Source organism: Tamandua tetradactyla, chromosome 4, assembly GCF_023851605.1.
Source record: "Tamandua tetradactyla isolate mTamTet1 chromosome 4, mTamTet1.pri, whole genome shotgun sequence".
Classification (NCBI taxonomy): domain Eukaryota; kingdom Metazoa; phylum Chordata; class Mammalia; order Pilosa; family Myrmecophagidae; genus Tamandua; species Tamandua tetradactyla.
In genome coordinates this window covers 40,054,573-40,598,243 of record NC_135330.1, presented here as the reverse complement: position 1 = coordinate 40,598,243, position 543,671 = coordinate 40,054,573, and the positions used below count along the sequence as shown (strand labels likewise).

Here is a 543,671-nt window from a genome sequence, read left to right as displayed (position 1 = left end):
TCTCAAGTGGACGGGCACATGGTAAACACAGAGTTTCTCTCTCATCTAGAAAGGCACACAGTGAACACGGTTAGGGTTCCTCTCTCATCTGTAGGGCACATGGCGAACACGGCATCATCTGCTAGCTTCTTCTCCTGGCTTCCTGTTTCATGAAGCTCCCCGGGAGGCATTTTCCTTCGTTATCTCCAAAGGTTGCTGGCTGGTGGACTCCACTTCTCATGCCTGCATCACTCTCTGCTCGCTCAGAATCTCTCTCATTCTCCAAAATGTTTCCTCTTTTATAGGACTTCAGAAACTAATCATGACCCACCCAAATGGGTGGAGACATGCCTCCAGCTAATCCAGTTTAACAGCCACTCTTGACTAAATCACATCTCCAGGGAGATGATCTAATTACAGTTTCAAACATACAATATTGAATAGGGATTAGAAGAAATGACTGCCTTTACAAAATGGGATTAGGATTAAAACACGGCTTTTCTAGGGTACACACATTTTTTCAAACCAGCACAATATCTGAATGTGGTTAAAAGGGGAAATGTTATATATATATATGATAATAGAATTAAAAAAATTTTTTAAACCATGAAACTGCACTTTACAAAAAGTGAACTCTAAATTAAACAATGGACTATAGTTAATAGTATAATTATAAAAATGTGCTTTCACCAACTGTAACAAATGTTCCACACCAATGCAAGGTGTTAATAATAGGGTGGCTTATGAGAATCCTGTATTTTATACATGATTTTTCTGTAAACCTACAATTTCTCTAACAAAAATTGTTTTAAAAGTCTTTGTAATAAGAATAAACCCATTGTTACTAAATATTAGGGTAAGCTTTGTGTCGTGCAATTTGCAAGCCAGGATCAAAGCTCTGTGACACATATCAACTACCAACTCATTACTTCATGATCACATTTTATTATTACATTAGCAATGTATTTTCCATTTATTTATCTTTTTGGTCATTTTTTCCATTTATTTTTATGCCTAGTAAATATTTTTTCTTAATTTGGAGGACAGTTCTTAAATCTAAACCAATCTAAAATATAGTTAAGGGTGAGCCATAGTGGCTCAGCAGGCAGATTCTCACCTGCCCAGGTTTGATTCCCAATTCCTGCCCATGCAAAAAAAAAAAAAAAATATATATATATATATAATGGCGCTGAAAGTGCCATTCTGTCAGTTTAATCAAGATTCATTTCCTGAGTGTAAAAAAAAACTATCTTAGAACTTTAATTTCAGTGATCAATCTAAGGAGACTATTAACATAAAATAGGGATGATAAAATCAGTTGAGTTTTTCAGAATTACCAAGTAAAATCCAATTCTGTACAGATACATCTAGTTATAATTTGCTATTTACCATAGTTTTGAAGAGTGGTTTACCATGTTTGCAATTAAATAATAATAACTTATTCTGTTTTTATTTTGTTCCAAATAGGCCAAGCATTTTACATATATTATCTCATTCAATTCTCACAATTGTATGATCTCAATGATTTGAAATAATTAAAATAACCAAATTCATAGAGTCAGAATCTAAAATATAGGTTACCAGGGCGGGGTAGGGGATAGGGAGCTAATGCTTAAAATATATAGAATTCCTATTTGGGATGAGGGAAAAGTTTTGATAATGGGTGGTGATGATTGTGGCACAGCAATGTGAAAATAATTATTGGCAATGAATTAAATATTTGAATGTGGCTAAAGGGGGAAACTTTAGGTAAATAAATATTTGTTACTAGAATGAATTTCAAAAAAAAATAAAGCCATGAAACTTGTTCAACACAAACAGTGACTCTAAGTTAAATCAAGGACCATACTTAGTACAATTATAAAAATGTGCTTTCACCAATTATAACAAATGTACCACACCAATGTGAGGTGTTGATAATAAGGTGGTATATGGGAACCCTATAGTTTATGCACAATTTTTCTGTAAACCCATAATTTCTCTAAAGGAAAATGAAAGCAAAGTGTACACAAGTAGCAAAGCCAGGCTTTGAAGTCACTGCTCTTATCCTTTGTTGGAGCAACAGTGTGTCTGATGGAAAGTAAGCAGTGTTGAATTCAGGGGAATAAGAACTTGCTTATTCTAGTAAGATCAGGAAAAGTGAAATTCCACTTACTTGGTGATGCGCTGGGCTATCCATCAGGCACTCGATAAATAAATAGTAATTTACAACTGATTGACTAAACCAGGAATTGAACAAACTTAGTACCAAAGATGAAGAGAGTTAGTCATTGCAGCATTTGTGTACAGGAGGCAGAAAAGATGTTATTATCCTTGTTTTACAAAGTAGCAAACAGAAGCAAAATGAAGTTAAATAACTTGCTGAAAGTCATGCAGCTGGTAAGAAACAAAGTACAGACACACACCAGAGCTCCTAAAACCAAGTCCTGGGTTCTTTCCACAGTGCCACACAACACTTCAAAAGATCATGCTCTGTTTAATTCAGTGTGAGCCACTTGCATATTTTACTTCATTGTTCAGATTCTTATTGGCTTACCAAGACTTTTTCAGACTTTCCTTTAATCCCAACTGTTCTATTAAATTGTGTATTTGAGACCTTGAATGTAACCCTGAACCTCAGATGCAGCCCAACTCTACTGCTTGGAGGAGATTATATGCCCTCTCGCACAAACAGAATCTGGAGATAATGAACAGTTTACCCTAGAGAAGGTGGTGATGTTGGAGCTTCAGTAAAGTGGAAGGAGACTATCACTCACAGCAGGTCCCTGAAGCCTAGAATAGACCTGGCACTGGGAAGAAACTCTGCAAACATTTGTTTAGTAAATGTTTAAATTCACACAACCATACTGACCACTTCAGGTGATCAACCAGTGGTCATCAGGGTTTGTTGTAGGAATGCCAAGGGCTCTATCAGATGATTTACAGGAAGGTGGGGAAAAAATTAGAATTTCTATATGAAATCTTTATCTCATCTTCTTTCTAATTTTATTTTAAGTCCTTGTTTTATAATGTGTGTGATAGATTAGCATGTAAATAATTAATGAATAAATAGATAACGCACCATACAAATATTGGGAATACATAGACAAAAGGCTTTATTGGTGGGATGCATAATAAAATTCAGAGATTGCTGGCTGAGATCAATTCCTTCAGCTGCCTTGTCCTCTGTGACCCCACAAGGGCTCAAAACACCTTCTGCAATGGTTCTCAAAATTTAATTGGCTTACAAAACATTTGGGTGACTTGCTAAAAATGAAGATTACAGGGTCCTAGTTCCAGATATACAGACTTGGTAGACCATAAATCTGAATTTTAATGAACCAGATAATTCTTCGGAAAATGGTCTCAGGACAGGCACTACCTCACAAGGGTGCACTAGGAAAACTCTACCTCCTTGCAGTATAATCACCTTTCAAATGTCCCAATGCAGCTGGCTTTTAAAACCAAAGGAATGAAGATTCTCCTAAGTATGTGTAACTGCATATTGGTCATGGGCTTGCTGTGTTGAAAAAATACATGATAGTAATCAGAATGATAAACCAGCCACCATTTATTGAGCATCCACTTAATATACATTATTTCTAATCATCACCACAAGCCCACAAAATCGCTACCATAAGTTTCGTGTTACAAAAGAGGAAATGGGTCTTTGCAAAGTTAAACAAGTTACCCAAGGTTTTCTATGCTTTTTCTAAAAGCTTTGAGGTTCAGAAGAAGATACTTTCTTTACAACTTTCCAACAGCCCATTATTCCATTAATGTGTGAAAGAATTAGATTTATGATCTTGATCCTTTTTCTGCATTCAGATCTATATGATTCAAAGGTTGCTGAGAATCAGATTTCCTGTTTCCTTATTGCCCACCTCTATCTTGTCCTTGTTCATAATGAGCTGGGAAAGTCCAGAGATTGCTTATCTGAATTTTACTGTAGCAATCTACCCACAAAGAAAGGTGAATTAAAGATGATGACTCTTTTAAATACAAATATTCACAAGTGCTCACAGAGAATTTCACTTCTCATGCCCTCAACTGCCATTTGCAAAATGAGAGGCTCGTGCTAAGTACCTGCCCAAATACTTCTATCTCAAAAATTAAAGTATAAGACCATAGCCTTCAGCAATGCACAACAGTTATTTATTTAAGAGGCTTCTCTTGAAACAAGTGCTAGAACCATCCCTCAGTTCAGCCCTACACCTTCCACCGCAAACTCATTTGCCTCCTATAATGAAGTGAGTCACCTTTGGAAACTTCCACACTATTCCCAACTATAGTGGGTGTTAGAAGCATACAGCAACTAAGTGGTACAATACTCTGTAACTCTCAAAAATCCAATTCAGAAAACCATATTAAAGTTCTACCTTCTCTCTTGGACCTTGGAAAAAGCCAGCTGCCACGTTATTATGAAGACACACAACCAGCCACACAAGTAAGTTGAAGGCAAGCTGGCCATGTGAACAGCCATCATGAGCTAATGCTGCGCCATCATGGAGGTAGGCCTTCCAGCTACAGTTAAGCCTTAAAATGACTACAGCCCTGGCTGGCACTTTTATTGCAACCTGAACCAGAAGCACCCAGCTCAGCCACTCAGAGCCTTTGAGAGTCAAGTCTTTTCCTCTTACCCTCTATATCTCTCATTCTCCAAGGAAGGGTTCTCTTGCCAGTATATTCCTTGGTTGGATAAAATTCAGCATGGGCAACCAAATAGAAGAGCACTCATCACTGCAACTATTCCATTACAATTCATTTTAGTTTCTTAGGTTGCTCAAGCAAATAGCATGAAAAGTGTTGGATTAAACAAATGGGAATTTATTTGCTCACAGTTTGAGGCTGGGTAAAAGTCCAAATCAAGGCATCATCAAGGCAATGCTTTCTTCCCAAAGACTCTGACATTCTGGGGCCTGCTGCTGGCCGTTTTTGGTCCCTAGCTTGTCACATGGCAAGTCACATGGTGGTGTCTCCTGGTCTCTCCCTTCTCTTCTTGGTTCCACTGATTTTCGGCTTCTTGTTTCCCGTGGCTTTATCTGTCTCTGTCTAAATTTCATCCTGCTTATAAAGGACTCCAGTAATGGGATTAAGACTCATCCTGACTGAGGTGGGTCATCCCTCAACTGAAGTCACCTAAGCATGAGGTCCTTCTTACAATGAGGTCACACCCACAAAAATGGATTAAATTTAAAAATATGCTTTTCCAGGGTAAATATAGCTCCAGACTACCACACAGTTGTTTGTAATTTACTTGGCTGTGGCCATCAATATGGACAGCGGGGAAAGCAGAAGTGAACATACTGGTCATGCTCTCATCCATACATTACAAAGTTTTTCTTTCTTCATCAAATATCTTCCCTCTTCTTTGCGAACATGACTGTGTGGACCCTATTCTAGTTTGCTATCCCATTCATCAGAGGTTAGGCTTGATTCAGCCTGCAGAGATGCCTTGCTTGTATTCTACATTCCAGAGTAACCAATGATTCCACTTTTCCCAGAACTTTGCCCATTTTAACATTGAAAGCCCCATGTCCAAGGAAACCCCTCCATCCTAGCTAACCAGGAAGGTTGTTCACCCTATGAAAAACGTTGACCCAGGAATTTTTAAAAATTTGAACTAATTGCCAACATTTAAATAAATATTCAAGTAATTTCACATAATAATCTAGATTTCTGGCTCCTCTTTAACAACTGGATCCTCTTTCATGGCAACGATCAGCAGGAGCTGAGCAGCAGCTGTTTGTTTAGATTATTTCCAAGGTCCCTCAGTCCCTGCCACTCCATAGTTTGTCCCACAGGAGGTTGAACATCAGCCACTGAACATCATCACTGTCCTCAGGCTGCTGTTTATCTGCTGGTAAAATGGAAGGTGAAGCCTTCCCTATTCCCATGCCTCTATCTAAAAGAGGGAAATGAAAGATCTACCGATAGAAGAAAATATGTTTTTGTGTATGGAAGTGAAGAATATTTCTACATAGTTAATATTTCATACATTGGGCCCTCTGCACCAGCTATGCAGTCTGCTGGCCCCTCCAAGCTTCGAGGTTGCAGTCCTAAATATATCATTGATTCTGTCATTTGTGGTTGATGCCTGGTGAAGTTGGTACCTCTACTCAGGAATTTAGGAGTTCTGGCTAAGGCTGCTAGCACCCTGGAACTCTTCTAAACAATGTCTTGATTGTTTATTGATGCTTCCTGACAGGAACACAAATTCTATCACTGTTTTGCCCCATGTGAAAATCAAATAAGCCATATCTTTCCCACCAGGGATTTCTTGAGTTTCAGCCTCTTGAATTAATTTCTGTCTGTTCTAGCTTGCAAACTGCTGGGATGCAACACACCAGAGAAGGATTGGCTTTTAAAAGGGGATTTATTTCATTAGTTCTTCAGAGGAAAGGCAGTTAACTTTCAACTGAGGTTCTTTCTTACGTGGGAAGGCACAGGGTAGTCTCTGCTGGCCTTCTCTCCAGGTCTCTGGGTTCCAACAACTTACCCTGGGGTGATTCCTTTCTGCATCTCCAAAGGCCTGAGCTGAGCTGTGAGTGCTCAGATGAGGTATGCTGAGCTGAGGTATGCTGACTACTTGGGCTGTGCTACATTGGGCTCTCTCATTTAAGCACCAGCCAATTAAATCAAACATCATTCGTTACAGCAGGCATGCCTCCTAGCCAAATGCAGATGTAATCAGCAAGAGATGAGGTTCACATGCCATTGGCTCATGCCCACAAAAACAGAACTAGGTAACTTCACCTGGTCAAGTTGACAACTGAATCTAACTACCACACTGTCCTTCATTAATTCTGAAGTCATCAAGGACTCAAGGCAAACACATATAACCTACACTTGGTCATCAATTTTAATATACCTTCACTTGGGGATATTTATGAAATGCTAATTTCCTACCTCCAAAAAAAGTTTTCTGGCCATTTTTATCGCTGTTTATCTTCATCTGTAAATCCTGAATAAGAAGCTAACCTGAAGAAAGTAAAGATTTTCAGCTTAAAACATGCAGGGATAGTGCCCATTTTTGTTCATTATTTTATCCCCTGCAAACAACATATGCCTGACCCATAGTGTGTTAGTTTGCAAACTGCCAGAATGTTATATACCAGAACTGGAATGGCTTTTATAAAGGGGAATTTAATAAGCTACAAGTTTACAGTGCTAAGCCTATAAAAATGTCCAAACTAAGGCATCTAGAAAAGATACCTTAATTCAAGGAAGGCAATGGGTCAGGAACACTTCTCAGCTAGGTAGCCATGTGGCTGGCATCTGTTGGTCCCTTGCTCCTGGACTCCATTGCTTTCAGCCTCTGCTCCTTTGGGGGTTCCTCACTTTGCTTCTCTCTGGGGCTGGCTTTCATCTCTTGGCTTCCCTTGGCTTGCTTAATATCTCATGGCAACATCTACTGGGCTCCCAGCATCTCCAAACATCCATGCCTCTGTTCTCCAAGTGTCTGCATCGGTGTCAATTCTCTCTCTCTGTCAGCTCTATTGTTTCTGTAGGCTGTGAGGCTTCTGTCATTTCTGGCTCTCTCCAAATGTTTCCTTTTTTAAAGGAGTACAGTAAATTAATCAAGACCCACCTGGAATGGGTGGAGTCACATCTCCATCTAATCAAATGTCACACTCACAATTGGGCATCTCACAACTCTGTGGAGATAATCTAATAGAAAGTTTCCAACCTGCAGTATTGAATTATGATTAAAAGAAATAGCTGCCCTCACAAGACTGAATCAGGATCAAAGCATGGCTTTTCTGGGGCACATAATATTTTCAAACCAGCACACATAGTAAGCGTTGAATAAAATAGCATTGAATGAATGAATGAACAAGTGAGTGAGTGAATCTGTTTTGAATGAACAAGTGAATAAATAAATGGTGCAGAAGAATGAGTAGGCTTTGAAGTTAGGAAGACATGACATCGAATCCTACTTTCCTAGCTCTGCCTCTTCACAGCTGGGTGTCTTTCAACAAGCAGTCTCTGTATCTCAGTGTGCACACTGGCATAACAGAAGAAGATAATATCTATGCCTCAGAGGTGGCTAAGAGGATAAAATGAGAGACTGTTCAGCATCTAGCACTTAGTAGGTACTCAATAAAGAGTAGCTATTTAAAAAGTCTTTAACAAGGAAAATTTGAGAGAAGGAATGGAAGGAATCCTTAAGCTACCTCTAAATCCAAAATTGTAGAGAGTTTCAAAGTTTCCTGAGTTTGATAAAATCACATTCTTAAAAGCACATTCTAACACTGTTAGGTTTTTTTGATGTTTCTGTATTTTCAGATAAGCAGGGGCACCCTGGTTATCATTTCATATTAATTCACTTTAATGCTAGATTTTAAAAGGTATAAAACAGATAACTCAACCACATCTATGATTGTAAAGGGGATTTTTTTAATATTGAAAAGCATGCAGATGAAAAATTAAAAATAAAAATAATTTATAAATTTTATTCTTCCAATAATATGAATAAAGTAAAAACATACTATATGATGTGAACCAAAATAAAATATATTGTGCCAGTTTGAAACTGTTATATAATCCAGAAAAGCTGTGTTCTTCCTCCACCCAATCTTGGGGGGGCAGACCTATTGTTCAAAGTGGAAACCTTTGACTGGAGTATTCCCAGGGGTACTGACCCACTCAATTAGACGATTAAGTGGAGATGTGACTCTGGCTGTTCAAGATGGGTCTTGATTAGTTTATTAGAGTCCTTTAAAAGGGGAAACATTTTGAAGTTGCTTCAGAAATGACATTAGACACAGACATTTGGAAATGCTTTGAGTGCCACAGAGAGAACAGATGCCTAGATATGGAGATTTGGAGATGCAGAGTCCAGCAGACGTAGCCATGTGCCTTCTTGTAAGATGCTAAGCAAGCCAAGTCAGAAGGATCCACAGAGGCTAAGAGAGCCATTTGAAACCAGAAGCTGGGAGAGGATACAGATGCCAGCCATGTGCCTTCCCATGTGACAGACATTGGCCTTTCTTGTGTCAAGGTATCTTTCTCTGGATGACTTAGTTTGTACATTTTTATGGCTTTAGAACTGTAAACTTGTAACTTAATAAATCCCCTTCATAGAAGCCATTCCATTTCTGGTATATTGCATTCTGGCAGCTTTACCAAACATATACTGTATATTTTATGAAAATAAACAAATTCACACAAACTTTTATAGATTTCAAATAATAACAATGAAATGAAGTAATAGATTTCTTTCTTTGGCAATACTAAGAAAAATCATATACATCTGTCTCCTCTAAATTTAGCTTTTACAGAAATTGACAATCTGAGATTCTGTGCAATTTAATCCCTTCCTAAGACATGGAATTAACCATTGTTCTCTGTTGGAAATAAATGTACCTAACCAGCTGTGGAAAACAGTGCCCATTCTGACCAATCTCACATTCTTCTCATAGAACTGTAAAGCGCCAACAGTTTCACTCTCCAGGAGGTCTCAGATCATGGCTTTATTGGACTTGGTTCATCTGAGACTGATGCTTTAGGAATGAAGGTGCTATTTATGGACAATAACGCATGCTATTGTTTCAGTAATTCTTCCTGAAAGTGTATGAATTTACCAATCAGTATAGTATACAAGAACCTCTTGACTATTTGGGTTGTTTCTATGGTGACCTTATTTTGATGAATTTCAAGATTACTTCACTTTGTTGTATATCAGTTGCCTTTTCATTCTGCCTTTCCACCACCCCTGTGTATGGTGGACTGGCTCTCAATTCCAGCCTCTTTCCAATTTGCTTTCCTGTGTTTTAGCGACCAGAAAGCTTAAGGCCCCATCTCCCAGACCTCCCAGCAACCAGGGTTTTAGTGTTAAAATGTTCTGCCAATCAGATGTACGGGCATGAGAACCAGCAGCTCAAATAAGCTGGAGGATAAGCTTCGGACCTTTTGCTCTTGTCGCTGGCAGAAGTTGGAGTGGCAGTGTCTGGTATGGGGGGAAGAGCAGTTTCCTGATCATGACAGTTCCTGATAGTGCTGACTTCCTTCTCATGTTGGCTTCCTGAGACCGGCAGTGGTGGCTTGGTCCCTGAGCCAGCTGCTGGCATGTCAGCTGCCTATTGCTGCTACAGATCTTTTGATGACAGAAGAGCAGTCTCCCTTAGTGGCCCAGGAAGCATGTGCTGAAAAGCTCAACCTAGGATCCATTCCTTCAGCCTTCTTGCTGATTCTGTGAACCACATCTATACTTAATTCCTCTCAACTGAAACTAGCTAAAGTGCATTCTCTTCTTTCCAACTGGACCCTGAGAGACACAACCCTTAACTCCTAATACCTGTGAATCTCTTTCACCCTAAAATTGGTTAGGAGATAGGCCCACTAATGAAATCATTTCACAAACTATGGGCCTAGAACTGTCCTAGATTCTGGGTATGCCCAGAAAAAGAAAGCAGAGAAGATCCAGAGACAAAAACTATTCGTGCAAACAAATGAGATAAATTCAGAGATAAGTGGAATGAAGAAACTCAAACAGATTAGCACAGCAGCGAGTGAGCCTGGGAGAGAAGGGCCATAGTGCACAGAGTAATCATGGAAGGCCTCTCTGAGTAAGAGGCATTTATAATTCATCAAGCACCTGCTTTGCACCAGGCTCTAGTCTAGGTGCTTAGGATACAGCAGTGAGCAAAAAAGACAAAAATTCCTGCTTTTATGGAAGTTACATTCTAGTGGGAGGAGAAAGGGGAAATGATAAGCAATAAATGAGTGAAGTACATATTGTATTAGATCAGTGGTTCTCAATCACGGCTTGTTTACCTGCCAGGGAACTTATGACAATGTCTGAAGACATTCTTGGTTGCCACACTTGGGGCACAAGGGGTGTGTTCTAGTTTGCTAGCTGCTGGAATGCAATATACCAGAAATGGAATGGCTTTTAAAAGGGGAATTTAATAAGTTGCTAGGTTACAGTTCTAAGGCTGAGAAAATGTCCCAATTAAACAAGCCTATAGAAATATCCAATCAAAGGCACCCAGGGAATGATACCTTGGTTCAAGAAGGCTGCTGAAGTTCAGTGTTTCTCTCTTATGTGAGAAGGTACATGGTGAACACAGTCAGGGCTTCTCTCTCAGCTGGAAGGGCACATGGCGAACATGGCATCATCTGCTAGCTTTCTCTCCTGGCTTCCTGTTTCATGAAGCTCCCCAGGAGGCATTTTTCTTCTTCATCTCCAAAAGTCACTGGCTTGTGGACTCTCTGCCTCATGGTGCTGTGGCATTCTCTTCTTCTTCTTCATTCTCCAAAATGTTTCCTCTTTTATAGCACTCCAGAAACTAATCAAGACCTACCCACATGGGTAGAGACATGTCATCACCTAATCCAGTTTGACAACCACTCTTCATTGGGTTACATCTTCATGGGTTACATCTCCAGGGAGATGATCTAATTACAGATTCAAACATATAGTATTGAATAGGGATTATTCTGCCTTTATGAAATGGGATTTAGATTAAAACATGGCTTTTCTAGGGTACATACATCCTTTCAAACCAGCACAGGTGCTACTGGTGTTTAGTGGGTAGAGGCCAGGGATGCTGCTGAACATCCTGGACTGCACAGGGCAAATCCCACAATAAAGAATTATCCCAAAATGTGAACAGTGCCATGGTTGAGAATCTCTGTATTAGATGGTGACAAGAGTCATGGAACAGAGAAAGGTGGTGGGGAATGCGGGGGCAGAGTGGATTGGGAGGAGCAATTCAGAGAACGCCTTAGGAAGATAACATAAGGACAAAGGCCTGAAGGAAGGGAGCTGTGCAGATATCCACAGAAAACAAACACCGTAGGACAGGGAACAGGAAGTGCAAGGGTCCTGAGGCAGGAGTGTGTTTGGCAAGTCGGAGAAAAATAATGAGACTAAAGTGGTAAGGGCAGAGTGAGCCAAAGAAAGGGGAGCAGACATAAAATTGAAAAGGTGCTGAGTGATACAGGAAGCAATCAGGGAGCATTGGACAGATAGTGATATGATTTCTGATTTTGCTTTTTAAGGAGTCATTTTGGTTGCCACATGGGAAATGATTCATAAGAGAAAATGTGACCAACTAGGTGACATTAAGTGGATTGTGAGGGGAGAGGCAGTGAGAATAACAACCAGGTTTCTGGCCTGAGCAAATGGGAATTCCAGGATGCTGTGCATCAAGATGGGTGGCCCGTGGGAGAAGCAAGTTTAAGAGGCCACAGAATTGAGACTTTCTGTGTTGGAAATAATGAGTTTGTGATAGCTATAGACACCCAAGTGGAGGCAGCAGAAGAGTAAAATATATGATCTGGTCTAAGGAGAGACATTTAGGCTAGATATATAAACCTATGGTATCACTGACTGCTTGGTATCTAAAGCCACAAGGTCAATAAAATCACTACACAAGTGAGTGTAGAAAGGAGAACTCTGAGGACTGAAGAGTGAAACAGGGACCAAATTTTGCAGAATATTTAACAAAATGCTAGGAATATATGGTCAAATATTTTGCCAGAAAAGACTAGTTATAAGTCAGGCCCTGCTTATAAAACATATGACTGATTGTCGAGAGATGAAAACAGTCCAAATGTCCAACAATGGACACGTGGCTAAATAAACTGTGATACATACGTATGATGGAACAGTACACAGCTGTAAGACAGAATGAAGTCATGAAGCATGTAGCAATGTCCTTGAGGACATTATGCTGACTGAAGGCCAGAAACAAAAGGACAAATACTGTATGGGTTCACTGATATGAACTAACATTGAGCTTTGAGAGTTAAAGTTAAGAATAAAGGTTGTTAGGAGATAGAAAGAGGGTAGAGATTGCACATTTGGTATTAAAAGAGTGCAGAATGTACCACAGAACCAATTGTAAAGATTCAGAAATGGATAGCACAGTACTAGCTAATGGTAGCTCAGCAGTATTAAGTCCACTGAATGAAGCTGAATGTGAGTATGGCTGAGGGAGAAGGGCTGGGCGCATCTATGATGCCAGAAGGAAAAATAGGGGATAAAGACTAAGACGATATAACTTAGAAATGCCGAAAATGGACAATGATGGTGATTAAATGTACAAATATAAGAATATTTTTGCATGAGGGAGAACAAATGAATGTCAACATTGCAAGGTGTTGAAAATAGGATGGTATAAAAGAAAAAATGCAAGCAAGGGTCTGTAGTTAACAGTAACATTGTAATATAATTCCCTTGAATGTAACAAAGGCATTATGCTAAAAATAAATGTCAATAAGGAGGAAATATGGGGGAGTAGTACGGGATTTTTTGCAGAAGAAAAGGAAATGTCCTCACAAAGATTGTGGTGGTGAAGGTATGGCTTTGTGATTATACCGGAAACCATTGATTTTTACTTGGGTTGGATTGTATGATGTGCAAATAAAACTGTTTAAAAATGAACAGAGAAATACAAGTGCTGGAGACAATGTGGAGAAAGAGATGTACTGATTCACTGTTAGTTGAGAATCAAGAGCGGTGCAGCCCCTCTGGAGGGCAGCGTGGTGGTTCCACAGGAGGCTAGAAGTGGGGTTGCCATATGATCCTGCAACCCATATTTAGGTGTATACTTGGAGAAACTGAGAGTGGGGACATGAATGGACATTTGCACAATGGTGTTTATGGAGGCAGTTTTTCAGATTTACAATGGATGGAGGTGGCTTAAGGGTACATCACTGAAGAATGGAAGCAGTTACTGTGGTATATACATACAATGCGACTGCAAAAAGGAATGGAGTTGTGAGGCATGCAACTAGGTGAATGCAATTTGAGAACAGTATATTGAATGAAATGGGAAACAAAAAGACAAATATTATCATGCCTCACTCTTATGGACTAACTATAATAAACAAACTTGGAGAATTGAAGTCATTGGGTTATCTGGTTGTGGCCTATTGTAAAGGGTTCTTATGAGTGTAAACTCTTATAGCAGTCACATCTATTCCAATTTGTAACTGTTTTTTCCTAAATTCTAAGATGCTGAGTTCTTTGTATAACCTGTTCATTACATGGAATTTAGGGTATTTGTATGACACCTCAGACTCAAGAGTTAGAGCTCTGCAGCTATGAAAGTCAGCATTACCACATATAGCAACTGTTAAAAAGGTTGAAAAAGGGATCAGACTTCAAGTAGAGATATAAATGAAGGTAATCAGGAAAGGACTAAGGTAAATCAAAATACAGGGTAAAGAATGATATGATCTATATTTTAAAATTTCAATTTCTGTGTGAGACCAGAGGAAGAGATGTTTAAATTGTGCAAATTTTATATTTTGCACAGCGCATTATCTAATTTAACTTGTATGGTCAGTTTATTCAAACATCGTAATTTCATGGAATTTTGAAATTCCAGGGAGTGAGATCTTGTTGGGTTGTACAGGTTTTTGGGATGCCGCAATATCCAGAGTAATTTCGGCAGTGAATAAAAAAGTACTTGCAAAGTTCTCTTGGGGCACTGGGGAGAAAGGAAGAAATATTAAACTTCCCCATTTGAGGAATTCCTGACATTCTCACAAACAGTGGGGACAAACAATTCAATAGGCTAAGACTTGAGGCCCACCCCTATGAAATTTATTCCTGAAAAGGAGAAGCTAAGCCTACTTATAATTATGCCTAAGAGTCACCCCCAGAGTACCTCTTTTGTAGTTCAGATGTGACCTCTCTCTCTAAGCCAACCCAACAGGTAAACTCACTGCCCTGCCCCATATAGATAATAATATAGATATTCTATAGATAGAATAATATAGATCTTCCTTTTTAGTTTATGGTGTATTGGAATGGCTGGAGGGAAGTACCTGAAACTGTTGAACTGTATTCCAGTAGACTTGATTCTTGAAGATAACTGTAAAACTATACAGCTTTTATAATAAGACTGTGTGATTTGAAAACCTTGTGTCTGATGCTGTCTTTATCCAAAGCATGGACTGATAAGTAAAAAAATAAGGGTAAATAAATAAATAAATAAGGCAGAGAATAAGGGGTTAAAAAATTGGGTAGATTGCAATATTAATGGTCAGTGAGAGCGAGGGGTAAAGAATATAGTGTGTTCGGGTGTTTTCCTTTTGTCTTTTTATTTCTTTTTCTAGAGGATGCAAATATTCTAAAAATAATCATGATGAACATATACAACTATGTGATGATATTGTGAGCCATTGATTGTATACTTTGAATGGACTGTATGGTGCATGAAGAGATCTCAATAAAAATATACAAAAAAATTAAGAAAAACAAACATATGTCTGCTGTTTAACCTTCACATATTCACCTTTCAAATTAATCCTCAAAAGTAGGTAATTAGTACTATAAATTCCTTATGGAAAGGCCAAAAGCAAGCTATTTAAAACCCTAATATCATGGATTAGTGGAATTGTTTAAAGAATTTTATAGCTAGACCATAAAAATAATCTAATCTGAATCTAAAATGGTAGGTATGAGTGCAGGCAGGCTCCATTTTGGCCAGGTCATAGAATCATGGGACTCCAGAGTACCACTTGTCCAGGGTCATATACTAAGTTGCCAGAGCATAAAGCTAAATGTGCTCTTTCTTATTCCAGTGCTCTTCCCTCTTTCCAACTCAATATAAAGAAGAGACCTAATCATTGACCTTCTCCATAAATTGGAGAAGAAATTTGGTCTGTTTACAAATATACATATATTCATTTATTCTTGCATGGGCAGGCTCCAGGAATTGAACCCAGGTCTCTGGCATGGCCGGCAAGGACTCTGCCACAGAGGCACTGTGGCCCACCTTGTTTACAAATATTTTACATTCACAAACGCATCCTATAGACAGTCTGTACCATAAAGCTATGCACCTTTGTATTTTTAGAAGAATAAGAACAGTCCTGTGCCCTGAACTCAAGGATAAAACACCAACCCTGTTTTTGGAGGCAAAATAAACACTGACAACTGTTCCTGTTGATCTAGCAGCTAGGAGGAAGGTAAGGAAATGAGTCAACACAGGGATATTGGTTAGCCCAAGATTTAGTTCTTACCCTGCAATAAGCAAGCCAGCTTTGAGAAAGCTGCTATTTATCCCTGTTTGGAATCTCCCATGGGTGGTACTGATTCTAGAAGTTATGGGAGGGAGAGTGATTCTGAGCTTTGTCTGGAGAGGACAAGAACTGATCTCCTTTTCATCCTTATCTCAAGGGACACACACAAATATGCACATTTATTTTTATTTCCAGCATCTCTGGGATGAAGAAAGATGGTGAGGATTGCTAGGGCTCCACTGTACATGAAAGAACAGAAACATCAGGAGAGGAAGTAAGCTGGCCCAGTCATCCTATGAGTCAGTGGTGGAAGAGGCTGCCTTCTATCCCATGGCTTAGCCACTAACCATATATCCTCCCTCTTTGCCCACTAAGCAAACTCAGAGAGACAAAGCAGACCCAAACCTGGACTGAGCCAGTCTGAGGGGGAGATGGGCAAGAAAGCTTACATTCATGCAGTGAGTAGCCCACGTGACACATTCCCAGCATCAAAGCCTCTGCCATTCAAATACGTTAAGGTTCCCCTCTTAGATGGAGTTTGTAAACTATAGGACAAAATGTGGGTTGCTAACATCTCTGTTCATTCTTTTAAAAGGAAATTCTAAACAAAAATGAATATGGTTTAAGGTTATTTTCTGGAATTCTATTTTCTTTCTTTTTCCGTTGAGCATAAAACTACTCTGGGGACAGGAAATATGATTTAGTAGAAACCTGATGATGGAAAAGAGAACGATTAACAGCATCTTTGAAAAATCAGAGGATGCAATAATCTAATTTCCAGAGCAAATCCTTGAATGCAAATCTCCCCACTGCTGCCCTTTAGGAAATGTGGTCCTTAAGCAAGTAACTTGAAACCTATGGAGTTATTTTCCCATGTGATACAACTTTGCTTATTTTCTTGGCCACTCTTGGAAAGTCGTTACAGATTTTACCCATACTTCAAAGCTTAGTTCATGGACCATTTCTTTCCTGAAGTTTCCCTGATTCCTTCCCACCAGTGTGTGTGTGTGTGTGTGTGTGTGTGTGTGTGTGTGTGTGTGTGTGTGTGTGTGTGTGATTGTGTGTATTGGTATTTCTCTTACATAACATTTTACATTCTATGTTACCTCTGGACTCCCCTACTAGACAGCAAAGTCCTTCAAGCTTGGGTCCTAGTCTATATTATTCAATCTTATATTCTCTTTATACTACACGACATGGCACTTTGGTATAAAAATAGGGAAATCTCATATAATGATAGCTAGATGTAAAAGGTTACTTGGAAACCAGGATGAACGGGATGTTCCTAGAAGATTATTGATATATGTAAGGCATGTGTAAATATGCTAACAAAGGTTACTAGCTAAATAGGCATTTAAGTGCATTCCATACTAATGAAGGTATTAATAGATGCCATAAAGAGGTTCATACAGCAGTTGGGGAGGTAGACTAGATGACCCCTGAAATCCTCTCCACCTTTAAATTTCAACATGATTTTTAGAGGACTTTGCCTTAGCTATTTTCCTATTGCTTCCATGGACACCGATACTATTGCAGGCAATCCTAGCAGCTTTTCCAAACAGCCTGATTAAAGCATTCCAGCATACAGCCTCTAAGGTATGCTTTGTAGAAACCTTCTAACTTCGACATTATCACATTTTTTCTTTATTTGGTCATCACAAAAGCCAGTAGTTCAGAAAGTCCACAAAGTGGTTGATACCTGGACTTTTTAATGCACAAACCCAAGTTCAGAAATTCAAGTTTATGTGCCAATTTTATACTCACTTGCTCTGTGTTCTTGGTGTCTCCAAACATTATCCAGATGCAGCAGGAAATCTGAGAATTACTAACCTAATAGTTATCCTTGGTGCTTTTTCAAAAACATCTTGTCACTAGGGAGCATTACATGGACTTTTGATTGACCACACTCTTTCCTGATAATTTTAGGTGCCACATTAATGTCACAAAGAAGAAAGTTTTTGTTGATAATGTGCCCCTTGAATATGTCCCACTTCCTGCTTGTTGGTGTCCCTTAAGGTAGCATATCACTCTTTGAAGCACAAAGCATTACTGAAGAGGCTAAACTTATGGCTAAAACTGTGGGATAATGCATTAATTCTGGAATTTCAGGCATCAGTGGGGTTTGGTGACTAAGTTAGAGTGTTGCATTGCTGTTCATCCATCATCCATCCATCCATCTGCTGTCTGTCCATCTTACAATCACAGCACATGCCAGAGAAAAGCTAGCCCTTTGCGTTATATATGTAGATTCATATAGAGCAAATAGCTAAAAGGATGGAAATTAATCAGGACCCAAATAGCAATGTGCTATAATATGATAAACTGCTTCTTTATTCTAATTGTTTTACTACTTTGAAAGAAAGACTGATAAAGCAGAAAATTTCATGGCAGACCCATCAGATACTTCTTTTTACCAATCTACCAATTCACAACATAAATCTTTTTTGTAAGACTAATACAATTTTCTCCAGTTAGAGATTATTTTTATCAATATAAGGATAAATACTTTGCATATTAAATTCTAATACGAAATTATCAGAAATTACTTAAAGGAATTTCAGCTAATTGAAAAACAAGTTTGCCATTTAAAAATCATGTGATGTTTTCAAGAGTTTCTTTGCCATCCATGGGGAAATATGATTTGTCTTGATTCTGTGGAAGTAGTTACAAAATAATCAAGCCAGCTCTTATGGTAAATAGCCCAACAAATGAGAGTTTCATTTGCTCAGCCTTTAAAAAGACTTTTCTCATGAGATCACTGTTAGGCCTAAGAAGACATGGTGCAATTCACTGATTGTATATGACTATATGGAAAAAATATATCCTAGTAGGGTTGTAACAAATCCAGCAAAAGATAGGCTGGAATACCTTTTATAAGGACTAAAGATGTATTTACATCTTTAGATATAAAAACATATTTCCAAATCCTTCTGACCTATTTTTTTAATTAAATAATTGTTAGAATGAATTAATCAAACATCCACAAAATCTAACTAAACACCATGAATTCGTGTTTATGCTGCCAAAGAAGAAAGAATCGAGGTGTCTCATCTCAATTGCTATAGAGAAGGGCTCTAGTGTGTTCACACCAGGATGAGAGACCAGAATCAGATGAGTTACAGGAACCCCAGTTGGTTTTTTGGAGGTTATAAAGGAGGAATCACATGCCTTCATTTTCCTGCTGAAAATACTGACCAGGGCATGGAAAAATCCCAAACCCATCACCCCCGCTTTCTTTAATTGGTCCTGCTGGTGTCCTGGCAGCCCAATTTGGAAACCATGATTAATCCCTTGGTAAACAAAAATTAGGTTGTGGAGACAAGAGAAGCCAAACCTGAGTCACCCTCTGGAGACTCTACCCCTTAGCCAAACTAGCTCAAGGAGCTGGCTCATTTGCCCGGCGATTTTCAGCAAACAGAAAGGCCTTTCTCTGTGACAGAGTTTCTTAATGAAGAAAAGGTTGAAAAGTCTCTGTAAGCATTTCCATAAGACCAGTTTATGTGGGGGTCATCACCATATCCTGTAGGATTCTAATGAAACTGCTCAGAACTCCATCCTATGTAAAGTGGAAAACCCAATATCCTTCCCAATTTTTCCAGGAATTCTGGGGAAGAAGAGCAGTGTTCTTTGATATTTCTTTGTCACTTCTGCCCCCTACTTAGTTGAGTTTGTGAATCATCTTGCCATTGTGTAGCCGAGAAATCAGGATTTAAGGGATGGTTTTGATTACTGAATCATTATATAGATATTTCTTTTTCCTTTCTGGCATATTGGAACAGACAGAGGTAAACATCTGAAATCTCTAAACTGTAATCCAGCTGCCTTGATTTCTGATAATGATTGTATAGCCCTATCTTCTGTCCCTGTGATTGTAAAAACCTTGTGGCTAACCTTCATCTATACCCAGTTTTTCAACTTTAGAGTCTTGTAACCATTAAAGACAGCCCCTAATGTTTATTAATGAAGGATCTCGGGTCAGTCCAGAACTAATCCATCCCAGGTCCAAAATTATCATGATAACTGAGACTGGATCTAACCAAAATGGGCCCTTCTGACATGCACAGTCAGTTAAACTTTAACATACAAGTCACCTATACCTCATTATAATACTAAAAATCACTATATTAAGCCCATCATCATATTAAGGCTACCATTTTCTTCCATATGTTCTGCGACTAAGCATGTAATCAATCTGCACATGCTCACTGATTAGATCACCTTTAATTACATCATCTGGGGCATTGTGCTCATTATCCTAAAGTCTGTCCATCTTTTTCTCTAACAAAACTATCAGAATTACTGTAGTTCGGGGAGACAGATTTTAGGCCAATAGGGATCTGCTCTCCTGCTATGTGCCTAGTAATAAACTTCTTCTCTCTTTGAAACCCAGTATCTAGACATTTGAGCACATCTGGTAAAAGAATCCACCATCTTTGTCCAGTAACAATTTGGCGACCCAGATGGGACAAAACCTGAGGCCCTGGAGCCCAGCAGGGCAGGTAAGCTGGGTAACTGAGCCTTTTGCCACTGCTGGACTGAGCCTTTTGCCACTGCTAGAGGCTTGGCAACTAGGGTTCTCTGTTCAGCCAGCACTCCAGAGACTTTTGGCACCCTAAAAAATTTCAAAGGGAAAAGCCATTCTCAGTTCCATGTCTGGACCTCTGACTTGGTGAGTGAGTCATCAGGGTAACCGTGGATTCAGGGAGTAAATGTGGTGGTTGATGACCCCTGGACCTAGGTCTGGTCATGCTTCCAGAACACTCCCCTTTGCGCTGACCTCTACACCTTTCTGTTTGTTGGTACCATGTTGTATGAGGTTTGAAGCCCTGACCTAAATGCGTCTGTTCACTATATGCCTAAAAAAATGAACAATCCAACAATTAACTGGTATTTAATGAAATTAAGTAGGCCTGTTAAAGTGCTAGCTGTTACTTAGGTATAGTGTGTTACTCAGGTATAGTAAGAGTTCAATATCTGTTTGTTAGTTCGTGTGTTTGATTTAGTTATTAATTGGTGTGTTACTTAAATATAATAAATGTTAAGTGTCTATTTAAATTGGTTAGTTGGGGCACTGTGACAGTGACTTGGTGGCAGAATTCTCGCCTGCCATGCCAGAGACCCAGGTTTGGTTCCCGGTGCCTACCCATGGAAAAAAAAAAGTAAGTTGTTTAGTTGGCATGTTTCTGCATTTGTGTTGGTCAAATGTTCCAAATAGGTTACTGATTATGGAAATTCTTTAAAAAGGGAAACTTTGGGCTGTATTGAAAATTGAAAAGATTTCAGTTATGAGTCAATAAAAAACCGTAATTTTTCTGCAACAATTTGGCCTCAAAATGATTTAAAATGAAAATGTTACCATCACAGTTAAAATTAAAGATATTATAGTTAAAATTGTTCTGCAAAAAAGATAAAAATGGGATGAGATAATATATTCAGTCCTTATTTGTTCATCTCAAAAGTATTTCTGCATTTTGGTTTCTTGTGTAACTAACTTTCTATTTGTGTCTGTTTGCCTATTCAGTGTATATATCATACCTCCAGATGGTAATTACAAATTAATAGGAAAATTCTTAAAGAGCTCTACTTGAACTGCTTCAAAATAATTAGGTACTTAACATAAATATATAAATATATAAATTGGCACTTCTGAAATGAAAAAGAAAAACTCTCTGAATGGCAAGATTCAAAACCTTATTTTTGTAATTACTGTAGACAAACCTGGCCATTAGAAAGAAATTGCCCATGGAATTTCCCTAAAGCAGCAGAAAACTGCCAAATGGCAAATGGAAAAAGCAAAAACCTTTTCCAAAGGTTCTAGTCAAAGCTTTTAGTAAAATAAATCTAATAATTGGAAATAGCTTTAAAAAGGCATAGGAACTCTCAAAATTCCATGGGCCCTAACTAAAACTTTCAGCAAGCCATGTTTCTTCTCCCCAAGGCCTAACCACCTAAAGCAGTTATGGGGTGAGGACCAGGCACAGAAAGATGAGGGAGGCGTGGTTTAGAATTCTCTTTTACTGGGCCTGGAGATTAGAAATGGTAAACACAGAAAAAAAATGCTATAGAATAGGCTATGTTGTTAATTTTTTTCCAGTAATACCTTTGCAATGGTAACTGTAGTGATCAGATCATTATTAAAATATAAATACGCGGGGTAGGAGTTACTGAATAAAATCTAACAATAAATCTCAGTAAGTAAAATGAAAGATCTTGAGAGATATGGAATTTCCTCGATTTAGGCTTGGGACAAGTTAAACAATTGCAGTATATTTTCCAGAACTTAATAATCAATGTACTTTTAAAATTGTTTGTAATTTTAAGATATGAAAACAAACAGATGTTTTCAACTTCTGATAAAAGGAATTTTATGATAAAATTTTGAATTGAACAAATGAGATTTTATTCTGACTAGGTATGTTCTTCCTAAATTTATACAAGCTTACTGATAAAATAAGCTAGGATTATAAATTCATTCTCAATATTCCTCCTAAAACAGCTTAACTAAATACATTAAGTTATATAAACTGAGTAATATCCTGGTAATAATAACACTTATATGAAGTATAATAAAATTAAATATATGGTAATGCTTCAAACATATTCTATTTAAGAAATTCAGTTCAGTTTAGTAGGAAATATAAATGGATTTTTTAATAACCTTGATTACCTGGATTTCAAAGAATCTGGCTTTAGGCTACTTGGCCATTTGTTACCTCAGAATGAAGAATCTTTCAAATTTGTAGTGGCTCTGCTAATGTCATTCAGCAAATTTTTGTTAGTAAATGCTGTCATAAATGGAAAAAACTAATTCTCAGCTTCAAAGAGTTAATATTCTATTCAGAATATACATGTACTAGGTCACAGTATAAGATGGGAGTAATAAAGGAATAAAGTGCTGGAAGAATCTTAAAAGCAGATAGATAAAAAATGATCAAAGAAGGGCCTTATAGAAGAGATTACACTTGTAAGACCTTTAAATAAGAAAGTAGCATTTAAATAAATAGAGCTCTGAACTGGGGTTTTTTTCTTTAGAAGCCATAATTTAATTTTGTAAACAAACGTATTCCAGGTACTGTTTCTCATTTGGGAACAATGTTGAGAAAATGCTGAGTTATTTTCTAGATACAAATCCCTTAAATATTGAAAAGCTGATTATATTTCAAACTTGGGGCTTTCTGACCTTTAAAGGTAGTGCTGGATTGAGCTGGGACATTTTAAGTATATTGTAAATTAATCATTTGTGTGTTGCAAGTATAAAGTATTAGATGCCTGGTTGTATTCTAAACCCAAGCATAAATTGCTTCCTTCTTCCATTATTTTGTAGTATCTCTGTCACTTCTCGCCTTCGTGAATACTGCTACTGGAAAGAAGTATGCAGGTTCAAAAGCTTTGTAAATTTATTATCAAATTTATTTCTGATTATGTGCAGTCTGGATAAATAAAAACTATCTGTGGAATGGCTATGGGAAATGGTAAAAAGTTTAAGAGAGCGAATTTTTTTGTTATAGTCATTGTTGATTATAAGCCCTGAATGAATATAGAGTTGTAAAAAAAGGAGTTTATAAAAGTGAATTCTGCCTGTCATAATCAGTGCTAACCAAAATTTAATGTCTGTTTATCATAGATTAAAAAAAAGCTTTTGTGTCAAACCAGGTATTCATACAGGACTAAAGTTTAGTTTTCTCCCCATTAAAATAACATGGCTTGTTAGTCTGCTTGTAATGCAAAGTTTAAAAAAAAAGTTTTTCTTAATCATCCAAGTACTATGTCTAGAAAACAAACATTTTACATCGGAATAATATCCTTGTAAATGTTTATGTTGGCCTTATCATCCTTTATCTCAAAAGACAAGTCTTTTCACTGTTCAGGGAAAAACCATTACAAATAATTTGTTTTTTCACCTTGTAAAAAGTAAGGTATTAAAATAGTTTAAGATATTGCATAGGAGGGATGTGGAAAGAATTAGAGTGGTTAAAAGGGATTTTCTATCCTGTTGCTGGTTGAACTTGTATAGGGAAAATATTATTCATATATTTAGAGATTGTACAAAATTCCTAAAAATTTAACAATGTTCTCAATATCCATGTTATATCCCGATACTTGTCTGTATGATGTGAACCAATGGTATAGTGTTGTTAGTCATGGTTATAGTTATTCTTTTAAAAAGCTACAGTTCATAGGAACAGCCAAATTTACTTGTCAGATGCATTCCTTTGCTCTAATACTTCTCTAAAAGTATATGTGGTCAGCTATTAGAGCCCCATTTGTAACATGAAAAGACTTTAAAAGAAAGGCAAGACAAATATACAAATTATATTTTATCTGTTAATTAACATAACTGGTAAATATGTGAAAATGAAACAGAACAAAACCTCTACTATGGTTTGTTAATATAAAACAACCATCTAATGTTTTTATTTCTGAAAGTGGCTTCCTTTAAAATGCTTATAAAAATTAGAGCTTAGGAGATATCTAGGAAGATGGCGGCTTAGTAAGACGCGCGGATCTTAGTTTCTTCTCCAGGACACCTACTAGGGGAGTAGAAACGATACAGAAAGCGCCCAAAGCCACAACAGAGATAAAAAAGACAGCGTACCCCATCCTGGAACGGCTGGCTGGCTGAGAGAAGCAGCTCGGGTGAGATCGCTGAGGCGCGCGGGCCTTACCGGGCGGGGTGGCAAGCGACCGGAGTTACTCCCTTCCCCCTTCCCGGGCCGGCTGGGAGAATTGGAGAGGCGGTCCCCTGAAACAAAGACGGCTGGCGCCCACACCACGCGCAGCCCCCGGACCAACTGAGAGAATTGGATCGGAAACCCCCAGGCCGCGGAGAACGGTGACGGGTGGGGGAGGCCCCTTCCAAACCCCTGACTCCCGGGGAACGTGCACTCTCTCGGGCGGGCCGCTGCCGCTGGCACCCTCCCGCCACGCTTGTTGCCCAGGGCCGACTAGGAAATTCGGACGGGCTCTTTCCCTGGCTGCGGCGACCAGCAACCCCCCCTGCGTTCGGACCCCGGGCTGGCTCAAGCCGTTTCGGCTAGCGAACCCCCAGGACGGCGAGAGTTTTCCAAAGTTTAAGGTCCCACAGCACCTTTTACTGGTGGGACCCGCAGACAAACGGGTGCCACGAGCGCCACCTACTGGGCAGGATAAGAAAAACAGAACCCAGAGATTTCACAGAAAAATATTACAACCTTGCTGGGTCCAACACCAAGAGAAATCTGAATAAATGCCCAGACGCCAGCAGCAGAAGATAACTGTCCACGCTCAAAAGATTGAGAATATGGCTCAGTCAAAGGAACAAACCAATAGCTCAAATGAGACACAAGAGCTGAGACAACTAATGCTGAATATACGAACAGAAATGGAAAACCTCTTCAAAAATGAAATCGATAAATTGAGGGAGGACATGAAGAGGACATGGGCTGAACATAAAGAAGAAATAGAAAAACTGAAAAAACAAATCGCAGAACTTATGGAAGTGAAGGATAAAGTAGCAAACATAGAAAAAATAATGGATAGCTACAATGATAGATTTAAAGAGACAGAAGATAGAATTAGTGATTTGGAGGATGGAACATCTGAATTCCAAAAAGAAACAGAAACTATAGGGAAAAGAATGGAAAAATTTGAACAGGGTATCAGGGAACTCAAGGACAATATGAACCGCACAAATATACGTGTTGTGGGTGTCCCAGAAGGAGAAGAGAAGGGAAAAGGAGGAGAAAAACTAATGGAAGAAATTATCACTGAAAATTTCCCAACTCTTATGAAAGACCTAAAATTACAGATCCAAGAAGTGCAGCGCACCCCAAAGAGATTAGACCCAAATAGGCATTCTCCAAGACACTTACTAGTTAGAATGTCAGAGGTCAAAGAGAAAGAGAAGATCTTGAAAGCAGCAAGAGAAAAACAATCCATTACATACAAGGGAAACCCAATAAGATTTTGTGTAGATTTCTCAGCAGAAACCATGGAAGCTAGAAGACAGTGGGATGATATATTTAAAATACTAAAAGAGAAAAACTGCCAACCAAGACTCCTATATCCAGCAAAATTGTCCTTCAAAAATGAGGGAGAAATTAAAACATTCTCAGACAAAAAGTCACTGAAAGAATTTGTGACCAAGAGACCAGCTCTGCAAGAAATACTAAAGGGAGCACTAGAGTCAGATACAAAAAGACAGAAGAGAGAGATATGGAAAAGAGTGTAGAAAGAAGGAAAATCAGATATGATATATATAATACAAAAGGCAAAATGTTAGAGGAAAATATTATCCAAACAGTAATAACACTAAATGTCAATGGACTGAATTCCCCAATCAAAAGACATAGATTGGCAGAATGGATTAAAAAACAGGATCCTTCTATATGCTGTCTACAGGAAACACATCTTAGACCCAAAGATAAACATAGGTTGAAAGTGAAAGGTTGGGAAAAGATATTTCATGCAAATAACAACCAGAAAAGAGCAGGAGTGGCTATACTAATATCCAACAAATTAGACTTCAAATGTAAAACAGTTAAAAGAGACAAAGAAGGACACTATATACTAATAAAAGGAACAATTAAACAAGAAGACATAACAATCATAAATATTTACGCACCGAATCAGAATGCCCCAAAATACGTGAGGAATATACTGCAAACATTGAAAAGGGAAATAGACTCATATACCATAATAGTTGGAGACTTCAACTCACCACTCTCATCAAGGGACAGAACATCTAGACAGAGGATCAACAAAGAAATAGAGAATCTGAATATTACTATAAATGAACTAGACTTAATAGACATTTATAGGACATTACATCCCACAACAGCAGGATACACCTTTTTCTCAAGTGCTCATGGATCATTCTCAAAGATAGACCATATGCTGGGTCACAAAGCAAGTCTTAACAAATTTAAAAAGATTGAAATCTTACACAACACTTTCTCGGACCATAAAGGAATGATGTTGGAAATCAATAATAGGCAGAGTGCCAGAAAATTCACAAATACGTGGAGGCTCAACAACACACTCCTAAACAACGACTGGGTCAAAGAAGAAATTGCAAGGGAAATTAGCAAATACCTCGAGGCGAATGAAAATGAAAACACAACATATCAAAACTTATGGGACGCAGCAAAGGCAGTGCTAAGAGGGAAATTTATTGCTCTAAATGCCTATATCAGAAAAGAAGAAAAGGCAAAAATTCAGGAATTAACTATCCATTTGGAAGAACTGGAGAAAGAACAGCAAGCTAACCCCAAAGCAAGCAAAAGGAAAGAAATAACAAAGATTAGAGCACAAATAAATGAAATTGAAAACATGAAAACAATAGAGAATATCAATAAGGCCAGAAGTTGGTTCTATGAGAAAATCAATAAGATTGATGGGCCCTTAGCAAGATTGACAAAAAGAAGAAGAGAGAGGATGCAAATAAATAAGATCAGAAATGGAAGAGGAGACATAACTACTGACCTCACAGAAATAAAGGAGGTAATAACAGGATACTATGAACAACTTTACGCTAATAAATACAACAATTTAGAGGAAATGGACGGGTTCCTGGAAAGACATGAACAACCAACTTTGACTCAAGAAGACATAGATGACCTCAACAAACCAATCACAAGTAAAGAAATTGAATTAGTCATTCAAAAGCTTCCTAAAAAGAAAAGTCCAGGACCAGATGGCTTCACATGTGAATTCTACCAAATGTTCCAGAAAGAATTAGTACCAATTCTCTTCAAACTCTTCAAAAAAATCGAAGTGGAGGGAAAACTACCTAATTCATTCTATGAAGCCAACATCACCCTCATACCAAAACCAGGCAAAGATATTACAAAAAAAAAGAAAACTACAGACCAATCTCTCTAATGAATACAGATGCAAAAATCCTCAATAAAATTCTAGCAAATCGTATCCAACAGCACATTAAAAGAATTATACATCATGACCAAGTAGGATTCATCCCAGGTATGCAAGGATGGTTCAACATAAGAAAATCAATTAATGTAATACACCATATCAACAAATCAAAGCAGAAAAATCACATGATCATCTCAATTGATGCAGAGAAGGCATTCGACAAGATTCAACATCCTTTCCTGTTGAAAACACTTCAAAAGATAGGAATACAAGGGAACTTCCTTAAAATGATAGAGGGAATATATGAAAAACCCACAGCTAATATCATCCTCAATGGGGAAAAATTGAAAACTTTCCCCCTAAGATCAGGAACAAGACAAGGATGTCCACTATCACCACTATTATTCAACATTGTGTTGGAGGTTCTAGCCAGAGCAATTAGACAAGAAAAAGAAATACAAGGCATCAAAATTGGAAAGGAAGAAGTAAAACTATCACTGTTTGCAGACGATATGATACTATACGTCGAAAACCCGGAAAAACCCACAACAAAACTACTAGAGCTAATAAATGAGTACAGCAAAGTAGCAGGTTACAAGAGCAACATTCAAAAATCTGTAGCATTTCTATACACTAGTAAAGAACAAGCTGAGGGGGAAATCAAGAAACGAATCCCATTTACAATTGCAACTAAAAGAATAAAATACCTAGGAATAAATTTAACTAAAGAGACAAAAAACCTATATAAAGAAAACTACAAAAAACTGCTAAAAGAAATCACAGAAGACCTAAATAGATGGAAGGGCATACCGTGTTCATGGATTGGAAGACTAAATATAGTTAAGATGTCAATCCTACCTAAATTGATTTACAGATTCAATGCAATACCAATCAAAATCCCAACAACTTATTTTTCAGAAATAGAAAAACCAATAAGCAAATTTATCTGGAAGGGCAGGGGGCCCCGAATTGCTAAAAACATCTTGAGGAAAAAAAACGAAGCTGGAGGTCTCGCGCTGCCTGACTTTAAGGCATATTATGAAGCCACAGTGGTCAAAACAGCATGGTATTGGCATAAAGATAGATATATCGACCAATGGAATCGAATAGAGTGCTCAGATATAGACCCTCTCATCTATGGACATTTGATCTTTGATAAGGCAGTCAAGCCAACTCACCTGGGACAGAGCAGTCTCTTCAATAAATGGTGCCTAGAGAACTGGATATCCATATGCAAAAGAATGAAAGAAGACCCATCTCTCACACCCTATACAAAAGTTAACTCAAAATGGATCAAAGATCTAAACATTAGGTCTAAGACCATAAAACAGTTAGAGGAAAATGTTGGGAGATATCTTATGGATCTTACAACTGGAGGCGGTTTTATGGACCTTAAACCTAAAGCAAGAGCACTGAAGAAGGAAATAAATAAATGGGAACTCCTCAAAATTAAACACTTTTGTGCATCAAAGAACTTCATCAAGAAAGTAGAAAGACAGCCTTCACAATGGGAGACAATATTTGGAAATGATATATCAGATAAAGGTCTAGTATCCAGAATTTATAAAGAGATTGTTCATCTCAACAACAAAAAGACAGCCAACCCAATTACAAAATGGGAAAAAGACTTGAATAGACACCTCTCAGAAGAGGAAATACGGATGGCCAAGAGGCACATGAAGAGATGCTCAATGTCCCTGGCCATTAGAGAAATGCAAATCAAAACCACAATGAGATATCATCTCACACCCACCAGAATGGCCATTATCAACAAAACAGAAAATGACAAGTGCTGGAGAGGATGCGGAGAAAGAGGCACACTTATCCACTGTTGGTGGGAATGTCAAAGGGTGCAACCACTGTGGAAGGCAGTTTGGCGGTTCCTCAAAAAGCTGAATATAGAACTGCCATACGACCCAGCAATACCATTGCTAGGTATCTACTCAAAGGACTTAAGGGCAAAGACACAAACGAACATTTGCACACCAATGTTTATAGCAGCATTATTTACAATTGCAAAGAGATGGAAACAGCCAAAATCTCCATCAACAGAAGAGTGGCTAAACAAACTGTGGTATATACATACGATGGAATATTATGCAGCTTTAAGACAAGATAAACTTATGAACCATGTAATAACATGGATGGACCTAGAGAATATTATGCTGAGTGAATCCAGCCAAAAACTAAAGGACAAATACTGTATGGTCCCACTGATGTGAACGGACATTCGAGAATAAACTTGAAATATGTCATTTGTAACAGAGTTCAGCAGGAGTTAGAAACAGGGTAAGACAATGGGTAATTGAAGCTGAAGGGATACAGACTGTGCAACAGGACTAGATACAAAAACTCAAAAATGGACAGCACAATAATACCTAATTGTAAAGTAATCATGTTAAAACACTGAATGAAGCTGCATCTGAGCTATAGGTTTTTGTTTTGTTTTGTGTTGTTTTGTTTTGATTTTACTATTATTACTTATATTTTTTTCTCTATATTAACATTCTATATCTTTTTCGGTTATGTTGCTAGTTCTTCTAAACCAATGCAAATGTACTAAGAAATGATGATCATGCAGCTATGTGATGATGTTAAGAATTAATGATTGCATGTGTAGAATGGTATGATCTCTAAATGTTGGGTTAATTTCTTTTTTTCCGTTAATTAAAAAAAAAAAAAAAAAGAGAAGGGATAATTGGAGATGAAGGGATACAGACTGTACAACGGGACTGGATATAAAAACTCAGAAATGGACAGCACAATACTACCCAATTGTAATGCAATTATGTTAAAACACTGAATGAAGCTGCATGTGAGGTATAGGTTTTTTGTTTTTGTTTTTTTTTCTTTCTATTATTGTTTTAATTCTTATTCTGTTGTCTTTTTATTTCTTTTTCTAAATCGATGCAAATGTACTAAGAAATGATGAATATGCAACTATGTGATGTTATTAAGAATTACTGATTGTACATGTAGATTGGAATGATTTCTAATTGTTTTGTTAATTCTTTTTTTAATTAATTAAAAAAAAAAAAAGAGTAGAACCAAAAAAAAAAAAAAAAAAAATTAGAGCTTAGATTGTAAGCTTTTACTGATATCTTTAAATTCTGAAATGCTTCACTTTTTGTAGAACCTAGTCATTCCCTGGAACTTAAAGTACCAGTGTGACACTTGAGATTCAGATTTAGTTCTCCAGCTCTGAAAGTCAGAATAACTTCGAACAGCAACTGTTAAAAAGAAAATTGAAAAAGATCAAACTCTTATTCAAGATGCAGCTGAAACAGATCTGGTTAAAACTAAGGTAAATCAATACACAAGGGAAAAAAAAAAATATATATATATATATATTGCCTATATTTTAAAGCTTTTACTTTTCTGTGAGACAAAAGAAAAAATGTTTACTTTGTCTAAAATTTGCATTTTTAGTAGCACACTATCTAATTTAATCAGTATAGTCAGTTTATTTAAACAACCTAATTCAGTTTTTTTTTATAGAACCTAGAATAAGGAATAAAATCTTAATATTCTGTACAAGTTGATATTATGCCATAATGCATTTCAGAGTATTTGGGGCAGAAAATGAAAATGTATTTACAAAATCCCTTGAGGGACTAGGAAAAATAGAACTATTGAACTTCCCCACCTGAGGAATTCCTGACATTTTCTTAAGCAAGAGGGCTCCCAATTTTATAACCCAGGCCTTAATCTTAAGGCCTGCCTTGTGAAACTTATTTCTGAAATTGCAAAGTGAGCCTACTTATAATTAATGCCTATGTGTCACCTCCAGAGAACCTCTGCTGTTACACATATGTAGTCTCTCCCTAAACCAAACTCTGACCTTTCCCCCCTACATAGGATATGATTTCCAGGGGTGCAAGCCTGACCCTGGCATTGTAGGACATAACTGGCCCTGGCATCATGAAACATAACCAGGCCTGGCATCATGAGACCTGAGTCCTGGGGATGAGCCTGGCCCTGGCATTGTGGATGAATGGACCAAAAAGAGAAAAGAAGTTGTTTCAATGGCTAAGAGATTTCAGTTTGAGTTGAGAGGACATTCTGGGAGTTATTCTTATGCAAGTTTAAATTAGGATTTAAGGGATGATTTTGGTTATGGAATCTTTATATAGATATTCCTTTTTGCTTTCTAGAATATTGGAGTAGACAGAGGTGAATATCTGAAATCTTTACATTGTAATCCAGCTGCCTTGATCTCTGATAATGATTGTATAGCCTTTATCTTCTATCCCTGTGATTGTAAGAACTTTGTGATTAGCCTGAATTTTTATCGAGTTACCCAGTTTTTCAACTTTAGAGTCTTGTAATCACTAAAGACAGCCCCTAATGTTTATTAATAAGGGCCTTGGGTCTGTCCAGAACTAACCCACCCCAAGTCCAAAGTCATCTTGATAACGAAGACTGGATCTACACGAAATGGACCCAACTGACATGCACAGTAACTTAGATTTTAACCTATAAGTCATCTACACCTCATTATAATACTAAAAATCACACCGCTCATCATACTAAGGCTGCCATTTTCTTACAGACATTCTGTGACCAAGCGTGTGATCAATCTGTGCATGCTCAATAATCAGATCACCTCTAATTACAGCATCTGGGGCTACTGTGCTCATTATCCTAAACCCTGCCCATCTCTAATAAAACTATCAAAATTACTGCAGTTCAGGGAGACAGATTTTGGGTTGACAGGCCATCTGCTCTCCTACTACACCTTTAGTGATAAACTTTTTCTCTCTTTGAAATTCTGGTGTCTCAGGAATTGGTTATTTGAGTACCTCAGGCAAAAGAATCCAGGACCTTTGTCCAGTAACAATTGCATAATGTTAACAGTGCTGTTGTTACCGGCAGAAGCAGCTCTGATTCCTCCAAACACACACCTCACTTTATTTAGTTCCTTAAAATACCACTGATTCAAGTGTCTAGGTGTTACTAAACTTCATGGAAGATTCAAGGCCATGGTGAAGATTTCAATGGAAGCACCAAAAACAATTTAAAAGTAAAAACTAAACATCCTTGTTCTTAAAATCCCTCCACCTACCCTAAAAGTTTCTTACCAGCTTTCTCCACAAGCTATAGCCTCTTACTCAGCCCTTTCCCTCCCTTCTCTAGTTCCTCCTTTGTCTTTTTCCTCCAGCTAGTCAACTCTCCCCAATTCCTGTCACTTTACTACACAAATGTCACTTTGACTTCCTTGTCTCTTGGCAGACTGTGTCCTCACCTTGCACTCTTAAAACATTTTCCTAAACAAAGACACTTGTTTGCTTAATTTATTCTCTCACAGATCTGGAAGCCAGAAACTCTTTATGAATGAGGCTTTATGGCCAGGTGTTTAAATAATTTTCACACACATAAAATGATGGACTATAGTTAATAATGCAATTATAAAAATGTTCTTTTATAAATTATAACAAATGTACCACACTAATGCAAGGTATTAATAACAGAGGAAAAAATACACCCTAATGTGAACCATTGATTATAGATAATACTACAATGATAATATTCTTTTGTCAATTGCAACAAAATTACCACACTAATGCAAAGTGCTAATAATGGGGGGGGGGGGAGAGTATATGAGAATGTTGTATTTTGTATACGACTTTTCTGTAAACCTACAATTTCTCTAATTAAAAATTTTTTCCGAGAACAAAAAAAAATGTTCACACACGTCCACATATGTACATGCCTACATGCACAACCACCTGATGATTCTCATTCTCAGGAAACCCAGAAGCAGAGTTGTAAATTCCCAGAGTGTGCCCCTAGGACTAGAATAGTGGAATTGGAGAGGATGAGAGGTTTTTTCAAATTGTTTCATTTTTTAAGAAGATGACATCTGCTTTTCCCTTACTTTTCTAGGGTGCAGGGTCCACTGGAAATATTAAAGAGTCTCAGTTGTTCTGCACTCTGAGGCCAGAACTGTGCCAAGAAGCCTGTCTCTTATTGCTGACAGCTCAGGTGGTCAATTTCTCCCCAGCCTACCTGTCAATCTCAGTCCTTTGGGTCACACTCTTTTACCCACACCAACACCCACTCCCTTCTTATCTCTGGGAATGATTTCCCACCTTTCACCTCTCTAAATCAGATCCATTCTTCCAGGTCTTCCTGTGTGAAGTCTCCCAGATTATGGCATTTGATTTTATTCTTTCTTCTACTTACTCATTCATTCACATAGACATTTCCTCTCTAGTAATGATGTGACGTCTCTGAGGGCAAAAACTGTGCGTCACTTCCTTTGTGTTTCCTCACTTTAACTAGCACAGTTCTAGACAAATGGTAGATGCTCAGCAAATGCCCGTTGAATTGAACTAAGCTGATCACAATATCACTAAACCAGAGATAATTAAGCACAAACAGTAATATCTTTCTTTGAGGTCCACTAGGGAAGCCTGAATTCTTGCAAATAACACTGTATAGGAGGTCCAGGTGGTTTCTACTCTAAAAGCCAATATCTGCCCTTTTCTTGTGTCCTTGGGTCAGTCATTTTACTTCTCTGAGCAACACTTTTTTTAATCTTTAAAAAAAGAAAACAAACCTCTGCCCTGCTCAGCTCACCTTGTAGTTGTAAGAATTAAATGAGAGTACATTTGCATGAAAGTGATCTGAAAAGCATTGTGCACATGACAAATTCTTACAAATATTAAGGTATTCCAGATATCTTGAAATGAGCTTCAATATTTTGTCAATCAGCATAGATCATAGTTTTCTCATGTTTATTATGAAGTACTTTTCCATAAATAATGCCTCTATTATTTCCCATGGATATTTACTTATCCTTAAGAGGAAAATTTATTACAGCTCTCTAACCTAAGCAAATGTTACATATGAGCAAAATGTCTCCTGTTATTTTTTCCCCTCTCCTCAACAGAATTTGTTTCCTTTCCTGTTGGGATTAGTTATAGGAAAATCAGGGTATATATAGGCCATTTTTAATGCTAACATTATGAAAATTGTGACACTAGAATATTCTATGGAAAACTATATTAGGAAAATGTTTCAGATGAGGAAAATTTTACTTACCCCAAAAGAATGATTCTTTTTAGTTTTTGAATAACAACAATATTGTCTTATAAGGATCTAATAACTTTTTAAGTACTTTAAGCGGCGGTGGTCTATTTGCTTTGGTGACCCTGCACCATGATTCTGGGGGGAAACTACTCCTGCCTCCCCCCACCTCTGTAGTTCTGATGACGGCTGCAATCATGCACCCCCACATGTAACCAGTAGTCCTCCTTACTCCCTCCTGCGGAGACCAGCCCCTTCTCCAAGATTTTTTAACAAGAAACTAGAGAAAATGAGCTCTTTCCTCACAGCTAGAGAAGCTGGGCATTTGTCAGCCTTGTGGGGAAGCAGGCATGAAAGGATGAGGTCAGCATACAAAGTAAAACAAGGATGCAAGGGAGAGAGATGTTGGTTCTTAACCCATCCGAACTCCAGGCTCAGGGGTACCTGTCGTTCTGGAAGCTTCATCATGCAACTTAAAATGGTCACTGTTTTCCCTACCCTTGTCCAGGTTAGCTTCTGGCACTTGCCGTTGAGTCCTAACTGATAACCACGTGAAGAACACAGGGACACATTATCCTTCAATAACACTTGTAAGGAAAGTGGTGCCTCCATTGTCCTGGTGAGGTCAAACGCCACCTGCCCCTGGAACTTCTTTCTGCTTCTTCAGCTCCTGGGTGTATGTGTTCAGTTCTGTGACGAAGAGCCAGACTTGTTCAGGACACTCATGCCGACCACCAAGGTCAAAGGTGAGATAAGTTTCAAATCCATCCTCATCGTTTCCAGCTCTGCTTGTGAACTCCAGCTTGTTCTAGCTCTACCCCCACCTTTACATCCGTCTTCTCTTCCCAATTGCCTGGCCTATGGACTTCAGACTTCAGCATCAGATGAGGACAGCAGTCTTCAGAGGCTGCTTATCCAGTTTCCACAAGTACACAAAGGCCAAATCCCTGAAACGATCATGCACACTCACGCATATCCTAGTAGTTCTGCTGTACTGATTGAACCCTGACTAATACTCTGTATGATGGGTACATTGGGTGCATCGTATTTTTCTTAATTTTTTTGCTATATTTGAAAATCTAGATGCTCCTTCTCCTTAAATACAGGTCAGTTTAATCTTTCTCTCTAAGAATCCACTTCTAAATTTCAACCTGCCTGTCAATAAGATTATTCTTAAGTCTCCATAAATACCTCTGTCCTTTTTGTTTGTTTGTTTTGTATGCTGTATGGCCGGGGCACATTTCATTCTTTTTCCATATGAGTATCCCATTATTGTAGCACCATTTATTGATTTTGTTTGTTTATTTTTATTTTGTTTTGTTGGTTTCTTTGTTTGCTTGGGAAGTGCATGGACCGGGAATCCAACCTGGGTCTCCTGCATGGCAGGCAAGAATTCTACTACTGTACTACCCTCGCACCCCCATATCTCTGTCCTTTTACTGGATTTCCAAACTCTTGTTTCCAACTACTTGATAGTTTATAGCTCCTTATTAATGGCCAACCTACATCTACAACGTAATATTTTCAGAACTAAAACAAATCCTTTTGATGTCCAGTTTCTCTTGGTCATTTTGTTTTTCCTGATCCCAAACACAAAATCCGGAGTTGTCTTTGACCCCACCTCTCTCTCCATCCAATCTTTGGCCATATCCCATCAATTCTATTTCCAAGGGGTCTTCTTTTTAGGGAGAATTTCTGCTCTTACCTAACCCATCTGATCATTCATTTATTCATTCAGCTGCGGTTTTCTAAGTATCTATTATATAGACTATCTTGGGTTATATGTTGGATCTGTATCTTCAATTATGTCATTATTCTCCTTAAAAACTTTCAGTGTCTCCCATTACTTATTGAATAGAACTCATGCAATTGGGCTTTAAGGACACCTGAAATCTGCCCTGTCTGTGGGAGAAGGTGTGTCTGCCACTTGGTGACCAAGTGCCAAGAAATCTTGGGATAGGCTGCTTCCAGAGTAAGCTCCTCTCTGGATATCAGGCTGGGAGACCTTCGGCCTTCCTGCATCATTCTAAGTCTGGCAGAGAGGGCAAAGAGCACAGATTTTACTTTCTTTTCTATATTTGAAAAAAAAATGCAATTATACAAATATGTGTGTGCCAATGATGAATCTGTGGCAGACCCCCAAAAAGCCATGTCCTTTAATCCTCATTCAATATTGCTGGCTGGGGGCTTTTTGATTGTTCCCACAGAGATGTGACCCACCCAATTGTGGGTGGTAATTTTTGATTAGGTGGTTTCCATGGAGCTAATCAAGGTAGCTCTTTAGAGTTTTTTTTACTGGAATCCTTTAAAAGAGGAAGCATTTTGGAGGGAGTCCCTTTTAGAGCCCCAAGAACATGAGAGCCCACATAGCCAGAAACCTTTGGAAAACGTCCCCAGAAGAGGTTCATGAAACAAGAAGCCTGGAGAGAAAGCTAGCAGATGCTGCCATGTTCACCATGTGCCTTTCCAGTTGAAAGAGACCCTAAACATCATCGAACTCCTTAAATCAAGGTATCTTTCACTGGATGTCTGAGATTGGACATTTCTATATCTTTGCTTTAATTTGGACACTTTCACAGCTTTACAACTGTAAACTAGCAAGTTACTAAATTCCCATTTAAAAAAGCCATTCTGTTTCTGGTATATTGCATTCTGGCAGCTAGCAAACTAGAACAATGTGTTCTTTTTCTTTTTTTTAATTTCAAAAATACAAAGAGACAAAAAGAGGTGAAAGATGAAAACAATCCCTTCAATCCCACCACCCAGAAATAACCACTTTTCATGTCTTGGTGTAACTTCTCGAAGATTATTTATAGCTTTAACATAAATGTTGGACAACACTGAACATACTGATTTCTAATCTACTTATCTTATTTAATATTATATTATGAAAAATATTCCATGTCAATAACTACATTTCTATACTTATCATTTTTCATGGTAGCATAGCGCAATTTCCCCCTGCCTCCTTTTTTTTTGAAACATTTAGGTCATTTCCAGTCTCTCACTACAACAAGCAACTTTGCAATAAATGTCCTAACAGGTAAATCTTTTCCTAGAAGTGAAATCTCTGGGACAAAGGAAATGAATATGTTAAAGGTTTTGATATATGAGCCTGTTTTTTAATAAAATACCATTTGAAATACATGTGTAGGATTCAGCACCATGCCAGTGAAGTAACGAGTTTAAAAGTTGTAGGACACTACACTTTTTTTAAACAAGCTCTTAATCACCTGCTTTCTGAGAATATTAAAACTCTGGAGTACCAGTAGGCTAATTTCTTCTTTAGCACAATATGTTTTACCCTGGTAGTTTGAACAACAGCTTAACTTATATGTAGAGAATACACACTATAAGAATTTTACTTATCATTTTATAATATTAGTTCCTTTGGTTCAGAGTTTGTTTCTTTGTACTGACATTTGGTTCCTGTTTTATTTATTTTTAAATAAGTAGATGTGACATTTGGTTCCTGACATTTTTTTAGTAAGTAGTTATGATGGTTAAGTTCTGGTATCAACTTGGCCAGGAGATGGTGCCCAGTTGACAGGTCAGGTAAGCACTGGCCTAACCATTGCTGCAAGGGTATTTTGTGGCTGGTTGATAAACCAAAAGCCTGGTTTATTAAATCATTAATTGATTGTATCTGTGGCTGATTACATCTAAGATCAACTAAGGTGTGTCTTCTGCAATGAGATCATCCAATCAGCTGGATTTAATTCAATCAGCTGAAAACCTTTTTTTTTTTTTTACATGGGCAGGCACCAGGAATCAAACCCAGGTCCTCTGGCATGGCAGGCAAACATTCTTGCCTGCTGAGCCACCATGGCCTGCCCTCAGCTGAAAACTTTTAAGGGAGAAGAGAGAATGTTCACTTTTTCCTTCAGACAGCCAGGCTCTCCTGTGGACTTCACTGAGGACTTCCATCAGAGTGGCCGGCCTTGTGGCCTGCCCTACAGATTTTGGACTCTTGCATCCCCACAGTTGAGTGAGAGACTCCTGTTGGTTCTGTTTCTCTAGAGAACACTGACTAATACAGCAGACCTTTTCTGTTTTAGCACAATAAAATAGAGATAAGTGTGTTGTGAGATGGTATGGCAGAAAATTTCCTGTCTATCCCTCTATAACACAGAATATATGTACACAACTAGGAGCTATAATTCCCACCTTTCTTGCAGTTAGTTGTGGGCATTTGACTAAGTTCTGACCAATGATACATAAGCTGAAAGGATGTGTGCCCTCCGTTTACTCTTTGCCTCTCCCCACTGGCTGGAATGTAGACATAGAAGTAGTTGGACTATAAAATGAGAACAGCATACTGAGGATGGCAGAGCACCTAGATAGAAAGAGCCTGGTCCCTTCCACCATGAAAATGCCAAATCAGCCCATTTACTCAAGCTTGACTATTTTGTGAGAAATAAACTTCTATCTTGTTTAAGATGTAGAAGTATCTTAAGACAGAGAAAAGATTCGGAGAACATGGCCATTTATTCTCACTGGCCACTACCAAATATTCCAAGTGTCAGCTTTATATTCTAACAGAGATTTGTAGGATAAATGAGGGAAATTGTTGACAGTCTAGTAAATCAAGTTATTCCTAAAGTAGCACTAACATACCTGTTGGGAAACTGCTTTCTTGGTTAAAATGACACATGTAGTAAGAGAAAAGCAAGACATTTTATTGGGCAAATATGTGCAAACTCTTTTACCATCTAATGAGGGAACAAAAGTTCCAGACCATTTCCAAACCTGGCTCTCCAACATCCCATCAATTCTGAGCACCCGTGAACACCACCACCTGCTCCTTCATTCTAAAAAATATTTCTTAGCTTCAGTTGATTGGAGTCAGATTTTGTTACAAGGTGCTGGAAACTCTCACCATCATCTCTATTACCACACGTGACCTAACCTCACTTTTCCTAGCCAAGAATCTTTGCTAAAATCCTAAATGAATGAAGAAAATAATCTAAAAATGTGTTTTAAAATTGTGTGGGGTATTAACAATTGTTTTGTTAGATACACCTCCAGAATTCAGTATATATATTTTAGTGTTTTCCCTTTGGTTTGAAGATGTACAAGTATTTCTTTCTGAAAATATAAACATCTTCAAAATTAATTTTGTCAACCTCTAAATTATTCTTTTTTATATATACTTATTTACATTTTCTTGTGGATCAATCTGTGTTCTTTAAAAATAATTAGGAAATACCACAATACAACTTCTGTCTTGTTTTTATCTTTTCCACACAAGGAGTCCCAAAGCAATTGGGAACCAACTTCATTGTTAAAGCCAGTAACTCAGCATTTCTAATGGACAGAATGATTTGCCTCTGATTTGTAAGATTTCCCATTTTACACAATAGCCAAGCAGAAATACTGGTTGCTAAGCAACAATTTTCCTCTCAAAGACCAGAAATAGAAGACATAGAAGGCCAATTAAAAAATATAATATACACACACAGATATATATACATGAAATTAAAGAGAGATCCAGCCCCACCTTTTGGCTGTTCACCCAGGATGCTTGCCATCAATATTGAATTCATGAAGACGGTTTGTAAATTCTGAACACATTTGATCCATGAATTCTTTCTTTGATAGCTCTATCACCTTGTGTTTTCTTTTATGTTCCTCGTTACCCAAAAAAACTATGAAGTAAGTAGAAAATAGCTTTGGAAGCAAATTTCCTTTGCAAAACTACCTGTAAACTGTACACTTAGATTTTGTTAAATCAAGTTATTCCTAAAGTAGCATTAACATACCTGTTGGGAAATTGCTTTCTTGGTCAAAATGACACATTTAGTGCTCTGAGAGGACACATTCCAAGCGGTTAATAGTGACTGTCATAGGAAAACAGCCACTCAGTTTTTATTCTATACATTTTTTACCAAGAGATAAAGCTGCTAGTAGTTTACTGGGCCCTTAACGAAGTGTGGAGCCCTGTGCTAAGCTCTTGGTATGTATTAACGTCCAATGTTAGCAATCCTCACCTGGCAGGAGAGGAAAAAGGCTCAAGGAAATTCTCTGGAAAGCAGCAGAACCAGAAGCTGAATGGAATCCACCATTTTGCTGTTTATTATGGCTCTTACAATTAATTGCCTGAATAACTTTTATGTCTAAGTTATATTGCCTCAGGACACATAGAATTATAGTTACGTCTGGGCATTCAATTCATTAGTGGCTTTTCACCATTGGCTTTCATCAATGTACATTAGTAGGCAGAAATCTAACAAATGGTGAGGACCAGTACTTGGGCTGATTTTAGACAACAGAGAACTGAAATTGTGCCAATTCAACTGAACCTGTGGCTACATGTCGCACTTACACAGTTATAGAAGTTTCTAAGAAAACTCTAAATAAATACTACTTCTGGGAATTGATTTTCTTCTTAAATGTAAATTTAGTGATTTTTTAAAGCATTGATTTGGTATACACCAACAAAAGAAAAATAGAAGACAAATTCTTTTCATTTATAGTGTTTGATGATACCTTTTCAAAGGAATTTCACTCTCCCTTTGTTCTGTCATTTAAATTTCTAAAATTATGTATGATGACAAAAAGCCATGTTCCAGTACATAAATTTCTCTTCTCCTTCCTAAGTTTCAGGCTCAGTGTAGAAGAGGTAAGTGTTTGTTAGCAGTACAGACAAAAATTATATTCTCTCCTTAATTGTTCCTCCCCCAGGAGGTAGATAAGGTATGCAAAGGAAAGAAAAATATGAACCAGAATAGAAAAGGACCACTGACGTTTAAAGTATAAAAACTTTGCTGAATAAAGTTGGTCCAGAAAAGAAGGAAAGCCCCAAATGTATTGGTTAATGTCTTTGTTAAACCTTTTTCTTCTTCATTTCTGTATTCATTGATTCTGGGTGAGTAAACTACCCTGGCTGCAAGGTATGAAAATGAAATGCACACTCTCGGTGTTACACAGCAGGAGGGGAAGCAAATGCATAAACCTGCAACTGCAGTTTAATATAAAAATGTAGGGTGGTGCAACAGTGGCTCAGTGGCAGAGTTCTCACCTACCATGCTGGAGATCCGGGTTCAAATCCCGGTGCCTGCCCATGTTAAAAAAAAAAAAAGTAGTAATGGAAGTGGGAAGAGCACCTTGGGGACCTGGGGAGGGATGGCCATCTCCCAAAGGGGGAGACAGGAAGGCTGTTACAAAAGGGCACACTGGAACTGGGTCTTGAAGATTGCATACAAACTTGGAAGAAAGAAAAGGAGTTAGATTTCCAGAGCTAGCATTAATAATATGTGCAAAAAAAAAAAAAAAAAAAAAAAAAAACCTACCAGTATGTGCAAAGACCCTGAAAGATAAAACAGTCATGGATATGTGAGGAGAGTGAGAACTTCTGTACTGCACATTAGGTCAAAATCATGGCCATATAAAAATAAAAACATAACTAAGGAAAATTAGAGGAAAGTGGCACAATGGATACGCATGCTAATTTCCTCAGCTTTCATTGTAAGGAGTTAATAGGTACATTAAATACCAGGCAGAAAATAGTGGGCCTGTGTGTTATCCAAAGTCACAAAAGGTAACTAATAGAAGAGCCGAATATAATACTTGCGCAAACAAATATCAGGGGACAGAAGACTAATTTAGATGGGAGTTCCTATGAGAATGCTTGCCACCCTTCACAGCAAGGAGTCAGTAGATATGTTTGAATGTTTGCTTGTTTTTTCTCGTATAATTTTTTTTAAACTTATTTGTGTGAGAGAGACAAGGATGTGCAGAGGGGACAAACAAGGTGATGAAGAGAGAAATAGGTTAGAAAAAGGGCACCATGGGGAAGTAACTCAATACTCAGTACTGGTCAGGGAAAGGTAGGTATAAAGCTTGTCCCGTCCTCTCTGCCTGGTCCTACCAAACACCTATGCAGACCTTTTATCTTCAGTAATTACTCATGGCTTAACTAGATCTTTGAATAAAAGCAAATGGGTACTAGCCTAAAAGGAAATATATAGAACATGATCTATAACCGAAGATGACACCAAATTTAAATAATTAGTTCTGGTTTCTTTGAAGCAGAAGTAATAGAGTTACCAAAGTTATATTTTAGTTGTAATGCCTTCAGCCAAACTACATCCAAAAAAGCTGGTCTCATTTTGATAACAATTAACTCTTTCATTCCAGCTTCACAAATAAAATTCCATAATACAGCATATAAAGTCTACAATAGCCACATTTTCCCAACCAACAACTGAGAGGTGCAATCTGACAAGTTTTTTTCAGTTATGAATGTGTTATAGGAAATGTCGTTTTAAAGTATAATATTAAGATACAGTTACCTATTGAATAAATCACCTTTATTGAAAATAGAGATCTATTTAAAAGACCATCCCAAAATATCCTACAAGAGAATACTTTATGTTAATATCTAGAATTCCCTGCATTTTTTGTGAAGGGGGAAAGAAAGACAGATGCTCTTTCTTTCTCTTTCACTTCTCCAACACAGCATCACTGCATCACCTTTACAACGCGGCCTCTATCTCCTCTCTTAGGAGCAAGTCTCCAAAGGGGTATTTATTGCTCTTCTGGGTTCAGTTAGTGTTTGCTCATATAATGAGAAAAATATTCTTTAGTCCATGCACCAGTGACAAAACATAGACTCCTAAAGTCTTCCATGAGCTTAAATAATTAGTACTAGTAGCATTTTTTTCTAGTTGGGATACAGAAAACCTGAGGAACAAGAAATTTAAAGACTTTAATCATAAGTTAATTGAAAAAAAGACTGTGCTGGCCTGAGGCTGTTATGTACGTTAGAAAAGGCCATGCTCTTTGAATCCATCCCTGTGGGTGCATATCTGTGGTGGCATGAGATCTTTTCATCAGGTTGTTTCAATTGGGATGTGGCCCATCCAATTCAAGGTGGGTCTTAATCCTTTATTGGAGCTGTTTATGAATGGATAAAAGTCAGAGAAAGAGGGCTTAAAGAGAAATGCCCTGGGGATGCTAAGAGAGGACCCACACACGCTCCCAGAGAAAGCCACTAGACTCGGGGGGAAAGAAAAAGGCAACAGAGCTCAGGAGAGAAGGACCAGCAGACACCAGTCATGTGCTTTCCCATGTGACAGAGAAACCCTGGATGCCAGCAGCCTTTCCTCAGAGAAGGTATTTTCCTCTTGATGCCTTAATTTGGACATTTGCACAGCCTTAGAATTGTAAATTTGTAGACTAATAAATCTCCATTGTAAAAGCCAGCCAAGTTCTAGTATATTGCATTCTGGCAGCTTTAGCAAACAGAAACAAGACTATTATTAATATCATAGGTGCTAAATTAATAATTTAATTTTTTTCTATTTCTTTACTGTTTTTCACACATATCAGGGAAGACACAAATCTTATTAAAACCATCTTAATGATTTAGAATGGAAAAACACCTTCAAATTTCTCTTTTCTTTGTGACAAAATTCAAGCTAATTCTTTTAATCCACATTTTAAAAATTCAACAAAAACCTGCTAGAAATTAATGCTAAAAAGACCATTATCCCTAAAAGGAAAAGATTCATACCATCATTCCCCAGACAGAAAGAATGACATCAGCTACAGACAAGCAAAAACATTTAAAACATATTTTTCATGATAGATCATCCACACAAAGCATGAAAGTGTAACTGATCAGCCCTTCCTCTTTACATGCAAAAGAAATAAACATTTACGAGGCCATATTCTGTAACACTTAAAAGTCTAGGGGATGGACTCTGAAAGATCTGGATTGAAAGCTCAGCTCTGACACTAACTGGATGGCCTTGGAAAAGTTATTTAATCTCAGTCTTGGTCTCCTAATGGTGCCTGTAGTGAAACAATGAACTGGAAATATGTATGTAAAGTGCTTGGCCCAGTGACTGGAAAGATGCTAGGCATTGCTCTTATAATTTTATGTATCCATTTCCACAAGAATATTTAATATTTATAGAATTACCTCTTAATACAAAGATCCCAGGCTGGCAGTTAACTGTCAACAGGTGAAAAACAACCACAATTTTGAAGTTAGATGTTATGGATTCAATGAAGGACCCCTAAAGACTAACAATCTGGAACCCATGAAGGAGCTTATGACATCACCCAGCCCCTTTCCTGGCAGCACCTTCTTCATCGGGGGCCATCCTTCCAGAGGTGAACCCCTCGAAAAGGATGACTTTCAGTGGGAAGCCGGGTTTCTAACCAGTGTGAAATAATTTGGTTTTATCTATTGACGTGAAAAGAGTTTACATGTGATCAAAACGCTACAAAACACTTTCTCTATAAATCCAAATGCCAACTGCAATAGGATTTTCCCTTCACATTTCTATCTTATCACATTGACAATTCCAGTATCAGGCCATATTCTCTGGGTAGGGATTAAGAATGGGGGTTGGGGAGGAGGTATTGAAAATACACACCCCCATTCAGAAAATATATGTAGCCCACAAAGCCAAAACTATTTACCATCTGGCCCTTTAAAGCAAAAGTTTGCTGACCCCTGCTATAGAGTCATAACACTAAATTTCCAGAACCTCTGCCTGAAGGATTTCAAACTCTATATGCAATAACATTATTGATGGTTTCTGCATCACTAATGATATGATTGAGTCCTTCTAGTAATGGTTCTAGGATATTAACTAGAAAAGAACATTATCCTTCTTGTATCTATGTGCTTGAATTATCAAAATGAAACCACTGATTTTGTGGCACTGAGCTGCCATTCAGTCAGAATCATGTATCATTCATTCATTCCATCCATACGATTGAAACTAAAAGTAGCTCCAGGAATTTCCCAAGTCTAATATTTGTACAAGTAAACAAGTGAATACATGTACTGATAGGTTTTCATTTGAAGAAGGATTGTGTACAAAGTCAGAACTATAGTATAACTACATAGCACTATATAGTAGTAACTATTTAGTCAGGTTATAAATATGAAGCATAACAGACATAAGTTTTCTCAAAGATTCTCTCTCCAATCTCACCACTTTCTATTTAAATCAATTCAATTTTTAAAAATTGTTTTTTGAGACTATACTATGTGCCAGGTACTGTGGTGCTACCTTGATTAATAGGCAGGCATCTTTTCTTATAAGAAAACAATTATTTGAACATGGATATACAAGATTGGTCCTTTTACTTATCCATCACTCAGCAACTATTTACTGAGTGCCTATGACAAACTCTATTCAAGATGCTTGGGATTTAGCAGTAAAAAGAGAAAAACTCCTACTGTCATAAAGCTTACAGAAAATAAAGAAATAAGCAAAATAAATATAAAAATAAAACAGGGAGTGTCAGAGTAGGGAATGTCAGAGTAGGGAATGCAAGCTTAAGTAGAATGCTCAAAGAAGGCCTCACTGACAACATGACAGTAGAAATGAGAGTGTGCCATGTAAATACCTGTAGGTATTCAAGGCAGAAGGAACAGCAAGTGCAAAGGTCCTGAGGCAGAAAGATGCCGAGACATCCTGGGGGAGAAACAAGGACACCAGTGTGACTGGAGTAGAGGAAATAAGAAGAATCATTGGAAATGGGGGCAAAGAGGTGGGAAGGGGGATCACGTTAGACCACTTTGGATTTAGTCTGATTAAAATGGGGAGCCTTGGAACAATTTTGAGCAGAGGAATGACTGATACTTTTAAAGTCTTCCCACTGTGAAGGTCTCATCTATGGTATAATATCCAGTGTGACTTAGGCTAAAAGGTCACCAAATCCTCCCTGAAGCAATGATATTTAGGTCTAAAGTGCTTGTTTACTGTGGGGAGCTAGTTCTGAAGCAATGGGAAATACACTCTTCAGATAGGAGGTGAAGGGAATGGTCAAGGGCCATTGGATGGATGGAGTCACCACTGCTGAAACTGAGAACACAGGTGGAGGAGATGATGTTAGTCTTCAATGTGTTGCCTGCAAGATGTCACAATGAAGATATTCAACTTCATATATAGGTCCAAACATATGATGAGGCCTGAAGTTGAGATTTGAAAGGGGCATGCACTAATGTTGACTAGAATTTTTCATGGATTATCATGGTTATCCCATAATATGTTGGAGGCATCCCATGTAAAATTTGGATATACTTATCATTTTTTTAAAAGCTCCATTGTTTATCTGGAATTCACATTTAACAGGGCATCCTGTATTTTATCTGGTAATCTTAATTAGAGTTCAAGTCTCCTGAGAACAAGAAGCAGACATACCACTTAGGACACAAAGGTGATGAACCAGGCAGGAGGTAAGGAAGCCCATGCATCTCCCCCCAAAAAGAGGTAAGGAAGCCACCGAACTAGTGTTTTATCAGGAGGTCTTCACTTAGCATGTATTTTGGTTTGCTAAAGCTGCTGAAATGCAATATATCAGAAATGGGTTGGCTTTTACAATGGGGATCTATTAGGTTACAAATTTTCAGTTCCAAGGCTGTGAAATGTCCAAATTAAGACTTCAACCAGATGATATCCTCTCTGAAGAAAGGCTGCTGGCACCTGAGACACCTCTGTCACCTGGGAAGGCACATGGCTGGCATCTGCTGGTTCCTTCTCTCCTGGGTTTCACTGCTTTCAGTTTGTGGCTTCAGTGGCTTCCTCTTTCGGTTTCTGTGGATGTGTCCTTGTCTCTTACCTTCTCTGGGGCATCTCTGTGAGCTTCTTTCAATTTTATCTCTTAGCTTCTGTATGTGTTTCATCCTTTTATAAAGGACTCCAGTGAAAGGATTAGGATGCATCTTGAATGGGGCTATTCCTCCATTGAAATAACCTAGCCAAAAGGTCCCGCCCACAATAGTTCTGCACCCACAGGATGGACGGAAAGAACACGGCCTTTTCTGAGGTACGTAACAGCTTCAGACAGACACAGCTCCTATGAATGCAAAATTTAAAGTGTAAAGCTGAACCATCAACCTTTTAATACCTTGTAAGCACAGTGATTTCCTACAGAAGTTCTCATCGGTCAGGCCTGGTGTCTTGGAGTGTGTGGCGGACTGCTCATGGGCGTTGCTGTCTGCTACAGATGAACTGGCAGCTCCAGTATCTCACAGAACATTCACCCCTAGAGAGGGAGTGAAGAGCTAACACCCAGTTGGGCAGTCCTAAGGGGACTTATCTGTGGGAGGAAATTTGTTTACATTTTCACCTCAAGAGAACTTGTTTCCAATGTTGAACTTAACATGAAAGCAAAAATGGAAAGACCCTATTGTTGATACATCTTTCCTTCAGGAGAATTTTTTAAACCACACACATTTCCAATATGTAGACCCATGATTTCAGTCGCTTGGCTTAAAAAAAAAAAAAGCCAGAAAAAAACAAGGCAAAAATAAATGCAACTATCAAAACTACTTCAAAATATCATGTTTTCATCTTTCAGGACAGCTGTGCTCCTACAGCCCGGAAGTTTCAAACACTGTAAACTGAATTCCATGACCTTGATCTATCAGCACACACTGAAGACACCTTTGTTCCTGGGCTCTGATTGCAGAGGGCTCCTGGGGAAAGAGGGAGTCTGCACACACTTGTGCATGCACACACTTGTGCATACACACACACACACACATACATATCCTCAAACTGGATCAGCAGTGTGACATTGACAACTGAAAGGAATTTTCTCAAACCTGTAAGGAGAGGTGTAAAGGGTTAAAGAGAGATGCATGATATCTGCTATTTAAGCACAAAACAGCTTCAACATCCAAATTCAAATACAGCTTCAGTGATGGCAGCAGTACTGGCCTGTGCTCGGCCGACAACATGACTTGCAAAAAAAGCGAGATGAAAGGTGCACGGGTAGTTTGGTGGTAGAATTCTCGCCTGCCACGTGGGAAACCCAAGTTCAATTCCTGACCCATGTACTTCCCAAAACTAAAACAAAAAACCCAAAACAAACAAAAATTCAACAAATGGTGCTGCAATAATGGAATTCTCACATGGAAAAAGAATGAAATGTGACCACCTCTATACAGCATATAAAAAAGGGGGGGGGGGGAAATACAAGATGAAGAGTTCTGAGGTAGCCAGTTAGTATGTTCAAGGGGATATGGAAGGTAATCAAAGCTTTGCATTTTTAAGCTTGTCAAGAGCAACTCAGTAACAAAGAGCAGCCATTTTAATTCTTTCTCTCATTAAATAAACATCTGCTGGGGACCAACAAAGTACCAGGCATGTGCTGAGCTCTGTGCTTTATTAGTATGTAAAGTGGGAGAGATATACCATAGAAATCCTCATTTTAAAAAGTGAACCTCATGCTGTTTTAAAAGAAAATCAGTTTATTAAAAACCACTGAACTGCACACTTTAAAAGGGTACATTTTACTGTGTAAATTACATCATTTTTTTTAAGTGGAAAAAAGTAAAGTTAAAAGTAAAAAAAAAAAATTATGTTAGGATTAACATGGGAAATTAGAGTGTAATTACAGCACTATTCCTTTTTTAAGTAGATAGAGGCAAACTAATCATTTTTTTATTAAAACAAATACTAGAAATTGTCAGTTAGCCTAACATACTACCAAAAAATCCCAGACATTATACTTAAAGTGTTTTTAAGGCAAAAAAAAAGTATCCTTAATTTTAAAGTAAAAACTGATTTTCTGATGCCAAGGGAAGACAAATAAAATGACTGACATCAGGTAAGAGAACAGAAAGGCAAGAGGGAAGGGAGACCTACAAAAATGAAAAGTTTTTCTGGATTCTTAGATAACTATTTTTAAACAGAAATATTTTATATTTTTTCGAAATACTTAAGAAGAATTTGGAGGCAATCTTTTCTTTTAATAAAGGCTATTAAGAACTATTGAGTCTTTCATTTTGGTATTTCATGAATTGCCAAAACACTAGAAGATTTTTCTGCGAATTACCAAGAATTGTTTTATGAATTGCCACATCTAAAAAACATAGTATTATGCAGATCTCACTAAGTAAATCGAAGTGCTTCAAAAGGTTCTCTTAAAGGCTACCGGAGTACAGATATAGCTTTAGAGCATTATTTCCCTCCTTAAGATAGAAACCGCAAGTAGGAAATAGTCTTTACGAAGGCTGAGATTTCTTTTGAAATCCTCTCCTTAGTTCACATGCTCAGCAGACCATTTCTTGTATAACTAAAAATGCCTTTTGTGGTAGGAAAAATAGCTGATTTAGGCTCTAAGAGAGCTCCAGTTTGGCTACTGGGTCCACTGCTAAGTGGCTTTGGATGATGCAGTTGATGGCCTGTAACAAAGTCTTCACGAAGACAAAATAAAGTTACATGTAGGGAGGTTGCCTGGCATGTTGCGCAAATGTTCAACAAAATTTGCAGGCCTAAGCTAAGTTCCCTCCTTGGCACATCCTGGACTCAAGTGAGGTGACTGAATGAGAGGGTCTAAGGCAGAGGCCTTCAACAGGGATACCTGTGCCCTGGGGTATATGCCAGCTTTCCAGGGCTTCACAGGCATGGATGTTTTTAGCAGAACCAACGTTCAAATCCCCAACGCCTCTATGACCGAAGGGCTTGTGGTTTCCTTTCCCACATCCCTTTCCCTCTGGCCCTGCAGTCAGTTTGCAGAAGAGAGCTTAGGGCCAAGACCCTCAAAGCCCTAACCTTTCCCTGTGCTTGCTCCAGGGGTGAACATCTCCCAGGGCACAAAAGCAGAGAGAACTTTGGGGAATGTAGATTACCTGAGGAGATTTCTGGAGAAGGAAAACCAAACAGAGAGGCCCTGCAAGGCTCCACTCCCTCCCCACCTCTCTCAGTCTCTTTCTGACTCTCTTCCTCTCCCTTTCTTTCTCTCATAAATTCAGAAGTGAGGTTGCACAGACATGCATTTAACCACATTACTTGCCCTACAAAATATGAAGTCAGCTTTTTCCTGATGGAAAAAGTTAAGTCTAATTTGGCCAGATATTTTATTTTGTTCATTCGCTTTATCAACAATGCCTGCCCTGAATGAGGCAAATCTGCAATTTCAAAATTTTTTGAGGAAAACATATTTAAAGCCTGAAGTTGATAGATCCTTTGTCCAATGTGTTCAGATGTGGGCTTGAAAATGTGTGAAGGGATACAAAGTTTTGCAGATCTTTTAAAGCTCCTGAGAACAAAAAGTTTGAAGACTGCTAGTCTAAGACACTTAACCTACGGGGAAAAAGTCTATGCCAGCTTATACACACGTTTAATGACAAGCACAGTTCTCCTGAAATACGAGGTGATTTTTGAATGCACCTGGATTGTTCCCAGCCTCACCTTTAGGGATTTCTGTCCATTCCTAGGGAAAAGAGTCCCACAACAGCCAAGAACAATAACATGGAGCCATGTGGCCCAGACATCTGTAAGAAATGGCTCAAAGCAGCACTCTTTTAAGGCAAAGTGGCACAAGTTAAGGGTGAGGACTGCCTTTATTGTAGTGACTATCTCCAGAACCAAGGGCATTGGAAATATTCAAGACCTCAAAGTAAGTAGGGACCACAGAAATTCAAAATCACTGTGAGACAGACCTTGGGGGATCAGCACCTCCTCACTGCTATTGGGAGCTCACTGGGTCTGGTCTGGGGAAAACAGGAAGCTCTTTAGATGAAATATCTAGAAGAAATATCTAGATTTTATGAAATATGAATTCCCTTTCTTCACTGTCTCTATCTCCAAAAATCTTCTTTCCTCAATTAAGAAAATGAGGACACTGAGGTCCAGACACATTGACTTTACAACGTTATTAGGCATTTTCTGGTCAAGCCAAAACAAGAACACACTTCTTCTCACTTCTGTCTCTACTCAGTGCTCTCAGTTTCAAGTTCAGAAGTCTAGCCACAGACTAGACACTGCTACAAATAGGCTGTCTCAGAAGGGCATAACTTTCTTCATCCATATTTTTCTCAAGTTGGTTGTTTATGTCATTTGGCTAAAAAAGACAATTGGCTTGGATTTGGGCAGCAGGCTGGGTGTGAAGTTGTAACTGTCTCTGACTCACCAGGTGAGTCACTCCATTTGGGTGGTGGTTTTTCCACCATCAGGACAAGAGCTCTTGAAAGATGGTGGGGTGAAATTTGCCTGGATGTTGTGTGGCAAACAAGGATATAGTATTCTTCTTCTCTTTCATTCCCAGTGAAGTATTTGTCCCTTTGATAGTGTCATCCACTGAAGGGACTTTAAGTATCCCTGAGAGTAACATAGGCCCTGATTACTAAAGAAAAGAAAATACTTCACTCATTATATTGAGAATTTCACTGAGGATTTACAGCCCTGCTGGATGAAATGCAGATAATTAACATGAACTTGATGTATTCACAGTCTCCAATAGAAATTCTCATATCAACAAATGACTAAGTTTGATGACTTATACTTCCCATGATAAATTCATTTGTAGACTTCCTTGTTTTTTTTAAAATATTTTTATTTAGAAATATCCACACAACATACAACCCAAACATATTATACAATCAGTGGCTCACAATATCATCACATAGTTGTGTATTCTTCACCATGATAATTTTTAGAACATTTGCATCACTCCAGAAAAAGAAATAAAGAGGAAAAAAAAGAACTCATACATCCCATGCCCCTTAGCCCCTCCCTCTCATTGACCCACAGTATTTCAATCTACATGATTTTTACTCTTTATCTTCCCCTATTATTTATTTATTATCCTTATTTTATTATTATTTTTTTACTCATCTGTCCATACCCTGGATAAAAGGAGCACCAGAGACAAGGTTTTCACTATCACACAGTCACACTGTAAAAGTATATAGTTATATATGCTTCTTCAAGAATCAAGGCTACTTGAACACAGCTCAACAGTTTCAGGTACTTCCCTTTAGCCACTCCAAAACACCATAAACTAAAGAGGGATATCTATATAATACATAAGGATAACCTCCAGGGTAACACTTCTCAACTCTGTTTGAAATCTCTGAGCCACTGAGACTTTATTTTGCATTTGTAGACGTCTTTATCAAGGACTCTTTTCTATGGGGTCGAGGGTTCTACCACAGTTCTGCAACGTCTACATTTCTACTCCGAATCAATTTAATATGTCTACCTTGTACACTGGTTTCTTCAAACCTATAGGGTTACATGCACCATGGGTGATTTGACAGGATCTTCTGAATTATGTTTTAGCCTATATTTCTTCAAATTGTTGTTTCTAATCCAACTCAGCCCACCAGCACCCTTTATGACCTGATATTCAGCCAAGCCTGATTTAGGAAGGTTAACTACAGGGATGGAGAACTTCACTGCCTCTTCTACTGCACAAGTCAGATGTCCCTCTTCAATCACTTTATTTGTTACACTGAGTTGAAGAGTCTTCTCAACTCTTCTCAACTTAATACTCCAAGCAACACTATAAACTAATTAGAACTGACTGCTAAATCAAACTATTTGCAATTCCTGGATTACTTTAGATCACTAAAAAAACCTTTATTCTTGAGAGGTTTTTGAACACCCCAAATCTTATTCCTGGAAACCTAATGTCACATTCCTGATGGTAACATTCTTTAGATACCTACAACATTCCATCTCCCTTTGTATCAACTACACAGAATTCTAGCACCCTTTCTGAGTTTTAACTTATATCAGGGAATATCTTTAGGTGAAGGAGGCAGTTTATCTGCTTGCTATTTCCCTCTAATCTTTTGAAATGAATGGACCTATGATTCCCAAATTGTCCAGTAAGTTGGCCCTTAGGATTTTAGGTTGATTTGAGTTTAAGACCAATATCTGTTCATATTTAATCTGATTCATCCATCTTTAAAACAAGGGGTCTAAAAAGTAGTCATTGCCTTAAAATTATTACTAAATATTGGCAGATTTCCTAGAGAACCTGTAAGATCACTCACTTGTAACTGATAAACACTATGGAAAATAACTCCAAGTCTTTTTAGGATTTCAGAACCTAAAGGAAGAATCTTGGAGTTGGTAATAGAATCAGATGTATCTGGTTCAGTATTTCACCAAGTGTGCTCCTTAGAAGAACATGAGGAAATAGCCAATAAAAGAGGTCCTGTGAGCAATTGTTTGGTAACCCTAAATCCAATGCCCCATACTGAAAATTAATAAGGCATAGTAGCATATTAAAGGTTGCAAAATGTCCTGCTTTTAAATCCATGGCTTTACTTACCTTGCTGAAATCAAACTTTTGGAGAGCACTGAAACTTTTGTTTTCCATTCATGGAACATCTATTAACTTTTCCAAGAAAACATCTTAGGAAATCTGAGCCAATCTAACCCTTTGCATCAACCAGAAACAATGTAAAATGTGAAAGATGATCATCCTCTATAAAATATTTTCAGGTCTGAAGATTCTACTAATTTCCTTCATAATCTCTGACTAATCGTCCAAAGTCAAGTTTTTAGTCTTGTCAAACTCCCTCTTGCAAAGATGTAATCTTCCATCTTACCCCTTCCCTCTTATTCTCTTCCATGTTGGATATGGGAGATTCATCAGCTTTATCCTCATGAGAACCCCCCCCCAAAGGCTTTTATCAAAAATGCGTATATGATAATGTTCCTCCCTAAATTACTATCCTTCAGTGGTTCCCTATTACCTTTAAGCCAAATCCAAAGTTTAAAGAATTACAAAGCCCTGTTTCCCTGTCCAGCTTTGTTTCTTTTATTTTCTATTCCACTGCCTCAGTAGCCAGTCTTGACCAATATCTACTTGGGACTCCTCAGATACTTTGCTTTATTTTGCACATGCTTTCTAAAATGCCCGTTCCTATCAACTAAATTCATACCCATCATTCAAGACTCAGGTCAAACCCAACCTCCTTTGGAAGCTTTCCCTAATCGCTGCCCTTCACAAGTTACTACCTGTTCATCTTCCAGGCTCCCATAGCACTTAGAATTTATCTCCCTTGGATTAGCACAGCACATTATAGCCATTTATTTCAATATCCATTTCCCACTTCATACAATGAAACCCTTTCTCAGTGCCTGGTAAGAAAATGATAAACATTTGCTTAGTGAATTAATTAATAAAAAGACACAAGAATTTGAGGTCAGATTTTCCATTTTTCATTTAGGGAAACACCAGTTTTTCCCTTTCATATCTTTCTGCCCTTTTCCTGTTTTTCTTAGGAACCTCTCTAGTTTCCCCACATCTCTATTAAAAGGAGGAACTCAAAATTAACCCCCATGAATTTTCCTGTGGCATTTGGAGCTCAAGGTTCTTTCCTGCGTCGAATCTGTACTGAATTTTATTTCAAAACTCATTTTAATTTTTATTATTTTTTCCCCACAAAGGTTTCCTTTTAAGAATATAATCAAGAATTCAGAATTAGAACTTTGGTGGGTAGTATATAAAATCACAGTGTTGGGGATAATTTTTCATTTCTCCCAGAAAATTGATTTTCCCAATAGTAACAATGCTAAGAATTCTCAAAGATGTAAACCACTTTCACTAGGCTATATATGACTTTATAAATCTCTATTAGAAGGATATATCTCAAGTGATCTGAAAATACATTCTTTTGACTATTAAAGGATTTTAGATTCCTTAAAAGAAAATACATTTAGTACCTATGGAGTTAGTTATAATTCATATTTGAACATAGAAGATAAATAATTTAAATATTCTTATACCTTTCCTAAACAGTAACTAATGGAAAGGATCATTAAAAAGAATTTAAGCCTACTATGATGGGTTGTTATGGAAAATTAATATGGAAAGAAAATGTCTTCACTCATACATAAAACAGTAAAATTCAGAATCATAAACATAGCCATGCATCCAAATATAACATTGCTGCTTTGTTAAAATAGTAATTAACTATATTTCTACAATCCTGCCCAGTGGCTGGAAGAATTCCAGAAAGGGACAATGGTAAGTCCTTTAAATTATCAATACTCCCTGGAAAAGTTCAAAATATGTCAAGACCATAATATCTATCATGACAATTCATGTAGGCGATACTTTGCCAGGATCTGCAACAGCCAGGACTGTTTGGTTGCAAGTGATGAAAAACCAAGCTGCCTGCTTAATGGAAAAAAGGGGAATTAATTGACTCATAGAAGTACAAAGTCTAAGTGTTCACTTCAGGCATGACTGGATACAGGGGTGATATCACTGCGTCTCATTTGTCCTCTTTCCAATCCCAGCTCCGCTTTCCTCTTCCTGCCTGGCAGTCTCTCTTCATGTGATATTCCCAGCAGCACCGGGCGTATATCTCCCAGATTTCTCCCAGCCAATGTCCCAGGATTAATTTCAATGGGACCAATTTTGGTCAAATACTTATCCATGAACATTCATTGTGTCCAAAGGGTGCTAGTTTAAGAAAGAGGAGGAGTGAATCCTAGACAACCCAAATCAATAGACTTCTACCACAGTAACTGCAAAACCAACTTTATATTGCTTTTGAGGTATACAAATAATTAGGTTCCTATTTCCTAAAAATCAGACATCTTGAATCCATGGAGCTACCAACTCATATCAGGCTTCCTCAAATTCAAGTGTTCTTGTAACAGTTAAAGTACATTAGACTCTAAGAAGATTTTTATTTAACATGCTGAATAAAGTTTTACTCATTGTCTCTAAATTTTGGCTGAAATTCCAGAGCTGAGAATAAGAGACATTTACCCCTACATCTAAAGAGAGGTGCCTGACACATACATGCCAGACTTATTAAGAGAAAACAGATCCATCCAGTACCTATAAAACCCTCACCTCCAGCCTCTACATGAAAAGACTAAAATGTGAAATGTCATTGGATAAAGTCAACGAGAATGGGAATTCAATGGAGTAGAGAGTGTTTTGGTTTATTTCCTCCCCTCCCCATGAAGGATGGCAAGGTGTGCTACTTCCCAACCTCCCTCCTAAGGATGGGAAGAGTCTGCAGAAGGGATATGGCATGTCATTTCCCAGAGGAGCCCTACTGCACAGGAGAAACTTGCAAGCTCTCCATCGAGAGAGTACAGTGAGGGAGGAGATGATGTATGCAGCCTGGAGTTTCAGGACCAGCTTTACCTGGAGCAATCTAGAGGTGAGGTGGAGTTTGCAAGGAGCCCTGGAGACATCAGAGAGGAGAGAGCAGAGATGTGGGGCAGCCTGCACCTACAGATTTTGGTGTGGCAAAGAAGAGAACTCCAGGGATAAGGAAACTTGATCTGTCTTGATGGCTGCCTGCTAAGGTGAGGGGACCCCAGCAGTTAGAGACTGAGATGAATGAGCTGGGGGTGGGGGTCACAAGAGGTCAGGTAAAGAGTGCCTGTCCTACAGGAACTTGTGCAGAACAGAAGGTTCCTTGGAGCCTTTGAAGAACCCACAAATGCACCCCACAAAAGAATTAGCATTTGGGCACCTTCCACACAGCATTTACTGGTTATTACATCCCTTTACCTCTGAACCAGTAATTTATTTAATAAACCATTTATTGTGTGTCTACTCTGTGCGAGACACTCAACTATTCTAGATTGTGGGAAACAGACAAGAACTAGCTTCCATGGACTTTCATGCCAGGGGGAGAAGATGGGCAATAAATAAATAAACAAAATGGCCAAAGACAATTGATTTATCACGTGATGAGATGAGAAAGATAAAACAGAGTAAGGAAGATGGAATGAAGCCTGTGGCTATGTGCCATTTGAAATGGGAGGTCAGGGAAGGCCTTTGACCAGAGGCCTAAAAGTGAGGCAGAGAGTTGGGGAAGAGTGTTTTAAGCAGAAAGAACAGTTTTAAGCAGAAAGAACAAAGGCTCTTGGAGAAAGAATGTTTAAAATGTTCTAAGCTCAAAAGGAGGCCAATGGGACTGCAGAGAAGTGAGGAAAAAGAGAAAGTAGCTGGAATTAAGAGCAGAGATTAGAATAGAGTTGCCATTTATTATAATGGAGCCAAGAGTAAAGAATAAGTAAAAGACCCTCCATTCCACCTAGGGTCTCTCAGACTTGGGTCAGACATCATCTGGAGGAGGTGGGGGGCAGGGAAAACTTTGAATTGGAAGTGAGACATTTGTTAAATAATAAACATTTGTTAAAATGCAAAGTGAGTTGGAGACCTGGGTTTGATTCCCAGTGCCTGACCATGCAAAAAAAAAAAAAAAAATGCAAACTGAACTAAAATGACCTGGCATTAGATCAATTTCAGATAAGAAAGAGAGGAGGTAGGGCCTAACCTTCTAAATCTTAAAATTTAAAACACGAAATTTTTGTAGATTTTTCACATGGCTTCCATGAACTTTAATGAGAGTCACTTGCAAATGACTTACTTTGAACTCATTAGTTCATGCGTTAATAAACAGTCTACAGCATTGAAACTATATTTGCTGCTTTCTTGTTTCAAATGTGCAGCATGGGCTCCAGAAAATAAAACCAGCTATAGTATTGTAAGATGAAATAAAATGAACAAAAACAGAATAATATGCAGAAGGGACAATTTTTTAAATGATAGATGGAAACCTCTAAATTGGCTATTTCCATTTACATATTTAGCTTTAAAAAGGTAAACGTTTTTGTCTCTTTCAAACAGGTCATCAGGAACTATAAGGCTCCTATGGTGCTGGTCTGGTCATCCTTGGCCTGTCACCTCATGGTGACAACCCATGACATCTGCACTTCAGCCAGTAGGAAAGAGGGAAGCAGAAGGCTGCCCCTCCTCCCTTTGAAGGCTACCTCTATGAAGTCCTCACACAAACCCCCACTGTGGTAAATGACAACTCCATTCTAATCTCTGCTCTTAATTCCACCACTTTCTCTTTTGCTCACTTCTCTGCCCCTTTGGCCTCCTTTTGATCTTAGAACATCTTAAACATTCTCCCTCCAAGGCCCTTTGGATTTACTGTTCTTCCTGCTTAAAACACTCTTTCCCAACTATCTAGCTGCAAGGAAGACGAGGAACTGTGGCCTTTACATTGTGTTTCTAAAGAGGAAAAGAAGAATGGATGGAAACATAGGCAAGCAGTCATTTCCCCCTGCCCTTGTTTTTGTCAGACATCTACTCAATGAGTTAGGTTGATGCTGTTCATTAAGAAGAGCTACTCCATTTCTTATTTTCACATGTTAAGTTGAGGTGTTTACAGCTCTTTTTACTAGTTATGCTGTACTTCTGAATATCCTTAAGAGCTAATTCCACTAGTTCCAAAGACAAATGTTCAGTTCAATAACCTTAAATAACCTTTCTGCCCCCAGATGAATTAGCTGACCATGTTAATTCATTTGTCTTCTGTGGAAAATTATCAGTAAGTCAATTCAGTAAACATATATATACTGAAAGGAAAACAGTGATCAGTCTTTCCTGGATCGAATTTCTGGCTCTGACTTTCAAATAGCACAACTTAGGGCAAGTTTCCTACCATCCCTGAGTTCTCATTTCCTTAACCATAAGATAATAATGATAGCAAGTATCTCTTGTGGATGTCGTGAGGAGTGAATGAGATAACATGAAAAGAACCCATCTGTCTCTACAATGCTCAGAATCGCTATTCTGCAATGCCCAGGTGGCTCATGGAGAGCCTGCTAGGTGCCAGGTATCATGCTTGGCATCATAGTTGTTAAAAGATGAATATTGTTAATAGTACAATTATAAAATGTTTCAAGTCAATGCAAGGTGTTAATAGTAGGGTGGTATATGGGAATCCTGTAGTTTATGCACAATTGCTCTGTAAGTTTACAACTTCTCTAATAAAGAATAAAAAAAGTGAATATGATACACAGGAATCTTGAGTATGATGGAGGAGCTTAAGAAAAACCAGAATGGTTTCTGCAAAGAGTGGGAGAGGTTTCACATTTGTGCAACATAAGAATAATGAATATAGTAACAATGATAATGACTGATATAAAAATAGTAGAAATATTATCTTTCAGAAAATGGAATTATCCAGTTTGTTATAAATTCATGTGTGTGGTATGCTATTTGGTGATTAATAATGATATGTGGGTCCCCACCTGGTAGATAAATAAGGTCACATCAAAGGCTTGCAATGGTCCTACCAATAAATTTTTTCTGAGAAATAATGGAGAAGGACCTAAATAGTACTTTCTTGATGACTTTGTGAACATCATATACTACTATAGATTAGAATTTTAAAACTAAAATAAACTGCTAAACACACTACAAAAATTCAGATGAAAGTAACTTTCTCTAGAGAACCCTAACTAATACAGTTTGGTACCAGGAGTGGTTCTTAAGAAACAGAATCAACAGGAAATATCAATAAATATAAAATTTATAAAAGGGTCTCACATAACCATGGGAACGGAGAGTCCGAAATCCGTAGGGTAGGCTGTGAAGCTGACGACTCCAATGGAGGTTCTGGACAAACTCCACAGGAGAGCTTGCTGGCCGAAACAGGAAGAGAGAAACTATCTCTTCTGCATCCTCCTTAAAAGGCTTCCAGTGATTAGATTAAACGTCACCCATTGCAGAAGACACTCCCCTTGGCTGATTACAAATGCAATCAGCTGTGGATGCAGCCAATGTGATCATGATTTAATTCTATGAAATGTCCTCATAGCAACAGACAGGCCAACACTTGCCCAACCAGACAAATGGGCACCACTACCTGGCCAAGTTGTCACATGAATCTGACCATGACGGAGCTCTACATGCCTGAGCCAGGGTAGGCGCTAGAGATATAAAGACGAATAGGATGGGACCTGTCTGACCACAGCATAGCATCCAGAAGGGGACATAGACAAGTGAACAGATAATTTCATTATTTTATGATTGATAAGGGGGGATGAGAGTTGAGATTGGAGAGAATTGTCAGGGCCAGATCTTGCTTCATAGTGTAGACTCACACAGGGAGGGATCCTGGTCCCTACTGTAATTGCGAACATTGGTCATTTCTCTGAGAAATGCGGAGAAAAAAATAGGATTCATTTTGTTGCAGCAAAAAATGCAAAATGTAGAATATGAGCGACTGCTACAAAGTGACACTCTTCTTAAGTCTATCAACTCACTTGAAAATAATATGGGAAACAACAGACTGTACTGTTGGTATACATACAATCTAAAAAACTTTCCAGTTTTTTATGAGGGCCCTATACTTTTAGTAACTTGGATTTCATTTTTTATACCATTCTTTAATTATAATATGGTAAAGAAATTACCATGGTTCTTTGAATATTTTGGGTTTTTACCCTAGTTTTTTACTAGCGTGTATGATGTCGAACTTCAGAGAAGTCCAGGCTAATTATAAAGTATGTCTATATCACTATCCCTTTGGGTGAGAGTTTATCACATTTCATAAACTTAGAGACCAACAAGAATTGTGCTACATTAAGAAATGACCCAGATATTCCTAGGTGACAGTATGGTCAATAAAACTAATTTCTCAGCAGGCAACCTGGTACCTTTAAAAATGACTGTAACTCTCCCAGAGTATATTAAATAGATAATCAAAAAGTATTGGCAAAGTCCCTTCAGAAATGGGAGAAAAAATATGGAACTATTAAACTTTACCACCAGGGAAACCCCTGATACTGTGTTAAACATTAGGGACACCCAAATCAATAGACCAAGCCCTTGACCTTGAGGCTTGCTCTTGTGAAGCTTACATATGTAGTGGAGAAGCTTAGCCTGCCTATAGGTGTGCTTATGAATCACCTCTGGAGGACCTCTGTTGTTTCTCAGATGTGGCCTCACTCTCTCTAAGCCCAACTCTGCAAGTGAAACCATTGTCCTCCCCGCTATGTGGGACCTGACATCCAGGGATGAAAATTTCCCTGGTGGCATGGGAGATGACTCCCAGGGATGAACCTGGCCCTGGCACCATGGGATCAACAATGCCATCTTGATCAAAAGGGGGAAAAATTGTAACAAAAAAGGTGCGGCTGAGAGAGTTCACATAGAGTCGAGAGGCTACTCTGGAGTTCACCCTTACACAAGCTTCAGTTAGACATTGCTACCTATCATAACTTGCCAAACCCCCAACCAAACACATTCCTGCTAATCCTAAGGAATACCTAGAGCATTATATAAGATTCTACAAAGGTTCCATGCACTACGGTATCTTTCCAGAAACCTACAACCTTCAGATAAGTCATGAAATGCAGAGAGGCCAGCCTCTCCAGAACATCAACTAGTTCCATCGACAGCCCTTTCCAACATGAAAAAGTTTGAATGGCTATAGCCTAAATACCCTAAAAAGTAGCAGAAAGATCAAAGGTAATGGTGGAGTTACAAAGAGAAGGTAGGGTTTAACAAGTGAGTATGATTGCTGAATCAGTATACTGATGGTTCTTTTAGTCTCCAGTACCTGAGAGCATCTAGAAATAAAAACCTAAAACTGTGGAACTGTAACCCATATCAAACTCTGAAATCTATTCTATTCATTCTATAATTTATATTCATTATATTCTATAATCATTATATTGATTTTTCTTATGGTTTCCAGAGTCTTGGAGCAGCCAGAAGATAAAACGAAAAATCATGGAACTGTAACCCATACCAAACTTTAAAATCTGCTCTAAAACTACTTGTTAAAATGTACTTGGAAATTTTTTTTTCTGTATAAAAATATGTTATATTTCACAATAAGAAAAACGTAAAAAAAAAAGACTAAAGGATTTTTCTCTTTCATTTTTATTTAACATGCAAATTAGATATTCCTAAATTCCCTCCATGTGGAGTAAAAACAATCAAATTTTTATGCTTCAGCAGACCTTATCACTTAAAGACATTTGAAGACAGAATTTTAAAAATTGATAGGACCCCAGGGGTGCAAAGGTAGTTCAGTGGTAGAGTTCTTGCCTGCCAGGTGGGAGACCCAGGTTCGATTCCTGACCCGTGCACGTCCCAAAAAACAAGCAAGCAAAGAAAGAAAGAAAATAAATAAAGAAAAATTCAACAAATGGTGCTGCAATAACAGGATACTCACATGGAAAAAGAAGGAAATGTGATCCCACCACACAACATACAAAAAAACATCTATAAGACCCCTTAATTGCGGAGAAAATGCTAGTACTTCGCAGAGAGAAGAAAATTCTTCCCAAATGTCCTACTTAAATGACACAAAGAAAATCTCTTCAGAAAGGTTAATTAATCTATTTTCTGAAGACAAAAAAATAATGTGCAGAAACAGGAGTCTCTGGGCTATGCTTAGACACAAATTGAAACACAGTCTTATGTCTAAAGAGCTAAGCACAAATTGGCACAGGTTACCCACTCCTTTCACAGAATAGTATGGGCTTCCCACCACTAATGGAATAGAACATTCCTTGAATCTGGACCACTACGAACCTAGGTGAAGGGAGGGGAGAATTGAGAATGAGCATATTTGAGACCTTTTTGAGAAAGAGAAATTAAATAAGCCAAGAAGATGTCCTTTCCCAAGGACATTTCTTTTCTCTTTTAAAAAGTTTTATTGATAGATCACTTATCAAACAGTTCACTTCTTAGGGTTATTTATGCTGCTGTGATGATCCACGGTGGCAGTTAAATTTTATTCTCTTCCAGGCCATCACATATATACCATGCATAGTTAAAAAAAATTATAATGAAAGTTTTCAACAAACTACTCACAAATATTCAACATTTTTAAAATTCTTAGAAGCCCTTTTGTCTAGCACAGCGGTGTTTAAATTTTAGCTGCATCAGAATCACCCAGGTTTTTGTTAAAATATAGACTGGATCCTACTCTGAATTTCTGATCCAGTAGGTCTAGGGTGGGTCTAAGAATTAGTATTTCTAACAATTCCCAAGTGATGCCGATGCTGCTGATTGGGGGACAACATTTCGAGAACCACTTGTCTAGCAAACTCACTAATTATCAACATTTTGCCATATCTATCACTTATCCCTTCTTTGCTTCCCTCCTTTCCTTGTCTTCTCTAATTTTAAAAAGCAAATCTCTGACATATCTCTATTCTTTCATTCCCGAAAACATCTGTATGTATCTAAACAATAATTTTCTTTTGATAAAACATATTGTCACACTTAAAAGTTAATATTTTCTTAATCTAGCTAATTGATAATCAGGATATTTTTCTGATTATCTCAAAAAAACATTTTAATGGTTTGTTCAAATGAAGATTGAAACAAGATCAACATATTCCATTTGGGCGTGGCTCCTAAATCCATTTTATCTAGAACAGTGGTCTCTCACATCTATTTTTTCACACCATTGACTTACTGAAAAATCAGGTCAATTGTCCTATAGGATGTCCTAAATTCTGGATTTGGATGTCCCAACTCTTTTGAGATCCCTTTATTCCTCTCGTATTTGTCAGGCCTCAATAGCAACCTCCTTTCTTATTTTCCTAGTCCTTTATCATTCTCGCTTCCTCCACCACTAATCTTCATTATTTGGAAGAAATCAGTTTGACAGAAAGAGCCACAAGAGGCACATGCGATTATGACATTTATTAATCTGACACACCTAAATGTCTGAGGGCAGAGAAATAAGGGGTCACTTAAGAGTCTGATGTGATATACTTTCAAGATTCAAACCACTTGAATCGTATATCTACAAATATAAAAGTATCCCTGTGGTTGATTAAGTGTCAAATGAGTGTTTCAAGTGATGTGCCAGGATTCAGAGAGAATGGTGAGAAGTTATATGTGCTGGAGTAACTGGAGGACACCTTAAAATAAGTAAAAGATGAATATTTACTCATTACTTACCGTGTGCCAAGTATATAATTCTGTGAGGTAAGTATCACTGTCCTCATCTTAAAAATTAGAAAAGAGATCCACCAAGAGGACAAGAAACTTTCCTTAGGTAGTCAAGTAACAGAGCCAGGATTGGATCTACACCTTTAAGTCTAGCGCTCTTTCTATGACACTACCCTGCCTCTTAGAAGTGACAAAGTGCAAGGATCGGTAGGAGTTAAGTACTGAGAAGAGAGGACTGTTGAAGAGGCAGAATGATATCTCAGGTGTGGCAACCCATAAGGCCTAATGGTAGGATATGTTACTGTCATAGTTTTTCTTTCATGTTTTTCTCTGTAGTAAGAAACTAAAGAAGAGATTATTGGAAGTAAACCATTTTACTTGCTAATTCTGTCCCTAAGCATACCAATTTTGGAGAAGTATGGCTGGGAGAGTTTTTCTCGAGGGTAGGCACTCTTGAATAATGACTTCATGACTTTCTGACTTCAGTAGGTTGGAAAGCCCAATTCACTGGAAATTTTTAAAATTTCATCATTTTCTCATTTTACCCCACTCTGGCCTTCTTCACACAACAGGAAACATTACCAAAGAAGGGAGAACTGATGTCACTGCTCTGTCCTTTCTGTTTTTTTCTTTGGAGTAGACCCAACTTTTCATGTTATGTGATCTGCTTACACTAGCAACAGTTGGCTGGCTAATCCAATTCAACCATATCATGTAACTCTCATCCACCAGGTATCATGTTTTGGATGTGAACACCACAAAAGAACTCTTTCTAGATTGAACTTTATACCTTGTGCTATATATTACTATACTTCTGTTTAAATACTTGACTTTATTGGTTTAGTATAAATCAATGTTTATACTAAAACTTTGTATAAAACTGCTTATTCCACACCTTGCTTATTTTCAGCAATCAAATTGATTAAAAATTTTTTTGGGGGGGGATGAAGGCTTTAAGAAAGTGTAGGCTGCACATTAGAATTCAAGAGCTGAATATAACATTTATAGGCACAAAAGTTCAAAGAGGTAGCAGATTTGAAGGTCATGCAATGTCATAGGAAGTATGGTTGAATGACATAGACTTTTAATTGTTAAAAAACTGCTGAAGGGGAAAGAAACTATTAGGGGATTCTGGTTGCTGGAAGAGGCTTTAGGAAACTAGTGAATAAAACTAGTGACTTTAGAAAACTAGTAAAGGGCAGCAATAAAATAGTCTGCTTGGATAACTTAATAGCCAGAAAGACTAATTCAAGACAAAAGTATTCTGAGGGATGTATTTGGAGAATTTTATAATCCCTGGAATAAAAAAAGTAATATCTGAATAGTTTGCCCTGTTCTAATGAAAAGTCTCTATAGATTTACCAGAAAAATGGAAAGGAATACTTATTAAGAAAACAGTTTTGTAGAGAGGGAATTTGTTATACATTGTAATACATAATCTCCAATAGAGGTGAATATGGAAGTTGAAAGACTTTGCCCTGTGTGTTCTTTTGTGCCTTTTTTGACACCACCAATTTCCTGGTTTTCCTTTTAAGACATGTAAGAATATTTTCAAATGCCAAAAGGAAAGAGGAGAATGAAATTGAAAGAAAAGCAGCCTTGGCAGCAAGGGATGAAAAAAAGTTATGAAACAGACAACTCAGTCATTCAGAGTACAGGAAAATGTGGTGGAGTAGAGGAAGCAAAGCCTTACTTTGCCAAGCCATAAACTGGCAACAGTTTTATTTAGGCAAAGGACGTCCAGAAAATGTAGGCAGTTAATAAAAAATAATGTAATGTGACATAGATGTTTTAAAATGTAAACAAAAGTTTCCAATTTAAAATTTTTGTTAAACTAAGACTTGTAAATTGTCCGCATTGCCAAGTAGTGAAATTTAATTAGATTGACAATATAATTACCATGCTAATAAATACATGATTTAAAAAAACAATGAAAGTGAAAAGGAGAGATGACTAGTATCTGGAAAGAAGTAGAACATGTTGATATGCCTAAAAAGAGCTTTGGCATTTGCAGTAGTTGTCAGACTTTCACATGAGTAAGAGTTGTTGGGATGCTTGTCAAAATGTAGAGTTCTCTTCCTTTCCCCTGGAACTGTCATCTTGCAGTAATTCACCAAAATGACCAACACAAAGGAAAGACACCTGCTATATGTTTTCTCAGTCTTTTAGAAGGCATGAAGTTGTTCCTTTGGCCACATACATGCAAATCTACCAGAAAGGCAGTTATTGTAGACATCAAAGGGATGGGCTCCATTCAAAAAGAATACCCCACAAATGTTATCATGCAAAACTAGAAGAGTCTACAGTGTTACCCAGCATGCTGTTAAGACTGTCATAAATAAATGAATTAAGGGCAACATTCTTGCCAAGAGAATTAATGTACATGTTGAGGATATGAAGCACTTTAAGAGCCGAGACAGTTTCCTGAAATGTACAAAGGAAAATGATCAGAAAAAGAAGGAAACCAGGTAACAGGGTTTAACTGAAGCAGCACCCTGCTTCACCCATTGAAGAACATTTGTGAGAACCAATGGAAAGGAGCCTGAGCTGCTGGAACCTATTTCCTATGAATTCCTAGCATTAAGAGGTCTACAAAAATATAAAAGACTTCTGGATTGTAAAAATGTTAGGTCTTTGATTTTTATTTTATTTGAGTAGGTGCTGCATCCACTCCCCCAAAGAAAATTTAAAGCAAATTATGCCCTTTAAAAAGAAAAAAAAAAAGTAGATTTCCAGGCCCCTTTCCTAGAGATACTCATTTAGCACAGAGTCATCTAGGACAGAGTTTCTCCATCTTGGCACTACTAACATTTTGGGTGGGGTCATTTATTGTTATTGCTGTTGGGGTGCAGAGCTGTCCAGTGCCTTGAAAGGTCTTTAGCAGCATCCCCGGCCTCTACCCATTAGATGCCAGTTGCACCACCACTCCCTGTCTTGTGTCCAGACATTGGCAAATGTTCCCTGGGGCAAAAATCACTCGCCTCTTTGAGAACCATTGATCTAGAGGGAGATCAAGAGAGCTGCACTTCCAACAATACTCAGGTGATTCTGATGCATGTAGTTAGTAGCTCACATGTGAGAAACACTGAACTAAAGAATGAACAAAACACAAATAAGAATTAAGGATTGGGACAACATTTGAAGCAGGTAAGGAGGAAAATAGAGAGAGGGCAGATTGACATCAACTCTTAATTTCTCTTTCTCAATGCCTAATAGATGCTCAAGAAATTCATAGCAATTTGCACATTCATGTTATTTTTACTAAGCACTTCAAATATATTTGGTTTCTTATAAATATTAAGAGCAAAATTTTATAACTTTTTTCAAAATGTTTAAATTGTTCCATTATGTTTTCAAGTTCTAGCCTGTATTTTATAGTAACTAGACAGATTTGCTTAAATCTGGAATTTCACGGAAGGCAAAGAAATGCATATATTATGCCATAATTCACAGAGAGGGAATATGTGAGTGGAAAATTCCATGCTATGAGAAAATGCATTGAATATTTTCACACTGTAGCTTTAAGAAAAGTGTTACTGTTTCAGGTCACAAAGGCACTATTTAGAGGGCAGCAAGTGGTACCATGTGTCTAGCAGGCCACATAGTCATGTGCCTACCCAAAGTAGGCAGGTCATTCCCTCTCACTGAAGGATGAAACCCCTAGTATTAAAAGAGCTTAGAAGGTATGTATGCCAATAGTTTCATTTGCAATATAAGTGAACACTATCAGTTGTTAGCAAGACAAAACAAGAGCCCAATGGCAACTGCCAGTCTTTTTCTCTTTCAGAAAGATACAAGAGTCAAACTAATAGACATCTTGGTTGTTCTCTCTCATAATTGACTTGGAAAAAAAAAGGTAACAAGTTTCCTTTCTTCAAGATTTTAGAATAAAAAGTTGTAAAGCTTCTGCTGCAGATGAAGCCCCTCCCAAACCCATTTTTCTTGCACTCATAAGCATAAACTACATCGTTAAAGATAAAGAATGGTAGGAAGAATTGGCAAAGAGCTCCTTGAAATGTCTGAAATTAAGTAGATTAAATATAAACAAGGTAAGGCCCAGACCGCTTAAATGGCCTTCACAAATCAGGATAAGCTAACAGGACTTTAACCTGGAAGTCTCTGACAAACTAATTCTGACACAGCTTTACCTCACTTAATCCTCTCACCTTCAATCAAGGAAACGTTTCCGCGTGCCCTTTAGAGCCACACGTAGTTGCTGCCAGAGCCTAGTAGAAATCAAATTTCACCTTAACAGGTTTGCCTCCCGGGTGCAAGAGGATAGGGAGGATAATTAACTTTGGCATTTAGTCTAAAAGGCCCCAGAAGGATAGCAGAAGGACTACCAATTCTCAAGGTGATTTTCTCCTTCCAAGGAGAGGCAAGATCGGTAAAGAATCGACTCAGTCTCCTCCTGAGCTGCACGCAGACAAATCCCCGGGACGAAAAGTAGAAGTAAGGTTTTTGTAGCAACACTGATAACATTATGCCTTTTCTGACCTCTCCAGTTGTAATTTGTCAGCCTCTTCTCTTGGCGTGCGTCTCTCCTTCCTCACAATCTCCACGCCTCCCTCACTCCCGTATCTCCCTCCAGCCCCAACCCCCGAGAAAGGGAAGGGCTGATGGCCAACTACAGACACTGAAGTCCACTGCGGGCAGCACCAGGCATAAGCACACGGCTGTTGCCTAGATCTAAGTCTGACGCGGAGTAATCTAATCTCCCACGTTTGATCTCTTTGGCTATTGTGCCCTACAGGGAGGCAAAGCAGGTGAGGGTAGCTGGAGGGAACCTGTTCTGGGATGGTCGGGGGTCTATGTGAGGTTGCGGGGCGAGGGAGGGACAGGACGGCCTGATACGTGGGAGGCGGGTCCACAGCCCCGCCTCTCTCCCTGAGATCACCTTGCGCTGACCTAGTTGAGCCGGGAAGGAAGGAACCTGAGCGGGCGAAGGAGAAGGGCGGGGCGGGGCGGGGTGTCGGGGGCGGGGCTTTGCGGGAGATCTTTCTGGTGCTCGCCCTTGATTCGCGGACCGATTCGAGCCGGAAGCGGCAGGGAGGTGTTTGCTGCGGCGGGGACGGCGGCGGCGCACGTGGTGACGTGCAAGGGGGTGCGGCGCGAACGGGCTGCGGCGGCTGCAGTGTCTCCGGGACGCGCGTGGAGGTCGGGCGCTCGGGGCTGCTGGGCGCACTTCCTCCTTCTGCTATTGTGCCAGCGAGCGAGCGCGTCCCTGCGAACATCCGGTGGCGCTCCGTCCTGCCCGCAGCTTCCTTGGGCTGACCGCTCGTCCTCCCACCGGATCGTAGGCGCCCCCCCCCCCCCCACGTCGGCTCGAGGTGCTTTCCGTGGGGCCCGTTCCCGCCCGCTTCCTCCTGCCCCCCATCGAAGCCCCAGAGATGAATTTTTCTATCTCTTCAGAGAGGAACCAGGTAATACGCGCTGGTCGTACCGACGGTGGAGGAGGGAGAGGGTACGGCCGGAATCCGAGTTGAAGAGATGGTGCGGGCGGCCGGAGGAGGTGGGAGGCGTGTAGTAGTATCTGGGTCCCGGGGGTAGGACGCCCCAAGCCGCCGCTCCGCTCTCTGGGAGTAGGAGCTGGCGCCGCGCGGGCCCCGGGCTCGCGGCGCTGCCATGGTTGCCGCGTCGCGTTGGCGGCCGCGGAGAGCGCAGAGGCTTGCGTGCCTTCTCACCACCAAGGCAGGGGAGCAGAACGGGAGGAACGCGAGGTATTTGCTCGGGGGGCCTGCGGGGGTCTGGGCGTCGCGGGACGAGAATGACCCGCAGGAAGGAGGGCGCTGGAATCTCCCGTGTTTCGTTGTCACAAGCGGACTCCTTTGCGTGTCCGTCTGCCGGGGCTCTGGACTCTCCTGTCTGAGATCTCTCGTGATCCGGCACGTGTAGGTGGGGAGCTCGCCCTAGGCCTGGAGTGGGGTGGCACTGCGTCCCCGATTGCCGTGGGCCGCGGGATCCTTTGTTCCCGCTCCACGTTGCCCGCGCTTCTTGCCAAGCGCGGGTAGAAGGGGGCGGGAGGAAGGAGGGAGCGGCCGCCCTGACGTGTCGGCGTTGAATGACTGCTGGGCCGGCCAATCCCGGGCTGGGGGTGTGCGGGCCCCGGACTCCTCGCCTCCCACCTTGAAGTGGGCGCCGGCGGGAGGAAGGCCTGGGGCTGCAGAGCTGGCCAGTCACTCTGAGCCACTCGCCACTTTGTTTTTTACAAGAGAAATCGGTGGAGAGGTTTGCTCTTTTCTCTTCAGCTCGTTTTGCAAAGGGTTTCTGGTTGTAAGTTCTTGGTGGTAGGAAGGTGTCAGGCAGTATCAGATTGAGGATAGAACATAGGCAAACTTGAACCATAATACTCTAGAAATACTTCCTTTTTTTCTTTATACATGGTGCCGCTGGTATTCAAACACTGTATCAAGTAGAAATTAGATACTCGGCGTATTTTTCCTCCTAATGTCTGTTTGTGATGGACGATTGGAACATCTTAGTGTTTGTGATGGACGATTGGAACATCTTAGTATTAAGCTGTTAAGAATGTGTGTGTTTCGATCTCCTGTTTCCTAATAAAATGAAAACTCTGGAAGCCTAGTACTCCTACTAACAGTAGAACAAGTACTACCATAGGCCATATTTCTGTTACCAATTCTAGCACCGGTTGTTGACTTAGGGGTTAAAAAAAGTACTGGTGACTAGTTTTACGCATAATCGTGCTGAAACGTCTGTCTTAAAGATATTAAAAGTGCGATCGTGTCTTTTTTTTTTTAATCTGGAGATGAGGAAACTATTGACTATTTATAATTGGATTGAGGCTAGAATCATTTAACGCAAACTGGTCGACTGTTTATCAAATATACTGTAGTTGGAGGTAAACTAGATTTGAGCAACTGACCAAAAATGTCCTAAAATGATATTCCTCTGTATTTTCCTAATAGACGAAACCTTTAACTAACTTAGTAATAGTTAATTAATAGCTATTTGTAGTTTTTCTAACTTTCTCACTCAGAACAAAGCATTTCAAGTTTTGGTTTTAAACTAATATCTTAGCTACTTGCTTTGGAGTGGGGTTTTGCTTTTCTTGCTTGAATATTTTAGGTGGTAGTTGAATATGTTTTTTCAACATAAAATATTTTCCTTTTAGAAATTTTAATCATTGGCACTAAGATGAAGTACGTCTAGAAATCATTTCATCGACTTTTTAACAGTTGTATAGTCAAATGCTATAAGTAAGAATACCCCACTCCTACCCCAAGTGCTGCTCTAGAGAATTTAGACTGAGATATATATATAGGTTTTTGTTAGAGCCATGGACTATATATGCCTGCCTTTACTATATATGCCTAGCTTCATTTACCACCTTGTAAATGATTTCTAAACTTATGCCCAGTATACCTCCCTCAGCATAACCACATCTAAAACCAAATTCCTTAATTCCTTGCTTCCTATTTTTCACCATGCAGCAAGTTTAAAATGGCTCTGTAATGCTTCTTGGAATTTTCAATTTTGCTAATGATTTTCCTTTGTATTTTTCTAATATTTGGCATCTGTTAATTGACTATAAATTATAGTTAATGGATTGTAATGTGTATACTTGTTAAAATTCACTGACTTAAAGAAGGCATCTTTACATAATTGTTCAGCTTCCTTGTTGTACCTATTCCACCAGACTATCTCCACATTTCTGCTCATGTCCTGAAGCTTCCTTGCTTAAAATTCCTCATCTGCTTTTCCAATTTAGCACTGTTTAACATTAACATTAATCTTACACTTCCTCTCCGAGCACTTACCATATTTGCCCTGCAAATCTAGTCTTTTGAAGCATTTCTGCAGTTTCTGGATGGTGCATGCTGTCACAGCTTTTTATCCTTTGTTTTAGATATTTCCACTGCTCAGTTTATCTGTGTTACTGGATGTTTCATGAAGTGCTGAAGGCTGGGGAATTGAATTAACTTCATTGCATTATGAATATCCCATTCCAGATTGTGCCTGGTATATGTTTGGTGCATAAATGTTTGTGAAATGACCGAATTACAAAACCGTAATGTTTAAAAGCATGGAGCAAGTGAGGTTGATTAGTTTTGATATAGACAAATGGTGATCCTGGTTTCAGAGGTGACATGGGGAGCAAGAACTTCGCTTTGAAAGGATCTATTTTTTTGTACTCTTTTAGAGTGTAATTGATTGCTACTTTGTGAGATTTGACTGTCCTTGAAAGGTTGCCTTACTAATTATATTATTGAGGTTTTAAGAATGCTTTGAAAATTTGACAATAACATTTTATCTTGCTCTTACTGAAGGTGAGAGAGAACTTGTGGGGAGCCACTATTATGTCTACTTTTTTAGAACTCTGATAAGGCCTATTGACGTGTATTTCAGTTAAGTTACTCTTTCTGGGGCTTGGGTAACTTGTAAGCTATCTGGGCATTACAAAAGCAGTTTACTCATTTTTAATCTCCTGCTTCTCTTTTCTTGTACTACCCATAATAAGGAACTGAAATGTATTTATCAGAATATATTTCTAATATGATGTGAATTCTGAGTTTTATACTTTTATATGGCTCTGGGATGTTTGAGATTATGGTGTGGTTTTTCAAAGAAAAATTTTTTCCCCCATTTCTTATTCTACTAGCTATTGTGCTTTAGTTTCATAGACTAAACTAAGATGATCTCTGAATTTTGGCAGCTTAAGACTCAATTTTGCCCAGTTTACTTCAGTGAACTTGAATGTGAACTTTAAAAATGTGGTTTTGCAGGCAGGAGTTGATTGGACCCCTCCAAACATGGGAATGGGTGGGTGGGGGAGTAGGGATACTGTGTATGAGAACAAGTGATTGAATAAGAGTCATTAGCTTAAATGTCATCTGGACTTGGGTCAGCTTTTTTTTTTTTTTTTTGGTATGCTGTAAGGTGGGGTCATATATCATTATTTTCCCATGTGAGTATCCCATTATTGCAGCACCATTTGTTGAATTTTTTGTTTGTTTTTGGGGAAGTACATAGACTGGGAATCGAACTCGGGTCTCCTGAGCGGCAGGCGAGAATTCTACCCTTGCACCCCCTTGGGTTAGGTTTTAAAATCAAATAGGATTGTACTGATTAGTAGAAATTTAAGAGAATAGTTTCAGGCCTTGATTACCAAATGTAGTAAAACTCACCCTATTACAAAACTAATAACCATAGTATACAAATTTGTATGCCAAGAGTTGCTCCAACAATTCTCCAGTGTTTTCTCGCAAGGGACTGCAGTAGTTTTAACCATCAATTCTTTTTTATTTCCAAAATAAGTTCAAGGTAGAGCTTCTAATTTGTAAATTATATAAATAAATGCCATTTTAAATTCTTGTATTGTTCAAAGTTTAAAATATTTAGAAATATCTGTCATAACGATATTTTTGGTTTTTTAAAGGGTACATTTTAATCGTATCAAAATAATTAGCATACCCCCCCCACACACACACACCACCACCACCACCATTCTTCCTTTCTTATATAAGCTGCATATGAAACTGAGGGGAGGAATTTCCAACTATACTTGGATATTTGGCCACTCGTGCATCAGATTTCCTTCTTTTGAGCCATGTATTGGCTGAAAATGTTTGAAGATTTCTTTAGGATAGTTGTGGTCTTTCTATATTTATATAGACTTGTGTTTCGAAAACATTTTCTATGTTAGAACTTGTTTCTTAATAAATATTGAATTAACTAACCTAGATGGAAGTGTAGAAAAGAGAAAATACTACATAGTGGCATGATATAGTGTTGGAGGAGTAAGCATTGACAACAGTCCCAACCTCAGTTGGAATATTTGGGTTTCCTTGAAATGAGACATTTGTTATGGAGGAGCCTTTTTATGGGATCCAGACTGTCATCAAATTTGTGCATATGCTGAACTTGACACAGTAGCTTAGAGCTGGACCAGGTTCAGTGGAGGTTTGTTTGTTAGATTTAGAATTGTGGGTTTGATTGATGTACAAGACAAATCCAGGTAACTTTTAAGTGTCCATTTTTTTTTAAGTACACACATTTTTCAAATAATTTCTTATTTACTTCTGTTTTCCTGAATTAGACAGTAGTATTACAGCAGTTTGGGTGACTGAAAAATAAATAACATCTGAATTTGACACTTGAAATTGATGACATTGAAAATGAGGGAGAAAGAGTAGGTATTAAGACTGAATATGATTATCTTGAAGATTAGGTTTGAACTAGAATTAATGTATTGTTATATTAGTACTATATGCCAGAAAAATAATCATACAAAGCATAGACATCAATACTTCCCTTTTTGCCTATTTGGTTCATTTCAAGAAACCAATCATCTTCGGTTCACATTTCTAGACTAGTTGTGGGGTAAGATGGGATGAATACAAAGATGAACAAGCCACAGGTTCTGCCTTCAAGGGCCTTTGAATCTAGGGAGATAAGCAGGTACACCTAAGCACAACACAGAACAAACCAGCTGGAAGATCATACATACTGTACAGAGAGGGTTCTGTATGGATATATGGTTAAAAAAAACTACTTTGCAGCTGGCTGGATTTGGCAAAGGCGCTTTGGAGGAATTAAGATTTCGTCTGACAGAGGTTGGGTTAGGGGCATTTCAGGTAGAGAGAACAACTTGAATAAAGGTACCAGGCTGTGAAGGGCAGAGCACGTTTTGGGGAGCAGTATTTCTGGTTTGTAAAACTGTATACATGTTTGGGAATAATGTCAAAAGGTTGCTTGCTGGCTAGTGAAATTTCTTAACTGTATTTTATGTAAGCTTTAGAAACTGACAAATCATGTTTGCCAAATTGTTGGAATATAAAAGTTAAGAACATTAGAATTAACCAGTATTTATATTTGTTCTCTGTTTTTGTATTTCCAACTTGAACAATAAAAGTCATTAGCCCCTGCCCTCGGGAAGGATTTTATTTTATTTTATTAGAGTATTTGCTGAACTGGAGTATTTGCAAGTTCAGGATAAAATATTAATGTATAATTGCATTTGTGTTAGGTTTTTTTTTTTCCTGAAATGTCAGAAGTTACTTTGCATGACTTGCTCTACTTAGATCAGTGACAGATTTTGATAGTTCTGAATATCTAATTTAAATTTGCTATTGTTTCAGATTATGATGCATGATTATCACAGAAGAAATTCATGTCTATAGCTCTTAAGGAGTCGATTACATCATTTTCAAGCCTGATCATTTTGGAATCACCATTAGAGCTTAAGATACATTTGCCTTCTCTTCAACCACCTGTCCTCATACCTCAATCAGGTGCTGCATTTTAACACTCCTGTGTCCTTGGATTATTTAAGACTTCCCAGAAATAAATTTCTCACCAGTATAATAGGTAAGTGAATATTCAGGGCCTATTTCAGCATGAAGATATAGTTTTCTGAAGATTGTACCAAGTACAATCAAGCCTTTCATACTTTTTAAAAAGACAGACAAGTCAGTAGTCATCCCATTTGTAGAAAAAAATTTTTCATATTTTTCCCTTTTATAAACTATTTTGAATTCAGATAAGATAAAGGAGTTACTTAAAACTGAAATCTTTTATCACTGCTTTTAAATGATGGAGTTTTCTAGCCATTAATTGTTTACAGTAGAGGTGAAGTAGAAAATTTTTAAGAGAACATAAATTTCTATTATGTAATCTTATGAGATAAGGTGATTTAGAATATATGAAACTTGGAAAGGGAACAAAATTTAAGTTCATCTCTAATTATTTCATAGTATTTGTAAAAATCATTTGGCAGATACTGTAGTGGCAAGACATACTTTTAAGTGTGTTTTAGACAGGGGAAAAGGAAGTTGGACAGTTTTCTACATCTAAATCTTGATTATATATAATTCTGAGTATTAGAGCCTTTAAGGAAACTGAAGAAGGGTAGGCTTGGACTATATAATAGTTTTTTCTCATAGGTTAGTAAAGGGATGACAGCAGACCAAATCCAAGGAAATCTACATGTGATGGCTATTTCACATCCTTCCAGATTCATGGGCTACTTAATGTATGAGTATGAAGCAGGGCTGGATTTCCATTTCTTTCCCTTTACAGCAAATGTTAATAGACATGGAAACCTGGCCAAAATTGAAATAATACCTACTGTTGTATGACTTCTTAAAGAGACATATGAGCAAAGTATAGGGTTATAAAGACTTGGACATTTAGTTCCAGTGTTGGTTCAGCAATATTTTTGTGACCAAAGATTTACATGTTATATGTAGGATTGAATTTGAGAATAAGTATACTGTATCACTCTATACTTCTAAAAACTACCATTTGCAAGTAAAATAACTTAGCTTCCTTTCTGTATTTTAGCCAAATTTACAAGGAAAAATGATTCCCAACGGATATTTAATGTTTGAAGATGAAAATTTTATTGAGTCTTCTGTTGCCAAATTAAATGCCCTGAGGAAAAGTGGCCAATTCTGTGATGTTCGACTTCAGGTATGTAATTGAATGAAGGCTTGTAGATTTCATCTTTTTTTCCCTCAGCTTTTTCATGGTAGGTATTTAATAAAATGACTTTAAGAAAGACTATTTTATCTGGAAATGTAAAACAGTGGAGTCTAATGTAGTAATAGTAATTAGCTAGAGAAATACATAATCCACAGTACTTCTCATTTGAATTCTTTGTAATTTTAGGTCTGTGGCCATGAGATGTTAGCACACCGAGCAGTTCTGGCTTGCTGCAGTCCCTATTTATTTGAAATCTTTAATACTGATAGTGATCCTCATGGAGTTTCTCATGTTAAATTTGATGATCTCAACCCAGAAGCTGTTGAAGTCTTACTGAATTATGCCTATACTGCTCAGTAAGTGCTTTGAAGTAAACCATATAATAAGGGAATATCACCAGGAAATTCCAGGTTTCTGTAAATTTATTTAAATTTAGTATGTATTTTTAGACCTTAGTATCATATATGATAAAGAACTTTTTTTTTTTAATAGGTTGAAAGCTGATAAGGAATTAGTAAAAGATGTTTATTCTGCAGCAAAAAAGCTGAAGATGGACCGAGTAAAGCAGGTAGAGCACCAGATATAAGGATTATTATTACCAGGGTATCTTACTTTGTATGATCAGAATATAAAAATTTGTCATCAGACATTTTGTTAGTCTTAAGAATTTGAAAATGTTCCTTACTCAGGAAAAGAAAAACTGACAGCATTCACATATTTAGTTCTTCTCCCTTCTCCCCGACACATCTTTTTTCCCCCAGAGAAAGGAACATAAGTTATTTTAACTTTAATCACTGTTTGGCTCTAACCATGTAGCAAAATTGTACTTCCTTTCGAAGATAATTTGAGCTGAAATCTTGCTATTTCCAGTCATCTCTGGCAGTCTGTGATAATGAATTAAGATATTCCTCTGTTTTCTTAAGTTATTCACATAACTTACATACATATTCAATTCTCTGTTCTCCTGCACTTCTGGGTTCCTCTATGAAGTATTCCTTCTAGAATTTAACTCCAGTAAAAAGTACTTAATTCATGGGGAGAAAAGCATTTAATCCTCCAGCACAGGGGTCATTAAACTACAGGTCGCAGACCAGCTGCCTATTTGTGTAAAGTTTTATTGGGATACATCTGTGAACATTCATTTACATATATGGTCTGTGGCTGCTTTCCAGCTACAGTAGCAGTTTAGAAGTTGGGTTGAATGGTTTCAATGGAGATAGTTTGGCAGGCAAACCTAAAATGTTTACTAACTGGCCCTTTAAAGAGGTTTGTTGGCTTTTTCTCTAATGTCACTCTGCTCAAAAATCCTTCTATGATTTACAACACATATGCCTGAGATTAGCATTCTAAGTTCTCCTTAATGTAGTTGTTATCTTTTCCAAAATTACTTCCTAGTTGTCTTATCCTTTGCTCCAACCAAATTAAATTGTTTGCAACATTTTCCCTACTTTCTGTCTGCATTTAATATCAACATCATCTTTCCAGTAGTGCCGAATTCAGATATGCCTTTCATGAATCCTTACCTAATTATTCTGATGGGTAGTACTTATCTGAACCTACATAGCATTTTAGTTTGTTGTATCTCTTAAAACAATTTGCATGCTTGCATGGGATTCTTTGATTTTTATCATTTGTGCATGTCTTATCCCCACTATTAAACTAGTTCCATGAAGGCAGTACTGTTTTGACTTATCCTTATATCTACACAGTGCTTATACAGACTATCAGATATTTTTAAAATAAAATACATGAAAATGTTGGTACTTTGTTTCTTTTCTAAGGTTTGTGGTGATTATTTACTGTCCAGAATGGATGTTACCAGCTGCATCTCTTACCGAAATTTCGCAAGTTGTATGGGAGACTCCCGTTTGTTGAATAAGGTTGATGCCTATATTCAGGAGCATTTGTTAGAAATTTCAGAAGAGGAAGAGTTTCTTAAACTTCCAAGACTAAAGGTAAGGAGTGAACTGTAGTTCCAGGTTTGGAATCTTTGTCCATGTCTCCAGCAAATGAGTAATTTTTATGAAGAAGATAACCATATTGAAATGATTTTTAGCACTGTAATAGTTTTCTGCCTACCGGTTTAACTTAATTATGAATTTGAGAATTTAACTGAGAATGAAAAGGCTTAACACTGACCTTTGTCATTGTTCTTTCCCAACTCTAGTTGGAGGTAATGCTAGAAGATAATGTTTGCTTGCCTAGCAATGGCAAATTGTATACAAAGGTAATCAACTGGGTGCAGCGTAGCATCTGGGAGAATGGAGACAGTCTGGAAGAGCTGATGGAAGAGGTTAGTTTTTAAGTAAATGGGATTCAGCAATTCTTAAACATTATTTTGCTATAACATGAAGGATTCCCTTTCACTTTTATTTTATAACCATGACCCTAAAGAATTTAAATTTTGCTATAGGTACCCCTAAGCTGAGAAACAGGGGGGGTGTCCAGGTGAGCTGAATGAATTGTTCAGTTTGGTCTTCTGCTTTTCTTTTTTTTTTTATTTCTTTGCTTATTATGTGCTGTTAACTTTCTTTAAAGTAGCATGTAATTTGCTTTAGAAATGGGAGGTGGTACTAAAGTTTTCTGTAGATTCTTAATTTTTCTTCACAGGTTTTTGCTTTAAATTTGACAAGTAGGTAAAAGCTTCTAATGGTTGTTCCTCCCCATTGATTTATCTCCCCATAGGTTTATTAACAAAACTAGGATACCCAAGACTGAAGAAACAAGAAGAAACCTCAAGTGTATTGACACGTAAAGAAGCAGCAGTCCTGCCCCAGTTCTCCTAAGAAAAATCCGCTGTGGGCAGAGAACGATGATGATTTAATGGTGTTTACTCCTTTACAGGATTCTTATCTTTAAAACTTTGTGTTTTTTAATGGTGTTGTTCATACATATAGCCACTTAATTAACTTAGGTCACCATTTAAAAGTACACAGGGAAAAAAATTAAAATTTTTGGAGAAATGATGGGAATTAAAAATATGTAGGTGGAGTGGTGGAGTAACCTTGAGTTTCATCACTCCACTTAATCCTTTCAGATGCTTAAAGGCTTAGCAAATCTGTTAGGCCTTTAAAAATACTGTCTTCGTTATGTTCTAAGAGGCGAACAGGATCTTTAAATTCTATATGGTTTCCCACTTGAAAATCAGATGCACTAGTCATGTATTTGCATCTGTTAGGTATTTCTCCAGCTTGTTCGAATTTTTGCATTTGTTTTTTCTTTATCTGTTTTTCTTGACATTGCCTGTTCTACTCAGGAGAGAAATATATTTATGCACATCAAACCACTTATCTTTAAAGGTGTAAACCATTCTCAGTATATTGTAAAAATGTATATTCTTTAAGAGCCTATATAATGTACTAGTGCCTTTTTTTCTTAATGTTATATAATAGAAGCTGTGAAAAATGAAGATTTCTTTCAAGCCAAGGATTCTTCAACCAATATTAGAAGATTTTGTATTTTATTTTGTTATTTTTTATTTTTAAAAAATTTTTACCACCATGACATGTATTTTTCTTTACTTCATGATCCTGCCAGAGTAAGATGTCAAGCTCAAGAAGCACACTGGAGGTTACCTTGAGGCGTTTCTGTAATCTGCATACTAGCGGAGTAGCCATGGAGACTGTAGCCACATGGGTATTCTGTTGCTGTTTTGCAGGTTCAAACCTTGTACTACTCAGCTGATCACAAGCTGCTTGATGGGAATCTACTAGATGGACAGGCTGAGGTGTTTGGCAGTGATGATGACCACATTCAGTTTGTGCAGGTACACATTGCACAGTCTGAGGTAACCTCAGGTTAAAATTTGATTGGAGAATTTTATAGCATACTTAAATTTTCCTTTAATAAAGGAAAGTGGAAGACTGCATTGGTATAACTGGACAGAAACAGTGGGACAAAACAAGCTTATCTTTCGTAGCTTTACTAGCATTTTTGCCACATGAAAAGAAATGAATAAGGGAATCCCATTTAGATATTTTTCTCATGAAATAGGATTTCCAGATAGTAAGAATGGCCAATAAGACTAAGCAATTCAAAATTATGGTTAGATTTTGAAAAATAGTTGTTTGGAACAGGAATGACATTCAGACCCAATTTTGTTGTCATTGTTGATGGTTATAAACAGAATTTTGTGATGTTTCTTATGATGGCTTAACTTTTATTTGAAATTAAAAGTGATACAGTGAAGGTGGACTATACAGTGTAATAAACTAAAAATGGTATGGTTGATAAAATGTTACAAATTGATCTCAATGCTTATTGAGCAAAATGAAACAGTATAGTTCCACTGTGCTGAGTAAGTGATATACTTTGACTTTTATAAAATTAAGTTTCATTTTTACTCTTTCTTTAGTAAGTAAGCAGACTTTATTTCAACAGTATGAGAAAAACATCTCAGGTATAAACACTTTTAAGTTCTATTATGGATGAATAATACACAGAAAAGTACACAAATCGTAAATGTCACAAAATGAGCTCAGCAATGTAGACACTACCCTGGTCAAGAGAAAGATTTCTAGCATCCCTGAAAGCCCTGCTCTTGCCTCTTCCTAATTACTTCTCTGTGTTTTCCCAAGACAAAACCATTATCTTAACTTCTAACACAATAGATTGTTTGAAATTTGTGTAAATAGTGGTCCCAGAACATATTTTGTGTCTGGCTTTTAACTCAACATTGTATTTATGAGAGGTAAACTGTATATATTAGACTGAATTGACCCAGAATGTGGAGTATTTTTTTTTAATTATTAGAAGGTAAAGATAGAGACTCAATAGGAACTTGTGTTTGTTAGTTTTGTGTGGTATTTTATGTCAGTAATGGCTGACTAGCATTATTCTCATTAAAATTTTTCAAATTTGAATTGGTTGGGAAGTTTGCTCTTGTTTCTTATATAGTGCCTGGTAATGTGGCAAGCCATGTATTAGGAATGCATACATAAAAAGGGGTAAGGGACAGTTCCGGCTTGCAAGACCACCTCATTGGACTGGGTAAACAGTACAGATTTATGTGGATCTACAAAAGGCATTGGGAGGAAGGTGCATAGACAAGATAAATCAGGAAAATTCACAAAAGGGTCAGCACTTGAGCGACCCTAGAATTTAGAAGAGTTGCATGGTAGATGCAGGGAACTATGTAAAATGGCAAAGAATATTTGTCAAGGATGATAATAGTTTTAGATGGAACACAGGTAAATGCTATCTGAATACGGCTTATAATCCTTCAAGAATTTTGGACAAGAAGTGTGATATGAAAGATACATTTCACAACGTTAATAATAATGAAAAACTAGGCAAATCTTAAGTCTGGCAATAGGAGGATTGTTAAATTACGGTATTTCCCTACAGCAAAGATTTGTACATTCATTAATCATATTTTAGACAAACAGTTAATAGTGTGATAGTCTCAGGGTGGTGGGATTCTAGCTCAGCTGATTTGTGTTTTTTTACTTTACAAAATTATTACATTGAACCCTTCCCATTTTTATAACTAGGTACAAAGGGTAGATTAACGTTTGTGAGAACAATTCATAGACTATTGTAAGCAGAAATTTGGGTGAAAAAAGTGATGAATTGATTGCCATGAAGGAGAACAGATTTATTCTAGACATTTTGTTTACATTAGTTAGTACGACTTAGTGGTTTTGTAGAAAAAAATTAGCGATAGGGAAAATTTGCGAGAGATTTCTGGACATGTAACTAACTCATTAGATCTTGGTGCCATCAATAGAGAGCATAAGGTAAGAATAAAAATTATGAGGCGATATGCATTAGGTCTTGGGAATAAGAAGAGGAGGTTGAGAGGAAGCCACTAGGAAGACAAGAGGACAATGAAAAGAGAATTATGCTGCAAAAGCTACCATAGGAGAACAAAGTTTTAAGGAGGAGTAATTATCAACTGTCAAAGCATCCTCTGAGAGGTCAGGTAAAATAAAGGTTAGGATTATCCCTTACAATGGTTTTAGGAAGTCATTCAGTAACCTTTAGTGGGTATAATTTCTGAAGAGTATTGAGGCTGAGAAACCCCTTAGAAATGATGGTAGCTGACAAAAGAGACAGCCACTAGAGACTACCCTTTTGGTTAGCTAGAGGGGAAGGAAGTGTGGACTGTTTGCACAGTGTGGGTGAGAGGAGTTGATCATAGAAAAATTTGAAGATGACAGTTATGTGTGAAAATGTTCCATAAGAAATATAAAGGAGTTAACCAGCATTTCTATATGACTTAAACACTTATAGTCTTCATTGTTACAGTGCTTCACTTTTTCATATTCATTTTCTTTCAATTATAGTTGATATAGTACAACAGTTTTCTTTTTGCAGTACAAACTCTTAATGTAAGCATCATCAATTTGTGATGTTTTGGACCCCTTCTTCCCATACATTATGATGGGGTTTTATGTGTCTTATAATTCCTAGTAGCAGAGGACATAGTTTGTCATAAATAAAGAGGATGGGCTTTACAGTCGGATGGAACTAGTTGTATGGCCTTAGGCAGTGCATATCTTCTCTCTGAATTTGAATTTTTATATATGTAAAATGAATAGGTAATTACTTCTCCACAGAATTAAAAGAGATGATGTGAATAAATTGCCTAACATGGAACTAAATGGAATTTAATGATAATCATTAACATGGAACATTCCCTTCCTTTTCTCAGAATAACCTGTAGCTTCACTTGCTGAATGTCCCAAACCAAACTTTTAATAGATTTTTTACAGCTTCAGGTAGCTACTATTTTTTTTTCTCTGTTACTTTTATATGGCTTTCTGTCTCCCTTAGAAACAGAAGTCTCTATTAGAAATCTTACCAACCCTTGTTCTTCTGTCCTTGGGACCAAAATTAGTGGATGAACAGACTTACTTGGCCAGGTATAGAAAGTGGTATCTGTTCATTGGCAATTCCTCCCAGAGAAGTTGTCCTTCTTCCAATTCCATATGATCATTTTCTTTAGAAGTGGCAAGTAATTGAAAGAAATCATGTAAGGGAATTCATGAGAACACAATATAGTTTTCTTACTTATCATTTAAGAACTAATGGCTTTGCTTATTTTTCCCTCTTTTAGTGTTCTTGTGTAATACAATGCTATTTTTGTGAATGGTTTAGTCGTATTGTTTCATTTCTGATTATTGTTTTTTATTTTTGTGTTTTGATATAGTTTTACTTGTCTAAAAAAATCACTCTATGATATCTGTAAGGTAGCCCTAACGAAATAATACCTTTTAAGTGTCTCTTGTAATTGCTGGGTTTTTTCCTGTAAAATACCTTCAAAGTGACTGAATGGATATGTTTTTGCTGGCATTATTTAAAAGATACCAGTACATGTGTGATTTAGTTAGGTTTGACAATTTCATGGAGACAGTATATTAAATGTATTGTTAGTTAATTCATGCCATTTTAAATTTATAAGATGTTTTGGAAGATTTTATACTTAAATATAAGGAGTATGTGAGTTTATGTGGATTATGGGTTGTTTGTCTTTCTTTTTTTCCCCTCGAGGTATTATGCTTATACTTGATCTGCAACGTTTTTTTTTTAATTGTTTAAATTGAGCTTTTTATGGCCAATTTGTGTAGGTGTAGTTGTTTCATTATTAAGTAGAGATGGAAATATGCCAATAATTTGTGTTAATTAGAAAGTGTTGACTTTTGTTAAATTTAGGTGTGTTATTAATGTACTAGATGAAGGATACTAAGTGTTTTTTCAAGATTGTGGAATAGCTCAGGAACAAAGGTACTTCAGTAGATGGTCATTGGCTAGGTTTCTGTAGCTACCTTTTGGTTTTGCAGAAAAAGCCACCACGTGAGAATGGCCATAAGCAGATAAGTAGCAGTTCCACTGGATGTCTCTCTTCTCCAAATGCTACAGTACAAAGCCCTAAGCATGAGTGGAAAATCGTTGCTTCGGAAAAAACTTCAAGTAAGTTTGTAGCATTTGCTAGATTGTCTTCAGTTTATTTATTTACTTGTTTTTATTAAGAAGGAGCATTGAGTGGAACCATTAAATGGACTAATTGAGGAAAAAACTCAGAGGAAATTAAAATTGGAAAACAAAAGCAGGTTGTTCTAGTCTGGGATCTGGAGAACCTGGAGTTCAATGCAAGATCACATAGGAACCAGAAGTAATAATAATTACATCTTACATAGAACTCTTGTGCTTACAGATAACACTTACTTGTGCCTGGCTGTGCTGGATGGTATATTCTGTGTAATTTTTCTTCATGGGCGAAACAGTCCACAGAGCTCACCAACAAGTACACCAAGACTAATTAAGAGTTTAAGCTTTGAGATGCAACCAGATGAGCTAATAGAAAAGCCCATGTCTCCTATGCAGTATGCACGATCTGGTCTGGGAACAGCAGAGATGAACGGCAAACTTATAGCTGCAGGTGAGAATAGAAAGACAAGTGATTTCTTATCAGAAGCATTCAACTGGCTAACCCTGTAAATGGGCATTTATTTACACTTGCTTGTAACATGCAGACTTTGGAAGAGAGTATTCTATATGGCCTCTTTCTTGGCATTCCAACTTGGAATGTTCTTTGCTTGTTCTTTAACAAGTAAATGCTTTTGTATAAGCCTAACTTTCAGGTCAATGCCTTATTTTTTAAAAGTGAGCAAATTCTCTTCTAATTTTCAAGCCAAGATTAAGCAGATTATTCACACTGATTTTATTATTCTTCAGCTATAACAAGCACTCATCAACTAATGGGTCCTAAACAAGTTTGTGGATAAAAATGCTTTTTCTCATTGGGCAAATTAAGATTACTTAAACCATTCTGGATTTAATATTTTAAATATAAAGCCTTGGTTCTTTTACCAGGTGGCTATAACAGAGAGGAATGTCTTCGAACAGTTGAATGCTATGATCCGCATACGGATCACTGGTCCTTTCTTGCTCCCATGAGAACACCAAGAGCCCGATTTCAAATGGCCGTACTCATGGTACGTGCATTATGTTGCAGAAGCAACCCATATTCAGCTTTTTCTTATAACTTAAGAATGACGGAAATTCTGACCTCTCACCTTTGACATAGGGCCAGCTCTATGTGGTAGGTGGATCAAATGGCCATTCAGATGACCTGAGTTGTGGAGAGATGTATGATCCAAACATAGATGACTGGATTCCTGTTCCAGAATTGAGAACTAACCGTTGTAATGCAGGTAATATTTTTTTTCTGCAATGGCTAATAAATTAAATATGATAAATTGTCAATATATAACCTTATTTTATATTTACTTAGGAGTGTGTGCTCTGAATGGGAAACTGTACATCATCGGTGGCTCTGATCCATATGGTCAAAAAGGACTGAAAAATTGTGATGTATTTGATCCCATAACAAAGTCGTGGACAAGCTGTGCTCCTCTTAACATCCGTAAGTTGCCTCCCCACCCCCCTTAAACTTAATTTAAAAAAAGAGAGACTTCTGAATTAATAGTTTGTCCAAGTATGCACATACAATTTTGGGAGATTATAATTATGGTTTGACTTTTTATTTATAGGTAGACACCAGTCTGCAGTCTGTGAGCTTGGTGGTTATTTGTACATAATAGGAGGTGCAGAATCTTGGAATTGTCTAAACACAGTAGAACGTTACAATCCTGAAAATAACACCTGGACTTTAATTGCACCCATGAATGTGGCTAGGCGAGGAGCTGGAGTAGCTGTTCTTGATGGTGAGTATTGGGATTTGGGGAGGTGAGTAGGTAATGGCAAAAAAATTTGTTTTAGAATTCCAAGAAAATGTCAGTGATAACTATATACCGTATAATTACAAATTTAGGGTAAGTTTGTTAATAGCCACCCTGGGGATTGGTGGTTTCTTATTAGAAAAGCCTTTTCTAATCAGAGACTGATGATACATGATACATAACTTAAATTTGTTAATCCATCAGTCTTTTGATAGATTCATTGAATGAAGTTCTACGTCATTTTCCTTCCATAAGCCATACCCATAATGCATCATCTTAGATTTTGAGTCTCTTTAGAGGAAGAATTTAAAGATATTTGCAAAACAAAGTACAAATCATGTAGTCTTTTCCACTTGTCTCCATACCTAATTAGAAGGAAGAACTTTTAGACTGTTTAACAAATCTTTCTGAAACATTAAACTTTTATTGACTCAGCTTTCTTTTCCACATCCATTTTGTTGATTTATCTAATGTTTATATAATGATAATAATGAATTCAGTGAGTACTAGTTTTCAGACAAACACAGCTTAATCTTAGTAAGTTTATGTCTCAACTGGTGAAAGCATGCTAGCAAGCTAGGCTGGAGCCTTGAATTTCCTGTGAACCTTGTCAGTGTCTTTCACAGATGCAAGAATGCAGGTCAGTTAAGTGAAGGTCAGATGAGTGAGTAATGAATTGAGAATTAGTAATACATTTTTTCTAAGCTGGAGTATTAAATGCAGTGCTAACATCCTATCTGTTAACCGGTCTGCATATATATTTGAAAATAGTTACAACCCTCTGTTTCCAGAAGAAATTTCCTTATCCAAATCATTTTAGACAGTTCTAACCTGAAAGTTTAGAAGTTTTTAGGTTATCTGAAATCTGCTTTCTTGATTCTGTCATTTACTAGCTTTGTCTTTAGGCAAGTTACCCAGTTTCTTTGTGCCTCTTGTTTCTTCATCTGTAAAACAGTAATAATAGTACTTACTACACAGAATAACTAGGATTGTAATGTTAGATGCTGCTGCTGTTTCCTCACTCCAATTTTAAGTTGCCTGAGTTCCAAGTGGGGACGGGTTTTTAATCAGTTTTTTTCAGTTTATATCCCCAGATATTAGATCGTGCTTGTCACATTAGTATATTCAATAAATAGTTTTTAATGGTAAATAGGCATTTCTACTTAAGAACTACAGATTTTACCAAAAGGATGAGAATCTGGGCTTTTAAAAATTATACTTCAGCTTCTAGATTTACCCTGTCTTATTTCTAGATTTACCCTGTCTTATTTCTCTTTAGGAAAACTGTTTGTAGGTGGTGGCTTTGATGGTTCTCATGCCATCAGTTGTGTGGAGATGTATGATCCAACTAGAAATGAATGGAAGATGATGGGAAACATGACATCGCCAAGGAGCAATGCTGGGATTGCAACTGTAGGGGACACCATTTATGCAGTGGGAGGATTTGATGGCAATGAATTTCTGAATACAGTGGAAGTCTATAATGCTGAGACAAATGAGTGGAACCCCTATACAAAGATGTTTCAGTTTTAACAAATTTAAGACCCTTTCAAACTTTAACAGGCTTAGTGATGTAATTGTGTTTAGTAGAGTTACACTTGTGAATAAGGAGGGTGGGTGGGTATAGATGTTGCTAACAGCAACACAAAGCTTTTGCATATTGCATATTATTAAACATGCTGTACATACTTTTTGTGTTTATTTGAAAAGGAATGCAAAGATGAAGGCCTGTTTTCTGTATTTTTAGAACTTCTTTGGTTACTTTTTGGAAGTTGATACTGTAAAAGAATAAACCAAGAATTGGGCACATCATTTGAAGAAGTCCCCTTCCTCCACATTTGTTTTGCCAATTTGCACATTAAATCACTCTTCCCTCAAATTTATGGGGCAAGAGGGGAATAGAGTTTTAAGATGTAGGCAGTTGGGTTTCTTAAGGGCCCTTTTTCAATAACTTAATCTATAACAAAATAGACCTATTTAACGAGATGACCATGACTATTTTTGTTTTTATTAAAAGAAAGCTGACATGCCTACCAATATTTAATCTTTTATGACTGCCTTTTTATAATTTTTTATCTTTTCAGCAGGATATTTTACCTGTTGAAATAAAATATGACAAATTCAAATTATTGAAGCAGAATGACAGTCTTAAAGTATGCAGAGTGGGGTGTTTCTTTTGAACACCCAGAATGCAAACTTATAAGCTTTTGCCTCAGTTCTGATTTCTTTTTTCTTTTTTTGAGAATGCTTAGTTGAATGAAGTTGCTGAACAGTAACATAGCTGTGATTTTTGGCACTGAAAACACTGACTTATAAATTTTTGGCTTTTTGAGGGTACGTATACTGCAAGACATTTAATAGAACTGTGAAAAACAGTGGAGTATTAATTTGCCTTCTGAATCCTGTTTTTATTTAACAAAACTCTAAATGGCAGCCCTTGATTCTGAAAAAAATTAAACTGTATTGGACTTGTAAATGCAACTTATCAGAACTATGTTTTCGTTCAGTTTTCTGTTCATATGGATAAATATTGGTTGGGATGACTTGGTGTCTGTGTAGTACTACACATCTAACTTATGGTGCCAAAATTAGCACATCCTAATGCTTGCTGCTGATGCAAACACATTAAAGATATTTTGCAGGAAATACTTGAATCATAGGATTGATGTCCAAATGTTGTTTGTGTACTCATTCATTACTAAGAGTTGGGGAAATTTTTCTTTTCGGTAATGATGAGTCTTCAGGTATCTATGGAAAATATTTGCCTGGCATCTTATATTTGAAGTAAGGATTGGTGTGAGGTTTTTCCCCACCCTCAGAAGACAGCACACAAGAATCTAATGAACCAACTGGGCAAGGTTATAACTATTCCATGGCTAATTTGGGTTAAGAAGGAAATTTGGTATTTTTCCCAAATGTTCCAGCGGTAGCTTGCCACTTTCTCTGTTATTCCACATAGTATCACCAGAAAGGAACAGATTCACCTAGTGGCTATGTAGTTCCCGACTGTCCATCCATTTCTTATACCTGTTTTTTACTAAAACTAGGTTGGCAGACTTTAATTTGCCTGGTATAAGTTTTTGAAATGGATCTGTATATGTTCCACTTACCACAAGGAAAAAAGATTACTTGGATAAACTGGTACTCAGCAGTAAAATCATTGAGGTCAAGTCTCAGATGCTAAGTGACATGCTGAATGCAGTAATATGTTAGTCAAATAGTATGTTGTCAGAGTTTCCTGCATTAACACTGACGCCAAATGGGGAGTTCGGTGACCAAAAGTGTATTTCCTAAGAAGCTATTATAGCCAGTCTTTATGAATATAAATTGCCAGAAAAGGGAGAAACTGCTCACTAAAATGAACATACTATCTTAGGGAAACAGAAAATGTCATTATCTTAATGTTATTAAAAATTTCTTTTTTTACTGTTACGGGGTTGGGAGTAGTTTAGAAATAAAATTGTAATATTTTTAAATCAATTATGATAAAGGACATAAACATACTATGTTACTGAAATAGTAGCAAAAACTACAAAATACCTGCTTTAATTAGCAATATAATTGGTAATACTCAGGCATGGTTTTTATCTTTTATTATGACTGAAAAGTAGGATTCCTTTTTTTGGCTTCTACTCTAGTATATAATCATACACTTTACCATTACTCAAAATGCTTTGTAATTCCCTACATAACTATCTTTGGAAGGAGAAAACCCTGGCTTTTCAGATGTGATTCAGTGCTCAAGTCCTTGCTTAATGAACACATTAGGTGGTGGCCTGTAAGCTCTCTGGACCTCAGACTCCTTAACTTGAAAATGAAGCAGACAAAGGAGAAAGATTCCCAGTAGAACATTTCTGTAAGTGTAGGATTTCCTTCAGAAGAAATGAGCTACAGAAAACACTATATTATTAATCATTTATTTGTATCCTGCTTTGTTCCAGAAGATATGAAGAGTCTTATGGTGAGTGAGACACACACAAGATATCTTGGTGAAAAAGAAACACCAATGTATGAAAAATACTTGAACTGAGCTACAAATATGGTCCTATAAACAAGACAGTTTAGTTAAATCATAGGGGCTGGGTTAAAAAGGAGTAACTGCTATGAAGCATAATATCCATAATGAAACCGGAAATTTCTCACGAGTGTTAAAAGGATACATTGAGCAACAAGTAAGAGTTTAAAAAGAGAGGGGCATATATACTTAGGCACATGTCATAGCTTCTACCTATTAGCATAATGGGTGATAAAGTCTTTAAGCCTCCACACTTTGGGTTCAGTAAATGTAAGAAGCAAAGGCTGAGTCATTAAGCTGTATAGGTTTGACATTCTTGTGGAAATAGAGGAATTTAAAGTGGGCATATGTTTGTGAATAAGTAGCTATACATTTGCTCAGTGAGCAAATGAAGTAATATAATTTTAGCCTGGAAACAATTAAGACATATCTAACTTAGATCAATGAAACAGATAAGCTGAAATGTCCAGCAAGGTAAGATCAGCTACAGAAAAAGCTGGGAGGTATCTTCTGTTTTAAGCAAGTGTTTTATCTTTTAATCTTAGCCAAAAGTGGTAAAAAGCCTTTAAAGGAACAGACTTAAACGTTGGATAAAGGGTTTGTATCCAAAACAACTCCCTAAAATACCATAAAACTTAATTACCAAAGGATAAACGGGATGCCAGTAAGAACATGAAAAGCTACTCAACATCATTAGTCATTAGGAAAATGCAAATTAAAACCAAAATTACATACCTATTAAAACTGAATAATCCCAAATTTACCTCGAATGCAGAGCCTGGAACTCAAATTGCTGGAGGGCTGGCAAAATGGTATAGCCACAGAAACAGGCAATTTCTTATAGAAACACCGTATGACAGCAATTCCATTCCTAGGCATTTACCCAAGTGAAATGAAAAACATGTTCACACAAAAACCTGTATGAGGACATAAGCTTTATTCACAATCATCACAAGTTGGAATTGACCCAAATGTGGTTCAACTGATAAATGGATAAACTGGTACTCAGGAATAAAGGGAGTGAACTGATATAATAGATGGGTCTCAGAAGCATAAAAAGCCAGACTGAAAAGGCTCCATTTATATAGTATAGAAAAGGCAAAGCTGTAGGGACAGCACTCACATCAGTGGCTTTCTGAGATGGGAATGGGAGATGACTGCAAAGGAGCAAGGAGATTTGGGGGGTGATGAAACTGTGTTCACTGCTGATTGATGGATGCATGACTGTGTTTGACAAAACTATAAAATTGTCCACTTAAGGGAGAAAGTTTTGTCTGTCTTTACCAACAATAGTACCAAACGATTAAAGCTTAAAAGAAGTGCCAGGCAGAAGTACCATATTTTACTTCACTAGAATTCACATCATGGAACAATTCATCACTGGCCTTGCATATTGGCTTTAGTCTGTAACCATCAATCCTCAGAGCTGCAAAGGCCAAGAAAAGATTAGAACTCAGAACAAGATACTGAAATTGGTCTGGAGAGTTAGGAACATCACATCAAGCTAGTAGCTGAGATTTGGGTGTAGTGTCATCACCTCACTTTACAGGTTCATAACAGGTAATTCTCAAGACTGTCCTTGATGCTTTCAATGGTCAGTATTCTACACAAGGATTTACTAGTCATTGCCCTTTCCCTTCCTTGAGGCAAGAGATATACAATGTGCTTTAAATGTTTAAGTGTCTGTAGCTCCGAGTATTGTGTGTGGGTGTGTGTTTCAAATTGGAAAAAAAAAAAAAAACAACCCATGTTAGAACACAGCTTTAGATTATCAGTTGTAAGCATTTTGGAATTATTCAAGAGAGAGAGTTCTTCAAAAGAGAATTCTTTCCCATATGAATACCCAGTTGTTGCAGCACCATTTGTTGAATATGTGTCTGTGTGTTTTTTCTTTGGGGTGCACAGGCTGAGAATCAAACCCAGGTCTCCTGCATGGCAGGTGAGAATTCTACCACTGAACCACCCATGCACCCTTGTGACAGTTACTCTTGTTCTAAGTTCACCAAACTTCAGTCCAATCACATGTACAGGTAAACTTCGGGAGTGATCTGCTAAGAACTAAAATTAAGATGAAAATAAGAACTTCTTACATTTCAGAATACATACTGGGGAGATGGGAAAGTCCCCAGTTTTATTTTATGTGCTGCCATTCAATAACTGCAATTTGTCAACTAAGAAATTTCCCATTTAGATTAATCAAGACTCAAAAGTGCCAGGTGTTCAGGTCTCCCCAAGTGGTTAAATCTGTCATGAGGTACCATAGAATATAGGCTTAAAGATCACAAAAATGTGTGTGTGAACTCAAGTATAGCAGACATCCTGGAAGGTAAACTAAATTTTCAGGTGAATCAATCCAATTTACAAACAAAATTAGATAGAATTTAACAGGATTCCCATTGTATAGAACAGAAAATGTGTCTGCAATCACTCAGCTTGGCCAATCACCAACAGAGATTAAAGAATAAAATCCATGACTACAGAGATAATGTACATTCTAAAATGTAGGTATATATTCTAATTTATAAGCTATCAAGTCAAACTTCTGTAGGCAAAGCAGAGCATACCTGTGTTTCAGTAGGTAAGCCTTCAGGTCAATTTGTCAAAAATATTTACCAACTACAACTATGAGTCAGGATACTAGAAAGAAAGCATGTAGTTCCTACTCTCATGGAGCTTGATTATATGCACTTGAGTGGGCCTTATTGGCAGAATAGCCCAAAAGCCAACAATCCAATCCCTAAATCTAGAAAAGGGAAATGGGTAACATCACTTTCTGAGAAAGTGGAAGATGCATTTGATTATTCAGTAGTGAGGTATATTCCCTTCAAGGGGGAAGATCTGATCCATTCTGTTAGGGGGCTGAAAAGAGTGCCAATAGTAGATGAGTGACCTGGAGGAATTGTTAGAAGTCAGAAATTTGAATAATTATGTCCTAAGTTCTGAAGGTTACACAAGATACTATTTAAACAATCCTGAATCAATTTCTTCCTTAAGATGATGTTCAAAAGATCAAGGAAACACAGCTTGAGATTTGTCTTTGTGACCTTGGGTCATTGGTATGGCAAGTAAAAACCTATAATGTGAAAGTCGAATGAACCCACCTGTGGAGTTCTAATCTCTGTTGTCCCAACTGCCCACTGCAGGTACTAATAAGTAGGGTACAAAACAGCCCAGTTCTTAAAGAGCCAGCTTCTCCTCAGCCCTGAATGCTGAAAGAGCTGCGGCTCCTTCTAACAGAGGCTCCTCCAACCAGGGAAGGAAGTGGACTATATTTAGCAACTAAGAAAAGGCTGGTGCAAAATTGTGCCAAGTACCTATCTACAGAGCACTACTGGGATAATCCTCATGGGTGCCTCTCATGAGGCAGATGGTTAACTCCCCACCAGCTCAAGGGCAAGGGTCTCTCTATAGTCCCTTCTTATATGAATTCCTACCAGTTCATTCCAGTTTATGGCTTGCTTATGATAGCTTCTCTCCCAATAGCTATGCACATTGAAGAATAGTGATTTTTAAACCTGAAGTTCCTCATCTAAGGATCTGATAATTCTCCCATCAAATCAGATGCATGTTCTACCATGTGGGGCCTATGATCCTTAGGCAAACTGAATTCTTCTATATTCCAGAGGAGGGAGCTGGAGAAGAAAGAGTGGTAGGAGTAAAAGGAACCCTTAGCTCCTGCTTTGGACTACTATGAAAACAAGTATAAAATTAACAAAATTTAAGATCAGTAAAGAAGGCAACAAAGAAGTTTATAAAAAGAATAAAATTCTGAAAACGAGAAAGCAAAATACAGAATTAAATTTTAAGTTTAATAAAAATAGCATTAGGGAGAGAGAAAAAAACTGACATTTCAAATGAAAGGAACAAAGGCTATAACAAAGCTTTAAAAATAGAATGTTTTAAAATCAAAATACAAAATCAGGCAACAAACATTCACATCTCAAAATAAAAAATAAAAATATTTTAAATAAGGTTGAAAGGAAATGACATAAGTTAATGCATAAACTAAAAGACATATACACGAAGATAAAATTAAAACCCACACACATAAGGGTGAAATAGGTGAAAGTATGCATGTGGTAAGAATGAAAAGAAATTTCATACAAAATAAAACCTGTATTTTAAGAGTATGGGCAGAAAAAGGGAAGGAGGAGATAAAGCACAATGAAACTAAACAAAAATCCAACCATAACAATAAGTAGGTGAGGAATGAGGGTCTGTAAGAAAAGTTCTTTTGGTAGTGGGAAGAGATCCTTTTCTTGCTCCTCAGGGAAGAAAAGGAAAGAGGCAGAGAGCAGAGATGCTCTCTCCAAGTTTTTCCCTTCACCCAGAATTTCATATCCTGAGTGTCACTTGGAGCTCCAGCCACGAAGTGTGTGGTGCAGTTTCCTAATTTGGCAAACACGAAGATTAGCAGGTCCTGCACAGAACACTAGTGAACATTCTAAGTAAGTTCTTTTTTTTATCAGAGAGGGTCATTTTTATAACCTACCTTGTATACTTTTTACCAAAAATAACAAGTTATTTACTGCTTTTTTGAAAAAATAAACATTTATAATAGAATACTAAATTGGATTTAATCTAATGTATTAATGAAAGTATAATATACTCTGGAAAACAAAGACCTAACTCACTGTATAACTAAATAAGAAATGAGTCAATAAACACTTGGTTTTATTCAGGGGCAAAATACCATAAACTACCACCTAATCCCACAATTTCAGGCTACTTCACATTTTAAGGGAAACTCTACATAGGGGTCTACCTGCTCTTCCCATTTGAAATGCACTGAAAATGACAAACCCAGAGAAGAAAAGAGTATAGCAAGTTGGAGCTGAAGTCAGAGTTGGATTTTCATTATCTTGAAAGACGGTGGGAAAGGGGCTGGTGAGAGGGGAGAGTGTTATTTTCACCAGGTCTGCATGGAAGACAAACTGATGGATAAAAACAGGCCAGGGTAAGATTTCATTTGTGGATGTGGTGAGCATGGTCATGTGCTAATTATTTCTTGGGGTCTGGAAGTATCTCTGGTCACAGGCCCATACTTAGAGGTGAGAGAGATGCTAATGCCGTGCCCTGTTCTTCCTCAGATGCCACAGTGACAAGTGAAGAGCTGATTCTCTTTTCTTTTAGAATACTGGCTCAGTATGAGGAGTAGAGGTAGGGAGGTATTGTTAACTCCAGAAGCATCCTATCTTGGATGCATTAGGCTTTTTTAAAGCCTCAATAAGATCAGAAGTAATAGGCAATCACATTTTCATACCTATGAGGCATTTCTTACAATTCTCTAGGATTTTGCTCAAAAAAATGACCAGGTTAAAGAGACTGTTATTCCCGAAGACAAAGTCAATTCCTTTTAAGTTACAAATCAGCACTTAGGTACTATAATTGAGCGTATCTTCACACCAGCCTCTGTTTCTGGCTTCCATATAGGCAGACTCATTGCATTGCTGCATGGTATGTTCCATCTCAACCAGCTGGCGACATCCAATGGTTAACTTTTCCCTAGGGGAAAAGAAATGTTAAATCATTCCAAGAGAGCTGGTCAAATAAAATAAAAAATTTTAAAACAACAGGGTAATACTGGAATTTTAAATACATTTGTTGATATTTGAGAAAGAAAATATCAATAAGTTGTTTTCTTAGCATAGAATAAACAACATGAGAAGGTAAGCACTTAGTTGCACAGACCCTTGGATAGCCAACATAGGGATTAGGAAGTTGACAGAACTTCAGCTCTTTAGAAAGGACTGCCAGATATGTTCCCTAGCAGTACATAAATGGAATGTTAGTTTATAACCTTAAACCAGGGTTTGGGTAAGCTGTAAGAAATGACTAACATTTGTCATGCCTACTTGACAATTTTACCTAAGATGAAGCCCAGCCATGCTCTCAACAGCTCACATAAGGCTTACAAATTGTGGATCTGTATAGAGTACAAATCTCACAGGTATCTAAACTTACTAAGAGATGGTCACAAGGACTACCATATAACTAAATAAGTTAATGTGTTAAACATGTGGCAGCACATGTGTTAAACAAATGGGAGTTATTTTCATTATTACAATTATACTGTTATTACTGCCTTGGCTTCTAAGATGGCTCTGAGCCTTCTCCATGGTGTTGGACAGGACAATTAACGACTTACCCCCACTGCACCCCACCCCACCCCCTACATCACGGGTAAAAAAGGTAAAAGCAAGCAATCAGAATTCAGAGCATAGGATAAGAGATAGCAGTGACAGCAAAAAGTAAACACTACGCATTTTGAGCAATTTCACTTACTGAGGATGTGTGGTTTCTCTGAGGCTGATTGAAACCCAACTTTCAGTTTTGTGTTATTCTAGCTCTGTTTCCTATATTTACAGTGCTTGAGAACACCAATTTCAAGCAGCTAGCTGCTGCCCATACTTCACAACTATTCAGAAAATGATTTTTTAAAAACTCTTTTGGGGGAGATTCAAAGTAGGAGAGATACAAATGTTTCTTGTAAACTTAAAAACACATAACAAAGAGTGTAGGTTTCTATTCTTGTCATTGGCCATTTGTCTCACATGTGAAAAAAATTTCAACTAACTAGACTTTTGAATCTTTTTCTCTATCTTTTCTTATTCTTTTCCTTTTCCTTTTTATCCTGCACAGTTAAGAGATCAGCACTATTCCTGTTTTTCATACCAGTGGAGTCTGGTTACTTCATTTGTTTGAGACAGTATTCTGAAAATGAATTCCTTATCACCTACAGAATTTGTTTTCTGCAGTAAGTTCTGTCATTGCCGACCAAGAAAGATCCAAGTGTTTTTCATCATGTTTGATTGGTCTATACTTTTTATTAGACCATAATGATAAGAATTCTTGAGTTCTGTTTCCCTTCTGGTTATATTTAAAACAACAAGGTATTAAACATGGGGGTGGGGGGGAGGAGGTTACCGTAACACCTCTGCTTACCATGCTGCAGCATTTGAGTGAGTCATCTCACCCTGCTTTCACTTACAACTGTGAGAGGCAGACCGCTGCATTTTTGGTTATCTCTTAATTGCTAGAAAGTTCTTCCTTTACAGTGAGACTATAACCACCACATCATCTATCTGGCCTGAGTCTTCCTAGATTAATATAAAACAAAGAGACTCTATCCATTTTTCCTCTGATAGTACAAATATTATGTCTCTTATTGTGTTACTATTTCTCTTTTCCAAGTTAAACTTCCCTAATACCTAATCCTTTCTGCTACAATGCTCAAAACTGGAGGTTGCTTCTAGTTCTGCAAATCAATGTTGCTGGTGAGATTCAGCAAAAATACAGTCATCCTTTTCCTCAAAAAGCATAGTTATGCACTGTTAAAATAGTATTTTCTCATATTAAAATATAATAAATCCAACTACTTAGCAAATCAACTAATCTATTAGGAAGCCAGATGATACAACAGTTATCAATATAGGAAAGCAGTGACTATCTTCATTACAAATAATTAAGTAAATGTAGTAACAGTTGTCTGGAATACTGCAAAAACAAATAACTTGCATGCCAGAAGCACAAAGATGCCATGTAACTACCTGCTTATATTTTATGCCTGCGTGGGTACACAAAGGATGGAGTTGGATAAACTCAAATTCGTTGATATATATTTTTAAAATATTCTTCCTTTAAGTTAGAGTTTTCTGTTAACTCAACTTACTCTTTTTCTAGTCTCATCTGAGCTGACAGACTCACATTCTTTCCTATATGTTTATTTAGTTTCCTTAAGGGCAAAAACCCCTTGTCTTTGTCCCTTCTCTGTACAGTAAGTATTAGGTGTATCAGTCTGCATCACACAGAGACACGTTATTAAAAGGTGCTCATGCATCAGTTAAAGTAGTCTTTTCAAAAAGTGTCCTTTAAGAGCCAGCTGGTAATGCAAAGGGAAAGAAGGGGGTTGTTATCAGGGTAACTAGGACTCCTACAGCTGGGATGGAGTAAATTAAGAAAATTCTCAAGGCCAATTTTATAAAAACCTAGAATAAGAAGAACCCTAGTGTGTTTAGCTCATTCCTTTGCTGTCTGGTTTAGAAGTAAGCTGAAACCATTTTTCTATTTTCAAAAATTTAGAGAGCACTAAACAGTCAAGACATCCGATTCCCCTACCATATTTCAATCTTAGGAAATTATCTCCTTAAGGTTTGTTTCTGTATCTATAAAATAAAGAACTTGAGCTAGAAAACCTTTCCTAGGGAATTTCTGATTTAAATTTCTATGTTTCTTGAAAGTAACCAAGCTAATATTAATAGTTTCAACATTGTAACTTCCTGCATGTGGCCCTCAAGGTTTAGGGAAAAGCACTTGTATTATTTGAGTATATAGTTCAAAGATACGAATTTGTTTTAAAGAAACAATAAACATAAATTTTCCTTTTATGCCAGGAGTGAAACTAGCATTAAAGCAGTAACTACAGAAACTAAGAAAAAGATGGCAGGTAAGGCTGATATGAAAGCTCCATAAAATACAAACATCATAAAAGTTGAGAGTACCAGAATATTTAAACACAATAAAGTTACTAAAAATAGTTTTTAAATTTACCCATATTCTTCTAGATCAACTCAGTTAAAAAAAATCACATTTGAAACCATATTCTAAATTGGATCTGCTTATAAACATATTATTTTACTAATAGTTATATAAAATTGGATTAGTAAAGGCAGGAAATTCTTTCACACAAACAAAAAGAAGACATCCTTGGTTCTACAGCAAAAGAAAACCAAAATATTGAAACAATCCATGTTACTCCATATGAAAATGCTGTTGCTTCAATATCCTGCTAAGCATTAGAACAACTCTAGCCAATAAGGTTAAATGTAATATAAAGTGAGCACGCAAATGTTTCCCAGCCCTCCTTACTTCTCAAAATTGTCCTATTATGGGTATCAAACTGGCTTTGACCAAATCTCTGATAACAGGTGAAATTAACTGCGATTCTGATCAATTCAAAAAATAATTTAACCTGGTTATCTGATTCATTTCCATGGCTAATTTTGCCAAAATGGTATAGTAGTGTGTTTAAATGACCTAATTTTTAAAATGGATGCAGTTTTTGAAATCCTTTTTAGGTACAAAAAGAATGACTACTATAGATATTTGTTTTACTGCACTCTACATTTCTGTACATTTTCAATGCACATTTCAAATGAAAGAAAAATATAATACAATGCAACAGTATTATTAAAATGTATAACAGTTATTACACTCAATATTGAAAGACTGAAAGCTCTTCCCCTAAGGTTAGGAACAAAACAAGGATGCCTGCTTTTGTCACTTCTATTCAATATTGTACTGTAAATTCTAGTCAGAGCAATTGGTCAAGAAAAAGAAATAAAAGGCATCCACATTGGAAAGGAAGAATTAAAATTATATATATTTACAGGTTGCATGATCTTAAATTTAGAAAATCCTAAAGAATCCATAAAAATTATTAGATCTAAGAAAGAAATTCAGCAGAGGTGCAGGATACATGATAAACATGAAAAATATCAGTTGTATTTATATATATTACAATGAACCATCTATAAATGAAATTAAGAAAACAATTCCATTTTCAATAGCATCAAAAAGAATAAAAAACTTAAGAATTAAGTAAACCAAGACTTGAGCATTGAAAACTATAAAACAGACTTCCAAGCCAAAATGGTGGCTTAGCAACATGCACGTTTTAGTTCGTCCTCCAGAACACTACTAAATAACCAGAAACAGTACAGAACAGCTCCTTGGGTCACGTCAGTGGCGGGATACACAGCGTACTCCAGTCTGGACCAGCTGCGAGCCCCCCCCAGAACTGTGAGTTCCCCAAGTTGTGGCAGGTGGCGCCCCTCCCTCACAGGCTGCTTCCCAGAGGGGAAAGGAAAGGGACTTTACCAGCAGCAGGGGTTGGGCCCAACTAAACGCCAATTGTGGAATTAATTAACAAGTTCTGACTACTAAAAATAGACCCCCAGCTCAGGTGAACCTGGTCAAAGCGGAGGTCACTGATTTTTGCCCCAGAGCCAAGGGGGCAGGGCTGACGGAAAAAGAAAAAAACACGAAACAGAGATTTTTGTGGCTGTGCTTCTACAAAGGCTTATCTGCCTTTGGATACAGCGCCAGGGCTCCTCAGGCTGCAACTGCCCCAAGCATAGGCAGAAACAAGGTTGTCTGAGAGCTTGTCTGGAGCCTGTGCCTTCCCCAGCGGGGGGGTGAAGCCCAACTCAGGTGGAATCCCTCCCTCAAGGAATTCAGACACCAGGGCTTGGTAATTTGAAGCCATTAAAATCAGCCTACAACCTCTCCTCTGTCTCCACCACACCCCCAGCATGGAGAGTCTGCTGAAATTAAAGGTACCACATCATCTTATGTTGGTGGGACCCACAGGCAGACAAGCACAACATACTGGGCAGGATAAGAAAAACAGAGCCCAGAGACTTCACAGGAAAGTCTTTCAACCTTCTGGGTCTTACCCTCAGGGAATACCAACGCAGGTGACTCTTTCCTCCTGATAGGAGGCCAGTTTGGTTTGGGAATATCCGGCTGGGGTCTATAATACCTAAGTAGACCCTCCTAAGGTGGGGAGAAAAAGGCACCATACAAGCAGGGCAAGAAACAAGAAAACAAGAACTGAAAAATTCTCCTCTGTTAAACAAAACCTAAGCTAGAAATCCAGATAAAGCTGAACTGAATGTCAAAGAACAGACAGACAACAAATTCATCCAGCAAGAAAACGGCAGGTAAAAGAAGTGAAAGCAATCTCCAGAATAAACTAATTAAGGTAATGAAATGCCTAGATGCCAGCAAAAAATAACAAATCACACTAGGAAAATTGAAGATATGGCCCAGTCAAAGGAAAAAACCAACAATGCAAATGACATACAGGAGCTGAAACAATTAATTCATAATATACGAACAGATATGGAAAACCTCATCAAAAACCAAATCAATGGATTGAGGGAGGATATAAAGAAGGCAAGGAATGAACAAAGAGAAGAAATTGAAAGTCTGAAAAAACAAATCACAGAACTTATGGGAATGAAAGGCACAGTAGAGGAGATGAAAAAAAACAATGGAAACCTACAATGGTAGATTTCAAGAGGCAGAACACAAGATTAGTGAACAGAAGGACAGAACATCTGAAATCCAACAAGAAAAAGAAAATATAGGGAAAAAAACAGAAAAATATGAGCAGGGACTCAGGGAATTGAAGGACAACATGAAGCACATGAATATACATGTTGTGGGTGTCCCAGAAGGAGAAGAGGAGGGAAAAGGAGGAGAAAAACTAATGGAGGAAATTATCACTGAAAATTTCCCAACTGTTATGAAAGACTTAAAATTACAAATCCAAGAAGTGCAGCATACCCCAAAGAGAACAGATCCAAATAGAAGTACTCCAAGACATTTACTAATCAGAATGTTAGAGGTCAAAGAGAAAGAGAGACTCTTGAAAGCAGCAAGAGAAAACCAATCCATCACATACAAGGGAAGCCCAATAAGACTATGCGTAGATTTCTCAGCAGAAACCATGGAGGTGAGAAGACAGTGGGATGATATATTTAAATTACTAAAAGAGAAAAACTGCCAACCAAGAATTCTATATCCAGCAAAATTGTCCTTCAAAAATGAGGGAGAAATTAAAACATTTTCAGACAAAAAATCACTGAGAGAATTTGTGACCAAGAGACCAGCTCTGCAAGAAATACTAAAGGGAGCACTAGAGACAGATAGGAAAAGACAGAAGAGAGAGGTGTGGAGAAGAGTGTAGAAAGGAAGACTATGAGTAAAGGTAAAAAGAAGGAAAATTAGATATGACATATAAAATCCAGAAGGCAAAATAGTGGAAGAAAGTACCACCCATGCTGTAATAACACTAAATGTTAGTGGATTAAACTCCCCAATCAAAAAACATAGACTGGCAGAACGGATTAAAAAACAGGAACCATCTATATGCTGTCTCCACTCAAAGGACATGAGGGCAAGGACACAAATGGGCATTTGCACACCAATGTTTACAGCAGCATTATTTCCAATTACTAAGAGACGGAGAAAGCCTAAAATGTTCATCAACAGATGGGTGGCTAAACAAACTGTGGCATATACATACGATGGAATATTATGCAGCTATAAGACAGAATAAATTTATGAAGTATGTAAAAACATGGATGGATCTTAAGGACATTATGCTGAGTAAGATTTTCTAAAAACAATAGGACAAATAGTATATGGTCTCACTGATATGAACTGACATTAGTGAACAAACTTGGAATATTTCATTGGTGACAGAGACCATCAGGAGATAGAAACAGGGTAAGATATTGGGTAATTGGAGCTGAAGGGATACAGACTGTGCAACAGGACTGAATATAAAAATTCAGAAATGGTCAGCACAATACTACCTAACTGTAATACAATTATGTTAAAGCACTGAATGAAGCTGAATGTGAGAATGACAGAGGGAGGAGGGCTGGAGGCATAAATGAAATCACAAAGAAAAATAGATGATAAAGATTGAGATGGTATAATCTAGGAATGCCTAGAGTGTATAATTATAGTGACTAAATGTACAAATTGAAAAAATGTTTTTTCATGAGGAAGAACAAAGGAATGTCATTACTGCAGGGTGCTGAAAATTGATGGTAATCAATATTTTAAAATTTCAACTTATGTGTGAGACTAAAGTAAAAAATGTTTATTTGGTACAAACTTTATATTTTGACTAGTGCATGTCCTAATATAACTTATGCAGATAGTTGGCTGAACAACATAAGTATATGGAACCTTGAGTAGAACATGAGATTTTGATGGTTTGTCCAGAGTGATGCCCCGATGAATCCCAGAGTGATGTGATCAGTGAGTGGAAAAGTATTTGCAAAGTCCCCTTTGGGGAATAGTGAGAATGGGGGAAAATTCAACCCCCCCCCAGTTGAATTCTTGATATTCTCACAAGCAGTGTGGACAACCAAAGCTATAGGCTGAGTCCGCAGTCTTGGGGTTTGTTCATATGAAACTTAACCCTACAAAGGATAGGTCAAGCTACTTAAAATTTAGGCCTAAGAGTCACCCCCAAGAGAGTCTCTTTTGTTGCTCAGATGTGGCCTCTCTCTCCAGCCAACACAACAAGCAAACTCACCACCCTCCCCCTGTCTACACAGGACATGACTCCTAGGAGTGTGGACCTTCCTGGCAATGTGGGACAGAAATCCTAGAATGAGCACAGACTCAGCATGAAGGGATTGAGAAAAATCCTAGAATGAGCAAACCCTAGAATGAGCTGAGACTCAGCATCAAGGGATTGAGAAAACCTTCTTGACCAAAAGGGGGAAGAGTGAAAGGAGACAAAGTGTCAATGGGTGAGAAATTCCAAACAGAGTCGAGAGACTATCCTGGAGGTTATTCTTATGCATTAAGTAGATATCACCTTGTTATTCAAGATGTAATGGAGCAGCTGGAGGGAAATGCCTGAAAATGTGAGCTGTGTTCCAGTAGACATGTTTCTTGATGATGATTGTATAATGATACAGCATTCACAATGTGACTGTGTGATTGTGAAAACCTTGTGTCTGATGGTCCTTTTATCTACCTTGTCAACAGATGAGTAGAACATATGGAATAAAATTTAAAAAAAACTATAAAACATTGCTGAAAAAAATGTGTTAAAAAATGGAAGTTTTAATATTGTTAAAATGCAATACTCCCCAAAGTGATCTATAAAATCAATGCAATCCATATAAAAATTACAACACTTTTTTTCAGAAATGGAAAAACTGATGTTGAAATTCATATGATATTGCAATGGATGCCAAATAATCAAAAAGAAAAAAAAAGTTGGAGGACTCACAATTCTCAATACAAAACTTAATACACAAAGCCACCATAATGAAAACATTATGACACTAGTACATGGATAGAAATGTAGACCAATAAAATAGAATTGAGAGTCCATATATAAACTCATACATCTATGATGAAATGATTTTCAACAAGGGTGGCAAGATCATTGGTGGGCAAGGAACAGTCTCTTCAACAAATGGTGCTGGTACAAAAGGACATCCAATTACAAAAAAATAAGAAAGTGGACCCCTACCTCACACCATATACAAAAACTAACTCAAAATAGATCAAATATTAAAATTTGGATCTAAAACTATAAAACGCTTAGAAGAAAACATAGGGGTAAATCTTCTAGACCTTAGGTTTGGCAATGGAATTTTTAAAGGTACAAGAAACAAAAGAAAAAAGAGACTGAACTTCATCAAAACTTAAAACATTTAGACAGTATCAAAAAAGCAAAAACACAACCTTTGGAATGGGAGAATACAGATACAAATGTACTGATAAAGTTTCAATATCCAGAATGTATAAAGAACTTCTAAAACTTAAGAAAAAAGACAATTAACAAATGGACAAAGAATAGACATTTCCCCAAAGAAGATACACTAATGGCTGACAAGCACATGAAAAGATGCTCAACATCTTTAGTGATTAGGGAGCTATAAATCAAAGCCACAATGAGATACCATTTCATATCACAAGGATGACTACAATTTTTTATAAAAGGGAAGTAAGTGTTGGCAAGGATGTGGGAAACTTAGAACCCCCATTCGTAATTACAGGTGGGAATGTAAATGGTTTGGCAAATCCTCAGAAAGTTACACGTAAAATAACCAGATAACCCAGCAATTCCTCTCTAAGGATATACCCAAAGGAAATGAAAACAGACATTCAAAAAATACTTGTACACAGATGTTCATAGCAACCCAATTCACAATCATGAATTCAAAATTACCAGAGTAGAAACAACTAAATGTCCATCAATTAATGAATGGATGAACAAAGTGTAGTGCATCCGCACAATGGAATATCATTCGGTCCTAAGGAGGGGTGAAAATACAATACACGGAATAATGTGGATGTACCTTGAAGACATTTAGCCAAATGAAATAAGCTAAACATAAAAAGTCACATATTGTATGATTCTACTTATACGGAATGTCCAAAGTAGCTAAATCCATTGAGAGAGAAAGCAGATTGTTACTGGTTTCCAAGAACTCAGAGAATTGGGGAGTGACTGCTTAACGGGTACTGGGTTTCCTTTTGGGAACTGAAAATATCTTGAACTAGAGAGGTGATAATTTCATAAAACAATGAATGTATTAAATGCCGCTGAATTGTACACTTCAAAACAGTTTAAATGGTTAGTTTTGTTATATGAATTTTACCTCAACCACAAAAAAAAATAACAGCATGTAAATTTACTTTGTAATATCTAACTCCCCAAAATAGTGAGGCAAAATTTATTGCAAAGTATTACTACATTTATAGTACACAAAACTACGTAATTCAAAAGCAAAAACATCAAAGATCTAAATTTGGCTTTTATGTTTTTTTTTCTCAATGGTTTCTTTTCTGTCTAAGTTTATACACTGTTTCTCAAACTTCATTGTGCCCTAGAGGGGTGGTTGAAATGCAAATTGCTGTGCATCATTTTAGGAGTTTCTGATTCAGTAGGTCTGGGATGGGACTTTAGAATTTGCATTTCTTACACATTCCCAGGTGATACAAATACTGCTGGCCCAGGGACTATGCTTAAAGAACCACAGCTCTAATGCAAAGTGATGCTGCTACCATGGACCTGATCCCCGGAGTCAGAAAGCAGCAATTTCTGAAAGTACTTGCTACAAGGAAAAGAAAAGAGGTGCTGATACACACTGTCTTAGGTGCTATATTATTTGGATATGGCAGGTACTTTCTGAAGCTGATGTCACAAACTAATTTGCATTTCATATAGAACATAATGACCCAAGATTTACCTTGCAAACATGTCACAACACAGAACATTTTTTTTTTTGCATGCTGTATGGCAGGGGTCACATTTCATTATTTTTCCATGTGAGTGTCCCCTTATTGCAGCATCATTTGCTGAATTTTTGCTTACATGGCTTTTTGTATGTTTGCTTGCTTGTTTGTTTAGGAAGTGAATGGGCTGGGAATCAAACCCGGGTCTCCAGCATGGCAGGTAAGAATTCTACCACTGAACTGCCCTCGCACCCCCAACACAGAACATTTTATAGAGCAAACAAACTTATTTTTCTTATGGATAGAAGATACCACACAAGAGATTTGTTTGAAAAGCTATTTGGTAATCTTTTTAATTTACCATCCTGGATTTTCTAAGCAAACTTCTTACTTGCTCAGAGTGAGCATAGCTCATACCCCTAACTAACCAGAGCAGTAACTACTTCAAAGCTAGAGAAGAAAGAAAACACCTGCTGAATAATAGATATACGCACCAAAGATCTACTGTGCCTTATGGAACCTGACTTCTAATCAAAACTACTTTCAATCTAGAACCTTCATTCTTTGCTTTAACTGGAACCTGTAAAATAGTTTTATTCTTGAGCTACTTAATTACCTCCCTATTGCCATAAGTATGGTGTGGCACATCAACAGTTTATTCTTTCACAATGTACTCTTAAAAATACAAATAAAAAAAACTAGCAAATTCATACAATTTAAGTAATAGCTTGCTTTAGCACTCCCCAAAGTAGTCATTTATTTGTAGGTTAAGTTATTTTTCCTGTTTTCACCATTGAGTCACAGGAAAACTGTGCTGTCTTTCATCGACTGCATTTGGCTCTGTGTCTAGTATGAAACCAAAAGAACCTCTCTCTTCTGGTAGCTTATTTGCAGTGGCACACTCCAGGGGCTAATATGGGAGACACCAATCACTATGTAAAGCTTGACCAATACATAATTCCAAGAAAAATAACAGGGTAACAATTTAAATGCTATTAACCAAAAGCCTGCTAAACAGCAATTACCATGGTTCAACACATTCAAGATATTAGATAAATTTCTCTTCAAAACCATCATTTGGGTATAAGAAGGAACTAATTATTGAATATCATAGTTCGAAATCCATGGCACAATTAAGAGGAAAGAAGACGAAGAAGATAAAAATTACTTATTTTATCAACTACTGTAACTATGAACATAGAGCTGCTTCCCCAAATCACCTGAAAATTCCGATCATTCCAAATTTCCAATTATTCCACTTATTTGAAAAATAAGTTGATGTCAAAATATTTTTAGACATCTGATTGGAATCATTTTGCAAAGGACTCTAACTTCCCTATTGCTAGTGAGTTTTATAACTTCAAAATTATGGCTAATATATTTTTGTCACAAACATTATATACACAAACCTTTGCATGTGGATTATCTGTAAATATGTGGAATAAGAACATAATTGACTCATTCATAGTCTGAAGATCAGGGTAAAAGATACTTTTTCCCTCAATTACAATAGACCGTACATGCCACTGGCTTCAGATTTTTTTTGGAAAACTTATTTTAATCTAGCAGTGAGTGGCCCTTCATAGCTGTGCTGCTTAGAAACATTCATGTATCATGAATTCTAGTAGCTTGACATCATCAAACTAATCAGAATTTTAACAGTCGAAGCACTGTGATAGTTAATTCTGTCAATGTGCTTGCTCACAAAATTTTGTAGCCACAAAGGTATATCTGCAAGTTATAAATAGCAAAAGCAAAGGAAGACAAATAAGGAGATATCTTGATCAGTCAGCAAACACTACTAAGGTAACTACAGAATTAAAAATGCAAGTTTTTATTAATGTTGTTCTATTGTTTTAGCCTCCACAAAAGAAAATAGTTTTATCTTGCTATTTGACTCATCACAGATAAAATTTTAAAAAACATAAATAAAGCCTTCAAATACTCTATTCAAAATAATGCAACATTTTTCTCTGAAATTATTCTTATTGAATTAAAAATAACTTAACAGATACTTCCGGAGAAGATGGCGGCTTAGTAAGACGCGCGGGTCTTAGTTCCTCCTCCAGAAAAGCAACTAAAGAAACAGAAACAATACAAAACAGCTCCCGGAGTCACGACAGAGACCAAAAAAGACAGCGTACCCCATTCTGGAACGGCTGAACGGGTAGGGAGAATCCACTGCTGTGAGATACCCGAGGGGTGCACGTTTTCCCGGCTGGGGTGGCTGGCGTCTGGGGTCCCCTCCACGCACGTGGCTCCCCGGTCTGACTGGGAACATTGGATAGCGGGGCCCTCCCGTCACGCTTGGCGTCTCGGGCCAGCTGGGCAATTAGGACTGGCACTCTCCCAAGCCGCAGCGGCCAGCGACCCCCGCCTCCACGCGCGGTTTCCCGGGCCGACTGCCGTGCAGACAGACGAGCGCCACGAGCGCCACCTACTGGGCAGGAAAAGAAAAACAGAGCCCAGAGATTCCACAGAAAAACCTTTCAACCAGCTGGGTCCCACACCCAGGGAGATCTGATCAAATGCCCAGACACCAGCAGAAAATAATGGATGACGCTCGGAAAATTGAAGATATGGCCCAGTCAAAGGAACAAACCAATAGTTCAAATGAGATACAGGAGCTGAGACAACTAATGCTGAATATACGAACAGAAATGGAAAAACTCTTCAAAAACCAAATCAATAAATTGAGGGAGGACATGAAGAAGATATGGGCTGAACAAAAAGAAGAAATAGAAAATCTGAAAAAACAAATCACAGAACTTGTGGGAGTGAAGGACAAAGAAGAAAAAATGGAAAAAACAGTGGATACCTACAATGGTAGATCTAAAGAGACAGAAGCTACAATTAGTGAACTGGAGGATGGAACAACTGAATTCCAAAAAGAAACAGAAACTATAGGGAAAAGAATGGAAAAACTTGAGCAGGGAATCAGGGAACTGAATGACAATATGAAGCGCACAAATATACGTGTTGTGGGTGTCCCAGAAGGAGAAGAGAAGGGAAAAGGAGGAGAAAAACTAATGGAAGAAATTATCACTGAAAATTTCCCAACTCTTATGAAAGACCTAAATATACAGATCCAAGAAGTGCAGCGCACCCCAAAGAGAATAGACCCAAATAGGCGTTCTCCAAGACATTTACTAGTTAGAATGTCAGAGGTCAAAGAGAAAGAGAGGATCTTGAAAGCAGCAAGAGAAAAACAATCTGTCACATACAAGGGAAACCCAATAAGACTATGTGTAGATTTCTCAGCAGAAACCATGGAAGCTAGAAGACAGTGGGATGATATATTTAAATCACTAAAAGAGAAAAACTGCCAACCAAGACTCCTATATCCAGCAAAATTGTCCTTCAAAAATGAAGGAGAAATTAAAACATTTATAGACAAAAAGTCACTGAGAGAATTTGTGACCAAGAGACCAGCTCTGCAAGAAATACTAAAGGGAGCACTAGAGTCAGATACGAAAAGACAGAAGAGAGAGGTATGGAGTAAAGTGTAGAAAGAAGGAAAATCAGATATGATATATATAATACAAAAGGCAAAATGGTAGAGGAAAATATTATCCAAACAGTAATAACACTAAAAGTTAATGGACTGAATTTCCCAATCAAAAGACATAGAATGGCAGAATGGATTCAGCTTTAAGACAAGATAAACTTATGAACCATGTAATAACATGGATGGACCTAGAGAATATTATGCTGAGTGAATCCAGCCAAAAACTAAAGGACAAATACTGTATGGTCCCACTGATGTGAACGGACATTCGAGAATAAACTTGAAATATGTCATTGGTAACAGAGTTCAGCAGGAGTTAGAAACAGGGTAAGACAATGGGTAATTGAAGCTGAAGGGATACAGACTGTGCAACAGGACTAGATACAAAAACTCAAAAATGGACAGCACAATAATACCTAATTGTAAAGTAATCATGTTAAAACACTGAATGAAGCTGCATCTGAGCTATAGGTTTTTGTTTTGTTTTGTTTTGTTTTGTTTTGATTTTACTATTATTACTTTTATTTTTTTCTCTATATTAACATTCTATATCTTTTTCGGTTATGTTGCTAGTTCTTCTAAACCAATGCAAATGTACTAAGAAATGATGATCATGCATCTATGTGATGATGTTAAGAATTAATGATTGCATGTGTAGAATGGTATGATCTCTAAATGTTGGGTTAATTTCTTTTTTTCCGTTAATTAAAAAAAAAAAAAGAGAAGGGATAATTGGAGATGAAGGGATACAGACTGTACAACGGGACTGGATATAAAAACTCAGAAATGGACAGCACAATACTACCCAATTGTAATGCAATTATATTAAAACACTGAATGAAGCTGCATGTGAGGTATAGGTTTTTTGTTTTTGTTTTTTTTGTTTTTTTTTCTTTCTATTATTGTTTTAATTCTTATTCTGTTGTCTTTTTATTTCTTTTTCTAAATTGATGCAAATGTACTAAGAAATGATGAATATGCAACTATGTGATGTTATTAAGAATTACTGATTGTACATGTAGATTGGAATGATTTCTAATTGTTTTGTTAATTCTTTTTTTAATTAATAAATAAATTAATTAATTAATTAAAAGAGGAAAAAAAAAAAGGTAAAAAAAAAAAAAAAAAAAAAAAAAAAAAAAATAAATTAACAGTTTACCTGTAGGTCTCTCAGTGCTATATTTACTTGTGTATCATTTGTTTCTTGACTATAGTTTTCCAGGAACTAACAACCCAATATTTTAAGAATACTTTAAAAAAGTTAGCCTGGGTGGGCCATGGGGGCTCAGCAGGCAGAGTTCTTGCCTGCCAGGCCGGAGATCCAGGTTTGATTTCTGGTGACTGCCCATGTGAAACAAAAAAAAAGGAAGCATCACTCTATACATATTAACTTGAGATCTTTGGCAATTTTGTTACACAATCTACTTTATCTGGATTAATTTGCACTTAAAGCACACACACATAAAAATTTACATATTTATATACATTATTTTAAATTTTATTTTAATTGTATATTTTAATTTCATTGTGTGCATTTCTATGTATAATTAAAATATTCTAGTGAAGATAGAACGTTGATCTCAAATACTGACTTTCAGTTTTTTGAGAAAAGCTCAAAGGAAAGAGAAGAAAGGGGGTGGGGAGCACTGGCCCTCATTACCCTAAAACAAAAGGAAAGGGCTTACTGAAAACATTTAGCATAAAAATCAGCTATAACTGCTATAATATTAAACCAAATCTTATTATCATGAAATGCTTTACAAGGAAACAACAACAAAGATGAGAAAGAGCCAACATGGACTAGCAGAGATTTAATAAGAAAGGAAGTGCACACTGGGGAAAACTAGGACTAGTCTTGTCACTGGTTGGCAGGACTAACAATACAACAAGAGTATGATTGCATATAAAAGAACAGTCTAAAAATTAAATAATAAACTATTCCCAGCAACATGACAAATTATCCTGAAAACTCTCCTGCTATAAAAACAATTAAAAATAATAGATAAGGTATATTTTTAAAAATCATTAAAAAGTTATGAATTTGTATGAAAAGAACAAAGTAATGTGATAATCCAAATTCTGGATTCTCAAATCTAGAAGGATAAGCAAGCTCTGAAGATGGTAACTGCCCTAAAGATCCTGTTGATATCCAGTAACCAAAACCTTTGGTTTTAAACATTGTGTAAAAATTAGAAAACAAAGTCTTAGTCTGTACAAGGTAGACACTGGGTTTGAAGACCTCTGAATAGAACAGGGGTTCCAGAAGGGCTATACCCTTAGTGACATAGTAAAGCGAAAACAAGCAAACCAAAATTACCCTACTCTACAAATACAGAAGAGCAAGGAAACTTGCTGGTCTCAGCCTTGGCTGGGATCGAAGGAAAGAATTTTGATTAATTGATTGATTTTAGACAATGCTAATTAATAGGGCATATAAAAATTTGAAAGTCAACATTAAATAAGAGAGAAATAGAATATACTATTTACAAAATAGGGGTGGTGAGGAGGGAATGAAATAAGGGAGGAAACTTCAATCATTACCATGAGAGACAAGTAAGGTGGTGGTAGTAGTGGGGCATGGAGAAAGGTTAAAGATGTCATAAAATAAGATGGTAGAATTAAATAAAAATACTTGAGCAATCAACTTTCCAGTTAAAAGGCCGACTGACTCATTGGATTAAAAAAAAACTAATTATATACTATTTATTTATTTATTTTAATTATTATTATTATTTTTATAGGCAGGCACGGGGAACCGAAGCCAGGTCTCCTGCATGGCAGACAAGAACTCTACCACTAAGCCACGTTAGCCTGCCCACTATATTCTATTTAAAAGAGGTATTTTTAAAATATGACAAACTATACCAAAAGAAAGGTGATAAACCAATTTTAGTGTCAAATAAAATAGGCTTTAAGTAAAAAACATAACCAGAAAATACAGGAACACTACATAATGATAAAGTACTCAATTTACAAAGAAGATAATTTTAAACTTGAATGATACTGATAACATAGCCTTAAAATACATACAACAAAAACAAACAACTAACAGGAGAAGTTACCAAGAAATATGCTCCAGATACACCTCAGAGATAGCCTGGGTTAGGTTCAGACTGCTGCAATACTGTGAATATTTCAATAAAGTGAGTCACATGAATATTGTGGCTTTCCAGTGCATACAAAAGTTATACTCGCACTATACTGCAGTCCAGTAAGTTTGTAATAGCAGTATGTCTAAAAAAACAATGTACCTACCTTAATTTAAAAATACTTTATTGCTAAAACATGTTACAATAATCCAAGCCTTTAGCAAGCCAATCTTTTTGCTGGTGGAAGGTCTTGTCTTGATGTTGATGGCTACTGACTGCTCAGGGTGGTGGCTGCTGAAGGCTGGGATGGCTGTGGCCATTTCTCAAAATAAGATCATGGTGAAGTTTGCTTCATTGATTAACTCTTCCTTTCACAAAAGATTTCTCTGTAACATGCAATGCTGTTTGACAGCATTTTACCCACAGAACTTCTTTCAAAATTGGAGTCAATCCTCTCAACTGTGCCTCTGCCTTATCGGCTAAGTTTATGTAATACTCTAAATCTTTTGTTGTTGTTTCAACAATGTTCACAGCATTTTCACTAGGACCAGATCTATTTGAAGCAACCACTTTCTTTGCTCATCCATAAAAAACAACTCCTCATCTGTTCAAGTTTGATCATGAGATTGCAGTAATGAGTCACATCTTCAGGCTCCACCTTTTATTCTGGTTCTTTTGTCATTTCTCTTATTATTTAGTTACTTATGTACTTCTCCCACTGAAGTCTTGAACCCCTCAAAGTCATCCATGAGGGTTGGTATCAACTTCTTTAAAACTGTTAAATATGGATATTTCTACCTTCTCCCATAAATCACAAATGCTCTTAATGTCATCTAGAATGGGTGAATCCTTTCCAGGTTTTCAACTGATTTGCCCAGTGCCAACAGAGGAGTCACCATCTATAGCAGCAACAGCCTTATGAAATGTACTTCTTAAATAGTAAGACTTTAAAGTCAAAATGATTTTTTGATCATGGGCTGCAGAAAGGATATTGTATTAACAGCAACGAAAACAACATTGTTCTCATACATCTCCATTAAAGCTCTTGGATGATCAGGTGCACTGTTAATGAGAAGTAATATTTTGAAAGGATCTTCTTTTCTGAGCAGTAGTTTTCAACAGTGGATTTAAAATATTCAGTAAACCATGTTGTAAACAGATGTACTGACATTTAGGCTTTGCTGTTTGATTTACAGAGCACAGGCAGAGTAGAATTAGCATAATTCATAAGTGCCCTAGGATTTTCAGAATGGTAAATAGCATTGGTTTCAACTTAAAGTCACTAATTGCATTAGTTCCTAACAAGAGTCAGCCTGTTCTCTGAAGTTTGAAGCCAGGCATTGACTTCTCTGCTGCTATGAGGCCTAGATGGCATCTTCTTCATTAGAAAGCTGTTGCATCTAAACTGAAAGTCTGTTGTTTTTAGTGTAGCCACCTTCATCAATTATCTTAGCTAGACCTTTCAAATAACTTGCTACAGCATCTACATCAGAACTTGTTGCTTAACCTTGCACTTTTATGTTATGGTGATGGCTTCTTTCCTTAAACCTCATGAACTAAATTCTTCTAGCTTCAAACTTTTCTTCTGCAGCTTCCTTACCTCTCTCAGCCTTCAAAGAACTGAAGAGACTTAGGGCCTTCCTCACTAAGCTTAATCATTCTTAGCTTTTAAGCTTAATCATTCTTAGCTTTTAATTTAAAGTGAGAGGTTTTTTGTTTGTTAGTTTTTTTGCTTTTACAAAGGGGGTTTATTAGGTTACAAATTTATAATTCTAAGGCCATGAAAGTATCCAAATTAAGACATCAACAAGAGGATACTTTTACTCGAGAAAGGCCTTGCCTCCAGGATTTCTCTGTCACATGGGAGGGCACATGGCAATGTTTGCTGTCATTCTCTTCTGGCTTCTGGTTTCAAATGGCTCCCTCATCTCCTGTGGGTTCTTCACACATTTTCCTTCTGCATCTCCAAATGTCCATGTTCATGAGACAGATTTTATTTAAAATGAGTCTTCCTTTCACTTGGACACTTAAGAGGACATTTTGGGGTTATTAATTGGCCTAGTTTTAATATTGTTGTGTCTCAGAGATAGGGAGGTCAAAGGTGAGGGAATGAGATGGGAGAATGGCCAGTTGGTGGAGTAGTCATTACAAACATAAAACATTTATCGAGGAAGTTCACCACCTTATACAGGCATGGTTTTTGGTGCCCCAAAACAAATACAATAGCAATATCAAAGATCACAGGTCACAGATCACCGTAACAGATACAAATGAAAAGGTCTGAAACATTGTAAGAATTACCAAAATGTGGCACAGCGACACAGTGAACACATTTTGTGGGAAAAATGGCACTGAAAGACTTGTTCAATGCAGTCTTTCAATTGCAAAAATGCAATTATCTGCCAAGTGCAATAAGATGAGGTATACCTGTATATGTTTATATATATATATATGTTTTCATACACACACATATACATATATGGTTCTTTTATATATATAAAATATATTAAAAATACTTTTCAATATTTAAGAAAACATAGTATAATGCAAAGACATAAAAAGGAACCTTCAACACCACTATGAATTGGTAGTATAGACGGTAAAAGCCTTCTACAATAGTATCTCTGTCTATAGATAAGACTTACCGATACTCATTTTGTGAAACACAATCATAAAGTTCCTGGGCAGTAAATGTGACACTTTTATTTACCTGAAAAGAACCAAAATATGGTTATTTAAAACCATATTAAATAAAATGATTCATGAGAGCACAATTAGATTGGCCCATATTCTGTGAGAGCAGAATCTCGAGTTCCTACTTGTTGCATAAAAAGGACTAAACAGTAACAATAAAAAATTCAGTGAATGTAATGCTAACAGCATTTATGTAAAAATATTAGTCCTATTATTACAACTTAACCTTGCTCATAGAAACAGAAGAGGCAAGATGGTCCAAGATTAGTGGGAATCTCAACAAAGAAGATAATATGTATATCAATGGGACAGAAAACAACATATTTCATCAAACATTAAATTCTAATACTGGCAAAAGAGTCATATTTCAATTATTCTCATCTCTTAAAAGATTTCTAACAGACATATTCAATATTTATTTTCTAGGAAAACTAAACTGTAAACAACAAAATTTAAAACGACTCTGTACATAAAGGACTATAGTAAATTGGGGGCGGGACAATAGGGACTTTTGTAAGCAGAAACAGCTGCACCTTGTTTATATCCTGCTCACATTAAAAATAATTCAAGGTGAAAGAAAAAGTTAGGTATTTGAACACTATGGCTCATCCAGTCACTTAATAACCCTCACTTTCATTTAAATACTAAGGTTATAAAACTGTGTGTGTGGAATGCATAGGTGATGTAGAAAAAAGTTTGATTTATAACGTTTTATAAAGAAATGTATTTTTCAGACTGTCAAGTTCTATATCATATTTAAACTAATATGTTCAATTAACTAGGCAAATTAAGAAATAACTATCATAATTTAGAGGCATAATTTCTAATAACTTAAATATAAAAGCCCTTCAATACAAAAAAATTAGGTGTGACATAGATGTGAAAGACATGATGAAGGAATCCTTTATTTCTTGAGCCTTGCTACTGCTTCAGGCTATATTCCATTTATATACAGGCAAGAGTCTGGAGATTTGCACAGAAAAATTCTTTTTATTTAGATAAACACCAAAAGCCTATTGACTAAATTTTCAGAATCCTGGATTAGTGGAGGGAACCTAAATAAGACTATCTCATATTCAATTCACTTTAGACAATACTGAAAGCATTACTAGTAGGAATGTATTTGTGGGGGAAAAAAATGTTCCACCTTGATTTAATTAACACTATTTTAAAGATTCCTATCATAAAAGTCTTCTATAGAGTGCAGGGTATTGTTTATTTACAAAAATTCTATGACATTTTCAATATTCTCATAAAAATTTACCATATTTCTATAGAAAATGTTTCCTTTGCTGAAGGTAAAAAAATATATAGTTCTCAAATGTAACATTTTAAATGCATGTTACCTTAAAATTTTGCTTTAAGTAGTATTATATATATTTATATATTATTTAATTATATAACATTAAACATTATACTTAATGACTTTGTATGAAATTGGTATATAATTTATCATAAATAATTTTTTAGGTACTTAATAATTTTCTATTCAAAAAATTTTCTACGAATGTTCTAGAATATACATTCAGGGTTAAATTATCAATCATTCCAGTTTCTAGTTCTTTTCATGTTCTACCATTGTCTCAAGGGTCTTTGATACTTTCACTATTGCCCCACAGGCCAGGATCTAAAATATATCTAAACTTTAGGCCATCAAATATCAACATGCTACAGTTTTCAGGTCACAGAATGGAAGGGTTAATTAGTTCTTATCAGCTTTTGAGATGAATCATCTGAAGAACTGATATACTCTGAGTATAAATAAAATAGTGCCTTATGTCTTTAAGATCTTTAAAAATAAAAATAACTTTATTTTATTGTCTAATATTTAATCAGTAACAATTTTTTATGTAATTCTCAGTATATAATTCTCAATTCTGAATAAACTCTTGAATTCTCAAGTAATTCTCAATAAACCCTTGAACACATAAAGAAGTACATGTGCATTTCTAACACAAAGCAATGAAGGAAAAATACAAAATTTAGCTAGATTTATCTTTCCTTTTAAGGCAACACTCAACAAACATTAAGACATTTATCCTAGAACTTAGGGGTGGGGGTTGGGGGGTTATAAGGATAACGCGGCTCCAGGTCATAGTAGATAACCTAAAAAGTAGGCATTTACTTTACTACTAATAAAGGAAAACTGGACATAAAATTCATGATGTACACCATAGGCTCTAGCCTGAAATATACTATTTCATCAAATTCATTAATTTTGACTAGTAAGTAATTTTTTAATTACTGATATTGGGACATTTTAAATTATAGCATAAAATATCTCCATACTTAAGTGTACAGTTCTAGTTCTTAGGGAACAAATATACAAAAAATGCCTTTGTTGTAAACATCAGAGTCCTGACTACAGAATGGATTACGAAATTGATGTTATTACTTATTAGCTGTACTGTTGACAATGAATGCCAAGTAGCAGAAATGGCTCAATTTTTCCCTTAATTCTTAAAAATTCAAGAAGAAAAGGTAAAAGATAAGTATAAAAATAGCTAAACTTCTTAAAAGAATTTAGATGGTCCTATTACTATTCATGATATGACACAAATATCTCCAATGTAGTAATTGGTCTGAGAGCAAAGTCTGGAAAGAAAAACTATAAAAAGAATTTGCAAATCAGATCCACATATTCTTATAAATAATAAGCTTTAGGTAGCTTCTCCCAGTATTCTCAGTAACAGCAGGCAATAAACCCAAAGAGATCTATGTCCCAGATTTTCCAGGGTATGTGATTTAAAAATTGTACTGTTGAAGGTTTCCACAAATATTTTTGTTAGACGTCGTATCTCAATCTGAAACTGAAAGTATGACGAAATAATTATAACAACTACCTCAAAAGAAGAACTCCTCTTAATAATCACATAATGTGTTTATAATGTATTAAGGCTGAGTTTCAGAAAGCACACGTGAATACATTCTTTGCTTAAATAAGAACAGGAAATACTTGAATGCTTACTCTGTGCCTGAAATTGTTTGTAGGACTTTATATAAACTATCTTATTCAGTCATTACAGAATACCTAAGATTTACCTAACTGGTTTTATTCCCATTTTAAAGATGAAGAAAGTGACAGAAGGAGAGTTAAATTACTTCCAAGATTATACATCTAATATAAGTGGCAGAACCAATATTTGAACACAGGCAGTTTGACCTCAGAGTCTGTCTTCTCAATTACTAGCTTCTTAATGGAAGACTTGGCATATAATATAATAAGTTAAACAGCTAAAAATATTATTCATTTAAAGGAGTTTGAATTTGTAAGAAAAGTAAGACCTGAATATATGATATATTCCTGCGTTTAAAGCTTTTTAAGAATTAAACACACATCTACAATTGAAAAATATGAACATATCAAAAACATGGGGAAAGAACTTTAGACTAATAGGAATTAAAAAGGAATAGAATACTTTCTCTGGGTCAGCAATGAGGAAGAAAGCATGCAGGTTAATTTACAAGATACACTGGAGTCTCACTACAGCTCTAACTCCAGAGTCTATTCTGCTGCTTTAGATGAAATTAAATTATAGCTTTTCTTTCCAGTAATCTATGGTATTTAATCAGAGATGGTTCTTCCTCTTTATGGGTCATTTAGGTATGTGGGTTTGGTGGGACAGTGGAATATTTTTAGCTGTGACAATGACTGGAGAGTTACTGATAATTATTATTTGAGGACCAAGGATGTCCTGCAATGTCCTGCAACATCCTGCAACGTCCACACAAGGAAGAAGTGACTTATCCAAAATGTATCTTGATGAGATACACTGTATCTAAGAAGTAACAAATTCTGTGATGGAGAAAAGTAAGGGAAAGGAAAGGAAAAAAGGGAAAGAATTATGTGACTAGCAAACTTCTGTGGCATTCAAGAACTTAAAGGTCAATTAAATAGCATTCCACTTTTAAATTCCTTTCATGTTTGCTTATTTTAAAACTTTATGTTGGAAATGCAACAAACAACTAAAATATTTCTCATACCTTAAACTTGCTTAGGAAGTTATAGAGAGTCTCAACATCTTGGTAATTACTGTTGGGGGCCAAAATCCTAAAAAATAAAACAAAATAAAATAAAACCAAAGAACAAAGAATGAATGAGATTAAAAAAAAAAAAAGAATACTTTTTTTCTCCAAAAAAAATGCCCATACTTTGAGAGATAACTGGATGATAGGCTTATTTAAATATTTAAAACATTTTTTTATCAATTAAAAATTATAAAGCCACAAGCTTAAGACAATAGAGATTAATATATTAAGATATCTTTCCTTATTTAAATTGATAAAGTTATAAATAAACAGCCATAAGTATTCCTGTATGTGAAATTAATGTTCATGTTCTGAGTTGATACAGGTTTCTCAAAAGGTGAGCTGTATTTATACTTCATATCATTAAAGTTGTGTACAAAATTTGAATATTTCCCACAGAAATTTAAACCAGTCCAAATAGTTAATTCATTATCAGGCACCTAGAAGAAATTGTGATAAAATACTTTGTGACAAAATTCAAATATCACTGTTTGAACTAGTGCTCTATGAAAAATTAGTAGTAATACACTATATCAATAGTTGGAAATAACACTGATTATACAAAAGAACAAATGATAGAAACTGAAAAAATATAGAAAAGGGAAAACTGTATTTCTCCTTTTAGCATTAAATATTATTTTCTGATACTAAACATCTGTTAACACTTTCAGCATGAAGAATATTTTTTTTTCTTTTGAGAAAAAGAAAAAGAAATGAAAGCAGTCCTGTCATTATGGTAAAGTATTACAAGCATTGTCTGCCTGGGTTTGGCTAACTGTGTGATCTTGGACAAGTTACTTAACTTCTATGTGACTTATTTTCCTTATCTGTTAAGTGAAGATGATGACAGTCTTTACTTCATAGGATTATTGTGAAAATTAAATGAGTTAATATAAAATACCTTATAACAGCATCTTATAAAGTGATTAAATTTCAAGTGGCTTTTAATTATGTCTTTGTGTCCTCACATCTTCGCCACTGCTTGATATTGTCAATCTTTTGATAGCTTAATTGATCTCAATAACCTTATTTAGATCTTTAGACTATTTTTCCTTTACAATACTTGTGGAAGAACTTTTACAAATAAATTTTCATGATACAAATTTCTGAAGGTGCTATGCTTCCCATTCCCTTCAAGGACATATTTAAGAAAATACAAAAATCTGCATAAGAACACCAGTTGCATGGGAAAAGTTTTTTTTCCCAACATATAACTTGAAAATACAAATAAACTCCTAAAAACAACAAAACACCTAGGATAATACATTGGGGAGTGGGGATGATCCATAAACAATTTGCAAAAATGAATATAAAGCTATCCAGAAAAGTTAAACCAATTCTTAGGATAGGCCATGAGAAAAAATAAAACTAGTGTGTTTTAACTTTGCAGACTACTGTAAACAAACTATCAGTAATGTGGAATAATTTGCACCTATTCTTTTTTATGCCTTTGAAATATTCTTATGTGTACATGATAAAAGAAGGTAAGGAAATTAGATAAAGCAAGATGTTTTGTATTAAGAATCTTATAAATTCTGATAATATCACAAAAGAAAGTATTTTACCAGAGACTAAAATTAACATTTTGTTACTCTGAAATACTGAGAAAAACTGATTTTAGATAAATTAGCTATTTATTTATTACAGTAATTGATATCCAAAGTAAGAAATAAAGAATTACATCATTCTAATTCTCCAATTTGTAAAAAATTCTATTTTTAAAATTTATTTTAAACTTTTTAAAGAAATTTATTTTTCCTTATTACAGAAAATTGTTCTTGTGGGTATACAGAACAATTATACAAAAAAAAAATACAGGATTCCCAATATCATTCTATTATTAACACCTTGCATTGGTGAGGGGAAATATTTGTTACAACTGATGATAGCACATTTTTATAATTATACTAACTATAGTCCAACTAAACACTAAACTATGGTTTAACTCAAAAGTTCACTGTGCATTGTTGTTCCATGGATTTTTTTAAAGAAAAGTTTTATTGTTATCTCATGTGCAATCTAACATTTCCCCTTTTAAGCACATTCAGATACATATTCCGGTGCTATTAATTACATTTACAATGTTGTGCTCTCATCACCACCATCCATTGCCAAACCATTTCCATCATTTCCAATAGGAACCCTGTACATTTAAACTTCCCATTTCCTATCCCCGTCCTACCCCCTGGTAACCTACATTCTAGATTCTGATTCTATGAGTGTGCTTATTCTAATTATCTCACAGCAGTGAGATCATACAGTATTTGTCCTTTTGGGTCAGGCTTATTTCACTCAATATAATGTTTTCAAGGTTCATCACTGTTTGTCATATGTATCAGGACTTGATTTCTTCTTAGGGCTGAATAATATTCCATTGTATGTATATACAACATTTTATTTTACCATTCATCAATTGATGGGCACTTGGGTTGCTTCCATGTTTTGGAAATTAAGAATAATGCTGCTATGAACATCAATGTGGAAATATCTGCTCAAGTCCTTTCAATACTTTTGGGTATATACTTAGCAGTGGGACTTGCAGGGTCATACGATAATTCTATACTTAGCTTACTGACGAACTGCCACACTGTCTTCCACAGTGGCTACACCATTTTACATTGCCACCAAGAGTGAATGACTGTTCCTACTTCTACACATCCTCTCCAACATTTGTTATTCTTTGGTTTTCGACAGCAGCCATTCGAGTGGCTGTGAAATGGTATTTTGTGGTTTCAAGTTGGATTTCCCTGATGACTGGTGATGATAAGCATCTCTTCATATGCTTTTTAGCTATTTGTATATTTTCTTTGGAGAGAAATCTATTCAAGTCTGTTGCCCATTTTTAACTGGGTTGTTTATCTTTTTGTTGTTAAGTTGAGGTATTTCCTTATATATTCCGGATAGTAAACCTTTATTGGGCAAGTCCCATGTATAGGTTGTAACTTTACTTTCATGATCAACTCCTATGAGACACAAAATTTTAAAATTTTGATGAAGTCTCATTTATTTATTTTTTTGTTGTTGCTACTTGTGCTTTGGGTTTAATGTCTAAGAAACCATTGCCTAACACAAGGTCCTGAAGATACTTCCCTATGTTTTCTCCTAGGAGTTTGATAGTTCTGGATCTTATATTTATATCTTTGATCCATGTTGAATTGATTTTGGTATAAGGATGAGGTAGGGGTTCTCTTTCACCTGCAAATAGAGATCCAGTTTTCCCAGCACTATTTGTTGAAGAAACTATACTTTCTGAATTGAGTGACCCTTTGTCAAAAATCATTTGGCTGTAAATGTGAGGGTTGACTTCTGAGCTCTCAATTCAATAACTGCCAATCTGGTTGTATTTTTTTAATGCAATTTTACTGAGTTATATTCACATATGATATAACCATCCAAAATATACCATCAATGGTTCACAATGCCATTGCATATTCCTCATCATAACAGGTTTTCTGAACATCTTCATTACCTCCAAAACAATAAAAATAAGAATAAAAATGAAAACAAAAGTAAAACAGAACACCAAAAACTTTCTATACTCCCTATCCTCCCTATTATTTATTTATTTATTTTGTATTTTCTTACTATTTTCATTTGTCCATATACTAGATAAAGGGAGTGTCAGTCACAAGGTTTTCATAATCACATGGTCATACCCTTAAAGCTATATAAATAAAAAGCTATACATAAAAAATTATTTTCAAGAATCAAGGTTACTGGATTATAGTTCAATGGTTCCAGGTATTTCCCTCGAACTACACAAAAACACCAAAAACTGAAAAAGGATGGCTGTATAATACATAAGAATAACCTACAGAAAGACCTTGCAACTCTATTTAAAATCTCTCAGCCATTGAAACTTTATTTTGTTTCATTTCTCTTTTTACTTTTGGTCACAAAGTCTTTCTTAATCCACCATGCCAGGGCCAGGCTCACCCCCGGTAGTCATGTTTCACGTTGCCAGGTTGATTTACACCCCTGGGAGTCATGTCCCACGTAGGAGGAAGGATATTAAGTTTACCTGCAAAGTGGGCTTAGAGAGCGAGGTCACATCTGAGCAAGAAAAGAGTTCTATGGAGTGACTCTTAGGCATAATTATAAATTGTCTTGGCATCTCCTTTTCAGGAATAAGTTTCATAAGGGCAAGCCCCAAGATCAAAGGCTTGGCCTATTAAACTGATAGTCCTTAGTGCTTGTGGGAATATCAGGTCTTCCCTAGGTGAGGATGTTTAATATTTTTTCCCTAGTCTCTCAAGGAGACTTTGTAAATACTTTTTTATTTTCTGTCCAGATAACTCCGGGATATATTAAGGCATCACAGTTAACCTGTATAAACCAACAAGATCTCATTCCCTATTCAAGTTTCCATGTAATGATGGTGCTCGAATAAACTGACCATATACGTTAAATTAGTGTGCTACAGAAAATACAAATTTTACACCAAATAAACATCTCCTTCTTGGGTCTCACACAGAAGTTGAGGCTTTAAAATACAGCCAGTATCATCCTTTAACCTTTAGTCTGATTTACTTTAATCTTAATCAAATCTGTTTCATTCATATTTTTAATTGAAGTCTGGTCTCTTTTTCAGCTTTTTAACAGCTGTATGGGGTAATGCTGACTTTCTTAGCTGTGGAATTCTTAGCTTCAGAACTTTAAGACTGAGTCTCAGGTGTCACACAATTACTTGAAGTTCTAGAGAACCACCAGGTTATACACAAAGAGCTCAGCATCTCAGAATTTAGAAATAACAGTTTCAACTCAGGATTAGATATGACTGCTGTTAGAGTTTACAATCTAGGAACATTTATAATAAGTCTTCCCCTGATAACCTATACTTTTGAATTCAATTCTCAGAGTCTGTACATTACAGTTAGTCCATATTAGTGGGGCATATGCCTTTTCTTTCTGTCCTATTTCACTCAATATATTGTCCTCAAGGTTCATTCACCTAATTCACCTCAGAACTTCATTCCTTCTTGCAGCCACTCAATAGTCCATTGTATGTTTACACCTTAGTTCACCCTTCCATTCATCAGTCAATAGGCCACCTCATCCACTGCAAATGGTTAATACTGCCACCATAAACACCAATGTGCAAAAGTCCATTCTTGTCCCTGTTTCAGTTCTTCCAAGTATACACCTAATAACGGGGTTGCAGGATCCTATATTTAGCCTCCTGTGGAACCACCACACTGCCCTCCAGACGGGCTGCACCTTCTACTACTTCCCTACCAACAGTGAAAAGGCACATCTCTCTCTCTCTACATTTTCTCCAGTACTTTTATCTTTGTTTATTTTTAAAACAGCTTTATTCACACACCATACAATCCATCCTAAGTAAACAAAGGTTTCTGCTTAATCACAGTTATACATTCACCACCACAATCTATATAAGGACATTCTTCTGCTAATTGTGATGAACATATTACAGGTGGCACTAAGAAAGAAGAGGCTTCATTCATATTCTCCACTTTGGAACATGAATGGTTCTCACAGTGAACAAATTCTTGGATTATATGAATTTGTTGCATTAGGAGGTCTCAGTAGAGGTGGAGTTCAGACATTTTGGTTTTCAGAGATTCACTGGTTTCACGTATTTCTTTCTCTTTTTCAGTCCTAGTAGCAGTCAAACATGCTTTGGAACTCCCCAGAGCAATGAGCTACCTCTTTCAGTCACATTCACCGTTTTCATGTACAAATGCTGCTCCCCAGGAATGATTAATTGCATTTTTTTTTGGTTACTTAATTAATTAACCCAGGGGAATATTCCTGGTGGTTGCACAACGGACTTTTAAATTAGTCATATCCAGTATAATTTTATCAGGGAATGGATAAAGACACCAAAGAAATACGTGGATATTAATTGAAAAAAAAATCCTGAAGTAAACAACATGGAGTATAACAGAAAATGTAAAGTTCTTCCATAAGGTTCAGAAAAATCACCTGCCTAAGTATAAGGGAAAAGTGGCTGGGATTCAAGGAAGTTTATGTAAAAAAATATTCAGATAAGAAAAAAAAAAAGATTCTAGCACTTCAGTAGAATAAAGCAAACCATAAGTCAATAGTATTACATGATTTTCAAAACATGGTTAGGTGCTGTTAGTCCCCCATTGGGGTGTTTTCCAGGTTCACAATAAACTCTTTTACTCTAGAAACTGTTCCTCTACTTTTTTTTTTTTTTATCATCACAATCAACTTTTCCTTTTTTGTGAAAAATAACATATATACAAAAAAAGCAATAAATTTCCAAGCACATTGTAACAATTAGTTGTAGAACAGATTTCAGAGTTTGGTATGGGTTACAATTCCACAGGTTTTTTTTTTTTTTTCACATGGGCAGGCACCGGGAATTGAACCCAGGTCCTCTGGCATGGCAGGCAAGCATTCTTGCCTGCTGAGCCACCATGGCCCACCCTACAATTCCACAATTTAAGCTTTTTACTTCTAGCTGCTCTAAGATACTGGAGACTAAAAGAAATATCAATATAATGATTCAGCAATCATATTCACTTGTTAAAACCTACCTTTTCTGTATAACTCTACATCATCTTTGCTCTTTCTCCCACTCTTTAGGGGTATGTTCTAGTTTGCTAGCTACCAGAACACAACACACCAGAGATGGATTGGCTTTTAATAAAAGGGGACTTATTTCATTAGTTCTTCAGAGGAAAGGCAGCTAACTTACACCTGAGGTTCTTTCTTATGTGGGAAGCTCAGGATAATCTCTGCTGGCCTTCTCTCCAGGCCTCTGGGTTCCCACAACTTTCCCCAGGGTGATTTCTTTCTGCATCTCCAAAGGCCTGGGCTGAGCTGCGAGTGCTGTGATGAGGTATGCCAAGCTGCTTGGGCTGTGCTACGTTGAGCTCTCTCATTTAAGCACCAGCCTATTAAGTCAAACATCATTCATTGCAACAGGCATGTCTCCTAGCTGACTGCAGATATAATCAGCAACAGATGAGATTCGCCCACCATTGGCTCATGGCCACAGCAACAGAACTAGGTGCCTTCACCTGGCCAAGTTGACAACTGAATCGAACTACCACAGGGTATCTGGGCTATACCCATTCTAACTTTTTCATGTTTGGAAGGGGTTGTTGATAATATTGGATAGGTGGTTGGAACTAGTCAATATTCTGAAGAGGCTGGCCCCTCTGTATTTCAGGCCTTATCTGGTCAAGGGACCCACCTAGAGGTTGTAGGTTTCTGGAAAAGTCACCCTAATGCATGGAACCTTGTAGAATCTTATATATTGCCTTAGGTGTTCTTTAGGATTAGCAGGAATGGTTTTGGTTGGGATTTGGCAAGTTATGATAGGTAGCAATAGCAAACTGAAGCTTGTGTAAGAGTGACCTCCAGAGTAGCCTCTCGACTCTGTTTGAACTCTCTCAGCATTGATACCTTATTTGTTACACTTCTCTTCCCCTTTTTGGTCAGGATGGCATTGTTGATCTCTTAACTTTCTGAGGAAGGGACTTTAATTTCAAACTGCCATCTTTATACTTCCTTTACATCCTTTGTAAAGATCAACCTATGAATTATAGTAGGACAGGATACCATTATCTAAAATAAACTAATGAGGCTGCCAATCTGTGAGATAGTTGATCCACTTTTACAGAAACGCACATGCTTCAGAGCCTGGCGCAGTGCATTTCCTGACCCAGCTTTGGCAGTGGTGATGCACAGGGCGCAGAACCTAGGCCAGCCTTTCCAGACCCATTCGGTCGGCAACAAGCCGGCCTCAGCCCTTGACGTCTCTGGGATGTGGCGGCCTTTAGAGGCCAGATGGTGGGAGCATGGAGCTGTGAGATGCAAGCTCAGGCATCTCCAGTTTTAGCCATGGTGGCATCAGTGCTGACTACAATGCAGGCGAGGCCAACTTTCAGCTCCTGTATCTGCACCCTGTAGTTCCTTCCTCTTCACCTGTTTTCTTTCCCCCTGGTTGTATTTTTAACAGCTAAGTTGAGGTATAATCTACATATAACCAAATTTATTCATTTAACAGCACAATTCAATAATTTTAAATCAATTTACAGTATTGTGCAAACGATCACAATTCAATTTCAGAACACCTTCTTCCCCAAAAAAGACCCCTCTTGCCTATTTCATTCATTCTCTTTCACAATCCAGTTCGAGGCAACCATTAATCTACTTTTTTTTCTTTAAACTTTTTTTTATTGTAAAATATAACATATATATAAAAAAGGAATAAATTTCAAGTATACTGTAACAAGTAGTTATAGAACAGATTTCAAAGTTTGGTATGGGTTACAGTTCCACAATTTTAGGTTTTTCCTTCTAGCTGATCCAAGACACTGGAGACTAAAAGAAATATCAATTTAATGATTCAGCAGTCATACTCATTTGTTAAATGCTATCAGAACAAGAGACCATTTATTCGCTCATTCAAAAAACATCTAAGACCTACTACAAGCCAAACACTGTTCTGCACCCTTGGATACATAAGAGAGCAATAACAACAACAATAAACTAAGATTCATAGTAGATTAAAGCATCATAGTTATAAAGAGCATATGAAAGAAAAATATTCTGACAAAGCGCAGGCAGATCATGAAGGAAAAATATCTCATTCTTGTGTACTTGACAGTTTCTTCTTCCCCACTATTCAATAACCACTTGTAAACAAAATATGAAACAGGAAATTTAAGTTTACAAAGGAGAAGTCATTTGTTTCAAATGTAACTTGATTATTCATCATAAATATCACAGGATTGTATTCTAATGAAGAGAGAGTTACTGATGTGTCAGCAATATTCACAGATATTTATAATAAGGGAAGAACTGTTATTTTTAAAAACTAGGCTATATATTATAATATTTGTGGAAAATGTATTATAAAAGAATAATAAACTAGACAATCTTTATTAAAATGTGCTCAATTTGAAGCTGAATTTCGATTTCACTAAGTACTATGAACTCTGAGTTTAAGAGAATGGAATTTGATGTGGAATAAAACTTGCAAACTTCTACTCATTAGAAATACAGTTATGCTTTGTGGACTTTCATGCCTTAGTAATTCCCCACATAAAAATTCTTTAGAGGTCAGCCTTCTCTATAGCTTTCTCATTTTTTTCTTATCCCAGTATGTGGACAAAAGACTCTTAGAATGAAAGCCCTAAAAAAATCTCCCAGATGCATGAATTAAAAAGAATGGAAGAATGAAAGAATTAGCATTTGGGTGGGGGGTGGGGGTGGGGGGAAATGCAGTACTTTTGAGAAAAATAACCATCTTTATTTATAAATGTATCCACATTTGTTCTTCTAAGAGAAGTTTGTAATAATCAACAAGAATTTATCAAATGCATGTTATTTGCTCAAATACATATTATTAAGAGCTATGGTAAAAAGAATCATAAGATATGGTTCCTTATAGTCAAGTTGCTTATAATCTTAAAATTTCACTGTAATTCTGGAATCAGAATTGAGGAAAGATAGGATTAAAGATTAAAGTAGGGGGAGAGGGGCCAAGATGGCGGCTTAGTAAGGCACGTGCGTCTTAGTTCCTCCTCCAGAGCAACTACTAGGTGAACAGAAACAGTGCAGAACAGCTCCCGGGGCCACGGCAGGGAATGAACACACAGCGTACCCCAGTCTGGGCTGGCTAGACTGACTGCGAGACTCTGCTGTGGTGAGATCCCCGAACGGCGCGCGATTCCCCGAGCTGCGGTAGCTGGCGGCCAGAGCACCTCCCTCCCTCCTTCCCGGGCCGGCTGAGAGTCTCGGAGAGGCAAGTTTCCCAAGCCGCGGTGGCCGGCGCCCCTCTTTTGCGGGCGGCTTCCTGGACCGGCTACGAGTCTTGGATCAGAGGGCTACCCAAGACGCGGTGGCTGGCAACCAGCGCCCCTCCCCCGCGGGCGGCTTCCTTGTCCGGTGGCGAGTTCCCCAGGCCTCGGCGGCCGGCGTCCAAAGCCCCTCCCCCGCGGGCGGCTTCCTGGTCCGGTGGCGAGTTCCCCGGGCCGCGGCGGCCAGCGACCGACACCCCTCCAGGGAGAGGAGAGAATTTCCGACAGTGGCAGGGACTGGGTCCAACCAAACACCAATAGGGGCATTTATAAAGGAGCCACAGGGTCCCCTCAAGCCATGGCGGCTGACGCCCCCACCACGCGCGGCCCCCCGGACCAACTGAGAGAATTGGATTGGAAATTCCCAGGCCGCGGAGAACGGTGACCAGAGGGATCCCTTCCAAACACGTGAGACAAACATGTGCCATGAGCGCCACCTACTGGGCTGGATAAGAAAAACAGAACCCAGAGATTTCACAGAAAAATCTTACAACCTTGTTGGGTCCGACACCCAGGGAAATCTGACTAAATGCCCAGAGGCCAGCAGAAGATAACGGTCCACGCTCAGAAGATTGAGAATATGGCCCAGTCAAAGGAACAAACCAATAGTTCAAATGAGATACAGGAGCTGAGACAACTAATGCTGAATATACGAACAGAAATGGAAAACCTCTTCAAAAATGAAATCGATAAATTGAGGGAGGACATGAAGAAGACATGGGCTGAACATAAAGAAGAAATAGAAAAACTGAAAAAACAAATGACAGAACTTATGGAAGTGAAGGATAAAGTAGAAAAGATGGAAAAAACAATGGATACCTACAATGATAGATTTAAAGAGACAGAAGATAGAATTAGTGATTTGGAAGATGGAACATCTGAATTCCAAAAAGAAACAGAAACTATCGGGAAAAGAATGGAAAAATTTGAACAGGGCATCAGGGAACTCAAGGACAATATGAACCGCACAAATATACGTGTTGTGGGTGTCCCAGAAGGAGAAGAGAAGGGAAAAGGAGGAGAAAAACTAATGGAAGAAATTATCACTGAAAATTTCCCAACTCTTATGAAAGACCTAAAATTACAGATCCAAGAAGTGCAGCGCACCCCAAAGAGATTAGACCCAAATAGGCATTCTCCAAGACACTTACACTAGTTAGAATGTCAGAGGTCAAAAAGAAAGAGAGGATCTTGAAAGCAGCAAGAGAAAAACAATCCATCACAGACAAGGGAAACCCAATAAGACTATGTGTAGATTTCTCAGCAGAAACCATGGAAGCTAGAAGACAGTGGGATGATATATTTAAATTACTAAAAGAGAAAAACTGCCAACCAAGACTCCTATATCCAGCAAAATTGTCCTTCAAAAATGAGGGAGAAATTAAAACATTCTCAGACAAAAATTCACTGAGAGAATTTGTGACCAAGAGACCAGCTCTGCAAGAAATACTAAAGGGAGCACTAGAGTCAGACCGTAAAGACAGAAGAGAGAGGTATGGAGAAGAGTGTAGAAAGAAGGAAAATCAGATATGATATATATAATACAAAAGGCAAAATGTTAGAGGAAAATATTATCCAAACAGTAATAACACTAAATGTTAATGGACTGAATTCCCCAATCAAAAGACATAGATTGGCAGAATGGATTAAAAAACAGGATCCTTCTATATGCTGTCTACAGGAAACACATCTTAGACCCAAAGATAAACATAGGTTGAAAGTGAAAGGTTGGGAAAAGATATTTCATGCAAATAACAACCAGAAAAGAGCAGGAGTGGCTATACTAATATCCAACAAATTAGACTTCAAATGTAAAACGGTTAAAAGAGACAAAGAAGGACACTATCTACTAATAAAAGGAACAATTAAACAAGAAGACATAACAATCATAAATATTTATGCACCGAACTAGAATGCCCCAAAATACGTGAGGAATACACTGCAAACACTGAAGAGGGAAATAGACTCATATACCATAATAGCTGGAGACTTCAATTCACTACTCTCATCAATGGACAGAACATCTAGACAGAGGATCAATAAAGAAATAGAGAATCTGAATATTACTATAAATGAGCTAGACTTAAAGACATTTATAGGGCATTACATCCCACAACAGCAGGATACACCTTTTTCTAAAGTGCTCATGGATCATTCTCAAAGATAGACCATATGCTGGGTCACAAAGCAAGTCTTAACAAATTTAAAAAGATTGAAATCATACACAACACTTTCTCGGATCATAAAGGAATGAAGTTGGAAATCAATAATAGGCCGAGTGCCAGAAAATTCACAAATACGTGGAGGCTCAACAACACACTCTTAAACAACGAGTGGGTCAAAGAAGAAATTGCAAGAGAAATTAGCAAATACCTCGAGGCAAATGAAAATGAAAACACAACATATCAAAACTTATGGGATGCAGCAAAGGCAGTGCTAAGAGGGAAATTTATTGCCCTAAATGCCTATATCAGAAAAGAAGAAAAGGCAAAAATGCAGGAATTAACTGTCCACTTGGAAGAACTGGAGAAAGAACAGCAAACTAATCCCAAAGCAAGAAAAAGGAAAGAACAGGAAATAATAAAGATTAGAGCAGAAATAAATGAAATTGAAAACATGAAAACAATAGAGAAAAATCAATAAGACCAGAAGTTGGTTCCATGAGAAAATCAATAAGACTGATGGGCCCTTAGCAAGATTGACAAAAAGAAGAAGAGAGAGGATGCAAATAAATAAGATCAGAAATGGAAGAGGAGACATAACTACTGACCTCACAGAAATAAAGGAGGTAATAACAGGATACTATGAACAACTTTATGCTAATAAATACAACAATTTAGATGAAATGGACAGGTTCCTGGAAAGACATGAACAACCAACTTTGACTCAAGAAGACACAGATGACCTCAACAAACCAATAACAAGTAAAGAAATTGAATTAGTCATTCAAAAGTTTCCTAAAAAGAAAAGTCCAGGACCAGATGGCTTCACATGTGAATTCTATCAAACATTCCAGAAAGAATTAGTACCAACTCTCCTCAAACTCTTCAAAAAAATCGAAGTGAAGGGAAAACTACCTAATTCATTCTATGAAGCCAACATCACCCTCATACCAAAACCAGGCAAAGATATTACAAAAAAAGAAAACTACAGACCAGTCGGTCTAATGAATATAGATGCAAAAATCCTCAGCAAAATTCTAGCAAATCGAATCCAGCAACACATTAAAAGAATTATACATCATGACCAAGTAGGATTCATCCCAGGTATGCAAGGATGGTTCAACATAAGAAAATCAATTAATGTAATACACCATATCAACAAATCAAAGCAGAAAAATCACATGATCATCTCAATTGATGCAGAGAAGGCATTTGACAAGATTCAACATCCTTTCCTGTTGAAAACACTTCAAAAGATAGGAATACAAGGGAACTTCCTTAAAATGATAAGAGGGAATATATGAAAAACCCACAACTAATATCATCCTCAATGGGGAAAAATTGAAAACTTTCCCCCTAAGATCAGGAACAAGACAAGGATGTCCACTATCACCACTATTATTCAACATTGTGTTGGAGGTTCTAGCCAGAGCAATTAGACAAGAAAAAGAAGTACAAGGCATCAAAATTGGAAAGGAAGAAGTAAAACTATCACTGTTTGTAGAACGATATGATACTATACATCGAAAACCCGGAAAAATCCACCACAAAACTACTAGAGCTAATAAATGAGTACAGCAAAGTAGCAGGTTACAAGATCAACATTCAAAAATCTGTAGCATTTCTATACACTAGTAATGAACAAGCTGAGGGGGAAATCAACAAGCGAATCCCATTTACAATTGCAACTAAAAGAATAAAATACCTAGGAATAAATTTAACTAAAGAGACAAAAAACCTATATAAAGAAAACTACAAAAAACTGTTAAAAGAAATCACAGAAGACCTGAATAGATGGAAGGACATACCGTGTTCATGGATTGGAAGACTAAATATCGTTAAGATGTCAATCCTACCTAAATTGATTTACAGATTCAATGCAATACCAATCAAAATCCCAACAACTTATTTTTCAGAAATGGAAAAACCAATAAGCAAATTTATCTGGAAGGGCACAGTGCCCCGAATTGCTAAAAACATCTTGAGGGAAAAAAACGAAGCCGGAGGTCTTGCGCTGCCTGACTTTAAGGCATATTATGAAGCCACAGTGGTCAAAACAGCATGGTATTGGCATAAAGATAGATATATCGACCAATGGAATCGAATAGAGTGCTCAGATATAGACCCTCTCATCTATGGACATTTGATCTTTGATAAGGCAGTCAAGCCAGCTCACCTGGGACAGAACAGTCTCTTCAATAAATGGTGCCTAGGGAACTGGATATCCATATGCAAAAGAATGAAAGAAGACCCATATCTCACACCCTATACAAAAGTTAACTCAAAATGGATTAAAGATCTAAACATTAGGTCTAAGACCATAAAACAGTTAGAGGAAAATGTAGGGAGATATCTTATGAATCTTACAATTGGAGGCGGTTTTATGGAACTTAAACCTAAGGCAAGAGCACTGAAGAAGGAAATAAATAAATGGGAACTCCTCAAAATTAAACACTTTTGTGCATCAAAGAACTTCATCAAGAAAGTAGAAAGACAGCCTACACAATGGGAGACAATATTTGGAAATGACATATCAGATAAAGGTCTAGTATCCAGAATTTATAAAGAGATTGTTCAACTCAACAACAAAAAGACAGCCAACCCAATTACAAAATGGGAAAAAGACTTTAACAGACACCTCTCAGAAGAGGAAATACAAATGGCCAAGAGGCACATGAAGAGATGCTCAAAGTCCCTGGCCATTAGAGAAATGCAAATCAAAACCACAATGAGATATCATCTCACACCCACCAGAATGGCCATTATCAACAAAACAGAAAATGACAAGTGCTGGAGAGGATGCGGTGAAAGAGGCACACTTATCTATTATTGGTGGGAATGTCAAATGGTGCAACCACTGTGGAAGGCAGTTTGGCGGTTCCTCAAAAAGCTGAATATAGAATTGCCATACGACCCAGCAATACCATTGCTGGGAATCTACTCAAAGGACTTAAGGGCAAAAACTCAAATGGACATTTGCACACCAATGTTTATAGCAGCGTTATTTACAATTGCAAAGAGATGGAAACAGCCAAAATGTCCATCAACAGATGAGTGGCTAAACAAACTGTGGTATATACATACGATGGAATATTATGCAGCTTTAAGACAGGATAAACTTATGAAGCATGTAGTAACATGGATGGACCTAGAGAACATTATGCTGAGTGAGTCTACACAAAAACTAAAAGACAAATACTGTATGGTCCCAATGATGTGAATTGACATTCGAGAATAAACTTGGGATATGTCATTGGTAACAGAGTCCAGCAGGAGTTAGAAACAGGATAAGATAACGGGTAATTGGAGCTGAAGGGATACAGACTGTGCAACAGGACTAGATACAAAAACTCAAAAATGGACAACACAATAATACCTAATTGTAAAGTAATCATGTTAAAACACTGAATGAAGCTGCATCTGAGCTATAGGTTTTTTTGTTGTTGCTGTTGTTGTTGTTGTTGTTTTTTACTATTATTACTTTTATTTTTTTCTCTATATTAACATTCTATATCTTTTTCGGTTGTGTTCCTAGTTCTTCTAAACCGATGCAAATGTACTAAGAAATGATGATCATGCATCTATGTGATGATGTTAAGAATTACTGATTGCATATGTAGAATGGTATGATTTCTAAATGTTGGGTTAATTTCTTTTTTTCCTTTAATTAATTAAAAAAAAAAGATTAAAGTAGGATCTAATCTCAGTCCATAGAATACTTATAAATCAAGGCTGATCTGAATGAATTTTTAAAAATATATAATAACATCAACATTTTTTTGAACACTTATTCAGAGTCTGACACTGCTTTACATATATCATCTCAGATTCTTTTAACACCCTGAATTTACCTTAGTCCTGACCCAATCGGGTTTGTTGTTATCTCTAATTGAAACTTGATTTGTTTTTTTTTTTTTTGCAGATTCTTTAACAGTTGTTGCATGTGGTAATGCTGACTTTCAGACCTGCAGAATTCCTATTCTGAGTCTTAGGTATCACACATGTACCCAAAGTTTCAGTGAAATACCAGTACTTTCTGTCTCTATAAAGTGAACTCAATCAAATTATTTACTTTTTTGCACCTTGATTTCCTCATATGTGAAATGGGGATAAAATAGTATTACCTCATAAGGTTACTATATGGACTAAATAAAATGTCTGTAAATTGTTTAACCCAATACCTGGCACGGTACTTGTTCAATAAATATTAGATAGTATGATTACCAGTTTCCGAATGTAGAAACCAAGGAGCAACATTTTAAGAAACTTTCCTACAATTACACAGTGCACAGTAGGAGGTATTCAAACCTCTACTGGTTTGACTCTACAGTACAGGTTTTCCACTAATAAAAAGGATAACGACCATCATGTTCATGCTTTTAAATGATTTTATAAAATCATAAGAAATAAAGTATTTTTAGAATGAAGTATTATTTTATATGTAAACAGGAAAACTTTAATTTTCCTTTATTAAGTATATCTAACAAGTTATTTTGTGTGTGTTCACTATATCTTTGTTGTTGATACATCCATGTCAAAGTCACAAAGCAAATTAGCAGCAGAACCAACACTCATTAGAAGTCCTAGTCACATGGCACTTCGAGTTTTCAATTTAATCTATGAGCAATTAGCCTTAAGTAACTTGTTCATTTTGGTTAAACAAATCTCATTTCCATCCCACCCAACATTAGATAAATATCAATGTATCTCTTTAAGAAAAAAAAAGACCATGCCACTCAACATTTTAAAAACAAAGACAAAAGTTAATAGACTAATCTGCCTAAAATGAATATCAAATAATGCATTAAAATGGGCTAAATTTTTAATTAAGATTTTAAAAATTCAAACAAACCTTTTCTTCTATTTAGGAAAAATAAAAGAGTAGCTTCAGAATGAGAGAAAGATATCTAGAGTGTTTCTCAAGTTTAATATTTAATTCTAGAAATTCAAAAGAAAAGAGAGCATATTCTTGGATATTTATAAATCATGACTTATATTCCACAACCCACAGAACTGAATAAATTTTGTTCCCTGCTGTTAAGACAAAGTTTTCATTGATACACATTTAAAATAATCTTTGAGAATGTGAATAAAATTACAGATAAATTTAAAAAGTAATCAGATGAAGTGAAAATGTTTACAGCATTATTTTAAAAACTCATTTTTATATTCTCTAAAGCTAAAAACTGAGACAAGGTTTAAATATCATTATGAAACATTATTACATCATTATTGATGATATAGTAACTATCAGTTATTCATAATGTACCAAGTGCCAGGGACTGCACAACTGTTATATCTTTTCATCTTTGCACACTAATAAAGCAACTATTATAAAATCCATTTTACAAATTAGGAAACAAACACAAAAAGGCTAATTAACCTATTTAGGAGACAGATCTGGTAAACAGATGGAGCTAGGATTTAAATTAAAATTATTCTGATCCTTAAAGCTCTGTTCTTTTCAATTGGACAAGGTGATGTACCTGCACACTTCTGTACAATTCTGTCTAAGTAGGTATTCATGTGGCTGATGATGGATTTAAACTGTATTACCATTAAATGTGTTAATTTAGCAAATCAACAATAAGCAAAAATTAACCAGGAAAAAAAAATGCTGTGGATCTTAGTGTATTTTTTTTTTTTATGTTTGGTCATTTATTACAAGCAAAATTAAAATAATAAATTTTCTGTTGTTAATTTGGAGATGATGGTGAAATCAGTTATTCAAATGGGAGGTATCTGTCAGACCCACCCAGTTTTTGAAAGGACACCATATAATTTTAAATGGGAAACAGAAAAAAATAATTTAAACAAAATAATTTGTTATACTTGATATTCCTGTTTTCCCTTAAGAAATACAGAACTTTGCAACTTGATTGTACTAATTACATATAGGTGTTAAACACAGGAAACTTCTGAGTAGTGTGAACTAAATAAGAATTAACATTTGATACTCTATATAGAATACTAGAAATTTTTAAAAAATAGTTGGTGGTGGGAATAGAAGAGTTCAGAGATAATTTCAAGAACTATATTTGAATTTAATTATAAAGACAATTCTATAGAAGGAAAGTATTTTGAGAGTTAAAGGAACAGATTACATGGTTTACATGTATTAAAACACATTGTTCAAATATACTGATAAATATTACAACTTTCTTTTAATTTTGCAGTAGATTTAAAATACTAACTTATTAGTAAAATCCAACCTCTAATCTGGGTTATCAGACTCTTCCTCTTCTATATTTTCTTTCCTTTTTCTTTTTTTCAAAGAGAAAAAATGTTTATTGCTAGGTATGAAGCAACTGAACAGATAGTCTAGCAGCCTAAAATTTGTTTAAGTCTAGGAATTTCAAAGTTTTTATGGATTCTAACAAGGGGAGATGAAGTCATTACAATTTCAAATAGTAAGTCTAAGTAGAAAAGGAGACAGTAATTTCAAAAGTGCAGGCAGAAAGGAAAGGAGACAGAGTTATTATTTCAATGGCAGAGTCTAAGTGGATACAATTTACAAATGTAAAGGAGTGAAACTGGGGCTGGAATTAGTTAATGGCTGACTGAAGTTCTTCATTAATTTTAGAGCTTTTGTCCTAACAAGTTACTGTGAGAAAAGACTGGATACAGGGAATAAGCTCTTATAGTCACAAAGGCCCAAGATAGGGACTTTTATAACCATTATCAGATATCAGGGCACCTGAATTACAGTTCAGACATTTCAGGTATTCTCTCTAATATACCAGAAAGAAAATAAGAAACGTTTATATAATGATTTAGTAGTCATAATCATCCCTTAAATCCTAACTTCTCAGTTACACCTCCTCCCTCTAATTTGATAATTTTCTCTTAATCATGAGGGCTATCTGGTCAACATCTCTTCTAACTTCTTTGTGGCTGAAAAAAGGTGATTGTTGTTATGGTGCACAGGAATGAAACTGGCTTTTGTTCTTGGTGAGTCCAGTACTTCTGGGTCTCAGAGCTTATTTGGCATTGGAACAATCTGGAGGCTTTAAATCTCCAGTCAGATGTCCAGATTTGGAACTGGAAATGTTTTCTCTCTTTGAAACTTCTTAAGGTGCCAAAAGGGTTGGAGTGCTGGTAGAACAGAGAAAAACCCAGTTGTTGAGCTTCTAGACTAAAGAATGTCTAGTGGCCACAAGAGGCTCAGTGATCATACTTACTTGTTTTACTGAGCACTCAAAGCCTTGGGTAGACAGGCTCCTTGCATCTTAGGACCCTTGGTCCCACCAGAGTCACCAAATTGTTACCTGACAAAGGTGGTGATTCTCTCCTCTACTATATATGCTACATTAGGATTTAAACATTAATATAATGGAGGAACTTGAGAAAGAACAACAAACTAACTCCAAAGCAAACAGAAGAGAAATAACAAAGATTAAAGCAGAATTAAATGAATGGGAGAACAATAGAAAAAAATCAATAAAGCCAAAAGTTTGTTCTTTGAGAAAATCAATAAAATTGATGTGCCATCAGAAAGACTGACAAAGAAAAAAAGAGAGAGGATGGAAATAAACAAAATCAGAAATGAGAAGGCGTGTGTTACCACAGACCCTGAAGAAATAAAATAAATTGTAAGAGGATACTATGAACAACTATATGCCAAAAAACTAAACAACTTAGGTGAAATGGACAAATTCCTGGAGACACATAAGTTACACTGATTCAAGAAAAAACAGAAAATCTCAACAAACCAATCACAAGTGAAGAGATTTAATCAGTCATCAAAAATTTTCCTACAAAGAAAAGCCCAGGGCTAGATGGCTTCACAGGGGAATTTTATTAAACATACAAAAAGAACTAACACCAATCCTGCTCAAACTTTTCCAAAAAATTGAGGAAAAAGGAACTCTACCTAAACTCATTTTATGAAATTAAAATATCATTTTAATACCCAAACCAAGTAAATATGCTATAAGAAAGGAAAACTACAGGTCAATCTCCCTAATGAACATAGATACAAAAATTCTCAAGAAAATACCAACAAGTCGAATCCAACCACACATTAAAAGAATGATACACCATGAACAAGTAGGGTTCATGCAACCCTGGTAGGGTTCATACCAGGAATGCAAAGATGGTTCAACACAATAAAAACAATTAATGTGACAACTGACAATTCTAAAGGGAAAAAAATTACATGATCATCACAATTGACGCTGAAAAAATATCAACAAAATTCAACATCCTTTTCTGATAAAAACACTTTAAAAGATAGGAATCAAAGATAACTTCCTCAATATGATGAAGTACATACATGAAAAAACGATAGCCAGCATTGTACTCAATGGAGAGAGACTGAAAGCTTTCCTCCTAAGATCAGGAACAAGACAATGATACCCTCTGTCTCCACTATTATTCAACATTATATTAGAAGTTCTAGCTAGAGCAATCAGAAGGACAAAGAAACAAAAGGCATCCAAATTGGAAAGGAAGAAGTAAAACTTTCATTATTTGCAGATGCCATGATACTATACCTGGAAAATCTGGAGAAATCTACAACAAAGTTACTTGAACCAATAAACAAATTCAGCAAGGTGGTGGGTTATAAAATTAATACGCAAATATCAGTAATGTTTCTATACATAAGCAACGACCTAACTGAGAAGTCAGTTAAGGAAAAAATTCTATTCAAAATAGCAACTAAAAGAATCAAGTACTTAGGAATGAACTTAACTAGGAAAGCAAAGGACTTGCACACAGAAAACTACATAACATTGCTAAAATAAATCAGAAAAGAGCTAAATAGGTAGAAAGGCATACCCTGCTCATGGATAGGAAGGTTAAATATAGTTAAGATGTCAATTCTACCCAAATGGATCTACAGGTTCAATGCAGTATCAATCAAAATTTCAACAACTTACTCTGAAGAACTGGAAAAGCTAGCTACTAAATTCATCTGGAAGGCAAAAAGACCCCGAATAGCTAAAAGCATCCTAAAAAAAGAATTCATCTGGAAGGCAAAAAGACCCCGAATAGCTAAAAGCATCCTAAAAAAAGAAGAATGAAGTAGGAGGATTAACACTTCCTGACTTTAAAACTTATTATAAAGCCACAATGCTCAAAACAGAATGGAATTGGCACAAAGACAGAAGTATTGACCAATAAAACAGAATCAAGAGTGCAGAAGCAGACCACCAAATCTATGGTCAAGTGATTTTTGACAAGGCCCCCAAATCTTTTGAACTGGGACAAAACAGTCTTTTCAATAATTGGTATGGGAGAACTGGATATCAAAAGCACAAAGAATGAAAGACGAACCTTACCTTTCATCCTATACAAAAATTAACTCAAAGTGGATCAAACACTAAATATAAAAACTAGCACTATAAAGCTTCTAGAAGAAAATGTAGGGGAACAACTTCAAGACCTAGTAATAGGAGGTAGCTTCCTAAACCTTAAACCCAATGCACAAGCAATGAAAGAAAAAAAAGATACATGGGAACTTGTCAAAATCAAATGCTTCTGCAGTTCAAAAGCCTTTCTCAAAAAGATGAAGAGGCAGCCAACTCAATGGGAGAAAATATTTGGAAATCATGTATCAGACAAAGGTCTGATAGCCTGTATACATAAAGAAATCATACAACTCAACAACAAACGAACAAACAACCCAATTATAAAATGGGTTAAAGATATGCGTTCTACTGTGCTAGCTGCTGGAATGCAATGTACCAGAAATGAAATGGCTTTTAAAAATTGGAATTCAATAAGTTGCTACTTTACAGTTCTAAGGCTGAGAAAATGTCCCAATTAAAACAAGTCTATAGAAATGTCAATCAAAGGCATCCAGTGAAAGATACCTTGATTCAAGAAGGCCAATGAAATTCAGGGTTTCTCTCTCAAGTGGAAGGGCACATGGTAAACACAGTCAGAGTTTCTCTCTAATCTGAAAAGGCACCTGGTGAACACAGTCAGGGTTCCTCTCTCATCTGGAAGGGCACATGGCAAAGATGGCATCATCTGCTACCTTCTTCTCCTGGCTTCCTGTTTCATGAAGCTCCCCAGGAGGCATTTCCTTCTTCATCTCCAAAGGTCACTGGCTGGTGGACTCTGTTTCTCGTGGCTATGACGTTCTGCTCTGCTCTCTCTGAATCTCTTTCATTTGCCAAAATGTTTTCTCTTTTATTGGACTTCAGAAAACCAATCAAGACCCACCCAAATGGGTGGAGACACATCTCCCCTAATCCAGTTTAACAACTACTCTTGACTGGATTACATCTCCAGGGAGATGATATGATTACATACAGTATTGAATAAGGATTATTCTGCCTTTATAAAATGGGATTTAGATTAAAACATGGCTTTTCTAGGGGACATACATCCTTTCAAACCAGCACAATATGAACACCCATTTTTCTGAAAAGCAAATACAGATGGCTCAAAAGCACTTGAAGAGATGCTCACTTTCAATATGTATAAGGGAAATGCAGATCAAGACTACAATGAGACACAACCTTACAACCTATAAGAATGGCTGCTATTAAACAACCAGGAAACTATAATTGTTGGAGAGGGTGTGGAGAAATTGGGACACTAATGCACTGCTGGTGGGACTGTATAATGGTACAGCCACTGTGGAAGACAGTTTGGAGATTCCTTAGGAAACTATTGAATTGTCCTATGACCCAGCAATAGCACTACTTGTTATTATACCTAGAAGAGCTCTGAAAGCAGTAACACAAAAAGATATTTGCACACCAATGTTCACATCAGCATTATTCACAATCACCAAAAATTGAAGCATCCAAATGCCCATCAAAAGACGAGTGGATTAACAAAATGTGGTGTATATATACACACATATATATGATGAAATATTATGCAGCAGTAGGATGAAATGATGTCCTGAAGCACATGACAAGATGGATCAGCCTTGAGGACATAATGCTGAGTAAAATAAGCCAGATAGAAAAGGATAGATATTGTATGGCTCCACTTTTATGACCATGGTAAAGGTAAAATCAGAGGCTACAGAATATAGGGTACTTAAAGATACATAGAAGATAGAGATGATTGAATGGCTAGCTAATGAGGTTGAATTCCAATGTAAGGGAACGAATAAAAGTTAAGGCGGTTCTCTAGTGGTTCTGTAAGTAATATTACCATACTGAAGGTGAAGAAGATTGAAAGGGGTTATATAGACCTATGTATCCCACTGATTAACACTAGAAATATAAATAAATTCTTGCAAGAACTACTTCAAAGGTACAATTTGTGTACAAAGAGTGTTTAAGTCCAGGGTACAGGGGGAAATGTTATTGCATGCTGCAGTCTATGTTTAACAGGAAAATATCAGCAATAGCAAGGATAAATAATAGGGGGAGAGACAAGAGTTAAGGGGAGGTTTAGATTTCCTACTTGGTGAGGGTGTGTTTATTTATATCTTTCTCGTGGGAACAATGAAATTATCTAAAACTGAAAGTGTTGATGGACTGTGGACTTTGGGCATTATACATGAAGCCTAATGACTGCAGGTAGCTGAAGGATGCACTGACGGAGAAGTAGATTGGCAAACGATGTTGTATACATATGATCGAATATTGTGCTCTACAAAAAAGAACAAAGTCGAAGTATGCAACAATGTAAATAAACCTGTGGAATATTTGGTGAGGCAAAATAAGCCAGAAATGAAAGAACAATTATTGTATGGTCTCCTTTAGAAAATGTTTATAAGAAAACAGGGGCTTGTAAGCTCTTATACCAGCCACATTTAATCCCGAGTGGTCATCATTGTATCTGGATTTGGGGAGGCTGTTTTATAGATCTAAACCTGGTGTTTAGAGATAAGAACAACGCTGATCAGGTCAGGAGTAATCAGAATGTAAGGGTAAGGAAGACATTATCTATATTTCAGAACTGCACCTACTCTTTGGGACCAAAGTAAGGAAGGTTTATTTTGTTTGGAACCTAAATTTTCTGTAGCACAAAATCTAACTCAACCTGTCTGGATAGCTCATTTGAACAACTGAAACACAGGGAGCCTAGAATAAGAATGAGGGCCTTTAATCCTGTATAGTTTTATGTAATGCCTGGATATATCCTAGAATATATTAAGCAGATAATCAGAAAGTATTGGCAAAGTCCCTTGAGGATGGGAGAAAAAATATTTAACTGTTAAACTTTACCTTGAGGGAATCCCCTGATACTGTGTCAAACATTAGGGATACCCAAATCAGTAGGCCAAATCCTTGATCTTGAAGCTTACTCTTGTGAAGCTCATGTAGGTAGCGGAGAAGCTTACCCCACCTACAGGTATGCCTAAGAGTTACTTCTAGAGGACCACTTTCATTGCTCAGATGTGGCCTCACTCTCTCTAAGCCCAACTCTGCAAGTGAAATCATTGCCCTCCACTCTACATGGGACATGACATCCAGGGATGAAAGTCTCTGGTGGTGTGGGAGATGACTCCCAGGGATGAGTCCAGCCCTGGCACCATGAGATCAACAATGCCATCCTGACAAATAGGGGGGAAAGAAGTGTAACTAATAAGTAACAGTGGCTGAGAGAGTTCAAATAGAGTCAAGAGGATACTCTGGAGGTCACTTGTCATACAAGCTTCAGTTAGACATTGCTATCTAACATAACTTGCCAAACCCCAACCAAAACCATTCCAGCCAATCCTAAAGAACACCTAGGGCAATATATAAGATTCTATAAAGGTTCCATGCACTAGGGTAACTTTCCAGAATCCTACAACCTGTGGATGTTTAGTCTTGACCTAGTCTGTTCATGACACAGGATGAAAATTTTTATTCCAGTTTTAAGATAGGTTTTAACCATACTCTCAAATTATATGGCATTGTCAGCCAGCATTATCACTTCAAATATAGTTTCTTTTTCTGCTTTTATTACCCTCGTTTCATTTGTTAACATCTGTCCCTCGAAACAAAACAATTTACCAATGTAAACTCGTTTAGGAAGTTTAAGCAAAGATAAGTAGCTCATTCTCCTCTAAGAAAAAATAAATAGTAGAAAAAGAAGTCTAGAAAAACAAATGTAAAAAGTGAGTACCCTTCTAGTTCAAAAGTACTTTCTATTTTTTATGTAAGGCATACAATATTATTTTAAATTACATCTAGAAATTTTCTGAACTGCTATGAAATCAGCTAAAAAATATTTGAAAATAACTAATTTTGAAGTTATTTGTTCAGCTAGAAACTTTACCTAGTAAAAAGGGTTCTCTAGATAGGGGATCATGATAGTGGAGCTTTAAACAACAAATAAGAACTAGTAGAATCACTTTCTCAAAGTTCTCGAAACAAAATGTTGCAGTTAACAGGTGCATGAGTCAAGAAAAAAGCAATCGCAAAATTTCAGGGGTTGCTGGCCCTCCTCAACTCTTCCCTGGCTTTGTGCAGAATCTGTCCTTGTAGGTCCCTGGTCCTGGTTCCAGAGGGAGCAAAGCATTTCTCATGCACATACTGGGGTTGCATGTATGCCTGTGCAAATTTATCTGATGACCACCTAAAGGACTGAATCAGGGTACTATGACAGGCTCACCATCCCAGAACTTGTGCTTTCTATACAGGTAGCTAACAGAGCTCTCTTAAATACTGGGAAAGAATACTGGGACATAGGACTGCAGAATGCGGCACATAAACCGATGCCTGGAATTATGAGGAAATGCTGATTCCTAGGGAAGAAGGGAAGTGCAGATCCATGTAAAGGGGAATTCTGAGGGCCACATATGCATGCCCAGAACGAGATAAATGTGCAGAAAAGGCTAAGGATGATGCTATACCTTTGCCTTGGTCTGTTCTCTAAACTTATTATTTAGAAAATTAAGCTCTGAAGGCAAATACAAAAGCCAATTTGCAAAGATTTGCAAAGGTGTTTTATTTTATTCTTCTTTAGTTCCTGGCTATCAAGGACATCTCTGCCATCACACTAGCTGGATACAAGTTTAAGGAAAAAAATGCCTCAGGGTTTAAATTTCAGGGATAACATATTAAAACATCAAAATGGGAAGATCAAAACAAAAGATTACAAAACATACAAAGAAACAGGAAATTATGGATCATGGAAAAGAGTAGAATAAAGCATTAGAAAAAGAAAAGACTAAACCTTGGACATACCTGACAAAGACTTTTTAAAAAATGGTCCTATATAAACCCAAACTGTTAAAGGAAAACTTGGATAAAGAACTAAAGGGAAGCAGGAAAACAATAGATGAACATAAAGAAAATATCAATAGAGAGATAGAAATTATAAAAAGGAACAAAACAGAATTGAAGACCACTGTAATAGAAATTAAAAATTTCCTAGAGAGGTTCAACAGCAAACTGGAGATGACAAACCAAAGAATCAGGCAGCTTGAAGATAAGACAGTTGAAATTATCCAACTTCAATATTCTTTCTGAGGAGCAGAAAGAATGAAGAAATGCAAACAGAGAGCCTGAGGAACCTGTGGGACACCATTAAGTATAGCAATATATACATTGTGGAGTTGCAAAAGAAGTAGAAAGAGAGAAAAGGAATAATGGCTGATATCTTCCTAAATTTAAAAATACATAAATATATACAACCAAGATGCTCAATGAAGTCCAAACAGAATAAATCCGAATAGACCTAGACCCTGGTATATTATAACCAACCAAATGGTCAAATGCCAAAGACAAAGACAGAATGCTGAAAGCTGCAAGAGAGGGGCAATGGATCACACATACAAGGGAGACTCAATTAGATTAAGTGCCAATTTCTCATCAGAAACTATGGAGGAAGAAGGCTGTGGGATGGCATATATAAAATCTTTAAAGCAAAATATGGGCAACCAATAACTCTATATTCAGTGAAAACTGTCTTTCAAAAATCAGGGAGAGAGTAATATATTTTCAGATAAACAAGAGCTGAGTGGTGAATTTCCTCAAGAATTCCCTAATAAGAAATACTGAAGAGAGTTCTTCAGGTTGAAAGGAAAGGCCACTAGACAATAGATTGAAGCCATATGAAGAAATAAAGATCTCCAATAAAGGTAACTAATGAGTAAATATGAACGCTACTGTATTGGTGGTTTATAATTCTACTTCTTTTTTTTTTATAATTCCACTTTTTACTACATACAGAATCTAAAATGCAAATGCATAAAAAGTGATGATAAATCTAAGTTTTGGGCTCACAATGTATAAAGATGCAATTTATGACAAGAACAAGTTAAAGGTAGTGGAACAGAGGGTTATAGAAACATAGTATGTACATGCTATTGAAGTTAGCTGGAACTAAATAAATTAAGATTGTTATAAATTTAGGATGTTAAATTTAAGCCCCCGAGTAACCACAAAGAAAATATCTGAGAAAGTATACACAGAAGGAAATGAGAAGAACTGTAAATGATTCACTACAAAAGATCAAGTAAATACAAAATTAGGCATTAAAGGAAGACTTGAGGGACAAAAAGGTATTAGACTTTTACAAAAAACAAAGAATGAGGTGGTAGAAGTCTTGCTTAACCAATAGTTACTTTAAATGTAGATGGGTTAAACTGCAATCAAAGGTAGAAAACTGGCAGAATATGCTGTTAAAAGAGACTTATCTGAAATTCTAAGGCAAAAGTAGGTTGAACATGAAAACATATAAAATATATTATATGAAAATGCTAATAAAGAATAGGGATGTTTACCCAATGATAATGTATGGAGACACTGAATACAACTCTTAAAAAAAAGAACAAGGGTGGATATACTAGTATTAGACAAACAGCAGAATAACAGCAGACTAAACATTCAGTAAAAAACTGTTAAAAGAAATAAGGACGAACATCGTATATTGATAAAAGGGTCAATTCAACAAAAAGACATAATAATTATAAATATACATGAACCTACAATAAAGCCCCAAAATATAGGAAGCTAACATTGATGGATCTGAAGGGAGAAATAAAAGGTACTAACTAAATTGATAGTAGGAAACATCTCAACAGCAGAATACATATTCTTCTCAAGTACAGCATGCAGACCATTCTCTAAGGCTAGGCCATATATTAGGTCAGAAAACAAGATGCAATAAATTTAAAAGGATTGAAATTATACGATAGCAATGAAATGAATCTAGAAATCATTGATAGAGGGAGAACTGGAATATTCACAAATATGTGGAAATTAAGCAATATAGTCAAACAACCAATGGGTCAATGCAGAAATCACAATGGAAATTAAGAAATATCTTGAGATGAATGAAAACAATAATACAACATATCAAAGCTTACGGAATGAAGCAAGGTAGGGCTAAGAGGGAAATTTATACCTCTAAATGTCTATATTATAAAAGAAGAACTCAAATCAATAACCTAGTGTTCTAGTTTGCTAGCTGCCGGAATGCAATATAACAGAAACAGAATTACTTTTCAAAAGGGGACTTTAATAAGTTGCTAGTTTACAGTTCTAAGGCTGAGAAAATATCCTAATTAAGACAAGTCTATAGAAATGTCCAATCAAAGGAATCCAGGTAAAGATACCTTGGTTCAAGAAGGCTAATGAAGTTCAAGGTTTCTCTCTCAAGTGGAAGGGCACGTGGTAAACAGTCAGAGTTTCCCTCTCAGCTGGAAAGGCACATGGTGAATACGGTCAGGATTCGTCTGGAAGGGCACACGGCGAACACAGCATCATCTGTTAGCTTCTCCTGGCTTCCTGTTTCATGAAGCTCCTGGGAGGCATTTTCCTTCTTCATCTCCAAAGGTCGCTGGCTGGTAGACTCTGCTTCTTGTGGTTATTTTGTTCTGCTCTGCTCCCTCTGAATCTCTCATTCTCCAAAATGTTTCCTCTTTTATAGGACTCCAGAAACTTATCAAGACCCACCCAAATGGATGGAGACATGTCATCACCTAATCCAGCTTAACAACCATGCTTGATTAAATCACATCTCCAAGGAGATGATCTAATTACAGATTCAAACATGCAGTATTGAATGGGGATTATTCTGCCATTATGAAACGGGATTTTGATTAAAATATGGTGTTTCTAGGGTCCATACATCCTTTCAAACCAGTACACCTAGTCTAACACCTGGAGGAACTAGAAGAAGAAAAGCAAACAAAACCTGAAGTGGAAGGAAATACTAAAGATCAGAGATAAATGACATAGATATTTTTTAAAAAAGAGAGACAATAAAATCAAAAGTTGGTTCTTAGAAAAGATCAATAAAATTTAAATACTTTTAGCTACACTACTAAAGAACAAAAGAGAAATGACACAAATAACTAAAACCAGATGGGGGGAGCATTAATTTACAGAAATACATACTATGAACAATTATATACCTATAAAATTAGAAACCTGGGTGAAATGGAAAAATTCCTAGAAATACATAAATTACCTACCTACCTGCACTCAAGAAGAAACAGAAGATCTAAATGGACCAATAACAAGGAAAGAGATTGAATCAATAATCAAAAGCCTCCCAGCAAAGAAAAATACAGAACTATATGGTTTTATTGGTGGAATTAACACCAAATCTGCTCATATTCTTCCAAAAAATTAAAGGGGAGTATTCCCTAACTCATTCTAAGGCCAACATCAGCTTCATACCAAATCCAGATAAAGATACAAAAATATAAAATTACAGACTAATATTCCCTATAAATATAATTGCAAAAATCCTCAACAAAATACTAATGCTCAAACTAAATTCAATTGCACATTAAAATGATTATATACTGTGCTGGTTAAACTGTTAGGCACCCCAGAAAAGCCATGCTCTTTTAATCCAATCTGGGTGCAGACTTATTGTGGGTGGGAACTTTTGATTTTGCTATTTTCAAGGAGATGTGACCCTGTTCATTCAAGATGGGTCTTAATTAGTTTACTGGAGACCTTAAAAGACCCGTCAGAGAGCAGACACAGATGTGTCGAGATAAAGCAGGAAAGAACCCTCCTTCCACCCCTGGCAGAAGCCAGAGAGACCCACAGGAGCTGAGAGAATCATTTTGAAACAAACCCAGGAGGGCCAGCAGATGTAGCCACATGCCTTCCCATGTGACAGAGATACCTTGATGCTGCCTTTCCTCTGAGAAGGTATCCTCTTGTTGGTGCCTTAATTTGGACATTTTCACGGCCTTAGAATTGTAACTTGTATCTTAATAAATCCCCTTTATAAAAGCCAATCCCTTTATTTATATTGCATTCTGGCAGCTTTAGCAAACCACAACACACACCATGATCAAGCAGGATTTATTCCAGGAATGCATGGGTGGTTTGGCATAAGAAAATCAATCACAGTAATATACTACATTAATAGAATGCAAGAAAACAAACCCTATATGATTAGAAAAAGATGCCTCATCTGGATTAGGGAGAGGGCAAGGCTCATTTTTTTCTGCCCTGAAAATCAACTAGGGGTCAGGCAGAAACTGTCAGTAATAACAGATCTGGGGCTCTGGAGATTGGTGGGGAGTGCTCTACAACACCTAGGAAAGTACAGCTATGGTCTTGAAAAGAGAGTCAAAAATTATTTTTTGTTTAATCTATTATTTTCTGCAATAACATCAATTTTATAATATTTGATGTGAGAGAGAAAAGAGTTAGTTTCTGCAAATTGGTGAACCTGGTTGTAGTGTTTTATTCAAGTCAACCTGATGCACTTTATTCAATGAATAGACTGCTAGTTTTAAAATTAACAATGGTTCTCTAAATATTCAATAGTAATGTCTAGATCATAAACATTAATTATTTATATATAAACATATATAAGTATCCTTTAGAGTCATGCTATGTATTCTGAAATCCAACAAAATCTACTTGAAATAACTGGTAATTCTGATACTTCCTAACAATTTTGTCCTAATGCTTCACACTTGAGAAGGAAAAAAGTGTGTCAGTGAAGGTATAAGTTGTTGAGTATTCTGTAACTTCAACAGAATAATATAAGTGAAAAGCTGGCTAAATGAGAAAATCAACAGGGTCTACAGAATCATAGGAATTACCTCAGTAAGACTATATAGTAAACGTTAATAAATGAGAGATCAAAAGAAAACAAATGGCATCTCTTCAGAACTTTGTCAGCTGTTCCCACAACTCAAATTTGTTTTTCAAAGTTGGTAAGTATGTGGAATAACTCTGAAGCAATTACTGAAGTTTAAAAAGCTTCAGAGTATAAATAATGTTTCCTAAAACAAAAAGCTTGTATTTACACCACAAATTTGAACTCATTCCAAAGCCTCTTCTTAAAAAAAAAAGAAGAAATGAAATAAATTTAAGAAACATCATGTCAAATTTACATGCAGCTAAAAAAAACATAAAAATCTCCAAAACAAGTTCATATAGTCCTAGGCCTGAGATATTCCTTACCAGAAAAAAAGATTTTACATCACAGAAAAGACAGCATTACAACATACTAGTATTAAAATCTGTTGAGGATTTTAGTTCTTATTCTATTTCATAACTATCATTTGTACAGCCTGCCTCCTACAAATGAAAAGCCTATTAGGAGGCTCAGACAGAATGTGGATCCAAAGCTAGTTTAAAATAATATTTTATTGCCCAGGATATTTTCCTTCTGCCTTTTTTTTGTTTGTTTGTTTGCTTTTGTGTTATTTTAAAATAACTATTAAATTCAAGCTTAGGGAAACTTACTGTTGTCTTAACAAAAACAAAAACAGCTTTTGAATCATTTGCTAACCTTATCTCATTTTAAGGGAGGGATGGTACTTCCCCTACAAGAGTAAAATTGATATCATGAATGATGCAGGTCTAGGTCTCATGGTACTAAATGGAGACAAAAGCACTGTTGCCAAAATTACAATCTGCTGGGTGGTGCAATGATGGTTCAGTGGCAGAATTCTCGCCTGCCATGTTAGGGACCCAGGTTCAATTACCAAAGCCTGCCCATGCCAGAAAAAATTAAAAAAAATAAAATTATAATCTTAACCTTCTCGACCAAAAGGGGGAAGAATAAAATGAGACAAAGTGTCAATGGCTGAGAGATTCCAAACAGAATCAAGAGGTTATCCTGGAAGTTATTCTTACGCATTAAGTACATATTACCTTGTTAGTCAAGATGTAACAGTGAGGCTGGAGGGAACTGCCTGAAAATGTAGAGCTGTGTTCCAGTAGCCATGTTTCTTGATGATGATTGTATAATGATATAGCTTTCACACTGTGACAGTGTGATTGTGAAAACCTTGCATCTGATGCTCCTTTTATCTACCTTGTCAACAGACAAGTAGAACATATGGAATAAAAATAAATAATAGGGGGAACAAATGTTAAAATAAATTTAGTTTGAAATGCTAGTGATCAATGAAAGGGAGGGGTAAGGGGTATGGTATGTATAAACTTTTTTTCTGTTTTCATTTTATTTCTTTTTCTGAATAGATGTAAATGTTCCAAGAAAGGATTATGATGAATATGCAACTATGTGATGATATTGTGAATTACTGATTATATATGTAGAATGGAATGATCAAAATAGGAATGTTTGCATTTGCTTTGTGTTTTTTGGTATTTAAAAAAATAAAATAAAAAATTTAAAAAAAATTATAATCTATTGGTGGCATATGCAGAAAAGAAGCACTTGCAAATTTCTAAATAACATTAAACTTTGTTAGGAAATTCTAATGTGACTTTGTGTTAGTTAGATTCAGTTGTCAACTTGGCCAGGTGAGCATAACTAGTTTTGTTGCTGCGGACATAAGCCAATGGTACGTGAATCTCATCTGTTGCTAATTACATCTGCAGTCGGCTAGGAGGCGTGTCTGCTGCAATGAGTGACGTTTGACTTAATTGGCTGGTGCTTAAATGAGAGAAAGCAATGTAGCACAGCTAAGCAGCTCAGCATTCCTCATCTCAGCACTTGCAGCTCAGCCCAGGCCTTTGGAGATGCAGAAAGAAGTCACCCCAGGGAAAGTTGTTGGAACCCAGGGGCCTGGAGAGAAGACCAGCAGAGACCATCTTGTGCCTTCCACGTAAGAAAGAACCTCAGTGGAAAGTTAGCTGCCTTTCCTCTGAAGAACCAACAAAATAAATCCCCTTTTATTAAAAGCCAATCCATCTCTGGTGTGTTGCATTCCAGCAGCTAGCAAACTAGAATAGATTTGGTACCAGAAGTGGGGTGCTGCTGCAGTTTGCAAATACCAGATCTGTTGGAACGGTGTTTTGGATGGCTAAGGGGAAGACTTTGGAAGAACTGTGAAGAGATTGATGAAGAAGTCCTGGAGTGTTTGAAGAGACTGTCAGTGTAAAGGAAACCACTGCCAATCTTGGCAAAGGAGGACACAAAAGGGAAAAATTGGAGTTTGCAGAGTAAGAACCATGGAAACTCCGGTCTGAAGTCAAGAAACCTTGACCAGGAGAGTGTACCCACCCATATACATGGAGAGGGTGAGTTTACCCTGAAGGGTGAAGATGAGCCTCCCATCTTGTTGCAGTGGAAGATTTGTGCAGCCTCGAGCTTTGGAGAAGGTAGAGCACGCTCCTTGGGGGACTGGGAGAGCCTGGCTGCCAAACATGGAGGGGTTGAGCATGTGCCCCAGAAATGGCAGAGTGCCCAGGGGTGGCCCTGATGCCTGGAGAGAGTGTAGCCGAGAGATGGTCTCCTCGATATTCCCCGAGGTTGATTTGGAAAGAGGTGGGCTACTGCATAGGCACTCAGAAAAGGTGGGATTGCCACTTTCTAAAGCTGAAGGATAAATGACTTTCAGACTTTGAAATCCAATGGTATTTGCCTGCAGGTTTTCCTTCCAGTTTCTCCCTATGGATCCTGTATTTATCCTCCTTTGCATATTGGCATCAGATAACTTGTTTTGAGATCCACAGTTCCACAGCAAGAACAGAATTTTTTGCACCTGTTTAAGGTGATGCTTGAAGTTGCCAAGTTGACAAGGGGTGGACATGTGTTAGTAAGATTCAGATGTCAACTTGGCCAGGTGAGCATACCTAGTCTTGTTGCTGTGGACATAAGCCAACGGTACATGAACCTCATCTGTTGCTAATTAAATCTGCAGTCAGCTAGGAGGAGTGTCTGTTGCAATGAGTGATGTTTGACTTAATTGGCTGGTGTTTAAATGAGAGAGCACAACGTAGCACAGCCTAAGCAGCTCGGCATTCCTCATCTCAGCACTTGCAGCTCAGCCCAGGCCTTTGGAGATGCAGAAAGAAGTCACCCCGGGGAAAGATGTTGGAACCCAGGGGCCTGGAGAGAAGACCAGCAGAGACCATCCTATGCCTTCCACGTAAGAAAGAACCTCAGTGAAAAGTTAGCTGTCTTTCCTCTGAAGAACTAACAAAATAAATCCCCTTTTATTAAAAGCCAAACCGTCTCTGGTGTGTTGCATTCTGGCAGCTAGCAAACTAGAACAGTCTTATAGGCTAAAAAGGGAATAAGGTTAGTAAAATGCCTCAATAGAGATTGAATAAAATACTGAATTTCCAGTTAGTGGACCTTGGCTATATAAAAATAGGGCAGTAGATTGGGTCATGCTTACAATGGTCTCCAATTCAAATAAGCTTATTTGACAATAATACCACTTCACAGGTCACATGCATTTCCAGAGGCTTTCCCTCACTAGATGCTGGTGGAAGGTGTGCTCAGTCAATTTCCAACATAGATGCCAAGTCCCAAAGCCAAAAATGAGAAATGAAGAGAGATGAAATGAACATTTTAAGAAATTCTGCAGAGAAAATAGGCCCTTTCTTCATGGCTAAACTTTTTCTCATGCTTAAAGAAGCAGGTCATTTAGGGTGTCTGAAGTGGAACTCCTTGGGTACAATGTTTTCAACTCTACTGGACCAGACACTTTTCTTCAAACCCTCAACTTTTCTCTCTTCTTCTCCAACTTCTTCTGACTGAGAACTATGGTTCCTGCTGGTATGTATTTCCACATCAAACATATAAGATTTAAATCTCACCCAGAGACTTGCCTCAACCACACCTGGACCTGATTCACATGATGAGATCAACTTTAAGCTAATACCATAACAGGATGAGACTCACAGTTCTTAAAGACAGGGAAGGAGTATATTTTGTATGTGGGAGGATGTGATCTGTTGTGACCAGAAGATAGAAAGTGTCAGACTATATTTCCAAAGATGGCCACACAAAAAGATTTCACATGTTCTTCTAATATTGTGACCATGACATTTCTCCTCCTATCAACAGGTATGGTCTATGCTTCTTCCTCCTGAATCTGGGCAGATCTATGACTCTCCCGGAAATGATGCTCTCTAATTTCTGAAGCTAGATAATAATAGGTAAAATTGTTTCCACCTGATATTTTGAGATGCTTACTCTTGGAATCCAGGCCACACGGAGATGCCATGTGTTGGTGTTCCAGCAAACAGACAGCATCAGCCAAACTTTGAGATGATTCCAGCCTCCCTCTAACCACAGGAGAAACCACAAGTGACACGTTCCCAGCTGAGTCTAGTAAACCCTCAGAACAATTAGAGAAAATAAATGATTGCTATTGTTTAAGCCAATACTTTTTAGGGTAATAATTGTCATGAAGTAACAGATATGCAGAACAAGAGTGTTGAAGTAAGGGAACTCTACCAACAGCTAGATAAACTAAAAATTATGCAATTTCTTTTGCAGCTAATCTTTTGATAAAGTTTGATTCAACACAATGAATGACTGAACTGATTTTGTCTTTTTTTTTTCCTTAGTCATACATGAATTAGTTTTTTAGAGAAAGTTCCTTCTATGTAAGTCCTAGTATACCTTAGTTGAACTAAGAGACATTTTCCAAATCTTACTCTGGAGAGAAAAAAGAGATCAATACCTCTATAGGTGGTAGACAGATATGATAGTGGCAGCAGGAACAATCATTCCAGAACCCAGGAAAGACAGAGTTGAGGTGAAGTGTAGAAATCCACAAGGAATGGGTATACCAGCTATAACATGGATCCCTTCCCACATGGGTCATTCCATCACAGAATGTAATCTAGGTTGAAGAATTGGCAATTAATTAAATTCCTGTATATGGAATTCTATTTAACCTTTCAATATAAAATAGAAAATGCATGGGTATGAAAAACATGTTGGCATATTTCTGCAACCTCTGAAAATCCATATATTTATGAAAAATTAACTCAATGGTACTGAAAATAAGTTGTTCTTTTTGTTGTTGTTTTGCTTTGAGAATATACTGTTGTTTGTCTATTAGGCCACAAGTTTAAACATGTAAAAGTAGAATAACAATTATAACTTAACTGAATGGAACACACTGGAGTGAAAAGTCCCTCGACTTCTACACTCACAATACTTTATACAGTTCACATCCACTTCTCTTATTTAAGACTGTTTCTAAGCAATCTAAAGAAACCATTAGTTATTTTTAAAAAATAATAATCATGTACTGTGCTCCCACAGTACAGAGGGAACGTCAACCAGGCACCAGGGACACAAAGTTTCAAACTATGCTACTGCTCTTAAAGTGTTGCAAAAGAGCCTGAAACAGCTATTGATTTAAGTAAACAAAGAAGAAATCTGAAACACAGATTGTAGCAGCCAATAAAGAAATAGTCTACTTTTTAGGAAAATAATAAACTAAAACTTCTATAAGCAAGTTATTATATAGAATTCAGCCTCATTACTGAAAATTCTATGTTTATTCAGCAGCAGAACCTGTTTTAACCCTAACAAATGCTTACCCACAATTTCCATTTGTATCTAAAATAAAAATTGAGCCATCCCAAGTGAAGCAGCCTTCTTCACTGCCTCCCTTTCCACCATCTTAAGGATCCAGTCACCTCTGCAGAACCCAAACTGAGAACTTCTACATATCAGTTTTCAGTACAACAAAATTTCTCTTATAATTTGAGGCCGTTTCATCTTTAAAGTGCATAAATATGAGTTTCACTAAGAAGTTAAACAGGTAAACAATGTTCTACCCCTAATTACAAATGCAAGAAGTGAGAGAATAGAGAAAGGTCTAGCAAAAGCTCAATATTAACAACCCGCATTCCAGTTACACTCCATTATTAACCTCCAATATGCCAAACTCTGAAAACTGCTCTGACTCCAACCTCAAAGCACTCTATCCTACCCTTTCTTCCATTCCTCTGAACTAGTTCTTGGTACTTATTCTGATTTACAATAACCTTTGTGGCCTCTGGCTTGATTGTTCCCCAGAAGGTATTTAAGGTGATAATATGGGAAGAATATACTACAACTTTTATTTTTAAAATGTAAGAAAGAAATGTTTTATATATGGACTGACATTAGGTGACTTTACTTTGGCCCATTTGTCAGAGAGCACCAGGTCACATATAGTGCGGTATTTGAGCAAAAAGTGGTAATTTCACATTAGGGAGAAGTTGAGAGGTTGGCCTTTTTGTTGCTTTCAGTGTATTTCAAGGGATTACAGTTTGTCTAGTTAATTGCTTTATAGATTATATTATTTATACAATTAACCTTCACCAAATAGCTAATGGTTTCAAAAGATTTGTGAAAGGAAACAAAGGACTTAAGGTAATAATAATAATAATGCAATCACATGCATTCAACAAGAAAATGGTAAAGCTAATGCCACTACTTCTAGTTTTAGCTTTGATCAGTCACAACAGAAGGTAAAGATAAATGATCTTAGAAGATCTTTAAAAAATAGTCTGAAAAAAATGAACACAAATATACAGAAATTAAAGGATATGAAATTAAATTAATATTTACTAATTTTATTTATGAACAGAACTAAGTCTTTTCATTGTCACTAATAAAGTGTTACTATGAGTAGTAAATATTTTTTTCATTTTTAAACAGTTTTATTCACACATCATACAATCTGACCTAAGGAAACAGACATGCCTTAGCCACCAAGAGTAGTAATATTTTTAGTGAGAGCAGTAAGATTGAATACACTTCATTCTTTATGAAATCTTGTTTTAACATGACAGAAATTTGAAAGTGGGGTTCTTTAGTTTATTTCAAAATGTGATTTTAATGACTGCCAGCAGAAAAAAAATTACTTCACACAAAGACATTATATGTATTATTTCATTAGGCATACATTAGTACAGTAGTGTAAGTATGAAAATGTATAAATATACACATCTAGTGGGGGTGCCTTTTAAAAATTCTTAATACATAGGAATATGTGATCAAAAATATTTTGAGACCAATGTCTTAGAATATGAGTTCATTTGAGATTTTATAAATTTTTCTATGTAGCTGGATCCCATAGCCAACTATTCAAACTATACATATCTCACCAGAACCCTAAGCACCTTTCCTACTTTGAATAGAAAGAACACTTAATTGGGAATAATGAAGTCAGGGGTTTCACTTCTGCTCTATCCCCAGATGCAGGAACCATTTAATCCTTTCTGGACCTCATCTGAAACACTCAAACAAATGATCACTTAAGTCTTTCACCAAATCTGATTCTCTAAGTCTGTTCTCTACTACTCCTATATCTTACCAATACTCAGTCTTATAAAAGTTTTGTGCCTCAATTTCCTCATCTGTAATAGTATCTACCTCTTGAGGAGCAAATAAGCTAATAAATATAAAAGATTTAGAATTATATTTAGAACATAGCAAGTGCCATGTAAAAGCCATTGTTATTTTTATTTTATTAATTATTATTATTTTCCAATTCTACTTTCAGTATGGAATATTACAGAGAAAATCATTCTCTTGTTTTGACTTCACTAAAAAGAGAACCTTACATTGCCCACAATCCTCCTATTAATCCCATCTTTTTACCAAACCATAAAATTAACACTTCTGAACCTAATACAAATTTTTAAGTCTACACTGGTCATTTCTTTAGTTGGAGTGTCTTTTAAGTCCAGCCCATGTTAGCCTTCTATATTCATTTGATATGCCACCAACCCTCACTGCCCCATTACTCTCAGTCACAATTAGTAACTCTCAGCACTTCCATTTTAGGGCTATTTTTATAGTATCTATTACACGTGACTTGTCTATATTTCACTATCTATTGTGTCTGTCTCACCAAATTTTAAGTTCCCCAATACTAAAATCTTAGAAATACTAGATGCTAAAACAAATGTTTGATGAATTAAATTATCCTTTCTTTCCTAGTTTCCTTATTAAAATAACAAAAATACACACCAACTTAAAACAAAATACCATCTAAAGTTTGTTCTAGTGTATTTGTTTCTTTTTTACCTCTTACCATATTTAATAAGAACAAAGTACTGACGCTGAAGAGTTAATCTTTGAAGTATAAAAATTTACACAAGGAAATATCAACATTTCTTGAAATATTTTTGAAATAGAGAGAAATATTACTAAATTAACAATGAGAGATTCTGGATTAAGCAAATATATTTTATTTGAAACACTGATTCTATATTAAGAATCAACTAATGTATTACCATTAAGTCCTTTCTTCCATTTAAAAATATTTTTATCAAAATAATATTCTAAATTTCAGAACACTAAAATAAATGTTAACTTTTTAATACAGAAGTCTATAGTATAAAAAAGTGAGTATTTTCCCTCACTTCCATTGCTACTATGCCTAACCGCTCCTAGAGAGAACTATCTGTCATAGGAAAATAGTTTTGTATATATTCTTAAGGAGCTTTCACCATGGCATTTATATGTGCAGTTATTTTCTCTATGAATTTTAAAATTTAATGTAAATTTTGAAAATCTTTTTTTTTAGTTTACATAGAGCTAGCTACTATGCTATGCATAAAATTCCATAATGTGGATATATGCTACAATTTAATCATGACCCAACTGTCAAGACATTTGTATCATTTTTTTATTTAATAACAGTAAAATAGTAAAACAATTTTGAAGTGCACACTTAAATACAAATGCTGAGCACTACAGGAGTATTTCTTTTGCTCAGCTTCCAGAAATAAATTGCTGGGTCGAAATTTATGCACTAAAAAAAAGTTACTTCCATATAGCTCTCCAAAAAGATTTTCCCACCTATGCCAGGTAATATTTTATCTCTCAGCCTTACATTTGCCCTTTTATACTCTCCTCTGAACAGAAAGCATTGAAAGCCTGCAGACTACAGTTAGTTAACTTTCCCTAAGTGGGAAACCAGAAAACATAAAGAAGGGAGAAGCTATATTTTTTCCTGTTTGGGCAGGAGAGACTGGTGGAGCAGTGGGTAAATGAAGGCCGCTGCAGGCAGCTGTGGGCACCACCAGCATCTGTGATAGTTTCTAGCAGCAATAACAGGTGTGCAGCCTCCTGGTTTCCTGATCAGGAGCAGCAGTGTGCTTCCAACACAGAAGTGCTCCAAACAATTTAGGGCCATGCAGGGCCTGTGGATGTTCATTCAGAGAGAGTTGCAACTTCTTGATATCTGCATTAAAAATCCTCTTCTTTTTAGCTCCTCCAGATATTTCCATTTTTTTCTCTTTGATTTTCCAGTCTTTCCAAAATGAGGTAAATAAGTTTTATATTAAATTTTTCTTCTTTGAAATACCTAGAGTGGTTTCTGTTTTCCTGACTGGATAATGACTAAAACAGTACTTATCAATAGAAGGGTTATTTATTATAATAGTGGAGAAACCATACTCACTTGTTTCCCTTGATTCTTGGATCCACGTGTTCTGGCTACAGAGAAAATAGTACCATGTATGCATTATCTATGATAGTACACTAACTTCATAGGTTACAGCTGGTATAGAAATAGGTCTTCAGTAGGCCATTTTACTGTTCTATAATGCCAGTTCCTTACATGATATATAATCAAGCGAGGGAGTTCTATGTGGCCATACTTGGACTTCTGCTGTAAACTAGTTTAATGTTAGTGTGCTGGTCTGAAATTGTTATATACCCCAAAAAAGCCTTGTTCTTCTAATCTTGATTCAATATTGTAGGGTGTGACCATTTGATTAGATTGTTTTCATGGAGATATAATCCACTCAATTATGGGTGTGACCTTTTAGATTAGATGGCGCTGTGACTATCTAAGATGTGTCATGATTAGTTTACTGGAGTCTTTTAAAAGAGGAAACATTTTGGAGTGAGTTCAGAGACAACAGAGAGAGCAGACACCTAGATATGGATATTTGGAGATGCAGAGTCCAGCAGACGTCACCATGTGCCTTCCCATGAGACACTAAGCAAGCCAGAATCCACAGTTGTGTCCTGGAGGAGCTAAGTGAAGGCCCATAGATATGTAGAAAGGAAACCATTGGCATAAGAAAATGGAAGCAACGGTACTGGGAACAAGGAATAACAGATGCCAGCCTCATGTCTTTCCATGTGACAGACATCGGCCTTTCTTGAGTTAAGGTATGTTTATCTGGATACCTTAGTTTGGACATTTTCATGGCCTTAGAACTGTAAATTTGCAACTTAAGGCTATTCCATTTCTGGTATACTGCATTTCTGGCAGTTTTAACAAACTAAAACAGTTAGGAAAAGGAAAAATTAATTTGAAAATTTACAACCTATAGTTCTAGTTACATTATTATCAACGGTACGTATATACTGATTCTAAACAGTTTATTATACCTTATAAGAGAGATTGGGACATCAAAATGTTAGGTAAATCCAGGGTTTTTCTGATATCTAGTTAGTCTTTACTGAATGTCTTCTTATGTAAAACACTGTCTTAAATTGGTCTCAACCTTTTCTATTATTGGGAAACAGCTTTGAAGAACGGAATTGTATCATCTCTCACTAAAGGCAACTGGTTGGTAAATCACAGTTTTAAAGTTTTTAAAAAGTTGAAAAAGTGATCAGACTTTGAGTAGAGATATGAATGAAGCTGATATGGATAAGACTGAGATAAATCAGAATACAGGGTAAAGGATGATATCATATTTTAAAACATCTGTGTGACCAAAGGGAGAGATGTTTATTTGGTGCAAAATTTATATTCTGGACAGAAAATAAAAAACTTTTTGCTTTTCAGTTTTTTTTTTTTTTTTTGCTTTTTGGTTCCTTTTCCTTTGGGGACTGTGAAGAAAGGAGGTAATATTAAACTTCACCATCTGGGGAATTCTTGATATTCTTGCAAGCAGTGGGGACAATCAATTCAATAGGCTGAGTCCTCAATCTTGGGGTTCACCCCTATGAAACTTATTCCTGCAAAGGAGAAACTTAGCGTACTTATAATTATGCCTAAAAGTCACCCCAAAAGAACCTCTCTGGTTGCTGAGATGTGGCCTCTCTCTCTCTAAACCAACTCAGCAGGTGAACTCACTGCCCTCTCCTCCTATGTGGGTCATGACTCCCAGGGGTGTAAATATCCCTGGCAACACGGGGCAGGACTTCCAGGATGAGCCGGGACCTGGTATCATGGGATTGAGAAAGCCTTCTTCACCAAAAGGGGGAAGAGAGAAATGAGACAAAGTAAAGTTTCAGTGGCTGAGAGATTTCAAAACAAAGCTGAGAGGTTATCCTGGAGGTTATTCTTATGCATTATATAGATATCCCTTTTTAGTTTTAGAGGGGCTGGAGGGAAGTACCTAAAACTATTGAGCTGTGTTTCAGTAGCCTTGATTCTTGAAGGTGATTGTATCACTATATAGCTTTTACAATGTGACTGTGTGATTGTGGAAACCTTGTGTCTGATGCTCCTTTTATCCAGGATATGGACTGATTCTTAGTTTTTTACTAAGAATAAAAAATAAATAATGGGTGGGGGTAAGGGAAAAATAAGTCGGGTAGATTGAAATACTAGTGGTCGGGTTAAGGGGTATGGGATGTATGAGATTTTTTTCTTTTTGTTTTTTATGTCTTTTTCTAGAGTGATGCAAATGTTCTAAAAATGATAATGGTGATGAAGACACACCTACGTGATGATATTGTGAACCAGTGATTGTATACAATAAAATGGATGGCCTTTATGTGTGTGAATATTTCTCAATAAGAATATTTTTTTAAAAAAAGGTCTTTAGAGGCACAAGAGGACCTTTCTCAAAATATATTAAACTAACCCTAGAGTCTAGGGTATACTCTAACTTTATACAACTTCATATAACTACTGTCTAAGAAGTAAGCAGAACTGATCATCTGGATTTATCCCATTTATATTCTTGCTATTTAAATTAGAATTACACCAGCACTTATTCAGTACCTTTGACTTTTTCCCACTATTTATTTTATTGGTATCTAATCCCATTGATTTATTTAGTCTTTTATTACAGCTGCTTCACTGAAAAATATAGTACTGTTTGATGGCTTTGGAATTTCTTAAAATAAGAGATAATAGCAGGGAGTTTTAATTAAAAAATCAACAAATTATCAGGTAAAATTAACAAGTTGCAAAGAAAAAAGGCAAATCTAAATAACAGAATATCAATTTTAAATAAAAACTGTGTAAAGAAATTCAGAGATTGTCATCTTCAAGAAGTGATCTTCATATTATCTTTGTATGATGGTCTGAAGCTGTATGTACCCCAGAAAAACATGTTCTTAAACTTAATTTATTCCTGTGGCTCTGAACCCATTGTAAGGACCTTTTGATGAGGTTACTTCAGCCATGGTGTAGCCCAGGATGGGTCTAGCGTCCTTTATGAGAGAATGAGATTCAGACAGAGACAGACAGAAAAAGCCACAGAGGGAATGTGCAGAAGCTGAACATCAACAGAACCAGAAGAAAAGGGAGAGATCAGGGGAAATGGCTACGTGTCTTACAATGTGACAAGCTAAGGACCAAGCATTACTGGCTGCCAGCCCCAGAATGCCATGGTTTCAAGGAGAAAGCATCGCCTTGATGATGCCTGGTTTTGGGCTTTCTCTTAGCCTTAAAACTGTGAGCAAATAATTTCCCATTGTGTAACCCAAATCACTCATTACACAGTATTTGCCTGAGCAGCCTAGGAAACAAAAACACTTTGCTTAAATTACGCATATTCTAGAATGGGACATACTGAATCCGTGCGTTTATGATGGGACATATTGAATTCTGTCATTCCAAACTTAATTTTACTGGCTAAAACACGGGAACACCAATACCCATTGTTTTAGAAGTAGGAGGAAAAGCTGGCATTACTCCTGCTGAAATTCAGGGTAAAAGTAAACATTCTATTTCCTATTCTTTTACTATTTTTATTGACAAATCTTCACATACATATAGTCCAAGTATGGTGTACAATCAAGAGCTCACAGTATCATCATACAGTTGTGTTTTCATCACCATGATCATTTTTAGAACATTTACATCACTCCAGAAAAAGAAATAGAAAAAACTCATTCCCATACCCCTAACCCCTCTCTCTCACTGACCACTAGTATTTCATTCTACTCAATTTATTTTATCCCTTTCTCCCTGTGCCAGTTTGACCTTTATGTACCCTAGAAAAGCAATGTTTTAATCCCAATCAATCTTGTGAGAGCAACCATTTCATTCCATCCCTATTCAATAATGTTGGTTGAAAACTTGATTAGGTTATCTCCACGGAGACGTGACTCATTCAATTGTGGTATGAACTTTTGAATAGAGAGAGATGTGACTTCACTCATTCCAAGTGGGTCTTGATTAGTTTATTGGACTTCTTTAAAAGAGGAAGCATTTTGGAAAAGTCTTGAGATTCTGAGAGAGCAAAGAATAACCACTGAATGACAAGAGCCACAACAAAGCAGAAAGCCCACGCCGCCAGAGACTTTTGGAGATGGAGGAGGAATACGTCCCCAGGGAGCTTCATGAAGCAAAAGGCCTGGAGAGGAAGCTTGTAGACATTGCCATGTTCACCATGTGCGTTTCCAGTTGAGAGAGAAATGTTGAATGTCTTCAGCCTTCTGGAACCAAGGTATCTTTCCCTGGATGCATTAGCTTGGACATTTTTATAGATTTGCTTTAATTGGGACATTTTCTCAGTCTTAGAACTGCAAACTAGCAACTTATTAAATTTCCTTTTTTAAAAGGCCTTTCCATTTCTGGTATATCGCATTCTGGCAGCTAGTAAACTAGAACACTCTCCACCCCACACCCCACCCCCTCTCGCCTATTATTTATGTACTTATTTTTCCATATTTTTTTTCACTCATCTATCCATACCCTGATAAAAGGAGCATCAGACACAAGGTTTTCACAGTCACACAGTCACACAGTCACAGTGTAAAAGCTATATAATAATGCAATCATCTTCAAGAATCAAGGCTACTGGAACACAGCTCAACAGTTTCAGGTACTTCCCTCCAGCCACTCCAACACACCATAAACTAAAAAAAGGGATATCTACATAATACATAAGAATAAGCTCCAGGATAACCTCTCAACTCTGTTTGAAATCTCACAGCCACTGAAACTTTGTCTCATTTCTCCCTTCCCCCTTTTGGTGAAGGCTTTCTCAATACCAAGATGTCAGGTCCCAGTGAATCCCAGGATTTCCATCTCATGCTGACAGGGAGATTTACACGCCTGAGAGTCATGTCCCATGTAGGGGGGCGGGCAGTGAGTTCACCTGCCAACTTGCTTAGAGAGAACAGCCACATCTGAGCAATGAAAGAGGTTCTCTGGGGGTGACTCTTAATCATAATTATAAATAGGCTCAGCTTCTCCTTTGCAAAGAATAAGTTTCATAGGGGCAAACCCCACAATCAAGACACATGCTGGGAAACATATATTAGATCTTCATATATATATATATATAAACAAAAATCACATTCTTCTAAAAATTGTAAGTAATCTTCAGTAGCATTGAAGAGCCAGGTTAAAAAATAAATATATCAGCTAGTACTGGATAATTTTGTCAAACTGGTATGTTGATATCACATATTTTGCCAGCTAATAAATTTGATAAAAATATTAACTTAGCACAGTGTTTAGCAAACTGCAGTATAAATAACACAAAATCTTATTTAAAAGGGCTCACCAGTAGTTCAGTGTTAGAATTCCTGCCTGTCATACAGGAGATCCAGGTTCCCAGCCATGCACTCCCCCTACCCCCCCTCCAAAAAAACCTTAAGTATAAAAGAATCATTTACTTATATTCTTTGAGTCTCAATCTCTCCCATTAGATCCCATCTTCCCTTCTACTAATTCTAATTTAGATAGTTTATATGTATAGATCCTGATTAAGCATGTGACCCCTAAAGCCACTTAGGCAAATTAATGAAAGCTCCATCATCTGCTCTAAGCTCCATCATCTATTCCAGACATAAATACTTTTTAACCTCCTCAATCTCTTTCTTCCAGTCTTTATCCTTATCCTGATTTTGTTATTCTTCACCCATTCATAGTTTTCACTGCTTTGTTTTACTCTCTCTTTTAAAACCTCTGTATTATCTATGCATTTACTGATACAGCACAGTACTATTAACAGCACTCAGGCCTAAAAGAAGATGCTCTCTAGCATAAAGACTACAGAACACTCATTCAATAAACATTTGTTGATTATCTACTATTTTTCACTCCTGTGCAGGTCTCTGGATATAAAAAAATAAGACAGTTTCTACTCTGCAGCAATTCAAAGTCTTAGGGAGATAATGTTAAAATAAATTATGAAAAATAAAGCTAAATGCAAAATGGTGGCATGGAGGGTAAACTTTTCACTTTTTAAACAACAGTATATATTGCTCCTGATACACTGTAGCTCCTGATACACTGATTCAGTTCCTGATACACTATAGGAAATTTGACAAAGGGTACAATGATACTGAGAGTTCTGGGAACCCTGACAGGGGGTGGGGATGGGGGTTGGGGGGTAGGGGAGCCTAAGCTAAGGGAAAAAAGGCCAAGCCTCCAAGAAAGCAGGTCAGATCCAAACACGGATAAACTACTCCACTGTAAATAAGGAAGACTTTTCTATACTTTAGCATGTTTCTTATAAAACCTTTTGTTTCAACTAGATAAATCTAAAGAAACAACCAAATAATGCTATCTTTGCGTCCAAAGGATGACCCTTTTTTTTTTTTTTTACATGGGCAGGCACCAGGAATCGAACCTAGGTCCTCAGGCATGGCAGGCAAACACTCTTACCTGCTGAGCCACTGTAGCCCAAGAACGACCTTTTCTAAATAACCTTTTCTAAAACCTCAGGAGGTTAGCTATCAAAATATACAGTCTTAAGTCAAAGAGGTTAATACAAATGCTTTCTCAAATGTAAACTCAAATATCTTTGAAGCGGCTAAGTCATGCGTGGATCTGAAAAGCCATGATTGTAGGATACCTTTTTCCAGGAGTCATTTATGTATACAGTAGTATAAGATTTGTTAAAATGAGGCAAGAGATTAATAGAAAAGTTCATTTTTATAGGTTTAATAAGAAAGGAGAAAATATGTAAACCACAAAAATTACCATCCAAAACTTCATTATTACAATTGTATTTTAGAAAAATCATGCTTTAAAGTATTTCAAACCAAAGTCTCAGAATGTGACAGAGGTTACTAAAGCTTTGAAGACTAAACAATCAATCAAAATTAATCATTATTACCTAAATCCAAGCAGCAGTTTCATTTCCTAAAATCATACCCTATGGTCAGGCATGAACACCCACATAGAATATGATCACATTCATATGAACCAGTTTCTTGCCAAGTTTAAATAAACCAACAGGGTGGTATGATGCTGCCTCAGTGGCAGAGTTCTCACCTGCCAAGAACGAGAGCCGGGTTTGATTCCTGGTGCATGTCCATGCAAAAAATAAATAAATACACAAAAATAAACCAACAAAATCTGACAGAAAAAAGGGAAAAAAAAAAGGCCATCTAAATTTAAGAAACAATCTTTCATATAAAAAAGCATTTCCTCCCCCACAAAATGTGTCTACTTCTAAAGAATAGTAACTTCCCTTTCCCTTTTCTTCCTACCTCGTAACATTCATTAGCTCATCCATTTCATCTAACGTTACTTGAGCTAGAAGTCTAGAGTGCATGAAACTAACACAGAAATACAATGATTAAAGTGAATATAATGCTAAGGCATGATCAAATTCTAGATTCAAAAATGCTGTATATATATTTTTGGCTTTTTTATAGCTTCATTTATAAAGTTGATATATACAAACGATTAGAAAACATAGATAAACTGCAATTTCCCACTCTTACCCTCCTTCCCTCTCTGTTTCTAAAACAGGCAAGTCATCATCTATTCCAAAGACACAAAAACATACCTAAAACACTTCTGCATTGCCTTGTGTATTAAAGCTGCATACATTTATAGTGTGTCTCAGAGTCGGATTATGCAACCTTTTTACTAATTTTGAAAAAATACCAATTTAAGTACAAAACACACATTTATATACTTTTTGATCAATGTAAAAGATAGCAGAACTTTCCTCAATTTTAGATTTTGCAATTCAACTCCAAAATTAATATTTCATTCCAAATGAAACTCTATAATCTTTATATACTAAGTAAAAGTTGAGAGTTACTTGGTCAATCTAGACTTAATTTTACTAAAGTGGAAAATATGACTAGGCAGCATAGTTTTGACGTAAAAAAATCTGAAAACATTTTTCTTTAGTCTACATGGAAAGAATATTGCCTCTGATTCTCTAATTAATCCTACATACACATAAAAGGAAAAATAAGATGTAATTTCTAAACCAATAGCAAATGAGCCAATTAAAATCCCTTTTCCTACCCAAGAAGAAAGTGTATAGAAAATACAGGAATCAACAATATCCCTCCTCAACCTTTGCAAAATTAGGTATTCTACTCCCAGTTATTTAATTGTATGGAGAACTGTTTCAGTATTCTCAATTATAATTTACCATAATTCGTTTTAGAGTTGCATTAAAATTGAAATATACATCTTTAAACAATTCAAATTTAATATATCAGCTCAAAGAAGAAAACGGAGACTAACACTTGTAAATATTACCTTTAAAAAGAATTTTCACATGTATCATCTCATTTACTTCTATGAAGAAGACGTCATGATTCTCATTTACCAAGGAAAGACTGTGTCTTAGGGAGGATAGATGACATACCCAAAGTCAGTTACAACAGGATAAATCTGGAACCAGAATCCAAAATCTTAGTTTAAAATATGCAACTTCGGGGTGGGCCACGGTGGCTCAGCAGGCAAGAATGCTCGCCTGCCATGCCAGAGGACCTGGGTTCGATTCCTCCCCATGTAAAAAAATAAAAAATTAAAAAAAAAAATGCAACTTCATTCACTTGTTTTAACTAAAGGACCTGGTTAACAGGTAACTTTTATTATTGATTCCCAATATTTTTTTAAATAAAAGGGAAAAGTGCTGATATACTATTCAATGAACAAGAACCACCAAACCAAATGAAACTACCGCATTTTTAAAAGCATCAAAAAATGAAGTTGAATTTGTAGTCCCTACAAACATTTTCAATGTTTAAAAATTTTTAAATTCACCCATATTTAGCTAAAAAAAATTAACTGAGCTTATACTGATTTGACATATTGTATTTCTTAAAAGATTTAAATCACCACATATATACTTGAGAAAAATATAATCATTAATTCATATTATTTTAACTGTCAATTGTCTTAAGGCTAAAAAAAATTAACCTTGCAATCTTAGTAGTTTCCTGTTGATTAATGAATGCTTACTGAAATGAACAAACTTTTATTCGTAATGCCCCCTACTGGTGGCTCTGGAGAAAAACAACTTCTAAGGTAACTAAAACAAGAAGTTGGATTAATTTTTTTAATGTGTGACAGCTCTCTAACTGCATACTAAATTCCCTGGAAAGCTTATCAAAACCACAATTTCCATGCTCTAAAAAATATCTACAAATATTCTGATCTAAGTAAGTTTGGGATAAGAACTACAGTTCTTCATTATTAACAAGTTCCCAACAAATAAATTGAGAATCAATTGTTTGGTTAGTAATACCAAGGAAACACTCTGGGAACATTTTATTTGTTTGATAGATGAAGACTGAGGCTCAAGGCACCTTTAATATTTACCCTAAATCACATACTAAAAAGTAGCAGAACCACCTGTGTTTTCCTATTCTTGGAGTTAGCACCCTTACAAGGAAAAAAATAATTTTATCAATCTTAAAATTCAAGCATTAATTTATTTAGATACAGCTTACATGCTGTAACTTTTCAACTCTGGTTATATAATATAATCACCAGAGGAGTTTGTAAAAATGCCTATGTCAAGATCTCACTCACAGAGAATCTGATTTAATACGTTTAGAGTAAAGTCATCATTGCTGGTTTTTAAAGATCCCAGATGATTTTAATCTGTCCCTAGGCTTGAGAACCACTGGGTAGCATGCACAGAATCACCTGAAAGACTCTTTAAAACACAAGACTGTTAGGCCAAACCCCCAGGGTTTCTGATTCAGTAGGTCTTGGTAGGGGCAGTATTTTTAACACGTTCCCAAGTGGTGATGATGCTGGTTTCATGATCACACTTTGAGAACAAATAGCTAAGTGCATTGGCTAGTGGTTCTCAACTTTACTTGCACATTAAAATCACCTGGTGAAATTTTTAAAATCCTGCCAGCAAGGCACACACCAGATCAATTATATCAGAATGTTCGGGATGGGAGGCCCATACAGCAATATGTTTTCAAGCTCCTAAACTTAAAATGGTTTCCCTACAGCAGAGGTTTATAGAGCCATTAATGTGTTAATGCATAACGATTTTCCAGGAGGGTGGTATAATATGGAATATTTTCAAAACTTTTTGACCAAAAACTCTTCTGTGAAGCAACATAATGTCTCTGTATGTGGGAATTACTAGCCTACAGAATAAAGCAGGAATTGCTTTTGGGTGGCCTATGAAATATTCCCCTCCAAATTCATTCCAACTTCATCTCTTGCTCCTTCCTCCTCCTACTGCAGATGTCTCTTCTAAAATACTATAACAACTGATTGTTTAAAATGGCTGTTTACACTACTTCTATATGCTCCTTGGAGTCAGAGGTATCTTTTTAATTTTTTATTGTATGGTGACAAGCATAGCTGATGCTCAATGAACATTTGTTGAGTAATTAATTATGGATTTATATCCTTATTTTCTGGATAAAATGGACCATCAAACATGGCTTTTCTGCAACCAAGAGTGAATAACACTTTTTATGTAGCTGAAACTGGAACTGAACATTTCTTCCTCATAAGCGCTTTAATCTAATACTGCTTTCAATTATAAAGGGACTATTTGCACTTAAGAAATATTTAACTTGCCTCGGTATTTGCTATGTTTTCAGTTCACTAATAACTTAAAAGCAGCAAAAGGTTTTGATAATTTTGTGTGTGTGTGTGTGTGTGTGTGTGTGTGTGTGTTGCATGGTCCAGGAATCAAATCCAGATCTCCAACATGAAAGGCAAGCATTCTATCCACTGAACTACCCATGCATCTTGATAATTTTAATTCTAGGAAACATTTAGGTAACTGATATAAAAAAAAGTATAAATGATTTCTGCATTAACAATGAAATGGAGTTTCAAAAGCCATTAGGGAGGAAAAAAAAACTGTTGCTTTGAAAATCCAAATTTCTCAAACTTGGAATGTGCTAAAATAAATTTTTTAAAAAATATTTATATAGAACAGTAGTTTTTTGGTTAATAAGCTGTATATCTAATTCAGGTTAAGCAATTTTGGTATGTATCCACAAAAACGCAAGATTAAGTTTTAAAATTACCTTCTATTAGTGCCACAAAAGAAAGCATTTAGTTTCATACTATAAAGGTACTATGATCCATTCTATAGCTTTCTGGCACTGTTTTCTATAAATTTCATAAATATTTTAAATAATTACATATGCATAAGTTTCTACACATTGTAAGACCTTGTTACTTCTCAACCATTTTTCAGTATGTAGTCCTGTGAGACAGTATTGCAGGAAACTGATGATGTCAACAAATATTAACTTTTTTTTTTAAGTTCTACATTTAATCATCATCACTGTACACTCTAGGCATTCCTAAATTATACCATCTCAATCTTCATCCTCTATCTTTCCTTCTGGTTTCATATGTGCCCCTAGCCCTTTACCCTCTATCATATTCACATTCAGCTTTATTTACTATACCTATATTATTGTGCTACAATCAGGTAGTATTGTGCTATCCATTTCTGAATTTTTGAATCAGTCCTGTTGCACAATCTGTAGTGCTTTAGCACCAACTGCCTAGTCTCTATCCTATTTCTATTTCCTGATAACTTGCATTCTTAACTTCAATTCTCCAAGTTCACTCATTACTGTTAGTTGATATTAGTGAGACCATACAGTATTTGCCCTTTTGTGGCTGGCTAATTTCACTCATTATAATGTCCTCAAGGTCCATCCACATTGTTATATGCTTCATAACTTTATTCTAACAGCTGTGTAATATTCTATCATATATATATATTGTTTAGTTACTCATCTGTTGATGGACATTTGTGCTGTTTCCATCTCTTGGCAATTGTAAATAATGCTGATATAAACACTTGTGGGCAAATGTCCTTACCTTCAGTTCCTTTGAATATACACCTAGTAATGGGATTGCTGGATCATATGGCAATTCTATACTTAGCTTCCTGAGGAACTGCCAAATTACCATCCACAGCAGTTGTACCATTTTATATTCCCACCAATAGTGGATAAGTGTGCCTCTTTCTCCACATCCTCTCCAGCACTTGTCATTTTCTGTTCTTTTGAAAATGACCATTCCAGTGGGTGTCAAATGATATCTCACTGTGGTTTTGATTTGCATTTCCCTAACATCCAGTGAAGTTGAACATCTTTTCAAGTGCCTTTTAGCCATTTGTATTTCCTCTTCCTAGAAGTGTCTGCTCATGTCTTTTGCCCATTTTTTAAATTGGGTTGTTTGTCTTTTTGTTGTTGAGTTGAAGAATCTTTTTATATATTCTGGCTATTAAACCTTTATCAGATAATGAGGTTTCCAAATATTGTCCCCCATTGCATAGGCTGCCTTTTTACTTTCTTGACAAAGTTCTTTGATGCTCAAAAGTGTTCAATTTTGTTTCCATTTATCTGTTTCTCTCTTCAATGCTTGTGCTTTGGATGTAAGACCTAGGAAACTGCCACCTATTACAAGGTTTATAGATATTTCCCTAAATTTTCTTCTAAAAGTTTCATGGTCTTAGCTCTAATGTTTAGGTCTTTGATCCACTTTGAGTTAATTTTTGTATAGGATGTGCTATATGAATCCTCTTTCATTCTTTTACATATGAATATCCAGTTCTCAAAGCACCATTATCTAAGAGGCTGCTCTGTCCCAGGTGAGTTGGCTTGACTGCTTTTTCAAAGATCAATTATCCATAGATGAGAGGGTCTTTATCTGAACACTCTATTTAATTCCATTGGTCAGTATACCTATCTTTATGCCAGTACCATGCTGTTTTGACCACTTTAGGTTCATAATATACTTTAAAGACAGGTAGTGTAAAACCTCCCACTTCATTTTTCTTTCTCAAGATATTTTTAGTATTTGGGACTCCCTGCCCTTCCAAATGAATTTGGTTATTGGTTTTTTCTATCTCTGCAAAGTAAGTTTTGGGGATTTTAATTGGTATTACATTGAATCTATAAATAAACTTGGGTAAAACTGATATCTTAACTATATTTAGTTTTCCAATTCATGAATATGGTATGCCCTCCCATTATTTAGGTCTCCCGTGATTTCTTTTAGCAATTTCGTATAGTTTTCTGTGTATAGGTCATTTGTATCCTTAAATTTATTCCTAAATATTTTATTCCTTTGGCATTGCAAATGGAATTTTTTTCTTGATTTCTTCCTCAAATTGCTTATTACTAGTTGTGCTGGTTTGAAAGGATTATGCACTATAGAAAAGCCATGTTTTAATCCTAATCCATCTTGTGGAGGTAGCAGTTTCTTTTAATTCCTATTCAGTACTATAGGTGGAAATTTGATTAGATTATCTCCACAGAGATATGGCTTGCCCAATTGTGGGCATTAACTTTTTTTTGTTTTGTATTAACTTTTGATTAGAGGGAGATGTGATGCGACCCATTCCAAGTGGGTCTTGATTAATTTACTGGAATTCTTTAAAAGAGGAACCTTTTGGAGAGAGTGACTGAGCCGCAAAAGAGCAACGAGAACCATGAGAACCACAAGAGTCCAAGCAGCCAAAGACCTTCAGAGGTGAAGAAGGAATATGCCCCTTGGGGAGTTTCATGAAACAAGAAGCCTGGAGAGAAAGCTAGCAGACATCGCTATGTTCACCAGGTGACTTTCCAGTTGACAGGGAAACCCTGAATGTCATATCAGCCTTCTTGAACCAAAGTATCTTTCCTTAGATGCCACAGATTTGACATTTTATAGCCATGCTTTAATGTGGACATTTTTGTGTGTTTAGAACTGTAAACTAGCAACTTAATAAATTCCCCCTTTTAAAAGCCATTCTGTTTCTCTGTATATTGCATTTCGGCAGCTAGCAAATTAGAATGCTAGTGTATAGAAACACTACTGATCTATGGGTGTTCACCTTGTACCCTGCCACTTTGCTGTACTCATTCATTAGCTATAGTAGCTTTGCTGTGGATTTTTCAGCATTTTTGACATACAGTATTATATCATCTACAAACAGTGAGAGCTTTGCTTCTTCCTTTCCAATTTGGATGCCCTATATTTCTTTTTCTTGTCTAATTGCTCTGGCTAGAACTTCTAGCAAAATGTTGAATAACAATGGTGACAGTGGACATCCTTGACTTGTTCCTGATCTTGGGGGGAAAGCTTTCAGTCTTTCCCCATTGAGATGATGTTAGCTGTGGTTTTTTCATATATTCCCTTTATCACGTTGAGAATGTTCCCTTCTATTCCTATCCTTTGACATATTTTCATCAAGAAAGGATAATGAATTTTGTCTAATGCCTTTTCTGCATTAATTGAGATGATTGCATGGTTTTTCTGCTTTGATTCATTGATATTGTGTACTACATTAACTGATTTTCTTATATTGAACCATCTTGCATACCTGGAATAAATCCCACTTGGTCATGGTGTATAATTCTTTTAATGTGCTACTGGATTCAATATGCAAGCATTTTGTTGAAAATTATTGCATCTATACTCATTAGAGAGATTGGTCTGAAATTTCCTTTACTTGTAGTATCTCTGTCTGGCTTTGGTATGAGGGTGATGTTGGCTTCATAGGATAAGTTAGGTAGCTTTCCCTCCTCTTCATTTTTTTTGAAGAGTATGAGCATTGGTAGTAATTCTTTCTTGAATGCTTGGTAGAATTCACATGTGAAGCCATCTGGTCCTGGACTTTCCTTTTTTTGGGAGCTTCTTGATGACTGATTCAATTTCTTTACTTGTGATTGGTTTGTTGAGGTTGTCTATTTCTTGAGTCAATGGTGGTTGCTCATGTCTTTCTAGGAAGTCGTCCATTTCATCTATGTTGTCTAGGTTATCAGCATATAGTTGCTCATAGTATTCTCTTGTTAACTCCTTTATTTCTGAGGGGTCAGTGGTTATGCCTCTTCCTCTATTTCTAATTTTATTTATTTGCATCCTCTCTCCTTCTTTTTGTCAACCTAGCTAAAGACCCATGAATTATATCGATTTTCTCAAGGAACCAACTTCTGGTTTTGTTGATTTTCTCAATGTTTTCATGTTCTCATTTTCATTTATTTCTGCTCTAACCTTCATTATTTTTTTTTTCCTTTTGTTTCCTTTGTGGTTAGTTTGCTGTTCAGTCTCTACTTCTTCCAAGCGAACCATTAATTCCTAGATTTTTGCTCTTTCTTCTTTTTTAATGTAGACACTGAAGGCAATAAATTTCCCTCTTAGCAACGCCTTTGCTGCATCCCATAAATTTTGATATGTTGTGTTTTCATTTTAATTTGCCTCAGGATATTCCCTGATTTCTCTTGTAATTTTTTTCCTTAACACACTGGTTGTTTAAGAGTGTGTTGTTTAGCCTCCACATATTTGTGAATTTTTTTGACCCTCTGTGTGCTATTGATTTCCAACTTCATTCTATTATGATCCAAGAAAGTGTTTTGTATAATTTCAATCTTTTTAAATTTATTGAGATGTGCTTTATGACCCAGTATATGGTCTATCCTTGAGAATGATTCATGATCAAGTTTGAGAAAACTGTGCATCCTGCTATTGTGGGGTATACTGTTCTTAAATGTCTGTAAAGTCTAATTCATTCACTGTATTATTCAAATTCTCTGTTTCTTTATTGATCCTCTGTCTAGATGTTCCATACATTGATGAGAGTGGGGAATTAAGTCTCCAACTATTATGGTAAAGGTATCTATTTCTTCCTTCAGTGTTGTCAGAGTTTGCCTCATGTATTTTGGAGCATTCTGGCTCAGTCTATAAATATTTATGATCGTTACGTTTCTTACTTAATTGTTCTTTTTATCAATACATGGTGTTCTTATTTGTCTTTTTTGTTTTACACTCGAAGTCTAATTTGTCACATACTAGTATAGCTACTACTGTTCTTTTTTGATTGTTGTTTGCATGAAATATCTTTTCCCAACCTTTCACTTTCAACTGATTTTTGTCCTTGGGTCCAAAATTAGTCTCCTGTAGACAGCATATACACAGGTTCTGCCAGTCTTTTGATTAGGAAGTTTAATCCCTTAACATTTAGCATTATTACTGTAAAGGCAGTACTTTCTTCTACTACTTTGTGTTTTGGAATGGTTTTTTTTTTTGTATGCTGTATGGTGGGGTCAATTTCATTATTTTTCCATGTGAGTATCCCATTATTTCAGAACTATTTTATAGATTTTGTTTGTTTGTTTTGCTAGCTTGTTTGCTTTTCTGGTAAGTGCATGGACCAGGAATTGAACCCAGGTCTCCCACACTGTAGCTGAGAATTCTACCACTGAACTACCCTTGAACTCACCCCACACCCCATGCACCCAAACCCCATCACCTGCTTCCATTCCCTGCACTCCAGGTGCTCCAATCCATCAGCCCCAGCATACATGCCTGCCCCCAACCCCCAGCCCAAATGCAGCCCAACCCACTTCTCCTGCACCCCTCCCGAGCACTGCCTCCACCCCACCCCCACCCCGTTCCCTGCAGGTTGTTGCCAGTGTATAAGGGCTGCAGGCACTAACCTCCATACCCAGGCTACCCCTGACCCCCTGCCCATAGTGTCACACAGCCTCACCCTGCCCCCCAGAGCTCTGCGCATCACTTTACAGCATGCCTAGTCCATGCATGCTCACGGGCCCCCAATCATGTCATTCAGCTCTGGGAATCACACTTTACAGCAGTCCTAGAACCATGCATGCGCATGGCCCTCAGCCACAGTTCCCAGCTCTGAGAAAGTGCTGACATGTGCAGCCTGGTCACATCTGGCCTCAATCCACGAAGGCCTAATGCTGACCTGATGCCACAGCTCTACACATGTACACAAAGGGCTCCATGCCTTAGATCAGGCACACACCAGGGTTATACCCTACAGACTGGTGCACCCGTGCAGCTACGTCCTCCCTGGCCACTGGGTGCCCATGTTCACAAGCATCAGCATAACATCCTCAGTCTGCAACTATACATGCCCTGAAACAAATCACCATATTGAGTGCCCCACCCTGTACCCTGATCCCTGCTGTACTACCATCCCACAAGCATAAGACCTTAGACTACTCAAAGAAATCAACTCCCAAAGTAAATCAATCAAGATATTTACATGCCAAGAAGACAGCAGAAGATCACTAAGCATATCACAATACAGGCAGATATAACCCTGCCTAATGACCAAATTAAAATACCAGAAGAGACATAGACATTGGAATAACTAATCAAAGATGTTCGTACAACTCTACTTAATAAGTAGTATAGCAAATGATACTAAGGAGATCAAGAAGACAGGAGAAGAGCATAAAGAGGAATTTGAAAGAATGAATGGAAAAATAGAAGATACCACGGAAATTAAAGACTCTGTTGACCAAACAAAAAACATACTAGAGGCACACAACACCAGATTTGAAGAGAGAGAAGAAAGAATAAACAATATAGAGGACAGGATAACTGACTTTCAAGACTCAAAACAGAAAACGCAAAAAAGATGGAAAAAATTGAATTGGATATCAGGGAAATGAGAAACAAAACAAAGTGCACAAATATAAGAATCACTGGTGTTCCAGAAGGAGAAGAGAGGTCATAAAGGGCTAGGAAGAGTAGTTGAGGATATAATGGGGGAAAACGCCCCAACCCTGATTAAGAACATAAATATACAAGTCAAAGGAGCTCAACGAACTCCAAAAAGAATAAATCCTAACAGGTCTTCCCCAAGACACATACTAATCCGTCTGTCATATGTTGAAGAGAAGCAGAAAATGCTGAAAGCAACAAGTCAAAAACATACAAGGGAAATCAAATAAGAATGAGTTCTGACTACTCAACTAGTACCCTGGGGGCAAGAAGGCAGTGGTATGAGATATTCAAGATCCCTTAAGAGAAAGACTTCCAGGCAAGAATTCTGTACCCAGCCAAACTGTCCTTCAAAACTGATGGAGAGATTAAAGTTTTCACAAAGAAGTTTTGAAAGAATTTGTCAACAAGAGACAGGCCCTACAAGAAATACCAAAAGGAGTTCTGCTGGCTGAAAAAAAAGACAGTAGAGGGAAGTCTGGAGGAGGGCACAGAATTGAAGAGTACCACTAACGGCAATTTAAAGAATAGAAAGACAAAGAGGGAAAAGAATACATAGATCTGACAAATAAAACAAAAAAGATAAGACGGTGGAATCAAGAAATGCCTTTTTAGTAAAAACTTTGAATGTTAACAGACTAAACTTACCAATTAAAAGATACAGCTTGGCAGAATGGATTAAAAAACATAATCCAGCTATATGTTGCTTACAAGAGACTCATCTTAGACACAAGGATACAAAAAGACTAAAAGTGAAAGGGTGAAATAAGATTTTCCATGCAAGTTGTAACCAAAAGAAAGCAGGAGTAGCTATACTGGTATCAGACAAAATAGACTTTAAATGTAAAGATATCATAAGAGACAAAGAAGGACACTGTCACGGTCAGGTTAATGTGTCAACTTGGCCAGGCGGTGGTACCTGTTTGTCTGGTTGGACAAGTGCTGGCCTGTCTGTTGCTAAAAGGATGTTTCATGGAATTAAATAATGATCACATTTAATTAATCAGCATCCACAGCTGATTCCATTTGTAATCAGCCAAGGGGAGTGTCTTCTTTAATGAGTGATGCTTAATCTAACCACTGGAAGCCTTTTAAGGAGGATGCAGAAGAGACAGGCTCTCTTCCTCCTTTGGCCAGCAAGCCTCTCCTGTGGAGTTTGTCCAGACCCTCCATTGGAATCATCAGCTTCACAGCCTGCCCCATGGATTTCGGACTATATGTTCCCATGGTTAAGTGAGACATTTTTATAAATTTTATATTGATGGATATTCCCAGTTGATTCTGTTTCTCTAGAGAATCCTAACTAATACAACTTGGTACCAGGAATGATTGCTAATAAATAGAATCTTAAAAATGGGTTTTTATGATAGTTTTCTACTCTAACTGGACTCAAAGGCACTAAGAACTCTAATTCCTATAATCAGAATGATACTGCTAATTCATGGGGTGAGTTGGCAAAAGAGATAGTCAAAATATCACCATTCAATTCTCCTAATGCTTCGCTTGTATGAAGCCAGGCTCTGGGAGATAATGTTTTTGATACCTTTATGGAGTTTTGTGGAAATAGGAGGTATAGAGATGTCGGTTGGTTGTTGTTAGATACACTGTATACATTAATGAGTGAGAGGGATGGACATAAGTGTTTAAAATGAGACACTTATGAGTGGTTTGACAGATGTAAATGTTTCTGAGTGTCCTGAAGGAAAATCTTATTTCCTGTAGCCACAGACATGAGAACTCCAAAAGTCAGACTCAGAATCTTATTGTTAGAGTAGAACCTTTACAGTGTAAACTGAAATCTCAATCTTGCATGGCTTCTGCCATTAAAGTGAGGACATTGATTAGAAATGAGTGGGACCCTGAAAAATGGGATGGTGACATATGGATTGATAATGATGTCAGTGGCAAGGTTGAAACCCTAGGTCATCCTGAATATTCTCTAGATAACCCTGAAATAGTCTGTCCTAAGGACATAGCTGCCTCACTTCCAGCCTGCCCTGAGTAACTGGCCACCCAACCTCCACCTGAAGGGATTAGCCCTAGAGTGATTAATCCTGTTTCACCAGATGAAACTGCAAATGAATGCCCTGAAGCAAATGGCTTGGAAGATACTTCTAATTCTATTCATGGCCCACCCCCACCATCCCTCATTTTTTCTAGAACTATAACTAGACTAAAGTTCCAATAGGCCCCTATAGGTGAGGTACAAAGTATCACACGTGAGGAGGTACATTATACTCCAAAAGAACTGCATAAGTTTTCCAATTTATATAGAAAGAAATTAAGGGAATATGTATGGCAATGGATCTTAAGGATGTGGGATAATGGTGGGAGGAATTTAAAGCTGGATCAGGCTGAATTCACTGATATGAACCCATAAAGAAGAGATTCTGCATTCAATATTATAGTTTGAGGGGTTAGAAAAGGCATCAACAGCTTGTTTGGATGGTTGGCTGAAACATGGATCAAAAGGTGGCTGACATTACTTGAGGCTGAAATGCCAGAACTGCCCTGGTATAATTTAGATGAAGAGATACAAAGGCTTAGAGAGATTGGAATGTTAGAGTGGATTTATCATGCAAAGCCTGCTCTTATACCCGGGAATGTCTGGAGGATGCAACTCTTACCAGAACAGTGAGAAATAAATTTGTAAGACTAGTGCCATCATCTCTGAAGAGCTCTGTAGTTGCACTGTAGTTCTCTATAGGTCAGATATTACCGTGGAAACTGCTATCACTGAGCTGGAATTCTTAAACATAATGGGGATGACTGAATCCTGAGTTGGCAGAAGCCAGGTGGCAGTACTTAATAGCCAAAGACAGGGTGGATATGGCTATTACAATAGACAGCAAACTCAAAGTAGGAGTCAAATAATCTGACTCGTAGAGATTTGTGGCACTGGCTAGTAAATCACAGGGTACCTAGAAGTACAATAGATGGGCAGTCTACTAAATTCTTGTTTGAGCTGTATAAACAAAAGAGTTCTAGGTCAAGTGAACAGAAGTCTAACTTGAATTACAAAAACAGAATCATGGCCCCTTAATCAATTTCCAAACTTGAGACAGTTTACAGACCCAGAATGAAAGGGAGGCAAGTCCCTTTGGGGTAGAACCCTGTTACACTGCCACAAATTTATACTGTTAATCTTCCTCCGAGCCTTCCCCAATGAGACTGGCGGTTTTTTACCAGGGTAACTGTGCATTGGGGGAAAGAAAATGATCAGATATTTCAGGGATTATCAGACACTGGTTCAGAAGTGACATTAATTCCAGGGGACCCAAAACATCACTCTGGTCTACCAGTCAGAGTGGGGGCTTATGGAGGTCAGGTGATCGATGGAGTTTTAGCTCAGGTCCACCTCACAGTGGGTCCAGTGGGCCCCTGGACCCATTCTGTTGTTATTTCCCTGGCTCAAGAATGCATAATTGGCATAGATACACTGAGCAACTGGCAGAATCCCCATGTTGCCTCTCTAACTCATGCAGTGAGGGTTATTATGATGGGAAAGACTAAGTGGAAGCCACTAGAACTGCCCTTACCTAGCAAAATAGTAAATCAGAAGCAGTACTGTATTCCTGGAGGGACTGCAGAGATGACTGCCACTCTTAAGGACTTGTAGGATGCACAGGTGGTAATTCCCACCACATCCTCATTCAACTCTATTTGGCCTGTGCAGAAAACAGATGGGTCTTGGAGGATGACAGTGGATTATCATAAACTCAATAGGTGGTAACTCCAATTACAGCTGCTGTTCCGGATGTGGTGTCATTGCTTGAACAAATCAATACATCCCCTGGTACCTGGTATGCAGCTACTGATCTCACAAACTCTTTTTTCTCAACATCTGTTAGTAAGGACCACCAGAAACAGTTAAAACTTGCTTTCAGCTGGCAAGGTCAGCAGTATACTTTCACTGTCCTACCTCAGGGGTATATAAACTCTCTAGCCCTATGTCATAATCTTGTCCATAGGGACCTTGAACACTTCTCCCTCCCACAAGACATCACACTGGTCCATTATATTGATGATATCATGTTGATTGAACCTAGTGAGCAAAAAGTAGCAACTACTCTAGACTTATGGTAAGGCATTTGCATGTCAGAGAATGGGAGATAAATCCAATAAAAATAGAGTGGCCTTTCACCTCAGTGAAATTTCTAGCTTTCTACGGGTGTGGGGCATGTCGAGATACCCCTTCTAAGGTGAAGGATAAGTTGCTGCATCTGGCCCCTCCTGCAACCAAAAAAAGAGGCACAATGTCTAGTTGGTCTCTTTGGATTTTGGCAACAACATATTCCTCATCTGGGTGTGTTACTCCGGCCCATTTATCCAGTGACCAGAAGAGCTAGTAATTTTGAATGGGGACCTGAACAAGATGAGGCTCTGCGACAGGTCCAGGCTGCTGTACAGGCTGCTCTGCCGCCTGAACCATATGATCCAGCAGATTCAATGGTGCTGGAAGTGTCAGTGGCAAATACAGATGCTGTTTGGGGCCTTTGGCAGGCCCCTATAGGAGAATCAAAATGCAGCCCCTTAGGATTTTGGAGCAAAGCCTTACCACCTGCTGTAGATAACTACTCTCCTTTGGAGAAACAACTTTTGGCCTGCTACAGGGCATTAGTAGAGACTGAATGCTTAACCATGGGCCACCAAGTTACCATGAGACTGAGTTGCCTAGCATGAGCTGGGTGTTGTCTGACCCACCAAGCCATAAAGTTTGGCGTGCATAGCAGCACTCCATCATAAAATGGAAGTGGTACATACAAGATAGGGCCAGAGCAGGTCCTGAAGGCACAAGTAAGTTACATGAGGAAGTGGCCCAAATGCCCATAGTCTCAGCTCCTACCATATTACCTTCTCTTTCCCAGACCAGAACTATGGCTTCTTGGGGAGTTCCTTACAGTGAACTGACTGAGGAAGAGAAAACTCAGGTCTGGTTTATAGATGGTTCAGCACGATATGCAGATACCACCCGATAGTGGACAGATGCAGCACTCCAACCCCTCTCTGGGGTGTCCTTGAAGGACAGTGATGAGGGGAAGTCCTCCCAGTGGGCAGAACTTTGAGCAGTGCACCTAGTTGTTCATTTTGCTTGGAAGGAAAACTGGCCAGAAGTGCGTTTGTATCCTGACTCATGGGCTGTTGCTAATGGTTTGGTTGGATGGTCAGGGACTTGGAAAGACCATAATTGGAAAAGTGGTGACAAAGAGGTCTGGGGATGAGGTATGTGAATAGACCTTTCTGAGTGGGCTAAAAATATGAAGATATTTGTGTCCCATGTGAATGCGCACCAGAGGGTGACTTCAGCAGAAGAAGGCTTTAATAATCAAGTGGATAAGATGACCATTTCTGTGGATACAAGTTAGCCTCTTTCCCCAGCAACTCCTGTTATTGCCCAATGGGTTCATGAACAAAGAGGTCATGGTGGTAGGGATGGAGGTTATGCATAGGCTCAGCAACATGGACTTCCACTCACCAAGGCTCACCTGGCTACAGCCACTGCTGAATGCCCCATCTGCCAGCAGCAGAGACCCACACTCAGCCCCTGATATGACATCATTCCTCAAGGTTACCAACCGGCTACATGGTGGCAGGTTGATTACATTGGACCACTCCCTTCACGGAAGGGGCAGCAATTTGTTCTAACTAGAATAGACACATACTCTGGATATGGGTTTGGTTTCCCTGCAAGCAATGCTTCTTCCACACTACCATCCATGGGCTTACAGAATACCTTATCCATTGTCATGGTATTCCACACAGCACTGCTTCTGATACAGGAACATACTTCACAGGAAATGAAGTACAGCAATGGGCACATGCTCATGGAATTGTCTGGTCTTACTATGTTTCCCATTATCCAGAAGCAGCTGGATTGATATTACGGTGGAATGGCCTTCTGAAAACTCAATTAGGTGCCAACTAGGTGGCAATACCTAGAAGGGCTGGGGTAATGTTCTCCAGGAAGCAGTGTATGCTCTGAATCAGAATCCACTGTATGGTGCTGTTTCTCCCACAGCCAGGATCCACGGGTCCAGGAACCAAGGGGTGGAAATAGGAGTGGCACCACTCACTATTACCCATAGTGATCCACTAGGAAAACTTTCACTTTCTGTCCCTGTGACCCTGAGCTCTGCTGGTCTACAGGTTTTAGTTCCAAAAGTGGGAGTGGAACTAGAATTGAACTGGAATCTTAGACTGCCACCTGGTCACATTGGGCTACCCATGCCCTGGATCAACAAGCTAAGAAGGGGATTACATTACTGGCTGAGTTGACTGACCCTGACTATCAGGGGGAAATAGGACTGCCACTACACGATGGAGGTAAAGAAGAGTTTTCCTGGAATATGGGAAATCCCCTAGGGCATCTTTTAGTACTACCATGCCTGGTGATTAAAGTTAATGGAAAAGTGCAACAACCCAATCCAGGCAGGACTACCAATGGCTCTGAAACTTCAGGAATGAAGGTTTGAGTCACCCCACCAGGCAAAGAACCATGGCTAGCAGAGATGCTTGCTGAGGGTAAAGGGAACATGGAATGGGTAATGGAAGAAGGTAGTGATAAATATGAACTATGACCACATGATCAGTTACAGAAACAAGGACTGTAATGCTGCTTTGTTCATGTTATACTACATAAGTTGTAAGATACAAGTTTAAGAATGAATATTACCAAAGGACTTGCACCCTGTTCTGGGGAGATTTAATCTGTTTCCTGTTATATGCAGGACAGTTGAGTATTGTTAGGTGAGGGAAAAAAATGTGTCTTTTATTGTTTTCTATTTAGAAATTAGGTATGGTTTAAGGTGATGATTATAGCTGCCAAGTTGACAAGGGGTGGACTGTCATGGTCAGGTTCATGTGTCAACTTGGCCAGGTAGTGGAACCTGTTTGTCTGGTTGGGCAAGTGATGGCCTGTCTGTTGCTATGAGGACATTTCATAGAATTAAATCATGATCACGTCGGCTGCATCCTCAGCTGATTCCATTTGTAATCAGCCAAGGGGATTGTAATCTTCCTGCTTTGGCCGGTAAGCCTCTCCTGTGGAGTTTGTCCAGATCCTCCATCAGAATCATCAGCTTCACAGCCTGCCCTATGGATTTTGGACTCTACGTTCCCAAGGTTACATGAGACACTTTTATAAATTTTATATTTACAGATATTTCCTGTTAATTCTGTTTCTCTAGAAAATCCTAACTAATATAGACACTCAATACTAATTAAAGGGTCAATTCACCAAGAAGATACAACAATCATAAATGTTTATGCTCCCAATCGGAAGCTCCAAAATACATGAGACAGACATTGGCAAAACTGAAGGGAGTAATAGATATTTGAACAATATGTGGAGACTTCAATACACCACTCCCCACTATAGACAGAACAACCAGACAGAAGATCAACAAGGAAACAGAGAAGTAAATAACTTGATAAATGAATTAGACCTAACAGATACAGATACCTTATTGCACCCCAAAGCACTAGGACATATATTCTTCTCTAGTGCTCATGGAACATTCTCCAGGATAGAGCATATGCTGGGGTACAAAACAGGTCCTTATAAATTTTAAAACACTGAAATTATTCAAAGCACTTTATGAAGCTGTATCTCAATAGCCACCAAAGAATGAGAACTTTCACAAATATATGGAGATTAAATAACACACTCTTAAACAATCAGTGGGTCAAAGAGAAATCAATAGCTATCGGGAGATGAATGAAAATGTGAATACAACTTATGAGAACTTACGGGATGCAGCAAATGATGTGCTGAGAGGGAAGTTTATAGCTCTAAATATCTATATTAAAAAACAAGAAAAAGCAAAAATCAAGGATTTAACAGCACACCTGGAGGAACTTGAGAAAGAACAGCAAACTAACTCCAAAGCAAATAGAAGAAGAGGAATAAGAAAGATTAAAGCAGAGATAAATGAATGGGAGAACAAAAGAACAATAGAAAGAATCAATAAAACCAAAAGTTGGTTCTTTGAGAAAATCAATCAAATTGATGGGCCATTAGCAAGACTGACAAAGAAAAAAAGAGAGAGGATGCAAATAAGCAAAATCAGAAATGAGAAGAGGTATGTTACCACAGACAGTGAAGAAATAAAAGAAATCACAAGACAATACTATGAACAACGAACTAGACAACTCAGATGAAATGGACAAATTCCTGGAGACACACAAACAAGCTACACTGACTCAGGAAGAAACAGAAGATCTCAACAAACCAATCACAAGTAAAGAGATTCAAACAGTCATCAAAAATCTTCCTACAAAGAAAAGCCTAGGGCCAGATGACTTCACAGTGGAATTTTATCAAACATTCCAAAAAGAACTAACACCAATCCCGCTCAAACTTTTCCAAAAAAAATTGAGGACAAAGGAATTCTATCTAACTCATTTTATGAAGCTAATATCATTTAATACCCAAACTGGGTAAAGATGCTATAAGAAAGAAAAACTACAAGCCAATCTCCCTAATGAACACAGATGCAAAAATTTGCAATAAAATATTAGGAAATCAAATCCAACAACACATTAAAATAATTATACACCAAGATCAAGGGGGGTTTATACCAGGAATGCAAGGACAGTTCAACACAAGAAATCAATTAATGTAATACAGCATATTAACAAATCAAAAGGGAAAAATCACATGATCTTCTTGACTGATGCTGAAAAAAAACATTTGACAAATTTCAGCATCTTTTTCTGATAAAAACATTCCAAAAGATAAGAATCAAAGGTAAATGCCTCAATATGTTAAAGGGAATATATGAAAAACTGATAGCCAGTATTGCACTCAATGGAGAGAGACTGAAAACTTTCCTCCTGAGATGAGGAACAAGACAAGGATGCCCACTATCACCACAATTATTGAACATTATGCTAGAAATGCTAGCTAGAGCAATCAGGAAGGACAAAGAAATAAAAGGCATCTAATTTGGAAAGGAAAAAGTAAAACTCTCATTATTTGCAGATGTTATGATACTATACTTGGAAGATCCTGGGAAAGCTACAGCAAAGTTACTTGAGCTAATAAATTCAGCAAGGTGGTGGGATATAAAATTAATGTGCAAAAATCAGTAACATTTCTATATACAAGCAATGACCTAGCTGAGGAGTCAGTTAAGGAAAAAATTCCATTCAAAATAGTAACTAAAAGAATCAAGTACTTGGGAATGAACTTAACTAAGGACATAAAGGATTTGTACACAGAAAACTACATAACACTGCTAAAAGAAATTAAAGGAGATCCAAATAGGTGGAAAGACATTCCCTGTTCATGGACAGGAAGGCTAAATATAATTAAGATGTCAATTCTCCCCAAACTGATCTACAGATTCAACACAGGACCAATGAAAATTCCAACAACCTACTCTGAAGATTTGGAAAAGCTAACTAGCAAATTCATATAGAAGGGAAAGAGACCCCAAATAGCTAAAAGCATCTGAAAAAGAAGAATGAAGTGGTAGGAGCAACACTCCCTGACTTTAAAACCATGAAGCCACAGTGGTCAAAACAGCATGGTACTCGCACAAAGACAGAAGCATTGACAAATGGAATCGAATCAAGAGTGCAGAAAAAGACCACTGAATCTATGATCAACTGATTTTTGACAAGGCCCTCAAGTCCTCTGAACTGGGACAAAATATTCTTTTCAATAATCGGGCATGGAAGAACTGGATATCAATAACCAAAAGAACGAAAAAGGACCACTATCTTACACCCTGGAGGTTGCTCTTACACAAGCTTCAGTTAGACCTTGCTATCTATTATAACCTGCCAACCCCCAACCAGCACCATTCCAGCCAATCCTAAAGAATACCAGCGCATATATAAGATTCCACAAGAGTTCCATGCACTAGAGTAACTTTCCAGAAACCTGCAACCTCCAGATGGGTCCCTGGTTCAGATAAGTCCTGAAAACTAGTCTAGACTCACCAGAACATCAGATAGTTCCATCTCCCTACCCCATATTAGTGACAGATCCTTTCAATATGAAAAATTTACAATTGCCATAGCCCAAACATCCTAAAGAGAGGGATGGAAAGATCAAAGGTGATGGCAGAGTTATACAGAGCACATAGGATTTAAGAAATGAATTTGAATGCTGAATCATTAAATTGATATCTCTTTTAATCTCCAGTATTTTAGTGCAGTTAGAAGTAAAAACCTAAAATTGTGAAATTGTAACCCATGCCAAAGTCTGAAATACGCCCTACAACTAATTTTGGTACTGTGCTTTGAAATGTATAGATTTTTTTGTGCATATGTTATTGTTCACAAAAAAAGAAGGAAAAAAGTCGATTGTGATGATAAAAAAATATTTAAGCCCTCTAGAGTCCTATATTCTGGAGAAGTTAGAAGGAAAAATATGAGAGGATTGTATCATAACCCATGACAACCTCTGAGATCTATTCGGTAACTACTTGTTGAAGAGTGCTTTGAAAACTGTTTTTTTTAATCTCTTTGCTTTGTATGTATGTTATACTATACAATAAAACAATTTTTAAAAAGGCAATGCTAACTATCTTTACATATATTTATTCAACAAATAAAAAAATTAGTGAGTGCTCGCTATGTGCCAGGCAATGTTCTAGGAGGTCTAAGTTAGATAGCAAAGAAAATAAGGTTCCCTATGAAGCTCAAAATTGGGTATATTTTTTATAGAAAGGAAACAGTTTGAAACATTCCTACAGTCCAAATTAGAAATAGTTATTCATTAGAAGTGAGAAAGAAATAGGTGACTCTAAAAGCCATTAGTTACAAAAAGTTGCTGGAAGTCTTCCAGCAACTCTGAAAAAGCTGATCACCTAGAAGAAGAAAAGTAACAGATAAATAAAACATTAAAATTTTTATAATGTTTACCTCTGAATTCCTTCAAGAATATCCTTCACAGTTGCTATTAACTTTTGAAGATATAGAAATGCTTCTTCAAATGATGCAATTTTTGAAGAAGTCAGAGCTGAATTAGAGCCCAATCTTTGAAAAACATCCATGCTAAAACAGAGAAAAAGAAAATACACCCATATGTATACATGCATATTCACTATAATTCAAATACTTCCATTGCCAGTGTATGAAATAAAGAAATATTTATGTACATTTCATAATTCTTATCTATTTAAATTAGAAATAAAAGGGACTATGTGTAAGTCTAGGTTAACAGACATGCAAAGGATCTAGGTAAAAAACTAGGCTGTCTAAAGTAAAAAAGCTCGGAGAATAGTGCTTAATTCTAAGAAACCATAAGAGATGGACAAGAAGTAATATTAGCAATCTATATTCAACTCAGTACTACATAATATAAGGAAGAAGAAAAAATTAGACATTACATTGTTGAAACTGTAAATCAAGTGTCCATCCATTAAATCCATTTTTAAAAATCTATCATAAACAATAATTATTCACAATAGGGTAGCAATTAGTAACAACCTAAATGTCTACCATAATAAAAAATTTTAAGCAAATAATGAACTAGTCATGATGGAATACCAAACAACCATCTAAATAAAGCATATGCCATCCATAAAATAGAAAAAATACACCGAAGGAATAAAATTTACTTACATAACATAGCAACCACATATAAAAAATAAAAACATAACTCTGAAAACAATGCTGAGTGGACATAAAAATACTAACAGTGTTAGCTATGGTTGCCATTAGGTGGTAGCACTCGAGGTAATTTTCTCTCCTAAGCATTTATTATTTTTTATTGTGGAAAACTATACATAACAAAAAGTTTACCATTTTAACCATTTTAAAGTGGGGCATATAGTACATTCACACTGTTGTACAACCAACACCACTAATTCCAGAACATTTTCATCACTCAAAAGGATCTTCCATATTGTCATCAAACATTCCCCACCACCGATGTTTTGTTTCTATATTTATACATTCTAGAAATTTCATATAAATGGTATCATACAGTATATGTTCTTTTTTTGTGTCTAACTTCTTTCACTTAGTAAGTTTTCAAGGTTTATCCTTGTCACAGCATACATAAGCAATCATTTCTATGTCTGAATAATATTCCATTGTATGAATATACCACCTTTTGTTTATCCATTCATCAGCCGATGGGCTTTTGGGTTGTTTCCACCTTTTAAAAGTGCTATGAATATGCATATACAAGTATTTGTCTGAACACCTCTGTTTGATTCTTTTGGGTATATACTTGCAATTCCTGGGGCACATGGTAATTCTACGCTTAATTTAAGAAACTGCCTGTGCCGGTTTGAACGGATTATGTACCCTAGAAAAGCCATGTTTTAATCCTGATCCATCTTGTGGGAGCAGCCATTTCTTTTAATCCCTGTTCAGTGCTATAGGTTGGAAACTTGATTAGATTATCTACATTGAGACGTGACTTACCCAATTGTGAGTATTAACCTTGGTTTGATGGAGCTATTACCCCACCCGTTCCACATGTGTCTTGATTAGTTTACTGGAATCATTTAAAATAAGAAATATTTTGGATAGAGTTCCTTTTTAGAGCCATGAGAACCATGCAGACAAAGACCTTTGGAGATGAAGAAGGAAAATGCCCCTGGGGGAGCTTCATGGAGTAGTAAACCTGGAGAGAAAGATAGCAGACGTCGCCATGTTTGCCATGTTACTTTACAGTTCAGAGAGATATCCTGAACTTCACTGGCCTTTTCTTGAGTGAAGGTAATCTCTTTTGGTGCCTTAATTTGGACATTTCTATAGACTTACTTTAATTGGGACATTTTCATGGCCTTAGAACTGTAAACTTGCAACTTTATAAATTCTCCCTTTTAAAAGCCGCTGTTTCTGTTACATCACATTCTGGCAGCTAGCAAACTAGAACACTACCAGACATTTGCCATAGAAACTAAACAATTTACATTCCTACCAGCAATGTATGAGAGTTCCATTTCTCCATATCCTTGACAACACATGTTATTTTCCTTTTTTCTTTTAAATGATAGCCATTCTAGTGGGTGTCTCATTGTGGTTATGATTTCCCTAGTGGCTAATGATGTTTTATTCTAAGGGTTTTATGGTTTTAGCTCTCAGGTTTAGGCCATTGATCCATTTGGAGCTAATTTTTGAATATGGTATGAGATAGGGGTCCACTTTCATTCTTTTACATGTGTATATCCAGTTTGTCCAGCATCACTTGTTGAAGAGTCTGTTCTTTCCTTATTGAATGGTCAGGGCACCCTTGTCAAAAATCAATTGATCATAATGTTAGATTTATTTCTAGACTCTCAATTCTATGCCATTGAGCTATATGTTGATCCTTTTCCCAGTTTTTTGAATACATAGCTTTGTAGTAAATTTGAAATCAGGAAGTATGATATCTCCAACTTTGTTCTTCTTTTTCAAGATTGTCTTGGCTATTAGGAGTCAACTGCAGTTCCATATGAACTTTTAGGATTAGCGTTTCTATTTCTGCAAGAAAGGCTGAAATTTTTATAGGGTCTGTACTGATTCTATAGATTGCTTTGGAGAGTATTACCATTTAAACCATACTAATAAGTCTTTCTATTCATCAACATGATGTCTTTCCATTTATTTAGGTTTCTTTAATTGCTTTCAGCAACGTTCTGCAGCTTTGAGTGTTCAAGTATTGCACTTCCTTGGTTAAATTTACTAAATATTTTGTTTTTTGAATGCTATTGTAGTTGAATTTTTTTTCTTAACTTACTTTTTGGATAGTTCATTGCTAATGTATAATATACAACCAATTATTGTGCATTTATATTTAAAATAAAAATAAAAATTATAAACATTCTATTTTAAAATATTTATCTTGTTAAAAATTTTATACATTTAATGCTTAGTCATCATAGACATTTTTAAAAAATAGGAATATAGCAAGAAGAAAATATGTTTACAAAACAGAAAAATGCATTATTATTATTCATAGTAATTCCTATCCCTGTTTCTAGGTACACCTGCAAACTTGTGTTGGGTATGTATGTATGTGTGAATATTCCAGGAAAGCAATCAGTAAATCAAAAGTCCACATACTTGATGCTAATATCCAAAAAAACTTCTATTTTAATTGTTATATAGAATTATAAACTCTAGGTAAACATTTAATGAGCCAAAGTATCAGGACTCTAAAAGCTCCTCCTCGTAGGGTTATTCTAAATGACAGAATGCAAGAGTCATTTAGACGAGGATGAGAATAACCACACAGTCATAGGATTGAACAGTCATCTATTGCTATGATTTCAATACCTATTGTTCTTATCCTTTACAATGCATCAGCAAACCCTGTTGGCTCTACCTTTAAAATATTTGTCACCTGACTACTTCCTACCACCTCTATCACAACTATCCTGGATCAAGTCACCATCGTCTTTCACCAGAATTATCACAATGGATGCCTAACTGACCTTCCTACTTCACCCTTGTCATTACAGACTATTCTGAATGTGGCAGAACAATCTTTATAAAACAAGTCCGGTCCTATTATCTTTTGCTTAAAACTGCAGTGTTTGATCTCACTGACAGTAAAAGCAATAAAAGCCCCAAGTCCTTATCATAGCCATTATATAATCAGCACACCCTACTCCCCACTTCATCTTCTCCCACTCTGCCTCCTTGCTCACCTTACTCCAGCCACAATGGCCTTCTTACAGTTCACTGCAATAGCAGATAAGTTTCTTCAGAGTCTGTACAATTTCTGTTCCACAATCTTGAATGCTTTTCATAAAAATAACTACATTGTTCCCATCCTCATCTCCTTTAGGAATCTGCTCAAATATCACCTTTATAGTAAGAGATTCCTTAAATACTCTTTCTAAAATTGTAACTTTCACTCCTCAACTCAACCATATCCCTATTCATCCTCTGTATCTTCTTTCCTCTTAAAAATTATCACCATATGACATAATCAGAATGCCTGAAAAGACTGAAAATGAAAACACAATAAACACAGCGTTTTCTATGTGATTCTAGATTTTTTTGGGCATTTTACATTATAAAAGTAGATTCATGGTTTAAATTCAGAGGCACTTAATCTGAAAATCTATCTGAAGGTCAAAGAAGACACATTGGCATATGATTTTTAAATGTAACTAACAGTTACAGCAGCAACTGAAAGAATAAAAAATCAAAGTATAAATTTAACAGAGGATGTTAAAGACTTCTACATGGATAACTATAAAACATTGCTGAAAGAACTCAAAAAGACCTAAATAAATGGAAAAATAATATGTGTTCATGTATTGGAAGACTTTTGTTAAAATGTCAATTTTACACAAAATAATTTACAGATTCAACACAATCCCAATCAAAATTCCAATAGCGTTCTTTGCAGGAATGGAAAAGCCAATCACCAAATTTATACGGAAGTAGTCAAGGGCCCCAAATAGCCAAAATAAAAAAATCTTGAAAAAGAAGAACAAAGTTGGAGGACTCACATTTATTACAAAGATAGCAATCAAAACAGCATGATACTGGAACAAAGAAATGATACACGGACAAATATACAGACCAATGGAATCAAACTGAGAATTCAGAAATAAATTCTCATTTATCTATGGCCAACTGATTATTAATATATCTCAATTGTATTTTTATACACCTGTTTGTTTTGAAGACATTTTCTGGTACATAACCAAATGAATGTGAAGTTCGTTATCTCAAAATATGCAGAAATTACTTATATTCTCCTATAAATGAAACACTGATAAAAGAACACAACATATTATTCAAGGATTTTAATATAACAGATTTCTCTTTTTTCTAATTTTCTAAACTACTTTTCCACATCTAAGCCAATATCTATTATTTGACATTTGAATTATGTGTGCTTATTATAAAACAGACATATTTGTCAAAGTTAGCATAAGATAAAACAGCATACAGTGCCATTTCTGGACATAATTAAATTTTCAGAGGGAAAGTGGTCCAAATGGGAACAAAAAACCTGACTTCCTCATAAAATAAACTAGATAAAAATTAAGAATGATGTTAAAAATTTATTCCATAAATCATTCTCTTTCCTATTCTTTTAACCTACAAGTGTGCACTGTGGGTGTGTGTGAATCAAAATACTTCCAATCAAGATGGTGAATTCCTATAATAAAAGGTCCTGGGGTAAAAAGAGAGGTAGTATAAGTGAATAGAGAACATCTGTCCATCAAGTTACACTTATTGACTTAATAAAGAGGTAGATTTTTTAAAAGTCTCAATGGGCTCCATATTGACTTGGGCTTGAACATGAAGTTTTAATTATTTACTGAGATCATAATTAAGAATAGGAAAATGCTAGCCACCACTGGATTAGTGCCTTAAGATTAAACACTGGAAAGATTGTTACAAAACACAAATAAAACATCGTATTTTGTGGTTTTACTACTTCGCTTGTTCCACTGTTTTTCTAATTGTGGTAAGATAAGAGGTACAATTGTTTAAAGAATGTCTAATGTACCTCATTAAACAGTATGAACCAAAGGTTTTTATTAATTTTTCTGCCAAACACAACACTGAATTCTAATTACAATTATTTTTTTAAATAAGAAACAATAGTCAATTCAAAAAAAAGTTGTGGCCTTGAGATGTGAAACATTACTTTTAACACACTGATTCACTGAAAAACCTAGAACCTAGAACATCACTGTAAAGATGTTAATCAATGTTGGCTTTCAACAATAAATGGATGCAGCTTTACTGTGACTTCTTCAAAATTGCTTGGCAGCACTGAACACATTGTTGGTACACAATCTCAAAGTCAGAGTCACTCCCATAATAGGAATCTTCAATAATAAGTTGTCTTTGTGGCTCAGAGCTCCCAAGTAGTTCAATTTTCACTTCGCAGTTTTTAACTTTTCTATTCAAATCTCTCAGACTGCTTTCATTCATATACAGTATATAATCAAGTGTGATAAAGTCATCTTTTGGTAACCTGCCAGGAAACATGATTCATAGGAATATCATGCTTCTTCATGTAACTTTGCCCTTCATAATCAGGAGAGTTTCCTATCTCAAATTGGATGTTGAGACAGTATCCTCCAATATTCTGAAATATTTTGATCAGTCACAAGATTTCTGAACACTGCTTCTGCAAAGGGTGATTGATAAATGTTACACACGTCACTGACTTGGGTGGCTGCTCTGTCATTTTCTCAGGTGCAAAGAGAGGCACAGAAGTGAGCCCAACTGATTTTCAGTACTAAGTCTACTCAATAGGGAAAGAACAGTCTTTTTCAACAAATGGATCTGGGAAAACAGCATATCCATATGCAAAAGAATAAAAGTAGATCTTCCTTTGCACCACATATTAAAATTAACTCAAAATGGATCAAAGATCTAAATACAAGAACTAAAACTAAAAACTCCTAAAAGAAAGCACAGGGAAACATCTTCAAGACCTTGCATTAGATAATGAATTCTTGACCTTACACACCAAAAGCACGAGTAACAAAAGAAAAAAATAGAAAAATGTGACTACATCAAAGGTCATTAACATGAAAATGAAAAAAACAAGCAAGAAAATGGTAGAAAATATTTGAAAATCATATATCTGATCAGGTTCAATATCCAAAATACACAGTCAACCACAACTCAACAATAAAAACAACCCAGTTTAAAAATGGACACAGGACTTCAACAGATATTTGATCAAAAAAGATATACAAATGGCCAAATAAACACAGGAGAAGATGTTCAACATCATTAGCCTTTAGGGAAATGTAAATTAACACCATTAGAATGGTTAAATCCATTAGAATGGCTGTTATTTAAGTAAAAAAGGTTAAATCTAATTAAATCCATTAGAATGGCTGTTATTTAAGTAAAAAAGGAAAATAAGCATTGGTGAGGAACCCTCATACACTGTTGGTCAGAATGTAAAATGGTATAGCCACTGTGGAAAATAGTTTGGCAGTTCCTCAAAAAGTTAAGTATAGAATTACCATATGACCCAGAAATTCAACTTCTAAGTACATACCCAAAAAAACTGAAAGTAAGGTTTCAAACACATATTTACAAATTGATGTTCACAGAAGCATTATTCACAATTGCCAAAAGGTGGCTGGCTACAACCCAAGTGTCTATCAAAGGATAAATGGATAAACAAAATGAATATACAGACAAGGGACTATTCAGCCATAAAAAGAAATGAAGTTTTGATGCATACTACAACATGGACCTTGAAGACTTTGTGGTGCATGAAATAAACCACATAAAAATGAAGAAATACCATATGATTTCATTTATATGAAATAATTAGAATTATGCATATTCTCAGAATTAAAAATCAGAATATCAGTTAACGGGTCAAGGATGGTCATGGGGAATGGGGAGTTCATGCTTAATTGTTAAAGAGCTTGTTTGGGCTGATGGAAAAGTTTTGGTAATGGATGGTAGTGATGGCAACAAAACATTGAGAATGTATTTAACAACACTGAATTGTATACTTAAAAGTTGTTAAAAAAGAAATTTAGGTCTTATATATGTATCAAAGTTAAAATCTTTTAAAAACCTGAGACCTATACAACAAAATAAGTGAACTCTAATGTAAACTATGGACTACAGTTAATAATATAATTACAGTAATATTCTTTCATCAATTACAACAAAGGAACCACACTAACATAAAATGTTAATAATAGGGCAAACTGCATGGGATAGGGAGGTATATGGGGACTCTGTACTTTCTGTATAATTTCCCTGCAAACCTACAACTCCTCTAATAGATAATTTCTTAAAATGTAACTAACACACTATTCAAAGATAAGCTTATCCTCTGTTTCTAGACTGTTTAGATATCCTACTTATATTTTAGTCCCCTTTCACCATGAGAATGAAAGATTTTGGTCTGTTTTGCTCACTGATATTTTCTTAGTACCTAGAAATGAGCCTAGCATATAGTAGATGATCAATATATGTTTGCTGACTGATTAACTGAATGAATGAATGAATGCATATTTGATCTAAATCTACCTCTAGGGTTGAGAATCTGCTCTGGAATTTCTTAAATCTCATTTAAATATCATTGATTTTTGCCTTAGTGCAATAAGTTTGAAATACATACCTCTCTCCCTATAAATTAATATCTATTTGTCTATACATGATTGCTTAAATATACATGTGCTCAAAAATATCTGGGCTAAATAAAAAAACAATAATGAATGGTCTACATGCTAATTTACTTAGGGGTTGACTGAAAGCTATCCCTGAGAATTAAGTAAGGTGGTTGTCTTGGGTTCCACACATACAGCAAGTAAGTAAAATATGCCTGCAAAACAGTAACAGTAAGGATGAAAGATATTTACAAGTTCCTATGGATATGATAGCTGTTTTGTTAACTGAATCTGTGAAGCCTGAAGTGAGAATTTATTGTACTACTTATAGTACGTTTCAAACCTCCTCTTAATGATAAAGCACACTGACTTGCAAAAAGAAGTTGAGTACAGTGACATTCAAACATAAAGACTATGTTTTCCTGAAGTAGTTTAATGAGTATACAAAATTCTTTTGAAAAGGACAAAAAGGAATATAAAGTAAAATAATGGTACAAGTTATATATTACCCACAAAACTTAATATTTAATATATTTTATTTTCCATTTTTGCTCTCAAATAATCATAATTATCTTTTTCAGTAAAAATCTACAAAATTTTATTATAAACAAATTATGTAAAAACGCCTAACACTGAACTAAATTGAAAAAACTGACAGGGCTCTAAAAATAACAGATTTCTTGTACAGGTCTTTTTAGAGTAAAGTTTATATTGCCATATATTGCAACTGGACATGCCCCACAAAGTTCCCCAAATCAGCAGTTACATATTCATATACTGTCTGCACGGATAGAGAAAAAAGAAGTAAAAGTTATCTCAGATATTCATACCAGGTTCCTGAGTATTGTAAACTAGGTATAACACAGCAATGACCATCAAACAAAACAAAAGCAACTAAAAATAAGATGCTTTCACATACTGAAAAGAAAAGGGCCCTACTATAGGAGGAAAAGCATTCTGACAAATCTAGAAAGATTATGAGGAAAACCTAAGAAATTTGTGGATATACACTGGTTAATAAAAAATATTTTAAGCTTTTTAAAAATGAGAGTTGGAGCATAAAATGGCCAGCTATTTGTAATATACAAAGTAAACAGTTTGATAAATCTTTGGTAAAACTTTAAATGCCATATTTCTATTTAACATGCATCTTAGAGGAATGAGTAAAACATTCTTCAGGAAAGAAGAATCAAAAGTTGAAATCAAATTAAAGGAACATATGCTATATCAAATAAATTGCTTAAAATCTAAACTCAGAATTTTCAGAATATGTAAGAACCTTAAATCAAGTCTCTCATTTTAAATGAAAAAAAATGGCCCATAGGAGCCATTTTTTAAGATGCAAAACCTTTTTGTTCAAATAATTTTTTACATAAAATGTGCAACAATATGCAAAATAGATCAAATCAACATTATTAAGGTGAATTTTTAATGCACATTTACTTTATTATAAAATCAGACTACAGATAATGAGGTGGTTTTCAAAAGAAACATTTCAAATCAGAGTTATAGATGACAATTGCAAACTATTGTCAGGCTCACTCAACTAGTGACTATAAAATAAATTATGAAATTAGTTATTAATGGTCAATTTATAAATAATCAATGAAGAAATTGTCAAAACTAATTTATTTCTTTATTGTTCTTGTATTCACAGTGTTAATAAAATTCTGAGTCATACAGAATAGTGGCAAAAGGCAGAACATTTATTACAGTTGCCCCTGAAAACTTAGAATGCAGTTTAAATAGTGTCTCAGAAGCTTGAATGAGAAATAACTGGAAAGATTTTTCTTCAACCTTGAATGATCAATAGTATCTTACATTCAACCTTCCTATAAAGAAAATGAGACTAAAAACATGATATGATGTGCTATAAACTTATGACTGATTATTTAACCACAATTAGAAGACAGGGCAGGAAAATAGCATTTATAGTTGTGCATAAATTCTCTATTAGTTTAATGTGAGCAATGATGCACATCACATCTCAGACCTCTGAATAAGCATCACTAGATAAATCCAAGCATGAATATGTTGAAAAAGTTCTACAGGTGATTCTGGAACACAACCAAGTTTGAGAAACAATGATGTAGGCCTTCAATAAATATATATACTGATAAAGCAAATAAGCATTTTTTACTTACTGAATTTCTACTATGTAAATTCTATTATCCAGAAGTTTCTCAACATGAATGCATGCTTATTATAGGTTAGCTCTAAGATACATAAAATACTCAAATGTTTTTTAAATGAAAAGAAGTTTAAAATATCTTAGATACAGTTTTACTCTATTTTATTTTGAAAGTAGTATATAATTTCTGTCTGGTATATATGGTTATTTTATGCTAACCAGAATATCTGATTAGCCAGAAAAATAAAGAACGTGCTAACACTGGAAAAAACAAATACAAGTTTTGCTTCATATGAAAGTACAAATTTGTAAACATTGTCTTCTTTAGCTTATGTGCCAGGTAAGTTCTTTCTTTAGTATGACAGACTATAATGTCACATAATAGGTGTGCCGGTTTGAAAGGGTTATGTACTGTAGAAAAGCCATGTTTTAATCCTGACCCACCTTATCGAAGCAGCCCTTTCTTTTAATCCCTGTTCAGTAGTGTAGGTTGGAAATTTAATTAGATTATCTCCACAGAGACGTGGCACAACCAATTGTGGGTATTAACCTTGGATTAGAGGGACATGTGACCCACCTATTCCAGGTGGGTCTTGATTAGTTTACTGGAATCCTGTAAAAGAGGAAACACTTTTGGAGTGAGTCAGACGAACCACTATAGCCCATGCAGCCAGAGACCTTTGGAGAGGAAGAAAGAAACTACGGGGTGGGGGGGGGGGAGTATCATGAAAAAGGAAGCTTGGAGAGAAAGCTAGGAGACATAGCCATTTTTCCATGTGCCTTTCCAGTTGAGAAATCGTGAACTTCATTGGCCTTTTTTGGTGCCTTAAATTGGACATTTCTATAGACCTGTTTTTTTTTTTTTTTTTACATGGGCAAGCACCAGCAATCGAACCCGGGTCCTCGGGCATGGCAGGCAAGCATTCTTACCCGCTGAGCCACTGTGGCCCGCCCCTAGACCTGTTTTAATTGGGACATTTTCATGGTCTTAGAATTGTAAACTTGCAACTTTAATAAATTCCCCCTTTTAAAAGTTGTTCTGTTTCTGGTATATCGCATTCTGGCAGCTAGCAAACAAGAACAATAGGTTACTAATTTGAATTTTTTAAAAAATTATAGCCAAGGACTAAAAACGTGACTCAAATCTACAATGCTGTAATAGATGGTCAGTTCAGGATAGATGCTTAAGTGGAGTATTAACTCTCCTGCTCTTGTGATTATCTAGAATAGATTACTAGATATCTTGTGGAAATACAAAATATCTTAACCAAAAACAAAAGGTATACTGGATCTGTGAACTAAAGTCACCCGATAAAAAAGCATGCATGGCAAAGTAATTAAATAAACATTATGGGGTTGGGGAAAAGTATTTGCAGGGAGCAGATATTGTCCTACTAAAAATCAAGTTGTTTAAAGTTCTTTTTAAGGTATTTCAGCAGCACCATATTTGACGAATTATTCACAAATGGTCTCTCTCTTTTCATTTCATCAAGACCAGAATATTTTATGTTTATGTGTATGAAAGTAAGAAAAATATTTCTTTATTTTTATTTTAAAAAATCCTACATGCCAGATTTCCCCCTCATCTAGACAGGTCTTTCTTAAATTATTTTTTATTTTATTAAGGCCCTGTATCCTGCTAATTTGTGACTTTTCATTGATTATTTCATATATAAGCAATGCTTCTCAACCAGGGTTTTACAACCGAGTCACTTAGAGAGGTTTTTTGTTTGTTTTGTTTTTAATGCACTTCCTCAGCTTCACTTCTATCCTTCTGAATCAGAATATCTAAGGGAGAGGGCTAAGGCATATATATTTCTAAAACTTCCCACCTAACTCTGACATGATCCTAGGTAAGGAATATTGTACTTAAGGTACAATTTAATAATATAGCCCTCAATAAGACAAGTCCATTAAATTCATGACCCAAACCCTAAACTATTCAATGATTAACAGCAATAATGGAAAACCCTAAAGAAAAGCAAACTTATAACTTTAGAATTTAACTTTTTTGGAGATACAGTACCTGTTCTGATACAGTACAATCCAAACATTCTCTAGGATAGACCAGATTTCTTGATGTCTGTTAAGTTGGAGATGAGAACCCGAGGAAAAAGTGATCTCTTGGTTATTAGACTTCATTGAAGAAGTATCTTCCTGCTTTGGACCCATTAAGTTTTCTGAAAGATTTGGCTTAAATTTTGTTTTGACCTATGGAAATAAGAATTGCAGAAGATGCAGCTAGTCCTTCTCTAGTAAATGAACAAAACAGAACGTCAACTGTCCTTACACATGTTTTAGTTTTCCAGGAAGTTTTGGCTATTCTTTTTCCTCTATTATGTACAGAACATTACCTTAACAGGGCTGGAAACAGAGCTGGAAAAGACATTTTCTTTTTCTATTTAATTCAAATTGCAACTCCAACCTATTTATTATAGTGACTATATTTAGCTAACATGCTAATGTCAATTTAAGAATACTGTTTGAACACTTCTACACTTATGGTATTGAACTAGATAAAGGACACTTAGAATATGAAGACAATAAAGTATTGTCTAATCTCCAAGCATCTTACAGTCTGGTAAAGACAAAAAAAAAAAACAGGATAGAATTTAAGCCTTATGCTATACTGTTATGAGCAACGATGAACCACTGAATGTTTTTCTAACATAGACAATGATATGCTCAGCACTGCACTTTAAGATAAGACAAATTAGAAGAGAAGAAAGTAGAGACAGGAAGACTGATTAGAAGATACTGAAATAATCCAGGAGAGGAGTCCTGAGAATTTGAGTTAAGTAGGAAAAGACAGTGGAATAAAATAAAATGTATGCAAGAACTATTAAAAAGAGCAAGTATAGATTTGACCAAAGACTAGATACAGGGTTAGGAAGACCCTACAGTTGTTTAAAGATATAAGCCTAGAAGAATAATGGTACACATAATTGAAATTCAAGGTAGCCATAAAGTCTGCAAATACATGTATATATATGTATGTGCACGTTTTAAATAGATGCAACCCCTGTGATTACTTCTCCAGGGAAATGTAAAGACATATTTTTATTCAGTAAAAATCAAACACATAAATAATTTGAAAAAACACATCTCAAATACATGTGAGAGATAGATGTAAATGTTATTTTAATATGCCATATTCATTGCAATTTTGAAAACACTGAACTATGCAGTTCTGATAAAGGGAAACACACTGAGTATATCATATATTGTAAAGTAAGACCATTAAACCACTTAATATGCATTTATTTCTGTTTCTAGTCTTTATGGATAGCATGTAGTAAAGTCAAGAAGAAAGGCTTGTTGGGGGTAAGGAAAAGAAATGGAAGAAAATATAAGTTTGGTTTTAGATATTTTTGAGTCTGAGATATAAAAAGACATCTAGATGAAGATATCTAGCATGTAATGGGATAATGCGGATTTATACCTTAAAAGGTACTGCTGAGAATCATCCACACAGACACAAGCTTTAGAGTAGATAAAAGTGTTAAGCGGAAGAATATAGCAAAAAAGAAGGTCAAGAATAGACAATTTGAGGACGAAAGGAAGAAACTAGCAAAGAAAGGAGAGATCAATGAGATAGGGGAAGAATCAGATACAATAGCAATAGAAACCAAAGGAGTCAGGTTTCAGGAAAGAAAGGGTAGACAACATCAAGTGCTGAAGAAAGGCTAAGAACAGGGGGGAAGACTGAGGAAAGGATTTGATAATTATGAAGCAAATGATAACTTACGGTCTTTCAAAATAAAGTATGGAAACAGACTGGAGCATATTTGAAGGCAGAGTGAGAAAGCTTTACTATTGATTCAAGTGATTTTAAAAAGGGCATATTGGGAGAAAAATTTTCATAAATGGTGAAAAAAATGCCTGATAGAAAGAAAAGCTTTAACTATGAGTTTAAAGACCTGGCTTTTAGTCTTGGCTTTATTAACTTGTTTTGTGAGCTTAAATAAATCATTCCATTTCTCTAGGCTTATGCTTCCTTGCTGATAAAATAATAATTTCAAAAGTTAGGTTCATGGGTTTTTTAAGTTTCATGGGTTGTTCATGCACATTAAATAAAAAATAAATTTCCAAGATTGTTAGTAATAACAGTCATTACTTATTGGTCATTTACTCCTTACAGGATCTTTTAAGAATTCTATACTTATTAGCCCACTTAATCCTTACAACTACACTTTGAGACAGATACTGTGATTACCCATATTTTATAAGTGAGGAAACTGAGGCATGGAGAGGCTAAGCAACTCATGCAAAGTCACAGAGATGCTAAATGGCATGGACAGGATTTGACCTTCCTCACCACTGCACTTAATCCTCATTGATATAGTAATGCAAACAAATAGCTCTATGAAATAGGGAAGCCAAAAAAGAAAAATAAGCATGGAAGAAGCGGGAGAGCAGTGATCTCCACCTAGAATAGGGAATTTGTTGGATGCGAATATGATCTCTCTGCAACTGTAAATGCAAATATTAGCTTCTCTATATTCTGGGGCAGGAAGAAAAAAGAAGAGATGATTCTCCCCATTTTTGTCTATTTATCTTAAATTATAAACCTAACAAAAATACATGGATGTTTTATCTACAGTATAGACAGATGAGTAAAAAAAATATGGCATAAAAAATAAATAATAGGGGGAACAAATGTTAAAATAAATTGAGTAGATTGAAATATTAGTGATCAATGAAAGGGAGTGGTAAGAGGTATAGAAAAAAAATAGGGGGAACAAAGGTTAAAATATATTGGGTAGAGGGAAATACTTGCACAATGAGAGGGAAGAGTAAGGGTATGGTTTGAGTTTTTTCTTTTTTCTTTTTTTTTCTGGAGTGATGCAAATGTTCTAAGAAATTATCATGGTGATAAATACACAACTATGTGATGATATTGTAAGCCATTGATTGTACACCAAGTATGGATTGTTCGTATGTTAAGAATGCTTGTGCTTGTATGTTGTTTTGTCAATTAAAATATTAAAAAATAAACCAAACAAAAAATCCCACATGGATGGAAAGACGTATTTTGTCCTGAGACGAGTTTCTTAAGTCATACATTAAAAATTAAGTTCAGCATTTACCTAATGCCTCTTTTCCTTAGTTCTCAAACAACAGTGTATACAATTATACAAATGGATGTCTTTATCAAGCACTTATTTAGGACATACTATATGCTAGGGAGTACTTTACAAATACTAACTTATTTAATTCTCATGACAATTCTGGGAAGCAGGGATTATTATTATACTCATTTTACAAACAGGAAATTGAGTCTCAGAGAGGTTAAATAATAGATTTAAATAACACCAGTCAAGGTGAGAGATCCTATGGCACACAGGCACATAGTGTAAAGCTTATTAGGGAGACCAACTTTTCTATCATAGCAGAGCAAGTCCTATTTTTTTGGTAGCTGAAGACTGGTAAAAGAGAAACACATCTTTTCTATTCTCACCCCTTTTATATAAAAATCTGGAAAATGGTAATGTTATATTTCCACTTTAGTTTTTTGGAAGTCTTTTTTTTTTACATGGGCAGGCACTCTTGGAAGTCTTTCTTTTTTGAAGTAAATAAATAATGAATATTTCTCCTTTCCTGGTTTTCTACACTTGGTAAGTTATTTTGGAGGGCTTTTTTCTAACACTCTATTTAGATAGTCTATGTCTTTTCTGGTAATTTATTATTATTATTTTTTAGTTGCTCAAGTTACTGACACATGACTAAGTATTTAGGACATATATCAAATGCAATGTATTCTACAAAACAATTCTTGTTGAAAGTCTGTATTAAAGGCCCAACCTAAATCACAATTTTCCTGGATGACTTAGACAATGAATTGTCTCTTACACAAAATAAAGGTACAAGACTTTACTGCCTTAATCCTGGAAACAGCAAAGGCTGTTTCAATCCATTACACTAATGTGAAGTGGTAAGGGAAAGCACTAATAAGGATACTAGATTCTGTGCCATTCACTTTTATAAATGTCTTGCTAAGACAGTAAATGGGAATTTAGAATTCAGGAGTAAATTACTAAATAACAAAGGCATTCCAAAGGTATCTTACCTCTGCGAATGTTTGGAGCAGTTTGTTTATTTGAGCAAAAGCCTGTGGAAGAATACCATCATAATTTGACCGTGTACTGAAAGCATGTAACAAACTTTTAGAATCCTGAAGCAAGAATTTCGCTGTTGTAAAATCCACTGCATTACTAGCTGGTTACAAAAAATTTAGAAAGAAAAAATATGTAAGAGCAAGTCATTATACATGAATGTCTGGAAAACTAATTTAATATTAATTACTAAATTTAAGAAGAGCATACATTTATACCTACACACTACTCCAAATATCCATCTAGTGTAAAATCAATTTTTTGATTTTATAGTACTCTTATTTATAGACAAAGTCCTTGGAGTCAATTTTGGTAACTCTATATTAAGAATCCATGAGTTCTCTCAACATGATCAATTTCAAAGTAAAATAAAATGAAAGAACACTACACTCTTCAAGAAAAGAGAATCATCAAACGATCACACCACTGATTTACAAAGCTGAGGTTGTTTCACAGATGACTGTCAAGGAAGCAGAAGTCATACTTTAGTGGCAAGCACAAAATGAAGTACCTCTCACAATCAACTCAGTGGTCATGTAGTGATTTACCTTCAAATTCTGTTACATTAAACTTAATAGATTTATTTAAAAAATAATTTGTTGTCTCTGTGTGTACAAACACAACTTCAGCAAAGAATAAATAATTTGAGGAAAAGTGAGAAGCAAAAAAGAAGCTAAAAGATTTTTTCCCTGTAAATCTGCAAAGTAAGATAATCCACAAGTAATAATTGGAAGGTATAATAATTTTCCCCCAAGGAAATAAAAGTTATTTACATTAAGTTCCCAAATTAATTAGGAAAGGTGGTGACAATTATTTCAAAGATTTTAAAAGTGATGAAAAATGATGTTAAGTAACTCTCTTCCTAATGTCATAAAAACTCAAAGCATAAAAAATTTTCCCCACTATTAAGGTAGAAAGTAACATTACAGTTTCAAAAGCTGCATAACCATGCAACCATGTTTATTTGTTTTAGTTTTAATGTTTCACTTTTAGTGACTCTGTTACATTGTGAAACAACCAGCATGTTTATTCACTGGCACCATAAGTGAAAAAAAAAATACTTCCTCTGTATAACTCAGTAACAAGTATATTTGCTAGTGAAAAACTGAAAGTTCAAGTGAAAATAAAAAGTACATTTTAATAAGTAATTCCACAGCATTCAGACACTCTAACGTGTCATCAGCAGCTAAGTTTCTGGTTTCCTTTTCATTTTACATATTTCTGTATGTACATATAATTCCTTACAAGAACACTTTTAGGTTTTCGAAGACAAAGACTAGTTTAAATTCCTGTGGGAAAAGAGAGATGCTACACATAGATTTGGTGAAGCTAGTAAATCTCCTAAGGGAGATATAATTGGGCACAACTTCTTTTAAGGGAGCTTCTATAGTCTATGCTCAACAAGGCTTTATATCCTTGAATTCACCTTTTGATTTCTGTCTTACTAAAATTATTTACTAAGTTAATGGGGAAAAGGATCAGTCTAAAGAGACAACATAAAAAATTTATATGACTGAAATAGTTCACTGCTTGCATAAGGAAAATAATTATTTTGGCAAAAAGTAATACGGATTACAAAGTCAGTAAAAACTACTAGTCATTTTTCACACAAATATCTATAAGTTGACATAAGGAAAAAACATTTGGTATATAGAAGTTAAACACAGACATATAATTCAACAGGTGAAGATACTATTAAAAGATAGTGTACAAAATTGTAAACTGATTTTTCTAATACAAAGTTATTTTAGAGCAGAAGGTACTTCTATAATTCTATTACATATTTTTCATAAGTCACTGAACATTAGGTACAAGATTCTTCTAGATCAATGATCAAAAAACTATGCACACATTGATTCCAAAAATGGTTTTAGAAGAAACCACCTCTTCACTTTTCCCCCCATTGCTAGTTACAGATACCACCTCCAAGCTGTGAATAAGAGCAGGACAATGCCCGCTCATGGGGCAAAAAAAAAACAACTTCATAACCCATTTTTGAAAATGAACTTTAAGATCATGTATGGTTTATGAACTTTCTCTTAAGAGAACTAAATTATGACCCTAGTAAAAGATACAAAAAATGCTTATCTTGTAAAACTACCTTGAAGACATTGTTCAATATTTTCTTCCATGTACCTATGTAATATCCCCAATAAGCAATACTTTTACAGGAAAGGGCAATACCGGTAAAGTGACTTTCTTTAAAAAAGAATTGGTAATTTTTTAAAACAAATATTCATCCAATGCCTACCATGACTGGATGAAGAAACGTAACATGAAAACCATTTTCAAAGTTTGCACTTCAAGGGTAGGATATGAGAGAACTGCTACACCTACAATGGAATGTGCCTTTTTTCTTTTTTTAATTGTCTTAATGTCCAGGAAGCTTAGTGTTAAAATCTGTACTCAAGTGCTGTAATAACTGTTTGCATATGTTCTTTGGTAAAATCATCCTCCTTATTCTTCATTACCTGGCTTTTCTGCTTTTAGACCTAATTAATATCCTCTTGAACTTAAGTTATTTACTATAAGCTACCACTGATACTTTTTAGAAGTAGATTAGACATAACTAAAAACATGAAATAATATACTGAAGAGAACACTTTGGTGTTGAAAAAGAGTCAAGAACCAGCTGAACATCTTAATAACGGTGACATTTTGCTTTGTTAAAGTATAACAAGACAAATCTATCTGTTTGACTCCGGACAAATTACTTTCTCAGAGTTTGTTTCTTGATTAAAAAACAAAAAAGATAATTCTTGATCAAATAATATTTGATCTTTTTCTTTTTGGCAGAGACACTTTTTTTTTTTTTCAAATCTTATACGGAATCTCAATATATAAGACAGATAAAAGGGAGTTACTATGGCTAAAGTTGGGGTTGAGCTTCAAATGCCTATCACCTACCAGGCTCCCCATCAATTTCTTCACCCCTGATCTGTGGGCTCCCAGAGGCACCTGAGAGGGCTGTGCAACAGTTTAAAAACTACTAAGTGGTTCCCTTGGCCCCTTCCAGTTCTATAATGCACCGTGCACAAAACCAGTGGTTTTTTATTCCTTATCCAGGTTTATATGGAAATTGTGATATACTATTTTAAAAATGAATATATGAAATGTGCTCAAAATCTGGATTAATCATAGTGTCAAATGAAAAAAATCAAAATAATTCTATTCATATACCTGAATAAACTGTGAAATACAGTTTAAAATGTTTTAAATGTAAACATTACTAAAAATGATATAGTCATGATATATAGGAACATCAACAATGATGCCATTTATAGTCACAAGCCATATGAAATGTATAAATTCACTGAGCTGCCACAAATTCCTTTTAGGAATTAGAAGTATAAGTAATTGAGAAGTAATTGACAAATTTTTATACGTTCAATTTCATATCCCATGGAACATACCTGCTAGTTTGACAAAATTTTAACACAATGTTGCTAAAGAGAGAAATAAAATGACTCATACCTTTACAGAGATTTTCATATAGACTCTCAATGATTAAAAGTAAGTTCTTTTCCATAACTAATCCAAATACAGCCAACCAGTGTTTTTTAAAGCACTGTAATAAATGTATTAGCGTCCACGGTGGTTTTAAGTACAGCATCTAAAGAGTTTCAGTAAAAAATCAGCATCTGTGACTTTTTATTATTTCTATCATTAAATAATACTTATTTAGGAATTCCTACATATATTTCTAGGCAAAATACAGTCATTTGAGTTCTTTTTAAATTAAAATGTTTTATTAAAAGCCAATGATGTTCTGATTGTAATTTTATAGTAATGCCCATAACTATAAGGCATTCAATCTATTTCATAAAACTGAAGAAAAAAGACAAATATAGAAAAAAAGTTGTTGAATATAATTGACACTTGTCACACTCTTGCAAAAAACACATTTATAAAGAAGATTGTTCATTTAGTTCTATACATCAGCATTTCCTTTCTCTGAATCATTTACATGTAATGACATTCCTTGACTCTACTATGAATTACACAATTAAAGTCAACCTTCCTAACACCTTCTGACCACTGTTCATCATTTTGATCAATACTCAGCAAGTAATCAAGTAGAAAATATATCACAAAAATATTGATAGTTATTACATTCCCACTGAATATCTGGAATGGATATAAGCTAAAACTGATGGACAATAATGGTTCTTTAAACTATGAATGTGAACAGCAACAAAAACTGTACTAGAAAAGGCCTCTAATGCCAAATGTAGTCTTTTAGTGATTTCTGGAAAAATGTGAATTAAATTTAAAATATCTTATTGATATCATGCAATTTATATTATGATTCTCATACTTACAGGACATAAGCCAAAATATACATTTCTATTTCTGAACATATTAGAATTCCTCATTTTACATATTTTGACTCAAATTAAATTAAATATGAGGTTTTCGGAATTCATTTTACAAAGTCTCCCAGCCAGAAGAAACTCTCTATAATATTCTTCTTTACTTTCTAATTTAAAGTTACCAAGAATGGTGACTTTTTTAACATATCCAAATCCCATCTCGCCAAACAGTAACTCCATCTTTTTAGTTGCTCAGTCCAAAAAACCCTGAAGTCATCCTTGTCTCCTCTCTTTCTCTCACATGCCACATCTCATCCATCAGCAAAACATGGCAGCCTTGCTTTCAAAATATGCCTAAAATCTGACTATTTGCTATCAATACCAACCAGGTTTCTAGCTACCATTACCTCTTACCCGACTTACTGAAACAGTTTTCTAAGCCAGGGGTCAGCAATTTTTTCAATACATTGCCAGATACAAATATTTCAGGCTTTGAGAGCCCTCTGGTTTCTACTGCAATTTGGACTGCCAATGGTAGCACAGAAGCAGCCAAAGACAATACACATTAATGTGGCTATGTTTCAATAAAACTTTATTGAAAAAAACAGAGGGTAGCCTGGATTTGGACCACAACTGTGATTGCCCACCTGTATAAATAGGTTTCAGTTTTACTCTTCACCCTCCTGCAGACTATTTTCTATAGAGGACCTAGAATGATCCTTTTAAAAGGAAGATCAGATCACATGACTCCTCTAGCTTTTCATTTCAAAAGTCAGAGTAAATCTTTACAATGCCTGGCAAGATTTTATACAATCTAGCCATGTCTTACTTTTCTGATGGCATATTTTACCCTTGTTCTTTCTTATTCATTCCAACCACACTGGTCTCTGTCTTTATATACAAGTTACCTTTTTATTATGCCTGATTTGACCACATCTTACTCCAGCATCTCCTATCTCCTTTCCTATCTTATTTTTAACTAGAACACTTACTACCATATGGCACACATTTAATATATTTGTTTGTTGTTTATATATTCCCTTCTTCCTTAGTATATAAGCTCATGGGGACAGTTTGTCTAACATAGAAGATACACAACAAATATTTGTTAAATGAAGAAACGAATGAAAATATATAGTCCTAACCTTTAAGAAATGTTTATCAGTTAATTTTAAAAAAGTTATTTCAAGAAAAAATTTAATGTGCTATAGATTATTACAATGAAGTTTATGGCATTGTATACAATATATATTTTTAAAAATAATAAATCTTCAGCAATAAAAAAGAAATTTTCAACTAGTAGAACTGAAATAATCACCTCCATCCAGAGGTTGCCAAAAGCAATTTTCATTTCTGTTTCTAATATTGAAGATAAAGCTGTTCCAAGAGATTTTTCAAGATCAGATATGATGCTTTCAAGTAGAATACATAGTACAGAATTTGTAGATTCTTCTTCATAGTTCTCTTTCAAGAGAGGTGCATCTTTAAAACAAATAGTTATAGGCTTTATTTAGAGCATTGATAATAAACGTTTTACATCCATAAATTAGTATTTGGCATAAATAGTTAACACTTTATATATATAATCAATATTTGAAATACATAGAAAACAAACCAATATTTTATTTATAAAACAGTATTAAGAAACATGTACCTCTATAATAGCTGTTTTAGATGCAGCATACATATAATATTAGCAATACATTACCTTTTTACTCTTAATAGAAAAATCTAAGAAATGTGTGATATTTTAACTAAAATCTTAACTTACTATTTTTAAAAAGGAGAAAAATTACAAGAATGCCTTGGATCTATTTCTAACAGAGGACCAAAAACTATGGGTCAAGGTGGACTGTCTTCCAAAAATAGTATGTTCTTCTAATTTCAGTCCACATGTATTGTTTCGAAAGGACCAAAATCTCTGGCTTAACCACCTTTACACCCTCCCTTTAAAAAAGAGCTTTTACTATTTTATTAACATTACTATTTTGATACCTGAAAAACTATTTCTTTATGGCAAAATTAAAAATATTAAATGATTTATCTCCACAAAAACAAATACTGAGGACTTAAGACAGTAATAAATGGGTAAACTGAAAGCATGTTACCAATGAAAAATCATAAACTATAATATTCTGTTACTTTTCTAAACTCCATTTTGAATGTTATGACAAAAGAAAAGTTATTACCAAAAAGGGCAAATAAATAGTATATATGTGTAAAAACAGATTATACAAAAAGTAAATATAATATTGGAGACTTCACTAATTCTTTTCCCCACAGAGGGAAAGAGTAATATATGTTTCTAAGTGATTTCAAATATATTAAAATATTCTATCAAATATTAAGCTACAGAACAGATTCTTCTGGCAAAAAAAAAAAGATAAAATAATGGTATTGTCTCTATCTTCTTTGATTATTAGTTTAAAATAAAATTTTAAAGACTAAGTCAACTAGAGTCCTATAAAGTTTCTCTATTGCTGTGTGAATTTTTATTTTATCAATAGAAGGTTATAAATATAAAATTAACTTTATAAAAGAAACTAAAAAATTCTCTCTACCTCAAATGAGTATTTCTTGTAGCTATTATTAATTTGAAAGTTACAAAACAGCATGCCGCCTGCACGGGCCAAAACAAAAGCAAAAAAAAAACAACAACAAAAAAGACAGCATGCACACAGAGACTATGAAGATATCAGGTGTACATAAAAGTATACATAGAAGGCAATGTTAATTATGTGTTTTTTAGATTATCAAAACTGTCAATTATTTCTCCCATTCACATGTCCATAAATATTACAAACTTGATATTATTTTAAATACAGAAGGTGAAAATTTACTAACTCCAAATGTCAATAATCTTAGCTTATAAGATAGGATATATTTCTAATTATTCATAGTAAGTATACTACCTGCTTTCGACTGTTGCTTAGAAACACAAGGATGATGACACACTTCTGAATTCAGAGATAAGCGTAATAATTCTGCACGCAATTCTTCTTTACTGAGTGACTTCACACCACTTATTAGGCCTTTATTTCTTAAATTTCTATCATCCCTGAGGTTTGGGTGAGGAGGGAAAAATATTTTAGTTTTATAAGATAAAGCACAGGCAACAAAATACATGAGATCTAATTAAAGGTTGGTGATCTCAACAAGTACATAAACAAAGGACAACAACTTTTAAAAATGGAGAAGACAAATAAATTAGCACACAATGGAGTCATATCACATGAGTTTGGGTAGTAATAGTTAACATTTATTAACTATTCACCTTATCTAGGCACTGTTCTATGCATTTGATATATTACTCTGTACAATCATAAAAACAAATCTTTGCTATGGGTACTAACCTTATCCCCATTTCAGAATTGGGGAAACTGAAGCATAGAGGTTAAGTAACTTGTCCAAAGTTATGCCTGATAAGTGGGAGCTAGATCTGAAAGGAATATGATAAGTCAAAGAGAAATAAGTATAAATAGAGAACGATAGTAAGAAACCCTACACAGAGCAGGGTTTCACAAATTTTCCTTGGTGTGAGTACAAAACACATAAGGTGAATTTGTGGTTCCTTGAAAGAAGCCAGTGTAATCAGAGCACAGTGTATGAGGCCAGTATGTGAGAGACTACTGAAAAAAAAGTAAAGGCATTAATAAATGGAAAATTATTTAAGGATTTCAATGGGAAAGTAACATAATCACATTTGTATTTATTAAATTATTGTTCTGGATCCCAGCAGGTTTCTAGCTTCTATTAATGGCAGAGTAGCTTGGTTAGATTAACTCTCCCACATATGACAATTACAAAATCTGGACCAAAAGGAAAAAAATTAGTATGTGAAGACCCTAGAGATCAACAAAATGTAGGCAGAAACTGGAGGGACTCTACCCTCATGACACAAAAAATGTACTAGTGTGAACTACAAGACTGTATCCTTTTGCCTTTCCCAATTCATCAACAGCTTAGGACGACAGAAAGTCACAATTTTAGTGGTTTGAGATGTCAGAAGAGAAGGTTCAGAAATGGCCAGAATACCAAGGTTAAGGTGGAAACTTGGAAAGAAGGAAATGACACAGCTGGTAAACCACCCCCCAACCACCCCCAATATATATATATATATATATATATATATATATATATATATATATATATATAAATATTTTGCCAGATAAGACAAGAAAAAGCACCACAGTCCTAAGAGTAAAAAAGCAATCAACATAACCAGACTCAGATATGACACAGATGTTCAAGTTAACAGGGAATTTTAAAATAATTTAAATTAACATGACAAAGGCTCTAACGAAAGGTGGACAGCATGCAAAATCAGATGGATAGTTTCAACAGAGACATGAAAACTGTACAAAACAATTAAATGGAATTGTTAGAAATTAAAAAGAAAAAGGAAAAGAAAAAAACAATAACAGAGACGAAATCTGTCTTTGACAGTCTCCTCAGTAGACTTAGGCAGGCACAAAAAACAATGAACTTGAAGACAGGTCAGCAGAAAATGACCAAAAGTGGAAAAAAAACAAAAAAATAACAAAGGGTTAAAAATAAATCAAAACAGAGTGGGATAATATCAAACAGTCTATCATACATGAATGTATCAGTTATCTACTGCTCTGTACAAATTACCCTAAAACTTAGTAGCTTAATAAAAGAAACATCTATTATCTCACACAGTTCCTAAGATCAAGGAATCCGGGGAGCAGCTTAACTGGATGATTCTGGCCCAGGGTCTTTCAATGAGGCTCAAGCCATCTCAAGGCTTATTTGGGGCTCACTCAGATGGTTGTTGGCAGGCCTCAGTCTCTCACTGGCACCTGCCCAGAGGCTTCATCTTCTTACTGTACTGGTCTTTCCATTAGGCTGCTCACAACATGACAACTTATTTGACAGTGCAATTGATACAAGAGAAAGGATGAAGTAAGGGAGTACCCAAAAAGGAAGCATGGTCTTTTAAAACTTAATCTCAGAAGTGACATACATTATTCTGATGAATGCTACTGTCACAGACAGCCAACTCTGGCACAATATGGGACCATGACTACCAGGAGGCAGGGATCATTGGGAGTCATCTTGAAGACTGACTACTATAGCGCAAATCTATAATCCCAAAAGGAGAAAGGTGAGTGAAAGAGGCAAAAAAAAAAAAAAATGGATCTCCATTTTGCAGGAGAAGGAGGATGCCTACCTTACCCTTATATATTCATGACTCAACATGCTCAAAGATATAAATGTAAGAGCCAGAACTATCAAACTCCTAGAAGAAAATGTAGGAAGCATTTTCAGGACCTTGTGTTAAGCAATAATTTCTTAGTCTTTACACCCACAAACAAGGAAAGGAAAAAAAACAGTTAAAAGCGACCTCATAAAAATTCAAAACTTTTATACCTCAAAGGACTTTATCATGAAAGTAAAATAATCTACACAATGGGAGAAAATATTTAGAAAGTACATACCCAATAAAGGTCTAATATTCAGACTCTATAAAGAAATTCATCTACTCAACAACAAAACAAACAGCCCAATTAAAAAATGGACAAAAGATTTGAATAGACATCTCTCCAAAGTAGATATACAAATGACCAGAAAGCACATGAAAAGATACTCAACATCATTAGCCACCAGGGAAATGCAAATAAAAACCAAAATGAGATACCATTTTATACCCATTAATGTAGAAAGGATAAAGTAACAAGTGTAGAGAGGATACGAGAAATTGGAACACTCATTTATTGCTGGTAGCAATGTAAAATGGTGCAGTCACTATGGAAGACAGTTTGACAGTTCCTCAGAAAGCTAAGTATTGAATTACCATATGGATCTAGCAATACTACTAGGTAGATATTCAAAAGAATTGAAAGCAGGGACTTGAACAGATATTTGTACACCAATGTTTAGCAGCATTATCCACAATCACCAATGGATGTAAGCAACCCAAGTGCCTATCAACTGATGAGTGGATAAATAAAATGTAGTATATATATATACACAAGGGATACTATTCAGATATAACAAGAAATAAAATTCTGATACATAAAATAACATGGATGAACCTTGAAGACATGCTGTTACATGAAATAAGCCAGACACAAAAGGACAAATTATTATATGATCTCACAGATCTGAATTATTTAGAATAAAAAAACTCATAGTGTCAGAATCTAGCATACAGCTTACCAGGGGATAGGGTGGGCATAGGAAATGAGAAGTTAAACTTAAAATGCACAGGATTCTTATTTGAAATAATGGTAATGTTTTGGATATAGATGGTGGTGATAGCACAACATTGTGAAAATAATTAAAAGTACTGAAATATATATCTAAATATGGATAAAAGGGAAATATTAGGTTGTACACATTGCAACAGAATAAAAATTTTAAAGAAAATCCATGGAACTGCACTACACAAAAGTGAACCCTAAATTAAATCTTGAACTACAGTTAGTAGCACAAATTATAAAAATGTGCTATCATCAATTGTAAGAAATGTTCCACAACAATGCAAGATATTAATAATGTGGTGGGAATCCAATTTTTTATGAATGATTGTTATATACACTCACAAATTCCTCTAATAAAAATAAACAAATAAATAAATGGTCCCCCCTCAACAAAGCAGAGGGAGATGCTTCAGGGTTCCATCCACCCACAGAACTCTGAACAACCAGCAAGAAGTGGCAAAAACATCTTTCTCAAATCTCCAGAGAACAGTTAAAGATCTGCAATAGCAGGCTGAGTTTCAAAATTTTTTTAAGAAGTAAGTACCTAAAAGGTAGGATCTTGGCATCCTGGCTGGCCTGCACAACAGTGAAGATCCCTGGTGTCTGTTCCAGGGTTAGCAGGTAAACCTTTTGCACATAATGTGAGCATGTATGTCTGGCCCAATTTGTCTGATGATTTACCATCTCAGAACTTGCCCTGCATGTAGAAGGCAGCTCATCAAGAGCTTCATTCAAGGGAAGCTCTGTCATAACACTAGCTGGACACAAGCTCAAGGATCAGGTGCCTCAAAGTGTAAATTTTGCTGATAACACAGTAAAATATCAAAATGTCCCAGTTTCCAAAAGAGATTACAAAACATACCAAAAACAAAACAGGAAGTAATAGCTCAGGTATAAGAATAAAATTGATTTTAGCTTCCATACAAGATGGTACAGGACGAGAGAAACAGAACTTACTAAACAAAGAGCTCCAAGACAGCTTGAACTGGTCTTGCAGGCAGGGAAAGGGGAGAGCCTCTGATACAAGCCTAGACTTGGCACCAAATCCTTATATAGGTAGAAACAAGTTAAAATAAATAACGGCCAGGGTCACTGAAATGTAAAGTGTAATCAAAAGCAGGAACTTTAGGAAGGAAATTTGAATTTGTTAGACTATCCAGATAGGCTATAACTTCTGGAGTATCCAATCAACAGAGAAACAGGGGAAAGACCTGTGTACAAGGCCTAGGGTATAAAATCTGTGGCATTCTATTGCTTGGAGTGCCAGCTATCGTTTATTTTCCGGTTATGTGTCTGTTCTTGTAAGATTGTGAATAAATCCTTTTCTTCTCCACAACTGGATGAATGTTTGTGCTCTTTCAGGTACAGCTTTCTTTCTAACATCAGGCAAAAGAAAAGATTAAAGCATTCAAAACCATCAATGAGGAGGACGAGACCTGGAACATACCAAGACTTTTAAAAACAATGGTCTTAAATATGCTCAAAGAATTGTAGGAAAAAAAATGAATAAAAATTATAGGGAAAATGGAGAATTTAAACAACGTGATAAATGAATTAGACATAATAGATATATATAGACCGTTACACTCTCCAATACCAGAATATACATTCTTCTCTAGTGTTCATGGAACGTTCTCCAGGAAAGATCATATGCTGGGACACAATACAGGTCTTAATAAATTTAATTAAGATTGAAATTATTCAAAACACTTTTTCTGACCACAACAGAATGAAGCTGAAAATTAATAATCACCAAAGAACCAGAACTTTCACAAATATGGAGATTAAACAACACACTCTTAAATTAACAGTAGGTCAAAAATAAATTGCTAGAGAAATCAGAAAAAAGCTGGAGATGAATGACAATGAGAATACAGCATATCAGAACTGATGGCATGTGGCAAAGACAGTGCTGAGAGGGCAATTTATTGCCCTAAATGTCTATATTAAAAAAGAAGGATTTATCTGCAAAAATCGAGGACTTAACCGCTCATCTGAAGAAATCAGAAAAAGAACAGCAAACTGACCCCAAAGCAAATAGATAAAGAGACGTAACAAAGATTAAAACAGAAATAAGTGAATTGGAGAACAAACAAACAATAGAAAGAATAAACAAAACCAAAAGTTGATTCTTTGAAAAAATCAATAAAATCGAAGGACCCCTTAGCTAGGCTAAAAAAAAAAAAAAGAGGCAAATAAGCAAATAAAATGAGAAGTGAGGGGGGGTCGTTACCATGAATCCTGAAGAAATTTTACTAATCATAAGAGAATACTATGAACAACTATACATGAACAAACTAGACAAATTAGATAAAATGGACAAATTCCCAGAAACACACAAACTACTTACAATGACTCAAGAAGAAACAGAAGATATCAACAAACCAATTACAAGTAAAGAAATTCAATCAGTCATCAAAAAAACTTCCTACAAATAAAAGCCCAGGACTAGATGGCTTCACAGGAGAATTTTAACAAACATTCCGAAAAGAACTAACACCAATCCTGCTCAAACTCTTCCAAAAAACTGAGGAAGAGGGAACACTACTTATCTCATTTTATGACATTAACATCACTCAAATATCAAAGCCAGGTAAAGATGCTATAAGAAAGGAAAACTATAAACCAATCTCCCTAATGAACACAGATGCAAAAATTCTCAAGAAAATACTGGCAAATTGAATCCAACTACACATTAAAAGAACTATACATCACAACCAAGTGGGGTTTATACCAGGAATGTAAGGGTGGTTAAACATAAGAAAATCAATCAACATCATATAGCACATTAACAAATTGAAAAGGAAAAATGACATGATCATATTGATTGAGGCTGAAAGCTTTCGATAAAATGCAGCATCTTCCCCTAATAAAAACACTTCAAAAGGTAGGAATCTAAGGAAATTTCCTCAATATCATAAAGGGCATATCGGGAAACCCATAGCCAGCATCATAATTAATGGTGAGCGATTGAAAGCATTCCCCCTAAGATTGGGAACAAGACAAGGATGCATACTGTCACCATTATTGTTCAACCTTGTACTAGAAGTCCTAGCTAGAGCAATCAGGCAGGAAAAAGAAATAAAATGCATCCAAAGGAAGCAAAACTTTCATTATCTGCCAATCCTAAACTTGGAAAACCCTGAGAAATCTATGACACAGCTACTTGAGCTAATAAACAAATTCAGCAAAGTGGCAGGATACAAGATTAATGTATAAAAATCAGTAATGTTTCTATACACAGGTAATGACCTAATTGAGGAGACAATTAAGAAAAAAATTCCATTCAAAATAACAACCAAAAGAATCAAGTATCTAGGAATAAGCTTAATCAGGGATGTCAAGGACTTGTACACAGAAAAGTATAAAACACTCCTAAAAGAAATCAAAGAAGACCTAAAATAGATGGTAAGAAGATGGGTAGGAAGGTTGAATTTTAAGATGTCAATTCTAACCAAACTGATCTACAGATTCAATGCAATACCAATCAAAATTCCAACAACCTATGTGGCATATTTATGGGAATTGGAGCCTAGCCGTCTTTAAAAATTTAAACAGTACTTTTCTTAACATTCTCTCCATACCTGCAATCTAACTTACTGTCCTCCCCCTCTCCTGTCGTGGACCTTCCATTTCCATAGCCCACCACAAAACCACACCCTTCCTGTTATGTTCTACACTTCCCTATTCCTAACTTCTGCCCTAAGCCTAGCAACTGCTTCTTAGCTTGTGTGATTGGCTACCCTCCCCTGACGTACATGCCCCGACTCCACCCCTCCTCCAAACTGTATATAACCCGAGCTCACCAAGCCTCGGAGTCCTTTTTAGCCCTTGAGCCCCTGAGCACATGAGTCTTTGCTATATAACAATAAAGTAGCAGTGCGCAACAATTGGCCTCTGGCTCAAGTCTTTTTAGGACCCTCGGCGGGGAACCCTGCCGAGCATCGGCTCACCTTAGTCCACTTATCCGGGCCCGGAACCCCCTCACCCCCACCCGGTGAAACGTCCCAACACCCTGACGCCGCGAGGCAGGAGGCCCAAGAGCCGTAGCGCCCTCTTTAGCCCCTGTGACATCACCGCGGCAAACCTACTTTGAAGATTTGGAAAGTTATCAAATTTATGTGGAACGGAAAGAGACCTCGAATAGCTAAAAATATCCTAAAAAAAGAAGAGCGAAGTGGGAGAACTAACACTCTGACTTTAAAGCTTACTTTAGTAAAGCCACAGTGGTCAAAGCAGCATGGTACTGGCACAAAGACAGAAGTATACATCAATGGAATCGAATCAAGAGTAAAGAGAGAGATCATTAAATCTATGGTCAAATGATCTTCAATATGGCCCCCAAGTCCACTGAACTGGGATAGAACAGCCTTTTCAATAAATGGGTATGGGTGAACTGGATACAATAGCCAAAAGAATGAAAGAGGACTCCTACCTTACACCCTATACAAAAGTTAATTCAAAATGGATTAAAGACCTAAATAGAAGAGCCAGTACCATAAAACTCCTAGAAGAAAATATAGAGAAACATCTTCAAGACTAGTAATAGGAGGTAGCTTCTTAAACTTTACACCCAAAGCATAAACAATGAAAGAAAAAATTGATAAATGGGAGCTCCTTAAAATCAAAAGCTTCTGTGCCTCAAACGACTTTGTCAAAAAAGGTGAAGAATCAACCAACTCAATTGGAGAATATATTTGGAAACCACATATTAGACAAAGGTTTGTTACCCTGTGTACATAAATTACACAACTCAAAAACAAAAGAACAATCATAAAATGGTCAAAGGATATGAACAGATATTCTTCTGAAGCAACTGCAAATGGCTAAAAAGCATATGAAGAGATGTTCATCTTTATTAGCAATAAGGGAAGCGCAAATAAAGATGACAATGACATATCACCTTGCACCTCTAAGAGTGGTTGCTATTAAAACAGAAAACTACAAATGTTGGGGAGATGCAGAGAAATTGGAACACTTATTCACTGCTGGTGGGAACATATAATGGTACAGCTGCTGGGGAAGACAGTTCAGTAGTTCCTCAAAAAACTAAAGATCAAGTTGTCCTACAACCTGGCAATACCAATGTTTGGTATATACCCAGAAGAGTTGAAAGCAGAGACATGAATAGACATTTGCATACCAATATTCATAGCAGCACTTTTCACAATTGCCAAAAGATGGAAACAATCCAAGCACCCATCAACAGAGGAGTGGATAAACAAAATGTGGTATATACATACAATGGAATATTATGCAGCATTAAGATGAAATGAAGTTCTGAAGCATATGACAACATGAAGGAACCTTGAGGACATAATGCTGAGTGAAATAAGTCAGACCCAAGAGGATAGATACTGTATGATTTCACTGTTTTGATTCTGGTAAAGGTAATCTCAAAGGTTTATTTTGTAGAATATAGGGGACCTAGAGGTACACAGAAATTAGAGATGGAGGAAAAATTACCCAATGAGGTTGAACTTATATGTAAGAGAACATATAGAATTGCTGGTAGCTAATCAGTGGGTTTATATAAGTAACACTGCCACACTGAGGTGATTTTGATTGAAAGGGGTATGTATAATGCCAGGTTCCCACCAATTAACTACAATTATAAATAAGTTCGTGCAAGAGCTCTTTCAAAGGTTTGATCTTGCAAAAAGAGTCAATAATAGAGGTGTGTAGGGGGAAAACTAATATTGCCTGCTATGGCCTATATTTAACAGGAAGACATCAACAGTACCACAACAATATAAGGGGTAAATAATTGGGGGGAAAGAGAGAGGGACAAGAGAGGAGGGGAGGTTTTTTTTTTTTTTAACACTTTTTATTGTGAAATACATATACAAAAAAGCAATACATTTCAAAGTAGCTATAAACAGATTTCAAAGTTTGGTATAGGTTACAATTTCCTGTTTTTCCTTCTAGCTGCTTCAAGACACTGAAGACAAAAAAGAAATATCAATATAATTCAGTTGTCATACTCATTTGCTGAATCCTATCTTCTCTGTTATAACTCCCCCTTCTCCCTTTTAACTTTTTTATTGTATAGTATAACATATATACAAAGCAAAGAAATAAAAAAGCAATAATTTTCAAAGCACTCTTCAACAAATAGTTATAGAACAGATTCTAGAGTCTGTCATGGGCTACCATATGATCCTTTCAGATTTTTTCTTCTAGCTGTTCCAGAATACAGGAGGCTAGGAGGCTTAAATATTTTTTTATCACCACAATCGACTTTCTCTTTCTTATTTGTGAAAAATAATGTATATACAAAAAAGCAATAAATTCCAAAGCACAGCACCAAAATTAGTTGTAGAACATATTTCAGAGTTTGACCTTGGTCACAATTCCACAATTTTAGGTTTTTTTTTTTTTGCTTTAAGATACTGAAGGCTAAAAGAGATAGCAATTTAATGATTCAGCAATCATATTCATTTGTTAAATCCTATCTTCTCTGTATAACTCCACTACCACCTTTGAGATATTTATTTATTTATTTATATATGTATATATATATTTTTTGGCATGGGTAGGCACTGGGAATCAAACCGGGGTCTCAGGCATGGCAGGCGAGAACTCTACCTGCTGAGCTACCGTGGCCCGCCCTCACCTTTGATATTTTTATCCCTCTCTTTAAGGGTGTTTGAGCTGTGGCTATTCTAACTTTTTCATGTTGGAAGGGTCTGCCACTATATGGGATAGGGCAATGGAAGTAGTTGATGTTGTGGAGAGGCTGGGGCCTGTAGATTTCAGGACTTATCTGGTCCAGGGATCCATCTGGAGGTTGTAGGTTTCCAGTAAGTTACACTAGTACATGAAACCCTTGTGGAATCTTATATATTGCCCTAGATGTCCTTTAGGATTGGTTGGAATGGTCCTGCTTGGGGGTTGGCAGGTTATAATAGGTAGCAATGTGTAATTGAAGTTTCAGCAAACTCCAGAGTAGCCTCTTGACTCATTTTGAACTCTCTCTACCATTGATATTACTTCTTATCCCCTTTTTGGTCAGGATGGTATTGTTGATCCCAGGATCAACATGAACAGATTCATCCCTGGGAGTCATCTCCCACATCACCAGGGAGAATCTCACCCCTGGATGTCATGACCCACGTAATGGGGAGGGCAGTGATTTCACTTGCAGAGTTGGGCTTAGAGAGAGTGAGGCCACATCTGAGCAACATAAGAGGTCCTCCAGAAGTAACTCTCAGCATACCTATAGGTAGGCTAAGGTTCTCCAGTACCTACATAAGCTTCATAAGAGTAAATCTCAAGATCAAGGTTATGGCCTATTGATTTGGGTGTCCCTAAAGTTTGACACAGTATCAGGGGATTTCCTGATGGTAAAGTTTAATAATTTCATATTTTTTCTCCCATTCCTCAAGGGACTTTGCCAATACTTTTTGATTATATACTTTAGGATGTATCCAGGCATTACATTAGGCTACACAGGATTAAAGGACCTCCTTCTTATTCTGGGTTCCCTGTGGTTTCAATTGTTCAAATGAACTATACTGATAGGTTGAATTAGATTGCATGCTACAGAAAATTTCAGCTCCAGACCAAATAAACCTCTCTTCCTTTGGTCTCAAAGAGTATGTGTGGTTCTAAAATATAGACATTATCTTCCTTACCCCTATGTTCTGAATTATTTTAACCCCAACCTGATCAGCTTCATTCTTATCTCTAAATAATGGGATATATATATAAAACAGCCTCTCAAAATCCAGAAATAATAATCATCACTCTGGACTTAATGTGTCTGCTCTAAAAGCTTACAATCTAGGTCCCTGTTTTCTTATAAGCATTTTCTAAAGGTGACCACAACATTGTTGTTTCTTTTGTTTCTGACCTATTTTGTCTCACCAAATGTCCCATACATTCATTCACATTGTTGCATGCCTCACAACATTGTTCCTTTTTGTAGCAGCACAACCTTCATTCCTAAGTATACACCATCTTTTGTCCATCTACTTCTCAGTCAGCGCATTCTTCAGCTACCTGCATTCATCAGAGATCATGCATAGTACCCAAAGTAGGGGGGATTTTGATTTGATATTTGGTGAGGCTATGTTTATCAGTTCTTTGTTCCTTTGTACCAATGAAAACTGTCTAAAACTGAGAGTGCTGCTGAGTGTTACAACCAAGTTTGTTTATTTTGGGTACTACCCATGATGCCCAAAGGATTAAGGTAGACAAAGGGTACTACGACTAAATACACATACATGAGGGAATATTATGCAGTTACAAAAAGGAATGACGTCATGAGGTATGCAATGAACTGAATGAACCTTGGGGAAAATGTCTTGTGCAGAATAAGCCAGAAACAAAAGAAAAAATATGCTATGGTCTCTTCAGAAAATACTTTTAAGAAAATTGGAGCCTAGATTGTAAGCTCTTATAGCAGCCATATTTAGTCTGAAGTGGTAAGTGTATTTCTAGATTCTGAGACACAGAGCTATATGTGTATAAGCTGGTATTTCCCTGGAACTTTGAGTACCTTTATGATACCTAAGATTCAGAGCTGGGGCTCCGAAGCTCTGAAAGTCAGTATTGCTACATACAATAGCAGTTAAAATGTCCAAAAAAGAGATCAGGCTTCACACTTCATTTTCATCTTTAGAGATAAAAACAAAGCCAATCTGGTCAGGACTAAGGAATCAGAACACAGGGCAAAGAATGATAGTATATGGACTCGAGAGAGGTTTACTGTGTCTAGAACCTAAATTTTCTGTAACATACAATCTAAATTAACCTGTCTGGATAGCTCATTTAAATAACCCAGACACACGGAGACCAGAATGGGAACAAGGCCTTATAATTCTGTATAGTTTAATGTAATACCCGGAGAAACCCCAGACTACGGGTGGGCTGATAACTTAAAAGTATTGGTAGAGTCCCCTTAAGGGACTGGAAAAAAAAATGCAACTATTAAACTTTCCCATCTGGGAAACCCCTGGTGACTGTTCTTGCAAACATTAGGGCCAAGCCCTTGATTTTGAGGCTTGCCCTTTCGAAACTTATTTCAAGTGGAGAAGTTAAGACTGCCTGCAATTATGCCTAAGGGTTGCTTTCAGGAAATCTTTTTAGTTGCTCAGACGTGGCCTCTCTCTCTCTGTAAGGCCAACTCTAAAAGGATAATCACTACCCTCCCCCTATGGGGGACATGATATTCAGGGGTGAAAATCTCCGTGACAACATAGGACATGACCTTCAGGGATGAACCTGGACCTGGCACCATGGGATCAATAATGTCTTCTGGACCAAAAAGGGGAAAAGAAAGGTAAGAAAATAAGATATATATTCCCAGTGGCTAAAAGAGTTCAAATAGAGTTGAGAGCTTATTCTGGAGGCTATTCTTATGCAAGCTACAGCTAGATACTGCTAATTGCCATGGTTTGCCAAACTCTAACCAACATCATACCTATTAACGCTAGTCATCTTCCATGTTGCCAGGGTAAACTATTTTATTGTGCTATCAAACTGACTTCCTTCTGTTTTTTTTCAAAAGTTCTCTGATTATTATGTTAATCAAATTGAAACCAACTTCATCTCTTTGAGATTTCCATTTTCTTTGAGATATCATTCTTCTATAGCTCACACAATATAAGATTATCAAATATATACCAATATGCTCACTGGCAGAGTTAGAAAGTTATGTTTTTGATCCTTAATATGGTGATACATTTTGATTTTTAAAAATTCTTTGACATATATTTCTATTAAAAAAAAAGAGTATAATGACCATGAAACTTACGTGCACAGAATAACAAGAGAACAAGGGAATAATTCCTGGTACTGAAGGCAACACTTTAATACTCGATCATCATTGTTCTCATCACTTAATCCATCTGCAAATTTAACAAAAGTAACTGTCAATAAGCACAGAAATCTGTATACCATATGAATAATTGAAGCTATATTAATCAAAAACATCTAAACGAAAGAAAACTTTTTAATTAAAAAGAGGAAAATAAGACAACAAAGCAATGCCTTGAAAATTTTGGATCTAGAAATCACATAGCCTAAAAGAAATATCAGAATGTTAAATGCCAAACTAGAAACATTGAGACTATAATTCTAGTCTCAGTTCAATCATTTAAGAGATTATAACTAAATTACATGGTTATATCATGCTTAAAATAACTTTAAGAGGTCTGTAAAGTAAAACAACTATACTATCAGCAACTGAACCAGTTTTTTGTGCCTGCTTTTCCTTAATCTCTGAAACATCAAATTTAGAGATGTACAGGAAAGGTAACATGAGCTGTAGTCAGAGAACACAGAAAGTAATTTCTAACAAATGACAAGGTGTCCTCTGGCATTCTTCAAATCATAAAACATAGTTCAGTTTTTGTGAAAATAATACAATGTGTAGATCCCATTCTAAGACAGTGCTTCTCATAGGTATTATGTTACCTGCATCAAAACTCCCTAAAGCACTTGTTAATAATACAGATTCCAGGACCACATCCCAGACCCACTTCTGGATAAGAATCTTTGGAACCTGGACTCAGAAACCAATTTAAGCCCTTGGTAATTCTCGTTCACACTAAAATTCAAGACATATCAGCCAATGAGCCTCAATTTTGTTTTCAATTTACTACCTTTTCCCCATCTACTTTAGCTTATGTTACTTAGACCAGTCTCATCATTCACATTTGAAAACTCATTCATTCATGCAATAAATATTTATAATGGCCCTAATATGTACTGGATCCCTGTCCTAGAAAACTGGAGATGCAAAGACAAATCAACTCTTCAGGGACTCACAATCTAGTTAGAAATTCTAGATGGAACCTGATCTCAAAACATGAGCTTGAGGGAGATGGAATTCAGTTCCTTAATCAGATAACTAGTGAGCAAAATAAACATTTTTCACAGCAGCTAGGTTTCCTTTTTTCAGCTCAGAGTGTAAATACTACAAATAATGCAAAATAGGGAGCTCAAAATCTTTAGTTAATATTTAGGACCCAATTCAGCATAGACAAAGAGATGTAAAGGTAACAATGTACATTTCAAGACATCAAAATTAAGATTATCTCTATTATCACATTTTCTAGGATACATGAAGCCAGAAAACCCACCTAAAACTGAAAAGATACACATGAATTATTTCCTCATTCTACAAGTATTTTTGAGCATGTGCTCAGGTACAGTTCAAAGTCAAAGAAAGAGGCAATTGGAGATTTTAAAAACAGACTGATCAGGGTTTGAATTCCATCTTTCTCACTAGGTATGTGCTCTGGAGCAAATAATTTGAGTGAAATAAGCCAGACACCAAAGGACAAACATTGTATGATCTCACAAAATGAATGTATGTTGCTAGAAAAAGATTTATTTTAAAGAAACAAAAAAACAAAAAATAACCATAGGACTGTACAACACAGGGAACCCTTATGTAATTTATGGACTACAGTTAGTAGTACAATTATAATAATATTCTCTCATCAACTGTAATAAAGGTACACTAATGCAAAATGTTAAAAATGAGGGCAGGTATGAGACTGTATTTTCTGCATGATCTTTCTGTAGAACTACAACTTTGTTAATAATACTATAAAAAAAGACTAAATGAGAGAATGTATATAAAGCACTTGACCCAGTATATAGCAACAGTAACTGCTTAAAAGGCACTATAATATTTATTACTTAAGATTTAGCGTTACTGTCACCTCAACAGCAATGACTGCTATTCATCCACAACACCAAAATAAATTCTATATAAATTATAACTAAATAAAACTGTTAAATGTATAAGATTTAAGCTTTTCAAGGGCAGGATTTTTCTGTCTCATTTATCGCTGCAGCTTCAACAAAAATAATTTTTGGCACAAATATTTCACAAATAAATATGCATATATCTACACATAACAAATGAAGAATTAAAATATGGAGCAAATATCTGGTTGGGGGGAAGATAACCTATTTTTTGCTCTTATTTCTACCTACAAAATTATAAAAAAAAATTACCTATAAAAATAATTACAGAAAATCTGCAAAACTCAGAAAATACAAACAAAATTAACCCCATCAGCGAAATATAATCAATATTCACTATATATATATTATATATAATTTACCAAATTTGGGTTTATGCTTTATATTCCTTTATATCCTGCTTTTGTTTTTATTTAATATTACATTTCATTAACATTTTAAAAAATATAGTACTCTCTCATATGATTATAGCAATATATGTAACTTCCCTAATTGTTAGATATTTAGATCATTTCCAATTTTTTGCTTTATAAATAATGGTGTGATGAAAATTATTTATATAAATCACTGAGGCATCTCTGACTATTTCTTTCAGACATATTTTCTAAAAGGAGAATTTTATTTTTAGGGTTCTTGATAAAAAGTACTAAATTGCTCTCCTGAAAAGTTACCAAATCCTATTCCCAAAGCAGTGTACACTGTGAGTGTTCCTAGTAGGTGTTAGGAAAGTGTAACTTTTAAACCTAGAAGTGATAGAAAGAAATTACAAAGGAAAAATGACAGTTAAAAACTAGGAAATTTTTCCATACAAATTAACAATATAAAAAGCATAGCAGGAAAAATATTGCATGATTCCACTTACATGAAATATCTAGAATAAGTAAACTCATAGAGAAAAAAGTAGATTAGGGGTTACTAGGACTGCAGGTAGGAGGGCTGAAGAGTTATTGCTTAATGGGTAAAGTTTCTGTTTTGGGTTACGAAACAGTTTTAGTAATGGAAGATGGTGATGATAGCATAATTGCAACATAATTAATGCCACTGAATTGTACACTTAAAAATGCATAAAATGGCAAACTTTGTGTTATACATGTTACCATAATAATAATCAATAATTAATAAAATAAATAATTTTAAAGGACGGCATAAAAACTGAGGAAAATATTTGCAGACAATAAGCTGACTAGATACATTTCCCCTTTCATGAATTACTTATTAATGGTCTTTTTCAATTTTGTGGGAAGGGATTTTGTTTTCCTTATCACGTTATACAAGCTTTCGTTAACAAGGACACAAGAGCATTGGCACCTATTCAGTACCATAAGTAATTAAGACCTTTAACGTAGTAATCCAATCAGTCTTTCACAACCATATTAGGAGATAGGGCATATTTCCTTCAATTTAATTTACTTAGTTTCCTCACCTTTCACTTCCCCAATTCAGGTTATAAACCCAGGTCAATGAGATGTCAAATTCTATGCTCCTCTCACTATACTAATAAATTCTATGTCAAATAAGATAATTCTGAAATTAAAGACAGAGGACAAAAATTACAATCAACTAAGGCTATTCAGTATGGACTATTCAGACTCAATTCATGGTATATTTTTTAAATGGAAAAATCACTTATGTAAAAAAATACGTTACTGTAATATTTAATGATTATGCAAAAGAAAATAATACATGAATAATAAGCAATTATTAGAGTTAGCTACAAATGTTTGTTTGGCAGTTGTAAAGCTGCCAAACAAATAAATTCAATTTATTCTTTCCTGTCTCCAAATAAGTAATTTTTCTGTTGCTGCTCTAGTTTACTAGCTGCCAGAATGTGATATACCAGAAACAGAACAGCTTTTAAAAGGAGGAATTTATTAAGTTGAAAGTTTACAATTCTAAGGCCATGAAAATGTTCCAGTTTAAGCAAGTCTATAAAAATGTCCAAATTAAGGCACCACAGGAGGTTACCATCACTCAAGAAAGGCCAATGAACTTCAGGGTTTCTCTCTCAATTGGAAAGACACATGGCAAACATGGTAACATCTGCTAGCTATTTCTCCCAGCTTCTTGCTTCATGAAGCAACCTGGGGTGGGGGTGGGGGTGCAGTTCGCCTCTTTGTCTGCAAAGGTCTCTGGCTACATAGGCTCTCCTGGTTCTTGTAACTCTCTCCAAATGTTTCTTCTTTTAAAGGATTCCAAGTAAACTAATCAAGACCCACCTAACATGGATGGAATCACATCTTCCTCTAGTCAAATACCCACAACTGGGTAAGTCCTATCTCTCTGGAGATAACCTAATCAAGTTTCCAAAGGAAGTACTGAATAGGGATGAAAAGAAATGGCTGCCTCCACAAGATGGATCTGGATTAAAACATGGCTTTTCCAGGGTACATAATCCTTTCAAATGCACACATTCCACGCTCTGGACCCTAAAAAGACCTGTTTTTCCCACATAAAAAATACATTTATTCCATCACAATTTTAGAAAGCCATAAATCATTTCAGTAACAATACAAATACAAAGTCAGAGACAGTAAAAAAATTGCATCAAAGTCAGCTACAAGCATGGTCTGTCCTAAGGCAAAATTCACCTCTGGCTCTGGATCTGTAAAATTCAGAGCACATTATTTGCTGCCAACATACAAAAGATGGACAATCATAGGATACATATTTCCATTCCCATAGGTAGAAATTAGAACACAGGGGTCACTGAACCCAAGTAGTTTCGAAAATCTGCAGGGCAAACTCCATTAGATTTCAAAGTCCAAGAGTCATTTATCTTCGGGGCTTTAGACAGCAGCAGTCCCACCTTTTCCAAGGGTCTTTGCAGCAGCCTGCACCTCTCCAAATGCAACCTTGAGGATATTAGGGAAACCACCTTTTTCTCGGCTCCACCCTCTCCAAGCATTGGGGTCGCACCCAGGCTGTCTGCCATCTCCAGGGCAAACATCAACCCCTCCATGTGGTGGCAGCCAGGCACTCCCCAATCCCCAAGGAATGTGTTCCACCCAGTCCAAGGCCTGAGGTGGCACAACTCTTTCACTGCAAGAAGACGGAAGGCCCACCCTCTGCCTTCAGGGCAAACTCATGCTTTCCAAGTACTTGGGTGGGTCCACTCTCCCGGCCCATGGTTTCTTGACTTCAGACTTTAGCTTCCATAGTTCTGCCTCTGAAGTCATTTCTCCTCCAATAGATTCCTTCTCTGCTCCTCTCAGTCCAAACTGGCAGTGGTTCTGTTTATACAAATCTCTCAACACTCTTGTTGGCTTTTTATGCAGTAGCCTCGGATCATGCCCATCAGACAGAAGGGGTTTCCATAAATCCTTCCTGGATAACTCCATCTCCAATCCTGGCTTTTTCTGAAATGGCTGACTGGTCCCACATGTGGCCAAATCCTCACATGGGCCACCATTCTCTGGGGTCTCCCTTCCTGGAAGCCCAGAATTCTCCAGAACATCAATTTCTGATTTCTTTTGTACCCAAGAGTTCAGTTCTCAGCTTATCTCTTATCTGTCGCATTTCACTATAAACTGCAAGGAGAAACCACTTTGCAGTTTCCACTTTCACTATAAACTGCACTTTCCACATTTAATTTGGAAATCCCTTCTGCTTAAAATCCAAGTTGTTGACTTTTAAAATCTGCCTTCCAGTCAAATTCACTAGTCAATTTTGCCAAATTATGTGCCGTTTTAAAACAAGGATTGCCTTCCTTCCAGTTTGCAATAATACACACCTCATTTCTGACTAAGGCCTTATCAGCAGTATCTTTAGAGTCCACATTTCTACCAACAGTCTCTTCAAAGCATTCTAGGCCTTCTATCAAATGTCTCACAGCTCCTTCAAAATCTTTCCCTTATCCATTTGGAAAGCTATTCCAACATGTTTGGTATTTCCAAACCTCAGCAGCACCCTACTTCTCTGTGGGGTGAAATCTGTCCTGGTTTGCTAGCTGTTGGAATGTGATATACTAGAAACAGAATGGCTTTCAAAGAAGGGAATTTATTAAGTTGCAAGTTTACAGTTCTAAGGTCCTAAAACTGTCTCAATTAAAGCAAGTCTATAAAAATGTCCAAAATAAGGCACCAACAAGTGATTACCTTCACTCAAGAAAGGCCAATGAAGTTCAGGGTTTCTCTTTCAACTGGAAAGGGACATAGCGAACATGGTGACGTCTGTGAGCTTCCTTTCCAAGCTTCTTGCTTCATGAAGCTCCCCTGGGAGCATTTTCCTTCTTCTTCTCTAAAGGTCTCTGGCTTTGTAGGCTCTCATGGTTCTCATGGCTGTCTTCAAACTGTTTCCTCTTTTAAAGGATTCTAGTAAACTAATCAAGACCCACCTGGAATGGGTACAGTCACATCTTTATCTAAACAAAGGTTAATACTCACAATTCAGCATGCCACATCTCCATGGAGACAATCAAGTCAAGTTTTCAACATACAGTACTGAACAGGGATTAAAAGAAATGGCTACCTCTACAAGACTGTTGAGGATTAGATAATGGCTTTTCTAGGGTATATAATCCTTTTAATCTGGCACAATTGCCAAACCTCAAATTGAGTTTATTAATAAAAACTTTCAATCTACCACTAGAATATAAAAATATAATAGCTAATATTATAGGGATGATTTTTATTTCTAAATTATATAATAAAATCATTAAGAACAAAACAAATTTAAGGTCACTGTATTTCATATGATGAATGTTTAAAATGATCACTTTGACAATGATATAGAAAAACACATAGAGAATTTATCTGACATAGACAACTACACAACAATTATTATGTTCATTCTTATAACCAAAAGTAACACCAGCAGTTTAACAAAACTAAGATTAAAAAATACCAAATACTGAAGTGAAATATGGATTTGAAGGCAGATATCCAGAAATTGAAAAAGCACAGCAATTTGAGACCTCTACTAGGATTTCTTTTTATTAGTCACCTAGGAAGCACATACATTAAAAAAAGCACATGCAAATGAAAAACTCAAAAGAAATTATTAAAAAATCCATGAAAAACATATGTGCCAAAAATATCTATTCTAAAATTAGCTCTCTAAAATAATTTTTGAAGCCACTCACATGAAAGGAATAGCTTTTTCCCCTAGGAAAATTTCTTAACCTCACTGTGCCTCGATTTCCTTATCTGGAAAATGGGGCTAATGAGAATATCCTCCACAATGGGGTTTGAATGGGATATTAGTTATAAAACACTTAGTACAAGATCTGAAACATAATGGCCATATAAATGTCATTTGTTGACATCATTAATACTATTATATAATAAAATATGACTGTATCAACAAGCTAAAAAGCTGAAAGATCAAAAGTAAGCAAAAGCATGCAGAATTCTCGCCTGCCAAGCCAGAGATCTGGGTTTGATTCCAAGTGCCTGCCCATGCAAATAAAATAAAATAAAATAATAATAATAATAATAAAAGTAGGCAAAGTCCCACTTCTCAGGGATTGTAGCTTTGCTGAAATGATGGAATTCAGCGTTCAATTTTGTTAATCATATGATTCTTTAAGAAAAAAATCTTCTCTTAGAGATACACACCGAAGTATTTACAGGTAAAAATGATGTGCTATCTGGAGTTTGCTTCAAGCTACTCTAGGAGTTCCCAGAGTAGGAGAAGAGGAGGGAAAATAAAAGACAGAACAGATTAAACAAGAATGGCAAAATGTTGATAATTATTGAAACTGGGTATAAGATACATAGGGATTTATTGTATTATTCTACTTCTGAATTTGAGATTTTCTATAATTAAAAAATAACACCAATGTATTCAAGCATTTTAATATTTCCTTAATTCTAACAAATTATTTATTTTCAGCTTTCCTTTAAAAGTCTTGAACATATCATGCTAACTTCCTATCAAAATACTTAAGAATTTTGTCAGTAACATACCAGGAGCTAATACTTGGTAAGAGAACAAATGGAAGAGGCCCTTCCTTTTCAAAAATTTAAAAGACTAAACAGCTGTGCCAAAATCTTCCTGAGGGTTAATACTGTGATTAGATTCATCTTACGATGAATTCTTCTAAATGTTATCATATGTGTGCAATGAGCAGCATAAACCCATAATATTAAAATAATGTAAGTCTACGTATATAAATACTTCTGAGTTGGGAAGAAATAGTTTTAGCTTTTTTTATTGTATAGTATAACATACATACCAAGCAAAGAAATAAAAAAGCAATAGTTTTCAAAGCACTCTTCAACAAGTGGTTACAGGACAGATCCCAGAGTTTCTTGTGGGCTACCATATGACCCTCTTATATTTTCCCTTCTAGCTGCTCCAGAACATAGGTTAGAGGGCTTAAACATTTTTTTATCATCCCAATCGACTTTTTTTCCTTTTTTTGTGACAGTAACATATATACAAAAAAGCTATAAATTTCAAAGCACAGCACCACAATTAGTTGTAGAACATGTTTCAGACTTTGACATGGGTTACAATTTCAGGTTTTTACTTTTAGCTGCTCTAAAACACTGGAGACTAAAACAGATATCGATTTAATGATTTAGCATTCATATTCATTTGTTAAGTCCTATCTTCTACCTATAATTTCACCATCACCTTTAATCTTTCCATACCTCTCTTTGGGGTTGTTTGGGCTATGGCAATTCTAAATTTTTGATATTGGAAGGGTCTGTCACTGATATGGGGTAGGGAGATGGAACTATCTGATGTTCTGGAGAGGCTGGGCTAGGTTTCAGGACTTATCTGAACCAGAGACTCATTTGGAGGTTGCAGGTTTCTGGAAAGTTGGTTTAGTGCCTGGAACCCTTTGGAATCTTATATATTACCTAGGATTACAGGGATTGGCTTGAATGGTCCTGGTTGGGGTTGGCAAGTTATGATAAGTAGCAAGGTCTAACTGAAGCTTGTGTAAGTAGCCTCTTGACTCTACTTGAACTCTCTTTGCCACTGACACTTTATTAATTACACTTCTTTTCCCCCTTTTGGTCAGGATGTAATTGTTGATCCCATGGTGCTGGTTTGAATTCATCCCTGGGAGTCATCTCCCATGTCGCCTGGATGTCATGTCCCACGTAAGGGGGGAGGGCAATGATTTCACTTGTAGAGTTGGGCTTAGACACAGTGAGGCCACATCTAAGCAAAAACAGAGGTCCTTCAGAAATAACTCTTAGGCATGCCTATAGGTAGTCTAAGCTTCTCCGCTACCTACATAAGCTTCATAAGAGTAAGTCTCATGATCAAGGGCATGGCCTAATGATTTGGGTATCCCTGAAGTTTGACACAGTATCAGGGGATTCCCTGATGGTAAGGTTTAATAGTTTCATATTCTTTCTCCCCTCCCTCAGGGGACTTTGCCAATACTTTTTGATTATCTGCTTAATATGCTCTGGGATGTTTTCTTGGCATTACAATAATCTACATAGGATTAAATGAACTCTTCCTATTCTGCACTTCCTGTGCTTCAGTTGTTCAAATGAGCTATACAGATGGGTTGAATTAGGTTATGCTCTACAGAAAATTCCAGTTCCAGATCAAATAAACCTTTCTTCCATTGGTCTCAAAAAGTATGCATTGTTCTAAAATATAGACACTGTCTTCCTTATCCCTATGTTCTGAACTACTTTAACCCAAACCTGTTCGGCTTCATTCTTATCTCTAAATATAAGGTTTTATATATATATATATATATAACAGCCTCTTGAAATCGAGAAATAATAAACAACACTCCAGGCTTAATGTGTCTGCTTTAAAAGCTTACAATCTAGGCCTCTGTTTCCTTATAAGCATTTTCTAAACGTAACCATACCATTGTTTTTTTTCGTTTCTAGCTTATTTTGTCTCAGCAAATGTCCCACATATTTATTCACATCATTGCATGCCTCACATTGTTCCTTTTTTGTAGCAACACAACCTTCATTCATAAGCATACACCATTGTTCCCCAATCTAGTTCTCTGTCAGTGCATCCCTCAGCCACCTGCATTCATCAGGGATCATGTACAGGCCCCAAAGTCCACAGTCCATCAACATTCTCAATTTTAGATAATTTCATTGTTTCCAAGACACAGAAAACCAATAAACACACCCTCACCAAATAGGAAATCTAAACCTTCTCTTAACTCTTGGCTCTCACCCCATTATTTACCTCTGCTGTTGCTGTGGTAGTGCTAATGGTTTCCTTTTGAACATAGCTCATAGCATGCAATAGCAGTTTTACCCCTGAACCCTGGACTTAGACACTCTTTATACAAGAACCATATCTTTGAGATAATTCTTATAAGAACTCATTCATATTTCTATGTGTGAGTCAGTGGGACACATAGGTCTATGAAACCCCTTTCAATCTTGTTCATCTCCAATATGGCAATATTACTTCTAGACCCACTAGAGAATCAACTTTGCTCCTATCTATTACCTCACATTGGTGTTCAACCTCATTAGGTTAACAGCTCACCCATCTCTAGTTTCTATGTATCTCCAAGTCCCCAATATTCTGTATTATAAGCCTCTGACTATACCTTTATGCTGGTCACAAAAGTGGAATCATACAGTATCTATCCTTTTGTTTCTGGCTTATTTCACTCAGCATTATGTCCTCAAGGCTCATCGATCTTGCCATATGCTTCAGGACCTCATTTTGTTTTACGGCTGCATAATATTCCACCGTATGTATCTATATATACCACATTTTGTTGATCCACTTGTCTGTTGATGGGCATTTGGTTTATTTCCATGTTTTAGTGATTGTGAATAATGGTGTGAACATCATTGTGAACACCAGTGTGAAAATATCCGTGTTGTTGTTTTCAACTCTTCTGGGTATATCCAACTAGTGCTACTGCTGGGTCATAGGGCAACTCAATATTTTTTCCGAAGGAACCACGAAATAGTCTTCCATAGTGTCTGCACCATTACACTCCCACCAGCAGTGTATAGGTGTCCCAGTTTCTCAAAAATAGATTTCTTAAAGAATAAAATAAGTCCTCTAAGTATATGCATTAACTCAGCAGAGACAAACAGTATTCCTTTACATAAAGTATTTTTCAAGAAATTATATAAAGCAAAAAGAAAATACTTAAGTCCTAGGACTAGAATAATTTTAAAATTACTTGAAAACTAATATGGGAAAATAAAAAATCAGGGGAAAATCTATAGGCCTTTATTATAAATACATCTCATCTTTACAGAGTCTGACAAACAATACCTACCTCAACAGCATACCTCTGCATGCAGTAATAGAATAAAAACCTGGAACACATGCTGGCTTCATCACTCAACAATGTTATTAAAATAAAGAATCCAAAGTACTGTAAATATAAACAACTATGCATAAAGAACTATAAAGTCACTAAATGAAAATTATAGACTTAGCCTCAGAAAGTCTAGAAGCAGAAAAATTAAAATAAAGACACCCAAACCAGGCCTAACAGACCATTCCCAAGCCACCATTAAACCCTGCCATTTCACATTCTAATGGTTATATATATATATATATATATATATATATATATATATATTTTAATACGCACAATTCCCCCAAACAAGTCAGCACCCAAACAAGTCTAATTGGTCTGGAATACCCTGATAGAACAATACTTACAAAGTTTTTGAGATGCAAGTTGTATTGATTGACCCCACAGCTTTCTATCTTGATTTTTAAGACTGTCATTAATGAAATGAACTGCAAGTATAGCTTTGTGCTGGGCGTGTTTCAGTAGTTTTCCTGCCTTCATGCGATCTAATTCTTGCACAACCACCCAGGGAATTATTAAAACAACTCTGTCAAAGTCTAAAAAAATAAAAAAATTTCTTTGAAATAAACAAATATATATTAAGCTATTAAATCAAACTAATATAGGGGAGTTAAAAGTTTTAAAGTATGTAATTCCCACCTTAAGGAGGTCAGAATATGGATGGAAAAACATTGTACAAAGAAAAAAAAAAAAGGAAATTAAAAACAGGATGTAAGTGCCAAAAGAATGTTAATAAAAATAAATACCATTGTAACAGAGACCATCAGGAGATAGAAATAGGGTAAGATATTGGGTAATTGGAGCTGAAGGGATAACAGATTGTGCAACATGACTGAATGTAAAAACTCAGAAATGGACAGCACAAAACTACCTAACTGTAATTCAATTATGTTAAAACACTGAATGAAGCTGAATGTGAGAATGATAGAGGGAGGAGAGCTGGGGGCACAAATGAAATCAGAAAGAAAGATAGAGGATAAAGACCGAGATGGTATAATCTAGGAATGCCTAGAGTATATAATGATAGTGACTAAATGTACAAATTTAAAAAATGTTTTTGCATGAGGAAAAACAAAGGAATGTCATTACTTCAGGGTGATGAAAATAGATGGTAACTGATATTTTTAAATTTTAACTTATGTGTAAGAATAAAGCAAAAAATGCTTATTTGGTACAAAATTTATATTTTGACTAGTGCATTTCCTAACATAACTTATGTAGACAGCTTAATTGAACACCGTAAGTACATGGAACCCTTGAGTAGGACATGAGATTTTGTTGGTTTGTCCAGAGTGATGTCTCGATAAATCCCAGAGTGATTTGAACAGTGAATAAAAGAGTATTCGCAAAGTCCCCTTCAGGGAATGGTGAGAAAGGGGGAAGATTCAACTTCCCCAAGTCGAATTCTTAATATTCTCACAGGCAGTGTGGACAACCAAAGCTATAGGCTGAGCCCCCAACTTTGGGGTTTGTTCATACGAAACTTAACCCCACGAAGGATAGGTCAAGCCTACTTAAAATCAGGCCTAAGAGTCACCCCCTAGAGAACCTCTTTTGTTGCTCAGATGTGCCTCTCTCTCCAGCCAACATAACAAGCGAACTCACCACCCACCCCTGTCTACATGGGACATGACTTCCAGGGGTGTGGACCTTCCTGGCAATGTAGGACAGAAATCCTAGAATGAGCTGAGACTCAGCATCAAGGGACTGAGAAAAACCCTAGAATGAGCTGAGACTCAGCATCAAGGGATTGAGAAAACCTTCTCGACCAAAAGGAGGAAGAGTGAAATGAGACAAAATAAAGTGTCAATGGCTGAGAGATTCCAAACAGAGTCAAGAGGTTATCCTGGAGGTTATTCTTACGCATTAAATGGATAGCACCTTGTTAGTCTAGATGTCATGGAGAGACTGGAGGGAACTGCCTGAAAATGTAGAGCTGTGTTCCAGTAGCCATGTTTCTTGAAGATGATTGTATAATGATAAAGCTTTCACAATGTGACTGTGTGATTGTGAAAACCTTGTCTGATGCTCCTTTTATCTACCTTATCAAGAGACGAGTAAAACAAATGGAATAAAATAAATAATAGGGGGAACAAATGTTAAAATAAATTTAGATTGAAATGCTAGTGATCAATGAAAGGGAGGAGTAAGGAGTATGGTATGTATGAATTTTTTTCTGTTTTCTTTTTATTTCTTTTTCTGAATAGATGCAAATGTTCCAAGAAACGATCATGATGATGAATATGCAACTATGTGATGATATTGTGAATTACTGATTATATATGTAGACTGGAATGATCAAAAGTTAAGAACGTTTCTGTTTGTTTGGTGTTTTCTGGTATTTTAAAAAAATTAATAAAAAATAAAATAATAAATACCATTGGAGGAAAAAGGTGAGTTTACATTGCTAGGTTAATCTGTGAAGGCTCTTTGATCGCTTAAACTGATTATGTTTAAAAGCATATCCAAATGTGAATAACACCACAATGTTAGTATAAAACATCAGCTCAAGTAAGAAAATTTAATCAGTAAATATATTTTGTAAATACCTGGTAATTCTGTTGTCTTCAAAATTTTAACAAATTTGAGATGATTCATCAGAATATTTGTGTCAATAACAATTAGAAGCATTTTGTCTGAAGCAGTATTTGTTGAAGGAAAAGAGCAAAGTTAGGATTTCAAGACAGTTGATAACAGATTTCTATAATAGTGAGAATTTTTATATAGAACTTTTTATCTCATTCTGAAGAGAAGAAAATCCTTCAGAAAGTGAAACCAAAAAATGCTTTTATTCCAATCTTTTAGAGAAAGAACTACAATCAATTCTCAATTATTAGAACATTATGAATTGCTTATGGGTGTATTTTAAACCAACGCAGACTTGTCTCAGCACTGTTTCTAAGTATTGTCCTCTATCATTGGTAGTTGTGTACTAAGGAATTATAAGCTAATTTTAATATAAAATTATTATATTATTAGCTGAATGAAATATAATTGAAAGGATAAATATGTGTAAGCCAATGAAAATGCCTAATAATATCAGGACTATTACTTCATTGAGCTATTGTAAGGATCAGATAAATCAACGCATATGAAAATACTTAAAAAATTTTAAATGTGCCGTGAATATAAGGTAGTATTACTATTTTTATAAATGCAATTGAAAATAAATATGCTAATGAATTTTGGATAAGCTCTATCACTATCAACTCCCAGTAACAAGAATGATCAAAATTTGACTATATAATTCAAGAAATCCATTAAGATAAAACCTTTCAGCAATTTGCATTAATTGTGATTAGTGCTTTATATAGTTGAAATTGTTACTCATTATGATTAAGAAAAAGAATAAAAGACAACTTATAAATCTCTTTGCTACCCTCTGGCAGAAAGAAAAAAATATGTCTAAGTTACTTATGAAAGATATATAAAGCAAATGATGATGAGATAAAATACTTTGTCTTTATTCCTTATAAAAAGCTACTAGACCTTATTCCTAGTAGCTGAAAGAAATACACCATACTTTATCATTTCAAATGAGCACATTTTAACATCTTTCATCTATCTGTTGTAAAAATTGAATACTGGCCTATTAACTCTTAAGAAAGCATAACAGATCATAAACATTAGCATATAGGATATACCAGCAGAAGAATGTACATCATCTTCTACCAAGTCAATTTCCATACTCATTAGCTCTCCAGAAGGTGGAACCACAGCTAAATCCATACTTTTTCTCACACGTGCAGTATGAAGTTCTTCTACTATCTGCATCTAATTGTAAAAGGCCAACAATTAAATATTTTGAGTTATTTACTCTGCAGATTAATAAGATGAAGACTTCAATTAACTCTTAATTACTTCACTTAAAATGAGATATTTTTGGAAAGAAAACATTTACAAAAATATGGAAGCAGCATGATAAAAGAACACAGATCTAAAATCATACATAAAAAAATAAATAAAATAAAAACATACACATGGTTTTAAAAAATAGCTCTTCTGATATAACTTATGTGACTGTGATTGTGAAAACCTTATGTCTGATGTTCTTTTTATCCAGGGCATGGACAGATGAGTAAAAAAATATGGATAAAAAATAAATAAATAAAAGGGAATATAAGGGGTAAAATAAATTGGATAGATGGAAATACTGGTGGTCAATAAGAGGGAGGGGTAAGGGGAATGGGATGTATGAGTTTTTTCTTTTTCTGGAGTGATGCAAATATTCTAAAAAATGATCCTGCGATAAATATAAAACTATGCAATATTATGAGCCACTGATTATACACCACGTATGGACTCTATGTGTGCAAAGATGTGTCAATAAAAATATTTCAATAAAATAAAATAAATCGGGCGGGCCGCGGTGGCTCAGCGGGCAAAGTGCTTGCCTGCTATGCCGGAGGACCTCGGTTCGATTCCCGGCCCCAGCCCATGTAACAAAAAACGGAAAAACAAAATACAATAAAACAAGAAAATGTTTAAAGATGTTTCAAAAAAAAAAAAAATAAAATAAAATAAAATAAATCAAGAAAATAAACAGCTCTTCTCCTAGTTCCCCTGTAAACCTAGGCAAGCACATTTTAAATTACTTCGCTCATCTACAAAACAGGAAAATTCAATAATTAATACCTTTTAAGACTTCTGTGAGGATTAAATGAAACAGGCTATATAAAGCATCTCACCCAGAGCCTGGTACTTCAATATAAATTAATTTTCTCTTCCCTTCCTCATTTCAAAGTACATTAGGAACCAAATATCTTTTCCTCAAATGATGAGTATTCTTCCTGAGACTTCCAAAATGGTTTATGAACTATCAAATACTGAAATCTAGAACTTAAACCTTTATTTTAAAAGTATTTCCCTAATGTATTCTGAGGCAGAAAAAATGAAAATATAATCTAGCTTTAAAGCTAGAGGTGAAAAATCTTTTTTCTATTAAGGGGCACTGGCTTTCAGACAGAAAGACAGAAATGACCATAAAAAATAAAAAGCAATTAATAGAGTTAAAAATCTTCTTTTAATAGAAAAAAAGGTATTCTATGAATCTAATTTTAATTTTGGACCAAGGTATATTTTAAATTCTATCCAATAATTCTATGATGTCAATCAGGAGTTTCTGGCTGGGAAATGAACCAACAGGTAAAAAGATATACATACATGCACTGTCATTTTCATTGAGTAACATTTTTATAATATTACTAATTAGAAAAATGAGGTAAAGAACTTGTTAATACTTTAACTGTATTTTTAACTATAGGTATAAACTATAGGGGAATAAATGCTAAAATAAATTTAGTTTGAAATGCCAGTGATCAATGAAAATGAGAGGTAAGGGGTATGGTAGGTATAATCTTTTTTTTTCCTTTTCTGTGTTCATTTTATCTCTTTTTCTATTGTCTTTTTATTTGTTTTTCTGAATTAATGCAAATGTTCTAAGAAATGATGAATATGCAACTAAGTGATGATATTGTGAATTACTGATTATATATGTTGATGTTTTATTTGGTTTATTTTTTTAATTAATAAATTTTAAAAAATGTTTAGACTGAAAAAAAAAAAGGTGATCAGGTAAACGTATATACTTTTCCACATAGTTTCTTTCAATACTTTTGTAAGTAGAGATATCATTATATTCATATTATCAAGGCTTCTAAATCATTATTTTGTATTAAAAGTAGGAATTGTTTAACTTATTTCATTAAAAATATTCAAAGTAAATAAGCATATCAGTAACCTCTTGATCTGTATCTTGAGTATCTTCAGTTGACACAGAAGAACATGGAGCTTCAAAACTCTGAAATGAAAAGTAATTTCATTAGTTAAGAATGAAGCATATACCTAGAGCAGGGCTTCTCAACCTTGATAATATAGAAACCTGGGGCTCAGTAAGTCTATTGTAGGGGCTGTTCTGTGCATTGTACAATATATAACAGAATCCCCCACTGATGTCAGTCATACTAACCCCACCCAAATTGTAACCATCAAAAATGTCCCCAGACATAGACAAATGCCCCCAGATGAGAACCACTGAGCTAGAAAAAAAAACCATTTTATCATGTCATGAAAAAAATGGAGAAATTTTTAGGGTTTACTAATCCTTAAATATCTTCCTAAAAATACATTCAAAGAATACAAATACATGCCACTCTAAAAATAGAAAGAATCATTGAAAAGGTAAACAAAGAAAGCCATAAGTAGTTGGAAATAACCAGTAGTAACTGAACCATTTCTAAAAGTGATAAGATAAAACAATCAGGGTAACTTGAGGATTATAATACAGTAGAGAGGCAAAGGCTGAAAACTGCATAATTCTATTATAAAAGAGGTTAGAGCACCAGAGATTCATGTTTTATTTCTTTGTCTTCTAGTAGAATGACTGAAAATTGAAACTTTACACTGGCACTTTCGCTGAATGATGAGACCTTCCTAATGCCATATGCAAAAAGGAGCTCGGCAAAAGCACCACTGCACCAAATCCTCTTCTAAGACTTCTCAAAACAACTCCAAACTCACAAACATTTTACAAAACTATTTATAGTATAAATTATACTCCCTCTTTAAACAAGTGCATCATATGCAGAAATGTTCTACTGGAATTCAGCTTCATACTCTAACTTTCCAACCTCAAACACACATGATACAGGCCTAGAATAGCTTTACAATAGTAAAATCCCATGACCCTGGGATTTAAAATCCCTTTTTCATATGACTTAAAATCTCACTTGATCCTTAAGGTTATTACAACTTCCCCCAACTCCTGACATTCTGTATCTTTTTGTTTTCTTCTTTAGGTCACTAAGCTCTTATTGACTACAAGCCCCTTCCAGTGACTTCAGTGGATTTTCTGTCATTTCAGCAATCCAGAAAAATTCATGTCAATTTTCTCTGAAAAGTTACTCCTTATTACAAATGAAAGGTTTAGTGTACATGTAACTGTTTGCCTTCCCTTACCATGCTTTATTTTTTGGTTAATAAAACATCCTTTAAATATTCACCATTAAATATATGGATTGGAATGTATTTTGCTGGAGATGACAAAAGGAGATAACACTATAAAGGTAATAATGATTTTATCTATTGCAGTGATTATTCTAAACTGAAAAATCTGATTGTACTGCTTCCCTGGTTATACTGTTCCAGTGGCTCTCCACTATCCACAGAATAGAAGATAAAGTACCAATCTTCTCCATGGGACTCAGTCATTCATTGTTTAGACATCATCTGTCTCTCTAAATTCCTCTCTGCAGATTTTCCTACACATCTTAATTCCAGTCACCCTGAAGAACTTAAATGCCCATGTAACCCACCTCCCCACCCCCCCAGCACTATCACAATTCTGTGCCATTACACACATCAGTCCTCTAACCTGCTTGGACATCACTATTCCATGCTTAACACGTCTTTCAAGACAATGTTTAAGAATCTTCACCTAGTGAGCCTTTCCTAAACCCACCCAAAGGTTTATACTAACACCACATCCAATTCTTAGGGCTTTAATATTTACTTCACTGTACTGCAATTATATATTTTTACAGATCTGCTTTTCTAGGAAGTTCTTGAGGGTAAAGATCATTTTATTAATCTCTAAATCCCTAGTACTTAGAAAAGTGCCTGATATACAATAGGTACCTTTAACTAACGTTTGATAAACTAGTGAATTCCTACTTCACAAACTTGTAAAGATTAAGTGGCATACTGTATACAAAAGTGTTCTATAAACCATAAATCTCTAGAACATTAATTTGCAATGATGAGTAGGAGGTACAATGTGAGAGGGGGCTCTATTAAAGGACTATATAGAACATAAGAAACAAAAGTTATTTTTTTTAGGAAAGTATAACAAGATTGCTAAATAACTGGATTACTAAATTCAGAAAATACAATTATTTCCTTGTAGAATACACTCATTACTTCAGGAAAATAGTTATCCATTGAGGAATTAGTAAAGAAAACAAAACAATGAGCATAGCATTAAGACAACTCTCTATCATCAATAATATGCTAAAGATAATATACTCAAGATACTGAGTATATTAAATGGTTTAAGGTTGGATAATGCAGCCATCAAAGAGTTTATAAAGAGTTTTAAATCCAGCAACTGGAAAAAAGTCATGCAAAAATTGTTTCTATGTACTTCTTTTAGTTTGCGCAGTACAGGTGGTAAAGAGAACAGAACAAACTATAAGATGCATTGGAGATTTCTCATACTGTTTTTTACATATAAAACACAAGGGAACAACAACCAATTGATGATGATTATTACTGAACATACTGGCAAGTTCAATTTCCTTTCTTCCATTCTACTCTAAAGAACTGGCTATAACACCTAAAAGAAAAACTGGAAGTTTTTTTCCTCCAAGAAAGGAAGAAAAGAAAAAAAAAAGTCAATTCTCTCCTTCTTTGGGTCCCTTTAAGTTCATTTGAACTAAAACCACTCTCTCTAGCTCTCTGGCCAAACTAGTTATAATCCCTTTATTTTTCATGAGAAATATCTTTGTACTGCAATCTATAGTCTTAAGACCTAACAGAAGGATTGGCTGACCACTTCTGTTTATAAGTAATCTTTAAACGTAAGAAGCTTTAAAGTTCTGAAGTTCAAAGTTCTACAAGTTTTCTTGAAAGCAAACATTTTATTTGCCATAGAAACAATGCTATAGAGATTAGGGTCTCAAATTAGTCCATGAATGCCATTTACTACATAAGTTAGAAGCAAAATAAAGTGTGCCAGTCTTTCTAGCCTAGATCTGTGCACATACAGTTCCTTTTACCTAGAACATCTCTGCTTCTCTCATCTCATACCACCTTTGCTTCACCTGAACAATTCCTTCTCATCCTTTAGTTCTCAGTTTATTAACTCCTCCAGTAAACCCTTCTTCACTAATCCCGCCACAGTGTATCAAGGCTATGTTAATCCCCTGCTGTGCATACTGATTTTAAGTGATGAGTAATTTACTTATCATTGTGTCTCCTCACCTGAATATTAATTTTTGAACACAGATTGTGTGCTCCTCACAGGCTATTTTATCAGTGTCTGGCACATAGTGGCACTCAGAGAATTTGTTAAAGAAATAAATTATTCAGAATATTAACCCCTGAGTATTCCTGTGGTTGGAAAAGACCTGAAGGGACTTTTATGACTGCTTTTCTCAAAAAAAAAAAAAAGGGACTATCTACAACTGCTTCTTTTCACAATTATATACATTCTCTTCTCTTCCTTATTAATTTCCAGGATATCTTCCTAAGGAAGGTAGAATTAAAGTAGTAAAAATAAAGAAACCAACGTATATCTTCACATTAATTTAAATCAGCACTCTATGTTCATTATCAGAAATGAAAACAATTCAGGCCTTTATTAAAATTGTGCTAAAACTTACATTCCTCATTTTATAATAGCTTACCTTGGTTAGCTTTTCATTAGAACTTGAAAAATTGTTTTCTTGATGCTCATGATGGTATTTTTCTCTCCACTCATGAATAGTCTGCTTAAATGTGGACTCTAAAAATAAATGTTCACTTTTGTGCCTAGACAAATTTAAAGAAACTTCGGCATTTTCCTGGCATTCTTTGTCCTTCTGTTTCGTCTTTAACTTGTTAGAATCTAAATTCAAGACATTTTCTTCTACAAACTTCTGAAAGGTATCATGGAATTTTAATGGGATTTTGAAATTCACCTTCTTTCTTTTAGACTTGAGTGGTTCCTTAATTATCTTGTTGGAATTATAATCCTCAGAAAATCGATTTCTCTTGCATTTATGTAAAACACATTTTTCTGAACTGTCTCTAAATGTACTGTACTTTGCTCTCTTAAGTTCTTTCATCTTCTCCCTCTGAGCAAGTAAATGAGGCCTTATTTTTTCACTGGTCTGGCCTTCACCTTTAGGTTTCATATCTTTAGAACTCTTAGACATGCGAAGGTTTTTAAGTTCATGGTCAAGTTTACTCCTAATGTCTGTTAATTTAATGTCTTTAAGTTTAACATCTACACATTTACTCATATCTTTTTCAGTTCCATGTGAAGAAGGATTCTGTGAAATAATTTGATCTTCATTTGAATATGATGCCTCTCGGAGTTTAAGTAGTCTTTGGGATGAAGAGCTGATTTCTGGTCTCTTTCTTGGAGTGTCAGGCTCTACATTGAGTCTGTAAAGCAGCAAAGAAACCTAGGTTACATTACAATTATATATACTGTTATACCATGTAATTTTAGTTAGGGCATGACAAAACAGTTGATACTAATCACAAAAAGTAAGAAATGGCTACATTAAGAATGAAGTTAATAAATTCCAGGAAGATGGCAGAACAGGATAGCACCAGTTCAACCCTGCTCCAAGGAACAACTAGAAAAGGGTTGGGAAGGCAACTGAGACAGCGATTCCAGGGTATAAGTGACCTGGGAGAGTCTTCTGCACCACGTAGTGTGGGCCTGGTTGCAAAAGCTGAGAATTGAGAAGCAGAGAACCAGAGACCATTCGGCTGGTGCAAACTGCCTAACGCAGAAGCCCAGAGCACTCAGGAGTGCACAGATAAGGAAACGGGAGCCACATTCTTTGAACGGGCAACCCTCACTGGGCCAGCACTGTGACTCACCCACACCCAAAGCACCTGAACTCCATCACCCGTTCTGCCTCCCCACACTCCAAGCGCCCCCACCCCATCAACCCCTTGCGTGTACCTGCCCCAATACCTCAACCCAAGCGCATGCATGTCTGCTCCAACCCAAACAAACCACCTCTCCAGCAAAAGCGCAGTCTCATCCAGTTTCTCCCAAGCCCTAACTTCCAGTTCCTGCCCACTGCAGGTGGTCACCAGTACATAAAGGCTTCAGGCACATATCTTTATACCCAGGCTACACCCACTCCCCAACCCATACAATTCTGCAACCCTTCCCCCCCTCTTTGAGATCTGTGCACATATACAACACTTTATGTCCCTCCCAGATCTGCACATACACATGGCCCCAAGACACGCCCCACCCCCCCAGCTCTGGGTAAGCGCTGACCTGCGCAGCTGGGCCACATCTGCCCCCAGCCCACGCAGGAGCAATCCTGACCCGCTGTCATGAGCTCTGCACATGTATACAAAGGGCGACCAGTCCTAGACCAGCGCACACCAGGGCCCTGACCCCAGACGTGTCCACCTGCACAGAAACATCCTCCCCACCGCTGGGCACCGACGTTCAGAGGCACCAGTGTAGCATCCCCAACCTGCGCCTATACCTGCACTGCAACGCAACACCACATTGTTGTGCCCTGACCCGCACCCTGCATCCTATTCCATATCCATCACACAAATACAAGGTTTTAGATTACTGAAGGAAATCAACTTGTAAAGTAAAGCAATCAAGATACTTACATGCTGTGAAGACAGCAGAAGATCAATAAGCATATCATGATGCAGACATATATAGCCCAGTCTAACAACAAAAAACACCAGAGGAGACGCAGACATTGGAACAACTAATCAAAGATGTTCATTTTAAATAAAATAAGTGGGATGACTGATAACATAAAGGAGATCAAGAGGACACAAGAACAGCATAAATAGGAATTTGAAAGAATAAATAGAAAAACAACAGATATCACAGATATTAAAGATATCGTAGATCAAATAAACATACTAGAGACACACAAGAGAAGACTTGAAGAGACAGAAGAAAGAAAAAGCAAACTAGACAACAGGACAACTGATTTCAAACCCTCAAAAACAGCAAAAGCAAAAAAAAGATGGAAAAATCTGAATTGGATCTAGGGAAATGATAGACAAAACAAAGTACACAAATATAAGAATCACTGGTGTCCTAGAAAGAGAAGGGAAGAGTAAAAGGTGAGGAAGATTATAATGAGAGAAATGAGAATAAAATGGGGGAAATTTCCCAACCCTCGTAAAGGACATAAATATGTAAGTCAAAGAAGCTCAAAGAACTCCAAATAGAATAAATCCAAACAGGCCTTCCCCAAGACACATACTAATCAGTCTGTCAAATGTTGACGAGAAGCAGAAAATCCTGAAAGCAGCAAGAGAAAAATAATCTACTACATACAATGGTAGCCACATAAAACTGAGTTCAGACTACTCAACTGGCACTATGGGGGTGAGAAGGCAGTGGTATAATATATTTAAGATCTTGGAAGAGAAAGATTTCCCATTGAGAATTCTGTATCCAGCCAAATTGCCCTTTAAAACTAAGGGAGAGATTAAAATTTTTATAGACAAGCAAATCCTGAAAGAATTTGTCAACAAGAGTCTGGCCCTACAAGGAACACTAAAGGAGTTCTGCCAGTTGAAATAAAAAAGACAGGAGAGGGAGGTCTGGAGGAGGGTACAGAAATGAATTGTACCAGTAAGGGTAACTTAAAGAATAAAAAGAGAAAGAGGAAAAAGAATATACAGAGCTGACAAATAAAATCCAAAAGATAAGATAGTAGATTCAAGAAATGCGTTTTCAGTAATAACTCTGAATGTTAATGGACTAAACTTACCAATTAAAAGATACAAATTGGCAGAATGGATTAAGAAATAAAATCCAGATATATGCTGCTTACAAGAGACTCAACTTAGACACAAAGTGAAAGGATGGAAAAAGAAGTTTCACACAAGTCGTAACCAAAAGAAAGCAGTAGCAGCTATACTAGTATCAGACAAAATAGACTTTAAATGTAAAGACATCATAAGAATCAAAGAAGGACATTACATATTAATAAAGGGACAATTCACAAAGAAGAAACAACAATCATAAATGTTTATGCTCCCGATCAAGGAGTTCCAAAGTACGTGAGACAGACGTTGGCAAAACTAAACAGAGTGAGAGATGTTTCAACAATAATAGCAGGAGACTTCAGTATACCACTTTCCTCTATAGACAGAATAGCCAGACAAAAGATCAAAAGTTAATAGAGAAACTAAACAACTTGATAAATGAATTAGACCTAATAGGCATATATAGGTCATTACACCCCAAAACACTAGGATAGACATTCTTCTCTAGTGCTCATGGAACATTCTCCAGGAGAGATCACATGCTGGGACACAAAACAGGTCTTTATAAATTCAGAAACATTGAAATTATTCAAAGCACTTTCTCTCATCACAATGGAAGGAAGCTGGAGGTCAATAACCACAAAGAATGAGAACTTTCACAAATAGATGGAGATTAAATAGCACACTCTTAAACAACAAGTGGTTCAGAGAAGACGTTGCTAGAGTAATCAGTAGCTATCTGGAGATGACTGAAAATGAGAATACAACATATCAGAACTTATGGGATGCAGTAAAGGCTGTGCTGAGAGGGAAGTTTATTGCCCTAAAAGCCTATATTAAGAAGCAAGAAAGAGCAAAAATTGAGGACTCAACTGCTCACCCGGAGGAACTTGAAAAAGAACAGCAAATCGACCCCAAAGCAAATAGAAGATGAGAAATAACAAAGATTAAAGCAGAGTTAAATGAATGGGAGAACAAAAGAACAATAGAAAGAATCAATAAAACCAAAAGTTGGTTCTTCAAGAAAATCAACAACATCAATGGGCCACTAGCAAAACTGACAAAGAAGAAAAGAGAGGATGCAAATAAACAAAATAAGAAATGAGAATGCATGCGTTACCACAGACCTTGAGGAAATAAAAGAAATCATAAGAGGATACTATGAACAACTATATGTCAACAAACTAGACAACTTAGATGAAATGGACAAATTCCTGGAGACACACAAACAAGCTACACTGACTCAGGAAGAAATAGAAGATCTAAATAAACCAATCACAAGTACAGAGATTTAAACAGTCATCAAAAATCTTCCTACAAAGAAAAGCCTAGGGCAAGATGGCTTCACAGGGGAATTTATCAAAACATTCTAAAAAGAACTAATGCCAATCCTGCTCAAACTTTTCCAAAAAATTGAGGAAAAAGGTACTCTACCTAACTCATTTTATGAAGCTAATATCATTTTAATACCCAAACTGGGTAAAGATGCTATAAGAAAGGAAAACTACAGGCCAATCTCTCTAATGAACATAGATGCAAAAATTCTCAATAAAATATTAGCAAATCAAATCCAACAGCACATTAAAAGAATGATACACCACAACCAAGTGGGGTTTATACCAGGAATACAAGGATAGTTCAACATAAGAAAATCAATTAATGTAATACAGCATATTAACAAATCAAAAAGGAAAACTCACATGATCATCTCAATTGATGCTGAAAAGGCATTTGACAAAATTCAACATCCTTTTCTATAAAAAACATTTCAAAAGATAAGAGTCCTCAATATGATAAAGTGTATATATGAAAAACTGATAGCCAGCATCATACTCAATAGAGCGAGACTGAAAGTTTTCCCCCTAAGATCAGGTGTAAGACAAAGATGCTCTCTGTCACCACTACTATTCAACATTGTACTAAAGTTCTAGCTAGAGCAATGAGGCAGGACAAAGAAACAAAAGGAATCCAAATTTGAAAGGAGGAAGTAAAACTTTCATCATTTGCAGATGACATGATACTATACTTGGAAAATTCTAAGAAATACACAACAAAGTTACTTGAGCTAATAAACAAATTCAGCAAGGTGGTGGGATATAAAATTAATGTGTAAAAATCAGTAACGTTTCTGTATGCAAGCAATGACCTAACTGAGGAGTCAGTTAAGGAAAAAATTCCATTCAAAATAGCAACTAAAAGAGTCAAGTACTTAGGAATGAACTTAACTAGGAACATAAAGAACTTGTATACAGAAAACTACATACCATTGCTAAAAGAAATCAAAGATCTAAATAGATAGAAAGACATTTCCTGCTCATAGATAGGGAGGGCAAATGTAGTTAAGATGTCAATGCTACCCAAATTGACCTACAGATTCAAGTAGTACCAATCAAAATTTCAACAACCCACTTTGAAGACTTTGAAAAGCTAGCTACCAAATTCGTCTGGAAGGGAAAGAGACCTTGAATAGCTAAAAGGATCCTAAAAAAGAAGAATGAAGTGGGAGGATTAACACTTCCTGACTTTAAAACTTATTATAAAGCCACAGTGGTCAAAACAGCACAAAGATGGAAGCATTGACCAATGGAATCGAATCAAGAGCACAGAAATAGACCACCAAATCTAGAGTAAATTGATTTTTGACAAGGCCCCAAATCCACTGAACTGGGACAAAATAGTCTTTTCAATAAATGGGAATAGGAGAACTGAATATCAATAACACAAAGAATGAAAGAGAATCCTTACCTTACACCGTATACAAAAATTAACTCAAAGTGGATCAAACATTTTCTAGAAGAAATTTTCTAGAAGAAAATGTAGGGAAACACCTTCAAGACCTACTAATGAGGGGTAGTTAGTCCTGAACTTTACACCCAAAGAACAAGCAACAAAAGAAAAAAAAGATAAATGGAAATTCCTCAAAATCAAATGCTTTTGTACCCCAAAAGACTTTGTCAAAAAGGTGAAGAGGCAGCCAATTCAATGGGAGAAAATATTTGGAAAATCACACATCGGACATATGGAACTCATCCACAAAAGAACAAATGATGCAATTATAAAATGGGCTTAAGATATGTATAAGTCTTTTTTCTGAAAAGCAAATACAGATAGCTCAAAAGCACAAGAAAAGATGCTCATTTTCATTAGCTGTAAGGGAAAGGCATATCAAGATTACAATAAGATACCAAGTCATACCTATAAGAATGGCTGCTATTAAACAAATATGAAACTATAAATGCTGGAGAGGATGTGGAGAAATTGAAACATTTATGCACTGCTGGTAGGAATGTATAACAGTACAGCTGCTATGGAAGACAATTTAGCACTTCACTAGGAAACTAAATATCAAGTTGCCCTATGACCCAACAATAGCACTACTTGGTATATACCCAGAAGAGCTGAAAACAGTGACACAAACAGACATTTGCACACTGATATTTTTAGTAGCATTATTTACAATCGCCAAAAGATGGAAACATTCCAAATGCCCATCAACAGGTGAGTGGATTAACAAAATGTGGTATATACATATGATGGAATATTATGTAGCAGTAAGACAAAATGACTTCCTGAAGCACATGACAAGATGGATGAACCTTGAGGACATAATGTTGAGTGAAATAAGCCAGACACTAAAGGATATTGTATAATTATTCCGCTTTTATTACCATAGTAAAGGTAAAATCAGAAGCTTATAATACAGATTCTAGGGGACTTAGCAATACATAGAAGCTACAAATGGGTGAACAGTTAGCTAATTAGGTTGAACTCAAATATAAGGGAATAGATAGAAGTGAAGTTGGTTCTCTAGTGGGTCTATAAGTAATATTACCATATTGAAGGTGAACAAGATTGAAAGGGGCTATATAGACCTATGTGCCCCACAGAGTAACACTAGAAATATAAATAAGTTCTTGCAAGAACTACAATTTGTGTACAAAAAGTGTTTAAGTCCAGGGTACAGGGAGAAAACTTATGCTATGGGCTATGTTTAATAGGAAGACATCAGCAGTGCCACAGCAACAGCAGGGCTAAATAATGTGGGGGGGAACAAGAGTTAAGGGGAGGTTTAGATTTCCTATCTGGTGAGGGTGTATTTGTTGTTTATCTTTCTCTTGGGAACAATGGTATTATCTAAAATTGAGAGTTGATAGACTGTGGACTTTGGGCATTATACATGCTACCTAATGAATGCAGGTGGCTGACAGATGCACTGACTAAAAAATAGACTGGCAAATGATGGTGTACACATATGATCAAATATTGTACTGCTACAAAAAGGAACAAAGTTGTGAGGCATGCAATGATATGAATGAACCTATGGGATACTTACTGAGGCAAAATAAGGCAGAAACAAAATAATAATTTTTGTATGGTCTCCCTTAGAAAATGCATATAAGAGAACAGAGGCCTAGATTGGAAGCTCTTATAGCAGACACATTTAGTCTGGAGTTAATTTTTATTTCTGGATTTTGAGAGGCTGTTTTATGTATGTATAATCTGGTATTTAGAGATAAGAACAAAGCCAATCAGGTCAGGATTAAGGTAATTCAGAACACGGTGTAAGGAAGACACTGTCTATATTTTAGAACTGTACCTGCTCTTGAGACCAAAGGAAAAAAGGTTTATTTGGTCTGGAACCAAAATTTTCTGTAGCACATAATCTAACTCAACCTGTCTGGATAGCTCACTTGAACCACTGAAACTCAGGGAGCCCAGAATAAGAATGAGGGCCTTTAATCCTGTATAGTTTAATGTAGTGCCTGGATATATCCTAGAATATATTACACAGATAATCAGAAAGTATTGGCAAAGTCCCTTGAGGATGGGAGAAAAAATATGGAACTACTTAACTTTACCAACAGAAATCCCCTGATACTATGTCAAACATTAGGGATGCCCAAATCAATGTTCCTTATTGATGTTCCTTAGGGTTGGCTGGAATGGTTTTGGTTGGGGTTTGGCAAGTTATAATAGCTAACAATGTCTAACTGAAGCTTGCATAAGAGCAGCCTCCAGAGTAGCCTCTTAACTCTATTTCAACTCTCTCAGCCATTGATACAGCTTCTCATAGCTCTTGTGAAGCTAATGTAGGTAGTGGAAAAGCTTAGCCTACCTACAGGCAGAGTTACTTCTGGAGGACATCTTTTGTTGCTCAGATGTGGCTCACTCTAAAACCAGTGTTGTAAGTGAAATCATTGTCCTCTCCCCTATGTGAGACATGACATCCAGAGGTGAAAGTCTCCCTGGTGGTGTGAGAGATAACTCCCAGGGATGACTTTGACCCTGGCACTGTGGGATCAACAATGCCATCCTAACTAAATGGAGGAAAAGAAGTGTCAGTGGCTGAGAGAGTTGAAATAGAGTTAAGAGGCTACTCTGGAGGCTGCTCTTATGCAAGCTTCAGTTAGACATTGTTAGTTATTATAACTTGCCAAACCCCAACCAAAACCATTCCAGCCAACCCTAAGGAACATCTAGGGCAATATATAAGATTCTACAAAGGTTCAATGCACTAGGGTAACTTTCCAGAAACCTACAACCTCCAGATGGGTCCTTGGACTAGATCAATCCTAAAACCTACAGGGCCCAGCCTCTCCAGAACATGAGCTAGTTCTATCTCCCTACTCCATGTCCCTGACAGCCCCTTCCAACATGAAAAAGTTAGAAAGGCCATAGCCCAATACCCCTAAAGAGTGGGATAGAAAGATCAAAGGTGATGGTGGAGTTATAGAGAGAAGGTAGGGTTTAACAAACAAATATGATTGCTGAATCATTAAACTGATTTCTCTTAGTCTCCAGTATCTTAGAGCAGCTACAAGTGAAAACCTAAAATTGTGGAACGGTAACCCATACCAAACTCTGAAATCTGGTCTACAACTAATTGTTGGGCTGTGCTTTGAAATTTATTGCTTTTTGTACGTATGTTATTTTTCACAAAAATGAACCAAGTATCATTCCTTCTAGCCTCCTATATTCTGAAGCAGCTATAAGGAAAAATCGGAGAGGATGGTATGATAACCCATGACTAACTCTGGGATCTGTCCCTGTAAATACTTGTTGAAGAGTGTTTTGAAAACTATTGGGTTTTTTTTTTCTTTCTTTGCTTTATATACGTTATATTATTCAATTAAAAAAGTTAAAAAAAAAAAAAAAAAGAATGAAGTGGAAAGGATTACCCCATGAAATGGCATTGGAATAATTGGTTGGTTAGCTTTTCGGAAAAAATTCAATTTCACCTTTACATAATGCCACAAAACATACATTCCAAAGGGATTAAACACAAGTGTAAAATAATTACTATGATAATTGTTATACTTCAGATTAAGCCATTAAAAACAGAAAGGAAAAAAAACGTTATTTATCTGATTTCTTAATGAAAAACTTTCTAAGCTTAACAGCAATGAAAGAAATCACAAAGAAAAAAACACTGATAGAATATGTCTATTTACTTTAAAATGTTAGTATGTGTCACACAAAAGGAAATGTGACATCTGTGGCCACTTAATTTAGAGGCTCAGATTCGCGGACAACACAGACTTAAGTGGTATAAAAACAGAATTTATTAGGAAGAGTGCATGGGTGGTTCAGTGGTAGAATGCTCGTCTTTCACACGGGAGACCCGAGTTCAATTCCTGGAACATGCACCCCCAAAAAACAAACAAAAAATCCAGACTTTATCAGAAAAGTAATCAAAAGATTGTTAGAAATGAGACAGTTGCATCACCAGGCATGACAGCACCAACACCTGAAAACAAGCACTGGGAATTCCGGAGACAGCATTTGGGATCTGAGGGGAAAAATCCCATGCAGCACGTACTCCTCCTGGATAAGATTTTCTCAGTCTAATTGCTTGTATGCAGTTTACACGGTGTCTTTACATAATAGTGGCCGGATTCCAATTAGCTTGCATGGCTGGGCCCCAGTGGTCCTCTGGGAACCGGCTAGGGACTGAGAGGAGTTTCCTGGGACCTAGATAACTTTACCAAAATATGTCTCCTTGTGGGAGGATAGTCAGTGCTCCCACCTGGAGTGTACATTTCAACAATCTATCACCAAGGTCACCCAATGGCAACATCACTTAGGCAGAACAAACTTTACAAACTTAGTTTCCATTTCAGCATATCAAAAATAATAAAACTTAAAGACTAGAAAATAGTAATTGCTCCATAGTGACAGCTTATTAAACTTAGGACATAAAGAACTTAACAAAAACTACTAAGACTCTAGAATAGGACATGAACAGAAAATTAATGAAAGTAAAAATAGAAATGGCTAGTAAACATTTGGGGAAAAAATATGACCTTCCTAGTAATTATATACATGTTAATTACAACAACATATTTAAAAAATAACATTAAACATTGGCAAGAGGTTGTAAAATCAACCCTCTCATATTGTTCATGGAAATGAAAAATGATATAACTGTTCCACAAAGGAATTTGGCAGTATGAATTAAGAACTCTAAAAAGGTTCATACTGTTTGATTTCTTAGTAATTCCTCTTTTATAAATCTATGCAAAGGTGAAAAAATCAGAAATGGATTAAAAATATGTAATACGATGCTCAACACAGGATTATTTATAATAGCAAAAAATCAAGTACAAGCTAATTGTTAAAATTTGGGGAAATGTCATGAATGCATATGACAAAATATCACAGTCATTTTTATGAAAACTTCTCAACAACATGAGAAACCATATTCACATAATAGTAAGCTAAACACAAGCAAGGCACAAATCTGTTTATAATATATTCTCAACAACTTAAACATATTAAAAAGGCCAAAAATTTGCTAAAATATTAGAAGTAGCAATGGCTACTTTCCCTATTTAATAAAAGTAGATTTTACTTTGTAGTCAAAAGAAAGGGAAAAAATTTTCACTAAAACACAATCCATTCATTTATATCAGTAAGTCCCTGATTGCCTTCTGAGGGCCCACTGAAGAGACAGCAGAGGACATGTCAGATATGGTCCTTACCCTCAATTAGCTTACAGCCCAGCAGGGGAGAAAGAGATGGTAAAGAAATCATAGTTAATTATAAAGAGCAAACTGTAAACATCTCTGAGTTTCATGGAAATTTCACTTGAGTCTTCATCTGGTTTTATTTTCTTTGTTATCTCTTTCCTACAAAAAGAACCCCTATCATTATTTATCTGCTAATAAGTAATAAAACAAAAGTTTACATTGTAACAGGACTTCATGGTTCTCTGAGTATTTTCCTATGCCCATATTATTTGTTCTTCACAATAGCCTTGTGCTTTATGTTTCATAGCATACCATAATTTATATGGACAAGAATAATGAAAAATCAACATTATAACACCTTTTTATCATTATTATTATTACATGGGCAGGCACCGGGAATTGAACCCGGGTCTCCGGCGGCAGGTGAGAACTCCGCCACTGAGTCACTGTGGCCCGCCCTATAATACCTTTTAAAGACCAAAAAAACTCAATCTTAAAATCACCCTTATCAACTAGTTTTATCAAATTCTACACTGAGATGATGCAGTTTTTATATGTGCTAACCAAATAAGTTAGACCTTCAGGAAATACTTTATTCTTTTGTGAATGACTTAGTGCTATTAACAATATTCATTTGACTGAATATCACCATCCCAGACTGAATTTCTGGGATACAGATATAAATGAGAAATTTTGTCAAAAATTAAATTATCATTTTAAAACTTAGTAACCAACATTTAAAAATATGACATAGCATAGAAGTAATAATTTCTCAACACTATCAGCTGCTAGATTGCTTCATTTGTCATTATAATGCATATTTAGAATACTAAACCTGATATGCACTTTTAACTCAGGTCTACAGAAAACTAAGGCATTTCTGACTAATTCTGCCAATATTAGGTCCATAGAAGAAACAGATTTTTTGACTAATTCTGCTTATGGTAATACAGTCATCTCTGCAATAATAACTGAGGTTAAAAAAAAAATCTCTTCTTCATTTCCCACATTTAAAGATTTGGTAAATGCTGCTTGTGCACTTTTGCTGAAGAAATTTCACAAAGTCAAACTGTGCACTCCAAAAAAAAAAAAGGTTTCTGAATATTTTCAGAAGCAGACTTAAGATTGTTGCCTTCACCTATTATTTTGTATAACTGTGAACTCCTTGAAAAAATGTTTTCTAAATACTTTCAGAAGTAGACTTAAGATTGCTGCCTTCACTTATTATTTTGTAAAACTGTGAAACTCCTTGAAAAAATGCTTTCTAAATATTTTCAGAGGTAGACTTAAGTCTGTTACCCTCACTTGTATTTTTATCATGAATATATTTATGTGTAGTTAAACCATGGGTCCAGAATTGTGTTTTTGAAACAACTGGCATTCAGGATAACAAAGTTCTCTCTTATTTTTCAACTGCATGTCAGCTGTCACTGTTTGCACACCAATCTCAGCACCTTCTTGGGAGTTGAATAAGTAGAAATATTTTTATAGAGGATACAATATACCAGATAAGAAATACATAAAACCTCAAGGCACGTGAGTGTACTTCTCCAAGTAAACAACAACTGCAAATGAACTATTTATTCTGTAAGCAACCAATGGTTGTTAGGAATGTTACAAAGTTGATGTTGCACTCTGCACAGTAGAGTACTACAGCTTTTTCTTGTTCAAGCAACCCTTTAAATATATAGAAGTCATATGTCATATTTGAGTATTTTTATAAATATACCACAAAGCAGTTCTAAAATATATTGTATGCTATATAGTTTGTCTCGGCTAAAGGGAATTTTCATTATAAGTTACAACTAGGGTGTGTGGCAATATTTGACAGTAAATATTCAGATATTAACCAGCAATCCAGATGACATGTCTGATTTGAATATTACTGATGCAGTTATCCTAATTAGCTCTGATGGTTACCCACACAATGACAACACATATGGGTTCAGACTTGTGAAAATGTTGCTGAAATAAGCATTCAGTTATTCAGTTTTCCAAGGGCTGAAGCCAAACAGCAGATTTTGAGAAAATACTGAAACCAGGTTGCACTTCAGTATATCCTTAGAATAATTTTAGTCTTATTCTCAACAGAATCCAACAATATTTATCTTTCTACTCCCAATGTCTACTTGGACAAGTCTAAGGGAGTAATACATAGATCGGAAGTCTATACAGTTCATCCTCTTACATACGGGAAAAAAAAAAAAAAACCACAGAAAAAATAAAACTGAAAAATGAAAAGAAAAAAAAAAATCAAGGGCCAGAAAATGTGCCATTTAGTAAAGTTAACTACTGAAAGCCAAATAGTATTTGGGAACTTAATTTTTTTTTTTTAAAAAAAAGGAAATATCAACACAAAAGGCATTAAAAGCCTGACTAGAAAAATTTAGAAAGGGAAAGTCACTATAATATAAAATTTGAGTAGAACCTACTTCAACAGATGATGATATAGAAATGATGTATCACAAAAAAAAAAAGAAAAAAGAAAATGATTCAGAAGAAAAACAAAATTCAGAGGCAAGTTGGGTTTTTTTTCCCTTGTTTCTAGAAGACATTAATTTGACCTGTTTGGGGAAATGAACTTTTATTTACGTATTTTTAATGCCATTTTAATTGTCATCCCATAACCCACTATTTTCCTGGAAACGTTGATTACACCAACAGCACTTTTTTCAAGCATTACATATTTTAGGAACTTGATTTACACCCATAAGTGCCAAGGAATTCCTTCACCATAAAATTTTGTGAAATTTTTATTCAAAGACTGCAGAAATTAAAGAAAAATAATGTTCATTATTCCTACTATTATTCCCCAAGCTTTCTAATTGAAGACACCTCCTGATTAATTAACATCACTTAAAAAGGACGAGTCTTTTCGATTCAATTAGTTAAAAATTCACCCAACATTCTAAATTAGCTTTATAACTTCTTTCATTAGTGTATATAATGAAGGTATTATGTGTCTTATAATGATGTGTCAAAGGCAAATCACTTGAGATAAAAATCTACATTTTACTTGTGTCATTTATACAGTATTGAAGGTTTTAATACTTGAAAAAATTATAGTTATAGTTTCCTGGTACTTGCCCATACCAAAAAAAAAAAGAAATTATAGTTATATAAAGAAAATTCAATAATCATCATTTATGATGTGGCTAGAGATATTTACATGGAAAACAGTACTAATCAGAGTAAAGTATTTTTCAAGTCTAAATATTTAGTTTCACAATTCTAAGTCAAAGAAATGGAAAGATATTGAGAAAAATGAGGAATCCACCTCATTAGTTGTCTTTTTTACTATAGTACAGAATGTCTATATGATCTGATTTCTGAAATAAAAATTTCTATCATCTAGGAAATATACTTATTGTATACTGATTGATAGCGTGGTTTCAGGGGAAGGAGATTGGGAGACAATTTTTTTCATACCTGTGTTAGCAGGTAGACTTGATGTAATTTACTTTATTTTTCCGGTAATTTTATGAGACAGGTATTATTATCCCCACTTTACAGATAAGCAGCTAAGGCTCAAGCTCAACTACATATCTTGCTCAATGTCAGAGAGCTAGTCAGTAGCAGACCCATGATTTGAAACCAGGTATGCTTGATTCTCTACCACCCAGTCTACGTTCTATGGGGATTCAGGGCTAGGCACATGAAAGATAAAAAAAAAGACACAAGCCAAGTCCTAAAATATTTAGTAAAGTAAAAGGATAAAGTAGAGAAAAATAAAAAGATATGTACAAATAATCAACCTAATATAAGGATATGACTAAGAAAGTATGAAATTTGGGCGGGCCGCGGTGGCTCAGCGGGCAAAGTGCTTGCCTGCCATGCCGGAGGACCTCGGTTCGATTCCCGGCCCCAGCCCATGTAAAAAACAAACAAACAAACAAAATACAATAAAACAAGAAAATGTTTAAAGATGTTTCCCTTCCTTCCTTCCATCCTTCCTTCCTTCTCTCTGTCTTTCCTTCCCTTCCTCCCTCTCTCTAAAAAAAAAAAAAAAAAAAAAAAAGAAAGTATGAAATTCGAAGAATAGAAAGTAAGTGCTATAAGAGCTCAAAATTATCAACCACCATAGCACACTATATAATTTTACTTATATGGTCAGCTTATTTGAATATCATAATTACATGGAACCCTGAATAGGAAGTGAGATCTTGTTGGTTTGTACAGGATAGTATAATGCCCCAATACATCACAGAGAATCTGGGCAGAAGGTTAAAAAGTATTTACAAAGTCCCCTTGAGGGAGTTGGGGAAAAAGGTGGAAATATTAAATTTTCCATCTGGGGAAGATCTGATATTCTTGCAAGCATTGGGACTGTCAATTTGATGGGCCAGGACCCTCACCTTGGGGTTGGGCCTTATGAAATATTCCTGCAGAGGAGAAGCTAAGCCTACTTATGATTATGCCTAAAAGTCACTCCCAGAGAACCTCTTTCATTGCTCAAATGTGACCTCTCTCTCCACGACTACTCCATAGGTGAAACTACTGTTTTCCACCCTAGGAGGGGCATGACTCCCGGGGGGTAAATCTCCCTAGCAACATGGGACATGACTCCCAAGAATAAGTCTGGCCCTGCGATGTGGGAATGAGAAAGCCTTCTTGACAAAAACAGGGAAGAGAAATGAACCAAAATAAAGTTTCAATGGCTAAGAGATTTCAGACTCGAGAGGTCATTCTGGAGTTTATTCTTATGTAGTATATAGATATCCCTTTTCAGTTTTTAGTGTATTGGAGTAGCTAGAGGGAAATACCTGAAACTGTTGAACTGTAATCCAATAGCCCTGGTTCTTGAAGATGATAACTATAGAGATTTTAAGGTCTGTCCAGGTGAGTGGGAAAACCTTGTGACTGATAGTCCCTTTATCCAGTAAGGGCAGATGAGTAAGAAAAAAAAAGACAAAACAACAACAACAATAGAAGGGGATGGAATGATTTGGGTGTTCTTTTCACTTCTATTTTTGTTTTCTTTAAAAAAATGTACAGACACTTCGGATGATTACATGGTATATGAATATATAATACATATCAATAAAAATGTACAGAGCTTCTATTTGAAATGATGGAAATGTTTTGGTAATGAATGGTGATGATGGTAGCACAACATTGTGAACATAATTAATAGCACTGAAATATATATCTGAACGTGGTTACAATGAAAACAAAATAATGGGGGGTATAAGGAATATGGGATATTTTGGGTTTTCTTTTTTCTTTCTTTTTATGGAGTAATGAAATGTTCTAAAATTGATCATGGTGATGAATGCATAGCTAAATGATGATCCTGTGAGTCACTGATTGCATATTTTAGATGGATTGTACGGTGTGTGAATATATCTCAATGAAATTGCATTTAAAAAAACACACACAGAGACATCAACCACCAAAAGATGGGCAGTGCCTAGGAAAAAAGGTGGACATGAGAAAGATGAGTACAAGAAAAAGGTATTCTAAATTATGAATGCTTAGAAATTCTAAGAAGCAGGGAGGACTGCTATGAATTCAGCAAAGAGAAAATGAATCAGCCTAGCTAGGAGCAGAGGAACTCTTTCAAGGAAGAAGAAAAAGAGGAAATCGCATAGTTAGAGTGTGACCAAATTTAAGAGTCCTGAATGACAAACTAAAAAGTGAGTGAAAATAGGAGAGATATGATGAACTTAGTGTTTTAAGTCGGTAAATACAACAACAATAAAGTGAAACAGCAATTGAAGCATATGAAAACAAATTCTTAAAAAGATAATTCTGCCTTCGTGGAGCTTTCACAACAACTTTCTCTGAAACCCACCAAAAATATGGTGCTATCCCAAATAGACATTTTCTTAGAAAATATTTTCATTGAGATATCTTTACGCACATACAGTCCCATCAAAAGTATACTACAATCAATGGCTCACAATATAATCACACAGTTGTGTATTCATTACTTTGATCATTTGTAGAACACCAAACAGACACTTAACTTCAACTTGAATGTGATAAATACTTCATCAATCACCTGTGTACTAGTTTTAATGTTTAATCTGCTGGTACTGTTTCTAATTATCTGCTTGAGAGTGGAAAGAACTCTGGACTTGGCGCTGTTGCTGTTTTGTGTCCTTGGACAAGTCACTTAACCCTCCGAGTCTCAATTTCCAAATGTGAAAATGCACACTATCTATCTGCCTTGGCGACCTCAAATGGAAATTATTATGATCAAATATAACTATAAATGTGAGATTTAAAAATTACAGAAATTTATATCCATGTTGTCTAATTTTACATGGTAGAGTCTATCAGTATAAGAAATAAAGAAGTTGAAAAATGTTTTTCGAGATTAGTAGAAAGAAAAAATAAACAGTTTTTCTTTTTATTGGCTATCAATATTAAAAATTTTAATAGTAGTACATTTAATATAAAAACTTTAATATTAATAATTCTTACAGAATAAGCTGAACTAATAGAACTTGCTAAGATTTTTTTCTCCTTCTTATCCTAGAAATACTAAAAAAAAAAAAATAAGAGCACAAAATGAAACATGGTATAAAAGGTTCATTTCATCATCATTATAAATCAACACTACTTCTACATTCAATAAGAAACTTCAGAGGGGAGCAACATAAAGATGCAGAAACTCTGGAAGGGAGACTCACTAGAAATTAGAAGACCTAGATACACTTGAATTTAGAGATGAGATGGGATACAGCAGGTGGCCAGCTGTTGGGGACTGAATTATGTCCCCCCACAAAAGATATATTCATGTCCTAAACCCCATTCGCAAGGTGTGAATCCATTTGTAAACAGGACCTTTGAAGATGCTATTATTAGTTAAGGTGCGGCCAGACTGAGTTGGTCTTCATTCAACAAAGTTAAAATCTTTATAAGCAAAGGAAATTGGACACAGAATTCGAAGTCAGAAGTAGGAAGCCAGAGAAAGAGAGATCACCATGCGATAGAGGACTGCCATTACTAGAACCCTATGACTTTGTAGAAAGCATGGCATTGCTAATACCTTGATTTCGGCCTCCTAGTCTCCAAACTGTGAGCCAATAAATTCTCGTAGTTTAAGTCAATTAGTATGTGGTATTACAGGAATCCTGGTAAACTAACACCAACTGACAGCTCAGATAAGGGCATTATGATGAGGCATTGCCATGGTGGTATCCAATCTTAAACAAAAATAAATCACATATCCAGTGAATCTCCAGTGGATCCTAAACTCAACAGACCCAGGGTGGTTAATACTAACTAATCATTCATTCATTTATTCATTCAGTTTTGAGTATCTACCATATACCAGAGACATTCTAGACAGTGCAGACTGAGTAATGAAAAAAAACAATAAAAGTTCCTCCCTCAAGGAGGTTAAAATCTAGTGTAGAAATTTACAAATAAATAATAGTGTGTCAGAAGATGCTACAGAAAAAAAATAAGCAGAGAAGGGGGATAGGGAATGCTGGGAGCTAGAGCGGGGGAATTGCAATTTTCAATAGAGACCTAAAGGAAGTAAAAGAGCAACTCAGGTAAATATCTAGGGGGAAAGAATTTTCAATTCAAAGAGAACAACAGTAAGGGAAACACCCCAAGGTAAGGATCTGCCTGGTAAGTTGGAGTAACAGCAAGGAAGCCACAGAGTGGAGAGAGTAAAGGGGAGTCAGATGGCGAATGAGATAGGGAAGGTAGGAGGTTTTCTCAGCCCAGCAAGGACCTTAGCTTTTACTCTGGATAAGACGGAAAACCACTGAAAAGAATTGAGAAGAGGAGTGTTGTGATCTGAATTACATTTTAATCGGCTCACTTTTGCTTCTGTTTTGAGAACACACCATGGAGGAAGCAAAGGCAGAAATAGGGAGATCTATTTAGAAACTACAGGAATAATCTAGGAAAGCAAACTGAGTGCTTGGATCATGGTGATTACAGTAAAGGAGATAGTTAGATGCTGAGTATAGTATAAAGAGAAAGGTGATAGAATTTGCAATAGATTGGATGCAGGTAGAGGATGACAACAAAGGTTTTGGCATACGCAACCAGAGCCACAGAGCTGCAATTTATTAAAATGGGAAATCTGAGCCCAGGTACTCAAAAGGTCATAGCATAAGACGATGAAGAAGAACAAAAAGAACCCTGAGACGCAGTCGCCACTGAGGTAGGAGGAAAATCAGGAAGAGATGGAGTCTCAAAAGCTAAGTGTACAAAGTGTTTCAAGGAGGAGTAATCAGCTGTGACACATACTACTGATGGGTCCCATCATAAGAGGTCTAAGAAATTAGCAACATGGAAAACACTGCTAACCTTGATAAAAGAATGTTTGGTGGAGTGATGGAAAGAAAACGTCTGATTAGAGTAGGTTTAACAGAGAATGGGAGAAGAATTGTAAACAGCATGCCAATTATTAGTATCAAAGGGAGGATATAAAACAAGGACACCAGAGTACTTTGTGGAGATATTCCAGGGTCCCCTTTCCAATTATCACTGTATCTGGGAGGCCACATCAGTAATCAGAAGGTTAGTAAGTAAGCAATGAATAAAAGGCAAAAAGCCTAATATTGATCTCCAGAATACTTCATTAAGGCCATGAAAAAGCCTTATAAACTAACCTACTACCATAGAAATTTCTTTGGTGAATATTCAGATTTGCCAGATTTAGTCTCTCATCTTGGACAGTAATAGAGCATAAACACTAGAATTCTGATAATAAACTGAGCAGGCTATTTAGAAAGTTTATAATATAATTAATTACAGGATTTTGTGTTTATTTGTCTTAGTTACATCAATTGCATTGTAGTCTTGCTTCCTGGAACCAACACCCAGATTAATTAATGAAATCTCATCACAAACTTTATCCACCAAAACACTAAGAAAGGCATTGTGTGCTAAGAATATCTGAGGAAGGCCCAGCCTTCTCCCTGTAGAGATGACCACTCTGATTACTTTGAATGATGAGAAGGCAACATCCTTTCCATCAGATGGTGATGGGAGGGAAGGAAGGAATGAACACTAGGGGAATGGAGGAGGAAGAAAAGATGGCAAAAGGACTAATGGTAATTTCTAAGAATGGGAGGATTTAGGGAGCTTTGAATTGAAATCAGGAAGGTCGAGGCGAATTATTTACCTTTCCAAGTCTAGGTCCCTCCATTTGTGAAATTGAGATAATAATAGTACCTCTACATAAAGTTGTGAGGGATAAATAAAATAATGCAAGTAACGACTGGGAAAAAATTGAATTCTCCTGGGTCATATGAGAAGGAAAAAATATTTATAAATTACATACATTAAAAGTGATGTATATTTTTTTCATTATACAAATTAAATTGTTAAAAAAAAAAGGTTAGGAGAAGCCAGGCCCTGAATCTAGAAGTCGGGCCCTTGCGGTGGTTCTTGACGTGGTAGGCCGGCGGGGACCCAACGTTGATCCTAGGACAGCCCTGCCATTATCCCAGCCAAACAGGCGGCCACGCTGGGCTGAGTCAGGAGGGAGCCGTGGCTGAGGACCCCGAGATCGGGATTGGGTGGTATCCCCTGGCAAGGACCCTCCTTCTCTCCAGAACAGCTACTAGGGGAGTAGAAACGATACAGAACAGCTCCCGGAGCCACGACAGAGATCAAAAAGACATTGTACCCCATCCTGGAACGGCTGACTGGCTGGGAGAAGCCGCTCCGGTGAGATCGCCGAGGGGTGCGAGCTTCCCCGGGTGGGGCAGCAAGCGGCCGGAGTCCCTCCCCTCCTCCTTCCCGGGCCAGCTGGCAGAATTGGGCAGGCGGTCCCCTCAAGCCGCGGCGGCTGGCGCGCCCCCCAACGCGCGGCCCCCTGGACCAACTGAGAGAATTGGATCGGAAATCCCCAGGCCGCGGAGAACGGTGACCGGGGGGGGTCCATTCCAAACACGTAACTCCCCGGTTCGGCTGGGAATGGTGTACTTTCCCAGGCCGCGGCGGCTGGTGCCCTCCCACCATGCTTGGCGCCCCGGGCCGACTAAGAAATTCGGACGGGCGCTCTCCCGGACTGCGGCGGCCGGCGACCCTCCCCGCGTTCGGACCCCCGGGCCAGCTGGCACTCTTTCAAGCCGCTTCGGCTGGAGAACCTCCCCCACGGCAAGAGTTTTCCAAAGTTAAAGGATGCACAGCACCTTTTACTGGTGGGACCCGCAGACAAACGTGTGCCACGAGCGCCACCTACTGGGCAGGATAAGAAAAACAGAATCCAGAGATTTCACAGAAAAATCTTTCAACCTGTTGGGTCCAACACCCAGGGAAATCTGACTAAATGTCCAGACGCCAGCAGAAGATAACGGATCACGCTCAGAAAATTGAAAATATGGCCCAGTCAAAGGAACAAACCAATAGTTCAAATGAGATACAGGAGCTGAGATAACTAATGCTGAATATATGAACAGAAATGGAAAACCTCTTCAAAAACGAAATCGATATATCGAGGGAGGACATGAAGAAGACAAGGGCTGAACAAAAAGAAGAAATAGAAAAACTGAAAAAACAAATCACAGAACTTATGGAAGTGAAGGATAAAGTAGAAAAGATGGAAAAAACAATGGAAACCTACAATGATAGATTTAAAGAGACAGAAGATAGAATTAGTGATTTGTAGGATGGAACATCTGAATTCCAAAAAGAAACAGAAACTATCGGGAAAAGAATGGAAAAATTTGAACAGGGTATCAGGGAAATCAAGGACAATATGAACTGCACAAACATATGTGTTGTGGGTGTCCCAGAAGGAGAAGAGAAGGGAAAAGGAAGAGAAAAACTAATGGAAGAAATTATCACTGAAAATTTCCAAACTCTTATGAAAGACCTAAAATTACAGATCCAAGAAGTGCAGCGCACCCCAAAGAGATTAGACCCAAATAGGCATTCTCCAAGACACTTACTAGTTAGAATGTCAGAGGTCAAAGAGAAAGAGAGGATCTTGAAAGCAGCAAGAGAATAACAATCCATCACATACAAGGGAAACCCAATAAAACTATGTGTAGATTTCTCAGCAGAAACCATGGAAGCTAGAAGACAGTGGGATGATATATTTAAATTACTAAAAGAGAAAAACTGCCAACCAAGGTTTCTATATCCAGCAAAATTGTCCTTCAAAAATGAGGGAGAAATGAAAACATTCTCAGACAAAAAGTCTCTGAGAGAATTTGTGACCAAGAGACCAGCTCTGCAAGAAATACTAAAGGGAGCACTAGAGTCAGATAAGAAAAGACAGAAGAGAGAGGTATGGAGAAGAGTGTAGAAAGAAGGAAAGTCAGATATGATATATATAATACAAAAGGCAAAATGGTAGAGGAAAATATTATCCAAACAGTAATAACACTAAATGTTAATGGACTGAATTCCCCAATCAAAAGACACAGACCGGCAGAATGGATTAAAAAACAGGATCCTTCTATATGCTGTCTACAGGAAACACATCTTAGACCCAAAGATAAAAATAGGTTGAAAGTGAAAGGTTGGGAAAAGATATTTCATGCAAATAACAACCAGAAAAGAGCAGGAATGGCTATACTAATATCCAACAAATTAGACTTCAAATGTAAAACACTTAAAAGAGACAAAGAAGGACACTATCTACTAATAAAAGGAACAATTAAACAAGAAGACATAACAATCATAAATATTTACGCACCGAACCAGAATGCCCCAAAATACGTGCGGAATACACTGCAAACACTGAAAAGGGAAATAGACTCATATACCATAATAGTTGGAGACTTCAATTCACTACTCTCATCAATGGACAGAACATCTAGACAGAGGATCAATAAAGAAATAGAGAATCTGAATATTACTATAAATGAGCTAGACTTAACAGACATTTATAGGACATTACATCCCACAACAACAGGATACACCTTTTTCTCAAGTGCTCATGGATCATTCTCAAAGATAGACCATATGCTGGGTCACAAAGCAAGTCTTAACAAATTTAAAAAGATTGAAATCATACACAACACTTTCTCGGATCATAAAGGAATGAAGTTGGATATCAATAATAGGCGGAGTGCCAGAAAATTCACAAATACGTGGAGGCTCAACAACACACTCTTAAACAACGAGTGGGTCAAAGAAGAAATTGCAAGAGAAATTAGCAAATACCTCGAGGCAAATGAAAATGAAAACACAACATATCAAAACTTATGGGACGCAGCAAAGGCAGTGCTAAGAGGAAAATTTATTGCCCTAAATGCTTATATCAGAAAAGAAGAAAAGGCAAAAATGCAGGAATTAACTGTCCACTTGGAAGAACTGGAGAAAGAACAGCAAACGAATCCCAAAGCAAGCAAAAGGAAAGAAATAACAAAGATTAGAGCAGAAATAAATGAAATTGAAAACATGAAAACAATAGAGAAAATCAGTAAGACCAGAAGTTGGTTCTATGAGAAAACCAATAAGATTGATGGGCCCTTAGCAAGATTGACAAAAAGAAGAGAGAGGATGCAAATAAATAAGATCAGAAATGGAAGAGCAGACATAACTACTGACCTCACGGAAATAAAGGAGGTAATAACAGGATACTATGAACAACTTTACGCTAATAAATACAACAATTTAGATGAAATGGACGGGTTCCTGGAAAGACATGAACAACCAACTTTGACTCAAGAAGAAATACATGACCTCAACAAACCAATCACAAGTAAACAAATTGAATTAGTCATTCAAAAGCTTCCTAAAAAGAAAAGTCCAGGACCAGAAGGCTTCACATGTGAATTCTACCAAACATTCCAGAAAGAATTAGCACCAACTCTCCTCAAACTCTTCAAAAAAATTGAAGTGGAGGGAAAACTACCTGATTCATTCTATGAAGCCAACATCACCCTCATACCAAAACCAGGCAAAGATATTACAAAAAAAGAAAACTACAGACCAATCTCTCTAATGAATATAGATGCAAAAATCCTCAATAAAATTGCAGCAAATCATATCCAACAACACATTAAAAGAATTATACATCATGACCAAGTAGGATTCATCCCAGGTATGCAAGGATGGTTCAACATAAGAAAATCAATTAATGTAATACACCACATCAACAAATCAAAGCAGAAAAATCACATGATCATCTCAATTGATGCAGAGAAGGCATTTGACAAGATTCAACATCCTTTCCTGTTGAAAACACTTCAAAAGATAGGAATACAAGGGAACTTCCTTAAAATGATAGAGGGAATATATGAAAAACCCACAGCTAATATCATCCTCAATGGGGAAAAATTGAAAACTTTCCCCCTAAGATCAGGAACAAGACAAGGATGTCCACTATCACCACTGTTATTCAACATTGTGTTGGAGGTTCTAGCCAGAGCAATTAGACAAGAAAAAGAAGCACAAGGCATCAAAATTGGAAAGGAAGAAGTAAAACTATCACTGTTTGCAGACGATATGATACTATACGACAAAAACCCGGAAAAATCCACAACAAAACTACTAGAGCTAATAAATGAGTACAGCAAAGTAGCAGGTTACAAGATCAACATTCAAAAATCTGTAGCATTTCTATACACTAGTAATGAACAAGCTGAGGGGGAAATCAACAAGCGAATCCCATTTACAATTGCAACTAAAAGAATAAAATACCTAGGAATAAATTTAACTAAAGAGACAAAAAACTTATATAAAGAAAACTACAAAAAACTGTTAAAAGAAATCACAGAAGACCTAAATAGATGGAAGGACATACCGTGTTCATGGATTGGAAGACTAAATATAGTTAAGATGTCAATCCTACCTAAATTGATTTACAGATTCAATGCAATACCAGTCAAAATCCCAACAACTTATTTTTCAGAAATAGAAAAACCAATAAGCAAATTTATCTGGAAGGGCAGGGTGCCCCGAATTGCTAAAAACATCTTGAGGAAAAAAACGAAGCTGGAGGTCTCGCGCTGCCGGACTTTAAGGCATATTATGAAGCCACAGTGGTCAAAACAGCATGGTATTGGCATAAAGATAGATATATCGACCAATGGAATCGAATAGAGTGCTCAGATATAGACCCTCTCATCTATGGACATTTGATCTTTGATAAGGCAGTCAAGCCAGCTCACCTGGGACAGAACAGTCTCTTCAATAAATGGTGCCTAGGGAACTGGATATCCATATGCAAAAGAATGAAAGAAGACCCATATCTCACACCCTATACAAAAGTTAACTCAAAATGGATCAAAGATCTAAACATTAGGTCTAAGACCATAAAACAGTTAGAGGAAAATGTAGGGAGATATCTTATGAATCTTACAATTGGAGGCGGTTTTATGGAACTTAAACCTAAGGCAAGAGCACTGAAGAAGGAAATAAATAAATGGGAACTCCTCAAAATTAAACACTTTTGTGCATCAAAGAACTTCATCAAGAAAGTAGAAAGACATCCTACACAATGGGAGACAATATTTGGAAATGACATATCAGATAAAGGTCTAGTATCCAGAATTTATAAAGAGATTGTTCAACTCAACAACAAAAAGACAGCCAACCCAATTACAAAATGGGAAAAAGACTTGAATAGACACCTACCAGAAGAGGAAATACAAATGGCCAAAAGGCACATGAAGAGATGCTCAATGTCCCTGGCCATTAGAGAAATGCAAATCAAAACCACAATGAGATATCATCTCACACCCACCAGAATGGCCATTATCAACAAAACAGAAAATGACAAGTGCTGGAGAGGATGCGGAGAAAGAGGCACACTTATCCACTGTTGTTGGGAATGTCAAATAGTGCAACCACTGTGGAAGGCAGTTTGGCGGTTCCTCAAAAAGCTGAATATAGAATTGCCATACGACCCAGCAATACCATTGCTGGGAATCTACTCAAAGGAATTAAGGGCAAAAACACAAACGGACATTTGCACACCAAAGTTTATAGCAGCGTTATTTACAATTGCAAAGAGATGGAAACAGCCAAAATGTCCATCAACAGAAGAGCGGCTAAACAAACTGTGGTATATACATACGATGGAATATTATGCAGCTTTAAGACAGGATAAACTTATGAAGCATGTAATAACATGGATGGACCTAGAGAACATTATGCTGAGTGAGTCTAGCCAAAAACTAAAGGACAAATACTGTATGGTCCCACTGATGTGAACCGACATTCAAGAATAAACTTGGAATATGTCATTGGTAACAGAGTCCAGCAGGAGTTAGAAACAGGGTAAGATAATGGGTAATTGGAGCTGAAGGGATACAGACTGTGCAACAGGACTAGATACAAAAACTCAAAAATGGACAGCAGAATAATACCTAATTGTAAAGTAATCATGTTAAAACACTGAATGAAGCTACATCTGAGCTATAGGTTTTTGTTTTGTTTTGTTTTGTTTTTACTATTATTACTTTTATTTTTTTCTCTATATTAACATTCTATATCTTTTTCAGTTGTGTTGCTAGTTCTTCTAAATCGATGCAAAGGTATTAAGAAACGATGATCATGCATCTATGTGATGATGTTAAGAATTACTGATTGCATATGTAGAATGGTATGATTTCTAAATGTTGGGTTAATTTCTTTTTTTCCGTTAATTAAAAAAAAAAGAGAGAGAAGGGGTAATTGGAGCTGAAGGGATACAGACTGTACAACAGGACTGGATATAAAAACTCAGAAATGGACAGCACAATACTACCTAATTGTAATGCAATTATGTTAAAACATTGAATGAAGCTGCATGTGAGGTATAGGGTTTTTTTTCTCTATTATCGTTTTAATTCTTATTCTGTTGTCTTTTTATTTCTTTTTCTAAATCGATCCAAATGTACTAAGAAATGATGAATATGCAACTATGTGATGATATTAAGAATTACTGATTGTACATGTAGAATGGAATGATTTCTAAATGTTTTGTTAATTTTTTTTAATTAATAAAAAAATATATATATTAGGGGATTAAAAATATATATATACACACTAGGGGATGCACTTCCCAAAAAACAAATAAAACAAACAAATTCAACAAATGGTGCTGCAATAACTGATACTCATATGGAAAAATAATGAAATGTGACCCAGCCATAGAGCATACAAATATACACATTAGGGGGATATACTGGAGCTTTCTGCATGGATATTTTATTAATTTGACAACTATCCTATAAGTTTAAAATTATTTCAAAATAAAAAATTTAATAAAAAACACATTAGAAATTATCCTTCAATTATTTATATAAAGAGTGGAGTTTTACAAAATTATTTCCATTTTCTAAGTATTCCAAGGATGACAGGATTCTCTCATTTGTCCACAAATTTCATCACTTATATTCTTCCTCATAATGATTTGTTTTTCTTCTACTTATCTATCATTTTTTCAAGAATGACTCTTAAAACTATGCCTTCAGCCTCTAGTTTCTCTCTCAGGCAACAGATCATCATTGTCAACTGTCAGCCAGACCTCTCCATTTTGCCCCAAGTATATCCCACACTGAATAGTCAAAAGTCTTCATTTTCCCCACACACCTTCTGGCACGTGCTGAAACTTGGGGTAAATAACGTACATTTGTTGGTCCTAGTTTCATTATTTGTACAAGAGATATAATAACCCACCCCAGGGTTTTTGAGGGACACAAATCAAACAGCAGATAAACTACATTATACAAGTTAGAGTAGAGAAGGGCCTAAATAAAATTTAACTGAATATAAAAATAACTGCCCTACTTAGAACTATTTGATGGCCAAAGTAGCAGCTTAGAGAAAAGTAAGACAGAACCCAGATCATTATTTGGCATGCTAACAAATTCATAATTTACATAAAATGGAAAATTTGAAAATGATTCCTAGGTTGAAATATCTAGGTATTTGGGGGTGAATAAAAGAGAAAAATGTATGGAAGAAGGAGTTTAGGAGTTCAATTTTTTACATATTGGGTCCGAAGGTAGAAATATATATATATATATACCCTAGGGAACGCACTTCCGAAAAAACAAACAAATTCAACAAATGGTGCTGCAATAACTGATACTCACATGGGCAAAAGACATGAACAGACACTTCTCAGAAGAGGAAATACAAATGGCCAAAAGGCACATAAAAAGATGCTCAACTAGCTGACTATAAAGAGCTAGAACCGAGGAGAAAGATCTGGGCTGGCCATAAACAGAGTCACCTCTCTAAAAGTTATATACAGCTGGGATATAGGAATGGATAAGGCTGCTCAGGAAAACACATGTAATTTGGGTAATAAAGAAAGTTGTAGACAGAATCATGGGAAACAGCCATATTTAAGGCCATTTAGAAGAATTGAATATTTCCACTTATTTAAACAGGCACTACAGCAGGCATTGAGGATATACAGAACAAGAGAGACAAGGTTCTCTTTGTCATGGAGCATACTTCTGTTGACCAAGAGAAGTAGAGTGCTTGACAGAGAACAAGAGGGACTCACCTTAGATAAGAAAATCAAGGAAGAGTTCTCTCTCTCTCTCTCTCTCTCTCTCTCTCTATATATATATATATATATATATATATATATATATGACATAAAGGATCTTGTGAACAATTGGGAAAAGAACATTTCAGGTAGAGAAGGCAGTACCACAAAGTCTCTAAGGCAGGAAAGAACTTGGCATGTTCTTAGAATCTGAGAGAAGGCCAATATGTTAAGAATACAGTGAGCAACATGAGCATTGAAGAAAGAAACAGATAAATGGGAACATCTCAAAACTAAACACTTCTGTGCATCAAAGAACTATGCCAAAAGTAAAAAGACAGCCTACATAATGGGAGACAATATGTGGAAATGATGTATCAGATATGGGTCTAGTATCCAGAATATATACAGTAATCATTCATCTCAACAACAAAAAAAACAAACAACCCAATTACAAAATGGGCAAAAGACATGAACAGACACCTCTCAGAAGAGGAAATACAAATGGCCAAAAGGCACATAAAAAGATGCTCAACTTTTCTGGCTATTAGGGAAATGCAAATCAAAACCACAATGGAATATTATCTTACACCCACCAGAATGGCCATTATCAATAAAACAGAAAACAACAAGTGTTGGAGAGGATGTGGAGAAAGAGGTACACTTATCCACGGCCAGCGGGAAGGTAAAACGGTACAACCACTGTAGAAGGCAGTTTGGTAGTCCCTCAGGAAGTTAAGTATAGAATTGTTATATGATCAGCAATACCATTCCTAGGTATCCAGAGGACATGAGGGCAAGAACACAAACGGACATTTGCACACCAATGTTTATAGCAGTGTTATTTACAACTGCCAAGAGATGGAAACAGCCTAAATGTCCACCAACAGATGGGTGGCTAAACAAGCTGTGGTTTATACATACAATGGAATATTACACAGCTGTAAGAAAGAATAAAGTTATGAAGCATATAACAACATGGATGGACCTTGAAGACATTATGCTGAGTGAGATCAGCCAGAAACAAAAGGACAAAATACCTGTGGTCTCACTGATATGAACCAAGATTAATGAATGAACTTGGAGAATTTCAGTTAGGAACAGAGGCCATCAGGAGATAGAAATAAGGTAGATTTTGGGTAATTGGAACTGAAGGCATACAGATTGTGTAAAAGGACTGACTATAAAAATTCAGAGATGGACAGCACAATACTACCTAATTGTAGCACTGTAATGTTAGTACACTCAATGAAAGTGAATGTGAGAATGATAGAGGGAGGAGGGCTGAGGGCACAAATGAAACCAGAAGGAAAGACAGACGATAAAGATTGAGCTAGTATAATCTAGGAATGCCAAGAATGTACAATGATAGTGACTAAATGTACAAATTAAAAAATGTTTTTGCATGAGGTAGAACAAAGGAATGTCAATATTGCAGGATGTTAAAATAGATGGTAAATCATATTTTAAAACTTTAACTTATATGTGAAACTAAAGAAAAAAATGTTTATTTGGTACAAAATTTATATTTTGACCAGTGCATTTCTTAATATAACTTATATGGACAGATTAATTGAACACCATAAATACATTGGGTAGGGCATGATATTTTGTTGGTTTGTCCAGAGTGATGCCCTGATGAATCCCAGAGTGATTTGATCAGTGAGTGGAAAAGTATTTGCAACGTCCCCTTCAGGGAATGATGAGAACAGGGATAATTCAACTTCCCCAAGTTGAATTCTTAATATTCTCACAAGCAGTGTGGACAACCAAAGCTATAAGCTGAGCTCCCAGTCTTGGGGTTTGTTCATATGAAACTTAACCCTGCAAAGGATAGGTCAAGCCTACTTAAAATTTAGGCCTAAGAGTCATCCCCAAGAGAGCCCCTTTTGTTGCTCAGATGTGCCTCTCTCTCCAGCCAGAACAACAAGAAAACTCACCACCCTCCTCCTGTCTATGTGGGACATGACTCCCAGGGATATGGACCTTCCTGGCAACATGGGACAGAAATCCTAGAATGAGCTGAGACTCAGCATCAAGGGATTGGAAAAAACCCTAGAATGAGCTGAGACTCAGCATCAAGGAATTGAGAAAATCTTCTGGACCAAAAGGGGGAAGAGTGAAATGAGACAAAGCGTCAATGGTTGAGAGATTCCAAACAGAGTCAAAAGGTTATCCTGGAGGTTATTTTTACACATTAAGTAGATATCACCTTGCTATTCAAGATGCAATGGAGAGGTTGGAGGGAACTGCCTGAAAATGTAGAGCTGTGTTCCAGTAGCCATGTTTCTTGATGATGACTGAATAATGATACAGCTTTCACAATGTGACTGTGTGATTGTGAAAACCTTGTGTCTGATGCTTCTTTTATCTACTTTGTCAACAGACGAGTAGAACATATGGAATAAAAATAAAAAATAGGGGGAACAAATGTTAAAATAAATTTAGTTTGAAATGCTAGTGACCAGGAAAGGGAGGGGTAAGGGGTATAGTATGTATAATCTTTTTTTTTTTTCTGTTTTCGTTTTTTTCTTTTTCTGTTGTCTTTTTATTTCTTTTTCTGAATTCTTGCAAATGTTCTAAGAAATTATCATGATGATGAATATGCAACTATGTGATGATATTGTGAATTACTGATTGCTCAAATGTGGCCTATCTCTCTCTCAGCCAACATGGCAAGCAAACTTACCAACTTTCCCCTCTCTACGTGAGAAATGACTCCCAGGGGTATAAGCTTCTCTGGTAAAATGGGACAGAAATCAGAGAATGAGCTGGGACTCAGCATCAAGGGATTGAGATCATCTTCTCAACTGAAAGGGGGAAGAGAGAAATGAGACAAAATAAAGTGTCAATGGCTGAGAGATTTCAGAGTCAAGAGGTTAATCCGGAGGTTAGTCTTATGCATTATATAGATATCCCCTTTTTAGATTAAGGGGTATTAGGCTAAAGGGAAGTGCCTGAAACTGTAGAGCTGTATTCCAGTAGCCATGTTTCTTGAAGATATATGTACAATACAGCTTTCACAATGTGACTATATGATTGTGAAAACCTTGTGTCAGATGCTCCTTTTATCTATGTTATGGATAAAAGTTTACCGATGAGTAAAAGATATGGATTAAAAATAAGTAATACGGGGAACAAATGTTAAAATAAATTGAGTAGATTGAAATATTAGTGAACAATGAAAGGAGCTGATAAGGGGTATAGAAAAAAATAGGGGGAACAAAGGTTAAAATCTACTGAGTAGATGGAAATACTAGTGGTCAATCAGAAGGAGGGGTAAGGGGTATGATCTGTATGAGTTTCTTCTTTTTTCCCCTTATTTCTTTTTCTGCAGTGATCCAACTGTTCTAAAAAATGCTCATGGTGCTGATATACTACTTTGTGATGACATTGTGAGCCACTGATTGTACACCATGCACGTAATGTTTGTATGTCAACAATGTTCATGTTTATATGTTGCTTTGGTTTGATCATACAAACCAAATTAAATTTATATATATATATATATATATATATATATACAAAAGGAGTCTTCCAGTGCTGTCCAGCCTCCAAGATGCCCCCAATCATCCCTACTTCTAGGTAATCAAACCTTTATGTAGTCCCCTCCCACAGAATATAGGATTGACTTGGGAAACCAATACAATATTGCTGCATGATGGTATGTGACTTCCAGAGCTAGGTTCATATAAGATGGTGGCTTCTGCTTTGCGCTCAGATTGCTCACTCTAGGGGAAGCCAGCCACTGAAATGCGAGGTCACTCAAGGAGCCCATGGAAAGGTTTACCAGTGAAAAACTGAGGTCTCCTTCCAACAACCAGCATCGGCTGCCAGACCTTTAAGTGAGCAACCTTTGAAGCTGATCTTCCAGCCCTAATCTACCCTTCAGATGAAGGTAGCCTTGACAAACATATGGACTGCAACTTTATGTTCAGAACCACCCAGAAAACCACTTCTGACTCTTTAACCCAAAAAAACTGTGGGGTAATAAATGTTTATTTTTATTGTAAGCCACTAAGTTTTGTGATAACTTAGGCAGCAACAGACAACTAATAACTTCCTTAATATAATTCTTCAAACTTTTTAAGATCCCTTCTTTAGGATTAACCTCAAGAACAGAGGCTATTCTTAGGAATTCTGACTGAAATTCCCATAGAATCCGTATGCTAAAATCTAACCCTTTTCATCCTCTGGTTTCCATCTGGTATTAAATGATGAGACTGACATTAAATCACGCTTTCAATTAATCATCTAGTCTTTTAGAAATTAAAAAAAAAATCAATGACTCTTAGATGGTGGGTAAATATACCCACTATACATTCCTGTAAGTTATAATTAGTGTTATCGTCCACTTTTAATTGTTAGGCAGTGAGTCAGCTATACATCTGGAATTAGCAACAAAATGTAAAAGTTGGGGCAGAGGGGTGGGCACTAAGAGGATTTAAGGACTATAACTCACAGAAGGTTCGCGGGGATAATCTGTTTTTCCGTTAAACTGGGGGTGGAAAAAACCTTCAGATAAATACTTCGAAACTGTGGGGGGGGGGGGGGAGTAGTTTTAAAGTGCCCAAATCACATCTACCCTCTGGATTCCGAAGCAAGTAGGAAATAAACTAGTAAGATGGACATTACGTATCAGGTTTCTTTTCTAAGAAAGCGGAACTGGAAATCTGAGGCTTGTACTCGAGACTAAAATGCGCTACCCTCTTTCCCTGCTCGCCATAACACTCGGACTAGTTGCAGACAGCCAAGCCAGAAAACTCAAGTTTTCCTACTGCCTGCTCCAATAGGCTTGACGAGAAAAACAAAAGAGAAAAGAAAGAGGGCAAGCAGATATGGAAAGTAAAAGGGAGAGAAGTGCTGGGGGTGAGGATAGGGGTGAAGAGAGGAAGAAGAGTACGAGCGGGAGGTATAGTATAGTCTCTCGGTAAACTGAATCGCATCAATCAGGTGCCCAAAGATACGCAAACTCCGCACTGGGACTATTCAAAGCCTAAAAACACTAACAGGACAAAACGTCTCTATCCACAGAACGTTTGCAACCTACGCGACGCACAACCCTGACAATGCTGGGAACATGTAAGTTAAAGCAAAAATAAAAACAAAAGTGTCTGGGTCAGCGTGCCAACTTAAGAGACAGAACCCAACTCCAAGTCAGCCAGACTGACACACAACCTCTCTGGCGGCTGGTGAACTGCCGCAGTGCCCGCTCGGACCAGAGTCGCTGACTAGACGCTCAAACTGGGAGAAGGGGAGCCCCAAAAGAAGGGCCGGGTCAGAACCACACCCTCCACAGAGCTGGCTCCACGCCGGATCCGCCCACGGGGTCGCACCGCACAGGCCTGAATGACCCCTTACTCTCGCCGGTCACCCTCTAGAATAGCTAGGGCGGCGTGGGGGACACTCTCCAATGAAACGAGAACGCAACCCCGAGCTCCCCACCTTACCAGCGCCTCTGAAGGCCCAGAACGCGGAAGAAGTAACTCCCCACCCCGAGCCCGATGCCCACTGGGAACTGTAGTTCTACGCTCTGAGACAAACAACCCCCAGAACGCTCCGCAGCGTTTGTTTCGGATTGGCATTTACTTCCTAAGACTTCGAACTTCGGCTCCGCCCCAGCCAGCGCAGTGCACTATTGGGTATTGTAGTCTTGTTAGGTTCGGTGGCTATCGGCCGGAACGGAAATGCACGGTGGAAACGGAACTCTCTTACCCCATTGGACGCCGACCCCGATACGCTTTTGCGCAATCTGTGGATGGCGTCGTAACGCCGTGGGGAAAGGCAATCGGAGTGGAGCTTAGATCGCTGCCTCTGGCTTTTTATTTTTCTGCTGGCAGGATTTGGTTGTTGGGTGTTCCTCTTTTGTCTGTTGCACGCATCCCACCCTCTCTATTTGCTTTCCCACTCCTTGGATCCAGCCCTCTGTGCATTCAGCCAGTTCTCTCACCCTGCTGTGAGCCCCTCCTGGTCCCCGGGTGGGCCTGGCACGGAGGCGTAACTATGGAGAATATGGCGGAGGAGGAGCTGCTACTCCTGGAGGAGGAGGTGGAGGTGGCCCAGGTCCAGGTCCCGATCAGGGCCTCGGACTCAGCTCGGGTCCCAACGCCGGCCCCGGACTCGGCCTCGGCCCCGGCCCTGGACTCGGCTCCGACTCCGGCCTCGGCTCCAGTCCCAGCCCCCGCCCTGGCCCAGGCTCCGGCCCTGTCCCCGTCCCTAGCCTCTGCCCCTGAAGAGGCTGAAAGCAGTAAGTGCAGGAGGCCCAGATCTTTCTGCAGCAGGAAAAGCGAGAAAGTGCGCTTTGCTGGGGAGTAGGGGAGGCCCTTCCTCACTGGAATGTTTTTTGGGGCAAAGCCAGGTCTAGGGAAATGGGGGTTGGAGGGAGGGAGAGGGGAAACCTGTATGGCGTGTAAAACGGGTACAGGATGGGAGAAAGCAACTCTAAACCTAGAGAATATCACAGCGAAAAAAATGTGTGGAGGCCAGGGGTGCCGCAGATAGAAGGAAATAATGAGATTGAGGGTTTTTTCCTTAAAGGGGATCTTTTTTTGGAACAGAATTAGGAAGTTACACACAATTTGGTAGTTTCCCTCTCCGCCCAGAGTTTATTAAAGCCTTTAAAAGGTGATAGAGTAACCGAAGCAGCCTGTTTACTGTATTACATCCTAGTAGCTAAGATATAGAAACCATTGCTGTCAACTAGCTTTATCATCGACATATACAGAGGTATTTTTTCCCACTGAGGTATTTTTTCCCACTGATTCATTAGCTTTAGCAGTTTGCTTCCTAAGAGAGTTTGAGGCTCATGACTAGTTTAAGAGTTGAATGAGTTATGTATGTCTTGCCATACACACACACACACACACACACACACAAATACCTATTGTTTTGTACTCCAGTCAGAAGTAGACTGTTGAACGTTAGTAGTCCATGTTCTTTTGCTTCTTGATTATGTTTGCATGTTTTATAACTGGTAATTTGTTGGACCGTACAGGAATTTAAAACACTGATGAGTAACGTTTTCTAAACGATATGCACATTTTAAAATGTAAGGTCTAAATAAGACTGAACTGGAAATTAAAAATTTTGTATGTGTGGTCCATAAATTGGCCTTTATGTTCTTTATGAATTATTACTTAAATTTTCTTAATTTATTATCTTTCCTGCTTTTGAGCCACTGTGAGTTTAATGTTTATAAAATTCTTTGAATATTTATAGTCTCATAAATTGTTTTGCAATTTGAAGACAACATACAAATTATAATAGATTTACGAGTAGGACTGAGTGCAATTAAGTATAAGTCAGCATGCTTCAGGTAGACATCTGTACTATGTAAAATCAGAGCTTGTAGGTGCAAAAAAGGCTAGTTTTTTCTGCATGCACAATTGCAATGGAGAGGGCACACTCTCCTGAGTAAGGAGCCTCCCTACCGCCACTTGTAGAATGTATTTGTAATATGAATCACAAGTGGGGTTAGGAGCTGTAGGGAATGCATATTTGCTCCTCCATTCCATTCCCACCATCAAGAAAACTTTAAACATACTTTGGAAAGATTTACTTGTATATTCCAAAATGTATAAGGATGTAATTTGAAGAATGTGTAATGATTGAGAAATGTGATAATGCATTTCTGAAACAAATAATGTATTGATTGAGAAATCTGAAAATTGCAAGCCTGGAACAAATAGTATTCATCGAGAAATGTGAATTATTAAATTATTTAATAGATGGTCTTGTTAGTGCTTTGGAATTAGGCGTAACTAGGCAAGGTGAAGATCCTATATCTGAAATAGAATGGCAAATTAAAGAAAAAGTAACAGAAGAAGCTATCAAAGAACATCCTAGTATCTTGGACTCATCCCATTTAGCAAGAGATTGCCTATTACCTTCTGGATTATTACTGTGGTTCAAAGTACAGATTGAGTGATTTAAGGTACAAATTGTCTGTACTATCTTAAACCAGAAACTGATTTTGGAGCTGTATATGGACATTAGATGTCTATCGACAGATCTTTTAGACAGATCTCTGAGAGTTTTCATCAACAGTGAACCATAGGGGTTTCAGTTTTCTAATTTACCAGGCAATCCCCTTTCCCTTATTTAATACAACTGAATAGTTAGAATTATTTCAATAAGCACATCATTATGTAGTGTATATATGTTGTTTCACATGCACAGATCTTTGAACTGTGAAAAACAAATAGGCTTTATGGTTACAAACTAAAAGAGTTTGGTTTGTACATATGGATTCATTGTCTGAAAATTACTAACTTAGCAATTAAAAGTTTAATAAATGGGAAAAAAATTTGCCAGTTCATAGAAGTTATATCTCATCATAAGTCATATGAATATTACCTATTACAGGTTAGTCAAGGTGTTTGTTGCTCTTTATTTTTGCTCAGGTAAAGAATAAGGTGAAGAATTGTCTTTTTATAAATTTAAGCAGGATTGTTTGTGCTGAATTGAATTTCCAGAATTATTGACCTGAGCACCTACTACATATAAAAAGACTAGTGATTTTTTAAATTATTATTTAACAAACTTAAGTGTCAGCTGTGTGAAAGTTACTGTGGTAGGCAGTAAGCCATTTACAGAGAATAAGGCATAGTCCCTGCCTTCTTATTGCTTATGTGTGGGAGAGCCAAACAAGGGGCACAAATTGTACCGAAGGGTGAACAAAGGAATTAAGGAATTAGGAATGAGGCTGGAGGGAGAGGAACAAGTAGGAAGGTGGCAGTGTCAAGAATAAAATTTAGAAGTATTAAGGTTCAGGTCAGGCCACGGTGGCTCAGTAGGCAGAGTTCTCACCTGCCATATGGAAGACCCAGGTTTGGTTCTCCGTGCCTGCCCATGCAAAAAAAAGAGTCTTAAGGTTCTAATTGTATAACCTAATAGTAATGAATATTAAAGAGCCCTATGGTTTTATGTCATACCTTCTTGGGGATCATTTCCTAGTGTTGTATTTTCACTTTAAATTTTCATTTCCTTTGGAAAGTACATGTATTTAGAAATCTCCATCCTTAAAAAGAAAGATTGCAAGTTACAGTTCCATCCTTCTCCTTTCTAATGCTGCCAAACTTCTTGAAAAACTACTACATGTTAATTTTCCATTTCAGTCCCACTCCCGAACACCTCAGTGAACCTGCTTTCTTAAAGATCGCCAATGAACTACAAACTACCAAATCTAGTAGTTTTTCTGGATCTCTGTTTGTTATACCTATCAATGTTGAAACTTTTCTTTTATACAGACCCTTCTCCCTTGACTTTTGTATTATCTTGATTCTTCTTAGTATTTATTTTTTTCTGAGTTTACCTTCCTGATTCTTTTTCCTTTATATCTATTAAAAATAACCAAATCCCTCTGTACCTCACTTCAACATTGAATCCATTTATGTTAATCAGAAGTGGGTTGAGCAGCACTAGGGAATGCATGCCTTCCCCCAATCAAGAATATTTTAAACATCTTTTAGAAAGATTTATTCATATATTTCAAAATTTCTTAGTATGTAATTTTGAAAAATGATAATTGGGAAATCTGAAAATTGGTCAGAATCTGAAGTGCAACAGAACTAAAATATGTATTAATTACATTTTGCAATTAGTTTTAGGTGGTCTAGTTAATCCTTTGAAGTCTGTCATAACTAGACAATACTGGGTCTTGGCTTTTTTTTTTTTTTTTTTTTTTTAACATGGGCAAGCAGTGGGACTCGAACCCAGGTCTCCAGTGTGGCAGGTGAAAATTCTGCCTGCTGAGCTACCGTGGCCCTCCCTGGGTCTTGGCCTTTACCTTCTCATTGGGGGGCGGGGGAACCTTTCTTACCCATTTTCATAGTTTCAGCTAACATTATTCATGATTGTATCTCCATTCAAAATCCCTTCTGAAATCCAAAAATAAATTTTCAGTTGCTTACTGGACATTCCTACATTTACTACTTTACTGCTTTACAACTATGTCAAACACACTATGTCAAAAGCTAAATTTGTTTTCTCCTCTTCCTCTCTGCAAAAGTGTTTTCTTCTTCTTTCATTGGTTGATGGTATCATCACTCTCAAAATCTTAAGAATCATCTTTTTTTCACCCTTACTTCTCACGTCAGAAGTCCTGTTGCTTCCTTCTGTCCCTTCTGTTCTTCTGCACCTTTCCATTACTAACTTCTCACTTCTGTAATTAATCCTCAATTCTGCTGCCAGAGGTGCCCTCCTGAAACACATTCTAATTAAATCATTTACTTTTTTAAAAACCTACAAAAACTAACCATTACCTAAAGAATAAAATTCATGCCTTCCATCTGCATTGCATTTTTGGCTGCATATTTTTCCACCCACTTTACCCCCAAATATTCTACATTCTAGTCAGGGATGTAGAGTAGAGGTGGCTGTACGTTCTAGACCACATGCCTTTGTCCATGAGGTTGCTTCAGTATATAAGGCCCAAATACCACATTTCTTCTTATTGAAATTTTATTCATACCTTAAGTCTTCATCAAATGTCACTTTTCAGAGTCATTTGTTGAAATTAATTACTCTTTCTTTTGTGTGCCCCCATCATATCACCCTTACTTCATTGAGTTCATCTTACCTTGGGTAATAGAAGTTAAAGTATTCAGCTCCCCCACTCGATTGAAAGCCCCTTGAAGACAAAGAACATGGCTTATATTTCTTATGTCAGTATTTTGTACAGAGTAGAAACTTTTTTGTAAAATTATATTAATAATAAGATAAAACTTAAAAGCTGTGGTTACACAATGGACTTTTTGTATTCCGTGGCACTCCTCATTTATAAACTGAGTTGTGGCAGTATTCCTGTTGTGGGTACTAGGACACTGCTGCAGGAAATAGAAGTGTAAATTTATTTGTGACAGGATCAAATAAAAATGGAATTGAAATACAAATTGTTAAAGTATAATCTTCTAATTCTTAAAATTACTTTTCCTTTCAGGGAGACACATCTCAATTCAAAGGCAGCTTGCTGATCTAGAGAAGTTAGCTTTTGTAACAGAAGGGGATTTTGACTCTGCCAGTTCACTGAACTCAGATAATCTTGATGCAGGTATTTCCATGTTTGTTTGTTTTTTATTTCTAATTATTTACAATCTGTTTACTCGTGAAAATAGTTTGCCAAGAATAAATTTGTTTATTTCCATTGAACTAGAATAGTAAAATAAAAATTTTTATTCAGGAAATTGATAGCCTTCTAATGTGCAAAGGTGCTGTTGGAATGAGATTTTCACAACTCCCCAAGGAAATTGCAATCTCTTGGATTTCTAAGTACTGTGTATTCTGTAAGTTAGAAATTGCCTTTAGCTGTGGTTAACAGAGATCCCAAAAAACAGTAGCTTAAGTAGCATGGAACTTAGCTTTTTTTTGTGAAAGAATTCCCAAAATAGGAAATAAAGGGCCTGCATGAGAGTCCATGATATCAGCCATGCCCTAAGCTTCTCCTGTCTGTCTTTTCTGTTAGCCTTAGTTAGGGCTTTGGTTTCCGTTTTCAAGGTGGCTTGTAGGACTCCAGTCACACTTCTAAGCTTTAGAGAGAAAGGAGGAAAAAGGAAGAAGAGGGGGGAAAGGTTGTGCCAGCTAAATCAGCCCGTTTAAAGGACTTTCTGCGATGACCTTTCAGTGACTTTTGGTTAAATATCTTTGGCCAGAACCGTGTCAGGTGATTATCTTTGGCTTCAGGAGAGGCTGGAAATGACCTTGTCTTGACACATTACCAACCTTAAAGAAAAGGGGTTCTTTTGGAAAAGATGAAAGGACAATGGAAATTGCATAGGCAATTGGGCTTCTCTCCCACAATGCAGTTACTAGTGTGTTTTAGCCACAGTGCAGTTATCATCAGTGTGTAGTTAAATACGGTTAATGTTCTTATCACCAGCATCTTACACACTTGTCCTATATTATCCAAGTTTTCATTCCACAATTAAAAGAATATTAAAGTTAAGTATTGTAAATAACCTATGGATATATTAGATTTATACTATAAAAATAGATTACTTTTTTTTGCTCAGAGGTTATTTAAAACTGAAATAATTCTGAGAAACATCTTAGATGCTCTTATTTTTGTGAAGTTATCCTTTTTGTGTCTCTAAGTGACCACAAGTAGCAATTGCTTTGATCAAATACAGTTTACTGTGTTTCCTAGTGTGATCTCTGTTCATATGCTCTGTCAACTCAGTTTTAAAATTTAATGTATATTTCTTTGCTGTCAAATATATAAAGTGACTTTTAGAATGGAAATAATTATATAGAGTCTATGGACACTAATTAAAGTATTCTTTCATTACAGATCTTGTTTTAAAGCATCTTAATCTTTGACTATTTCCTCTTACCCTCCTGGCTTATTTTACTCTAGTATACTATACTCCAACAATTTGTTAAATATTGGAGACCTCAAAACCATTGACCCTGTCTGTTTTTAACTATCTTTAAACGCCCTTCATGTACTTCTTACCTTACCTGTCTTAAGATTCCATGATCCAATACAGTAATCACTTCCTTGCAAATACCCTGAGTCCCTTTCCTCTTCTCTCTCCATCATACTTGCCAAGCAGATCCCCAGCCTAATGAAACCCCATATTTCCATGTACTCCATGCTTGCCCTTGAACAGCTGAATGCTGATCAACAAAAATGCACTACCATGCTGACCAAGCTCAGTCATCACCGAAGATTGTCATTACTTCCTGAAAATTCTATTTTTTTCCACTCTTCAGAACACATGCTTTACATCTTCTTTTTCCCCAAACCTCTACACCTTGTCTCATACTCATTGACAAAATACAAGCATTATACCAAATATTTCCTCATCTTTCCATCACAGAATCTAGCCTGCTACATCCATCTGTACCTGTATTCATTGCCTTATCTCCTACTAGAATGAATAATATGTCCCTGCTGGTATCACTGTTAACTCTTCTGCTAATATTTGAGTCCCATTGCTTCTCATATACTCAAGGACTTCCCTTTCTTTCCTGCCTCATGTATTATTCCCTCTCTACTGCGTTTTCCCATCAACATACAGGCATGCTCTAATATCTGCTTCCTTTTAAAAAAAGAAAATAAAACTTCATTTGATCCCATGTACCGCTCCAGCTGTCACCCTGTTTCTTTTTTTTTGCTCCACTTATAACAAAACTAAAAAGTTGTCTATACTTGCTGTTACCTTCTCCTTGATTCCCTTTTTATCTCACTTTCCTACTGAAACAGTTCTTACCAAGTTTACCAATTATCTTTCTCCTGTTAGATTGAAGGTCCTCTTCTTTAATCTCAGAGAAGGGGTATAGAATAGTTGTTTCAAGTAGTCGTTTGTAAGCTTTTTGATATCAGTGCCCTTTAATATCTTAAAAATTATTGAGGACCCCAAAAAGCTTTTGTTTGTATAGATTATATCTTTCAGTTTTTATCATATCAGAAATTAAAACAGCAATTTGGAAATATTTAATTTTTAATTCACTTAAAAATAATAATAATAAAACCATTACAGGGCAACATGAATAGCATTTTTTAATGAAAAATAACTATTTATTTGGACAACAACAACAAAAGTAGTGTGAAGAATGGCATTATTTTATATATTTTGCAAATCTCCGTAATGTCTGGCTTGAGAAGACAGCTGAATTCTCATCTCTGGTGCTGCATTCAGTTGTAATCACGTGTCATATATCCTCTAGAAAACCCAACTCATTATACATTCATGGGAGAAGGAGAGTGAAAAAGGCAAAATATGCCCTATTATTATAATGAAAATAATTTTGATTGTGTATACCCTCTGAAAAGATCTCAAGGATCCTCAGGAGTCCCTGGGCCATACTTTGAGATTCACTAGCTTAGATCATGGACTTCAAAATGAGATTTTAGTTTCCAATCCCAGGTCTGTTATTTTCTACCTGTGTAACCTTGAGTAGGTTACTTAACCTCTCTTTCGTCAGTTTCATTTTTGCCTCTTTCAAAATTTCGACAGTCATATTATTTGCCTGAGATTTATTGTAAGGATTAAATGTGTTAATACATGTGAAGCTTTAAATGTAAAATACTCCATAAAATTTTAGTATTACCTAACCTCTCGGTAGCATTCCATACTACTAGTTAATACTAATAGTTAACAGCTATTCTTTTATGAAAGGTTTTTTTGCTCTCTCTCTCTCAGCTTCTGTGACAAGGCACTTTCCTAATTTTCCTCCTCTCTTACTGAAGGGTTCTTCTTTTTATGTACCTTTTAAGTCATGGCCAGTTTTAAGTTGTGAAGCCAGAATTTTGAGTCAGGCCTACTTGATTGCAAAGTCTGGACTCTTTGACCATGTTCCTTAATCCTGGTATCATCTTTTCCTTTTTTTCTTCTGTTCTGTTTTATTTCTAGTGCCCTAAATTGCAATGTATTTAACTTTTAAGATGGTATAATTTCCTTTTGAAGTAGAAAATATTTATACCTGTATTTTCATTGTGCTATATGTGAAAGATATTTTTGGATTAACAAGTATTAAATGTTATTTCTGCATATTTTATTGCTTTAGAATTGAATTTGAGATTTTAATTTTTTTGTGCACCATTTGTCAAAGTTTTATCTGAGATGCATTATATTTTTAATTACATAATACTTTTGTCTAGATGATCTGCGATCTTTTTGGAAATGTTAACAAACAAAAAAGACCATGCTCCCAGTCTCAGAACAGCAATTATATTGACTTCCATCTGTTCCTTCTTACATTTTTCTAACTCCCCATGTTAAAAAATCTGTTTTCCTTACTATAGAGTAGTAGAAGAATACCACAACACGTACTTATGCTCTCTGTCCAGCTCTTGCCTCTGCAAGTGTGGTAACTGCTGCCTTTTCCCCTCTCCAGAGTACAGAGTGATGTTCTCTGGCAGATAGTTTGGCTGGAAGGCTATCATGCAGTTTATCACTTCTTTATTTTCTCTGTCCCCACTGGCAGCAAGAATATCAACTAGCCAAAGAGAAGAAAGTTTCAGGGTAGAAACAATTATTAACATGATGATGAACACACAACTGTATGATACTATTGTGAGCCACTGATTATACACCATGTATAGAATGTATGTGTGTGAAGATTTCTCAGTAAAAAAAAAAAAGCTATTCTTAACCATGTGCTTACAATTATTGTTAACTATCTAAGGGTTAAAGATGTCTCCATAAAGTTAAGAAGATTTTAAGAAGTAAAGAGGTATGGGTTCCCTGTTACCTCCTTGGAGCTGAATTCAGACATTAATAAGTAGTGTTTCCTGTGCTTTATTCTTTTTTCTTTTTCAGAAAGCAAACAGTCTTGTCCACTGTGCCCTACAGAAAAATTCAGAGCTTGTAATAGTCATAAGCTTCGTCGTCACCTTCAGAATTTACACTGGAAAGTCTCAGTTGAATTTGAAGGTTGGTCTTTTTGTACTTGTTAAAAAAATAATTTAAATGAAAACTCAACATATGGTAATAGTTTTGGAATTTTATTTTGAACATAAAATATTTTCAGTTTAAAATTATGAGGGACCTTATCTGCATCCCCCCTACTCTCTACCAATATATTCAATGCAAGATTATTTAGCTCTACAGGCAACAGATAAATGATATAACTAGTTCAGCAAACATTTATTAAGCATCTCCTCTGTACTGAATATTCTGCTTGGTCCTAGGGATCTGTTTCCTTTAGTAAATGCTGCAATATATCAGAAAAGGAATGGCTTTTAAAAAGGGGAATTTATTAAGTTGCAAGTTTACAGTTCTAAAGCTATGAATAGGTCCAAGTTAAGGCAAGCCTATGAAAGTGTCCAAATTAAAGCATTCCAGGGAAAGATACCTTGGTTCTAGAAGGCTGATAATGTTTAGGGTTTCTCTCTCAGCTAGAAAGGCACATGGCAAACTCTGCTAGCTTTCTCTCCTCCTTTCATAAGGCTTCCCCGGGGCGTTTTCCTTCTGCTCCAAAGGTGTCTGGCTTTGTGGATTCTGTTGGTTCTGGTGGCTCAAAAGCTTTGTTCAAAATGGTTCCCTCTTAAAGGGTTTCAGTAAGCAACCCACCTTGAATGGGTGGAGACACATGTCACTGGACACCATCTAATCAAAAGTTACCATCCACAATTGAGTGGGCCCCATCTCCATGGAAACAATCAAAAATGTCCCATCCAGCAATATTGAAAAATTAAAGGACATGGCTTTTCTCGGGTACATAATAGGTTCAAACTGGTACAGGATCCAAATTGCTTATTGAACAATTTTAATAAATTATAATTTTTCTTTTTAAATAGAACTATGATTTTATATATATTTTTGAAAGTATATTAAATGTAAAAAAAATAATAATTGGCATGAGTATTGGAAAAGAGAAGATGACATTATTGCTTTTTTCTTATAATAGCTTTAGAAGAAAAACTACCAAAAGTGTATTCAGTGGCAGGATATAAGATAAATTTTCAGAAATCATAACCTTTCTCTATTCTAAAGAAATGGATATTAGGAAAAATATACCATTCATACTAATGACAGAAATGACACTATTTAGGGATTAAATTAAACAAGAGGATCCATATAATAAAAAGATTAGAGGAATCTTACCAAGTAAGAATTCCTAGACTGTTAGATAATAAAGACTGAATATCATAAAATGTCAGTTGTCCCCAAATTAATGTATATGGTGCTTCACTGAAAATCCTGTTTTTAAAGTGTCTTAAATTTTATCTAGAACTTTAATACATAGTGAATCTAATCACACCCATGGTCTCAATTATATTGCATTCCCTCTATGCCTTCTAGTTTCTTCCAGAACAGCCAAGAAAATAAGAATAATAAAGGCAAACTGACCTTCCTATAAATAAAAAACACTGTAAATCCAATGTAATGAAAATAAAATGGTGACATAGGATGAAACAAATCAATAGAACAAAATAAATAGCGCAGAAATAGATACTCCATACATGGAAATTTAATATATGACAAAGGCAATATTTAATTTTAGTGGGATAGTATGTTTTAATTAATATTCTAGTATAATTTGTTAACCATCTTGAAGAAGAAAACTTTCTCACCCCTATTTAAAACAAATTCCTGATAAACAAATTAAATGTAAAAAAAAACAAAACATTGTTCAGAAGAAGACCTAGGTGACATCTGTCCAAGGATAGAGGACCCTTTTCAACCAAGACAAGAAATCCAAAAACTATTTTTAGAAATATAGAATTTTTCAACTATTTAAAAATTATCTACTTTTGCATGGCCAGAGAGACCGTAAAAAAGTAATTGATTGGGAAATAAATAGGTGCAATGCAGTTGGTAGATAAAAGGTTACTATGATATACATAGTTTTACAAACTGATTAAAAAGAAAAGAATACCAAATAGAAAAAGGGGCAAAGCATATGAATGACAATTCATAAGAAAAATATAATGAAATGGTTAATAAATATTTTTAAGGAGTTTGATTTTTCCAGTGGTTAGGAAAGTGTAAATTAAAATGAAAATGAAGATTTTTCAAGCATCAGACTGGTGAAAGGTAAAAGAAATCTGTTTTAGTTTGTAAGCTGCCAGAATGCAGTATACCAGGAATGACTTTTAAAAAGGAAATTTATTAAGTTGCAAGTTTACAGTTCTAAGACCATGAAAATGTCTGAATTAAGGCACCAACAAGAGGTTACCTTCACTCAAGAAATGCTGATGTGGTCCGGACTACCTCTGTGTCAGCTAGGAAGGCACCTGGGTGGCATCTCCTGGGGTCTCTGGCTTCTGGACACCTCTCTCACCTGGCACATAGTGATGTCTGCTAGTTTTCTCTCCTCATTTCATAAGGCTTCCCTGGGGGCATTTTCCTTCTATATCTCCAGAGATCTCTGGCTGTGTGGGCTGTATTGTCTCTGAGTTTTTTCCAAAATGGTTCCCTCTTAAAGGGTTCCAGAACTTTACCTTGAATGAGTGGTGGCACATCTCCGTGGAAACCATCTAATCAAAAGTTACCACCCACAGCTGGGTGGGTCACATCTCCATGGAAACAATAAAAATGATCCCACCCAGCAATATTGAATGAGGATTAAAGAGCATGACTTTTCTGGGGAACATGACAGTTTCAAACCAGCATGAGTAGTAACACTTTTTTCTGGTAGATTGGGGGCAAATGAATACTCTCAGTTTTGCTGATGGTAATGTTAAATTATTCTAGCAATTTTGAAAACATGTCTAGCCACATCTTTCAAAATTTAAAAAACACATATCCATTTGCTATCCAGTCACTGGATAGCAAAAAAAATCAAACTCCTTAAAAATATTTATTAACCATTTCATTATATTTTTCTTATGAATTGTCATTCATATGCTTTGCCCCTTTTTCTATTTGGTATTCTTTTCTTTTTAATCAGTTTGTAAAACTATGTATATCATAGTAACCTTTTATCTACCAGAGAAGTAAAACATCAACAGACAAGATAGATATAAAAGGATATTCACTGCAGTTTGTACTTAGTGACAAGAGCTAACACGGAATTAAAATAAATGCAGCGATTGTAGAATAAATTTTACTGCATCCATACTGTGAAATATTATATAGCCATTGAAAAGAATATATTAGATGTATGCCACCTAACTTGGAGGGATTTCCTAATGAAAATAACATATAGGGAATGTTTTCTGATATTCCATTTGGATAAAACAAACAAAAAACCTAATTATAAACTTTAAAACCTAAATCGAAGAACTTTGGCTTTGGGTATGTAAAGGTTGAGATTCTTCTAAGTGGAGCTGTCAGGTAGGTTGCATGTGGGTAGAGTTTGTGGGGAGGGATTTGGAGTGGAGATACAGATTTGAGAGTTGTCAACATATGGGTGGTATTTAAAGTTATGAGACTGATGAATATATTTAGAGAGAAAAGAAAAGGTCAAGGGGCCAAGTTCCTGGATACTTCAACTTTTGAAATGGGAGAAATGATTGGATATAAGGTATAAGAAGAAAGGAGTTAGTAGTAATTAAGGCTTTGAGTTAAAACCAACTGTAAGGCATTACTATGGAAAAAAAAAAAAGTATAAAAGAGGCCTGGATCAAGAGAAAAGATAATTTAGCCCTTAAGAAATCGATTCTGAGATGCTGATCTGAAAATCAGGCATAGATCCTTAAAAAGCAATTGGAAAATAAGGTCTTACTCTTAACAGTGAGTTTGTAACTTCGAGATATAATTTGGGATTCCTTCCTATAGGGGAGATAATTAGAATCATGAAAAGAATCAAATTATGAAGGAGGAGAAAAAAGTCATGTAGCAGACCAAACCTAAGGAATGTGTCTACATTGTCAGATATAAAGGAAGATGAAAAACTACAGAATATGAAGAAAGGGAACCAAGATATTTCCATGTCATAAATGAAAGAGGCTGTATACTGGCAAATATAGCATAAGGCAAAGAAGATGAAGCTGGAGAAAAAAATCATGGCTGTAGAGAATAGGTGATAAATCTGAGTCCCCAAAGAAACTGTAAATAGTCATGGCAGCACCAAGATTCAAACTTGGATCTCCTTATTTGATTATATTTATTTTATAAATATCACGTTTAACAAACATATAAACTAAGGTAACTTCATTGAGATAAATTAATCATAACATAAATATAAAGATAATCCCAATTTATAAAATAAAATTTGCTAATAATTATTCTGGAAATTAGCTTGTTTAATATATAATAATTGCATGTTTTATGAACGGTGATAAGACAGCCCACCATTCTTCATTCTAGGTTATAGGATGTGCATCTGTCACTTACCTTGTCGACCAGTGAAACCAAACATTATTGGAGAACAGGTAATCAAATATTGGATGTTTGTATTTTAAAATTTATTTCTCACTCTTTTTAATGAAATTACAATTTTTGCTTTAATATTAAAATTTGCATGTTCTTGTGGTTTAAGTTTTTTTTATTATGAAAAATTACATATATACAACAAAGCAAAAAATTTCAAAGCACACTGCAACAATTAGTTATAGAACAGATTTCAGAGTGTGCTGTGGATTAAGGTTCTACAATTTTAGTTTTTTTCTTCTATCTGCTCCAAGATACTGGAGACTAAAAGAAATATCAATATAATGATTCAGCAGTCATACTCATTTGTTAAGTCTTCTCTTCTCTGTTATAACTCCACCTTTTCCTGTGATCTTTCTCCCACTCCTTAGGGCTATTTGGGCTATGCCCATTTTAACTTTTTCATGTTGGAAAGGGCTATATATAATATGGAATAGCAGGATGGGAATAGTTGATGTTCTGAAGAGGCTGGCCCCTCTGGGTTTCAGGACTCATCTGGCCTAAACCCATCTGAAGGTTGTACGTTTCTGGAAAGTAATCCTAGTGCATGAACCTTTGTAGAATCTCAGATAGAGCCCCAAGTATTCTTTAGGTTTGGCAGGAATGGCCTTGGTTAGGGGTTGGCAAACCATGGTAAATAGCACTATCTAGCTGAAGCTTGCATTAAGAGTGGCCTCCAGAATAGCCTCTTGACTATTTGAAGTCTCTCAGAAGTTGAAGATTCTGTATCCGATGTGACTGTGTGATTGTGAAAACCTTGCGTCTGATACCCCTTTTCTCCAGGGTATGGACAGATGAGTAAAAAAAAAATAAAATAAAATAACAACAAAGATAAAAAATTAATAATAGGGGAATATAGAGGGTAAAAATTGGGTAGATTGAAATAACTGTGGGTCACTGAGAGGGAGGGGTAGGGGGTATGGGATGTATGAGTTCTTTTTATTTCTTTTTCTGGCGTGATGCAAATGTTCTAAAAATGATCATGGTGAAGAATACACTAATATGTGACAATATTTTGAGCCACTTATTTCATAATATGGTTGGATTGTACGTGTGGGTATTTCACAATAAAAATATTTTTTAAAAAAAGGATTCTGTATCCGCATACAGGGGTGGTTGTGGTAGAATGCTTGCCTGCCATGTGGGACATCCGGGTTCAATTCCTAGCCCATGCAACAACCACCCCCCACCCCCCCCAAAAAAAAGAAAGATCTGTATCTTGCCGTGACCAGCAGGACTCAGGGTCGGGACTGAAGGGAGGCAATGGGGAATTGAGAAAAAACACAAGAGACAAAGATATAGTTAAAGCTGGGACCACGTAGAACACTGAGCTTGGATGGAGACTCAAAGATCCCAAGAGGTTCTGCACTGTTTATTTTATAGGGCTGTGAGGTAAAGTCAAAAATGTAGCTAAAATCAGGGAAGGAGGAAGCACAAGCTGAACCATCTGCTTCCTTGTGGCTGGATGAGTCAAAAGTTACACATTTCCCAAGGCCTCTTTCAGCCCCAGACTTAAGCAGCTTTGCAACACTATAGTCTTTTCAGGTGCCTATTCCCACAGTGACAGCTTTGCTGTATTTCTGCAGCAAGCATGTGACCTCTGTTTCATCCGTTCCCAACAGTATCTGAGTCTTTTCATCATGAATATGATGAAAATATGAACTGCATGGGTAAAATGATTTGCTACATAGAACTTTTTACTTTACAGTTTTAAATTTTAATCAGATTAATTGTTTTCTTCTGCTCAAAATGAAAATTAGGCTATTTACTAATTTTTTAATGTAATGCTTCCTCTTAAAATAAATTTTGATCATGGAATAAAAATCTTCAATTTCTGTGACTTAGAAAACTTTCTATCTTTGTTTGTCAATTCACTCATTCTCCCTGTGCTTTTCCTTTTAAGTTTAATTTGGCAAAGAACAGAATCAAGGAACATTCTGAAATCTTAAGTTCTTAAAAAGTACATGTGTTCATTTTTTGGATAGATATGTCCATTGATGAATATAAAGTATAAAATATTTTTAATGACACTATCTTGAATGTGTATTACTTTAATGAGTCCTCATTATTAACTTTTCTTTAACCAGTACCTGGTACATCAGCAGTATGTAAGACCTTTTTAATATGATAACCACAGTACCATAAGGAACCCTGTACAGTGTTTTGTTTTTTTTCATCTTTCAGTGCAGTTTTACTGAGATATGTTCACACACCATATAATCCATCCAAAATATACAATCAGTGGCTCACAGTACCATCGTATAATTGTACATTCATCACTTGTCAATTTTTAGAAATTTTCGTTACTCCAAAAATAAATAAATAAATAAAACCCAAAATATCCTATACCCATTATTTCCCCCTATTATTATTATTATTATTATTATTTTGTCTTTATTTTATTACTCATCCATGCATGCAGTGGATAAAAGGAGTGTCAGTATCAAGGTTTTTACAATTGCATGGTCGCATGATAAAAGCCATATAGTTATACAATCATCATCAGAGATCAAGGCCACTGGATTATAGTTCAACAATTTCAGTTATTTCCTTCTAGGTATTTTGATATACTAGAAACTAAAAAGAAATATTTATATGATGTCAGTAGTCATAATCATTTGTTAAATACTAATTTCTCAGTTATACCTCCTCCCTCATATTTGATCATTCTCTCAATCTTCAAGGATATCTGGACAATGACCAATTTAACTTCTTTGTGCTGGAAAGGGGTGTGACCTTATGGGGTAAAGGAATGAAACGGATGTTCTTGGGGAGACTGGTAACTGCGGGTTTCAGGGCTTATCTGGCATAGAAACAATCTGGAGGCCTTAAGTAAAAAAAAAAAATGTCCAGAGAATGACTTTTATGGAGTCTGAGAGCCAAGGTATTCTTTAGGGTTTTCAGGAATACTGTTTTTGTGGCTTGGCATACCATGGCAAATTTGCAATATCTGACTGAAGCTTGCATAAGAGTAACCTCCAGAATAACCTCTCAACCCTATTTGAAATCTCTTAGCCACTGAAACTTTTATTTTATTTCATTTCTTTTCTACCTTTTGGTCAAAAGGCATTCTCAATCCCTGTGCAGTATTCTTGACTATTCTCTACTCCTTATAAAGTCCCAAGTAAATAGAAAGGTAGAAGCACTCAGATTAAAAGGTATCAAAACTGGAATAGTTCTTTTGGAGAGTCACTTAAAGAGCCGTTGGAGTTATCTTTTTATTCTCAGATTAAATGAGAAATTATGAAATGAGAATTGTTTACTTACAATATGCATTCCCAGCATTCAGTGGTATGTTGGAACTGGCTCACATTTTCAAAAATCTTGTGAGCTGGTTGTTGAAAGACATCATTAAAAAATTAAATGAGTGCACGGGCAGTTCAGTGATTGACTGTTGGCGTGCTGTGCCAGAGACCTAGATTCTATTCCCAACCCATGCACCCAAAAAATAAATAAATGATGAAAACCTAAAATTAAATCAATTATATTTAAAACAGAGGTGATAACTATTCAAAATTCACCACTTCCAAATTTTTACTATATTTTATTGTTATCTTTGCTCTTGCAGTTTTATCTGTATGGTGGAAATTACCTATAATTGTGTGATACTGCATATCTCTTCCCAGATTCATGTTCAGTGATGTCGTATTTTTTTAACTTTTTTTATTGTAGAGTATAACATATATACAAAGCAAAGAAATAAAAAAAGCAATAGTTTTCAAAGCATTCTTCAACAAGTGGTTACAGGACAGATCCCAGAGTTTGTCATGGGCTACCATATGATCCTTTCATATTTTTCCTTCTAGCTGTTCCAGAATATAGGAGGCGAGAGGGCTTAAATACTTTTTTATCATCACAGTTGACTTTTTTTCCCCTTCTTTTTTTTTTGGTGAACAATAGCATTTATACAGAAAAGCTATAAATTTCCAAACATAGCACCACAATTAATTGTAGAACATGTTTCAGACCTTGACATGGGTTACAATTTCACAATTTTGGATTTTTACTTCTAGCTGCTCTAAAGTACTGGAGACTAAAAGAGATATCAATTTAATGATGCAGCATTCATGTTCATTTGTTAAGTCCTATCTTCTATGTATAATTCCACCATCACCTTTGATCTTTCCGTACCTTTCCTTGGGGTTGTTTAGGCTATGGCAATTCTAAATTTTTGATATTGGAAGAATCTAACTAATATGGGGTAGGGAGATGGAACTATCTGATGTTCTGAAGAGGCTGGGCTAGGTTTCAGGACTTATCTGGACCAGAGACCCATCTGGAGGTTGTAGGTTTCTGGAAAGTTACTGTAGTGCCTGGAACCCTTGTGGAATTTTATAAGTTGTCCCAGGTGTTCTTTAGGATTGGCTGGAATGGTCCTGGTTGGGGGGGTGTTAGTTATGACTGGTAGCAAAGTCTGTCTGAATCTTGCATGAGAGCAACCTCCAGAGTACACTCTTGACTCTATTTGGGCTTTCTCTGGCACTTGTGCTTTATTAATTACACTTCTTTTCCCTCTTTTGGTCAGGATGGAATTGTTGATCCCACGGTGTCAGGTCTAGTATCATGCCTGGGAGTTCTCTCCCAAGTCGCCAGGGAGACTTTCACCCCTGGATGTCATGTCCCATTTAGTGGGGAGGGCAATGATTTTACTTGCAGAGTTGTGCTTAGAGAAACTGAGGCCACATCTGAACAAAAAAGTCACTTCCTCCAGAAGTAACTCTTAGGCATGCCTATAGGTAGTCTAAGCTTCTCCACTCCCTACATAAGCTTCGCAAGAGTAAGCCTCATGATCGAGGGCATGGCCTATTGATTTGGGTATCACTAAGGTTTGATACAGTATCAGGGATTTCCTAATGGCAAGGTTTAATAGTTCCAAAGTCTTTCAGTTTTATTGATCAATCAATTTTGTTGATTTTCTCAAAAGAACCAACTTTTGGTTTTATTGATTCTTTCTATTGTTCTTTTGTTCTTCCATTCATTTATCTCTGCTTTAATCTTTGTTATTTTTTTCTCCTATTTGCTTTGGGGTTAGTATGCTGTTCTTCCTCAAGTTCTTCCAGGTTTGCTATTAAGTCCTCAATTTTTGCTCTTTCTTGTTTTTTAATATAGACATGTAAGGCAATAAATTTCCCTCTCACTACAGCCTTTGCCATATCCCATAAGTTCTGATAAGTTGTGTTCTCATTTTCATTCATCTAGATAGCTACTAATTTCTCTAGCAATTTCTTCTTTGACCCAGTGATTGTTTAAGAGTGTGTTATTTAATCTCCGTCTGTGAATGTTCTTGTTCTTTGGTGATTATTGAGATCTAGCTTCATCCCATTGTGATCAGAGAAAGTGCTTTGAATAATTTCAGTATTTTTAAATTTATAAAGACCTATTTTGTGTCCCAGCGTATGATCTATCCTGGAGAATGTTCCATGAGCACTAGAGAAGAATGTATAACCTTATGCTTTGGGGTGCAGTGACCTATATATGTCTGTTAGGTCTAATTCATTAATCAGGTTATTTAAGTTCTCCATTTCCTTGTTGATCTTCTGTCTTGTTGTTCTGTCTATAGAGGAGAGTGGTGTATTGAAGTCTCCTACTATTATTGTTGAACCATCTATCTCTCCCTTCAGTTTTGCCAATGTCTGTCTCATGTACTTTGGAGCTCCTTGATTGGGAGCATAAACATTTATCATTGTTATATCTGCTTGGTGAATTGACCCTTTAATTAGTATATAGTGCCCTTCTTTGTCTCTTATGATGTCTTTACATTTAAGTCTATTTTGTCTGATATTAGTGTAGCTACTCCTGCTTTCTTTTGCTTACAACTTGCATGGAAAATCTTTTTCCATCCTTTTACTTTCAATTTATTTGTATCCTTGTGTCTAAAATGAGTCTCTTGTAAGCAGTATATAGCTGAATTATGTTTCTTAATCCATTCTGCCATCTGTATCTTTTAATTGGTAAATTTAGTCTGTTAGCATTCAAAGTTATTACTGAAAAGGAATTTCTTGATTCCGCCATCTTATCTTTTTTATTTTATTTGTCAGATCTATATATTCTTTTCCCTCGTTCTCTTTGAATTCTTTAAATTACCCTTGGTGATACTCTTCAATTCTGTGCCCTCTTCCAGACCTCCCTCTCCTATCTTTTTTTTTCAGCCAGCAGAACTCCTTTTAGTATTTCTTGTAGGGCTGGTCTCTTGTTGACAAATTTTTCCAGAACTTCTTTGTCTGTGAAAACTTAAGTCTCTCCCTCAGTTTTGAAAGACAGTTTGACTGGGTACAGAATTCTTGGCCAGAAGTCTTTCTCTTTCAGGATCTTGAATATATCTGCCTTCTTGCCTCCAGGGTGCTAGTTGAGTAGTCTGAACTCAGTCTTATTTGGTTTCCCTTGTATGTAATAGATTGTTTTTTCTCTTGCTGCTTTTAGCATTTTCTGTTTCTCTTCAACATTTGACAGACTGATTAATATGTGCCTTGGGGAAGGCCTGTTTGGATTTATTCTGTTTGGGGTTCTTTGGGCTTCTTTGACTTGTATGTTTTTGTCCTTTATGAGGGTTGGAAAGTTTCCCACCATTATCAGCTATTCTTCCTGACCCTTTACTCCTCTTTTCTCCTTCTGGAACACCAATGATTCTTATATTTGTGTGCTTTGTTTTGTCTACCATTTCCCTGAGTTCCCATTCAATTTTTTCCATCTTTTTTTGCTATTTGTTGTTTTGAGTCTTCGAGGTCAATTATCCTATCCTCTGTATCACTTATTCTTTCTTCATCTCTTCAAATCTGGTATTGTGTGTCTCTAGTATGTTTTTTATTTGGTCAAGAGAGTCTTTAATCTCAGTTATTTCCTCTATTTTTCTGTTTATTCTTTCAAATTCCTCTTTGTTCTCCTCTACTGTCTTCTTCATCTCCTTTATGTCATTTGCTGTTCCACTTATTTTATTGAGTTGAGTTGTATGAACATCTTTGATTAGCTTTTCTAACTTCTGCATCTCCTCTGGTGTTTTAATTTGGTCATTAGGCAGGGCTTTGTCTGCATTGTAATATGCATAGTGATCTTCTGCTGTCTTCATCGCATGTAAATATCTTGATTGGTTAACTTTGGGAGTTGATTTCTTTCCCTAGTCTAAGGCCTTGTGTTTGCGGGGTGGTTGTACTGCAGGGAGTAGGGCACGCAGTGGAGCATTCAGTATGGTGATTTGTTTCAGGGCAGGTATGGGCTCAGGTTGGGGATGTTACACTGATGCTTGTGAATGTGGACATCCAGTGGCCAGGGAGGATGTAGCTATGCAGGTGCACCGATCTTGGGGGGCATAACCGTAGTGTGCTATAGTCTAAGGCATGGGGCCCTTTGTGTGCATGTGTAGAGCTGTGGCAGCAGGTCAGCATTATGCCTTCGTGGATTGGGGGTAGGTGTGACCTGCTACTCAAATCAGCACTTTTTTAGATCTGGGAAGTGAGGCTCAGGGCTGTGCACATGCGCAGTTCTAGGACTGCTGTAAAGTGCAGTTCCCACAATTGAATGACCTGATTTGGGGCCGTGTGCATGCATGGGCCTGGAAGTGCTATAAATGGATGTGTTGAGCTCACGGAGGGCAGGGTGAGGCTGTGCGACACTATGGGCATGGGGTGGGGGTAGCCTAGGTATGGAGGTTAGAGCCTGCAACCTTTATGTGCTGGCAGTGGCCTGCAGGGAACAGGGAAGGGGAGGTAGTGCTCTGGAGGGGTGCAGGAGAGGTGGGTTGGGCTGCACTTGGGGTGGGGATGTGGGGCAGGTACGTGCACTGTGAGCTGGTGGGGTGGGTGTGCCTGGAGCACGGAGAATGGGATAGGGTGATGGAGTTCTGGTGCGTGGGGTGTGGAGTGAGTCGTTGGTCATGGGGCTGCACTGGTGAGGGTAGTGCACCGAAAGAATGCAGCCTGGCTTGCTTCCTAGTCCCACGTTCCCTTCTGTGCAGTCATGTGGGCTCCGCACCTCCATGCCAGGCTCCAACTTTCTGCCTCTCAGTTCTTCGGCCTCTGCAACCAGTTCTGCCACATGTGGTGCAGAACGCTCTCCCAAGTCAGCTACATTCCCAAATTGCCATCTCAGTCACCCTCCTGTCCCTTCTCTAACTTTTCTGTGAAACAGGGCTAATCTTGAGGTACTTTAGTCGATCATCTTCCCAGAAGTCCCAGTGATATCATATTGATAGCTTAAAATCTGTCAACATTGTAATTTGAAATCAACCATGTTGGAAATGTTTATACCACAGAAATCTGCAAATGCTACAAATCAGGGGCTTATTTTTCTGCACAGCCAGTTGATAACATTTATCAACACTCCACTGCTAATATTACACTATTTTTAAGTGCAGCATGTAAAAAATATGGTATAATTGATTGTTGAGTAGAATGAGTAGCAAAATAAACTTGTAGCCTATTATAAGTCAGATTAAAAAGCATATGTAGGGTGGGCCACGGTGGCTCAGCAGGTAAGAATGCTTGCCTGCCATGCCCGAGGGCCCGGGTTCGATTCCTGGTCCCTGCCCATGTAAAAAAATAGAAAAAAAAAAAAGCATATGTAAATATAGGTAAGTAAAGATCCCTTTAAAGTCACATGGCAAAATTAGTACTTTCTTCTGTAACAGTAAATTCAAGACACACTAACATATTTAAACTTACAACCTTAAATAAACTTCTGGTCATTGTCTTAGTAACATATATTTATTAAATTAAATCCTCTGTTTAATAGATGTCCAGTAAAATGGGAGCCCATTATCATTGTATTATTTGTTCAGCAACAATCACCCGAAGGACTGATATGCTAGGACATGTTAGGCGCCATGTGAATAAAGGAGAAACTAAATCCAGGTATATTGCTGGTAAGTTGAGTAATCTCATTAATATGTTAGTAAGTATATCTTTAAACAATGGCCAATTATTCTTTCCACCCATTAGGCAGATCAACTATAGTAACCTAACTGGAATCCTTTAGTTGATTATTAATCCATTGTTTCACATTTTGTTTTCCTTTGTGAGGCTTATGACAACATTATTGTTCAACTGTTATCAGCGTAGCAAATATGTTTAGTAAGTGGAGTAGAAAAAAGCAATGGCATTCAAACAAATATAGATATCTTAATGAAAGATTATAGCATTATATTCATAATGAGAACACCAACACCAATAACTGTTATGCATATTGTTGAAAGACATTGGGAAAATGAGGTAGAGTGAAATAAAGTCTATTCATTATCCTGAGTGATTTTGAATCACTAATAACTTGTTATTACTTAGGCAGTCTTTCAAGAATTAATATTAAGCCTTAATACCCTAAAGTATCCATTGTATGTAATAATTTAACATCTATTTTAAGGATTTAAAAAGTTCTAAAATATTCTGTAGAGCTTCATATACTCACAAAACATGATTAAGAAAGGCTGACCAGAACATGGCTTGAGAAAGGCTGACCTTGTGAGATATGGGACCTGTATCTTCAGTAGGTAGAGAAGGATATATAATATAACACTAGGAAAAGTATTTGGCATTGAAGAAGGAGAAATATAGTTGTATGTATATATTGTTAATGTTCTGGTTGTAATATTATTTAAAAATTCCATTCTTAAAGGATCCCAGTTGTTTCTCGTGCACATTATAAATGTCTCCTATCTTAAATATTTAAAACATACACACATATCAGTTTATTTCATTTGGGTTTATAAGTAAATGATTCTAATGTATATTAAATGTAGAATTTTTTCTTTCATTACTATATAGCCATTTGAATGTAATTTGTGATTTAAGACATAATTATGAAAAAGTGTTCCAATGCCCAACATGTTCAGAAAATATGTATTTAGTTAGCCATGATGACTGATGGAATGTAACAACCTACTGTGTAATGATTATGTTATAATAAGATATAATTAGCAGTCAAACTATACTAACAAAATACAGTGTTTGATGAGTCATAAAGGCATTTTAGGATTTTGTGCAATCTTAGATTGTTCTTATATATTATGATATATAAGATGTATTGATACGCTAGGCAATCAAGATTTTAAGTTTAAAATAAACTTTAATTCACCAAAAACTTAACTGAGTGCTTCTCTTTTTCTGGAGACGGTGCTGTATAAATCAAATTTTTTAAAAAATCTATCCAACTGATTGCATTAACATAAAATATTATCAAAGTAAAGGAAAATTACTTTTCAAAATGTATTTTGTTTTAAATGTTTAGAATTATTTTGTATTTCTCCTTTTCCGTCTTAGTTTCTGCTACTAAACCACCTAATGAAGTTTTGAAAGAGACAGACACAGATGTACAAGTTTGTGCTAACTATTCCATACCTCAGAAAACAGATTCTTATTTTAATCCCAAAATGAAACTAAATCGGTAAGAGAAATTGAAAACAGGGTTATGGGATCTTTCACATCATTACAAATGTAGCTTCTCTTAACCTTTATGTTTTAATGTATTTAAATGTAAAATGAAGCACAGAATAAAAATCATCTATTTTAAAAATCTGTTTTGAAGGTCATCTATTTTAATCTAATTTTTTCCTCAAAGACTATAATCAGCCCAAACTTATATAATTAATGAATAGGTTGGTGTTGTGGTGTGCCAGTTTTATCTTTAAGATCATTATTCGTAGTAAGTGCAAGTTAAAAGAACCCAATTAAATTGGATAATTTAATTCCACAAATTTTTAGTTCTGTTACTAAATTGGGAATGTATTATTCAGTCTCTTTTTTAAGTTGTCTGCAGAATAACCAAGAACCTCAATTCTGACTATTGTTAAATAAAATAAAATCATCTATCTAGATTACTGAAGCCATGAATATAGTAAAATTATTTCAGATTATCATACTTTCTTCTAGGCAGCTAATATTCTGTACCTTGGCTGCTTTGGCTAAAGAACGAAAACCTTTGGAATGTCTAGATGCCTTTGGAGCCACCGGTAAGTAATGAATTTTTTTTTGAAACCTAATTTGTCAGGTTTGTATGGTATTTTTTCTTAGAAAATGTATATGGATATCATATCTAGGAGAATATTTTTATTAAAAAAAAAAAGCAAAGTGGTTCAGTGGTAGAATGCTTGCCTTTCATGCGGGAGACCTGGGTTCGATTCCCAGACCATGCACTACCACCCCCCAAAAAAAGAGTAAAGACCATGGTAAGGGTTTTAATTTTTATTGTGGAAGATTTCAATTATATACAAAAATAGTGAATATAGTAGATTAATACCTGTGTACCCATCACTCACCTCCAAAAATTATCAACTCATGCTTAGTTCTATCTCCACCCCATGAACTCTCCCTTATTTCCCCATCCCTATTAAAAACAAACCACAGATATCATATCATTTCATCTGTAATTATTTCAGTTGGCTCTCTAAAAGATAACGACTTGGTACCACTGTCATACCTAAAAAAATTTCAGGATAATTCATTCATATTATCGAATGTTCATATATTCCCAATTATCTCATAATTTTTAAATGTTCAAGTTAAAGTCCAGATAAAGTCTATATATTTCAAAAGTTCGATATTTCTCTTAAGTCCCTTTTAATCTATGTTCCTTTCCATCTTTTTTTGCCTTTTTTTTTTTTTTTGGCATTTATTTGTTGACTTACCAGGTTATTTGTCCTCTGCTTCTCATAGTCTAGATGTTTGCTGATTGTATCCCATGGTTCAGATAATATGTTCCTCTGCTCCTACTATTCAATTGTGTTTGAATCTTCAGGTTTGATCAATTCAGTTATAATTTTCCTAGGCAAGAATGGTTTATAGGGAGTTGTTTACTTCAATCAGGAAGTACCTTGTGTCTGGTTGTCTCTTTTTGTAATATGATTATCATTACTTACATTAGCCAGTAGGCACTGAGGTGAGGTGGAATGTTAAAGATTAAGAGCACCTTTCCCAAAAGGACTCCCCAAGAATAATGAAGAGTAGAAAAATTCTAAAATGCTGCTAGTACTCAATCCATGGGTTCTTCTTAAAGGTTATAGGAGTGTGCTGTTGGGAAACTTGTACCCAAAGAGTGAGAACATGAGTCAGCTCTCCTTCCCAAGCCCTTTCCTCAGGAAAAGTAATAGTTAAAAGCATGGACTATTGAACCAAACTGCCTGGGTTAAAAATCCCAGCCACATCACATATGTGACTGTTTTTGTTTCCTCGTTGGTAACCCAAATACATACAGTGGGTTGGCTTAAACAATGGGAATTTATTGGCACTGTTTTTGGTCTATGAGATGTCCAAATTAAAGCATCATCAAGGTGATTCTCTCTTCCTGAAGACTGGCATTCTGGGGCTGCAGCTGGTGGTCCTTGGTCCTTGACTCCTCTATCATATGGCAGTGCACAGGAGAGCCTCTCTTGGCATCTCTCTTCTCTTCTGGGTTCCATTGACTTTCACCTTCTGTCTGCCTCCTCTATGGATTTTTTCTCTCTGTGACCTTCCCTTTCCCTATAAGGCCTTCAGTGATAGATTAATACCCATCCTGGGCCACATCTCATCTGAAATAATTTCATCAAAAGGTCCTATTTACAAGTGTTCACACCCACAGGAATGGATTAAGTTTGAGAACTTGTTTTTCTGAGATACATGGCTCTAAACCACCATAGTAACCACAGGAAATTGTGCCTCAGTTTCTTCATCTATAAAAAGGGAGAAATATTAGTTCCTACCTCACCATAATGTTAAGATTAAGTAAATTAACATATGGAAAGAAATTAGAATAGTACCTTTTATGTAATAAGTACTATAAAAATATTAAGTTATCATCTTATTACTGCTACCATCCTATCATCATTATCATCATCATCATTAGTAATGTTTCATTATAAATCTTGTAGAAGTGATGAGCTATGCTTCTAAGCTGATTATATTCTCTGAGCCACTTGGATTTGAAATGTAAATGATTTTTTACTTATCATATTCCTGCCTCTGTCCCCACACCTACTCGGCCACATCTACTCTACCATCAGATGTATTCTAATTTTTCTTTTGTAATATGACTCACATTCCTTTTCCATTCCATATTCACAAGTTAAATTATTTTATAGCAATTTTCTAATTGGTATCCCTGCTTCCAGTCATTTCTCTCCCTTTCAACCTGTGTTGCATCCCACTGCCAAAGCAGTGTTTCTTCTGAAGTGCTGCACTGATAACATTACTTCTCATTCAGAAAAGGCCATACATCATTATTACCTAAAAAGTCCAAACTCCTCAGATTACAATTTAATTTCCTCTGTAATCTGATCTCAACCTACTTTTCTAGTGGTTTCTCTCACATACCCTTTTTTCTTTATTCTTTTTTCATTTGAAGCCATTAAAGCTAATGTAGAAGGAAGATCCTTTCAGCCTTTTTAAATATATATAATACACTTTGTTTTTAAAATTTGAGGTTTCAGAAAAATTGCTCAGAAAGTAAAAGTTCCCATATTATCCCCTTCCCCCCAATTTCCCTGTTATCAACATCTTAATTTAGTGTGGTACATTTGTTACTATTGATGAAAGAATGTTAAAGAATATTAATACATTATCATTAATTAAAGTCCATAGTTAATATAAGGGTTGACTCTTTGTGTTGTGCAATTAGCTCAGTAGGTTTTGACAAATGCAAAGTGTCATGTATTCACCATCAGGGTATAATACAGAATATTTTTGCTGCCTCAAAAAAACCCTGTGCTCTAACATTTTCATCCCTTCTCTCCCCAGAAATCCCTGACAACCACTGACCTTTTTATTATCTCTATAATTTTGCCTTTTCCAGATTGTCATGTAATTGGAATCATATAGTATGTAGTCTTTTCACTGATGTTTTTTAATCAAAGAAGAGATAGAGTTTCTTTTATGGGTACTGTCAGCCACTTTTTCTTTTTATCATCTTTTTCAAGTAGAATGATTATTAGAAAATCTTTAAGTTATAATTTCTGGGCCTTAATTTCCTTGAAAAAGAACCTACATTGAAAACATGCACTACTTGCTTTATCATTAGATATGAAGAAGTGCAAGGAAAGATCCCGAGGCTGTTCGTTCTCTTATATCAGATCGTATATACTACTTGGGTTTGAATGATTAGTACATTAAATAGTTCTGGTAAATTATCAGGAATTCTAAACATTAAAGGAAATTATATTCCATCAAATAGGCAAAAATGGTGGTATAATTTAAAAGCCAGATTTATCTTTTTTAAAGATTGTCTCTAGCTCAATAAGCAAATTATGCATTGGTGAAGTAACAAAATAAGGACACACTCTGAAAGAAAAGTTCACGAGTTGAAAGAATAGAACAGTTCATTTTTTTTGTCTTATTTCTAAACAGACATTAAAATCATTTTTTCAGGTGAAGCTTTCTATCAGTCAAAGTAGATGTTTGTATTGGTCTCTTTTCTGCCTTGTTTTCTAAAGCAGTCTTTTCTTTCATTGGTTTCTGAGAATGTTCTTAGACTTTGCTGTGTAAAGGTGAAATATTAGGGCTATAACCAGTGTTGTGATGGCTGGGATCACCCAGTTGGTCAACCACTGGAATTAGAATCAGGGGTAATAATCAGAGTTTCTGGAGGTTTGCTTATTTTGGATTTATCACCTGGGTGATCTTCCCAATGATATGTGTTTTGGACTGTTGTCTAGCATCAGAAGAGTGCCCCAAATCTTCAAAGTTTTCAGTAGCATCACACTTCCAGTTTATTCCTTAAGATTTCTTCCCCACCAGGATGGTCCTTCAAGGACTTGATTAAGTCATGCATCTTATGGTACAGGATGATCCATGTACTCTTGCTTTCTTTGTGTTTCTGAATATCTGCCATTGTTTAGTACTTCATGTCCCTCTCCAACTGTTTTGCCATCTCCATAAGGCATGAGCCTTAGGATGCCATGCACACACACACACACACACACACACACACACACACACACACCAGTCACTAGGTGCACAGAGCACATCTCATAGGCTCCGACTGGAACATTCCGTACCACATAGTATGGGAACAGGGTATTGGAAGGACTTTCAGCCTTTTCTTTTTAATGTACCTTTATAGACTTATTTCAGGCTCATAGCAGTCTTTTTGCATCTTTAACCATCACTCAAATGAGGATTTTAGGACATATTGTGCAAGCTTATTGTAAGAATATGAAGAAAATATATGTAATGTCCATAATACATGTATGGAGAAAATGGGCAATTCTTCCAACACTTCAGGGTTTTTCTAATCCAGTAGGTATGGAAATCCCATGAGAAAGAGCTTTCCTGTCTGAATTCTTCTTGAACATTTGCTAACATATACAAAGTTGTTCTTTGTATTTCGCAGCTATACTAATGTGTAGTATTTGAAAAGTGTTGGTCTAAGAAAGTTGTATGTGTTATGGTGCATAAGGGTGAACTTCAACAGGAGAAATTCCAACTTCTATCCTCCTTTCAAGCAGTAATCTACTCTTATCCATATTGTATATTGGGTTTATCGTTTAAGATTTTGAAAAGTGTTCCATTGTAAGCAAAAAACAAAACCAACAAAGAAAACAACAGTGTATTAGTCACGAAGTAAAGTACATGTGTAGATTATTTATTTGAACAAGGATCATAAAAAAGGTTATGAAAGAGGTTTTAATGAAAATGTTAGATTTTATGTGGTAACTTTTCTTGAGAGACTTTGTAGTGAGAAAGTTGAAAAAGAATTGTTTATGAAGATAATGAGATTTTGTAATTCTTTTTGTTTATTTATAAAATTATATTCTTCATTATCATCACACTATTTTTATTCTTCAGGTACTACAACTAAAAAACTCATTTTCCTCTCCATTTCTCCTAAGGGATAATGGGATTACAATGGGCAAAACATCTTGGAAATGCAGTAAAGGTTACAATTAATGACTTGAATGAAAACTCTGTGACACTGATTCAGGAAAACTGCCATCTAAACAAGTTGAAAGTGGTGGTGGACAGCAAGAAAAACGAGGAGAGTGATGATGTTCTTGAAGAAGGAGAGGAAAACCTTGGTAATATTAAAGTGACCAAAATGGATGCCAATGTACTCATGCATTTGAGATCTTTTGATTTCATGTAAGTTAAAAAGATGAGCGGTGTCATTTTCTAAGCTGCTCTGGGTTTTTTGGTTTGGTTTGGTTTGGGTTTTGGTTTTTAAGAAATTAAGACAGTTTGTTGTTTATTTAAATTAGTACAATGTTTAGTATTGGCCTAAAAGAAAAGCAATAAGAAGATATAGATATCTAGCATTTGAACTAAAATTTCTAGACATGACACTTTTCCTTGCAACCTGATTTATTTTTACATGCCTGATTTATCATGACCATTTTATTACTTTACTTTAAAAGCAGAATTATTTATCTATAATAAATTCATAAAGTACTTTTGAGTACATGAATAATGGAATTTTACTGTTAGAAGGAATTTCAGTGGTAGAATTTTGGTTATTAATATGATTTTAAATATGTATATATCCTTTCTAATTTTAGACACCTAGACCCTTTTGGAACATCAGTGAACTATCTAGATTCTGCTTTCAGAAATATAAGAAACCTTGGTATAGTGTCAGTGACTTCTACAGATATTAGTTCTTTGTATGCTAAGGCCCAACATGTTGCCCGGCGTCACTATGGCTGTAACATTGTCCGAACTGAATACTACAAGGAACTAGCAGCCAGAATTGTGGTAGCTGCAGTAGCAAGGTACTGAATAGCCAATAGTATACCTATGTTTTGATATTTGATAAAAGAGATAATATTGCAGGAAATGCTTATTTTTCTAAATATGCATGAAATATGTTATATAATATATATATATTATATAATGTATATGTAATCTTGGTTTATTTGGTAATTTTATGTTGTAACTGTTAGAATTTGATTTAAATGCTTATACCTGAAATATTTTTTGCTCTCCAGAAGAATGTGTTATTTAAACGTAATTAAAGCAGTAAGAAAGAAAAGATAAAAATGAAAGTTAATTCCAAAGCAGTTTATTTCAACAATGTAGAGTAGATGGAGGATAGTAACAAGAAAGGAAAAGCAAAAATTGTCCTAAGGTTTAGAAACAATCATTTGTTTTATGTTCATTTCATGTTGTCTTCTTTATATAGTTTAATTTAAATGATGGCTTACAAACTTTATTCTGCAAAATTTTATTACCTACAAAACAAAAATTGTATTTCTCATCAGGATTTCTAAACAATTGAAGAAAGGAAGCCTTTTTTGAGCAACTAATATATGCTGAATATTAACTAGGCAATAAGAGAAACTAGATGATAAGAGAAACTAACCTGGCTCTGCTTCTTAAGGAGTTTTAACCTATTCTGAACATTCAAAAACCCTTTGCATTTATTTGCAAGGATCATATGCAGACACATTATCAGTTTCTCCAATCATTGGATACCAGTATATTCTAAGGTCTATTGTTGAGGCAACAATAGAGGACAAGAAACACATATTGAGAGCATAGATGATGGATGAGCAATCAGCTTATTTACTAGCCCGAACACCAGTTTTATAGCATTTAGATTGAAGTTCCTACCTCAGCATAAATACAGATTATTAAACTTCATAGAACTTCAGGGCTATTAGAACTTCTAATTAATCGAAAACTCTGATGTTGAGTTTGTACGTACCCAAGAAAAAAAGCATATACTTTTTTAAGTTTATAATGTAACATCAACAAGTTCAAATTAATACATATGAATCAAGTTTAGTGTATGACTATAGAGGAAAAACCAAATGCATAAATAGTGCATCGAGTAGAACTTAATCCAGAAAGTGTTTAAACTTCACGGTGGCAAGAACTTTGCCTATTCATTTAATACTGAATATTGAGAGAACTTCGTAAGAAACAATGTCTATTGACTAAAGATCTTGTCAGGAATTTTTTATTTCCCATGCTTCAATTTGTGTAAAAGTTACAGTATTAGTTGCTCAAAAAAGGCTTCCTTTCTTCAATTGTTTAGAAATCCTGATGAGAAATACAATTTTTGTTTTGTAGGTAATAAAATTTTGCAGAATAAAGTTTGTAAGCCATCATTTAAATTAAACTATATAAAGAAGACAACATGAAATGAACATAAAACAAATGATTGTTTCTAAACCTTAGGACAATTTTTGCTTTTCCTTTCTTGTTACTATCCTCCATCTACTCTACATTGTTGAAATGTAAAAATGGATACTAAAAATGGAATTTTCCCTGATTTTCCATAATCCATCTATAGTTTTCTGTCCAAGTTAGTATATTCAATGTAAAACCAAGTAAAGGAAAATGTTAAACCCCCAGAATAATTGTTAAATTTTTCCAGAGCTGCAGCCCGATGTAACAAAGGCATAGAAGTACTGTTTGCAGTGGCTCTGGAACATTTTGTGTTGGTAGTTGTGAGAGTTCTGAGGGGGCCTACCTCAGCAGATGAAACTGCCAAGAAGATTCAGTACCTGATCCACTGTCAGTGGTGTGAAGAGAGAATTTTTCAGAAGGATGGTAATATGGTAGAAGGTAAATTCAAGTTTCTCTTGACTGTTTTAAATATATGTATAAACCTCTAATGAATACACCTTGATCATATCCCTAATTATATGTTATCCTTTGGTTTTGAAGATTGCAGTGCTAATTTTGTTATTTCCTATACTGGGTTTCCTTTCATCAACAGATAAGACATTCGTGTGAGTTTAGTGAAGTTATTTACTCACAGCTGTGCGATTTATACTCTCTAGCCCTGCCCTCTATTGAAACATCTAGAAATAACTTAGTTTCTACTGTCACTACTTTTGGGAAGATACATCAGATTACCTTTTTGTCTAGAATGTTTCAAATCATGAGTTTAAATTTTCATGCTTCTGGCTGAATATAAAAGCCACCAGTTATAGAATTAATTCAATAAACATTTATTGAGCCGCTACTATATGCCAGGCCCAGGGATATAAAGAAAAAAGGTATGGCTCATGCCCTCATAAAACTGTTTGTTCTTTTTTTTCTGAGACACAGGAACAATTGTTTTCTTTTAAAACAGGTTCTTGTTTTTAACATGAATTTTAAAACCTCTTTATTAGAATTTAGCCCTTGTGATAGGCATTGCACATTTTTTTTGTTTTTAACTTGTGTTTGAATCATTGTTTTTTTAAATCTGCCATGAAGAAATTTGTTGTTTCTGTTGTAAACTTAATTGATTTTTTTTCTAAGTATACTGGATTTTGCCAATAGTTAAAAAGAGATTTCCTATTCCTAGGTTGCTCAAGTATTCTGTCACGTTTTATTGAATAATCTCCCTCTTTCCACTAACTTTAGGATACTGTCTTCATGTTATACTTAAATCACACAAGTATTTGAGTTTGTTTTTATGGCTTTTTCATTCTATTCCAGTGGTATGTATGTCTAGTCATATACCTACGTGTACTACATTAATTGTGGAAGCTTTTTTAGTGTTATTTAATATCTGATAAATCAATCCCTCCTTAAAGTTCTTTGTTTCTGGAGTCTTCTTGTTTCCAAAATGTTTTTCCTTAATAAAAAAGTAAATAAGTAGGCCAGTTAGTGTTTTGTTTTGATCACATTTAATTAGGAAGGATAGATATATTTTTTTTAATTTTCAAGCTTCCTGTCTAAGAGACCATAGTATGCTTTTCATTTACTCAGTTTTAAGAGTTTGATAGCGGTAATAAAGGACATATGTTCCTTATTTTAGTTTCTTTTAGAGTATTCAATTCAAGCACAATACAGGCTTTTCTTCTGAGATACCTACTGTTTATCAGTTAAAGAAGTATCCTTCAAATCTAATTTTACTGTATTTTTTTTCAAGGTGTTATATTTTGTCATATGCCTTGCATCTGTAGGCACGATTATGTGTTTTTATCCTCTCTCAACAAAAGAGAGTCTCTGGAGGTGACTCTTAGGCCTAATTTTAAGTAGGCTTAGCCTGTGCTTTGCAGGGATAAGTTTCATACAAACAACCTCAAGATTGAAGATTCGGCCTATTGATTTTTTTGTCCTCACTACTTGTTAGAATATCAGGCCTTCTCCAAATGGGGAAGTTGAATTTTCCCTCTTTCTCACCATTCCCCCAAGGGGGATTTGCAAATACTTTTTTATTCACTGTTCAAATCACTGTGGGATTTATTGGGGCTTCGCTCTGGACAAACCTACAAAATCTCATGCCCTATTCAAGGTTCCATGTACTTACAGTGTTCAATTAATCTGTCCATATAAGTTATATTAGGAAATGCACTGGTTAAAATATAAATTTGTACCAAATAAACATTTTTTTCTTTAGTTTCACACATAAGTTAAAGTTTTAAAATATGTTTTACCATCTACTTTAACACCCTGCAATATTGACATTCCTTTGTTCTGCCTCATGCAAAAACATTTTTTGATTTGTACATTTAGTCACTATCATTGTATATTCTTGGCATTCCTAGATTATACCACCTCAATCTCTATCGTCTTTCTTTCCTTCTGGTTTCATTTGTGCCCCCAGCCCTCCTCCCTCTATCATTCTCACATTCAGCTTCATTCAGTGTACTAACATTATTGTACTACAGTTAGGTAGTATTGTGCTATCAATTTCTGAATTTTTACAACCAATCCTTTTGTGCAATCTGTATCCCTTCAGCTCCAATTACCCAATATCTACCCTATTTCTATCTCCTGATGGCCTCTGTTCCTAACTGAAATTCTCCAAGTTCATTCATTAATCTTGTTTCATATCAGTAAGACCATACAGTATTTTGTCCTTTTGTTTCTGGCTAATCTCAGCATGATGTCCTTAAGGTCCATCCATGTTGTTACATCATAACTATATTCTGTCTTACAGCTGCATAATATTCCGTTGTATGTACAAACCATAGCTTGTTTAGCCTTAATATAACGGAATATTATGCAGCTGTAAGATGGACATTTGGGCTGTTGATGGACATTTGGGCTGTTTCCATCTCTTGGCAATTGTAAATAATGCTGCTATAAATTTTGGTGTGCAAATTTTTGTTTGTGTCCTTGCCCTCATGTCCTCTGAGTAGATATCTAGCAATGGTATCATATGGCAATTCTATACTTAGCTTCCTGCGGAACCGCCAAACTACCTTACACAGCAGTTGTACCATTTTACATTCCCACCAACAGTGGATAATTGTGCCTCTTTCTCCACATACTCTTCAGCATTTGTCCTTTTCTGTTTTAGTGATAGTGGCATCCTGGTGGGTGTGAGATGGTATCTCATTGTTGTTTTGATTTACATTCCCTTAATAGCCAGGGAAGTTGAGCATCTTTTCATGTGCCTTTTGGCCATTTGTGTTTCCTTTTCTGAGAAGTGTCTGTTCATGTCTTTTGCCCATTTTGTAATTGGGTTGTTATTCTTGTCGTTGTTGAGTTGAACAATCTCTTTATATATTCGGATACTAGACCCATATCTGATATATCATTTCCAAATATTGTCTCCCAGTATGTAGGCTGTTGTTTTACTCTTGGCATAGTTCTTTGATGCACGAAAGTTTTAGTTTTGAGGCGTTCCCATTTATCTATTTCTTTCTTCAGTGCTTGTGCTTTGGGTGTAAGATCTAGGAAACTGTCTCCTATTATAAGATTTATAGTATATTTCCTTACATTTTCTTCTAAAAGCTTTATGGGCTTATATCTAATGTTTTAGTCTCTGATCCATTTTGAGTTAGTTTTTGTATAGGGTTTGAGATATGGATCCTCTTTCATTCTTTTGCAGGTGGATATCCAGTTCTCTGGGCACCATTTATTGAAGACACTATTCTGTCCCAGGTTAGTTGGCTTGACTGCCTTATCAAAGATCAGTTGACCACAGATGAGAGGGTCTGTATCTGAAGGGTCTGTATCTGAACACTCTATTCTTTTCCATTGGTCAGTGTATCTATGTTTATGTCAATACTGTGCTGTTTTGACCACTGTAGCTTTGTTATACACCTTAAAATCAGGTAGCGTGAGACCTCCAACTTCATTTTTCTTTCTCAGGATATTTTTAGCTATTCAGAGTACCCTGCCCTTCCAGATGAATTTGGTTGTTGGTTTTTCTCTTTCTGAAAAAATTTGGTTACTGGTTTTTCTCTTTCTGAAAAGTAAGTTTTGGGGATTTTAATTGGTATTGCAAGAGTTTCTTGGAAGGTCTTGTAGAAGTCCATTGTCTTTTGTTAACAAATATTGTTATAAAGTAACTTTTTCCTTCTCATATGTAACATTTTTCCTGGCTGCCCAAGAGTCTTTATTTATTTTTGAAACCCTTCAACTTTACCAGGGTCTATCCTTTCAAAGTTAGTTTTCCAGCATCGTGGTGTAACCTTTTAACAAGTAGTTTCTAATCTTCTTTCATTTCAGGAAAGTTTTCATAAATATTTATTTGATTCTAATATTATTCCTCCCTTTGTACTATTGTACCTATTTTGGATCTCCTCAGCCTGTCTTCTTTAGCTGTCATTTTTACCTTTAAAATTGTGTGCATGCATATATAATTACTGTATCTTCTTCATGTATTGGCCCTTTTAACATTATAAATGTCTCTTCAATCTCTTTTGATATTTCTTGTCTGACAAATACATATTTTATATATATATCAATATATTATATTATTATAAACCCTCTCTTGTGGTTATTATTTGCATAATATATCTTTTCCCCATTCTTTTACATTCAGTCTGTAGATGTCTTATTCGATCTTGTTTTTTTCCCAAGCTGATAACCTCTCCTTTTCAATAAAGTATTTAGACATTCACGTCTAATGTAGTTATATAGTTGGCTTAGTATCCACATTTTCCCATTTCTTTTATAGATGTAATCATGTCTTTTTGTTTCTCTGTTGCTCCTTTATTCCCCTCTCTTGGGTTAAATATTTTTAGTGTACCATTATTATTCCTATGTCCATTTTTTTAGTTACATATTTTTCCATTATTTCCTTAGTGATTTCTCTAGGGAATACAAAATATCTTTAATTTATCTTGATTACTTCAGATTAACACTGACTTAAGCCTGGCAAAATCTTGCAACATTGCTCCAACATTTTCTATTTGCCTCCCCCTTCCTGTGTTATTTTCATCATATATTATGTTTCTGTATAAACCTAATCTAAAAATACAGTTTTATAATTATTTCTTGAAATAATCTCTGGTTTTCAAAGAAATTAAGACAAGAAGAAAACACATGGGGATTTTATAGAGACAGAGGGTCTTTTCAAATTACCACATAGCTACCTTTCTGTTGCTCTTTATTCCTTCCTTTGGATTTAGTTACTTGCTGTGTCATTGCCTTTCAGTCTGAAGAACCTCCTTTAGTATTTCTTGTATGGTGGATCTGCTATAACACTTTCTCCCTGTTTTGTTTATTAAGGAATGTCTTTAATTCATTTTCTTTTCGAAGAACAACTTTGCTGGATGTGGTTTTTAGTTGACAGGTTGTTTTTCTTTCTTTCAGTTCTTCGACTGGCAATCCATTGCCTTCTGGTCTCTGTTGTTTCTTATGAGAAATCAACCATTCATTGTTTTATTTTTCCCTTGTATTTGAAATTTTTTTTTTCTTACTGCTTTCAAGACTTTCTCTTCGTGGCTTTTAGCAGTTTGACTTCAATATCTCTAGGTGTGGGTCTCTCTGTTTTATCCTACTTGGAATTTGTTGAGCCTCTTGGATCTGTAGATGTTCATCAAATTTGAGACACTGTCCTGCTTCTCTAACCTCATCACTTCAAACTGGGGCCAAGTATCTTCTGTTACCAACTAACCAGAGATTAAGAGGGCATTATAATCACTATTTCATGTATTTTCCTAATCAGTTTTTTTAATAGTTGCCCTAGGGCCACCCTTTGCAATAGTCTTTGCCTTGGATGTTCAGGTACACACAGTGGCCATTTCTGCCTTTAACAGCTATTCTTTCCAGCAAGGTTTTCCTCTGGCAATATGATCTCTGACCTTTCAGAGAATGCTGAAAGATTTGGGATGTGTGATGGCTCACCTTATTTTCTGGCACTATTTAGGAATTATTCATAAGAACATCTTTTCTATCATTTCTTCAAATTTGGAATAAGAAGAGAAACCAAATTTAAATGCTTAGTCCGCCATCTTAATCATGTTATTTTTAATTGTTTTTTTTTTTATTAGAGAAATTCTGGGCTTACAGAAAAAGCATGTATAAAATACAGGGTTCCCATAAGCCACCTTATTATTAATGCCTTGCATTACTGTGATACATTTGTTACAATTGAGGAAGGCCTACTTTTGTAATTGGAGTATTACCTATATTCCATGATTTGATTTTTTTTTCATGTTTTTAATGGAACAGAATCAGAATAGTTATAGAAGCATCTCTGGCTTTTGTAAATAACAGTATTCATAAACATCTTTGATGAAATGTTGGAAAGTTTTATTCATCTTGGATAACTTGGTTTAATGACCTATGGTTTGCTTTTTATTTTTTCCTTGTTCAGATTTTCTTTATGTAAGAAATAAGTATCCTTATGGTTTAAAAGAATATCAATTATATGAATTTCACCTTCTTTATAAAAATTATATCAACAGAACTATCACTTCACCTCATAACCCAGTGTTATTAACAGTGTTCCTGCCTTTAAAATTATGAATCAGTTCTTACATTGAGTTTTTTATCCTTTCATCTCTTATCATATTGTTGTTTTACAATATAGAAATGCAACTGAATTGAGATTCATACTGTTTGAATTTTGTCATGAATCAATAGAAATCTTAACATCTTTCTGTCTTCCGTCAGAAGCCCTTCATATTGCTTTATGATTTTGGACTCTTTAACAGTTACACAGTAATTTTTTTTAATCTAATATTTTAAAGGATTTTTGACTATACAAGTCATGACTATAAATAAATATGATTTTTTTTTGCATTTTGTTTGCAGTCATACAAGACTTAAAGAATATAAGTGAATATTTCCTTCAAAAAAGTTATCTCACTTAAAAAATTATTTTATCAATTTGTAAGGCCATCATAGTTTAGAAAGGCAAATAGTATTATAACCTTATTGATAAAAGAATAATCCCTGCCCATACTCATTAAAGTAGCCAGTTAAAATCTCACAGCTGTTTCTTCCTTCTAGTGTTTACATTAATATTTCTAAATAGCATACTGATTTTAACTTCCTTCTATGAATGATGAATATTTGGCTCTCTTAAACCATCCTGTTCAGACAAATTCACTTCCCCTCTCTTTAGGCTAAATCAGTATTCAGTTTTTACATTATTACAAATATTGTTGAAAAATCATTGCTATGTAATAAATTATTTCAAAACTTTGTAACTTAAACAACAGTTAGTATCTCATAGTTTCTGTGAATTAAGACTCTAGGCCCAGCTTAACAGGATTCATTAGCTCAGGGTCTTTCACAAGCCTGCGCCAAAGAGTTGACCAGGGCTGCTGTCATCTCAAGGTTGAACAGGGGAAGGATCTGTTTCCAAACTCACTCATACGGTTATTGGCAAGATTCATTTCCTTGTAGGTTATTGTCTGAGGACTTTAATTCCTTGCTGGTTATTTGATGGTGCTCTCAATTCCTTATCATGCGGGTCTCTCCATCTAGTAGTTCACAATCATGACAGCTTGCTTCATCACAGTAAGCAAGTAGAAAGATCCAGAAGTAATGAGTGCAAGCAAGAGAGAAAACAGCCTTTTATAACTTCATCTTGGAAGTTATATCCTATTACTTTTACCATATTCTATTCATTAAAAATAAGTCTATACTTGCCCCCCCCCCCCCGATCAAAATGGTGGAGTATAATGCTTCAGTGCCCTGCAGAAGCTTTGAAGAACCAGCAAGAACTGGAAGAAACATCTTTCTAAAATAGTAACAGGGTGATCACCGGATTAAGACAAAGGCCACTTAAAAATGGTAGAATCTTTTAGGCATCCTGGCTGGCCCCTCCCCTAACCCTTACCAGTCTGGCTTGGAGCTCCCAGTGCAAATCCCTGGTCATAGTTCCAGAGAGAGGAGAGTAACCATCATTCACATATTGCCAACATGTATATCTATCCCATCCTGTCTGGTGGTGGCCTGAGGGACTCACTGTCCAGAACTTGCCCTGCATGTAGGTGACAGCTTACGGAGCTCTCTACAGAATGCTGTGGGAGAGCAGTCAAGTTGTGTTAACTGGGGCAAAGGATTGCTGGCTGTAGGACTTAGCAGTACAAAGCCCAGAACTGTGAGGAAACTGTATCCTAGGGAAGAGGGGTTATTCAAACCATGTAAATGGGGGAATTTCTGGGGCCATGCATGCCTAAGAGAGAATAGCAGAAAAGATCACAGTGGCCCCTATGCTTTGGCCTGGAGATATCCTCTAAACTCATTATGTGGATAAGCTCTGAAAGAGGCACTCACACAGGTCCATCTGCAAAAACTGGGAAAAGGTATTTTCTTTTTTCTTTTTTTTTTCTTTGTTTTCTCTTGGTACTCAAGGAAAGCTTTTTCATAACACTAGCTGGATAAAGCTTAAGGAACAGATGGCTCAAAGTTTAAATTCCAGCAGTAACATGTTAAAATATTAAAATGTTGAAGTTTCAATAAAAGGTTGTAAAACATACAAAGAAACAGAAAGTGTTGTCTCAAGCAAAGGAAAAGAAACCATGAATGAAGAGAACCAGATCTGGACCATACCAGACAGAATCTAAAAAAATAGTCCTCTGAAACATAGCCCAGCCTCTCCAGGACATCAGATAGTTCCATCTCCCTACCCTATATTAGTGACAGACCCTTCCAAAATATCAAAAAATTTGGAATTGCCATAGCCCAAACAACCTCTAGAGGTATGGAAAGATCAAAGGTGACAGTGGAATTATACATAGAAGATAGGACTTAACAAATGAATATGAATACTGAATCATTAAATTGATCTCTCTTTTAGTCTCCAGTATTTTAGAGCAGCTAGAAGTAAAAACCTAAAATTGTGAAATTGAAACCCATGTCAATGTCTGAAATATGTTCTACAATTAATTGTGGTGCTGTGCTGGGAAATTTATAGCTTTATATATATGTTATTCACAAAAAAGAAAAAATGTTGATTGTGATGATAAAAAATAAAAAAAAAGTCCTTGAAATAGTGTAACAGAGAAGACAGGATTTAACAAATGGGTATGATTACTGAATCATTATATTGATATTTCTGTTGATCTCAAGTATCTTGCAGCAGCTAGAAGAAAAAAACTCTTGGAACTGTAACCCATACCAAACTTTAAAATCTGTTCTATAACTGCTTGTTAAAATATACTTGGAAATTATTTGGGTTTTTTTTTGTATATTTGTTACATTTCACAATAAAAAAAATGATTAAAAAAAACACAGTCCTAAATATACTCACAAAGAGCTAAAGGGAAACATCGACCAAGAATTAAAGGAAATCAGGAAAATGATAGATGAACACAGAATATCAATAGAGAGACAGAGATTATTAAAAGTAACCAAACAAACTGAAGACCATAATAAAATTTAAAATTCCATAGAGGGGTTTGTTTTAGTTTGCTAATCCTGCCAAATGTAACATACCAGAAATGGATTGGCTTTTTTTCCCCATCAAATATTTTTTCTAAAAAAGATAAGTTTTAGAGTTGCCACTGTGAAAAAAATGAAATTGTAAAAAAAAAAATTTTTTTCCCATTTATTTATTTATTTATTTGTCCCAGTCGACATTGTTTTTGTTTTTTGTGAAAACATATATACAAAAAAAGCAATACATTTCAAAGCACATCACAACAATTAGTTGTAGAACAGATTTCATAGTTTGGTATAGGTTACAATTCCACAATTTAAGCTTTTTTACTTCTATCTGCTCTAAGATACTGGAGACTAAAAGAAATATCAATATAATAGTTCAGCAGTCATACTCATTTGTTACCCTACCTTCTCTGTGTAACTCCACCATCACCTTTGATCTTTTTCCCACTCTTTAGGGGTATTTGGGCTATGCCCATTCTAACTTCATGTTGGAAGGGGCTGTCTATAATTTGGGAAAGGGAGATGTAGCTAGTTGATGTTCTAGAAAGGCTGCTCCTCTTCATTTCAGGACTTATCTGGTCGAGGTACTCATCTGAAAGTTGTAGTTTTCTGGAATTGATTGGCTTTTACAAAGAGGATTTATTAGGTTACAAATTTACAGTTCTAAGGCCATGAAAATGTCCAAATTAAGGCATCAACAAGAGGATGCCTTCACTTAAGGAAAGCCAATCACATCTGGGGGTTCTCTGTCACATGGAAAGTTACATGGTGATGTCAGCTGGCCCTTTGCTCTTGGGTTTCGTTGCTTTCAGCTCCTGGTTCCGTTGCCTCTCTGTGTTTCTCTCTGTCTCCAAGCATCTATGAACATCTATCACTTGGTTTTCATGTTTTCCTCTTAAAGGACTCCAGTAAGCTAATTAAGACCCACTTGAATGGCCAGGGTCACATCTCCATGGAAACAACCTAATCAAAGGATCCCACCCACAATAAGTCTGCCCCTGCAAGACTGGATTAAGGTTGAAAGAACATGGCTTTAATAGTTTCAGACCAGCACAGGGTTCAACAGCAAATGGTAAAATTGGAGCTGGTGGGAGAAAAAATCGGAGAACTGGAAGATAAAACCATTGAAATCATCCAGCATGAGGAACAGAAAGAAGAAAGCGTCCCTGAGGAACCTGTGGGACACCATCAGATATACCAATGTACAAATTGTGGGAGTCCCAGAGAAGAAGAAAGACAGAAAGAGGCAGAGAAAATATTCAAATAAGTAATGGTTGAATACTTCCCAAATTTAATGAAAGACAGGAAAATATACACACCCAAGATGCTCAGTAAAGTCCAAACAGGATAAACCCAAATAGAACCCAAATGCCCAAGATAAAAAAGGAGTTCTGACAGCCACAAGAGAAAAGCAATGTGAGAGTACAAGGAAGCTTCAATAAGAGTAAGTCCTAATTTTTTATCACAAACTATGGAGACACAAAGGACATGGATGACATTTTTAAACTACTGAAAGAAAAAAAGAAAAAAAAAAGCCAACCAAGATTTCTGTATCCAGCTAAGCTATCTTTTGAAAATGAGAGACAATTTATGATGTCCCAAAGAAACAAAAGCTGAGGGAGGGGGTTCATCACCACTAAATCAGCCATACCAGAAATGCTAAGGGAGTTCTGCTGGCTGGCTGAAAGGACTCTAGATAATTCACTGAAGCCATTTGAAAAAATAAATAAAGACCTCCAGTAAGGGTAATAACATGGGTGAACATAAATGCCAGGACTGTTGTATTTTCGGTTTGTAACATCATTTTTTTTACTTCCTACAGGATCTAAAAGGCAAATGCATAAAATCAAATGATAAATCAATGGTTTTGGATTCATAAGTATAGTATGTAATTTGTGACAAGAACTTCTTAAATTTGGGGAGGGGGGGTGGTTTATAGTAACATAGTTATGTATATACACTCCTGAAGTTATTAAGCTGATAAAGCAAATGAGTATTGTTTTAGATTTAGGATGTTAAATGTAAGTCCCACTTTAACCACAAAGAAGTATACAAACTCATAGAAACAGAAATTAGAGTACAAGTTGCCTGAGGAGGGGGGATGGAGAAGTAATGCAAAATGACTGTACAATTTCTGTTTGAGATAAAGTTGTAGTAATGCTTAGTGGTGACAGTACTTATAATTAATCCTACTGGTATGCTTGGGAGGGGTGCACAATGGTTAGATTTATTTCACACATATATATATGTTTCCACAATTTTAAAAAAAGGAAGAGAAAAAAGAGGTAGTTACAAATACAATACACAGTACTGGATAGGATCTAGGAATGGAGGAGAACAGGCCCAACGAACTTTATGGGGGACATGAGAAAAATATTGGAATGTAGAATGTAAGCTTTATACTGTTACATTTCTTGAATTTGATAACTGCGTTTAAGGTAATTGCATAAGTGAATATCCTTGTTCTTAGGAAATGCACACGGAAGTAGTGGATGTTCAAGAAACATGTTGTATGTACCCTGCTCTCAAGTATTCAGAAAATAGAATGGAAGGGAGGGAGGGAGATAGGAAGGGAGGAAATAGATAGATGGTAGAATGATACAGCAAAGATAGAAAAATGTTAAAATTGGTGGATCTGGGTATCAGTGGGGGAAGTAATGGTATGTTGGAGTTCTCTGTATGGGATTTATATTATTTTGTCAGCTCTCCCATAAGTTTGAAATTATTTCAAAATAAAAAGTTAAAAAAAAAAATGAATAGGTTCAGTGCACACTCAAGGAGAGGGAGTTACACAGGAGTATGCACAACAGGAGGCAGGAATGATTGGAAGTCATCTTAGAAGGCTGACTACCAAACAGACCATATAGTATGTTGTAATATTTCCTTTCTTATACAACTCTCTCATAACTCTGAAGTTAATAATTACTATGCTTTTTATGTTTTTTTTTTTTTTTTTACATGGGCAGGCACCGGGAAACAAACCCGGGTCCTCGGGCTTGGCAGGCAAGCATTCTTACCTGCTGAGCCACCGTGGCCCGCCCGTTTTTTATGTTTTTGTCTTGTGCTTTTCATAATCCATCACCAAATTCTTTGTTCAAACTGGTGTTCCTTTCATTATGGTTAAGTGCGAGGTAATCTGTGGGTTCCAATTTCACTCTCCTGTGATTGCTCTTGAAGCCAACTATCCTCTTGCTCTATGTCTTGCCATGTCTGCTGAAATCTATTATCTTAGGGCTTCCTTTTACCATCATCCTGGGAATTTCCTTTGGATTTCTCCTTATGATAGCTCTATATTTTTGATTTATGTATTTTTCTTTCCTTGTTTACTTCCTCATTTTTAATGAACACTTTTTCCTGTAGCTTCCCGGGAAGGGTTGGATAGCCAAGTAGAGAATTTCAGCTTGAAAATTGTTTTTCCTCAGTCTGTATAAGGTGTCATTCCATTGTCTTCTAGCCTCCGATATTTCTGTTGAGACCTCTACTACCATTTTGTCTGGTCCTTTGTGGTTTTTTTCTCTGAATGCTCTAAAATATCTCCTTTTACCTAGTATTCTGAAATAAGTTAATGATAATATGCATCTTTTTAAAATTCATTGTACTAGACTATCTGTGATTCTTTTTAATGCACAGTTCTTTAGTTCTGGGAAATTGTATTTCTTTGATAATTTTCTCCTCGCAGATTATCTCTTTTTTTTGGTGCATGGGCCAAATTGAACCTAGGTCTCTCACATGTCTTTATTCTGTCTTTCAGCAACTTCTTTAATGATATTTTGGCATTCCTAGATTGATCCTCTAATTATATATATATTTTATTCATTTCTTTGGCATCTAGTTCTGTTATGTGGAAGATTGCCTCGATTTTTGCTTTCAACTCTCCTATTTAAATTTCTTTCATGTTTTCTTAATTTCTAGTGTTTTTTTATATTTTCTCATGGTTTTTAAATAGTGTCTTAATGTCCAGTGGCCTTTTGTTGTCCACATTGAAAAGTTACTTGAAAGTGCCACATGAACAGATGATGTGTACATAACAGATTAATGAGATGTCATTGGACATGCTTTTTCATTAGGGAACCACCAAATGCATGTATTTTTTTTTTCTCTTGGTTTGTACATTTTTCCAGAAAGGAATCTACTGATCCTCTGTCAGCTTTATAGGAGCTAAGTCACAGAAGGGGACTAAATGGTCTTACCATTTAAGCAGATTTTCAATCAGTCCCTCTGTTTTTATATATCTCATAACTTCAGCCGTGATCTGTGCCCTTGGTTCCAGATCCTGGATGGTTCATCCTTACCAGAAATAACCTTTCCTCTTTTGGAATGGGGGAGACACAGAAACCTGACAGTCGGTATTGGGGAAGATGTGGAACTCTTAATCATTTTTAAAAATTTAAGCAGGCCTCGCTATATCCACATTCAAAGATAATCCATACTTTCATTTATTGAGCCTTTTTAGGTTTCCACAATACCCATGGGCTTGCTGTTTTGTTGGTAGCACCTCTTCCTATTTTGTTTTAGCTTTCTCTGTCCCACTAAATAAATTACTATCCCCTTGTGTATCTGATTCCCACTTCTAAAATTGTATTGCTATTTCTTATCTATTGTTGCCTCCTCTCCCAGTGAATTTATGCATGTTCAGTTCATTGCCTTTTAAATAGAACTCTCAGAATATTTTTAATTCCTCATTTAAAGTACAAGCTTTCTTGTTTCTTTACCCCTTACTTTTTTGCTACCAGTAACTTGATGTGGTAGCCATGGTCCCTCAGAGAGAATTTTGCTAATGCAGACTAGAGCTGAGAAATCTTAGCAGAAGAACTTGAGAAAAGACACAGATTTGTGTAATGGGAGCATTTTGCAAAGTGCATCCAGTAAAAACTGACTAATACAAATTCATGTGTGTCCTTTCTGTGTGTAATAAGTGGGTGTAATTGACAGAACCATAATTATAAATCACCCTAAGTTGGATAATGACTGTTTATTTGTAGTTTAGCTATTTAATGGTTCAAGGAAGGACTTGTTGTGTATACTTATGTAATGGTTGAGGAACATAGATCTGAACAAAGTTTACATTGATGAATAGAACTACCCTCTTCCCTGTAAGGCCTAGAATTAATAATTCTGTAGACCTAGGAATAGTGGGAGGAGCTTTTAAATAAATGGATTATGCCATCTGATTGTATTGAATAACAGAATGCTGTTATCAGATAGCAAGAAGGTATAGACTTATGTCCCTACCACCCTAATCCTGAGTTTTGGGTATATCTAGGATTTATTGATAAGATCAGACCATTCCATTGAAGTGAATAAATCAACCCAGGAATGGCCCAGAGTGGAGGAGATTAGTTGGATAGAGTCTGATTTTAAATGACTATTCTGGATTTTGAGTGTACTGATAAGTCCCGTAGTAGAATATTGCCCCATTTTGGAAACTAAGAATAGCGCTAGTATTGCCGCAATTTCCTTATAATTGTTATCAGGTCTCTCGGTGCTCTTTAAATTAGATTCTTCTAGTCTGTATTTTAGGGCTGAATATGAATTAAGCCTAGGGAATAGAGTAAATAATTTCTCCCCAGTTGCAGAAAAGCTATCTTAAAAGTATTTGGAAAGCAATAATTTCTTATTAATTACTGTACTCTGAGTTCTCTGTCAGAATATATCTCTTTCTTACAGTTGGAGGTTTCTTATAAAGTTAGATACATGTAGCATATGACCAAGCAATTTCAAGAAAAATGAAGACTTAAGTTCACACAGTTACCCAAATTACCATAGCAGTTTTCTTTATTATGGCCCCAAATTGGAAATAGCCCAAATGTCCATCAGCAGGTGAATGGGTAAATTGTGATCTATCCATGCAATAGAATATTACTCAGAAGAAAGGAGGATAAATTGCTAAAAACAACAAAATGGATAAATCTCAGAAAATTATGCTGAGTTAGAGTATATATTATGTGATTCCATTTATGGAAATCAATCTAATCTGTAGTGACAGAAAGTGGATTGGTGATTACCTGGGTTTAGGGGTGAAGATAGAGATTAACTGGGAAAGAGTGCGAGGGAACTTTTTGAAGTGATGTAAATCTACATTTTGATTGGGGTGGCAGTTACATGGGTATATACATTGTTCAAAATTCAGTAACTTCTTCACATGAAATGGATAATTTAATTGCATGTAAATTTTACTATAGTCAAATTGATTGTGGACTTTATAAGTCTTTCATTAAATTATTTCATTAAATTATTCCATGTAGTTTAGTAACTAACACTAGGATCATTTATACCCCTAAAAAAAGCTTTGACATAGATTGATTTTCACAATCTTTCTTGAGCTTTAATCTTCTGATCTGTATAATTGAGATTTCTATAGTATTTCCTCCAGACAGTTGTAAAGATTAAATTTTTAAAATGCGTATAAAAAGCTCAGCACAATACCTGGCACATAGTAGATCCCCAGTAGCTACAAATTATTATTAATGTAGTTGTACTATTTTAATTAGTTATTTTTTCCTTTGATTTCTCTTTTTATTATCTTTTTGCAGAAAATCCATATAGACAGCTGCCCTGTAACTGTCATGGAAGCATGCCTGGAAAGACTGCAATAGAACTTGGACCTCTTTGGTATGTGCTTTGAGCATAATAATGCAGTCAAAATTGATTTATGTAGTGATTAGTTGTTGAGTTTTTTTAAGTCTAGGCATATAATTATGACTACTCTTCCTCTATGAACCTGAGGTATTAATTCTATTTTCAGATTTTTCTCTACTTTATCCTCTCTAGTTTGTTACAATGGTAAGAGGTGGTAGGGTGAAAGACAAGCCTCACTGTCTACTAACTAGATAATTCATTTCTGAATAGTAAAAATAAGGCTTTTAAAATACTTGCATGTGATTGTAAAGTGATCGTGTTAACTTTTTATAGAAGAGCTAACTAATATAAAAGGTATTAGAGGAATTAGTTTAAGTAAGAAGGACATGTAAAAGTATATGCCTTTGTTTTATGTAAAGCTATTTAGATGGGATACAACTGCACATATTTAAGGTATGTGTAGTTTTGTGTAATTAGTAACAAGTTTTAATGTTTAAATTGTTTTTAATCAGAATCCTTACCTTAAGCTTGTTTGTTACTATAAATGTTTGTAGGAATTTGCTTCTCCAGAGCAGATTCTGGGTTTCATCTCTTAGCTTAGCATCTCTAAACATCTGCATCTGGTTTTATCTCTCTGCTCTCTGCATTAGCTCTAACTCTCTCTGTCTCTCTCTCTCTCTCTCTCCATGAGCTTTTTTAATGACACCAGTATACTAATTAAGACTCACCTTAAATGTGTGGAATCACATTTTGATGGAAACAACCTAATAAAAGATCCCACCCACAATAGGTCTGTACCCACAAGATTGGATTAAAAGAGCATGACTTTTCTGAGGTACATAGCAGTTTCGAGCCAGCACACCAATCAAGGTCTAGCTATCTACTAAACCTAAAAATTGAAGTAAATAGTAAATATGTTTTATCTTCATCCCATGTACGTACCCTTAGACTGAGAACAACCTAGCCATCTTATCTTTTAGTACTCTCTTATACCATTTGCTACAAAGTTGGTCCTACCCACTCATCTCAGAACTGAGAAATTTAGGAATAACAAGTTGCTGAGCCCAGAAGGAGACCTTCCAGTTCAATTCCCTTATTTTACAAATGAGGAAACTGGCACAGTGTTTGTAAGTGCTTGCTAAAACTGTGCCCCCCCCCCAAAAAAAAAATTTTGTTAGTGGCACAATCAGGGTCAGAACTCAGGTTTTCTGACTCATAGGACCAAGTTCTAAACCATGTCTTCTTCACTCAAAGCCATTGTTCATGTCTTTACTCTCATTGCCCCCCTCCCCAATTAAAATCCTGCTTCCTCTTTGAAGTCTCTCCTGTGTTTCAATTCAAAATAATCTCTAAATCCCCTTTAGTACATTTTAGATTGATCACTCATTTGATACTTTAAATAATCATATATATTTTCATATACACTATTTGCTAATTCTAATAACAACAGCTACAATTTTTTGAGATTTACCCTTTGTATTAGCCATTATCTCATTTCATGTAATTCCCACAAGTCTGTGATTTTATTTTCCCATTTTATGATAAGGACTATGAGACTCAAAAGTAATGCTAAAGATTACATAGCTAATAACTGGTAGAACCAGAATAGTAATCCACATTTATCTGACTCAGAATGTCATTTTCTGTCCATTAAACCTGACTCAAATTGGAAGCATGTCAGAATCACCCCTGGGCCATTTTTTTTAACTACACCACTAACCATCACTACTACACGTAATTCTCACATGTGTCTTCCCCACTTTACCACCCCACCATATACATACCAAAATTAAAGGTCATTATTACTGACTGGAATGTACAATGTGGAAACCTCAGGATTATGCTATTTTTCTGTCTAGATTTAAAGGCTTTTTATAAGGTAAACAATGTATTTTATATTTTGTTATGCCCTCCACACCCCTATGTACCACAGTGCTATATATGACAATTCAGTAAATTCTTGTTGATTTACTATGAATGGAATTTTCTTGACTAATCTTATTGGCTTAGAGAACTGAGATGATAAAAAACAGTATGCAAACAAAATTAAAATTTTTAATTAAATCAAATTCTTTATGGATTTCATATATATTTACTATATCTTATAATTAATTGCATATCTTAAGAAACTAAACATTTCTCAAATCCAATTCTCAATATACTTTCCTTCCTTTTTCAGGTCAAGTTCTCTTTTTAATACTGGATTTCTGAAAAGAATACTATTTGAATCTCTTCACCATGGGTTAGATGACATTCAGACCCTAATAAAGACATTAATCTTTGAATCAGAATGTACTCCTCAAAGTCAGTTTTCAGTTCACTCACCTTCAAATATCAACAAGCAAGGTGACTAATTGCACACTAGATTACAAATTGATTAACAAAAATACTATGTCCTTTTTATCTTTAGTTTTATAATCAAAAATAAAAAATTATAAATAGTGTGCTTTAAATAATTCCCCTTTAATCTAATCATAATCTGGTTTTTAACAATTTTTTTAGTTGTGTAATTTTCTTCAGGCTTATACTCAGAGGCCTGAAGTGAATAGTAATTTTATTAAATAATCCTTTTTTTTCAATTTTACTAGACCAGAAGAACTAGAATACCTTTATGATTTGAATACCCTATATCTGATTTCTAGAAAGAGAAATTCTTAAGTAATCCAAGAGTAATGCAGTTATAAATTTTGGTAATGTCCTTTGAGACACAGAGCTAGATTTACATTTCTCACTCAGAAAAGTTAAGTGTTTTTCTCCTTTTTATTTTTAAAATGGGCTTTTATAGATTTATTTGGCTTCTGATTAGAGTGGGCCTATTAAATATATGTTTCGCATAAGTACATAGAATAAGCTGCTATTATAAAGAGTTAAAAGTTGTAATACTTATAGCCTGTTTTGACCACACTGTCTTATATATTCATAAAAACTGTGTGGATGGAATTACATAAACTTTTATTTAAATTTTGAATCATTGCTTAATATAATTCTATAAAATATTTTGTTGTTCCCATTTATTTTCATTTTAGAAGATTGTGGTGTATTTATTAAAACTACAGATGATACCACAACAGATAATTATATCGCACAAGGTATGTATTTTAGTAAATACACATACATGTGTGCATGAATATACAGTATGTACTCATGTGTATCCCAGCACAAAAAGGCAGGTAACAGAAGTGTAGAAAGAGAAGAAACTGCCTTGATAGCCTACTTAGAAATGTATTTTCATCATATTATACTGACAGCATAATTATAATAAAACTTATTTATCTGGCATTCACATATTTCAGATTTTCCATTACCATGTACTTAGGTCATATTTCTAATATATGGAGATACCCTTGAAAGTATGATGAGATTTTGAAGAACCATATGAACCATGATAAGATCAAATATTTGATAAAATTATAGTTTAGTATTATATTCCATTGTTTCTTTAAAAATTGCTCATTAATATATGAATTACGGCATTTCCATTTGATTAACCAGAAGACCCTGTTCTCCAGGTTTAGGATTGATTCTGTGGCCTTTCTTATAATTTGATATGTATATATACCTTAAAGTATAGTTGTATTAGGCATTGCAAGTTCATATCAAAAGGGTGTTGATATTTAAAATGCCACTGTCTAAATATGTAAGGTTTTGTTTTGTTTTGCTTTTTAAAATGCAACTTTAAATTTTAAATGTATTTATACCCTCAAAAAGAAGAATATAGACAATGTTAAGGTTGAAAGAGCAGAGGATTATAATTGCAAGTTGTAGATTTGTATTAGTTGCTCAACATTTTAGTATTGATTCTCAAAAACGAAAAAACTTAAGCTCTGTTAACAGCACATGGCTTAATAACTACTTCACACTTTGCAGCAGTCGTTCATTTGGTATCTTCAGCTGACATCAAATAATTTAAAACATGATTTGTTCTATTTGATACTTCTGTTGGAGGGAAGAAAATAAGGCATTATAGTATACTATAAAGAGGACTGCATTTAACATTATACTTCATTGTGTTTATTTGTGTAACCTCAGTCAAGGCCCTCACCTTTGGCAAAGTTGTCTTAAATGTTTTTTCGAATAAAGTAAGGCATAAATAAGTTCTTAAAATATTAAAATCTCTGAGCATTTCTCCTCCGTAAATTAAGGGAATTGGACTAATCTATATGGACTTTTCTATAGCTTTAAAATTGTATTGTTCTAGGACTCATCTGTCCATACATAAAATCTTCCACGATAAATAGAAAATACCAGGCAGAAAAATCCATGTACTGCTGACACCACCATACAGCATAGAAAAGAAAAAAAATTGCCTTCTGAATAATTTTGCTTGAACAAATATTAATTGCTTTTCTTGAAAAGTTAAGATTTGGCCATAATATTCTTATATAAATAATCAAGAGTTGGAACATTCAAGCAAATATAATTAATAGTGGTTGTGGACATCACAGTTATTTTCCTTTTATGATTTCTGGAAGGATACATTGCTAGAAACTTTGGCTAGCCTTCTTTCACTTAAAATTGAAAGACTAAATACTGTGATGAAAAGTAGGAAATGGGATCATACATTATACCTTTATCAGTTTCTATATCCAAGGTCTTAAGACTTTTTGTTTTGTTTTCCTTTGTAGTGTGTTCATTGAAGACCTAATATGTGTGCAATACTGGGCATTCTGTAGAGTACAAGCATAAAAATGAAGGCCATTGTCCCCAGGAACTTAGAATATAATTTGGAGACAAAGAACTCACACATAAAAGACTTGCATACATGAAACAATTAAGAAAAAAAAGGCAAAACTTTAATCACAGTCTGAGTGGGGCAGTAGTATTGACACTAAGAAAATCTATGAGGTGGTTGGCCCAGAATTCATAAATGATACCTCACCTACACTGGATATGGAAATATAGTAGCGGTTTGAATAAGGTAGGAAAGAAGTTCAGACTCAGCTAACACGTACATATTAATATTACAGGGGTGGAGGTTAATGAAAATATCAGGGTGAATGTAGACTAGAATCATCTGGTTTTAAGAATTAAGATTAAATAGGTAAATTGAGATATAGAGTATGGCAGAGCCTTTAGATTTGATACAGTGTATAGTTAAAATTGTATTTTGGTTATAATTTTTAAAGAATGCTGTGTTTGTGTGTGTTTTGCAGTAAAGAGAAAAAGCAATGAAATGATCACAAATTTAGCCAAGAGGCAAAAGGCTGATGCCAGTACTGAACATCCTCCCTTTTATTACAACATCCATAGACATAGCATTAAAGGAATGAATATGCCAAAGTAAGATGGCCAGTGAATGGCAAACTGTATAATTTATATTTTAGTAATGATGTGATTTATATAAAAATAAAAAAACCTCATCTTTTTTCCCTTTCTTTGCTGCAGGTTAAAAAAGTTTTTGTGCTATCTTTCTCAAGCCGGCTTTCGAGTTAGCCGAACTCATTTTGACCCAATGGGTGTTCGTACCGATGCACCTCTGATGCAGTTTAAATCTATCCTTTTAAAGTACAGCACCCCCACCTACACTGGAGGACAGTCAGAGGGCCACATCCAGTCAGCATCTGAAGATACAGTAGCTGACAGGGTTGAAATGTCAGTGAATGACAAAGCAGAAGCAGGTGGTTGCAGAAGATTGTAAATGAGAAGAGTTTGTTCCCAGACGGCTTTATAGATGGCCTGATAGTTCTCTATAGCAATTGTAGTTATTTTTCTATACTTTCAATTCAGTGGTATAAAAATGAAAAGCAGTGCTGTTTTCATTCAGAAAATTAGCAGTTTCTAACCTAGCTGGTTTGAGAGCTATGCTTTCCCAGTTTTTCTTATTTTAAAGAAAACTTAAAATTTTAATGAAAACAATTCACATGAAGCCAAGTTTCTGACTGAAATCACCCTACTATATAGTAACTCGGAAAGTTTTCACATGCAGTGTATTTGGAATTTTTTGTATGTTATGGAAGATGTCCTTCACTATTCTTAATCATATTTCTACTTACCTGACTCAGAAGTTTTGTTTACACGATGAACCAGAAGTCAGAAGTCTTCTAAATATTAAAGTGACCCTAAAGAGGTAGCAGTGCTTTTCCAGGTCACTAGTTACAATTATATACTTAGCTTCCCAATTTTAGGAAATCATACCTCTCCCCACACTGATCTTTTAATTTATTGCTAGCTTTTGAGAAGTTAGATTACCTATCTGAAATATAAATTAATTTTTTCACAAATTTAATGTTTGTATGATTAAACTTCAGAGTAAGATTTCTTTTAAAGAAATTGAAACCATTGTTCTAATTTAATACTTATTCATGAGCACTGAAATTCTGGAGGACAGATCTTGTTATAAATTAGACAGGATGGGTGATCTCAGGTGCCTCAGTTAATGCATGTTCAACATTTATTTGCTTGGTTGTGCTACCTCTCAGTAGTAAAACTGTCACCTTATGAAATTATTCTTTTGTTTTTGCATTTTGGCATGTTGTGTGTACATGTGTACTTTTTTGTATAAGCAGTCCAGGTTACTATGACTATGAAAATCAGTTGTGTTCATTAATATATCCATTAATAAATATCACTCTTGCTTTAATATAATACAATATTTTAGAAAAAAGGATTGCTATAAAGTTTAAGTTCTTGACTCCAGAATTTTATCCATATTTACAGTGACGTACTTCTTAGAGGAATTAGCTTTTTACAACCATTAAGCATGCAGTACAGGTGGGAGTTTTAACTAGAAAGGTTTAAATGTGCTACATAAGAAAAAAAAGATCTCCCATGACATAACAAAAAAGCCACATGGGAGATTTTAGATCAACATAGAATATTAATTTAGCAGAAATAAAAGAAAATCTTTGTGTGTTATGACAGCATATTCCTAAGAGGATTTTTTTTTCCTTTCTCCCATTAAGGTAACCATGCATTTCAGTAAAGTACAGGTCCAGGTATAGTCAAAGTTAGTTTCTGTAATGACCAGTAAAAGAAAAACAGTTTTACTTCCTATAATTCATCCCAGTTAAAATCATAACTTACAAGTGAGCACAAGAAGAAATAAAAGTAGGGGGTGTGAGGGTAGTTCAGTGGTAAATTCCTGCCTGCCATGCAGGAGACCCAGGTTCGATTCCCGGCCCATGCACTTCCCCAAAACAAAAAATAAGCAAACAAACGAAAAACAAAACAGAAATCCAACAGGACGAGCCATGGTGGCTCAACAGGCAGAGTTCTTGCCTGCCATGCCGGAGACCTGTGTTCGATTCCTGGTGTCTACCTATGTATAAACAGAGAAATTCAACAAATGGTGCTACAAGAAGAGGATACTCACATGGAAAAAGAATGAAATGTGATCCCCACCATACAGCATACAAAGAAAAAAAATTATCAGAAGAAGTGAAAGGTATTTGTTATTTTTGTTTAGTATAGTTAAAAAGAAAAAGTACTATATTTCTAGAAGGCAAACCAGCATTTGAACCATTTGAATTAAAACATAATCTTGAATATCAGTCTCAACTTTTTTGCTAAATGCTTATCAGCCTGACATATTTTGACCAGTAATGAAGTTTGACTTCATGCCAAGAACTTAATTTGATTCAGGAACATATAAATTATTTATTTAAAATATATGTATATGGGGCAGGGCACATTGGCTCAGCAGGCAGAGTTCTCACCTGCCATGCCAAAAAAAAAAAAAATATATATATATATGTATTAATTTCACATCTAAAGGCAAATTTTCCCAAGAAAAGTTTGATAGGAAGTATATGGGCATCCTGGAATAATGTACTGCATCAGCCTAAAGGAGAAGCTACTTAAAAATGCCATCCAGTTTTACATTAGTGGCCTTGTTCCCATAACAGTAAAAGTAATTTGGAACACTCATATGTTAACCACATTGTAATAGTGACATTTCTCCATTAAACTTTGCTAAACACAACATCCAGGAGGTCAGTGTGTTGACTCTGTTGTTTTCTTAAATTAATACTCTAGCCATACACTCAGGAAATGGAGAGAAATAACCAAGAGATGAGTTTGGGGCTGCCATGTTGAGCTTGGGTCAAAACTCCATTTATCACCAGACTTCCATAATTCTGCACTCTGAACAGATCAGTGATGTTCTTGTTCCTAGAAATTAGAATTAACTCAAGACCAGTTCAGTAATCCCAAAAGAACTAGGGACTTTTCTTTCCCCATGGTTATCATTGCTCTGATAAATAAATGGCCATAGGTTCCTATGGGACAAAGCTAAGAGGAAGATATAAAACACACCCTTGAAATGTTATGTGAAGGTCTTTTGTCAAAGGTCTCTTTGGGTATGTGAACTGAGTTGGGAATTGGTTGAGGGAGCATGACTTCTCTTAGCTAAAATCAGTCCTAGAATTTTCAGTTTGATTACACAGATCACAGAATTATGGTGGCTCATCTCTTTTGGTCTTTTGAATCACATGATTAATTTGCCAAGGCCAAAAATCCCAGTGTCAGACCATACTGATTACCCTGTGGGTCCTGCTGCCTATTATAGAAACTGCCCACCTTTCAAGCAGTTAAGTACTTGGTCTCTAGCATGCTGCAGCCATAACAATGCCCATTGAACCAGGGAGTCCATTTCAAATGAAGCATCTCCCACTGGGCTCTCTAGCCTGCAGACACACTATAAAGCCTTTTAAGGACTTTTCTGCTCACCAGCATATTTCTCATTATTTAGGCAAAGAGAGTGTTCACTAGACTCTTCATGAGAGATAGGGTTAGAAGCTAGGTGAGCTGATCACACACAATAAATTCTCTGCTATATCCTTCCTTCTAAGTCTTTGGTTCCCTTTCTCTACATTATATTAAGGAATTTCTACCATTTTACCTCCAATTTAGATGAGCCATTGCTGAGTCCAAATTTCAACCAAGTAAACAGGACCCATGTATTCAAGCTGAAAAACTGAGCCAGAATATCTGGTATTGGGGCAGCTATATCAATAATGTAACCCATTTAAAATTCTGTTCTTTACATGTCCAACTTACTCAGGATATTCTCCATATTTCAATATATATGATCAAGAAAAGCATTCAGATTAGACTTTGTATGCCCCCCTACATACTGGAATCTGGTTATGTTTTTGAAACAAGGAGGGGTTGTAGGAATAGGGCATATAGCCTTCCCTTTGCGAGAAAGCTAACTCCTTTAAGTAATGTTATGTGATCACCAAACAAGGCAGGAAAAACATGAAAGCTTCAAGTGCGGCTCAGTGAAGTTAAGGACTTGGGATACTCATTGATCTAAATCCTTCCAAAACCTTTAATCCATTTCTCAAAATGTAGTAACTCTTTCTTGACCAGTGGATCTACTCTCACTTAAGAGACCCAGCATAATAGTGAGTTCAACCAACTTGCAAGATCAAACGCAGCTTGCATTAGCTTCCTAGGGGTACCATAACAAATTACCATAAACTGGGTGGCTTAAAAAAAAAAAGAAATTTATTCTTTCACAATTCTAGAGGCTAGAAGTCTGAAATCAAGTTGTTGGCATTGCCATGTTCTCTCTGAAGGTTCTAGGGGAGGATACTTCCTTGCCTTTTCCTAGCTTCTGGTAGAGATCTTTACATTCCTTGACTTGTAGACACATCATTCCAATCTCTGCCTCCAAGGTTATGTGGCCTTCTGTTTCTGTATCCAAGTTTCCTTCATTTTATGAAAATAGTCATAAGAGTCACCTTAATCCAGTATGGTATCATCCTAACTTGATTATATGTGCAGAGACCCTGTTGAGGCTAGAAGTCCAAAATGAAGATATTGACAGTGTGCTTTCTCTGAGTCTCAGAGGAATGCTCTGACAATCCTATCACATGGCAAACTCTCATTGTGTCTGGTCTTCAGATTCCTGGCTTCTACTGACTTCCACTTTTACAGCATCTGATTTTTCTTTGCTTATTAAGGACTTCAATCATATGGATAACAGTCCACTTTGATGCAATTTGGTTTCATCTAAATATGATAGTGAAGAGTCTATTCACAAGAGTCCACACCTTAACTAATGACATCTTCAAAGGTCCTGTTTACATATGGGTTCTCACTCACTGCAATGCAGATTAAGACTTGCATGTCTTTTTTTGGAGACATGATTCAATCCCCAACAGAATCTCTCCATTTCCACATATAAAAGGAATGAGGAATGACTAGACCATTTAAGCTCTGGATAGCTTAAAGTGAAAGACATAGTCAAAGGTCTTAAATTCTCTCTGGGGAGTACAGGTCAAAAAAAAGTTTTTCTTTGCATTCCCACCAGCCATGTGTAAGGGTTCTAATTACCCCCACATGTTTTCAACACCTTTTCTTTTTAATTTAGTTGTCCTACTGGTAGTGAAGTGGTAACTCGTGGCCTAATTTTCATAGTGAATGATGATGATGTTCAGCATTTTTGCATATGCAAATTGTCGATTTGTATATTTTATTTGGCAAAATCTATTGAGATTATTGCCCTTTTCAGAAAAAATTAAAACCTCAAATCAGGTGAATTTTATTGCATCTTTAAAAGATCACAAAAATATCTGCCATCTTGTTTTCATAGCTGGACAAATGTTATATCTTACTCATCAGCCTGTTGAACTTTTCTTTTTCCAAGACATAGATACTATCTAAAAAATTTCTGATATCCTTGTTTTCAACTCTTATAGCTTGCTCAAAGCAGATGATCTTCATACAAGTTCAATGACATTTCTTTTAAGAATGTCATCGTTCTGGGTTTGGGATACCACCTAGCTTCATCTGAACACTGCAGGTACATTTTTTACCCCCCAAAACTTCAGATTTCAACAAGACCCACTCTCCAGAATGATGATGATGAAGTACGCATACAGACCTCATCTCATAATGGAAAGCTAGTGTAACACCCTTTATCATGTTCTGTATATGACTGCAGATGTATGAACTATAGACAGTTTCCATTTCTCAAAGCCTATTCTTTCTCTTCCCAAGGAGACTTGACTTTTACATTGATGTGACTAAAGCCCCTTCCCAAGTTTCCTTTGGGGCCCTTCACAGTAACTGTGTGTGTGTCCTTTCAGAGTGTCCTCATGTTTTCTGGAATGTCGATAGTCTGGTTGCTCAGAATAATTTCCTTTAAGTAGATGCAGCAAAGAGCTCCCTACCCATTTTTAAAATTGGGTTGCCTTATTATTGAATTGTAAGTTATTTACATATCCTAGATGCAAGTCACTTATATGTTATTTGCAACTGCTTTTTCCAAATACATTGGGTTTTCTTTTCACCGTTGATGGTCCTTTGAAATAGTTTTAAATTTTGATTAAGTCCAATTTATTTTTACCTTTTCTCACTTGTGCTTTTAGTGTCATATCTTAAGAAACCATTACCTAAATAAAAGCCACAAAAATGCCAACTGTTTTCTTATAAGGGTTTATAGTTTTAGCTCTTACACTTTGGTTCCTAATTGAGCTTTTTTGCATACAATGTAAGGCAGGGATCCAAATTCATTCATTTGCAGATGGATACACATTAGTCCCAGCAGTGGCACTCTTGCTGAAAATCATTTGACCACAAATGGGAGAGTTTATTTCTGTAATCTCTAATTCTAATCCATTGTCTAATATACCTATTTTATCATGAAATTAGTATGAAATCACAAGAGCCATGTTAATGTTTCCTAATAGATTGGTCCTTTTATCATTAGAAATATCTTTTGTCTCTATTTTACTCTGAGTTCTAATTTACTTGATATTCATATAGTACTCTCTTTTGGTTACTGTTAGCATCATTTATGGTTTCCATCCTCTTACCTTCTTCAAATCTAAACTGTCTCCTGGAAGATAGTAAATTTGGATCATATGTTTTAAATACATTCAGCTAAACTTTGGTGCTTGGGCCCAGCTTCTCTAAGAACATCAACTAGTTCCATCCTACTATCCCATATTTTCGACACCCCTTTCCAACATAAAAAAGTTAGAATGGACATAGCCCAAATACCCCTAAAGATAAGGAGAACGAGGAGTTTTAGCAAAGAAGACAGGATTTAACAGATGAGTATGACTGCTGAAATCATACTGATATTTTTTAGTCTCCAGTGTTTTAGAGAAGCTAGAAAAAACTAAAATTGTGGAACTCTAACCCATACCAAATTCTGAAATCTGCTTTATAACTACATGGTGTACTTTGAAATTTATTGTTTTGTATATATATTTCACAATTTAAAATGTTAAAAAAAAAAAAGAGATGCCCCTTTTCATCTGGTATTTCAATCATTTCATGTTTATTTCTTCAAGTCAGAACCCTAAGCCTCAACTTCCTCAAATGTACAGCAAACTATTACTGCCTTACTCATAGGGTTGTTGAGAGGATTAAAAATGTTTCCAAAGACCTAGTTATTACCATGATTCACCACATATATTGAGGCTTTCCTTCCCAGAGTGACATGGTGGTTACAGAAGTTACTCAGATAATACTTTATGAACCATCAAAACCTTGTGTAGTATTGGTGAATACTATTCCCCCGCCTTCCCCCCGAAAAAAGCAAATACAAAAACACATACATAGACAATACACTCAATGCTCTATGAAATACCTATAATTATATTTTGCAAAGGATTATTCTTCCAATGAATTTAATAATGATGAAAAGTTTATATCCTCCCATACTGACAGAAAAAACCCACACACATTCTCTAAGCACAAAGCTTATATTCACAAATAACTTTTTGCTTAAAGACAAAATTTCAATTAATGATCACAATGGGAATTTAGTTATTTAATGCAATCACTAATCTAATGTTGCCAATAAAATCTAAGCAGTTATATCACAAAACCAGGGCTATATTCAGTGGACATGCATTAATAATCTACACAACTTAACATTATACCAAAAAAGGAATTGAATACAAAATTTCCCTTAATTTTTGGTGGTTTTTAAATACCATGGCACAGATTACCAAAAGAACTGTAAAAACAGATTTTAAATATTTTCACTAAAAAATTGAATAAGCTTTGAAATTTTCATAATGGGCTGAAGATTTAAAACATCAAGCTGGCCCCAATCTATCAAAATTGACAGATAAATATTTACAATGACTAGATAGGCTTTAATTACTACCATGAGGCTGGAGGACAGTCCCTCCTATCAAAAACCCTTTGGGATTAATTTTCAATGCAAACATATCTTTGTAAATACTGTGGTAATATAAACTTGGAAACATACCATTAAAATCAGGACAGAGATGAAAAATAATACACAAGTCAATCTTATCTGACCTGTCAGCATAAATCCCTTCGGCTCCCAAACACCCAAAACTGTAACCCTCTCCTCTCCATATAAAACTAAATTAAGAGTTGAATGACTTTATCCTACTGCTTAACGTTCTTCTACCGATTATTTTTCACTGTATAGCAAGGCAAGGGTCAAGCTCTGTTAACCTCCTTCTCTAGAGTATAATTAGCAAAGCATCAGATTTATAAATTGATCTGGCAATCCAAAATGCTGAACACACTTTTCAACAGAACAAACTTTTTTTTTCCATTGTTACTTCTATGTGCCATGTTATTCTTGAAACTTAGATGGCTACCAATAAGATAGGGAAGCTGTGAACACATCTTGTACTTTTCATCAGGGTAAAGTGCAAATCTCCTTATCTCTGGTATTTTAAGAGGCAAAAACATGAAACACGTGATTAAGGAACTGAAGTGACAAAAGAATACAAAAAAATCTCTTTAAATACACACTTGAAGATCACAAAAAAAAAATTAATTTTTCTTCGGTGAAATCTGTAAATGAATGTTTGGATGCTCTTCCCCAGGACCACAAATTCAAAAACTATTACAAGAAAAAATGGAAGAAAAAAAAAAAAGCATTGCATGACAATGGACATAAGTTCACAAAGAACCTCTTTTTAAAATGAGATATGGAAGAAAATACCATGAAATTAATAATCCTATGAGAATTTTTTTAAGTACAGTAAATTTGAGCCTTGGTCTTCATGAAGATACTATAGTTAATATAGAAAACTATAAATATACAAGGCTCTGGGGGAAAAAGTCACAATACATATTATTTAACATTCTGTAGGCCTAAAAAACTTTTAAGGGCAGAGGGAGAAGGATAGCCAACTGAATTTTCATTTAAGAATCAAGAACTATGAAAAAATTCCTGGGTCAGAAAAAGGTTCTAAATAGAACCACACTCTGAAAATATACAACTTAGATTTTTTTAAAAGGAAAGAGAAAGTACAGAATAATTGTAGTCTCTTCCAAAAAGAAAACCTTAAATTAAGAGGAAAAGATTCAAATAGTATAAATGAGTCTGGCTCAGAAAGAAAACAACATATCCAAAATTCTGTCCATAAAAGTAATGATGGTACATCTTTAATATTAAAGAAATAGGCTATAAAAAAGTCCATTCTCAGAATTGGTTTTAGGAAACGCTTATTTGTGCTCCTTTGTGGGTGCATAATAAAGTTCCATGGGTTTGTTCACTTTCCAGTATTTCTCACTGACCAATTCCAAAGAAAAAGAACCATTTAATACCTAAAACAAAAAAGAAAGAATTATGAAAACTGCACAAAGTACAATAGTGAGATGGAAACAAACATAACTCTGCAGAATCTTTTTTAAAAAATAGTTTAGGATAAACTCCCTGTCTTATATCATTTATAAAAGAACAGAGAACATGAAAGTTAACGAACCTATTTTCTTGTTAGGTCCCACCCCACCACTTATCACAATCTTAGATGGTCACCATGCTCCCAGTTTCAACAGTATTTTATTTTATTTTAAATACTCACAGTGAACTGGCCATTGGCTGTTGCTATGTAAATAGTATACTGCTTCTCACTGGCGGTATCAAGGTTCATCTGATTTGATTCTCCTTTGCTCCGAAGTTCTTCTAAAGCTAACCTCACAGCCAAATATTTGGATAAGTGATCGACAGTGGCATTGCCTGAAGTCTTTATGTATCTATAAAAAGAGGTTATTAAACATGTAATTTCTAGAATTGCTGATAAAAAATTTAAATTATGAAACTAATGCATTTGTAAAAGGTACATTTAAATGGTCTTTCTTCCTCCTCTATCTGAAGAGGAGCATTCCTCTCTCAAGTGTACAACTCTAGGTGGGAACACATAAAGAAGGAAAAAAACCAATAACCTAAGCAGCCAGAATAGCCAAATGAACCGTGGCAATCAATGATATGATAAATACTACCCTTATTTACTCAAAATTGCCTTTTAACTCCAAATTAAACATTCTAAATTCACATCATCTGAAACCAACCCACAACATACTTACCTTGTCTGTGCACTGTCATCTTTTTCCATAAGTGTGGGATGAGGCCTGAATACTAATTCAATTTCACTAGCACCATCCATTACTGGATCAATTGACACTGTTGCATTGTTATTATCAAGTTCAAGACCAGAATCATCAGATGTTTTGGTCCGTTTGTTACTAGGTCCTGCTTCCTGATTGCTATGTGTGGATGCATTACTACAGTGAGAACTGTCACCATTATCTTCTGCTCCACTACCATTTTCAATCTGTTGCTTCTTGCCTCGCTGTAGTCTAATTAAGAGGAAAAAAAAATTTATGTTTAGACTTTTTCAAAATGCATCAATTTTGAAGCATTTCTGCTACTGAACTTTAGAATTAAAAAAAAAATCTTGATGATTCAATTTGCTTCAAGGGAGATAAAGACACTGTTCCCTATGTATCTCTGAAAGGTCTAGAAAACCTCACACCCACAAAACGTTTGAATGATTTAAACCAATGTTTATAGTCACTTAGCAAGTTTCTTTATTGGCTACAGAAATTACTGGCAAATCTAAGGAAAGGCATGATTCAAAAGTGAAAATTCTGAAGTTCTCTGAAGAGTTAAGTCATACTTCTTCAACTGAAATTCTTAAGGAAATTAGACTTAAAAGGGATCATAAGTATTCTCACCCCACTACCTTCTCCTCCCTCCAAAATTTGCAATGCAAAATGATTCTGAGGAAAGTTAGACAGTATATAAAAAACCAACATGGACACAGCATCAGTTCTCTAAGTTCAGCTATTATAATCAATGACTGGCAAGGCATTTTGTATATATAAGCTCATTTACTCATCAAAACAACCCTATAAGGCAATTAACATCATTTGACTTGGAAAACCAAAGAAACTGAAATTGCAAGTTAAATAATTTGCCCATGGCTATACAGAAAGTAAACTGCCAGTGACAAGATGTGACACAAGGTCCTATTCTCTCCACCACATTTTCTGTCTACCTGTATACCCAAGAGAAAAGGAGAGACACATATGATGAAAATAATGGCATGTATCTCTAAGAACAGTATCATAATTGTATATTTGTTGTCAAACTAAGAGGGTATGACTAAGATTAAATGACAGAACTATGATTCAAAAAAGTATCAACAGGCCAAAAGAATGGAGTAAAAAAATAAACTCAACAATGAATATATGAGGATTATACTTAAATGTTTTCTAAAATTCTCAACTAAAGCAGAAGATGTTATTTTAGTTGACCGTAAATTGAAGTGAGCCCCAGAAGGAAAGCTAGAGGTTAAATGGGAATATACAATATGAAATACTAACTATACTAAAATAATTAGTATTTTAATCTTAAATATTAAAAACTTTTCATGAACTAGAACAAATGTATAGCACAATTATAAAGACTCAATAATAGAGTGATATATGGGGAAAATGTACCTACTGCAGACTGTGGACTACAGTTAACAGCAATATCTTAATATTCGTTCATCAACAGTAACAAACGAACCCCATCGATGCTAGGGTGTCAATAATAAGGGGAGTATGGGTATGGGATGTTCTGGGTTTTATACTTATTTATTTATTTATTTTTGAATAATGAAAATGGTCTAAAATTGACTGTGGTAATGAATGTACAACTATGTGATGATACTGTGAGCAGCTGACTATACATTTTGGATAGATTTATGGTATGTGAATGTATAAAAATAAAATTACATTAAAAAAAATTAAAGTGAGCCAACAGGGTTACACAATATACTTATTTTTACCACACACTTCTCTGCAAGAAGATCTGAGTTAAGAGAGCTACATTAATGCAATCTCAAAGCAGATAATGTTCAGATAAAGGACAGTAAAAATGTATTATCAAATTTGTAACTATATTCTGTCACTAGGGTTGCATTTCAAAAGTGACACCAAAAATGCCATATGAAATACATGAGAGAATGTCATTGGAGAAACAATTAAACAATTATGAATGCAAATATCTAGTATTTGGAGCAGCACATAAGATCTTATATATGTGAGAAGGAGGTATTTGGTAATCTAGTAGATAGAAGTAAATATATTTCAAAAGATAACAAACCAGCACTGGTACACCTGAGAGAAATTTTCATTCAATACAAAGAAAGGGAGTTAAAAAAAAAAAGGCACGCATTCAAAAATATTTAGTTAGCTTTTTCAAGCAACACATAGTTCTAAGTACTGCAGTTATGACAGTCAGTGAAACTGACACAGTCTCTATTCTCTCAGAGCTTATATTCTAGAGCAGTAGACAACATATTCATGTCAGAGGATGTGCTATGGAGAAAAATGAAGCAGGGAGGGTAAGGAAATACAGAGTCCTGGGGTGGTAACTTAGCATCTAAAGAAAGTGAAGGAGTGAATCATATAGATTATGTGGAAGAAGAGGGTTCCTAAAAGAGAGAACAATTAGTACAGAGGCCCTGAGAATGCTGAGTATGTCTGATGAATCTGACAAACAGTAAGGGGACTATTGTCAACAAATGAAACAGGCTCATTCATTAAATATCAAGCACCCCACTACCAGAAATGTTCAAGCAAAACCAAAAATTATCTGTGAAGGATTTTACAATGGTGATTCTTGATCCCGGTAAAAGGACTAAGCTGAAAAACCATTAAAAGTCCTTCCAATTCTTAGGACTGTGTATAATTCTTTTAAAATAAATATGCTCAAAATTTAATCTTTTATTTTACTTTGACAAATAGAGTGGTAGGACAGTTTAATATAGTTAGAATGGAGCACACCTTTGAACCTTTAAACTAATGGTTTTCAATTTTGGCTGCACTTTGGAATCACTTATAGAACATTAATAACACCAATGTCTAAGCCCCATGCTCAAAGGATCCGATTTACTTGGCCTGAAGTGATAACGGGGACCCTGAGATTTAAAAGCTTTCCAAGTGACTTTGACGTTCAGCTAAGGTGAGAATCACTAGATTGTAGCAGCTCTTACTGTGGAAAATGATGAAGCTCTAAGGAGATTAAATCAGAGAGGTACAGAGGATGGGGGTCAGAAATGTGCCCCAATTACGGAGGATCTTGTAACCCATAATTAACGTCTTTTGGCTTTAACCTGAATGTAAATAAAAGCTATCAGAAGGTTTTGAGCAAAGGAGAGACGTGATCTGACTTTCAATTTAAGAGAATTACTCTGGCTACTGTGCTGAGAACAGAGTATCTGGAGAAAGACTACTATATTATATATATATTATATATAAAATACAGATATTTTAATTCTTAAGATAAAAGGTGATGGTGGCTTGGACCAGGTGGTAAGAGTTGAGGCTGCGAGACATGATCAGATCTGGATATATTATGGGAAGAGCTAAAAATATTTATTTATTCATAGATTGGATGTGAGAAAAAGTGAAATGTTAAGGATGCCTCCAAATTTGTGGCCTGAGCAAGTGGAATGATGGAGTTGCCACCAACTACAATGAGGAAGAACGAAGAAAAGCAAGGTGTTTTAAGACTCAAAAGCTGAGTTTAAGGCATTGTTCTAGTTTGCTAGCTGCAGAAATGCAACACACCAGAGACAGATTTGGCTTTCAATAAAGGGGGATTTATTTAGTTAATGTATAGTTCTTCAGAGGAAAGGCAGCTAACTTTCAACGAGGTTCTTTCTTACGTGGGAAGGCACAGGACGATCTCTGCTGGCCTTCTCTCCAGGCCTCGGGGTTCCAATAACTTTCCCCAGGGTGATTCCTTCCTGTACCTCCAAAGGCCTGGGCTGAGCTGCGAGTGCTGAGATGAGGTATTCTGAGCTGCTTGGGCTGTGCTACATTGATCTCTCTCATTTAAGCACAAGCCAATTAAATAAAATACCATTCACTGCAGCAAGCACGCTTCCTAGCCAACTGCAGATGTAATGAGCAACTTCATGTACCATTGGCTCATGTCCACAGCAACAGAACTAGGTACCTTCACCTGGCCAAGTTGACACCTGAACCTAACTACCACAGACATGTTAAGTTTAAGATGTCTATTACATATTCAAAAGGAGGGAGTCTGGAGTTCTCCATGGTAGTATATAAATATGGGAGTATCAGCATATAAATGTTAATTAAAGCTATTAAAACTGGATGAGATCATCTGGAAAGAGCATTTGTACAAAAAATGAAAAGCTGATCCCGGGAGCACTCTACCTTTAAGAGTTAGGCAAACTGAATTAAAACCTACAAAAGAGATTAAGAAGGAACAGCCAGAAGAGTATAGTCTACTGAAAGACAGATGAAGAAAACCTTTCAAGGAGGAAGGAGAAATTCTATCAAATGGAGCTGAAGGCCAGGAATTAGCCATTAGGTTTCACAATGTGGAGGTCACTGATACCTTCAATAAAGGCATTTGACAGGCTGGTGATGAAAGCCTGAGTGGAGTGGGTTCGAAAAAGAGAAAAAAAGGGATAAGGAGAGAGAGAGAGATCACCAGGTGAAAAGCAGCAAAGATGCAAGCTAAGATACCACAAGGACTGCATCAAGCTAGCACGAGAATGCTTCACGGAGAAGCACAGCCTTGACAACTCCTCGATTTTGGACTTCTGGACTCAAAAAACAGTTCCCACGTAGGACATGACATTACATTTAGTCATAATATCACCTTAGGTTCCTCTCATCTGTGATGGCTTTTCAGGCTTTGTTTTTGATGACCCTAACAATTGTGAGGAAGGCTTGCCAACTATTTTGTAGACTGTCCCATAACTAAGATTTGTCTGTTTTCTCATAGTTAGACTGGGGTTCCATGCAGGCTCTGCCTGCCCTGATCAAGTTAGCAGAGTAAAACACTCCAGGGCTTCATACCTCACAGAGGCTTTGAACAATTAGCAAAAACTGGCATAAACATCATTCTAAAAGCTCCAGAAAAATAAAAGGACTAGAGGGAGTAACAGGGGAAGCGCTGAATCAAGGAAAAGGCCACTTGAAAACGGCAGGATATCCTGACTGGCCCCTACCCCTATCCCACTACCTTGGCACTGAGCCCTACATTTCAAGTGCAGATACCAAATCCAGTTCCAAAGGGAGTACAATCACTCTCATGCACATACTAGAAGCTTGTATGTCTGAACCAATCTGTCTGGAGACGGCCCAAGGAACTCTCCATCCCAAAACTTGCCCAGCATGGGAGAGCCGTCAAGTTGTGCTGCCTGAGGTATGCAGGACATACAATACAGTGACCAAGACAGGAGGAAACAGCTTCCTAAGCAAAATAGAATATTTGTAACCAAATAAATGGGGGTAATTCCCAAGGCCATAGGGACAGATAAGATACACAGCAGAAAGGATCAAGGAGGTCCCTACACTTTGACCTAGAGCTATTCTCTAAACTCACTGTAAGGATAAGCCCTGAAGGAGAACAACTGCACAGGTCAATCTACAAAGACAGGGGAAGGTGCTTCCTTTTTTTCCTTCTCAATTTTCTGTTGTTGTGGTTAGGTTCTGGCATTCAAGGAAAGCCGTCATAACACCAGCTGGATACAAGATTAAAGAACAGACATCTTAGAGCCTACCAGTGACAACACAGTAAAGTATCAAAATGTCCTGGTTTCCACAAAAGACAACAAAACATACAAGATGGCCTATGTAAAAGATGAGATTATTTTCTTAGAAACCATCAATGAAGAAGACCAGACCTGGCACATACCAAAGACTTAAAAACCAGTCTTACTAAAGCAAAAAATGTTTATTTGTTACAAAATTTAGATTTTGCTAGAGCATTTCCTAATATAACTCATGTAGATAGTTTGATTGACTGAATGTCATAAGTACTTGGAATCTCAGGTAGCACATGAGATTTTGTTGGTTTGTCCAGAGTGATCCCCCGATGAATCCCAGAATGATTTGATCAGTGACTGGAAAAGTACTTGCAAGCCCCCTTCGGGTAATGGTGAGAGTGGGGAGAAATTCAACTTTCCCAAATTGAATTCTTGATATTCTCACAAGCAGTGTGGACAGCCAAAGCTATAAGCTGAGCCCCCAGTCTTGGGGTTTGTTCACATGAAACTTAACCCCACAAAGGATAGGTCAAGTCTACTTAAAATTTAGGCCTAAGAGTCACCCCCAAGAGAGCCTCTTTTGTTGCTCAGATGTGGCCTCTCCCTCCAGCCAGCCTGACAAGCAGTATCACCACCCTCCCCCTCTCTGCGTGGGACATGACTCCCAGGGGTGTGGACCTTACTGGCAACGTGGGACAAAGATCCTGGAATGAGCTGAGACTCAGCATCAAAGGACTGAGAAAAACCCTAGAATGAGCTGAGAATTAACATCAAGGGATTGAGAGAACCTTCTTGACCAAAAGAGGGAAGAGTGAAATGAGACAAAGTGTCAATGGCTGAGAGATTCCAAACAGAGTCGAGAGGTTATCCTGGAGGTTATTCTTACGCATTAAGTAGATATCACCTTGTTGTTCAAGATGTAGTAGAGAGGCTGGAGGAATTGCCTGAAAATGTAGTGTTGTGTTCCAGTAGCCATGTTTCTTGATGATGACTGAACAATGATATAGCTTTCACAATGAGACTCTGTGAATGTGAAAACCTTATGTCTGATGCTCCTTTTAGCTACTATGTCAACAGAAGAGTAGAACATATGGAACAAAAATAAATAATAGGGGGAACAAATGTTAAAATAAATTCAGTTTGAAATAGTGGTAAATGAAAGCGAGGGGTAAGGGGTATGGTACGTATAGTTTTTTTTTTCTCTATTATCAATCATTTTATTTCTTTTTCTGTTGTCTTTTTATTTCTTTTTCTAAATCAATGTAAATGTACTAAGAAATGATGAATATGCAACTATGTGATGATATTAAGAATTACTGGTTGTATATGTAGAATGGAATGATATCTAAATGTTGTTTGTTAATTTTTTTTAATTAATTAGAAAAAAAAGCTAAAAAAAACTAGTCCTAAATATGCTCAAAGAGCTAACGAAAAACATGGACAAAGAACTGCAGGTAATAAAGAAAATAAGTGAATTAAAAAGAATATACAGAGATGGAAATTATGAAAAAGAATCAAACAGAGATGAAGAGCACAGTAAAAGAAATTAAAAATTTCTTTTTAATTTAGAGTCCTAGGGCGACTCTATCGCAAACTGAAACTGACAGAAGATAAGATAACTGAAATCATGCAGTCTGAGAAGCAGAAAGAATCAGGAAAAGTGAACAGAGCCTAAATATACAAAAATACAAATACATGCATCATGAGATTCACAGAAGAATAAAGAGAAAAGGGAGCAGAGAGAATATTCAAAGAAATAATGGCCAAAAACTTACCAAATTTAACAAAGATGTGAATTATACATCTAAGACAAAGGCCTCACTACGTTTAAGTCCCAATTTTTCATCAGAAACCACAGAGTTGCAGGAAGACAGAATGGCATATTTACAGTGCCGAAAGCAAAATACTGCCAACCAAAAATTCTGTATCTGGAAATTTCATCTTTCAAAAAAGTAGAAGAGATGAAGACATTCGCAGATAAGAGCTGAGGGAGTCTGTCACCACTAGACTGCCAAACACAAGATGCTAAAAAGAGTTCTGCAGGTTGAAAGGTAAGGAGAATAGACAATAGATGATAGCTGCATGAAGAAATAAAGATTTTGGTAAGGGTAACACGTGTAATATAAATGCCAGCACTACTGCATTTTTTGGTTTATAACACCACTTTTTACTTCCTATGGGATCTAAAAGGCAAATGTATAATGTAACAATAAATCAGTTTTGGACTCAATGTAAAAACATATATTTTGTGACAAGAACCAAATGGGAGGATGAAGGGGTACAACCAAAATTTTTGTATACTACTGAAGTTAAGCTGCTATCAAAGCAACTGAAATAGTTATAGATTTAAGATATTAAATTTAAACCCCTGGTAGTTACAAAGAAAATATCAGAGAATATGCAAATCCACAGAGACAGAAATTAGAACACAGGTTGACAGTGGTGGGGGGATAGGGGAATTGGGGAGTTAATGAATAATGAGTGAAGTGTTTCTGTTGGGGAGATGGCAAAGCTCTAATAACAGAAAGTGGTGAAGAAACTTTAAACACAGAGAATATGATTAATCCCACTGAATGGTATGCTTGAGTGTCTGAAATGGGAATGTTTATGCCGTATGCATGTTGCCACAACTAAAAAAAGAGAAAAAGAGTAAAGAGAAAATGACAATTAAATGTAAAACATGATCTTGGATGGGATCTAATGGGAGAAGAAGCAACTCAAAAGGACAGTATCAGGACCTATGAAAAAATGGAATATAGATTGTAAAATCTATGTCAATATTAAATGTCTTGAACTTGATAACTGACTTAAAGTGGTTATATAAGTGGATAACCTTATTTTGAGGAAATGTATATGGTAGTAAATAAGTATTCAAAGGAGCATGATGTAAACAACCTATTCTCAGTGTTCAGAAAAGGGAAGGAGGGAGAAAGCATAGGAAACATGACAGAACATTAATACTGGTGGATATGGGTAACCAGAGGTGGAAGGTAGAGGTATATTACAGTTCTCTGGGGTTTATATTAATTTTGTAAAAGAATGCGAGGGGAGAAACAAACAAACCAAAAAGAAAAAAATAAATAAAACATAAAAATAGAAAAGAATGCAAGAAGAAGAATTGGAGATGGTAAGTAAGCACAGAAATTCTTTAAAGGAGTTTTGCTATAAAGTGAAGAGAAGAAATGAGAGTGGTAAGTGGAGGAAGAAGTGAGTCAAGAGAGGGTTTTTTAAAGATTCTACTATTTTAAACAGAATACTCTATTATTATGCCTAGAGGCTATACTGGATCTGCATAAAAAGTAACCATGCAGAACTACTTTCTGCATTTCACCTTTTTCAAACTGGAGAGTAAATAAATTCAATACTTAATATTAAAAACAGCCAACCTCTCTGGCTCCTTTCCCATATACCTGTTCAAGGCCTGTATCTTCAGTCCTTCCTCAATGCTGTGACTGAGTGCTTGTTGATTATTGTGCTTGTTGATCCTGGCTAACACTCTTTCTTGATGAGCTTCATATTCATCACGACTTGGATAAATTTTGCTGATGAGTGCATCAAAGTTTGGGTCTGGCCTTAGTGATCTTTTCGAAACTAACTTTTTCCGACAGGTAGGACATTCTTTGTTGCTAAAGAAAAGGAGGAAAGACAAAGAAAATAATGCCGTATCTTTGGGCTAAAGACAAATAATTATCATCTTTATTCTAATATCTTTATTAAGTCACAGTAATCTGACCAGTGGGTAAACAGACTTTAAAAAACCACAGATATTCTTCACAATTTGCTGGTGGAGAAAAACCTGAATTTTCCCAGCGAGAAATTAGAAATAAAATCCACCCTTTCCTAATTTAAATTTCCCCTTTCTGATATCCATATTTGTGGCAGATTGAATTATGTTTTATGATTGAATCAACATGTTTTTAATCTGCATTCTTGCAGGTATGAGCCTGTAATAAAACAAGACCTCTTAAAAATGTTATTTTTAGTTAAATTGTAGCCCAACTGAATAAAGGTGGGTCTTAGTCCATATTACTGGAGGCCTTATAAAGAGAAGAAACTGGAAACCAAAAGCTGGAGAAGGTCACACAGAAAGAAGGTAGAAGTCAGTAGAAGCTACAAGTCAGTGAAAACCAAAGAGCATGTGACAAGAGGCAGAAATACAAGCCAAGGAACACCAAGTATAACTCATTTAACATACCCACTTCTGAGGGCTGTGATAATGCAATCTGCACAAAAACGATGTAAACACTCCTTTGTAGTCATGGTGTTCTTCAACATATCCAAACAAATTGGGCACATTAATTCACTGTGTAGACTTCGAGGTGAAACCACAATTTCCAGGCCATCTGTTATTGCCTCCTATAACAGAGTCACTTTAAAATTAAATACTACTTAATTTTTTTTTTATAATGGACAAGTTCAAACATACAAAAGTACTGAAAATAGTAAAAATGAACTTCATGTACCCATCACCCAACCACCACCATTATTAAATTACAGCCAATCTGTTTTAGCTATAATCAGCAACACAGCCACTGGCTTATACAAATGCTATTTTAGCTGTAAAGATATCACATCAATGTATTTAAGAGACAACTAATGGGATCTAGCTGTGTGTGTGTGTCTGTGTGTGTTTGGGTGTTTTTAAAGGCACTGAATTTGGAATCATACGTCTCAGGTTCTGGTTCTAGCCATGTGAACTGGCTATCCAGTCTAAATAATTATTTAACATTGTTTTCTTACCTGCAAATTGAGGTAGTTAGGGCAAAATGAATCCTAAGAATTCCTCCATCTTCAAAAATTATACCATCCTGATCATAAATTATATATTCCATGCTGTCCAGCAAGAGTTTGAGATTCCAACACAAATATTCTCTAATTTATAAACAGTTTAACAAGATCTAATTTTAAAATCACTTTTTGAATTTCATTGGTCCACAGAAGTAATTTTATACAAAGTGGTCAGATCCTCAGGCTAATCCACAAGCTGATTTAAATCATAATATGTATAACATGTATTAGTATATTATTATATCTAAAAATGTTTCTATGGGAAATCCATTTGGAATTCCAACACAGAACTTCAGGACACATCTTCCCTACTCCTCCTCCCCCAGAGTCACTACCACCCCTCCCCACCAAGAGGCACTGAGAACAAAGACTGCCTAGCTTTAATGCCACCAGTACCAGCTCCTATGGATTGAGGGAAAAGTTCTAGGAAGGTGTGGACTGACAAGGAAGACACTGGTAGAAATAAAGGGTTTCCAATATGCTACTGACATTTCCTGTTTCCACTGGCTTTCCATCATACTTGTGTTTTCTCTACAGGGTCAAAGGTTGATGACCCCACAAGGAAAAGACACAGAAACTACAGATATTGCCCATAAAGGACTAAAGTAAAATGCAGTTACTTCACAGTAACTATTATGTTTCGACTTGTCTCTACAGAAAGCACTTTCCATATTTTATTTTACTTGGTTTAATTTACAAACTTTTGATTTAGGAATTATAATCTCCATCTTTTGGTGAGAAAACTAATAACTCAGAGAGTGTATGGTGAAGACTTAGTTGGTAATCAAATCTGTCTTCCTCTACCTCCTTAGAACCTGCCTAGGAAAATCCCCACCTTAGACAAATTCAACCAGCTATATTCTCCATGCCTGTACTTATGCTAGTGTATGACACTGGGGGAAAAACCAATCACACAACCAGACTGGGATCACTAAAATTTCATCAACCTCTAATGGGTTTTCAACAACTGCTGAACAATTGGTTTCTCTAATAAACTCACTTTTCCTTTTGCTCATTCCCTCATACTTACTTAAGGACAGCTCTCTTTTTTAAAAAAAAAAAAAATTATTTTGAAATCATTTCAAACTTAGAGGATAGTTGCAAAAATATATATATATAAAAAGCAAAATTCATTCAGAGAACTCCAATATACCACCCTCCCAACCAGACCCACCAATTTTTAAAATTCTGCCACATTTGCAGTAGTATATATCCATCAATCAAAGGACATCCTTCTTTTGATTATTTTATTTGCTCTGAGAAGTCATCAATCTCTCCCCCTCCACTAAATCAGTCTAGTAGATGAGTTACATTGTTCTAGGGCTGTATGGCGATGGCAGGGGACTGGGATGGGTTGAGTTTATCTCTCATCTAAGAAATCAAACAAAATTTAAAATTTCTTGACTCCACAGTTTCCTCCAGTTTTTACTCCACTTCTCTGCTGCCCTGCATAGCTAAACTTCTCTGAAGAATTACCTATAAATCTTTTTTTCACTTTTCCCCCATACTGAACCACATATGGACCCAATTATTATAATTCTTGGTTCAGGACATGAACTAATGATGAGAATACCTTATGGTTCCATCATTCAACCTTCAATCTACTATAATCCATTCTATTCAATCTGCTCTTGTCAAGAGTACCAAGTACACATTGCCAGATGAAATGTACACTCTTCTGATCATCACCTTAATCAACCTCTCAGCAGTGTTCAACACATCTGACTACATCCTCCTTGAAACACTCCCTTTTAGATTCTGGATACCTCTTACCTTCCAGTCTCTCATTTTTCCATCTTCCTCTCTGGGTGCTGCTCTGCTGGCTCACTGTTTATGATCTAATTTCTAAATACTGAAGCTCCTCTGGATGAAGTTACTGGCCCTCTACTCATCTCTCTAAGTGATTTTATCCATTTCCATTGTTTAAAATGTGCTCACAACTTCTAATATTTTATAAATAGTTCAGACCACTAGTTAGCCTCTCAAACTTTTAAAGAATGTTTATTTCCTTCAAACCTTTCTTCCCCTACCCCTATTGTTTCCCATCATGATCTATCAAAATAGTCTTTCTAATAGCTCCTGTTCTTAATTACAACACTAAGGACTTTCCCCTTATAAAAATTCTCACTTTAATTATATGGATGGGGGTGCAAGGGCAGTTCAGTGGTAGAATTCTTGCCTGCCAGGCAGGAGACCCGGGTTCAATTCCTGACCCACGCACTTCCCAAAAAAAAAACTAACTAAAGAAACCAATAAAAACAAACAAAAAATTCAAGAAATGGTGCTGTAATAATGGGATACTCTCACAGAAAATAAATGAAATGTGACCCCACCATACAGCATACAAAAAAAAAAAAAATTCTATGGATATTAACTTGTTTCATGGTATAACCTCCACGGGCTGGTGCCAACATCTGTGTTATTCACCACTCTTCACCTAGTGCCTGCCAGAGAACCTGGTATAGAATTATGTCTCATCTCAATGAATGAAATGAAGAGGCTCACCTTAAAAATGGGTATGTCAGAGTCAGTTAAACACACACATATCAGAATGCTTGCATATGAATTTATAATTACTGTTACTTCTATTTCAAGTTCTCATTTTCTAAAAATGTATACAGTTTACATCTCAAATTTCCCCTAAGTTAGCTTGGTCTACATTACCTGAGGTGTTCGCTGTAATTCATATAAACTGAGTTCCCATGTTTTGCTTAATGGCTGAGTGCCATTTGTCTGCACAGCCTGAGACATTGCTAGGAATAAAGAGGAGAGAAAAATAATTTTAGTATTTAAAAGGGCAATAAATTTCAAAACTGAGTTTTAGGCATTGCAAATCTTGACAATAATAAAAATAGAAATTATACACAGGTTTCTCAAAAAGAAAAGAAAAGCTCAAGGATCTTTCCATTTACAAAAATGAGCTACTTGAGAACAAGAGATAATCACTCATCTCTTCTCAGCAGCTGGCACACAGAAGGTGCTTAATATTATTGAAAGTGTTAAATTACTGTACTTCTATATATTAAGGATAAAGAAGACTGTCAATACTAAATGCTAAATGTTTTTCTGAAACTGATGGTCATATATTTTAGAACTAAGTCTCAGGAAAACTTCAGACTCTTAGGCATGGCTATCTAGTCCAACTTTGCCAGAAATACAAAATCTACTTTACAGCACTTTACACCACTGATCATACTGCCTCCACTTATGAAAAATTCTCTGTCTAATGTATAAGCTCTAAAGCTGAGAAATCTCTTCTTAACGCTGAGCCCAAAACTGCTATATATTAAATCCTGCAGCTGCCCTCCAGAGGTAAACTGATTAATAAGTCTAACAATTTTCCTACATCACAGCCTCTCAAATATTTGGAGGCTGTTTTCATATTCCAATGGATTTTTCTGCCCCTGTGGTTAAATATCCTAGTTCCTTCTGTTGTTCCCATTTGCAATGATTTCAAGGTCTCCTTACCACTCTGATCCTTCTTTTTCATTAAATACCATTTTTCCAGTGCACTAGTATAAGTCTGACCAGCAAGAAAGTGGCATAAATCCTATTAGTTTTCTTGTTCTAGACATATTTTCAGTCTAACATGGTATGGCTTTTTTTTTTTTAAAGTTCAAAGATACTGCAGACTATTTAAAAGCCAGTGAAAATGCCTAAGTTTTTCTCACCATTGATACTGTTAAGTCTCAACATTCTAGCCTTGGGTGGTTTCTGTCCTTTTTTGGCTTCTAAATTCAGCTCTTAACATTTATTTCCGTTAAAACTTATTTTGATAATTGCCGATCTGGCCAACTGTTACATCATTCTACTAATACATTAGAAATCTTGATTCTGCCACCTAACTATAATCTTCAAAACTGGCCATGAAAAAACATCCCACTTTCACTTCTAAAATAGTCTTAAAGTCTTTTTACTTTTAAACTAGCAATAAAAACTCTCATGGAAATAAATAAATTAGTCTACAATATTCAGACTGGAGGTTTTAAGTACATCTGTTAAGTTGTAACAATAATCAAAATGAAGAGGACTAATTGAAATCTCTCACTTAAGATTTTACACACAATGCATCCGAGGCTCATTACATCTATTGTTCAATTATTTTTCTAATATATAACAAGATAACAATTCTGAAATGTTCAGAGTATTCCACACCAAAATGAAATTGCTTTTTACTTCAATGTTAACATTACAAAAACAGGAACACTTTTCCCTAGTTTCCTTCATTTACAGAACACACTGTCTCATTTATCTACAGATTCAATGCACTATCAATCAAAATTCCAACAAACTACTCTGAAGAGTTGGAAAAGCTAGTTACCAAACTCATCTGGAAGGGAAATGGATCCCGAATAGCTAAAAGCATCCTAAAATAGAAGAGCAAAGTGGGAGGATTAACCCTTCCTGATTTTAAAAGTTATTATAAAGCCACAGTGGTCAAAACAGCATGGCACTGGCACAAAGACAGAAATACTGACCAATGGAATCCTATCAAAAGTACAGAAATAGACCACCAAATCTGCGGTCAACTGGTTTTGGACAAGGCATCCAAATCCACTGAACTGGGACAAAACAGTCTTTTTAATAAATAGGCATGGAGGGCTGGATATCAATAGCCAAAAGACTGGTAGAGGACCCTTACCTCACACCCTGTGCAAAAATTAACTCAAAGTGATCAAACACCAAAATAAAAGCATTAGCACCGTAAAGCTTCTAGAAGAAAATGTAGGGAAACATCCTTTCAAGACCTAGTAACAAGAGGTAGCTTCTTAAACTTTACACTCAAAGAACATGCCACAAAAGAAAAAAACAGATAAATGGGACTTTGTCAAAAAGGTAAAGAGTGAGCCAACTCAACAGGAGAAATATTTGGAAATCACATATCAGATGAAGGTTTGATATCCTGAATATTATAAAGAAATTATACAACACAATAACAAATCAACAAAGAACCCAATTATAAAATAGGCTAAAGATATGAATAGGCATTTTTCTGAAGAACAAATACAAATGACTCAAAGGCACAAGGAGAGATGCTCATTTTCATTCGCTGTAAGGGAAATGCAGATCAAGACTACAATGAGATACCACCTCACACCGATAAGAATGGCTGCTATTAAACAAACAGGGAACTACAAAATGTTGGAGAGAATGTGGAGAAAGTGGGACACTTATGCACTGCTGGTGGGAATATATAATTCTGCTGCTATGGAGTATGGCAGTTTCTTAGGAAACTAAATATAGAGTCACCCCATGACCCAGCAATAGCACTACTCAGTATATACCCAGAAGAGCTGAAAGCAATGACACAGACATTCACACACCAATGTTCAAAGCAGCATTACTCACCAAAAAATGGAAACAATCCAAGTACCCATCAACAGATGAGTGGATTAAAAAAATGTGGTATATACATACAATAGAATATTATGCAGCAGTAAGAGAAAATGACATCCTGAAGTACATTACAAGATGGATGAGCTTGAGGACATAATGCTGAGTGAAACAAACCAGACATAAAAGAATACATACTGTACGTGCTGGTTTGAAAGGACGTATGTACCCTAGAAAAGCCATGTTTTAATCCAAATTCCATTTTGTAAAGGCAGCCGTTTCTTCTAATCCCTATATGTTTGAGACTATAATTAGATCATCTCCCTGGAGATGCGACTCAATCAAGAGTGGTTGTTAAGCTGGATTAGGTGGAGGTGTGTCTCCACCCATTCAGGTGGGTCTTGATTAGTTTACTGGAGTCCTATAAAAGAGGAAACATTCTGGAAAAAGTGGGAAATTGTGAGAGAGCAGAACGATGTAGCCACAAGAAGGAGAGAGTCTATCAGCCAGCGAACTTTGAAGATAAAGAAGGACAATGCCTGCCAGGGTGCTTCATGAAACAGGAAGCCAGGATAGAAAGCCAGCAGATGAAGCTGTGTTCGCCATGTGCCTTTCCAGATGAGAGAGAAACCCTGACCCAGTGTTCGCTGTGTGCCTTTCCACTTGAGAGAGAAACCCTGAACTTCAGCCTTCTAGAATCAAGTTATCTTTCCTTGAATGCCATATACTGGTCATTTCTATAGACTTGCTTTAATTGGGACACTTTCTTGGTCTTAGAACTGTAAACTAGCATTAATTCCCCTTTTTAAAAGTCATTCCATTTCTCGTATATTGCATTCCAGCAGCTAGCAAACTGGAACATTGTATGACTTCATTTTTATGACCATGGTAATCAGAGGCTTATAATACAGAATATATGGGACCTAGAGGTACACAGAAGCTAGAGATGGATGAACAGTTAGCTAATGAGGCTAAACTCAACTACAAGGGAATAGATGGAAGTGAAGATGTATTCCCATGTTTTTTAGAACTGCTTCTTAAAACTACTCCCTGATCTTGGCTCTGTCAGAACTGTGTGCACCCTGTAACATCCTTGGTCATGGTTACCCAGTTTTCCTAATTACTCTGCTACTACTGTGCCAGACTGGAAATACATAAGGTATGTACTGTGTATGATATAAAATTGTGAATTAGTGAGACTTACAATGTAATAGCTTATCAACATTTGAAGACACTGGTACTTGATATCCTCAAGGAAAATTTACCTCCAAATTTTAAGCTGGAGAGTCACTGGAATAACTAGAAAAGAATTACAACTACATGGCTTTTTAGATTCTCAGTACATACATTAAGAATTGTATACAAATTGTTCATGTCTGTGTGCTGATACTCAAAACAACCAATAAATTCTCAATTATGAAAGAAAAAATATGAGGGAGAGATAAAGACATCCCTAGATAAACAGAAGCTGAGAGTTCATCACCACCAGACTGGCCCTACAAGAGATGCTTAAGAGAGTTCTGAAAATGGAAAGGTAAGGAAAACAGACAACAGACAGATGCTGAATGAAGAAATAAAGATTTCCAGTGAGGGTAAAGACACGGGAAACCAGAAATACCAACACAATTGTACTTTTGGTTTGTAACTCCACTTTTTACATCCTACAGGATCTAAAAGGTGAACGCACAGAATGTAATGATTTGAGACTCATAATGCCTAACATGTAATGTATGACAAGGACTACATAAAGGTGTGGGGGGAGGTGGAGGGGTACAGGAACAGTTTGTGTATACTATTGGAGTTAAGTTCATATCAAAGCAGATGCAACTGTCATAGATTTAGGATAAATTTAGCAAAGAAAATCTCTGAGACTATGTAAGCTCAAAGAGATAGAAATTAGAGTACAGGGTATCAGGTTATATATATAAAACAATCTCTCAAAATCCAGAAATAATAATCACCCCTTCTGGACTTAATGTGTCTGCTCTAATGACAATCTAGGCCCCTGTTTTCTTATAAGCATTTTCTAAAGGTGACCATACCATTGTTGTTCTTTTGTTTCTGGCTTATTTTGCCTCACCAAATGTCTCACATGTTTATTCACATCATTGTATCCCTCACAACTTTGTTTCTTTTTGTAGCGGCACAACCTTCGTTCATAAGTATACTCCATCGTTTTGCCAATCTACTTTTCAGTCAGTGCATCCTTCAGCCGCCTGCTTTCCTCAGGCATCATGTATGGTGCCCAAAGTCCACAGTCCATCAACATTCTCAATTTTAGATAATTTCACTGTTCCCAAGAGAAAGAAAACCAATAAATACACCCTCGCCAAATAGGAAATCTAAACCTCCTCCTAACTCTTGTCCTCTTTCCTCATTATTTACCTCTGCTGCTGCTGTGGTAGTGCTGATGTTTTCCTTTTGAACACAGCCCATAGCATGCAATACAGTTTTCCCCCGTACCCTGGGCTTAAACACTCACTGTACATGAATCATATTTTTGAAGTAATTCTTGCAAAAATTAATTCACATTTCTGGTGTTAATCAGTGGGACACATAGGTCTATATAACCCCTTTCAATCTTGTTCATCTTCAATATGGTAATATTACTTAGAGACCCACCAGAGAACCACCTTCACTTCTATCTATTCTCTTACATTGGAGTTCAACCTCATTAGCTAACTGTTCACCCATCTCTAGCTTCTATGTATCTCTAAGCCCCCCACATTCTGTATTATAAGCCTCTGATTATACCTTTATGCTGGTCATAAAAGTGGAATCATACAGTATCCTTTTGTGTCTGGACTTATTTCACTCAGCATTATGTCCTCAAGACTCAATTCATGTGCTTCAGAACGTCATTTCGTCTTACTGCTACATAATATTCCATCATATGTATATACCACATTTTGTCAATCCATTCATCTGTTGATGGGCATTTGGTTTGTTTCCATCTTTTGGCGATTGTGAATAATGAATGCTACTATGAACATCGGTGTGCAAATGTCTGTTTGTGTCACTGCTTTCAGCTCTTCTGGGTATATACCAAGTAGTGCTATTGCTTGGTCATACAGCAACTCAATAGAAAAGAGGAATTTTATGTTGTATGTACATTCCCACAATAAAAAAAAAAAAAAAAGAGTAACTAAAGAGTAAATGACAATTAAATGCAATATATAATCTTGGATAGGATCCAGTAAGGGAGGAGAAAAGTATGAAAGGAATATTATCAGGGCATACGAAAATGCTGGAATATAAAATGTAAATTTTATACCAATTTTAAATTTCTTCAATTTGATAAATGCACTTAAGGTGGCTACATAAGCAAATATCCTTTGTTCTTAGGAAATATACATGGCAGTATTAAGTATTCAATGAACAGGATGTATACAACCTACACTCAAGTGCTCAGAAAATGGACTGATAACAGATATGCCAACAGATGAATAAAATAATATGGCAAATCGTTAACAGGTAGATTTGGATTTCTGGAGATTGGGAGTACAAATGAGGGGTACTCTGCATGGGGTATGATTTTTTGCCAACTGTCCTGTAAGTCTGAAAGTATTTCAGAATAAAAAGCTAAAAAAACACCAGGCACGTGAATTTATAAAAATTTAAAGGGTATTTTAAATCAGAGGAAGAATCACAATTTTAAATTAAATATAACATACCTAAACAAACGAGTAAAAATTAAAAAATAAATTCCATAATTAACAGAGGCTAGTATCCATCATACATACTGAATCCTCCCAAATCAACTTCAAAAATGACTCAATCATAGGCAGAAATGACAAATGGCTAATTAAGAGAATTCAAGTGACCAATAAAATTATACTGAGCTTCACTTCATTAATCATGAAATTACAAATCAAAACATTATATATGCTCTATATGTTAAACATATTAACAAAAATTAAGACAACCGATACTATGTAGTATTAATAAAAAGATGTGCAGAAATAAGAATTCTCAAATCACTGCAAGTGTAAACTGGCATAATTTTAGGGGCAGAGCAATATGGCAGTTAAAGTTCAATTATTTAGTTTTAGGAATATATTCTTAGATATAGAAACTGGATGAATCAAGCAACTATAGAATTCTCTATGACAATGCATTCCCCATTTTTTAATTTATCTTTGATCAACAAAATTAAAAATTTACTGGTTGATGTCATTATCTTATCCATTCTTTGGAAGTATAACAGAAGCATCAGAGAACTTTAGTACATTGTGCATTTTAACATACATATACTTTAAAACTCTAAAATGATCATGTTTACTTTGAAAACAAATCAGTAAAACTGCTGACTACAACAAAACACCAAACTCGTGTTGTCCAGAATCTATGCTCTTTGGCCAAATAAAAAAAATAACACTCATTCTACTATACTGGCTGAATCTTTACCTCTCAGAGGAGTGTATATATCAAAAATTTTAACACATTTAACCTACCTAACAAGAATTCTTACACAGGTATACATAATATATTCAAGAATGGTCATTACAGCATTGTTTGTAAAGCAAAAAAATAATAAAAATCAATAAGAAATAGTTTTAGGATGTATCCTTATACAGGAAACTATGTAAACGATACATACTTGACATATAACATACCATGAACACAACATACATCCAGTTTCTTTATTAAAAAAAAAAAGCAAAATGTAAAATATGATCCTATTTAAGCAGTTAAAAAAACAAATCTACATATGCAATCAGTAATTCTTAATATCATCACATAGATGTATGATCATCATTTCTTAGTACATTTGCATCAATTTAGAAAAAGAAATAGCAAGACAACAGAAAAAGAAATAAAATGATAATAGAGAAGAAAATAAAAATAAAAAATACAAAAAATACATATAAAAAAAACAGAACAAAAAAAAAACCAAATCTAAACACCTAATTGGACACGTACTTGTGATTTTGAGTTCTGTTCACCATGTTTCAGCCACATTCTCTTTTATCAATTTTGCTAAGCTCATTCTCATTTTAAAATCTTGTCACTAGGTGGACCTTCTACCTGGAAGGGAATACTTTCTTCTCCCCATATTTTCCCTTGTCTAGCTCCTTCTTGTGAGTAAGGTCTCAGTTTAAATGTCAACTCTTCAGGAAAGCCTCTCCTTCTAATGAAATTCTAATTTTGTCATTCTTTCTCTTAGGTCCTTCCATTTTTTGCACCATAGCGCTTTTACAGTCTCTAAGCCTGTTGAAAGCAGGGCAACTGTCTATTTCATACACCACAATGTCCTCAGTATTTAACACTGTGCCTGGTATATGGTAATTAATAAGTATTTATTGAAGAATTCAACAACAGTAATAATCAAATTAAGAAAGGAACACAAATTAGGCAACCTTAACTCCTGACATTTTCATGTCTAAAAACACATGTCAAACAAACATTGAAAGGGTAAGAGAAAAGGAAGATTTAATAGTTGTATTTTCTATGTATAGAGAAATTACTGTTTTTTTATTTCTGCATGATTAGGGCTTTCTGAGAAAAGTCTTGTAACTAAAAAGATAACTAAATAGGGAGTAAAAGATTACCCATTTTGACATGTAAAATGTGTTTTACATTGCGGGGATGAATCCCCAGATTATGGGGACATTTCACAGGTTGTAAACTGTAAGACTTAAACCTGATCTACCCACCTCCCCCAGGAACATCTATTTACATCTCAAAATTTAAGAACCTAGGATTCTTCACCACAGAGAATCTGTTTATATTAGGGAGCAGGTTTCTCTTTCTTTCTCAAGAGGGGATATGGAAATTCTGCATATAAGATCAGAGATTCACATTTTCAGGGTTCCTTGGATACCAAACAGACTCTGATATATGTAGGATGACATTGGTTCTCATCACATCGCCTGGGGAGAACTGGGAAAAGAAGAACTAATGCAATAATTGTCATCAATCATAATCTGCTTCTGCTCTAGAAATCCTGTATCTATTTTTTTTAGGATAGTTATGAATAAGAATAGGTATTAAACATTTATCATTCTAACATACAGAATTTGGTTCTCATCATTTAACCTTTAATTCAAGCTTTCAGAAGAATAACACATTTTTGAAAATGAATCTAAACATTTTTTCAGAACAAAAGCACATTAAGTCCCCAATTTGAAAGTACATTTTCATTCTAAATTTTTCCATTAAAAACATATTATACTTTAACTTGGTTGCTCCCTGAAACTTTGGGTATATATGCGACACATGAGGCACTGAGAAAGTCGGCACTACCCCATATAGCAACTGTCTAAAAAAGTTGAAAAAGTGATCAGACTTCAACTAGAGATATGAATGAAGCTGATTTGGATAAGACTAAGATAATACAGAATAAAGTCCTTATTTTAAAACTTCAACTTTTGTGTGAGATCAAAGGAAAGGATGTTTACTTGTGCAAAATTTGCATTTTGGGTAGCACATTATCTAATTTAACTTGAATATCAATTTATTTGAATACCATAATTACATGGAATCGTGAGATCCTGTGGTTTGTACAGGTTACCGTGATGCCCCAATATATCCCAGAGTAATTTGGGCAGAGAATAAAAAAGGTTTTGGAAAGTCCCCTTGGGGAACAGGAGACAAAGAAGGAAATAAATATTCAACTTCCCTATTTAGGGAGTTTCTGATTTCTCGCAAGCAGTGATGACAACTAATTCAATAGGCTGAGACCTCGATCTTGAGGTTTGGCCCCGATGAAACTTACTCCTGTAAAGGAGAAGCTAAGCCTACTTAGAATTACGCCTAAAAGTCACCCCCAGAGAACCTCTTCTGCTGCTCAGATGTAGCCAACTTGGCAGGTGAACTCACTGCCCACCCCCTCCCCCCAACATGGGACATTACTCCAAGTGGTGTGAATCTCCCTGGCAACATGGAGCAGGACTTCCTGGATGAGCCAGAGCCTGGTATTATGGGACTGAGAAAGCCTTTTTCACCAAAATGGGGATGAAAGAAATGGGACAAAATGAAGTTTCATGGTTGAGAGATTTCAGAGTCATAAGATTATCCTTGAGGTTATTCTTACACATTATATAGATACCCCTTTTTAGTTTATGGTATATTGAAGTGGCTGGAGAGAAGTACCCGAAACTGTTTAAATGTGTTCCAGTAGTCACAATTCTTGAAGACAATCATATAACTATACAGCTTTTACAATGTGACCACGTGATTGTGAAAGCCTTGTATGTGATGCTCCTTTTGTCCAGCATATGATCAGATGAGTAAAAAATTTAAGACTAAAAAATAAATAAATAATAGGGGGGGCATAGGGCAGGCCATGGTGGCTCAGCAGGCAGTTTTCGCCTGCCATGCCAGAGACCCAGGTTCAATTTCCGGCGCCTGCCCATGCAAATAAATAAATAAATAATGGGGGGGGATAAAGGGTAAACAAATGGGTAGACTGAAATATTAATGTTCAGTGAGAGGGAGGGTTAAGGGGTATGGGATGTATGAGGTTTTCTTTTTTCTTTTTATTTCTTTTTCTGGAGTGACGCAAATGTTCTAAAAATTATCATGGGAATGAATACACAACTATGTGATGATATTGTGAGCCACGGGTTATATGCCATGTATATAGACTGTATGTGTGTGAAGATTTCTCCATAAAAATATTTTTTAAAAACCAAACACATTATATTTAACTAAGTGCCTGAAATACTGGAAAACGTGTATTTGTATACTAGTTTCATCACTGTATTATAGATTAATCTTTTGAAGATTAGCCTAGGGACCTAACCATTAATGACACATTGTTTCTATAGAAATATTCATTTAATAGCACAAAGTAAGGCTGAGGTTTTCTAAACTTATTTCTGTCCTATCCCTAAGCTACACTCTTTTAAAGTTGGTTGGGGTGGGGGGGAGATAAAATACCTGAGGGCATGTCTATAGAGGTTAGATAGGGCAAAGAACAGGGGTCATGTGAAAAACGTAACATAAGACTCCATTCAAATTTCTGAAATCCCAAGACCTTTAGATCCCCTAATGGGGCCACACATTTGGCCCAGGGCCAGTCATTCCTATTACCCCAAAGAAGGCAGAATAGATCCTCTAATCCATACATTCCTCGAAAGAAAGTGCACAAAACTTTATGTTTTAGGGATGTCCTTACGTATAGCATAATAAATGGGTCAGCTAGAAAGCATAAGTCAGTGATTTTTGAAATCTTGGGTTTGTATCCTAGCTCTGACACTTACTGGTTGTAGATTCATAGGCAAATTTTTCAATCTCTCAGACGGCTTTTCTCTTTAATTTGCAGAGTATAAGATTTTTCAGGGTCATTGGCAAAGCAGAATGAGATGTTCAAGTCAAGTGCCTGGCACATTTATTAAGTGACAGCCATAAAACTTGAGAGGATATCATCCCATTCATTTATTTCAATAAATAAGCATTCTTATTTCTCAGATCTCTAATATGTAACAAAAAAAAGGAAAAAATGACTTGGCCATCTTTGAACTTATCAAGAATTTTATGGGAACACCCATCAACTACCTTTAAAGTAGAATAATTATTTAAGAAAATATTGTTCATAGGAAATGTTAACTTATGTGCCTCATACAACAGAAAATCCAGGGGTAGGCTAAACTAATACTACTCAGTTAAGGCTAATCTATAATAAATAAAAAGTGCCAGAAAGTGCCAATATCTTTGGCAACTGTCTACTATTAGTAACTTGTATGCAAAAAAAAAAAAAAAAAGGATAGGTTTCTCTGGTTCAAATTCCAGAAGAAATTTGTGAATTCTTTGTAAAAGAGGTACTATATGACATAAAGGAAGGACATCTCGAACCACAGCTTTGCAGACTATTCAAACGAATATTTGTTTCTTGGGTCACACCCCCCACACACAAAATTTTTTAGATGATTTAAGATAATATAGTCTATGCACACTGCTGTCTGATGATAAACTGATTTAGGGCTAAAGTATAGAGAATTTATATGGCCTTTATCCTTTGATCAGACTCTCGATAAACCAAAGTCTCAAGTGAGATCCGGTCACAGACTGGACCATAGTGATCTGGTAACTCCATTCATGGATCAGAGCCACAAGTGTACATTTTCTATAATATGGGTGAAAAAAATTCATATTAAATAAAAGATATTCAGGCAACAGAAATGATATTGTATTGTAAAATTCTAGGATTCTGAGTTGCACTCTTAACTAGAGTGCAGCTATATGAAAATAGCCAAAGAGTGGCTGTTTTTCCAGAGTGAATAAAACATTTTTCTTAAAAAAGTTTAAATGTACTTACTTTGAGTTTCAGAGTTTTGTATCTAACTATGTTTACCAGCTGTTTTAATCATAAAATTGTCTGAGCTATTCAGAGCATCTGTCATGGTCAGGTTCACGTGTCAACTCGGCCAGATGGTGGTACCTGTTTGTCTGACTGGGCAAGTGCTGGCCTGTCTTTTGCTATGAGGACATTTCATAGAATTAAATCATGATTATGCCAGCTACATCCACAGCTGATTCCATTTGTAATCAGCCAAGGGGAGTGTCTTCTTTAATGAGTGATACTTAATCTAATCACTGGAAGCCTTTTAAGGAGGATTCAGAAGAGACAGGCTCTCTTCCTGCTTCAGCTGGCGAGCCTCTCCTGTGGAGTTCATCCAGACCCTCCATCAGAATCGTCAATCATAGCCTACCCTACAGACTTTGGACTCTACGTTTTCATAGTTACATGAGACACTTTTATAAATGTTATATTTACGAATATTTCCTGTTGATTCCGTTTCTCTAGAGAACCCTAATTCATATAACATCTAAAACAGAACCAGAATCTAGTGAGTAAGCTATATATACCCCCTAAAAGGAGAAAGAATTTAAGTAAACAGGGTTAGTCAGAAGTGACCATTTTACACTATTAAGATTGCTTAAGTATTAGTTTCCTGTGTCTGCCATAAATTTGGTGCCTTAAAACAACAGAAATTTATTCTCTCATATTTCTGCAGGCCAGAAATTCTAAATCTCTATCACTAGTCTGAAATCAAGGTGTCAGCAGTACTACACTCCCTCTCGTACCTCTAGGAGAGAATCTTATCCTTGCTTCTTCCAGCTCTGGGTGACTGTCAGCATTCCCCACTGTGGCTACTTCTTCCAATCTCAGCCTCCACGGTCACAATACTACCTCTTCTTCTTTCTGTAATCTCCCTCTGACTCTTACAAGGGCATCTGTGATGGCATTTAGGGCACACCTGGATAATCAGCGATAACCTCCTCATTGTAAAATCCTTAATTTAATCACACCTGCAAAGATCACATTTCCAAACAAAGCAACATTGACAATTCCAGGGATGAGGACACAGATATCCTTTGGGCACTATTTTTTAGTCTATCACACTTGCCAAACATCAGAATAACTATAACACAACAAATAACCAACTCCCCACTGCTAACATTGAAGTTTTTATCCTGTAAAGTATATGTCAGAAAATACAATCACTTTTAAATTAGAGCATCCCATTTTCCTATAAAGCATTTTTCTTCATTTGTTTAAGATTTGCTTCCCTAAGCACTATGAAATAAAAAGGAATTAAGAAGCTATCTTTTTGTGTGTGTGAAATAAGAAATTTATCTTTTTCTTCTATAACCATGGTTATTGGTCCCTTCGAACACAGGTCACATCTATTAACTATCCTAATATTTAGCAGTTTTCCTTTCTTCTTTTATTATATTTCACAACTTACGAATGAGCAAACAATTCGTTCCTTAATCAAAGTGAACTGCTTGCTTACAGGATATAGGTGTTAAATTTTAAAAATTTATTCAAAACTAGAAAAATGAGGGTACAATAAATTATGAGTAAGCAATCCAACTCCCATTATAACACTGCCTGCAGTAAGTACCACTTCATAAGAACCACTTTCAGCAGTTTAATCTAAAATCACAGGGGTAAGACAGACATTAATAATTTCTGTAAACTTCTAAAGATACAATGAAAATGCGTTTACTGAAAAGTTTTCACTATACTCAACATCTAGAATATTCAACTAAATAATTTTTTTTTTTTTTTTTTTTTAACATGGGCAGGCACCGGGAATCAAACCCGGTTCCTCTGGAATGGCAGGCGAGCGCTCTTGCCTGCTGAGCCACCGTGGCCTGCCCTCAACTAAATAATTTTAATGACCAAATAGCTTCTTTATTTTAAAAGGCAATATAATCAATCCTAATTAGATTATATCCTTTCCACAATATGGCACACAAAGCAGAAACCATTCAAAGACGATATGCAAAATTTTCACTATCCCACATTAAGTACTTGAGTGCTAGTAAGAGATTAAATGCTTCTGAGTCTTTATATAATTAAGCCACTGTAACAGGAAAAATAAATGTTTTTAAGAGTTTTTTAAAGCTTCACTTACAATGCAGATCTAGACAATTTAATGTGATCTGTGTTCTCATACCACACATCTCCCACCCCCACTTACACTTTCTTAATGCCCCAATTCAGCCTTTTCCCAGTAGAGGGTAAAACCTGATATCCAGTAAGGCTTGAAGATATACGAAAGCACCTATCAAAAGGTCCACACTGGTTATATATCATCACCAGCCTTATTTTCCTTCTGTCCCTTTGTCCATCCGACAGCAGAAACCAATAGTGATGACAAACTTAATGAAAAACAGTTGAGTTCAACAGTGGAGGAAACATTGAGGGCTGCCACCTGAAAGGAAATGAGATCGTCCAAGAGTTTATTGGCTAGTGAGGCAGACAGGCCTTAAACATGTTTTCACTATTACAAATCAGAAAAGGATTCCTAGAGAAAAAAACTTCCTACTGGAGTAAGAGGGCTTAAAGTTAGGTGGAAGTTAACCAAAATGAAGAAAAAGAGAGCAGTCCAGAAGCACCAACAAGGTATATTTGGGTAACTCCAAGTAGTTCACTAAAAAGTAACTGAAAAAAAGGGAGCTAGGGAGGAGTAATACAGGATGAGGCTAAAGAATTAGACTATGGAACAAATTAGTGAAGGCTTAATATGCTATGCAGAGAAGGCAGGAAAAGTCCACAGAGGAATGACAAGGAGGCAAGAATATCAAGTAAAGGATTTGTGCAAAAACTCAAATAAGAAATGAGAAAGGCCAAAATTAAGGCTATTAATAAAGATGACCTGGAAAGGGCAGACCTGAGAAATACTTAGGCAGTAAAATACATGGGATTTAGGAAAATCCCATGGTAAAAAAAGAGCTCCCAAGTGTGAAGTTGTGCTGATGTTATGTTAAAAGAGACAGCAAAATAGGAATTGACGTATGTTTTCTAAAAAGGATAAGAAGCTGAATTCAGTTTTGCACTTGCTGAATATAATGTACCTAATACAAACACATCTGAAGCATGAAAGATTCTGGTGAGAAATTTCAGCTTATGGTAGTAGAATCATAAAAGAAAAGAATAAGTAGTATAAAAAGAAAAAGTGAGGAAAGGATCAAAGGAAACTGAGTCTGTTAACTGAATTCACAGGTGCAGTATGAGTACTATTCAAAATGATCCCACATGTACCAATGTTATGAATTATCAACATCTGGTTCAAAACAATTCATTAGCAGTAACTACTAGAACAGGGAGAAACCTATTGGCAACTTAAACCCTGCTGTATGAAAAACTATTCTTTCAGTTACTTCTGGAGGACCTCTTTTGTTGCTCAGATGTGGCCTCAGTCTCTCTAAGCTCAACTCTGCAAGTGAAATCAGTCCTCCTCCCCTACGTGGGACATGACATTCAGGGGTGAAAGTCTCCATGGCATCATGGAAGATGACTCCCAGAAATGAGTCTGGCCCTGGCACTGTGGGATCAACACTTTCATCCTGACCAAAAGAGGGAAAAGAAGTGTAACTTATAAAGTACCAGTGATAGAAATAATTCAAATAGAGTCAAGGTTGCTATTACACAAGCTTCAGTTAGACATTATTACTTATCATAACTTGCCAACCCCCAACCAAACCATTCCAGCTAATCCTAAAGAATACCTAGGGCATTATATAAGATTCTACAAGGTCCCATACACTAGAGTAACTTTCCAGAAACATAAAACCTCAAATGGGTCCCTGGACCAGATAAGCCCTGAAACCTACAGGGCCTAGCTGCCATAGAACATCAGATGGTTCCATCTCCCTACCCCATATTATTGACAGCCCCTTCCAACATGAAAAAGTTAGAATGGCCATAGCCCAAACACCCCTAAAGAAAGGGATAGAGAGATCAAAGGTGATGATGGCGTTATACAGTGAAGATAGGATTTAAAAAATGAATATGATTGCTGAATCATTAAATTGGTATCTCTTTTAGTCTCCAGTATTTTAGAACAGCTAGAAGTAAAAACCTAAAATTGGGGAATTGTAACCCATGCCAAACTTTGAAATCTGTTCTACAACTAACTGTGGTGCTGTGCTTTCAAATTTATTGCTTTTTCATATATATGTTATTTTTCACAAAAAAGAAAAGTTGATTTTGATGATAAAAAAATATTTAGTCCTTTTAGCCTCCTATATTCTGGAGCAGCTAGAAGGAAAAATCTGAGAGCAATTCATAGTAGCCTATGACAAACTCTGGGGTCTGTCTGGGGTCTGTCTAACGACTTGTTAGAGTGCTTTGAAAACTATTGCTTTTTCCTTTCTTTGATTTGTATATATGTTATATTATATAATAAAAAAAGTTAAAAAAAAAAAAAAACTTTTCTTCCAAGACACTCCAAAAAAAAAATCAAACTATAAAATCTTGCCTAGTTGAAAAATAGTACCAATTTCATAGGATTTTGTGAAGAATGTATGATATCTATTATTATTGTTCTCATAACAAAAATAAGACAAGCTATCCTATAGTATCCAACCTACTTTCATAACAGTAAAGGGGAAACTGCAGATTGCTCCTGGTATAAGAAAAACTGATCATAATCTATCATATAGAAAGCCAATTTACTTTTGGCTACAATATGGTATCAATTTAACTAAAATATTTCATTCGTAAATTTTTGGTAGCCTTCTGAATTATGTGTGTAATTGTGATAGGCTGAATAATGGGGCCCCTAGAGGTTCCAATATCCTAATCCCCAGAATGCACTAATGTTATCTTATTTGGCAAAAGGGATTTACAATTAAATTAAGGATTTTGAGATTGGAGATTATCCTGAATTATTTAGGTAGGCTTGATGTAACCATAGAAGTCCTTATAAGAAACAGAAAAGGATATGTGATGAAAGAAGTAGGGGTCATAGTCAAAGAGAAAGATTTAAAGATGCTACACTGCTGTTCTGAAGATGGAGGAAGAGGACATAAGCAAAGAAACGCAGGTGTTCTCTAGAAGATACAAAAGGCAAGGAAATGCAGTCTACACTAGCGCCTTCAAAAGGAACACATGCCTGCTAGCATCTTGATCTTAATCCTAAAACCCATTTCAGACTTCTGACTCCCAGAAGCATAAGATAAAAAATCTGCACTGTTTTAAACCACTATTACGTAGCTATTTGTTAGAGCAGCAATAGGAAACTAATAGACTAACTGAATACAAATGTCAGGGGGAAGCCAACAGGGGAGTGGGAGAAAGCAGGAAAATGCGAATTTCAGTTGACTTGACCAATGGAGTCTTATTACTTTTCTGCCAAAAGAAAATTAAATGCACTTGCAAGAACACTCTTCCTCTAGAGAATGATTGCTCAAGTTTTGCTGTATAAGGGAATTACCTGGAGAGCTTATAAACAATTCTGGTATCAAGTTCCATTTCAGACCAATGCAATTAATATCTCCAGGGGTGGACCCCCAATATGGTTTGAAAACCAGGCAGAGGTTTTAATGACCAGTCAGGGTTAAGAACCACTGCTCTAGCTAAAAATTAAAGTTTTAGTAACCTAAGGAAATTCTTGGCATTTCCAAATGCTACTAGAAGTCCCTGAACTTTTCCACCAGTACAGATGTACTTATTTTAGAGTATGTTTTGGTGATTTTAACTTTGGCAATGAAAAATGATCCTGGATAAAATGTTACCCAGAGAAGAGAGTGACATCAGCAAAATGGCAGAGTGGGCAGCTCCAAACTCCCATCCCTCCACAAAAACGTAAAAAATAAACAGAAATTATCAGAACCATCTTTGTCAGAACTCTGAAAAACAAAGGTTTACAGCAACCATGCTACCACTGAATCAAGAAAAGGCAAAAGAACTGAAAGCATGGACTCCAACAGATATCTGAACATAAATGTTCATAGAAGTATTATTCACAATTAACAAAAGGTGGAAGCAATCCAAATGCTTGCCAGCAGATGAGCAGATACACAAAATGTGGTACAGACATACATTGGAATATTAGCCTTAAAAAAGGAATGAAGTTCACAGAAATACTCCAAAATAAATGAAACCTAAACGCATGTAGAGTGAAATAAACCAGACACAAAGGGACAGGTATTGTATGATTCCACTTCTATGAAGCAGCTAGAATAGGCAAACACATAGAGAAATAAAGTAGAGTATGGGTTAACAGGGGTGGAGTGGGGTTAACTGTACGGGGAGTTAGTGCACAATAGCACAAAGTTTCTGTTTAGGATGGTGGGGAAGTTTTGGTAATGGATGGTGGTGAGGGTAGCACAGTGTTGTAAATGGTATGTTTGGGAGTGTTTTGAGATGGGAGAGTTTATGTTGTATATATGTTTCTGCATTGCTCTAGTTTGCTAGCTGCCGGAATGCAATATATCAGAAACGGAATGGCCTTCAAAAAGGGGAGCTTAATAATTTGCTAGTTTACAGTTCCAAGGCCGACGAAATTCCAATTCCAACAAGTCTACAGAACTGTCCAATCTAAGGCATCCAGGGAAAGCTACCTTGGTTCAAGAAGGCCAATGAAGTTCACGGTTTCTCTCTCAAGTGAGAAGGCACATGGCGAACACAGAATTTCTCTCTCAGCTGGCAGGGCAAATGATGAACACGGTCAAGGTTCCTCTCTTATCTGGAAGGGCACATGGCAAATGCTTCTTCTCCTGGCTTCCTGTTTCATGAAGCTCCCCAGGAGGCATTTTCCTTCTTCACCTCCAAAGGTCACTGGCTGGTGGGCTCTGCTTCTCGTGCCTATGTCCTTCTGCTCTGCTCTCTCTGAATCTCTTTTATTCTCCAAAGTGTTTCCTCTTTTACAGCACTCCAGAAACTTACCAAGACCCACCCAAATGCGTGGAGACATGTCGTCACCTAATCCGGCGTAAGAACCACACTTGATGAAATCACATCTCCAGGGAGATGATCTGATTACAGTTTCAAACATACAGTACTGAATAGGATTATTCTGCCTTTACGAAATGAGATTTAGATTAAAACATGGCTTTTCTAGGGGACATACATCCTTCCAAACCAGCACATACATTAAAATGAAAGAGAAAGATTAAATGCAATACATGATCCTGAACTGGATCTAATAATGAAGGAGAAAAGTCCCAAAAGAACACTGGGATATATGAAAACAAAACAAACAAACAAACAAAACGAATATAGCCTGTCAACCATATATCAACGTTGAGCTTGGTAACTGTATTCAAGGTGGTTACATAAGCGTATCATTGTTTTTAGGAAATGTATATGGAAGTATTGTGTGTTCAAGGAGCATGATGTATAGAACCTACTCTCAAATGTTCAGAAAACAGATAGTTAAATGGATTAACAGAATGATCAGCAAATGTTTTGGTAAAATGTTAAAATTAGTGGATCTGAGTATAGGGAAGTTCTGGAGTTCTCCGTATGGGTTTTGTATTATTTTTGCAACTGTCCTGCAAATTTGATATTTCAAAATAAAAAGTCAAAGGGAAAAAAATAACAAAATACTTAAGGAATAAATCCAACCAAAGAGTTGCAAGATTTGTATACTGAAAACTACAAAACACTGCTAAAACAAATTAAAGGCAACCTAAATAAATGGAAAAAACATCCTACATTCAAGGACCATAAGGCTCAGGATAACGAAACTATCCAAAGCAATACACAGACTCAATGCAATCCCTATCAAAATCCCAATGATCATTTTTGCAGAAATGGAAGAATGAATCTTCAAATTCTTATGGAATGGCAAGGGGCCCCAAATGGCCAAACCATCATAAAAAAGAACAAAGTTGGAGGATTCACACTCCCTAATTTCAAGATTTACTAAAAAGCTACGGTAAGTAAAAATCTGGTACTAAAATAAGGATAAACATAAAGACCAAAGGAAAAGAATGACAATCCAGAAATAAACCTCATATCTACGTTCAACTGATTTTCAACAAGGCTGGCAAGACCATTCAAAGGGGAAAAAAGAACAATTTCTTTAACAACGTTGTCAGGAACACTGGACATCCATATGCAAAAAACAAAACTGGACTGTTTCCTTATACTGTACACAAAAATTACACTAGATCAAGCACCTAAATTTAAAAGCTAAAACCATTAAACTGTTATAAGAAAACAGAGGGGAAATTTTCCTAGGCCTTGGATTTGGCAATGATTTCTTAAACATGATACTCAAAAGCACAGGCAACAAAAGAAAAAAACAGATAAATTGGACTTCATAAAAATTAGATACTTTTGCACATCAAAGGACACTATCAATGAGTACTTCCACTAGGCGGAGACAGATTCAATAATAGGAATTCTGATTACTGAAACAAAGGTAGACACAAATTTTTACAAATAGATTCTAAAGAGAAAGGTTGCCTCTAAATTTTTGAGTCAAGTAGGGCTATTCACTTTAGCTGAGAATCCAGGTTCCTCATTTGTAAAATTAAGAGTTCATATCAAGTAACATGAAGATCCCTCTTAGCTCTAATAAAAGAACTCCAGTATTTTGTGGATCAAAACTTACTTCAATGTCCTTAACAGTCCTGTGCCTAAGACAGTCCAGTTTACTTGAGCTAAGAAGCCATTCTACATTTAGCAGCTTTTCTCAATTTGAATACTTCAACCACAGTTTTTCCCTCCAATTCTTTCCATTTAAAGCAAGTTCATACATCTACCTTCCCATGTCACAGTAAAGATTTTCTGCATTTTTTTCTTGTCTTAAAGAAAATAGCTGATCCATACTTTTCAATATCCATTTGGCTTGTTTTAATATAGCAATCTGCTAGCCATAGACTGAAATGGTATCCTTGATGATAGAGGTTATCTACATTCATCTGAGGGTCTTTTCAAAACAATATGTTTATTGCTTCACTTTGTTTTTTGGCCACTTGAGGCAAAACCTTCCATTTTTGTTGATTTCACGAATTCTTAATTGTTTACAATAATTTAACTGTAAAAAATTGTCTGACAAGACATTTTTTTCAGGATATTCACATACCGAATGATCCATCCAAAATGTACAATCCACAGTAGACAGAGTTATGTATCCAACACCACAATTAATTTCAGAACATTTTCATTACTCCAGAAAGAAAAACTCCATACTCCTTATATGCCCTTATTACTGACACTTAGCATTGCGGTACCATTTTTAAAACTGATGAAAGAAAATTTAAGTATTACCATTAACTATAGTCCATAGTTTGCATTAGGTAAATTTTGACCAAATACCACTCTATTATTAACACCCTGGAATATGATGTACATTTGTTATAATCCATGAAAAAATTCTTAATTTGTACTATTAACCAGTCATCATTCACAACAGGGTTCACCATGTTATACAGTTTCGTGTTTATCCTCTAGCTTTCCTTCTAGTGACAACCACGGCCCTAAACTTCCCCTTTTAACTACATTCACACACATAATACAGCACTATTTACATTCACAATAAGGTACTACCATCATCTCTAGCCATCACCAAACATTTACAATCAATCTAATTAAAAATTCTGCACATATTTAGCTTCAGCTCCCCATTCTCTAACTTCATTCTATCTCCTCGTACTATATTCTAGATTTTAACTCTATGAGTTTGCTTATTATAATTAGATCACAATAGTGAGAACATACAGTATTTGTCCTTTTGGGTCTGGCTTAGTCACTCAATATAATGTACTCAAGTTTCATCCATGTTGTCGCATACATCAGAACTTTGCTCCTCCTTATAAGTGAATAGTATTTCATCGTATGTATACACATTTTGTTTCTCCATTCATTAGTTGATGGGCACTTCAATTGCTTTCATCATTTAGCAATTGTGAATAGTGTTGCTATGACATCCGTGTGCAAACATCTGTTTGCATCCCTGCTTTCAGTTCTTCAGGGTATATATCTAGTAGCAAGAATGTCAGATCATATGCAAATTCTATACTTAGCTTCCTGTGGAACCCCAAACGGTCTTTCACAGCACCTGCATTATTTTACATTCCCCATCACAATGAATGAGCATTCCTATTTCTCTGCATCCTCTCCAATACTTTGTTTTCTGTTTTTCAAATAGTGGTCTTTCTACTAGGCATCAAATGATATCCAAGGTCTTGATTTGCATTTAATAGCTATAGATATTGGGCATCTTTTCATGTGCTTTTTAATCACTCGTATTTTCTCTTTGGAAAATGTCTATTCAAGTCTTTTGCCCATTTCCTAATGGTTTGTTTGTCTTTATTTATTTACTTATTTATTTATATATTTTTCACATGGGCAGGCACTGGGAACCGAACCCGGGTTGTCGGCATGGCAGGTGAAAATTCTGGCCCTGAGCCACCACAGCACCACCCTGTTAGTCTTTTAATTGTTGATATGTAGGATCTCTTTATAAATTCTAGTATTAAACCCTTATCCAATATGTACTTTCAAATATTTTCTCCCATTGAGTAGGCTGCCTTTTCACTTTCCTGACAAAGTCCATGGAAGCCCAAAAGTATTTAATTTTGAGGAGGTCCCATTTATCTACTTTTTCTTTCATTGCTTGTGCTTTGAGTATAAAGTCTAAGAAACCATTACCTACTACAAAATCTGAACAATGCTTCTTTGTATTTTCTCCTAGGAGTTTTATGGCCCTGGTTTTGGGTTTTGATTCAAGTCCATTTTTTTATAAGGTGTGAGATATGGATCCTCCTTCGTTCTTGTGGATATAGCACAATGTGCTGAAGACATGGTTCTATCCTAATTGAGTGGATTTGGCAGCCTTGTCAAAAATCAACTGACCATGATGCAACAATCAGGATGAATCTTGAGGACATTATGGTATACGAAATATGTCAGACACCAAAGGACAAATACTGTATGATCTCATTAAGATGAGGTAATTATAATATGTAAATGCATATAGACATAAAATTTTAAAAATAGGTTACCAGAAGAAAAAAAAAATCAACTGACCATAGATGTGAGGTTCTATGTCTAATTCTCAATTCAATTTCATTGGTCAATATATCTATCTTTATACTAGTATCATGCTGTTGTGACCAATGAAGCTTTATTATATGCTTTAAAGCCATGAAGTGTGAGTTCTCCAACCTTGTTATTCTTTTTCAAGATATTTTTGCTACTTGGGGCCCCTTACTCTTCCAAATAAATTTGTTAATTGGCTTTTCCAATTCTGAAAAATAGGCTGTTGGAATTTTGATTGGGTTTTTTGAATGTGTAAATCAATTTGGGTAGAAACGAAACAATGATACTCAGTCTTCTAATCCATAAACACAACATTCTTCCATTTACGTAGGTCTTCATTGATTTCTTTTAGCAACATTCTGTAGTTTTCTGTGTATAGGTCCTTTGCATCATTGGTTAAATTCCTAAATGTTTAACTCTTTTAGCTGCTGCTATAAATGGATTTTTTTTCTTGATTTCCACCTCAGATTGCTCACTACCAGTGTATAGAAACAATATTGACTTTTGCATGTTGATCTTGTAGTATCCTGCAACTTTGCTGAACTCATCTATTAGCTCTAGTAGCTTGTGGTAGATTTTTTGGGACTTCTCTCTATATAGGAACATGTCATCTGCAAACAGTAAAGTTTTACTTCTTCCTTTCCAATTTGGATGCCTTTTTATTTATTTATTTTTTTCTTGGCTAAGTACTCTGGTTAGAACTTCTAGCACAATATTGAGTAACAGTGGTGACAGTAGCCAACTTCGTCTTGTTCCAGATCTTAATCGGAAAGCTTTCTATCTTCCACCACTGAATACAACTTTAGCTGTGGGTTTTTCATATATGACCTTTATCATGTTGAGGAAGTTTCCTTCAATTCCTGTGGAGAGCCGCCTCCCGGGTTGGGCCTAGTGGACACGCTGCAGCCTGCTCTAGAGTTCCCCCCGCCCATCGAGTGAGCCAAGATGGCGCTCACATCCTGCTTCCGCAAATGACGCACGCGCCCACCAACCCTATCTTCCAATCACCTCTGTATACGTGGCACTAACCTATTGGGTTTGGGCACAGTATATAAGAGGTTACCCGGACAGGGTGGGGGGAGACGACCCATAGGGAGCCGTACCTGACGGCCGCATAGAGGTTGTTCCCCCGCGGGGTATTCTGTCCCGCGCGGAATTTGTAACAGAGCTTGCAAGCTTAGCTCCAGTAAAGGTCTGTGCTCACAACTGCAGCGTGTCTCGAACCCGTGTCTGTCACTTGAGTCGGTTTGTCTGCGTCTGTCTCTCTCTCCCTCCTGTTCCCTCCGCCGGCCGGGGACCAGAAGCTGAGCGAGACGGCGCCGGACAAGTGGTGGCCCGTACGGGGACCCCTCCTCTCTCGACACCTCTTCTGCAAGGAGAGCCGTACTGTCTCTTCTTGAACTGAGAAGGACGTGCATCCTGAGCTCGCAGCGGACTTCCCGCGCCTGATCACCGCGAGAAGGTGAGTACTTCTTATTACGTGAGAGTTAAGGCCCGCGGGCTTTCAGGTAGCCCCGGGGACTCGGAAGAGCTCTCCGAGTGATTAAAGTACAGTGCCGACTGCAAACATGGGGCAGTCCGGAAGTTTACCTTTGTTAGCTCCCTTAAAGACCCTTTTAGCGGACGGCTCCTGTGAAAGTGAGCCGCCAACTTGTAAGCCGCCAGAGTCTGGCGTTAGTTCAGACGACTCTGACTCAGAGTCAGATGGTGACGAGGCCGAGAGTGCAGGCGCACCTCTGCTGATCGATCTGGGGGGGCTCCCGGTCTCGCCCCCGCTGCCCTCCGCCCCGCCCGCGCCTACCGCTGCGCCCCTAGAGACGCGGCGCCTTCCGGTGGATGGTAGGCAAGGGCTCCCTCGAGTGGCAGCATCAGGTAATTCCGTCTGCCCTCCATTGCGAGATCAAGGCCATACAACATTTTGGCCAACCACCCAAAAACCTCAGGGTGCCTTACTCTCTCCAGCAAATTGAAGTACTTACCGGGTGCATAGATCAATGGGCAATCCTCCGGTGTATATTTCTAGGAAATATCAACAATCAGTTCCCTAAAGCTCCCCTTTTGCAGTTTGTTACTCGACACCCAGTAATTTTTCCTAAAGTGACTTCGCCTAAGCCACTAGCGAGCGCCCTCACCGTGTACACGGATGGCTCCAGCTCCGGTACAGGGGCGTATTGTGTGGAAGGGGACACTCCCAAAACAGTATTTTTTCAACCACAAAAACCTCAGTGGGTTGAATTGCAAGTCATTATTATAGTCCTGAAAGAGTTTCCTGGCCCCCTGAATATTATCTCTGATTCCATTTATGTCGTAAATTCTCTACAAATTTTAGAAACTGTGGGCATTATAAAATGTTCCTCCATAGTGAGCACATTCTTTCTCGAGCTTCAAGAGACAATACGTGCTAGACAACATCCCTTTTACACAACTCATATTAGGGCCCATACAGGCCTGCCTGGTCCCATGACACAAGGAAATCACATAGTAGATGTGGCCACTCGACAGCCACACGTCTTCCCCGCGCTGACACCATATCAGCAAGCCCGAGAGTTCCATGCCAAATTTCATATCAATGCAGGTACCCTAGCTAAGCGGTTTAGTATTCCGCGTGCAGCGGCTAGAGATATAGTCCGAGCCTGCAGGGATTGTGCAGAACAAAGAGCAGTCCCTTCGGTTGGAGTTAACCCTAAGGGCCTCATCCCAGGAGACATTTGGCAAATGGATGTCACTCATCATTCAGAGTATGGTAAAATTAAATACCTGCATGTGTCAGTAGACACATGTTCTCAGATATTATTTGCCTCTGCTGAGACAGGAGAAAAAGTCCACCAAGTCATTGCACACTGCCTTGCCGCTTGGGCAGCGTGGGGTAAGCCAAAAATATTAAAGACAGATAATGGACCTGCTTACACCAGTAGAACCTTCCAAAAATTTTGTGATAATATGGAAGTACAATTAAAACATGGCATCCCTTACAACCCTCAAGGACAAGGAATCATTGAAAGAGCACACAGGTCTCTTAAAGACTTGCTCAAAAAACAGAAAGGGGGAATAGGCCACGGCCTGTCCCCGAAGGCTCAACTGTCTATAGCCTTGTTTACGTACAATTTTTTAAATGAAAATTCACAGGGAATGACACCTGCCCTTCAACACACCACTCCGAGTCCTCCACATAGAGGTCTAGTCCGATGGAAGGATGTCCTGTCAGGACAATGGCAAGGCCCTGACCCAGTGCTCAGCTGGGCCAGAGGCTCTGTTTGTGTTTTTCCCCAGGAGCCAGGACGTCAACCAGTGTGGGTTCCGGAAAGACTGGTGAGAACCGTGACATCGCCCGAGGAGGCCACGGAGCTGTTGCCCAAAAAACCAACAAGCCTTCAACCTGAACCATCAGATCAGGCCTCCAACTCTGCTGATGACGGCGGCGACTGACGAGATGGCAACGAAAACGCCGGTCACCCTTCGACTGTTTAGAAGGGGGGACCAGTTTTAATACCCCCCGCTCTCCCAACAGGTGGAATCAGACCTTAAAGTGCTTGGGAAGATCAAGTTAACCCCCGTTGCCTTCGACCTTTCCAAACTGGGCGAGACTGTACAAAGTCTGTGGAACCGAGTCACCTCTTGGTTCTCTTGGCCCAATTTGACTACTTGGATTCTCGTAGCGGTGGGACTATTAGTGGGATTAGTCACTGTTAAATGCTTGTTAGAATGCTTGTTCCAGACACAGCAGCAATTGCGTGTTACTACCATGTTGGCTATGTCACTCGCCCCTGGTGCTCCTGACAACGACCGCCCTGCTGCCCAGTCCCCCATTTCACCGTATGACCCATCCCGGCCACTCAGGGCGGGACGCTCGAAAGCAAAAGCTGCAGCGAAGCCCATGGCTGTGTCCCGGGTGTAAAAGGCGGCACCAGTAGTCATAATTTTAGTCTTGAGATAATCTCTAGGCAGAGTCACGGTCCTGGCCAGGCTAAACTCACGCCATTGCACAGAGATATCTAATGACACCCTCGACTCTGGTCGCCGCTCTCCGAACCCCCTCCTGGCCCAGTTGCGAGGCGAAGCACTGCAGGGAGAGTTATGTGGTTTCCAGTTCACAGACTCTCCGGTCTCTATATGAGGAGGCATTCTGGTTGGTGCCTAGCAAGCCTAGTCCAGACTCCCCAAAGCACCAAAACAAGTAGTGGGCCGCTCAGGTCCACGGGAGCTCACTCATCAATGGAGACACTGGGTGAAAATAAATAAAAAAGGGGGAGATGTGGAGAGCCGCCTCCCGGGTTGGGCCTAGTGGACACGCTGCAGCCTGCTCTAGAGTTCCCCCCGCCCATCGAGTGAGCCAAGATGGCGCTCACATCCTGCTTCCGCAAATGACGCACGCGCCCACCAACCCTATCTTCCAATCACCTCTGTATACGTGGCACTAACCTATTGGGTTTGGGCACAGTATATAAGAGGTTACCCGGACAGGGTGGGGGGAGACGACCCATAGGGAGCCGTACCTGACGGCCGCATAGAGGTTGTTCCCCCGCGGGGTATTCTGTCCCGCGCGGAATTTGTAACAGAGCTTGCAAGCTTAGCTCCAGTAAAGGTCTGTGCTCACAACTGCAGCGTGTCTCGAACCCGTGTCTGTCACTTGAGTCGGTTTGTCTGCGTCTGTCTCTCTCTCCCTCCTGTTCCCTCCGCCAGCCGGGGACCAGAAGCTGAGCGAGACGGCGCCGGACAAATTCCTATCTCCCAAAGTGTTTTCATCAAGAAAGGATGTTAGATTCTGTCAAATGCCTTTCTGCACTGACTAAATGTGGTTTTATCTCTTCAATTTGTTAATGTGGTATATGGCTTTGATTTTCTTGAGTTCAACCACCTGTGTCAGTTTGAAAGGATTACATACCCTAGAAAATCCATGTTTTAATCCTGATCCATCTTGTGGATGCAGCCATTTCTTTTAATCCCTATTCAGCACTGCAGGCTGGGAATGTGATTAGATTGCATCCACAGAGATGTGATGCACTCAATTACGGGTATTAATTTTGATTAGAGGGAGTTGTGACTCTACCCATTCCAGGTGTGTCTTGTTTAGTTTACTGGAATCCTTTAAAAGAGGAAACATTTGGAGAACACTTGAGATCAAGAGAGCCACGAAAACCACGAGAACCCACAAAGCTAAAGACTTTTGGAGATGAAATAGGAAAACACCAGGGGAGCTACATGAAACAAGAAGCCTGGTAAGAACACAAGCAGACATCGTCATGTTTGCAATGTGCCTTTCCAGTTGAGAGAGAAACCCTGAACTTCACCAGCCTTTCTTGAATGAAGGTAACCTCTTGTGGGTGCCTTAATTTGGACATTTTTATAGACTTGCTTTAATGGGGACATTTTCATGGTCTTAGAACTTAATAACTTCCCCCTTTTAAAACCCGTTCCATTTCTGGTATATCGTATTATGGCAATTTGGAAATTAGAATACCACCCTTGCATATGTGAGATAAAATCCACTTGCTCATGCAGTGTGCTATTCGATTCAATTTGCCAGTATTTTGTTGAGGATCTTTGCATCTACAGTCATTAGATAATTGTCATGGTTAGGGACAGGTGTCAACTTGGCCAAGTTGTGGTACCTGTTCATCTGATTGGGCAAGCGCTGGCCTGTCTGTTGCAATGAGGACATTTCATAGGATTAGGTCATGATCATGTTAGCTACATCCACAGCTGATTCCATTTGTAATCAGCCAAAGGGGAGTGTCTTCTGCAATTAGTGATGCTAAATGCAATCATGGGAAGCCTTTTAAGGAGGACTCAGAGGAGACAGGTTCCATTCCTGCTTTGGCTGGTGAGCCTCTCCTGTGGAGTTCATCCAGGCCATCCATTGGAGTCATCGGCTTCGCAGCCTGCCCTGTGGATTTTGGACTCTGCGTTCCTACGGTCACGTGAGACACTTTCACAAATTTTATATTTGCAAGTGTTCCCTGTTGATTCTGTTTCTCTAGAGAACCCTAACTAATACATCTTGGTACCAGGAGTGGTTCTTAAGGAACAGAATCTTAAAAATGGGTTTTTATGAATGGTTTTCTACTCTGACTGGGCTCAGAGACACTAAGGACTCTGATTCCCGTAATCAGAATGACACTCCCAATCCATGGACTGAGTTGGCAAAGGAGATAGTCAAAATATCATCATTCGATTCTCCTAATGCTTCGCTTGTACGAAGCCAGACTCTGGGGGATAATGTTTTTGACACCTTTACAGAGTTTTGTAGAAATAAGAGTTATAGAGATGTTGGTTGGTTGTTGTTAGATACACTGCCTACATTAAAGGGTGAAAGGGATGGGCTTAAGGCTTCAAACAAGAAGCTTAAGTGCCGTCTGAAAGATGTAGAGGTTTCTATGAGTATCCTGAAGGAAAATTTTATTTCCTATAGCCGTAGACTTGAGATCTCTGAAAATCAGACTCAGAATCTTATTGTTAGAGTAGCAACTTTACAACGTAAACTGAAATCTCAGTCTTGCATGGTGTCTGCCATTAAAGTGAGGGCATTGATTGGAAAGGAGTGGGACCCTGAAAAATGGGATGGTGACATATGGATTGATAATGATGTTGGGGGTGAGGTTGAAACCCTAGACCATGCTGAGCCTTCTTTAGATAACCCTGTAATAGTCTGCCCTGAGGACACAGCCGCCCCACCTCCAGCCTGCCTTGAGGAATTGGCCACCCAACCTCCTCCTGAAGGGATTAGCCCTAGAGTTATTAATCCTGTTTCACCAGATGAAACTGCAAATGAAAGCCCTGAAGCAAATGGCTTGGAAGATATTTCTAATTCTTTTCATAACCCACCCCCACCACCCCTCATTTCTTCTAGACCTATAACTAGACTAAAGTCTCAACAGGCCCCTAAAGGTGAGGTACAAAGTATCACACATGAGGAGGTACGTTATACTCCAAAAGAACTGAGTTTCCCAATTTATATAGACAGAAATCAGGGGAATATGTGTGGCAATGGATTTTAAGAGTGTGGGATAATGGTGGGAGGAATATAAGGCTGGATCAGGCTGAATTTATTGATATGGGCCCACTAAGCAGAGATTCTGCATTCAATGTTATAGCTAGAGCAGTTGGAAAAGGTGTTAACAGCTTGTTTGGGTGGTTGGTTGAAACACGGATCAAAAGGTGGCCAACATTACCTGAGGTTGAAATGCCAGAACTGCCCTGGTATAATTTAGATGAGGGGATCCAGAGGCTTAGAGAGATTGGGATGTTAGAGTGGATTTATCATACAAAGCCTGCTCTTACACCCCAGGGATGTCCAGAAGATGCACCTTTTACCAGAACAGTGAGAAATAAGTTTGTGAGACTAACACCATCGTCCCTCAAGAGCTCTGTGGTTGCACTTCTCTGTAGGTCAGATATTACTGTAGGAACTGCTGTCACTGAGCTGGAATCCTTAAACACAATGGGGATGACAGGATCCCGAGTTGGTAGAAGCCAGGTGGCAGCACTTAATCACCAAAGACAGGGTAGACGCGGGTATTATAATAGACAACAAACTCAAAGGAGGCATCAAAATTATATGACACGCAGAGATTTGTGGCATTGGCTTGTAAATCATGGGGTGCCTAGAAATACAATAGAAGGGCAGTCTACTAAATTCTTGTTGGAGCTGTATAAACAAAAGAGTTCTAAGTCAAGGGAACAGAAGTCTAACCTGAATTACAAAAACACAGAGTCACGGCCCCTTAATCAATTTCCAGACTTGAAACAGTTTACAGACCCTGAGCCCCTTGAATGAAGGGGAGGCCAGGTCCCTATGGGGGAGAAACCTGTTACACTGCCACAAATTTATACTGTTGACCTTCCTCTAAGTCTTCCCCAAGGAGACCGACGGCCTTTTACCAGGGTAACTGTGCATTGGGGAAAAGGAAATGATCAGATATTTCGGGGATTATTAGACACTGGTTCAGAAGTGACATTAATTTCAGGGGACCCAAAACGTCACTCTGGACCACCAGTCAGAGTGGGGGCTTATGGAGGCCACGTGATCAATGGAGTTTTAGCTCAGGTTCGTCTCACAGTGGGTCCAGTGGGCCCCCGGACCCATCCTGTAGTTATTTCCCCAGTTCTGGAATGTATAATTGGCATAGACATCCTGAGCAACTGGCAGAATCCCCACGTTGGTTCTCTAACTTGTGCAGTGAGGGCTATTATGGTGGGAAAGGCCGAGTGGAAGCCACTAGAACTGCCCCTACCAAGCAAAATAGTAAATCAAAAGCAATACCGTATTCCTGGAGGGATTGCAGAGATTACTGCCACTCTTAAGGACTTGAAAGATGCAGGGGTGGTGATTCCCACCACATCCCCATTCAACTCTCCTATTTGGCCTGTGCAGAAAACAGATGGGTCTTGGAGAATGACAGTGGATTATCGTAAACTCAACCAGGTGGTAACTCCAATTGCAGCTGCTGTTCCAGATGTAGTATCATTGCTTGAGCAAATCAATACATCCCCTGGTACCTGGTATGCAGCTATTGATCTGGCAAATGCTTTTTTCTCAATAGCTATTAGTAAGGACCACCAGAAACAGTTTGCTTTCAGCTGGCAAGGTCAGCAATATACTTTCACTGTCCTACCTCAGGGCTATATCAACTCTCCAGCCCTATGTCATAATCTTGTTCACAGAGACCTTGATCGTTTCTCCCTCCCACAAGACATCACACTGGTCCATTATATTGATGATATCATGTTGATTGGACCTAGTGAGCAAGAAGTAGCAACTACTCTAGATTTACTGGTAAGGCATTTGCGTGTCAGAGGATGGGAGATAAATCCAACAAAAATACAAGGGCCTTCCACCTCAGTAAAATTTCTAGGTGTCCAGTGGTGTGGGGATGTCGAGATATCCCTTCTAAGGTGAAGGATAAATTGCTGCATCTGGCCCCTCCCACAACCAAAAAAGAGGCACAACGCCTAGTTGGTCTTTTTGGATTTTGGCGACAACATATTCCTCATTTGGGTGTGCTACTCCGGCCCATTTATCGAGTGACCAGAAAAGCTGCTAATTTTGAGTGGGGACCTGAACAAGAGGAGGCTCTGCGACAGGTCCAGGCTGCTGTGCAAGCTGCTCTGCCACTTGGGCCATATGATCCAGCAGATCCAATGGTGCTGGAAGTGTCAGTGGCAAATAGAGATGCTGTCTGGAGCCTTTGGCAGGCCCCTATAGGAGAATCACAACGCATACCCTTACGATTTTGGAGCAAAGCCTTACCATCTGCTGCAGATAACTACTCTCCTTTTGAGAAACAGCTTTTGGCCTGCTACTGGGCCTTAGTAGAAAATGAACGCTTAACCATGGGCCACCAAGTTACCATGAGACCTGAGTTGCCTATCATGAGTTGGGTGTTGTCTGACCCACCAAGCCATAAAGTTGGGCGTGCACAGCAGCACTCTATTGTAAAGTGGAAATGGTATATACGAGATAGAGCCAGAGCAGGTCCTGAAGGCACAAGTAAGTTACATGAAGAAGTGGCACAAATGCCCATGGTTTCCACTCCTGCTGCCACATTACCTTCTCTTTCCCAGACCAGAGCTATGGCCTCTTGGGGAGTTCCTTACAGTGAACTGACTGAGGAAGAGAAAACTCAGGCCTGGTTTACAGATGGTTCAGCACGATATGCAGGTACCACCCAAAAGTGGACAGCTGCAGCATTACAACCCCTTTCTGGGGTGTCCTTGAAGGACAGTGGTGAGGGGAAATCCTCCCAGTGGGCAGAACTTCGAGCAGTGCACCTGGTTGTTCATTTTGCTTGCAAGGAAAACTGGCCAGAGGTGTGTTTGTATACTGACTCATGGGCTGTTGCTAATGGTTTGGCTGGATGGTCAGGGACTTGGAAAGATCATAATTGGAAAATTGGTGACAAAGAAGTCTGGGGAAGAAGTATGTGGATAGACCTTTCTGAGTGGGCTAAAAACATGAAGATATTTGTGTCCCATGTGAATGCACACCAGAGGGTGACTTCAGCAGAGGAAGATTTTAATAATCAAGTGGATAAGATGACCCGTTCTATGGATACCAGTCAGCCTCTTTCCCCAGCAACTCCTGTTATTGCCCAATGGGCTCATGAACAAAGTGGTCATGGTGGTAGGGATGAAGGTTATGCATGGGCTCAGCAACATGGACTTCCACTCACCAAGGCTGACCTGGCTACAGCCACTGCTGAGTGCCCAATCTGCCAGCAGCAGAGACCCACACTCAGCCCCCGATATGGCACCATTCCCCGAGGTGACCAGCCAGCTACATGGTGGCAGGTTGATTACATTGGACCACTCCCTTCATGGAAGGGGCAGCGATTTGTTCTAACTGGAATAGACACATACTCTGGATATGGGTTTGCTTTCCCTGCTCGCAATGCTTCTGCCAAAACTACTATCCGTGGGCTTACAGAATGCCTTATCCATCGTCATGGTATTCCACATAGCATTGCTTCGGATCAAGGAACACACTTCACAGCAAATGAAGTGCGGGAATGGGCACATGCTCATGGAATTCTCTGGTCTTACCATGTTCCCCATCATCCAGAAGCTGCTGGATTGATAGAACGGTGGAATGGCCTTTTGAAAACTCAATTACGATGCCAACTAGGTGGCAAAAACTTGAAAAGCTGGGGTAATGTTCTCCAGGAAGCTGTGTATGCTCTGAATCAGCGTCCACTGTATGGTGCTGTTTCTCCCATAGCCAGGATCCATGGGTCCAGGAACCAAGGGGTGGAAATGGGTGTGGTGCCACTCACTATTACTCCTAGTGATCCACTAGGAAAATTTTTGCTTCCTGTCCCTGCTACCCTGAGTTCTGCTGGTCTACAGGTTTTAGTTCCAAAACGGGGTGTGCTTTCTCCAGGAGAAACAACAGTGATACCACTGAACTGGAAGTTAAGATTGCCACCTGGCCACTTTGGGCTACTTATGACTCTGGATCAACACACCAAGAAGGGGATTACATTATTGTCTGGGGTAACTGACCCTGACTATCAGAAGGAAGTAGGACTGCAACTACATAATGGAGGTAAAGAAGAGTTTTCTTGGAATACAGGAGATCCCCTGGGGCATCTATTAGTACTACCATGCCCTGTGATTAAAATCAATGGAAAACTGCAACAACACAATCCAGGCAGCACCACTAACGGCTCTGAGACTTCAGGAATGAAGGTTTGGGTCACCCCACCAGGCAAAGAACCACGGCCAGCTGAAGTGCTTGCTGAGGGGAAAGGGAACATGGAATGGGTAGTGGAAGAAGGTAGTGATAAATATGAACTTCGACCACGTGATCAGTTACAGAAACGAGGACTGTAATGCTGTTTTGTTTGTGTTATACTATTTAAGTTGTAAGATATAAAGTTTAAGAATGAATGTTGCCCAAGGATTTGCACCCTATTCTGGAGAGATTTAATGTGTTTCCAGTTATATGCAGGAAAGTTGAGTATTGTCAGGTAAAAGAAAAATGTGTGCTTATTTGTTTTCATTTGGAAATTAAGTATGGTCTAAGGTGATATATATATATAGGTGCCAAGTTGACAAGGGGTGGACTGTCACGGTTAGGGACAGGTGTCAACTTGGCCAAGTTGTGGTACCTGTTCATCTGATTGGGCAAGCGCTGGCCTGTCTGTTGCAATGAGGACATTTCATAGGATTAGGTCATGATCATGTTAGCTACATCCACAGCTGATTCCATTTGTAATCAGCCAAAGGGGAGTGTCTTCTGCAATTAGTGATGCTAAATGCAATCATGGGAAGCCTTTTAAGGAGGACTCAGAGGAGACAGGTTCCATTCCTGCTTTGGCTGGTGAGCCTCTCCTGTGGAGTTCATCCAGGCCATCCATTGGAGTCATCGGCTTCGCAGCCTGCCCTGTGGATTTTGGACTCTGCGTTCCTACGGTCACGTGAGACACTTTCACAAATTTTATATTTGCAAGTGTTCCCTGTTGATTCTGTTTCTCTAGAGAACCCTAACTAATGCAATAATTTTCTTGTATGTTTTTCCTGGATTTGGTATTAGGATGATGTTGACTTCATAGAATGAGTTAGGTAATGTTCCCTCCTCTTCAATCTTTTGGGTGAGTTTGGGCAGGAGTCATATTAATTCTTCTTGGAATGATTAAGAGAATTCACCAGTGAAGCCATTTGGTCCTGGGCTTTTCTTGTTGGGAGGTTTTTGATGACTTATTCAATCTTTTTACTTGTAATTGGTTTGTTCAGGTCTTCTATTTCTTCTAGACTCAGTGTAGGTTTTTCATGTGTTTCTAGGAATTTGTCCATTTCATCTAAATTGTCTAATTTGTTGGCATACAGTTGCTCATAATATCCTCTTACGATTCTTTTTATTTCTGTGATGTCAGTAAAAATGCCCTCCTCATTTCTGATTTTATTGCATTACTCTCTTTGTCAGTCTAGCTAAGGATTTGTGGATTCTACTGATCTTCTGAAAGAACCAATTTTTGGTTTTGTTGCTTCTCTCTTCCAGTTTTTTTTTCTTGTTTCAATTTTATTTATTTATGCTCTAGTCTTTTTTTTCTTTCCTTCTGCTTGCTCTGGGATTAGTTTGCTGTTATTGCAGATGTGCAGTTACGTCTTTGATTTTAGCTCTTTTTTAACATAGGCATTTAGAGCTATAAATTTCCCTTTCAACACTGCCTTCACTGCATCCCATAAGTTTTGATATGTTGTATTCTTGTTTCCCTTCATCTCCAGATAGCTTTTCTCTTGCAATTTATTTGACCCACTCATTTAGTTTAAGAGGGTGCTGTTTAGCCTCTATATATTTGAATTTTCTAGTTCTCAGCCTGTTACTGATTTCCAGCTTCATTCCATTATGATCAGAGATAATTTCAATCTTTTTAAAAACTTACTGAGAATTTATAGCCTAACATATGGCTATCCTGAAATGATCCACGAGCACTTGAGAAGACCATATATATCCTGCTGTCTTTGGGTACAATGTTATGAATATGTCTGTTAGCTCTAGTTCATTTATCATATTAGTCAACTTCTGTTTTCTTACTGATCCTCCATCTAGATGTTTTCTCTATTGATGAGACTAGTATATTGATGTCTCCAACTACTATTGTAGAGACAGATATTTCTCCCTTCAGTTTTGCCAGTGTTTGCCTCATATATGCTGGGGCACCCTGATTAGGTACATAAATATTTGTAATTGTTATTTCTTCTCTTTGGAGTGCCCCCTTTATTAACATATAGCCTCCTTTCTTGTCTCCTATAACAGTTTTGCATCTCAAGTCTGTTTTATTTGATGTAACATAGCTACCCCAGCTCTTTCGTGGTTACTACTTGCATAGAATTTCTTTTTCCAGCCTTTCACTTTCAACTTACTTGTGTCCTTGGGTTTAAGATGAGTCTCTTGCAGACAGCATATAGATGGAACAATCTTTTTTATCCATTCTACTAATCTGTATCTTTTGATTGGGGAGTTTAACCCATTAATATTCAATAATGTTACTGTACAGGAAGTATTTAACCATTTTATCCTTTGTTTTTATACATCATCTTATTTTTGTCTCTTTTTATCCTTCTAGTTCTTACTGATAATCTTCATTTCTATACTCTCCTCCAAACCTCCCTCCTTTCAGACTGCAGAACTCCCTTTAGTATTTCTTGTAGGGCAGATATCTTGTTAACAAACTCTCTCAATTTCTGATTATTTGTGAATTATTTTAGAGTCTCCCTCATTTTTGCAGAACACTTTTGGTAGATAAATAATTCTTGGCTGGTAGCTTTCCTCCTTCAGTATTTTAAACATATATCACTGCCTTCTTGCTTTCACGGTTTCTGAGGAGAAATCAGCACTTAGTCTTACTGCATTTCACTTGTATGATAAATCGCTTTTGTCTTGCTGCTTCTAAGATTCTTTCCACATCTTTGGCATTTGACATTTTGATTAGTATGTGTCTCTGAGGAGATCTATTACAATTTACTCTATTTGGAGTATGCTGCAGTTTTTGAACATATATATATTTATGTACTTCATAAGAGCTGGGGAATAATATTTCTTCAAATATTCTTTCTGCACCTTTTCCCTTCTGTTCTACTTCTGCGACACCCATGATGCATATGTTCATGTGCTCTGAGCTGTCATTCAAATCCGAGACCCTGCTCAATTTTTCTCATTCTTTTCTCTATTTGTTCTTCTGTCTGTAAAACTTTAACTGTCCTGTTTTCTAGCTCACTGATTCTTTCATGAGACTGTTCAAATCTGCTATTGTATGTCTCTGGTATATTTTTAATCTCTTCCATTATACTTTTCATTCTCATAATTTGTTATATTTCTTTTTGTTTTCAAATTCCTCTTTGTACTCACAGAATGTCTTCTTTATATCCTTTATCTCTTTAGCCTTCTTTTTTGTCCATCTCGAACTGATTTTGGAGATTTGTTGGAACATCTTTGATTAGTCAAATTCCTTTGGCTGAGCTATACTTTCCTGTTTCTTAGTATGGCTTGTAATTTTCTGCTGGTGTCCAGGCATCCGATTATCTCAATGAGTTTACTCTACAGGTCTGTTTCTCTCTCTTACCTAGGGTTTTCTTGTTGACTGGCTTTGTGCTAAGGCACTTCCATTTATTAGTTCAACTTATTATAGACCTTTATTATGCAACATCAACACAAGAAAATTTTTCAGTCAATAAAGATAATTTGTACCACCCGCAATGACTAGAAAATATTTGAAAGGTAAAGTGATAGTCCACTAATTTGCTACAATCACAGCTACATTAAAGTTTTGTTTTAGAAGATAAACGTGGAGTAGGAGTTTGTGGGGGGTTTAACCCTTCCATTTGCAACTTCCATTATTATTATTACAATATTACAATAAATACAGATGTTAACAAAGAGTTTCAACAGTTTAAGACAATAACAGATGAGAATAGAGGAATGAAGAATGTAGATTTTCTTTTTCAGAAAAACAAAAACAGCTATTATGGGGAAATAACAGCAGCGACAAACTGGGCCTCACAAGGCCTCAATTCTCATCTGGGTTCTTAAAAGAACTTCAAAAAGTAAAACTAATGTAATCTCTCTTCTCTTTTCGCCTTCTTTATGTCCCTGGTTTTGCAACTCCAATTAAAAAAAAGCGAATTATGGCAGAAGTTGCTCCAGAGGTTTCAAAAGCTAGAAGAAAGCTGAGTACTTGGAAGAGAGAGAGTGAAAAGGAAACCAGAAACTTTAAAAATGGGAAGTAATCTTATAGCTCTGATAAAATAAGGGGTTAGCATAATCTTTTTTTATTTATTTATTAATTTAAAAAATTAACAAACAAAAATAGCAACATATCATTCCATTCTACATATACAATCAGCAATTCTCAATATCATCACATAGTTGCATATTCATTTCTTAGAACATTTGCATTGATTTAGAAAAAGAAATAAAAAGACAGCAGAAAAAGAAATAAAATAACAGAAAAAAAAAGATTATACATACCATACCCCTTACCCCTCGCTTTCATTGATCACTAGCATTTCAAACTAAATTTAACATTTGTTTCCCCTATTATTTATTTTTATTCCATATGTTCTACTAGTCTGTTGATATGGTAGATAAAAGGAGCATCAGACACAAGGTTTTCACAATCACAGAGTCACAGTGTGAAAGCTATATCACTGTTCAATCATCATCAAGAAACATGGCTACTGGAACACAGCTCTACATTTTCAAGCAGTTCCTTCCAGCCTCTCCACTACATCTTGAACAACAAGGTGATATCTACTTAATGCGTAAGAATAACCTCCAGGATCACCTCTCCACTCTGTTTGGAATCTCTCAGCCATTGATACTTTGTCTCATTTCACTCTTCCCCCTTTTGGTCAAGAAGGTTCTCTCAATCCTTTGATGTTAATTCTCAGCTCATTCTAGGGTTTTTCTCAATCCCTTGATGCTGAGTCTCAGCTCATTCCAGGATCTCTGTCCCACGTTGCCAGGAAGGTCCACACCCCTGGGAGTCTAGCATAATCTTTACATTGACAAAAGCAGCAAATAGGCCACAGCTCATATACTAGACATCAACATGACTTTGAGCAACTCAGATATATAGTTCTAAACCTGTTCATCTATAAAATAAGCATGGTGAATTATGTGATCATCTTTAAAAACTATTGCTTTGGAAATAATGCAAAGAGTACAAGACATTAAAAAAAAAAAAAAAAAGACTATATCTTTTTATGCCCATTAGGGCAAAACTACTATTAGACTGACAATCTTAGAGTCCTTCAAATAATCAATGTTAAAAAGAGAAAACCATAGAATGACTGGTACAAAGATGATTAAGAAAAAAATTGTAGTGGCCAAAGTTAGTAAAACAAATTCTTCACGAGCAAAACTGATTACATATTACCGAACGATAAAAGAAAGAAGAAATTAATTTAATACACAAGGAACTGTTTCAGACACTTTTTTACAGTTTTCTCACTATCTTCACTTTTTAACAAAATCCTGTAAGCCTATAGTTCTTACCTTTACTCACAGCAGAACCACCTGAAGAATATGATGAAAGCAAGGAATTCTTTGCTTCAGGGGGCAAATAAAAAAAACACAAATACACATGCACACAAACAAATAAGTACCAGTGGCTGAGAGCTCAAATAGAGTCCAGAGGGTTCTCTGGAGGTCACTCTCATGCAGGCTTCAGTCAGACACTTCTATCTATCATGACTTGCCAAACCCCAACCAAAACCATTCCTGTCAATTCTAAAGAACAGCTATGGCAATACATAAGATTCACAAATGTTCCATGCACTAGAGTAACTTTCCAGAAACCTATAACCTCCAGATGGGTCCCCGGAACAGGTAAGTCCTGAAACCTAGAGAGGGGACAGTCTCTCCAGAACATCAGGTAGTTCCAATCCCCTACCCCATATTATCAACAGCCCCTTCCAACATGAAAAAGCTAGAATGGCCATAGCCCAAATATCCCTAAAGAATGGGAGAAAGATCAAAGGTCATGGTGGAGTTATACAGAGAAAGTAGGCTTTAACAAATGAGTATGACAGCCAAATCATTATACTGATATTTCTTTTAGTCTCCCTATCTTAGAGCAGCTAGAAATAAAAACCTAAAATTGTGGTATTGTAACTCATATAAAACTATGAAATCTGTTCTGTAACTAATTGCTGCTCTGTGCTTTGAAATTTATTGTTTTTGTATATACGTTATTTTTCACACACAAAAAAAATCGACTGCAATGGTAAAAAATATATATATTCCTTCTAGCCTCCAAAATTCTGGAGCAGCTAGAAGGAAATATCTGAGGTGATGGGATGGTAGCCCATGACAAATACTGGGATCGGTCCTGCAACTACTTGTTGAAGGCTGCTTTGAAAATTATTGCCTTTTCCTTTCTTTGCTTTGTATACATGTTATACAATTAAAAAAATTAATCAGAAAAAAAAGCACATGCACACGAATTTCAGAGTATTCATGGACCCTTAGAGATTCCTAGATTCTATGAGAAACACTGATTATTAAAAAAAGAACTTCCTAGCTTAAAGGAGAAACATGTCATCTCCTGTAATTCCTTCTTGGTTTTCTTCTTATATAGCATAAGAAGCTACTGCCAGCAAAGACAATTACAGATTTATTCTTGGAAAGGTAAGCACATCAAGGTAACAGGTTTAACAATAAGTTGTTAGATACCTGTTTCCCAATGCCATAGCCCTCCCTACCATCAACATAACTACAAAGCTAAAAACAACTGAAGACTCTAAACAAGGAAATGGTTAACTACACTATAGCACACCACTTGAAATTAATCATTAAAAAATGTTACCAAATTAGTTATGACATAGAAAAATGTTTATATTTCACATTAAAAGTAAAAACACAAATTGAGGGCTACATACAAAACATAATTAAAACTATATTTTAAACAAAACAAAACCCATACTTTAAAATTTCCAAAAGTAGATCAAAGTTGAAGAGCAAGTGAAATTAAGTATTGGAAGTGTGGCCATTTTTTCTTTCTTCTTTAATTTTCCAAAATTAAAAAACTAGATAATTTTTAACAAAAATTAATAAAACTCAAAATTATTTTAATATTAGTAATTGTTCTACGTTCTTAACTGTTAAGCTAGTTCTGAAAGCAATAAGTAACAAATTGAATTTAGGGATTAAAACTAAAAGCAATCCATTTAAGAAATGATGGTTTACTTACTTTGTAGAACTTTTCTGTTCTCCTTGGCATACCAACATTGACTTAATTCTTACAAACCAATTATTACAATTTTTGGTTTACCCAGAAATTTTTAGAAAAAAATTAAATTGGCATTCATAATTGTGTTACCTATATTATATATAACTGTAAACTTAGCTTTTTAAAAGTGATGAGAAAATTTCAAGGACACTACACATCAATAATTTATCACTGACCCAAGCTGGTAAAATAGACTTTTATTTGAATACAACCACAACTGCCAATATTCAGCAACCAGTATATGCCTTCAACAGCATGTAATTCTGTTATTTTACAGTCACATGAAGAAACATTACTAAAGGATAGTATCCTATCCTACTAAGAAGCATCTTTCCACTAATTCGATGAGATCTGTTTTCTTCCCAAACATGCTAATTAAAACTTTTAAGATCAAGGATAAGAGGATTAAGTTCATTAAAACTAAATAACAGATATAATTTCCAATCTTGCCAAGCTTATTTTTAAAAGCAGAAAGTCTCTGTAACTGGTATTATAACTCTGATACATATAAAAAAAGCAAAACCACAATTGGTAATTTCCAGTTAAAATAGCAACAGCATCTGCTTCCCATACTCCCTCAGGCCTTTGCCATTTAAACAATCTGCAAAGCGGTAATTTTTGTTTCTACATGTATAAGCAAAATTTGGAGTACTGTCTCACGATATAACCAAGAAAACCCTGATGAAATTAATGAGGCACATCAACCTTAAAAGACATTTCATCTGAGTAGGGAATGGAGAATGCTACACTATGAACATACTTGAGAAAATCAGACTTGTAGGATATCCTACAACTCCTCTCATACTCCACTTCTGACCCAACAACTTTCTTTTAAATATGGAAATTCAAAAACTTGAGAGAAGATACAAAACCTCCCCCAGGATCCATGTTATGGTTCAATCAATCTCTCCTTTTCTTCACATATTCCTCTCTTACATTTACAATGTCCTTTGCTGTTTAAAAAGCCATTTCACCTACATTACCACTTAAAGCCTTACAAATAACCTGTAAGGTCAGCTAGGGAGGTGTTTTTTTACCTCACAGAAAAGACAGACAGAAAGGCCAAATTCAAAGGTCTCAGACAGTGAGACCAAATCTAGAAACGAAGTCTCCTGCCTGAAATTCTGAAGTTTCTTCTACTATATACAATACTACTCCTTCTATAATATAATAAAGCCTTCTGTAACACATTTGGCTGGGTTCCAAGATAACCGTCCCAGACTGAATTAGACCACATACAGCAAATAGTGTAAATAGTGAGAGTTTAATGCAATTACTAGCATGGAGGCATATATATTTTTTTAAAGTGAACAATTAGCTGGTTTTAAATTAAACCAACATGGTATATGTAGGGTAAAGAAACAAGCAGAGCATTCTTTTAAAAGAAGTCAAAATGAAGGTCCACAAATTTGCACATTTCACAATCGCCAGTAGAGATAGTTGTGATCAATGAATAAAAAGAGGAGAAAAAAAGGACAAAGAATGGACAATGTATAAGGAATTGTGCATCTTTATTTATTCGGAAATAAGATAAAGGGCTCCTACCTTTTCTTTCCCAGAAACAGCTGCGAGATTTTAGAACATTAAATTATAAAATAATAGAACAGGTAGGAAAGGATTTTATTTAGCAATCAAAATGAATTCCAACCAGAACTACTGGTTCTGGTATACAGCGGATAAGGATTCCAAAAGCCCATTTCTAGATCAGCTCTTGTATTTAACAGTTTGTATGACTTCCCTTTCAATTTGCACATCTGCAAAATCAAGTAACACTTTACCTAAACTATTTTCTAATGACCTTGGAAAAAGGAAACAATTTTTGTCAAGGTAAAGACTGATATTGTAATTCCCATTATTCAAGGCTTTTTTCAAATACTTCCAGAACATCTATATGCACAGTAATAGCTAGGTAAAAAATAAAGTAGAAGTGTTGGTCTTTACAATCTAATTGAAAAAAACTCAGAAAAATGCTTAACAAATAACGTAAAGGCATGTTAGTTGTTCTGTCCTTTGGGTTCCCAAAGCACATCAGTCATCTGTTATTGTGTTTAACATACTGTAGAATTTATTTGACATCCCCACAAAGAATGTAATTCCTTGAGGACAGAGACCTTGTTCAATTAATTTTTCAACCCCCAACGCCTAGCATAGTCCGGCACAGAATATATTCAACATATATATTTGAACAGGCAAGGTAAGGACAGGATTCCCTATTTAAATTATTATATTTAACCTGTACTATTTGTGCAGATCATCTCTGGGGCTGAGACTATACAACTGTCTTTCACAGACCTGTCTGCCAGTTAGCTCCCTATTAGGGTGTGCCAATAGGAATAGTAAATGGAGATGAGAACGCAGGAAAAAGGGAAAGGGGATTTCTTTCTAGTTCCTGTCAGCATCACCTCATCAGCAGCCCCTTACCCTGGCAGCAGCAATTGGTTCCAGCCTTCAGCTTCTTTCAGTCTTCCAGAACTAGCCTATCACATGTCCTCAAGTACACTAGCAGCAGCTGAACAATGCTGACCTTGAAGGCCGGAGCTTCAGGTATACGAGATGTCTTCTCAAAGTTCTTAAATTCTGGTGACTACAATGTTTTGTTTTTTTTGTTTTGTTTTGTTTTGTTTGCTTTTACATCAATATAATCAATTTCCTATATCATATCTGCTCTGGTGAAATTCCTAACAAAATTACTGTTTTCCCGACTGGATGGACCCTAAAGCATTGTGATTCTAACTGCTCTCCCTCTATTTTGCTACGTCACTGAAGGCAAGAAGTAAAGACAATTTGGAGTTATTCCTATAGCTAAAATATATTTTAAAAGATAGCTTGAAACCCTTTAAATTTGCTTCTGTTAAGCTGCAACATTTTAACTTTTGTGCGTTAAACTATCCAGCTTTGGGAAAGAAAAGATAAAGTGAGAAATAAATTTAAATAGTACAAGATATGCCAAGCAAACATCCCCACCTCTTTCTACTATAGCAAAGAAAATGTGAGACAGTAGAGTCTATCTGCTGTTCTCTAGCAGTCTCAGTTCCCACATGCCTGTCACAGTGAGCATGACACCATGCTGAATGTGACTCTTATATTTAAAGACACCTTTTTTTTGCTGTTGTTCAACACAGCCCTAAATGCAAGCCAACTACTTCACTGAGTGCTCAACAAAAGAAACAGCAATCTGTTCCAACAGTAAGTTCTGAACTGAACTTACTGGTATGTTCTTCTCCCTTCCTAAGGAATCTTTATTCACTGTTTTTAACTACTTGTGATTTTCATTTTACACATTTAGAACCTAGCCTCTTCACAAAACACAATTTCACTTTATAGTAGAGAACAAAAAGAAATCCCCCTCACAGAAGAGCCCATAAGAAACATCTGTTGAAAACCAGTATTTCCAAAGCACTTAGATTATTTTAATATGTCCTGTTATTTCACTTAGACACCCTCACTAAATAATTTAATCTGAAGCTAATTTAAAAAATAACTTTTCATTATTGCAGTTAATGTGACAAAGCATTTTTTTTTAATTGTGACAAAATGTATAACCTATTCCTGGAATTTTTATTTTTATTAAATAAAATGCAAGAAGACAAATTCAAGTAACAGGAATCTTTCTCAGAATTTCTAATAAGATATATAGCAGCAAGAGGTGTCACTGGGTCCAGTCATACTAGTCCACATTAGCTGCCTAATTCCCACAAAGCAAAAAAGAATTTAAAAGACTTTCACATGTGAAAGTCTATGGCCAGGCCAGTTCTACTAGAGCTCCTCCACACAGCATAAAATCTCCCAAAAGTGGGCCATCTAAGGCCAGCCTCTGATCACTACATCATTATCACAGTCACTACATCCATGCATAATGAATCAAACTGTACTCACCACATCAAGAGACTTAGACATGACCAGAGGAGACAGGAGACACATTAGATAGAAGGGTTAGAAGGCTTTGGAGAGAAATAGACAAGATATCTGGACCTTTAGGATATGGGCTGAGTAAAATGTTACTGTACCTTTGTATTTTAAACTATATTAGGGCCTACCCCAGTGCAAATACACATTCAGTCAGTTACTATGATAGCTAATACGTCAGAAAAACGATGTCAGGAAATTAAATAGCTTGTGTCTGATGACAAAGTCTGTCATTCACAGCATATGTAACAAATACTAACTAAACAACTGCAGTTCACCTTCCATGCGGGAGACTGAGGTTCGATTTCTTCCATGCCTGGGGTTTGATTCCTTCCATGCACCCTACCAGACCCCCTCCCCCCCCAAAAAAACTGCAGTTAACAAACAGATGAATGCACAAACAAAATGTGGTATGTACACACAATGGATCATTTATTCTGTTGGAAAAAGGAATAAAGTTTTTATTCATACTACAAGGATGAACCTTGAAAACATCAAGCTGAATGAAATCAGCCAAACACAAAAGGACAAATATTATATGGCCTCAAGGATATGAAATCATTAGAATATGTAAATTTATCATCAGAAACTAGAATATAGGTTTTGCCAAGAGTCTGGTGGGGGCAGGGAATGGGGCATTAATGCTTAATTGGTACAAGTTTTTGTTTGGATTGATGGAAATGGCTGATAATGGCTGGTGGTGAAGGTGACACAAATGGTGAACACCAAAGAATTGCATATTTTAAAGTGGATAAAATTCTAAAATGGGAAATTTTAGGTCGTATATGTTATGACCCATAGAACTGTAAACCACAGAGCGAACCCTAATGGAAAACTAGAGACTGTAGTTAATAGTGTAATTATAACACTGTTTCGTCAATTACAACAAATTACAACAATAGCAAATGTAATTGATATTAACATTTTATCAATATAAAATGTTAATATTAGGGAAAACTGTGTGCACGGGGGTTAATACATGGGAACTCTGTACTATCTGCATAAAAATTATTTTATGAAATATAAGCGTGGGAAAGCAATATGGAAAAATTAACAGTTTATGCTTTAATAAAAATAAAACAAAATATTTAAAAATCAACTGTAGATATGTAGGTGGTACAGAGTGCACGAAATCTGATTAGGATTACTCCTTTTTTAAAAACTGTATACCAGGATGCTCTGTTTAGTTTTCCAGAATTTAATAAATGAGTCATCATGAAATTATAAGGTGCTTTAAGTCACACAAGAAACGCTGCCACAATTTTAATAAAGTACAATTTAATGTTAATTCACTTCTCTTACTGGAAGCATAGACATGAAACTGTCACTCAAACATCTGGCAATATATTATTCTTTAGACATTTATCACTCTACTTGAAAAACGGCATAATATAAACACAAATCAGATTGAGAAGATAGACCTGACACCACACATTAAGGGACAACAATAGACAAATGATATTCCAAAGATAATTGGCTGATCTGGTCTATATTTTCAACCACTCAAAAACAGGAGCTAGCAGTGTGAGTGCTCCAGAAAAGCAGAGAAAATTCCAATTCCCAGTATTTTGAATGCCTGCCTTGTCTACAATATTATGTTTGTGAACCTTATTTGGGATTTTTTTCTATGCTGCATATTTAAGAGGGCTATCACCATATTTTTCAAATACTCAAACGACCAGCCTGATTCAAGCAATTTTCCTCCATAAATTCTTCATTTGACTCTCACATTTACTCGAATTAACCTCAAATGTGGATGAGTACATGAGGAAAATAACTCAAATCCTCAGAAAAAGAAAGGGGGCAATATTTGCGGTAGTACTTCTGGAAAATGAAGCCTTACTTAATTACTCATTACTTTACTAAAAGGTGAGTTGCAAGTATACAACCAAGATTTTTTAAGTTACTTGTTGACTGGAGACAAGTAGAAATTCCAGAGGCAAAAGAATCATATTGCCGCCAACTAAATTTTTTATAAATCAAAGCATCAAATACTCATTTTAAGAACCAAGATTTAACAACAATCTAAAATATCGGAATACTCAATAACTACACCCTAACGTAAGTGGCGAAAATAGACTACCTAGCAAACTGCACTAAATATTCCAATTGATCATGTTGGACCTATCAACAGATTATGTAATGCAAATCGCCGAAACGTTAGTTTTAAACTTAATTCTCAGTTTAAAACACTGAAATCATGAATCGATTTTTTAATTTAAAAGAAAGCATATTTCTAAAATGCTCAATGCAAAATGACAGCAAATTTCTTTACACGCCTCAAAAAAACCTGACATTTTCAAACGATTTTACAACGTAAAGGTACTCACACTCTTAAAAGTTCTGACGGCCATACACTGGGTACCCAAAGGAGGGTTCAAGAAGATAAGCCTATAATTGGTCTAAATGAGCAAATAATCCAAATGAACCTCAAAGTTTGGGACTAAATTTTACAGTAGTATCTCTGGGGGCAGGGAGGTGACTTCTGTAAGAGGAAAACGATCTTGACAACCAAGATAAGAGCTCCCCAGCGACACTGGGTACCATAAGACTTCAGCCCAAACGACCGGATTCAAAACTCGAGACTTCCACCAGAAACAAATCAAGACACCCCCTCCCCCCACGACTCTCCGGGGAAACCTCCGGCTTTAGAAAGCAGCAACAGATACTTGCGAGCAGGCAGGCGACACTCCAGGAATGTGGCAACAAGGAGGGCTCTCCCCACAGCCTACAAGGAACCCGACGCAAATCCTGACTGTCCCCCGCAGGGTAGGGGCTACCTGCACAAAGCGCCCCTACCGCACCCCCACGGTCCGGACGCAAACCCCCGCCTCCGACAGGGAAGCCAGGGGAACAAACTCGCGTCGCTCGCGGTTCACCTCTGGAGAGCGGCACAGAGAGACGTGGGGACTGCAGCGCAGCTCCGGCGCTGAGAAGCAAGCAACGAGGAACTCGCCTCGAAGGTAAACCTCCCTGCGCTTCGCCCACCGGTTCCTCAGCAAGCCCGACTCAGTCGCCCCCACCCCAGCCCCGGAAGACCCTCGAACAAGAAGCAGGAACAATAAGAACCCGCCTCCCCCGGCATCCCCGCCCAGAGAGCGGCCGGGGGCGGCGGCGCCATCTCCCCTCACACCCCCGCGGACACACACACACACCCCCAGCCAAAAGGCCGCCGGCCGCAGACCAACCGAACAGTCGCGTGTCCCCGGCCCGTCGCTCCCGCGCCCTTCCCCTTCCTGCCGGTCCTACTCACCGGCTCCTGCCCCAGCCCGGGGCTCCGCTGGCCGCGGCCGAAGCGAGACTCTGGTACAAGCCGCCGCGGCCGCCGGCGCCGCCGCACAATATGGCGAGTCTCGGCTTCCGCAATGGAGCTCGGGAAATACAACAGGGGCCGCTCAATATTCATGAGAGACCGAGGGGAAGCCGGCTCCGCCGGCGCAGCGAGGAGGGCGGGAAGCAGCGGGCGAGGGGGCGGAGGCGCGGGACTGGGACGTGCACTGCGCAGGGAGGCCCGCGGCGCGAGGGAAGGGGGCGTCGCCGCGAGCTGGCCTGGAGAGCCCGAGCCGAGCCGTGCCCCGCCCCAGGCCGGCTGGCCCCGCCCCCCAACGCCCGCCGCGGGGCCGACGCAGTCCGGGGACTGGCCTCGTAAGTCGACGGCGCCCCTTCGCTGTCGCCAGTCTCCCCTTTTAAACGGCGTCTGTCCTTTCCTGGGCCCACCCATTTTCCCTCTGGCTGACTGAGGGGGTTTGGGCTCAGGTTTCTGCTCTTCGGTGACTTCCTCCTCCCACACCCATCCCACCAGTAAAAATAAATACTCCATAGGCTTAAACCTCCGGAACTTTACCTGAATTTCGGCATCCTGCCACCCGCAGCTCAGCAGACACACACTTTCCACGCTTGCAGAGTGAACCTGCAAGAACTAATTATTCCAGGGGGAAATGACCTTCCGTTATAGAAGCGCATTGTTGGACATATGTAAACAATTTGCTGTTTACTTTTCTGCTGTTTTATTTCCGTCTCGTAGGCCCTTCCCAGGATTGTCTTCAGAACTTGAAAATATCAGAGGTAATACTTTAAATAGATCATTACCTAAAACGTAACCAGGTACTCTACAAGCAGTTATTCGATGCTTAACGTGTGTCAGTATGAGCTGAAGAAGTAAAAACAGAAGGTGAGTCCCCTGACCTCAAGATGTGCGCTTGGTGAGATGTCTTGTTCTCTTAAAAGATAATCAGCAATACCAGAGGGTAAATATGAAGGCATTTGTGGCATAGAGGGATGGACACTGTCCTGGGAACTGAGCAACCTAAGTTTTTCATCTCCATTGTGACCAAGAAAATTACATAACCCTGTCCTCTTTTCCAAAATGAGTAAATGGTGCTAAATGATTCTTAGGTCCTTTCCAGCTCTTAGGCTCTATAAAACTCTGTACAAGCAATGCCAAATAAATCATATGAATTTGCTAGAATTTCGCGGGTGGGAGGCAGATCAATTCCAGCTGGTGTGTTCAGGGACGATTTCCTGGGGAGCTAGGATTTGAGTTGGACTTTGACAGATAGTTTTGGATAAATGGAAAGAAACAGGAAAGGCATTAAAGTATACACGTTATGTGTACTACTTAATTCATCAAAGTAAACAAGAGCAAAGCATTATTCTTTTTCAGTAATTTGAAAACTTTCAGCTACTATCTATAGTTTTAAGTAAGAAGAGACAATTCTCTGACTTTACAAGTTCTTCAAGGTTATGCTCTAATGTGAAAAACAAATCAAAACAATTAGGAATGCTGCTTCTCCTTTTCTTGTGAGTGTGCTTCCTAGAGGCAGTGCAGTTGCAAAAGCATCTCCCTTCTTTCACGACTGTGTGTATAGTTGAATTAAGACTGGATGTTCTTAATTTAGAATCCTTTTCCTCTAGTTAAAATGCTTGTGAAAATCATGGTGTGTGGTTAGATTAAGCAATCCAATGGATATTAAGAAAAGTGATCATTTGTAGAAGGCGCAGGATCATAGTGGATGAGAGTTAAATATAGTGTTTAAAAACAGTTCACAGGAAAACTAGTGGAAAAATGGAAAATGTACAGGGTATCCAGATTAAATGTGATTAAAAAGCTAGACCTCAGGCTAACATCCTTAATATGAAAGACATTACTGTCTAATGGAACTCATTTTATCTATTTTCTCTCCTACTCAAAACCTTAGCACTGAGAGTGGTAAGGTCTTTCCCTGACTACATTAATCAGGAAAAGTGACATTTTGGTGTAGTTCAGGCATCTCCAAAGTTTCTGTGCCTTAGCATAAAAATTTATTGTATACTCATGGTTCACATGGATCAGTCTTGCTCTGTTCCAGTCATATCAAGAGCCAGATTGACAGAGGCGCCACCAACTTGTAGCTGTATCACTTAGAACATAGAAATTCCATTTCTATGGAAGGAGAAGAAGGAGACTGAGGAATATCCATAAACTTTCACAGCCTTGGCTAGCAAAGGTCAACAGATCACTTGTTCACATTTATTGGCTGGACCTAGTTACATTGCTCTGCCCATCTGCAAAGGGGCCAAGTTGTTCAGGAAGAAAACTGGGGACATTGGTGAACTGTACTAATGCCAGCCACCCTGAGCCCACCAGTCAGGTCCTAGAGGTCATGAAAAACTCCAAGAAATTTCATTACTTAAAATTGGTTCTTGAGTGACCTCAAGAAAGTTATGCTTTCAAAAATAAACTCTGGGTGCCTGCCCATACGAAAAAACAAAAAATCTCTGACAATGTGGAGAATTAGGAACACTCATTCATTGCTAGTGGGAATGTAAAATGGTGTAGCCACTTTGTAGGTTCCTCAGAAAGCTAAGTATAGAGTTAACACATGACCCAGCAATCCCACTACTAGATATATACCCAAAAAAATTGTAAGTAGGAAATTAAACAGATACCTGCACACCAACGTTCATAGTGGCATTATTCACAATTGTCAAAAGATGGAAGCAACCAAAGTGTCCATCAACTGAGGAATGGATAAATAAGAGGTAGTATATACTCACAATGGAATATTATTCAGCTGTGAAAAAGGAATGGCATCCTGATACATGAATGGATAGACCTTGAGGACCCATTTTCCCATACCATTTCATGTCGAGTGAAATAATCGAGACAGAAAATGACAAATATTGTAAGATCTCACTGATATGAAATAATTAGAATAAGCAAACTCAGAGTCAGAATCTAGAATATAGTTTACCAAGGACCAATTTAGGGGTAGGAAATAGGGAGTTAATGCTTGAATTGTACAGAGTTTCTATTTGGGTTGGTTGTACAATTTGGTAATGGATGGAGATGGTAGCATAACATTGTGAATGTAATTAGCATTGACTTATATATATGAATGTGATTAAAAGGGAATGTGATTAAAAGGGGAACTTGTATATATGTTACTGAAATAATTTTTCTTAGAAAAGATAGAATTATATATTCAGATAACCAAAAAAATCTTTTCTATTTAATAGTTGATCAAAAAAATGACAAAGGTAAGAGTGGCTAAAGAATGAAAATAAAACCAAAAACCTCTCTGCACTTGTTAAGAGTTGACTGTTTTGTAAATAAAATGGACTTTATATTTTCTTCCCTTTTGTTTTAATTGTATATTAAATCAAAATCAAATCCACAGTCAGTTTACCAAGAGTAATTTAACATAACACTACATTCCTTTTGCTAATCTTTTGACCTTACATAAGGATATCATCCTGAAAAAAATTTTCTACTAATATTTTGCCTGCATGTTACATGTACTAATTAAGGCTGATAATCATATTTTAAGTAAGAGAACCTAAAACGAATACTACATAACCCAAATACATTATAAGAGGATAACTATAGTTAAAACTTCTAGTTAAAAAGATACTTTTCTCTCAAGACTTCAGAAGTAGTACCATGTTAATCACATGGTGAACTGAGTAGCATATCTAAGTTATAAAAATAACCTCTTTACTGGCTTTCTGCTATAGTAATGCTACAGAATTACATTAGCTCAGCTCAGTCAACTTTTATTGCGCATCTACTGTGTGCCAAGCACTTTGCTAAGTGTTTAGAATAAAAATGTTAATATGAAAAGTATGTAATGTAATGTAAGTTCCTAGAGAGAAGTTTTGTTCATAAGTGTATCCCTAGAACCTAGCACAATGCTTGGCACATAGTAGGTACTTAATAAATATGAGTCAGGAGAATTAAAGACTGATATTCTTTGATCCCTTCTGTGTATATAAAATAGTATAGCACATAGGAGCTTGTTTTTTCTCACTTTTATCAACTAAGAACAGATTTTTCCATCAAGATTGCACTTAGTCCTTCCAGAGACTTTCTCTATTTAGGCAATATACCTTAAATGAAAATTCACAGCTGCCTATTCTGTATCCACCACATGGATTTCTTTTCAGTGCTGCTCTATTTATCTAATTGTTATCTGCTCATCTGAGATGAAAATTGCAGTCCGCCAATAGCCTGTTAATAATATGCTATGTATATATCCCAGTTTACAGATCACTTTATATCCATTATATCATTAAATACTCAGAACAATCCTCCAAGGTAACACTCCTTCTTTTAGATAAGAAAACTATGACTTCTGTGGTTAAATAACTCTCCCCAACATCAAGGTAGTAAATGTCAGAGCTGAGGCTAAAATCTAGGTCGTCTGATGCCAATTCCAGAATACTTTCCATTATGCCATATGTGTCTTCCCACACCATACTGCTTACACAAGTTCAGTATTTTTCATTTTTTCTAGTGAATAAATGTATATGAGATCAAACATCCCCAGAGCTTCCTCTCAATATGATTATTTATTCCAATCCTCAGTGTGGTCTATTTTCCAGAAGCTAGAAATGATGCTAAATATAATAGTCTATGACCCGGATCTACTGATAGAAAATCAGCAGGTTTTGATTCTGTTTTCTTGGAAACTTGCTTTAAGAGAACAAAATAAAATTAAAAGTAAAAGTGGGCTAGAAGACTGGAATAGTCTGTATATACCGTTGCCAAAATATTCCTCTACCAAAATCTTTGTATGTCATCTTTTAGATGCGTCATGTTTTCTTTCAAACACAAGAGCCAAGTTAAGTAGAGACATTGCAGTAAGACCTAAAGAGACTCATAATTCAAGGTGGTCTCAAGGAAGCAGGCAACTCAAGATTTATGGCCTTTTCAGCTGAAAAAATATAGCTCTAGCCATTTCACTAAAGCCAAATAAACTTTAGTGAAGTTTTATTTGTATTTCAGTATAATGCATTTCTGTTTGTGATGCTTCCCTAGGTGTTTTAGTTCATTTTTCCTTTTTTATTCCCAAGAAAACCAAAATAATTGGTGCTACTTTTATCCACCAACTGTTCAACTTAAAGGAGTTAAACAGAAATGGGCTAGTGAGTAAGACTTTGGGGGGAAAACTAAACAATATTGCTATTTCTCTCCCATGGAAACTTGTAATTTTTTTTTAATATGTCCCAGATGTGGTGACATTCTGCCTAACATCTGTTAGTGCATTTTATTAAAATAATGAACTAGTATGTGTTTAAAAGATCAATAGAATAAAAATTTTCATTCTGATGCAGCACAAATAGCCAACTGTTTCTTTGTAGTTTATAATGGACTATATAAACAGGAGCTATTGTGATATTTACCTTCAAATTCAAAATAATGTGATTTAAACATTACTGGATTTTAGCGTACTAATATGAAGAAAGTTTATTCTATTCAAAAAAACCTTTGCAGGGTTTTATTCTTTTAAAATGTTTACTGCAAGAGATGAGATTTGTGTCTTGGCATTGAATCTAGGAACATCCAGATTCATCCTGGAAACAAACAAGGAATAGACAATTCAAATCAACACTCAAATAAAAACTAAAATGTGAATTCCTCTGAAAAAAGTAAGCTGGAAGATCCCAATGGGAAAGCACAGATGAAAAGAGCAAAATATTTAAATCATGTTACGGTTTGCTGAAACACTTTTGTGGACACTTTAATTTTTCCCACTTAAAAGAAGATGGTGTTAGAGTAGTTTTCTATGGGGTGAGAGGGTGGACGGTAAAGACATCTCTTTTCTAACACATTTCTTAGAAATGTTTTCCTTAAAGAATCTGAAAGAACTTCCAAATCATACCCATATAAGAAAATGTAATTATGATTTTAGACTATATCAAAAAGTAGTATCCATCTGCTGAGCCATTAGCATTTTACACTCCAGAAAAACAAATCATTTAAATACAAATTGAATAGCACACTACAGTAAGCTATTTATGTAAATTTGAAAAATCATTCTGGTCAACCTAGAAAATTAAAATTGTATGTGTTGTATCTAGGAAGAGATGCTTCCTAAGGGTTTTTAGTTTATAGAAAATTTTTATTTTTATCTTTTTTTTTTAAATAAACACGTTTCACAGCTCATGCCTATAGGAGCAGAATGATCCTATGATTCCTTAAGAATTATAAAGATTGCCACATAGGAATAAGGTTCACTAAAGAATTACTGCAAATGAACCCTCTTGTACAGCGTGTCCTTTAAGGGAATATGTGGCCTAGCTTACCTTGTAGTATTCCCCTCTAACACCCACTCCTCCTCTGATCTGAGTCTTTGTTTCCAAAACAATATTGATGTTCATAGTAGATTTCCAATTTCATGACTTCTTGGCCTGCACATGCCCTCAGCTATCAGTCTTCACTCTTGGACTTCACCAGTCCTAGTCTGATGCTTTCCTAAATCTTATAGGCCTAATCTCATGTCAGCCATGCCTTCATCCTCATGATTTGGTTCTTAGTTACTTGTCAATTTATTCATTCCCTGACTTGACCTTTTAATTAGGTTTTGCCATATCCCCATCCCAGCCTTTAACTGTGGGCTTGATGTACAGTGAAATAAACATCATGACAAGGGAGTGTCACAAACATGGCACACAGGCATCATGCCATTCATGGTACAGGAAAAAAACATCTCTGTCAACAAATGCAGAAAACGGAGAGCCCTGTAATGGAAAAGAATGCTGACACATTGAGGATTCTTTCTTTGGTTTGAATTCTACAGGCCTGAGCTTCTGTCATGAAAACCCACTCTAGAAATGTCATGTGATAATTTGTAGCTACCAAAGGAAAATCATGAAAAACAGAAATGTTTGTTCTCAATGAATTTTTAGCAAAGAGAACTGTATTTGGATGTTGATTTTAAAGACTCTAAAGATTTTAAGACACACTAACATATCATAAGAAGAATAAATATTTGAATGCTATACATTTATCCTAATATTCTAATTGGAACTTGAAACATGAATTATTTTCTCTGACCGCATTTAGCATCTACCTTTCTTTTCCATTTACTTGCTTGAATTAATAATACATCCCCACTACCAGAATGAAAGTAGCATGAGGTCAAACACCAGTCATTACTCATCCTTATATAGGCCATAGCACCTGACACAATGCACCCAATATAGACATATTAAATATATATTTCTTGCCTTGCTCCTAAGATGTGTTTAGTATGCCTTTGAATATTAGTAGCTACAATTTCTAAAAAAATACCTTAAATAACATCCAATAATTATTACAATAACATTTAGAAAATCCAAATTTGAATAGTTATCACTTTCTACCTGTCATGTTAAAGCAATCATACTATTCATTTTTGGTCAATTTTTATGAACAGAGATACCACAAACATTATTGATGTACATGAAAAATGACATAACCTCTTAGAGGCAATTTGGCAGTTCTCTCTCAAAATTTTTAAGAATATATCCTACAAAAGTTCTCACATAACTATGCAAAGAAATATGTACACAGATGCTGATTTTTCATTACCCATAATTGTAAAAAACTTGAAAATAACCCAAATATTTTGGCTAAATAAATTTTGGTATATTCATCATATTGCTATTAAAAAGGTGATAGAACTGCAAGGGCTGACATGGGAAGATATCAAAGATATACAATTAAGTAAAAAAAAAAGTTTCCCAGTAATATGCATAATATGATTCCATTTTTTTAGAAGAAAAAAAATCCAAAATAACATACACAAACTATTAAGAGGGATTATATTTGAGGAGACGAAGGCTTTTAACTTTTGTTTTCTAAACTTCTTATTAATTGTATTGTCTGAATGTTTCCCAATGTAAAAATATTGTGTTTTATAAAAGCAAGAAAGATAAAATTACAAATAAAAAGTAAACTTATCCAATAAAAGTGAATGCAAAATTTAACACATATCTACTTATTATTAAATGAAGGATTGAAGTAGAGAAAACTGCTGTTCTAGATCAGACTATCATCAGCCGAAACAAACAGAAGTAGAATCTGGAAATTTTTTAGTTAGTTTCTATAGACCTAGTTGTGTAGCAACTTTGGAGATCAGAGATTCAAAAGGCCTTCTGCGACAGCTGAATTTCTGTTCTTATAAACATTCCTAACTCCACTTAGTAAGAATTTAGGCTAAACTGGGACCAACCAAAGATTATAGAGCCCTCAAATAGCAGCCCTTTAAAAGAGTGCACAGTTCTGGGAACTATGTAATTATCTTGGGACTCTGTTCTCCTCCTACTAATTTATATCCCACAGTCTCTAGGGAAAATATCAGGTGTTATGTGCTAATTAGACTCCTTAGAACTCCTTTGATAAATCCCTACTGATTACTCAATCATGATTACTGGAAGCAACTACCATTTGTAGGTTGATAATAAAAATTTTTGAATTTCCCATTTTATACTCCTCTCTTCCAAGAATTATTTTTTCACACACCATGAGATCACCATATGATATAAAGAGCTAAGGCAATATATTAGACTTGAATCAGGGGACTTGACCTCCCTCCAAATCTGGCTCAAAAGGCCACAGCAATTGAAATAGAGTGAGGTTGTTCATGTTCAGAGATAGTTTGAGGAACTGGCTGAAAAGGACAGATTGTCAGTGATGGCTTAATGCCCAGAACTGAAACAAGAATACACAGGTGAGGAGGAATTCCGAGAAAGTAGGGCTGAGTACAATTTTAAGGGGGATGAAAGGGACCCATCTGAAAGCTGAATCAGGGGACCTGGAGCCAAGAACACCAAGAGTAGTTAGCCCTCCTCCCACTGAGTTGATAGAGAGGATGATAAGTGAGGCTGGGAATGAGGGGAAGGTACAGCATGGCTGATGCAAACTGAATCTAGCAAAGGGATACCCATGACCAAGAATGTAGCTCCTAGAGTTACAGGTGGGTCAAAACTGAAAACACATGCAAAACAGAGAAGTATTGGAGTAAGGGCCATTAGAAGCAGAGGGTCAGTTAGGAACACTGGAGAAGTGGATCCAAATAGTTCATTCAAAATGGAAAAAAAAACCTAAGAAAAATATGAGGAATCAGAGAGTGAGAGGAAAAGACCCAACAACAGTTAGAGCTGGACATAAGATGATGGACTTTCTCTTGGTTCTCTTAACTTCTGAGACTTTCTGATGTTCTCCAGCTCAGTCTCTCCTGATATTTGCAACTTCTAAATGTTGGACTGCCCCAGGATTTAATCTTAATATTTTTATGCTGTTAATCTGTGCCCCTCCCTGAATGATCCTATTCCAACACATGCCTCTAAGTACCATTTATATGTTGACATCTTCCAATTTTTCTGTTGCTTGGATATGTGGCAGGTTAGATGTAGGAAAACATCTTGCAGACCCTGAGGCACCTCATGGCCTGTGCAGGAGGAGTAAAACAACCCACCCAATTAGTTCAGAGATTGATAGGCTAATTTACAATCCTTAATTTGAATATCTAGACAGCCTATCACAATAGCCCACTTAACAAGCCTTCATGTATAGCTTGCTTACAATTCTTAATTTACATGTTTACTAGTCAATCACAATGAACCAAAATCTCAAACCCCACTTCCCTTTTTTTGCTCCAATAAAAACCCATGTGCTAGCTGTCATGGTTAGGGACAGGTGTCAACTTGGCCAAGTTGTGGTACCTGTTCATCTGATTGGGCAAGCGCTGGCCATCTGTTGCAATGAGGACATTTCATAGGATTAGGTCATGATCACGTCCGCTACATCCACAGCTGATTCCATTTGTAATCAGCCAAAGGGGAGTGTCTTCTGCAATTAGTGATGCTAAGTGCAATCATGGGAAGCCTTTTAAGGAGGACTCAGAGGAGATAGGTTCCATTCCTGCTTTGGCTGGTGAGCCTCTCCTGTGGAGTTCATCCAGGCCATCCATCAGAGTCATTGGCTTCGCAGCCTGCCCTGTGGATTTTGGACTCTGAGTTCCTACGGTCACGTGAGACACTTTCATAAATTTTATATTTGCAAGTGTTCCCTGTTGATTCTGTTTCTCTAGAGAACCCTAACTAATACACTAGCCACCTGGAGCACCATCTCTCTTTTGAGCTCACCTGTGCTCTCTTATTGAGTGTGTACTTTTTTTTTCTCTTCAAAAAACTTTCCCCACTTGCTTATACCTGCTTGTGTCACTCTTGATTCCCTCTGATGGTGAGGTGTCAAGCCTGGCATGGAGCTTGGATGACAAAGGAGCTCTGGCAACAGTTGCACCTCTCCCTGACCTCCAAACTTGTCCAACTGCTGATGCAGCTCTTCCACTTGAGAGTCTACCATTAACTAGATTCAATGATTCAAAAAAACATAAGGCATAAGCCCTATCCCTAAAGAACTCAGCAGCTAGTTGGGGAGACAGACCCATACATGTATGATAAGGCCAATAATAGTAAAGACAATTGGAATAACTTCCCTTAAGACCCATTATTAATTGCACATTATGGAATAGTATCTCTCAGAGCAGTCTGGTCATAGCAATATTAGTTTCAACTCTGTAAATTAGAAGTGTTGTTGGTAAATTTACAACTATGCTAGGAGCCAGAAACCTCATAAACTTTGTACATGTCAGGTACTGTGCTAAGTATTTTATAAGCATTATCTCATTTAATCTTCACGCCAACCCAATGAGGAAGTTACCATCATTGTTACAAATTTGTGTATAAGAAAATGGGGCTTTAGGGCACGTTTTACTTGCTAAAGTCCCCTTAAGAAACAAGGTGGGCAAACCCATATTTTTGACCACTATTCATACTCCCTTATGATTAGGTGAACCTGCTTCAACTAATAAATTGGTGCTTAAGATGTTTTATATTTGTGTTAAAATAAAGGAATCAATTTCTGAATAAGCCAAATACTATGTATGCTCATTATACTTTAGTAATAATCCCCAATTACTAAACACAATTGTTCTAGATGGAAAGGGTTATACCACAAGAAGCCCAGCTCTGTGAAATGGTGGGTTCAATTTTCCAAAGCTCAGAACTCAACAGCAGGGATTTGATCTTTCAAGTTCCCTGCTGATTGCCTGTGGAGCTAAACTGTAGTTCTAAAGTCCATTGTGTGTTTTTGGCCTTCTGTTATTGCTGTAACATAAATAAGCTAACCTGAAAAAATCATCAGTCTTGTAGAGGCTAAGAGACAGTAACAAAAGCCTCTAGGAATGCAGTCTTCCAATTGTATTATCTATTATGCATTGATTTATATATGAAGGAAACTTAAAAGCTTAATAGAGGAAGGCATCCCATAGCAGGCGGGGGAAAGATATATGGCCCAACCTGAAAGTAAAGAAACAGGACCTGTTGGTGATTCAGAGGTTTCCTTTTATGTTAGTTGTACATGAGAGTAAAAATTTTCCAACCGTCTTTTAAAATTACCTGGATTTCATTTCTTAATCCAGAAGTTGTAATTTTTGGCTTTTAAAATACAGTTGTTTTCATTTTTTGAAAGACACAATATTTTCTGAGTAATTTTAGCTTAATCTAGAGCAAAACATTCTTAGAAAGTACAGCTCTGATATGTAAATATTAACATTTACACATGTACATTTTCTTATTCATTCTCATCTGGAGTTTAAACGTCACTTTTTTTTAGATGTTACATTTTAATAGCTAGAATTAAGCAGCAAATCTTTGTCTGCCATCTGCTTCTTTTAACTAAAACTTTTTCAAGTCACATTCAAATATTAAAAATTTTAATGATTTATGTGTCAGAAAAATTTTTCATATTTATCCAATATGAGCAGTCCATCTATAGTTATATAATATTTTTTTAAAAACTTAAAATTATTAGTGGGGAAATCATTTCTCATAATAAAGGGCCTACTTTGAAAATAAGCTGTAAACAAAAAAAAAATGTACACTATGTAATAAATTTGCAGGTATTCCTGTCTTTTTGGAAAGAATTATCTTGAAAATCATTAACTGAGCAAAAATTCTTTCTTGAAAGTATTTGTGATTTAGTTTGCATTTTATTTTTATAACGTATTTGTGTAATAAGACACTTTAAAAACAATTAGTCAATTTAGGCTGTAACTATCACAGGAGAACAACCTCACACAATTGATTATAATATAGCCATCTGAACACCTGTGAGCACATGTCCATGAACTGCCAAAAGAATTTATTTGCTCAAAACTAGAGTTAAAACTCCCAGTCTAAGTAAAGCACAGAAGGAAGTTTTTTCTCTCTGTAAGAAGTATCTTTAGGACATTAAACACATGCCTAATAAAAGCTATACGGATGCCTTGTATGTCCATAAACCATCAGAACAATTGGTTTGTTAGACTTTTCTCAAAGACGTTTTGAGCATCATTGTGTTCTGGATACTATTCTAGGAATTGGGGATGGGAGGAATGAAAACACCTGCAAATGATAAGTCTTGCCTAACCAGCTTAGAATAAGAATATGGTCACATTTCTTTCTTATGCAGATAAAATTTACATACAATGAAATTCACAGAAACTAAATGTTTTAACAAATTTATATACCCATATAACCAACATCCCAGTCATGATATAGAGCATTTCCATCATCGACAAAAAGTTCCTTCATGTCCTCTTCCAGTCAATCCCACCCCCTCATGGGAAATTTTGTTCTGATTTCTATCACGCAAGATTAGTTTGGGCTGTTCTTGAACGTCACATAATAGGAATTATTTAATATGTATTCTTTTGTGTCTGTTTCACTCAGAGTAATGTTTTAGAGATCCATTGCAGTATTATATGAGAAGTTCATTCCTATTATTCCTGAGTAATTTTCCATTGTGTGAAGATACCACAATTTTTAAAATCCATAGTCCTGTTGATGGATATTTGAGTTTGTGTACAGTTTTGGCTATTTGGAGCACACCTGCCATTAACATTCTTGGTAAGTCTTTTTGTAAACATCTATGTTCATTGTTAGGTAAATTTCTAAGAGTGAAATTACTGAGTCGTTAGTTAAGCGTATAATTTTATAAGACGCTCCCAACTTTTTACAGTGGTTGTCTCATCTTATACTCCTGCCAGCCGTGTATGAGGGTTCCAGTTTTACCATAGCCTTGTCGACATTTGGTGTTATCAATCTTTTTAGTTTTAGCTGTTTTAGTGAATGTGAAGTAGAATTTCATCACAGTTTTAATTAACATTTCCCTCATGACTAATTATATTGCGTACCATTTCATGTGCTGATTGCCATTTGTAAGCATTCTTTAGTGAAATGTCTGTGAGTCTTTTGCCTATTTTTAAATTGGGTTGTTCATCTTTTTATTTTTTATTTTGTGGGATTCCTTTATATTCAGATAAATATTTCTTTATCAGATATATGTATTAAGAATACTTTGTCTCAGTTTATGTGCTTGTGTTTTTATCTGCCTATTGATGACCAGAAGTTGTTTTGATAAAGTCCAATTTTTAATTTTTTTATTTTATACTTAGTTCTGTCTATGTTCTAAGAAACCTTTGTCTATCTCAGGTTCACAAAGATGTTCTGCTGTGTTGTTTTTCTAGAATCTTTGTATTTTTATGGTATATGATCATGTTAAACTAATGTTTGTATATGGTGTGAAGCAGGAGCTGAGGTTTATTTTTTTTTTCTCCATTCATTTTTCCAGTTGTTAACACCATTTCTTTAAAAGACTTTCCTTTCCCCATGAAACTGACTTGGTGCCTTTGTACAAATTCAATTGACTGTATATAAATGGGTCTATTTTTTGACTCTCTATTCTGCTCCATTGATCTATTTGTCAGTCCTTGTGCCACATTTCTTTTTTTTTTTTTTTTTTTACATAAGCAGGCACCAGGAAGCAAACCCGGGTCTCCAGCATAACAGGCGAGAACTCTGCCTGCTGAGACACCATGGCCTGCCTCTGCCACATTTATTTTTAATAACTAAAGCAAATTATATTGACTTCAGTTTCATTCTTCTACAGATTGCCCTTTAGAATTTGCCCCAATTCCATTCAGATTCAGAGGATCCTACTCATTCACAGGGTTACTCCTGTGAATGTAACTTGTTCAGAAAGAAGCAGAAAATTTTACCAGTCTACCACCAAGCATGTTTTGTTGTTGTCCTGGACACAGTGTCTTCTTGTTGAATGCAGGCAGTCTTATCCTATCTGAAGTAATCATGTCTACTGCTGGAAAGACCAAGTCCATGGTATCGCTGGTATAAATATCAAAGATAGTCTAATAACTTTTAGTCTTGTCTGGTTCAATTTCCTCCCAGAAGACTTTTTTCAAATATTTTTTAATGTGAAATATAACATATATACAAAAAAAAACAATAAATTTCAAAGTACAATGTAACAAGTAGTTCCAGAACAGATTTCAGAATTTGGTGTGGGTTACAGTTCCACAATTTCAGATTTTTCCTTTAGCTGCTCCAAGACACTGGAAACTAAAAGAAATCAAAAAACAAATGAGTATGATTCAGCAGTCATACTCATTTGTTAAATCCTATTTTCTCTATTATAACTCCTCCTTCTCCTTTGATCTTTACCTCCCAGGAGACCTTTATGTCTGCTGGAAATTTTTTTTAACCTCCCAACCCAGGAAACGAAACAAGCCCTCACCTCCTCCCACCAAGTATCATTATACTAGGGTTAGTGAACTGGTGGCTGTAGGCCAAATCCAGACTCTGGCTGTGTTTGTTTTATCTGCCAGAGATGTCTGGATTTGAGCCAATATTTTTAGATGGAGAGATTTTAGTTAAAAATATAGGTTTCCAGCTTCTCAGAAAATCACAAGATTTAACAAAACTGGATCTGCATGCTATGTGGCCACTGTTAGAGCTGAGTTGGGTTTATTCACCTGAATTCTCACTTATAGCTATTCTCCCCTTATATCTAGCTTTCTTCACTTTACTTGCCTGGCTCCTGAAGACATCTGAGTTTGTCTATCACGTGTCAAACCCAAGAACAACTGTTGACTCCTTGTCATATATCCATGTAAACAAAAGGAGCAGACCGCATGATACTTCTCTGATCATAGCTCCACCACCACAGTGGTGTTTTCTTTATATCCATCATTAGGAATAGAAGTGGCTGGCAACTTTTAAAATATTCATTTTTCTTATCAACAAAACTTTAGAGTTTCACCTTACTGGACTCCCTGCTATTTTTATTCATTCAACAAATACATTTTAGCAACAATCTTGTGCCAGGCACTTTATGTATGGTATGGCATGTATCAGAGCATAAAGTAAGCAAAAGTTCTTGCCCTCATGGCACTTACAGTGGGGAAGATAGACAATAACAATTATAATAATAGATATGTTAATTATATTATATTGCAAACTGTGGCATATTATACAGTAAGTTCTCACCAAATGATCCATGTATTTCCTTCATTTCCTAACCGCAAAGAACCGAACCCTAGCTCTGACATTAGGAGGTTGGAGAGATGAGAAAGAAACAGCAAGTGGGTCTGAGAAGGAGCAGCCAGTAAAGTAGGTAAAAAAGAGGGGAGTGTGGGTGTCCTGGAAGCTGAATGAAAAAATGTGTCAGGAATCAAGAGTGACCAACACTGTCAAATGTTATTGACAGGCCAAATGGCTGAGAATCGGATTGTGAGATTGAACCATGTAGAGGTCATTAGTAAAAGCAGCTTGGGGGATTGCTTGGGACAAAAGCCTGATTGGAGAGGCTTTCAGAGAGGATAGAGGAAAGAAGGAATAACTCTGCTACAAAGGGAAGCAGGTAAATCCTTCTAGGGCAGAGGACGTGGGATGAAAAGAACACTGCTGTTTGTTTTGTTGACGGTGGTATTTTTTGGAATTGTAGACCTCTGGGCATATTTCTAGTAGAGATAGAAAGATTGAAATTGTTGGAAGAAAGAAGGTGACAAGGAATGGGCCTAGTGCACAAATGGAAAGTGGTTTTAGAGGAAGACACGGGTAATTCCTCTAATGGAACAGGAAGGCAGGGCATATAAAGTATGAGTACAGATGCTGACAGGTGATTGAGAGAGGCACTGAGTATAAGTGTAAGAGTGTTTCTCATTTTTACATGTTGACACTAAGATCCTGAAATCTTAATGGGGGATCTTGAGGAACCATGACTCTAAGAGTCTAAAGTGTTCTGTATAGGAATAGAAGATATTACAAACAGAGCTGCCTATCTCCAAATTAAGTTTCCTTTAAAAGAATAGTTCTTTTTTTACTTTTTATTGATATATATTATATACTCACATACCATGTAATCATCCAAAGTGTACAGTCAATGGATCACAATATCATCATATAGCTGTGCATTTATCATCACAATCAACTTTTTTTTTTCTTGTGGAAAATAACATACACAAAAAAAGCAATAAATTTCAAAGCACATCACAACAATTAGTTGTAGAACAGATTTCAGAGTTTAGCATGGATTAAAATTCCACAATTTTAGGTTTTTATTTCTAGCTGCTCTAAGACACTGGAGACTAAAAGAAATAACAATATGATGATTTAGCAATCGTACTCATTTGTTAAACCCTACCTTCTCTATATAACTCCACCATGAAGGAATAGTTCTTGAGAAATAATGGAGTCAGATTGTGATTTATCTGCAAACTGTTGCTTAATTTTGTGGAGATGTGTGTATTCTTATCCCAATAGTTAGATCAGGAAAGAGATCCTGAATAGGCATGCTATGTAGGCCTCACCCTGGAAGAACGATGAAAAAGGAGAAGAGTCTGCCACAATTGCCACATAATATATAATTAACATATTCGTGGTAAAAATTATTTATTGTCTGTCTTCTCCATTATAAGTGCCTCTGAGGGAAGTACTTTTATCTGCTTTATGCTCTGATAAACACCAAAGTGCCTAGAAAAAGTGTCTGTACATAGCAATTGCTAAACAAAATTGAATGAATAAATGTAGCAGGAAGTCCAGTGAGGTGAAACTTTTAAAGTTTTTGTTGGTAAGAAAAATGGACATGGGCAAAATTCAATATGGACTGTATGGGCTACTGATGTCCTGCACATGCATAATTTAATTCTGGCTATCTAGTCTTTTAGCCTATTGATAACAGATCATTATGCCATGGGATGAAAAAGTCTGATTTTTTATAAAGGAAGTGACTATTCTCATTGTCAACCACTCCTTAAACAGAAAGAATCAAGGGTAAGAGCTGATGACTGGGGAGGTTGGCTTGAAAGAGAAATGATTCTTTCCTCTTTCTAGACCTCCCTATGAAGGTATGAGCTCTTTCCAGACACTCTTGGATAGTAAAGATCAGGCCTACTTTCTGACTTTAATGAGCCCTAGGCACTTTTGTTGTCATGGGCCTTGTATTAGCCAGGATTCTCTAGAGCAACCGAACTAACAGGAGAGATCTGTAAATAGGAGATTAGAAAGGTGTCTCATGCAACCTTGGGATTGGAAGAGTCCAAAATCCATAGGGCAGGCTGAGCTGGTGGCTCCAATGAAGGGTCTGGACAAACTTCCAGGATACGCTCACTGGCTGAAGAAGCAGTGAAAGAGTCTCTATTTTTCCTTAAAAGTCTTCAACTGATTGGATTATCTTGTTGTGGGAGACATGCCTTAGTTGACTACAGTTGTAATCAGCCACAGATACAATCAACTGACTGATGATTTAATACACCAGCCTTCCAGTTTATCAACCAGCCACAAAATATCCTTGCAGCAATGGTCAGGCCAGTGCTTGTCTGACCAGACAACTGGGCATAATCCCTAGGCCAAGGTGACACCAGAACATAACCATCACAGGCCCTTTCCTCCATAAGAAATAAAATAAAATTATATTCTATGATCGCATTGGTGTAAAGACAAATATAGTCCAGATTGGAGCAATTCTTATACTTTAATTATAATTTATATGTGTTTTTCTTCCATTTAAATTGAAACATTTTCATGGGCTCCTAACTGTATTGTGGATGCCAGGCCCTGAACCTATTGTGCTTCTTTGGAAGTTGGTCCTGGTAGGGATAAAGCTGGCTTCTGCACATATAATCATTCCAGAAACGAGGCACGGAGGCCTATAAAATGGTCTCTAAGGAGCTTGAGCTGGGCTTGTAGGTCCTGAGAGCAGCAATAAACAAGTAGCCTGTCATAAGTTACTTTCAGTGTTCTATTTCCATGGTATTATCCCAAACCTCAGTAAAATCTTAAGTATTATGATCTTGACTTAGTTACTCTATAGGGAATTAAGGGAAATATATTCGTCTATAGGGGTTCTTGGTTGTAAGCAACAGAAGTTGACTTTGGCTGACTGAGTTGAAAAGGAGTTTTATTAAAGAGTATGAATAGCTAATAGAATGGTTGAGATGTTTGGAGAATTAGGTTTAAATCTAAGTTTTTAGGAACAATGTCCAAAACCATGTCCCATGTGCAGGTCTAATGAAGACACTGCTGCCACCAGCAAGCACTAGAAGTTACACTTTGCCCATGCAGTTCATGCCAGGGATACAGCTATACTATAACAAGCTACCATTATCAGAACCAATGTGTTATCTGTGCCAAGAATTCAACCTTGCAGCCATTACTACCAGGGCAGAGAGAATGGTTCATTAATAGTAATATAAAAACACTTTGCCATGTGTATTATCAACCAAAATGTTTGAAAACCAGAAAGTCAAGAGAATAAGGAATTCTCAATTTCTCAAGAATTGCCCAAGAAAGCAAAAATAATACCAAACGATGGCTGTCCTCCAGGAGTTTACAGTCTTCTAAGGGAGATAAACATACACACAGTGACTAGTGAAATGTCACAGGAGGTTGAAAGGAGGAGGTCATTTCAAACAGGTCATTTGAGTCTTAGATCTTGAAGGATAAGCAGTATTTTGACAAGAGAATAATAGAGCATTTCAGAATAGAGAGAACCAAATGGGCAAAGGAGTGGAGTCCAACTGCTTGGTGCATATGGGGAACTATAAATTGATCTGCTATGTATGGCAGAGAGGCTAGGGGAGTGTTCTAGTTTGCAAGCTGCCAGAATATGATATATTAGAAATGGAATGGCCTTTAAAAAGGGAATTTAATAAGTGACAAGTTTACAGTTCTAAGCCTATAAAACTGTCCAAATTAAAGCACCAACAAGAGGTGACCTTCGCTCAAGAAAGGCTGTGGGTCTGGAAGAGCTTTGTCAGCTGGGAAGTCATGTGGCCAGCATCTGCTGGTCCTTTGCTCCTGGGCTTCGTTGCTTTCAACCTCTGTTTCTGTGGGGGCTCCTCACTTTGCTTCTCTGGGGCTGACTTTCATTGCTTGGCTTCCCCTGGCTCTTTACAGGTTCTCGCTTGCTTTTCGTCTCATGGCAACATCTGCTGGGCTCCAAGCATCTCCAAACATCCATGTCTCTGTCCTCCAAGTATCGGCATCTGTGTCAGCTCTGCTCTGAAGTTTCTGTCGGCTCTGCCATTTCTGTCAGCTCTGAGGCTCCTGTGGTTTCTGTCTTTTCTGACTCTTTCCAAAAATGTTTCCTCTTTAAAAGATTCCAGTAAACTGACCCACCTGGAATGGGCAAAGTCACATCTCCATGTAATCAAAGAGTCACACCCACATTCAGGTGTGACACATCTTCATGGATATAATCTAATTAAAAGTTTCCAACGCACAGTATTGACTCAGGATTAAATGAAATGGCTACTCCCACAAGACTGAATCAACATTTCTGGGGTACATAATACTTTCAAACTAGCACAGGGAGATCTGAGGTTGAAGAAGTTGATCACAATTATATTGCTTGAGTCTTACTTACATGTGAGATCAGGAATTCAAATCAGGGGTTTATCCTAGAAAGCCCATTGGAGGATTTTGAAGAAAGTGGTTATTATGATACTCAACTTCATAGTTGTGCTCAAGATGGATTAATTATTCCAGTTTAGAGGAGTAGAAAAAGGCACTGAATAACTGATTCAAGAGTAGATGAACTTTGGACTAACTTACTTTAAGGTCCTTTCTGACCACAAGATTTGATAATTGGAGCAGGAAAGACCATTGGAAAAGAGATTAGCAAATATTTGCCAAAATACTTTGGAAATAAGGCAATAAGAATTTGGTCCTGCGCACAGGACCTTTCTACTCCTATACCACCTCCTATACACCTGATGGTATAGGAGTGGAAAGTAATACACATATTTGGAAGACATTAGGGGAAAAAAATCTGAGTTGGTATCCAACCAGATAGACAAATAAGGTAGAGAGGGGGGTCGAAGAAATTTCCAAGGTGTTTGAGAATACCAAAACCCCCCAAGTCTGGATAGCTGTGGCTTCCCTGATGTTAGTGGATTAGCTTGGATGTTTCTAATAGGAAAACCTCTTGAGATTTATTAAAATAGCTTTTTTTTTTTAACTTAGTGGCTTTTTTAACTTAGCTCATTCCTCCCCAACAGATAGAATTTCAGAACTTTAATTTGTCTTGGGTAACTGTTCCATAGCAACTAAATCTAGCAGGAAACATATCTGCAACAAATCAGGAATACAAAGCGCTGGGGTTTAGGAGTTTTGTTTCTTCTGAAAGTTCTATTCTAGAAATGTTCATTTTGTTTCATTATTCCCACTGATTTTCTTGCCCCTGATATCAGATTTTTTGTTTTGTTTCGTTTTGTTTTTAATATGACCACTGCTTTTCATGTCTTATTCCACAGAGATTGCTAGTACCAACAAGAGAAATTCCGAGGGGTGTTGGTTTGTGAAAAAAAAAAATTTTCTTTTAACTGAGTTGTGTTTGAATTAAAGGCAAAAAATCTAAGTGCAAATGTCCAGCAGTAGAGAGAAAACAGATATCTAAGCTCAGCAAGGAAATTGGAAAAAGATTAGAAACTCATCATTGTAAATTGACAGTTGGAGTAGCTGTAGATCCCAATGGAGATAGGATATAAAGGTACCTAGAAGGCTGAACTTTTAACCTTAGGGAATGTTTGCCTTTATGCAGTACTGGAAAGAAGCAGCAGCAAGAGAATCCAAGAATAAAAGATGCAGAGAAAAGAGGTGAGAGAAAGTCCAGGAGACTGAAGCCTCATGAAAGCAAGGGAAATAGCTTCAGAAAAGAAAAGGACAGTCAGTGTTAGTTAAAGTCATCTAATTTCAAGGGATATGTCAATTAAAAAGCAATAAAAGGGAGGCCAAAACAGACAAGCACCTAGTCAGTCAGGAAGGCAATTCCTACCAAATCACAATAGGCAATTAAGATTGTAAAATAGGTGAGTTTAAACCATGAGCATTACAGTAGTTGTTATATTATCTTGCAAGAAAATGGATAGGCCACAGAAAGCCCGTTACTCTGAGAAGGGACTCCGGAAGTGGACCCAAGTTTAGAATCTGAAGACCCAAATGGATGGCTCTCTTGCAGTCCTGAGTTTTAAGCATAATAAGATGGGAAATTACTATCCTTGTTGGATAAGTGACTCTGCAACCCAGAAATGTATATAAAACAATATAACTCAAATTCATAGAATTCTTGTTTTTGTGTTAGTTTAGGAATATGTTTTGTGCTTATTTTGATAATCTCTCTGTGTGTGTATTATTGTTAGATGGTACTTTTTGGATTTGAAAGTCTAGCCTGTCAGATATTTGAAGGATTTGAATAGAATAGGTTAACTTTGAAAACATAAAATATTTCAGGGAATTTAATATTTTTCAATGTATACGTTAACTGAATATTAATCTAAGAACAAGTAAAACTGATCTTTTATATTTTAAAATAATTAGATTTGCAATAAGAATAAGTTGAACTTAGAAGTGAGTTTTTTAGGGGTGCGAGGGTAGTTCAGTGGTAGAATTCTTGCCTGCCATGCAAGAGTCCCAGGTTCAATTCCCGACCCCAATTCCCGGCCCATGCACTTCCCAAACAAAGCAACCAGCAAAAAGAAATAAACAAACAAACAAAATTCAACAAATGGTACTGCAATAACAGGATACTCACATGGAAAAAAATGAAATGTGATCCCATCATATGGCATACAATAAAAGTGAGTTTTTAAACTTTACATCTTTAACAAATTGAATACTGGTTTTAACACAGGTAATTGTAGATGGATATTGCTTTCCAAACTCAAAAGTCTTCCCTGGACAAAAATAATTGTCAATTGACAGAGCTTTGAACAGGGTGAAGATGAAGGGTTTGACATTGTGTTATTAGTGACCTTCAAGAGATCGTTTTAAGTTGTTTCAAGGGGGTAGAAGGCAGAAATCAGAGGCTAAGGAGAATCTGTGTGGTGAGGAGGTAGAAGGAATTTAATTAAAAATTTTTTTTCATTGTGGTTAGAGTTAGGGCCATTTTAACCATTTTTAAGTGTACAATTCAGTGGCATTAGTTACATTACAATTTTGTGCTACTATCATCATCATCCATTACCAAAATTTTGTCATCACCCCAAACAGAAATTCTATATTTTTTAAGCAATAATTCCCCATTTCTCCACCCCCCAACCCCTCGTAACCTCTGATTTACTTTTTGTCTCTATGAATTTTCTTATTCTAGATATTTCTTATAAGTGGCATCAAACAATACTTGTCCTTTTGTGTCTGGTCTATTTCACTTAGCAAAGAAGGAATTTGATTTTGAATGGAAAAATTACCTGTGATTTAGAAAAACATTTAGGTTAAGTGGAGGTATTTTTAATTTAGACAAGACCTCTGTATACCTGAAGAGACAAAATAGGAGGAAATTATGAATGATGGAAAGAGGGCTAAGTGAGAAGGAGAAAGTCCTGGGGGTGGGTATGGGAAAACAGAAGACCTGGAAAGATTAGTTTCAGTAAGAAGGATGCTTATTCATCAAAGATGCAAAGGAAAAGAGAAAAATGTAAAGATGTTTTGGAAATGGAAATGAAGAAAGACCAAAGCGATCATTTACTAGTAACTTAACGTCTCTATAGAGAAAGAGGTTGGAGGTTAAATCATCTTTGGATAATGAAGACTCACTAGAATGTTTTTGGATGGGCTGTTCCTTCCAACCTAAATGCTTTCCTCCTTTCATCACAGGGTTCATCTATCCTCTTCTTCAAGTCACCTTCTCAGTGAGGCCAACATCTGCAACATATCTAAAATCTTAACCCACATCCCTCCAGTCCACCTTACCAGTTTTGAACCTCCTTACCACCCTCTTTCTTCTCCAAAGCACTTATCACCTTCAAACATACTGTATAATTTACTTATTGTATTCATTTTCTTTTTTCCATTGACCTCTCCCCCCACTAGAATGTAAGACCACAAGGTCAGGATTTTTATTTGTCTTATTCACTTAGAGCAATACCTGGCACACAATAAATATTTTCTGAATGAATAAAATGCAAGGCTAATGTTGAATAAGGGAAAGAAAAATAGTTTAGACCAGGTCTGATGTTTCAGTTATTTCATACCATGTGGCTATTCAGGTTGTTAAAATATTGACATACTTCTGTATCTGTTGGTAAGGAGTTGCCACGAAGGCAACCTCAGCTTCTCCCCCAGAACCCTTAGCCAGCAATTAAAGAATAAATGCAGAGTGCAACTGGGGACCTCTTTCAGACTCTGCTCCAGTGCTATATCAGTTCCAGCAAAGTTCATGCCTCTGCCACACTAGTTGTTAAAATTTTGACTATTATCCTCAATATTGAAATTGCTAAGGAATCCATAAGAGATGACTAAAAGGATTGCTGAGCACCAAGCAGTATGGGCCTTGTTGAAGTGAAAAGTTTAATTTATAGAAAGTTCTCAGCCAAGTTCCATGACTTCCTACAGCAATAGTCTTCAGCCTGAGGCCCAGCACACAGAAAGTGAGATGGATGATCCAGATAGAGCAGATGTGGGCAAGTGAAGAGTCTAGCAATTTTAGGTAATAGAAGGGAGCTTCCTTGGGGTCGTTGATAGTGAAATCTAGGCTAAGGGTTACATGTCATTAGGAGACGAATGGATTAGATGATTGGGGAGGTGTTCAATAATGAAGGACTCCAGAGTGGTGGTTGCCTGCCTGGCCAAATCATTTGAGCTTTTGGGCTACAAGAGGAGAGAGACAGTGTCGATTTTGATTATTTTCTCCTGCTGAAATATAGGCCTGAGGACCTTGGCATTTCAATATTGGATTGAAACAGTGCTTTTTTTTTTTTTTTTTTTCCCAGAAGCAGGCTCCAGGAATTGAACCCAGCGGGTGCCCCGCACGTCAGGCAAGAATTCTGCCTGTTGAGCCACCATTGCACCACCTGAAACAATGCCTTTTTATCATGGATTGTTTGGACATTATAAGAAATACCATAGTCATAGAAGAAATGGTACCTGCTTATCACCTAGGGAGGAGACAAGATTGATATTCATCAAACAACTCATGTCATTTTTAAGACTGTAGTGGGTTATAAATGTGAAGAGATTTTCAATTCTATAAAACTGGTACAAAAACAGTGGGGAGTAGGTGGCAGCTGGAAGTCTGCCACTGTTCTCTTGGACTCTATCACCAGTGTGAACTGTGGTTTCAGCTCCCATAGAGAATTCTGTGTGCCAGGAAAAGTGCTACTTTGTGATTGTGTTGCAAATTTTAATGCATCTTGCCATTTCTATGATTAGTCAACTGGTCCACACTCCTGACCACATCATTCCCATTCCAAATTTCCTCTTTGGAAAGAGTAGCTCTGGTATAATACTTATTTTTGGTCAAGTAACAATTCTGTACCTTCCCTTTCACGTAAACAAAAAATTTTCACTTTAAAGAGAGTTTTTGTTTGCTAGTTGTTTGTTTGGATGTTATAACCAGTTTGTAAAGCACATATCCTGCTTTGATTTCTGCTCTGAACCATGCATGATTTTAATTTAACTAGACTTATCAATCTAGACACAAGTGTATCTTGCAGTAGCAGGTGATATCATCTTTACATAAGAATATGCTCTTATTAAAGCTATTGAAAGTATCCAGGTTGAAAGTACCCTGTTTCATGAGAAACTATGTAGAGATAGCTTTGCTTGTATTTAGGGGAAGGGGTAGCGGGGGAGGGAATTATATGTTTCTTCCTTAGCTTATTATAATTAGAGATATTTGTATGAAAATAGAATCTCTGTTGCTTAAGTGTTGCTCAGCTCCTGCTGATCAGTTCTCACTCACAGCCATTGTCCTTTGTGATATAATAGTTAGTTGCTGTGGAGATGATTATACTGTCATAGAAAAAAAGATTTATGAATTTAAATGAAGAATGAGCAGCAGGAGCAAAAGAACTATGCCAAATACCTAACCATTTCAACCAATTTAATTTTCTATTGCCCTTTATAATATATGTTATATCATAAAGTTGGGTGTATCATCTTAAATTATATAACTTCTGGTTTAGTGATAATAACAAAGGAAAATTTAAAAGAACAGGCAAGACATAATGTTGCTGTCCTATACAGAGGCAGGAATGTTTAAAGTTAAAGAAAATTCAACATTAATAAACATTCTGTTGGGCCATACCACTGTGGTTTAGAGAAACAATTAAGCTATTTGGAAAGTTCCATTGCAGCCTAATATTGTTGAGTTGCAGTAGTTGAGGCATCTGTCAACAGATAGGAAGCAGAATGTTGAGAGAGAAAGAGAGTGAGATTAGACTCAAACAGAGCTGCTTTGAATCCCTGCTCTTACAAGTCATTGATATTAACTGGGCCAGTTGATCCCTTTAAACTTCAGTTTCATCAACTATAAAATTGGAACACATTTGTGTAGTTGTTTTGGAAACTATTCAACTGGTATGGATTGATAATGGCCATATAGATGTTTATAGCTGATGTCTGTCATGCTTGGTCATTGCATGTTCATTCTAATAGGACAGTACCCTTTCTGTACTAGTTATTAAATATTCTGTGTATCATCTATGTTAGTCATGACAGGATAGATTTTGCTGCAGTAATAAATTCTGAAATCTCAGTGGCTTAACCACAATGAAATTATATCGCTTCCTCTCAAGAGTCCAGTGTGAGTCTAGCAGCTCTTCTGTCTTTTGTAGCTAATGGCTTCCAATCCACGATTACTACAGCAGGAGAACAAACAGATGGAGGAGGCACACTAGCTTTTAACTTCCCTGACCCAAGAAAAACACTCTTTCCCCTCATAGTTCATTGGCAGAACTAGTCATGAGGTCTGCCATGAGTCATGGCAGACCTATGTGCAGGGGAGGCTGGGAAATGTGGTGGGGAGAATGGAATCTTTGGTGAGTATCACCGGTGGGCACCAACCATCTCTGTCACAACAGCCCTTGTTTGTTGTTGTTGTTGTTGTTGTTTTATATGGGCAGGCACCGGGAATCGAACCCGGGTCCTCGGGCATGGCAGGCAAGCACTCTTACTTGCTGAGCCACCGTGGCCTGCCGTGTTGTTTTTTTTTAACTTTTTATTTTGAAATAATTTCAAACTTTCAGAACAGTTGCAAAAATAATAGAAACCCCATACAGGGAACCTAAAAATACCCCCACTCCTTCCAAATACCAGATCCATCAGTTTTAACATTTTGTCAAGTTTGCCCTATCATTCTCTCTCCCTCTCTCTCATTCATCTATCTCTCTCTCTCTCAAGCTATCTATCTACTACCTTTCTATCAATCTATCTGTATTTCTCTTCTGAACATTTGAAAGCAGGTTGTACACATCATACTCCTTGAAAACATAATACTTCCACATACATTTCCTACAAATAAACATATTCACTTTTTTTTTTTTTTTTGCATGGGCAGGTACCAGGAATCAAACTCAGGTCTACGGCATGGCAGGTGAGAATTCTGCCACTGAGCCACTATTGCACCACCCAAACATATTCACTTTTGTAATTACCTTAAACACAGTTATCAAATTCAAGAAAATAACGTTGATATAAAGCTTACATTCTCTGTTCCAATTATTTCTTTGGACGTAATAATGTCCTTCTGAGCCTTTTTGCCTCCATTCTTAGATCCCAATCAGTGACATATATTGCACTTGTCATTATTTCTTAATTTTTTTTAAAATGTGGAAACATATATACAACATAAATATTCCTATCGCAAACCCTTCCATGCATACCAGTTCAGTGAGATTAATCCCATCCACCATGTTACAGTGCTCTTACCATCATCTATTTCTATAACTTTCCCTTCACCCCAAACAAAAACCTTACAGTCATTTTGCATTACTTCCCATTACTCTTACCCCCATCCCTGGTAACCTGTACTCTACTTTCTGTCTCTATGAGTTTGTATATTCTCCAAAATTTTCTTTGTGTTTACTTAAACTTAATATCCCAGATCAGCAACAATGTCATTTGCTTTGATACCAGTTTGATAAACTATGTTCCTTTACCCCTCCGTGACCCCACCTTTATGCAATTTTTTGTCACAAATTACATATTTATACATATGACTTGAAAACCATTGAGTTATCATTGCATTTTATTAATTTGCCTTTTAAATCCTGTAGGAAGTAAAAAGTGGAGTTACAAATCAAAAATAAAATACTGCTGGTATTTATATTTACCCATGTCATTACCCTCACTGGAGGTTTTTATTTTTTCAAATGGCTTCAGTCATTTGTCTAGTGTCCTTTGCTTTCTCTGTATAGAACACCCTTTAGCATTTTTTGGTAGGGATTGTCTAGTGGTGACAAAGTGTCTCAACTTTTGTTTATCTGGGAATGTCTTAATCTCTCATTTTTATTAACAGTTTTGTCAAGTGCAGAATTCATGTTGACAGTTGTTTGCTTTCCGTCTTTTAATGTGTTTTTTTATTGCTTTCTAGCCTCCATGGTTTCTGATGAGAAATCAACACAATCTATTGAAGTTCTCTTATGCATAACATGTTGTATCTCTCTTGTGACTTTCAAAATTCTTTATTTGTCTTTGGCATTCATCAGTTTGATTATAACATGGCGCAATGTGGGTCTATTTGTTTTGTCCAATTTAGTGTTTGTTGAGTGCCTTGATGTACTTATTCATGTCTTTCATTAGATTTGGGAAATTTTCAGCCATTATTTCTTTGAATATTCTCTATTCCTCCTTTTTGGGACTCCCACAGTGTGTATATTGATATGCTTGATGGTGTCCCACAGGTTCCTCAGGCTCTGTTCACTTTTCTTCATTCCTTCTTCTTTCTGTTCCTTATACCAGATAATTTCAATTAGTTAATCTTCCAGGTCACTGATAACTTCTTTTCTGCCAGCTCCAATCTTCTGTGTACCCTTCTAGGGAATTTTTAATTTCTGTTAGTGTGATCTTACTTCTGTTTGGTTCCTTTTCATAATTTCCATTTTTCTATTGGTATTCTCTTAGTGTTCATCTGTTGTTTTCCTGATTTCTTTAATTCTTTGCCTATATTTTCTGTTGGTTCCTTGGGCAAATTTGGGACCACTTTTTAAAAGTCTTTATCCGGCATGTCCTGGGTCTGGTCCTCCTCATTGCTGGTGTCTAATACTTTAAACTTCTCCTTTACTCCATCATTATCTCCTGTTTCTTAATATATGGCTTGTAATCTTTTGTTGAAACTTGGACATTTTGATATTTTAATGCACTGTCACTGGAATTTGGACTCTGAGGTGTCTGTTCCTTAATCTTTTATTCAGCTAGTGTTATGACCGAGTTTTCCTTGAATGCCAGGAGCTAACCAAAAAAAAACAAGGAAAAAAATCCCACCTTTCTCAGTCTTTGCAGACTGACCATTGTGAGTATTCACCTTCAGAGCTTATCTATACAGTAAGTTTAGAGACTAGCTCCAGTCTAAAGTGTAGGGGCCTCTCTGGGCATTTCTGCACATACGTCTTGTCTTGGGTGTGCACGTTTGGCTCTGTGAGACTGTTTAAATTGATGCAAATGTCTCTTCTTCCTCAGGAAACAGCTTCCTCCCAGTCCCAGGCACTGCCTTGTATTTCCTATGCCAGCAATTCCTCGCCCCAGGCAGTGTATCAACTTCTCTCCACAGCATTCTGTAGGAGAACTCTGCAAGTGTCCTTTTAATTGAGTTCTGGAACAGCACATCCCTCAGGTCACTATCATGAACTAAGACAGATCAGGCGAGGTATACATGATCCCAGTGTGTATGCGAGGGTCAGTCACTGTTCTAGTTTGCTAGCTGCCAGAATGCAATATACCAGAAACGGAATGGCTTTTAAAGGGGGAATTTAATGAATTGCTAGTTTACAGTTCTAAGGCCAAGAAAATGTCCCAATTAAAACAAGTCTATAGAAATGTCCAATCAAAGGTATACCGGGAAAGATACTTTGGTTCAAGAAGGCCAGTGACGTTCAGGGTTTCTCTCTCAAGTGAGATGGCACATGGTGAACAGGGTCAGGGTTTCTCTCTCATCTGGAAAGGCGTGTGGCAAACATGGCGTCATCTGCTAGCTTTCTCTCCTGGCTCCCCTTCACAAAGCTCCCCAAGAGGCATTTTCCTTCTTCATCTCCAAAGGTCATTGCCTGGTGGACTCTGCTTCTTGTGGCTGCGTTGTTCTGCTCTCTCAGAATCTTTCTCATTCTCCAAAATGTTTCCTCTTTAATAGGACTTCAGAAACTAATCAAGACCTATCCAAATGGGTGGAGACACGCCTCCAGCTAATCCAATTGAAAAACCACCCTTGATTAAATCACATCTTCAGGGAGATGATCTAATTACAGTTTCAAACATACAATACTGAATAGGGATTAAAAGAAACAGCTGCCTTTACAAAATGGGATTAGGATTAAAACGTGGCTTTTCTAGGGTGCATACATAATTTCAAACCAGCACATTCCACCCTCTGGACCCTAAAAAAGACATGTTTTCCCCATATACAAAATATATTCACTCCATAACAATATCAGAGAACCTGAAACCATTTCAGTTACATTACAAATACAGTACAAGGTTAAAACCAGTACAAAATCTCAAAATTAGTTGTAAGCATGGTCTGTTCTAAGGCAAAATTATCCCCTGGCTTTGGACCTTTGAAAACTCATAACAAATTATTTGCTAGCAACATACAAAGGAGGAACATTCGTAGGATACATATACCCATTTCCATAGGGAGGAAGGAACACAGGGGTCACAGAACCCATACATTTTAGAAAACCCGCAGGGCAAAGTCCATTAGATTTCAAAGTCTGAGAATCATTTATCTTCGGGGCTTTAGAAAGCAGCAGTCCCACCCTTTCCAAGGGCCCACACAGAGGCCTGCCTCTCTCCAAATGCAACTTTGGGGGACAGTGGGGAGACCACCTTTTTCTTGGCTCTACCCTCTCCAAGCATCGGGGCTGCACCTGAGCTCTCTGCTATCTCCAGGGCACATTCTCAACCCCTCCATGTGGTGGCAGCCAGGCTCTTCCCAAACCCCAAGGAATGTGCTTCACCATCTCCAAGGCCCGAGACGGCATGACTTTTCCACTGCAACAAGGTGGAAAGCCCATCCTATGCCTTTGGGGCAAACTCACCCTCTCTGCAGGCTTGGGTGGGTCCGCTCTCCTGGCCCGAGGCTTCCTGACTTCAGACCTCAGCCTCCACGGTTTTGCCTCTGAAGTTATTTTTCCTCCAATGTGTCCCTTCTCTGAATCCCCCAGTCCAGACTGGCAGCAACTCTGTTTATACAGGTCCCACAGCACTCTCGTTGCTTTCTACACAGTAGCCTTGGATCATGCCCATCAGACATAAGAAATTTCCACAGATCCTCCCTGGATAACTCCATATCTGATCCTGGCTTTCTCTGAGGTGGCTGACTGGTTTCACATTTGGTTAAATCCTCACGTGGGGCACTATTCTCTGGGGTCTCCCTTCCTAGAGGCCCAGAATTTTCCAGAACTTCAACTTCTGGTTTTTTTGTACCCAAGAGTTCACTTTCCAGCTTATCTCTTTCCTGTCACATTTCACTATAAGCTGCGAGCAGAAACCGGGCTGCACTTTCGACATTTAATTTGGAGGTATCTTCTGCTAAATATCCAAGTTCATGGCTCTTAAAATCTGCCTTCCAGCCAAAGCCACTAGTCAATTTTGCCAGATTATCTGCTATTTTAAAACGAGGATTGCCTTCCTTCCACTCTATAATGACACACATCTCATTTCTGTCTAGAGCCTGGTCAGAGGTATCTTTAGAGTCCATGTTGCTACCAAGATTCTCTTCAAAACGTTCTAGGTCTTCTCTATCAAGCTCCTCACAACTTCTCCAGATTCTTCCCTTATCCATTTAAAAAGCCATTCCAACATATTTGGTATTTACAAACCGCAGCAGCACCCCACCCTACAGCACTAAAATCTGTTCTAGTTTGCTAGCTGCTAGAATGCAATATACCAGAAACGGCATGGCTTTTAAAAAGGGGAATTTAATGAAATGCTAGTTTACAGTTCTAAGGCCAAGAAAATGTCCCAATTAAGTCTATAGAAATGTCTAATCAAAGGCATCCAGGGAAGGATACCTTGGTTCAAGAAGGCTGATGACATTTAGGGTCTCTCTCTCAAGTGAGAAGGCACATGGTGAACAGGGTCAGGGCTTCTCCCTTGGCTGGACAGACGCATGGCAAGCACAATCATCTGCCAGCTTTCTCTCCTGGCTTCCTATTTCATGAAGCTCCCTAGGAGGTGTTTCCCTTCTTTATCTCCAAAGCGCTGGACTGATGGACTCTGCTTCGTGGTGCTGCAGCATTCTCTGCTCTCTCTGAATCTCCTTCATTCTCCAAAATTTTTCCTCTTTTATAGGACTCCAGAAACTTATCCAGACCCACCCAAGTGTGTGGAGACACGTTGTCACCTAATCCAGTTTAACAACCAATCTTGATTAAATCACACCTCCAGGGAGATGATCTGATTACAGTTTCGAACATACCGTATTGAATAAGGATTATTCTACCTTTATGAAATGGGATTTAGATTAAAACATGGCTTTTCTAGGGGACATACATCCTTTCAAACCAGCACAGTCACTCTATTCTGGAACTGGGACCAGGGAACCAAACTGGGAGTGTGGCCAGTTCCATGCAGATGTGATGAAGGGATAAGGGAATGGCTAGGCAGGGCTCCAGGACATCCTATTGCATTTAAGTGATGTATTTCTTGATTTGATGCTCACCCTGTTATTGAGCTCCTGTAACTGTTTTCTGGAGCTTTGGGAAAGAGGTTTCTGACAGTTCTTTCTGGTTGTTCAGTGCTTCTGTGGGAGACAGAGTCCTGAAGCTTCTCACTCTGACACCTTGATTGGGGCCTTTGGCTAACTTCCATCCCTTGTTCTGGTTAGGATTAGGTGAGATAATGTATATAAAGAATATACCATGTTGCCTGATGAATGAAGACAGACCACAAAAGCTGATCCAGGTTTAAGGTTTGATGTGAATAATGACTTGGCTGAGATTATGTTCATTTTCATCTGAAATCAATAAAGAAGCAGAAGAAATACACATGCTACTGATCAATGACAGAGACAGAACATGTTCAAAATACCATCCCAGTGCCTCCGCCTGTCCTGTTCATCACAGAGAAATGTCTTAGATTTACCAGCCTCAGCAGTGCATGGGGGTGAGGAATCTCTCAGGTCAGAGGTTTGCTGCCTTTCAATTATTTTAGGCTAGGCTAGGCAGTGGTAGTATGGGGAGGAAAGGTGGGAAGTCAACATTCAAGAGTCCACCTTATTACCCTAAAGGAATTTCTTTCTGTGTCATAGTTACTTATTGCAGAATTATTCCTTATTGCATCTTTGGGACTGCATTAATAAGAATTTCCCAAGTTCATGCTTTAGGTCTATGACAGAATTATGTTCAGTGTTACTAATATTGCTACAAAAAAATAAAACCTGGCCTTTTCTCTTAAGGAATTTATAAACCAATTGAGGAGATGAGGTCACAATCAGTAAACCAGGCAAATTTAAATAGCAAAACTGTACCAAGAGTGACAAAGATATAAAAAAAATAGGGCAGCTTACAGTTGATTTTGAAGTACAGATTGACAAAAAGGAAGGAAAGAAGAGAATGCTTATTGGGAAAGTTAGTGGAAGTCAGATAGCAGTAATTCTCTGAGGACAGTTGAAGACTACTTCAGGTCGGGTTCTAGTACTGAAGCTAAGAAACAGAGAGAGTTTCAGATCACATTTAATAATGGGACTGGTCTTGGAGGTTGAAGAAATTTCAATCCAGTTGCTCTGAACAAGGTTGATACCAGGAGTAGGATGCATGCTGTGGGAATGGAATACACATGAGATATAACCTAGGGCTTCCCAGGAATGTCTGGAGAAGGCTGGGGAGGAAGAGTTGAGGTCTTGCAGTTACCCAGTGAGGAGCCAGTGAGAAAGAACAGTTGGGCATTAATTTTTATACAAGTAGGTTTTAGGAATATTTAATTCTATCTGCAGTCACAATTATTGCCTGCATATAGTTTAAAACAAAATATATTATAAACATTTCCCCATATTCTGAAATAATACCTAAAATACAATTAGTAATTGCTAGAAAATAGTATTTCCTAAGTGTTAATAACATGCCAAGTATTTAGAAACGTACATTCTTTCATCTAATTTTTAAAATATTTATATGAAATAGGTACAGTTATTATTGCCATTTTACAGATGAAAAATATCAGGCTAGGAGATACTAAAGTCACACAGCAGATACCTGATTGAAATCTGAGTTTTTCTGATTTGAAGGCCTATTAGTAAACTGTTCTGCCTTTGCTATTATATGCTATCCTATCACCAATTAACAAACTGCTCCCTATTCTTGAATATTTAAGTTGTTTTGACATTTTTAATTATTAATTATTCTTTGGTAAACACCTTTGCACATAAATCTTGTGTACATAAGATTTACATTTATCCTTCTACATGAATCTCTTTAAAATGAATATTTCTGGGGTGCACGGGTAGTTCAGTGGTTAGAATGCCTGCTTTTCACGCGGGAGACCGGGCTTGATTCCCAGACCATGTACCCCTAAATAAAAGAATATTTCTGTAGGATAAACTTCTAATATTGGAAATACTGGTAATCAAAGGGTTTAATCATTAAAAAAAATTGTATAACATTATCAAATTTCCCAATTGAAAAGTTACATCAATTTATACTTTCACCAACAAAGCATAAAAATGACTGCTTCCCTAAAACTTCCCGACATCGAGTCCTGTAACTTTAAAAACTGTTGCCAATCTAGCATCAAAACCTCAAAAACTCAGAGTTTCCAACCATTGCCAAAATTTGTTTGTCGAAGCCCTGCGTGCTCTTCATTTGGTGTTAGTCTTTAATATATAACAAATGACATATTAATTAATGGCAATTAATTTGCATACTTAATGTTCACCCCTCTTGAACCACAAATGGGAATTTATATTTAAAAATTCATATTACTAAGTCTCTGAAATTTATTTAATTTGTCAGCAGCATTGCTCAGACAAAGATTGTTACTCTGTCCTTCAGGAGACTTTAATCCAAATCTGAAATTCTTCTATAAAGGAGAGGGGAAAAAATCACTATCCTCTAACTTCTCTGTAGACATGAAGTCATCAGGCATTCTTGTGTTTGTGGCCCTCAGGTATGCGCTCACATGTGTATGGGCAGGAGCAGGAGATGGAAATGCTATTGGGTTATTTATGAGATTTAGGAAATTAAAAGAATGATGAAAAGTGAAATAAATGAATTAATTAGTCAAGAGAATAGTTCAGATAGAAAAATAGTGGGATCTTTACATAAGATAGGAGTGATGGCTGTGTTTATAAAACAATTGCAAAAACTAAATATTGTTATTGAAAGGCAAATTCTGAATAAGCCAAGAGCACAGAGTTTGAATATGGGAAATAATTGTTAGGAAGCAAGTTTTTAAAAAATATTTATCCTTTACTTTTTTATCCTGTTTTTCTTACTTTGAAAAAGTAACATATATACAAAAAACAATAACTTTCAAAGCACAACCCAACAATTAGCTATAGAATAGATTTCAGAGTTTGGTATAGGTTATGGTTCCCCAGTTTTAGGTTTTTCCTTCCAGCTGCTCCAAGACACTGGTGACTAAAAGAAATATCAATATAGTGATTCAGCACTCATACCCATTTGTTAAATCCTATATTCTTGTTATAACTCCACCTTCTCTTTTGATCTTTCTCCCATTCTTTAGGGGTATTTGGGCTATGCCCATTCTAACTTTTTTCATGTTGGAAAGTATTGTTAATAATATGGGATAAGGGGATGGAACTAATTGATGTTCTGGAGAGGCTGGTCCCTCTGGGTTTCAGGATTTATCTGTCCTAGGAACCCCTCTGGAGGTTGTAGGTTTCTGGAAGAAACAAGTTTTTAAGAAACATTTTCCATATTGCTTTATGTTTCGGGTGGAATAAAAGCCTGCCAGGATTCAGTAAATAATGTCAGAAAATATTTATTGATCACCACCTAAAATGTAAATAAGGTTAGTATTTGAAAGCTAATTTAAGTGTTTTCTTGGAAGTATTAAAATACTGAAAACTAGGGTACTTATTAAAGAATCCTACCTTATTTATATTTCTTCAGGTAACTACACTACACTATCTATCAACAAGAGGAGGCTGCCTTAATTCCTAAATTCATATAGAAATACCTGGAGTGCAAATACATATATCAAACTGAAAAACAGTAGGTATGGCAAAATATCATAGTGTTAAAAGTATAGGCTTTTGAGTCAGGAATAAATTGAGTTTATATCTAGTTTTGCCGCTTCCTAGGTGGAGGTGGGTAGAGGGAGAAGGGCAGTTGCTTAACCACTTTGAACTTGTTTCCTAAACTATGGAATAGGGATGCTTATACTTAACCTGCAGCCAGGTTGTGTTTCAGTTTGTTAAAGTTGCTGAAAGCAATAAACCAGAAATGGATTTGCTTTTACAAAGGGGATTTATTAAATTGTAAGTTACAATTCTAAGGCCCTGAAAATGCCCAATTCAAGGCACCAACAAGAGGATACCTTCTCAGAGAAAAGACTGCTGGCATCTGGGGTTCTTCTGTCACATGGGAAGACACATGGCGACAGCTGCTGGCCTTTCTCACCAAAATGTCTCTGCGCTTCTGTGGATAGTTGCTTATTTCCCCCAGGGTGTTTCTGTCTAAGATCTCTCTCTCTTCGTATGCTCTCTTAAAGGATTCCAGCAAGTGGATTAAGACTCACTTTGAGTGTGCAGGTCACATCTCCATGGAAACCACCTAATAAAAAAATCCCACCCAACAACAGTTTTGCACCCACAAGATTGGATTAAAAGAACATGGGCTTTTCTGGGCTACATAACAGATTCGAACCAGCATAGGTTGTAAGGCTTAAATGAGAATATGTATCTGAATGACTAAAAATAATAAATGGCTAATAAGTGTCCTTATTCAGCCTGTTCTTGGTAGATACACTAGTGACCAAGATCTGTAATGATCTAGCTATTCTGAATTCATTGTAATTTAATTTGTTTAGTTACAACAAACTGTTTTTCTTACTGAGGGTACAATTAGGTGTGAAGTAAACAATCTGTTAGCTTATTATTTTTAGCTAACAATAAGCCAAGCCAGTCTCCAGAGGATGAAGAAAGGTCCAAGGTCACTAGAATAAGAAAATAACTGGAGAATTTTGAGATAATGCATTGTTTCAAGGCTGACACTTATCTGAAATGAGAAATAGAATTATAAATATGCTGGGGATTGTGTGCTTTGAGTAGACATGGTTTAGCGCTAAAGCCTTTAATATATTTCACTTAATAGCCTCACAATCTGTTACATAGATAAGTGATTTTTATTTTTATGTGTTTTATGCACCAAAGATAGAGAACTGTTTAAGTACGTTTTGATGTGTGAAGCAATGTACTTTTAATTGCCACTAGTAGTGTCCTTTATTAGTGAAATCTGTTTCCTGTCTTTGCCTCTTTGATAAGGCAGAGAATATTTACTTGCTTACTGAAATGCATAGATATTTTATAAGCACGGTAATAAGGAATTTTATAATAATATGTGAATAGATAAATATGAAGATTTTTATGAAAGGTAGCAAGGTGAAACACATTATCTTAAGAAGTGGCACCAGAATTTATCTTAGAGAGGGAACTGTCTTACTTTAACTCAGATAAACTACTTGTGGTGGAAGGTGAGACTCTGTCAGCAGAGTCAGCAGGAGAAAACAAAAGAGGTAGTATATTGCTCAACATGAGAAACAAGAATTGAAGAATACGGGAAGCTAGGAATGGACATGGAGAGGAAAATGAAGGGCTGTCTAACAGCATAGTGGAGAGTCAAAGGATTCTTTTTAAAGCATTTCTGATATCCTATTTTAAGCTGTTTGCTTTCTGTGATATAAACTCTGTCTCCCAGAACTTTCAGTAAAATTGGCCGTTTTCACAAATTACTTGTGCAAATTTGTTTCGTTTTCAATGGGGATGGGAATTAGGGAAAGACATTAAGTTTCCCAACAGAATCCACATGGTATGGAACTGGGATGGCACATTATGGGACAGTGAGACCCTATGGCACCCGAATTAATTTAGCAGAAGAAAAAATTCAGAGATAGATGACCATGTGAACATGGCCTCCTCAGAAATTTTTAGGAAACTTAGGGAGGATATTGGACAGTCCATAAATGCAATGGATTTTGAGCTGATCTAACTTGCATTTCAATGGGCAGGATGATCCCAATTGACATCTCTTTTACATGTAAAGCGTTCCTGGTTTTGATTAAGCTTCATAGGTAAGACAATTCAGCATATTTAAAGAATTATTAGGAGAAATATGCTTATGTAATGAAATGTTGTTTATCTTAATACTGTTTAACATATTAGGGGTGAACATTTTATCTAAAATTTCCAATTTTGGCACAAAGTTCATATTAATTTTCTATTATTCAGAAACTCACAAGTGTTTTTCATGTATTAAACATATCAGTAGCTCATCAAAAAACCCTCACAAGTAAGGCAGTGAGAGGGTAGTTTGGTGGTAGAATTCTCCCCTGCCATGCAGGAGACCTGGGTCCAATTCCCAACCTATGTACTTCCTCCAAAGATCAAACAAACAAAAATTCAACAAAAATGATGCTGCAAAACAGGTTACTCATATGGAAAAAGAATGAAATGTGACCCTGCCATACAGCATACAAAAAAACCCAAAAAAACTCACAAGTGTCCTTTGTTGCACAAAATTGATATTTCCATTAAAATTATTTTTAATGCTTTTTAAATTGTGAAATATAATATATATACAAAAAAAGCAATAAATTTCCAAGTACATTTTAACAAGTAGTTTTAGAACAGATTTCAAAGTTTGGTATGGTTTACAGTTCCATGATTTTTCATTTTTTTCTTCTAGCTGCTCCAAGACACTGGAGACTAGAAGAAATATCCATATAATGATTAAGTAGTCATACTCATTTGTTAGGCTCTGTCTTCTGTTTTATACACCTCCTTCTCTTTTTTCTTTTTTTGTGAAAAATAACATATATAAAAAGCAACAAATTTCAAAGTACATTGCAACAATCAGTTGTAGACCAGATTTCAGAGTTTGGTATGGGTTACAATTCCACAGTTTTAAGTTTTTACTTCTAGCTGCTCTAAGGTACTAGAGACTAAAAGAAATATCAATATAATGATTCAGCAATCATACTCACTTATTAAGTCCGACCTTCTTTGTATAACTTCACAATCACTTTGCTCTTTCTCTTACTCTTTAGGGGTATTTGGGCTATGCCCATTCTAACTTTTACATGTTGGAAGGGGCTGTTGATAATATGGGATAGGGGGATGGAACTAGTTGATGTTCTGGTGGGGCTGGTCCCTCTGTATTTCAGGCCTTATCTGGTCAAGGGACCCACCTAGAGGTTGTCGGTTTCTGGAAAGTCACCCTAGTGCATGGAACCTTTGTAGAATCTTATATAATGCCCTAGGTATTGCAGGAATAGTTTTGGTTAGGGTTTGGCAATGTCTAACTGAAGCTTAACATAAGAGTGCCTCCAGAGTAGCCTTTCTACTCTATTTGAACTCTCTCAGCCACTGATACCTTATTGTTACACTTCTTTTCCCCCTTTTGGTCAGGATGGCATTGTTGATCCCATGATGCCTCGGCTAGGCTCATCCCTGGGAGTCATCTCCCACACTGCCAGGGAGATTTTCACCTCTGAATATCATGTCCTACATAGGGGGGAAGGCAATAGTTTCATTTGCAGAGTTGGGCTTAGAGAGAGAGGCCACATCTGAGCAAAAAAAAAAAGGTCCTCTGGAAGTAACTCTTAGGCATACCTATAGGTAAGCTAAGCTTCTCTGCTACATACATAAGCGTCACAAGAGCAAGCCTCAAGATCAAGGGCTTGGCCTATTGATTTGGGTGTCTCTAATGTTTGACACTGTATCTGGGGTTTCCCTGGAGGTAAAGTTTAATAGTTCCGTATTTTTTCTCCCATTCCTCAAGGGACCTTGCTAATACTTTTTGATACTCTGGGATGTATCCAGGCATTACATTAAGCTGTACAGGATTAATGGCTCTCATTCTTATTCTGGGATCCCTGTGTGTGAATTGTTTAAATGATCTAAAAATCTCACCAGACAGGTTGAGTTAGATTATGTGCTACAGAAAATTTAGGTTCTGGACAAAATAAACCTTTCTTCCTTTGATCTCAAAGGGTAGGTGAAGTTCTAAAATAGAGATAATGTCTTTCTTACCCCTGTATTCTGAATAACCTTAATCCTGACCTCATTAAAATTATTTCATACACGATTTTCACCATATGATGCTATTTAAATTAAAAGGCAAATCATCTGTTGCCTTGCCTAGGCAGAAGCTTAGCAAGGCACTAATTTGCCTTAGTGCACTCCTGCCTCCCCCACCCCTCTAATATTAAAATCAATGTCAGGGGGCGGGCCGCGGTGGCTCAGCGGGCAAAGTGCTTGCCTGCTATGCCGGAGGACCTCGGTTCGATTCCCGGCCCCAGCCCATGTAACAAAAAACGGAGAAACAGAATACAATAAAACAAGAAAATGTTTAAAAATGTTTCCCTTTCTTCCTTCCTTCCTTCCTTCTATCCTTCCTTCCTTCTCTCTGTCTTTCCTTTAAAAAAAAAAAAAAAAAAAAAAAAAAAAAAAAAAAAATCAATGTCAGTATATTAGTCAGGGTTGTCTAGAGAAACAGAACCAATAGAAGATACTATAAATATGAGATTTTATAAAAGTATCTCAAGCAACTATGTGAATTCATGAGTCCAAATTCCATAGGGCAGGCTGCTACTGGCAACTCTGATGGAGGTCGCTGATGAACTCTCCAGAAGAGGTGGTTGGCTAATGAAGTGAAAGTTCTCTCTTCCCCTTTAAAAGTCTTCAACTGATTGGATAAACTGGATTCTCTCTTTGCAGAAGACATGCCCTTACTTGATCATATATGTAATGCGCCATAGAAGCCAGCCTTCTGGTTTATTAACCAGTCATGAAATGTCCTTGCAGGAACTGGTTAGGCCAGTACTTGCTTGACCAGAAAACTAGGCACCATCCCCTGGCCTAGTTGACACATGAGCCTAACCATCACACCTGGTCCTTGAGAACCAAAGCTTAGGGAGAGTGAAATCTACTATCGTTAGGAAGGGTGGGGAAATAAAGAACTGAAACAGGAATTTTAAGAAATAAGGTAAAAATGAATGAATTTTATGCATAAGACCTACATAGTTCTAATTGTTTGTAGAGCTGAATACACAATTTCTTTTTGGGGAGAATCATGTCTATTTGACAAAATGCTTTTTTTAAAAAAACATCTTGATTGAGGTTTTATTCATATACCATAAAATCCACCCATTTAAAGTGTACAATTTAATGGTTTTTAGTTGATTTGGAGAGTTGTACAACCATCACCACAATCTAAGGTTAGGCCATTTGTATTAACCCCCAAAAGAAAACTTGTTCCCATTAGCAGCCACTCCATATTTATAACCCCAACCCAGCCCTAGACAACTATGAACTTCTTTCTAGCTCCATAATTTTGCCTATTCTAGACTTTATATATAAATGGAATCATGCTATATGTGGTCTGTTGTGACTGGCTTCTCAAGCATAACGTTTAATAGTTTACCAAGTATCAGTACTGTATTTCCTTGTATTGCTGAATACTATTCCATTGTACAGACATACCACTTTTTTAAAAGTATCCATTTATCGGTTGGATTGTTTCCATTTTTTGAATATCACTGAATAATGCTTTCATGTACAAGTTTTTGTGTTTACATATGTGTTCTTAATACCTATGTGTAGAATTGCTGGGCCTTATGATAACTATAAAGTTACAAAGTATAAAGTTGTACAGTATAAACTTAACATTTTGAGGAACTGCCAAATTGTTTTACAAAGTGGCTGACCATTATGCATTGCCCCCCAGCAATGAATGAGGGTTCCAAATTCTCCACATCCTGGCCAATGTTTATTGTCTATTTTTTGGATTATAACCATCCTACTAAATATGAAGTGGTATCTTATTGTAGTTTTGATATTCATTTCCATACTGACTAATGATGTTGAGCATATTTTCATGTGCTTCTTGGTCATTTGCATGTCTTTTTTGGAGAAATGTCTATTCAAATCCTTATTAATTTATTAATGTTGGTAACATTTGTTTTTAGGTTGGTCCTCCTTTATTTTACTTTATTTATTTATTTATTTATTTATTTAGGTTGGTTCCCTTTTTCATTCCTGATCTTGACTACTTGTTCCTTTTTTCTTTTCTTAATCCATATCACCAGAGAGTTACCAAATTTATCAATATTTTTTTAGAAACATTGTCTGGCTTTGCTGATACTCTCTATTATATGTTTGATTTCTAGTTCACTATTTTGCATCACTATTATTTTCTTCCTTCTACTTCTTTGAATGTTTATCTCTTTAAATTCTCAACTTCTTGAGAGGTCTGCTTAGCTCATACATTTTCAACAGTTTTTCTTTTTAAATTTATGCATTTAAAGCTATAAATTTTCTTTTGGATACTGGCTTGGCAGTATCCTATAAGTTTTGATTCATGGCATTTTAAAACTTCTATAATAATTTATTCCTTTATCCATGGCTTATCCAGAAATATGATTTCTAATTTCCAATTATCTTTTTAATTATTGATTTCTAGAACAATCACCTGCTTTTCTTCCTTTGAAATTTGTTGTGACTTGCTTTATGGCCCAGTACTTGGTCAATTTCTATAAATGTTTCTTGTAGGCTTGAAAATAATGTGTAGTTTATAATGTGTGGTTGGGTGTAATGTTCTCTATATATTTATAAGATCATGTTTATACTATTCAGATCTTCTATACCTTTCTATATTTTCTCTGGCTTCCTTATTCAGCAAAATTCAGAAATGTATAGATACAGAAGATTAATGAGCACATTTATTATACGTTAATATTGCATTATTTGAGATAGAGAATGAGAAACTTAACTCCTCAATTAACAATTTCATCACTTGTAAGAATGAAAAGTACTTAGAATAATAGAAGTTGCTCTAATATTCTTAAAGCTTTGGGTTACAAAAATATCAGGATGGGGGATCAACAATTACATCCTGACCAAATGAGGGAAAAGAAGTGTAATTAATAAAGTATCAGTGGCAGAGAGAGTTCAAATAGAGTCAAGAGGCTACTCTGGGGGTTGCTCTTACATAAGCTTCAGGTAGACCTTGCTACTTATCATAACCTGCCAAGTCCCAACCAGGACCATTCCAGCCAATCCTAAAGAACACCTAGGGCAATATATAAGATTCCACAAGGACTCCATGCACTAGAGTAACTTTCCAGAAACCTCCAAATGGGTCCCTGGTCCAGATAAGTCCTAAACCTAGCCCAGCCACTCCAGAACATCATATAGTTCCATCTCCCTATCCCATATTAGTAACAGACCATTCCAATATCAAAAATTTAGAATTGCCATAGCCCAAACAACCCTAAAGAGAGGTATGGAAAGATCAAAGGAGTTATACATAGAAGATAGGATTTAACAAATGAATATGAATGCCGAATCATTAAATTGATATCTTTTTTAGTCTCCAGTGTTTTAGAGCAACTAGAAATAAAAACCTAAAATTGTGAAATTGTAACCCATGTCAAAGTCTGAAATAATGTTCTACAACAAATTGTAGTGCTGTGCTTTGAAATTTATAACTTTTTTGTATATATATTATTTTTCACAGAAAAAGAAGGAAAAAAAGTCTGTTGTGATGATAAAAAAGTATTTAAGCCCTCTAGCCTCCTATATTCTGGAGTAGCTACAAGGAAAAATATGAGAGGATCATATGGTAGCCCATGGCAAACTCTGGGTTCTGTCCTGTAATCACTTGTTGAAGAGTCTTTGAAAACTATTGCTTTTTTAATATCTTGCTTTGTATATATGTTATATTATACAATAAAAAAAAAGTTTTCCTGGTATATTGCATTCCAGGAGCTAGCAAACTAGAACATCACTACTGGACTGTAATTTCCTTGGGGACAGAGACTGCGTCCAGTTCCCAGCATTCTGCCTGGTCCTCAGTAAGTGCTTCTAAATGGGCTAAAATATCTACCTATATAAACTTTCAGAAGACTACAGGTATTTAAAAACTTGAGGTTCATGTAGTTTCAGAAAAGTCAATCCATTTTATTTTTTTTACTCTATTTTGCTGTTAGGTATTGCCAAATGAGTGTCATCTAACCACTCAGAACATTGTTGCAACTGCCACTTCCCTCCAGCTTCTTCTGGTGGCTGGAGATGCTTTTCTGATAGTTCTAATTTCATATTTTAGTGGTTTTAAACTTACTGGGACATGTCTAAAGATGGGTGTTGTAACACAGTCTGGATACAAGTTTCGGTCTCAAAAAATACCGTTGGGAGTCTGTGAAATTAATGTTTCAGAATGTTTAAAGTTGCAGCACCTTCTCATGTCTTTAATGCTTTCTGAAAGCTATAATCGCATTTTTAAAAAAAATTAAAATGACCCACAATTAATTTTATTTCATAACTTCCTGGACACTTGTTACTATACTTAGTGATTGCAGAATTCCAAAGCTGATTTGGAATTTACATTTCTGAATAATAAATGTACTACGGTTTAGTGTTGTTAAAAAAAAAAGCCAGATACATTATGTATGGTATGCTGCCATTTGTATAAAAGGGGGATGGAGAAATATATGTACTTACTGGCTTATATATGCATAAAATACCTCTAGAAGAATATGCAATTACTAATTATAGCAGATGATAGGGAACAGGATTGTGTGTACATAAAACAAGAGAGAATAGAAGGAGGTAGATTTAAAGGTTTACTGATAGTTGCTTCCATATTTAATTGCAGAAAGTATGTTTTCATCTGCAAGCATCCAGTATTCATGTCCATGAAGCCAGGCTCTTCTGAGTTTTCTTTGGCTTATCTGAACAGCTCTTCCTCAGGCCCCTTTTGACTCCTCCTCCCTAGCAGATCTCTTGTGGTAGCCAAGGCTGTATCCTAGTCCTCCTCTCTTCTCCATCTGCACTCTTTTTCTAGGGCCATGCCTTTATATAGCATCTGTTCTAGTTTGCTAGAGCTGCCAGAATGCAACACACCAGGGACAGGTTGGCTTTCAATAAAAGGAGATTTATTTAGTTAACTATAGTTCTTCAGAGGAAAGACAGCTAACTTTCACCTGAGGTTCTTTCTCATGTGGGAAGGCACAGGATGATCTCTGCTGGCCTTCTCTCCAGGCCTCTGGGTTCCAACACCTTTCCCAGGGTGATTCCTTTCTCTATCTCCAAAGGCTTGGGCTGAGCTGTGAGTGCTGAGATGAGATATGCTGAGCTGCTTTGGCTGTGCTACGTTGAGCTCTCTCTTTTAGGTACCAGCCAATTAAACCAAACATCATTCATTGCAGCATGCTTGCCATTTAGCTGACTGCAGATGTAATCAGGAACAGATGAGGTTCACATGCCACTGGCTCATGTCCACAGCAATAGAGCTAGATGCCTTCACCAAGCTAAGTTGACACCTGAACCTAACTACCACAGCATCTATATACAGAAGGTTCTTAAATCCACGTCTCCTCTCTTGATCTTTTTTGAGGTCTAGACTGATTTATCCAACAGCATTTTGACATTCCACTTGAATGTTTAATTTTTAAAAGATCAAATTTAACATCTCTAAAGCAGAGCTAATCATTTCCCCCATTATCCCAATTAATTCTTCCCAGAGTCTTGCCCACCACTATAAATGGGGATCGCTTTGACCAACTGCCCACATGCATCTATTAGCAAGTCCTGTATGTACTTACAAAATATATCCTGAATCTAACCACTGCTCATCTTCTCCACAGCTAGCTTCTATTCCAAGTGACTACCATTCTATCTAAATTATGAGGACACCTTTCCAATCATTCTCACTGCTTCCACTGTCGCCCCACCTCAGCCCATTCTCCATAAAGCAGCTTGAGTGACTTTTACAAAATGAAAATTAGTTTATACCACTCCGCTCCTCAAAATCTTTTTAATCATATCTCATCATATTCCATAGTAAAACCCAACTCCTTTTCCTGGTACACAGTGCTTTACATGATGTGGTGTCTGCCCGCCCAACCTCATCTCTGTCCATTTTCTCCCCTGCTCATTCCTGTTGAAGCACTATGGCCATTTTCCCTTCCATCAAACACATCAAGGTTGCTCCACTATCAGGACCTTTGTACTTGTTCTTGGAATGCTCTTCCTCCACACATTTCTATGGCCATCTCCTTATCTCTCAGCCCACAAGAGAGTCCTGTGTTGAATCACCTAGCTAAATCAGTTGCATTTCTCCACCCTCCATCAGTCTCCATACAACATTCTAAGTTAGTATTTTCACTCCATTTACCAGGACCTGAAATTATCTTATTTATTCATTTTTATCATCTCGCCCAATGAAATGTAATCTCCTTGAAGGCAGGGATGCTGTTTATCTTAGGCTGTGCTATATTTGCATTATCTAAAATAGTGCCAGATATTTATTGAGCTGAGGGTACTTGAAAAAAACACATAGGTACTCTACCTTTTCTGGTCTTAGGTCCTTTTTCAATTTTAAGACAAGGAAGCCTTGAAAAGGATATGTGAAATACCTTCTGGCTCAGAAAAATCCACACTGACTATATCTTAAAGTCTATAACAATTACAGTAAAAATCTTATTGCACCGAAGATTTTAATCTTTTGATAGAACTTTCATTCATCCATCCAAAAAACCTTAATGGAGTACTGTACTGGGCCTTCGAGGGCAAGTCATACCCACCAAGATGATACTGTATCAGTCTCAGAAGAGGCAGAACACTCAAAGGATTGATGCTGTCCTTATTCTCCAGCTGGTTTTCTACTGGCACTGTAGGTTTTCATGGTAGCTTTCTCAATATTGCTTCATTTATCTACACTGGGCTCCCTGTGAGTGAAAGCTATGGCAGCTCTCACAGTAGTTAATTTCCAAGAATTCTAGAATTCAGTGATATAATTTATATAGCTATAACTTTAATGGTACAATGTAAAACAGCCATTAACGCTGTAGACTTTCTGCCAGTGTAATTTAGTTCTGTTCCAAACCCTGCCGTGGTTCCTAATTTAATTACAGCATGACTTGAAGTAAAAATTTTAACTTTATGAATTAAATTTTTAAAATGAATAAAATAGGAGTAAGATGGGACTATATTTATATATATATTCAGATCATGATGTGTGCAGAAGGACTGATAATTCTCTTGCCACCTTTTTTTTATTTTTAACTTCTTTTTATTGTATAGTATAAGACATATACAAAGCAAAGAAATAAAAAAGCAATAGTGTTCAAAGCACTCTTCAACAAGTAGTTACAAAACAGCTCCCAGAGTTTGTCATGGGCTACCATATGATCTCATATTTTTCCTTCTAGCTGCTCCATAATATAGGAGGCTAGAGGGCTTAAATATTTTTTTTTTATCATCACAATCGACTTTTGTCCTTCTTTTTTTGTGAAAAATGACACATATATTAAAAAAGCTATAAATTTCAAAGCATAGCACCCCAATTAGTTGTAGAGCATATTTCAGAGTTTGACATGGGTTGCAATTTTAGGTTTTTACTTCTAGCTGCTCTAAAATACTGGAAACTAAAAGAGCTATCAATTTAATGATTCAGCATTCATATTCATTTGTTAAATCCTATCTTCTATGTAAAACTCCACCATCATCTTTGATCTTTCCATCCCTCTCTTTAGGGGTGTTCGGGCTATGGCAAGTCTAAATTTTTCATATGGGAAGGGTCTATCACTAATATGGGATAGGGAGATGGAACTATCTGATGTTCTGGAGAGCTGGGCTAGGTTTCAGGACTTATCTGGACCAGGGGCCCATCTGGAGGTTGTAGGTGTCTGGAAAGTTACTCTAGTGCATGGAGTCCTTGTGGAATCTTAGATATTGCCCTAGGTGTTCTTTAGGATTGGCTGTAATGGTCCTGGTTGGGGGTTGGCAGGTTATGATAGGTATCAAAGTCTACCTGAAGCTTGCATAAGAGCAACCTCCAGAGTAGTCTCTCGGCTCTATTTGAACTCTCTCTGCCACTGATACTTTATTAATTATACTTCTTTTCCCCATTTTGGTCAGGATGGAATTGTTGACCCCACGGTGTCAGGTTTGGATTCATCCCTGGGAGTCATCTCCCATGTCACCAGGGAGACTTGCCAACTTTTGAGCCAATTGCTTTTAAATCTGAATTGGAATTAGTATATCTGTATGGCCAATAATTAATCAAATCTCTAGAATGAAAATAAATCACTTTTAAAACTGACTATAGAGAATGAAAAATGACTAAGGAAAAAAAGTCAATGTTATATATTGTGGTGACTGCCATTTGTTGGGGTATGTTGCAAATCATTCCTATAAAGCAATGTCTGCTTATATTTGTCCTAATTAATTATATAAAGTGATATAGTGTAGCTATAGAATGTTTTAATCTCGCATGTGAGCACTATATTTAAAGCCTTATGCTGATCAAAATGCTGTTGGTTAAAAAGGATGACAGAAATCCAGCTCAAACTAGCTTGACTTACTGTTTCTTGTAACTGGACAAGCCAGGGTTCAACTAATAAGATGTCATCAGAGAACTCTTTCCTTTCCTTCTGGTGGGCAAGATGTCTACTAGCAACTCAAGATTCAGATCCTACTAGTCTACCAACCCCAGGAGAAGGAAACAGTCTTTTCCAACAGCGGCAATAGCAAAATCCTGTGGCAGTTTGTAATTGGCCCATTTTGGAAATAGAACAACATATGGATATGACAGTTTTAATCAAGTGTAATAAATTGTGCCAGTGTAGAAGAGGGCGTATTCTTTCATAAATCAAGCATACAAACTGAACATCTCTACCTTATTTCTGCACACCATTTGTGAGTTCAAATACTCAGTGGTATATTGGGGGGGATGCTGTGGTAATGGTCTGTTCTTGGTGCAGGAAATAAGAGTGCATTGTCTATAGAGAATTGAAAAGCAGTAATAAAACTAAAAGTCAACTTGTAATGCATCATGTGCCAGTAATTCTAAATAATGTCAGTGACATAATAATCCTGCTCATCTGGTTTGACCAATTCCACAGCTCCAAAATCCCCTTGGGGTGCCACTACCAATAATTCCTCCTTCCCCTCCATTCAAGTCCACCAAAATAACAGAAATCAGAGTCTTGGCATATTGGTTTTGCACAACTATTGACTCTTGCCTGGGGGAACGAGTATATTGGAGAATTGCACTATATAAAGAGAAGGGTGAACTGTATCTGTGAGGAAACAATTAAAAGACTGTACTTTACACCCTAGATTATAACCTAATGTCAAAATGTATTATAGGCAGTAAGTATGTTTCCATTATAAAATAATAGAATTAGCCCCCAAAATAAATTCTACAGGAAAAGTTCTGTTCCAGAAGAGTAATCCATTTGTCAGGTGAACAAAAGAAGCTTGAATATCAGTGTTTCTAATAAACAGTTGGATAATGACAAATGACTTTTCAAGTAATCTAGTTGCAGACACACAAATTCGTTTTGGACTAGTCAGTATTAACTGCCTTCATTACGTGGAGACTTCACCCTGCATGGAGTATCATGGGTGGCCCAGCAGGTGGCGCTCCTCCCTTTGTGCACTAGTACGAAGCGCACACCTTCCCCCAGTACAAAGGAGTTTAGAGCCCTGCCTTCAGCAGGACCCCTAGAATCTATTTATCTATGACAATACTTCTATTGTCTATGTTTTTACTAGGACAACTGTGCTGGTTTGACCTTTGCCAGGTTTGAAGATTGTTATCTACCCATGTAAATGTCTCTCTGGTTCTAGAGTTTGTCCTTAGTTCTAGAACTTTATTGGTTTTCCTATAACACTTGAACTTCTACCCCGTCTAAGATCTTACGCAATGCTAGAGGTCTGTATAAAGTTATGATGATTATATTTGAAAAGCAAGTTGAGAATCTCAAAAGCATTGTTTCTCAACATTTTTTACAAATATGTGTCTTTTTCTGATAAAAATTCCACATGCCCTGAAGCTTCTAAAACTTTCCCTCAAGAATCACTGAGGAGCAGAAGTTGGATTCTATCTTCCACATAGCCCCTCTAGAGAAAATTAATCAGTTTAGCTTTCTATAGTCTCTATTATGAAAACAGTCATTATTTTTTGTCTTGCAAATATACACTTAAATATAATGGCTACAAGTAAAATATAATAGATGCAAATTTTTTCAAATTTGCTACTAGTTTCCTGCCACCTGGAGAGTCTGATATGCTAAAAAATGGTGATAACAATAGAGCCTGCCTCAATCGGCTTTTCTGCAGATTAATTTAGATAACTGATATAACTACCATGTAAACTTATCAGTCAATAGAATCATCAGAGTTCTTCCTACTCCTATAATACAATGCAGAACAAGGCACTTTGGGGAAGTACAAAGAAATATGAAACTTCCCTGCTCTGCAGGCACCTCAAGGCCCAAGTTGACAGATGTTACTAACTTAAATTAGAACATGGTAAACAAGCCAAGATCTATGGCCTGCAAGGGAATCCCCAAACACACACATACACTTAAAAAAAAAAAAAAGCAATTTTGCCGAGATATGTTCACATACCATATAATCATCTAAAGGATACAACCAATGGTTCACAGTATCATCATATTGCTATTCATTCATCATCACAATCAATTTTTGAACATTATCATTACTCCAAAACCACTAAAAATGAAAAGGAACACCCAAAACATGTGTAAATATTAAACTTCCTCACCTTGGAAAAACTTGATAACTCTCGCAAGCATTGGGAATTACAAATTTTATAGGTCAAACCCTCGGTCTTGGAACACATGCTCTTTTTAAAAGATAATAAATCTCCATTAAACTCATTTGCTCCTTTTATAAAAAAGGTAATTTAAATGGATGAATTTTATGGTATATAAATTATATTTCAATAAAGATGTTAAAAAGGTAATCATTTTAGTATATGCTTTGAAATAAAGTATTTCCACATAAAATACACTGATAAAGTACTGAAATTAACATTGCATAAGAAAATTTCTAAGCTGCATTAGAATCATATGAAATTGAATCTGGTTCATAATGTTACTGAATTGCTTGGAGACTCATTTTTAGTGTGTGATTAATAAAATTATGCCCACATAGGATTTGCAAATATTAAATACTATGACTAAAATAATGAATTCCTTAATTTTTCCTGTAAACCACTGGTTAAAAATAAGAGAGAGTTTTATTTGTTTAGGGGTAAAAAGGCAGCAGCAGTTCTCTCTGAATGTAAACACCAAGGATTTTTCAAGTTTCAATTAAAATTCCACTTTCTCTAGGAAGTTGCTTCCTTGACCATTTTCGTCCTTATGGAGAATAACAATCCTAGCTTCCATTGACTGAATATTTATTATGTTCCTGGGAGTGTGCTAAGCGCTTTCTGGCCCTGATCACATTTAATTTTCACAACAGATCATGAAATCAGAGGTATTGGCTCCATTTAGCAGAAGATGAAACTGAGATGGGTAGGTTAAGCAATTTGAGCAGCTCACACAGCCATGAAGTTAGGATTCAAAGCTGGAACTGGTGGCTACAAAGCCGACTAAATACTACACCATACAAATCCTTCCTTGTAACTTGTTCTGTTCCAACTGTTATGAATGTTGGCTATAGTGAGCAAAAAGTGACAAATCAGTCTTTTCTCAGAGTGTTCCCAAACCAGAGGTGATGAGCTAAAACCATACTTCTTGCAGGAAACCAGAATTAGTTTTCTTCAATATCAAGAACAACATCCTGAGGCTCAATTACAGCAATTTATATAATGAAAGGGATTACTGCTTTCATTAAGAAGCAGTACACAACTTTAGTTACACAACTTTAAGAGATAAACATGGAAGAGTTTAAATTGTTGAGTAGTTATCTGAAAATGCCCTTTACTTACTTATTGGGATCAGAGCTTTCACTCCATTCAGATTTTTATATTTTATAGTTCATTCCTTCATTTATTCAACAATGATCTACTGAGCACCTACTATGTGCCAGATACTCTAAGGCACTTGGGATTTATCAGAGAACAAAACAGACAAAAAATCTTGTCCTTACAGAAAAAAAAAATACAAAAGGAAACAAATATTTAAACAACAACAACAACATCAACCAAAAAACAAAAATAAAATCCCAGCCCTTATGGAGTTTACTATCTCAGTGGGGGGAGACAGACAAACAAGTATTTGTCAGGTGCTGACAAGTAAGTGCTATGAGTAAAAATAATGAAGGGTCAAGAGTAGAGAGAGACGAGACCTAATGATCAGGGACAGCCTGGCTGAGGTGTTGGCATTTAGTGGAGACTTGAATGAAGTCAGAGACTTAGAGATTGTCATGTGAATGTCTGCAGGAAGGGCATCCTAGGCCTAGGGGGAGCAAGTATAAAGTCCCTTGAGGATGGAAGGAACTAGCTTGGTGTGTCTTAGGAAGAGAAAAGGCCAGGGGGCTAGAACAGAGAAAGCAAGGGGGAGAGTGGTGATAGATGAGGGCACAGAGAAGCGGCTTTAATAGGTCATGATAAAGCTTGAATTTTTCTCTGAAGGAAGAGACCAGTTAGGAGGCTATTAAAACAAGGTGAGAAATGATGGGATGATGACAGTGGAGAGGACAAGAAATGGTTGGATAGTGGACATATTTTGGAAATAGAATTGACAGGATCTCCTGATGGATTGTAATGTAAGGGTGTGAGAAATTGGCTGTGAGGTATGACAAATATTTGTGTTCAAGTACTATTTATTTCAGTTTTGGGAGAAAAGGCTTTTTAAGTCGTATTAAGGTCTGATTCTTATGTGTACAAACCATTTGACCTTGTGGTTAAGTCAACAGAAGTCACTAAAAAACTGATTACTAAGAATAGGATGAAATCCTAAACTAGGTCTGGTTTGGGAGAGGCTGGCTGCCAAGCTAAATAGTGGTTGTGGGAAAAGAGCAAATGTCCGTTCTAATGAACTGTTTGTTTCCAGTTAGCTAAGGAGAGAAAGGAACCTAAAAGTTTAAGAGCAAACTTTGATCAAGGACTTAGTTTCAGAGCTGGGATCAGACCTTAGTTTTCCCCCTTCAAATCAATTTCTCTCTTTTTCCTTCACTCTTTCACCCCTCCTGGGCTCGACTTCTTGGCTGCACGAAAGTCCAGTTCACCACTGATTCTCAAACTTCAGCGAACATCAGAATTGCTTGGAGGGCTTGTGAAAAGTCAGATTGCATTGTCCCACTCCCAGTTTCTGACTGGGTATGGAGGAGGGGGCCCCGAGATCTTGCATTTCTAACAAGCCTGGTCTGGGAACTATACTTAAGAACGGGTACTTCCAAAGTTGTACAGGAGGCCGAGTAAAGCGCTAGGATTTGAACTGACTGGACCTCAGGGGATGTGGGTGGGGAGAGTCCCAGCTTACAGGCGTTTAGAATCAACCGAGAAACGGCTCATTTCCCCAAGGTGTTTCTCGGCTACCCTAAACGGGTGAAAATGAAAAAACAAAGCTCAAAGAACAGAAGGGGGAAACTCCTTTTAGACTGGATATCCCCTTGGAACGCACCAGGGAAGTGAGGGCGGGAAGCCGGCCTCTGGGCCGGCCCACCGAGCCTCAGAGGGTGCGGACCTGGAGGAGGCGCCCGAGAAGGCGGCGTCTCGCGGAGGAAGTTTGCCCTTTAATTGCAAAGCCCAGTTCCCAGTCGCATCAGCCTCCCGGAGCGAGGGGCCAAAGTGAGCAGTCAGTCCCGCCCTGGGGTACCGCCCGGCAGCCGCCGCGCTCTGCACCCGCCGGCCCAGCCGCGATGGGCGGCTCTGTCTCCAGCCAGCTAGACGAGGGCAAGTGCGCCTACATCCGAGGTACGCCTGCGGGGGCCTAGGAAACCGTCCGAGCCCTTGGGTCAGGCTGGAACCTCCGGCCCCGGCACCCCGAGGGGGCGTCAGCGAGCCGCGGGCCCCACTGCGCGTGGGGGTGTGCGCATGGTGTCCGCAGCGCGCCCCCCAGCTAGCTCTCCATGCCCCTCTTTCTACCTGTTCCGCACTGGGGAGTTCATTTGCGCACCCACAGGGGTGCAGCTCGCCGGCGCCGTCTGGTTTGTGTAGGGACCCGCGCTGCAGCCGAAGGTAAAGGGACGAAGATGTTTTGGGAAACTCCTCAGGATGGTTTGGGAGAGGCAGGTGCAGACTTGTACTCTGCTTCATCCGCCTCAGTGTCTGTTCTGCCCCAGCCCAGAAACACCTCAACTCTGTGACTTGACACTGGATTTAGTTCAGGTCTGTTCTGAACTTTTTGCAAAGAGAACGATGGGGCTATCCCTAGTTTGTAGAGATTTCCCTGGGGATTCCCAGCCCCCAAAGCAGAATTTCCCTTCTTGTAATGTTGGTCTGGTTTTGTAAAACGCGGTGTCGGCCACAGCTTTACTTGAACTTCATAAAATCACTTGTGGGATGATTTCATCAGAGGCAAAAAGGACAATGTCATTATGTTCCCAGGTTGTGCAGTTCCTTTCCCTCCCCAGAGAGGGACAAAAGCAAGAGAGAAACACTGGCGCATTTTGTAACAGTTGCTAAAGTTAGAGATGACAGAAACTCATTTTGGGACATCTTCATAGATACAGTGACTCAGTAAAGAGTCTGAGGCAAAAGAAAATAGAAAACAAACTGAACTGAAACTGCAGGAAATCATGACTCTTTATCTTCAGGGCGTATTTGGCCCTCCCCATCTTTCTCCCCACCCCCACCCCCTACCCACATCCACTAGCTAACCTTGCAGTGAGAAGGTTGTCTCCAAGAAGCCAAATTTTAAATAAGGATACTATCTTTTGTTTTTTTTAATCATACCATCTTTTTTTAAAGTGTGTATTTTTTTAAATCTTTTTTATTGTGAAATATAGCCTGTATACAAAAACACAATAAATTTCCAACTACATTTTTAACAAGTAGTTATAGAACAGATTTTAAGGTTAGGTATGGGTTACAGGTCCATGATTTTTCGTTTTTTCTTCTAGCTGCTCAAAGACACTGGAGACCAAAAGAAGTATCAATATAATGATTCAGCAGTCATACTCATGTGTTAAACCCTAACAGATTTGTTAAGCCCTTCTCTGTGTAACTCCACCATCGCCATTGATCTTTCTCCCACTCTTTAGGGGTATCTGGGCTATGCCCATTCTAACTTTTTCACATTGGAAGGGGCTGTCGATAATATGGGATAGGGGGTTGGAGCTATCTGATGTTCTGGAAAGGTTGGCCCCTCTGGGTTTCAGGACTCATCTGGTTCAGGGACCTGTTTGGAGGTTGTAGGTTTCTGGAAAGTTACTCTGGTGCATGGAACCTTTGTAGAATCACGTTTTAGATGTTCTTTAGGATTGGCAGGAATTAACCATACTATCTTGATACCAATGTTATTTTTGGAAATAAGATTATTATTTGAATATAGTGTTTTTATGGCTTGAGAGACACCTTCTAAACAAGGTATGAAATTCTAAGTCCTACTCTCATTCTTTAATGAATACCTGTATTCTTGTTGATTCCCCTTTCTGGCCCTTGAGTCTATCCTTAGAAGAGTTAAGCTGGTAAGAGAAAAGCATTCATTTGGTGTCCTTATTCCATATTCATTTCAATCACCACAACGTTTTAAACCATTTACAAAAGATACCAATGTTTTAAAAGATTGTCATGTCAGGGCGCTTGCAGAACAAAGTAATTGATTTTCCAGATTCCTCCCCTGGTGTTTTTTGATCCATACCGTCAGGGGAGAAAAGTCAGTCAAGTACAATCTTTGCTCTTGTTTATTTAAAGGGGGACAAGATGGTTGACCTTTTTTTTTTTTTTTTAATCCTGGTGAAAGAGCTAAATTAAACCTGCCTTAGTCTTAAAAATTTGGCCATATGTTTGCTTTCACCAGTGTGCAGGGGACCAAAAGAATGATGTAGCAGAACATAGCAAGAGAGAAAGATCTTGCATTAGTTGTTAGGAAAATTGTGCTCATGGCATTTATTTTATAAGACTTGTTTCACTGGAAAGCTTAGCAGCACCTAAGATTGAAGCATTGTCACCTAATCATTATCATTTAACATCCAGAAATATGAGGGATTAACTTGCTTGAAGAAGACTTCTTGACTGTGACAGTTGCTGCTGATGCTGGCCATGCAAACTAGGTACTCATAAGATAAGAAAACATGCCACCTTTATTATTCTGAAATGAAATGATTACACATTGTGGTAGTCGGTGCACAATAAGGACTTACAATGATTGCGTTTTGAATGTATAAAATGATAGCAGATTGTGTGAGTCAATATTTCCATCCCTTAGTCTTGTTCAATTCTGTCTCCCCATTCTGCATTTGGGAGGATGCTTTCAAGGTAGGTGTAGTGGGAGAGGAAAGAGAAGAGTTAAAGTCAGAATATCTCCAGAGAAAATCAGACATTGCCTCATATGAGAATATTTAGTCTTGCAAGAAGAGAAAAGAGCATTGGAAAAAATGCATGGTGATGTGAATTGTTAGTGCATGAGTAAATGAAGGTCATGGGGCTATTCTTTCCTGATGATTTTGAAGCCCCAGATCCCTGCGTAAAACCATAATCCTATCTTCACCACTTCACCCATTCTTTGGCCTTTAAATATTCCTAAACTTTAATTGTATGCAGAACAACTGAAAATATGATGGTAAAGTTAAAATACAATTTTATGACCTATTTTTCATAAAGTACTACCAATGGAATATTACAGATCTGAAAGCTCCTGTAGCAGAGACAGTAACTTTCTTTCAAGCTTGGTAAACTTTGCCAATATATGAAGAATAGCTATTCAGTATATTTGGAGTGAGTTTTGTTAACTTTATTTTGTATGTGTTATAAGCAACTGTACTTGCAGTATGCTAATGACTGAATCAACATTTACTTTCAGACAAATAATTCAACAGCTGGCTTTTGTTTTGTGTGCATCAAAACTCTATTAATAGTGATTTGCATCACATGGATGTTTTGAAAATACATTATTTCTTTGGACTTAGTAAATCATTTGGTAAAGGAATATCAGAAGTGTCATAGAGTTTTTTTCATTTCTAAAGATGTTAACTTTGAAAATTAAGCTTGTTTCTAGAGGTCTTTCAGTAACCTCTTTTTTTTTTTTTCACATGGGTAGGCACCGGGAATCGAACCCAGGTCCTCGGGCATGGCAGGCAAGCACTCTTACCTGCTAAGCCACCGTGGCCTGCCCCTTTCAGTAACTTCTTATGATAAGATGTTAGTATTAATAAATGATACTGAGACTAACTTGTAATCACATGGGCAATGTCATCTGTTAGCCCTCAGTGATACTTTCAGCATTGGCCTAAAAGGGTCTTGCTTTAACAAAGTAGGGAGTTCCTATAATTCAGGTATTGGTTGTCAAGTTAGGAAGTTTTGTCTTTGTTTGCAAGGTTTTTTTTTTTCTTTTCAAATATTTAGTATGCCTGAAACTGAGCTGTAGTTTCAGAAATGCTGTGTATTTTCCTGCTAAAGCAATAATTTTATTTCATTTTAAAAATGACTATTGAATGCTTAATGAATCAAAAAGAAATAAATCTGAATACTCTCCCATATAAGGAGTCCTGTGAAGGATCAGAAAAATACTGGAAAATCAGTGCTAAATCTGAGAGCCATGTAATAACCAGGTCCTAGGTGGGGAAAAGTAGACTGAATGTCAAAAGCACTGCCAGGCCTGATAGCAGCAAATAAGATTTAGGAAAACTGTGTTCTTTTCCTGGATTCACTTTGCATAGTCAGTCACTCAAACTATAAAGGGCCCTGTGGCTTCCTCTGAAATGCCAATCAGTCATATGATGCTTATAAAGTAAGAAATGAGTTCCAGCTTTAAGACAACTTGTTTTTCTCTCAGAGGAGTTTTCTAGTATTCAAACTGGAGGGGTTAACTTAGGTGGCTATCCATGAAATTTATGCCAATGACAGTGCCTAGAGTGAAGTCTCCATAAACAAGATAAACAGTGGATGGGGAGACTTGTACATTGCTTATATTTGACTAACCTAGATGTGTAATACTAGTCCACACATTTGCTTGTTCTTCGGCTATAATTTGTTGGTGAAAGATGGGCATGAGAATTGGTCTGATTTATCAGGACAATGATGACAGTATAAACTTTGAGTTCAATTTATCTGATTAATAATGTGATAGAAAAGTTACAATACAGAGTGTTGTCATCTTTGGATACCAACCTTTTCCCTATTCCTCTTTCATAACAAAATCCCGGTTTTGCCCAGTGTGGTAGTTAGGTTCAGGTATCAACTTGGCCAGGGGAAGGTGCCTAGTTCTGTTGCTGTGGACATGAGCCAATGGTACGTGAACCTCATCTGTTGCTCATTACATCTGCAGTCGGCTAGGAGGCATGCCTGCTGCAATGAATGATGTTTGATTTAATTGGCTGGTGCTTAAATGAGAGAGCTTAAAGTAGCACAGCCCAGGCAGCTCAGTATACCTCATCTTGGCACTCACAGCTCAGCCCAGGCCTTTGGAGATGCAGAAAGGAATCACCCTGGGAAAAGTTGTTGGAACCCAGAGGCCTGGAGAGAAGGCCAGCAGAGATCACCCTGTGCCTTCCCATGTAAGAAACAACCTCAGTTGAAAGTTAGCTGCCGTTCCTCTGAAGAACTATACGTTAACTAGATAAATCCCCTTTTATTGAAAGTCAGTCTGTCTCTGGTGTTTTGCATTCCTGCAGCTAGCAAACTAGAACACCCAGGTATTGAAAATCTTCCAGGTAGTCCCATATTTCATTATGGCCCGTGGGGCATGGGGGTGGGTGCTGGTTGGTCCATGCTTATAAGGGTGGTACTTTCTCCTTGCCAGTGATTGTGCATGGGATTGTAATATAATCTGACCAATTAAGCTTGAGAAGTTTTCTGTCTGTGTCTTGGAAGTTTTTCCTCCTTTTAAAAAAAAAAAAGGAGACAAGAGGAAGAGATGCCCCCCAACTTCTTTTGGACTTTGTTGCCTCTGGATGTGATGTCTGGAATTGCTGTTTTTATCTTGATGAGCCAGAGGGGAATTAACTTGAAGGCAAAGCTAACACTTGGAAGACCGCAAAACTGAGCAGACTCAGAGAAGAGATGCTGGAGTACTGATAAACCTAGCTGATAGCCTGTCTGCTCTACCTGTATAGTTATTGTTATATGAGATATAAAATCCCTTTTGAGATGGGGTGGAAGAGATTGCTAATTGTCCCCTAATATCCATTCTCTGTTTTTTATTTAATAATAGGACCCCCAGATTTTACCTGGTTCCATGAACTCCCAGAATAAAGACATTTTCCAGTGTCCTTTGTGACCAGGTGGGACCATGTAACTGAGTTTTGGCCAATAGGATGTAGGCAAAAAGTGTTGTATGCTACTTCCAGGAATTACCTTAAGGGAAAGGATGTGCCATTCTTTGTCTTTTCCTCTGTGTTGCTGGGTGGAATATGAACGTTGCTGGAGCAGCCATCTCAGACTACAAGGTAACCTTAGGAAGGAGTTCATGCAGAACATCCTGACTGGACAAAAGAAGCCTAGTTCCTAGACCAGCCCTAGACTACTTACATCTGAACCTTAGTAAGAGAGAAATAAAATTCTATCTCCTTTTAGCCAATGCTTTTTGTGATATTATTGTTATCCACAGACGAACTTTATCCTAACTAATACAGTTGTCTTGTTACTTGCAGCCCAAAGCATCATAACTAGTATACTATGTGCTGCTATATTGGATCCCCTTTAAGGAAAATTAAGCCAAAGAAAGTAAGACATGTTGAGATTATATCATGGAAATTTGTCTTGGTACCTGATTTGTAGAGATGAATGGACTCTCTTAAGAAGTGAGGAATTGCAGCTTCCCAGGTAGAAGTAGCAGGAATGGAGGAAAGAGGAGAGAGGCTAGTATAAATAACACACATAGATTGATTGTGTCATATTTTAATTTAAAGTGTGCCTTCAACAATGCCAAATTCCCACCTGGAGCTATTGTAGTATTTGAATTAGCAAAACTACTGCAGAGTGGGAATTTCTAGTGTCAATAATTATTTTTTGCTAACTTCAGTCTTTATGCAGAGACCAAGACCTTGTGGATAAGGAGCTTTTTTTAGAAGCCCCAAATCTAATTTTTTAAAGCCATAGAGAGTTTTGTGAATTGAGAGTTTTTTAGATTCACTCAAAAACAAAGGTAAAGTAAATGCTAGACTGAGCAGGACATGTACTGACCTTCCCTCTCATGGGACCTAACTGAAGCCTCAGTGAACCTCAAAAAGTCAGATGGTGAATCAAGATCTGGTCTTGGTGAAACACTTCCTTTTTCTATGGACATTGCTGTAAGAGGACCACATCAGCAAGTATGCTCTAATAATTTAACTCCTAATGTGACTACAGTGATTTTTATTTTTTAATTACTTTGTTTGATATTCATTGTGGATTCCTGAACTGATTGTATTTTTATTCTCCTGTTACACTTGGGAAGGTCTGAACTGGGTTAACAGGAATAAAATACAAAAGCAGAAGCCCAATTCATAATGATATTTTAAAATTTAATTAAAATAAATGTACTATGAAATTTTTTTTAAATGCGGTGTGAGTTGTGGCAATTAATTTTAATCTTCTACTTAAAGATTTTAATTGTTTTGACAGTAAAGGTAGGTAACATCGCTCTAAGAAACAAGGTACATACAACAATTTGCATTGTAAAATGGATAATTAAGCCAGAGGTAAGGAAAAGAGAATAATGGAAAGGAAGACAAAAGAATGAAAGAACACAAAAATCTGCTATGGTTTATTTAAAGCACTTTAGTAATATTCAGGGCATGAGGTCTAAAATTCTAGTAGTTTCAAATTAAAACACATACAACCAAGCAAAATACAAATGAAATACAGATTTCTATCATTGAAACTGGAAAATTCATTTAAAAAAGAGACTAGCTAGTTGCTGCCAATAAGAAAATGTAAGCCAGCTTTTGAAAGTGCTTTTTTTTTTTGTACTGCTTGTGTTTTTCTCACTAGAGAGAGTAAACCCTTCAGAGATATAAAAACAATTAGTACTGTTTTGCAAATTATAAGGTCTAGGGTTCAAAGAAGTGTATATTTTTATGCTTGATGTTTGAAATGCGTCAATAAGATTAGAATGAATTAATGTTTTTTTTTCTTTCTGGGATTCTGAATTGATTAAAAAGAAAGTCCGAGGACTAAAGGAATTTTGAAAGAGCAGAGTCTCAATGCCAAACCATGCATGTATTTTTTTTCTTTTTTTAAAAATTTTTATTTAAAAATAAAACATTGGTCCACGAAACCACACAAAGCAACTGTGTAGCTAAGTGAATCATTATAAAGCAAATATCCTTGTAGCCATCACCCAAATCAAGAGTAGAATTTCACCACCACTCTAGAAGGCGCTATGTGCCCCATCCCCATCCCAGACACCTTAGCCTTTCCAAAAATAACCACTATTTTCAATGATCTACAAAATATTTCCCAACTGTCGTGCCTCTTAAAATAACTGTTTACGCACAGTTCTGCTATCTGGACTGGGTTCAACTAGGCTGTGCTACTGTTTCTTTTGCTGGTTTCCATTCCTTAGGCCGCTTTCAGCTAGTGAGTCAGTCGGTTGTTGGACTCAACTCATGGCTGGACTTAAGCTTTCTGTCTCCCCACGTGGCCTCTCTACATGGTCTCTGCAATAAAGTAGCTGGATCTTCAACGGTAGGTCAGGGTTTGCAAGAGTGGGTAAGTAGGAGCTGCCAGTGCTTCTTACGGTTTAGCCTCAGAACCAGCACATTATTTCTGTCATATTCCTTTGGTTAAAGCAAATCACAGGGCCAGCCCAGACTCAGGGGGTTAGGGTCCGCACAAAGGCAATAATACACCAAAATGTGGTTAATCGGGGGCCACCCCCGGAGCAGACTATAGCACCACTAATCTTTGATTTTATAGTAATCACTTCCTCCTATTTCCTATTATGTTGACACCCGAGTATGCTTTTCAAAACACTAGAGTATAATATTGCCCCTTAAAGAATATCTACGCCTCTTTTAAGGTACAGGTTGCCTCTACATCTCTTTCTTTTCCTTCTAATTCATCTCTTCAAGAATCTGGACGGAAGAGTTTTCCACCATCTAGATTTTGCTTTGGAATAGTGTAGCATGTTTTTGCTGTATTTCCTTTAGGAGATAATAAGGCTTGATTAGATTAAAGAACTTCTCTAGTTTATTAGCTGCCAGAATGCACTGTACCAGAAATGGAACGCATTTAAAAAGGGGAATTTAATACATAGCAAGTTAATGGTTTTTAGGCCATGGAAATGTCCCAGTTAAAACAAGGCTATAGAAATGTCCAGTCTAAGGCATCCAGGGAAAGATACCTTGATTCAAGAAGGCCCATGAAGTTCAGGGTTTCTCTCTTAATTGGAAAGGCACATGGTGAACACGGTCAGGGTTTTTCTCTCAGTTGGAAGGGCACATGGTGAAAACGATCTGCTAGCTTCCTCTCCAGCTCCCTGGGAAGCGTTTTCCTTCTCCATCTCCAAAAGTCACTTGTTGGTGTACTCTCTGCTTCGTGGTCTGCAGCGTTCTCTGTTGTGGCTTTCTCGTGGCTCTGTCGTTCTTCTCTGCTCTGAATCTTTTGCATCTCCAAATTGTTTCCTCTTTTATAGGACTCCAGGAAACTAATCGAGACACACCTGAATGGGTGGAGACACATCTCCACCTAATCCAGTTTAACAACCACTCTTGATCAAGTCACATCTCCAGGGAGATGATCTCATTACAGTTTCAAACATACCGTACTGAATAGGGATTAGAAGAAATGGCCGCCTTTACAAAATGAGATTAGGATTAAAACATGGCTTTTCTAGGGTACATGCATCCTTACTCAGCAAGTCTATAAGTGGTTCCATGTTCTTCATTTTGAGACATAAAATATCTGGTTGTCCCTCTTTTGTTTTTTCACATAGGCAGACACTGGGAATCAAACCTGGGACTCCGGCATGGGCAGGCGAGAACTCTGCCAGTGAGCCACCCACCTTGGCCCACCCTGTCCCTCTTTTTTGTGATGTTAGCAGCTATTGATGCTTATTGTCTAGACGCATTCATTCATTGGGGGTTGCAAAATAGTGGTATTCTAATTCTGACATGTTGTTTTCATTTCTTAATTGGAATAATTTTATAGGGACTTAATTTCCTTTACACTATTTGGTTACCCAGTATTATAGCTCACATAAGACAGACAAGATAAAAACTTGATAACTTTCCTTTATTTAACTGTTCTCAAAGTAATTTGTTGATTTCTTCTCATCTTCTGACAGTGACAAATTAACTTTAAAAAAGTATCATTGTGAACCTAGACACATTTGATGGGTCTCAGTCTATCATAGTTCTTCACCTTATTGAAGCTTAGGTTTCCCATTTTTGGCCAGTGGAGGTCTTTGTAGGTTGGCTGGATCCTTTTAACATGACTGTGGCAGATTTTGATAGTTTCCTTGCTCTCTGGTATGTCAGAGGTGCATATTATTCATTTCTTGCCCCCTACTTGGAATCAACCTTTTCTATAGGAAGCTCTGGTTTATTTTAGTGATAAATGGTATTTCAAGACCACATTTGGGCCTAATTAGGCTCATTTCTACTACTGTGTTGGCCATTGTCTGGACTCTTACAGTGAGCAGAATAGGGGAAAAAATATGTATATTTTCTATATTATCTTTGTACCACCTTTCTCTACACTGAGAACCTTGGTGCTCAAAGACACAAGGATAATAGAATTAAAATACCCCTAAATTGCTCATCTACTTTATCACACCTGATATACACAACAGTCTCAGAATAACAATAGTAACATTACCATCACCAATTATGATATCAAAAAAACCTTGTTTTTGCATATGTGATACCAATTCTCCTCTCATTTTATTTTACAACTGTCGTATGTTAGAGCAAGTAACCATTATTCTCTATACTGTTTTTCTTTTCTCATTTACTCTTAATTCTACAATGAGTATTATTTAATGCAACAGTCCTTATGCTGATGTCTTTGGTTGTTTGAAGCTCATTGTCTCATATTCTTCAAGAAGAATCATGGAAACTTAATAAAGAAGTGTGAAGATAGGACTAGTTTAGTGGCTCAGTGATATCACCAAAGGCCAGCTTCTTTCACTCTTTCTACTCCATGTGGGCTTGAGCTCCTTCTGGTTGAAAGATGGCTGGTGCCTCAAAAGATTTCACCTTCCTAGGCACAGCAGTGTCCCAGATAATGAAGGAAGGATTATCTGTTCGCTGAGTCTCCTTGTAAGAGCAAAGAAATCTTTCCCAGATGACTTACTAGCAGACTCTCCTTTTCATTCCTGTAATCAGAATTGGGTCACGTGTTCCTTCTTGCAAGGACATAGATTTACCATGATTTGTTTGAACCAATCAAGATTTACTTTTGGGCTGGAGCTGAGGCAAAACAGTCACTGTTTTGCAAATAGCTGTAGAGAGTATCATGTATACCTGAAGGAAATCAGACACCAGACAAAGAAGTCCCAGGAAACAGTGTTGCACAGGCCTAGAGGGCAACCAGTCCAGATTAGAGCGACAAAACCTAGGGTTATCAGGGGGAAGTCTCCAGAATAAAATGGATTTAATAGATTTTGTGGTGTGTTTGAATATTTGAAAAAAATTATTGAAAAGTATTTGAGAGATATGTTGGATCATTTATAAAACAGTTGGACAGACGTACATATAGAAAGCAAAGCAAATGACAAAACAAAACAAATTGGTTATTATCTACGGGGAAAACAAAATTATATGAGGTAGGAAACATATTTATCATTGTTTACTTGACTTGTCAGTGAATCACAGGCAATAATGTGAACCATGGCTATTGATTTAATGAAAAATTGGAAATAATTATTTTGGGAGGATAGAGGGAAAGGATTTAGAGTGGGAGTTAAGAGAGAGCCGAATTCTCAATCACCAAAATAAGAAGTCAATAAATCATGTCTAAATTTGATAAATCACGAGTGGAATGAACATCTCATTTATAAACACGGAGGTAAATACCAGAAAAACAGCTAAAACTGTTGAACGTATTTGCTTCAAGAAGTTACAAGGAGGGCAGAACAGGAGCTATCCTTTCTTGTTATAGACCTTTTGGTACCTTTAGATTATTTGGTTCTGTGTATGTTAACTGTAATAAAAAGGAAAGTTAATTTCAGTAAAGAGAATACTTAGAGGGTAACTGGAAACTGTTTGGATAGGCAGGTCTTTTGAGAAGTTTTCCTATAAATGGGACACAGAGAGATTGGGCAGAAGCCATAGATGGTCTTTTTTTTTAAAGCTTTTTTTATTGTATAATATAACATCTATATAAGGCAAAGAAAGAAAAAAGCAATAGTTTTCAAAACACTCTTTAACAAGTAGTTACAGGACAGATCCCAGAGTTTGTCATGGGCTACTATATATAAGGGATCATTTTTTAAAAGTAGGGAATGCTGACTGTAATGATAGAAAGGGCGAAGCTGAAAATAGAGAGAAGAGAGGGGATCATGGTGGTCCTTGAGAAAGTTAGAAAGAATCATAGGATCTAGAGTACTATGAAGGGTTGAGCACTGAGAACACTCTCTGTGTGGTAGTAGGAGGGAAGAAAATGCATGCAAATGCGGGTAAGTTTGCAGATTTGGTCGTGAGAAGATGATGGAGTTGCTATTTGAAGATTTCCGTGTTTTTAAAATCAAGTATGAGACAAGGTTATCAGCTGAAAGAGTGAGTGAAGGTTGGGAAAGCAGGCTGTGAGCTGAGGAACAGAGAAAGGATGGAATAGTTTGTTGGAGCATGTGAGCAGCCCAGAAAAACGTTATATCCTTGCTGAGCTAGGTTGATGAGCCATTTCATGGTTGGTAATCATGGATTTACACTCTGGTGTGGGCGTGTAATTTTTTCCAGCTTCAGCTATTCTGCGTAAGGGAGGCTGAACTGGAATTTTGACAGGTTATGCAGAGGAAGAATGAGAACGCGATATTATATTTGTTGAATGAATGGGAAAAGGGAAGAAGGAAATTTAGATCCTTCCTGATGTGGTCTGTGAAGTGAGGGTTTGTCCTGCCAGGTACATTCTTCTCAGTTGTGAAATCTGATCCTTCTCCTGCTGAGAGCCATGCACCCGTGGTTATAGGGTATGATTGAGGAAACCATTCCTGAGGTTTGAGGTGCTGGTGAATGGAATGCAAGTTTATAACTCATGAAGAAACAGCCGTGGGAACATAGGTGAAGACAAAACCGTCGGTTACATTGCAAAACATCCTGAATTTGTGAGATTCTTATGGAGTCTTGTTGCCGAATGGACTCCTTCCTGCTACTTCTTCCCCAAGTCTAGATTTAGGGATGGTTCGCTTGGGGGAGACTCTGGAGTGTGCCCATAGAGATACAGATGACAATTGAGGTACTGTGGGAATCATGACTAAGTTCAGCATCTAGCTTGTGTGTTGTGTATTAACCACAAATGGAACTGGCCTGCAATCAAGCTAGAGGCTCTCCTCTCCTTCCTGTGTCTTACAGAGTAGAAGTAAATTAGTAGGGCCTGTCTAGTAGTAGGTGTTAAAAAATATATATGTTTTATATTTATATTTATATATTATATATATTTATATATTTATAAAATAATATATATTTTATATTATTGAATGGCTAAAAAGGGAAAATGGCCATAATGGATTGAAACATGGGCCTGGGCCTTGCACAGGTTCTTGCTTTTCTTCTTACTAGGAAGCAGGAGAATGTGTGCTCTTCAAATGCCTATTAGTTGCCAACTTTAGAATTCTGTGTGCATTAACTCGTGCACTTACATTTACCTTATTCTCATTTTATAGATGGGAATATGAAAGTCCAGGTTAAATAACTCTCTAAGGCCACATAATAATTAAGTGACAGAGCTAAGATGCTAAGTCAGGTCTGCCTGATTTCAAAATTTGAGCTCTCAGGAATACACCAAATTGACAGGGGCGGCAAATGAAGGTGGGGAGGTCTCAGGGAACAAAAAAGGTTCCCTTCTTGTTTGGGAGATAAGCAGAGTAGGTTTGATAGATGGCAGTGGGTCACCCTAGAATGATGATGATCATGAATATTAGTTCCTGGCACTGAATGGAGGCTACAGAACATTCTCCGACTCTCTCTCTCTCTGTGTGCGTGTGTTTAGAGATAAAATAGCAGGAATGATGGAGAAGTTTAAGACCTGTACTACTAGCTTCTAAACCTTTTTATGTCTCTTTCCCATGAACCTACACCTTATCCTTCTCCCCCCTCCAAAAAAAAGAAAAAAAAAGAAAGTCATTCCAGTACAGGAATAGAATATTTAAACAAGGAGTGCAGCACATTTAGCTTACTTTCAAAGGGCATCCTGTTGAGGGAGGAAAAGCCAGGATATGATTTTAGAGCTACAGAAAGGAGATGGCAGTGGTCTCAGATTTATACTTGAGATCATTTCAGAAATTCCAAGTATACAAAAGATAATAGGGAAAGGACTAGCCTTTGGCAAAAGGAGATCTGAAAGGAACAAAGCTGGTGCCAGGACCCAGAGAAGGAAAAAGGATAGGCAGCTAGCTGGGCCATCTCATAGGAATCTTTAGTAACTATGAAAGTGCTACTTTAAGAATCTTATTTCCACATAGAGAATTGAGTGCTCTGAGAATTTTCCTTCCAACACAAACAACTAGAAAATTGGGCAAAATATATGAATTTTCTCAGACATTGGAAAACAGGTAGCTAAGCCCCCGAGAGAAGAGGAACATAGAAGGCAAGCCCCAAATTGCTCCCTCTGTCTGATTGGAGATGGTTTCTAGGCTATGGATAAGAGAATCAGAGTCAAAACAAAGCTCATCAGTTACTGATTTGAGGAGACAAAGATGGGAGTTTGAGGGGGGTGGGAGGCTAAGGCAGCTAAAATCTGCAGGCCAAAATACAGGAGAGAGGGAACTGCAGAGAGAGAAAGAAAGAAACAGAGAGAGAGATCTGAGAACAATCTCTGTGAGTCCTTCTGTGTGTCCTGATCTGCACATGTATGGGGTTAAACTCCATGACACTGGGAAAGAACCGACAAAATCATTAGGCTAAGGAATTCCTGGAGCTCACACAGAACTGGGAATAGTTCATATGCCCAGTATCCAAAGTAGAAAGACCTTGTGATAGACGGGGCATTGGGTAGATCCTCAGCAGTATTGAGGAGAAATTTAACATAGACTAACGACGCTCTGGACCCACTCTAATAAAAAATTTAAGAGCAAACTTCAAAAGGATCAAACTGATCCCAAGTAACTTAACTGCATTCCTGAACAAAGCTTAACATTCTTTATAAGAGTGCAATGATATACACAGTCAACAATGTAAAATTTGCAATGCCTAGCATCTAATAAAAAATTACCAGGCAAACGAAGAAGGAGGAAAATATGATCAATTATTAGAAGGAAAAAAAAAGAAATCAATCATTAGAATAAACTCAAGAATCACAGAAATGATGAAAGTAGCAGAGAAGGATATAAAAACAGTACCATAAACATGCTCCATATGCTAAAGCAGAGGAAAACGTGAACACAATGAGGAGAGAAATAGAAGAATTCTAATCTCTCACCTTTAGGAAAGAACAATATGATTACTGTGTTTCTGAAGTTGGTTGGACCATCTGGGGAGAATGTAGCTGTACTGACTTGTTCCCAGCGCTTTCAGTAGAGTTGTGAGAGCAGCAGAGTAGCCTGCGGAGAATTGTATGTACAAATGGAGCAGCTGAGATGGGGCTGGGCTGGGGCCAGGTGAATGAGCAGCATCAATTCAGAAATGAAGGGAAATTGAGGCTGCTCTTTCAAAAAGGACATTTTAAGTACTGGTCATGTGCCATTACCTCTGGGACTCACACAGCGCCAAGTGGCAATTTCTGTGATTAGCTCAAAAGAATTTGGAATTTTTCCAAATTGGAATTGAACGTGTTTGTTTAAAAAATTATTTCCTATGTAAGTCATGCTGAATGAGTGAGTTAGATATGCCTGAATACTTGCCTAAACAAAGCAGACACAGGGTTAGAGTTAGAATAAAGAGAAATTTTATTAGCAACAAAGGCAAATGTGTAATATCTGGAGTATAAATATTTAAAATGGTTTGGTTGGATAGAAGGATTAAATTAGTAACATTAATTGAAATGAACAGTTTATACTTAAAGTAAATAAAAATTTTTGAGCATGACTAAGACCTGTGCATATCAACTGAGATGTCAGTTCTTAACTGAAAATAACTCCTGGTCTGAGGAATGATAATAATAACAGTAGTAAAAGTTAAGATTTATTGAGTGCCTACTATGTGCCAGCCAAGTAAATGTCTTAGAGAAAAGATAACAAGATAGCAAAAGTTTTTTCTAGAATTTCCAAGTCTTGGCTACATAACTTTTTTTTTTTTTAAGGGAAAGCTGTATCAACTTGATAGGTTTTGAGCAGTGACTGGAGACAGATTTTCTAGCCATTTAAAAAATGAACTGAAACAGTAATTTATTTCTTGTTATAGGTTTAAATTTTACTAAACCTTTGTTTCCTGATCTTAATTTTAAGTGATCTGGCTGTTTTTTGAAGTGGATATTTTCACCAAATGAGAGGCAGATTATAAATAACTTGATACAGAAATTAAAATCCATCTAAAAGTTAACCAAAAATATGTGCAATTTACAAATAAGGGAAAGCTGACAGAGTTGGTCATTTTAACGTTAAATAAAATGATAGCTTTCTTCATTATAAAAGAAGATATTTCTGTTTAGAAAGTAAGGCACACAAAGCTAAAGATTGGAGCTTTCAAATTTGAATAATGGGCATGATAATGTGCTGATTCTGAAGCTAGATTCTCTGTAGATTTTGGATCTGTCAATTTTTGCCTGCCTTCAGTTTCTCATACGTAAAGTGGGGACAACAGTATGCCCAATGAGATAGAAAGAGTTTGGAAATGAAGGTAATATAATTCTCAGATATCCTAATCCTATTATTATGCTAATCAATTTTTTTTTACTATCAGTGACTACACCAGGCTTTCCCAGAGTAAATAATTGGCTTTCACAAAATCCTGAATAATACCTATCTCACACATTTGTTAATTAATGTTTCAGAGTGTTTAAACACAATGCCTCCACAGAAGCAATGATATTGTAATGTGTTGGGCCACTCTACTATTGTAATTAGTAATTAGGACTAATTAGATTCTTTTCAACAGCTTGTTGAATTTACAAATTACTGCATCTAAGGTATTCTGCTTTATTTATTCATTATGAAAGAGCCAGACATAATTGTTTAAATGGGAGCCTTTTAACAACTGTTCTCAAAATTCTATACAAGCCCCTAACCTCAAACCAGGGAAAGTGAATGGTAAAAGACTTTTCTAGGAACTGTTATGGGGCTAGAATAATCCCGTTGGTACACCAGAGCCAAGTCACACTGACTGGCCCTGTTCCCAACTCAGAGTTCAATAACATGGCCTTGGTAGTTTGAAATCAGCCGTAGCGGAGATCTTTATTTTCCTTCTTGGAGACCTGGTTTACCAGCACACCACTCCAGTGCCCTTCTCTTCAGTACATGGACCCTGGCTGGAGTGGTGATCAATTGGCAGTAAGTAGTCTGAAGCCAGGTTTCAGTTGTATGTTAGTCAGAATGGGCTAACTGCCGAAACGACCCCACCCCCCATACACGCATCTCAATGGCTTGACATGATAATGATTTATATCTCACTCATTACACAATCCTCTGTTATTTGGTGGGGGAGGGAAAGGAGGTGGGGTCATTTAGGCATCAGGTGCTTTCCATCTAGTGCAGGGCTTTTTAACCTGTTTATTGTGCGTTGAACACAATGGAATGATATATATATATACAAGGTTACAGATGGGACCAATTTTTTTGAAAAACAGTTATCAAAATATTCTAAAAATCTATGATGTAATTTTTTTACTAATACAGGAAGTGACAAAATCTAGTGGTCTAATCACTACTGTTATTTAGAAGAAGTACAAGTTTAAGATACTGAAATGTGATATGAAAACATCTGGATTGCTGTTGATGACAAAGTCACAAGTACTGCTAAATTCTGCTGTGGTGTGTTGCTTACATTTGTAATTAAAGGAAATGCTGAATTTGAGTTGGAGGTTAATAAAAATAAAGATGTAATTTTCCTCCATTCATCTCTGAACATCTTGAATACTATCCATAGATTCCACGGAGATCCATAGACCCCCTGATCTAGTAGTTACATCATCTCTAGGGCCACAAAATCCTTAATGGATACCCTGCATACATCTGGAGGTGAGGGAAGAGGAGTGGAGGATTATGTGGAGGATACAGTTTTATGGACCAGGCCTGGAGGGTACATACATCATTTCTGTCCAACATTCCAGTTTGTACTGATACAGACTCCTCTGTATCTTTCTAGTTAGCAATTCCCATAAAAAACCTGTCCCTTACTTTCCTGATCACCTCCCCTACTTCCCCCTTAACAGGTTGAATCTAATATTTTTTGCATTGATTTTTTGGGGGGTGGGGGGTACATGGGCAGGAATTAAAACTGGATCTCCCATGTTTTAGGCAAACATTTTACCGTCGAACCACCTGTGCACCCTTCACCTAACATTTTAATGAATAGCTTTTCTAATGTAAGTGGATTGTCACTTTCAAGGTAGGCTACATGTTTACTTTATCTTCATGGAAGAAAAGGTCAGGCCTTTAATCCTGCTGTTATCCAAGATGGTAGCCATTAGGCATGTTTTGCTACTGAGCACTTGAAATGGGGCTTGAAATAGTCTGAATTAAGATATGATGTATGTATAAAATACACATCACATTTTGAAAACAGTACAAAGAAAAGAATGTAAAATATCTCATATGTAATAGAGCTTACATATTGGAATAATTCTATTTTGGTCATATGGGGTTAAATAAGAGATATTAAATTAATTTAATCTGTTGAAAATATTTTACTGTGACTACTAGGAAATTTAAAATTATATTTGAAGTTCACATTTGTGCCCACATAGTATTTCTTTTAGATTGCTGCTCTAGAATTAAGATTCATATAACACTAGAGCTGTAAAGAACCTTAGAGATAAGCAGCTCATCATACTCCTCTATTATAATCTGAGAGGTTGAGTAAGCTGCTTCCATCCCCATAGCTAATAATGGCAGATGCAGGACTGGAACTCGGGTCTCACACTCTTTGAACAAGAGCTCTTTTCCTAGTCCATGGTATCTCAGCCAAACAAAACCAAAAATCTTTTGGCTTTCATTTTCTAGTCCAAAACAGAATATGTTTTAAAATTATACACTGAGCACTCTGAAAATGAAAATTCTTTTTCTTTTTTTTTAAAAGAAAAACAACTTTATTTTAAAATACTTTCAAACATCCAGGACAGTTACAAAAACAATACAAAGCCCCATGCTGAGAACTCCTACATACATACTGCTATCCCCCCAGATACCCAGACCCACTAATTTTAACATTTGGCCACATTTGCCATATCATTCTATCTGTCCATCAGTCTATCAATCCATCTATCCATCTATCTGTCTGTCTGTCTATCCATCTGATTATGTATCTACTGTCTATCAATCCATTGTATGAACATGTGAGTATAGATTATATGCATCATGCATGCTCCTTGACTACTTAATATTGCCATGTACATTTCCAAAGAGCAAGGATATTCACTTATATGTCCACTTAAGTGCAGTTATCAAGTTCAAGAAATTTAACATTGTTATAAAGCTTACTATCCACATTCCATTTTTACCCCATATGTCCCAGTAATGTCCTTTTGGGCCTCCTCTACAACCTTGTTAGATCCTTTCCAGGGTATGTATTGCCTTTAACTGACAATTCTTTTTTCATTCTGATGCATTATTCAACCCCAGATTTAAAATTCAAGTATAGCTTCCCTTTGTTGCTCAAGAATCGCAGGCACAAGCAGGAAGGCAGATGGGTTGGTACTTGTATCCCTCACAATACCAGATTAAAAAAAAGCCTCGATGCTCTCCTTGTTTGAATCTGGGTAGTCTACCTTCAGAGGCTTTATTGTCTTTTCCTTTGTTGAATGTTTAAGCTCTTAAACAAATCTTACACTGCTCTTACCACTTCTGGATTTTGACTTACAGGGATAGAAACATGTGAATCGTCGTAGTACTTAATATGACACCCCTATCTCCTAGCAGAGTTGCTAGGAATAAGAATAGCTTCATTTTCTTTTCTCCCATTTTCTGTACTTGGCTCCTACTCTAGACTCTATAGCCAAATTTAAAAGGATGTCTGGAATCTTGAATGACTTTTTTGTTCCCGAATATTCCTTCCCACGGGTTTTTCCCCCTCCAACTCACTCTGCCTCAGTAACACACCAATTCCCATAGTTATATGTGATCATATTTCAGCCATTGTTTATTTAAATAAAATTTAAGATAAGGGATTAGATAAAAAGGCCCTGGGCTAAAATGATGTATTGCCAGTACACCATTTTTTACCCCTTCTTAGAAATTTTAGGTAATGGAAGTACTTCTTGAATCATAAAGTTTGCTGTTGAAATTGATATAACATAATTATCATGCTACTCTTAAGGAAAGATTATATGTCATCCAAACTCTGGGATTGTCCCATTTCCTCTGAACTTGGACTCCTCTGCATTTTTAATGGTCTCTAGAATTCTAAATTCTAAATTCTAGAGAAGAACCAGGAGGAATGCCTTTCAAACCACGAAAACTTTAGTGATCCACCTACCTATACATTTCATGCTTTGACATTTCCTCTCTTCTTGTCAAAGTTGTTGTTGTTGTACGAGAAACTCTTGAGACATGCCATAACTAACCACCTCACATATGTCAGATCCTTACAGTGGTTAACATCAGTGGAGGCCTGAGAAGGCAAGCATCAAACCTTGGTGTCTCCTTACAGTGTTTGGGAAAATATATAATTGCGATGAGTTGATACAAAGTTAGCATTTCTCTGGGAATATTTTTTAAATTTTGCATTGTTAATTAAAAGGAGAAATATATACCTATGATATATTTCGCAAATGAGTGTTAGACTGAGTGAGATTTGTAATAAAACTTTCACAGTGATATTTACGATATGTATCTGTCCCATTTTTAGAAAAGTGGGCAAAGTAAAATGAACATACAGAGGAGATAAATCCTTATGAAAATTCCCCATAAAATGTTAACTATGCAGCTTTCTTGATATAGAACATTTGTGGTTAAACTTTAAGCAGTGGCTCTGGAGTCACTTACTCAAGTTTAAGCACTAGCCTCATCACTTGCTAACTGTGACCCAGAGCAAGTTTTATAGCCTCCCCTAGCCTTGGTTTCTTCTATCGTAAAATGGAGATAGTAGTAGTACCTCAAAAGTTTCTTGTGAGCATTCAGTGCTCTTGTCCTTGTGAAGTACTTAACGCTGTGATAGGGACATGGACACTCAACAACTGTTTGCTGTTTTATCACTTATATTAGTGTAGCCTTTTCATTCTGAAACCAAAGTCAAGCATTTTAAGTAAAATCTTTTCCCTTACAATCCTTAGTCAACCAGTTGGAACCAGAATTTTCTATAACATGGATTTGAGTCTACAGCATGCTCTACACTCAACAGAAAGCATGGATTGCAGGGACAAATGCATGAAACTTGGTACCAGAAGAACTTGTGGCCCTGAACTCTGGCCCTATCGCTTTACCATGAGATTTTGGGTCTTAAGGCCTCCATTTTCTAATTAGTGAAACAACTGGTCTCATTGATTGATAAAGTGCCTCCAAAGAGACTTAACTTAGTATGACCTTATACACCTTAATGCTCAACTATAGTGTGGCATTCATTGCATGACTGTCCTTCTAGTCATCAAATAGAATGTGTCCTGCTCTATGTATTGGGGTAAACAAAAAGGACTCGATCACTGCATTCATGGGACTTATGTCATTGAGGTGGCATTGGTGATAAATTAAAAAATAAATATGATGGTATATGGTAATAAGCATTACGAAGAACAGAGTTTTATAAGAGCAGAGAAGGGCAGAGAGAGACAAGGGCTACTATTTCAGACTTGGGTCAGGGACGCTCTCTCTGAGATTTGAACAAAGGCAAAATGGGATACTGGGGTAGTTCATTCCAGGCAGAGGGAATAGCAACGTCAGAGGCTCTGGATTTGGCAAAGAACTTGGTTTGTTGTAGTAAGAGCAAAAGGGCCACTGGTAAGAGTTGAATGAGCAATGGGTACTGAGGAGGGGCCAGGCAGAGAGATAGGTGGGGTCACATTGCTTTGTAAGGATTTGGTTTTTGCTTTGAGCAAAATGGGAACTGATGGAAAGGTTTGCAGCAGAGGAGTGATATAGTCTGATTTCTGACTACTGGGTAGATAATAGACCATAGGGGAGTCAAGGGAGGAAAAGGAGATAGGAAGCTAGAGCTAGAGGCCAGAGATTATGGTGGTTTAGACTAGGGGTAGTTATAGAGGTAGTGAGAAGTGCCTGGATTATAGTTTGAAGATAGAGCAGATAGCTCTTGCTGATGGGGTATGGTGGGATATGAGAAAGAAAAAGCTGACTCCAGGGTTTCTGACCTGAGCAACAGAAAGAATAGAATTGCCATGTAGTGAAGGAGAGGAGGTTGGAGCAGCAAGTTTGAGGACAGAAATGAAGAGTTCATTTTGAGGCAGGCTAAATTTGAAATCCAAGCAGAGTTGTCAAGTAGGCAGATGGCTGTCTTAACTAATCATAACTGTTATTTGTTAAGTGAGGCCCTTAAATTATCTGCCAGGTGTGATGTTAGGAACGTTATACATGCTACCTCATTTTAACTCTCATGATGACCCTCTGAGATAGGCACTATTCTCATCCTCATTTTATAGATGGTGAGACTGAGGCTGAGGGAGGTTAAGCCTGTGGTGCACGCCACACATCTAATATTTGGGGGTTGGTGCTCTCCCAGACTCCAAAGCCTTGTTCTTTTATTGCTGTGTCACAATAAATAGCCACAAGACATGGAAGCTGGGCTTTGGCATGACTCAACTGAGTCCCTGTTCCCACAAGGAGTTTGCTATATGGTTTTGTAACAATTGCTTCAACCTCTTTTTGTCTTAATTCTCATGGACACTTTGAAGGTTGTTGGATTCAGATCAGAAAAATCGTTTACTACCTAAAGGGTAGAAAGATGCTGATGATGTTTATTTGCAATATATTTTACTTCTGAGGATGACAAATAATCTTCAGTGCCAAATACTATGATTTAGGAGCACAGTATGAGCTTTCAGGTGATGAAATTATTGTTTTCAAAGGAAATAAGCTTGGATACTGATCTATGTCCATTATTGTCTAATTTTATCGCTGAATTAAGCATTTGGCTATGAATTTTCATTTCTAACATATTCTAATGTGAAACCAACTTTTCATTTGTGATGCTACCAAGCAAATGGAGTTTTTCCATCTATATTTCATGATAGCCTTTAGATGAACAAGCAGAGGTATAATCAGGATGTTCTCATTTGCATAAGCATCTCCCTGACAGGTCATCAGATATCTTTATTGTTCCTGGGTACATTTCATGGGCTGCTGAAGGCATGCATAATCATCTCTAGAAATTCATCTTCTCACCTAACTTAATAGCCCCTGCTACACAGCAGCAAGAATGATGAAGTGAAAAGCAGTGTGTCCACGGCATGCCTGCCTAAGAATGTGCAATATATTACAGTGGGGAATAAATTACATGGACTCTTTCTCATCATTCAGTTATCTTTTGTAAATTTCATCTCACTCAGCTAAACAATCCTGGATGACCTGGGGGAAAAAAAATCCTGCACCTTCTCCCCAACAGGCTCAGATTCCTTGTTCAACTACAAGCTACTTATAGTTGGTCATGCATGAGACCATCTACTTCTAAATTAATGAAGATGCCTCTGCAATAGTGAGTTGGGCTAATGCATTTACTTGTGATGGGGGTAGGTAGAGATCTTTCTTTTAACACCTTTGTATAAACAAAGAAACAAACCTATTTTGGAGATAAAGCAAATAATCATCAAATCAATAGGATTTTTTTAAACATACTCTTGATTGAATTATCTCTTTATTCCTGCTTTCTTGGCTTCCACTGAGTAATGAAAATGATGATCCTGATGATCATAATTACTGCCTGCCTCAGGGTGTCAGATACCTATGCCTGGTCTGTGGCAGAGCAGGGACCCAAACCCAGTTCCACATACTTTTCTACAGATATTGTCATCCCCATTTTCCAGATCGAGAACTGTGACTTAATTTTAGCTTGTGAGTGTACACGTAACTATGTGTAACTCCTGCTTCTTTGCCCTGTCCTAGTTCACGTTTGATAGTTACTCTAAAGGAAAGCATTATCACAATAAGTCCTTTGTTTTGAGAGGAGGGGTACAGTGTGCTCTCTCATCTTCATTTAAGCTTATAGTTGATCAGACAAGCACAAGTGGGATTTCGGAGGCAGTAATAGGGTGTAACAAGGAGTTAGAGAGGCCCACATTTGGGTCCTGTTTGGGTATTCTGGTACAAGCTAAAGTAACTTAGCTGAGCTTCAGTTCCTTCATATGTAAAATGGGATAACAATGAATTTACACTTTGTTGTGAGGATTAGATCATGTTTGATTAATAATAAGGACTCAGCAACTGGTCACTGTTCTTGTTATTATTGTAGGTCACTTTCTTTAAATAATAATCCAATTTCAAAGAAAAGAACTAAGAACTATCACCAGATGTCAGGAGTCCAGTGCATTTGGGAAGATTTTAGCATCAAAACTAGACAGAAATGCTAAAAGCCATTAGTTTTATTTAAATATTTTGGTGACAATTTAACTATAAAATTATTACATAAAAAATGAAGGAAAAGATAAATAAAATGTTATCCATGAACCCTCATTCTGTTGTTAAAAAAAATGTTATTTATTTCCTTTCTCTTCTCTCCCTCTCTCTGTGTATTTATACTTACCTTCCCACACATATGAAAAACAAAATTTGGATCATATTGTGGATACAAGTCTGTATGCTGCCATTCTACATTATATCACAAACAATTCCCTTATCATTAAATATTTTTCTAAAGTGTAAGTTTTTTGACTGTGGAAATGCTAGCTTCTAGGTATCCTATACTTTATTTAACCATTCTCCTCTTGTTGGACATTTAGGACACTTTTAGATTTTCATTATTACAAATAATATTTTTGTGAGCATTTTAATGTATAAATATTTATGTGCATCTCCTAGGTGTCAAAGAGTGTCAACAATTTTCTAAATTGTAGTTTCAGAAGGAAAGTCATAAAACATTAGCCACACTGAATCTCTGAACCCTCTCAGAACACAGTAACAAATTTGAGCTCTTGGTTGCAGAAATATCTCATCATCTTCCTTCTCCCAGTGGTCTTGCTGCTTGTCCTCCATATTTCTTTGTTGAATTAATGAACAAATGAATAAATATTTACTTTGAACTGGATTTAATTGACTTTAGATCTCCTTCTGACATAAATGTACCTGAATTAGCTCGAAGTACCTTATATCGGTAAAAATCTCATGAAAAAAATTCTATAAGCTTATTTAACTATGATTATTGTATTTCACAATTCTTATCTCTAAGGATTCTTTTCTTATTATTACATAATCTTGAATATCCTTACTTAATCAAGCTACTCCTGGATAAGCACAAATAATCTGAGTCCTTTTTCCCAAACCCATTATTTTTCCACTTCACCTCTATTTAATGCTATTTCATAATAGAGCATTACTTTATGTTTCATAGTTTAAGGAGATTATGGTACAGGAATAACATCTGCTTTGCCCCTTTGGAAGGGAATTTAAAGGTCATTAAAGGTCATTTTGTGCTTGAATGCCCTCACCCAGCAGGCAAGCAGATTTCAACACCTCCAGTAACAGGAAACTCACTATCTCCTAAGGCCGCCCAATCCATATTTGGACAGTTATTTCTGTTAGTGAGTTGTGCCAGGGCTGAATTTTTCCTAGTTTCCACTCCTGCCTCTTGGTCACACTTAGCTCCTGTGTCAGTCCTCTGCCACCCACTTATTCCCAGGCCCAGCCAAGTTTTCTTGGGTGTCCAGCCCCCATCGACACCCACGTGCCTGTCTATAGGAAGGGAGTGTACCCTGTCAGACTCTGGGACTCAAACCCTGGTCTGTCTGACGAAATCCAGACCTCTTTTCACTACAGTACCTTACCTTCATATCTTCATCACTAATGCACTTTGTCTCTTCAGGCTTCCTAAACTTAGTCAGTTCTAAGAGCTGCCACCCTATTACAAAGATCTCCAATGCTTTGACTACATGCCATCTGATTCAACAGAAAGCAAGGCAAGGAAACAATGCATTTCTTTGTCTTGAACATTAAACTCCTCTTTAGGCAATTTCTCCTGTTCCAGTTGTACCAGGTTCCCTTTTATGAAAATATGAAGAGTGGGGAATAAATGGCTCCCTGCCTCCATAGTTGTCATTCTGGTTTCAGTGCTGATTTTTCAAAGAAATGCCTCTTTTATTTCTCCAATAAGTTTGAAAATGACTTTGGGATTAAAGCAGATACTATTTATGATAAATTTCTACTTTTATTTATGAAATTTTAAGCCTTTAGTATCAATTCCATAATCTTACCTGGTATTAAAATCAAGCTAAAATGTCTGTAGGTTGCAAAATCTGTATGCCTTTTTCCTGTTTTATTTTTTTGAGAATCAGATATACATTTATTCATTCAACTCTTCCAGATCTTTTACTGGTCTACAGCAGCTTAGCCCTTTTATATGAGAATTTTCTCAGTACACAGGATTGTGGTTATTTTATAGTACCCCACTGCTCACTTTAAAATCTCTTTACCAGTCTTGAGCTTTCTTTTTTCCTTACCATATTTTTAGTCTACTATTTTAAATCCAAAAGTCACTAACTCTGAAAGAGAAAATAAGAACAAAAGTAAGAATGGAACAATTCTCCTTTCTCTTTGTTTTTCCAACAGCATTATATCACTGCCCCCAACATCTGACTTCTCTTTTCCTGGTATTCCTTCTGTTCCTAACATAACTAAAAGAACACTTTTTGTTATTCTTATAAATTATAGGTCTCTGTCTATCTGTCAGTCTTTTTGGAGAGTCTGACATTCTTTTACTTTTGATTGTGAAAGCCCCTCTTTCTGTTTCTTATTCTAGCCCTTATAAAATCAGAAGTCTTGATAGAATTATTTAGAAACTTCCATCATTTCTCCCTTGTTAGAATCATCTGTGATTGTGCCAACAAATTACAGTATGTGGAACAGAATGGATGCTACTCAACCCTTTTTACGGCCTTTTGCTCCAGAGTCATTGTCCTCGTTTTGTTGAACCTTTTGAAGTCTGCCTTCCTGAAGTTGAGGTAGTAACATCGTATTTCCAACCACCCTGTATCAGGCTATCACAGCTGTCAGGATGGAAGCTTTCTATTTGTCACTTATTGGGATGGAGTTGGACAATTAATTAAAGGACAGTTAAAAGAGACATGTACCTTGACTATTTTAACTGAAAACATATTAATGAAACAAATATATTCATTCCCCAATCTTTTGACATGGGGCTAAGGTCTTTTTCTTTGATTTGATTAGAGTTCTGTCTCGTCATTTTAGCCTCATCTAAAATTTTCAGTTTTGATGTTTTTTAAGTTGAGCAAGATCTTGTGAAGAAAAATGAACACAGAATCCATACATATATTTTTTATTTTTAAAGTTTTAAAATGTTTAATTTTGACTTGCCTTTGCCTAATTAACAGCAATTCTTTTTAATCACTCTTTTTTTTTTTTTTTTGCATGGGCAGGCACCAGGAATCGAACCCAGGTCTCCGGCATGGCAGGCAAGAACTCTGCCTACTGAGCTACCATGGCCTGCCTTTAATCACTCTTTTTTAAATCACTGTTTATCAACCCTTTCTAAACAACTCTGTTCTTTTTGCACATTTGGTCAGTTTATATATTATTTAATTTCAATTACTTATCCACAATATCCAATACAACTGGCATGAATATATTTGGAAGGAAGCACAACAGACTTGATTGGTGAAACACAAGTGCTAGAGAGTAGCCTACTGGCCTTGAATCCTGAATCCCTGGTGCATCAGCAAGTATGTTTTATAAAAATAGTGAAAAGATTTGAGTGAGTGGAGAATGGTTAAAAGGGCTTCTGTCATATGCTACAGTGATATCATTACTCGCATCTAAGATCCATTATTTCACTTCACCAGCTGGTATCTCCTTGTTGTTCAGAATAAGATCCAATAGCAGTTCCCCTGGTAACTTCCTCTCTCTCTAGGGATATATAGGTGCTGTCTGATCCAGGCAGTTACTTTTCAGACATTCTGCTTTTAGTTTAGGGTCTCCAATCAAATATTTGGGTAGTTGAAGTTGACCATCATAACTGTTTCATGTCTCTCTGCCAGGACTGCAAACTAAATTAGGCACACATCATCCATTTCTTCCATTTGTCCAGATAATCTGTTAATATATACATACCATCAACTATATGATTTCTTTTCCTCTCATTTAATCCTCATTCAAATGTCTCTCCATCATCCTTACCACCTAGTTCATAATTATTCATGTAATTTGTCAGTAAAATATTTCTTTATCCTTGCATTTCCTTAGAATACTACCAAATCCCAGGAATTACTATGAGATTGTATTTACTCTCTTACTCTCAAGTTCCCATGCTGTGTTCTGGTTCCATACAACTATGGGGGCCTCTAGTGAATTATTTTTAGAACTTTTCCCAATTTTTTTCTTTTTTTTTTAAAAGTTTTATTCTAGTAACATATATACACCCTAAAGTTTCCCCCTTTTAAGCATATTCACATATATAATTCAGTGTTATTAATAATGTTAATAAGGTCATACTGTGCTGGTTTGAAAGGATTATATTCCCTAGAAAAGCCACGTTTTAGTCCTGATCAAATCTTGTGGGAGCAGCTATTTCTTTTAATCCCTATTCAGTACTATAGGCTGGAAACGTAATTAGGTTATCTCCACGGAGTTGTGACTCTTTACCATCAACCCAATCAGAAACTCTGTACAACTCAAGCATTAAGTCCACATTCCGTATCCCTACCCCATCCCCTGGTAACCTATATTCTAGATTCTGACTCTATGTATTTGCTTATTCTAATTATCTCATATCAGTGTGGTCATACAGTATTTGTTGTTTTGTGTCTGGCCTATTTAACTCAATTTGATATTTTCAGGGTTTATCCATGTAGTTACCTATATCAGAACTTTATTCCTTTTTATGGCTGAATAATATTCCATCACATGTATATGCTGTATTTTCCTTAAACAGATATTTTCACACCGATGTTCATAGCAACATTATTCACAATTGCTGAAAGATGGAAGCAACCCGATTGTCCATCAACCAATGAATGGATAAGTAAAATGTAGTATATTTTAAATACCACAGTTAAAATAAGGTCCCTGCTTTCATCTCTTTTGGGTATGTACCTAGAAATGGGTTGCTGGACCCTAAGATAATTTTTTCCTTAACTTTCTGAGAAGCTATCAAACTGTCTTCCACAGTGGTTGCACCATTTTACATTCCCACCAGCAATGAAGGAGTGTTCCTATTTCCCCACATCCTCTCCAATACTTGTCATTTCCTGTTTTTTAAATAGTAGCCATTCTAATTGGTGTGAAATGGTATTTCAGTGTGTTTTGCTTTGCATTTCCCTACTAACTAATTATGTTGAGCATCTTTCCCTGTCCTTTTTGACCATTTGTGCATCCTCTTTGGAGAAATGTCTATTCATGTCTTTTGCTCAGTTTTTAATCGAGTTGTTTGTTTTTTTGTTGTTGAGTTGTAGGATTTCTTTTTATATTCTGGATATTAAATCCTTATCAAATTGTGGTTTCCAAATATTTAACCCACTGAGTACGTTGTATTTTCATTTTCATGATAAAGTCCTTTGAGGCACAAAAATTTTTAATTTTGAGGCAGTCCTATTTATCTACTTTTTCTTTTGTTGCTTGTGCTTTGAGGGTAAAGTCTAAGAAATCATTGCCTAACACGAGTTCCTGAAGATGCTTCCTTAAGTTTACTTCTAGGTGTTTTTTCATCTGGTTCCTACATTTAGGTCTTTGATACATTTTGAGTTAATTTTTGTATATTGTGTGAGATAGGGATCCTCCTTCATTCTTTTGCATAGTATATCCAGTTTTTCCAGCATCATTTGTTGAAGAAACTCAATTACTTTCTTATAGGAATCTCATGGCTCCTCCTACACTGCTCCTCTTTTTACCACAACTTGCCTGTTTACCTTTATGGTAACTGGTTTTGTGGTTTTATGTGGACATTGCTTTCTCTTCTCATTGCCTTCACTCCTCTTCCATATTCAATTTAAAGGCCACCCAATAGTCTTCAGGATTTTCTTTCCTGTCTTTGTGAGATGTACTCCAACTCTTCCCACAAAGTCCATCATTGCAGAACCTAAAGGTTTCAAACAGAAATTGATATTGATTTGCCAGTCACCTCTTTGTAATTGAATGTTCACTTCCCCCAATCATTTTCTTTTCTGAAGTTCAAACCACTGAGAGTAAGAAGCTACAGCACTCCACCTGCGCTCCTGGGTCTTCCAGTACCCAGCCCATGACTTTTTCGGTGCTTACAGTGCTCCTTTTGTCTTCTGTCAGTGTTCATTCTCGTGAAGATCTGAAGACTGAATAATGGACTAATGGATTTAGTATGTTTTAATAGACTATTATATTCTAGAACTAAGCTCCAGAAATATGGACAACAAGTTTGACTGACTATATCTTGTCTGCATAGAGCCCCTCAATACCTCGAAGACCACCCACCATCCATCCTTTTATCCCAGGGCAGTCACAAGTTTCCTTATTCTAGTGGTGCTTGAGTACCTTCTGGATGTGACTTCTTGAAACTCCATGTGCATGAAGACAGTGATCAGCAACATCCATCCACAGAGGTAACTCTATAGTGTTAGTGTACAATGTGTCAGAGGTATAGTTCATGATCTTTCCATATTTGTTTTTGTAAGATCATCCCATCCACCCATCCCCATTTTTGTGATAAGCTCCAGCTCTTGTTATTTGTTTTTCTCTTTGGGTCATATTCTTCCATAATGAGCTATGGTCTCTTATATCACCTATAGTGTTTAGAACACTATGCTAGATAATTTAGCACTTAATATTTTCTAAGTTAATTCATAAAGGATCCCACCAACTATATGTCCAAAAACTTTAGGAGTCTTTTTAAGCAAGAATTTGTTGCTACTGAGTTATTGGTCTTGACGTGCTATGCTGTATTTCCTTAGCAAGTTGAAATGTTCAAGAAGCAGGATATGTGGCCAACTACTCAACAATATGGTTGCTTTTTCCTGTGTCTTTCAGCTTTAACATATGTTAACATTATTATCTTGAACCCCAGATACAACCTCTCTGCTTCTATGAGGAAAATTCTTTTCTAAGAAATGGTATTAATATATTGGTATGTTAAAGTTGCAGCAATCAAGATTGATCACGAAGAATCATCATTTAAAAAGCTGAATTAATTCTGAACCAAAACATCCATAAAATTTGCATGCAATCTCTTCTTTTCCTTTGCTCTTTTAGGATAAGCCCACTGGTTTTCCACTGGTTTTATTGGCCAATACACAGCTCATACTGCTCTAATTTTGCAGTTGAGAATATTAGGCTTGCTAGCATCGAAGGATTCTTCACAGACATCTAAATAACTGTTCTTGAATTGGGCTCCAGGAGTATGAAGTTGCAGAATTCTGTGTCTAATATATATCTTTCTGGAATCAAAAGTTGTCAGCAAGTTATTAAAGGGGACTGTGACCGAAAAAGAGTGACCATTTTCCTAGGCAACCTTGGATTACAAGGAAAAGTATCACTTTTCTCTCCAAAATAATCAAAATACTTGGCTCATAATTTCATTGCTCTTTTGATCTTTGCATATTAATTTTTTCTGTTCTGGGCTGAGGATTTTTCTGAAACATCATTGATTTTTTAAGTTGCATAAGAGGTGACTTTCTCATATTCAGTGTGACAAATAATGTGACAAATAACAGGGGCTGGCTGAATTATTAGTCCATAGCATTACAGAGTGAGTGTGAAACACTATTCCCATCAATTACTACGTCAGCATTAAGTATGGGCAGTTAATCAGGCCTGTCAGTAGACAGCATGCAGGAAAATTGTGACTGTTTCAACAATGGCAGCTCTCGGTATATTTCTCCTACACACATGTCTAAGATTAAAATCTACCCATTAAATATATTTATAAAGATATCTTCAAACAGGCACTGTAACCGAAGGTTTCTGTACACTTCATCTGTGTTCTTCCTACTGGGCTACAGATTTGCTCCAACTCTATGTGTTTTTGTATTTTAGAACCTGCAAAATGCATCTCCTTTTTAAAAATGAAAACAACTAAATATACTAAAAAAAAGGATAACTTTTATGCATATATGAAGTGGAAAGATACAGTAATTACTGTGCTCTCTTTCTGATAGCTTATTATATTTTTAGGTCTACAAGCTTTCTTTATGGATGCAATCAGCTCCCTTAGAAAGTATTCTACAGGTCAATAATTTTTGAGTATTTGAGTAAATGTTAACTCTTGGACCTCCAGAAACTTTAAGTTGTACCTCTTCAATTTTTTAAAGCTGCAGCCTCCATTATATTGCTAAGTTTTTCTCGCTATAGTTTCTGTGCTGGACTGTGAGCTGTGAGAAGCTGAGTCAATCTCAGTTCTCTCTTCTACCATCCCTTATTTTTGAGCTGTCTCCACATCCTCCCCTACAGTAAAAAGCTTCCTTCTCCTGAGAGCTGTGAGCACCATGCTATGGAGATTCTCCTTACTCTGCACTTCTCATTTAGAGCAACTGACCTTCATCAACCCAGCTGTAACTTCAGAAACTTCAGCTACAGACTTGCCCCTTATTCCTGATGCTGTTTTGAGTCATCTTCCCAGGTCCTAGAGACACAATTCATAAGTAGGACTGATACCTTCACTAATACCTTCTTTCTTTCTTTTTTTTTTGTATGCTGTATAGTGGGGTCACATTTCATTATTTTTCCATGTGAGTATCCTGTTATTGCAGCACTGTTTGTTGAATTTTTGCTTGCTTGTTTTTTTTGAGAAATGCACAGGCTGGAAATCGAACCCGGGTCTCCCACATGGTAGGTAAGAATTCTACCACTGAATGACCCTTGCACCCCCTCACTAATATCTTCTTAACGTGAGTAGAGGGAACCAGACCTGAGTAGATGTAAGGATGACAAAGAGATAAAGAATGACTGATTGAGGATTTGCGACAAATTAGAAGCAAATGTGATTTCTTCCATTTCCTAGCAATGGACCTGTTGCTTAACTCTAATTGTAGCAGCATCTCCGGGAACATTGCAGGAACACAACAGATAACTATCTGTGATATCATTTAGATGGAACATATGGAAGCAATTCTAACTGGTTTTTACTAACCAGAACAACGTAGTTAGTATTGTAATACATATGAGCTAAGCTCCTGCTGCGCCCCGCCCTCCCACTCCCCCCATGCCCAGGAATCTGAATTCATGAGATCCATCTCTCCTAGTTTCTTTAAATAAAAGTGTTGCCTTTTTAGATGCTTACTCTCCTAGTTTAGAGTAAGACTTGTTAGAAGGAAAAGAATGATAATAGATTATATTAACTTTAGCATATTTGCCTGAATTTCTTTTCTTCTTTCTTTGAATCTCTGCCTACCCTTCCCTTTCCTTTTTCTCCTCTTTTTTTTTTTCTTTTTCCTGAATCCTTAAGTGGACTTGGGTATTCTTGTAAGTGCTGTTCAGTAAAGTGTGTATCACATTTGCCCATAATGTGAACTGGAAAATAACTGGGACAAAAGAAATGGTAGGCTGTTGTGGGTCCACATGTCTTTTCTGTTGTTTCTGCTGTCCCTTTACCTGGCAGCAAATGTGGGAAGTCAATCCATCCAAACTACCTCAAACAGAATGAGTAGCAACATGTTTATGGCTTCCCCACACCTTTCCCATTCAGAAATTACTTGACCTGTTGGGTCAGAGGAAATAGAAAGGGCCTTCTCACATTTTTACAAAGATTATCTATTTCATCTAATAACTGAGAATGCAGGGTGTGCATGAGCATTTCTACTTACAGAACTAATGAAAACCAGTTTTGCTTTGATTTTTCTATTTCTTGCACAAACAGTCTGCTTAACTTTCTTGGCAAATGTCTGCTTTAATAGTAGGTCAATAAGAATTTATTACTTTCAGAAGGTTTTAAGAAAAAATTAGTCCTCCCTCCACCTCCCACCCAAATAAATTAGGGCATATATACTGAGGTGCTGCATATCTGTCACTGTGAGTTTGTCAATTTATTACAAGCAATAAATAGTAAATCATTTGCTTTCCTACTTTTTTTTAAAACCACTCTTTTGAATGATGTGTGGGGAATCTGTGGTATTGTAGTATTTGAGGAATGAAATAAGTTTCAGTCACTTCCATGTCTGCTAAAATAATTTGGAGACGTTTATTCACTATAATGCTTCCTTGCTATCATTCACAACTGCTGATTTCTTCAAAACAGGGTGCCTTGCAGTGGATGTGGACATTCTTTCTTAACCTTTGAGGTCCAGCACAGTGCTGCTGCCAATGACACTGTATGAGCTTGAGGAGCTGTTCCAGCAACCCAAGAACTTTGGCTGCTGGGGTCTCAACCTCAGGGTCTCTGGCCACTCACACACACTATCCATGTTCAGGGGAAGTGGTGTCTCCCCAGGACCTGGCCTTTTCACCCATTCCCTTTATTCAGTATATGGAGACATTGCCTCTTAACTAGTTTCTTTACTTCATCTTGGAAGCAAGCTAAAACCTTTCTTATCACATGCACCATCATCACCGCCTCTACCCTCTACCATCATGAAATCTTTTACTTTGACCTTTTGAGTTGTTGTTCATTGAACTGCCATCTTCTCTCTCCTTTCCTTCACCACCGAACTTCTTCCAAGGGTTTGTTTGCTTGCTCCATTTTATTCCTGTCTTCATTTTCACCTGTCTACTGAAACTATTGCTTTCATGTTATCAGTGATTTCTATTCATGAAATCCACATTTCTCATTTTCTCTAATATTTGCTAGTGATGAGTCAACCACTTTCATTTTGAATCTCATTTTCCCTTGACTTCCATGAGCAAAGCTGTCCTATGGTTTTCCTTTCTCCCTAGCCAATCCCTTCTTCCACCATTCCTGTTTTTTTTTTTCTTTCTTCTCCAGTTTGGAAAAAGTGAGATTACTCTAGGCTCTCTCTTCTATTCTCTTTTCCTCTGACTCTGTATCCTGCCTTCCTCAGTGATAATCTTCTGATATCAATGTTGTGTACGTATCTACAAAATCTATGCATCTAAGTAGATGATTTTCTTCTGAGCTCAAATTCTGAATCACCATCTCCTTATTGGATGTTTCACCTGAAGATCTTCTCAGAGATACTCTGGAACACATTTTGGCCACTTGAAAATTTTATTTTATTTAGTGTTTTCCAAGGGCCATGTTAGACTCTGGGGGTACAAAAGATGAATATGCTTTATCCTTACTCACCAGAGATTTACAATCTAGTGTGAGCGACAGAGGTATATATGAATGTATCAACAACTCTCCTAAGTATATAGTAATAGTAGTAGCTAGTAGTTATTGAGCATTGACTTACTAAGGTATGGTGCTAAAGCTTTTGATATAACTTGTCTCATGTAGTCTAACCCAGTAGATAGCATTATCCTCATTTAATTAAAGAAGATATCAAAGTGCAAAGAGGTTACAGTAGATTGTCCAAAGTCCTACTGATAACAGATAGGTAAAGCAGGGACTTGAAACCAGGCAATCATTGTTAAACAGTATGTGATAAGTGCTTATGGGCTTTGTGAGCTCCAAAAAGGAAACATTACTTCAACCTAAAAAGGTCAAGAAGGATTCCTAGAGGAAGTGACATTTGAACTGAGGCCAGCAGGAGAAAGGAAAGAAAGGAAGTCTCTCATGCAAAGGGAACTTCTGTTGAGAAAGACCATGCCCAGTTGGGGAAATTGTTAAGAACAAGGGGAGAAGCCTTGGGCTTGTCACTTTCTGCTTTTTTTGTTGTTGTTGTTCATGCAGTTCTCTCTACTCTCCAAGTTTTCTCCTTTCATCTCTGCTTCCAAATTACTCCTGCTGGAAGTGTCACTCTCCTCCAAACTCTATCTGAGAGCCTTGTTTATCACATTGTGTGGTACCCTGCTCTGCTGCCTTTATAATTCTATGGCTTCTAGTATAGTTGCATATAACAGCAACACAATGCACATTCATTGAATGTAGAATGAGTGTCAATCAGGGCAAGACAAGTAAAATTACTGAAAAAATAAGTCAGAAGCATCCATAGTCTTTTCCCTGATATAATAATTGATCAGTTTGATTCAGTACTAAATTAGCCAAAGGTATTTAATAGTGTAACACACTCAAAGTAAGTTGGTTTAGCTGCTGTTGCTAGCCATAGGATGGATATTGGTTATGGTTACTTAGGTAAACCCTAAAATTCTACCTTTAAAACTTTATTTACATTTACATTTGGTGCCTAGGGCCTCTCAGCACACTATAATTTCTTATAAGTGAGAAGTAGGCTTTAACTTGAGACTCTATCAGAATCACTACCTAACTTTTTAAATTGTATAATATAGCATAACATATATACAAAGCAAAGAAAGAAACAAGCAATAATTTTCAGAGCACTCTTCAACAAGAACTACTTGTTGTAACTACTTTTTGAAGAGTACTCTGAAAATTATTGTTTTTATTGGTGTTCTGGAGAGGCTAGGCCCTCCAGGTCTCAGGGCTTATCTGGTCCAGGAACCCATCTGGAGGTTTTAGTTTCTGGAAAATTACCCTAGTGAGTCACTACATTTTTGAAAGCGTAACAAAATTTGAAAACATGTATATTGGGCTCCCATGATATGAAAATGATCCCATGGAAGCTGAAAAATATGTTCAAGATATTTTCATATTTATGTACCTAGTCTGTATTTCTTTTTGATTCAAAAAGAAAGATTTGATTTGATTTAAAAGAAAAAAAAAGAAAGAACTTGATTCTCTTAGTCGTTTTCTATCGTGCGGATATAATTTGAGAATCTTATAGCCATTCTGATCTCCTCTCTCCATTACCTGCCGTAGTCAACCTACCACTAAATAGTAGCTACTAGTTCCAAAATGTCTCTAAGATCCATCCTCTCTTATCCATTTCCATGTCACTGCCTGACTTCAAGCTTTTATGAACTTATGAACTTTGCACGATTACTACACTAAGTTTTAGCTGATCTCTCTAACTCACTGTTTTGTGTTTCCCAAACCAGTGTTGATATGTTTGTATAAACTGGGCATCGTCACTTCCCCATTTACAGAAGGTCTCCAATGGCTCCCTGTTAACCTCCATGGCTGACCCCTGCCCACCTCTCCAGCCTCATCTTGAGATGTTCTTTCCAGTCATTTTGTGATTTAATCTTTGTTTGGAATGGACCCAACAAAACTATATGCCTGTCAAGTTTCAGTTCAAGTCTTACCTGTCTCTTAAGCTTCTTTCTCTCCCTTGTGTAGACTTAGATGCTCCTTGCAAATGCAGCATGCCAGGTGCTTTATATATATATATATATATATATATTATACTATTTAATTTTCACAATCATTGTTTAGAGTGCCTTCATTTTACAGAGAAGAAAACTGAGTCTCAAAGAGCTTAAGTAATTTACCTAAGGTTATGCAGTGAAAATGTAAGTGGCAAGCTAGAATTTGAAGCCAGGTCTCACTGTTTCAAGAACCTGAGCTCTTTCTACAGCATGCTGCTCCGTTGGTTTAGCTCCCCCTGGAGCTTTTATTTATTTTTATCATGGCATGCATCACATTAATTGTGTTTGCAATTCTACATTTCTGCTGTACTCATTGAGGACAGCAGTCCCATCTTTCGTCTTTATATTTCCAAGGACCAGCAATGTCTGGCTTATGTTGATGGTTAAGAAGTATTTACTGAGATGGTGAATGAATGAACCAAACAAGGTACAAACTCCACTGCCTATGAGGGAGTAATATAAATTGACCTTTTTGGGTGGTGGTGGTGGTAGTGGGGTAGCAGAAGAAGTGGGGAACTAATGAGTGCCACTTTCAGGAGTAGAAGCATTACAGTGGGACAGTAAAAGGATTGCGTGGATTCCAGAACCATCTTAGGAAGGCTTTTAGAGCATGTCAATAAAAGAAGTCAGGAGTGAATACTTAAGTAATTTTATTAGATTTTTGGCATGTTTGTGTTGCCTCAGAGTTATTGCTTCCTTAGAGGAACTAATAATGAATTACGTATAAAGAAGAGTGCCTGCTCAAGGAGGAAAAGGGACATAGAAGGGATAAGGATAAGATGGAGAAGAGTCATGTTGTGTGGTTTCATACAAGACCTTTGGTTTATTTGAAAATATTTTAAAATTAACAGTGGGAATGGATATTAACAGGGTATAGCAGCCTGAAGAAGGTCCCCCAATGATAATTAGGTCATAATACCTGGAACCTGTAATTATTACCTTATTTGTAAAAGGTACCTTTGCAGCTGTGATTAAATTAAGGAGTTTGAGATGATATTATCCTGAAATATCAGGCTGGGCCCTAAATGTAATCATAAGTGTCTTTTTAAGAGTGGGACAGGAAGATTTAACACAGATGAAAAAGAAGGCAGTGTGACCCCAGCAGCAGAGATGGGGGTTATGTGGCCATAAGCCAAGGAATATTGGCAGCAACCAGAAGATGAAAGAAGCAAGGAATAGATTCTTACCTAGTTCCTTTAAAGGGGGTGCAACCTTCTCCATGATACAGATTTTGTAGTCTTGGTTTCTGGAACTGTGAAAGGATAAATTTCTCTTGCTTTAAGCCATCAAGTTCGTGGTAATTTGTTACAGCAGCCCTAGGAAATAAATACACATGGGAAACTAGCAGTGTGGGAGTCTGATAAATATGAGGCCTGACAAACATGGCCCTGTATCCCCAGTTCTTCTGGAAAGCTTTCTCCTTTCACTCTCCAGGGGATCAAAAACAGGGAGAGAGTCTATCTCTAGGACTATACTCCTAGAATTTATGAGCTCTCCTGTAGTTCTTTTCTTTCTTAGGAGCCTTTGGTCACAGAATCCATCACAGTTTAGACAGAGCGCATATACTCCTTTTGAGTGCATGTAGCTTTATTGCCTGATGATGGAATCTGGAAACACGGGGTATATTTGGATGAGGTCAGTTAAAACTAGGCAAGCTCAAGTTACTTAATTAGTTTAGCATAAGTGTAAACTTTTAAACAGGCTTAAGCTTTTTGCATCTATTACAAGAGTGAATTGCATTAGATAGTGGCCAAGTTTTCTTCCAACTCTAAAATTCTGTGACTCTGACTAGTCTGTATTTGCTTTCAGCCATCTGGCTGTAACACTTTATCACTATGTCAGCTTCTTCTCCTACCACTAAATCCACGTTGAGCTCTTTCTCAACTACTTAAGTTCCTGGAGAAGGAGGATTGTTTTTCTTTCTGACTCTCAGGTCCTAGCCAAGATTAAAATATAAATTTAAATGTTTGACTTAGTGTTTCTGAATTCAGGCCTTGGAATTTACCCAATTGTAGTCTTCTTTGGTCCCTGGTCTCACATCTCAGCCAGCATTTGTGAATAAAGCTTGATCAAACCAGTGCGAGCTGTTGCAAACTTTTACTCTTTTTCACATTTTTTTCCTCTTAATACATTTCCAGTAGGTTGCTTACTTTAGACCTTCCAGTCTACATAGATAATTTCCCCTTTCGTGAACCTATGGTTTCTCCATATACTTTCTGAGATCTTTCCCAGCTGTTACCTTCTCTTTTATCCCAGCTCCTGATCAGGGTTCTGTCTATCCCCACATCTCACAGTATAAGGGATGTTGATTTGTTCATGTCTTCATCATTATGAGGCAGCACTGACATTTACAAGAAAGTTGAAATACAACCTGCTCTAATAAACATATATGGCTAATGTTCAAACTGTATATCAGAATGAGTATGATTGAATTTTGTTCTAAAATTTTATTGTAATAGAGAAGTTAAGGTAACCACACAAACAATAACACAAGACTGAGTACTGCTGAAATATTGATGGGAATAGTCCCAGACATAAAAATCAATAGACTTGGATTCTAGTCTTCTATGGGACACTTACAATTGAATGTGGATGTGTGAGCCTTCTTTTTCATGTGTGAGTTATAGAGACACTACTCTGTGAAGGTGTTGTGTGGATTAAATGCTATAAAGATATGTGAAAGTGCCTAGCATTGTGTGTACCTGGTACATAGTAGGAGATTAGTAAAAGATTCTTAACTTGAAATGACACAAGAGAATGGGAGTCAAAGGAAGGAGAGATGACATATTGTTGAGAGGACCTGAAGGGTTCCATGGAAGATGTAGCATTTAACATAGGCTGACCTGGGAGCCTCTTTGGGCAGGGAGGTTCCTAATTACAATTTTTTTTTTAATCCTTAGCACTCTACACACAGACTGTACTTAAAGTCTGTTGAATGGATGGACTTTGTAAGATGGATAGAATTCTGCAGGGTGGAATTGGACTTGGAGAAAGGGCCTCCAGGCAGAAGGCACAGCATGGAAATGGGTTGTGAGGCTAGAACAGTAGTCTAGTTCGACCAGAGGGTAGGGAAGTAGTAGAAATAAGAGTAAACTATAAGCTGAGAATATTCCATATGTACTGAAAGGGCTTTCAGTGTTGGACTGGTGAATATACTTAATTCAGTCCAGTTACTCTTTAATTCCTCTGTCTCCAGCCAAATTTGAGGGGAGGGGTTTTTTGGGTCAAACTTCCTAGTGGGTTTTGAAGGTTTACCATTATAATTGCTAGACATTGTGTTTCTCCTTTTTGTTAGAAGTCGTTAGGCATCCCTTGTGGAGAGTAGGTGATACTTTTTCTATATGCTAAAGAAAGCAGATATAGAGGCTGACTCTAAGAAAGAATAGAGAGGCAGATAAGTTTTTCTTTATGTTCAAACCTTTCTTTCTTAAATATTATGTTAAACATTATTAATAGCTTTCAAACTTTAAAAAAGAAATCATAGTATTCAGGTCAAAGAAGCCACACATATTAAAGGGAAGCATTTAAAGTGTTTTGAATAAATTGATATTCTATTTGTAGCCACCATAAAGGAGTCAAATACATCTGAATCTATGATCTTCCATGTATTCTAGTTTGTTTCAAGGTATAACTCAAAAAATAAGTATACAGTTTAAACCAGCCTTACTCACAACTCATTTCATAATTAGATATGACTTTTCTAACAGCAGGATCCCTGAGAGAGGTTACGGTGACATGCTGAAACAGCAGGGTGTATTGAGGCATCTGAAGGAGGGGAAAACCACACAGAGAGCGGTGAAGATAAACTTGACTACAATATTTCATCGACTCTGATATGACCCCAGTTATAAGTGTATAACCATTTTATGCATCATTAAGAAAAGTGCTGCCAATTAAATTGTGTTTCATAATCGCCCTGTACTACACATGATTTGGCCACTCTGACTTTTCCCTACTTTGATATTTCTTGCAACTCTTAGATATTTGTCACTTTTGCCTGCCTTCAGTTGTATTGGTTGGCATGATATAGGCAATCCTTGTGCATGTCTCCTTGCTGTAAAATGCAACTCAACTCCCTCTGTCTCTTGTTAAGGTCCTGTAAAGCACTTGGTTGTTGCTTTGTAACAAAATAAGGAATTGTGGTCATCCTCCCAAAGATAAGTATTTATTTCACGAATAGCAAATTTGCCCTGCAACTCGGTGTTCATGCCTTTCTATTCACAGAAAAAATTTTTGTTTTGATCTCAAATCAGTGCTCTCTTTTAAAGACACATAAAATGACAAATTTAACACTATTGAAAAAAAACTCTCAAAGTTACAACAATGCAAACAACTATGCCAAATTTGTGCACATGCAACCAGTCATGAGAGCAACTTGACTGAAGCCAATTATAAGACTCTCTTGATTAAAAGATACACCCCAAATCTGGAGATGTTGAAATGCAAAGAAAATACATCTTAGGATCAATGAAATCCACTCACTTTAAAAATGTGTCCCAAGTGCTGCCTATCTCTTACTAAGTGTTACTTCTATCACTAAATACTAAGTTGGTCGAACCACATTCCTTTGTGGCTCTGGTTTCAAGAGGTGCACTAAACATGTATCTTAAAACCAGAATGTATGTTTGGAGACTACAGTCATCTTATCAAAGGACTTAGTCACAAGAGAGGCCAGTGCACCAAGCATCCACACTACTGCTTTGTTTTTCACCTTGGTGATTGTATGTTTATTTTTAGAGGTGTCATAGGCACATTTGCCCTTACTGCCTTCCGCCTGTAATATGCAGCAGTTAGGAGTTTATTTCATCGATGATTTTGTCCTCTTTTGGCCTAATTTACTTCTTGATGGTCCTCATTTCATGAGGCATATATTTTCATAGTAACACAGGAAAGTGTATGTTGAATTCACATAACTTACCCTCCTTAACTCAGTTTCATTCTTATCACGCGGAGCATGCTTGTTTCAAGTGTCTGTACTACAGAGGATGCCCCTCAAGTAGAAATGTGGGAAATCTGCCAAGGGAAATCAAACTGTCAGCTTCCTTATCTTCTAGGCTGAGGATTGACAGATGTATCTGTGTTTTGGCAGACTTCACTCTAAATAGAGTGGGTTTCAAACTTTCCTTTCAGAAGTACATTTACAGATTAATCTCTGAAGACTTTTATTTCGTTGCTAATCATTTGAAAGATGGATAGATTTGAGTTTTACCTATCCATTTTTCTCCATGGACTCACTGATAAAAGAAACTGAGGAGGAAGCTGAAAGAGGATAAAGAAAAAGCCCAGCAAATTTGAATCTGTGAGAGGTGAGATGGAAGGTAACCATGCAGGTTGCTTTTGCTTCTGGCAGCCAAAGCTCATTGGCGTATCAATTAGGACAACTTCAGCTTCAAGCTTGATGTACTAGGTCCTTTGGAAATCTTCTCAGGGTGGAAGGTTTTTGTTTGTTTTGTTTGTGAAATGGGTTTTGGACTCCTATCTTTGCTCATACTTTTAGGGGGTCGTTTCTGCTCTATCCAGCTGGGTGCAGTCTTGCAGCTGGTTAGATGATAAAATGTGATGATGTTTAAAGCATCTCGCACAATGTACATTAAAAGTTAGACCAAAACCTCTTCCGATATGCATTCCATTTCGTTCACTCTCCAGCATTTTTGAGTACACAACAGTGGAGTTGGAACAACCAGCCAGCACTTGGTTTATTGTTATATTAAGAAAAAAATACGAAATTGAGATGTAAATGTACAATGAAAAATCAATCCATTTGTGGGAGAAAAAAATATTTCTGCTTTCAAAGGCAAATTCTTATACTAGTGGGTTTTATTTCTTAAGAATTAAATGGGTGCCTTGAAACATAATTTTTTTTTGAAGTAAAATAAAAAATTCCCAGGAAATTGCTACTTATGAAAAATGTGGCAGACTTTTCAACCTTTTCAAAAACCCAACCACCAAACTTCACTTAGTAAATCAAAGGGTGACATTGTTTGGGAGCATTTTAAATATTATGATTTTAGGGTTCTTGAACATTTAAATAGGAATAAAAATATTTATTTATTAGATGGCCTGAACTGTTTTTTTTTAATTGGGTTTTTGGGTGTTGAAATGTTTTACATTATGATTGTAGGTGGGTATTTGATTATAAACATTTGTCAAAACTCACCGAATTGTACTCATAAAATTGGTGAATTTCATTGTATGTAAATTGTGCTCCAATAACCTTTCAGTAATAATGTAGTTTATACTTCAAAAAGTACAGTATTTAGAAATTTAGAATAGGACTGACTAGAATTCCAAGGAAGGGAGTTTCTATGGACATGCTATGACACCAAGGTCACAGATGGGAACAGAAAATTTTTTCATTCAGAATCAAATGTTCTGAAACTACTAAGAAAAATGTCTTAGTATCTGATAGTATTCTACCTGCTTCTTGTACTTTCCAGTTCTTCTTCCATTTGGGTCCTTGCTCCAGTTGTATTCAATCATTTGTCTGTGTGAAGGTGGAGTGGGGTGGAGGGAGCAGTGCATAAAGGATGGAGGGACAAAGAAGGTAATCAATAAGAGTGGAATAGTGGGGAGAATTGTTCTTTTTATTTCAACTCCCATCAATTCATGTATAATTATGTGCATGTCATAAACATTTAATGCATTTTTAGAAGCTGTTCAAAAGCATTACATTAAAATGGTAATATCAAAGCAAAATAAGAAGAAAAGAGATGAGCCAAAATTGTTATTTTTATGTAACTACTGGCTCTTTAAATTGGGGCTGCAGGCTTAAAATAACCAGAGCACAGAATCGTAGTTTAAGCAAATTGATTGCTTATTTTACCTACCTGACTGTTATTGAGAATTATGGTAAAATTGGTGCTTTTTGGAGATTACTATTGATCAATACCACCCTTGAAATGTTTGCATTGGTTAGGCCTTGCTTTGGTAGTTTATTGGCCACACACTTGCCTTGATTTTTAAATACTAAAGTAGTGGTATAGAATGGTTTTATTTGTACAAATATTGTGTACACTCTAAGCAGGCTTCTGTTACTTTGTCTATACTGTTTCCCTGGAGACAAGTTTTTTTTTTAAAAAAAACAACATTTAAAAAACATAGCACTTGATAAAATCAAAAGGGGAAAAAAATCTCCCCATGGGAACCCGGTGATATTATTTTAGTATAATTGTTTCCAGTCTTTTTTCTCTTCTCAGCTAATTTTGTTTCTTTTACTTATCTGTGATCTCTCTGTATAAAATTCTATGTTCATTTTTTTTGGCTTACCTTTATGACATACATTTTTTCATGGTAGATACTTTTCATAAACATTTTTTAATGGTTGTATTCTTTTTAATGTATTCCATACTTTACAGATCTTTCCCAGATCTTACCACTTTCTTCCACTTTATTATACATAATTAGACTAGGAAATACATTTATTTTGATGGAACAAAAGTTTTTCTTTGCTTCAACTTTTTAAACTTTAAAACAGTGCTACATTTTCAAGTTTTGTAATAATTAAGATGTATAGGGCCAATCTGTTGAATTTTAAATGGTCCCAGATGATTATCTAATAAAAAAAGTATTATTTTTCAATCTTTAAAATATTTCCCTCAATTATTTAATGATTTACCTAAATTTTAATGATAAATTTAGAATGTTTAACATGATTAAACTGCTGCCTTCTTGGGTTCTCTTGATTATCTTTTTATAGTCTCTTCAAATAGCCACAAGAGACCTATTGGATATATTATGGGTCTCAGGCTCTGAATTTCTTTTTTTAAGATGAGGCCCCTGATTTTTCATTTATTTTGGACATCTTGTGGGTTTACTACTCATCAATGCTCTCATGTTACCAGCACAAAACCACTTCCTCTTTGAAGTTTGCCTCATTTCCTGTTCATTCATTTCCCTGGCTTTCGTTGGCAGATCTTATATATTCAAACCATAACAGCCGAGACATACATACACATTTATATATATATATATGTGCACACGCATGTTTTTTTTTTTCCTAGCGCCAGGGTAACTAAATGAGATAACACTTTTCATTCAATTCCCTTCTAAGGGAAGTTGCTTCAACCTGGAGATTATTTTTGTGTTTGTATAATTAAAAATTCTTTTGTCTACTTATTTATTTACCTGGGAATTATTAAAAAGCCCGTGACTCTTAGAAAGCACGTGACCTCAAATATATTTTATGCTCATTACCTAGGATGTTTACAGGATTTCCCCCCTGGGGAGTTAATCTACAGCTGTTTTATATTCCTCACCTGTTGTCATTATCCAAATATAGACAAGTCAAATATACCACAGAAACTCTTTATGGAAAACAGCAAAACAGATGACAAAATAGTTCACTTCTTTTCTTAAGACTCTCTCCTTTAAAATTATTTAGAGAAGAAAGTCATCTGCTCTGTTTTTCCAGTAAGTAGTGTATTTCTGGTATTCAGACTGGTTAAGTTTAATTCTTTTCTCCTTCACACTGAGTTCGGTTAAATCAACCATGTACTTTTGTGCCATATACGCACGTTCTTAATCTAAATTTTCACTTCACAAATTTCTTTGTAAATGTGTAGTTTTGATACTTTGCTCTCAAGGCAACAGTAAGCTTCAGAGTGGGTTTGGAAAAAGGGAATGAAATCCTCCCCTCTTTGAGCTCCTCTCCCGGTGCCCCAGGTTGCTTTAAGCTGATGAACATGGTTCACCAATAGAAAGATTCTCAGAATGAGATTTTCTAAAGAATTTTGGAAGCACTTACAAGTTTAAGTTTTCATGTAAATGTACCATTTGTGTGGCAAATTAATTTTCCATTTGCTTTCCCTTTAGTCCTGTGAAGGATGGATTGTAGGCAGGGAAGATACACTAGATAGAGAACTGCTATTTACATCAATTCAACAAATATTTGTTGACACATACTATGTCCCAAGTATGGACCTCTCTAGGCTCTCAGGAATCAAAGATGAGAAAGGCACATTCACTGGGCTGATGTACTAGAGAGAGACAGAGCATGTAAGCAAATCATGACACAACAGTGTGGAAATGGGCAAACCGGGGGTTCAGGTAAAGGCCTGTGGAAACTTAGAGAAGAGAGCAATTAATCTTGCCTGAGGGGGTGGGTGAAGGGAAGTCAGCAAAATCTTGAGAAGTAGACTTTCAATCTGACTTTGAAGATGAATAGGAGTTTGTCTAGGTGTGTGGTTTCCAGGAAGAGTAAATAGTAGAGGCAAAGGTGCAGAGATACGCTGTGCTGAGCGATGGTGAGGAGCGAGGAGTAGCTAGTGCACACCAGAGGGGACCTGGGACCAACTTGAGAAGGCCTCTGACTAGCCTATGGTGGTTTTTAATCCAGGAAGGGACCCGATCAAGTGCGCATTTCACAACATTACCTTCGCTGGTGGTGTGAAGAGCAAATTTGAAAGAGATCCAGGACAGGAGACAAGTTAGGAGGTCGTTGCATTTCTGGCCAGAGATGTGGGCCTGAATGAATCCATGGTAGTAGGGCTGACTTTGAGAGATGTTTCCAAGGCCAAATGGGCAGGATTTGCTGACTGCAGCATCAAAAGGAGGAAAAGAGTAAAGGATGACTCTGAATTCTCTATTGAGGGCACCCAGTTGATGGTGAATCTGTTAAGTGAGATAGAGAAGGAAAATTGAAGCACTGTAAATACTTTCATATAAAGTTGTTTAACAGGAGATAGTTGAAAATGTATGACAGGAGGTCAGGAGAGGTTGGGGCATCAGATACACATGTGGAGTCAGCAGGGTGTATAGCTTCTGTAGTAGGGTTTTGTTTCCAAGGGGGAGAGTGGCTAATGAAGAAGCAGTTAGGAGGGACAGATTTGATTACAGGTGTTTGATCTGGTGGATGAGGTGTGATAGGGAAGGGAGATTAAGAGATAGATGAGGTCTTGTTTTTTCAGGACTTTGTGAGCATGGAAGTAAAAGCCAGTGGAGAAGAAGATAATAGCAATGCAAAAAAAAAAAAAAAAAAAAAAAGAGAGAGAGAGAGAGAGAGAGGGAGAGAGATAATGGGTGGAGTAAGAGTTTGGTGAAAGAAGATTTGATGTCTTTCCTGTGAGAGAGGCAAGAAGGAGGAAAGTATAGTTGATGATGAGATGAACTCAAAGGTGGATAGGAGAATTTCTGTTTCCTGAAAGAAGTCTTCTGAGAGTAAAGGGAGGGTGGAGAATGGAGTTTGAAGACACTGATGAAGATGTAACAGCTGCTGTGAAGTGTGGAGGAAGAGGCAGTCACCTGCAGATGAGAAAAGGTTTGCTGAACACTGGTGAGTCCAGGTCAGTTTGTGACTCATTTGCTTGTAGTAGAGCCAAATAGCCGATATTGTGATATCATTCTGCACTGCTGGGAAGCTTGTAAGAAGCAGCCAAGAAAATTGGCAAAGGGTTGATCCAGAGCTAGAAATTCTGTAGGCAGACTTTGAAGAAAGAGAGTTAAGGGTAAGACAATTGATATTCTTGATTGTGGTATCTAGTAGATCCAGGATAAGCAGTGAACAAAGTTAAGCCCGATATGGTCTGAGGGGCTGAGAGAAGACATTATGGGCAAGGAATGGTGTCTTCACACTTGCTCAGTTCACTCATTCAATAAAAATATTATTTTTGTTGTGTGATTATAAATATAAAATACTTATATCTTCTTCTATTAAATTGAATATGCATCCTTCCATCTTGACCTGGAAATTAAATATTGTACTTAAAAAAACCCTTTCACTTTAAAGCTTGGCAAGTTATGTGTAATTTATGTGATTTTCTTAACATAGGCTAAAAAGATACAATCTTTCTTTCTCTTACATCTGTTTTGCAAATTACTTTGATGACGGTGTAATTATGCATTAATAGCTTTCTCGCATCTCCCTCTCCAAGTTCCTTCAGTAAATTTCCAAAATAATTTGCCCCGTCAATTAGGGTCAAGATCATCCACCCTTCAAGCTACCCTTCATCAGATTCACACTTATATTGTTCTGTTCCTGCTCATCATAACAAAACAAAAGAAAACCTATCAAATGCCTTCAGTGTTGTGGAACACCTCCTCCCTCCAGAAGTACTGGACAGCCTTAATAGTGACCACATATGTTAGCACAACTAACTAATTCTCCAGAACACGTGCCTTCTTCCACTGGGAGATGAACAGTACCAGCCATTCACTGAGCATTTCCTCCTTTGTTGGGCGCCGTGCAAATGTGTGCAAATATCAGTATCTGCTCTTCAGGATGATGTGATGAAGGACTTCACTGTTCTCCAGATGAGCCCAGTCATGAGAATCACGTGAAGGAATGTATTGAAAACACAGATTCTCTGGCCTCTCTCCTATAAATTCTGATTCATTAGGTCTGAGGTAGGGAATTAAATTATATATATATATATATATATTTTTTTTTTTTTTTGAGATCCCAAGAGAATCTTATGACCTGTAAGACTAGGAAACACCAAGACAAGTGTTTTTATTCCCATTTTAAGATAAAGAAATAGAAACTCTCTAGAGCTTTGCTGTTCAACAATTGGCCACTAGTGACATTTGGCTATGTATTGAAGTTAAAATTAACTAAAAAAATAATCCCGCTTCCTAGGGGTACCTTTTCCTAGTTTGCACATAAGGGCTGTATGAGGGAGCAGCAGACTTGGATGGGAAGACTATAACATAAAGATATCAGTTAGTCTCAGATACATTCATTGATGTTCCAATAAAAGATCCCAACATTGTTTATTCATGGGACTGAACATAATTCTCCCTAAATTCATGTGGAAGAGAATTGGGCAAAGATGACAATTTTGAAGAACCAGCTGGGAAGACTTTATCTTCCAGATTTCAGAAATTATTATAGTATTATGATAGGATAATTATTATGGTACAATTGTACAGAGACAGACAAACAGACCAATAGAACAGAACAGAGAGCACCAAAACAACCCATTCAAATAGGGAAACTTGATAAATATCAGAGGCAGTTATGAAGATCAAGGGGAAAATACTGGAACACTTGGTTGTCAGTATAGATAAATACAATTCTTAACTCATACTCTACACAAAAAAGTAAATTGTACCTTCTAAAAACCTTAATGCAAAAATCACTTTAGAAAAAAATACAGGAGAATATGTTTAGGAACTAAAATAAGTAAAGATTCCCAGCCAGACCCAAAAAAGCACACACCAGAGAGAAAAGGATTCTAAATTTGACTCCACTGATTTTAAAACTTTGTTCAACAAAACATTATAATCAAAGTGAAAAGAAAACCAAAGATTGGAAAGTGTTATCTGCAATGCTCATATCTGCAAAGAGTTCATATCTAAAACTTATAAACAATGCCTACATATCAGTAAGGTAGGTGGAAAGGATATGAATTTACAGAAAAAGAAACCTGAATGGCCAGTAAATATATGAAGAAATGTTCAACTTTGCTAGACAGATAACTGAAAATTAAGGTACCTCCTTTCACCTAATGAAAAAGATATAAGTGTGTAAGTGAGACAATACTAAGAGTTGCCGAGAATGTGGGAAGAGGGAATTCTACTACTCCGCTGAGGGGTTGGAGTTGCAGACCACTTTAGGGTGCAGTTTAGCAATATCTAGTTCAGGTGAAGATGCTCACATTTTCTCCAGTGTTCTAGTCATACACACTAAAGAAACTCTTGCATATGTGCACCAGCAGCTGATACATAGATAAATGTTCATATAAGCATTAATTACAAGAGCAAAAATAGGAAGCCAACGAGAGGTCCATCAGCAGGAGATAAATAAATTGTGGTATACGTTAGAATTATAGATAGCAGTGAAGTTAAATAGACCACATAACATCTACAAAACATATAATGTGGCTGAAAAGGCAAGCCACAGAATGACCGGTAAAGTCAAATTTGAAAACATGCTTAACAATGCTATTTATTATATATGGATACATATATATGTTGAAAGAATCTAAAAATATTTACAGAAATAAATACTACTTTCAGATCAGTGGAGCTTTCCTACTTTTGGTGAAGGGTGTCTGGGCAATGTCATGGAGTGGAATGGTGGAGGGCCTTCAAAATATAGTGTTTTATTTAAAAAATTTTTGAGGCAAATATGCCATGATGTTAAGATTTTATTTAGCTGGGTAAAGTGAAATATAAATATATATTTGCTTTACTTTTTTTATGTTTGAAATATTTCATAATTAAAGAAAACACAAATATACATTATTAGTGGAAATCAACATATCTCATTTCTTGACTCCTATAAAGTGGAATACGGAAGAGACCGGAGAAACTTTGTTCAAGAAATCTCAAATATCATGCAACTGTTAGGGCTGGGACTTAGTGGTGCCTTTTAATCTTGATTTTGTGCAAAACAGATTCTCAATCAGTAGATAAGAAAATCTACTTAATTAATCCATTTCCCAGGGAGACTTATGGTATTAACCAGCAAAGACTGAAGCTTTAATTGAGACGGTGATGCCACTTAATTGGAACACCTGAATGGAATTAAGGGGTACTCAGTAAGGTCAACTGGTTTCCCTGGTGCCCAGAGCTTTTCTGGATCTCTGCCTTCTTGGTGGCAACCTCTGCCAATTAGGATGAAGCTGAGTCAAATGCTTTTACTGTCCTTCAAAGATCACTTAAAGAAATGTTAAATACAGATTCCATATATTGCAAAAAAGATTTCTGAAGCACATCAGCATGCAGATTCTGTTGATAAATTTTGAACAAATTATATGAAGCACTAGACGTTTGCATTGCTTTTAAATTGTTATTGATGGAACCATTTAACATACATTAAATGAAATAAAATTGATAATTATGTTGGGATGCAATAATGTGCTTCAGTTGATTACATCTTTTTACCCCAAATTAAAATAGTTTCACAAAACTTCTTGACAGTGTAGGTTTTCTTACCAAAGAGTGCTTACTTACATCCTTCCATTAAAAAAAAAGAGTACTTGAAATCCTCGGCAAAGGGGACCACTCTGTTAAAAAAAATTGGCTCCAGTTTTTTTCATAAATAAAAATGCTAATCAAAGTTGGTCTCCATAATATCTCAAAAAAGCCTTACTCTTATTCTTATAGTGTTAAGAAACACAATCTTCTTCTTGGATTCTATGTGAAGTTCTATTACTAAGTAGTTTTGTGACCTTGGGCCAATGAATTCTTTGACCTGAAGATAGAAGAGGGGTGGAGATGATCATTATGATCTCATCTAGAACTCTAGAGGAGGTCTGTAGTCTTTGCTCTTTTCGTCAATATATGGGATTTGGGATGTGATTGTCACATTTGTCCCACCATCTACAAATTCAAGTTGCTTTCTTAGGTGTGTAGTGGAAGGCAATCTCAGTTATTGATGGCTCTACTTCATATTGATCCTCTTGATGCATATAATGATTAGCTAGCAGTAAGTGATTCACCTGTGACATTTGGATTCTAACCAGAGCTAATGTCATCAGGTCTCACCATGTTTATTAAGTGCCATGTGAATTCATTTTATAGAAAAGCAATTTCTGTAGTGAAAAGGGGTGATTAAAGAATCTGATACTGCCTAAATCTTTTGGGGTTTTTTTTCCTTCCTTTTTTCCAAGTATCACATACAATTGCTTTTGGGTCACTTTTCACTAATGTACATTATTGAAATCAAAAGGAGACTTTTGATTTATTAGATGATCCAGTGACTGACAATCATTAGATTGCCAAAAAAGTAGAATTTGACTATGCGATGAGCTAATGGATATAATCAGCAGTACTAGGTTGGATTTTATTACTGGGAATGTTTGGTTGTTTTCAAGAAAGCTGTGTTTGGAAACACAGTGCTTGACCATCAAGTTGACATTTGGACAGAACCATTTGGCAGTTATTAAATTCTTGTGAGGATACATTAGAACATGCCAAAATAATTTTCACTAATGAGTACTGTGTCAGCCTTGTAAATAGTCGGCTGGATTACAGAAATGTTAAACAGTTTACAAAGTTTTCCCTGATCCCTCCCAAGCCTAGCAGTGCCACCTTTCATTTTCTACCCAAATCCACTCATATCCTCAGACTAACAAAACACAGCATATCAGGACCCAAAATGAGTTGAGAGGTTATCCAGGAGATTATTCTTAGGCATTATATAGATATCCTCTTTTTAGTTTATGATGTATTGGAGAGGCTGGAGGGAAGTACCTGAAACTGTAGAGCTGAGTTCCAGTAGCCATGTTTCTTGAAGATGATTGTATAATGATATAGCTTTTACAGTGTGATTGTGTGATTGGGAAAACTTTGTGTCTGATGCTCCTTTTATCTATGGTATGGACAGATGAGTAAAAAATATGAAATATTCATTAAAATACTAGTAGTCAATGAGAGGAAGGGGTAAGGGGCATGGTATATATGAGTTTTTTCTTTTTTTCAAATTTTTTTTTGCTGGAGAGATGCAAATGTTCAAAAAAATTGATCATGGTGATGAATACACAACTCCGTGATGACATCGTAAAACAAAAATAGAGGGAAAAAAGTACCTATTGCCAACTATGGACTATAGTTAACAGTAGTATTTTAATACACTTTCATCAGCAGTAACAAATGTACGATACTAGTACTATGGGTCAATAATGGGGGGATAAAGAGTATGGGAGTATTAGTATTTTCTTTTTTATTTTTATTTCATTTCTGGAGTAATGAAAATGTTCTAAAATCGATCATGGGGATATCTGCAATACTATGTGATGATACTGTGAACCAGTGATTGTATACTTCAGATGGTTTCTATGGTATGTGAATGTATCTCAATAAAATTGCATTTAAAAATAAATTTAAAAAATCTCAGGCTTGTTGCTGGGTTTATTTTAAATCTAACCTGACTTGTGCCTGTTGTGTTCATTTGCAGGTTGTGATCTATAAGCAAATAATATTTTCAGTATTTAGGAATAATTTGAGAGCCTCTGATACATTATAACCCTAAATAGCAAAGGAGAAGTGCATTAGTTCTGTGAGTTTTTTCTTCAAACCCAAAAGGGTTGTCTAATGGACAAAACATTATTATTCTTCCTGAATTCATAGTTCCTGTGATGTTTTCTGTAAAAGCAGCTGTGCCATATTTTTTTCGCTTTGTTTTTCCCACACTCTTCCCTCTCATCTTTGTGAAGAAAAGACAACCAATCTGAGGTTTCCTTGGGAGACATTAGACAGCTTAAACAAGTGGCAAAATAAAGAAGATTTAGTCTCATCAATGTGTCATGAGAAAATTGGAAGCATGCTGTGAGGTAATGGCAAAATAATTTTGAAAATTTCCAAGTACTTTTTCCAAACTGAAATGGAAGAAAATTTAAAGTCAGTTCCCATCTAATTATAGCTAATGAAAGATGTGTGCCTAAATGAGGTATATATATATATTCTTCTAACAGTATTACCAGTTTCTTCCCCTATAAAAAGAGGAGTCTAGACTTTAAGACCATACTGTTCTAGAAAGCTGTTCTCTGGAGTAGCTGAGCACAATGGGGTTTTTATTTTTCTATAAAATAAGGTAGTGGAAATTATAATTTGCACCAATGGTAGTGTTTCTTTCCCACTGTTCTCTCTTAATGTTTCATCCCACTGCTCTTATACTAAACAGCGAAGGTGATTGTTCTACTAAATAACTCAGCACAGTTGGGAAACTTAACTTATTTCAGTGCCTGTGGTGTTTGTAGGAAATGTAGTTTTGCTTCTGCTTATCTGCTGTAGCTAGTGCCTGCCCCATTATGGAGAACCTGTAAATCCTTATGGATGCTTTGCTTGCCCTTGACGGGTTAAGCCTTGTGGCCATATAAAAGATACTGGGCCTTTTAGAAGGAGCTGGGAACAACCTTAGTGTCTCTCTTAATAATCCAATGGTAAGTAAACTGCAAGCTACACTCACAGAGTTTTGGATATCTATGAGTGTGAGCTTTGGAAACCAGAAAACTGTGCTCTATTGTTTATTCCAAAGCATGCCAGTTTTCTATCCAGATGCTTTTGCAGTCTTGAAGGGACCTGGCATGACTCTGGTATTTAATGGAAGCTTTGGGGAATATAAATGTCTATTTCTTTTCTGTGCATTTATATATGAAGCAAATCATAGGGAACTTAAGTTGGTTCATGTGCCTCTTATTTTTAACTTAAGGTAGAGTTTCTGCAGGGTAGCTTACAGGAATCTGCTGGCATCAAGACTGGCTATGCAGAATTTTTGCCTTCTCCTGGTAAAGTCTGTTTAAAATGCTATCACTCAATCACCAATACTAAATGTGCTTTAAAAAAAAACACCCTTAGTTCAATTATGGAGAATCCAATTTATTCCCATTCTCTAAGGCATTTACTAGAAGAAAAAGAGAGTCCTTGGGCATCATTCTGTGTAATTAGATTTTTGCACCTTTGTATTGTGAATTGGGATTTCCAATTTTTCCACCCTAGGTGTAAAGCAAAGGTGCTTAGCAACTTGAGACCCTCACTGCTGTTAAATTCAAGACTCTTAGACTTTTTAAATTTGAGAAACTCTGGGAAAAATTACTAATAAGTGGACATTTTATTATATAATTATTGAAAATATTTCATTGTTTTAGAGCCACTTATCTGGTTCCCCAGAGTTAATCATTACCTGAAACCTCAGTAGTTCTTTTTCTTTTTTTTTTTTTTCACCTGGGTAGTTCTTAACAAAGTGTGCCAAAGGCCTCTCCTCATAGGAGGATTTGTTGCAATTCCTAGGAAATAGCCACCTTGTTTTGTTTTAAAATAAACCTATTTTTAAAAATGTCATGTTTATCCCTTTAGTAGCAATAAAAATATGACATCTGCAAATCGTGATTTTTAATGTCATTGGATAAAACAAAGATGAAATCTTACTTAAATAAAACTGCAAATAAAAGAAAATAGTCTCAATTATTTAAACCAATAATTGAAAAAAGAATAGAAGGAAAGACAGCAAAAATAGTCTTAAGATTTTTAAATGTATCTCTCTGTATTTATGAGCTGGTTTTCTAAAAGTAATTGAAACAAAAAAGTATATATGTATTGCAGAGATTTTGGAATGCAGTATAGTTGTGTTGACACTGGGAATGATGGGGGAAGTAGAAATAATCCTACAAACAGTATCATTAAAAGAAGAAAACTGTTTATAGAAGGTAGATTTAAGTTGAACTGTTGTAGGATTGGGGAGGTAACAAAGAGCATTCTGGAATGAGAAAATTTACGAATCTGTTTCAGACTTACCTAGATCCTTATATACCCATGCTTCCAGCCTGGTTAGGGAAAACAAATCAAGCAGCCAAAACAGGCTTTGAAGAAGTGAGCAAAAACATCTAAACATTTATCTAAAGCTTGATTTTTTTCTTTCAAACAAATTTAAGAGTTGAGTGTTGAGAGAATATACTCATAATAATAAATATTCACGCTAGGAACCATCCCTTTGTTCTTTCCTGGGACCTTGGCGTGGGTTTCATTATTATAGTACACCACAATTTGCTTTAATCTAAATATTTATGCAGCCATTCTTTTTCACTCAACAGATATTTGCTGAGTATATAAGTATACCTCTTGGAGGAGAGATAAGATTTATTTAAACAGTTTTGGGAGAACACAAAAGAGGGTGAGATTTTTTTCCAGCTGGGGAGATCTGAGAAGGCTCCTTGTTGGGTTGAGATTGCCATCTGGGCTTGAAGGGTTTGAAAGTGTGGACTAGCAGAGCGTTTTAGGGAGGTGAAAGAAGGAGTAAAGACATGGGAATGTTCAGGGGAAAAGTTGAATTAGCTTTGTGGGAGATGTGGATTACAATAAGGTCAGTGGGGCCAGATCAAGGGACCATTGGTGCTGGGCTAAGGGGTTATAGTATACGCTAGGCAGTAGAGAACCACTGAAGGTTTTTACAGATTAGTGGCGTGTTCTGGCTGCAATGTGTTCAATGAAGTTTGTTCTCCCTGGATCTAGAGGACTGTGCCCTGAGACTAAGGAGGTGTGCCTCTATGGCCCTCAAAAATGGTCCCTCACTGCGTTAATGCCTAGACTTAGTCCTGAAGGATGGTTTCCCACTCTAACATCTGAGCCTTGGTAACTTGTACCAGGTTTTATCTCAAGTGGGGCTACGTGGCCAGCTTGGATTTGGCCTCTCCTCTGCTGCTCCTTCAGCCCTGAACTCTGGTCACTTCACATAATCCTTCTCTGTCACACAAACCGAGCTCTGGTTTATTTCCCACAATCCTACAGTCCTGATACTCCCTGCTTCCATCGTGGTTTTGACTTTTTTGTTCTTGATTTAGAGCTGGGAGCCAGTTAAGCTGCTGCTTTTTTAACTTTTCACTGGTGTGAGGCTGAGCTAGAGACAGGGAAGATTAAGAGAGTTAATAAAGACTTTATTGAAATGTGGTGGTTGTGATGGGGAAAAGAGAATCGATTCAAGAAATACTGTGGAAATAACTTTGACAGGATCTGATGATTGGAGGGTGGAAGAGCAAGAGTCAAAATGTACTGAGTCTGCATGGATTTAAATGGTTTTCAAACAGCCAGCAGATTATTTTTCTTACTTTCACAAAGTTGAACTGAAATTTTGAAGACAGAGCTGTCAAAAAAGCTTCTTTTAGCTTTAGTGATTAAACTTAAGTGTGTTAAGGGCATCAAAGTCAAGTGGATTGTAACAACACAATGCCTAGCACTGTTTGCAGAAATTGATTAGAAGAAGCTGAAAGATGAGGGGAAAAAATGCCTGTGCCAAAACCTTGGAAGATGTCTTCCTTTTGTTCTAGTCTTTATTATTGAGTAAGCGTCTTTTTTTTTTTTTTTGCTTGGGCAGGCACTGGGAAATGAACCTGTAACTTTCTTTTAATAGAAGACTTGGCACTGTGTTTTACAAACTGTTTGGGAAAGGGAACATGATACTCAGTTTTGGAGAGGGGGAAATGAAGGAAATTCAAGAATCCTGAAAACTGCATAGAAAACAAACTTACTTGGTTTCTGCTGACGTTATTTTATGAGGTGCCTGTAGGCTGATTAACTTATTTGAATGTTTCAGTGGTGGAATATTAAATAATAATTAAAATATCAAAATTTATTGAGCAACTAATATGTATCAGGCACTTCTTTAGGCACTTGTATCTAAAGAATATGGCATTTAATCCTTAGAAAAAGTCTGTGATGTGACATCCTATTATCCCCATTTTCTACCATTTTATAGGTAGAAAATCAAGACTCAGAGAAAGATTTGGAATCTTGCCCAATATAATACAGCTAGTATCTTAGTTTCCTAAGGCTGCTATAACAAAGCACCACAAACTGGGTAGCTTGAAATGACAGAAATTTATCTCACAGTTCTTGAGGCTAAAGGTCCAAAATCAAGGTGTCAGCAGGGCCAAGTTCCAGCTGGAACCTGTAGGGGATAATTCTTCCTTTCCTTTTCCTGGATTCTGTGGTTTGCCAGCAATCTCTGAAGTTCTTTGGCTGTCTTTGTGTTTGTCTATGTCTCCTATTCTCTTCTATAAAGATCCTTTTTATAAGGACCCTTCTTAACTCCAGTATGACCTCATGTTAACTAATTCCATCTACAATGATCCTATTTCCAAATAGGGTCACATTCATATACACGAGGAGGTTAGGACTTCAACCTCTCTTTTTGGAGGATACAGTTCAACCCAGAACAGTTAGTGACTCATGCTTTTAGATTTAGCTTATTAATGCTAATGTTTATTTAGTGGATTTCAGTTCAGGTGTGCATTGTGCCCCTTATTGTTGTGATGAGTGTTTCTTTCAAACCTCTTTGGAAATACAGATTATGTTTGTTTCCAGAATGCAATGGAAGAGAAAGCTATTTTGTATGTAGCAGGGCAGGACAGTCCAAGTTAAAGATTTATGCTCGATACCCTGCTCGTCTGTTTCTCCTTGAATCCTGAGTTTAGCTTGAGGACTTACTCCTGTGCTTGGCTTGGTTGCTCCATCATCCCCATTAATGTTGTTTTAATTCCTGTCATTTATTTCACACTTTCTCTGTGCCAGCTATGGCACCAAGCACTTTACAGGCATTATTCGTGTAATCGTTGCAACAATCCTATGAGATTGCTACTCTTCATTTAACATGTGAGCAGAAAGGTCAAGGAACTCACACAAGGTCCCACTGCTGGTAGACAGCAGAGATGGGACTTGAACCCATGCCTGTTTGATTCCATAGTCCGTGTTCCTAATCGTGGTGTTATTTTGCTCCAACACCAGGCTCTGCTCTTAATTCTCAAGGTCATAATTTAGGGCATTCCCTCATTTGGGTTTAGAGAGGGTTATTCTAAAATCCAGATGTCTTTGGGGGATAGCTCTTTTCCCAAAGAACTTTGTTGTTGGCTGTTTTATTCATGGTCAGTAGTTTAATTGCCTAAGGGAGCTGTGATGCTTTCTTTACAAATCTGCCTGGATGATGTGTTGATTATACCCCATGTAGATATTCAAAATCACAGAAGCATTTTTCTCTTACCATGGGAGGAAATGGTGGCGTCATAGTTCCTCAGTAGAAGCAGGGCATTCCTGGAGGCAACTTGGTGACGTGGCAGGAAATCAGGTTTTGGAGGTTTGTAGAGCTAATCATAAAATGACATCTACCACCTTTCATTTCAATCCAAGTGCTTGCAGGAGTGCAAAAATTAGCATCAGAAATTAACATGCTTCTCTTTTGATAGACCAAACAAAACCTACCAGGCAAATTTTGTTAGTCCATAAAATGAAATGAAATGTATTTCATTGAGATAAGACTCATTCTCATTGTGGGGATTCTCAAATACATCCCATTCTTATATAGGAAAATTATAGTCGAGGATATAGAGTTTTACTACTTATGTACTACATAAAAACTAATAAAAATAATAACCAATTAGATGGTTAAAAAGCCTGACTTTTAAAAATATTATGCACATGCTAATTAATAGTAATACCATAAATTAGAGGAATTTTTATTTGCATTTCTACAGAACCTATTATTAGTGAGTCTCAAAGCACCTTACAAGTGATAATTATTAAAGTCCATAAATATGTACAGTAAATGACAGTTTATTAAGAGAATAAGCAGACTTCCCCTTTATCTCATGCATTTCATGAGACCTAAAGGCCCAAGTGAAAGAATTCTCCAACACCAAGCTTTATACAGAATAGGCATTTTAGGCTATAATTCCATAGGCCTAGAAGCAGGCTGCAGTGGATTCAAGATACATATATTGAGTAGCTCGATCTATCTGGTTAGAACTCAGGTTGTTTTAAAAATTCTACATACATAATAGCAGTAAACAAATCTTGCTATTTTTCAATATATCTCTGCTTACTGTTAGATCAAATTTGGAAAACCAAAATTATGCCAAGTCCACATGAAAATACTTAAAAATATTTTGGAGTATTGTAGCACATTTATTTTTCCTCCAGCTAATATCCCACTCTGAGAACTAACAGCTTGTAAACACATTCAGCTGGACTTTTATTTATTGCTGTCTCTGTAGTAAGTACCTCAAATGTTGCAAGAATTTCAAATCTACTTCATAATATTCCTTTGCCCTTTTCCCCCTTATTTCTCCTTCTCCTTTCTGCCTTTGCAACTTCCCTACTCTCTAAAGCTGAGTACAGATGGAGAAGTGCAAAAATATTTCTCATGCCTCTACCTGTTCTTCCATCTCAAATCCTTAAGCTCCCCCACTTATTTGATACTCATCTTTCTTTTCTTTTGGTGCTGAGAAACTATATTGCATTTAGTCATCACTAATATAAGGCAGCTGAATTTCCATGATTATATTTCAATGTCACAAAGATTCAAAGGAAGGTGTGGACTGGTGAGCAACTTCTTTTACATCTAAGGACACTGGAGCTTGGAGAGAATGAGTGACTCAACTGAGGTTGCACAACTAGTTTCTCTACTATAACTGGTGTTGGGACCAGAACCCAGGTCTCCAGTTTTTTAAGCCAAAGCTCTTCCCTCTACCTCAGGGCAGGTATTCAATGGCTTGAATCACAAAATTTTAAACAAGAAACATGAGAGCAAAACTAGAAGAAAGCAGTTGTTGATTTTATCCAAACCTGTGGGTTAGTAGGACAAGAGGTAGAGCCTCAGCGATCTGAAGGAATATGGAGTGTTGAGTATGCAGGGTTGAAATGGTGGTCCCCGAGATCCATTTTGGCCAGGACGAGTTGAATGACAGAGAGTAGGAGGAAATGAAGAGCAATGAAGAGCACCTTCTCCTGAGATGTAAAAGAGGGTGAAGTAGAATGGTAGTCTTAGAACGTTTGGAAGGCTGGTTGAGTTTATGGTCTTGACAATGGATCACTGATGTAGAGGAAGAAAGACTATTGGTTACTGGATGGTACTTTGGGACCCTGAAGTCTCTCAGGATGATGCCTGGAGGAGAGGAAGATAAAGGCATATGTGGCAGGTGTCAAAGTTCTCAGATAATCCTGGGAAATGATGTTATTAGGGAGAATGGAGGTTGGTGTTTATAGAACTATGTTGATACGTGTCTATGTTGTAAGAGATGCTGCATTTTGCAACTCTAATTTTCTTATTTTTTTCCAGGGAAAACTGAGGCTGCTATCAAAAACTTCAGTCCCTATTACAGTCGCCAATATTCTGTGGCTTTCTGCAATCATGTACGCAGTGAAGTTGAACAGCAAAGAGATTTAAGATCACAATTTCTGAAAACCAAGGTAACCCAAGGATATCTTTACATAGTTCTCCCACTGAGGAAAACTTTCTTGCTCATAATATTTCTGAAATAAGCAATTATTTGAGTGGCATTTAAAAAAATCTTCTCTGAAATAATTTCATGCTCAAAAAACTCTGTTTGTCAGGAGTTTAGAATGTATAATTTCTTGTTGATGGTGTAACCGATATAAAAAGAAAACTGACATGCTTACAATTTTATTATGTATTTCTCCACATTGATGCTTTGATACTGGGAAATTTTCTTTACTGTAGTGAAGTTCACTTTTTAAAAAAGTAATAATTGCAGGGCCTTGTATATGCATGTTTTCATTTTAGTTAATTGATCAAATATGATTTTCCTTCTAATTTCCTAACTCATTCTTTCTCCTTTCCTTCATTATTGTCATTATTCACAACTTCTGAAAATATTTATTGATCACCTAATCTATGCTAGGCAGTATTCTAAGTCCTGGGGGAATAAGACAATTTTCTCTGCCTTCTTGGAGTTTATATTCAGATGTATATATATATATATATATACACACACACACAGAAAATAAATAATGAACATATGAGATGATGTCAGGTAATAATAAATTCTATCAAGAAAAATAAAGTAGGGGTCTTATTGTACATAAGCTGGCCAAGGAAGGAAGAAGATAAGGATCCCTCAAGATGGGGAAGCCTGTGAAGTAGGAGACAAATCAGGACAGTATGATGTGCCTCAAGGAAAATAAAGAAGATGTTTCAAGGAGGGAGTGATCAATGGGTTAAATGTTGTTGAAAGGTTAAGATAACCAATTAGAGTTAGCAGCACAAGTCTGTCAGGGTATGTCATCCCTATAAAACAGTGGTTCTCAAACTTTGGGAAACTTGTTAAAATGCAGAATCTAGGCCACACCCGTAATAATTGTTATAGAGGAAGTCTAAGGTGGAGCCGCATGCTTAACAAGTGTATTTGCTGCTTTATATGACCCAGGTTTAAGACACACTGCGCATAAGTACTATAAAGTTCAGTTTATACCATGGTTTCATCCTCATTTAAAGAAAATAGTGAAGCCCTCTTACCCATTTTTTCCCTCCCTCTTACCTTTTAACAAGGCAAGAAAGGAGACTGCCTCATTTTTTTTCAGGACAGAATATTAATCATTGGAATTTGGATGGGAATGACTTTCATCCTTAGGTGATTCTTTTTTTAGGTAGAGTTTCTTTTTCCTTAATTTTTTGAAAAGTTTGAGTAGTACTGGTGTTAGTTCTTTTTGGAATGTTTGATAAAATTCCCCAGTGAAGCCATCCGGCCCTGGGCTTTTCTTTGCAGGAAGATTTTTTTTTTTAATTTTTATTGATAAAACCAAGCAATGTATCAACATGAACATTCTTAACATTTGAACATTCCATACTTAGTTTGCACCAATGGCTCACAATATCATCACATAGTTGTATATTCATAGGTGATTATTAAACCAGAATGACATATGCGTCTTCTCTGTATGCACCATATACATTTTTGTTTGAAAGTAGAGAGGTAGGTTTCTAAAAGTACTATAGTTTTGTAATAATGGGAAACGGTAGCATATAAAAGACAAGAATCCCATTTCCTGTATTTTGAAATAGTACAGGATTTGTACAAAGAGGCCAGACAGGAATTATCTCTTACACGATGAAGTCAATGGAAGACCTGACTAGAAATCTTATCTGAAACTCCAACAGCACATATGTCATCAGGGCTAAGGAGAAATCCCCAATCCCAGAAACTTTTAAGTAGAAGAGGTAGAACTGAGGTTTGCTGGCTGGTGCCAGCTTGTTCTTTAACCACATAGCAAACATGGTATCCTTGAGGAGCACAGTGATGGATTAAGGGTTTACAGACTGGCTGTCCATGGACTTTTGGGCCTTGGAAAGGCCTTGAGCACTGACTCTTGAGGCTGTGTCTGAGGTGTGATGGATATGGGAAGAGTCTGTTAATTTTTCCATTTTTCCAGGAATGTTCAGGGTGTTATGTCCACAGAGTAGTTAGATGTCCCCAACTTAAACAGTCTTGTCCCATTCCCTCGTTCCCATAGAGTTTATTAAGCACTTATTAAGTGCCAAGTGTATGCAAAGCATGACCCTATTCTCACAGTCACCTCAATCACATGCTTCTGTTCCTGTGGTATAATAGAGGGATATGAAAAGCCCCAAACTATCAATAAAACAATAATTCACATTTGCTCAGGAGAGGTAGGAAAAGAAAATTGTGGAAGGAAAGGAGGGAAGTAGCAATTTTCTCAGAATCTTAGTGCAAAATAATTTCCTGAAATACTATGGATATATTTGGTACTAATGTCTGTTATCTTTGTTGTGCTAGTTAATTGTGTTTTCTTTAAGCCGCCATTGGAGCCTGGAACTGTTTTGTATGAAGCAGAGGTATCGCAGTTTGCTGATGATATAAAGAAGTGGAAGGACAGATACATTGTGGTTAAAAATGATTTTGCTGTGGAGAGCTATGAGAACAAAGAGGTAAGACAGTTCCTCTCCACCATTGGTTCTTGCAATATTGTTAAACATTGGCGGTGTTGATTGGCATGCCCTCTCCTTTGAGATGGATTTATCCTGTAAGCATCCACTCATGCAGGTACCCATTTTAGTAAACAAATGGTTATTGAATACCGACTACATGTCCAGCGCTAAGATAAGTTCTGGGTACTGCATATAGCAGTAGATGAGACAATGTTTACAGTCTAGTGGGCTTTAAACAAGTAATTGCAAGTGAGGATGGAAATGGAAGATTCTATGGAATGACCAGAGTTTGGGGCAGGAGGCTTCCCAATAGTCATTCATCCTTGAAGTCTTTCTCAGTTGTGGCCCTGCTGTCTCTCCCTCTCTATCCTGTGACCCTCCACACTTTTAAGCCTCTTATATGACAGGTGGCTGAGGGATTATTTGATCAGGTTATGAGTTCATTTTCCTGGATTTCTAGGAATTAGGAACATTTTGCATACTTCATTCCACTTATACTTTTTACCATTTACTTTTTCCCTGTTGTCTCACTCTTTCTCTCTCTCTCTCTTTTTTTTTGTCTGTAAAGTACAGAGGAAATGAGATAATGCACATAAAGTACTTAGTACCTGGGAAGACTTCAGTTTGTTTAGTTCCCATTTCTGTCCCCATTTAGGGAGGTAGAATGGTGCAGGGGAAAGAATGCTGGACGGTGAATTAGGAAAACTAAAGTTTAGGTCAAGTTGTGCCCCTCGCTGGAGGTGTACTCAAGGACAAGTCAGTTACTGTCTCTGGATCTCAGTTGAACCAGGCAGTTAGGCTGAGTGAACCTAGGGGTTCCTTCTGTAGCTCATATTGTGTACCTTATTAATCTGTATAGATTCTCAAGCTCCCTTTGGAATAAATTGTTACTATATACCTGTTAAAGGTAGTAATCGATTTAAAACTATACTCAACTATACTCTAAGTTCAGCAACACTCAGGACAACCTGCTCTCAGTGACTGGAAAAATACTCCGAGGCCAAACTGTTAGGAAGAGGCGGTCAGAACAATGTGTTTCCTTCCCCTCTCTGCTGGAAAATAGAAATGAAATACAGTGCAAACTTGTTCTGCTGACTACCAGGCACAGCTCCACTGCTTTCTTAGATAGTCTTATTCATTTTAGGAATCATTAAACTATATTTAATATTTAAATAATATTTTAAATTATTTTAAATTAAACAATATTATCATTTAAAAAAACATTTAAACAATATTTTTTCTGCCTATCGATGTTAAGGTTTTATCCAACACTTGATTTGCACTCAGAAGCAAATTATAAACACTACAAATAATAATGACGATTAGAAATCACCTTTGTATGGCACCTTACACTAATGCCCTTTCAGAGTAGCTTAAGGAGAGGCAGTATAGCATAATGACTAATATGAACTTTGAATCACACCTATACCAGTTATTAGATATGTGTCCTTGGGTAAGTTACAACTCTCCTTGAGCCTCAATTTTCTCATTTATGAAATGGTGAGCATCATCCCTTTGTCACAGTGTGTTTGTGAAGATTGAATAAGCAAATGTACTGATGCACTTAGCACGTGACCTGGTCCATGGTAAGCACCCAATCCAGAGCAGTTGTTGATCTGATTACCGCTAATGATAATAGGGAGGAAACACTCACAGGAGTTGCCCTTGGATCTGTTAAGGTTTTCACTGCGTTTGGCATGTACTGAAGTTCATTTTGAATTGTTTTAGTGTTTTTCTTCTTTGCATTTTTTAAGCTTGCTCCATAATTTGCAATTTGAAGATTATGCTGCTTTCTTTTCTTTGCTCATCATTTTCAACTGAACCTCTTCAGGTTAAGATATAGTGACTGAATTTGATCATTTTGTATAAAAGAAACAACATGGAAAATTTTTTAAATTATCCATGCAGTTTGTCATCATTTCTCAAGGTTTTAATAATATCTTAGTTGTTTTTGTTTCTTTAATTTACTTTCAGAGGAGAAATTTTATTTTAGTTTCACCTAGGAATTATACGCTGATCATCTATAAGTTGACTATTATTTTATTGATTAATTTAAAAAGGAGTGTTTTATTTCAATTTCACCTGAGATTTATAGATTGTCTATAAATTACCAGTATTTTATTGAGAGTCCAGTTTTAGCTGGTAATTAAGCAAGGGAAAACAAAGCCTTCTCATTTGATAATCATTTCCTTCTTCCTGCACAAACCACCTCTGGGGCTGCAGAGACCCGGCTGTGACTCCTGGATGTGTCACTTGCTCACCACTGGACCATCAGCAGGTCAATTACCTCCTTTATAAAGTGGAGATAATAACACCTACTTCATAGTGCTCTTTTGAGGATTAGCCAGCATAATGCTTGTAAAAGCCCAGATTGGGATCTGTGGTAATTAATAGCACAATTCAGATTTGAGGCCAATCTGAGCCAAATGCTCCTAAACCTTCTAGAAACCACACAATTTAGGCTCTTCTCTTTTATGATCTGGGTGCTCTTCTCTTTTAAGCTGTTTATTAGTGGTTCTTACAGTAAGAATGAAAAGAAACTTAGCTATGTGGGTTTGTTTTGTCTCTTTATATTTATTGTCAACAATGTCAGTATGTTTGGGTCACTGTCATACTGATGCAGAATGTGTGTTGTTATCCTGATTTTGTGGCACTGATCTACATCATTTTAATTATTTCCAAGAGTATGCTTAGATTTGGGGTCTTATAGTTTCTTGGTATCATTTCTCAACATGCTTTTAGGCTACTATCCTCTAAGTTTTTTCCTTGATTTAAGCCCTCCTGTTAGATGCACAAATGTAAATTTTATCTTATCTGTGCATGTCCTTCTTTGTCTCTCTGCTTCTCAAGCGGTTTTAGCAGTGCTCTGCACCTTTTTCAAACAACAGCGCTTCTTGTCACTGGATAGTGTGTGTTCTGATGGCATGTTATTGCAACTCCATCCCAGGTTGTATTACTGCAAAACAGTCTCTCAGCTGAAAGAAAAGTGGTGGCATATTTTATCATGGCAACATATTTATGTTTTTGGTGAAAATCCATGGCAACCATAATTGCAGTTACATGTTCCATAATGGCATCAGTCACCATTCATGGCCAAGCGTTGTGTGTAGTAGGGGTGGGTGGGCATTGTCATCCTTGTGGTTACTATCAGATTGATTCAGGCATTAGAGTCTGATATGTTAAGTGGGATGCAAAATATTGAGAAATTACCTGCAGTAAACCTCCCCAAGATTAGCAGTTATGATTTAGCATGTTGTCACCTTCATCCGAAAGTGCTAAAGTACTACCTTGCAAATAGAAGGTATGAAAAATGTATTTTTGGAATGAAGGACTCTAATTCAAAGACCCAATGTGGGAATTACTATCTCTGGTTTTATGTGTTGGGATTTGTCTGTCTATTCTTATAACAGTCTTGATATTTTCCAAAAAGCTAAATGGGAAAATAATCCTTCACTTGAGCCTTTTCTTCTCAGGCCTATCAGAGAGGAGCTGCTCCTAAAAGCCGAATTCTTCCAGCTGGTGGCAAGGTATTGACCTCAGAAGACAAATACAATTCATTATCAGATCGGTATTTCCTGGACCCTCTTGGTAAGTTGCTAAGCAATTTTTTCCAAGTCACAATTCCTCAGCTTGCTTTGTTTGGCTAGACTAGTAGTTCTTAAGAGGGGTAAAAGGGTGATTTTGTTCCCCAGGAACATTTAGCAATATGTGGAGGCATTTCGGGTTGTTGCAGCTCGGTGGGGTGGTGGGTGATAGTATTGGCATCCAGTGGGTAGTGGGGTGCTGCTAAACCTCCCACAATGCACAGGACCATCCCTGGCAAGAATCGTCTGGCACAAGCAGGTAGTAGTGCTGAAACTGAGAAATCCTGGGTTAGACCCATGTACCCCATAGACAAATGGAAGATGTAGTTTCTCTAATTTAGGTCAACATTGTACCATTTTTACTGTTTTAAATCATATTTGGTGATTCACAGGTCAGTTACTATGTTCTTAGCCCATAGAAATTGTGCTCATGGTCAGGTATCTTGAAGCTTTTGGAAGCTGCTGCAGGCTTAGATAACACCACAGAAGGCAGCAAATAAACAGATAGGGCTCAGTACATGAAATGTATAATTCCACCTTTCCGTATGCAAGCCTGAACCTGTCAGGAAATGTATATATTTTTTTGTGTTTAGGGTGATATGCAATAAAAATCCTAAATTGAAAAATATTTTTAACAAGTGTTACAGTAACTCATAGCTTCTGTATAAAAAACATTGCATTAATTTGCACATCTATAAATAATAGCTGAATGTTGTCATGGAAAGAACATTGTACTGAGAATCGACAGACGGGATTTTTAACTAGTTCTAACTGTGCCGTATACCAACTATATTACTTAGCAGGTGGCTGAACCACTCTAAGTTTCTTCTTCTCCTAGTCTAAAACAGGGTCTTAAAAACTTGAAAATCTGGAAGGGACTTTCCACCTCTCATATTCTTTGATTCTCATTCATTTCACTTCTTCTATGTAGTGAAATTGATGGATAATACAGAGACCAAATAGGGCATTTCATGAAGATTTATGAACTGTAGATAATGTAATAACTTCATCTGACTTTGTATAAATCATACTACACAGTAATTACTTGGTTTCTTGAAGAGAGCCCTGATTCTTATTAATGGGTATGATCATTTCATTAGAATTTATGGAGGCAATAATCATTTTATCAATTGTTATTTCAGTGCAGAAATGCTTAAACATAGCGCTTTTAATGACATGGTATAGGATTAATGCATGGATCATAAACCTAGATTAATGAATTATAAGTAATTTAGGCTAACACAACTCTTTATGTATATTTTACATATTATTACATTTTCTTTCTACTTTGAATTCTACTTATGTGTTATCTTGACTATGGTGCTTCAGCCAGAAATGGGAATACCGACATGTTGTCTCTTTGGAATCTCTCCAAAAGAACTTTCCAATGAAATCAGTTAGAACAATGTATTTATTGATTTATTGATGAAATCATGCCAGAAGCAATGGAAAGAAATAAAGGCTGTGTGACTAATACCAGTTGACCCAGAGTTTCAGATTGGGGCATTTCAATAACTTTTTTGTTGCATGGCATGAACTTTTGAGTTTTAAAAATAGAATATGCTACAGTAAATCATTGTTACTTGAATTGGAAAAAATGTGGACTGATAACCTCTGGAAAATTGTTGTAAAAGGCTAAGTGTGAGATAACTTGGGGCTAGTAGTGATGTCTTGCAAAGGGCAGGGAGAATTGTTTCACAAAACCATGTTGATCAGGAAGACTCACTGTATAATACTGTTTCTACTGGAAAAGTACAATAAAAATGGGAGGAATTAACCTTACTTGAGAAAAAGCACTGGAGAGTTATGAATAAAATCTCTTCTTTATAGAAAGTGCTGCTAAAATGAAGAATCAAAAATTCTCTCATGTTTTGCTAAAGTGATTGATGTTATGTGACATTTTGTTAGTAAGATTCTGATTTGCTGCCTGCAACAAAAAAGCTTAAATTAAAGGCATAGAGTTTTATTATCTCTCAAGAAGAATTTGGATAATAGCAGTCCAGGATGGTATGGTAGTTCCACTAATTTGTCAGGGACTCAGGTTCTTTCTATCTTTCTCCTCCTTTATCTCAAGATTGTGGACTTTTATAAGCATAATCCAACATTGGCTGCTGGAGTGCCAGTCATAGCTTTCTCGTTGCAGATGGCAGGAAAGAGAAAAGGCAAGAGCACAGCATTTTCCTTCTCTTTAAGGATACCTCCAGGAAGTTTCACATACTACTTCCATTTACAGCCCATTGGTCAGAGCTTAGTGGCAGTGGGCACATCAAGCCATAAGGGAGACTGGAAATGTAGTACTTACTTATGCAGTACTTGCCTAACCAAAAATCAGGCAGTGGGCACATCAAGCCATAAGGGAGACTGGAAATGTAGTCCTTACTTTATGCAGTACTTGCCTAACCAAAAATCAGGCAGTGGGCACATCAAGCCATAAGGGAGACTGGAAATGTAGTCCTTACTTTATGCAGTACTTGCCTAACCAAAAATCAGGCAGTGGGCACATCAAGCCATAAGGGAGACTGGAAATGTAGTCCTTACTTTATGCAGTACTTGCCTAACCAAAAATCAGGCAGTGGGCACATCAAGCCATAAGGGAGACTGGAAATGTAGTCCTTACTTTATGCAGTACTTGCCTAACCAAAAATCAGGCAGTGGGCACATCAAGCCATAAGGGAGACTGGAAATGTAGTCCTTACTTTATGCAGTACTTGCCTAACCAAAAATCAGGGGTTTTATTACTGAGAAAGGAGGAGAGAACAGATCATCAGTTACAACCTAGTAGCTCTGCTATAACCTTCAATCATTTACTCATCTCTGTGTTCATTCATATGTTAATTCATTCATATGTTCCTGTACGCCAGGCATTGTGCTGGATATTGATGAGCCAGTGTGTGTTCCCAGCACATTCCACTCTGTTACCTTCAGGTTTCAGGACACTAGAACAGGGCTCTTCTAAGCCAATATGCCCCCAGGAAGTCTATTTTAAGCCAATCCTGATTTTTTGATAACTGCGTGTGACTCAGTTTTGGTGCCTCCTTAATGGTTATGGTCCAGTTCTTAGAATGCCCAGTGCTTTCTACTGCCTTAGATTCCTTCTCTCATTCCCTGAGATTAGGGCCTATCGTGCAGGCAGGGAGCACAGAACTAACTTTGCTTCTGTTTGTTTTCCATGACTGTGGAGATAAACTGGGGCTCATTTAACCAAAAACAATATCATATAATAGGAAGGCATGGAAGGGATTAAGATTTAGATAGGGGATCTGAAAAGTAAAATAGTTTAACAAGAGTTTCTTGGTAGTGATTTGAGGGAAGAGGTAAAATTTCCATTGTTGAAAGCCTTTAACATTTCCTTGGACAATGTAGCATGTTCATTCACTTAACAAACTATATTGGAACATCTGGTAGGCTCTATAACTGTGCTATGGGCTGGAGTTACAACGATAAGTAAGATAGCCTCCATCCATTTTACAGGCTCCTGAGCCAGGGTCCTGGCCTGCAGGACTATGTGAGAATCAATGGGGGGAGCTTATTTCACTCTCCACCCCCACCCAGAGTGTGCCAGACATGAAGATAGATCTTTACTGTATCTTGGGAGCGTCAAACTCTGTCTCTGGTGCCAGAGGCAGATGCCAGGGAAAGTAGCTTTTGTACTGATTTTTGAAGGTTGAAGAAAATGTTCTCAGTGGTAAACACGATGGAAAGGAAGGAGATGAGGCTAATACAGACTGCAGGGACAATATAAAAAGTCACATAGTAGATGAGTACACCCAGGGAGAATAGAGAGTGCATGGAGAAACCAGCATGGAACAGAATAAGTTTCAACACTTAAGGGAGGGATGGACAGACGGAACAGAGGAGGCAACAAAAGTGACAAAGAAGAAACAATTAAAAAAAAAAAAGCATGAAGGAAACCAGGGGAGGGAGGAGCTCCTGGATGTCAAGGGGAGAGAATGTCTTCAAAATGGGGTCTGGTTAGCAGCAACAGATATTGCAGATCAGATGGAAAGGACAAATAATAAAGAAAGCCGTGGGTTGACAGAATAACAGGTATCGGCCTCAGCAATTGGGTTTCAGGAACTGGCGGGGCAGACAGGTGAAAGAAGGGAGTGATGCTGTGAAGAGAGCAGGTCATACCCTGGCAGGAAGTCTGGTAGTGACGGGGAGGAGTGAGAGACTGCATGGCAGAGGGCAGCGCTGCCGGAGTAGAAGACTGCCGTGCCCGAGGGGCCAGACTCTGCCCCTGCACCCGAGCAGACAGGGGCCCGCAGAGGGTAGAATGGAAGAATGAGCTCCTTAGCAGGCTCCTTAGTTGTGAGGAAGCTGAGAGGGCTTGTGTGAGGGCCTCTGTTGGTCCTGTGGAGTAGGAGGCGAGGTCATCTGCTCCACAGAGGTGAGGCAGGTAAAGTTGCTAGAAGGATGCTAGAAGAGAGTGAACTCTAATTTCCCCCCACTCTGTGAAAACTCCTCCGACCAACTTTCTACCCAATGGCCTGCCCTAGATAGTTATACCTGCATAGCCTGAAACAAGTATTCTAAAGAAAATATCTATATTTTAACATATGTTTGTGTTTTCAATAATCTTTAGCATCCAGTGAGAAGGAGAATGCTCAGCCCTTTGTGGTTCTGCCAAAGGAATTCCCAGTATATCTGTGGCAGCCGTTCCTCAGACACGGCTACTTCTGCTTCCAGGAAGCCTCTGAGCAGAAGAAGTTTAGTACTCTCCTGGGTGACTGCGTCAGACATCTAAATCACGGTATGGCACGGCTTCCCTTTCGACCCTAGTTGGGCTGCATTATCTGAGTTGTCCTGGTCAGTAATCTGTTACATTAATTCCTAGAGAGGGCACAGGTGGTGCGCCCCAGGGACAGTAGCGGTGGGAAGGGGAGGGAAACCAAGTGAAGCAGGAGTATTTATTGTGCTCAAGGAGTGTGATCTGCCTCCTGGGTGTTGAGTCAGGTGTGGGAAATCTCGGTAAAACACAATGATTAGCAGTTACGTAATGGCAAGGATGGGTGTGCATTCTGAATGCTGTATCGATGCATATAATTTTCCTTCTCCTTTTTATTGGTGTTTTTTTTCTTAAATATAAATGTCAGCAAGAATGTTGTCAGTTGTCTTTGGCAAAATCTTAATCTTAATGACATTTATTGTTTATTTTCACCTTCATTTGAATGATAATTACTTAAAATCAGTGGTATTTCCAAACCAACTGTTCTTAAACTTTAGGGTTAAAACACAGATTATTAAAATACAGATTCTTAGGTCCCACTCCCAAATATTCTGATTCACTGGCTCTGAGCCGCGGCACTGGAATTTGCTTTCCTAACAAGGTGCCAGGTGCTACTGGTCCATGACCCATCCTTGGAGTGGCATTGCTCAGGCCACTTTGCCTCGACATGTAGAATTTAAATAATATTATATCTATTTTTTAAAAAGAGATGTTTCATTCAAATATGTGGTGCTTTTGATGAATTAATGCAAATGCTGTTTTTTTTTTTGACTCCACAAAGCCTTTTGTTGCAGATAACAACCCTTTGTTCTTTGGTAGTAGGAGAATCAGCTGGTCAACCATCGTGGAGGGACTGCTGTGCAGCAGCCTCTGTCTAGGTCTTAGTAACAGAGTAATGAATAAGTGCAGTTTCTTTCTCCAGTAGTCTAAACTCAGGCAGAGAGGAGGGACAAACATATGTACAAATTCACAAGATAATTTGATAGTTATCAAACTTAATGTGTTAAAGAATAGCTAGAGATTACTGCTTAGTGAAGAAGGGAATGCAACTCTTAAGGCTTGTGGGTGAAGGCATCTTTGTGGAGGTGACATTTGAGGTGAAACAGCTCATGAATTTTTGCCTTTATTTCCTAATATGGCTAATTCCACTTTACACCGTAAAGTTCTGAGGTTTCTCTGAGGGTGTCAGAACCACAAAAGCAAGTCATCAGTTATGAATCCCAGCCTGTTCTTGGTTTTACTTCTGTCTCAATAAGAGGCTAATGGAATAATATAACTCCTCTGTGTTTTGCTATGGCAACTCTGAGAGCCATTGGTCATAATTTTGGCTCATAACTAGTTTAGGACTTTATAAAAATGATGCCCTTATTAATATCTTTCCTTGTGGTCTCGATCTTTTAGAGGCAAAGAATGGCACAGCACTGCTTTCTCCATCTGGCTCATTTTCTCATTTGCTTACACCTTTGTGTTTAGAGCCTTGGTCTAGTATGAACATGCAATTGGCACTAAACACAAGAACCTGAAGTTTCACTAAGCAGAGAATATTCTCTGCAAAGCCAGATGGAACTTGCTGCATTCCCCCTTCCATGTACGTAATAGGAATTTCTCTGAGGAGTTTTTGGATGATATGTAGGCTGCTTAAGACAGACTCCATTTATGGAAGATTTCACTTGATTCAAAACCCAACTCTGCTCTCCAGTATGCTATCAAAGACACTAAGATAACAGGGTCCAACCAAGTTGCCCTGGTTCTGTGGAAATTTCCTTTGTCCACAAACCACTTTTCCCTCACTGAGGCTTTTTGCAGACTTAATGTGATGTGGCATAACTTCCCTTAGCTCCATTCACAACCAGGGACCATCATAACACTGTGAGGAATAGTCCTGGACTATCATGTGCCAATACCTTCATGGATCTTTCACTTCTGTGTTTTTGATTGCACAGTATATCACTCATCTTTAGTTGACTTACGTATCTTTTACTGGATCACTTTTTCTGGACCACTTTTTCTATCCCAGTCTCTATCTGTTATTCACTGTAAATATAAAATTTGGTATGTGATCATGGCCCAAGACCCTGAAATCGATAAAGTGGGGGGCTAGTGACTTCTATACCATGTCAAGTAGAGTCAAGGCTTGTCGGCTATTACTGTTATGAAGTAACGTTGCTTCTCAGATGACCATGTGTCTCTGTTGAGAACTGGTCCTAGATGTCCTAGCAGCTGATGCTGAGCCACTGTTGACCTGGCCTATTCATAAGTACCTAAGAATCTTTGAAGTAAGATAATTTTATTCCTTTATGGTAAGTTCCACCAAGAATATCTATCACATGGGTTTCCTGCAGTACATCCCTTTATGCTCAAATCTATGACCCAACCCACTTGCCCCAGGAATTTTGGGTCAGAATCAGTCCTGGTCTCCTCCTGCAGTCTTTCTGAATCTGGAATCACTTCTCCTGTTCCTCCTGATGGGGTGGGTGCATCCCCTATTCAACCCTGACGAGGGTCTAGTTACACCCTGTTCTTGTACAATAAGGCTGTTTTCTAAGGTAGTTAAAGGAAAGTGGGGGCTCTATGCACCTCCCTTCTTTAGGGGAAGGTGCTGCCTCTAAGTGCATCAAGGATTATTTGCACTCTGTGGGAGCATAAAGGTGGATTTGGGGGCACCTTTTTCCAGCACAGTCATAAGAAAACTCCTCAAGATTAGTTTTCAGCAGAGCATCCCACTCGAACTCACTGGACTAAGTATCAAGACCAGAGCAGCTGCTTCCCTCTGTCTCTTTTGGAATCACACTGCAGTCAGCTGCTCCTGATCAGGGAAGACTACAGTCCTGAATGTCTGCTGTCATGAAACGGGACTAATAGAGAGCCAAGAAGTTCCAAGACAGTCTTGTCCAAAATTCAGAATTTTAGTTTGCAAAATGTGATATAGTTAAAGTTTGACAAATAATAGAGGGCTGTAAACATGCAATGTGGACTTATGACCATTCTCATTACTTGTCTGTTCTTTCAGCTCAGGATAATCATTCCTTGGCATGTGAACTTTGCAGGAAGGGGGAAAAGTGTTCCTGGTGAGAGGGATAGGATATGTGAAGGCCAGAACACAGCATGGACCATAAGAGGAACTGAAAGAGTTTTGTGTGGCCGGAGAGTTGCCAAGTGAGGATGGAAATGGACTAAGGCCAGGGTACAAACGGCTTTGTGATGCAGACTAAGGAATTTGAACTTTATGTTAATAGCAATGGGAAACCATTAAAGGATTTTAAGCATATAAGTAAACCCAATCAGATATGCATTTTAGAAAGGTCACAATGGCTGCAGTATGGAGAGCAGAGGGGAGGGTATAATGCTGGGATGTCGGGAAGTCACTTGGGAAACTTTTGGTAGGCCAGAGATGATGGTAGCCTACCTCAGAATGGTGACAGTGGGAGTGGTGAGAAATGGCTGGATAAAAAAGATACCTGGAAGTTGAAACAACAGAATTTGGGGATAGATAGGAAGTGGGGAGTGAAGTAGTGGGTTTCTGTCATTCTCTGAAATGGAAACATTGTAGGAGGAGGAGCAGGTTCCAGTACAGGAGATGATGTGTTCAGTTTAGCAGATGCTTGGCTGGAAGAGTCTGTAGGTATCCAGATGAAGGAGTCCCATAGACAGATGCATCCTACAGGAGCATGATCTGGAGTGGAGACACAGGTGGGGAGTCAGCAGCCTGTGTGTGGTCAGTGAAGCAATGGATGACTTTGTGGGAAGGAGGGGGATTGCAAGCCCTTCAGAGGCAGAGGCTGTCTTTCATCTCTCTATTCACAGCAGTTGACCAAGGGCTTAGCACCTGGTCCAGGCTCTGTAGAGATAGAATGCGTGAATGGAAGATGTGTCCATCCTCCATCTATTGCAAGTTTCTCAAGGTAAATCATGTGTTATACTTCCTTAGAATCCCCCCATAAGGCTTGGATAAGAATTTATATTTCATGAAATGGTTTAAAGATTCAGTTGAATTTTGTTGATTTTATATAAGACCATTATAAATGTGATTTGGCCTAATTAATATACATATTAACCTGCACGAATGAAGGAATTGATCACTATAAAGCCACTCTATTAATCTAAAGGATTTGGGGGACAAGGCAGTCGGATGGTACAAAGTGGCCATGACTGGATGAATGGTGATTTGGGGAAGGAGGTGCAATGCTGGGGGAGTCCTTCAACAGTACTGTGCTAGCCTGAAAAACAGCCAGGACTGGACTAGACAAATGCCGGTCCATAGCATCAGGAACACAAAGGAAGAGGGGAGTGTAGAACATCTGGGAAGCATGAAGGGCATTCAGAACAAAAAAGATACTATAAAAGAAGACCCTAGAGCATTTCAGTGAAAGGGCCACAGTGATGTAAAGACATTCTGCAAATCTCTCCTTCAAGTTGGACTAGGAACACCCTAGTTCAATCGCTGATAACAATTATAAAATTCAAGGGTACTTGTGAATGGAGCGAGTCAGGCTGAATGTAGAGCTATAGTGGTGATTAAATTTTGAAATTGGTTACTCTGTACGTATTGTATACCATAAGCTCCCATCCCAGAAATCGCATGTCAAATCAAATGCCTTTATCAGATTTTATTTTGACACTTGTCTATTTTAGGTATAACCATCACCTTTGATCTTTTTCTCACTCTTTAGGGATATTTGGGCTATGGCCATTCTAACTTGTTTAGATTGGAGTGGGCTATCAATAATATGGGATAGGGAATGGAACTAGCTGATGTTTCAGTATTACTTTTCAAAAGACTCTTTCATCCTTTGGTCATTTTAAACACATTGCTATTAAACTACTTTTGTGATATGTTTCCATGATCAAAAGTGAAGCAAATGCAGAGCTATTTACTGGAGATCATTTGAAACCTGGAATATGATTTGTTTCTTAATAAGTACTATCTCAGCTTAATTCAATATTTTGCCCACCAACAAGACATGACTGCATCTTGTAGTTTAGATGTGTTCTGAAAATAAAATATTTAATAATGTAGATTGTGTACTGACCAAGTTTTATGCAGTCTAAAAAGCAAACTGTATATGATATTATGCAATCTAAATTAAAATTTTAATTTGTAAAGGAAGGTTATACTGCTTCTGAGGACCTGGGTTGAAATATATTTAAAATAATAGATTTAAAATATACTTTGATATTATGTACAATTATGGACTTACTTAAATTACCTGAAGCTTTCAGAACAATCTAAGAGTTCAAACTGAAAGAACAGGTCTCCACCAGACACCAGAATGAATAGAACTGCTTTTTTTCAGCCTTTTGGCATTTATCACTTTCAGTACATATATAGTTATAGTTATAGGTTCATTTGTTGCCTAAAGCTATGTTGTCATGGAACTGCATTTAATACTTCTTTTGACCTGTCAAATATGTTGTCATTTCAGTAAAACCACTGGTGTAACTGATTTCCAGCTCCTGCCCCTTTCCATTGAGCCAAGTAGTTATTTGATCTAATTGCATGGATATTTTGGTATGATGGTCTAAAAGTTTGTACGAGTATGGTAATTAAGGATGACAAACTGAGACAACAGCAAAAAATGATCAAACAAGCAGAGAGGTGAAGTTAATTCAAGCAAAACTTTTTTTTTCTTGTTGCCTGTGTTGCTTGGATTGGTTAGATTCCAAATCACTGGAATTTTTTGATGTTGTTATGACTTACATTGGCAGTGCTTGTGACCAGCTTTAAATTTTTTTTTTACTTGTGGATGGAATATGGTAGGTTGAAACTTACTTATTAAAATGACAGAACAAACATTATGGTTGTTTTAATATGTTGCTAAATGATAAGCATTATGAGAGAACTATAGTTGGCATTTTTCTCTGGATTTCTTCAAAAATCAACATTCAGGAGATGTGGAAAAAAATCATGACCTGTTGTGGAATGGTGAGCCACATTCTTCCTTCTCATACCATGTACACATTTCAAGCTTGTGGATGGATGAGAACCTGGCTAGGAGCTACCTGCTGTTCACCCCATTTATAGTTTTGAGTTTTTAAGCATAAATATTGAGTTGACACAAAGGAATGTTTATAAAATATGTAGAAGATATAAAGAAGATTATTGTCATTTCTGAAATTTCTTATTGGCTCCTTCCAGATTCTATTACTTTTTTTCCCCTTTGAGAGGACACCCATCTGGATTTTGCATGTGTGAGTTTTTGGTTTTTTTTTTTAATAATTTTGTACCATAGGAGTTTTATTATATGTCTTCTTCCATGACTTCTTTTTTTTCAATATTATATTCCAGTGATTCATCTATGTTATTGCTTGTAGCTGTAGTTGATTAATTTTCAATGACACATATGCTCTATTATATCATACTGTGATTTGTAATTCCTTTTACTGTTGAAAGGCATTTGGGTTGCTTCCATTATTTATTAAAACAGTGCCACTATGAGCACTTTCTATTTGTTGCTGGCTTAAATTCAATTTTGATTTGGTTTACTAATGTTTTTAAAGAATTTTCACATCTACATTAATGGATGTATTTGGACTATAGTTTTCCTATTTTGCAGTGATATTTTCAGATTTTGTTATCAAGGTTATTGTTGAATCATAAAATGAGCTTGAGTTAGAGAGTGCTCCTAACCACTTTTCTATAATAAGGAATCATTTGTATAGGAGTGGAATTATTTGAATTTTTCATATTTGGTAGATCTTACTTGTAAAACTTGGGTTGGTATCCTTTTTCAGGGAAGATTTTAAACCACTGACTTAAAATTTTTTAATAGTAATAAGAGTATTCATTTTTTCTTGTTCTTTTAAAGTCAGTTTTAGTAGGTTATAGTTTCCAAGAGTTTGTCCATTTTATTTAAAATTTAGTGACATAAAATGGTGTATAATATAATCTTATACTTTAAAAAATATATTCATGATATCCTCTTTTAATAAACTATGTGACATCTGTAGGTATTTCCCTCTTTATTTCTAGTATTGTTTGTTTATGCCTCTTCTTTCTTGATTATACTTACTAGATGTGTGTCACTTTTATTAGCTTTTTCAAAGAATCAAATTAGGACTTTGCTGATTATGGTGTATTCATTGTCCATTATATTGGTTTCCGATGTTGTCTTTTTTATTGCCTTTCCATATTTCCTTGGGATTTATTTTACTGTTTCTCCCCTCCCCTTAGCTCTTGAGATAGGTGCTTAGCTCATTTGGATTATTTTTATATGGCTTGCAAATTTTTTGAGATTCCTTTCTTCAAAATATGGAGGCTAATTTTCCTCCACTTGAATGTGGGCTGCACTTAGTGACTCATATCTTACACATGGCATGTGGCAGAAGTGATGCTGTGTGACTTCCAAGGGTAGGGCACCCAAAAAGTAGCTTCTAGCCCCTGCCCCAGTCAAGATGGTAGCATAAGATGTTTCAGGGTTCCATTCTCCAACAGAATCTTTGAACAAACAGCAAAAACTTGGAGAAACATCTTTCTCAAAACTCCAGAAAATAGTTAAAGGATTGCGGTAGCAAGGTTAGTGCCAAAAGACAAACAAACAAGAAACCAGGAAAAAAAAAAAAAAAACAAGCTACTTTAAGGATAGGATCTCCTGGCACCCTGGCTGGCCCTTCAGTGATTTGGGACAGAGCCGGCTCATGCTTCCAGGGCAGTTCCCTGGTTCCTGTTCTAAAGGGAGCAGAATAAACTAGGAATATGTATATCTGTTCCACTTTGTCCAGTGCTAGCCTGAGGGACTTGCTATCCCAGAACTTGCCCTGCATTTAAAAGGCAGTGCCCCAGGCTCTCCCACAGAGTGCTATGGGAAAGCAGTCAAGTGGCTGCCTGGGCAAGGAATTGCTGGCTGTAGGACATGCAGTGCAGTGCTTGTCCTACAGGAAGAAGAAATTTTCTCATGAAGAAGGGGGGACATTTGTACTATGTAAATGGGGGAATTCCTTAGCACATGACTAAGACAAAATGCAGGATCAGGGTGGCCCCTTTGCTTTGGCCTGAAGCTATTCTCTGAATTCACTCTACGGATATGCTCTGAAATAGAGCACTCACATAGGTCTGTTGAGACTGGGAAAGGTGTTTTCTTTTTTTTGCTTCATGTTTAGTGCCTGACATTCAAGGAGAGCTTCGTCATCACACTAGCTGGATACAAGCTTAGGAGCAGACACCTCTGCTCCTAATGTGTTCCAGCCACAGCACATTACTGATATCCACGTTTCAACAAAAGATTACAAAACGTACAAAGAAACAGGAAGTGGTGGCCCAGGCAAGGGAGAAATTTAAGGATTTATTGAGGAGGATCAGACCTGGGACTACTAGGCAAAGATTTTTTTTTTAATGGTCCTAAATATGTTCAAAAGCTAAAGGAAAATATGGGCAAAAAACTAAAGGAAATCAGCTCTGTATGCAAAAACAACAAGGAGGATTCCTATCTCACACCTTATGTAAAAATCAACTCGTAATGGATCAAAGACCTAAATATAAAAGTCAGAGCTATCAAATGAGATTAAAATATCCTCAGATAAACAAATGCTGAAGGAGTTTGTCACCACTAGGCTGGTCCTACAAGAGCTGCTGAAGGGAGTTCTGGAATTGAAAGGAAAGCATTAGACAATAAATAGAAACTGCATGAACACATAATGATTTCCAGTGGGGTTAGTGACAGGATTAAATATCAATGCCAGTAATTATTGTATTTTTGGTTTGTAACTCTACTTTTTACTTCTGACAGGATATAAGAGGCAAGTGCATAAAATGTAATGCTGATTCAGTGATTTTGGACTCATAATGTGTAGACATGTAATTTGTTACAAGAACTACATAAAGGTGGGAAGACAGAGGGGTATAGGAAGATAGTTTGTGGATACTATTGAGATTAAGTTGGCATCAAGTCAAACAAGATTATTAAAGATTTAGGATGTTAAATTTAAGCCCTAGGATAACTACAAAGGAAGTATCAGAGAATATGCAAGCCTATAGAGATAGAAATTAGAGTACAGGTTGCCAAGGTGGGGGGCAGGGAAATGGGGAGTTAATGCCTAATGCATATAGGGTTTCTTTGGGAGAGTTGGGAAGGCTTTAGTAAGGGATGGTCGTGAGGTTCCTGCAGCGTACTGAACGTGATTAATCCTATTGGATGGTATGCTTGGGAGTGGTTGAGATGGGAAAGTTTATGTTGTCCCCACAATTAAAAAAAGAAAAAGAGCAATTAAAGAGACACTGATGATTAAGAGCAATACATGATTCTGGACAGGCTGTAACGAGGGAGGTGAGATATTATTGGGATATATGAAAAAATTGGAATATGACTGTAAGCTTTATATCAATGTTGGGTTTCCTGAATTTGATAACTGACTTAAGATATAGAGGTGAATGTTCTCATTCTTAGGAAATGTGCATAGAAATGTTGTGTTCAAGGAACAGAAAATAGGTTGATAAATAGATAAATGGATAGATAAATAATAGACAGATAAATGGATAGATAGAGTAATAAAACAGATGTGGCAAAATGTTAAAATTGGTAGATATGAGAATCTGGGGGGATAGGAATATGTTGGACTTCTCTGTATGGAGTATGTATTACCTTTGTAACTGTCTCATAGGTTTGAAAGTATTTCAAAATAAAAATTAAAAAAACAACAAGACAGCTGTAGCCTGAGTCTGTGAAATAGAAACCTAAAAAAAAAAAGAAAAGAAAACAACAACAGCAAATAAGGAATGGTTTCTGTCTGGCTTTATCTATCTTGGATCGTTAGCTGCTTGGGAGAACCTTGCTGCCATCCTGTGAGAACACACCAACGGCCCTCTGGGAATGCCCAAGTAGAGAGGAGTTGAGTCCTCCCGCCAATCCCTAGCACCCGCTTGCAAGCCATGCGCGTGAGCCACCTTGGAAATGGATCCTCCTGTTCCAGGCAATCCTTCAGATGATTGCAGCAATAGCCAACCTATGATTGCAACTTTAAGAGAGATCCCACCCAGCCAAGCTGCTCTTGAATATCAGATCCACAAAAAATATGAGACATAATAATAAGCATTCATTGTTGTTTTAAGACAGTAACTTTTGGGGTAATATGATTTGCAGCAATAGGAAACTGCTGTACTCATTAATTATCAGCCTTTCTTCTGCTCTAACATAAGTATGTAAATGCTATAAATTTCCCTCTTACATATTGTTTTAGGTGAATCCCACAAGTTTTAATATGGAGTATTTTTCAGATTTAAATTTCCTTTATTATTTCTTCTTTACCTTGTGAGTTATTTAGAATTGTGTTTCTTGATTTCCTAATATATATTCTGTATTTGTTATTGCTTTCTTTCTTGATTGCATTGTGGGCAGAAAATGTGGTCTGTATAATATCACCTATTAAGATTTGTTGCATCTTGCTTTATGAACCTGTATTTGATCAATTTTTTTAAAAGCCCCATGGGTCCTCAAAAAAAATGTATATTCTAGCTATATATGTCCATTAGTTCTTAAGGATGCCAGTTCTGCACACTTACTGATTATTTCTTGCTTTCTCAGTTTATCAGTTACTGCAATAGGTATGTTGAAATCTGCCACTATGTTAGTAGATATGTTTATTTTTTCTTGAATTTCTGTTAATTGTTGAATTATATATTTTGGCGCTCTGTTACTAGATGGATACATGCTTAGAGTCATTATATCTTCCTAGTGAATTGAATTGAATATTCTTATGAAATAACTCATTTTATCTCTATTAATGCTTTTTGCCTAAAAGTCTATTTTAGCTGATATTAATGTAGCTTAACATCAGCTTTCTTTTTTTCCTTTTTTTAGGGCTTGCATGCAATATCTATTTAATAAAACACTCACTGTCTTTGTCTTTTGAATGGGGCATTTAGTCTATTTACATCTTTTATAATTAGTCATACTTTTTGTTCTAAATGTGCTGTCTTATTTCATTTTATTATATATCCCACTTTTTCTGTTTCCTTTTCTCTACTTTCTTGTCTTCTTCCAGATTGATTACCATAGCTATTCAATAGAAATTTGTATATTCTATTTCTATTTTGTTAGTGGTTGCCCTAGAAATTTTAGCCTTCATAACTTAACAAAATTAGCCAAAAATTAGTTAACATCCTTACCTTTCTCTCAAAAAATAGAGAGACCATGCAATACTCATAATTATAGGCCATTTTAATTACATCTGTTTATTTTTAAACCCCAAGCACATTGTTATTGCTGTTTTATGTATTACATATGTAGCACGTATTTACTGCTCTGTTTGCTCATAAATTCTCTTTACATTTCAGCTCTTCCGTCTGGGACCATATTTCTTCTATCTGAAGTAGATCCTTTAAAATTTCCTTTTAGTTTTCATGGCATAATTTTTCAGTTTTTAAAATCTAAAATGTTTTTATTTCATCCTTTTTTCAAAAGATATTTTCACTGCACATGAAATTTTGGGGTGCCAGTTATTTTCTCTCACCACATTAAATATTTCACTATCTTCTGGCTTCCATTATTGAAGGTGAGAAATGGTTTGCTATCAGTCTAATTTGTTGTTCCCTTGAAAGTAATTTTATTTTTCACCCTTTTTAACATCTCTTTATCTTTGATATTCTGCAGTTTCACAAGAATCTATTTTAGCTGTGATTTCCTATTTTTTATACACCTTGATAAATTGGGTTTTCTTGAATCTGTGGGTTATTGTTTCATCAGTTCTTGAAAATTCTCAGCTGTTAGCTCTTCTTCTGTCCCATTTGCTGTCTCTTTCCCTTTTGGAAATCTGATTAGATGTGTATTAGATATTCTTTTTCTGTCTTCCACATCTCTTAACATTTATATTTATCATCTTTTTTCTTTTTCTTTCTGATTAACATCTCAAGATTTGTCTTTCAGTTCTCTACTTTTATCTTCAGCTGTATTTAATCTGCTGTTAAACCCAACCATTGAGTTTTTATTTGAATTTTTATATTTTTCATTTCTAGGAATTATTTTGGTTCTTTTTCTAATTTGAATGGCCATTTAAAATAATCTCTGACTCTCTACTCATAGTTTCAATTCCTTCTCAGTTTTAAAGCATATTAAACTTAAGTATTTTAGATTCTGTCTTTTCTAAATCCAATATCTGAAATCTTCATGGGTTATATTCTGCTGCTGTTTGTGCTTGTTCTTGCCCAAGGTATCTTACTAACTTTTGTACTTTGTGATTTCTAATGATGGGCTCATATTTCTTTCAGGTCTCAAAGGTGAGTTCCCAGAAGGGATTTTATTTCCCCTTATAGATGCTTGAGGGCACCATTAGATAATTTGGACTGCTTAGCTCATGTTAGCCTAAATTCATGTTGAATTTAGGTCATAAAGGTTGTGGGGACATGCTTGTGATTTTGATTTCTCAAGGAACATGTTTATTTATCTCCTTCACTCAATGCCCAGTTTTGAGACAGGCAGTTTTCCTTGTAATGGATTAAAACGTGTGTGTGGGTGGTTTCTGCTTAGATTTCCTACCTTTCTTGGATTGATTCTGGAAGGCTGTGAAAAGTATAACTCATAATTATTAGGTACACTAACACCCTCAAAGAGAAAGCTAGCTTTTAAGGCTTGGCTCTTCTTTTTTGGTTCCATATTATATTGCCAGGTCATCAAGGCATTTACAAATATTTTTTAAAGTGTAATTTATCCATGAAGAGAGAGTTCAAGAAAAAACTGAAGTGAAAAGTATAATTTATCCAGAATTTTTTTTGTTGTTGTTGTTAAGAGGATTGGTTAAGATATAGAGTCTGCCATATTGCTGGACATCCATAGATAAAATTTGAATGGTATTCACAAGTTAATAGTCCCTGATAGCAATCTTATAAAGGCTGCTTCTATCTTTGAAGCCCTATTCACTTTGTAGCCAGGTTACATTGCCCTGGAGGTATACATTTGCCACCCTGCCCCTTCTAGGAAAAAAAGGCTCAAAAGTTAAAGCTGACATTCAAAATATTTTCAAGTTCTAGGGCCACTTTACGAATCAGTCTTCCAGTTAACCCTAATTGATGGAATGCTTTCTGCAATCATAGCACACATCAGCGTATGACAGTCATAATAGATAAGCCTCAGTCATCAAAATAAATTTAAATTATATCATATATGCTGTATGTAAGATGATAGAGAAATGAAAAACATTTTAAGAAGGTTTCCATTAAAAAATCATTCAAATTTTTCTTCTACATAAAGGATTAACTCTCAGGTCTTTGAAAACTTTGCTTATCAGAAGGTCTTATTCATTTAGGCTTATCTATAGACAAGGATTTTTAGCATTGTTTTTCAGAAGGTGACCTATCAACCACCTCCATCTGACTAACTAGGTATGGGGTCAGGGTGGAGGTGGGGAGATAGTTTGTTAAAATTTCAGATTCACTGGCTTTTCTCCAGACCTAGTAAATTAGAATCTCCAGGGAAGGAGGGTCCTTTAAAATAAGAGAATCAATGTTGCTTAGTGTTTTCTGCTCACAGTATTTTGCTTTAAGCAAGATAGTTTTTATTTTTTCTTAAATTACATTATTTAGAGATTATGACTTTTATAATATGAAATCAGTGTTTGAGATGATAATCAATAAATAATTAAAAACTAGTGAGTAGCTTCACATGGACAAATAATGAAATGTGACCCCATCATACAGCATACAAAAAAAAAAGTGAATAACTCCAATGTGCTCGGCAATCATAAGACAATATGTAATGTTTTAGTTAAAGTGCTTTAACATTACACAGAATTACATAGGATTTCCTTTTTGGAATTATTCTTAAATTTAATAGCAAGTACAACTAAGATAGTTTATTTACGGAGTTTTGCCTTTCCAGAATGACCCTTTTTCTTTTATACTGCTTTATTTGATTTCTACTTTTGTGTAAATGCTCACTCCAGCAAGTGGCACCTTGTTTGTGTGTATGGGTGTGCATGTGTAGATGTATGGGCAGTCTCCTCTGGTAAGATAAAATATCTCTCCTCCCTTTTGCTTTTGTCTTCTTCTTCAATCCGATTGAGAGATAATCTACCACCTTTAATTTAGACATGGCCATAAAATCTCAGAGGTAAAGTATACCTGTAAAATTAGTCTATTCCCTTTGCCTGGTCAGTTGTATTGGAAGCTGTACTTAATGTGTGTAGGAGCTTTGTGTTTCAAAAAATCGAGTTAACCCAACTGCTACCTTTAAATGTTATATAGATCAGTTATAATATTTAACTGTCATTGGCACCCCCATGAGCACTAGGACAAAAAAAACTGTGCTATGTTTTGTACATTCATTAGTTCAATGATTTTCAAGCTTGAATGTGTATTAGAAACACCTCTTAAAGCACATATCTGGGCCCGATCCCCAGAATTTCCGATTCAGTAGGTCTGCGGTAGGCCCTAAGAATTTGCATTTCTAACAGGTCCTCAAGTGTGATGGCACTGCTGCTCTGGGGACCATATTTGGAGAACCACCTGTATTGACTCATTTAATCCTCACAGCAGTCCGATTAAGCAGGTGCTATTATTATCATCATCACCCTGTTTTACAAATGAGGGTTCTGAGGCAGCCGGTGACATAGCTGATGATCAGTGTGACCTGATCTGACCCCAAAGCCCATGCTTCTAACCTGCTTTACCATGTGGCATCTGGATCAGCAGGTACTTAGTAAGCATCTATGTGAACCCATAATTTAACCAGCTGCTATTTAAAAAAATTGAATACAATTCCTGATACAGGCCCAGATGGTTGAGGTAATCACTCTTACTAAACTTGACATTAGTATGGATAGTTTGTTAATTGCTATTTGAGAAGAAAGTGTGCTGTTGTACATCTGCTGAAATTCAGGGGGGCAATTCAGATAGAGAAATTAAGTCTTTTCTCCGCTTTTGAATGTGACATTGTGCCTTAACCCACCTGGGTGTTCTGGTGGTAAATTGTGTACTCTGAAAATGGTCTCCAAAGCTAGAATTTTCTTGGCTTGTGCAAATATACAGCTGAGAATAATTTTGTAAAATTTTTGCAGGTATGGGGTTAAAAATTCATGGTACTTATGTATCACCATTTCCTCGTGTTTTAAATATTTATCCTTTCGTTTTTTTCGTAGCATTTTC

The 543,671-nt window shown here is 36.6% G+C and overlaps 5 protein-coding genes and 1 pseudogene across 21 annotated transcripts in view; 3 read left to right on the top strand and 3 right to left on the bottom strand.

The window, feature by feature from the left end:
• Positions 1-67,922: 67,922 nt before the first annotated feature.
• On the top strand, positions 67,923-88,241 carry IVNS1ABP (influenza virus NS1A binding protein). Of its 5 annotated transcripts, none has more exons than XM_077157226.1 (15): positions 67,923-67,982; positions 75,399-75,627; positions 76,603-76,731; positions 76,930-77,099; positions 77,236-77,311; positions 78,525-78,698; positions 78,911-79,036; positions 80,402-80,530; positions 84,528-84,657; positions 84,902-85,126; positions 85,561-85,682; positions 85,775-85,901; positions 85,982-86,113; positions 86,241-86,414; positions 87,709-88,241. In XM_077157226.1, the coding sequence occupies exons 3-15, from the start codon at positions 76,621-76,623 to the stop codon at positions 87,960-87,962; spliced, it is 1,950 nt and encodes a 649-aa protein (XP_077013341.1). In that variant the 5' UTR covers positions 67,923-67,982; positions 75,399-75,627; positions 76,603-76,620; the 3' UTR covers positions 87,963-88,241. The 5 variants fall into 5 exon arrangements, with proteins under 5 accessions (XP_077013341.1, XP_077013339.1, XP_077013338.1 ...); XM_077157224.1 differs by lacking the exon at positions 67,923-67,982 and adding an exon at positions 68,913-69,065; XM_077157223.1 differs by lacking the exon at positions 67,923-67,982 and adding an exon at positions 69,414-69,722.
• Positions 88,242-89,912: 1,671 nt separating this feature from the next.
• On the bottom strand, positions 89,913-255,677 carry SWT1 (SWT1 RNA endoribonuclease homolog). The gene is made up of 17 exons (XM_077156787.1): positions 255,624-255,677; positions 251,833-251,942; positions 245,559-246,300; positions 241,895-241,954; positions 239,799-239,928; positions 238,704-238,790; positions 236,502-236,690; positions 224,956-225,049; positions 211,881-212,026; positions 210,287-210,450; positions 208,130-208,268; positions 204,610-204,758; positions 200,566-200,750; positions 188,265-188,396; positions 119,506-119,572; positions 115,473-115,537; positions 89,913-95,949 (listed from the first exon to the last, which is right to left on the bottom strand). Exons 1-17 carry the CDS (start codon positions 255,675-255,677, stop codon positions 95,820-95,822), a joined length of 2,643 nt encoding a protein of 880 aa, XP_077012902.1. The 3' UTR covers positions 89,913-95,819.
• Positions 252,063-335,210, top strand: TRMT1L (tRNA methyltransferase 1L). Of its 4 annotated transcripts, XM_077157222.1 has the most exons (16): positions 278,664-280,216; positions 281,697-281,846; positions 284,909-285,019; positions 289,233-289,346; positions 293,670-293,734; positions 302,457-302,586; positions 303,977-304,100; positions 304,586-304,665; positions 309,517-309,766; positions 310,180-310,392; positions 312,003-312,193; positions 327,679-327,757; positions 329,904-330,070; positions 330,751-330,813; positions 332,878-333,004; positions 333,110-335,210. In XM_077157222.1, exons 1-16 carry the CDS (start codon positions 279,319-279,321, stop codon positions 333,360-333,362), a joined length of 3,015 nt encoding a protein of 1,004 aa, XP_077013337.1. In that variant the 5' UTR covers positions 278,664-279,318; the 3' UTR covers positions 333,363-335,210. The 4 variants fall into 4 exon arrangements, with proteins under 4 accessions (XP_077013335.1, XP_077013337.1, XP_077013334.1 ...); XM_077157220.1 differs by lacking the exons at positions 278,664-280,216; positions 281,697-281,846 and adding an exon at positions 252,063-252,135; XM_077157218.1 differs by lacking the exon at positions 281,697-281,846 and having other exon boundaries at positions 279,366-280,216.
• Positions 308,060-308,555, bottom strand: LOC143678900 (cytochrome b5 pseudogene; annotated as a pseudogene).
• Positions 335,211-340,259: 5,049 nt separating the features above from the next.
• RNF2 (ring finger protein 2) overlaps positions 340,260-543,671 on the bottom strand; it is a 670,080-nt gene continuing 466,668 nt past the window's right edge. Inside the window, exons 1-7 of one of the 10 annotated variants that reach the window (XM_077157234.1) lie at positions 404,819-404,902; positions 355,930-356,018; positions 352,673-352,833; positions 351,888-352,103; positions 342,983-343,255; positions 342,481-342,652; positions 340,260-342,223 (exon numbers count right to left, since the gene is read on the bottom strand). In XM_077157234.1, coding sequence (XP_077013349.1) covers positions 342,122-342,223; positions 342,481-342,652; positions 342,983-343,255; positions 351,888-352,103; positions 352,673-352,833; positions 355,930-356,016 — 1,011 coding nt within the window. In that variant the 5' untranslated portion in view covers positions 356,017-356,018; positions 404,819-404,902 and the 3' untranslated portion in view covers positions 340,260-342,121. The other 9 variants (XM_077157228.1, XM_077157236.1, XM_077157230.1 and 6 more) reach the window with 9 other exon arrangements.
• NIBAN1 (niban apoptosis regulator 1) overlaps positions 457,203-543,671 on the top strand; it is a 156,351-nt gene continuing 69,882 nt past the window's right edge. The window contains exons 1-5 of the mRNA XM_077156786.1: positions 457,203-457,409; positions 517,664-517,794; positions 520,160-520,291; positions 523,765-523,879; positions 528,461-528,628. Of these exons, the coding sequence (XP_077012901.1) occupies positions 457,355-457,409; positions 517,664-517,794; positions 520,160-520,291; positions 523,765-523,879; positions 528,461-528,628 (601 nt within the window). The 5' untranslated portion in view covers positions 457,203-457,354. The remainder of the gene's footprint in view (positions 457,410-517,663; positions 517,795-520,159; positions 520,292-523,764; positions 523,880-528,460; positions 528,629-543,671) is intronic.

What these genes read in the sequence shown, in the direction of transcription:
- IVNS1ABP (XM_077157226.1), top strand. Translation starts at nt 76,621, where the DNA reads ATGATTCCCAACGGATATTTAATGTTTGAAGATGAAAATTTTATTGAG. An exon ending in TTAAACTTCCAAGACTAAAG is followed by an intron (nt 78,699 to 78,910) that starts GTAAGGAGTGAA and finishes TCCCAACTCTAG; the next exon opens with TTGGAGGTAATGCTAGAAGA. An exon ending in CTGTGCTCCTCTTAACATCC is followed by an intron (nt 86,114 to 86,240) that starts GTAAGTTGCCTC and finishes TTTTATTTATAG; the next exon opens with GTAGACACCAGTCTGCAGTC.
- TRMT1L (XM_077157222.1), top strand. Translation starts at nt 279,319, where the DNA reads ATGACCCCTTACTCTCGCCGGTCACCCTCTAGAATAGCTAGGGCGGCG. An exon ending in CCCTGAAGAGGCTGAAAGCA is followed by an intron (nt 280,217 to 281,696) that starts GTAAGTGCAGGA and finishes ATTATTTAATAG; the next exon opens with ATGGTCTTGTTAGTGCTTTG. An exon ending in TAAATCCAGGTATATTGCTG is followed by an intron (nt 302,587 to 303,976) that starts GTAAGTTGAGTA and finishes TTTCCGTCTTAG; the next exon opens with TTTCTGCTACTAAACCACCT.
- SWT1 (XM_077156787.1), bottom strand. Translation starts at nt 255,677, where the DNA reads ATGTACACTCCAGGTGGGAGCACTGACTATCCTCCCACAAGGAGACAT. An exon ending in AATAGCAGCCATTCTTATAG is followed by an intron (nt 246,301 to 251,832) that starts GTATGACTTGGT and finishes GCTGCTTTACAG; the next exon opens with ACTCAATGTAGAGCCTGACA. An exon ending in ACTTCCTAAGCAAGTTTAAG is followed by an intron (nt 115,538 to 119,505) that starts GTATGAGAAATA and finishes GGTTCTTTTCAG; the next exon opens with GTAAATAAAAGTGTCACATT.